At 37.6% G+C, this 498,568-nt stretch overlaps 1 protein-coding gene across 8 annotated transcripts; it reads right to left on the bottom strand.

Annotated features, from left to right (window-relative positions):
• Window positions 1–65,607: 65,607 nt before the first annotated feature.
• TMEM117 (transmembrane protein 117) lies at window positions 65,608–489,036 on the bottom strand. Of its 8 annotated transcripts, none has more exons than XR_011496811.1 (9): window positions 488,701–489,017; window positions 477,798–478,102; window positions 408,737–408,869; window positions 264,889–264,988; window positions 208,416–208,513; window positions 137,794–137,953; window positions 132,756–132,895; window positions 79,042–79,171; window positions 65,608–67,338 (listed from the first exon to the last, which is right to left on the bottom strand). XR_011496811.1 is itself a non-coding variant. In XM_070494075.1 (9 exons), the coding sequence occupies exons 4-9, from the start codon at window positions 408,847–408,849 to the stop codon at window positions 66,692–66,694; spliced, it is 1,248 nt and encodes a 415-aa protein (XP_070350176.1). In that variant the 5' UTR covers window positions 408,850–408,869; window positions 446,070–446,148; window positions 477,798–478,102; window positions 488,701–489,020; the 3' UTR covers window positions 65,608–66,691. The 8 variants fall into 8 exon arrangements, 7 of the variants coding, with proteins under 7 accessions (XP_070350176.1, XP_070350175.1, XP_014691776.1 ...); XM_070494075.1 differs by lacking the exon at window positions 132,756–132,895 and adding an exon at window positions 446,070–446,148 and having other exon boundaries at window positions 488,701–489,020; XM_070494074.1 differs by lacking the exon at window positions 132,756–132,895 and adding an exon at window positions 390,383–390,494 and having other exon boundaries at window positions 488,701–488,927.
• Between the last annotated feature and the right edge of the window lie 9,532 nt (window positions 489,037–498,568).

The following is a 498,568-nucleotide window of genomic DNA, read 5'->3' as shown; positions in this document are numbered from 1 at the left end:
CTTAAATTATTTCACTCTAGTGTTAAAAATGCACAATTTAAAATCCTTTCACCACAGACCTGCAGTTCTGGCTGTCCAGTTCAGAATCTCACCAATCCAAGAAGATATTAGGGCCATTATTATTCCAGTGGCCCCAGTGTAATCACAACGGTTCTTATAAGAGAGAAGCAGACAAGAAGTCAGAGTCAGAGGAGGAAATGGGATGATGGAAGCAGAGGTTGGAGTGATGCGATTGCTGGCTGCAGGCCATGCACCAAGGAATTCAGGAATTCTCTAGATGCTGGGAAAGGCAGGGAAACGGATTACCCCATAGATCATCCAGAAAGAACACAGACCCTCCAACACTTTGATTTTAGCCCAGTAAGACTCCCTTTGGGTTTCTAATCTCCGTAACTCTAAGATAATAAATTTGCGTTGTTTTAAGACACAAAGTCTGTGGTATTTTGTTACAGCAGCGATAGGAAACTAACAGAACATGCAATGATATCATCACACTGAGCACACGTTAAAATATTCCCAACTGACAGGAAAGCAATGTCCTGAAAAACTTAAAAAGTTAAAACAAAATATCTGATCACATCACAGTAGAAATTCTTCACAAATGTCAGAGAAAACACAATGATGTTACAACCTATGTAAGGTTCCAAGGGGCTCATTTGTTAGCCAAAACTGTTTACTTATGGTGAATTAATTAAATTGTGTTTGATTGCAGCAGCTGAAGAAATGTATCCAGAGAAAATGAATTCAAAACTATTACCCTTTTGATGAGAACAGTTGCTCAAAGAGTGAAGGATATTGGAAATAACATCAATAGTTGACAAAAAATAAGGTAAATGATTTCGAGTGGTTTGTCTTGGTTCTTGATGAGTTGATGTTGCCTATACCACCCAGTTGTTATTATTTATTTGATGCCAAGGCTGAATTTATTGAATCATCTGTGTGGAACATCTACAAGTGAGCATATTTTCAGAGAAATTGAGAAAACATTAATTCACTACTACCTGAAGTGGAATCCGATAAGATGTGTTACAACTGATGATGGTAAAAATAAGTGTGGAGCAGAAAAACGTTAGCTAGGCAAACTCACTAAGGTAGTGAAAAAATAAGGTATCTAAAGCCTATGGTTGTTCATTGTATTATTCATCAGCAGCGACTTTGTAGAAAATATTGAATCTATCATGTGTTATTGAAATAGAAATGTCAACAACGTACTTCATTGCTCTCATGAGTTTACCCAAAATAAGTTCCATAAATTTTTGTCAGAAATAGAAGCTGGATATCCTGACTTGCCCATAGCAGTTTGATGGTTTAGCAGTGTTCAAGTTTTATTGTTAAAATAGAGTTAAAATTGAAATTTTTGTGAACAAAGGAAAACTGTGCTCAGCCATTATTATCAAATACTGAATGGCTTCAGAAATCTGTTTTTTCCCTCACAGAACTGATAATGTTTTGTGAATTCAACCTAAAATTTCAAGGCAAAATAAGCACTTATACGTGAAACACATACTGTGTAACATCATTTCCATAAGAACTCATGTTGTTTGAGTCACAAGTAACGTGAAATTGCTTTATTCACTTTCTGTGCTGTAAATTTAAAACAAAAACTAAACTCTCCACTCCTACACAGATTTGCAGTGATATATTTTCCCAGCTCAACCTACTGTTCTAGCAACGTTTTTGATATCTTAACGCAAGCACAAAAGAACTTTCTGTATTTCAACATCCACGTAATTTTTCAATTGAGGGGCTTCCTCCTAATTTTCAAGTGATTAGTCTGCAATGTAATGACAGGTTAAAAGGCAAGAGAAGAATCTAATAGAATTCTGAAAAGCCTTCCAAGAGATAAATATGGCCAATTAAAATCATATACTCAGGGATTGATATCAGTATTGGCAGAACTTATCCATGTGGAAAGATGAAAAAAATCTCATTACAGATCAGCATTAACTGGTGAACATTTGCAGTCATTTTGATGATAGAGAAAACAATTTTAAACATCAATTAAGCAAAAGTATATGACCCAACAAAGTAATTCCACTTTTCTCATTAGACCTATATTACAAAGAACTATACTTAGTTATTATATTCTGAATTTCATCAAAATAATATTTGCTGAAATTTGTTTTCTCTCTTGTTATATAAGTACCTAGATAATATCTTTGATTTTGCCTCTTGACTGGCAAATCTTAAAATATTTACTACCTAGCCCTTTATGGAAAACGTTTTCTGGCCCTGCTTTAGAAGACAGAGGAGCCATTAGATGCAAGGAGACTGGAGTCCTAATAGTATATGGAAGGCTGATCACTGAACAGTTAATTGGATCTTGACATGAATGAGAAATTAACCTTTGTTGTGGTAAGCCACCAAGATTTGTGGGTTGTTACAACAGCCAGTGTTAGTTACCATGACTAAAACAACCTTTTCATTATATGATTGAAATTCACACTTAAGGAAACCTCAGAAACCATGAGTATTTCCAAGAAATGCTAAGTCACTTTGGGAAATGGCTACAGATGCATTATCTTAGCAAAGTAAATCTGCATATGGAATACATCTTTCATTAATTCAGCCAACATTGTTTCAGGCACTATGAGGAAGGTTATATGCAACGTGGATTTGATGTTTCTCTTTGAATTATAAATTCCAACTTATTTTTGAATTGAGCAATCTAACGCATTTAGATCCAAAGATCATCAGAAGCCACATGCAATCATCTTTTCAATGGAAGTCTTTGCTTAGATGAAGAAAGAACATGCGTTTTTGCTTTCCTAAACTAGGAATTTATCTTCCTTGTGGAATGATGCTAAACTGTTCCTCGCTTGCAAACTAGAAAAGAATAAATTTCAAGGTCTGAATGGGACATTATTTTGAAATATCCCCAGAGAGAGCACTAGGCAAACTCCTGTAATGAAATGCAGCCATCAAATTGTCAATATTTGTCCCAACTGCATGAGGAACTAGAGAGAGCGTAACACTGAGGAGAGAAATTTTTTCCATTTGGCATTGTGAAATGAACAATTACCTGAGATGATAAGCATTTCACTTTCTAGTTTAGTGTTGGATCAGGTCCATGAGATTAAATTATACAAACATGGCTCAATGTTTCTTTTTAAAATCATATACGCAAAAGAATATTTTCTGGATATGTATAATGACTGTGTATCCCAGGTCTCATCTGATCATTCTAATTAATGTTTCTCAAATATTTTTAAGCATGAGAATCCTTTAGGGTAAATAAGTGTTTTGTTAATATGTCAGTTTTTGTGCCCAGAAACTCTGATTCGTTAGGTATTGTGAATGCCCAAGAGACTGCACTTGCATAAATTCATGTTGGAGGTTAAAGTGGGTACCGGATATTATGAATTGGCTCACTCGGCCTCCATTCTCCTTTCTTAGACTCTCTTGCAGCTAAGGTTCTGAGTGCAAATTAATGACACTAATTAGGATGCACTTGCAGAAAATTTGGAAGGCAAAAACAAGGTGGAAGCCATCTTTCTGCCTCTTTTTGACTGTTTCTGCTCTCAGGCGTGATTGTGGTCCCAGGTTTTCTCGGGTAATGTTTCATCCAATTTTCAGTTTTCTGGTGTTGAAAAGTGACAGTTTCAGTGGCAGCAATGGTATCTCTTTTTTTCTGCCATAGTTCCAGTGATGATCTATTGTTCTAGAACTGTTCCTGGTGGCCCAGACAGGAAACTGCCTTTTTATATAACTTCCAACTATTTTGTAAGCATCTAATTCCCTTCATCGTGTCAGTTCAGTTCCTGCTTAAACTACTCAGAGCGGTTTATGTTTCTTAAACTAAACTGTGACTAATAAAGCATATAACATCAATGTTAACGTTATACAGCAGTGGATTCTAGACTAGCCCAATCGTTTATACCTCTTAGAAGCCTACTCTTTTCTCATTGTATAGGATGTGTTTGTGAGAAGATTCATTAATGGCATCAAGATACCATTGACTTTGCTTATTGATACTTGGGCAGCAAGTATGATTGCCCACTGCTACCCTACTCAACGCTCCCCCTACACACACACAAAACACACATCAAAGGACCAAGGATCACAGAAGCCCTTTAAACCACTGCTTCTCCAGGTGAAGACCAGCCTTAGGCTGTGACCACAGACCCTTTCTGGGAGGGCTGGAGACATTGTAGCTGAGGGAAGAAAGCCATCAGAACATAAACTTCCTACGGGTAGACATTTTTGCTTGTTTTTTTAATGCTACAATCACAACACCTAGAACAGTGCCTGACAATCAATTATAATTATATAACACATTCAATGAATAGTCAGTGAAGATTTGTTGAATAATGAATTAATTTAGGACAATCTAAAGGAGTTACTGCTTCTTATCAAGATGAAGCTTCCAGAGCCTTATTTTGCCTTAGTACTAAAATGGCATATTAGGACCAAAAAGATGAATGTTCAGGGTCTAGAAACAAGCATAGGGCCTAGGTAGTCTGGAATTTGGCTTACCAACCTAGATCTCTGAATACCATTCTCACCTCTATGCTTTGCCAACTGGGCAGGCCACTCTGTGACCCTGTGTTGTACCTCAGATATTGCTCTGAGCTAATATTTGTCTACTGCCAGTCCCTCAAGTTATGCCCCAGAAATGACTCTGCTATCTAATGGATAATGCTTCCATCAGAATGCCAAGCCTAGCTTTGCACTGTTTTGGTTTTCTAAGCCCCTTATAATTAAGTGAGTCCTGAGGTAGAAACTTTGTCTTAGCAATAAGAGTGAAATCTAAAGTTATCAAAATCAGCACCCACTTTTAGAGTCAAGATACTATTACATAACTTAAAATTGAGCCCCAGAGCACTGGGGTAGTATGTATATCCCTGTGGCCTAGGGTCAAGATTGGCCCCAGAAATGTTGGTAGGGTCGATGATTGGTGATGGCCACTGAGGTGTAAGAGCTATGAGAAGAAGTAGATTATAGAAATTGAGATAAGCTCTGCTGAGAGAAATTTTACTTGTTTGCATCAGTCCCACTTGCTGATTCTTATCATTAAACATGGCATTCCCAAGGTTTGAACAGAGGGGAGCTCTGGGACAAGAATTTCCAGGCAGTATTTTATCAAACTCCATGACTTGTATCTTTCTGCTGGGGTTCTCTGACTTCTATTATTATTGTCACTATTCACTCTTTAAAAAAACTGTGATCCAATAATTAAAAAAAAAAAACCCCAACTTTATTAAATTTCAACACAACTGAGCTATATTGACATTTTTAAAAAATTACTAATGATTCTAAGATAGATAAAATTAAATAAGAGTAAAATATAAACCACGCAAAAACTATTTCCCTAAGAATAAACTCCTTTCTAGCCGCCTTAAAGACCTGGTACATTTTCACCTGCCTCTAACTGGGTTTCCAGCCCTCTTTGATTCTTTCCCATTTCCATGAGACAACTGCCGTCTCTGTCCTCAGATTTGCTGATAAATTTCCCAGTCTTCTCTCTTAGGCAAAAATATCTTCCATTTTAGTAAATATTGAAGTTGTTCTCCCACAAGTCAATTAGTCAAATCTGTAAATCTAAATCACTTAGCCCACATCAGAACAAAACAATAAATTTTATTTTGATGATTCACTTTCCAGTCACTGTTTCAACTTTGTACTGAACCCGTTGGTTTAAGATAGCAAACATTTGTTGAAATCCTCTCACACACCCAGCGTTGTGCAAGGTTCTAGGCACACAAAGATGAGCGATCACTGCCTTTCCCTTCAAAAAGTTGTCTTGGGTACCATGGACAGGTCCACAAAAACCAACTAGAAAGCAAGGCATGTTATGACTTGAATTGGAAACTGAATTATCAAAGTAACTATGGAATTTGGCAGGCATTAAGCAAAAATGAAGGTTGAGATTCTCCTCACAGCACATAGCACTGGATACAGCAAGTAGACACTGGAGACATTTAAGAGAGTAATTTCAGTGAGACTGGGCTCTATTGTCTGTGAGATAGAACTTTTTTTCTAAACCAGATTATATAAATTCTGAAAGCACTTTATTAGGTGTTTAAAAAAGAGAGTTGAGTTATAGTTTTATATTATTTTTAGCCTTCATGTTCTTAAACTTTAATTTATAGGTTTTATAAAAATTACATGTAAAATTTTCTTTTCTTTTGACAGGGGATACCTGACATGTAGCCATAATTTGGACAGTTTTATGTTGAGTAATACTTTTATATTTAAGATTAATAATCCAGGGTCGAGGTGATTTTAGGTAGTTTGCATTTGTTTTAAGTATTTAAAAGCTCTTTGATTTCAAAAGAGTAACCTACAAAATACTTGACTATAGATCTGTAAAGTATTTGAAAGTTAAATTTTAGTAACATATAGGTCCTATTAACCTTATTCTTCCTAAATTTCAAAAGATCAGAAATGCAGAACATAGTCAATTCTATCAACTTTCATTAAATATTCTTTACCCTGTTTAGCAGTATTCTTATTCTCTACAATAGACAGATAGGGTTTCATTTTAAAAAACCTATTTGAAAATAATTCTTATAAAATTTCCTAACTTGGGAGCTACATGCTTCCCCTGGATTTCTCTAACCATAAAACCATTTCACTCGTATTTAACAACACAAGGGTAAAGGGTTTTGTTACAAGTAATTTTGTGAATCCGCACAATTGTTCAAGTGTGCTTCAAAGCTTCACATTTGCTGTCAGCACTTACATAGTGTCAGTGAAAGAAGAATTCTGGGAATTATTCCATCCTGTTCCCTCATTTTACTGATTAGACTCAGAAAAGAGAACTGATGTACCCAGGACCACACATTTTCTTAGTTTATGGCAAAAATGGGAATAAAACCCAGAATTTTAGGTTCTTATTTTAGAACACTTTTATTATAACACAGCTGCCTCCTTAATTAGCTATAAAATAATAAAAGGTCACTTTTGAAATAAAAGTTTTAAGGAAAAGATTATTTACTATACCCCTGGATATTTAAATATATCTGTGATAAATAATAATATGAAATCCCAGTTTTATAATTTAGGATATTTAAGAAAATTTCGCTTAAAGAAGGCGTTCGACATGAGTGACAAGCAAGGTAGCATGTAGTTTCAAGTCAACATAATATTCTAATAATATATTACTGCAAATTTTTTCAATTCATTAGTATTTCTTGAATACTCTTCCTTTCAGAGCAATTTCCTGCTTTCAAGGGAAAACAGTTGGGGAGGTTGGTGAAGATTAAAGGAAAGTAAGAGACATGATTTTTTTTTTGAGGAAGATTAGCCCTGAGCTAACTGCTGCCAATCCTCCTCTTTTTGCTGAGGAAGACTGGCCCTGAGCTAAGATCCATGCCCATCTTCCTCTACTTTATATGTGGGATGCCTACCACAGCATGGCTTGCCAAGCGGTGCCATGTCCACACCCAGGATCTGAACAAGCGAACCCTGGGCCACCGAGAAGCGGAACGTGCAAACTTAACCACTGCACCACTGGGCCGGCCCCAGAGACATGATCTTTATATTTAAATAAAACTTTCAAAATAGAAGTTGGAGGGGACGCATGAACAAATAAAACAACTTTATTATTGATTTTTAGGGCTTTTAAATTTTTTATTTGCTGAAATATAGTGAAAGAGGAGATTATCCCTTTTTCTCTCACATCTCAAATCTCATTCCAGGTGTAAATACTATTCCTCTGTCTTAGAAACAGTTGCAGAATATGATCACCTCTTACCATCTCTACCGTTATATAATAAAGAACCTGACTCCATTTTTGGATGTTTGACTGCTGACAGTTTTTAAGCAGTACTCCTCCCTCTTCCCTTCTGCCCTTCATCCGGGAAAGTGGACAAGAAACCTCAGGTGCTCCCTCCTTTGGCACCAGTGGGAGGTTCAAACCATGTGTGGGAACCCAATCTGGCTCCAATCCCTGACACCATAAAACTGCCAAGTCAGTCTCCTTTCCTTGCTTTCTCAAGCCATTTTTGAACTATCTTGGGAGGTTTACCCAGTTCTGTCCAAAAAGTCTTTTTATATGAGTAATAAACTTTTTAATGCCCTCTTTGGGGGGGGGGGTTCTGCGTGTGTGTGTGTGGGGGGGGGTGTGGTCATCAATCTCAACATCTGAACCAAATTTTGGATGGGGGTGGATGCCGGCATCCCATTTCTGTGGATGCCACTACATATTATCCCACTGGTTTAAGCTACCATTACTACTTGTCTGGATTATCGCAATAACTTTCTAAATTTTTGGTCTCCCAACTTCAGCTCTTGCCCCACTTTCATCTATTTTCCATAGGACAACAAGAGTAATAACTTAAACATGCAAGTCACATCATGTCACTCCTTCATTCAAATCCTCCAATGGATTCATTCAAAATAAGAGCCAAAGTCCTTCCCAAGAACAATAAGACTTTTCGTGATCTTTCCTTTCCTACCACTTTTGTGACATCATCTCTTACCCTCCTACCATTCTCTCCTTTTTTCATCCCTCTCTGACTAGCCACACTGGCTTCCTTGTTGTTCCTTAAACATGCTAAGCAAGCTCCACCTCATTTTTGTGTACTGTGCCCTCTGCTGAATTTCTGGTCCTCTGCTCTTCCCCCAGATATCCCATTGGCTGGTACCCTCATTTTCTTCACATCTCTGCTCAAATATCACCTTACCACTGGGGCCTTCTCTAACCACCTACATAAACAGTAATTTCCTCACTCTCTGATACGCCCAATTTCTACTACCCTGCTTCATGCTTTCTTTATAGGGCTGACCAGCCTCCCAACATATTATACATTATAATATACGTTATCTGTTTTCAAGTGGAAGTGAAGCTCCCTAAGGCCAGGAACTTTGTTTTGGTCATTGCTATATTACTGGTACTTATCAGTGCCTGGCATTGAGTATGTCCTCAATATTTGTCAAAGAACACACACACAGGCACTCACATACACATCAAAATCCACAGATTTTAAGAATACCTTGCTTATGTAACTAAGCTAATGATTTAATCCCTCCTTCTCTCCATAGACACACAGATATACAGTGAATAACATCGACAGTGTTTTGATTCCTAGTTCAAATCTCTATTCTCCCTGGGCAAGCAGACAAAGAATAATATGCAGAATTAAAGAGTTATACTTAAAAGAATGTAGCTTTGTTCCCTTATCTTATCCTGGGTATAACTTTTGCTATCAAAGAATTTCAATTGGCCTGCCACTTCTGCAGGGAATAGAAGGCTACATCTTAAACTGAGAGCCGTGGGCTGGGTTTATATTCAGGTGGATGGGAAAAGGGGGATTGCTGGAGTCAGTCGGGCCTCGTTTACATCAGGCACTGTGGCAATTAAATAGAATAACTGTTCTACCAGCCATTTTCTGAACTCCCTGATGCTTTCTTTAGAGTTCTGCCCTGCAATTTTCACCTGGAGGGGCTTATAGGCTGCTATGTGGGAAGCTGCAGCTTGTCTCAACTGCATTCTTTTTGTCCTGTTGAGTTGACTCAGCATGGCAGTCCTTTGAAGGCGGTGGGAGCTCTGTGTTTGCATCCCCTCCAAAGAGATGCACTCTTACCAGAGGCTCAGTGGAGAACGTAGGAATGAGAGTCCTCTGCCAAGCATGACCGTTCCTGTGGAAAGCTGTGTGAACTGACAGTCTCCCAGGAAATTCCTCGTTCTCGAAGGTTTGATCTTCTGCATATTCCTTTTGTTCAATCATAATTTTAAAAATAGATAGCAAACTATACTTCCCTGCAAGGATTGAGGATGTGTGATGTCCTGACTAACAGGACCCATGGAGATAAGATATTATTGCATTTTAACCTTGAGGCAATTCTGGCACCGGATGTGGAGTAAATCCTGGATTTCTCTCACCCTGCAGTTGAATTAGTGACTTTGAATTCATTTTCTCATACTTTAGTTTTGCCTGTATTTGTAACTCTATTTATGACACTTCACATCCTAAACTGTGTATACTTTTGCTTCTACCATTTTTATCACATTTATCATACTATGCCTTGAATTTTAGTTACTTTTATACATTGGTCTTTCCCAGAGTGTAAGTTGCTTGAAGGCAAGGAATGTATTTCTGTGTGATCTCCTATCCTTGGGTCATACCCTTGCTTAATGTAAGTCAGCACCCAGAGTTTCTTAGCTTCCACCCCAGGTTTCTGTCTAGTGAGAAATAGTCAATGTAAACACAATAATCATTTTTAGCCCCTGCTCAGATGTCAAAGGAACTCATATTAGGGGCAGAGAGGACCAGAGACCTCTACTGGGAAGATTCCACACCCCACAGTTGACCCAGCTCCATCAGCAGTTCCCACTCAGTGGGGTCCAGCCACGTCCTCTCTCAGGAGAGTCAGTGGTCTGTTCTCACCATATTACTGGATTCATATAAATTTTGAAATGTGTACATTCCCGGTAGATTAACATTTTGTCCTTATGGAACATCTCTCTTCATCTCTAATAATGCTTTCTCCTTATAGTCTGACCTTGTCTGATGGTGATCCCATCACCATTGTTAAGTGTTTGTATCATAGATTTTTTTCCTACCTTTGGTTTTCAATCTTATGTCTAATACATGTTTCTAGTAAGCAGCGTACACTTGGTTTTTCCTTTTATATCAAGGGAGAAAACTTGACTTACGATAGTATAAAAAATGTTTACTTTTTCCCCCCTTCCCTAGCAATGGTACAGCCTTAGAACTTTTAAACTCCATTCCCCCTCCTCTCCATTTTCTGTGTTACTTTCTCTTGTGAAAGATATCATTCCGTCATCTTCTGGCTTCTGTCATTTCTCTGCTGTATTACAACAACCAAAATATGGCTCTGGTTGTCTAAATACTTTTCTCTTGTCTTTGGTTTTAAGCAGTTTTACTGTGATGTAGCTGTATGTGCTCGACTATTTATTCTGATTGCAGTTCATAGAAATTCTTGAATAAGCGGTTTGATGTCTTTCATGAGTTCTTGAAAATTCTTGTCTACCATCTGTTTAAATATTGCTTTTACTCCTTTCTGACTGAAATTCCAGAATGCAATGTTCTTCTTTAACCTGTTTGGTGCCTTTAACCTTAAATTCTATTTTGAGTGATTTTAATATTGCTGCTTCTGCTTTTTTGTTTGTTTGCATTTGCTGGTGTCTCTTTATCCAACTGTCTCCTTTTTTATAAAATAAATTCATTTTTACTTTATTTTTTGCAAGTTCCTTATACACCATATAAAAGTCTTTTTTGTTTTCTTTTTAATATAATCTGACAATTCCTGTCTCTAAAACTTTCATTTACATGTACTATTATAGTGAATATACATGATTTTGTTTCTTCCTTTTAACTTTCTTTGTTATTTGACCTCACAATTTGCTTTTTTTCTTTTTTTAAATTCTTGCTGTTTCATTCAATTTGCAATCCGTTCCATCTTTTTCTCCTTGTTTGTTTGGAATTCCACTGTACTTTCCAGTAATGTAAGATTGGCACTGACTTTAGAGATCCAGACACAGATCCTACCCATATTCAATGGCTGGAGTCCTAGCTCTTAGGCTCAATGCTGCTAACCAATTGTTTGCCCAGACCACAGGAAAGGAAGCACCTTGCAGGTTTTTCCCCAGGACCCCAGCAGAACTCACAGTTCACTTATGCTCGCTTGCCAGTGGGTTCCATTAGCCACTTCAATCCAGAGAGCTAAATAGCTTGGAGTCCTCAGGAGGGGAAGGAGGCTGTGTTTCCAGAATCCCTCCCCAAGTGCTTCTCATATGCTGTCTCATTTAATTCTCCTACAAAACATTTTCAAAGAATTTATTCATGTCCCCGAGGTCTGCATTAGGAAAGATAATCTGTGTAATGCCACATAGTGGCACATACCTGTCTTTGGAGCTGAGCTGAAGCATTGGTTCCTGTTACTCTTTCAGGATGCACTCCCTGCATACAATTTGAAGTCTATTCCTCCCTTTCTATGAATGTCTCCACTCCATTAAATACTAAAATAGAGTAATTGGAAGTCTTTCCCATGTAATCTCTTCATATGACCTAGGTCCACATCAGCAAGTCAGTTTTAGAGAGTTGCCATCCCAAGGCATCCGATGGTTCCTTAAGACAGATATGACAATAATAACTACGGTAACAGCAGCAATTACAATAATGTTGCTTACTGATGATTGCTCACTTTGCAACACTAGGCAGCACAAAGAAGATATTGTTAATCTTCATAACTTTACCAGGTAGTAAAATGACACAGATGAAGAAACTAAGGCTTTAGAGAGCTTAGACAGCTTCCTCAAATTGATTCAGCTTTTCAGTGGGAGAGCTGGGTACAGATGGTCTTGGTCTGCCTGTCCCTCCTTCCGTTGCATCTTGGGTAGTCAACCTGGGCTCAGAGAAGCCCTAGGGCTTCCTTGGTGCTTCTTTAGGGTAGGCAAGAATTAAAGTGGTATCTTTCCAGCCCCAAGTATGCTTCCACCTGAGCAATACAGCCCAGGGGGCCCTCACACTAAAGATAGGAAGTAGGTGAGAACTGGAATTAAAGATGGCTTTTCCCACTTCCTCTGTTGGGGCTTAGTTCCATTCTTCCAGCACTTCTCACATCCTTACACTGTGACAGGCGGCATGCTAAAGCTCCTTTCGTCTTTGCCAATATCCCCATTTTCCTTCCTCTCCTTGTTTCCAAACTCCTATTATGAGCCCTATTCTTAATTTCAACTGCTAAAGCATTGCATGATCACTAACAAAACCAAAGCTACAGGAGACCTTAGAGGTCAGATGAGCAAATCTCTTTATCTGATGGGAGTTGGGGCAGGAACTGAGGCCAGGAGAGATTATGTGGCTTACTGGAGCTGAGGCCCCCGACTCATGGCTCTGTTCCCCTCCACAACATCCTACTTCTTTGAGACTAGATGGGGTGGTTCGTACAGTTTAAGGTATGCGGTTTCTCCAAGGTATTGAAGGAAAATTCTTGAAGATGTAATGCCTCTCAAACAACAGGCTGACAAGACTGCCTAGAGGGCCCATTGCCTCACCTGATCTTCCACCATTAAAAGGGGCTAGCCTCTGCCTCGAGGAAAGAAAATTCATATTCTGACATTCCTCCTTCACCTAGAGTAGAATAGACAGAGTAAAGATTAAAATTGTAAAAATTATGGAGCCAGCCCGGCGGCCTAGTGGTTAAGTTAGCGGGCTCCATTTCAGCGGCCTGGGGTTCCTGGGTTCGGATCCCAGGCACAGACCTACACACTGCTGATCAAGCCATGCTGTGGCAGCATCCCACATACAAAAAATAGAGGAAGATTGGTACTGACGTTAGCTGAGCATCAATCTTCCTAACACACACACACACACACACAAAATTGTAAAAATTGAACATGGTATCTGCTTGCCTACTAATGCCTGTCTCTAGCTATCAATTTATATAATTATGCTTTCATCTTTAATTATTCACTTATGGTTTAACATTTAAATGTGCTATTAAGAACTAAATAGAATACTTTCTAGAGGCCCTTCCTGGTGTGTGAGTGTGTGCTTTTTAAGTGGAGTCGTGTTTATGCCCCACAGTCATCAGAGCTGACATGAAAATAAAATTACTACTGTGGACTCAAGGCCAGATGAGAACAGAGGCACCATGAATTATGTCAGTCCCATGTACCCAGGTGAAGGAAAGAATAACAGCATTTCAGTTAGGCTTTTTGGATGTAAGCAACAGAAATCAACTTTAGGTATCTTAAGCAAAAAAATTATTGGAAGGATTTTGGGGGCTCACAGGATCCTTGAAAGAACGGAGAATCAAGCTTGGAAAACACGCCAGAATCAAGAAGCCTTGGCAGGAGGAAACAGCCTGGACCCGCCGTAGGTCAGTTCAGTTAGGGTTTCTGTGCTGCCTCTGGACAATCCAGGCAGCCATTGTTAGACTCATATCCTCACTTCTGGAAATATGGTATCACTTGTCCTGGTCTTTTTGCCTAATTCTCTCAAGATTCGAGGTCCAAGGCAAGAGTATCTGATTGTCCAAGTCACTTGCCTGTTGCTGGAGGATGAGAAGGGAGTATCTGACTCCTTCCATTTCTCTGGTGGGAGATCTTGCATTTTTACACAGTGGAGGAGTCCCCATCATCAGAAGAGTGTTCAAATATTTGGTAGCTAAAGAATCCATTGTGAGTGGTTGACAATTTCCCAGTTCATTTAGAGAATTATTCTGGCCTAATTTCTCATGATCCTGATAAATCCACTAGACTTTCTATACTCTTAGATTAACTGGATAAATGATGACACTCTGATTTGTCTACGAGTCCTAGCCAAAGAGGTGGGGGGAGGGGGATGCTTTCTGTAAGAAATACGCATATGGGAAATATTCTCAATAATTAGAGTACTTCATTCTCAAAACAATTCTATGTCTAAATGACATTGAATTTAAAAATTTAGAGAAAAAATGTGTTTATATCCCCAGCATTGAATATTATGCCTGTTATACAGTCACACTCAATAAATGTTTGTTGAATGAATACTTACAAGGGCTATGTTTTAGTTGGCCTTTAGCTGTGTACCAGGCACTGTGAAAAGAAATTTGTATATATTATCTTATATAATTTCCAATTATTTACAAAGAAGTAACAGACGTAATGAGGTTAAGTATTTGTTCGTGTCATAAAGCTAATAAGTGGAGAGTCACCAGAACCCTCGTCTATCTAGAGTGAGTCAGGAAAAGGGGATACTTCCTCAAACATGTGCTGTGCGCTGTGCTCCCAAGAAATGGCTGCTGTCATTGTTATTTCAGCTCAAGCATCTTTGAGCTAAGGTTTCATATTATCATCAATGTAAGTGTATCATAGACTATAAACAGAACAGAAACTAGAAACTGTATCTCTTTCTCTCCATCTGTATCTATTTTCTTACACAGTTTATCCAGATCTTTCTTTTTTCTCACGCTAAGGTAGGGAAGATTTTGAGGGGAGCAAATGTTATCACTTACAAGAAGGGCAAGGACTTTGAGACATGGTCAGGGTCTATGATTTTAGAGAGTAGGAGGAAATATAAGAATTTTCCACTTATATTTCATTTACAAAGATAAGATTTCCGCATACATAAACCAATTCTTAGACAGAAATTTAACATAGAAAAGAAGCTATGAATCCTGGAGAGCTTAAAAAAAAGGAAAGAAAAAAAAGTTGACAGTTGCTAATTGGTTAATTAGTGCCTAACTAAAATGACTCCAAATTTGAGCACTCCCAGATGAACAGTAGGAAAAGTAAGCAGCATGTGAATTTAATGCACTTGAAGTGGAATGCACGTGGCTGTTAGTCAGACGAGCAGCTGCCTACATTTTCTTGTCCACGCTTTGTGAGTCCTTTCCTGAAGTAACATGTGAAAATGCATAAAACAAAAGGGATGCTCAATAAACATTTTCCTCCTCCAACCACCTCCATTTTTTGTCTGCAAAGAGAAGCTCTGAGGCTACTCCATTTGTTATTAGCAGAAAGAATGCATGCATGCATTCATTTACCCAACAGCATTTCCTGCTTTATGTCAAGCACCATGCTGGACACTGAGAAAAAGCAATAAACCAATAACTCCTGTTCTTATGGAATTTATAGCCTTGCATAGGAATAGACTTTAAATCAATGATTGCTTAACAACCTTCATGTTGCATACTGTGAAGATAGAGGGGACAACCACCCAGAATCCAAGGAGTGGAGAGGAAGGATGTCCAGACCTAGAAATAGGCTCCCTTTTCTTCTTTCTTTCTCCTTCCTCAGCCAGGGATCCCACAACTGACATAACTGGACAAGAACCGAAGAATAGGATATAGCATTGTCAGTGTTTGCATAGACCAGGTTGTACCTTGCCTCCAGCTCAGATCACACCAAAGCTTCCTTGAAAGCTTTGAGGAGTTCCACCCAGTGTTCCTATGGAAAACACGTGTGATCAGCTCCTTTGAGTTGCCTCATTCCTTGGGGAGGTACCTGTCAACGTACTCTGAGCCAGAATCTCAAGTATCCTTAAAGTAGGCCAGCAAAGGATGTCTGAGATGGCAGATGCTCTTGTTCTAACGTCAGTAAAGGATGACGGGGTTGCATAGTACCTTATATTCTGTGTCCTTAAATCTCCCTGTAGCTTTGTAGCTAAGTAAGTCTTCTTGTCATGGCTCTGAGCTTCGGAGGATCTTTATATCATAAACGGAGAGGCAATAAGAGCTATCTAATGTTTGCAGGCAGCCGAAAACCGTTTCTTAATAATAGTAGCTAATGTTTATTAAATACTTACATGCCAAACACATTTCCTACCTGATTTCATGGAAGCATCATTATCCGGCTTCCTGGAGACCATGATACCAGGACTGGAGGTTTTGAAATTTAGTTTAGTCTCTAAAAGCTTAAATATTTCCTTTTGAACAGAAAACTTCCAATCAGGATCTCAAAATCATACTTAATTTCAGGGTAATTCTTTTTACTATGTCACCTAAGGCAAATTATTTGGCCCTTTGGGCAATGGCTCTTACAGTACAAGGTTAAACTAGATAAATTCTAAGATCCTTGGGGCTGGCCCGGTGGCGCAGCGGTTAAGTTCGCACGTTGCGCTTCTCGGCGGCCCGGGGTTCGCTGGTTCGGATCCCGGGTGCGGACATGGCACTGCTTGGCAGCCATGCTGTGGTAGGCGTCCCACGTATAAACTAGAGGAAGATGGGCACGGATGTTAGCTCAGAGCCAGGCTTCCTCAGCAAAAAGAGGAGGACTGGCAGTAGTTAGCTGAGGGCTAATCTTCCTCAAAAAAAAAAAAAAAAAAAAAAAATTTCTAAGATCCTTTCCCGTTGTACCGTGTTTCTAAATCAGACTAATGAATCTCACCTTCTATAAAGAAGAGAGTGATGGTCATGAAGAGTTTAAAATCGTTGGCTTTCCTTATTCGAGAGAATACAGGAAAAGAAAAGGACAAACGGATTTTAATGACACCTAGACTGAAGCAGTATTTAGTTTCTTTTTTTTTTCCCAAAATATTTCTAATTTCCCATGGGCATTCTTTATACCTGGTTAGAAGCTTCAGAAGTGAAACTCAAGTCCTTTCCAATGAATCTAAAATGAATCCTAATCAGAATATGTTCTATTTATATAAGAGTGCAAGTTGGGAGGAGGACGATTTCCCCCAACCACATTTGCAGCAAGCTTTTGAAAAATGGCAATTTAGATAAGGTTTGTCAGTCTTCCCACAATGGCTAGAATTCAAACCTCCAGGAAGTTGGAAATGAGTGTTGTCCTCTCAACCAGAGCATAGGACCAAGTTCCATTTCTGCTTTATCCAAGATTTTTGTGCAATCATTAAAAAAAGATCTTTAAAGTGACTCTTGCAAGTTTCTCTGCCTCCAAATAGAGAAAAATAAAATATTTCATGCCTCACTAGAGAGCTGTGAGAACTCATTTTTTGTTTGTAAATGTTAATCAAATGATAGGCATGGATACCTGCAAAGTATGGTTTCTCTCTAATTTAAAATTGGCCAGGTTATTGACCCAGGTCCGAGTAATTATTACAGCTGGAGTTTGATATGTAATTTGGTGTCTTTGTTCTTCCCTTTGCATTAATTTGCAGCAAGGTGAGAACTTTAGGGTTTTCCGTGGAAACAATGCCTATAATGATTTATTCAAATTCTGACCATGCTTTCTAATTATGTAAATATTCAACCACTTCTATTGCTGACTTGACTCTTAAGATGTTGAGAGTATTTTCTATACATAACATTTGGTAGAGTTTCCTGGCTCCTATGCATTAAATGCTACAAGAAAATACGTGTTGCAGGGAAAAAAGAATCAAGCGGAGTGCTTTTCAATAATTCATCATTCTTCCGAGGTGAAAAATCCAGCCCTTACATTTAGAAGCACTATCCATACACCCAACAATGCTGAAATTGCTTTTGTTCGCTGGAAGAGCTGAACGTGTCATCAGCCCCTCCCTTGCCCTGTGTATGCTAACAGCTGTGCAGTAGCAGGCAAGATAGCTGCACATCTCCTTGGCTGTTTCAGGGCAGGAAGTGTACGCTTGTGTCTTGACTGAATTCGTAGTGGTCAGTTTGGGATGGCCATACCTTTACGTGTGCAATCCCGAAAGAAAAGAACCAAGCGTTAGCAAGCTCCAATTGCTTCTCATCGTTACACCTTGTTATCTCTCACTTCCTCCCAGATTTCCTGATTTCCATCTCCTAAAACTGCCCCCTCTGCTCAGTGCTTGGCAGCTATGACTTCCTTGTTTTTCCCTCAAACATCATAAGGCAAACACCCCCTGCCCACTCCTACCCGTGGGGCCAGCACGACTAATGTTCCAAATGCTGTCCAGCTTGTACATGTCCTGCTGATCTCAAATGACACTGATCAGAGACATCTCTGACCACCCTCCTCAAGTAATGCACCCCTCTCTGCCCCCTTCCTCTCTGTCAAACTCTTCATCTCCTCATCCTGGTTTATTTTTCTTCAGCTGAGAACATTATTCAACATATATATTTGCATATCTTCTCCCACTTATTACTCTGACTTTTTCTCTCCACAATAATGATCTCAATCTGACATTTATTTATATATTTATTATCTCTCTCCCTCTACTCAATGGTATTCTCAATGCCTGGAACAATGTGGTAGTCATGCAATAAGCACTTGTTGAAATGAATGCTTGAATCATGATTGATAAGATTCTCTCTGACTTAACAATGTGTGAAATGTCTTTAATACCTAAAAAAACCCCCAAACTTTTCAGCGTAACATTGAAGATCTTCAACAGTCAGGCTCCAAACTTCTGATAGAATCTTAACTTCTGCCGCACATTGGCCCCCTGCCCAGACAACATCTCTTCCACTCCTGAGCAATATCGACTGCTCCTAGGATGCACTCAGCATCCTTTCCACTTTGGGTTTGCTCTAGGTGTATCATGCATCTCTATCTTTACCTGATTAGATCTTTCCCTCCCGTATTAGCTTGCTAGGGCTGCTGTAACAAAGCACTGCAAACTGAGTGGCTTAAACAACAAACATTTGTCTCACAGTTCTGGAGGCCACGTGAAATCAGGTGTTAGCATGGTTGGTTTCTTCCGAGTGCTATAAGGAAGAATCTGTCTCGCGCCCCTCTCTCCTGGCTCTTGGTGGTTTACTGGCAGTCTTTGGCGTTCCTTGGCCTCTGCTGCATTGCCTTGATCTCTACCTTCATCCTCACATGGCTTTCTCCCTGTGTGCAGTCAGTGTTCAAATTTCCCATTTTTGTAAGGACAGCAGTCCTATTGGATTAGGGCTCCAACCTACTCCAGTATTGAAACAGTACATAAAACATGGACCAGCTTAAACTAGTTTTGCTTCCTTAAAACAGATTGTTGATTAATCAAAGATTTCTCAATAACAGAGAGAGCACTGCAAATGTGCCAGGCAAGAACCCATAGACCCAGGATGACCCTGGAACTAAGAATCTTCAGAAATGTTGCCACCAAAGCTCTTTAAGAGGCAAGAAATCCTTCAGTTAGGAAAATCCAGCTTCTGGCAGCCCAACTATTCTCTGATTCCTTAAATTTCACTGCAAACTCTGGATCAAGGAGACAGATTTGAGAGCCTTGACTCCTGTCTCCTTGCCAGTTGACCCCTCAATAAAAGCTTTTTTTGTCCTCCAAAGCTGGTACCATAGTATTGGCTTCTACGTACATCAGGGAGCAGGCCCTTGCTTGGTGACAATATAACCTCATCTTAAGTAACTTCATCTGCAATAACCCTATCTCCAAATAAGGTCACCATTCTGTGATACTAGGAGTTAGCACTCCAATATAAAAATTTTCAGGGGACACAGTTCAACCCATAGCACCTTCCTTCAAAGCCTAGAACAATTATCACTTCCTCCAAAATGCTTCTCTGATGCATTTAGTGGGAGTCCCTCTCTCTTTTGTGTTCCCATGGCGCTTGATTTATATTTGTATTCTTCCTTTTATAACACCTATTTCACTAACTTATCACTTACCACTCAATAGGGTGTTTAGTTTGTGTCTGAGAACATGTAGTAAATAAGATATACCTTCTGCCCTCATGGAGCCCCTAGACGAATGGGAATGAGATTCTAGACTCACGAAGGGCAGAGATTCTCATCTCTTGGTAGATAGTGAATAAATTTGGGTGAATTCAATAACTACCCTTCAATTTAATATTTGCAATGATAGATACATGTGAAGAAGCAATGAGATCACAAAGGAGACTGTTTTCACAGAAGACACCCTTGCTTTTGTCTGGAAAGATCAATAGAAGTTTGGCTGACCAAGTGGGGAACAACAGCGATTTCAAACAGAAGTGGTAATAGTTTGGGGGAGGCATGAAAGAACAAGTCCTGTTTGGGATATTGCAATGGTCCAGATGCCTGGAGTGTAGGAGTGTGAGGAAGGATGGGCGAGGCAATCAGGAGTTAGGTCATGAATGTCTTTTGAGTCATAATTAGGAAATCAGATGTGAATGGATGCTGAATACATTTCTTCTTGTTCTCTCTGAATTTGTCTGAAGTCCCCAAATTGGGAGCAATTGCTATTAAGAGGAGAAACAGACACCTTATTAGATCTTATTAAGACGAGTCCACGGCAGTGTTTCTCCTCTTTTCCCTACTCCTCCTTCTGGCTTATATGAGAATTTAGTTTTTTGAAGAGGGGGATTTATAGAAACAGAGAATCTTATGCTTTAGAGGAAAAGTACTTTGCATTTCCTCCTTCTTTCTCTTTGTCTCCGCAAACTGAGAGAGAGAGAGAAAATGAATGAATAAACAAATGAGAGAGAGACATTTAGAGGATGCCTACAAAAAGAAGAGGCCAGCATTTCACCCCTAGGTTGGCACTTGTTCAACTACAGAAACTCTTGGGTCCTTCCCAGTGGAGCCGCCAGAGTGGAGGGAATCTTTGGGAAACATACATAGCCCCAGAAGCTGTATGTATTTCCCGACCAGAGAATCCTGAAGGGGAGAAGCTGGAAAGAGCTTCACATGCAGGCTGCAAGGCTGGGAGCGAGGGAGGCAAGGTAGCTTCCTCTCCTAGCATGGTTGTTGTTAAGTAAGCTTCATAGATAATCACCCAAGAAAGAGCTGCCTCCCAGGGTGAGGAGGCCTCAGGGATAAGACACAGTGGGTTGAGTCACAGGGCAGGAGCTGTTGAGCAGAGGGTAGGGGGCATGGAAGGGGCCAAAACAGCCTCGCCAGGACTACTTCACCCACTGCATGAACTGTGCAGTGTAGAGATCCCTCCAAAAGGCCCACAAACGTGCTCACAAGAGAGCCAGCAATTAATGCTGCCACTGGGAGGGTGCTGGGCTTAAGAATTACATATAGCCCTGTCTGATTGAATGACTCTTCCTCCTTTTTTTCTTAGTCGCTGTTCATTAGCCCAGATCCTAGAGCTAGAAGCAACAGAATGAGAGGGAAATCAGAGGAAGATAAAAGAACAGACAGTGCTCCCTCACCCCTTGCGGGCTGCAGGGCCCTCTAGCTTTGAATTAGATACTAAACTGAAGTTTTAATTCAGACTGAGCTGGATTCGTTTCTACGTCTGAGCTGAAAATTGGTTGAACCATCTGATTCAGTCCATTTAATACGCCTGCTACACAGAACTTATCTTCTAGCGGATGCCTAGTTGCTAAAGGTTTTAAGTCAAGGAGACACATACTCAAATTACCATTTTAGAAGATAACACCAGTAAAATCCTACACTTCTTCCACATTCCAATCACTACTTTCTCAGGTGAGCCTTCCTCCCTCTCCCTTCAGTCAGTTCTCCCTATTTCTAACATTTACTCTGAGGGCAGTATTTGCCTCTCTTTCAGAGAAGTACTGGCTGATTTTGCACTTATTATTGACATTCTTCAGTAAATGAGTCTCCCACACTTGCATGGAAACTTAATGAGAATAGAAACTGCCTTTATCATTTTCTTTTTCTGCTATTTTATCCTTAGGGCTCAGCAGTCCCTCCATAAAAATGCTTACCAAATAAAAAAAGAAAAAATGCACACATATTTTCCACTACTGCAAATTTACCAAATGTGGGAACGATATCCCATTGGCATTTATATTCCTGAATTTATCTAGAATAGTGTTCAAGAACTCTGTTAAAGTGAAATTAATTTTAAGTTACTTTTAGTGATTTTGAAATCCAAGGTATCTGATAATTCCCATACAATATCTGGAGCTTCTGGATGGTCCTGTTGTCTCTTCTTTTGTGCTGGTCTCAGTCATGTTGTCTTGCCTCCTCATGGGTTGTGTTATGTCGTTGACTCTGTGTGTGACTTTGGTCTGAAAAAATGTTTCTAGAAATAATTTGAGGTATAGAACAATATTGTATTTCTCCAGGAGAAGTTTTATTTGCTTCTGTAATTACCTGGGAGCATCAACATTCAGAAATCATTTTAATCCAATTTGATAATGAGGTTTTTCTGGGTGATCTGGATGTTCTGAAACCATGGCTGCAGTGAGAGAGGGGCTGGTATGCTTCTGGGTCACACTTTCTCCTGAGGTCTAGCCTTTTTGGGTCCCGATCCAAGATGCAAGTGGTTTACCAAACTCCGTCTGTGGCCCTCTATCTCTTCAAAGTTGTGACAATTCCATTTAGTCTTTAGCTGCCTCGCTGGGGTCAGCAAATGTTGCCAGGGCAAACCCAGGCGTTAGTGGGGGAGTCTCTTTCTGCTTCCCCATCTTGGCCTGATATTCCTCATTGTCTGTTATCCCTCTGAGCCTCCAAGCAGATGAGTTTTATCTTGTGCCCATCTTTTCTACTTGTTCTCTGTCCTGGGGCCTGGTCCAAATTACCTAGTCCATCATTACTGGATGCTGAAGCCTTGAAACCCACAATGTTGAACTGACTCAGTGCTTGTTTCTAACTTTAAAAGAATGACCATTGGCTTTGGCAGATTTTAAATTAGCCATAGCAGGAATCCTGGACTGTTGCCTGAGAGCTGGGTAACATTTTGAAAGCTACTGGGAAATGTTAATGAAATATCAGATTCTACACCTCCAGAGTTCAGCCAAGTGCCTCCTCAATTTCAGGCTGATACAGAATACATTTAAACTTTCCTGCAAGTCAGTGCTAATTCCCTATGAATCTGTTTTCATCTTGGTTACAATAAAATGTGACTAAGAATTAACATTGTGGTAATTTAAATAGTTTCCACAGAGGGTCCACCTATCAAAACAACAGGATTTGTCAACAGGCAAAAAGAGAGAAATAAAACAACGATGCCTAGCAAATCAGACCCCAAAGATAATGCTTCTTTCTGTGGTGACTTTAAGGTTATTTATCTGTTATTATATCAAACATTTATCAGAATACTGAGGTGCATCAGGTGTGATAAAGGATGCTGGGAGTGGGAAGCAAAAATTAAAAAGGAAAGCCATGGTTCCTGTCCTCCCAGCATAGCATACACAGTAGTCCCCCCTTAGATGTGGTTTCCCTTTGCATGATTTCAGTTATCCAGGGTCAACCGTGGTTCAAAAATATTAAATGGAAAAATTCCAGAAATAAACAATTCATAAGTTTTAAATTACAAGCCGTTCTGAGTAGCGTGAGGAAATCTTGCGCCATCCTGCTTTATCTCACCTTATCCTGCCGTGCTGTGAATCCTCCCTTTGTCCAGCGTATCCACACTGTATACACTCCCACCTGTTAGTCACTTAGTAGCCATCTTGGTTATCAGATCAACTGTGGTGGTATCGCAGTGCTTGTGTTCAAGTAACCCTTATTTTACTTAGTAATGGCCCCAAAGTGCAAGAGTATGATGCTGGCAATTGAGATATGCCAAAGAGAAGCGCAAAACGCTTCCTTTAAGAGAAAAGGTGAAAGCTCTTAACTTAATAAGGAAAGAAAAAAAGTCGTATGCTGAGGTTGCTAAGATCTTTGATAACTTTTATTACAGTATATTGTTATAACTGTTCTATTTTATTATTAGTTATTGTTGTTAATTTCTAACCTTGCCTAATTTATAAATTAAACTTTATCATAGGTATGGATGTATAGGAAAAAAACACAGTATTTTTAGGATTCTGTACTATCTGAGGTTTCAGGCATCCATTGGGGGTGTCTCGGAACGTATTCCCCTGGGATAAGGGAAGACTACCTACTCCCAGCAACTGCTTAATGTACTATTACTCTAAAAACTTCCCAACACTCACTCCAGAGTAAGCTTTTGCGCCTTCTACTGCCCAAATACCTTTAAAGTGGGTCCAGAAATTGGCGCTTCCTAGCGACAAGAGGTGACCATTTACTGGGAGCAGTGATGAGGGGAAGTAAGCGGGAAAGAGCTGGCCTCCTGGGAGGAGGGTTTTCTGCTGTGCTGGTTGGGATGGGAATGGGTGAGGAATCTGATATGCACAGTCACCCTGAGCCCCAGCTTCCACTTCTCTATTTTCCCTTTGCGTTGAGCGTCTACTCCCTGGATGAGAATGCTTTTCTCCCACTTCACTTCTCACTATGACGGAAGCAAAGTATCCTCCTGAGACTTCTGCTCAGATGAATTAGCAGCTGTCTGTAATGAGGCCACAGAACTGTTCCCGCCATTTTAATAGTTTAGAAGCTTTAATTAAAAGTAGGAGAGAACTGAAATTTTTCAAATCCACTAACCTTAACTACTCCCTAGTCCCTTTCCATGAATTCCTAACACTCTTAAATAAAGCAGCTCTTAGGTCAAGCACATTTTCTAGGCATGAAAGAGAATTAAAAAGTTAAATAGACTAGCAAAATGCTGTGGAAATGAATCAAACTGCTCATATTTGTTCTCGTGTCTTAAAACCAGGGCTCTGGCTAGAAGTCACAATGTCTCTCTTCTCTCTCTCTCCATTGTAAATCATTCAACCAAAATGACATGTCTTGGTGAAGTTCAAATATTTATGAATAAGCTAGTTGAACAAACCCACGTTGAGCTTGGGTGTGGAAATGAAAGGCAAACATGTCAATATTCTGATGTGACAGAGTTAGAGAACAGGAAGTTGGAGGGTTACAAATGTGAACGATTTGAGAATAAAAGGGCCTAAAGATGAAAGTAAATGCAACTGCATTAACACCACAATAATTCACATCTCCTGAGGAGGCTACTCTCATATTGGCAGTCTTAACTGTAAAATTGCACCTTTTTTTACTGTTGGTTTTCTATTATGTTAGTTAGTTAATCAATTAATTGACTCTGAGTGTGATTGTCCAATTAAATTTTAATTAATACAGTAGTTGGAACTAGTCAAACAAAGCATTGCTTACCAGCAGCCCTTTGGGACCTGCTTTGAGCAGATCAAAATAATTTATAATTAGGTGTCAATTATTTATATGTAAATGATATCGCTAAGGGGCCTGAGGGCATCTGGAAAAGTTTATTCTGAAGAGGTTTAAACTTCTTTCCTGCCTGTAACTTTATTTATATTTATTATTAATTTTCTTAGCATGATATATTCACAGAGAGTAAAACAAGACTGTAAACCAGCTTTTCTCCTCCTTATTTAAAAAATTCTAAACTTATGGCAAGTGAATTAATAGAATTTTCTTATAGTTTAGTTTTTCAAATAGGAATTTGTCAGTAGACAGCTTTGTGTCTATTTTCAAGAACCAATTTGACTAATTTCAGCTTAAACTTGTTCTTTCTTCTTTTTTTTAAGAGAAAATATGTCATAAGCTAGATTGGCTGATTTATTCTCTCCCTTCCCACTCTTCTTTCTCTCCTTCCTCCCTTCCTTCCGTTCCTTCCTCTCTTTCTCTCCACTTCTCATTCTCCCTCCATCCTCTGCTTCCTTCCTTCCTGCTACTTTGCAGGAAGGTCCTGGGTCTTTATGTTTGTTTGTGCAGATACACTGGTCAAGTGTTTGTTAAATGCCATTTTCATCAAAGATATTTGCATTCATATAAAACTTGCATGAACATTTTCTCCTTTAATCCACACAATTGTAAGATATTTAGCGATAACTGTTTTTTCCATTTTACAGGTGGGAAACTAACCCTCAGAAAAGCAAAATATCAAAATATTTGGCCCTAGGTCAAGGTCAACAGTTACTAGGTAATGGAATTGCTGTTATTACAACATACTTGCCAATATTAGCCAATTTTATGTGCCATAAAATTACAGAGTAAAATATCTATTAAGCATTTCATGATTATGCCACATCAACATATGGCAGAATCTGGTCTGCCTGCAAATATTCTCCTTCCCACTCCATTCGTTGCTCTTTTTTCCATCTTCAGAGGCTAAGAGAACATCAGCATCTCTCCATGTTAGATAAACTTAGACCCCCACCAATTCTGCTCTCCAAACGCAGAATCCTCTGAAACCCAATAAGAAAAACTCCGAATATTTTAAATGGTCTTCTCACTCTCTAATTTTGCCTGCATATGTTAATTTTTGGCTCTAGGTCAAAACTACTTTTTGTGTCTTCTATAAGATAAGACCTGGGTCCTTAATCAAATGCTTTTTCCATGAAACTAGACAAAAGGGTCACGCAATCTAGATGTAACTTTGACTTGTGATTTTGGTTAATGTACCTATGTTGAACCAGTGTCACCTTGCCCATTAAAATTTTACATTTGTACTTGAGTGAATGCCCAGAACTAAGCATTTTTCCTTTTTAAAATATCTAAAGCCATTTTCTTTAACAAGCGCGTGATCTCTACACCTTTTCCTCTAACCTTTCTAAAAATGTTAAAATTTCCGAACTTGATAGATTTATACATTTAAAAAATAATCAGTAGGACAACATGGCCCCCATTAACCTAGGACAAGAGTGGCTCATGCATTAAAAACAAAACCAAAAAAACTTGACAACAACATTCAATAGAAAAAATTCTGAAGAGTCAAATACAGTCACTATTGAAGAGCTGATACAGAAAATGGGGCATGTTATTAAAAAAAACTTAAAATATATATGCATGTTTGTATAAGTGAAAGTATATTTAAACGTGCATACAAGCTAAAATGTGTAATATATTAATTGTGCATATATGTGTACGTGTATATATTATATATGGACATATTATACACACTCACATGACACATAAATATGCCAGAAATACTCTAAGATTGTATCATTTCCTCTTAGATAAGCAATAAAATATAAATGTGTTGGCTGATTTACCTGGTAGTAGATTAGCAGAAGCTGGAATATTTTGAGTTAGGCTCCTATCTAGTGCTTTACTGTTACATTTATATTTTTTTCTCATTTCTACAATTGGCTAAAATCCTAATAGAAGAAACAGGCACAGGAACTGTCAGATGTCACAGAACCCTGCAATTGCATTGATAATTAGTGAGCGTAGACAGTTGCATATATTACAGTTAATCAACTACAATTACTTAGTTATTAAATAACCTTGGAATGTTGTGGCAGGGGAATTGTGGCAGTGTTGACTACTTAGAGGTCTTCCCTCATCCGCATTTCACCCTCCATAGTCCTACATACTCAACTGACAGAAACTAAAGCAAGGTAAAATTTAATCTTCACTTCCAGTGCATCTCTAGCTTATGGTAAAGATGAGGTTATTATTTATGAAGTTATAATTTCTTTATAAAAATAAAACAAATATAATTATTATAAGTAAATTTCATTGGCTCTTGCACCCACTTGTAGATTCAAGTTCCCTGACCGCCGCAATATTCACCACCAAGTACTTCTAGGAAACACAAAGGGCTGTCTTATGTGTTCTCATGAACAATGATACCCCCGTGGGACACTGCTATTGCTCTGTTAGGTTCCAAAGATCGCTTTGGGCACCATAATCCTCCAGTAAGCTCTGCCATTGCTCCCCCAGGCATCATTGCCAATGCACTCAAGTCCCAGAGTAGATAAATGGGAAGAGGGTGGACTGCCTCTCTACCATTTGTGTTATGTGTCAGAGGGATCCCCAAGCAGCTCTGCCTCTACACCAGCATTTTCAGAGCGTTTATGTGAGACGGCTCCTCCAGTGTTTAGTTATAATTTTCTCTTTTTCTCAACAGTCATCCAGGCTGGAGATGGATTTGAGTGACAGCCACTATGTTGTACTCAAAATTCTTATTCTCTTTCAGTGGCAAAGGCTTTGTTATAAATGTGTCCTGCCTGCTTCCTTCTTCCATTTAGATGAACACTTTTCCAGGAGACTTCTCAGACCCTGTGAAAATAGATTTGAGTCAAGGCCATACCAAAGTGTTCTAGACATATCTGAAGGTCAGCACTAGACACAGACTGGACTGCAGATGAAATCCTTGCTATAGAAATAAGAACACATTTATAGACTAGCAGAACCGAAAGGGCAGTTGATACTCTAATGTTTTATTCAAAAAATGAAAAAAATTAATGGCAATTTCAGAGGAGAGCAACTCAATACTTAATAGTCATATTCATTTGGGGAAAGGAGTCTGAGTGAAGACTATGTAAATGGGAGTCAGCTTAGAGTTCCAAAATGGACCCCAAAAATGAGGAAAATAATTCTGGAGATAGAGGTCTGGTTTTATCACTTATTGATTGTGAAATCTCTTAGATCTTTTAATTTTCTCATCTGTAAAATAATAGATCCTAATGGAACATGGAGACAATCATGGGCTTAGGAGCTACCTTCCGCCTCCCTGGACGGGAAACCATGTAATAATTTTTCACTCCCTCCTTTCAATTAGTAAAAACGTATATAGTTTTATTTTACGTTTTAATGTGAGAATTTTAAAAAATATTTTGTCAAATACTCTTTGTAATTGTATGAACATAAAGGGCAAGTTATTTTAATATTTTACAATCATGTCACTTTTATAAAAAGTGAACTTTTGACATAGGTCCTCTGTGCCTAGTTGCAGTTTTCTTCAGAATAACCTGTTTAAGTTTGCTCAGGGGCCAGGCCTGAACGGAGTAGGGGAAGAAAGTGTCCCATTGATGCTGACTGCATCTTATTGAATCCTTCTCCTTCTCTTGGGGTCCTGTAGGGTACTCTGGGACAGTGAGGTTGGGGGGAATCTAAGAGTGAAATTATTTGCATATGCTGAGCACTATACTGAATTTCTCAGTCTGATTAAGAAGAACCTGGGATTAAAGGGGAAGCACATGACTTTGCTCCAAGTTCACTGAGCTCTTTCCCTAGAACTCAAACTTTACCCTCACTATGGAGTTGCTGGGAGGATTGGGCTTTGTAACTATAAAGTATTATATTAATATTATCAGAGTAGTCATCGCGTGAGATGGAATATCAAAGCTGATTCATTAAGCAGCCGTGTATTGCTAAGACTGAGGACCAAAGTCCCAGTGAAGACAAGTTCTGCACTAGGAATGTGATGCCTAGGAACTAAAAGTTAAAATTCCAACAACAGAGTCAATTCTCCATTCTTCACAGGTCGCCTTAATTAAACCCATATTGTTTCAAGAGTGTTTCGGGAATATTTCTCGGCTGCCACGTTCTGTTCTTCATTGACGTGATGATTCTGCCATAGAGACCAGAGATGAGCGAGGTCATCAAAACAGGATGTCCTCCCCGTGGTGTCTCTGTTCCAGGTGTTCATTGTTCTGATGTGCTGGTAGAAGCTGGGTCCACACTGTGCAACAACGGCAACTACAAATGGAAAATCCACTCTTCGTCGCCCTGCAGACTGCACTCATCATAGGCTACAAAGAGCCACCTTGTGCCCCCACTGTCTCCACAAGTCTTAATAAAATAGCTCTTTAAGATACCTTGGGATTTTTGATATATAGTTTCCTGATTTGGGTAGAGAAAGATAATAGCCAAATTTTTAATGCAACATTTGTAGACCCAAAAGTTGCTTCATATTCACTTTATTTTTTCTACATCATGATACAGTTTTCTTTTAACAAATAGTACACTAGTGCCCCTGAAATGATCCAACTGTCTTCAGTGATTTTTCTGAAGAATTTGTTTTCAAAGATGTTATTTATTTGCAGAGAAGGAGGCACTATTAATAGTTAGCGTGCTAATCTAGCATCGCACCTAATGACAGAATAACCTGAGATGCGATTTGGGACCCAAACCTTTATATGTTTCACATAATGGTAACTTGCTGTGTTCTGAGAAGTGCTTGCTAATTAGTTCTACACATTGTCAAAATTTTTCCAACAATTCATTTTCACAGCATAATAACCTTAGCTTGCTTCTTAGCGGCATGTACCTCTGCTAGTTTTCCTGAACAGGTTGTATGGTGTGAGGAAAATCAATAGCTCATTTTTAACCTCAGTGAGACGGATAAGCTCAGGAAGAGTTTTAGTCAAGCTTTGCATCCTCCTGACAGGGAAATACATGTTTTTCCTATTTCAAGCTGCTCAGTTTACAAGAGGCAATTGGCAGTTTTGCAGAACTTCCCAAGGTTAGAGCCAGTGGCTCTTTAAGGTCCTACTGAGAGTGCTATGAGCGTGTCTATAACTACCATTTCTCACCAAGTTCACTTCCATAGAGCTTTCTATCCTTGAATGAGCTCACTAGATGATAGAGCTGGCTAAGTAACTGGAAGAAAGCTGTTAATCACCTCCAAGGCCAGGTGGTGGTGGTTGAACAAAGAGACGTCTGAACACTTTCCACAGGTTAAAAGGTGCAAGGTTAGTGTGATTGCTTTTCATTTTAAATGTCTGTCAAAGGCAGCATGAATTGTAACCTGTTCAATTTTGCTGATTGTTAAAGAAAGGAATAATGGGAAATTGATTTAATTATGGCTGGCAGCCATTTTTGTGTACTTGGGCATAATTAATTCATCTGTATATTCTGGTGGGTATAGGGCAATTGCTACTTTTTAAAATCAAGGTAGAACATACTAGCAGAAAAATGCCTTGGAGCAAAAACTGTATTTTTTATACCACTTATCATGGTAGGATGCATCTTTATTAAAAGTCATGACTCCTACACAGAAACAGTAATAGTAGTCATGATCTGGAATGTCATTGAAATGAACACTGCCGGGAGTAAGCAGATTTGAGAAGAACCAGGCTTTAGTTCTTTGTTTCACTACTCGCTTTCACCTCTCCAAGAGAAGGTCATTCATCTTTCCTTATTGCCTTTTTCTCACCTAAATTTTTCAGAGCTGTATCACTTTAACCACATCTCCACCCACTCCTGCTAAACTCTCTTTCTCTAGGAGTAAGGTCATAAAATTCTACTAATAATCATTTACAGAGTGGTTCGCATCTTATAAAGAATATCTTTTTCATTTCCTAGTGGAGTCCTTTAATAAGGTCTTTTTAATCCCAGATGCATGTGTGCTGAAACTGAGGCTCAGGACCCTTGAATGCCGTTGTTCATGGCCACGAGCTAGTGACCAGCAGAGCGGAGAAGGAAGCCTGGTTGCTGTAATTATGCCGCTCTGAGTATTTCTGTGCATGTGGGTCTGAACCACTTGCATCTCATTTATCTGGGTACTTGTTATAAATGCTGGTTTCCAGGCTCTGTTCCAGAACTGCTCAATCAGAATCTCTTGCAATAGTGCCCAGTAATTTTATTTTAAATAAGTACTACAAGTAATTCCAATGTATACTCAGTTTTAGAATCTCTGTATCTCTGTGCTGTCTTTGAGAAAATCATTCTATGTAAGACTTTTGAATGATTTTGAGTTTGTTTCAACACATTTCATCCTCAGAACAAACCTGGTTGTTGCACAAAACAGGTACTATTTTTCCTGCCTCTCTTTCCCCCAGTGTCCTTAAGGTAGAGAAACTGAGACAAGGGGGAATGTGATTTGCCCAAAGTCACATAGTAAGTTCCAGATTTGAAAGCATTTCTGCAATTTAAATATAAAGTACCACAACCAGAAATCGTTTGAGCAAGACTGCCTTTTAAAGTGAATCTGTGGTAGATGTGCTGTGGGGAAAAATACTTATGTAGCAGTAAGCTCATTTCTGTGGTGTAGTCTGTGCCAATGCAGACATTGCAAATGGAGTGTAGATTTCTAAATTAGGAGTAATGAGCAAATCTTGACAGAAAATGCAATACTGTCCTTTGAGAGTTAGTTTCCACTCCAATTCTTAGTTGATGGTATTATTTGTTTGGGTCTCCAAAGGTCTAAGAGAAAGCAGAGGTAATAAATTCAACGCCTTGGTGATGGGTCAAGGGGAATGTACCCTTCGATAGTGACCATTAGCTTGAATGATGTTCCTACTATATGGTCATTAGCTAATGGTCTCCTCTGACTTTGGTGTCCCCTTTGAACATTTTCCCATTTGTGGCACTTAGGTTTAAGGAAATCACTGTGGCATTCACCTAGGATGGTATGTCTTATTTTCTGCAATAAAAATTGGGTGGAGGGGCCAGCCCGTGGCTGTGGTTAAGTTCTCGGGCTCTGCTTCGGCGTCTCAGGGTTTCACCGGTTCAGATCCTGGGTGCGGACATGGCACCGCTCATTAGACCATGCTGAGACAGAGTCCCACATGCCACAACTAAAAAAAGGACTCACAACTAAGAATAAAGAATATACAACTATATACTGGGGGGATTTGGGGAGAATAAGCAGGAAAGAAAAAAGATTGTCAATGTTGTTAGCTGAGGTGCCAATCTTAAAAAAAAAAAAATTGGGTGGAATGACATGGCAAATTGCCACTGGAAAAGGCAAGCCAAGGATAAAAGAGCAAAAAGATCATGGATGTTCTTTATTGAATGGATTAGTAATTCATTCTTCTATTGCTTCTCCTTCCTTTGCCCCCCAAGGTTAAGTCCCCTTCCTGCAGTGTTAAAGTTTCTGCTCCAATCTGGTGCAACTCTGAAGGGGATTCCCAGCTCCAGAGCTCCCTGAAGGATTGATTGGGTGAAAGTTTTGTTGCAACTTCGTCACAATTTAACTTCTGCCTCTGCCTAATTGAGCATCACTTACCCCTCACAGGTGTAGATCTGAAGGACACTCCCTAACACACCTCCTGTATGCAAATCTCAGAGACTTGGAGTCTGCTGCCAGGGAACTAGTCCTATAACTGGTCCTTTTGAGGATGGTGGGTGATAATTTCCCCCAAAGTCTAATGAGAGGTGCTGAGGCATCCATGATAAATATACTTAAAGGGAGCAGAATTAGTCTATGACCATGAATCTTTAGCAAACTTTGCAGTCTATTTGAGGCATGAATTGAAGAATGAATTACAGACCTATGGGGAGAATGATTGGATTTTCTCCTTCCTTCCCCGTGGACCACCCCTGCCCTCCATTCCAAGCCAAAGAAAGGGGCCCTAGAAGATTTTTCAATTAAGGTAGAGCTGTACACAGAGAGGCATTTTATTCCCTAGCTGGAAATCACCAGAACTGCAGAATTGTGAATCTTGAGGATGCACTGGGGCCCAATAGAACACCATAAGAGAGTTCTTGGGAGAGCTGGGAAAGCTATCACTTAAAATTGGGGGCATATGTTAACACACTGCTTGCTGTATGTTTGGAGAAGCCCTAAAGGTAGGCAGGAAATCAGAATAGCCTCCATTTTCAGGGAGAAAGAAGAAGGCAACAGAGAGAGCAGCGGCAAGGAGGAACATGAGTTTCCATGTTCCAGGTAGATGTTGTGGCCAATAGCTGTGCTAAAGCTGTCTTGATGTGACATCAGTAGTAAAAGGCCAAGGGATGTAAGTCTAGGGACAGGAACCGAGGGAGGGTTAAAAGAGGTCAGCTGGAGAGTCCACAACCCATGTCAGTCTCTAAGCTCTACATCAACGGTTATCAGACTGGATACATGGATGAGGTCTCCTGAGAGGTCTTCACCAGTCTCTCTGAGCTCTGGAGTCCCAGTGTTTGTTATACCCCTTTCTCTCTTATTCAGTCTCCTCTCCCCTGTCTCCCTCCCCGTCATCAAACCTCTTCCGTCTAACTCTTCCAAATATTCCTTAATTTCTTAGGGAGAGCAGTTTAGTTATCTCTTTGTCTTACTCCTTATCTATGCCCCAAATTGTTTGGCTAACCCAGCTGTTCTCTAACATTTTGGAGCCAGAAGCCCTTAAAACATCTGTCAAAAGTACAGAAAGTTACAGTTCATTTTTATTTATTGTGGATTTACTTTATTTATTTACTCAAAATTATTTGATGATGCTTTCAAAAAAAAAGTTATATACAAGATCCCTTAAATTTAGAAAGCAAAGAGATTCAGTGTTATCAGGTCCTCAGATGGTTTGATCACCATAATTAGGTCTTAAATTTGGCTGAATAAAATTTCCTGGCAGTAAAGAAAGGAGAGAGAATGTAAGAGTTATGAAGCATTGACTTTTTAGAAAAAGGAAACATTTAAATTTGCCAATAGAAAAACTTTCTTCATAAACTAAATTGAAGCATGAATTTATCGTGTAAGTCATCAAATAAATGATGCTATGACTTGCAAAAGATATATAAATGATGTTAGAATGAACAACTCTTGAACTGACATTCTATAAAGCCTGAGGGCATAATATTACATTGTGAGGGCAATTCCATGGAATATGGAAAACACATTGTACCTGGTATCAAAAGATCTGAGTTTGAATCCTGGGGGACTTTGTAAAAGCTATTGATCTCTCTGAGTGACATTAAAGAATAATACCTGGTCATGGGTCTTTTTGTCAAAATAAAATACATTAATACATATGAAAGGGTGTGTTTGCCTAGCTCAAACTAGAAGATGTTAAATATTGCTTAAGTTTAATCTGGGGAGAAGACGAAGATATGAAAGATATTCATGCATCAACTACATACATTTTTCACATAGCATTTCACTTTGTTTTTGCAATTTTCTTTCCTCTCAGAAATCTTAATCCCATTTTAGAGAGAGCAAATGAGGCTCTTGGACCCTAACTTGAGCTTGGCCTCTCGAGATCCAGAAACTCTCAAAATAAAATAAAATAAAACAAAACAATGATGGTTCCCTTCTGCTTGATTGTTCTCCTGAGGACGTGCTGGCATCCTTGCCTTTCGAGGTACTCCAGGTGAGTTTCATAGTGGGCTGAGCTCTGCCTATCCCTGACGCTGGAGACCGGTAGACTTCACAGCTTGAGAGGCAACAGAACAGAGTGTTCTCCCTGAAATCCAAATAAGGGACTGACAATTTTCCAAATTAGCCCACAGCAACAGAACCTGCTATCGTCTCACCAGCACACGAGGGAATGTTGCTGCTCGAGGAGCACCAGAAGCTCCTTCCGGGCCCCCATGGTAAATACGTCTATGTGTGAGCAAGAAAATATAACTCCTCCTCTAAGGAAAACTAAGTGTCCTTAAGGATATTCAATTATAGACTCCCAAAGGACTGATTTTCCGCTTAAAATATTTAATAAATTAATTAAAGAAAAGAATTGTCACTATTGAGACCCAAAATTGAAGCTTGAAAGATAAATAGAAGATATATTTCAAAACACAGAGAAAAAGATACAAAGGCATGAAAACCATCAGGGAATATGTAAAAAGACTTGGAGGACAGATCTTACAGATAGAATTTATGCATAGTTGGAATTCCAGAAGAAGATATAGGAATATATGTAAGAGAGGCTGTAATTTAAAGAAGAAGAAGGGAGAGGGAAGAAAAAAGAGAGGGAGAAGGGGAGAGAGAGGGGGTTAGGGAGAGGAGGGAGAGGAAGAGAAGTGAGACGAGGAGGAGGAGGAGGCCGAGGAAGCAGAAGGAGGAAGGAGAAAATTTACCTGAGTTAAAGAATGACTTGAATCTACAGATTAGAATGGTTAGCTGAGATCAGGAAGGACTGACTGAGGAAAAAAAAAAAAATCACATATACCTAAGCATACCCTGGTAAAATTTCTGAACTCTAAGAGGGAAATTTACAAGTTTCCAACAACAATTAAAACCATTACAAAGGAAAAATAGTTTCATATCAGACTTCTCAGTAGCCAGAAAAGCTAGACATAGTGGAAAAAACCCTACAGATTGATGAGAAAAGAGGACTCCAGCCTAGGAATTCCATACCTGGCCATGATATTCTCCATTGGTCAGGGTGAAAGATATTTGAGGACATGAAAATTCAAAGAATTTGTCACATTACTACCCTGTCTGAGAAAAACACTCAAGAATAGACATAATAAATGAATCAGAATAGAAACTTCAAGGTAGGAGAAGTGTTGGAGGAGAGGCATTGGTAATGAGCAAATAGTTCTGCACCTTTTATAGTCAAATCTAAATGGATAATGATAGAGTGATTGGAAATATGCAAAAGGAATTCTATATAGTGATAATTAAAAAGAAGGGACACGCTGCAATTAGAACAGTCCCAAAGAGGCTGGGTGGCCGAGAGCCCCTCAACTAGTATGTGGTAGGGAGAATAATGGCCCCCAAAGATGTCCATGTCCTAATCCCCGTGAATATGCTTTTACATGGCAAAAGGGACTTTGCAAATGTGATTAAGTTATGAACTTTGAGAAGGGAAAATTATTCTTGATTATCTGAGTGGGCTCAATCTAAGCATGTAAGTCCTTTCCACAGAACCTTTCCCAGATATGATCAGTGGGAAGTTTGACTACAGAATAGTGGTCAGAAATATGCAACACTGTGGGCTTTGAAGAAGAAATAAAGGGCCATGAGCTCAGGAATGAGCGAGTCCTTTCGAAATTGGAAAAGGCGAGGAAATAGTTTCTTCCCTAGAGCCTCTGGAAAGAGACGCAGCCCTGCTGACACCTTGATTTTAGGCCATTGAAATGCAGACTTTTCACAAGCAGAACTGTAAGATAGTACAGACGTGCTGCCTTAAGTCACTAAGTTTGTGGAATTTGTTACAGCAGCAGTAGGAAACGAATACACAGTGCTATCAATTGCAGCTGTCTAGAGTGGATAAGACTATATGAGACAAACACAATGTATTCTATTTAAAGATAGAAATGATCACCTGGGTAAAAAAATATACCTAGGCAGATACTGCTTATAGGAAATATTCTGAAAACAAAGTGATAAAATATCAAAAATAAAAGGATACAGAGAAAGTTACATGGGCAATATCAATATCAAACAGGGGAGAATTTAAGGCGAAAAGCCCTAAACTGGAAAGATATTGCAAATAAATACAATATAATTTATGAAGACAAGAAAACAGTGTATCATATACAACAAACAGTATCACAACCAAATTTTTTTTAAAAACACTTTTATTAGAAATGCAAGGAAATACAGTAAAAATATAGCAATAATGAGAGATTTTAATATATCTCTTTCAGAACTAGACATACATCACAAACCAAAAGTAAAAATTGTGTATGGAATATTTCAACCAACAGAAGAGATTATGCTCTTGAAAGAAAGGGCATATTTGCATTTTGTCATGTATACAGGAATATTTACAAAATCGGTCATGTGATAGCATCTGCGTGCACGCTCGCGCAGACACACAGCCTTAAAAATTTCAAAGGACTAGTACATTTTTAGGTCACTTTTTTTTTTTTTACTCAAAATAAAAAAAAAATAGTTGAAAGCATCTTATCTTTGTGGATGCTAAAAAACATCCTTCTAAAATACCCTTAGAGAAAACGAAATTTGTTTGTTTGTATTTCTAGCAAGAAATAGAACACATCACGCTAAAATTTGTGGATATTAACTTATATTTAGAGAATGTATGGTCTTGGATGCCCAAACGCAAAAGAACTTTAAATTTATCTTGAGAAATAGAGGGAAAACATAAAAACCAAAGAGAAAGGTAGGGCGAGGGTCCTCCCTGTTTATGTTAAAGTGTAATGCAATCTGCTTGAAATGCATATGCAGCATTTCATATTGAATTATTCACTTAACCATCCATTTCAGGATAAACACGTGTGGAAATAAATAAATTTTGTAATACCTCCTCCTGAACACACACACACACACATAATCCCCTTAAAGAAATAAAAAAAAAATTAATTGGTCAATTACCATGAAGAACTTTGTAAAATAGTTAAAGAGATATTTTAAGAGATTTCCTGATGTGGAACCAACCTTGTATTCCTGGAATAAGTCATATTTATTTGTATTGATTGTTGTGGGGGTTCACTAATGGATTCTGTTTGCTAATATTTTATTTAGATGTTTTCTATCTATAGTCATAATATTAGTCTAAACTTTTTGGACTATTTTAATCACATTTAATAGTACAGGAAATTAGAGAGCTTTCTACTTTTGCCCTTCAGATTGCAAAAGTTTAAGAAATAATATCTTTTTCCTTAAATTAAGAAAGAACTCAACTTTGAAATAATCTTTAGTCTCTGTGGTCATTTGTAGATGGTACCTCTTTAACTATTTTCCCAAATCCTCCATAGTAATTAGTCATTTAATTTTTTTACTCTTTTAGGAGATTGACTTTGAACTTTATTTGGTATTCCCTTACAGTTCTTTTAAACCCTTGCTTATTTTTGTCCTTCATGATTGGTCTTTAACTACATTTCTAGTCCCATCTTACATTATTCTGCTTCATGCTCATGGTCAATCTTCAGCATATTACCAACTCCTTACATGTCCATCCTCCTCTTTGAATATTCTCCTGACCTTCGTGCTCTGATTGAACTTAGGTTTCCCCTTAAGTCAGCACTTCTCATGAAGTATTCTCAGAGGAGAGAAAGGTTAAGTGTCCTTCTTGCTCTTTATTGCTGTTTCTAGACCAGCTCCCTTTTCTCTTCTGTACATATGTAAAAATCCCAGTTGACATCCAGCAACATTCCTTTTTTGGAGCCTTCTATACCCCATTCTTCCTTGTTTCTTGAAGATTTTAGCATTTGGCTCCCTATATTATCTCCAATGGCAACTTTGCCATAATATGATGACTAACTAACCGGGTTTGTCCAAGCCTGAGGGACAGTCCAAGGAAAACCATCCCTATTTGTCTGGGAGTGAGAAGTTTTCTTGGACACAAGATATTCAGTGTTAAAAGTGGAATTTTTCAGGGGCTGGCCCCGTGGCCGAGTGGTTAAGTTCGCGCACTCCTCTGCAGGCGGCCCAGTGTTTCGTTGGTTCGAATCCTGGGCGCGGACATGGCACTGCTCATCAAACCACGCTGAGGTAGCGTCCCACATGCCACAACTAGAAGAACCCACAACAAAGAATATACAACTATGTACTTGGGGGTTTTGGGGAGAAAAAGGAAAAAAATAAAATCTTTAAAAAAAAAAGTGGAATTTTTCAAGCAAATTGGGTAGAATTTCTTCCACCCAGTCCTAAGTCTTAGTGATTTCAGGGTTCATGTAGATGATCCTTCCAATGGTTTGGCCTCTCAGTTCCTTAACCTCTTCTGCAGTGATCTCATCTTCATCACACTCATTAAGCCACACTCCCTCTTGTAGAAAACCCTAGGAGATGTTAGCGCTGATAACTGCACAACCTTCATAATATGAATTTCAACCTCCTTCTCTCTGATTACAATCGCCAATTAAGCAGCTTGATCTATTATCTAAATTCAAGACTTCTATGACTCTATTGACAGAGATGTATAACCAAATGACCACTTTTATACCATCTCTCAATTTTTTATGTCCTCTCCTTCCTTCTTATATGCTTAGATTACATATTCCATCATTTTAATTTTCCTTTTTTATACTCTCATCTTCTGTGCCTTTTTGCATGTCCAGCAGTGTTTTAGATGCTGAAGATACACTAATGAACAAAATACATAAAAATTCTTCCCCTTATGAAGCTTATGGTATTGGAAAAAATGCAAACACTAACAATAAATATGATAAATGGGTGAAATATGTAATATGATGATGTGCCTGTTACTTGTTTTCTGGAAGTAAGTAGAGGGTGTATCTCTCATTTTGGCTTCTCTAACAATCGGAGTGGGCACGTCATCACATACATGCAAATGGGGAGTTCCCCCAATGTGGAGAAGGAATAGGATGTTGAGGAGGCAAAAAGAAAGAAAGAAAAATATATTTAATATGGATATTGTTTAATTTAAAGCGTGGGTGAATGCTTCCTATTATTTCATATTTACCCAATAACATTTATTGACCTCTTTGTTCCAGACACTGTACAAGTGAGTTTCATATACATTATTTCATTTTACCCTCATAACAATCCTATAATCCCTAAGTTACCATCCACCTTGACAACTGGCAGTTTAGAGTGGTTATTTAGCTTATTTGAGGGTGGAGAACAGGGTTCATTCCCAAGTCCTTTCATTTTATATCCTGTGTCTCTTTCACTATGCCATTCTTCTGGTTAATAGAGAGGTTTGGTTACTGGAACCTCAAATGTCGGGAAGTATATTATGTGTTCATCTACCTTCACATGGCTCTAGCTCCCTACCCTTATACATGACAATTCCACAAACGTCCCTAATCCACAGAATGAGTGTTAATTATTTTCTTTATGGCCCTCACCAATATTTCAAAATAATAACTGGCCCTTACTGCAGTTCAGAGCTGATCATTTTCACTTCTGGGGTTAAGAAATCAGAGGAAGAGAAGCAATAATTGCATCTCGCACTGACTGATGAAGTGTTTCTCATCCATATCAAGTCAGATCATAAAATACATAAAATTGCATAAAAATTACCAGCCAGTAGGAAAGTTTTTCCACTGACCTCAAAAACACTCAAAGAGTCACTGACTTGGGGGGTCACAAGAAGAACCATTATCTTTGTTTTCTTCCATTAAGTGTTTACACTTGGCATTCTATTTGGCAATAAGCTCAAGGTTATGCTGTCAGTGCAAGATCATTAGCTTTACAATTTTCCAGAAAGCGTTTGCCGTATCAAATGTTCAACCCAACCTCAGTGAACATGTTTATGTCCAGATGTAAATCCTGTTGCTGGAAGATCTGCTTGCTAATTACACTGGCTGCTGTTCTTTATTTCTCTGTGAGTGAATTGGGCAGCAGAAATTCATCAGAAACCTTCTCTTCCTGAACGGCATTAGCTGACGTTTTTAGCATAAGCTTGGGTGGTTGTGCGTTGGTCAGCAATTTCTTCCTGTCAGCTATTCAAGTCAAGGTCTAAAAAGTTGTGTCTCTTTCACCCCAGTGTCATCAAGGCAACCAGAAAAAGTGACAAATGTCTAGTTGTTTTTGGTTAAAATGGTATCAGTTCGATGTCAGAAAACGTTCAGGCTGATAAATATCTTCCTTTTCTTTTCTCTGACTGTTCCTTGAAAAGGAAGGGAATGTGTGTGTGAGGGAGGGGTTGGTGGATGCACTTGGGCCTTTAAAGTGCAGCTAGAATATGGTAGGTTTTGTGCTCAGGGCTTGAGCTACAAGGATGACAATGTTTCTACCTTCAAAAAACAACAAAAACAAAAACAAACCAAAACCCTTAGTCTAGGGCAAAGAAGGCCATGTAAAGAAATAATTGCAATAATGTATGATAATTCATATAAGAGAATTACGTTTTTCTACAGAGCCAGAAGAAATGGCTTCTTCTGGGGAGCAGGTTGATAAGGGGTATTGGGGTTCTGCAGAGAAACAGAACCAACAGGATATTTATTTATTTGTTTATTTATTTGCTAATTATAGGAATTGGCTCATGTGATTATGGAGGCTGGGAAGTCCCGTGATCTGCTGTCTGCAAGCTGGAGACCCAGAAAAGTCATGCTGATACTGCTTTTGTGAGAACTGAATGAATTAATTTATGTGAAGAGCTTATGAATAGTGTCTAGCACACAGCAATTACTCAAAAGGTGTCAGCTTTTATATTCAATTCCATTCTAAGTAGTTGCTCAAGCAATTACTGTGATTCTTTTTCTTCTGGCAGATGTGTACTGAGCACCTGCTACCTGCTGGGTGTTAAGGAGACAGAGCTAAATGAGAGAAAATTATGTGAGGGTCTCCAAGTCTAGAAGGTAGGGGCAAGGTCTGACCAGGACAGACACTGTCCAAGGTGGAAGATAAAATGATGGATGTAAGCGAAGTGTTTAGACTTCACTATGTTGATAATGCGAGCTTCTGAAGGTTTTTAGGCAGTGACTGAGGTTAGACTTGTGAATATATTAGTGTGACTGCAAGGTGGAGTGTGTTAGAAGGTACGGCAAGATGAGGGGAGGGAAAGTCAGAAAGTGTTCCTAGGGTTCCAGAAATAAGAGGGAAGGTCTGAACTAGGGTACAGTTAACAAGAATATGGTTGAAGAAATGCACTGGAGAGACTCTAAGTATGAGGGCTGATTGAATCGGTGAAGTCAGGGAAAGCAAATAATCTAGGATCACTCCTACATTCATGTCTTGAGCATCTGAGTGAACTGTAGGGCCAGCCATCAAATAGGAAATTGATGTAAACTGTTCTAAAGCCAATCGGGCAGATCAGAAGATGCCAGCTTATTTGGTAAACATGGCCGCTTCTGATGGAGCAGAGGTAGGTGTGGTCTATGCTTTCTCTTTCTCACAACCTTGCTACGAGATGCTGCTTTACCATGAAAGCAAGCCTTAGGCCAAATTATATTAAACGCCCAAACATGATTAGCCCACAGGCACAAAAACAGTGCCACAGTCTGCACTAGGCACCTGACCAGCACCTTGCAGAAAAGGCTGTGATTCTGGTCTTTCCGAGAGAAGGGGCAGCTAACCTTCTAGTCTGGTTAGGTTACAAGGTCCCATGTGGACCAGGGGGATACAGAACCATGGGCACATTAGCCTCAGGCTCTTCCTGGGTTCTCATTCCGTATCTGTACAAGAGTAGAACACGAGAATGTACAATATTCCGAGCCAGTCCTTTTTCTTGAAGACATTCGTATCTTTAACAATCAAAAATTTTTAACAGGTTCTAATATCCCTTGGGCTAATTACATACTCTAGGGTCTTAGATTTTGATAATGATAATTCAGATGTTTAGTAGCCATCCTTGGAGCTTGATTTCTGATGGGGTGCTTCAAATACTAACCAAACCCCCCTAGGGCGTAGATTAGAATTAACTTGTACAACTATTTAAAACTTAAAAATACTTCACACTTTATAAAGAAATATTTTTAAAGTAAATTATCAATGTAATACGAAGGTTTGTGGAAAAGTTTAGACACACTAAATATAAAATGCTTTTGGGGTCCAAGTGCATAGATTTAGCAGGCATTTGCATATTTAAATCTGAAGTTCTGGAGAGAGGTCTTGGAAACATAGAATTAGTCATTGTCAATACTAACATTATAGACGATAAATAGACAAAATTAACTGTCCCGACTAGTACACATATAGTTAAAATTCGCTTGCATAATCAACCGAGTAGATTGCTTGATTTCTATTCCTTGAGAATAATAATTATAATGGTCACACAAATTGCTTGTATTAACTTATTAATCCTCACAGTGACTCTGTGAGGTAGGTTTTATTATTCCGTTTATGTAGATGGGGAAACCAAGGCACAAACAGGTTAAGTAACTTGTCCAACATCATGTAACCATAAAAAAAAGAAATAGGGTGCCTGAGACTTCACCACTAAAATGAAAATTAAAGTCCTTGGAGACAAGGTAGATGGTTTTGCTAAGTGAGTAAAGCATAGGGATTTTTGTTTATTTCTTTCTAAAATAGAAAATCAGGTTACTCTCTCTAAATAAAAGCTGTTGAAATACTCTGTTTCTTCCTGGAAGGCCTAAGCTTGTCTTAGAGTTTAATGAAGCTTCTTAATTAAACCATGTGGTTGTTGGGAAGCAACAGTTCAATGACAGGTTGAAGGGGAGGGCAGACTGTGACAGTAACCAGGCAGGACTCTCAGGAAATGGTGATGTCCGATTCTTTCTCCGTGCAGGGAGGGGAATTAGATGTTTGGCTCATCAGCAAGGTCAGGCACCCGAGAGGAATAATATTTGCATAACTCTCACCAGGTCATCCTTCCTGATTGCATCTCTCTGGAGGGCTGTGCATCCTCTTCCCTCTGCCACATGAGGTCTTGAACTGAATTTACAGGTCTCCTGGGCCCGCCAGGTAGAGAGGAATAGCCCACACTGGCTGCAGCACTGGGTCACAGCCATGAATTACTCATGTGGCTGCTGAAAGCAAATTCAAATGGCATTTCCCCTAGAGACAGACACATGCTGCTAGGGCCATGTGGCGTATCTCCTCTTTAAGATGGTTCCAGTAGATGGGACCTCTCCTCCAGGAACTGTGCTGGTACCTTTGGGGGTGGGATTGGCATCTTACATGCACAAAAAACCTTAATTTTAAAACTTTTCTTGTTCTTTCCAGATTTTACCACTTGCAGAGGCTGCAGAATGTGGGGTTATTCACATAGACCACCAGGTTTGGATACCCCCCGCTTGCCAGCTCTGATACTTTGGGGCACCATGCCATCTCTGCATGCCTTAATTTCCACACCTGTAAAATGAAAATTATAATAATATCTACCTCACAGCTTCTGAGATTTGAATGACCCCGACATAGAAACATAGTAAGTGCTCAGTAAGAGCTGGCTGCTGTTATAATTATTATATGCAGTCAGAGAGCCTAACTAAGAAGACTGGGATAAGGCATTCATCAGATAACTTTTCACTGTGACTCACCCATCTGTAATACACCGGGAATTAACATATTTTAGAAATCCCATTGTTATCTGATAAATAGGACAATTATATTGCAGTATGTGTTGTATATGTGTATTTTTCTATTTGAAGCATTTTAAGAAATATAAGACTAATTTTTTGGACCCAGTGTGGCTGTACAGTCATGTAATGATGTTTCAGTCAACGACGGACTGCATATACAATGGTGGTCCCATAAGATTAGTACCATATAGCCTAGGTGTGAAGTAAGCTATACCTAGATGCTAGGTTTGTGTAAGTACACTCTATGATGTTCGCACAATGGCAAAATCCCCTAAGGATGCATTTCTCAGAATGTGTCTCTGTCGTTAAGGGGCCCATGATTATATCTGGAGATGGGACCCATGGAAGAAATTAAGGTTAAATGAAGTAATAAGGGTGGGGCCCTGGTGTGATAGGATTAGTGTCCTGATAAGAAGACACTCCATAAAGTGCTCTTTCTCTCACTCTGACTCTGTCTTCTGGCATGCACTGAGGAAAGGCCAGGTAAGGACATGATAAGAAAGTGGCTATCTACGAGCCATGGAGACCTCACCAGAAACTGAATCAGCCAGAACCTTGATCTTGGATTTCTGACTTCCAGAACTGTAAGAAAATAAATGTCCATTGTTTAAGCCACCCCGTCTATGGTATGTTGCTGTGGCAGCCTGAGCAGATTAACGTGGCGATATAGTTGATTTACTATCTACTACGCTTGCAACTGTTTTCTATTTGTTGCACCTGTTCTTTTTTCTTCTCTCTTTTTTTTTTACCCTGCCTGGTTTTTTTCTCCCTTCTTTGGCTGGTTTGGATTGAGCATTTCATAGGCTTCCATGTTCTCTCCTCTCTGAGCATACCAACTATGCTTCTTTTAAGGTCTATTTTAGTGATTGCCTTCAGGTTTGCAATATGAGTACCAAGCAATCTAAGTTCATTTTCAAATAACACTGAACTGTTTCGTATGTAGCACAGTCACTTATACCAGAGCATGACCAATCCCTCCCATCCCTTATAACCTTGCATTTCAAGCATCCATAATCTATAATCACCCAAAATGTATGGTTTGTCATGTTATTGTTAATTTGAACAAGTAGTTATATATCAGATCATTCAAGAAGAAGAAAAGTAAAAGATTTTCTTTCATCCTCTTTTATTCCTTCTCCAATGCTCTTCCTTTCTTCATGTAGATCAAATTCTGACCTATATAATTTATCTTCTCTCTGAAGAGCTTCTAATATTTCTTATAGGACCTGTCTACTGGAAACGAATTCCTTCAGTTTATGTTTGTTTGAGAGAGTCTAAATAAAAGAATAAATATTCCTTTTTTTGAAAGATAATTTTGCTGAGTATAGAAATCAAAGTTGATTTGATTTTCTTTCAACATTTTAAATATTTCACTCCACTTCCTTCTTGCTTGCATGGTTTCTGACGAAAGGTCCAATGTAATTCTTATACTTACTCCTTTTTGAGTAAGACAGATTTTTTTTTCTCTGCCTTCCTTTAAAATTTTTGTTTTCTTTGGTTTTACTGCAGTTGGAATATGATATGCTTAAGTATTGATTATTTGGCATTTATCATGCCTGGTGTTCTTGAAGCTTCCTTTATCTATGGTTTGGTATCTGTCATTGATTTTGGAAAATTCTCAGACATTACAACTTTTGATATATCTCCTGCTTTGTTTCCTCTTTCTTTTTTCTTGTATTCCAATTACATGGATGTTATACCTTTTGAAATTGTCATTCTTTTTTTCTCTTGCATTTCAGGTTGGAAGTTTCTACTGACATATCTTCAAGTCTGCTTATACTTTCTATGGCTGTGTCTAGTCTGTTGACGAGCTCATCAAAGGCATTCTTCATTTTTATTACAGCTGTTGATTTTGAGCATTTCCTGTTTATTCTTTTAGAGTTTCCATCTCTCTGCTCACAGTATCCATCTGTTCTTCTGTGTTTTCTACTTTTCCCATTAGAGACTTTAATATATTAATCATAGTGTTTATATTCCCTATCTAATAATTCTAAAATCTATGTCATATCTGAGTCTGGTTATTATGCTTGCTTTGTCTCCTTATACTGTGCTTTCTTCCTGCCTTTTAGCATGCCTTGTAATATTTTGTTGAAAGCTGGACATGCATAGGATAGTGGGAATTGAGGAAAATAGGCACTAGTATGAGGTTTTATGCTACTCTGATTGGGAGTTGGGCCATGTTTAATGTTTATTGTAGCTGTAGGTGACAGAGGCTTCAGTTTTCTTTAATCCCCTTGTTTATGTCTCCTTTCTTCTCTTGGGTTTCCCAAAGGACTGCTTCTTAAACAGAGTTTGTATCTTGCAGCTCTTTCAGCTGTAATCCACTGTTAACTCACTGGAGCCCTGTTGATGTGATGGTTAGGTGTTAGGGAGGAGAAGCCTTCTACAATTTTTTGATTAAATCTCAGTCATTTAGTGGGTTTGTGTCCCTAGGCTATGACTTTCACAAATGTTTCTTAAATTATTTTTTCTCCCCTTAGGTGAGACGGAGTTCTGGAAGGGACTGGAGATGGATAATTGCTCCTCCCCCTGGATAAGGATCCCGTAAAGTTGTTTCTTTTAGAGATTAGGCTTTTGTTATGAAGAATGGGTTTTTCTCAAAATGATTCCTTTTCTCTTCTCCCTGCAAGAAATAGGTGGATTTTTTCTTGGCTGTTCCCCATGAGAACTTAGAGATTCTTTGAGGTGAAATCCAGGAAAACATGGGCACCGCCCCCCAGACGGGGACCCCAAGAGTTCTCACTCTCAAGCTAGTCCACACTCAGCCTCTAGCAATTCATCAAAATTGTCCTTTAAGTGTTCCTCCCAGCTTATGGCTCCAGCAGCTTCTGCCCCAGACAAGCGGATGTCAGCTGCAATTCTGTGTTTACCTGTGATTCTCTGTATTCACCTGTCTCTCCAACATTCAGGCTGGCAGTTTGCCCTATGACTTCAATTCTCTGATGAGTCCAAGAAAAGTTAATTTTCAGTTAGTTCATCTTTCTCTTCATGTAAAGATGGAAATGATGACTTCCAAGTTCTTTATATGTTGCAGCTGAGACCAGAAGTGTTTTACTTATCCATTTAAATGATCAATTGCTCATTTGTTTTATTTGTTTATTATTATACAATTGAATTTAAGCATTTGAATGAATGATAGCAAGAGAACTATCACTGATTGGTTGCAAATTGTTTCATCCTGCAGTGATGGAATTCTATTGGGCATTCCTTCTGCCCTTCTCCAACATTACTCACTTCCCAGCTCAAATACTAAAGTCTGTTAGACGACTTCTGGAATATTCTGTTCAAAATAAGGAAGCAGTCAACAATGATGGATTCTTGCAGGTAAGCTTTAAGAACAATTTGAAGGAAAGAATGTTGTAGATCAGTTTGCACTTTGGTGAAACCAAAGACGCCAATTTGGGTTGACTGGTGTGATTTGGAGACTCAGAACCCGGAGAGGTTGCCATCCTGCCCACTAGCAATCTGGGCTTCCTTTCCCAATGCCACTGAGTCCTTCCTTCTCCCTGGACTCACACTAGTATTTCCTTGTACATGCTCTGCTACCCACTCACATACCAAGATGTGATCCTGGGGCCATCTTCTTCAGAATTACCTGGGCTGTGTGTTTAAAAGTGCATATTTTAGGACTGAAGTCAGAATCTTCGGGTTTGGGGTGTAGAATCTGTGAATATACCTCTCTCTTGCTCCTGCTCCACCACCTCCATCACCGTGGTTCTTATAGTTACTTCAATTTGAATGCCACTACTCTTAGATTAGACATTTAAGAAACCACGAAATTAAACTGAGTATGAATGTATAGCATGCAACTCAAAGGTATCAACTAAGTCTATACTGTCATTGTGCTATAAGGGACTAAAAACGAAGATGTGATCCATACCTGTAAAGCACTCACAATTTAGCAGGGGGGACAGAATAAAACAACTAATTATGATGCTTATCAAACTTAGATACATGTAGTAACAGAAGCAGGAAGGATTACTTCTGATTAAGAGGATCAGGAAAGATTAGTGGAGGAGGTGACATTTACATTGAGCTTTGAAGGAAAGAGGAGGAAAAGTGTGTGCTCTAGGCAGAGGGAACCCCAAGAGCAATCGCAAGGACCTTGGCAATGACTGGCATGTGTGTGGCAACTGTGAGAGAACTGGGAGGAGGAGATGAAGCCAGATAGTAAAGTGGTGCTGGCCTGGGACAGTCTTTGAATTCCAAATTGAGGAATTCTGCTTTATTCTGTTAAAAGGAAAAGGGGGAGGGGAGTTATTGAAGGTTTCTAAACAGTACGTAAGAAGATCACCTTTGTGAAATATTATGGCAGAAATGTGAAAGGAAAGACCAGGTTGAAAGACAGTTGGGAGGCTGTGGCAATTATCCATGTGATAGATACGAGAAAGCTTATCTGGGTGGGTAGCAATGGGGTAAAGGAGAGTACCTGAAGTGTGTTAGAAAGGTTTAGATTTGCTGCAGTTTCAATTTATGTTTTAAAAATGGAGTAATGTCAAAGTTGATGCTGAGGGCTCTAGCTTATGTAAGGAGATGAGTGGTAACAATAACCAAATGTTAACGGATTTAAGCCAATTGGAAGATGCAGCCCTCTTGGGCACTTTATAGATAAATGTAGTTTCTAAAAGTATGAGATGATGAAGGTTGCCTATTATGTAATAAGAATAGAATGTTATAATGAAAGCAGGTCTTAGACAAAGTTATGCCACACACTTAGACATTTATTAAATGCTTTCTAAGCAGGCATAAAACAGTGCATACAACCTGTCTTATAACCTTATCAACATCCCATCTCTCCCTTCTCTTAGGTGACTTTGCTAAAAATGTTTGCATGAAACGTGCATCTGAGGCAAACTGAACAACATTTTAGGGGCAGCATGTGATCACCTTTCTAGTAACCATCAGGAAAGCGGGATCTGTGATCCAGTGGCTGAACCCAGAGGGTTCTCTAGGGATGAAGTCTTAAGTGCCTTCTCTAAGAGTATAAGACACGGGATTTGCTAGGTTCTTAGTCTGGTTCATGCAAAAATGAGAAGTACTATTACAATATCCTCATTACTTGGACATCACTAATTTCACCAATGAGAGCTCATTTCTGGCATTCATTATACTATGTAGTAACATCAGATCAACGTAGCTGGAAGGCTGTAGAAAGTACTTTAGAATGTAGCCTGTCTGATTTAATGTTAGCTTGCTAGCCCTAGAAATGAGAGTTTGTATTAGGACAACATACTGCCCTAGAATGTACTTTAAACAAACATGCACACATTTGCATCACTCGATGTCGAATTATTTTAAAGTAAATTTCATATATTGTAACACCAAGATCTGGAATACAAGAAGAGGGACGGTTTTGAGAAAGGAGAATAATTTGCTTATGTAAATCCTGACATTCTACAAAAATATATAACTGTGCATAAGAGGAGGATGTTTGACCATTGAAAACAATCTCTTTTCAAATTTACTTATTCTTTGCTTTTCCTTGGTACCACGTAAAATCCTCTGCCAATAGAAGCATAGAACAAAAGCTAAAAGCAGTTTTCTATCAGAATATTCTCTTGGGATCTGCATTTGAGAGAAGTGGTTTTCCAAAGGAGTAAAAAGGTAAGATCATGTAAGAGCGAAGACTGGACAAAGAAACAACACATTCCAACGTGTATGAATTTTAAGTGTGTTATTTCTCACAGAATTCTGCAGAAAATGGAAGCATAAAATATGTTTGTAATCAAATTTGATTCAGTAAGACTGAGACTTCCTCATCTTAAATTCTATGAAATGCTGCGGGGGAGGGGAGGACGCATGAAAAATAAATTCTGTTTATATGGCCATGGCAAAGGACCACAATGACGTAGGCAAAAGGACAGAATTTTTTGTGTGCTGCAAGAGCCTCTCTCTGGTCTCTCCCTTCCATGCCTCCTGCTGTCTTCCCATCCTACTGCTTGCACGAAGTCTGGGTGTAGAGCACAGAGCAGAGTTATATATGTACATAGGAAATTTATATATCTATAAATTAGCTGCCCCTCATTTGAATCTGGCTATACCCCTTACTAGTTCTGCAACATTGCCCAAGTTCCTGAACTTCTCTTGGCCTCAATTTCTTAACTGTAAAAAGGAGACAATACTTATGTCTATCAGGAAGACTCTGTGGGGATTGAATGAATTAATGCATATGAAGTGCTTAATGGAGGGGCTGGCGTACAGTAAAGTGCTCAGCATATGTTGCAGCAAGAGAACTAGCTTCTGCGTTTTCTTCGTTGGTTAGATCCATCAGTTCACCTTATGGCAGGTCTTCTATGTTTAGGTAAGACTGGGTTGGGTAGTTTTTCTTAGTTATGTGAAAGGGAAGGCTGATTTCCCTTGAGGAAGAAGCAGCAGGACATTTGGCAGCCTGACAAGGGAAGTCCCTCTCAACTCTTCTTGGAATGTAGAAGAGAGTACTATGGGTCCAAGATACCTCCTGGGAGGAAGAGCCTGAATCACTTCTATTGAGGTTTAATATTATCAGAAACTCTCTGATGGACTCCCATGATTTCACTAAGTCATTTGGCAGAAGGGAATAGCAAGGCCCCAGAAGAATGTGCGTCATATGGAAAGAGAGAGTCTAAGATTAACACCAAGGTTAAAAATGCTTTTGGGGTAGGGCTGCTTTCAGTCCATTGTGATGCCAAGGCCAGAGGACTCTCAGGGCCCAGCACCCTGCCCACTGCATTATGCTTAGTATAAAGGATGGCCCTGCATGTAAAGATAAACCAAAAGACCTTCACTTTGAGAACTCAAGGATGGGGCATTCTTCTTTAGGCTATTCCTTTTGAGGGTTATAAGTTCTTAAGGGTGTCATATCAGCAGTGTGAAATAACCCACATGACTAAGAGGGACCAATTTCTAACAGCAACCAATGAAGGAAGATGGCAATGAAGGAATCAATAATGATAATGGACTAGGCAGACTTGCCATTTCTCTCAAATGCAGATGGGGCTGAGTGACCCATAAGGTTAAGAGCTGAAGTGAGAACACCTTAGGAAGGTGTTACTGGATTGTGGATAATTTAGGCAAGTGAGTTTTAAGAGGTTAGTTAGGAAAATAAAAGGCATAAAACCATACATTATGTAAAGCTCTCACACCATTTACATTGTATCCATCCATCCATCACATTCATTTATTCATTATTTTATTTATTTATCTATTCAATATGTACTTGTTGAAGGTGCTATTTAAGACACAGAGCTTTATAAGACATGGTTTTTGCTTCCAAGGGGCCAAGAATTCCATCAACCAGACATGTTTCATTACTTTTATTACTCTTGCCAATGAAACATTGTATACTCAGAAAATCATCAACCATCGCCTTACCACATGTGCTGAAGTATATCTCTGTGTGTGTGCCCACAAGCATTTGTGTTTACAGATTCTTGGAATGACAAAGTACTTATGCCATTCTTTGCTTGGTTTTAGTGTAGCGACTGCTATTTTGGTGTGGAAGTTTGTTTTGCAAAATGAAATAAAACAAAAGCTTCATAACACACCACTTGGAGAAGAAAACCTCAGAAAGCATTCCTTGATGGGGTCTCCCTCATGCACCGATGGAGACAATTCAATATCAGCTCCCTTGGAAACACTGCTTGCCTTTTCTTCTGATGACTACACTGGAAGAGATACTGACAAAGACAGCTTTCCTAATCACTATGTAATGAATATCCATCCACTATCACATCCGCACTTATGATTCTAGAACAAATGAATTCCCACCTGTCATGGATTATAAGATATTTCTGCATCTGTTCAACAGTGTAATATTATTAATAGTGCAGTAAAAAGAGGACAGCATCTGTGGATCTGCTATCTTTGTTCCTTTGCTAATCTTCTATATTTTGCTGTTTGGTCTCAAGATGCTGGAATAAATGTGTTCTTTGGATGCAAGAAGACATCTGCTGCAATATTCCTTAACTAGTATAATCTTTTAAAAGCATACCAATATCCTCAGAAAGTCTTTGGGTACCTAGGCAGAATGAAGAAAGAGCTCATTGCACTTATTTAAAAATTCCTATTCATAGCAGCATCTCACTGAAGTATTATAATCAGCTGTCAGGCAGGCAGGTCCCCCTATAGCTTCTGGAGAGCCCCAAGGCTCACAGAAAGATGGCGGAGAGGGTCAGGTTGACAGATTGTTTTTACTGTCTTAACGAGCACAAATTAACTGATTTTGCTGAAAAACCTCTCTGGATTACGACAGACAAAACATCTTTCACAGCATGATATGTGTTCAGTGGACAGCCCTGGTTTCTTCACGTAGAGGCTGCCAATACAGCTTGCCTGTTCTAGTTTATTCCTAGTGAATTTTTTGCTATGATGACTCAGCCTCAGCATTTCCCTGAAAACCCAAACACAAGAGCTTGGAAAGAAAAGATAGAATGTGTCAAGTATTTTCTTTACCTGGGGTGTCCAATAATAGAGACTGACATTAACTGCTGAGTCACTTTTTCTACTTGGTTGTTTAATTCCTCTTTCATGGTGAGTGCTTCTTGTGGCATTAATGTGTGATACAAAAACCTTCACACTTTGTGATCACTGCCTTATGTTCATTCGTCTGCTTCCATGACTCCTGACTAACCTGCCGGGCCACTTGCCACAACCCACAAGTCCCTATATATTCTAACCTTGGGTTACTTTTATTTCCACACAAAGTATATGGACAGGCAAACCAACCAAAGCACTGACCATTGGGAAGAATTTCTCTTTACGATGTCTTTTGAGGCCATCCCTGAAGGAGTCATGGTAGAGTTGCTGTTCACTTTCAGCTGACACTCACATGCCAAGTCAAGTCATCCATAAACCAAGCTTGGAATTTTTTTCTCTCTATTACTTGATCATTTGGTATCTGCCATTTATCCCTGGATGTAGTTGATGGAAGCTATACTATTATAATAGAAGTGGATGCCGTCTTAGTCAGTGCAGTCTGCTGTAAGAAAAATACCACAGACTGGGCAGCTTAAACAACAAACACTTACTTCTCACATTTCTGGAGGCTGAGAAGGCCAAGATTAAGGTGTCAGAAGACTTGGTGTCTGGTGAGGGCCGGCTTCTAGGTTCATAGACAGTCATCTTTTTGCTGTGTCCTTACATGTCAGAGAAAGAAAGAGCTGTGGGCTTTTCATTCCCCTATAGTGTAAATATCCCTTCATGGGGGCTCCACTCCCATGACCTCATTCAAACCCAATTACCTCCCAAAGGCCCCACCTCCAAATACCACCACATTGGGGGTTCGCTTCAACATATGGATTTGGGGAAGGCGCCAACATTCAGTCCGTAGCAGATGCCTTGGAAGGTCTGGCCTACTTGCTCACATAGCTTACTTATGCTCTTTGGTCCTGCTTGTGCTGGATACCAGATGTACCACTTCCATCTTACGATGAATTGCTGCCAGGCCTGCCCACCCTTATGACTGGGATTGACAGAACCAGCCTATAATGAGCAATTGAGCTGTATGGTCACAGGGTATGTCGTGGTAAGGGTTCCATCTCCTGATACCACATTAGGAACTGTTTTTCAAAAAGCATATAATTCTCTGATGCAGATAGTATGGCCTTGCTCCAGAAATGCAGGGGACTGTTTTGTGATTCTCTCATTTGGGCATGGCACAAACTCCACACAGCCTCTTTTCTCACCATTGATACCTCCAACACTGTAGGATCTGCCTATCTTATGATTCAAGTGGCGGCAGACTTGCTTGTCCCTCATCTTGGACCTGAGGCAGGGTTCTCTCCTTCTCTAGGCTTAAACCCGCTTAAACCTGGAAGCCTTCACATTGCCTGGTATATGAACTGGGACTATATTTCTCTATGTGGAATGTAGGCTATTAGGCATTGTGCTTCTTTTTCTTGAGGTAGGAGGTGCAAGATACACTAATCTGGAAAGGATGTTTTAATGTGTTCTCAACTATTGGATCCCTAAAAATTTGCTCTAATCTTCTCTAGCAAAGACACCACGTTTGGCACAGAAGCTGTAATTGGAACTGCAATTTGGAGGAATTTGTGGTAGTCTACCTTCTCCAACATCCTTCCACTTTCTGCAGAGACTGCACTGGTGAACTAAACACAGAGATGATAGGGATGACCACCCCTGCATCTAGAGATCAAGCCTGATGTTAATTTCCACTCCTTCCTCTCTGACGCAATATTGTTTTATTTACTATCTTGGCTGAGCACAGATGATCAGTTTCAGAGATTTCTGCTTGGCGTTCTTCACTATAATAGCTCTTATTCCACAGACAAGGACACAATGTGGAGTAAGAGTATTTCAATCCTAGTTATACAATCAGGGATGGGACTCCATTTATTACCTGGGCCCTGAATGCTACCCAATCTAATAAGAGGCTATTATGACACTGTTTCTCCAGGCATCACCGTCAATTCAGACCCTATGTCCAACAGTCCTCCAAATATTCCACTGTTCTCCTTTCCCCACTGCACAATTACCTGAGTAAATGCCATAGGTCCATTTGGAGGAAAGACTGGTAGAATCATTACCATGATATGTGCTATGGTGTTTTAGGATCCTTCTTCCTGGGGAGCCAGTTCTCTCTTTGATTACTGGGCTCTAGGTCTTAAAATTGGCTTAAGTATAGAAGCTGGGTAAAGTTTATGGCTTATTAGGGTCACTATCTGTAGCCCCCTGGTCCTCTATTCTTAATTTCTTTTGCTGAAATACACTGAGTACTACTCGAGTCAGCTGCCCCTTTATTTTGACCCCAGAGACACATCTCCTTTAATTTCTGTAGATCAGGCCCATTGGGAGCCACTCTGACTTTGCCAGGAATTACAATAATTGTGACTCCCTGGATTCTGTTGGTTAGGGACTACCACATGGCCTTAATTGTTTTGGAGTCTTATCATCCCCATTGCTATAAGTCAAGTCTGTAATGGCCTTCCTTACCATCAGCTGCGGCCTACAGAGGAGAGCCATCATTGTTCTAGCAAAGATGCTGAATCTGGCACAGCAGCTGTGATTGGGGCTACTGCTAGCTGGTCTTCTACTTTTAGGTGATGCTGTTGCCTCTCTCACTACTGCATTCCTTTGTCCTTGGTAAATGGTGTATCCCCTGGGCCTTCCTGTGGAGCTTAATCATCCAGTTGCTCTTCTGGCTTTATGTCATCACTCAGTCATAAGATGTGTGTTGCTCCAGAAAGCGTGTGCCCTTGGGAAAGGTGGCCCTCTGCAGCTGAGGCAGACCTTGAAGGAGCTGACAACTGGAGGTGTCCACTGACTACATCTCCTGCAACTGGGCAGCAAGTCCTTTGTAGGGGATTTGGGCAGCACATCTCCATGTCTATCACAAGTCATTAAGAGACTTTTTATTTGTATTGTTGCTGTTTTTTGACAACTGATTGCAGAGTTGAGACTGAAAAAAAAAAAAGAAGTGGACCAGAGCCAGAACTGAGACATATGATTACCTTTCTACTTTTGTGTATTATCTGTGTATGGAAACCCAGACGGATCTGCCCCTCTATCTCCCTATCTCTAGGCTTAGGTCAACTTTTTGAAGAATAGTACATATTTTACTTCACCTTGTGAATTGAGATCTTTGCAGATCAGTCCTTATAAAGACCTGAGTTACAAGAGCCTCTTCTGGGTCCTTCAACTGGATGGCCGAACCCATTCCTCTCCTGCCTACAGTGAGCACACAAAATAAGAATCCCAGTTAAATCAGGGCCTGTTCAGTGTGTCATAATCACACAGCACGTGGTGAGTAATTTTGTCCAGTTGTGGAGCAGGAACCTAACGATACTAAAGCCAAGGCTAAATTGATTTAATTTTCTTATTGTATTAGTGAGTCTTGACATCCATTCTTTGTCAGAGTGATTTTTTAAAATATTCTATATGTCATGATACCATTTCCTATTTAAAATCCTTTAGAGGTTCCCCATTATCTTCAGGGGAAAGTTCAAAGTCCTCAACATGGTCCAATAGGCCCAGGCACGATCTGACCCCTGCCCACCTCTCCCGTTGGAGAATGGTGCTGGGGACAGAGGAGTGAGCCTGATGAACTAGAGGGAGAGACAGACTTTAAACACTTCATTACACAGATAATCATTTAACTATAGTTTTAAGAAGTGCTGCCATCACTCCCGTCTTGTTTTGAAGGTAGCCTGTTGTAAAAGCAAATGCAATCTTTCCTGACTCAACAAGACATTATTCTCTGTGATTATTTCAGTTCTTTTTTTGCACAAGAATGTTCTTATATGTGTGGGTTCAGCTTTGTTCAGTCACCAAGTGACTCATACCAAAATCTAGCAGTGTCCTCGGAGCCCCATCCTCAGCAGTGAGGTCCGTTCTCATAAGCCAGCTCCTGTTTGGGGTAGGGTGGGCATTAAGGTGTTACTTTACCCCACATAGTGTATCAGGTGGGCAGGGGTGGAACGCAGCCTGGTGTCTTGCCTGCAGTTCAGCTCTCCTGGTATCCTGCCCGAAACCCCACACTAACTTAATGGAAGCCATGTGACGCACAAAATGCAAACTAGTCAATCCTCCAGCTCTGGGCTGCCCCTGTGCCCCTCCTTGGGCCTCTCCCAGGAATGCTTCCTGCTTTCAACTGGACCGATTCTTCTGGAACCATGACAACACCTTGACAGCTTCAGCAGTGCCTGCTGCCACACACTTCCCCCATGTTGAATCTCTTGAATAAAGAGCATTTTATGCCTTCTTGGACAGCCATTCCTTGACCCTTTCAAATGGATGAACCATGCAGGGAAACCAAACCCTTGGCCCTGGCTCCTGTTATCCTCAAAATCCAGATTTATTACCCTGTTTTTCAGCCTTGGCCTATGACACATATTTAAGTCCTTAGGTTTCAAAAAAAAATCTTCTTTGCTCTGTCCTTTAGAAAGGACAACAGGGAGTGGGGCTGAGGGTGGGGTGGAGTAAGAAAACAGCTTACATTCACTGCCTTGAGGTAAGAGGTGACTGATGATAAAATGCCAAAGAGGCAAAAAGAGAGAACATGAGACACGTCTTTCCTAAGTTTTCCTCCCCCACCGTTGTCATTCTGTGCTGGATCCCAGGCTGGCGAGGCTGACTTGGATGCTCACACTTAAACCCCACACTATTGATTCACTTAGGGCTGGGTGCCAGTTTTCTCTTCCATCCCATACAAAACTAATCAAATTAATGGATGCTGCTGCTGGTTCTCATCAAATGCCATTAAAATATAACTGTTTCATGAATAATTCTAGACATTGACTCAAAGCAATTGATTACAAGAACTATGTATTTCAAATGGGAGGAATAATTGATGTTTTCAACATGTAAATGGGCTTCTAAGGAATTCTGAGATACGAGTTCTAGGAGTACAGCTACAATCACAGTTCATTTGAGTTTTAGAGCTTCTGACTTGTGTTTATTTTCCAATTTTGACTTTCAGAGAACAACAGCAAGCCTATTCCATTCTCTCTCTTCACTCTGTCCAGTCCTGTCCGTGGGTTCCCTGAGTGCTTTGGGTCTACACCCATAGAGCTACGGTCTGCTCACAAAGTTATGTACAATGGGGTTGTATATTTTCTTTCTTCGAAAAGACCGGCATCTCAGGATACACAGTTGGTCATCATGTAACTGCCTAGCCAATCAATCACAGTCAACTCACCTATTCAAATCTATAGTAAAAGTAACTGAATAGTCAGGAGGAAGATATAGCACCCCTGTCTCAGAAATTAGACCAGTGGACTGTCAGCTGCCGCTCTGATTTGCTGCTCTTTGTTTTAATTGTCTCTCATGCTTTGTCCTGGTTTGGTACTCAGTACCTATCTTGAACCTCCTTTACTTGAGGGAGAGTTTGTACACATTTTTCTGTCTCAACTGAGACATTCCCTTTTAATTACATTTTTTGAAATTGCTGTCCTTATCCCTTGGGATTGTTAATTTTATGTGTCAAGTTCAATGGGCCATGGATGCCCAAATTAAACACTGTATCTGGTGTGTGGGGGTATTTCCAGATGAGAATAGCACTTGATTTGGTGGACTTAGTAAAGTAGATGGCCTCCCCGATGTGGTCGGGTATCGTCCAACCTGTTGAGAGCTTAAAGAGAATAAAAAGCAGAGGAAAGAAATTCGTTCCTTTTTTCCTACCTCACTTATTGAGCTGGAACATCTCATCTCATCTCATCTTCTCTTGCCCTTGGACTGGGGTTTGCAGCATCAGCTCATTCTCTTGGTTCTCAGGCCTTTGGGCTCAGACTGAATTACATCACCACTTTCCTGGTCTCCAGCTGGTAGAGAGCAGATGTGGGACTCCTTTGCCTCCATAATCTCATGAACCAATTGTTCATAATAAATATATCTATATCTCCTATATCTATATCCATATATCCTATTGATAGTGTTTCTCTGGAGAGCTCTGACTAACATACCCCTCATTCCCAACATGAAATGTAAGTAATGATCCTGCCTTCTACCTAAAGGATTTGATTGTCAGAATCTATTCCCCTACAACACATCATGGAGGCAATGAGAATTTGAGCATATTATTCTACATAAATGAGACAATTTTAAGTATACTGCTTCACTCATTGTACAGTAATTAATTCAAATTTTATTGAGTTAGGAACTATGATAAAAGATAATATATAATTCCTCTCCTCACCTCCGGTAATCATTATAGGCAGAATCAAGGAGTTTGTAATCTAATAGGAGATACAGACATGTAAACACAGAGAGAAAGAGAATGTTAGACACTATAATAGATAAAAGGTAGGTCATGTAGGGACATAATGGAGGACCAGTCAATTCTACTTTGGAAGGTGAAGAAAGACAATAAAAGAGATGATACTTGAGTTGATCTTGGTGGTTATAGCAGAAAAGGGAATCCCAAACAGAAGACACTGAGCAAAAGCAGAGTTGAGTGGTATCATGGCTCATTAGGAGAGTTATAATTAATTCAACATGGTTGGATGATCAGAATGCACTGGGCATGGAAGAGAACATCAGAAAAACAGTCAGAGAGAGTCTTGAGTGTCAGACAGGATTCTGTATTTTATCAATGATTCCAAATTGAGGTCTGTTAGAGAATCACCCATGGAACTCTTAGAACTCAGTTCAGATTCAGTTCCATCCTAAATTCAATGAGTTAGAAATCCCAGTTGTGAGACCTGGCTGGGTATATATTTTGTAAATACTCCTCTGACTAGGAATTCCCCAAATTGTTCCCTGTCCTTTGTGGGCACAGAGTTGAATGGCATTTCCTCACATCCCTTGCAGTTAGGCAGGCCCTGCAACAGAGTTCTGGTCAATGGAATACAAGAGATATAAGCCACTTCCAGGTCTGTTCTTAAACTTCCTATCAGATCCTTCCTCACTCTCTCTGCTTCCTCATCAGCTAGCTAAATACACAGAAGATTCTAAGACCCTAGAGAATCAAAGATTCACTTGTTGGAATATATTCGAATCCCCAAATCGCTGAATGGAAAGCTACCCAGTGGACACCCAATTCAATTGCAACATAAGCAAGAAATGAAATTTTATTGTGCTAAGCCATTGGGAATTTGAAGTTGTACACAATTTTATTAAAGACCACTGGTGAGCAATAAGTGGCTACTAAAGTAATATGATCACATTGAGACTCTGGAAAGATTGTTCTGGCAAAAGTATGGAAAATGGATTGTACTGGATGAGATGAGAGTTGGGAAAACCAGTTAAGACCACAGTGCAGTTATCCTGGGAAGAGATGATGAGATCTCAGCATGACAGTGAGTGATAATGACAGAGAGTAGGAGAGTAGACCTGTGAGACACAAAGTACATATAATCTATTCCCATTGAAGACCTTTTGAATATGTAAATGATAGAGCCTCCCAGTTTTCTGGCATAGTTGAAGCTCTAACTATTTCTCTTAAAATTCAAGATCATTATAATTTGTTCAAAGGTAATTTTATAGTAATTTCATCATTATCAAATCTGAATAGTAATTGTTAGAGTTGTCTTTCCGGAATTGGCCATTGCTCTTTCTCTCATCTTACGCATTTTGTTTCAGTCATGAGTATTTTTGAATACAGACCTTTTCTAGTGTGGTTAGGTTGAAGTCAACTGGATGGTCCAGATAAAATAATGTATTCAAAGCAAATAAGTCTATAAGCTGAATGGAAAAGCACGATTCTGTTTTAAAATGTCATTCTATAAAGCACCATAGCTTGCCCAAGGTATCGCCTTGATTCCATGGGATATTAAGGTGGGCTCTTCCTAAAAAGCAAGGCTGGAGTGACACCCTGATTCAGAAATGGCTCCTTGACTGCATCCAAATGCAAGCAGGAGAATCCTGAAGTGCAGGGGCTCAGGTGTACGTGCTGGCTCTCGCTTAAATGCTGAGGACACAAGCACTTTCATTGCAGGATTTACAAAAGGTGGTGGATTATTGGCACGATGAGAAAGTCCTGATAAGAGAAGCTGGTAAAGCAATCATAAAAGGAAAGAAATAATTGAAGAACTCTGGAGCAGAGGAAAGCTTGAGGAATAAGTTTGCCCCAACAGCTCCAAGGGATTATGGCCATTAATTTCAGAGAATTTAGCCACTTGCTTTAAACTAAGGGATCTGAACTTCTGTTAAAAGTGAAAAAGGATTACATCGAAGCTTGTAGAGTTCAAGACAACTACAGAGAGAAGAAAATTGGGAGCAAACAGCCTAACCATGTTCAATGGCAGCCTCAGCCTGGAGCTGCTGGTGAAGGCAAACCGAGTGGGCTGTGTTGAAAGGTGGGCACTGGAGGGGTCTGGTGCCCACGGCTGTGAGATTTCCTCACATCTGCACAGTTTGCTGCAGATCACGGAATTCTTTCTCATGCAGTTTTAGTTGATCCTCTTCAAGACTCTGTGAGGTGTTCCCATTTAGGGGATGACACACGAAGGCTCATAGTGTTGAAGGGACACTTTGTCAAGCCCAGTGCTTTTCCTATCCAAACATCATTTGCTCACCTTGATAAAAATGTTAAAAAATGATAAATTTTGGATGGTTACTTCAAAATATAGCTATTTCTAGAGCCCATATTCAAATTATGCTTTCTAAAACTGGCCATTAGCTAATCATTTTTTTCCTTGTTTGAATATTCATACCTACCAATTCCTTTCCTGACATTTGCCCTGGGGGGCGTTCAAACAGGCAGAAGTCCAGTCTTCCCCCTCTCCCGAGGAAAATGAAATTACGAAAATTAATTTGAATGCTGGAAATTGTATTAGGATGAATCTGTGTTGTGGTTTTATAAACAAAGCTTAAATCAGAACACCTGGCAAATAAACAGAATGCTTCTGTCATTTAATTCAACCTTATCTGTTTCACTCATATGATTTAACTTGTAAATTGCATCCAGGCAGCTGTTAGAAATTTCTTAGGTTCTTGAGAGAGAAGAATTGCTAGAAATCAAGCATCTTATGGTTTTACAACTGCTCCTCGGGCCATCCTCACCAAAGATCCTGTTTGAAATGGATCCTGTTCGGATGGATCTTTATGAAGGCTTGTAATGGAAAATAATGGGGCTTTGGAGTCAGACAAACCTGAGTTCAAATCTTAACTCTGAATTTTCCAGGTTTGTGACCTTGGGCAAGTTAACAAACCTCTCTGAGCCTCAGTTTTATCTGTAAGTATTAACCATACTTACCTTCAATGGTTAATGTGAGAATTAAATGGGATAACTGATTTGCACACCAAAAATACTCAAAATGGTATTATTACGAATATGAAGATTGAACAACAATCTGGATAGAGTGAAAAAATGAATTAGGATGAGGAGCATCACAAATTTGTTTCATTACTATAGCTCTCAATTATAAATTATAATGCTCCTTCTCAATCATGCAAGTAAGTCCTCAAAAAGCCCAGTAGTACAATTGTTTGGTGTTAAGGAACTTAAAACCTTATGAAAAATTGTATTGGAGGACAGAGGTAAGAAATAAACCTGTAAAATCCATTATTTGTTTCATATTCTCTGAAGTAAAGTAACTGATCTCTCAGACTGAATTAAAATAACGTCAGTGGGCATTTTACATGTATTAAACTAGTAACAATACTGTCTAATTTTGTTTCTCACTAAAAATTTTTGGGATATCTATCATAAAGTATCTGCAAGATATTTTTGTTTACAGGATGCCAGCTTTTAGATGCAGATAATATGCTTACAGACAGTGGTCCCATCTTTGTTCTTCCACTAAGGATGTTCCAGTCTCTCCAAATTGTTGTGTTGATTTTTGTCTTTCTCTTCTTATGTTACCCACTCCCCCTACACCTATATCTGTAGTGGGTTTCGGGGTCCCCTGTCTCCTGTCCCAGGTCTCACCACGCTCCCTGGGGCAGACATAGAGTAACTTCAGTGCTAGAATGTGTAAGAAACCAACCAATCTTTTGTGTAACTCCCTCAGCTATGTTGAACATATTTTTTTGTTTCCTACCTAAGAGGTAGGACTATTGGACTCATGATAACTTTATGTTGAATTTCCTTTTATAAAGGCTTCCCTCCCTCCCTAAAGTTGCAAAGCCCATTCACACTAAAACTGCCATTTTTCACTTCCAAGACTTCATTGCAGCAACTTCCATTCATGCTCCACCATCTGCCTAACTTTCTCTTTCCATTATAAATATCCATCTCTTTTTCCAATTATCGTCAACAAGAGTGACTTGTGAGCTACAAATACTACATCTAAACTTCTCCAGTTGCTCAAATTATAATGCAGTTCTAGTTCAGTCTAAATGGTAGTAAGTCAAACATTTATGACCTTGATTCTTTTATCTATATTGGTTCCCCTTAATCACAACCCTATGCATACAAACATGTTTAAAAATAAAAATTGGGGGGGCTGGCCTGGTGGTGCAGCAGTTAAGTTTGCACGTTCACTTCAACAGCCCGGGGTTCGCTAGTTCAGATCCCAGGTGCGGACCTACACACCGCTTAGCAGGCCATACTGTAGTAGGCGTCCCACATATAAAGTGGAGGAAGATGAGCAAGAATGTTAGCTCAGGGCCAATCTTCCTCAAAAAAATTAAATAAATAAATAAGTAATAAAAAATAAAAATTGGAATAAATGAAAAAAGTATCACTTTGTTGCAAAATTAATTGAGTTGCACTGCTCTTTTTAAAGGGAGGGCTAGCTAATAGATTAGAGTTGAGCTCTGAGGGACAAAGCTGGAGGAAATCAGGCCAGATAGCGTAGGGAGCCACATCACCGTCTGAGGGGGGACAGCCAATAAAAGCACAATATGCAGATTGGGGTTGCATAACCAAGAGCTTTAATTTAAAATAAGGATTGGTTCAGAGTGAGGACAGACAGGCGATAAACAATGATGGGGTGCTGAGGTCTTAGCTGAATGTCAGATAATTCAGTTGCCATCATGACCCATCAGTTTTAGAGACAGCTATGAGTGATTTACTAGCATTATCTTTCTCACATTTCAGGTTGGGTTGTGTTGGTGACCCACAGGACAGACAAATAATGTAGCAGAATTACTTATGGAGCCCAGTGGTGAGTGGTATCCACTCCCACCTTGAAACCTGAGTGTCTATATTGGATGACTTCTTTCCATTGTACTGTCAGCCAGTAGTGCTTCTGGACACTACTTGTTGGGAAATCTGATGCTATAAAAGTAAAAGGAGATTTTGTATCTGGCTGACTCTTGGGGCAAATGAAGAAGAAAACATTTTTAACATTTTTAATAAGATTGACTGGTGATCTTAGATGTGCTAAAACATAAGTGAATATGCTAAGTAGCCACCATGGGGAGAAGATGAGGTAGCTAACTATGGTTATAGAATATAAACAGGCATGTGGTGATGAGATTTATGTCTAGGCATATATTATCAGGCATAATTCATAGTGTTTATTTAATTTTCCATTTAAACTAGTAACCAAGCACTCTATAATGTTGGATGCTAAAATTGTGTCAAATTAGTAAATTTGCACTGCATGGAAGAAAATGCTGTAATTACTGAACAGCAGAAATATAATTGTTTATATAGTCCTTAAGCATCGCTACAATTAAGGCATCACATTTGTTGTGCTTTCTTTAGAATCTGTGGTTGGTAATTTTTTAATGCTTTATTTTAACTCTTCATTTTCTCAGTTTACTACACATCTTTTAAAATTATTTTTAATGCTCTTGCTAGTCCAAAAGTTTTTGTGTTCAAAAAGCTCTGTAGAGTCATAATCTATTGGTCTATGACTCAGGATCCAAGACTAGACCTGAATGGATGTGATTTTGACTTTGATTTCATTTCATTTTCTAATCTTTAGTTGGTATATATGTACAAATGGGATGGGCAATGTCCAAAAGAGGGAGCAAAAGAAGAAAGGAGACCCATGTGCAGAGAAAAAGGTCAAGACTGGTGTTTATGATTGAATATTGGAAGCCTTTGAAGGTTCAAATCTTGTTTGACTATTAAAATGCCATCCCTGGAAATTATTCCATTCGGTACTAAAACTTACGGAAACTTTAAAGATAGCTGTTCACATCAGCTGATACCCAGGTTCTCTGGGCAATCCTTAGAAACACAAAAGCATAGTGCTCTAAGGTTTGTTACTTTTTTTTTCTATCTTACTTCTGCTAATTAGATTCACTCCTTGAAGCACTTTTTCCTTAATACTCACATAACGATTCTCAAATAATATTTTCACAAGGACTGTATACTGATAAAAAACACCCACTTTCTACATCACCCTCCCTCTTCATTCTACCAGACAATAACTTTGAGAATAATTAAAAATACAGTCCTAGGTGGTATTATTTACTTGTCCCAGAGACAAAAGGTGAATGTTCCATGTTATGCCAATTTGGTAATGGCCAATATTACCACATATCAGGGATAACACGGTCAGTTTCTTTGGATAGTATGGTCTATGGGTTACTATAGTGAGCTTGATCTCTGCATTTTTAGCGTCAGAGATATTTATGGTTCTGGGTACACCACGCATGGCTATTAAAGATAAAAGAAACAGCAGGGGCCTGGTTCCAATTGCTTAGTAAACAATTGTAGAAGAAGCTTATTAAAGCTGGCTCTCAAGTGACAGATAAATGCATAGTTCTATTATGCATGCTAAATTCAGCATGCTGCAAGCTTAAAAGCAGGTAGATCAAAACAAGAAAGATGTAAAAAATCATAAAGACAAAATACAGCTATGTCAGTATGTGACAGGAAAATAATTTTGCCTTAAAAGTGATCTCTCCCAACCCCCTCAAAGAACACGTAACCACAATTTATGGAACAAAATTAAAGCAAGTTGGGAGTGTTCCATTTCTTAAATTGCCTGACACTGAAGTTAAAAAAAAAACACTAGAATGGGCTGTTGGTAAACTAAGATACAATTCTAATCTTTCTATTATAAACAAAAAACTACATCACATAATTACTGATGTATAATTCTTATTTATTAATATGCGATGTCTAATTCTTAAAAAAAAACAAGAAAACGCAGACACAAAACAAGCCACTAAACAGATTCTTTCATGCACGTCTTTTTCTACCTTCCAACGTTCCACTCATGATTTTTAGAGGAGTCTCCTTCCTCAGGGCTGGCATACGTTTTTCAATTTTCACTGTCCAGAGCCATATTTACAGAAAGATGTACAAATATTGTAGACGGTAGGCTGTGCAACCCTTGCGTGATTAAACTTCAGCCCCTTGGTTTTCTAGGGCTTTGTGTAAATGCCAATAAATTTGAGAGTTCACCCAACTGTGCCTCTTAACCTTTGTTCCCAAAGGTGAAGGGTAGGATTTTTAATCAAGTAGCAATTTATCTTTAATTAGGAAAACATAATTAGGTCTTATCATCTAATTGCAGTTATTGGTTGGAGAAAGTCACATTTCACAAGTAGTGACCCATGCTGGATGATCATTCTCCTATTACTGAATTTTGCATCTGTATTTGTGTTTGGCAGACAGCCAATACAAATTCAAAGGTAATCACCGTGCTTCTCTGCAGTCCCGCTGTCAAAGTCACCAACGCCGCTGCTTAATAAGAAACCAGGCGAGACTTCCTGAGCCACATCTTGGCTATATCTGTTCCTGCTCAGACATCAAGCGTAGATCAAAATAATTGTATACAAAAAGCCCCCTGTGAAGTCGGTCAGAGAACTGTCCCACACTTCGTTTCTGGTACAGTTAAAAACAGTTTAATGTCTCAAGGCACCACTATGGTTGAACATCAGATACACGGGTAATCAGCTAATCTACTATGCTGTAAAGTCAGTAAATAGCTTGTGCAATTGTGAAAAGCAATCTCTAGAGGACCGTTAGATATACAGTAGGCACGTGTATCATAATACAAATAGAAAACAATGAGTCCTAGAAAAAGCAGGTTGAGCACCGTTGTGGCATCGTTTGTATTTCTTGACCTAACACTACGTAAACCTTACATTTACAAAAGCAAAGACTAACTTTTTAAAGTTACACTCAAGGTTGCTTTTTGTGCTATCTCCACATAAGTGAATCTAGTTCGTAGGTGTACTCTTAGAAGTCGTCGGATCTGGATCCGCTTCTGTCCCACTGGTAGATTCGTTCAAGTGCGAGCTCAAGTTTTCTGACGTTAGGTGGGAAGACTTGTAGACAATCTCGTTGAAGTCGGACCTGATGCAAACCAAAGGAGGATCGTTCAATGGGTCTTCCACTGAGGCCTGGGTGTTCTCTCGAGTGATTCCCATGTCTTTGCTGTGTTCTGATGGAGATTTTCTTTTCATGCGAGTGTAAGTTTTGTCTTGATTCTCCATGCCTTGCTCATTTTTCAAAAATCGTCCAAAGAACCAAATGAAAAATCCAAACCACACAAATGCTATCAAACTTGGAACAAAAGCCAGACACTTGACATCAAGGCTAGCTCCTATGAACCTGCTGTGTAAGAACATGTCTCCCTCAACATAGGTTTTATTAGTCCGAGGGTTAGTGTGATTAGACCTCCATTCCCAGGATAGCTTGGTTCTGTTCAAATCCTTTAAACTTTCTGAGTCTTTCACGGTATATATCTTCTGCCCTGGGCCGATGTACTGTCCATATTCATGAGGTTTGTAAAATATCTGGTTCTTCCACATATTGAGATCCAAAATCAAGACGAGAAAGATAATTCCATAGTTAAACCATTTACCTGCATTAAAAAAGAAATGTTGCATGAGTCAAAGATGTACAAAATTGCAATAGGGTTTTATTCAATAAAATGAAGATAATGGTACAGTAGTATAAATTGTTAATGTTTTAGATCTGTTAACAATTAATTTTTTGAGCATGTTATGCTGCCATTAAGTGAATGGGCAAAGGGAATTTCCTAAAAAGATTCTAGGCACATGAAGACATAAGTGTAGGCCCCAGAGGCAATAATTTACAGTATTTACACTAACCAGATTAAATCTCTCTATTCTACAGGCACCACAGGTGTACTGAAATTGGGTTCCATGTAGGTTATTCTCTAGAACATTTCAATTAATGTTTAAAAACAAAGCTCTAATGAATTCTCAGAAAGCCCAACATGTGATGGAACATCTCTTACAGTTTTATAATTATGTCTGGGCAAGAAATAAATCATTTTGCAATGCAAGCACAGCAGTATACCAATTGAATTCGAATTGCTGTTTGTAGGTGACCTGTTGATTAAACCATTAGTTGATGTGATTCAGATCAATAAACCTTGAGCATTCATTTCAAGATGCAAAAATAATTGCATCAAATTCGCATCGAACAGATCCATTTATCAGACATATAAACATAACCAAAGCTAATGAACTGCTTTAGATAACAGAATTTGGAGAGATTGTAACTGAGACGATTTCTTTGTAGTATTTAAAAATCTTATATAAACAAGATATCATTTAGATACATATTAGCTAGTGATTTCTTTATATCTTTAAATGGAAAGAATCTGGAAAAACTTTCAAGGGATACTAGATTCCATTATAATTTTTATTATAATCATAATTTAATGCAAGTTTTACATCATTAAATGTATTATAACAATATAGTAATATCCACCTCATAGGTTTGCTGTACCAAATTAGATGATATATGTAACAGATTCTAAAAGCTTTAGTTATAATTATTTTACATGCAATATCTCAAAATTATTTTATTTTGTATTTGAAGATAGCAGTGTCAAACATTATTAAGTTACTGCTTCAGAGGATTATAGAACTCTAAGGATAGGACAGAGATAGGAACTTGGGCAAACTTATTAAACCAAGAATGGTAAACATGTGTTCTGCAATATGTACCCTAACAGAATATGTAGCCATATATAAAAATATAACATTGGAAGGAGTTTAGAAAAGTGTTTTATGATGCTCATTATATATTTTCAAGCTCCTATTATATGCAAGGTTGAAGGGTTTTAATCCTGGCTCCCAAACTTACTAGCTATGTGATCTTGGGGTAGTTGTTTAAATTCTCTAAACCCTAATTTCTTTACATGCAGAAAATAATAATACTTATTAACGCTGTTACATTTCATGAGATTATTAGATGCCAAGCACAGTGCCTAGTATATAATAGGAACTCAGGAATTGTTCCTATTATTATCATCAAAGCCTTGCCTAAGACATGATAATGTCTTCATTTGCATGAAAAGGTGTAACTTCTCTATGAAGAGAATTTCTGTAAAATGGTTCAACTATACAGGGTTTAAATATTTGTAATGGAAGGTCTTGCCTGAGTGATTTATTTTGCACACCCAAACTAGAAAGTAAGTTGGCACACTGGAAATGTTTCCAGATATAATAACATATTTATAACTTCTGGCACTAAGTTCGAACCACTCCTGCCCTCCCGGATCTTCAAAACTAAAACAGATTCATACTAAGAATCAAGCATAAAATATACTAAGAATAAAGCATAAAATAAACTAAGAAAGCTCAAGCCAGAGAAATTCAATCAAATACACAGGTGAGCATCATTACCAAACATGTATTGCGCTCATAATAGACCCTGTGTATGATACATTAATAGATGCTGAGGACATTTGTTACTTCCTTCTAGAGAGGAACTTATCATCTTGTTAACAGGACAGAGACATCAACAGATAAATAATAATCAGAGGTCACATTTGAGGGGTGTCAAATGAGTGATACAAACCATAAATGCTGAAGATGTTGAGAAAATGAAATAAAACTGAGGGCTAATTTCTGCAAAAAGGATTTTAGAGGACGCAGCAATTCATATGGTCCTTGAAAGAAAAGCAAGACAGAGGACAGTTTGGAAAATTTTGCATTTCTTTTAGTTTATGTTTTTATTATGCTGCAGATAGAAGAACATGCAGAAAAAGGATTGGGGATGTGGAATAGAGGGGCTGAGGGGAGAGAGAAGGAAAAGAATGGAGAATATGCAAGGAAAAGGAAGGCAGGAGCGGAATGAGAGACAGGTGATATGAAAAAGTCCAGGGGTTCTCATTCAGGATTAAGGAGGCACTGGTTTGTAGCTTCCATGATAGAAAGCAAGTTGAGAGGGGTTTCGGTGCTTCTCTGTTGTAGGAGATCCATACTAATTCTCCTGTCATGAACTCCGTCTGTTTTGAAGCCAGACTGGATGGTGAGGGGAAGGGGTTATTCAGTGATGGTATGACTAACCATCATCTTGACTCGCAAAGGTCCCTTGAAGAAACTTGCACCCTCTCTAGGTCATTTTCATAAACTCATGCGTATGGCAGTCCCTCATGAAGGAGTCCCTGTTTCTAGGGTAATAGGATGTCAGAAACTGAAGATAAGCATCACAGAATCAGAGAGAAGAAAGGAATACTCATGGAGCTTGGAGAAGGGTGCTTTCCTGGTGGGGAAAGGATGCTCAGTGGATGTTTATAGACAAAGAAAAAAAGTAAAATCAGAGAATCAAAGTGGAAGTGGATGTATGCTGATCAAACTAAAGGAACCCTGAGGATAAAAGGAGCTTTTCTCCATCCTTTCAAATTATTTTTCGACTGCCTACATTGAATGGCGCTGGGTCAGTTTGACCACTAAAACTTTCATACGAAATAATCACTTTATGTTATTTCTCATGTGACCTGGAGTTTGAATAGTTAATGGGATGGAGAAAAATTAAAAATATGTTGCCTGACATTGATCTTATCACCCTGTTCTAACACACCTTTGCCGATTTGTGAGGGGGAGCAGCACAGTGACAAAAAGTGTAGGCTGGAAATCAGCAGATGGAGATCTCATTCTGACACTCAAATAACACAACCTTGGATAACCTGTTTAACCTCTCCAGACCTCAATAATCTTATTTTCGAATTGAGGATACTGAACTACATGCGTTCTAGTTCTCTGATTCTGTCCTCATCGCCAAAATCCTTCTACTTATTAGCTATGTGAATCCAATTTTTTATTCTGTGAAATGGAGAATAAAACCAACGTATTATTGGATTATTGTGAGGATAAAATGAGAAGTTGTATTAGAAACTTCTCTGAAACATAGCAAGTTTGCCAAAAATGTAGGACAGTATCATTTCTACAATTTCTTTCTTCTACTTCTTCAATCCAGTTACTACAGGATCTTGGTCACATAGAGGAAGGAGAGAAGCACGTGTTAGGGTTTGTAACAAAGACATATTCTAAAGGTGTTCAGATGTTTTAGTTTGGATAAAACAGCATGAATTACTGAGTACTGACATCAATGGGTAGATATCACAGAACCCGTTACCCAGGAGGACCCAGTGTGTAGCTATACGTAAATATCTTTGTGAATCGGCATATTGAACATGTTAAAAACCTTTAGCAATTGGTAATTTGTCTACAGCTTGCAGTAACATTGGTCCTGAGAAAAACTGTTTTATCTACACAAACTTTGAAGCTAAACAACAGGGGATAGTGTCCCCACATCTTCCCCACAGCAGAGAGGTCATGTTGGGGTGGGAAAGAGCAGAGTGGAGAGAAGAGGGTCAGGCAGGACCCCTATTGATATCATACTTCCTTTTTTTTTTTTTTCCTGTGGATGGAGCATTGTCCTTCCTCCACTGTCAGGGCCACTCAGTCGAAATTTGAAGTGCTGAAAATGTGGAAGAAATGGCTCCTCTTACCTTTTGTTTGTTTCTGGCCCACCTGACAGCCTCTGGTCCACTTATCCACTGGTACAGAGGAAGGATGTTCATCTTTCTCTATGATCCATCCTTCCATTTTATCACACCACTGTTTTGTTACCTTGGTAATGCTTTCTCCTCTTTAAAAAATTACTTTTGCCCTATGAGGTGTGGCAAACCAGAAAGCAAAATCAGGCTGGACAACTCAACCTCAGTGTCATTGTCCACAAAGTGAGGGAGTTGACATATATAATCCTTAAGGTTTCTTCCAAGTTCTAAAAGTCTCTTTGATGGGTTTGTGAAATAAACGTCACTTAAACCTTAATGTTGTATGATGGACCAGGAAATCTCATCATTAGAGCAAAAAAGATGGAATACACAATTTCCAGATGGAGAAAGCTTTCCTTAGGAAAAAAGGATTGTCTATTCTGAGAAACACTGTTTACCATAAAAAATAAATCTGAGTCCCTGAAATGACCCACACGGAAAAGATAGAAGACACAAAAAAGAAAAGCATGGAAAGTGTTTCTAATGCCATTTTCCCAAGTGTGTTGTTGTGAATGTACAATCAACCATAACAAGAGGTTTGGTATTTCAGCATTAATCATATGAGAAATTTTGCATTTCCCCCTGTTGTTTCAACTACACAGCATAATGTAAATCAGCAAGGAGGTGGGGTAAGAATCCATACATTATTTCTATTAATCTCCCTGTTGAAATATCTAACTGTCTCCTTTAATGAGAAATCACTGCGTGGTGTTGGTGGGATTACCTCTTTCTTGTATTTTGCACTTTTAATGAATCTTAGTGATTGTCAAAAATGATATTATAATGTTAATTTTATCTTTTTACTTTGTGGGAGTTTATAGAATCCTGGGCTAGTTAGTTTTAAAAGTAGTCTTCATTAAATAGCACCCTCGCTTAGCATGGGAAAGGACAACAATTTGGGGGAAAGTGTTCTTTTTTTCAACCAAGGAAAAAGACCATTAAGTGCTGATATTTCCACCACATAATGAACCTTTCATGATTCAAATATGCAATTATAATATTTTTAAGAATCTTTTACTCAGTAGAGTTGCCAGTTAGCATTGAGGTTGAGCTGTCCTGTGTGTGGGCACCTCTATACCAAGTGAATGCCACCACTCAGCCAGACTCTGGCATCCAGTGCAGACACACGAAATAGTCACGCTCTACAAAACCGCTTAGTATCCATTATGGGACAGCAAGAAACCATGGTCTTGAAGGAGATGAGTTTTGGATAATTAAAGAAATAACAGTTTGCTGTAACAGCCTTCTTGGCCATATTCAATGTCTTTTCATTTCAGAGATGAGCAGAGAAAACAGGGCAGGTGAGTTAGCATCTCTTCAAGGCTCTCCGTAGGTAATTTAGGGATATCTAGAAGCCACATTAAGTGCTTAGGCCATGAGAGACCATTTAGCAAATTGAAGATATTTACTAAATAATTTATGAATTAATAAGAGTTATTTGAGATAGTAAGGTATCTTCTTAAGACTTAAAAGCAAATGAATATAGCTTCTCAAAGTGCCTCTCTTATCATTGTTTCTTCCTAAGTGTGAGACTATTCCTTCAGGACATAATCCAATAAGACGAGTAGAGGTAGCAACTTGTAATGATCAAAAGAGAAAGAAAAGAAAAGCTATGCAGTTGTACTGAATTTGATGACGATTAGACTCTGACTTGCTTGAGGTTGGGCACTGTGACCTGTTCATTTCTGTATTCCCTAGATCCTAGCTTAGTTTTAGATATTAATTCAGAAAATGTATGTTAGTCAACAGGTAAACTCTGAGACAGTGTCCAGAAAAATACAATGAGTGAAGTTCTGGTCTTTTAAATTAAATATATATGTCGCCATGATCTGGTAAATTCCAGGATACAGCTAAAATCAGATAAATCTAGGAAATTGGGAAAAGCAAAATATTCATGTCTCAAAGATGATGATTAATTATATATAACAAGCTCTTCCTCTGACCAAGAAGACAATTCCTGAAGAGCATGTGAGTTCTACTACAAAAATCCTCAAATATGCATAAATGAAGACGGGATGCCTCGCTTTGGGCAGGGCAGGTCAGCTCAGGGGCAGCAAGGACTGACAGGCTATGGGCAGGGCAACCATGGCCTTGAAGGAGACTGAGTTTTAGACAAATAAAAGGAGCTGCTGCTTTATGTAGACGTAAACATAGTTAACGCTCGGAGCAGTGCAAAGGTGTTGAAAATGAAATTGCTGCAGGAAAGGCTTAGAGAAATTCACAACTGAGAGAATAGCAAGAGGTTCTTGTGTTCTTTGGATAAATTTACAATCTTGGGGGACTGTCATGGTGAACAGGATGCATCATATTTCCCTATAACAAGTCCCTTGCTAATTTTGTCAGAATATTCTGCTGGATGGACCACTGGCCTGTGCTTCCCAGCGCTTCCCATGATCTGATTGACAGTGGAGAGCTCTTTAAAAAACAATCTCTGGGAACTGATTTGCCAGAAATCATACACCTATGGAAATAAAACAAAGGAGATTTATTCATTATTTTCCACATTCTCACCATCGTAAAGCACCTGTGCCCTCACACTGCTCAGGAAACTGAAATAGAACACAGACACTATGGAGGCTTGTTTACTTCTGCGTTTTCCGTTTTTGCCCAAAGGGTTCCCGTGGGCATCATCGTGCCAACAGTGTGAATTCTCTTCTCGCAGATGCACAGGCCTTCCTTCTGGCCTTTCCCCCAACCCCCTCCTAATTTACTCAGATGATGGCCACCAATGGGCCACTTCCTTTGTCTGGCTGGGATGACAGATGGCAGAGCTTCCAGCGGGATTGGCATTAATAGGACTCAGAGGAGCTTCTGAGATGGAATTGAGAGGCCATTCCTCTCTGGCCTCCAGAGACTTAGTACAGCACATTTTGAATCCATCTTTGCACGCACCTTATAGGTAAAAGGGAAGAGGACAAAGGAGTAATCACACGGTTGCATTGAGCATTTACTTTTAGGAGAAGAACAATGGACTTCGGCTAAAAGTGCCAATGTGACCTAATCACTAACATTTATCCCCTTTGTTACTGAAGTCAAAATTCCCAGAAAAAATATTTCAACACACCCTTGGATAGAGATGATTTATTTTTATAAGCTGTAGCCCAGCTTATAAAATGAAAGCTCAAACATGCTGCAGCAAACCATCTGTCAAGGGGGATCCAGATGAGCTAAACAGATGCAACAATTCAAGTTATTTCTGATATGCATAAATAAAACTAGCTTGGAATCAGGATTAAAAAATACTCAGATCCTAAATGCTTTTAAAATGTCAATGGGAACTCATCAGTGTCAGATAACCCTCTACATACAGAGCATTTCATTGGGAGAGAGGTTTTTCCATTGTTTTCTCCTTCTTGAGGACTCAGATCAGTAGATAACAGTAGAGAACTCAGAATACAGTAGTCCCCCTTTATCTGTGGGGGATACGTTCCAAGAATCCCATGGATCTCTGAAACCTCAGATAGTAGCGGACCCTACATACACTATGTTTTTTCTTATATGTACATACCTATGATAAAGTTTAATTTATAAATTAGGCACAGTAAGAGATTAACAACAATAACTAATAATAAAATAGAACAATTATAACAATATACTGTAATAAAAGTTACCGTAGATCTTAGCAACCTCAGCTTTCAATTTTTTTTCTTTCCTTATTAAGTCGAGAACTTTCACCTTTTTACTTAAAGAAAGCACTTTACGGCTTCTCTTTGGCATACCCCAACTGCCAGCATCACTACTCTTGTGTCTGGAGGCCATTATTAAGTAAAATAAGGGTTACTTGAACACAAACACTGTGATACTACCACAGTTGATCTGATAATGGAGACAGCTACTGAGTGACTAACGGGCGGGTAGTGTACACAGCGTGGATGCACTGGACAAGGGGAGGATGCGCTTGCAGGGCAGGAAGAAGCGGGCGGGCTTGAGGTTTCATCATGCTACTCAGAACGACATGCAATTTAAAATTTATGAATTGTTTACTTCTGGAATTTTCCACTTAATATTTTCTGCCCACGGTTGACGGTGGATAACTGAAATTGCAGAAAGCAAAATCATGGGTAAGGGAGGGGGTACTGTAGTCAATCAATAATAAGAGAGCCCTCTCTCAGGCAACCTAATGGTTTTTAGTTAAATAGGAAACACAAATCTGGATAGACGAAAGGAAAAGCTTTAGGTACAAATAGTGAGAGTTTATTAAGTGCTTACTACACAGCAGGCAGGATTTTAAGGGCCTTGTACATATCCATTTAACTCTCACAGCAACCCTATGGAATAAGTACTATTACTGGCCCCATTTAACAGATAAGAAAACCGAGCCTCTAAGAGGTTAAGAAGCTTGACAAGAGCCGTGCCACCAGTCAGTAGCAGAGCTGGAGCCCATGTACCAAACCTTTACATCCCATTGCCTTAGCATGTTAAATGTCTTTTCTAGATCACAGAGAAATGATCATTGAGGCCACAGGGGAGTCATTCTTGACCTGGGGAGAAACCTACCACTCCTTGTCCAGGCTCTTCTGGTTCGGAACAAATACAGGCAGAGAAAGCAAAAGATGGAGCTGCCTAGAGGTCTATAGGATCCCATCCTACTCCAGGCTCCACTTTCCTCTGTGCTCACCTAGTCATACTCTGCTTTGAGATCTCCTCTGATGGCCCCAGCTCTGAACTTTCCAGCTCCTGGCAGGAGTCTATCACGTGCCTTTCTCATTGGCTACCCCATTCCTATTGAATTCGCACTCCATCCCTTGGCTTTTGATTTTAACAGTTGCATATAAAAATAAAGCTGGGATGAGAGGAATTCTGACTACAGAAATGTTTCTCAACAGTAGTGTTTCTGGAAGAGTGGTCCTCTGCAGCCTGCAGAGGCATCACTTGTGGTGCTTGAGAGAAGGGCAGATTCCAGGCTCCACCTTACATCCCAGACTTCCAACTCTGGGTGCGTGGCTGATGGATCTTTTTAACAAGCTCTCTAGGTGATTCTCATACACAATGAAGTTTGAGTAGCAGTGATGGATATAGAGGGTTTCGTGCTTGATAACCCCAGTGGTGACACTATATTTGCTTATCAAGGAAGGCGTTAGTCTCCCTACAAAAAGAAGCAGAACTTGGAGGAGCTGATCAAGTTGGCATTTGCAGTTCACTTGGAAATTTATGGGCTACTAACTACGGAGCATAGTAATTACAACATGTAGCAGCGGGTTTTGGAAATTTCACCTATGTTTTCCCACAAACAATTTTCTTACAAAGTCAGATAAAGTAAAAGGCCTTCCATAGAAGACCAGATGCTTCTTTAGAGTGGCCTCAGTGAAGTCTTCAGCCAATTAGCAGAACAAAGAGAGTAACAGAACAAAAACAAGAGAGGGGGAGGTTCTGACTTTCTCCAACTTCCAAACCTGTTGCCATTTTCCTAGAAATTTTTATCGTGGATGTGGGGAGGCACATGAACATCTTAGCACAAATTGGATTTAAAGTGTTTATGGTTGAGCTCCTCACCCCAAAACACACATGTACCCTATTTTACTCTGAATTTAAACTCCAGAATCCTCCAAAGGCTTCCCGGCACGTCCAGGCACCCAATCATTTGCACGGCTCATTTCAGGGGGGCAGTCTGAGCACATCTGCGGCTTCTCAATCAGAAAGGAGCAGGTCCCAAAGATCAGCATCATCCGGGGGCGCTTTGCTAAGTCCCATTCCTTGGCCTTTGCCCAGGCCTACTGGGCTGGAACTGTTAGGAATGAGGCCCAACAATTTGTATATTTATAGTTCCCCGGATGACACAACAACCAGCATAAATTGGCAAACACTGAAGCAAAGCCTTAATTACGATATATTTTCACCTCCTGGCAAACTATTAACATGCAGCCTCCATTACAAAAACTTAGCCAGTCTTTCCTCTGTTGAAGTTTTTACAAAATAAGATTTGGTGAGACAAAGGTTTTAGTTCAAACGCCCAGCAGGCTTTACCTTGAAGCTAATGACCCGGAAGCTTCAGCGACTCCCGTCTGAACAGCCCCCTTCCAAGGCACTGAGTAGAATTTTTAGTTGTAATATTGTATTTGTATTCTTAAACAGAGCATTCAAAATTGTGTAAGCTTTGGGCACTGCAAAACTTGAACTTGCCCCGTCTATAAATAATAGCATATATGATAAAGGCATACCAAAATGCCCCAAATTAAACATTTTTAAGTTTTTTTTTTTCTTACCAATGAGTTCTCTGAATCTTTTGTTCCCCTGTTTTAAAGCTGATATTCTGCACTCAAGCAATATATTTTTGACAGGGATTCTGATACTCAGTCAGGGACAATATTAGTGCCATGATAGCCTGGGACAAGAGCCGAGAGCAAGAACAGATGGTCCAGGCAAAAGCCCACCCAAAGGGATATGATGATGCCATGTGCATGATAGCTGTTTTAGAAGTCCGAGAGGGTAGCATGCTGCAGAGATTAAGTGGGGACTCGGAAACCACACTATGTGAGCTGAACTCAAATTGATTGATTTACCCAGTGAATTTAATAGATGGGCCTCATTCATTCTGAAGAGGAAAAGAAACCTGCTGCATCTTCCCTATTCATGAGCTCATTCTCCGATTTAGGAAGGTTGCCTCATGCTCAAAGCAAAAAACAGCCTCCAAGTTGGGAAGCAAAGGTTTTTTGCAATACTCAGATGTTCACGTTTTCTGTGCTCAGGCTATTTTTATTCGCAGCACAGACGGTAGTGTAAGCACAGATTTCTTCAGCAGTTTTTATTATAGCAGGTGTGGGATCCTAGGCCATCATCCTTAAAACACACACACATTGCTCCCCGTATTTGAACAGCTTGGGAACTAATGCTATCCTTTATGTGATCATTCGGCTGTCTGCTTCTTGTTATGAAGAAAAAAAGGTCCAAAACGTAACTCCAGGAAGCCTTTTTTAGATGAGAATGACTGAGATGTCATGAAAGAATATTATAATAAGCCATATTGTAGCCGTTCCAAAAGCAGGACATATCTGAAAGTGAACGAATCTGAGGATCCACGAGAGAATCACGGAGACAAACGTGAGTTCTGCCACAGAAGCAGGTTTTACTCATTCAAATGAGAAGTGGCCCAACTCCCGAAAGGCAGATGGTTTGATTGGAGCTCTAGGATACCAGTGTTTTGATCTCAGCAGCAAATGAAGAACAAAGCATAAAGAGTGTCAGTGTTGAAAAAATATACTGAGCTGTAGGTTGTGAAAAAGAAACTCATTTAATGAACAAAAAAGGAGTGGTGTATGGAGTATGGCAGAGATAGCTAAGTATCCATACCAAAAATTCATCCTCCTCTCTGATAATCCTATATAAAACACTGGGTCTGACACCAGAAGTGGCTGCCCTACTGGGGACTACATTTTTCTGCTCTCCTTGACTCTAAGTGGGGCTGACCAGTTATTGCCCATAGAATGTGAGTGGAGGTGACATGTTTCTTTTCCAGGCCAGGTGGTTAAGAAATAGGTAAGCCTTCTTTGTCATTTTCTCCATTCTCTTTATTCTCACGTATCCACTGGATGTTGAAGTTGAAATTGTCAAAGCTACCAGTAGTCTAAGAAGTCCCAGAAGGATGATCTGGAGCCCCCAGCCAACCTGGAACCGCTTGCATTGTTAAGTGAGTGAGAAATAAAACTGTATTTACGTACACCTCTAAAATGTCCCCGTTTGCTTTTTTTACAGCAGTTAGTATTACTCTAACTAGGAGAGAATCAAATCGTGTTCAAAGTTATAACATACCTGTTATGTGAATATGATATTCTTCTTTGAAGATCTTCTGGAAGAAAGGAATCTTGAACTGCATGTGAGGGGTGTGCAACCCAGGGAGATTTACATCAACATCTCCCATGAAATGTGGGAATTCCCAGTCCTGTCAGAGAAAATCAACATAAAAACATATTTGTGATTTGTTTTGTTACTAAGCAGCAAAACACCAAAAATTGACTTTTTATAAGCACTTATTTTAAAATCATTTAAATGCAGCCAGGTGTTGGATGTATCAGTTTCGTTCTGTGATGTTTATTTTATGTATATTTGGTAGCGGTATGCATTCAAAATCAAAATTAAGTCATAACTTATATCCTCAGATTTTCTCTTTAATGTGGTAATAAGAAACCAATACAAAATTGATTTGCATCTATACATGTTTATCTCTTTCATTCTGGAGAACTGATCTTAAATTTTTATAGGAAGGAAGTGATCTATATTTTATAAATATGGGATAATTTTGTTATATTTTGTTTCACTACTTTTTAAACATATGAACCCTATAATAGCATGTTTTGTGTAAGAAGACAAAATAAAGAGGATCTGATTCACTTAATCTCTCCAATTCCAAGGGACTTTTATTAATCATCTCTGTTAACAACTATCTGAAATGGAGAAATGCCACCAAAGTCTCCTGTCCTGCTCTCTTGTAATTTAGCATCAATTAGAACCAAGGGATGGAGGGCCTGACATGCCAGCATGAGAGATGAACAGTGAATTAATTCCCAAATTGTCCCTAGTTATTTTGTTGTGAAGGCAAAATCAGGCGGGATGACCCTCTCTCTCATAAAAAAGGAAAACAGATGCAAATGAGGATATTTTTGGATGTCTCACCTGCTCTTGGGTTTTGGATAGAGGCACCAAATTAAAGTTCATAGCTAGCATGTGAAGAAAGAACACATTAAATATGAAGAAACATTTGAGGTGGATCCATAGGCATTAATACACATAATTTCACTTTTAATAACTAATCACTAAATTATCAGTCCTATATTTAGTGATTTTTTTTTTTTTTGGTGTGGAAGATTGTCCCTGAGCTAACATCTATGCCAATATTCCTCTATTTTGTATGTGGGACGCTGCCACAACATGGCTTGATGAGCAGTGTGTAGGTCTGCTGAAGTGGAGCACCAGAACTTAATCACTATGCACTGGGCCAGCCCCATTAATGAATATTTTTTTAAAGTATTTGAATATGAAAAAGTAATGAACAAAATATTAATTTAAGATCTCAATCCATTTCTCAATATAAAAAAGTTAAAATTTCCCAGGACTTCTAAATATGCAGCTGACAGAGGTGTGCTAATAACAAAGCATCTGAACATTTTAGGGGTGTCCATGTCCATTCCACTCCCCTCTTTGCTGAGAATTCTGATTAAGAGAGAATAGGCCTTGGAAGAAAGAAGAATATGTGAGTGGTGGTAACCAGGAAAGCTTTCAAAGTCTATTAATTTCCTGATACAAGAATCACTTTAAGCTGCTAATAAGTAGTAAGCAGACAAGAAGAAAAATGAAATGATGCAACATCATCCCTTTCTATTGGTTTGTATGCAAATATCTTGTTGGTCTCACCTCTCCTTGTTTTTCAGACCTCAGCAGAAAATAGATACGTAATTTGGGAAATGCAGAAACCCCAAAGCATTAGAGCTGAATGAATTAGAACACTTTTGTCTAAAATATTAGTAGAAAATGGATCGGTAACAAAACTTGTGAACAACTGCATTTTATTGAAGTGCATGCACCTTGTTTTCTTCACTGATACTATCTTGTGCGTTCTATATTACTTGGAAGACTTCTGCAAAGAGAATTGAAATTGAATTTGGTCTTTTGCTAAAATATAACTGACATCTCCCATGAAAAATTATGCTTGGAAATAAAGCGACTGATAACCAGAGCATCTTTCACTAGCCATGGATAAACAGCACAAAGCATTATCAGTAGAGGGTGTCTCTCTTTTATTTCTTTGTTTAAGGAAGAGAATACTTGTTGGTAGTATGTGGGCACGTGTACTTTGTGTGCCTTCTTTTTGGAAAGACGTTCTTGGACTGTTCTCTTCTAGCTTTTCATTCCATGAAACTAAAGTTTTCTACTGGCTATAAAATTGGTTTTAGTTTGAAAGTAATCTCCAGAGATTTCTGGTAGACTGGGATCAAAACTTCACTCACCAAAAAATGGTTCCTCAATTATTTCCCCTCTGTACTTGGAAATCAAAGGATGAATTAGGGAAATGGAGAGTAGAAAGAGAAGAGAAAGTCTTGCTCTTTCTCTAGAAGATGGCATAACTTTTCTTTTTTTTTTTTAAGGAAGAGATCAGGACAGGAAGTTTGGGGGGAAGTGTGAGAGAAGTAGCTGGTGCCACGTAAGAAATTAGGAAAAAAAGGATTAATAAAAAAGAGATGATGCATAAACTCTCTTAGATTCACCCCTTCTACATTATTTTTTATAATCACCACATTTTGGTTTTTAAAACTCTTTTCCTCAGTCTTCTAACTCCCTGCCTCCGTTCTCTCTCTACTACTCCAACTTTCGTACTACAATTCTTACTCTATACACTTCTCTAGGCTTAGTATTGAAGCAGTGTAAGCTCCAGCCTTACCTGACAGAGTGGAAAGGTAATAATAATAATTTCTACCATTTAGGATGTTTAGGGCTCATGTGAATGGAGAATGGGTATCTGAGGCTGCTGATATCCCAGGCATTTATCAGAAGGAGGCAGAAAGAGGAGGATGGATGGTGTTCTGAATCTCCTAGGTTTAGTCTCTTCATCTATAAATTGGAGTTAAAAATATCAATCTCACAGGGTTCTTGGGAGGGTGAGATAAAGCCGGGAAAAAAATAGTGCATTGCTGGAGACAGAGGGAAGGGACAGGGAAATGGCCCACAAGCGTGGCTGACTTCCCAGCACGATTCCAAGGTCAGGGTCATCCTGAGAGTGAAGAAGAGGAAGGGAACAGGTCTGTTTTCAGGAGGATCACACATAAGGGGGCTTCAAGGTCCTGGTGAAAAAGGACGATGGCCATCTTCTCCTTTCTGTCCTCATCTATTGCATGGCACTGGCCTCTTGATATCTCTGACTGGGTCTTTGATTAGAGCAGAGTTCTCCCAGAGGGCACTGGGAGCAAGGACATAGGGAAGGGTGCCTCTCTCAAAGAGACATACGAGGTGGCCTCCTGAGGAGGACAGAAGAACAGGAGCAAACTGCCTTCTTGTGGCACTATGGTTCACACTGTGGCGACCTCCAGAAACAACTGTGAGAGACTTTATCTAGTGGGGAGGGAGGCAGTAGTTGGTAAGCTAGCAACATGCTTAAGTAAAGGCTGAGGAAATCTGTGGACATTGGGTCATAAATTATTGAGCGCTTGCAATGCTCTAGCATCATCCTAGGCTATATATTTATATTTATATACAAAATGATCCTGAAAGCTTGCTATTATAACCCATTTTACAGATGAGAAAGTTTACCTCAGAGAGCTTAAATTGTCACAAGATGCCATGTGGCAGAGCCAGCCCAAAGAATACATACCTTCCGCTAGGTCATGCTATCTTTAACTGTGAAAAGTGACAGCACTTAACCGTTTTTTATTCAAAACTGGGATTATTTTTTACCTGCTATCTCTGTTCTAATTGAGAATCACTGATGGCAGTCATTGCCTGCTTGTCTGTCAACGGAGTCTATTCCACGAGGAGCTTTAAACTATTTCACCTCCTGCCCAGAGGGCTCTCATTTTTTTCTGATCCTAATTGGAACAAGAAGACTAACTGTAACTCTTTCTTCACTGAGCAACAGTCCGGAGATAGCTAATCAGACTGATGAGTAGGGAGATTTGACCAGAGGGTGATTGACAGCAAATATTGAGGTTCCCTTGGCTTCATAACCAGGGATGTATAGCCAGTTTCATACACAGATTGTATATAAATGTTAAGAGAGTCATGGCTGTCTTTCCTTCTGCATAAATGTAAATCACATATTTTTAACACAAGATGAAAATGTTGAATTAAGAGAATTATGTGGCAAGACGTGTTCTGCTGCTGAGACCAGGGTAGAGACAGACTGATACTGTGATTGCATATTATGAAATATTCATTTATTTTGTTCTTCAAGGAACGTTATCGGTATTTAGTAATGCAAAGCTTCCTTACTGCTTTCTGTTATTAAATCTAACAAAACTGCAGAGCTCTATCACATTTGTGGTTCAGTGATATAAGAATCATTTAGGCACACTGTATCACACGTGCTATTCCACTTCTCATGAGTTTATGGTGATGAACAGACTTCCAACTTTGGATCTGGCTTCATATATGAGAAACAGTTAATTTTCACTCAGATGGGCATTTTTCCCATATAAAAATAAATAAGCAGTGCCATGGTATAGATCTAATCTTGTTTCTTACATACTCCAGTTTACTCTGCCTATAGCCATCAAAATCACATTTGGACACTGACGTCCAAATTACTTTTTGGATGTGTAATTTGGACTGATATGTCCAAATGTGATTCTATCTGAATGTGTCTCTATTATTCACGGGGCCACATTCGGACAGAATTTCAGGACGATGTTAAGTATACAGGCAAGATGGTCTCAGGATATCCTGGATTCATCATTTGCCCATGTTTTCTCATCAAGACGCATGCCTTGGGGCCAAGGAAGAGAACTTGGTACTATGCAGAAGAACTCAAGCTTGAAACCAACACTGTTTTGAATTCCCCAACTGGCATTCAATTTCCCAAATCAAATAAAGAGACCTCATTTCTATTTAGAGAAGCATTAGAGGATAAAAATGTAATAACATTGATTACTCTACCCTGTAAAACTAAAGCCACAGTATCAGAACAAAAGTCATATTTTTTGAGGCAAGATTGGCCTCCTGGTTTTTGAGAAAATTAAGAGATAGATTAGATTAGATTTTACTGAAAAGTATTGATAACCATTTGGAATAGAATTGACTACAGATTCTTAAATGTTAATAGAAAATAACAATACCATTTTTCAATGTAATAATTTGTACACCTACTCTTTATAGGCATTAGATGATCAAGCTGTAAATGATTTCAAAAGCCACTTTACAGATATTTCTTTCTCTTTTTTATTCTCTATTCCTTGTCTTATTTCAGAACTGAATTTAGATCCAAGAATATCAGAACATCATTCTATCACAAATTTCCCCAGCTTATAAAGTGTCCTTAGCTTTTCTATGCTCAGCACTGTCCTAGCAACAGGATTTTAGATGACAGTGAGCAGTGGTAGCCTGAAGAATTGTACCGCGCTTTGGGTGATATTTTCGTTTCTTATTAAGACTCTCGAGTGCCTGATTTCTTTCAGCAGCCCTATGCTTCTTCTAATTGGCAAAGTTACCGCAGTATCACTTGGATGAATAAATCCTTGGAAACTCTGACATATAGTAGATTTTGCTTATTTGTTTGCCTCTTGCCTGTCTCCCTCATTGGCATGTAAGCTCCAGGGAGCTTACAGAATTTTTTTCCTGTTTTGTTTAGTGCTATATTCCCCATACCTGAAATAGTGCTCAGCATATAGTCAGAACTCAAATATTTGTTGAGTTGATGAATGGAGCTCTCTGAAAATTAAAGATACACAACAATCTCTTTTTGGTTTCATGTAAATGGAAACACAGGATGGATTTAGGTAAACAGAGACAACACAACAAATACTTGTTTTTGTAAATAATATTACACATCAACCTGAGATTCATTATTATGAAAAAAAATTTTTTTTACCCCCTATAAACTAGGTATACTGGAGTCATACAGAGAATAACCCAAAGATTAAGGCATTTACCAAAGATCACAGAAGAAAGAAGACAGTAGATAATTAGAGAAAGAAAGTAGAGGTCAAAGATAAATATTGTGAGGTGAGGGAGTTAATGTTTGCGGAATTAGTAAAAATTCTTGTTGGGATGATCCAAGACATCATTTTAGTTACCATGTAAACATAAAGAAGCTCATGTGACATGGCCAACCAAGTCAGAGGAAAAAAAGAGAATGTGAATGAACATGTGATTAAAACAATGTGGAGGGATCATTTCCCTCAGTGGATGATAGCAGCAAGGTTGTTAAGGCAAAGCTGAATATCAGAGATGCCCTGCAGTAAATGTGAAGGATGCACAAAATACAAGTAGTAGGAGGTTACTTCTTAGATGTCCTTTGACAAACACCCTTTTCTCATATGTGGTACTCTCATTTTCTCTTAATATTCACTATTGTTTTTTTCCCCCTCAAGGGCAAATGAATTCTATAACCTTTTGGAGTTTTCTCTCAGAACGCACATATGTTATTTAAGGAGATTTAAAACCTTTGGGGAAAATTCTTGGCTTTCTGCTTGAAGTAGGCTTTTGTCAACAAGCAGTAGAGATGGCAGATCTCATTCATCACTAAAACAAATCCAAGTCAAACTCTAAACCCTTACTTAAAATGTTTAAAGAACTTGACTCTTTCATGTGTTTCTGTGTATGCTAAGGCACCAATGAACTCTCAAAATTGTTGTTGCCTAAACAATCTAATTATTCTAAGGGTCTATTTCGTAGTGTTGTTTAATGTATTTTCTTCACTTGCAAAAGCCAATATGAATTTTCCTGGCTAATTCTGAAGCCAACATACATCAATGAGATAAAGTTATGGTTTAGTGCCTATATAAAACGCAAATAAGTCAAGCCCAGAGTAGATTTTCAAAGTAAGTGTAGTTTGTCACTTTCAAGAGACCTTACCATGAGGCTCTGGCAAGATAGCAGTGGGTTTTTTAAACAAACTTTATTATATCTAGACACCTTGAAAGCATCATTTCTTTAAGCACCCAGGTGGAAGAGTGTCTGATGAAATGTACTGGGTCTCATTTACAGACGTCCTGCCCTGGCAGACTGATGTGATGAAGGACAAAATAAAAGTCAGTCTTGCAAGTGTTTACGATTAATAGAAATGCATCATGTGGCATTTAGGAGTAATGGGAAATCAATATCCCTCACTAGGGCAATACAGTTCACCAGTATACAAGGAAAGAGTGCTTGACATCTTAGAGAGGATGGAGGGGACAAACCATCAGCTATAACAAGTTGCTGATAACTAAACCTAATGCAAAGTTTAAAGAAACACTTTGTTATAATTCAATAATAAGTCCTTTTGGATAATGTCTTCCATCGGTTATCAAATAACAACTTGACCTACTTCACACTTTTTAAGATGAATATTAACTATATAGTACATTGGCATATTTTTTACTTAAATGAGAACTCCTAATAATTTCTCTTCTCCTAACAAACAAAGAGTGAAATCTAGTGGAAGTAAGTTATTAGAGACCACACTTTCATGTTATTTTTCAGACACTGGCTGCGGCTCAATAGCACGTAGTCCTTACTTATTCTGTGCTTTATTGTATTTGGACATTTGGTACAAAATGTCACTGCTCCAGTATCTGTTCTGGCTCTACACATGCTGCCAGCAATGGTCACATTCAATTGTATGAATGACTAATTTCTTCTATAGGCTACATAGGAAAATTAATTGCATACTGTCAAAAGAGTAGATATTATTTTCCTTGGTAAAATTTTTATTTAATATTGAGGTCATTTTTCTCTGTGAAAAAATAATAATAGTGAAGATCACTGGGTAAATGTGATAGAATATAAAAATATTCACTTCACAAACAATGGAGAAAGAATGATGCTGATCTAAACATCAGATGAGTGGTTGAGGTGAATGACTCTAGAGTTTCTTCCAATGGGTTCATTTCTATGATTATATATTTTTTTCAGTAATGTCCCATGGAGCATATATTCTAGTTGGAAGACAGTCAATCAGCAAATAGGAATATGATGTCAAACAGTGATAAGTGCTCTGAACGAAACAAAGCAGGGTAAGGGGATGGGGATGGAGAGTAGTGAGTTAGGGGTGGGTGCTAGTTTAGCTCATCAAAAGAAGATTTCTTTGAGGGTGATCTTTGTGTGGATACTGGTTGGTATGAAAGAGCATGCCCTGCAAAGCTCTGGAGGAGGAGCAGATTAGCTAGAAGGAGAAGCAAATGCAAAGGTCCTGAGGAGGAAATGAGATGAGTGTGTCCAAGAAATAGCAAGGTTAGAGTGGGTATAAGAGTGAGCGTGATGTGGAGAGTGGTAGGCTGGCTCTAGGAGGAATGTAGACCAGCTAGGAGACCACTGCAGTAGTTTAGGTATGAGATGATAGTGGTTAAACAAAGGTGGTCAGGTATTCAGATCAAGATGTATTTTGAAGGAATCATCAACTGAACTTCTCAGTAGCATTTACTGAGAAGGGGGAGACTGGGGAACCAATACACTTGTAGGAGATAGGGAAGTGGGTAATAAATCCAGAGATTTACTCAGAACATGCTCTTAGACATCCAAATGGAGGTACTGGATAGGTAGTTGGGAAGCTCAGGGGAGAGGCCAAAGCTGGAGACATAGATGTGGGAGTCACCAGTGCATCTATTGCTCTAAAGCCATAGAACTGGATAAAATCACCTAGAGAAGGATAGAAGGCTAAGAGAAGAAGGCCAGGGACTAAGGACTGAGCACTCCAAAGTTTGGATGTTGGAAGAGGAGAAGCCAGTAAAGAAAAGTGAAAAGGAATGGTATACATTAATAAGAACAGCAGAAAGTGGGATTCTAGAAGCCAGGGGAAAAAAGTGTTTCAAGAAGGAAGGAGTGATCAACTAGGTTAATGCAGCTGAAAGGCTGAGCAAGAAGAGGGCTGAAAATTAACCACAGGACTTGGCTATATGGGGGTTGTTGATCTTGATACCTCTGAGCTCCAGAGGAAGCTGACTTTGGAGACAAAAGCCTGATTGGAGTTTGTTCAAGAGAAAATAGTAGGTGAGAAGCAGAGGCAATAAAAATAGAACCCCTATGAGAAGATTTGCTGCTAGTGGGAACAAGAATCAGTAATTGGAGAGAGACTATGATTATCTTAATTTCAAATAAATTTGTTAGTGTAAAATAAATTCAATTTTGGTAGAACAGGGGACTCTGAGACCCGAGATTCCCTTTTTATATTTTAGTTGCTTCTGCAATGACTAATGTTCAAAGCTGGTGTACACCAGTATGGATATGCTGGTCGTTTATAGCTGGTGTCTATTCTGATTGATCAGTACCTCTGCTGTATCAGTAAACTTCTGATTATCAATCTTTGTGAAATCAAGATGGCTGTTTTTCTGAAAAAACAAAACAAAATGAGAGTGTTCATTCTGTTGTGAATGCAGCAGGCTTTTAGAAACAATAGGCTGGATCCTTGCTGCTCGTACCCAGTGTGCTTTCCTTCTGTTTTCATCTTTCTTAGTAAAGACTTCAGATTCTGGAACAATCAGTCTCTGCCTCTGACCCCCACGGACCACCCAGTGATAACATGAACAGAAAGCAAAACCTTTAGAACAATGGATTTGAACTACCACACTTTCCACATCTTTCTTCAGTGAGTTTTAGGTCAAGAGTGTTCATCCTCTGAGCTCTACAGAAAAATTATCAACCCTCGAGTAAGATAGCAAAGATTAGGAAAATAAGATATACGGGGCAGGGCAGAGGGATGGAAAGAATAAAACACATTTTGTTGTTTGAAAATTACACCCTCAGGGAATTGAAAAATTTTCTGAAACTATCATTAGTCCATAGGTCAATGGCCAAGAAAGACCTAGAATATACTGTTTTCCTTCTTGGGCACCTATGGGAGAGATACTCTATCACCCTCAGGGTCATTTTGGAAACAAGTTAACATTCTAGGGTAAAGAAGCCTTATACTCATGTCAGCAATTGCCTGTCTTTATATTGAGACAATCCATTCAGAAAAGCCTGAAGTGGCTACAGTGGCCTTGGTTTATAGATTCCGCATAGTACTAACAGAGTGAATGTGAAGTCTACATTTCTCACAGAAGTTCCCAATAACACACCCAACTTCCCCATAGGATGGCATCATACTATTATTCGACTAATTCAACAGTTATTGAATGTCCACTATATGCAAAGAAAGCATCTATTCTCGAAGAATATAAAATGGCATTAATAAATAAAGCAACTCACCTCTTCCTTTCACAGTTACAGACAATGAGTCAATTAAGTTAAAGGACTCCTCTCATATCACCCGACAGATTGTTAGAGAAGAGACCAGGTGAAATTTAATCAGTAGCCCCTGAACTATATTTCACTACATCCCCCTACTGAGAACTCTATTTAGGAGAAAGAAAACCCTATTTGGGAGATTGACTATATTTTCACATTTTATTCAGACTAAGCAAACCAACATTTCTCATCAACTTGCTCTATGCCAAGCACATGCAAATACATATGGTAGGTAGGCTTTTTTCCATTTTGTATCGGAGTAAACTGAGTCAAGTTCTTTGCCCAATGCTGCAGAATTGGTACCAAAAGGATTTGTACCCAGGTCAGTCTGACTCCAAAGACATTTTTGTACACCATATCAGGCTTTTACAAGACTTTTTTCATCAAGTTCTAACGTTGCAATTATCTTTCCATCTAAAAGCCAACTGTCATGCCAATATGTGTTTGATGCTAATTTACATCTGTACTGAAATGTTTCCTTTTAGTCATATGTTGCAGCTCATCTTGAAATAATATTTTCTCAGAATTATTTTGCTACCTGCAAGACATGAGGAGGGAATCCTGTCTAACTTCCATCGCAAGGTGAAGGAACGGCAGGGGTCTATGTTTATCCTGCAAGTCATTGACAAAGCCTGTAAAATATGCAGGCTGAGACGCACATTTAACTCCGGAAGCTTTATGACCATCTTAGAAGTTTTACTGCCAATGCATAGATTTGGCTCTCAACTTAGAATATTTCTAGTAATGAATACTGTCTCCCCAACTTCTTTGCACTTCGGTTTTCTCACCCGAGGATATTTTTCATCATCCGTAGGCACTCTGATGGCAGACTCCTATATCACTGCATGAGAAAACATGATGGATTTGGGGATGATTGAGTGCCCACTAGTGATGGCTATCAAACTTTGCAACTTCTTAAAAAGATACAACTTTTATGTTTCTTTGGAACTTGTATGATGGTAGATTTGGGCTCTTAACATATTGTGGCTGTACATATCGTTAAGTGCTAAAATTTTATACTATGCAGCTAACGAGGCAGAGGGAAAACCCAAGCAATAACTATAAGAATAATACTATACATATGTATTTTTGCATAGCAATCTAACAAATTACTTTATTTTATCTCAAGTCTTCCCGGTTCTGGATGTCAGTGACCGTTTAAGTTATTGTGTTACTGGGAGCCTCTTACTTCAAGGATTAATTCTTCTTGTTCATAATTATGATCAGTAGAAGATGACATGATTTCCATAAATAGAACATTATTAACAATTTTTTGCAAAGCCCTTCCTGATATTTGATTTGAAATAGAATTATCAGTGTAACCAACATTAAATAGTACACCTGTAATGTTAGGAGGTTGAAGCTTCCTATTATATCTCTATGCAATGTATCAGATTTCTAACGAAATGTGTCATATTTAGAAATGTTACAAACAATATCCTTAAGCATATGTGGAAACAAAGTTAACAGCAGACTTTGGGAAGGTGGTAAAAATTATTGGAAAATAATTTTATGCTACCTCAGGATAATATTTCATAAGATTTTTATTCATAAAAATTGGTAATTCTATGGTTCTGAAAATTGACTTTTAATGCACAGAAAAGCTACATGAAAGCAATCATAAAAACTAAACATAAAACATAAAATTTTGCCTTCAAGCACTGGATTGTACTTGGCGAGTCATAGGTAAGTGTGAAATTATTACATTTGCCAGTTGCCAAAGGCTTTGCTTTATGGATACGTGCAACATAGATACATAAGTCAATTAATATGTTATTGTTCCTATGTAAACCCAGGTGCACTTGATTCATTACCTCTCTCACCAGAAGAGAAATTGGCAAATCACATCATTACGAAACTGTTCAGGTGATAAACCATATTCTGAAATTAGTTTTCTGAAAAAGGTTCTAAACTGTTTCACAGAGATATGATTTGCTGATTGATCCCTACCCCGACTCCCAACTCTGAGATTCCTGTACTTTTAATATTGCGTTTCTGTTTTAAGTAATACATCCACTCTTTAACAACTCCAAAGATTACAAATTTCAACTAATATGTCCCGTTTGCTTTTCAATACAGACACATGATTGCCTTAGCTAGGAATAGGGACTTCTTCAAATCACTTCTATGGGAATAATACATACAAAGAACGTTTAGGTGTTTTAAGGTATGCTAATTAACTCTAAGTCAGTGAAAGATTTCTTCAATTGTACTTTCTGAACCTCAATTACATACAATGTGAAAGAATAAATATTCTCATAATTACCAATTTTTCTATTTTTCTTTGTCAAGTCAATGGTTTATGATTTAGCATGCCCTTACTGACAATTATACAGCATGATCAATAGGTTACTCACACTATGATCAAAATAAAGAGATACCCTTAAAGTTATTTAAATGAAAGGAAATAAATTTCCCTTTACTAATATTATTAAATAGTCTGCTCACCACACCTCCAGCCTGGCACTGTAACTGATGAACTGTTATGACAACAGCCATCATTCAATGAGCTAAATGAAATCGGTTCTGCACCAGGCACAGCTCTTTACATACATTTCCTTATTTTATCTTTAATACAATTCTATGAGGTATGTTTTATTTTTCCCATTTTGCAGATGTGGAAACCAAGGTTCAGAGAAGGTGCCTGGTTATCCACTATAACATAGCTCATAAGTGTAAGAGCAGGAGCCAAATCTAGGTCTGTCCAGCCCCATATCCAGTGTTCTTTACACTACACTCACGAAGGTGAGTAGGAATTTAGCTTGTCCTAGCTTGAAATGCCCTATTACTATCTTAGCCTAACCACTGTTTCTTTTGTCTCTCTCACTGAGCCCCCAAAGAAGCTACTGAACTGCGTAGAGATATTTGCCCACAATTGTTGTTTGTGTCTTCTCCCTACTCCCAACTATCTTTGAATATTTTCCATTGAAAATATATCTTGCTTCTGCCACCAACATTTTTAACCTAACACTTGTTTTGCTTTCCTGGCTAACAGCTAATCTCTTTTCTTTTCTTTTTTTAAAACAAATTTTTTTCTCTTGCCTTTTCCTTTCATCTTGTAATCTTTTATTTGCTAAATATCTGTACACTCAGCTGTCGTTTGTGTCAGCCCCTCTTCTCAGCATGGGGAATACAGCAGTGAACCACGTAGACCTGGCTCTAGGCTCTGTCTTCACGAGGTTTACAGTTTGAATGTAGCATAAACACATAAACAGAATAGTTTCAGAAAATGATTAGTGCTAAAGAGAAAATAAACCAGGATGACAGGTTGAGTGAAGCTACTTTAGGTAGAGTTAGAAGAGATCTCCATGAGGATAGAACCTCTCCAATGAAAAGTACCAGATAACTGTGATGCGTGCTATGGATGCAACAGTAACCAAAACAGACCGACAGGGTCCCTACCATCAAGTAGCTTAAGTCTAGTGGGAGTGAAAGAGAAGAACTAGCAAAGGGCCAAATAAATGAAATAAGTGGTAATAAGTGCTATGAAGGAAATTACCTGGAGATGAGAAAGAGAATAACAATGAGGCATCTTGGAAGAGATGACACCTGATCTGAGAACTGAGGATAGGAATGATCCAGCCACACAAAGAGCATAGAAAATTGAGCAAAGCAAGGGCCAGGTACTCTGCTAGGTTCTAGAAATACAATGGTGAACAAAAGCTCATGTGCACTCTGACTTCTTGGAGCTTATGGTCTACCAGGGGAGGTGGACAGGAATCAGATAATTATGCACATAGACCTTGATACTTCTGGGTTAACTTGGATGGCCATGCCCATCCATCACTCACTTAACCATCACAGTGTCACAATTTTTGCTATATGTAACTCTTAATGGTCGTTTTCCTCAGTGCTAGCACCAAAGAATCTTCTGTTACAGCTCCATGATATACTACTGCATTGTGTTCATTAACTTTTCACATTTATGGGTTGATTATACGCTTCTTGAAGGTATACTTCTTTATATTTCTTCCAGTCCTTAGCCTAATGCTAAGTACACAGTAGGAAGCAAAAACCATTCAATTGTTTGGTTATTCACCTATATTTACTAAGTGCTTACAGTGTGCCAGAAACTATACACAGCCATTGGATACCAAAGATATAAATCAAAATTCCTGCCTCCAAGAAACTCATTCTCTAGTAGAAGTAAACACGTCAAACAGTACTTATTGGAAAATATGGAAGCATTATAACGGAGGCATGAAACAGGTTCCCTACGGACCGATTGGGGAGGAGTCTCTCATTCAAACAGTGAGAAGATGAGTAAGTTAACCAGTCATTCTGTTTTCCATTTTCACAGTGACCACAGGCTGTGAAGAATATGTAGATCATCAGCATGTTGTAGGGATGAGATGTTGCCATATAAATGCTCATCTTTGCTATAATTTGTGGAGTTATTAGATTTAAACACAGACCAAATGAACTTTTTCCAGTGAGTAACTTTGGTTTATTTAACGTTAGATTATCTAATGGTCATCTTTCACAGATCCACTTTTCTTATAACATTTTGACTTAAGTCCTATTTTTCTTAAGATAGACCCTGCTTACTAGAATATGTAGCAAAATAGAAAGAGCAACCTATAGAACTGCCATAATGCTCAATGCATATCATTTGAAGATCTTTGCTAAAAGAATAAAAATGGGAATGCTTCACAGAATTTCTGTGAGCTAGTAAAAATGTTTTTGGTGTTCCACATTAACCCGAGTCGATTTGCAACATTGCTTTCAACCACAAAACAAATAAAAATGGGCATATGACTTAAGATCAGCAAGAATATTATTGAGAAAAGTGATTAAAACCTCAGGATTTCCAAGTGCACGGTTAAGGCTGTATGCCTTATTCATATTTAAGCTAGTATTGACTTCATACTCTAGTCATCATTTAGATTGATTGCAATCTGGAGTAACACCAGCCAGGCAATTTCCTTGGTCAGTATTTACATCACACATCAAGATTTTTAAATGTTTTCCTCAACCAAAGCCAATATTTTTTATCCTTGACTCTTGAAGTAATTACTTTGGTAAATGACTATGGCATGAATCAGATAACCATATAACAACTCAGTACTGAAAACAGTTATGCACATAGCATTTTCCACAATGCCTCTACAGCTAATAAGAAAACTACAGTCTTATTTACCTCCTTGAAATGAGACTTCAGGTATTGGTGTACACACACACTCACACACTTTCCTAATTATTTTCAGAGAATATTCAACCATGTAAATTAAAATCAAGAGGGCAGGGAAACCCCGTTCTAGCCAAGCAAATCTACTTTACTACATCTGGTACAAATTTATGTTTTCTATGAGATTCAACTTTCTCTTTTTTATCTGGTTTCAGACTATCAGAGTAATTGAATTAAATGAATGTGATGGAAAATGAAATCAAACTACTTGTTTGTGCATGGATAAAAAATTGCCTACTTTTCCACTTTTAAAGTAGCTGCTTTGCCAACATATAAACATAGTTGGTCTTTAGATAATTTTCTTATTATTTCTTTTTCTCTTTTATGTTAATTTGGGAGTATGTTTATGCAGTCATGTTTGAACATACTTATGTTCTATTTTATCATGTATCTATTTTAATCTGATAATTCTACTCTGGAAATCTTCTCTGCTAAGGAAGTAATTTGAAAAATCCTTAAAAATCTTTATATAAATTTTCGATTTATTGTTATTTAATACTGTGAAATAGTGAAAACAACCTTATGACAGGAGAAAAGTGAAAGAAATTATGGTATATCATTCCACAGAAAACTATACAAGCTTCTCTGAATTATAATTATGCAAACTTTATGATATATTGTTAAGTGAGTAATACATAATACAAAATTAAACATATGCTATAATTGTGAGTGGAATCTTGCAGCTACACAGTAAAAAAACAAAATAAAAAACTAGCGAAAGACATGAAGATAATATACCAAATTCATTCTGTTATTGTAGTAAGATTTAGATGGTTTAAAAAAGCCCTTGCTTTTAAAATTTCTAAAAGTTTTCATATGTTAATTTTGTACATACAAATGTTTATAAACACATGCAGACACTTTCCCATTTTTCAGAGCAATTCTTTCTCTTTTTTTTAGCTTTAAATCTTTCTTTGATTCTAACATAGTCAATTTCTTTCTTTACACTCTGACCTTATATCCTCTTATAAATCTTGCTTTTATTCAATCTTGCTTTTATTTACTTTTGGTTGAAGCAATTCCTTTTCAGCTCTGGGTTCAAAGGGGATATAATATCACGTGCTTTCTCTCAATGTCCCCAGTGTGCTGTGAGATTTAATGAGATAACGTTCATGTGGCACTTTATGCTCCTTAGAGAAAGGTGCTATATAAAAACAATGCATTATAATTATTTATGTTATTATAAAACCCACAGAGATATCAGAGCTACAATTTAGCACAAGAGACAGAGTTGGACTAACTCCCAGTGCAGGCTGGGCCACGTCCATGTCCGTTAATGCCAAACTAGAAGGAGGAATTCCAGGAGTGGGAGGAAGCTGCACTTAGAGAACCAAAACGCAAGTCTCCAGTTCCTCTCAATGTCAAAACCAGGATATTTTGGTTTTAATTTACAATCTTCTGAAAATTACTGCACGTCATTTATGTTTACTTGATAACCTATGCCCCTATCTCTGCTCAGTTCCAACCGACTACATTTCCGATGATTTATGGGAAGCAAACTTACAGAGCCAGGGTTAAAAGGCAGGTATGAGTGATTACTAGAAATCATCAGATGATCCGAGGGACTGGGTACTAATGAGGAATATCACAACTTCCAAATGGAGTTAGAAGTCATTTAGTGTGGCCACCCCCTACCTTACACATGAATCCCCGGTCAGCCACCCACAAGTGGTCAACCAGTCCCTGAGCGTTTCTAGGGAAGGGACACTTTTACTTCCTAACAAAGCTCTGGACTTGGAATGTTCTGCTCTACATTTAGCCAGATCCTGTCCTCCTGCAGTTCAGCGATCTGAAGCTACCCTGAGTGTCCTTCCTCTGACCTAGTGATTTCACTAGTCATTCTTTTAGTCTGTAACTGCTCCTTATTCTGTAACCATTGTGTAGGCACCCCGTGAGGCTCTGGGGACACAGAGAGGATTATGGCACTTCTCTGTCCTAGAGGATCTCACAATCTAATGGGGACACAGATACCAAGATAGAGAAATGATCGTAAACACAGTAAGTGCTATGCTGCAGGTAGGAAGTAAAGCGCCAACGTAGGTAAAGTCTTGTGTTAAGAAGCTACTGTAAAAGTCTAGGGAAGACGTGATGAGGGTCTGTAATCCAGTGGTGGGAAGGCAGGAGTGATTCTTGAGAAATTAACAATGGCACCGATGTCAAAGTATTGGATATGAGAACCAAAGGAGCAGGAGAAACAAAAGGTGAATCTATTTTCCTTACTTGAGAGACTGAAGGGATGGCGACATTATTAACAACAACCACCACCAAAATATAGGAGGCAGAGCAATTTGGGGGTGGGGGTGGAATGGTAAGGTAATAAAATACTGTTAAGTATGAGAGTCCTATAAAATATTCAAGGGGTGATGTCCAGAAGACAAGTGGAAATGTAGATCTGCAGCTTGGGGAAGAAGTCAGAGCTGGAAAAAAATACAGACATGCCCAACATAACACATTTTGGCAATGAGGGACCGCATATATGAGAATGGTCCCATAAGATCAGTACCATACACTCTAGGTGTGAGGTAAGCTATACCCTCTAGGTTTGTGTAAGTACACTCTGTGATGTTCGCACAACAAAAAAACAGCCAAACGATGCATTTCTCAGAACGTGTCCCTGTCATTAAGTGACACATGACTGTATTCCAAATAAAGTAAATGGAACAAAATAGTTTAGATGAACTCAGTTGAATACCTAGTCAGGCGCTACTGTGATCCTCCTTATTCTGTTAACTCTGTTATTCTTCCTAAGATGTTATTGACACCATGAATTCACTCAGAAGACAATAATATAAATGTGAAGTAGATGAAAGGAGCTTAATTTAACTACATTTTGCTCCTTTATAATTTTGTATTTAGTTTTGTTGTTGTCGTTTGACAAGTGCAGTTCTTCTTCTTTACCTGTTTTACATGTAATCTTGTAATTTCTCAGTCTTTTTTTTTTTTTATCATATCACACTAATCTATCTTCCCCAAGACCCTCTCCAGAAGAAAAGTAACAAGGCATTTCAAGACCTCTTATTCTTGAAAAATTGCCTCACTACCACACACACACACTATTTCTAGGAAGTCAAGCAATGGGTCTCACAATTGCATATAACTTGGTTCCCTCTTTTACCAAGTAGCATCTGCCTTTTCCGCTTTCTTTTCTTCTGGCTCACAAAAGATATTGTCCACAGAAGACAATGTTCATGAACCTGCTGGGAAAACGCTGGGAAGCCACTGAGGATTCTAATTAGCCTTTGTGAAACTGTCTCCCTCCAACACTAGAACTTCTGGTTTCGCCCCCAGCTAACTACTGCCAAAGATGTTTCCTCTTCTGCTTTTTCTCTGGCTCACATATTAGGCTGACCCAGTCTCCTGCTGTTGTCATTCCTTCTCTTCTATGCACTCTATTCTTCTGCTGCTATATATAGGCTACTTCCGTCAAGCTTCTCTATGTCAACTTTCTATTCCTGTAGGATGGATTATTTCCCAAAATACTCCTCAGTCCATCATGCAAATGGACTCTCTGCAGACTGATCCCCTGGAGCTCTCCATACATATCTGATCATGTCTGACTCAAGGCAAATACAGATTGGGTGATCCTGGGCAATGCCGCACATCTCAAGTGGAATAAGCAGAAGAGAGTTTGTGTAACTTTCATAGCCAATGGAAAGGAAGCGTCAAATCAAACAGAACCAAGTCTCTTCATGTCTCAGACTTTCATTTTGATAAACTCAAAACACTATCTCATTACTAAATTCAAACAAGATTTGATCATTCTAAAGCAATAGTAACCAGAAGATAGAGATAGATTTATAAACAAATGTATAGAGCTGAAAAGGCCAACTTGTATAAGAAAAGCTCATTTTTCAAATTATTGTGCATGATTTAATTTTTATAGACCATGCATGAAATTTTAGTTACCTCAGCCTTTGGAAATAATAATAAAAACAGCACCGCATATCCATTTACTTTGGGTCTGCTGATTTTATTATTTTAAGTACTAATAAAAAGTTATATATTATAAATACACTGGTCAGATTAATTCTAATTGCATGATTTCCCAATGATTATAGTTCTGCACAGAATTTTCAAAAGAATTGAGAAGACATAACATTTCTTCCTATGACTAATTCTCTTTACAGCTTAACACTACTAAAAAGTATTCCCCAAATTAAAAGCACTTTACTTTCTCTTCAGTTGAATGTTCTTTTTACAACTTCTAGTTACCGTGCATGTATGTCTGTCTTAAAGAAGAAACAAAAGAGAAAAAGGCAAGAAAAGTGAATAAAACTGAAAGGAAGATAAATTTGCTCACCAGCCTCCTATCTGACCCTGATGCAGAAAAGGCTTTAAAAGGCTTTACCAAGAGCTATTGCTGGGAAACGCAATTTCAGCTTTTTTATGCCACAGTGATATATCTACCAATGTCAATGCTGCGAACAGAACAGGAACGACATCCTAAAAGCGGGTCAGTTTTCAGAAATCACTTGGGATGAGTTGTCACAAATACTCTGAACTATATTCTAATTGCTGTAACTCACTTGGATTTTGACAAATGCAATAGTTTGGTTTGAATTTTTAAATAATTTTTATTAAAAATCCACAAGCAAAATGTAATTAATTTTTTTCCCTGTGCAACTCAACTCAGATTTCTGTATCAGAATCAGAATTTATTTGTACGTTTTAAATGAATAAAAGTATGTCAGGCAGGTCTTTCCTAATGAAGATAGACTATTCCTAGCCATGAACTATTTTTAGAAGAGATAGAAAATAATTCTGAGGATTTTTAAAGAACATATCAATGATATAGGCATACGCTTTGGATAAGAACTGGGTTAGTTGAAAACACAACCCGTTGACTGGCTACTTCTTTATCCATCCTATATTTCATTTCCTTAAATTGACATTTGAAGCCAGAATCATCATAACCTTCTTGGGATGCTGTCTTTGCTTTTCCTGGCTGAATTAGGAGTACTCTGCATATGGCAAGCTGGCTGATTTTGTCTTTCTCCTCTGCTAGACTGTAATAGCTTGAAGGCAAGGACTATGTCTTATTCATCTTTTATGTTCTTTGCACCTGATACAGTGTTGAGAACATAGTAACAATAAAAAAATTGCTGAAAGAATGGGAGAATGAGCAAGTGAGTGAATCTATTCCATAAGGCAGCTACATTTTCCTAAATTAGAAAAAATTGACAGATTAAGCCCTCAGGGGGAGAAGGATGCTACTTCCAAAAAAGTGCTCAGCACTTTCCTGGGAACCTAAAATGCAGATTACAGAATGTATTCTCACGTGGAGCGACACGATCTAGCACCCAGCACTCTGAAGTTGATCTGCCAGGAATGTCAACTGCCATGTTGTGACTAATGTACGAGCACGCGAAAAGGAAGGAGCAGCTTGCACAGCTTAAACCAGCACACACTAAATGAGTCTAATTTCCTCCTTTAAGAATTCTGCTCCAGCACCCAGACAACTTGACTCCAGTTTTCACAGCTGTTAAAATAACTTCCCCATTCATATTTTACTGAACGGGGGTGGCTTGCTTTCAACACGAGGCTGTAATGAAGAAATTTACTTATTGTTTGTTTAAACAACAGAAAATTTGTGTCACACAGGCCCTGGAGAATGAGTTCAATTGATCTATCATCTAATAACTTTCATGGAAAAAAAATTAAACGTAGATTTGCAAAAGTTTGAAGATACTCCATCATCATACTTTATGATCTAAGCCTTTGAAAATGATAAGGAGACGTAGCATTGAAATCAGCCTTTAGTATTTTAAGAGAGGCAAAAATGCAGTTTGTCCTAACTCCTGGACAAGTGACTCTCTGTTAAAAAGTTACGCTTGATTAATAGTAATGTAGTCTCAGTCCTCGCTGTGATTGGGAAAGGTTTTCACCCAAGGATGTTGTTTGAGTGATCTCCCTGGCCAATACTTTAAACCTGGAGATACAAGCTGGGGTGGAAAGACATCAGCTCTCTAAAAAAAACGACATTCTTTAAAGATGTGACAAGAGTGAGCCTTGTAGAGAAAAATAAACTCTGGTGGCAGAAGTGGACTGTTCTAATGGTCCCAACTCTTTTCCCTCAAGCTCCCATTTATGTCTTGAAATGTTTGGTTGTTCTGCCCTCACCACACTTTACTCCAAATACCGCCTTCTCTTAATCCAAAGACAAAATCCACACATGAAACAAACTCTTTCACCTTGTGTCTTTTAATATAATTAGGTCTGGGATTAGCTTTCCAAAGAAAATTTAAGAAAAAATGGAGATATAAACACAGAAAATACAAAAAATGTTTTAAAATATATGTTTATGAAACAACAGTGATTAATGCCATCACTTTCTGGGCGCTGAAAACTTCTTGGGTGTGTTCTGTTTTAAAGCTGGCCTTGGTAATTTCCAAGATGTTCTCAGTGTTAACTAATGTTTCTGTTTTAAGATAATCTCTGTGAAAACAGTTTTTATAGCCTCTTGAAGTGAAGCACGTCTACTCCGAAAGGTCCCTCTGGTTTTTGATCACAATGTCCCAGTGGGATTCTAACTAGATGAGTCAAGTACTTGCTATTACTCCATCGGTCACTATTTGTCTGTAATTAACCCTCTTCTAAAGCATAAACAAACCCTTCTAAGGCCATGGTACTCACTCCTGACCCCACTCACAGAGTCACTTCTATAGCTTTAGAACGAGACTCAAATATAGGTATTTTTTAAAAGCTCAGGAAATTCTAATGTGCAGTCAGACTTAAAAACCCTTGCTCTCAAAGCTGAGTAAAGACAAGTTCAGAGGAAGAATTCTGATGATAGGAGACAGTTAATGGTCTTTGACTATTTCTCTGAGCTTTTAAAAGTGCTGCCCTCTCACTTTGATCTCCTGATTGCTAATTCTTGTAAGAAAATTACCTCTCTTATTAAGCAAAACACCATGTTCCCTAAGAGGAAAGTGAGCATCTTACTTGAACGTTGTTACCACCTTAAATTCTTTTGGGAACAGAGCCAGATTTAAGAACATTAATTAATTTTCTGGATGAGTGTCTCTCCAGAGTTCTTCTATGCGCATAGATGGAGGACTTGGGGTTTATCACGTGAGAGTTTCCTACATAACAAAACACATACTTATACATACCATCAAAGCTGTGAGGTTATGTTGAACGATAGGAATCATTCTGAGAAACTAGTACCTTTTTCCTCTGTGAATACTTAAAACTTAAGTGCCCTTAAACCCAAGAGTATTCTTGGGAACACACCTGAGGTTTTTATGATTCTATCACAGGCTATGAATTTTCTGGATCTCAAATTTATTTCTACATCTTCGTAGCTTAAGTAGAGGTTTAAAATGCATGGCTTTTGAAATCTTTCCAGAATCTGTTACCTGTGGGAAAAATTTCCAACTTTTAATTTAGAAAGACTATTCGCCATGGACTAAAAGGTTACGGTAAAGGTAGACTGATGTAATTGAAAGATTACACAATGGAAAAAAGGTGCCTTTTAACTAATTTGTCGTGTGTGTGTATAAAGGCATACTGGACAAAAATCCTGATGGAAAAAAGATTTACAAATAAATTATGTTCAATTATCCACACACACACACACACAAAAGGCAAATCAATGTCCTTACCAGAAAAAAAAAAGCAATTAAAATTAATTCATTGGCCCAGAAAAATGATCTTTTCTCACATGGCATCCCAGAGAGTGGTATTATTTTCAATGATATGCTTACTTAATACAACCACTTGCAAAGGGACAACCATTACGCCACTTCAATGAGTTGAAGATTTTACTTACATTTTGGCCTATGGAATCTTTTCTCCTGTGTTTGAAAACTCATCAGTTAAAACCCACATAGATTGTCAACTACAGAGCAGGCACTCGACTCTGAAATCACTCTGCTGATTCAAATTGTGCTCTGAAGGGAATTGGTCAAGCTGCATTTGACACAATGAGGAACAACTCAGCAACATATGCTGAAGTGACACAGTCTGGGAAACAAGGAACCAAGCGTGTCCTCCTGCCTCATATTTCACCTATTGTGCAGTATGTGCTAGAGTCTAAGAGACAAATAGACTTACTGAAGACTTTCCCTGTTCAGAAAAGGGAAAAGAGAGTAAAAGCAAGAGTGTGTGTTTGTGAGTGTGTGTGAGAGAGAGAGAAAGGAGAGACTCTTTGTTGGGTATTTTGTGTGCTGTGTGTTGTCTGTGTACTTTGAAGAAGAGATTATGGACAATCACACTCTGTATTTTGAAGCAGGATAACAGACAACCACACTTATCTGTTTTAAGAATGATGGACATAGATTAGACGTCATTATGCAGGAGCTGAAAGTCATGCAGGTAAGTCAATTTAGACCCACCTTTGTAGAACATTCCAAGTGGTATTCACCATTACTAAAGCCACATGCTATTTATACATTAAATATATTACAAAGCATTTGTCCAAAAAAATCATTTCAAGAGCATAATAAAAAGAGAAGAGTGGGATCAAAAAATAGAAGTCTTCTTTCCCAGCTAAGACTTAGATTGAAATGATTTGTTAACTTATTTAAAGATAACCAAATTAAACAAATAAAATGATTTTATTTTTATTGAACTGACAGAATTTTAGGGGAAAATAATTCAAGACTTTAAAAGACAGTTTCACAGATCTCAATTTCTTCATTTGTTAAAAGTGTGAACTTTAGTAGTAGATGATCTGTAAGACCCCTTTTTAGCTCTAAAATATTGTTTCTCTAGAAGTGAAATAAATAATCTTAGTAGAGGCTAAGAAGTGATATGGTCCCTAATTGTCACCTTATTTGCAGAATCATAAGAAAGAATCTAACAGGACTAGGGTTCACTGTTCAGATATATTTTCAATTTTAAAATGTTGAATTAACTACATCTGTAAATACAGGATAATAATAACAATGAAAAAAGCAATAAATAATGATGATATGTTACTGTGTAAATGAATAGCAATTCGCTCTCCATTCACCTTAACCCCTAGAGTCTTGTGGGCTAGTCTGTTTGATATATCTTTAGTCGTTCACTGTCTGAATGATAATTATAATGCTGATGATATTAATAACGGATACAAGTCATTTAGGATCTATTTTGTGCTCTGCACTTGACATATTTTATCTTATTTAATCTTCACAGTAATATTATGAATGTGCGTTTTATCTGTTTTATAAAACAAGAAAATGTAAACTCAGCTCAGACAGGTAAAGTAACCTACCCAAGGTATCCCATTTACTCCTTGACGATTCTAGGAATTGAGTTCAGATCAGACTGCAATCAGGGTGCTGCTCCCTCCACCATCCCATAGGACAAAGGAACCGAGAGAAACATGCACTGAAAAAATGGGATCTGATGAAATGAATTGAAATTCAGAGCTAATACAATTCCCTCAAGGTTCCCTCCAGACACCTCAGCTCAGCCAACGCTGCCTAGACAACAGTCCTTCACATGACGAGTGCCCTTTGCCTGGATGAGCTCCCTTTCCACCATGCCGTTCCACCAAAGGAGCCCTACTCTCTCCCTTCTGCCCCTTCATCCCAGCCCCCAAGTCCCAGCCTGCAGCTTGGAAACCCCATTTTCCCCTTCTCAGTGCTCAGTTAGTTGAAATCTCTGGTCTGATACTTGATGACTGGTCTAATGCACCCCTCTCTGGGCAGGCCCACTCTGCTGAGGGGATGAAGATGAAGATGAAGCAAGAGCGGGAAGACGTCCAGGTGGCAGGTGTGGGAGACCCTGCAATCCTAGGGCAAGTCACTTAGGGAACTGGAGACAGAACCTTGGCCTTTTCCCATCCGAGATCTCCTCCACAGAGCAATGACGGCACAGGTAGAAAGGGAGAGGCAAGATGGATGTGCAACTATGTGACTGTGTAATGATCTGACTGATCACAGGGCACTGTCCCAGCAGGTGACATGCTCAGAGGCACGCTCAGGTCTGCTCAGAGGCACAGATTTATACAATACCACATACATCCCTTTGTTCCTTCTTTGATCCTCCAAGATTCCCATCCTCTGGTGGTCTGTGCTAACCCCAGGTGTTGTTTGAATACACCTTATCTGCCCAAATTAGGCTTAGGCACTGCCTCCTTGCACTGCCATGATATTTTACCCTAGGCAGTAGTTTGATGTTCAGATTGGAACGAGCAGGACTGACTACATAATTTGTGGGGCCCAGTGCAAAGTGAAATGTTGGGCCCCTTATTCAAAAAGTATTGGAAATTTCAAGAGGGCCACAGCAGAGCCTTAAACCAAGTGTGAGGCCCTTCTGAGCGTGGGGCCCTCTGTGACTGCACAGGTTGCATGCCGACGGAGCTGGCCCTGGATGTCTGTTCAGTCTTTACTTGGTGAAAATCATACTTTTAGTTGACTTTCCTTTGAGGAAGTAAAACTGTACAGCATTTCTATTATTAAAAATATGTAGGGGCTGGCCCAGTGGCATAGTGGTTAGGTTCGTACCCTCCACTTTGGCGGCCCTGGGGTTTGTCGGTTTGGATCCTGGGCGCAGACGTACATACCGCTCATCAAGCCATGCAGTGGCGGCATCCCACATAGAAGAATTAGGACTTACAATTAAGATATACATACAACTAGGTACTGGGGCTTTGGGGAGAGAGAAAAAGAAAGAGGAAGATTGGCAACAGATGTTAGCCCAGGGCCAATCACCCTGACCCAAAATAAATAAATAAATAAAAAGGTAAAGCAACAGACATGCTTTTCATCATAACTTACAGTTCTCAGGTGGCATTAATAAGTTATCTATAGTTCTGTGACATTGTGGTTGTGGTTTTTAATACAAGCATGCTTATTCCTACTTACTCCTCAGCTATTATAAAACCTACTTTAATATTTACTCCCCATTGCCCTTGTGCTCAGCATCCAAGCCGGGCAACCTACCAGTATGAGCTGCCCTCACCTGTCTGACCTGATCCAGGCTTCCTTACTCCCTGCCGTGACCGTGGGCACAGCCCTAACTTCATGGTCCACTTCAGTGTCACCCAAACATATTCAAGGATGACCAACCTACTGCCAAGCTCCTCCCACCAAGAATATTATTCCAGAGGAGACACAGCAGACGCAAAACAGTAGATTTTTTAAAAGCCAATCACTATAACATTCTCCTGTCTACAACTATAATTTATTGATCGTACCTTTTTTTGTTTGTTTTAAATTGCGGTTAAATCACATAAAACTTACCATCTTAACCATTTTTAAGTGTACAGTTAGGAATGTTAAGCACATTTACATTGTGGTGCAACCTCACCACCGTCCACCTCCAGAACTTTTCCATTTGCCGAAACTGAAACTTTGTACCCTTTCGACAAGTCCCCATTCCCCCCTCCCACAATTCTACTTTCTGCCTCTATGAATTTGACGGCTCTAGGTACCTCATATATGTGGACTAATAGAATATTTGTCCTTGTGTCTGGCTTATTTGATATTAACTTTTGATGTAAATTTTTCAGGTGACAGTCTAGAACTGGAGGAGGGTCCCTTCAGGGGCAATCAATAGACAGCCACTAAGTTTTAGGGAATTGGCTTATTGCTGTAGGAAATAAAGCCTGAACGAGAGTTGGATATGTGTTATCCAATAGCTCTGGGTTGGAAATATTCTCTCCATCACTATTTTCCCCAGGTTGGCTAAGTCTCTTTTCCTTCACCTCTTCTTTATTTGTCAATAAGAATGCTAAATTTTTTTGAAGTCAAACGTCTCAATCTAAATTTGCAAAGTGGCTTGTTTCTTAAGTTGTTACAAGAGAAGAAAAATGTCCTTTTGGCTCATACTAATAAAACAATAATCATTCAGGTTACCAACCTGCAAACTCTCCCATTGTTGGATATTTAACGTCTTTTTTTTTTTTTTCCGATTAATCAGCATCTCATTTCTGCTTTACTTCTCCTCAGTTCACCCTCTGTACTGGGAACACTTTGCCTAGATATGCAAATTGTTGCAGGCTGACCTTGACAAATGGTCTGTGTTTGTGTAATTTAGATTAGTTCAGTAATTGTTGGGAACAGAAGCCAGAAATCTTCCCGGGGGTATTAAACATTCGCTTTCGGGGCTTGGTGCTCCGTGAGGAAGGAAAGGTCAGACCAAAGTTGCTTTAGCACCTTCATCCCCAGGTCCCACTCTTGCTGTCTATAAGCAGCTGCCTGGAATCCATCAGCCGGAAGCTGGCTGAAGAGAGGGAGGATGAACCCCTAGATTTTCCTGGAAGCTGAGATGTGGTAAAGCTGGCTAACCTTTAGACAAAAGCAGAGAGCAAAGCCAAATCGAAAAGGTAATAAAAGTGGTCCTGTGGCCTTTAGACGTGACAAACGATCTGCTTTGGTTCTGCTTTAAATAGCTGGTACCCCAGAATAGTTCTTGAGAAACAAGGTGGCTGACTTGGAGTTTTATAAGCTATTTCAAGTTTGTTTTATTATATAGAACTATTCCTTTTTTGTCTTTTAAAGTATCTGGGGACTCCTACTAACAGTGGGTACACGTAAGGATTATGATAGCCTCTAAGAATCCCAGAGTTTGATCTCCCTCTCTTTTATTCCCCTTATTCAGCCCGATAATATAGGCTTAGTTATGAACAGCTCTCACTATGGGAGAACTCACCACTTGCCATGAGCAGCCTCCTTGGAGAGCCCCCCTACTTAGCGTTCTCTTCTTTCATCGATCCAAAAGCATTTCCTTTAACACCCTCCCTGATACAGTCATGGCCCTTGAGCCCATAGCCAACACATTTTAATGCCCTTTCCATGAACACTACTACAATTTCTATCCAGTTCTTTATCCTACTATATAACCCATTGGGTGCTTGTTCTGGCATTGCAATGGTTCTCATAACATGTTCTAGCTGGTCCACAGACCTCTGTTGGAGGGTAGTGCCTACATCTGAACCCACTCTCAGGCCTAGTTCACCATCCCAGGGCAGAGCATGACTGACACTAACCCTGTTGTAGATGCTAATCCTCTTTTAAAATAGGAAAACATTCACGTGGTCAGAAATTCAAACATGCCTGTAGGCATACAGATACCTATAATGCAAAATCAATTCTTTCCCCTCTTCCACAGTCTCCAGCCCCCCCACCTCTTCCAAGGGCAACTACTAGGTATTTTTTCAGCAAACATTCTTGACAATCACAGCTAAGTAGTTAGATGGTTAGGGATGAGAGGCTCAGCTGTGTCTTCCCCAAGTCTAATATATTTTTAACAAGAAAGGACCTCTATAGTTGGAAACTGGCTAGAAAGTGAGCAGGCGGGCTGCCCAGATGTTACAGAAGACTGAGCTGTGGTAACGCTGGCTAACCTTTCCAGAAAAGTAGAAAGCACAGCCAAATCACGGTGTTTATAAATGTGGTCCTGTGGCCTTCAGATTTGATAGTTAAAAAATGATACATCTTTACTTTGATTGCTTTTCCTTAAATTTTAAGTGACGTTGACTCTTCTTTGATAGTTTATTAACTATTTGTATTTATCAACTGTCTCTTCATATTCTTTACTCATTTTTCACCTTCATTCATTTGCTTCATCTAGAAGTGATTTTGGTATAAGGAATTAGGTTGTGATCCAACTTAATTTTTTTCCAAATACCTACCCAGTTTTCTCAATAGTTACTGAATAATCTATCTTTCCCTGACTGATGTAAAATACCACCTTCATTTTACATTAAATTATTTCTATATGTATTTTAGATGTGTTCTAAATCTCTAATCCACTAAACTTCTGTATATTTCTTAATGCAGAAACTATTTTAGTTGTGGCTTCATGATATATCTGGCTCAGACATTCATGGCTTATTTTGCATATGTATTTTTAAATTTTAAATGTAGAACTGTCAGGTTCAAAAAAGTCTTGATTTGGGAATATATATCATATAATATATATGTGACATATATCCTAATGTATATGATTGATTTAGGGAAAATTATAAAGTGAATATATATGAATATACATGTACATATATACGTATGTATGTGCATATATATAGAGAGAGAGAAAGATAGAGAGAGAGAGATTGCCATGGATTCAATCCAATCTTAATCCCTCTTGGGAAGAAAAATGCAATATTTTGTCCATTCTAAAATACTGCCAATTATGAAAAACAGTAATGATTAACTTAATAACCATTTTTAGGACAAAAATTATATAGAACTAACATATTAAATGTATTCACTGACTATGAGATGCATTTTGATGTGAAAATGTGCATGTTAGAATGAATTGCATGCTGTGAAACTAACTCCTAAGGATCTCTTGCAAGACTGGTTGTCCTCATCTCAATCAGAAGATAGACTATTTTTCTTTTCAGACAGCTGTACGAATCCATCCTTCGGAAACATGGAGTCAGGTTTTCAGTCTATAGCAGAGGATGTCTTTAAAGGATGAAGGGCATGATACACTGAAAGTGGGAACATCCTTTCATCTCTTCAGACCTCTTTATCCCCTCACAGCAGCTCTGCTACATTCTTACCCTACCAGATGTTACCAGGTATTTTCTACAAGTTTCCACAACTGCAAAGGAATATTATACATAGTAGAAAGGAATACAAGTTACTCAAGGCATTGAGTTTCAAACAATATTTTAAAGGATCAGTCTTGCTTCTTGCATGTTACTACCCCTGTCAACAACTTCATTTTGTGTGTGTGTAAAAACTGTTCCAGCGAACAGTAGGTCCTGTTGATGAAGTTTACTCACATTGTTCTGAATGAATAATTCTGTAACAGAATAGAGTGCAGCATGAGAGGGGAAGAAGGGCAAGAAAGAAAAATCTAGATGTAAACATTTATAAAGTACCTACTCTATGAATGATGCTATGTTTTACATATAGAGCTTATTTGGAAAAATACAGCTTTGGTTTAAAAAGAAAAGTCTTTGAAATGCAACATTTAGGCATTTTTTCCAATATCTACTGGACTGCTTTAAAACATAAAATCAGGAATCCAGGAATTATTTGTTTCTGGTTTCCAATAAAGCTTCATTAATCACCACAGATCATTAAAAATCAGTAAAATGTCATAAAATCTCACCTTCCATTTTCCTGTAAACCTAATGCTGACACTTCCATAGTGAAGGGTTAGAAAATTGAATGGATTAGACGTGTTCTAGAATACAAATTGAGAGTTCATGACAAATAGGAAATGTATGCATGTCTATATCTATGTATAAAATATATGCATAATGGTGGCTTTGCAGGCATGAGAACTTTTTATTCCCTACCATCAATTCATTTGTTTATTCCTTTCCTCTTTTAAAAGAATCATAGATAAAATTTACTGGGTTATTATTAATCACATTTTATGGACAAAGACAATAACACAGAGCTTAAGAAACTCGCATAAGATAAATTATTAAATGAGGGAACCAGGGTTTGCACCCCAGCAAAACTGACTCTAAAATCTGTCCTCTTTAAACATAATATTACAAAAGCATTCAGCAAATCAATAATCATATGTATTATTCTGTGGCCAAAGAGTATGAATCAACTAACAGCACTCAAGAAATTAGTTACACATGTTGATTGCCATGTCCTAAATTTACTCTATGTATAGAACACATCATAAATCTCTTCTACAGAAAAACCAGCTTCTACAATAAATCCTAATTTCTTGTTTTATTTCTTATCCTTAAAATATTTCCCTTTAAAACTGTAATATAAAGTCTGTGCAGTTTTAATGACAAGAATTGTTTCTGGTTTTTGGTATATAAGCTGAATTAACACAGACTACTGTTTGCGTGTTACGACGCCCGAGTCTTAGAAACTTGGACTTATCCACGAAACTCTGACTAGCTCTTCAATGCCTCTGTGCGAGTTTATAAACATGCACAGATTTTTAACCTAAAAGCAAAAAACTCTCTCCAACAAAACTTTCTACACCTTTTCTCCAAGATTATAGTGAAAATGTTTTTAGATAGTATACATGAAAAACTGAACTACAGAGTTGCTACCATTTGAAAAATTTTAGTTTTAACTTTAGTGATAGAAATTTGAAATTCAGGAACTCTTCCTTTTAATCCTGACTCTGCTATGAATTAACCAGATGACTCTGAACATGCCATTTAAGCTCTCCTAGTAACTGCTTCTTCCTCTGTAAATGTTACCCTATCTGTTCGAACTGCTATGATGATCAATAAAATAAAAGAAATTGGCAATGTCTAAATGGGTTAGATATTTTAAAATGTTATTTAAATATAGTTTTATTTAAAAATGATTTTGCTCAGAGCCTTACTTCTTTATTCTGAACATGTCAGTTTCATGTTCAACACCACCAGTGGCCTATATTTCCAACCCCATCAAGTCTACACTCCTCTCGATTTTCAAAGATCTCCATATCTGACTTCAGGCTGCCTGTCCAGTGCTAACCACATGGACTCTGCTGCTCTTTTCAAGCCAGACTGACACACTGTCCCATATTTCACTCAAGTGTTCCCCATGTGTTGTATCTGATGTCTTTCCTATTTAGTGAATTCTCTTCCAGTCTTCAAAACCCAAAATTTTCCATGATCATCCCTGGAGCCCCCGAAGAACTTACAGAGCACATCTCATTTATGATGCCCTTCCCCTCTTATATATCTGATTTTTTAAATTTGTGTTTTAGTCTTGCTTTCCCCACTTAATTATAATCTCCTTAAGGTGAAAGGCCAGTTTATATACTTTTTCAAAACCTTTTTTTAGTGTTGAGCACATAACTGGTGATCTTTTTTCTGTCTTAGATGATGCACCAGATATTCACTCTACAGTACCAACTAAGTCTTGGGCATTGCGCCAAGAGCTGAGGAGCGAGGTGGGTGCTATGCGCTCCTCATGGAGAGCACAGTGCAAGAAAGAGTCAGTCCTCCGCACAGACATTCAGTAAAGAGTTGCAGTGTTCTTTGGGGGAGCCCAGGGAGTGCCACATAATGCAAACCTTAGGAAGTCAGGGCAGATTTCTCGGAGGAGGTGACTTGTAAGCTAAGAATCCCAGAAAGAATAAGAGTCGCCCATGGGAAATGGACACTAATCTCATTGTTCAGCTTCCCAAGATGATTGCATAAAAGGGATTTAGGATTCACCCGAGGCCGAAAGCTGCACCACGACTTTTCAAGCACAATTACAATCATGTTCTCCTAACTCTTAGTTTGGGAGGTTTTCCATGAAGTCACATAGCTTTACTCAGAGAAATTAATGATATGCATAATGCATGCTATTTTCCTAAAGTCAATGAATCCATGCCCTTAATTACATCACTGGTCAAACACTTGACTTGAAATAAAATGCCCTAGATTGAATATCAGTATTTCCGCAGCAGGTACAATTCTATATCATAATTACTTGTCTCTGACTTGGACACAATTTGGAATAATACTTAAGAAGAAGAATACAACTTTATTAGGCATTAAGAAAGTTTGTCATCAAAGGAGCAATGGAGAGAAAGGACACTCTTATTTACTAAATGCACATTATGTGCCAGCCACTAACAAATCTATTTTCTAGTCTTCAAGGACTGTATTGAGGTAAATACAATAAAGTCCTTTTATAAATGAGAAAACTTAGATTTCAGAGAGTTTAAGCAACTTACCTCAGGACACAGAAGACAGAGTTGGAACTCAAGCTTATATCCACGCAAAGTCCATGTTCTTCCATTACCTTCTTCCCCTAGTTGACTGGTCACAGAGGTGACCTCTAACCAAGCTCTCCAGACCATGCCAGGTTCCCCCCTTCTCAACGAGCTCATATCTTCCTGTACTTTTCCACAAAAGCAATCACTACAGCTTGTACTTAGTATTTATTTCTGTGATTCATTGATTAATATCTGCTTCTGCCACTAGATTCCAGGCTCCAAAAGGTCAATGCTATTTTTATCCACCATATTTTATGCCCAGGCCTGACATATTTTTGGCACTTAATAAGAGCTTATCAAATAAATGACATTTATACCACGCAGTCTGAAGCAAGAAACCTGGGAATGGTTGATCAAACACACTTCCAGTAAGAATACACAGTCTCAGAGAGGTGAGGGATGTGCCCATTGTCTCGGGGTTTTGACGACACAATTGTTGTTTATCAGTTTTGAAATATTAAGAAACACTCTCTAAAATCTGTCACTCTTAGCAATTGTAATAAAAATATGTGATGGGATAAGAAACTTTCAATGTGGAAAGACATTTTAAAGCTCTTAGTATTAGTTGCAACTGAATACGTATAGCTTTTATATAAAATTATTTTAAAGTTAAAGATATTTTAAAGTTACAGATATTTTAAATCCTCTGCTATTAGTTAAAACTGTGCATGCAAACACACACACACAAATGCCTGACTAGAAATAAAATGTCCTAAATCGATTATCAGTATTTCCATAGTGATGCAATTCTATATCTGTGCGTGTGTGTGTAGTGTTTGTTTAATTTTGCTTCTATAAGCTTCTAGCTGTAAACTGACTCTTCCTAAAAAATTTCATAGGATTATGTTAGTGCTTGAGAACTTATCCACTAGTTATGCTGTGGTCATAACTTTTAAACTTTTAACTTAGATTGCAACAAGCATCCATAGAACAATTTTATGAGTGATCATATTATATCAAATGTTCACAGGGAGCCTTAAATAAACCCGTTTGATTTTCATTTGGCCCAGTTCTTTGTTTGATACAGAGCAATTGGTATAACTCAGTGAAAGACTGGCTTCATTAATCTAAATGAGGAGATAGTTTTTCACCTTCTAATAAGAAGTGAAATGCTCTGTACAAACTTATTCCATTTCTGCAACATGAAGAAAGGAAGAAAGGGGATTAAAATAAAACATTATATAATTTATTTCCTAGAGCAACACTTATCAGCAGTATTATTGCTCCCATCTTATAAATAAGGGAAACCGAAGCTCAGGGAGGTGACATCATGTATGCAGTGTGCCAGAGCTGGTGAGTGATCCAACCGGGATGTGCCTTCTCTGGTCCTCAGTTTACACACATGTAACAGAAAAGCGGCTGCTCCATCTAAAGGTGCCTGATTTATGAAATAAACTGACTGATAAGTGTGAGGCCTCGAGCACAGAGTTAGTACTTGGTAGGCACTCACATAATTGTTGAGGAAATATTATTTTAATTAGCTAAATTTATCTTTGGCAGCATAGGTAAAACTCACATTCCCAAGGTGCTAAGAATAAAACTTTTCCTCATCAGTCCATGGGTTAGCAAGTGTCACGGAGCACTGTGGGGGAGCTGAGTGCCCTGGGGGACTGACGAGTGGCAGCAGGCACAGATTCTGTCCCTAGGTAGCTACTCCCTGGATGGGAGAGAAAATCCAGTGTACAAGAAAGGGTATCCGACACTTCCAGCAGTAAAAAACTGTTAAATTCTCCAGGAAGCTTAGAAAGGTAGTCAATATTGCCCATTAAATTTCAATGAACCTCACTGCATCATTAATTTATGAACAACTATTCTGTGATCCAAACCATCAACATTTAAGCTTAACCTGACAAGAAGTTCCTTCTTAATTGTTTAAAAGCTCTTTAACTCTTCGGTTTGCAGGCTGTACATAGATGAAACAAATGTGAAAGCCTGAGGAACACCGAAATGGGCTTGAACTTAACGGTTCTTAGTGATGGGCTGGCTCAAAGACGACTCTGGGCTTACGAAACATCACTGTTATTAAAGCTGACAAGGATTTCAGAGGATCTAATAACTCATGTGACAATTTCTGATTTGGCACCCACGGTGCTTTATTTACATTATAGTGCCTTAGCTTCTGCAGAGATTAAAAAGACACTTAGATGATCAAAGAGTTTGAATGGTACCACTTATGTGACTCACTAGCTGCTGGAAAAAAAGAAAAAGAAAAGCAATTTTTTTGGTTAAGCGTCCCAATAGGAGAAATATTAGAGCTGATTTAAAGGCTTGTATTTGGTCCCCAAATCAAATATTCAAGCGGTCACCTCTGTATCAAAACTGATCAATTAATACATGTCATGATTTCAAACTTTATCTATTGGTTACTGGGAAATCAAAGCATTTGTGGTTAGTTTTCCAGACTAGCTGAGCAATGTTTTATGATCTATAGTTTAGATGAAAAACTGTGAGTTTCAAAGAAAATGTTAAGTAGTATAAAATAATACTGTCACCTCACAGGAATGTAACAAAATAGTGAGAGCCTCTGGGCTGCTACTTTCCAGAAGGTTCCCTTCCATGTGTGGTCACTGTGTGGATGGTGGTAAGGCAGCAAAATCCCGTCGTCTATGCACAAGCTGACTACGTACACAGGATTTCTGCAAACCATGTATTGATAATGGGTTGTTTTCACCTTAGAATTTCTCATTGCATTCATGAGTATTTAATTAGATCAAGATCTTAGATCTTATTGGACAACATGGTAGTCACTAGCCCACGTGGCTACTGAGTACTCGAAATGTGTATGGTCGGAATCGCGACGTGCTATAAGCAGAAAATGCCCACTAACGACTTCGTACAACAAAAGCATGTAAAATATTTCATCAATAATTTTTATATTTATTACATGTTTAAAGGGTAGTATTTTGGATAAACTGTATTAAAGCACATTATTAAAATTAATTTTACATGTTTCTTTTTTTATGTGGCTACTAGAAAACTTAAAATTACATATGTGGTTCACATTGTACTTCCATTGGACAAAGCTACTGTGCAGCACAGGGGTTTAGGAGGTTACAGGGTCCTCGGGTTAGTAAGAGGCAGAGCTCCAAATAGCTTAGGAAGAAAGGTTTTATTTTAGTGGATATAAAAAAATCATAATTTTAAAGTAAAACAATTATGGCCCATCATTAGGGAACGCAATTCAAAACCACAATGAGATACCACTTCTCACACATTATGATGGCTATTATATAAAAGAAAAACAAAAACAGAAAATAACAAGTGTTAGGATGTGGGAAATTGGAACCCTTGTGCACTGTTGGTGGCAATGTAAAATGGTGCAGCCACTATGGAAAATGGTATGGTAGTTCCTCAAAAATTCAAAAACAGAACTACCATCTAATCCACCAATTCCACTTGTAAGTATATACCCAAAAGAACAGAAAGCAGAGTCTCAAAGAGATGTGTGTACACCCAGGTTCATAGCAGCATTATTCAGAGTAGCCAAAAGGTGGAAGCAACCCCAGGTGTCCATCAATGGATGAGCAGAGGAACAAAATGTGGTATATACATATAGCGGAATATGGTGGAATATTATTTAGTCTTACAAAGGAAGGAAATTCTGACATATCTACAACACGGATGAATCTTGAAGACATGCTAAGTGAAATAAGCCAGTCACAAGAGGTCAAATACCATACGATTTCACTTATATGAGTTACATAGAATCGTCCAATTCATACAGACAGAACACACAATGGTGGTTGCCTGGGGTTGGGAGGAGGAGGGGGTGAGGAGTTATTGTTCAATGGGTACAGAGTTTCAGTTTTGCAAGATGACAAAGTTCTGGAGATGGACGGTGGTGATGGTTGTGTTAAAGAAAAAATTATTCTGACACTTGTTAAAATGGTAAGGAGGATTTAGCACTAGTGCAATAGGTGTTGAGACCACTGCAATAGATGGGAGAGATTGGCCTCAACTCCGAGTACAGTAAAGACAGCTGGGGATTTACAGCCAAGGAGGAGAGAGGCGGGGGTGGAGGGAGAGTCTATGGATGGAAAATTACCAAGAGGACGTATCAAAGACTGGAGGACTCTTACTAACCCAGCTGACCAGGATTCTTGCTGCAGGTGGGCTGGGGTGATCAGAGATTAAGGTAAGGCAGTCTCTCCAATCCAAGCAGGATTTTTGCTACAACTGGGCTCGGCAGACTTGAGGATAAGGCCCAAGGAGGAGGCCCAGTGGAGAAGAGCACTGAGAGGAGCCTGACTAAAGTATGGTCAGGAGAGAGTCTTTGTCAGTTGCGGAATAACCTGAATGTACTTAACGCCACAGAAATGTATACTAAAAAATGGTTAAAAGCGACAATTTTATGTTATCTATGTTTTACCACAATAAAAAACAATTACAAAAAAACAAGTTATGGTGCATACCTATCATGAGTTTCTCTCCTCTTTTTCTCATGATCTAAACTCTGAAAACTTCATTTCCATCTCCTAACAAGTTTAAGGACCTTGTCCTTAAGACAAAGTCTCTGTCTTATACCAACACTTGAGTATTTTAAGAAAATTACCTTATTTCCCTTGAGAACTTTCTTTTCCAAATTTCACATCACTCCTCACTATCCTGGACAGTTTCTCCTGAAAATGTTCCAGTTTTATGTGCATCTTTATGAACACTGTTCTGGATAAGTAGGGTTGATCAGTTCGGACCAGAGCTGAATTATCACCTCCAGTGTTTTAAATTCTATATTTCTTTTAATACAACCCAAGTTTTCATTAGGTTTCTTTCTTTTTTCTTTGGCAGCCATAGCATAGTATTGGTCGATACTAGGCAATAAGATGTTTTCATGCCTATTGCTACTAAGCTTCTATTCTGTATTTTTGTACTTTGATTTTTCAGAACTTTTATACTTCTTCCTAGGAAATGTAATATTGTATTTGTGCCACTGTTCCAGACGTGTAGTGTTGAAAATATTTTCAATAGTGGAACACTGAGTTCTCTCAGAAGATTTTATAAGAATTTGCAATAAAATTTAAGGTGTTCTGATGGAAGTGGATAGTCCCTCTTCCATCCACTATCCCTTTTATGACCTCTGCCTCCTGCTCCAGCGGCCCTTGTGGCATATCTGTGGAAGCTGGGGTTCTGGAAAGACAATTGTTTCTGAAGATATCAAGGTATGTTTTCCTATTTCTGACATCATATCAGTTCCCTAAATTCCTTAAGCCACTCACCCTGATTTCAAGAGTCATTGAGCCAAGATTTCATTGATGCAACAGGAGACTTTTTAATTTATATACTCTAATTTTTAACAACTAATTTGATTTTTCCTTTACCTCATTACACTGGACTTTTTAATGGTCTCTGACCTCCCTGGAAATGAGAAAATCTTTCTGTTATACGAAGATTCTAGAATTCTCTAGAAAGAAATGACTTGAAATGGTAGCTAAAATTTAAGGTAAACATTGGGGAAAAATTGGTCCAAATTCCAACAAAAGACATCTTTTAGCTATAAATTATAACATTTGCTTTTACCTGGCCATAATTTGCTCCCCGTGTCTGGTCTGTGACAATAGTTTTCCAAAAGTAGCTGAATGAATGAACTATAAGAACTAATATTTCTCTCGTGGAGTTGTTTACTTAATGGCCGAATAAATGGTACTGATTCTTAAAGCTTCAAACACTAAATAGAACTGAGAGTGTTAATAGTGCCAAAATTCTTGGTAGTTATCATCATCCATAGCAAATGGGGTTAATTCAACTCAGTGCACATTTATGGGAATCCTTGCTGCAACACACTGGCGGAATGGTGGTGATACTAAAATAAAGATGATGGCTCATGCCTTCAAGGAGCATCACAGTCTAGTGGGCTCCGCACTGTTTTGAAACTTGCAAAGGAAATCAGCCTTAGCTAATACAATTAGTATCAACTCTCACACAATGTTCCATACTGAAAGAATAAAGGGTTCTTAATCACCTCGAGAAAAAGCTCAGGCTTTTGATCAGCTAGAGATAATGTCAAACTGCATTTGGATGACAAGTCTACTATTTAGAAATCACTTAACTGGCTCACTGCTCCACAAAGAAACACACATTTGTAGTCTGTCACAGAAGTTCAGGCCTGGGTCTGGCCGTTTAACTCGCTGTGTGTAATGTGGAGGAATGCATTTTCCTTAATGGGCATTCCGTGACAGCCCACTAGCCAGCTCTGGAAGTGTGGAGATACGGGGTTAAAATACTGGGGGCTTGTGACCTTGGCAATTGTGGGGTTCTTACTGACTGCAAACTTCGACTGCACAGCACAGTGGTATCTAAAAGAACTGACTCCAAATGCAATACAATTGAGTAATTGGCTGCTAGAAAAACTACAACTCCTATTTCAAATTGCTGTGTAACAATAAGAAAAAAAAATTATCTTCTATACAGTGGAAGGGAAAATTATCCATTAATGGCTACAATGAAATATAAATATAACAGATGCCAAAATACGTTACAGGCTCATTATCCCAAGACATTCGGTGATTAACTAGGCACATTCCCTTTTGTTATGCAAAAACATGCAGCCGCTTTATTGAACATTATAAGGATTCCTAAGCAAGTAAAAATGAGCATGTCTTTCGGTTAACATGCTGTATAACACCAATCAAATTTTCAACGGAAGCATAAACATCTTCCACTGAATCATCTTGGCAAAAATTCCGCGTTTGCTTCGGAGCACAATGCTGCTACTCCTCTACACAACGCGAGCAAGTTTAATTCTTTTCCTTTTCTTTATCCTCTTAAAAATAGTTTTACGTCTGAATGCATTCTAAACTCAGTCGGATTTTGATAACTGCTGAAATGTGAATTATATAGTTGCAATCCCCTCTCCAATTTTTAAATATTCATTAAACTTTCCCATTTAAATTTCATTAATTCTTGTTTTCTGAGATGTTGAGGATCTTAGAAAAGAGATCCATCTTTTCTAATCTTTTATCCTTCTTTGTAGCCCTAATACCTAGCCCACAGCTAATAAATATTAACTAAATATTAATATATGTAAATACATATAAATACATCATTGGGCTTTTCAAAGACTTATTTTCTGCATAAGGTCACGTTGGTGACGTTCTAGAGAGAGGATTATGAAAGAAACTCACTCCCAAGGACTCTCCCCTGACTTCACCTCAACATCTGGCTCAGGCTAGAGGGAAGAATCCTTTAATGGAGCAAAGAGCTTGTGAAACTCAGATTTGAGAAGGAGGAAAGACACCTGAACCTGCTGGGTTTTTGAGAAATATCAAGCCATTCATTTGGGCGGCACAACGGGTGAGTAATGTGGACAGAGGTGAGGCTGCCCCATGAGGCTTGGACTGTGAGGGGTTGCAAAGGACACTGAGTTTTCTCCTAAAGACAAAAACAGCCACAAACGATTCCAAACAGGGAAGTGACACGATCAGAGGTGTTTTATAAAGAAACATTCTCAGTGGAAGATGGATTTGATGTCCTGAATTTCAACACACAACAGCCTTCTGGGGCAACACAGAATAGCCACATTCTCTTTTCCACTTCACAGTGGAAGACAGCTAGCATTTCCTCCCCAAAGTCCATGCTTCAAGCTAAACATCCCCATTTCTTCCACCCTTCCTTTGTCTTTTTTTCTGGGTCTCTCAACATCCTGTTTGGCAGTCTTTGGACATCCTCTCTAGTTTGTCAACGTCTCTTTTGAAACACAGTGTCCACAGCTTGACATAAAAGGCAGAAATCACGAAGGAAAAGATTTATAGATTTCTCTAGATCTAAACTGAAAACAACTACATGTTGAACAAACAGTACTATAACCACAATGTGAATCTCCGATTACCTGCGTCAGAATCACATTTGGACTTTCAAGATTCAGATTCCAGAATTCTAACTTGAGCTTTTATATCAAATTTTCTATGGGTAGTGTTCAGGAATTTGCAGTAAACATGCATGTACACACATACGCACACACTCACGGTTATACATATGCATACACACCCACCCCACCACACACAAATACACACCAGGTGATTCTTGGACAGGTTCAAGCTTGACAACAGCTGTTATAAACAATCTTAATAACAAAGAAAACTCAGAATAAATATTTATAACATATGTAACAGGAAAAGAGATATTATCTTCAATGTGCAAATAGCTATTACAAGGCATTGAGGAAAATATTAAGCATCCTAATAAAAAACTGAGCAAAGGATATGAACAACCAATTCAGAAAAAGGATAAATATAAATAGCCAACAGACTTAAGGAAAAAAAAATGATCAACAACAAAAAATCAAACAACCCGATGAAAAAATGGGCTGGAGACATGAACAGACATTTCTCCAAAGAAGATATACAGATGGCCAACAGGCACATGAAAAGATGTTCATCATCGCTGATCATCAGGGAAATGCAAATCAAAACTACACTAAGATATCACCTTACACCTATTAGAATGACAAAAATATCTAAAACTAATAGCAACAAATGTTGGAGAGGTTGCGGAGAAAAAGGAACCCTCATACACTGCTGGTGGGAATGCAAACTGGTGCAGCCACTATGGAAAACAGTATGGAGATTCCTCAAAAAATTAAAAATGAAACTACCATACGATCCAGCCATCCCACTACTGGGTATCTATCCAAAGAGCTTGAAGTCAGCAATCCCAAAAGTCCTATGTACCCCAATGTTCATTGCAGTATTATTTACAACAGCCAAGACATGGAAGCAACCTAAGTGTCCAGCAACAGATGAATGGATAAAGATGTGGTACATACATACAATGGAGTACTACTCGGCTGCAAAAGAGAACAAAATCATTCCATTTGCAATAACATGGATGGACCTTGAGGGAATTATGTTAAGTGAAATAAGCCAGTTAGAGAAGGATAATCTGTGTATGACTCCACTCATATGAGGAATTTAAAAATGTGGACTAAGAGAACAGTTTAGTGGATACCAGGGGAAAGGTGGGGTGGGGGGTGGGCACAAAGGCTGAAGTGGTGTACCTACAACACGACTGACAAACATTAATGTACAACTGAAATTTCACAAGATCATAACCTATCATTAACTCAATTTAAAAAAAAAGAAAAAAAATGATCATCTTCACTAGATGTCCACCATCCTTTGTCCTCAATTTTGAAGTCAAAAGATGCTGAAAATAAAGATTTTCTAGCATTCATACAGCAGCAAAACCTAACTTGCCCTAGGCTCATTTGGTGGCAAAACCCGACATAAGGTGAGGCTACTGATGGGCTCTGCATGTCCCACTCACTGTGGATATTCACAGGTGTCACAGCAGAAGGATGAGGGGTTTGTCTCTTTACAGTTTGCTATGCTACCACAAGCCTCCTGAGACAACTGTATAATTTACTCTTCTGTATTATCTTGCTAAAAGTCAAAAAGAAATCCAAATTTTGAGAGTTTTTGAACTAGTGATCATGGACATGTGTAACTAAAGAAATGTATTTCAAAAGGAAATACTTTCTTTTGCCAATCAAATTGGAAACCATGAATATAAATCCAACATTCTTTGTTGGTAAGGGGAATGGCACCTTCCTATACTTATTGTGGAATGATAAATAAAACAACCTCTAGAGGGAAATTTGGCTAAATATATTAGAAGTCATTATAACGTGCAACCCTTTTAACTTTAACAATTCAACTTCTTGGAATTTATCTCAAAAAAAATTATTGTATCACGTTCCCTGCAGCACCAGAAGTAGTAATAAAATGGAAACAAATGTTTAGCAAGAGAGAATCTGTTAATCCTGTTAGCTGGCATGCTGACCCTATCAGACATTAAGCGCAGCCCTGCACATTACCTTGCTACATGACACACCCACCGGCGCCATGACAGCTTACAACTGCCATGGCAACAGCAGCATATAACTAAATAAGGAAAGAAAAGAGGTGGCACCCTTGTTCCCCTGAAAAGCCTGCCCAGTTCCCTGAATAATTATGAATATTCCTCCCCTTCATCACCTTGACCCCTTATAGTAGCTGCTGGTTCCCCCCAAGAGCTAAGAAGTTGATTTGTGAACATAATTCCCACTTCTCCATTCTTTGGCCATTCAATAAAAAGCTGGTGCTTTTTTTGAGTTATTGAACACTGAGCTTTGGTTTCATTTCAGATCCTTAGCTCCAAACAGAAAAGGACCCTCTGAGGAAGAAAGGGCTGATTGTGGGTTCAAGGCCCACCAGAGGGATGCAAAATTGGTAACAATACTATCATAGATGAAATTATAGTACATTCATTAAAATGATCTTGTGAATGAATATTTCATGATGTGGAAAATTTTAATAGCATATTATGAAGTGAAAAAGCGAGTTACAAAATAATAATAATGTAGAGGATGATTCTGTTTTTGGAAAAATATATATGTAATTATGTGCATAAATTAAACTCTACCAGTAATGATGAATTTATCTGGAAGACTGTATGATAAATAATATTATTTCTTGTTTATTCTCTTCTGTGCTTTCCAGATTTTTCCCAAGAACTTATAAGGCTTTCGTAATTTAAAGTCAATACATTTTTAATGTAATACCCCAAACTCAACACAATTCTGCTTCAATGTTGCAACCATAACGAAGTAACACGGGGCTATTCTTTTTTCCTGGACACTTCTATGAATACAGTCCAAGTTAAGATTATAAAAGATGAATTAATATATTTATAATTTGGTATAGTGTAAACGGGCTCTCATATAAGGCATAATCATGGCAATGATAATGATGGTAATAGTAATAACAATAAAACATCGCAGGAAAAGAAATCTAATGAAATTACAGGCAACCAGAAGCTATGCTGCCAACAACTGTCCAAGGAGATCTTTTCTTTTGTCTCATCTCCTTTTTATTCCATAATTACAGGAATGGCTTAAGGATGCAAAAGCCCTCTGATTTTAAAAGATGGGGGAGGGGTTTTCAACCTCAAAATAGCATTTTGAGATAATACATTTATTTTCCTTTTCTCTTTAAATACCATTGAAATTATTGACACATTATAAAAATGAGGTAGGGAAAAAAGATGTATAACAAGGCATGGAACACTACAGAGTGTACCACAAATAGCTCTCATATATTTAAATGATTCCAGAGTACAGGAAAGACAGAGGCTTTCAATTCACTTATAGGACTAACATGACCACGACAAAAATTAGCAGGCAAAAAAGGATACGCACATCTCACTTATAAATATACACACAAAACTGAATTCAGCAATATATTAAATAATAATGCAGTAGCACAAAGAGGGACACACTCTAGTGATGTAAGGATGGGTCAAGGTAAGAAATTGATTCTCACAGTTTATTACATGAATAGTTTCAAGTAGAAACCATAGTAAAAGAAAACGTGTGATCATCTCTAGCAATGTTGAAAAGCTGCCTTGTTTTATAAAAATTCACCATAAATTCCCGATAAAACTTAGTAAGCACTTTTCTTAATGTGTTAGACACCAAGAGCAAAAATGATACTTAGTTGTCAAAAAAAAATGGGTAAGAAAAAACGCTAAAATTTCAATAATGAAATAAGATCAATCCATGAGGTGGAAGTTCATAAAGCAACTTTAATATCCGTCAAGTATCTAGCAGAAAGAAATAAACTCAATCTAGCTAATAATAAAACAATTAAAGAGCAATCAGATGTTTTTGACCTTTGTACTAGCAAAAGATTTAAAAGGTCAATAATCAGCAAAGATGTGGAGACACGCAAATGCATTAGTTTCCTATCACTGCTGTAACAGATTACCACGAATTTAGCACCTTAAAACAACACCAATTTATTATCTTACAGTTCTGGATGTCAAAAGTGCAAAATGAGGGGCTGCCCGGTGGCACACTGGTTAAGTTCACACGTTCCACTTGGGGGGCCTGGGGTTCACCAGTTCAGATCCCGGGTGCGGACCTATGCATCGCTTGGCAAGCCACACTGTGGCAGGCATCCCACATATAAAACATAGAGGAAGATGGGCACGGATGTTAGCTCAGGGCCAGTATTCCTCAGCAAAAAGAGGAGGATTGGAGGCAGATGTTAGCTCAGAGCTAATCTTCCTCAAACAAAAAAAAAAAGTGCAAAATGAGTCTCACTGGGCTAAAATCAGGGTGTCGGCAAGGCTGTGTTCCTTCTGGAGGCTCTAGGAAAGAATCTTGTTTCCTTGCCCTTTTCTGATTCTAGATGCCACCTGCATTCCTTGGCTATGGCCCTCTTCCTCTGTCTTCAAAGCCAGCAGTATTGGGCCATGTCCTTCTCATGCTGCCATCTTTCTGGTTCTCTTATGCCTCCTTTTCCCTCTTTTAAAGACCTTTGTAATTACTTTGGGGCCTTCTGGATAATCCAGGATAATCTCTCTAATTTAAGGTCAGCTGATTAGCAACCTTAATTCCACTGTAACCTTAATTTCCTTTTGCCATGTAATTTATCACATTTGCAGGTCCCAGGGAGTAAGATGTGGATATTTTTGGAGGGTGGGCATTATTCTGCCCACCACATCACTGTTGGTGGTGTAGACATTGTTACAACCTTTCTGGTAGATTGGCATGAAAATGTTCCTGTAGGTTGCTGTACATCATGGGGCTGTAGTTGTATATTAATTAGATTTGTAAGTTCCTTTTTAACAGCACAGCTTTAAACATATCTCAAAAGAAGTGTTGAAAATGTTTACACCAGTCCCCCTCCCTCAAGTTCAGTGGTGATGACCTCCTCTTTCTGCCCTCATAAGCAAATTACTGTCTATTCAGAGACGGAAATAATTTTCTAAAACATTCAAAAACAAGCAGGACTTATTCTTACTGAGAGATGAGGGAATCAGAAAACCACTTTGTCAGTGAGATGAAGCATCCCATGAATTTGAACAGAAATAGTGAGGGTCTGTAAACACTGTAGATCTCTGGGAATCGATAATTTTTAAAAGGTGTTCCATCATTTATTTAGATATTTGTCTCATGGGGTTAATTTCAGAAAATACACATTGTATTACCTAGATAACCCTAGAGGTCAAACAGAAAATGTTTCAGAGCTACTAACCATGCAAATGCAGACAGAACTAACACCTGGACCATGCTGAAGAGCAATAACTTCAGTGTCTTCTCCATGACAAGGCTTGTGTGATATAAATCATCGACTCATCTCTTCTAATCAAAGTATGCCTTTGTTATAGTTCATGGTCTTCCCAGGTCATCTGACTAGAGATTCTTCCAGTTAAAAAAAATCTCACTTTATGAGAATCCTTGTTTCGAGTTCTCCCATTTATATTGATAAAATCTACAAATTTTCTTCCTCTCTTCACCAAAATAAACCATAACTTCTTATGATTTTACTAAAAAAATATAGTAAATAAATATTTAAAAGTACATTTGCCAGTAACTCAGAACTCTTGAGTGATTCTATATCAAGACACATAACACAAATTAGTGTTATTATTAAACAGTTTGCAGTTGAAAATAGTTGGTTGTTATTTTTATACATTAATAAAGTATCACAGATTCTCTATAACTGAATTTCAGATTATTAGCTTGTCAAGTTTTAATTCATTTGGTAGATTTTTCACAGATAATAAATAAAAAGTTTTTACTCCTAATGTGAAACTCAGTGACTGCGGTCCTCCTTCACTCCTTCTGCTAGGAAGCGCATCTTGGGGAGTCATCATCTCTCTCCTAGTAGGCAGTGACAGGGTAAGTCAAGGCTCAGTTGTGATATTCTTACCTCTCTTCCTTCTTCCAGGGATAAGGAGACATACAACATGGTTGCCATGCTCAGAACCTCTTCCTGATGACTTTGCAATCAGAATTTTCCTAGCCTGTTTCATAACACAGGGATGAGCAATAATAGTCCCAAATTGTACCACATTTTTAGCCTCTTTTGCAGCTGTCTGTAAGAGGTATGCTACTGCCAGTCGCGGAGGACACCAGTTTCAACGAGAAGAGTTTACCTGAGCAAAAACTGGGCCCAGGGAAATACATGGTAGAGTCAGAACGAAGACTCTGCTCTGTGACTATTAGGGGTGTGCTTTGCAAAATATGAAGAAAATTGAATTAGATGATAAACATTTCTAGGGTCTCCACCAAATTTAGTGCATAAATTGTCTAAAGTCAATAGGACCTTAAAGAAGTTCTGTAAAAACAAACTTTTCAATTTCTGATCAATACAAATATGATTCTCACATACAAAATTTATAAGTAGTTCACATAAGTACACTGATCCTATATCCCTAGAAAAATAATAAAATTGCTCCCATTTGGGAATATTATAAAATCTTCCATTTACTAAGTCCCGATGACCTGTGAGGTACTGGTCTAGGCGCTGATTTAAGTTTAACCAAGATCTGTTGACTATTTTCTGTATTTGACATGAACTACTGCATGCAATTCTCACAACTTTTCAGTGAGATACTTATACACCTGCAAACAAATAAATGCAATGTGACACGGGAATAACTTAATTGAGATTTGTAAAAATTGCCACGGATGTGTAAGAAAAGAAGCAATTAAGTTTATATGTGGTGGATAAGGCTTCACAGATAGGGTAGCATTTCAGCTGAGGTTGAAAGATGGTTGAGAACAGCCAAGCAAGCACATTGAGGAGAGGCCCTTTTATTGCATATGCAAAGGCCTGCACCTTAAAAAAGGCATTATGACTTGGGTAACCAATAGGTATTTCAGAATTAATGGAGTATAAAACGTAAAGGTTGGGGTGGGAAAAAGAAGGGAGGGCAATGGCCAGGAATTGGCCAGTGGCTAGGCATGGGCTATATGATAAAAGGCCTAGTATGGCAATGCAAACGAATTTCTATTTCAAGAATTTTGAGGTTATAAAAGAATTTTTATCTGAAGATTTTTATGTTAAAAAGATTACTTTGCAGAAACGGGTGAGACTAAAAGAAGACAAAGAGTATTGTACTGATATCAGTGAAAGTTGATGGTAAACTGAACTAAAGAAGGGTCTAAAGGAGCAACAGATTCAAGAGATATTTAGAAGAACATATAAGCTTGATGATTGACTGGAAGACAAGTGAGACAGACAAATCTTGGATATTCTCCAGGTTTTTTGGTTTGGGTGACTGAGTGGATAATAGTCTGAGGATTCTTGATAGGTTGGTCTTGGACATGATGAACCAGAGAAGCCCACGGAACATCTAGGTGGACAGAGCCAGTTGGAAGTTAGATATCCAGGTGTGAAATTCAGCAGAGGCATTTGGACTTGAGAAAGATTGGAGAAAGACTAGTCTACAAGGAAGACTGAAAACCATGGCAGTAGATGAAACTGCCTTGGAAAGAAAGCTGGGATAAAAATATAACAGAGGCTAGGGCAGAACCTCAGAGGATACCAAAGCATAAGCAGTAGTTAGAGGAAGGGGGTTTGACAAACTGGATTGAAAAGAAGAGATATATAGTTTGGCTTTGACCCAGTAAAGAGGTAGTTCCAGGGAAATCAAAAGAGAAAAGAATTTCAAATGTTGAATTATGAGACAGTCATAAGGTAAAGTGAATGCACCTACCAGACCTGACTTCTACACTCATTACATGTAAGGACCCACTGATCTGCATATTCCCCAAACCAGAATGTAACTTGGCCTCCCTGACCTTGTCCTTCCCCTGACTCTTGCCCAGAAGCCCATCATGAATCAAAAGAAGAGGATGGGGTTGGGGGAAAATAATGCCAAAAGGACTGGAGAATATATATATTAACTAAAATTTTCTTGGAAGTCTGGGTGTAGGATATAACATTGCATATGATACAGCAAAACTTCTCAGAAAATCCTCTCCCACTCCCAAGTTCTACTAGCTGTGGCAGCTGTCACCAATATGTCTTCTCTCCTTTTTTCCCCATAATAACTCCTTCCAACCTTCTGGCTCCTACCCTCCTACTGCACGGGCGGGAATACCCTCTAGGTCCCTGAGTTCCTTCATTTTGCATCCATACCTATCCCCCTATTCATTAAAACAAAGGATAGTCTTTGGCACCCACCCTCTTTAGAAGGCCCAGGAAAGGATGAAGAGGATTATAAACAACTAATTTCATTTTTTCCAGACACATACTTTTGTGTATAAAGTTATTGTGTCATAAAAAAACTGAGAAATATATACCTGTTTGGTTCCATGCCAACCCTGTACTTCAGATCTTATTCAACTTGCCAAATAAATTTACTGAGCTATTGAAATTAAACAGAGTAAATAAATGGTAGGCATCTTAGGCATAGATATAGATGTCTTAGACATAGACGAAAAATCCTAGATAAATTTTTCAGCAAAGGGATATTTATAAAATACACTTTCATCAAAAACTAGAGAAAAATACACCAGGTACATATTTGGTTTTAATTGTTCAGCTTTTCATAATATGTACCACTGTAATGATGTGGTTCTATATGAGAAACACAAAATTCTGAAAAATTCTCCAAACTCTATCAAATGCAATAAATTCAGAGTGCCATCTGGCAGTTTGAAATTTTCTTGGGGTTCTTTTATGTATGGCCATCTGAATCGAAGCAACAATAAACATTCACTTATTACCAATGTATTACCTTAGAGCAGCGAGTTTCAGAGAAATCACATTTAGTAGACAAAAACTCATGTTCACAGACCAAATCCTCTAGAGATTTTGATACCATGAGATATAAGAGGAAGACCTGAGAATCTGCATTTCTAAGCAGCATCCAATTGACTCTAAGGCAGGTGACCGTGGTCACAAAAATCATCTGTAACACTTAGTAAATCCCAGGCACCACTACACACTTGGTAAACCAGAAACTTCTGGTGATATTCCCATAGCTCGAGAATTCACATTTTTTAAAGAGTTTTGGTGATTATTATGATCAGATAAAGGTGAAAATCCTCCCCTTAGTGTACATTTCTATTAGCAGATCATGGCTACAATGGACTGTTACTCAGACTCTTTATATATTATCACATTATTCTAGTGTTCCTTAGTTAAAATCAAAATAAGCCTCAAGGATTAATTATAATTCAAAGCATAACCCAAACTTCTTTCCATATGAATTATTTTCTTCTAACCAGACTATGTAATTTGACATACAAAAGTACCTTTTTTATTTGATTATCATAAAAATCCTGTAACATGGGTCAATAAAAATTGTCATGCTATAGATAAGAAAACAGATTCCTAGAAATGAAGTGACTTACTCATGGCTACACTGCCACTAAGAAATAGAGTCCTGGTCTGGTCTATTGCAGGAGTGTTCCCATCATTTACTAAGCTTCCTGCCACCTGTCAAGTGCTTTGCTGTGGACATTATGTATATTATTTAATTTGAGATGCAAACTACACTACAAGGTATGAAAAAAGTATGGGCTTTGGAGTCAGACAGATCTGATTTTTTAATCCTTATTCTGCTGAATCCAAATTCTATCTGTGTGCCATGTACACTTCTCATTTTCCTCATTTGTAAAATTATAGACAATAATAATATCAATCTTGTAGGGGAGTTTGAGAATATTAAATAAAGTGTGTCTAAGCATCTGGGACAGTGCCTGCATGTAGTAAGCAATCAGTGAATGCTAGCCTTTTATTTTTCTTTCTGCCTCCCTGTCTCCTTCTGTCTCTCCATTCATGTCTTCTTTTTAGTCCAGTTGTGTTTTCACTGCAACCTTCTCCCCTTCTTAGTAGCTTGTTCCTCATTTACACCATAAAGGTTCTCACTATGGTCTCCTGGTATTGGGCCCCATCTCTAATTGACTAGACTAGGCTAGACTTTGAGCCACTTGTTGCACACCCAAGGCTCCTCGTGCATGTCCAACTCCAGAGTTAACGGACCTTTGGCTTAATAACTAGCTGTCAGGGTAGTGGGTTGGGATTTGGAAGACCCAGGTTCTAGACTGGGCCCAGCCACTGACTAACTTTATGACCTTAGGCAAGTTACAAAACCTTCCTGGGCTTCAGTTATAAAAGTCAGGATGTGATAATATGATCCTAAAAGTTCTTCCTCCTCTAAGATCCTATGATTCTAAGATATTATTAAACTTGTTTCTCTAAAATGGTTGTTCTTAATTTCTTATTTTATTTTATTTTATTTTGTGAGGAAGATTGGCCCTGAGCTAACATCTGTTGCCAATCTTCCTCTTTTTGCTTGAGGAAGATTGTCACTGAGCTAACATCTGCAGCAATCTTCCTCTATTTTGTATGTGGGTTGCTGCCACAGCATGGCTTGACAAGCCCATGCCTGGGATCCAGATTGGTGAACCCCAGGCCACTGAAGCAGAGCATGCAAATTTAACTATTATGCCACTGGGCTGGTCCCACTTCATTTCTTTTTTTGGTCATGAGTTTAAATAAAATGAATGTTCAGAATTACTGGGGATTGTTGCACTGGCTTCCATGCTTTCTCATTGCCTACAACATTTCTTTTTTAACTTGTTTCTTAGCTTTATCATTGTATCTTAAAAGTTAGTAGAGGAATAGAACTACCCCATAGAAACACCCTATATCCCTGATACTCCATTAAGAGTAGTTACAAAGTATTGACCCACTGACCTGGCGAGAGGATATTTGAGATGAATGTCTGATTGTAGGGCTTATATTTAGCATCTTCAATAAAATTCTGACCTGAAGTACCGCCATATTCTGAGTTTGAAGCCTGTCCCAGAGGAGCTGGGGGCCTGATGAAATGACTGAATGTGTCAGTCTTCGACATTGCACTTTTTTATCATGTACAAGTGGTGCAATGACAAGTGGCAACTAGTACACATGACTCGAGGGCCAAGCATGATACACACACCCCAAGATGGGGGCGACGGATATGGCTGGAATATTCTTTTAGGGTGATGATCACAGCACCTGGAAACAACAATGTATCCACTGGAAAAATACAAATTTGAAGGAGTTATATCTTGTTGCCTCAGTGTGGCTTTGAAAAAATTACTGCTCGTGTACAATAGTGTACGTCTTATAGCTTCCCAGTTTCTTAACCATGTTCTAGCTCTCTTCTTAAAGAACACCTCAGGGACCGAAGAATTTAAATTGGGATAAAACTTGAATGTCTCCATTTTCCACTTGTTCAATCAAATCTTATAATTCCTTCAAGCTACAGTCTTCCCACATTATCCATCAAAACTCCAGTGAGCTTTCCCGCTCACAATAATCCCTCATAGGACTTATTGCTTGTTTTGAAACTGTGATCTACATCATATGCTAACCAGACTATTTGTTTCATTTTCGAGTGAGTGTGTGTATTACTCCGGTACCCATGATTGAATCCTATCTTTTTGGTCTGATAACCCCAGTGCTTCCAGTTCACCTAATACCTTCTGAAATTTTCCTGACATCATGGGTCACCTGCCACGCATGTTCTCTGGCAACTCCTACACACTGCCCACTTGGCTGGACTCCTTCATGCTGCATGGACATGACTTAACCACAGTAAGTCTGTCTACTATTTGGAGGCCAGTTGCTGGGACTACTAATAAAGACATTGAGATTCCCCTCCATGATTCTCCTGGAACCATCTCTCTCTCCACTGGACAAGCAGTGACATCAGAAGCACAAAATCATAACAGTAAATAAAGTTATGATTCAACCTCTTAGGCACGAATCATGAAGAGAGTAGGCATTTATGGTTAATCCAGGTACTCCTCAAATTATAAGCCCTTATTCTATGTCATCACTTGGGACCTATAACAGAAATTACCATTACAGTGTTTTCAAATAGGAGCATAACCCTTGAGTAAGAAAAATGATGTAAAACTAGTGTGAAGAGCAGTTTCAAATACTTTGAAGAAAGTTATATAAACTAGTCCCAAAGCTAAAGAACATGTTAAAACTGGTGTACAGACATTCAAACAACCTTTTCTTTCTAAGTAGCCTGTAAACAAAATCATTTGGAACAATTTATGCTGAAAATATATGCCAACTTGTCAAAACACCCCAGCTATTTAATTAAAATAGGTTCATGCTTGTTGCTCTGCCCTATGTTCTAAAGCGATTGATTCTACTTTCAACAGCTCTGACCTCAAAAGAAGTGCCCTGCTAAAGTCAGGTCAATGCAGTTTTAAAATAAACTCTACCAAGTCATAACATCTGTTTTTTACATCAGTCAATCTACTTCTAAGAACCACGCATGAAACAGAAAACACATTTTAGATGTTACACAGTGAAATGTCTGTAGAATGCAATTTTCATAATTATTTCTTCTGTGCATTAAGAATTGCTTTTCAGGAAATATCACTTTTCTCTAAGTGCTTTTCAACCAGGCCAAAGAGTCCTTTTTAACACTTAACTGAGCAATTTTCAGGTTTTTATGTGGATATTTAATTACAGTAAGACCACACTTTGGTGGAAATGACCTAATCTAATATTATTGATGGTTCATTCTCCTGCTGTTGGTAAACATTTTACTTCTTGAAAAATCTCATGTTCTTTGGCTTTTCTGAAATAATGTTACGTTCATTCCTTTATTTCATTCAGCAAAATATTTATGGTTAAAACTGCGATGCACTGAACAAGAGCTAGCTACGGGAATGAAAAATTGAAAAAACATACTTCCTCTCCTCAAAGAGTTCACACGTTACAAGAGATACGCAGATACGAAGGCACCAAGGTCCTAGGCAGGTACTTAGATAAATTACAAGAAGGAGAAGTGTTGAAAAGATGTTATCTAACGCGTGAGGATTCACCAAAACATGATCCTTGAATCTTCTTCCCTGTAAAAGTCTCTCCTCTAGAAGACTGCTCATCATTTTGAGCACATAAAGATATTACATATATAATGTACATTTTATCTACGTTATATACCTAGTTATATACATAACTCTAAGATGCACACACACACACACACACACACACGGTGATGAGAGAAGCCTTCTAGAGGAAAGGCCACTAAAGAGAAGAAAGATTGAAGGGAATCTTTCTATACTTACCTATAAATTCCCAGCAACTTGCCTTCTCATGGCTTCCTCTGCTTCCTGGGCACTTTGCTCAGCAGATGCTATCTTGATGCTACACTATATTGATCCAGTTGTGAAACTCAACAGTTCTTTAATCTTCCCTGCATGAATCCCTAGAGTTCAGTTATGTAAAGGATTTGTGAGAGATGAAGAATAGATGGAAACCTAACAACAGATATAACCATCAGCCCTCTCGGTCATTACCACTGCCTAATCCCGCCCACCTCCGCCCATCAACACACTCTGGAGAATTTCAGTGGCTCCTCATCTCATCCCCAGCTATATCCGCCTTTCTGACTCCTCCCTGCTCCTCCATTTCATCCCCTTCCTTTCCCTTCCCTCTTTCATTCTCTCTCTTCCTGCTAGTAAAAAGCACAGAACATTCTTTATCCTATGAAGAGAAACTTCGCTTTGAAAACCTTCATATGAGCAACTGGATCCTGGGTGGGTGGAGGAGATGCATTTAAAAAGTGGCAATGGTGGGAATGTTTACTTTCTACCTGAATAATTCTTCTAAATAAAGACAGTCTTCCTAAAGTGTTTCCACTTTTCTACTCATATTTATTCTATTAAATTATAAATTCCTCTACACAACCAAAAACTCCTGTGGACTGTGTCATTGATCTTTGATCTCCCCTCCCCTGTCCTCTGTCTCCAACACCTGATGGGATCATATTAGGAATTAATTTGTAACTGCTTTCAGAAATTAATGGGACAAAACTGAGTTCTTACCTTGATGATTATGATACTACTCCTAGCTGGAAAAAATTTTCTTCTCCATTGTTCTGCCTTTTCCAATTCTAGCTCCCTGCTCTTCTGCTCTCATCTCTTCTTTGAAGCTTTATCCTACTATTTTGTCTACACTGATCTTCCTCTCTCTTTTTTTTTTTCTTTTGGTGAACTCCTAAGATTCTTTTTTGTTTTTCTTTGCTTACTCTAAAACACATCATATTTTTATCTCATAAGCAGAGGAGATGAATGGGTAGGACATGACTGTAAATTAAATACTTACGCAATGAATTGTAGGGGTATATAAAAATCAACTGACATAATTATAAATACTAAACAGAATTCAAGATAACATTTCCTCAGAGGGAAGTGTTCTTTACAATTTACTTCTCATGTTCTGTAGTAACGGGTGATTTATATGAGTCATGTTACATTTTATTGGCATCTGTTTATGCCTTAGTTCTAGTGACTTTGCTAGCTACAGAAAAATGTGATACAGCAAACAGTTTTCACAATAAATGTAGAAAAATCCTATTTAGTGAATATTCATAAAATAAATAATTATTCTTTCCCCAAAAGTATTCAATACTGACCTACTAATTTTGTTAGAATAAAACAGCTGTAGCACCATATTGCAATGATTTCTTATCTTTTTTTTACCAAGCTTTAAATTTCTTTTGATAGTGTAAGCTGAATTTTCCAGCCATTAGAAAAGCCTAGGGTCAATTGCCTTTAAATCACTTAAATAATTCTAATGAGGGCAAATCTTTTAGTGAAACTACTCCCTCCATTTCCACTAATTTTGCTACTTTTCTATTTTTCTTTTGTCTGAAATATGTGACTATGAAATGAATTAGATCATAGTTTAGTTGCTAATGGACTTGTTAGGATACTTGTATTATATATTTTTAAATGTCTTGAATATATATGCCTTCTGGGGCTCTGTTTCCTTAAATTCACTCTCGTACCACACGCACTAGTTCCCGGAATGTCAATATGATGCTCCCAAAGGGAGACAGAGTTTGCATGAGACTCAGTGCTGAAAGCCCACTTCTTTATCCTCATCAAGTAGTTATTACTCTGGGCCTACTGCTGCCCACGTAGGGCTTTGTATTAGGGAAGCTCTGGGGAGATATAGCTATAAGCTATGGTTCCTGCTCTATAGAGCACGAAAAAGTGAAATGCTGATTTGCAGTTCAGATAAAAAGTGGTGCAGGAGTTCCAAGGAGGAAGTAATCATGTAGTTTTAATGGGGGGGGGGGCATTGAATGGTCCTCAATGGCAGAATCTAGATGAGGAGAGCAGGAGAGAGACACATCTTGGGAGGAAAAAGAGGCTCACAGACAACCTGGAATAAGCATGCTGTGGTCAAGGGCCAAGCAACAAGCCCTCTGGTCTGGGGCAGGGCTAGAGCATAGGAGACACGAGAGAAAACACAGTGACGGCCAGACCATGGAGGGCACTGAGGGAGCGTGCCTGGAGTGTGGACTTTATTCTTGGGCAATGAGGAGTCACTGACAATATTTTTGGCTGAAAAGTGACATGTACAACACAGCATTTCAGATTGAAAGGTTACAAGGGTGAGCTGCGTAGGGTGTATGGGGCAAAGGGACGTCTGGAGGCAGAAGGCTCCATAGGAGATTATTTTACAACAGTATAGAGGAGAGTCAGGACTAGATTGGTGGCAGAGAAACAGAAGGAAGGATTGGGCCAGAAGAGACAGAACAAAAGATAAATCAGTAGGCCTGGCTGCCTGGCTCAGTGTTGGGGGAGAGAGAAAAGGAGTTAGGAGATCCACTTTCTGGGCTCATTTTTGACTCCTCCTTGTGTTACACATCTATTATGATTTGGCTTTTGTTTTTTTTTTTTTCTGAGGAAGATTCACCCTGAGCTAACATCTGTGCCAATCTTCCTCTATTTTGTACGTGGGTCACCACCACAGCATGGCCGCTGATGAGTGGTGTAGGTCCACACCTGGAAACCAAACCCAAACTGCTGAAGTGGAACATGCCAAACTTAACCACTGGGCCACCGGGTTGGCCCCTTAATTTGGCTTTTGAGGTCCAGCCTCTCCCCTCTTTTCTTTGGGACTGCCTCACCCTGTCAGTTCACAAATAAGCACAGGACAATCCAGTCCCTTCAGTTCCCTCCCCAGGAATCTGGAATTAGGCCTGCCTGACAGCTGGAGAGTGGTCTCCCTCTGAGGGGTTAACTATTGTCATTTCCTTCCATGTGAACTGGGATGCTGAAAAAGCTGCTTTACAGTAAGAGAGACAACAAAAGCAGAAGTGAGGGGAAAAAAAAAAGAAGATAAGAGATGGAGAATAAAAGCTGGGTCAGGGTTCCCTGTCACATTTTAGTCTTTGCTTTCATGAGTCCCTAAAGTGCAACTGCATCGCTCTTCTTTAATTCTGTAGGACATCTTTATAATGCAGTAATACATCCCCCCTTTGATTAAGCTCACTTGGCAAGGATTAAGCTCACTTAGCAAGCCTTCATTGGACCCAAAATGGTCCAAACTGATATATTCCTCAGCACGAACTCTCCACCTTCACTCAATTGGTGCTCTGGCTACTCTTAACACTTCAGTACTTTACTGACTCCACATTCTCATGCCATTTCCTTCATCTAGAATGTCTTTCCCTTCCCAATCCTGCTGACTCCGCCTGTATAAATCCTGACTATCATTCCTTTCTTCCACTTCTCTTTATTAAGTACTTTTTGGGGGAGTCCATAATATCTATAATGTAATGTTACATTTTCCCACTTCGAGTCTCTGATTTTAGAAAACTTATTGAAAGAATAACTAAAACTACATAAAGGGGGTAGAAGATGATATATGGTAGTAAGAAATCTGGAAATTTATGCTGTCACATATACAAATTTAAACAAATTCAAAAGACAATGGTCTACTTGGCTGTTAATACCTTTGACTCTAAGGTGGGTTCAAAGAGGTACCAGTAGGTCAGTTGGCCAAAGCAGACATTTTACATAAGAAAGTATATTAGTTAGGAGTATTAGATGAAAGAAGATAAAAATAGCCTTTAAACAAGTAGTGCAAGATACATTATTGGATACGTGCTATAAATTCAATTTTATAAATATCCAGATGAGGTCTTACAGCAAATAACAGACAGATACGAAACCCGCCAATGCTTTTTACTCAAAGTCCAGGGCTTTCTCCACTGTGCTAAACTATCACACAGGTAATATAAAGAAATACATCAACCTTTAGGTGAGACAGAAAATTCAATTTTATGTAAGTTTTTAAAACAATAATGTATTGTCAATCTTCATCCATTAAAATAGTAATATACTCTAGGAACCATCTTGAACCTAATAACCTGAGCTATAATATATGCCAAAAAAACCAGACTGTTATTCTCCTGTAAGACATTATAAAATCTCTTATAAAGGCCTCTTTTGCCTCTAGAAATGAGAAAACCAATCTGCTATCCTGTGAAATCTCACATCAATTCAGAACACAATGGAGTTGACTTCCCCTTCAGCAACCGTACGTAGCCTTTGTTCGGGTGACTTATAATGGCTCGGGAGGGGAAAATCCAAAATTACCTTATGAAAGCAAGAAGAAAATGTCTAGCAAATGGATGGACATTTAATGAGCAAGATAAAGTGCCAAGAAATAGTTAATGTCTCTTTCTGTTCCATTCAAAGGAAGACTCCTAAGACCCCAAAGCATTGATGCCAGAAGACTACATGAGTAGTTCTGGTTAGTGCAATGCTATTGTACAAACAGTCTGTTGCTAAGCAGGGCAGAAATATTGTTTACATGAAAATGGAATGATCTCTGGTGAATACTGAAAGAAAGTGATAATTTCCATAACCAGAAAAGGCATTTTTACATCATTCCATTTCAACTGCTATAAAACCCTGAGTTGCTTTGGCAATTGCTTATCCTTGCTTTGCTGGCTTTATATCCTGCTCATCTCTACAGCGTTCCATTTACTAAATGATAGGGTTTTTGTTGTTTTGTTTTTTTCCCTGAAGGCTTGGCAGAAAACTTCACCACGGTGTATGGTTTCTAGGGGCCCACCTTGCAATGTTCGTATAACGAATTTTTGGTGCCCCTCTCATAAAAGCCCACTTGGCTTATCCTTCCAGTAAAACTGCTGAAAATATGACCAGAGAAGGTCCCATTAATAGCAACTGTAAACCATGCACTGCTCTAGCTTTATGAAGCCTTTCACTGTATAGTGTCGCTTATACTGAGAACAAAGCATAGAGCTGCTTCAGTGAAGGAGGGAGACACAAAGACACTTACCTGCATTACAATAAGGAGGTCAAAGACCAAGATGAAAGAAGCCAGGAATGCTCTGGAAACTTCATCACTGGGCAAAAATCCCCGATTCAGCTTGTCCCAACTGATCCAGTCAGTTGTAATGACAAGCACAACCACAGAAGTCAGAGTAAAAAGAACTGTCCTGCAACAAACAAGACATTCATTAAAGAGCATTAGATATAATAATATAGACAATGGGGAATGCATGTTATCTGTGCTGTATTAAATGTCTACTCCTTGCCCAGTACCTACCCTAAGGCATAGTCACCAAAAGGAAGATGAAAACAGAAGTAAATTAAGTGCTTTCTTTCAAAAGTAATTAGATAAAGGTATGATAGCATCTCTTCCAAGATTTTCCCTAAAGAACATTAAGATAATAATTATAGAACAAATAATTAACAATAAAAATTACAAATGACCTTAGTTAGTGCAATATGTATCCCAAAGAGAACATTGGTGTGTAGCTTTCATTAATGGACATCTTTTACTGAGGGTAGGGCTCATACATATGTAAGAGCAGAGGCAGGTGGGGAATGGGTGAGGAAGTCCTTGGATTCCATTATCATCCTACAAAAGAGAGGCATAGTCAGACTGGTCCCCACAGCCTGAGGAGCTCCACAGAGGAACCATCTCTACATGCCAACAGTGCTCATAAGACTCATGTCATAGATGACTTGTGGCCTAGTGACTTGTCTAGATCATACCATACCTCATCACTCATTCTTTGTTATAAGATACTAGGGGCCTGAGATTTTCTCCTACATATATATATATATATATTTTTTTTTTTTTATATTTTTTATCTTTTCTTTTTTCTCCCCAAAGCCCCCCGGTACATAGTTGTATATTCTTCGTTGTGGGTCCTTCTAGTTGTGGCATGTGAGACGCTGCCTCAGCGTGGTCTGATGAGCAGTGCCATGTCGGCGCCCAGGATTCGAACCAACGAAATACTGGGCCGCCTGCAGTGGAGTGCGCGAACTTAACCACTCGGCCACGGGGCCAGCCCCTTCTCTTATATATTTTTATAGCTCCCATAAAATCTTGCATAATTATAAGCAGATGGAATTCAATGAATGTTTGTTGAAATTTTAACAATTACATTTAAGTTTTTATAAAAATAAAAAAAATTACTTAAATTAGTCTATGGTATCGACATTCACAGTAAATTTAAATTGTGAGCAGTGAAAATTTACTCTGCTGCAGAATTGTTTATAATATAGTTAAACCTCTGCTTTCAGAGCGATATTGGTATCTGGATATCATTTTGAATTGTAAAAAGGAAAATAAAAAAGAACAATTATTTTGAAAATAATTTTAATCTGAAGGAAGAAATAAAGAAAAAGGAAATAAAAAAGAAAAGAAAAATGGAAGAAAAAATATAGAGGTGAAATAATACCTTAGAAGAACACACATCCATTTTGGCAATTACCAAACTGTTTTTGCCCTCTACTGTCTTATAATTGATAGTCAAAAAAGAATAATATGAACCATTCTAGAATTCTCTTTTCAATTGAACAAAGTACAAATTTCTAAACCCAAATTTTGGGTTTCCTTTTTACAACTTCTTATTTGGAACAAGTTATACTTTGATATATTGAATATAATGAACCCCTCCTCAGATTTTTCCTTCTCCGAGTAGAAAAGGTAAATAATTATTTTTCAATTTTTGAAAATAAAAATTTCTAATAAAACTCATTTATTTTATTAAAATTGCAAACTCTCAAAAGAATCTGACTTATGATCTCCAAAATATATATTACAGATTGTTTCTGCTACCTTTTAGAATACCTTTGATGATTTCCAGAAATTCAAATGGATTAAATGAGTATGGGAGAAATCCCAAATAATTATTAAAATTCAATAGAAAGAAATAGCAAATACTATGTAGTCAAACATAAGAATAATGGGATTTTAAAATACATTTTTCTCCAGGTTAAGTCAACTTATTTGTGGTTTTGTCTTTTTGAGTTTGAGAAACTCTAAGCAAATTTGAAGGAAATTACCACAATTTCTTTTGTCAGCAAGGAATATAATAACTTCCATGAAAGACAGATAAATATTGACTATTCTTCAAAGCTCCTTTTGGTAATAAAGGTATTTCCTCATCACTCTTGGCTTTTCAAATGTGAGCCTCACAAGGATGCTATGAATATATCCACTTCCTTCAGTACGGTTGAAGAGGTTGGTAAATAGTTGGGGCCCCAGTTCCCTCAAGCTCCCCATTCTTTGCTTCACCAGCCTTCTTCACAAAGCACCCACCCACCGCCACCCCCGCTCCTCCCCCCCCCCCCCGCCCCCCGCCACCAGCTGCCCTGTTATCCAGCACTACAGTGTGAAGCCTGGTGAAACAAGGGTACTCCAGCACCTCACTCCAGCTCTAAGGCCAGCATGCACTCTGTTGGTCAGAGCCTGTGGTTAACAGGTTAGTGTTTTTAATATCACTCCAGTATTTTCCCTAAGAGATGCCTAGGACTTCCTTTTGTTAGGACAGTTGATAACTTAGGAATTCATACTTGAATGTTACTTCATTGGTCTAAATATGTAAACTGATACTATAAAATTAAATACTCAGAGGCATATTTTAGGTGTCAAAACCTGGGAGTTCGAAATAAGTGTCTGCTGAGCAATCAGAAACCTCATCTATTACAAGATTTATAAAGGAGTTATTCTTATTCATGCTAATAGTCTCATTGCGAATAGCGTCATTAAAATTAATCATTAAAACTTTTTGGTAACTGGAATTTGTCGTAATACCTGTTGTGTGAGAGCTGCCTAAGACCAAATCTGCCCCAATTCACCTTTTGGATGTTTGCTTTATTTGACATATTTTATTATTATTTCATAGGTGTTTCCTGGCTTTATTAAGTACTTGTGTTTTGACAGAATATTGCTACAGATCTCAAGAAAAAGTTACTGGTAATATTTCATCACTCTAAAGGGAAATTAAAGGAGGTCTTCTGACTGATATTTAATATTTAATACTACAAAAAGAATAAAAATGGCAATCATTAAATATAAATGTATACAGCTCAGAGAGAGTGAGCCCTAAAAATAGTATCAAGAGAATGGAAAAAAGGAAAGGAAAAGAAGGATCAAAATACATTAATTGGTCATTTCACCTCCTTTTTTATATTCAGTGCCTTATCTAGATATAGCTGCAGAAGCAAATGTATAGCATATGGTTTGTTTTTCTGAGCCACTTCTTGTAAAATTAGATAGACTTTACCACGCTATGGTAATTCAGTCAAAACACCAGTTTAAAAGAGTGATGACTCAATTAGGTTATACAAAACGTCACTTTTATGTGAAACTGCTATGAAGAAAACAGTAATAATAGCAAACTACTATTACAGTTATATGTTACTTATTATGTGCCAGGCACTGGTACAAGCGTTTTATACAAATTGACTCATATAGTCTTTACTACAACCCTAATATCATCATCACCAATTTACAAGTGCAGAAACTGAGTCACAGAAAGTTCAAATAATCTGACCTGAGTTACAGACTTTATAAGTTATATAAAATATAAGATACATGTGATATAAGATGATTCAAACCCAGGTTGACTCATGACTACCTGTGTCATAACCATTATACATATTGCCTCTAATACGAAGCATTTGAATATTACCTTCCTGTTACCATGTTTGTAGCTAGGATGTTGATTTTCCTTTTTCATTGTAAGTATCACATTGGAAAATTATCATCCATAAGTATTTAGCATTGAAAAGTAAAACTGACAGAGACTGACAAGGACTGACGGGAAACAGTTAAAAGGAATATTTTCATGGCAGTGAAAAATGGAACCTCGTGGATGCTGGCTATCGATACAGTATCCTTGGGTTTTTATTTAACCAACATGGTTGAAAAGATGTTTACTCTGGAGCATGATTCTTGGGGAGTTCCAGCTTCTCTTTTTAAGTAGCATCCAATTAAACAATTATCTAAATTATTTCCTTTCAGGCTGCAGCCAGAACCAGCAGGACATACTGGCTCATCAATTCCATGGTCTCTGGTTTCTGGCCACCAGTCAAATGGAAAGAACTCATACATAATTACCAGCTTGACTCACTTTCATGCTTTGAAATTTACAATTTGTTTGCTTTTCCTCACTTCTTGCTAGCTCCTCTTAGATTAATAGGAACTGGAACGTAAGACCAAGAAGGGTTAACAAAGCTTTTTTAATCCCTTGGTCCCCAACCTCTGGGGTGGGCTCCTAGGAACCACAGAGTTGTTGCTACGAAAGTGTGAATTTATATGTGCCCTATGAGTTGTCGGTGAAGTGAACAAATAAAATGCTTCCAGGGTGTTAGACTTGTTCGTGTCACAGACTGCCAGTGACAGAACCACCATGAGAATTTAGATCCACTGACTCTGAGCAAGGACTCACCCTGTAGTAAATCACTTTCTCTCTTCAGCTAAAAATCTGCAGATAGACTCAAAAATTTCATATCATCTTGATCTCATCTGGAAACATACTGATTCCATAGCCTCCTCAAATATTTATTATATATGGTGGTCAGAGACAGATTAAGGCATGTAAGCAAATCCAGATAATTCCTAAAACATGGTTCATTTCATAGTCTTAACTATTCCTTCATCCTAACTTCTAGATTTTTAAAAAATACTCAACCTGCATTTTAAGTAACTAAATTAGTTAATATTGTTTTCTCTCTTCCATTCATAACCACTTTAATATAGACTTACTGCACGTCAAATAGCCTAAAAGCAGGGGTTAAATCAAGAGAGAGAAGAATCGGCATTAGGTTCTACGGGCTAACTCACTGAGGGTTAACTACGACCTAATTTCCTTTAGATTAAACCGGGTAGCAGGAATGTATAGAATACTATAAGTTGAGCCAAGCAAAACTGCCAAAATTTGGCCACATTTTATCTTACTAAAAATAGCAATTTCCTGTGATTCAACATAATAAATATGCTTTTATGTGTTTTAATATATTAGTTATTATTCATGCTCTAAAATGTTTATAATCTTTGACTCCAGTCATGAATATTATATTCCTTTCCGATCACATTTCAAAATTATTGTAACATCTAAAAGGAAACAAAAATCACTTTTATTTCTTCTTATAATACTTGTGTTAAAATGTTGGAATTCAATCAAAACATCTCAGATTATGTTTCATAATTTCTCATAGCAAAACAAAAATTTGTGACTCCACTAAAAATTAAAGGTTTAAAGTTACCACTACAATAAAACAATGCACGGATCAAGATAGCAAATTTAACCTTACAATTAAGTATAAGATAGTCTCATATTTCAAAGTGCTAAATACATGAAGTGAAATGTGACATGGCAATGGAATTTTAAATGATTTAATATCATAATTTCTAGCCATTTTATTTAGAGGGAAAGATACAATAAGCAGGCATAAGCAGAAGAATGCTTTCCTTCACTTTTCATTGCAAAACCAAGAGACAGCTCAAACATCCAGTCCCCCTCTGAACACGAAGTACCAGCACACAGAAGTCACAGATGGCCATGGGAGAATGCCAATACTTTTCATTTTTCTTGTTTTAATGATCAATGTTGCCATTGCAACTCTGCGACAAAAACAATCACCACCTGGGGCCTCAAGTCAGTTCATCCTGAAACGTGTGAGTTTACTCAGCACTGTAGGTTAGCTGACCGAGTCAACGCTGCACCTTAGGAAGTTGGTAAGGAAATGGCTTAGTGTCCTTCTAGTGTCCCTCTCTTGAGATGAGGATGCACAAAGAGAACACAAAGGTAATGTTCACTAAGTGAAAGAGCACAGATTCTCCATATGGTTTTTATTAAGCAAATGCCACTGCCAGTTCTTGGCCAACTTGAACACATTCATTAAGATAGGATCCCTTAGAAAGGAGATGCAGTTATTAACTCATCTTGTTTGTGGCTCCACTGGGATCTGGAGTCTGTAAAGGAAATGAACAGACTCTAATTCTGTCCATTAAACCATCCATTTATGTGTTATTTATCTTTATATCTCTCTATTACTCCATGAAGAGAAGTGCCCTGAGCATAGCAGGAACTCAAAAAGCACTGAACAAACCGAAATGAAGAAACAACTTGGTAACTCTTATTCCTGAAAGGCCATGAAAGGGGTGGCTGAAGAAGACATCTCTGGGTTGGGGCATCTGGCTACACAGGTTGTAATTAAGTGAAGAGTATCCCTACATCCTCATCTATGTAATCAATGCCCCTTGGAGTTCTGCAGGATCCAACCATTGCAACCTTATGTGGGACCCTGGGCATTGGTAATCTTAATATAAGAAGTGGCAAATGAAATGACCACATTTCTTTTAGTGGCTTGAATTTCTCTGACTATGTTTGAGTGATGTTAGTTTACCCAGAAGTACTTAAAAGTAGCTTATTGATATAGAGTATAGTTCATCTTAGTCAGGAGGAGGCATTTTAGTTACTTTGTGTTTCAGAGTTTTAGGTTTGGAGTAAAACATACGTTTTAGGAAAAATAATACCTAGCAGACTGCAAAGTCCTTAGATATGAACTGTGGCATTTATTACTAATTTCCAGTGACCAGCACATTATTGGTACCTTAAAAACAGTTGAATGAATAAATAAATCTATTTAACCTGGTGTAGATAATGCCTGTTCTTTACCCTTCACCAAGCTGAGATGCTACTGTAATTGATGGTACTTCCTCCAGTGTTTACAGAACAAAGAGAGGCCTCTGCAGTGCAAAATGAAGTTGGATGGACCTAAGGGGCATGTTAATCCCACGTGTCTCTTAGCAAACTCACCAGCCCAATTTTTCTTCCCAGTGAATTACCTTGTATATACTGAATAATTCACCAATTCAATCAAGGGAAACATACAAAACATACTCTACTAATTGTTACCCTGGGTATTAAATATTACCACAAATTCAGCAATAATATAAGGCTATAGATAAATGCCCATTAACTACAGATAATGCCATCAAGAACTATATCCATTACTGTTTAATAAAAATAAGATGATAGCTATGGTGCTCCAAACATACCTTTAACTTTTAAAAATGCAAAGTAGAAATGTTAAGCTACACATACCAAATTTCATCTTATTCCTGTTAAGTTTGCTTTTAAAAAACAAGCAAAACTAGCATCTTGTCAAGTAGGGTTGAGCAGGATGAGTATGCGTTATTTGATTTTAAAAATCAGAGGAATTTGCATACTGGGTTAAAAATGAAGGTTTGAGTAAAATTTTGTGACTTTGTTGAAGGCAAGATGTTTACATAAGTCAAAACCAAGGCAAGGGGGCCGGCCTCGTGGCGCAGCGGTTAGGTTTGCACATTCCGCTTCGGTGGCCTGGGGTTCGCCAGCTCTGATCCCAGGCGCGGACATGGCACCGCTTGGCAAGCCATGCTGTGGTAGGTGTCCCACATGTAAAGTAGAGGAAGATGGGCACGGATGTGAGCTCAGGGCCAGCCTTCCTCAGCAAAAAGAGGAGGATTGGCAGCAGTTAACTCAGGGCTAATCTTCCAAAATAAAAACCAAGGCTAAGAATATATTTTGAGTATCATCTTAAACATCTCTTGAAAAGAATATATCATCAGAAGACTGTCCATCAGGCAGAATGCTTTCAAAAACTCCACAAGTTCCCCTGCTTTCAAAACTCCACAAGTTCCATTGAAAGAATCTTTTCAATGACTTTGGGAAAATGATATAAGGGCTAGGAAAATAGATACTATGAACATAAAAAGCTTTTCTTTTATGAAAGATGACCATCAAATAGACAACAGGAACAGAAAAATTCCCTAAAGTTGTACAAAAATATTTAAAGGAAGTAATGTCATATCACAATGGAAGATCAAAAACTTAGTATTAAGATTCATGAGAGACACACTTCATTCTTGAATTCTAAAGGAAAAGATTCTAAAAAGCATCTAAAGCTTTACTACTGCAGATATATATTTAGTTTCTTGGGAACCTGTGAAGAATCTTTGATTTATTTTAGAATAATTCAGGACAAACTGAAAAAAAAAAAACCACACAAAAAACTACCTTACTCAAAAATAGGCAAAGAGCATGCTAGCACTAGCGATCAGAGGACCCACTCGTAAGTTTGACTTAATTAAGAACTGATTCTTGGCATTTTAAAGGTAGATGATTAAGCTTATCTGGCCAAGCCATTGGAGAATTTTGAAGCTATGTAAAAAGTGTGATTTCATCAAGAATTTAGAAAGCCCCTTGATAGAAAATGCTATTTCAGGTAATGTATGAGATTGGAAAATAGTGTTGCTTTTTGAATGAGAAAATCATATTGCAATTCATGCAAAGGCACAGAGAATTCAAGAAACAGTTGTTGGGCATCTACCATGTCAAAGGCACAGAGCTAAATTGAAGGGGCACAGGAATGACCACTGCCCTTAAGGAACTTGTCGCCAGTTGAAGCATGCCAGTATATACAAAACAATGAGGCCATGGAACTTTCCAGGAATATCTGATTTATTTTTATTCAAGGATGAATGGTAGCTCTTAGGTCTAATGAAATTAGGCCTAAACAATGAATAGATGTCTACAGTGGAAAGGATATTGCAGGCAAAAGACAAATTCAACAGAAAATACAGAAATGATAGTATATGGGTGGTGAAGTATGGGGGAAGAGTGGCAGATGTTTCCAAAGTTTCTAGATTGTGTCACTAAAAATGATTGTGAAGTCTTTAACTGAAGTGAGAAATATGAAAGAAAGCAGGAATGAAATATGTACTATGAATTCTGTTTTGGATTCGTTGGATTTAAGGGGCTCCAGAAAAATCTCTACAGGAATGAAGAACAGTCAACTGCAGATGGGAATCTGGGCCAAGAAAAGGTCAAGTCCTGAATTTTGATTCATTCAAAGACAAGTAATTGTTAAAGTCATGGAGAGGAAAAAAGTTCTTCAGGTACAAAAATAAAATGAAAAAGAGAATAGGGAAAATCAAGGACAGAATCTTGAAGATCACCTCTCTTTGCGATATGTCTAGAGAAGGATGGAGACTGATAAGGCCAGAGATATATGAAAGGATACATGAAGAGATCCAGAAAGAAACAGTATTATAGAAGCCAGAAAGAAAGATAATTTCTAGAATCAGTTGGTGGCCACAAACTCCAAATACTATATAGAGGTTTTATGGGTTAAAGATTGAGTATGGACCACTGTTGAGGATACGTGTCTTCACCACAAGACTCCTTTGAAAATCGCAAAACTGGATGCAAATACCATTTCAAATATTTTCTCCATAAACTCAGATATAGGCCTAATTTGTGTTCTACACCCAGGATCTCTACAGGTAAAGAGGAAGAGCAAAGTGAGGGAAGTATTTGGATAATTCAATTTAAACCATTTGGCTGTAATTAGCTAAGTAATTAACAGTTTTGTTACAGTTTACCCACATATCTCAGGCTAAGGTATTTAATGATTCAATTTTCTGGTATGTTTTATGAACGGAGAGTGACATTCAGAATGACTGAATATCATTCTGTTTTGTAGAAATATATTTCTCAGTAGCAGAACTTGATGATTTCCTTATTAAGAGAAAGTAGTTAGCCTCTAGATTTTGAGGGATAACTATATATCATACAAAATTATAAGACAAATCTATCAACTTTTGAGTACATTATAACATAATTAGGGTAGTGAGCTATAATCTAATTAGGAAGAGAAGACTCATGTATCAGACTATAATCAGGAATAAAGGAAAGTCTTAAGAAGGCACTAGAATTACTTGATGCCCTGAGGGAAGAGAAAAAAAATTAAGACAAAGGATCATCTTTGATAGAGTGATAAAATTGGTAGGAGTTATAACATTGTGTTATGAGACAGTGGATAAACCTGCCTAGCCATGGCAAAGGGTAGGGGTACAGATTGGGTAGGGAGCAAAATACAATTGGATATTTATAGGTGAGACCATATTGCTCATGGCCTTAACAGTCTCCAACGAAGGTTTGATTTGATGCTATAGAAAAAGGTCCTATTGATTGTTTTTTAAGCAGTATAATATCCTTCAAAATCATTGATTTGCAGGATGGATTCAGTCCTGTAGGGAAGTGAGAGCTCAGACTGAGTAAGAGCAGAAAGTAGACTATTGTAATTATAATGAAAGTAATATATTGGTAGCAATATTGAAAGTAATGCATGACTGAGCCAGTTGTAACTAAATTGTAATGATACAGAGGGCAAATACAAAATATATTTGAAAGTGAAGTCAACGGAACTTACGCTAAACTTGGATAACAGTTATGGAAAGAGGGAAGTTGGGAAGAAAGCTGGTTTGAGAACAGAAGTTGATGAGACAGTTATTCAGATAGTTTCAGAGACATGCATGTGCTTGTCCCAGATCCCCCAGACCCTTGTAGTAGGCAAAATCCTAAGATGACCTCCACTGAAAAATCCTCACCCTTGTGCAATCTCTTCTGCTCAAGTCTGGGAAAAGCCTATGGATATGATCAGATACCACTCCTGTAGTTGTGTTACCTTATACGCCAAAAGGAATTTTTGCAGATTCAGTTAAGATTATTAATCAGGTGACCCTGGGTTAATTTTAAGGGAGATTATCTGGGTGGCCTAAGTTAATCACACGAGCCCTTCAAAAACAGAGCGTTTTCTCTGGTTGGTAGCAGTAGAGGCAGTTGGAGAGATCTGAAGCGTGAGAGGGAGGTTCTCTGTGACTGAGATGGAGCGGGTCATGGGGCAAGAATATGAGAGAAGCTCTAGGAGCTGAAAGCAGCCCTGGCAGGCAGACAGCAAGAAAATAGGGACTTCAGTCCTATAGCTGCAAGGAACTAAATTCTGCCAATAACAAAAATGAGCTTGGAAAAGGACCCGTGCTCCAGATGAGAATGCAGCCAGCTGACAGCTTGACTTAAGCCTGAGCAGAAAATCCAGCCACATCTCGCCAGACATCTGACCCACAGAACTGTGAGATAATAAATTGGTGTTTTTTAAAGACACTAAGTTTGTGGTAAATTGTGCAGCAATAGAAAACTAATACAAGTGTAGAAATTTAGGATTCTTGGGATCCTAAAATGATTGCTTATTGGAAATATTTCCAAGCTGGATATAGAAAAGAAATGCTTAGCTCTTGATATCTAAGATAATTAAGATCAACTAAAATCATTACCTATCCAAACTGAGCAATAAACCTAGGCTTGTGCGGAACATCTAGTCACGAGAAAATGCTCATTGAATTAGAAAACCAAAATTAGCCTTAAAAGAAAATTTGGCCCAGCTACTGGTCTTGAAGTGTATATATAATTGTACAGGAAAGGCTGTATCTACGTCTTCTCTTAAAATTTAACAAGAAAGAATGATGCTTTCAAAGTGCATCCAAGCACATTAAAATGCTACCTAATATCTAAATGCAATTTCTCTGAATTAAATTTAACTACCATAGCGCTAGAAGATTATTAGACAGGATCTATTCCATGAGAAAAACTCGTCCTATATTTAAACAGAAAATCTTGTCAAAGGAAAGGGAGGAAATGGCTTCTACTCATGGCTCATACTAATTATTTATGTGTACTTGGAAAAATCAGTTACCCTCACAGGCTTAATTTCTTCATCTTTGAAATGATGATAATGATTATGATGATGGTGAAGAAGAAGTAGGTGATGATGCTGACAGTTAAGATGTATTAAGTAGTTGCAGTTTGATTATTACATCCATATACTCACTTAATTCTCAAACCAATCCTTTGAAGTAAATACTATTAATCACTTCATTTTGCACAAGGAATACTAGACCTTGAGAGGTTAAGTAACCTGTCCATGATCCCAGAGCAATGAAATACGGACCTCAGATTTAAACCCAAATCTGTCTGACTCCAACATCAAGCTCTTAGCTACTATGCTATTCTGACTTACCTATTTATTATGTTGTGAGGATTGAATAAAATAATATATGTGAGATAACATTGAACATTTTAAATGTTATTTCATTTAAAAGACAATAATCCAATCATTGTTTGGTCTTCTTTCTCCAAATTATTCAACAGGTATTCAAAGATAAAGCTACTACAAATTATTGCAGCCATGAGAAGTTGGGGAAATTTTCTTTCAAATTTTAAGACTATTTTTTTTTCATTAGAGATTATGTGTTTAATACACAAAACCACATTGCTCATTGGTAATAATTTTCTCTGCTTTGTTTGGTTGTATTAAGTGATAAAAGGGCCACCCATTCTGGAGCTGCCTATCTCCTGGTGCAGGCACAGAAATATCTGATTTGGCCCAATGGGGACTGGGTGAGTACTGCCCATAACTTGATGAAATGACATGACTTTCAAAATTATCATCATATTATGGTTCATTTTGAGAACATTTAAAGGATTTGGGGCAATGCCAGTCACTGTTAGGTCATTTTCAAAGGGAGAGTTTTCTTTTAAATATAAAATTTGGATGAATTAAACCTACCACGTTCAAAGTTGTAAATTTCACTTAGTCCGCTGGCCTCATTTCTTAGGCCTACAGTTTAGAGATGTAGCTCTCTAACACCCTCCATTTCCCTTTCTAAGAAAATCGGCCTCTAGTGCCTTCTTTTCCAGTTTAGGGATTTGAGAAGGTCAAAGACTGGATCATCCCATTTTTCCTCATACTCACTTTTAAGATTTTTATACCCTTTTCTGGTGCATGGATCCTCTGACATTGCCACACGACATTAAATGCATGTTTGGTAATAAGATGTTGGGACTGCAGGTGTCCAATAAGCACTATCATGGCACACTGGATGGGAACCCCAAAAGAAATGGCAAAACCACCCTGCTTCTTATGCTATGATAACAGTTCAAAGTGTTCTTTATGGGATATGGGAGGCTACAATGTTGGTACTGCTGGGTGGGACTCTGTCCTCCTATATTATTCCCCTTCCAGACCCCAGAAGGGCCACTACTAAGAAGTGAGGTATGTGTAGGAGGGAGAAATGGGGAGTGCTGCCATAGAGTTGAAGCTTCACTGCAGAACAGTGGGACATGAGGAGAGAAAAACAATAATGCAAGAAGGAAAACAAAGAAAATTATTTTTTTATCCTTTCTTTCTAGTGGTTAGATGCATGACTCTTGATCCTGAGAGAAGTTTCTATATCTATCTTTTCCAAGGGTCTTAATCCATGCTTTGTTTCTCCAAATAAGCCATGACTAGACAGCTATCCATGCTTGCACCAAATCTCAAGTTCTTAAATATTTTTATTTGTTAGGGAAGTATATAATTTTTACCTTTTTTTTTTTTTTTTTTTTTTTTTACAGATAGTCTTGTTCGTAGGCATGCAGTAATGGACTCTTAGAAAATGTGAGACCTGAATTAGCTGAAAATTAAGAAGCCATGTAGTTTTTAGACAGTTTCCTGGACATTTAAGGATAAAAATCTTTTATTTTAAGATGATAGATAGGACTTTTGTTAACCATCCCAAATCCTGGTGATGTTTTAAAGAAGATATATAAAGGGAAATAAATCCATAATAGCAACGAGGACATGAATGAAATCAAGATTTTGATGAATTTCCAGAAGAAGATACTACATTAGGACATCGGTGACACAGAGTGAAGGAAGCCGGAGCTTAGGCACAAAGGCTCAGCAGAAAGGTCTTCATTCCAGTGACATGCCACAGAGGCTCAAAGCAAGGCAATGGCATGCATGAAAGCAGGAAGGGAAGTGCAGAGGAAATAAGGTTAGTAGACCTCTCTCTATTCTCTACTTATTACTATTTAATAGTATTTATTACTATTCCTGATTTTGGACAACTGACTGAGCGTGAAATCAGAGAATCTATGTGACCTTGGTGCTGGTTATATGGTTTTCCACTTGAACAGATTTAAAGTCATCACCTTAATTGCATGGCCAGTCATATTATTTGATTCTCCAGAGAATTAAATTTAAAGTTATAACATTTAATTTAAAAAGCACTAATGGGTTTACAAATGTTGAACTGAATCAATAGACAAAACATGGAAGGCAATTACAGTTCCAATGATAGAAAGTGTAGTCAACCTCAACAGTGTAAAAATAATATGGCTGATAGAAGTTTGGAGGGTGATGAAGGGAGAGGTAGAGAGAAATATGCGTCAATTATTCTAAAATTCTAAAAAAACCAGAAGAAAAAAATACAGGAAGGGTTTTGAGTGGCACTCTGGGGAGTGGGACTAGGGATGGTGGTGGTTTGCTTGTCATTTTATGTCTTTGGTGCTATTTGAGTTTTTGTTTTTGTTTTTATCATGTGCATGTATTACTTATAGGGTAATAAAAATACCACATAACAGACCCAAAAGCCATCCTACTTTAAATGTCATAAATAGAGATGAGACACCTTGTGTTAGATATCAGTCCTCCATAAAATTGACATTATTATTTAACATAGGAGAAAATTTCCCAATTCATTTAATAAGACTGATAAAGATAGTAGAAAAAAAAGAAGAATGAAAACTATGGGCTAATATTAACATGAAATAGTGCTCATACTCATTGAAGTTCAAGGAAATTAAAATTTAAACCACAAAGAAATACCTCCACATACCTATTAGTTTGACAAAAATGTAAAGGTCTGACAATATCAAGTGTTGATGAATATACGGAGTAGCATAAACCAAATGGTGGGTGTTCAAATTGCTACAATCACTTTGAAAAACTGTTTAGTATTATTTAACAAAATTGGAGGTCCATATACGCTACAAGCCATTTCTGAGTATATGCTCTGGAGAAATTCTTGCACATGCACACTCGAATATTTCTAGCATTACTGATTAAAATAATAAAAGAAGGTAGAAACAACATTAATACAATGGATATATAAATTTTCTTGTATTAATTCAAAGAAATATTTATAGAAATGAAAATGAATCATCCACAGGAACACCAACACAGATGAACCTCACACACCTCACAATGTTGAATGAAAAAAGCAAGATGTAAAAGAATATGTATATTTACATAAAATTAAAAAATGAGTAACCCATAATATATTATTTAGGGATGTGCGTATAGTTGGTAAAACTATAAAGAAAACCAAATAAATGATTATTACAAAGTACAAATTCTGGCTATCTATCTTAAGGGAGGAAAAATAGTGATCTATGAGTTTTTGGGGTCCCTCTATTTGTCTATTTCTTCACTGGACTACTAGGTACACGATAGACATTATTTAAACAGTATATATATAGTATATGTATATAAACAACACATGTATATGTACATATGTGTATATATACAATATATGTATATATACAATACATATATATCACTCTTTCATATATATGATATTTCTCACAATGAAGAAAAAATGGGTCTTCATTTCTCCTCTGAAAAATAAAAAGACACCTTGATCAAGTAGGATTTTTTTCTTGAAACTTAATTGATGAACAAGTCAAAGGAAAAAGAATCTCTTCATGAATACCATAAAAACATTTTATGCAATTTAACATCTTCCTCTGATAAACTCTTAGTAAATACCAAATGGACAGATATATTTAACATGATAAAATATCTACATAGTCTTTCTTGGTGATATAACACCTAGAACATTCTAATTGATAATAGAAGTGAGTAAAAAGTAAACACTCCCACGTAGGTATAAATCTATCAATGGGTATGCAATATGCACAAGATCTATATGAGGGAAACGATAAAACTCTGATGAAATAAATCAAAGAAGATCTAAATAAATGGAAAGGTATTCCACGTTTTTGGACAGGAAGACTCAATATTGTTGTCAGTTTCCTCCAAATTGATCTATAGATTCAACGCAGTTTTAATCAAAATCCAGCGAGTTATTTTGTGGATATCAACAAACTGATTCTAAAGTTAATATGGAAAGGCAAAAGATCCAGAATAGCCAACAAGATATTGAAGAAGAAAAATAAAGTGAAATAACTATACTACCTGAATTCAAATTTTCCTATAAACTTATAGTAATCAAGATAATGTGGTTTTGGTGAAAGAATAGATAGATTAATGGATGGAATATAGAGCCCAGAAACAGACTCAAACAAATATGGACAATTGATCTTTGACAAAAGAGCAAAGTCAATCCAATGGAGAAAGAGTCTTTTCAAAATGGTGTTGGAACAAATGGACATTACTATACAAAAAAAATATATCTAGACAATGGCCTTATACCATTCACAAAAATTAATTTAAAGTGGACCATAGATCTAAGTGTAAAACACAAAACTATAAAACTTTTAGAAGACAATACAGGAGAAAATCTAAGTGACCTTATGTTGGCAATGAGGTATTAGATACAACACCAAAGGCACAAGCTACAAAAGAAAGAATTGATAAGTTGCATTTCATTAGAATTAAAAACTTTTGCTCCATGAAAAACAATTAAGTTGGTATTAGTCAAACTAAATTGTTTTAAGATGTTAATTGTAACTGTGAGGAAAATCACTATTAAAATAACTCTAAAAATACATAGTAAAAGAAATAACAAGGGACTTTAAATGCGACTCTAGAAAATATGTATTTAACACTAGAAAAGAGAGTATGGAATATTATAGGTATACAAAAGGGATAAGATATATTGAAAACAATTAGCAAAATGGCAGACATAAATCCTACCACACCTCTGATTGCAATAAAGATAAATAGATGAAACACTCAAATCAAAAGACAAGGTTGACATAATGGATTTTTTTAAAGTATAGTGTCTAAAGAAAAAATAAGACATAAATATTTTGAATTTAGTAGATTCCAGGACATAAATAGTTTGAAAGCAAAAGAATGGAAAGAGATGCATCATACAAACTGAAACCAGAAGAGAGCTGGAGTGGCTACACAGTAGCAGATAAAATAGATTTTAAGACAAAAATTGTTCCTAGAGGTAAAGAAGTAGATTGTATAATGGTAAAATGGTCAATCCATCACGAAGATATAACAATTATAAAGACATATGGAGCTAACAACAGAGCTCCCAAATACAACAAACAAAACTGGCAGAAATAAAAGAAGTAGATAATTCAACAGCAATAGTTGGAATCTCAATTCTTCGCTTTCAATAATGGATTGAACAACTACACTGAATATTAGTAAGGAAACAGGAGACTTGAATAATACTATAAACTAACTGGACCTGACAGACATTCCATTTTTTTGTTAGGCGTATTCTACCTAACCAAAGCAGAATATGCATTATTTTGAAGTGCACGGGAAACACTCTGAAGGCTAGACCATATGTTGGGCCATAAAACAAACCTCAGTAAATTTAAAAGGGTTAAAATAATACAAAGCCCGATCTCTGACCACAATCAAATTATATTAGACATCAATACCCAAACGAAATTTGGAAAAATCACAAACATGTGGAAATTAAACACACTCCTATATAGGCAACAGATCAAAGAACAGATTGCAAGGGAAATTAGTTTCAGGGTTTTTCTTTTGCTGAGGAAGTTTTACTTGGAGCTAACATCCATTGCCAATCTTCCTCTTTTTGCTCAAGGAAGATTTGCCCTGAACTAACATCTGTGCCAATCTTCCTCTATTTTGTATGCGGGTTGCCATCACAGCATGGCCACCGATGAGTGGTGAAGGTCTGTGCCTCGGAACTGAACCCGGGCTGCTGAAGTGGAGCATGCTGAACTTAACCACCAGGCCACAGGGCCATCCCCTAGAAAATATTTTTAAATGACAGAAACAAAAACACAACAAACCAAAATTTATAGGATACACTAAGTGTTTAGAGGAAAAGTTAGAGCTGCAAATGACTATAGAAAAGAAAGAAGAAAGATCTCAAATAAATAATTTAACCTTACATCTTAAGAAATTAGAAAAAGAAAAGGAGGCTAGAACCAAAGTAGAGAATGAAGGAAACTGTCGGGAAAGGCAGTCATGTGCACGCAGTCTTTTGACCCCAACAGACTCCCAAATGGCTGCATAAGAAAGGGCCTTGGCCTGGAACACTTCCTTACCAAGAGAAAGAGTTTTCACAGCCCGAACTGGACTTATCACCCTCTATGGGAATATCTTTCCCTGTTTCAGACACAATGTGTACTTCTTTGTTCTGCTTATGTATGTGCATCATATGGCACCTGGCCAAACCCACTACTATATCTGTCCTCTGTGCAGTAGAGGACAGAGTCCTTCATTCTTGGGCACAAGAGGTTGTGCACGTAGGCCAGCTGTCCTGCATCAGCCGCCGGGAGGAACCCACGGGCAATAGAGAAATGAATAGGAGACCAGTGCCCAGTACTGAAGCTGCTCTGTCTCCTCTCTGTGTGAGTAAAGCATTGTTCCATCCAGTGCTTGACCGCATTGTATTTTCCCTGGCGACTCTGATACCAAGAAGCAGTGGACAGAAGTGTTCAGACTTCTGTTCCTGATGATAAGCAACAGATGCCATTTGCTCAACAGAAATAATAAAGATCAGTGCAGAAATAAATGAACAGAGAATAGAAAAACAATAGAGAGAATCAACCAAACTAAAAATTGGTTCTTTGAAAGGATCAACAAAATTGACAAATGTTTAGCTAGATTGACCAAGAATAAAAGGATATTCAAATTACTAAAATTATTAATGAAAGAGGAGATATCACTATTGACCTTGCAGACATAAAAAAGATTATAAGGAAATGCTATAAACAACTGTATGGCTACAAATCAGATAACCTAGATGAAGTGGACATTTTCCTAGAAAGACATAAACTACTGAAACTAAAACAAGAGTACATAGAAAATCTAAATAGACATACGACCTTTAAAGAGATGGATTCAGTAATTTTAAAACTCTCTGCAAAGAAAGCCAGGTCCAGATGACTTCACTAGTAAATTCCACTCAATATTTAAAGAAGAATTAATATCAATCCTTCACACTCTACTCCAAAAATAGAAGACAAGGGAATACTTCCCAACTCATTCTGAGGCCAGCTAACCCTGATACCAGAAACAGACAAAGATATCACAAGAAAAGAAAATTACAGAACAGTAATTCTTATGATTATAGATGCAAACATCCTCAACAAAATACTAGCAACCAGAATCCAGCAACAGATAAAAGAGGATCATACACAATGATCAACTGGAATTTATCCCAAGAATGCAAAATTGGTTTAACATGTGAAAATTACTCAATTTGATGCACCACGTTAACAGAAAAATGGACCAAAAAAAAAAAAATCACACGATCATCTCAATAGACAGAGAAAAATCATTTGGCAAAACCAATGCCAAACTCTTTCATGATAAAAGCACTCGACAATCAGGAGTGGAAGGAAACTTCCTCAACCTGATAAAGGCCATCTATGAAGAACCTACAAACATCAACTTAATGGTGAAAACCGAAAACTTTCCTCCTAAGATCAGAAAAAAGACAAGGATGTCCAGTCACAACTTCTATTCAACACTGTACTAAAGGTTCTAATCAGGCAATTAGGCAGGAAAAATAAACAAAAAGAATCCAAATTAGAAAGGAAAAAGTAAAACTCTGTCTAATAACAGAAGATATGACCTTGTATATAGAAAATTCTAAGGAATACAGACACATACATACACACATATGCAGACACACATTTATAAGAAGCAACGGAGTTCAGCACGGTTGCAGGATACAAGATCAATATTAAAAAATCAATTGTATTTCTATACACTAGCAATGAACAATATGAAAAAGAAAAATTTAATTTATTACAGCATCAAAAGAGAATAAAGTATTTAGTAACAAACTTAACAAGTGTAATACTTTTACTCTGAAAACTACAAAACATTGTTGGAAGAAATGTAAAAAGACCTAAACAAACAGAAAGACATTCCATCTTGATGGATTGAAAGACTTAATAATGTCAAGATGGAAATACTCCTCAAACCGATATATACATTCAATGCAATCCCTATCAAAGCCCCAGCAGCTTTGTTGGAAGAATTGACAAACTCATCCTAAAAATTATATGGAATTGCAAGGGACCCTTGGTATAAGGAGAGACATATAGACAATGGAATAAAATTGAGAGTTCAGAAATCAACCAAATATCTATAACCAAATTCTGACAAGGGTGCCAAGACCATTCAATGGGGAAAGAATAGTCTTTCCAAAAAATGGTGATAGGACCCCTGGGTATAGAATGCATAAAAATGTGACTAGCTTTAGTATATGCTAGTTATTATTATTATTTATTTTGGATTCTTTTAGTGAACATCCATATATCTGATAAAATTCAATATCATTTTTATACAGTCAAACTCCATCTCTGTATTTTTTCCCTTTTTGTTTGTTTTATGGTGTCTAGAAAAGCATCTTTTTGTCAGATTTCTGTGGTTCTTTGAGTGGTTTGGTCCTTCTGACACACACACACACACACACACACACACACACACACACAATCTAAATAACAAAGGTTGCCCATGCTGTCGTTCACTTCTCCAGCAGCAATTAAGTGGGACAACTCTGCTCTCCTTATGCCTTCCCTTACCTGTCCCCATCAACGTCATTCTCGTCTGACAGATCTCTGAGTAGCCTTCCCTACTCCACCCCCCACCCCCAACATCCTCTCCTCTCAGAAACACTGTCACCAGTGTCCTGAGAGCCACAGAGTTAAGATACCAGATACGGAGGGGGCTAGCCCTGCTGATGAGTTGTTCTGAAAGTAACAGCACACGTTGACATTTGTGCTTGGTGAGAAAAACAAATGCCATAGGGTGGAGCTTGATTAACAGTTCTAAAACCGAGGAGATGAAAGGGCACACTGACAGTGGATTCTGAATTTCCAGCTAGTGGGAGATCTCTTAGGTAGACAACAGAGATGAACAAATAAATAGATGAAAAACAAACTATTCAGAAAATAATAGGTTATCTCCTAATCACCTGTTGAACTGATAGCTTTACTATATTAAACTGAATCTCTTATATTGCACACAGTAATGCTGGCCTGTTTGTAGGTATACTGAGAATTCCTTAAATTCTTTAGAAAGCCATGAAATTGAGTAAGTAACCTTCCAGAGCTTCAAACAGGGATTCTAATTGTTGAGTTGAATTGTTGTAAAGCATTAAACAATTCTATTACTTTGAAAATGTTAATGTGATCCTCCAGGATATAAATGCACCTTTACTGAAATAAATTATGAACTAAAAGAATTTGGCTTGATTACTGTATTTTGTTTTAGCAGGTGAGGGAATATGTGCATTTTCTATTTATCCTTTTCATGTAATGTGTTTTTCCATCGTTTTTCTTTATGAAAGGCATAATGACAAATAATTGCAAAGAAGGTATAGCATCGTTGCTGGCAGGTCAATCAAATGGCTAATTATCTCCAGGGACAGCCTTCTTGTCTAGATGATATCATCTTGCTTTAAAAGTGCCATATGCAAGAAATGGTTAAAATAATAAATGCAGAATTGATTTCCTGTTTTTCTAAACAGCATAAGGAATCAGATTAAACAAACATACAGAGAAACATTGCATTTCTAAAATAACTTTATGTTATAGGTAAAAGCAACTCTGAATTTATTTTACCATGTCATTAACTTCCCCAAATGAAAGTGTTATCTATTTCAAACACCAGCTTATTTAAATTAAATTTAACTGTCAAGTTATAAATGTCACTACCTCTCTGCGACATAGCAAAAGGCTTACAAAAACATAATTTCAATAAAGAATTATGCAATAAAATATATGGCAGGTGGCGCCAGCCTGGTAATACAGCGGTTAAGTTCACACGTTCCGCTTCGGCGGCGCAGGGTTCGCCGGTTCGGATCCCAGGTGCGGACATGGCACTGCTTGGCAGCCATGCTGTGGTAGGTGTCCCACATATAAAGTAGAGGAAGATGGGCATGGATGTTAGCTCAGGGCCAGTTTTCCTTAGCAAAAAGAGGAGGATTGGCAGCAGATGTTAGCTCAGGGCTAATCTTCCTCAAAAAGAAAAATACATACATACATACATATATATATATGGCAGGGATTAACACAAATTGTGGTCAACAGACTTTTTCTTACCTAGTTTCCATTCTTAAAGGCGACTGCTTCATTTAGTAAAATAGTAATATTAAAAATGAATCTCATGCCAATAGTGGCATATCATATTAATTTAAGTGCTATAAAATTATACAATATGGAGCACTAACTATGTGAAACTTTTACTCTGGAGGCTTAGTATCAAGGTATCCATATCTAATGTTTACTTCTGTACCTCAGACACGAGATCTCTTCATGTCCCTCAAACACGTGCATTTGTGGAAGCAACAGGAATGAACAGACTTCTCTGTTTTCCTGGTTTTACACTGACTAAACAAAGGATCCTTGGTCATGTTATAACTTCCTGCTTCAGGTTTCTACTTCCTGCTGAAGGAAAAGCAAGTTTCCTTTTTCTCTCTATATGATAGCTTCTGGAAACAAACAAACAAATAATGTGTGTACGAATATATACACATTATCAATGCAAATTTCTAGAAACTGGAATACACATACATACATGCACATTGCACAATGTATGTGTGTGTATAAACTAAAAAATTTGTGGTACTATTTAAGTTTTAGAATGTTGAATATAATCTGTGTAACACTTTTTCCTCCTTATTTTTAAGACACTGCTTATCTTCCGCATAAAAATATTCAGCAAAAGCTCTGGAGAACTTGGCTCACACCTATATTAATACTTATAGGTTTTCCTTTTACATAAAGCCCCCATGGATTTTCTTTTAATAGCAAAAACATTGGCTGTTTACATTCCATTCACTAAACAAGGTAATTTTCCAACTTGGAACAAAGGTCATTATCTTGTAATTCATACCCAAATCAATAGAGAATTACCATAAGATGAATTTTACAGGGCGCAAGTAAAGAAAAAGCTTCTCCAGAACTTCACTCAGAGGGGCTTCCTAGCTTGCTTTTAATTGAGTTTCACTCTAACTTTGTTCAAAACTCCATTCAAATTGCTGGCACACGTGAAGGTTTTTCAAAGACTCCTACTTCTTAATTTACCACTCAACTGGGAAAATTACAGTGGTTCTGTTTACCAGTTAAATGTCATAATATCAATGGCAGGATTTATTGAATACCACAGCGCTTTCCATCTATGTTCCTATTATTAAACTAGACTGCTTCCTTAAGCGTTATTTTTTTAATATGACTTCTCCCATAGCAATACTACTCAGAACCATCTGCAGCATCAAGGTTTTAAAATATAAACCTTTAAGTAAAGACAGTACCAAGACAGGCCAAATCCTCAATGATATCAAAAGGCTTTCTATTTATTATGCCCCAAATCCAGAATTTGGGTGTCATAAAGACCAACAAATTCAGATTTTTTGCACTTTCCACATTACAGCTTGATATTTTGGACCCAATATCATAGAATGTTTTTGAGTTAGGCAGACCTATATTTGAATCTCAACTCTGCTATTTACTAATTATGCGATAACAAGTAAGTTATTTACCCTTTTTGAGCCCGAGTGTCTTCATCTGTGAGATAGAGATAATACCCACGCCCTCCACAAAGTCACTCACTAAGTAAATATACAAAGTGCCTACAACATAGGAGGGGCTCCATAAATATCATTATTTTATTAATATCTTTTGCTTTTTTAATTGATATTTTTAAAAGTTATATTTTAAGATGGACCAAACCTACAGTATATTTTTTGTAACCTATATATACTTACTCTTCAAAAATATATAAAAATTACAAGACGAACTGTGAAGGATTCAATTTCTTCAATTAATAGACTGGTAGAAGAAGGAATGTGCTCTATAAAGTCTAATATGCAATTCATAATTACAAACTAGAATATTTTAAAAGCAGCTTGTTAAAATTTTTTTCTCCCCGTTTTTACTCGTGGAATCTGGTTAGGATGCTTAACTTCAAGATTTATGCCCATCTGCCACTCGCCCTGCTGCCAGGATCCACGATATACATATGGTTTCTCACTGTAAGACGAGCAGGGGGTCGGGAGGGATGGAGGATGGCTTTAAAAAGCAAAACTCAACTAATCTCTATCCATGAACAGATATTTGTCTTTTTCCTTCGAAACTTACACAGCCGGAAGTACATGTTGTCATGGCAAATAATGATCAGCAAAGTAGCTAGCTTTAAAATAATTTCACTCTGAATAGTACTTTTTCCCACAATACCACATAATAAATACTGTACACTTTTTTTGTTGTTTTTGTAGTACTCTAGGTGATGATAATAGATGATATGTCTAATGGATTAAAAATAGAGCATATTAGAAAATGCCTAGAAAATATAGAGTTCTTTACTACTAAGAACTTCTTTGCGGTAAGTGTGAATTACAGCCTCCTTTAGCTACAACTTCTTTTGCTATTACACGGCTTCTCACCTGATAGGAAAAAAGTCTACACCTGCGCACCTCACGGCCAAGGTAGGACCTCAGGAAAGGCTTAGACTCCTTTTAGCCAGGAGGCAAGGCAGAAAATCACAAGTGATTCTGTACGAATTACCACTGCAAATGCAGCAGTGACTACAAATTGCTTAAGGGCATGCGTTTTTACCTTTCTCCAACCTGCGGATACTTATGGGATTATTTTGGTGGCCAAGATGTGTCTCCTGGACAGAAGAGCTACGTGCCATGGAAGGACACTATAGCCATCACCAGCCCCTACCATGGCCTGGGAGCAAGAAGGGAAGATGTCTACAGCCAATTTTGGCCAGTGAAACAAACCAGCATAACTTAGTCAAAGTAGGTTTCAACACAACGTTATAGTATGTTCTCAACTGCCATGTACTTCTTTAATCATTTTCATGGTAGTCTTTTAAAGAAGAAACTCTTCGTTCCCAACTAAAAATTATTTCTTCATTATTTCTTCAACTCACCAAATATTAGTAGTAGTAAATACAGGCTAGGGTATAAACAATTTAATAGTGAGTTTTTAGCATATTTTAGTTTCAAATACTTATTTCTCTAATCCAAAAAACTAACTTTGGTTCCAAGATGGTGATGTCATTAATATGGCCAATGTTATTATTTAATCATTGTAATGATACGTGTGCACAGAAATATTTAGATAGGTGTTCATTTCAGTGAATGCCATGATTTATCGTTCCTTGAGGTACATATTTAATTGCACACATTGTAAAGCACCTAAGGTCAGAGAAATCTTATGTTAGTGTTACCCACAATCATCCTAATCACTATCATCACCCCCAAAGACCAATGTACTTTGACATCACTCCTTATTAGAAGTCAATATCTTAATATGTTTCTTGGAAGGCCTTGAGATACAAGAAAGGAAGCTAGTTGCACAGTGGAAAAGGTATGGGCTATAAAGACTCACAAACTTCAATTTGAATCCTGACTCAGTCACTTAGTCACTTTGTAATATCAGACAAGTTTTTGAGCCATCTGAGATTCAGTTTCCTCATCTTAAAACTGGGGTTATAATAACTACATCATGGTGTGTTGTGAAGAGTAAATGAGATAATTTACGTAAAATCACCCAGCACATGGTGGGGACTCATATTGTAGATTGCTACATTCCATAACTAGAACATTTAAGACAAGGACCTAGCTCAGTTTATTCAGAGAGCAGCTTCACCTCACATGTAATTTAGTAGGAAACAATGACTCGGAAATTCTACAGGGATAATAGAGCATCAATATGAAAAGTGAAGCATATTTTTATTCAAATGCTTTGTACACAAAGACAGAAATAAAAGACAGGCCATAAATGTGAGCCACAAATGTAAAATTTAATTTTCTAGTAGCAACATTAAAAAAAAAGTGAAACAAAAAAGATGACATTTATTTTAATAATATATTTAGCCCAATATACCTAAAATATTATATTACTACATACAATCAATATAAAATTATGAATCTGATATTTTACGTTCTTTTTTTCTTACAAAATCTTTGATGTCCACTGTGTACTTCATGCTTACCCCACACTTCAATTCAAACCTGTCATATTTCAGACGCTCAGGAGCCACATATTGCTAGTGACTCCCCTATTGGAAAATGCAGTCTGATGAAATATCTGGATGAGGGAGCTGAATTTATCAACATTCATCTCAATGTTCCAGCAGCCTGTGAGCACAGCTACTACTACACAGTTGCTAATTCCATGAATTTTATATGTGATTCTCAAGGAAATCTATCTTCCCCATTGAGATGCCTTAAAAGAAGCATTGACTACTCAATTGTGAAAAGCTTTCCAAGGTAAAATGTAATTACAAATGTTTTGAATCCATCTTTAATGTTTCTTCAAAAGAGCTTGAATAAATATAGATTCTCTCATCTAACAAGGTTGATTTTTCTCCTGTAAGAGTTTAAATAAAAGAAATGTCAAAACACTCTAATCTTTTTTTTCCCTAGTGATGCTTTAATGTTAAAAATATTTCCCTAGTATACACACCATATGTCATGAGGGAAGAAGAAAAATTTTTTTCATAAGTGAATGAAACACCATAATCAGCCAGAAGACATACAAGTCTTTGAAAGTATTGTAAGAAAGAAAACAGCCATTATTCAATGGGGCCATGCCTGTTCATATATTATAGACAATAATTGCCTAAGGTAACAAGAACTAATGTCGAAGCAAAAATATAAACACACATTTTTACAAAGTTAATGGAATGAATAGGGAGGTTCTTTTATGCTTTGAAAGGGTTTGTACTGTCCAGCGTCAAATATTATGCTACAGATGCGTTTTGTTCATAAATGTCTACCTAACGCTTTGGTACCTACTGAGTTGAAATCAAAGCAAACCCAAGAGAAGAAAATTCCTAGGAAAAAGATAATTAAGTTTCTCTCATGAAAAAAGGTAATATTCAAACTATTTTCAATATATAATGTAATTTACTTATTTTCTTTTTAATTTTTTTCCTATTTTATTGAGGTATAATTGACAAAAATTGTATATATTTTTGGTGTACAATGAGATGTTTTTGATATAAATATGCATTGTGAAAAGATTACCACACTCAAGCTAATTAACAAGTGCATCACCTCACAGCTATTTTTTTGTAGTGAGAACATTTAAGATCTACTCTTTCAGCAAATTTCAAGTAATTACAATACAATTAATTAAAGTCACCATGCCGTACATTAGATCTCCGGAACTTATTCATTCTGCATAACTGAAAATTTGTGGTCTTTGACCAATAATTCCCCATTTCACATTATGTTTTATCTTCCCATACAGGTAATAAATATAAATAATCCCCAGTTTTTCTGAATCTACTTATTCTAAAGATACAGGATTCAAATTATTCTAAAGAAGACTATAAAAACTAACAAAGTTATCACTGCACAGCAATGAGTTGAGAAATATTACGGCAGAAATAATTCTGGCTCAACCAAAAACACATGTGCACAACATATACTTTATTTAAAATAGAGACAATGTATTTTCTCAAGGACTTCCTCCTTATTGCATATTAGATCTCTTTGTTCTGAGAATAAAATGCAAAACAAAAAGTTTCTCCTGCATGATGTGTTCTATTTCATCGAGAAGAATCAGAGACCTGGGAGTCCAGTGGTATCTGGGTTGGAGCAGCCGATGTGGGAAAGAGCAAAATTCTCATCAGTGTACGACATCTTCTCCTTGCCTCTCTCTTCTTTGCCCAAGTGATGTGGTCTCTCAAATGACCTAGCACATGGGCTATTTGAGGATTCAATGAAGAAGCATATGTACAAGCATCTGGCATGTAGTATTTCATAAATGTTTTTTTCCTTTACGTGAGGAAGGCTTAACTAGAATGGACAGGGGTCATTTGCTAGGGACATCAGGACCTAGTTACAGACCTGGAAATGGGAAGAGACTAAGCATAGAACGGGGCTATTTATCTAAATAATGTCCAAGTTTCAAACCCTTTTGAAAAAGACTTAAAAACCAAACAAATTAGCATCACATACTTGGATTGGTAAAATCAATAGCCTGTAGAAACAATTGTGTATTTTTTAAGATAATGAAAATGCTTTAAAGGCACTGATCTTTTAAATAGAAACATTTCTTTTATATCTCAAATAATGCTATTTCCAGAAGCAGAAATCAAGTAAAATAAAAGCCCATGTTATTTTATACTTTTTAATTGTACTGTGAATTCTTTGGGGGTTTGTGACATCATATTAAATTCTAATGCATTATATTACTACTGGCCATAACTTGTGGTATAAAATCCAAGAATGCATAGTAATATAAGGCAGTAAAATTCCACATTGTATAAATCTACATTGAAATCCACATGAAATACCCATGTATTATTTATAAGAGTAATTTCATCTTGTGATTCTGATCAAATCATAAATAATGAGATGAGGCTGAAAATTAAATTTAGCTTTATTGAAATATGTGATTGCATACTTCTTCCCTTTTTCATATTTAAAAGGTTAAAACATGACATTTTGGGTCCACATTCAGTACTAACTAGTTTAAATATAATAACGAGATTCTATATATTTGACCAATAGAGTTTTAAATACTGTAGTCTAGATACGGCTACAATTTAAAAAACTGTAGAAATGCAATAAAAGAAAATTCAGAAAAAAATGCTGTATTCCTTTCAAAATACACGTATGGTTTGTTATATATGTGCATATGTGTATATGTAAAATTTATATCTAAGTTTAGGTTTACATAAATTCTATCTACATCTTTATATGTGTACGTATATGTGTATACATGCTTGCAGAGAGAGTGTGTACATATATTTAAAAATAAAGTCTTTTTCAAAGTGCTTACCACAAATGATGTCCCTAACTAGTGTTTCCAGTAATGTCACTGGATTTATAAATGACTGATATGAATAATTTAGTATAAAATGCCCTTGGGGATCTGAAGCATTGTCAGCATTGGCTCTCCAAGTCAGGTGATTAACAGCTCACTTCACTGACCAACAATCCTGTCACTATCATCATTGTCCAGTAATGAATCCTCATTCTCAAAACTGAAAAAATCATTTTTCAACACTTATTCTCCATTTAAAAATTATTTTTAAAATGCTCATAGAAAGTTACAGAAAAGCGTATAGTAGAAAATAAATTTACTCCTACAGTAATTTGATGGATGATTTTCCTGCCAGTGTTCTGTAATTCTTTGATTGTATTTCATTTAGTATTTTCTCTATAGCTGTGCACGCATGTGTGTGTGTGTGTGTATGTGTGTGCGTGCTATAAAATTGTGGTCCTGCCAAGTTTGTATGCTGCTTTTACACTTTGACCTGTTAAACTGTGCAAATTTTTTTGTCAGAAAACTTTAACATCCTTCAAAAATACTATCCGAAATAGCTGTGTAATATTCCATGACAGAAATTTATTTAACTTATTTGCACTTGTTATTAGATGCTTAATTGTTTCTAATATATGAGTATTATAGATCCTAGTCAACACACAGTACTTTCTTAAGGTGTGCTCCTAGAAGCAGACTAATTACCGAATCAGAGTGTATGACTATTTCATGGATACCTTCCACCTCGTAAAATTTGTTTCTTGGAAGATTAATTCCTATGATATTCTTTACCAGCAGGATATGAGAGTGCCTATTTTTATCTTATCTGGTAGAAATTTTTAAATCTAGGCCAATTTGATAGGTGAAAATGGTTTTTTGTAGTTTTCATTTGAATTTCTGTGATCAATGATGAACCCATTCACTTTATATGATTAGTAGTCATTTCTATGCATTTTTCTACACTTTGTCTATTTTCATAGTGTTTTTCCGATTAATTCTTTATCTATTGAGATATTAATCCTCTCCTTTGAAAATATTTTCCTAGTGTGTCAATCATCTTAAATTTTGTTTATAACTATTTTCTGTCAAGAATATATATGTAAATATATATACACATATATTATGTAGTCAGTATGTCAATCTTTTTACTTGTGATACTTTTCTTTTTATGATTAGAAATCTGTTACAATTCTGAGTTTACTTAACTATTCAGACATATGCCATTCTAATCTATATATTTTTTAATTTTTTGCTTCATAGTGGTTGTTACTGCTTTAATTGAGATGTTTAGCCTTTTTTTTTTTTCTCAAATGAGGAAAAGGGAAATAAATGAGGGTAAAACTTGATTTTTTCCCAAAACAATAATTTTCAAAGCTTCTCAAATGATGACAAGACCTTTCTTCACAGTTTTGCAATGTTCGTCTTTGTTTTAAGATGTTGTAAGTGGTGTGTGTTATAAGTGTGTATGGGAGGTGTCACTATAGCATAGTGGCTTTTATGAACCTTCTCAAGTCACATTGGATAGAACTGTGGCTGTTCCGCTTAACTAGTGCATGGCTTTAATTACCTAATGTCTCTATGCCTAAATTTTCCAAGTGTGAGGTATGAGTAACAATGTCAGCCTTGCAGAGAGGCTGTGAGAACAGTATGAAGTGAGCATATGGAGCATAGAGAACGTACCACTTGCCTGCTGACTCAACCACGCCAATCAGGCAATCCGAGTTTCTCACCCCCTGGAGCCCACTACTTAGATGTGCCTGTGGGAAAAGGAGCTCCTCCCAACCAACACCTGAAATTCAGCAGTTCTGCCCTGCGGTCTCCAACTTGGGGAAGCTCATGCAGCTCTCCCTCCACCCTACCTTCACTACCTCATTGTTTACAGGAAAAAAAAATTGCGGGCTTCTTAGCAAAATGTTTAAAACAGCATCTGGTTCATTCTCCATTTCCAGGCTTTTTCCATCTCTTGACAGGCTTATGCTCCAGTTTCTGGCTTCAGTGTTGAGTGGATGGCTGCTTCTTGCCTTAAGCTGCCTCCTTAGGGTAGAGTGAACTTTGCATAATTCATAGAAGCCCACATTTTAAGTTGATCATCCTGAATATCCTTTCCAAATATGGTGAAAATTTCAGCAATATCTATCGTGACACTTTGATCTGCCTTTTGATTCTGGGGCCAATACCAGAATGTTTTAATTTTTAATTGTACAATTAAAAAAAAATAAATTGGGTCAAATATGTTCTCCCCAGCCTGCGCATGCTCACCCTATTCACTAATGTTTGGTTATTGCTTTGAAAAAGCAATCATATTGCAATATATGAAGGTATCAAACCAACACATTGCACACCTCAAACTTACACAACACTATATGTCAATTATTTCTCAATAAAAAATAATTAAAAAAACTCTCACATGTTCATCCCTTTCTTGTGTTTTCATGGGTAATTTTTATAAGAAGAAGGAAGGCAATGTTAGATACATACCATTTAGATACATACCATAGCTCAAAATGCATTGGTTCTTAGACATTTGCGTTTCAAATAGCAGTGATTATTTTTTTTTAATTAGAGGTAATAAAGAGAGAACTGTTTTTCTCTTGTTCTCATTCTCCCTCTCCTTCTTCTTCATTGTTGTCATTCTCTTCTTTTTGCTAAGTATTTACTATCAACAACAGCAACAATAAAATCTTCATACTCTTTATCGTTCTCATTTTGCTGCAGAACGATGAAATATTTTTCCTGGAGAGGAGTGGGCCTGACATTTCCTTAATGCCTGTAATGCCTACTCTTGGTCAAACACTGTTAGGTGCTTACTACCACCCTGTGGAAAAACTGAGGCTCAGAGGGTCAAAAAACTTGCTCCAGGTCATTCAGCTGGGAAAGGCGTCCATCCCAGTGTAAACCAAGCCCATGTAAAAGCAAACTCAAATACTAGGAAACAATTCTCTAATGTAAGGATAAACCAAGGGATATGAAAATGAACACAAGAAGAGTCAGCCCTGATGGCCTATTGGTTAAGTTCAGTGCATTCCACTTCAGTGGCCCAAATTTGGTTCCAGGGCACGGAACCACACCACTCATCTGTCCGTAGCTATGCTGTGGTAGCGGCTCACATAGAAGAACCAGAAGAACATACAACTATACACAACTATGTACTGGGGCATTGGCAGGGTCGGGGGGGAGGAAGAAAAAAGGAAGAAGATTGGCAACAGATGTTACCTTAGGGTGAATCTTCTTCCCTTGCAAAAGAAAAAGAAGAAGAAGACAAGGAGCCCTGAATATATACTAGGGATGGAGGAGGACTCCATAAAAAATGGCATTTAAGCTAAATCTTTGAATACAGATTAAGTTTACTAGGTGGAAAAGGGGGAAAGGCCTTCTAGGCAAGGGTGGAGCATGGTCAAAGTCACTCGAAAGGCGCACACAGTGAGCTTATGGACTTGTGAGCACATCGTGGGTAAACTGGTGTAGAGGAACATCAAGAGATGGAAAACAGGAAGTGGGGGGAGAGCCAGATGCTGGAAAGCCTTGAACACTATGTAAGAAGCCTGCACTTTTTTTTTTTCCTGTAAGTCATGAGGCTGGAAGCAGGGGTAATTAGGTGGAGTGGGGATGATCTCTAGATAGGGTATCATCACTCAGAGAGTGAAGTTTTCCGAGAGGGATCTGACCTAATCAGCATTTTCAGAAGCTAATGCTGGAAGTTTTACTGTGTTACCTACCTGTTTGTGACCTCGGAAATTTGTGCTTTACTTATCTAGAGGTGAATGACTTTAATACCATTTTCTTCAGCCGCCTAGGGTACAGAGTCACCAGCTAAAAGATTGGTTAGGAGTGCCGGTAGATTCAGCGTCAGTAATAGGATTATTCGGTACCACAGTCCCCTCTTATCCACAGTATTGCTTTTCGTGGTTTCAGTTATCTGAAGCAGATGATCCTCCTTCTGACGTATCATCCAAAGGTCAACAGTAGCCTAATGCTATGGAACAATGCCTAGATCATTCTCCTCACTTCCTCTCTTCACGGAGGCATTGTATCATCTCACATCATCACAATAACAAGAGCGAGTACAGTACAATAAGATATTTCGAGAGAGAAAGACCATATTCACATAACTTTGATTATAGCATATTGTTAAAATTGTCCTATTTTATTATTAGTTATTGTTGTTAGCCCCTTACTGTGCCTAATTTATAAATTAAACTTTATCACAGCTATATATGTATGGGAAAAAAGTGTATTTAGGGTTTGGCACTATCCGTGGTTTCGGGCATCCACTGGGGGTCTTACAATGCATCTCCTGTGGATAAGAGGGAACTACTCTATTTCCAAGTATTCTGTGTCCAAGGTTATAAGTTAATTCAACATATAGTTTTAAAAATCTACCTTACGTATAAATGAATGAGCTATAAAACATTTCCTCAGTGATCGGGACAGTGGTCAAACCACACTTGGCCTTAAGTTGCTATCACAGATGATTAAATGCCAGGTCTCAGGGGAGCTGAATCTATCATCTTATAACCACCCTTAGGATTTCTTCAGTATAAGAAAAGCATCCAACTGACAGCCTTATAAGCCTTAAATGCCAGTGTCCTGAAAGAAACTTTGAAAGCACGGAGCTTTCACAGCTCATAAATTGGCCATGACAGATATGTCAGTAACCATCTTTTAAATGCCTCCCTGGGATTTCAGGTTTCCATTTTGGAAGGCCTGTTTTCATTTTATATCCAGTTAAATTATGGTGATGCTTTAGACTTTTCCTTTAATAATGTCATAAATCTATTTTGAAGATGAATGTCTGGCCTTTGTGGTGCATCCATCAGAGTTGTCAACCACTGTGGAGTACCAGCTCGCGTCCCGGTAACACCACTGCTTCCTAGGATGAGGTTATATGTCATGGGGAAAGTGTTGGGACATCTACCAGAGCAATCCTGTCACTGAGAACCCTCTCAAAATCTTGACCCTCTTTGGTTGTCTTGCCCTTTGTATGGATTCTAGTTGTTTGATAATTCCATTTCTTGCAGATTTCATCCTAGAATAAGAAATGAGCAAATTTGTCCAATGAGAGGTTATCAGTAGTGTCCCAGATACATTTGAATACAAACCCCCAGAAAAAACAAAACCACCTTTCTCTATTAAATCTTTACATTCTCTGTAATTAAAAAAACACTGGGGCGGGGTTGGCCTGGTGGTGTAGTGGTTAAGCTCACATGCTCTGCTTCGGCGGCCTGGGTTCATGGGTTCAGATCCCGGGTGTGGACCTAGCGCCACTCATCAAGCCACGCTGTGGCAGCATACCACATAAGAAAAATTGAGGAAGACTGGCACAGATGTTAGCTCAGCGACAATCTTCCTCAAGCAAAAAGAGGAAGATTGGCAACAGATGTTGGCTCAGGGCCAATCTTCCTCACCAAAAAAAACCCAAAAACAAAAGAAAGATTGGAGCAAGGAAGAAAATGCTGCCTTCTCATTCTGTTGCTTTTTTCCTGAAAAAACTTTTTTAGTTGATTTAATCAGTAATATTATAATAGCTCCATTATTTGCTAACGGCATAAAGTGCAGCTAGTCACTACTGCATAGACTTCTCTGTGAGAGAGGAAAGTAATGATCTGAAGATACAGATTACAGCAATAACACAAGTGAATTGCAATTTGAAGGCCTAAATACCACTGCTGTGAGCAGAAACAGAAGTTTTGCTGATGTTGATACCTTCAATTAAATGGGCTGAAGTTTGTCTGACATACATTTAATAGAGCCAAACTTATTAATGAGGCAGTGTGGGTACCTGAATACTAATCCCAAACTCCCATTCCTCCTCCTATGCCTGCACGTCTTGAGACGATTAAAAATAACCACTGTTTCTGAGTGACTGTCAGTCAAGGCTCTGCGCAGGGTGCAGGATATGCAGGCCCAGGAATGTTTTTAGACCATCAAGCATCAGCTCATTGGAAGGTGCTGAATAAATTAAACCAAAAATACAAACTCCAGGTTGATGTGTTTGAACTTCTCAGCAAACATTCTTCATACATATTTAATTGCTCCATTGAGACCCTTCCTGTTTGGAGAGGCTCCCGGCATTATTTCCATTCCATTAGTAAGCTTGCGGGGTGTCTACTCCTTAACCCAAAATGATTGATTCTATAAATGCCTTCCCACTTACTCACCTGAACGCTAATTGAGTTTGTATATAGATTAAAAGAAAAAGGGTGTTTTCAGAAATGGTTCAAAATATATTGCTGTCACTTAAATTCCTTGTAGCAGGAGAAAATGGCATGTCTAAATGGTGACACTAAATGTCTTCTCTGAACTGGCTTTTTCAAACATGGTATGCAGCAAACTAACTTACAGAAGCTGAAAAAAAAGCAGCTGAAATAGATTTTTCAATGCAAAAGCACACTGTCTTCTCTAAAAAGAGAATAAACACTGTGGACATATTAATATCTAATTCTGCCAGCTTCCAGCTCTCCTTCGTGCAGTAAATGTATTTATCTTAAGAAAACATACATTTCTAGTACTATTCTATTACAGAAAGCTAAAACCCAGAATATCTTATTATTTATTTCTACTCAAGAGGGAAAGCTAAATGTTTCTTAAGATCTTTTACAAATAGGCTTAAAATGGTGAGGTTTACATTACCCTACTCGCAAAGCAAAACTTCCACCTTCATACATAGGTCGTTAAGATAAAAAAGAACAAATTCATGCTAGCTTTATGTGACTCAGCTTGAAAAAGCGATCTTATAATTCTCACATTTATTCACCTCTTTGTTACCCAATATAAACTTCTAGTTAATATAGGATGAGTACGAGTAGTTTCTACAAAGAGATGCATTAATAATTGTTTTGACTCTGCACATATGGAGTTATATGAATGCTGTGTACATTGTATATGTAACGCATTTCTTTTAAACGATCATTTCCCATCTAAGAATGTAAGCTAATAGTGGAGGATAGAGAGTTCTGTTCTCTTGATCCTACCACTTTTTTTCCTTAATGCTCATTCTAATGTCCACCAAAAGGACTCCCGTTAGTCTTCTTACTTTACCATCCACAATTCTCAGCACTACTTTCTTTGTTTTGCCCAAAACTGTTTTCCTTAAGTAACTAAATTTAAAGAATAGAGGGTTTGAATTCACTCATACTTAGTATTTAATCTAATTTTTTAAAACCTCAGAAATGTGTAAACTCTTAGACTGTAATAATGAACACAGTCACCCCCCCAGCCCTCCAGCTTTTCTCAGGTATGGCTTTCCGATTAATTGAGCCTGGCCTTGAATCATACAAGATGATAACCTAGAAGCTCATTTCTGCATATTCTGTGAAGACGTTAGCTCTAATCTGACCTAAATTTGATAATGCCATCATTGAAAAGATAACGTACAAAAAGACACAAGAAGGATTCAGAACCAAAGATTGACACAAGAATATTAAGAACTTTTAATTTCAAAAATTATGTGGAGTTGATTGGAAAAACATGATTAGAAAAGACTTGAGGAAATGTTCAAGATATCAGAAAAGGGATTTCTGATGACATGTAGAGCAAGAAAAGCGAGAAAGGGATACAGCTGCTGGTGAACCGAGAACAGGTTCCTAACAAAAATGTCAACAGGACTTTTTAAGTAAGATAAGTTCACTCTAAAATTCAAATTAAAGAGGAATAGCCAAGATAAGTCTGAAAATTTAAAAAAATGAATGGGAGTTAGTCCTCCAGATACTAAAACATATTATAAAGTTCCACTATTTAAAATAGTTGAGTACTGACAGAAAGATGAAAAATATGCATCACCAGAGAAGACTAAAAGTCCAGAGATTAGTATATAATGATCACAGTATTTCCCTTCTGTGGGGGAAAAGACGGCTGGTTCAACAAATAACGGTAGGACTACTAGACTGCCAGCTTAAAAAAAATAATGGCAGATTTCTTGCCTCATACTCTAAAACAAAGAAATTCAAGATCCATCAAAGTCTTGAAAACAAAGAAGTGAAGTCATAAAAGCACCAGAGGAAGCCAAAAAAACTTTTTTCATAATCTTAGAGCAGGGGAGAGCTTCTAATGATAACACAAATCCAAGAAGCCATAAACAGAAAGATTTTTTTTTTTTTTTGAGGAAGATTAGTCCTGAGCTAACATCTGTTGCCAATCCTCCTCTTTTTGCTGAGGAAGACTGGCCCTGAGCCAACATCCGTGCCCACCTTCCTCTACTTTATATGTGGGACGCCTACCACAGCACGGCTGGCCAAGTGGTGCCATGTCTGCACCCAGGATCTGAACTGGTGAACCCTGGTCTGCCGAAGTGGAACGTGCGAACTTAACCACTGCGCCACTGGGCCGGCCCCAACAGAAAGATTTTTGCATGGCAAAAGCAAAGCAAAACAAAATAAAAACAAACCAAAAAAGCCCACCATTGCCAAATCAAAAGGAAGTTATCAATCTTATTCAAAATAAGAGAAATACAAATTAAAACTACAAAGAATTACCATTTTTTTAATCTGTCAAAGGCAAGGATTAAAAACTTGAACAATATTCTGTGATGGTAAAAGTGTCTGACAAAATATAAGATAATGCCATGCATTACTGATGAGTATGCAATTTGATACTTCTTCTCAGAAAAGCAATTCATTAACACCTATCAAAATTAAAAATATACATTCCCTTTAGGCCAATAACTACATTTCTAGCAACATACACTCAGCTTCATACAAATGTGAAATAGGTGTAAAAAAGATATTCACTGAGAACATTTGAAAACATGTAAATGTGTGTCAATAGAGGAGTGGTTAAGTAAATTATGGTTCATCTATATAATGTGGAAAAATCTCCAAAAGATATTACTAAATGAAAAGAGTTATGCAGAACAGTGTCTATAATATACTCCCATAACATTTATATGCAGTGAACAAAAAAGCAGTAAAATATATAATTGAATATATAAATGTACACATACATATAATTTATGAAATGATATAAAAATACCAATAGTTTCTAGGGAGAAGATCTGAGTGACTCGGAGACAAGGGTAGGGGGGGACAGCAAAGGCCACCAGTTGTTGCAAACTGCTCCCCTGTCTTCTATAGACATAGAACATTTGATCATTCCACAGGCACTTGGCACCAAACAAGAGTAGCTATGTAACCAGATTTGGGCCAATAGGATATAAACATAAGTCACATGTGCAACTTTTGGGAAGTGATCTTAAAAAAAGAAAGAGAGATGTGTGCTCTTAATTACTCCCTTCTTCCATCTCATGGGCTGGAATGTGAAGATTCAAACAGGATCTCCAGCATTTATCTTGGTCCATGACTTAGAATGCCAAAGATGGCAATGCAGCAAAATACAAGGAGACTGGAAATCTATCATGCAGCTGTGATAATGGCCCTGGGTGCCCACTTGTGGAGTCTTTTTAAGCCACTGTTATACTTCGGTTTCTGTCACTCTCAGTTAAACACGATCCTAAGTAATATACTGGCAGATTCATTTTTCCCCAAATATTTTCACCTGACTTGAATTTTGTTTTATGTGCATGCATTTCCTATTCAAAATAATTTCAAGGTATTACTTTAAATAAGGTAATAGAAAGAATGTGTTATTTTATTAGATGGAAAGTAGAAATTATCTGCGTCTAGCTGGCTTATGTCTTTTGGTATCAATAATAAGCTCTGAAACTAAAATTTTGACAAACTCATATGAGGTACTAGCTCAGATGCTTAGAGAGTTTAAGCGTAAAATAGCAACCATGGCTTTTACAGCAGTCTTCAGTCCGAGTGTGTGCACGTGTGCATGTATGACTGCATCTGCAGCTGCAGTGCAAGTTATACTGGCATTGTCGACCTGCTTTGACAGACTTATGGAGGAATAAAGGCTAAAAGTGTGAAGAGCATCAAATGTCCCAATTTCCAAAGTCACATTCTATACCTTTGAAAACAATACGCCAGTAAATTTGCAGTCACCCATTGGAAAATTTCTATAATGGATTTATTGAACAGATTAGGACTATTTAGGATAAATACGGAAATCACTAAGAGCCAAAATGAGTTCAAGAAGAGCAAGCCATACAAGTTAACAATTCCTGTTCTGATGAGGGGTTTAATCTTGATAAATAAGAGTAATGTTGTGCCAAGGAGCATATTAATTTCAGTGTATTTGATACAATTTTCTGATAGACTAATCCTTAAGGCTGCAGGTGGAGTTGTAACTTGTTGAATTACCATTCCCTAAAAGGGATAAACAGCAAGAGGCATGATGCCTGCCTGGAGGGGAGCAGGAGTGTCAAGTTGCCAGGTCCATGTTCAACCTTGTTCTGTTCAACATTTTTATCAGCTATTTAGATAAACATTAAGAAAGTATGCTCATAAAATTTTTGACTAATAAAAAGTTGAGTACTATAGGAAGACTGGCACAGATGTTAGCTCAGGGTGGATTTTCTTCAAGCAAAAAGAGGAAGATTGACAAGAGATGTTAGCTCAGGGCCAATCCTCCTCACCAAAAAAAAAAAAAAAAAAAAGAGCTGACTAATATAACACCTTGAATGACAAAATCACACATTTCAAGAAGATCATGAGAAGCTGGAAATGATAGTCTAAAACTAGAAATAAATAAGAAAATATATTTAACAGGGGCAAATTAAACACTCTACACTAGGATTGAAAAATGGAGAGGCCTATATTAATGTAGGTAATTTTGACAATAAACTCAATTTGAATACACAGTATGTCATGACTATCAAAATATCCTAAAGCAACTTCAGGCAGAATTAAAAGAAGTACAGTATTTAGGACAAAAGATAACAATCCAGATGATAAGATCACATGTGATGTACGATGATCAATTGAGAGCTCCTGTCTTAAAAGATACTCTAATCAAGTTGAAACCAGTTGCATTTGTCAGTAAGATCCAGGATTGAACTAATCCTATGACTCCACAGATGACTAGAAAAACATGCCTTTGTCTTCAGCTATTGCAAGAATTACCATTGAGGACAGAATTGCAATTGGGTTGAGTTCTTATAGCCACATATGTATAAAAAGCCCACATCTAGTAAAAACGGAACCCACTGTTTGCCTGCTTCCTCCTTACTTCCCTCTCCTTCTCATCCTCCATTCCAGAAATGTTTACTGAGTGTTATTATGTACAATTATATTAGCATTTGAGATACAAAAATCAATTTAAAAGCCCTTCTTATGTATTTACAATCTTTGCAAATATACTCCACGCAGAACTGCTTCATTAATTAATACTTCACCCTCTTGCCTATGCTCAACTTGTTTCAATTTATAGATGCTATGTCGCAAAACATACACATTTCTTCTAACCTGTAATTTCTTCACATTTATTTTTAAAGCAATGTGAAAGTTCAAGCCTGTTTCACTGGTGGAGTCAAACCCATGACCATATATAAAGAACTACTTTCACGGCTAGCTTTTCTCACAAGTCTATGAATGAGGTTCAGTGCCCCACTTACAGTACAGCATTCTTCATACACTAATGCTCAATAAATATCTACAGATATCACTGTTTTGTTTAGTATAGTTTCAATGAATATAGAAATAATATTTCTTTTGGGGCCGGCTCTGTGGCCGAGTGGTTAAGTTCGCGTGCTCCACTGCGGCGGTCCAGGGTTCGGATCCTGGGCACGGACATGGCACCGCTTGTCAGGCCACGTTGAGGCAGCATCCCACCTGCCACAACTAGAAGGACCTGCAACTAAGATATACAACTGTGTACAGGGGGGCTGGGAAATAAAGCAGGAAAAAAAAAAGAAATAATATTTCTGTATGTGTATATTTAAAATGGATTAACTTATTTTCAAATCATACTATTTCATTTGTGCCCTAAGGTTACAGGATGTTAATTGATTTATTCAACAGATATGTATTTAATGTCTATTGTATGCCCTGAATTGTACTGGATAATAATGATTAAATCATCAAAAAATAGCTATAGCCCCTGTCTTCAAGGAGCTTGCTGACTAACGGGGGTATACAAACAAGTGTAAATTACAATGGAGAATATGTGCCATAATAGGGAAGGATGATATTCTATGAAAGCAAGGAAAACCATTTAAACAATATTTGAGGGGAAGGCTTTACTGAAGAAATGATGTCTATCTACATCAAGTCCTAAAGAACAAGAAAAATCGAGCAGATGAAGAGTGCGTGTAATTTGAGAATTCAGTTTCAGGTAACAGGGAACTAGGAAATTTAGATCAAATCTTTCCTGAAAACCTAAAAAGTCTGGGTAAAATATGAAAACAATATTCTTTACAAGCATTCAAGAGCCAACAAGATAGTGAGGAAGTGCTGGGATAAAACATACAAGAAAGATATTCCAGCGAGGTAAGCCTTGCAATCAAAGCCGGTTTTGCTTGGAAGAGGTCTGCCAATCAATTCTGACACGACAACCTTGAACAGTTCGTGATTCAACATGAAAACCTAAACACCCACAAGGGTGGGGACTCTGATAAATCACCGCTGGCTTTAAGGTGGGAACATGAAAGGCTACACCCTTAAGACACGGTGAACTGTGAATAAAGTAGCCCTTGCCCGGACTCTCATCCCAGCTTTATTACTTCATTCTGGGTAGCTCATGATATCCCAAGCCTTGAATTTATATTGAGAATGACCTGAATTACCTAGCAGAAGAACCAAAAAACCACTGTGAAGAAAGAAACCATCATTATAAGCCTCATATTATTCCTATAAAGTGTTTTTCAAATCCAAAATGCCGATGATAGAGCCAGTGATGCCCAAATATGCAAGGAGACATGATATCCAGAGTGAGAACCAGTAGAAATAACACCCGCTCAAAATATTCAGATGTTAGAATTATCGAACATAGGTGGTTAAACAACTATACTATGTTCTAAGAAATAAAAGTCAAAAAAATAAACCTTGTGCTTTAAAATTCCAAGAGGGAGCTAAAAACTTTAAGAATGACATGGCAAATTTGAAAAAAAAAAAGAAATTCTATAAATAACAATAATGACTGAAATTAAGAACAGGATTAACGGAAGATTAAAGAGAGAACTAATTAACTAGAAACAGACCAGAAGAACCTATTAAGAACACAGCATGGAAAGACAAGATGATAAGGGAAAAAGCAGAGGTGAGCATAAGAGAAGAGAGGATACAGTGGGAGGTTTAACATGCATTTGACTGGCAACCCAGAAAGAGAAGTGGGAGAGGACAGCACAGTGGCAATGTGTGAAAAAAAGAGAAATTAAGAAATTTCCAAAACTGAGGAATGAAACCAGTCAGTCCACTGATTCAATAATCACAAGAAATCCCAAGCATGATATATTTATATATATATATATATCTAACATAATAAATATATATACATATATATTTAAATCCACATCTAGGCATATCATTGTAAAACAGAAAGAGACCAAAAACAAAGAGGAAATCTCAAAAGCAGCAACAGAGAAAGGACAGACTACCTATAGAACTACTTAGAATAACAGGAACAATGAAAATGAGAAGGCAGTGAAATGATATATTCAGTACATTAAATGCAAAAAAGAATTCCAACCTAGAATTCAATAGTTAGCAAAATGTTCCTCAAGAGGGGCTGGCCCCGTGGCCGAGTGGTTAAGTTCGCGCGCTCCGCTGCAGGCGGCCCAGTGTTTCGTTGGTTTGAATCCTGGGCGTGGACATGGCACTGCTCATCAAACCACGCTGAGGCAGCGTCCCACATGCCACAACTAGAAGGACCCACAGCAAAGAATATACAACTATGTACTGGGGGGCTTTGGGGAGAAAAAGGAAAAAATAAAATCTTAAAAAAAAAAATTTCAAAAAAAAAAATGTTCCTCAAGATTAATGTGAAATTAAGACATTTTCAAACACTAACTCAGGGGTTTTGTAACAGACCTACACTTAAAGGAATAATAATATATAATTTACTTCAGGCAGAAGTAATGACAGAAAATGATCCCAGGTGGAAGGTAATGGACGAAGAAAAGAATAAAGTGAAAAGAAAGGAAATAGGGAAAAAGATGTTAATATTAGATTTTATAAGAATGCATTTCTCAAAATTCTTGCAGTAACACTAACAGAATTAAGGCTGAGTTTATAACTTTCATATGGACTAGGGGAAAATAAATGAAATAATGGAAAAATACTGATCCAACGAAAAAGGGTAAAAATTAAAGCACAAATTTAGATGGTAGATTTGAAGCCAAATATATCAAGATTTTCATTAAATGTTCATGGGCCAAAGGCTCTAGTCAAAAGAAAAAGATTTTCAGATTGTACTTTTAAAAATCTATATGTACTTATAAGAGACATCTAAAACATAAAGATCTGAAATATTTGAAAGCAAACAAATGGAAAAAAAGATACGTAAGCCAACAAAAGAGAGCAGATATTTCTGTATTAAAATCAGACAAAACAGACTTTAAAGGCAAAAAGCATTTCCAGAGATAAAGAGACTCACTACAAAACAACAGATAGAACAATTTTGAAATTGTGCACCATTAAGATGGCCTCAAAATGTTAAAATAAACCGTGAGCACAATAAAAGGATATAGACTCCATCATCATTGGGGCATTTTAATATACCTACACATAGCTCTAAGTAACTGAAACAAGCAGACAAAAACCCCAGTAAAAATATAGAAGAATTGAATACAATTAATAAACTTGACCTAGAGGACATATAGAGAACTATGTACTTTCAAAAAACAGGATATGCATTTTCAGACACATCAGAAGATTTTCAAAAAGTGACCATACACAAATGATCATAAAATGTCTTCACAAATTTCAAAATGTTGAAAAACACTGATATACAACTAAAATAACACATAAGAGACTTAAGTGCATGTCTTAGAAAAGAAGTACCCGTGAAGTAATGAACTAAGTATTAATTTTAAGATATTAGAAAAAGAAACAGTAAAAAATGTAGAAAACAAGGGGAAAAAAAGAATAGAAATTAATGACAAAAAATATACACTCAAGAGGATCAACAAAGACAAAGGTTAGTTCTTTGAAAAAACTAATTGATAGTGAGAAACTATAAAGAATGATATAGCAAAAAAGAGACACATAATTAATATCAAGAATGAAGAAGGAACCAGGGCTACAAATTCTACAGCCCTTAAAGATACCCAGAGAAGACTGAGAACAAGTTTATGGCAATAAATCTGAAAATGTAGACAAAACAGGATAAATGCTAAGAAAGGTATATTTCATCAAAATAAAACTTAAGACAAAAATTAAAATGTGACTATAAATCATCTTATAACAATGAAAGAAAATGAATCATTTATAAAGAAAATATTCTCACAGAAAAAACCTCCAGACTCAAATGCCTTCATTGAGTTCTGCCAAACACTCAAAAAATAAATAATTCCAGTTTTATACAAATGCTTCCCAAGAACAAAAAGAGTGTACAATCTCTGATTTGGTCTATGATGCCAGCACAACCTGGATATATCCACAAGGACAATGTAAGAAAAGAAAAATAAAGGCCAATATTACATATGAACTTCGATGCAGAAATTCTAAATACTAGCAATTGAATCCAACAATATATGAAAAGCAAAACAGTACTAAGTTGTGTTCATGCCAGATTATGCAGGTTCTTTTAATATTAACAAATTAATCAACAAACAAGAATGTTCATAAAAGCACTGTTAATAAGGACAAAAACTTGGAAGCACCCCAAATGTTCTTCCAAGTGAGAATAAACAAATAAATTGTGTTCTAATCACACAATAGAATTTTATTCAATAGTCTAAACAAATAAATTGTAGATGCATGCAATAATATGAGTAAGTTTTAACAATATAATATTACTTCAAAAAATAAATGCTACCATGATGCCCTTTCGTAAATACAAATAAAAAAGAAAGATATAATAAAATGTTTTAAAAAGAAAATAAAAGATTACAGAATTATTTTTGCTTGGCTAGGCAGGGAATGACATGGAAGCTGTGTGAGTAAATGTCAATTACTGTGAGTGATATAGCAATTGCCTTGCATGGTAGTGCTATACATACTTAACATATTATTAAAAATAGTTAACAAAAATAATTAAGTGAATATGTAATGTAAGCATGAATGAACTAGAGATGAGATAGTGTTCTGAATCAAGAATTACGGTTAATCTAATTCTGTGTACCTGAGGTTCAAAAAAACTTTTAAGAAAAAGATAATAAGAAAACCAACGTAATTCGCTACATTAACTGTAATATATATGATCATATGATTATCTCCACAGATGCAGAAAATCATTTTATGAAATTCAACATCCATACATAATACAATTCTAAGCAAACTAAGAATGGAAAGAAAATTTATTAAGCTAATAAAGTCAAACTACAAATAAACCCACTGCAAATATCACCCTTAATAAAGACATTATTGAAATCAGGAACAGCTCAACTCTCCTCAGTCCACACAGTGCTGTATGGGTGGTTTTAGCCATCACAGTAAGGCAAGAAAAAGATATAAAAGCACTGCAAAAAGTCAAAACAAAACTGTCATTATTCACAGGAGCTATGATTATAATAAAATTCAAAATAAATTGCACATAAATCATTAAAATTAGTAAGAGAATTTAGTAAGCTTGCTGGATCCAAAATTAATATATGAAATCTAATTTTATTATGTACCAACAAAGGTTAGAAAATGAAACTATAAAAAAAACTATAATTTATAATAATATCCCAAAATACCAATGCCTACTAATATATCAAACAACACATCTATTGGGAAAACTATATAATTTATTGAGAGACATTAAAGAAGACCTAAATAAAGGGAAACACATCCATGTTCAAGAAAGAGATACTTCAAAATTGTTAAAATGTTAATTCTTCACAAATTGATCTATAGTTTCAATGAAATTGCAGTAAAATTCCAATTTTGTTGAGGAACTTGACATGCTCACATAACTAGAGATACTTACTAAAGTATACATATATATATATATATATACACACATACACACACACATATATACATAAACCTTACAAACATAAGTATGAGCAAAAGAAGGAAAACATAGAGCATGACTATATAAATTTTAAAAAGAACTAAACCATACTGTTTAGGAATTCACTGCAGGAATTCATGCATCTCATGAATTGGTGAAACTATAAAGAAAAGCAAGGAAATAATCACCACAAAGTCTGAACAGTGGTTAACTTGGGCGCGGGGGGAAAGGGATAGGAGGCTATAATATAAAGGAGACAACGGAGGGCCTCTGGGATGTTGGTATTCTATTTCTTGACTTAGTAGAGGATATACAGGTGTTTACTTTATAATTACTCATTATTTAGGACATTATGTTTAATCTTTTTCTGTGTGTGTGTTTCATTTCACAATTTTTTAAAAAAAGTTTTAAGTGCTCCAGGCAGAGGGGATAAAATGTGTAAAGATCCAAGGACAAGTGACAGTGTCAAGCCATCTAGGAACTAAAGACCTTCATTATGGCTGGAGCAAAAAGTGTCAAGGGAATTGCAGGTGAGAAGTGACAAGGGATAAAGCTAAAGGCACGGGCAGAAATTTCATAATATCAACTTTGAAATCCTATTAAAATTTCTGGAAGTTATCCTAAGAGCCATCTTAAGGGGGAACCATGGACAGACTTTAAACAAGGCAGACATTTCATTCTGGCTTTTGAGTGAAGAATGGGTTAAGAGGGGGCAAGGATGTAGGCAGGAAGATAAATTAGGTAGCTGTGGTGGTATTTCAACAGCAAAACAGTCATCATCTGAACTGGGGAAATGGCAGAGAGAATAGCAAATAATGGACAGATTCCACAGTTAGGAAAAGGAAGAATTTTCAGGACTTGAATTATTGAATGGAAAGGTAATGAACAGAAAATGAAACTAAAGTGACGATAGTACCATTCTGAGACACAGAGAGAGAAAGAGAAATGGAGGAGGAGAGAGGGAAAGAGGAGGAAAGAGCAGAACTGAGGGGAAAATAACGAGTTCCCTTTGGGATTCTCTGGGACATTCAAGACGAGATATCCAGTAAACAATGCAGCTTTACCATCCATTTGGTACATATTTATTGAGTGTCTGCTGTTCTGGAAACTGAAAATATAAGGGTAAAAAAACAGAGGGCTTGCTCTTATGAAACTTTCATAAATCTGAAGCTCAGGCAAAAGCCAGAGTGGAGATAGAGAACTGGGAGCCATTAGCTGCTGTACACTTTATATTCTTGGAATGTGAAAATTATTAGTGAATAAAAGTAAATATTTCTACAAAATCACAGCATGTGATTCAGTAAATTGGATAAACAGCAAGCTGAAAGAATAGACATTATAGTAGGCTGAGGTGGCATAATTAATTTTTAAACCAAGCTAACTTGATCACGATTCAAAAGAAGGGAACGGGTATCAGCTCCTCCATTTACTAACTACATGATGTCGAGCAAGTTGTGGACACTCTCAGCCTATGTTTCCTTATGTACAAAATGGGGAACAGTACTATTTCACTGAGTCTATGAGCTGATTAAATAAGGCAGCATAAAAACACCTTGCTCAGATCATAACAGGGGCTTGACACTGAATCTGAATCTGAAATAAGGATAATACGGTGCTTTAAATAATGTATGGGAAAGCACACCATTAGCACATACATCAGGAACGTGACTGCAGAGTTAAGCAGCTCATAAAATTGAACAAAGGACGATTTTTAAAATGTAAAAGTAGTGGTTTATGTTATCTTTATAAGTATTTCCATTGATTTGTGTGTTGAATGTGGGTCTATATTAAAAAATATTGGAATAAAGAGTAACATTTTCCCCCGAAGCCCACACAAGTAATCTACAATAAATTCTTTTCCAATGTAGTTAAAGCTAACACTTGTTAAGTGTTGCAGCTTAATTATAGTTCCCAAAGGATGTCTTAAACAGTGGAATTGGTGGAAAACGTGAGTATATCTATTGTCTCTACCAGAGCACAAAGCAAGGAGGAAAATGTGAGGGAAAGGCTCCCAAGGATTAGGAGTCAAGAGATGGTTTCGAGAAAAGTTAGAAATGTGGGGGAAAGAGAATCTAGAAGTGAGTTGTTCCAGAATCCTTGTACGATATGCATGTCCTGTGCTGTGTGCCCTTTCTCTTAGCATGGTACATCTATCTGGGCTCCATGAGCACACGCCCCTCTCTGGCAACTATGTACTAGGAATTGCAACCATGTCTCAACCAATGGGAGGTCATGATGGCGTGACTCTCCTCACTCATAAATATTGGGTGTGGGTTTTTAGTTTTGTTTGGCCTTGATTTGTCTAAGGTAAAATGGTCTTACATGTGAGATCAACATGTAAGTAAGCTAGGATGCTTCACTAGTATGTCCAATATGATGTTTAAAAGGTATCTCAACTTAACATTTAATATTTCAATGCTCAAACCAGAAACTGGAAGTCACATCTTTTTTCCCGATTTCTTTCTCTAATATCAGTCTATTTGACACCACAACTTGGGTGTTTAATAGACACCCGTCCAAAGAGAAATCTTGATTCTCATCTCCAAATCTGTTCCTCTGCCAATTTTCCATCTCTAAATGGCATCATTATTTGTACAGGGGCCCAAGGCCACAAGTTACAAGTTTTCTTTGAATAACCTCTATCTGTTACTCCTCATATCTACTTCCCCTCCAAGACATATTCTGAATCGATGTGCATCTCTCCCTCTCCACCACTACCATTTTGGTCCAAGCCTACATCATGTCTTGCCCAGATCACTGTTTTCCATATTGGCTTCCTACAATCCATTCTCTACACAGTAACTAGAGTGACTATTTTTAAAAATTGACTAAAATTTCACAATAGCTTCCTGCTATACTCCTCAAGGTAACCCACAAGTCTCCACATCACATCTTGCCCCCTACTGACGCTTGAACCTACCTAATCTCAAATGACCCTCCCACTTTTTCCCTTCCCTCAAGGCATGCTGGCCTTCTTTCTATTCTTGGAACATGCCAAGCTTGTTCCCATCTCAGGACTTTTGCAATAACCATTTCCTCTGCATGGGATGCTTTCTCCTAGATCTTTACATGGCTGATTCCTTCTTGTCATTCCGCTCTCTAATTAAGTACCCATGGGAATTTCCTTGGCCACAAAATTTAAAGTGGCCTGTTAGGATCACCACCTGCTTTATCTTCTTTATGGCAAAAGCCATTATGGATTTTTAATCTATTTGTTTACTTTTGCCTGTATAACCCTACCAGAATGTAAACTGCAGGTCCTGAAAGAGGTACCTTTTCTGGTTTTTGTCATATATGCTCAGTGTCTAAAATAGTGACTGACAGGGGCCAGCTCAGTGGTGCAGTGGTTAAGTTTGCACATTCTGCTTCGGTGGCCCGGGGTTCGCCGGTTCAGATCCCGGGTGCGGACATGGCACTGCTTGTCAGGCCATGCTGTGATAGGCATCCCGCATATAAAGTAGAAGAAGATGGGCATGGATGTTAGCTCAGGGCCAGTCTTCCTCAGCAAAAAGAGGAGGATTGGCAGCAGATGTTAGCTCAGGGCTAATCTTCCTCAAAAAAATAAAATAAGATAGTGACTGACACAGAACAGGTAATAAATATTTGTCAAATTAATAAATAACCCCCTCGTGTCCAAAACATCAGCAAACCCTGCCAGTTTTTCTTCCAAATTTATCTAGCGTCAATGTACATCTTCTCATCTCAGCTGCTTCTTCTATAGTCCAAGCCACTGATCTCTCTCCCTACGGTGCCTACAATGTCCTCTTAGTTTCATTGCTTCCCTTAGCAGCCAGAGCATAATTTAAAAATGGAAATGAAATCATATCACACATCTGCTTAAAATCATCCATGGCTTTCCATCTCTGTTAGAACAAAATCTCAACACCTAAGATGATCCGGCCTCTGACTGCCCATCAATGCTCCCATATCATTTCCTCCCCTAGCCCAACTTCTGAGTTTTACGTCTCTCTCTAATCCTACTTGTCAATGAAACTTTCTGGATCTCAGCTTCTTCAGCTGTAAAAATAGTCCATATTTCTGGGAAGGCGTAAGAAGCTCCACAAACATTTACCGGACACCTGCTGTGTGCCAGGAACTCTGCTGGGCCCTCGGGACAGAACTCTGAACAGGCTTAGTCACTGCCTTTGAGGAGATCAACGTGTAAGTAAACAAACTACATTACAGCACAGTGAAAGCTCTAACACAGGGAAAGCTGAGTGATGTGAGATCAAATAGTGCTGCATCTACCGGCAGAGCCCGGGAAGGCTTCACAGAAGGGGAGACAATGCTCGAAAAGGTCCTTTATAGATGGTAAAGCCCATTGGAAATGCAAAGTATGTAAACGAGTATTATTGTTCAAATATAGAAGTAAGTATGAGGTTTGTTTTCAGTAAAGTCTGCTCCACCTAACACAGAATTAGGCAGAAAAAGCTGTTTGAGTAAACTGGTTTTCTAGTGAACTCGAACACCCATTTTTTTCCAACTTGCAAACATTTCTATAATAATCCATTTCTTGCTTTCGTAAGTATAATAGACTATACATGATTGAATCTTTTCTTTCATGACTGCAAATAATAAAGTGCCCCAGGGTCATGTTTCTGCAAATCAACTATTGCTGTGACTCTGTAATGCAAATATTCACTATGTAGGAGATTGGGCATAACATGTGATGAGCCAAAGGCATCCAGGCCCTAGAAAGTGCCTTTGTAAAAATTCACGACATTTGGCTGTTTTGTATTATTTAACCCTTTATTGTTCTTTATAAAAACACTAACTGTTTGGGGATTGGGATTCACTGGGGTGATTTGTATTATATTTCTATTACATGTGTATTAGTTTGCTAGGGCTGCCATAATAAAGTACCCACAGACTGGGTGGCTTAAACAACGGGAATTTATTTTCTCTCAATTCTGGAAACTAGAAGTCCAAGATCAAGGTGTTGGCAGAGTTGGTTTCTCTGAGGCCTCTCTCTTTCATTTGTCTTCTGTCTTTGTCTTCACAAGCTCTTCCCTCTGCATGTGTCTTAATTTCCTCTTTTAATAAGGACACCAGTCATATTGGATTATGGCCCACCCTAATGACCTCATTTTAACTAATTATCTCTACAATGACCCTACCTCCAAATACAGTCACATTTTGAGGTACTGGGGGTTAGGACTTCAATATATGAATTTTGGGAGGACATATTCAGCCCAAAACAATGTGTATATGATATTTGTGTTATATATAATATGAGATATAATATCTATCCTATAAATATTGATCTATGTCTACACATACATACATCCATATACATACATATATGGAGAGAGAGACAGAGAGATATCGAGTTCAATATATACAAACACAAATACATACAAATATTAAATTTACTGGAGTACAAATGAAGTAAACTATCTATACTTCAGGGCAGAAAAAAATCTATGATAGTGAACCCAAGGGGTCTGCTGATTGCATACTATACCTTATTTAGAAAGAAATAATTCATTCTATATCTATGCTGTTTTAAGGGCATTTCCAGTGACGTTCATCTCTGCCCCCACCCCATTCTTATCCAGAAAGAGAGACCACATCTCAGTCTGATGCCCACTTCCGTGGAGAAGACGGCCATGGTTCCTGAAGAGATCATGAAATAGGTGCAATAAGGAGAACTTCTGAATAAACATTGGTAGTAATTCTGCCTGACTCTAGGTAATTGTGACAGTTCCCCTAAAGAATAAAAATGTTTCTCACAGTGGGCTACATTATTTTTTTCTATTTCTTTCATTAAACATTTAGAGTGCCATGTAAATGTAGAACCTATAAGCAGCATGATGAGGTGAAACGAACATGAATACGGGTGTTTCAAACTGTTTTTATGACATTAGTTAGACAAACTTGAGTTTCTTCCTGAATGTAATAGGAGTAATACCAGCTAACTCATCGGATTTTATAAGAGTTAAGTGTGATAATATATTTAAAACAGCAACCTTAGTAGAGAGTTTCAGAGATGTCAGTACCGTCCCTCCTTCCTCCAATTCAGTCCAGTAACTTCAACCTACTGTGGGCACAAATTTGTTAAAGAATATTCCTATTGTGCCGATAATCAGGACTAGCTTAACTTGAGTCCTCTACAACTAACGATGGATTTACAACAAGCAATGATGATCAGTGTCCAATTCACTAATCTCGGAGACCTGCAGTTGGCGCTACGATATTTTGCATAGAAAAATTACACTGTGGTAAAGTCACTGATGAAGATATTTATTTTGCTTTAATGGAATTAAAATTTGCTTTAATGGAAACAAATAATGAAGTGTCTTCATATAATGTAGGTGTGAATTTACAATCCAGTTGAAGATTATATGCATATATATATATTAGCATTTTATGCTAAAAGGAAAAAAAATCAGCTCATTTATTCACAGGGGAAAAAAAAGACATACTAAATTGCCTTTGATAGTTTCAACCTTGGCAACATTCTGTTCTTTTAATTCCAGCAACTCTATCACTGCACTCTTTTTGCAATTCAACAGGGGTAATTCAAATGTACGCCAAGTACATTTTAATGTAGTTTCATGGCAGTTTTTTGGCCTGTCATTTCCTCTCTGTGATACTCAAATTTCATTTCATTAAGTACCAAGATACTTCATGGTATGTTACAAGAGAATCCCAGCCAGCTGTATTTTAGAAGTGTGAGGGGAAAACTAAAAATGGTGTGTTCTTCCTTGATTGGACAAAACATACAAAGTATTTTTCCTTCGGCACATAGTCTTTGTTGCCTTCCCTCTCTCAAACTTCCCACTCCACATGAAGACACATGAAAACACTGTACTGAGAAAATGCAGCATGCGGTGCTTCTGCCTTACCAAAGCGGCAAGCATGAATAAAACATGCATATCTTGGGGCTCTGAGCTCAGCATTCCCATCCCTTGTGGATGGAGGAGAGGGTGGAAGCCTGGTGGCATAGGCGGCTACTGTTCCTCAAGCTTCTAGAAGGCAGCTTTGGGGAGATGTGATAAAGGAAGGATGGAGAAAGACTGAAGTGAGGTGGGCCTGGGGAGAACAAAGCTATGATGATTTTTTGAAAGTCTCCATTTGCTCTACAATGATAGCTGCACTCATTGATTTATCATAGTAAATGGCATTGCCTCTGGTGTGGTTTGGTTACTAAAAGAATACTCAGAAGCAAAACTAGCTGCACAGACAAGGATTGGGGGATCACACGTATATGGTAGGGTTTCACAGGCAAAGACGAAGCTCCCAATGACTTCCATATCCTACTTCACATGTTTTCTCATCCTTGAAATTTTGCCAAAGGTAATTTCCCTTTAGATTAAGATTTTGTTAAAAAAAAATATATACTTGAAAAAAATCATTACTCGTTCCTGGCTGCCCTTTGTGCTAGTCTTGGCTAGCAGAGCTGAAGGGGGTAGGGAAGGGTTATCAGTGAATATGTAGATTTGAGGTAGGTGGAACAAAAGAGTCTAAAGTGTTTCTACTTCGAGAGTTCTTTGGCAAACTGCCAACAATAGAAATTTGAAAAGTCTAAGATTGACATATAGATGTATAGATAAAAGATGGCCTTGCATGGGTCAATAATGAAAACATCATGAACCAAGGATTACCATCAATTCAGTATATGTTTGTGTGTGAGCATATGTGTGAGCGTATGTATGTGTGGGCTTACATGCATTTGTGTGTGCATAAGGTGTGTATGCACATAAGTTTGTGTACGTGCATGGGTGCTGTACCTGTGTGTGTGTGGGTGTGTGTGTGTGTGTAAGAGAGTCAGGGCAGAGGCAAGTAAACATGGAACATAAATAAAGTTAAAGATCTTCTCCTGGGTAAGAAGGGAAGCTATAAGACTTCGGGCACTGAAGAAGAACATTTACCAAAAAGATGAGAGAAGACCAAACTTTGTAAATAATATAAACTTAGTATGATACGGGAGAACCGTGTATTGACAGCTGGGGTGATGGATCACATCCCAGGAAGTTCTCATGTTCGGGAAGGGCACAGCCAATTGGCAGAGTGAAGCAGACAATCACACTTTGTAGAAGCTTCTCTTGGCATTTGGTGTATTTTTCCTTATTATTGACCTGAATTTCTGTTTTTGCATTGGTTTGCTATAGGAGCTCACAAGTCAGCCTGCACAAGCTGTAGTTTGCTGAGCTTGTTAATCAAGGTGAAACTGGAGTGTGGATGGTAGGAGGCAGGACTGTAAAACTTGTAGAAAACTCATGGTTTATGAAGAAAAAAGTCCTTTGGATTAAAAAGTGAGTGGTGTAATCTTAGGAGCAAAAGAAGTGCCAATTTGGGGAAAAGTAGAATATTGTTAATAGGCTTTGGTCATGTATAAAAAATAAGTAAATTTTAACTTTGGCAGTAAGAGAGTCTCCATGAAACATCCATATAAACTAAGGATCTAGTTTCAAATGATGGTCTAGGTAGAAGCCACCATGAGGAGAGAAGGTCTGTGGTGGAGGTTGAGGGGACTTTGACACAATAGAAGGGCCCAAGTCATCTGGCACTAAAATGCTGAAATAAGGGGGAACTTAGGGTAAAGAAGTTCACATGGAGTGGCCTGAGGACTGAGGACTAAATGATAATTAAAGGAGTTTTTGCAAATTCTTGGTTTATGATTTTTTTTACCGAGGTGCACCCTTCATAGTTTCAACACCTGGATCCACAACCACCATGATATGTGATTTACAGAATGCAGCATTATGAAAAGATTATATTCCTGGAAACTTAGTAAGGGGCTTTATAGCAGTACCTGCATGCAAGACCAGGACAGAGATGTAATGGGGTTTATATTTTGGAAATGTTAAGCCAATATATTTCAACCCTTGGTAATTCCTAATTTCTAATATCTCAGGGCTCCTCTATCAAGTTGCCTGGCTGACTTGAACACAGGAGCGGAGATAATACAGGATGGACACAATATAAGAGAAATTCCTGCCCATGGAAATGGGGGAAATCTGCTCTTCTAGATATTAAGTACTGGAAGGAAAAGAAGGATAGAAGAAGGATGAAGAGACCAGACAGCAAGGATCTTATTCCCCTACACCACCAGAGTCCAGTTTAGGGGGTGAGTGGTCACCTGAAGAAATGGCAAGATAAGTAGGAAGGCTCTCAAGCACATCAGGGCTTCTCTGGCAGGGCTTCAAGGTAGGTGGCAGGTCTTCTCTACAAAAGAATGATAACATGGCTGTAGGGCATTTGTGGAGGGATGTGGCTAGGTATAAGAAATTAAACCAGCTCCAGATACCTCCTGGAGAGGAATCAAGACAGAGAGACTGTTGAGACTCAAGTGAATGGAATTCATAACCAGAACAGGTCTTAAAAGGTCAGACAAGATCAATTTTACCTCAGCCATCACTGTCCACAGATAAGGCTATACAAACAACCCCAAGAAAGTCAAGAGGATGGGTGGGGGAGGGAGATATGAAAAACTGAACTTTTACCCCAAATAGACAAACTTAACTAAGATTGAGTCCTCCAAAACTGACCATTTAGAACCAAAGCCCAGAGTATCATTAACTAGTAATTTAAAATTCTGTGATGATCCCCCACACTTCCAAATCCTACTAGCTAGATGTAGCCTTACATGGAAGACAGATCAGTTACAGACCACAATATTCTAATTCCTTTACACATCTGCAAAGAAGTGTATATATATATATATATATATATATATGTAAATATAAATATATATGTATTTGAGATATCACTACACTGAGATGTGAATGATATCTGCAAATAAAACAGAAAAGTCCATAGCTAGAATCTTATTCTAAGGCTAGAACACTGGCCATATGAAGGGCGTTGTTGCTGCAGCCTTGAAGTCTACCCAGAAGTAGGCAACAACAAAATCTCCTATAAACAACTGAAGCTTACTTAATAATCTGGGAGAAGTTAATAATTTGGGAGTTAAGCTTCACTATCTTGAAGAGAGGAGTATCTACATAAATTATTTAGAATTCTTCTATATAGAAGGTTTCTCTCTTCTTCGTGATTTATTTATTTACTTCTTTGTTTATATTAGTATGGACTCATGGATACTTATTTGATACTTTGGATTATAATCTAGAACTATTTCAGTTATTTTGTTGATCAAATTGTAAATTGTTCTCACTTTGGCCATTGGAAGCTCTTTCAAGTTGACTCTGAGTCCCTTTGATGTGCCTCCATCATTTTGTTTTGAACACTTCCTTACTTTCTGGTATGACAAGATACTCCAGGATCATTTTATGTATTCTCTGCCCCAGACCCAGAGTCAGTCATTTCTCCCTAGTGCTCTGGTTCTTTTTATTGGAGAATGGTATTAGAAACCAAGATCTGGGCACTGGGTGTGCTCACTGCTATTGGAGTGTCATTCTGTCTAAGCCCTCTCAGCACACGAAACTAGGAAATACATGTATGTGTTCTAACCAACATATAAAAACATACCTAAAATTATTTCTGTAATATCCATCTTTCTCTATATTAAACTAGACATGAGTTTATACTGATGTCTCTGACTCTAATCTCATACTACACTGCTCATTGTAGCCAACAGCCCCACCCCTCTTTGCTTCTCTGTAACTTTCCTCTTCTACAGTGAGAAATCTGGCTTCCACCATGCACCATTTATTTATTGATTGACAAATCCCAGCATACATGGAAAACAGGCTCAGATTTGTTAACCTAATCTCCATAAGAAATTACCAACTAGAATACCGTTGTTTTGTTTATGTCTAGTTCCCCTAAAGGGAGCAGAATTTGCTGCCCCAAAATGTGTCTCTTTGGCTTGATTATTTTTAAGGACAAGAGACTCAGGAAGAAACTTTGACCTTCCCCCTAACTGTCTAAAAGAATTTAAGATAGAAGGCCTGTTACAGGAAGGAACTATCACCACAGATAACTAACTATACTACAATAAGAACTGTGTGTGGTAGACAGGGAGGAACCTAGCAAGGCCCATTTGGTCAGAGTCCTCTTCATGTTTCATCCTCATTGTAAACCATGGCAAACATTTGTTTACCAAACATTTGCTTTTCCATCTCCATGTGGATTGTGTTCTTTGAAGTCCCAAACCACTTACCCACAACATCCTCCTTTGTTTTTAGCTTGAGATGGTATTTAAGGTGGTGGCTTCAGCCATTTTGGTGAGTTATTCAGTTTTCCTGGGTTCTTCCCAAGTATATATATTATTAAATGTGGTTGATTTTCTCCTGTTATTCTGTCTCATGTCAATTTAACTCTTAGACAAGCAGACGAACTTACAAGGGTAGAGGAAAATTTCTTCCTCCCCTACAGCTTTGCTTCAGTCTTTCAGTTCCCAGTCAAAACTTTGTTTCCCAAAGTTACTTAGATCAGCATCATTTTTTCTCCACCTCTCATGTCATTAAATATCCTGTCAAAGCACAGCTTCTAGTAGCTGAATAGCTTACCATAGAATAAGCATGCTAACTAAGGAAGCTAACATATCCTTAGGATGTTATTTTGAGTTGCTTTAATCATCATTCTGAGTAGTTTGTGCCTGTCCAAAAACATAGACAACCTTAGATAAGGAAACAGTCTACCCAGAATCATAGAATTTTAGAATGTAAAGAACCTTGGGTATCATCTAGTCTATTCTAACAATCAATGCTGGAATAGTCTCTCTCTGGCAGATATTTTCTGCAGAAATGTGAACTCACTATTTTCCAAGGAGTAAAGTCCTTCTTTGACTAGCTGTAATATTTAATATCTCCTCATTTTCAGTGTCCCCTAGTAAAATGCTGGGTTTTTGTAGTGGTTGTTGGTGCCAGCATTTAGGACATCAACTGTAATCTTTATTTTCAACTTTGCAAATGCATTTTAAAGAAATTAAGTCCTTGGAACTCTTAAAGACAAAACAAACAAGAAAAACAGCCATTGGCTTTTCATATAAGAACTTAAGTGAAGCTTCTGTTAATACATCATGCTTTATTGGCATATGAAACTATATATTGTACATCTTTTTCTTGCCTAATTCCCATAATTGAGAGAAAATGATATACAATTACATCAATTTAAACTGCACAGAATGTTCTGATTATTACTATTGGCTTATGAGAGCTGTTACCTCAACATATCCAATCATCAGAAAATTCTTGTAGTTTAAATTTTATTGATTTAAAAAAAAAGAATATAGAGAGGCAATGTGATACAGTAAAAAGAATATTAAGCCAGAAACCAATAGTCCTGAATGTTCACTGCCAGAGAGACATTACTTAATTTTGTGACCTTGGGGAGGTCACTTAACTGACTTTTGTTTAAATTTCTCTGCCAATAATATGAGGGTAACAGAACATAAGTAGATAAACTGAAAGGATTCTTGGCCCTTATGTCTTTCTTTAGTCAAACCAAATCCATTTGCAAGGGGAAAGAAAGAGTTATAGCAAATATATATGTGAAAATATGACTAAGCATTGTTAAATGTCTTAAAATTTGAGAATAAGTGAAGCCCTTTGGTGCAGTATGGTGCAGGCTCTGGAATCAGCCTGCCTGCACTAGAATCCCAGCTTTGTTGTTCACCTGCTATGCAACCTCTCTCAGCGGCACATTTTCATCTTTAAAATACAAATAATAATAATTATCCTGTACAGTGTTAGTGTGGCTTAAATGAAACAATGACTGTGAAGAACCCAGTCCTGGGCACGCAAAACGCTAAATGATAGTTGCTTTGGAAGAGGATTATAAGGGTATTTCAACAGTAAGGCAATGTCTGAAAACATAACATGGTTGAGAATCACAGAGAAGTGCCTTCAAGCCAGTGCTAATTCTTATATACAGATTTGAGCTCCTGGGTGGTTCATAAACTTTGGGTAGAATGATAGCTACTTAGAGGACAGGATCATTCCTGGATTAATCACCACGGTCTGTCAATAACTCTGACCTATAAGTGAAAAGGAGGCGATTGCAGCATTGTACTAGACTTATTCAGAAAGGACTCCATTATAGCCAGAAGTATGATGGCCTGGACCACATAGAACCAGGCAGAGAGCAAGTAGATAAGATAGAAATGAGGTAGAAAGTCCCTGAAATTGTTCAGATGCCTGAGGTGAGGAGATAGTAGAGGATCACAGACCTGGATGTGGGAGACCAGACTGTGTTAATGATATCTGTGCATTCTGAAAAGATTTCTCTTTGTCCTTTTTTAGTGTTTAGTACTGGTCTTCTGGAAAATTTTGGACTCTATTAGCTATGATAAAAAGAAACGAAGAAAGATGTTTCTTACCATGCTTGGTCCAGGTAGAGCTTATCATAACAGTAATTAATGCAAATGAGACAACTCCAAGAGGTGGGGAAACCCCAAAGGACAAAATTAGGCTACTCATATAGACAAACCCTCCCCACCAGGATGTCCTCAACACAAGCAACTCTCCACTAAAATATTAGAGGTTTCTAGTGGTTTTTTCTTTCTTTCTTTCTTTTTTTGGTGAGGAAGATTTGGCCCTGAGCTAACATCTGTCGCTAATCTTCCTCTTTGTGCTTGAGGAAGATTGTCCCCGAGCTAACATCTGTGCCAGTCTTCCTCTACTGTGTATGTGGGATGCCGTCACAGCATGGCTTGATGAACAGTATGTAGGTGTGTAGCTTCGCACCCAGGATCTGAACCAGTGAACATCAGACCACCGAAGCAGAGTGTGCAAACTTAACCACTACGCCACCAGGCTGGCCCCTTAGAAGGTTCTAGTTTTGTTTACCAAGGAAGATTGTACTCATCTATCCTGGCATCAGCAATTGTACAAATATTTATTCAATGGCTAGTAAGCCCTGAGACACTGAGCAAAACAAAACATTGTCTCTTCCCTCAACTCACTGTAGGAGGAACATGGTAAGAAAATCATAAAAACTGCAGACTTTCATGGTTGGGAATAAAAACCTAAACTGTCAGTCTTTGTCTCTCATTGGAGATTAGAGAACTTCCAGTATCTTTCAGTCAATCCGGGGTGACTCAGCATTGGGCCAACACTGTTGCTTGTCTAGTTCTGAATTCAGAGCCTCGTTGTGGTTGGTAGGCTTTTGGCAGTTCCCAGGAAGCAGTCTTGTATTTTCAGGTAAGCCCTTGTGTGTAACCCACCTGCACAGTACCCCAGAACTGTGGGCAATTCCTGTTTTGAAACCCCAGCCCTGTGACGAAGTTCTTAAAATCAGAAAAAAAGGCATTCTTGTTGCCAGGTACCCATTTGAACCTGAGAATTCTGACTGCTCCAATCCTCCTGTAAGAGTACTCTTGTTACTTCTTGCTAGACCTCCCATCATCTGAAGGTTCTACTTCTCTGTGCTTCTTCTTGACTTCTGCTTTCTTCAAGGGCCTATTTAGATCTAACTTCCTCCATGATTCCTTCCATGACTACCCCAGTGCTCTTTCCATTTCCAAATGGAACTCACAGTCAGTATGAGAGAATTCATTGGTCACAAACCATCTTGTGTTATCTGCCGTTTGTTGTGTTTATGAGAGTTTTGAGTTGCCAAAATCATTTGCACGGTTCTCGGGGGCTGGGATCATGATGCATATTTTTCTTTATCCTCCACAATAGTAGCCCAACATGGGATCTATTTTAGAAGTTTCTTGAATACTTGCTTAAAGTATTGCTAATTCTGAACTACATAAAACAAATAGAAGGACAGGTTGAAAGAATATTGGCAGACAGCAACATTTACTTTTCAAAAGTTCAATAAGCCAAATTGAAAATGTGTTATAAGAATAGCTTCAATTCCTAAATGCATGTATTATAGGGAAATATTCATACTATATGATGTGTTGTCTAAGGCTTATCAAATCTTGAAAGAGTTCTAAGAAATTTTCCTCAATGAATGACAATATTTCATTTCAGCACCTGTTACAGAATATGTCTAAAAATATCTATATGAAAGATAAGTTTTCTGTTCTAGATTAAAAGAGTGTAAGGAGGCTTGACAACTAAATGTAATGCATGTTTCTGTACTGAATACTGAACCAGATGAAAACAAAACAATCTTTTTATTTTTATTACTTCTCTCTGTCCTTTTTTTTTTTTGCTATAAAAGACACTATTAACACAATTGGCAAACTTTGAATAAAGTCTGTAAATTAAAGTATTATATTGATGTTAATTTCCTTATTTTGACAATTGGACTGTCGTTATGTGAGAGAATGCCCTTGTTGTAGGAAATACAATGAACTATTTACCCTTTCTTAAAAGAAAAGAGTTTTAGGAAATACAATGAAATATTTATCCTTTCCTAAAAGAAGGACATTCTCTCACATGACTGCAGTCTAATCAAAATCAGGAAATTAATATTGACACATTATCATTATCTATATAGTGAGAGAGAGAGAAAAAAATGATACAATGAGTGTCATAAAATGTCAGTTGGGAAACATGGATGAAACATATACAGGAATTCTTCGTATTATTTTTACGTCTCTTTTGTAAGTTGAAAATATTTCCAAATAAAAACATCAGACGTGTAATTCAAACCAGTAAAATATTTAAAGGATTATTTATGCTGGACGTGTTTTTGTAGCCTGTTCAGGGTACTATAACAAAATACCATAAGCTGGCTTATAGATAACAAAAATTTATTTCTCACAGTTCTGGAGGCTGGGAAAATCCAAAATCAAAGTGCCAGCAGGTTCCATGTCTGGTGAGAGCCTGCTTCTTGTTTCATTGATGGCAGTCTTCGTGCAGTGCCCTCATACGGTAGAAGAGGTGAGGGAGCTCTCTGAGGTCACTTTTATAAGGCCATTAATCCCATTCATGAGGGCTCCACTCTCATGACCTAATCATGTTCCAAAGGCCCCACCTCCAAATACCATCACACTGGGGATTAGATTTCAACATGTGAATTTTGGGGGGCACACAAACATTCAGTCTATAGTATATGCTTTATGTAATCCCTCCTACCTCTAAATTCCCATAACATTCCTATTTTACCTCTTAAGGCCTGTTTTCCATATTTTGATATGTGGTTTAGCCATGCCAAATCCTTCCTCCCACCCCCAGCCCACCTCCACTGGAAATGTAAGCTTCTCATTGCATTTCCAAAAATCAAGACTTTGTACTAAAATACAAGGGCCTGTACAAAGCAAGTGATCATGCAACACATGTTTATTAATTAAAAAATGAAGAGAAAGGGTCTTTCTAGTGTATTATACTCACTGTAAATAAACACTTAAAAGGCTGTCCATGTACCAGTACTAATTGAAAATGTTGTTAAAATGATATTTTATATTTAAGAAAATAATACAATGTCTAAATAAACATTTGAAAAAGTTCCCCCTCATTGTTTGCCTTAAAGGATAACAAAATAAAATGTCAAGATATTACTTTCAATTATGTCCTCCCATAACTGCCCATTCTAAATAAAAGATGGCCTGCCAAAGTCGCCGTTGCATGACTAACCCTCCAAACAGTAGTGGTTTGTGCATGTAGAAGTCTGACTAAAGCTGAAATTCAGGAGCATTGCTGGCAAGAGGCTAGAGTCCATAGAGTGGAACAGGAGCAGAGCTGATGCTGTAATTGGCAGATAAAAAAGGTGGAGGGTGAGTTTGGACAATACTTTCAAGAAATGTGCCTTGAAGAGGAAGAGAACTGGAAAAAGGCAGTCACTGATATTTGCTTCCTTCTTAGAACTTATCATTATTTGTAATTTTTTTATTTGCTTAATTGTCTTTATTTCTGTCTTACAGTCTAATTGGTAGAAAGACAGTAAGTCTTAGATGAGGCCAACAACTGTGTATGCTTCCTGTTCACGTAGAACGCCTAACGCAGTCAATAAATAAGAATGAATGAATGAATGAGACAAGCATGCATTTTTCTCTGACTCAATAGCAAAGTTTTGTCCAGCTTACACATGGAGATATTTTTTCTTGTTTGGCTTCCAGAATGTGGGTCACTCATATGCCCAGCCATTATAATTAGATTTTATTTAACCTTTGGGTTAAATAAATAAATATGTGAGAACAAACTCAGAGTGGCTCATCTGATCTGTGACACCTGCCTATACATTCTACCTCTAATTCATCAGAAAGCTTTCCAGGTGCAACAAAAAAGACCAAAGCATTTCAATGTTCAATACAGTTAATGTATCCACCCCTTCTTCTAAAGGGAGAAGGCATTCACAGAGGGAGTTCTGGCCAGCAGGGGAAACGGAGGAAAAGGATATTCTGAAAACAAGAGCTGGCATTATGGAACCAGCTCTGCTGAGGGGAATTCATACTGGATCTGGGTGACAGTCACAGTCCGATCCTAAAAAGAAACTGCACATGGATGAAACTGTCACAGGCGTCAAATCGTCTTGGATGAAGCTCCCCTGCATACCCTACCTCCCTTAGCTTTGATCAGTGCTCAGGAAATATACAGTGATCCACTTCCACTTAGATAATGGTAAAAGAAGTTGCCCTGTAGAGAACATGGAAGTATTAGTTACCAGCAATCCTGGTTTGAAAACCAATCAATTGTGAGTTTCCAATGGTGACTAATGTACCACAAAATTGAGTTGGTGACTTGCCAGTCTCAGAACCAGATGTGAACCATAATGAATCATGGGCGTTAAACAACTAGCTCTTCCTTGGTGACCCTGAGACATAGTTGCTCTCCCATTCAATCTGCAAAAAGCTGATGAGTGGAGTGACTTAAATGACAGCTATTCTGATGTGATAATTGTCACTTGAATAGAGAACGTTGATTCTAATAAGCAGGTTTTGATCAAAACACACAAAAATAAACACATTTTTAAGGAGGACTTTAATGCCAGCAAAAGGCATTACTGTAGCAGCATTTTACTCTGAGGCATTTGCCTAGTGGCCACATTGTAAATATTTGCAGGATAAAGACAAATCCTCAAGGTATTCCACCAAAGGTTACTGGAAGATGTGTGGAAACAGCAAGTGTGAAAATATCTAGGCTTTCCAACAGGTCAAGCCATGAAAATATTTGGAGTTTTGTTAGCATGCAAGATTTGCATTTTTAGTCTACTAGAGATGGTGGGAGTTGGGGCATGAATCATGAGGCAAAAACGTAAAAATAGGCAGAGATTTACCACTCTGCTGAAATGGTTCAAGTCACTAATTTTGGTTGTGTTGTTTTCTCTCTTCTAGAATTTATTGTTTCTATTTTAAATTTGTGCATTTGTACTATTATATGTGAACTCAAGGACCTTGAAAACATGATCCATACTTTTGAAACTCAGTAAGTATGACTTAGGCCTCATGGCTCAGGGGAGTACTCCTTTCAACCAGCAAATTTAAGGTTGAAGAGGAATAACTCCATTCTACCAATAACTGTTATACAGAAAAACCAGGTAGTATTTCCAAGCCTTTATTAAAGGGCATTTTCTTTCAAAGATTCATAAATTCAAGGATTGTTCTTGGACTCAATGTGCTATTCCAAGCTTTAGCTATTGGAATGAAGGCTTATATAGGGTAGTATTTAAGCATTTTAAGACCAGCTTAATCAATTCTTTTTCCTTGAATTTCACTCACTTTTAAGAAGTGAGGAAAACATCCTAAGGTAAAAACTCTCAGGGTCAGAACAGAGATGATGTAGGTAGATCACATAATTTGAAACCAAGATGATTTTTTAAAGTACTGAAAATAAATATTTCTAAAAATCTTCAGAAACAATAATTCATAAGTATTATAAAGCTTCCTATAAAGTTTCAATTAATCACAAAGTCAAAACACTTTTAATTATATTTTAAATCATTTTCAATGTAGTACTCTATCCGAAGAAATTTTCAGAAACATCATGGAGTATGGTAGACGTGATAGTCCTCATGAAAGTAGTTTATTCAGTAAGAATGTACTTAATGCTCACAGCACATCAGGCACTGTCATAAGTCCTAGGGATGAGGTAAATAAGACGTTATATCTACTCTCAAGGAATGTGATAAAGAAATATGTAATGCAATATAGTAATATGTAATGTGATGTAGAAATATGTAATGTGATATAGAAATATCACAGGTAATATCAAGTATCAAGTAATGTGATATAGAAATATGTAGAGAACTTAATCATCATTTTGACTTTAATACATTTTGACTTTAATACATTTCTTCAAACTTTTAAAGATATTTTAATTTAAAACCTTATGAACTATTTATTCTCCATCTTCCTACTAAAAAATGAGAATTACATACATAGTAAATTTTCACCACAGAATTTAATTTAAGAGGCTTTAATTCAACTCCTATGCAGCAAATAATTCAAAATGAGCTCCTTCTCTGGGGGTAAAAAATGGACATGCTCTGGAGAAGAGAAATCAATAAATAGCCAAACCAGTAAATATATTTAAAGATGAGCACTCCACACCTATGGTTGGTATTGCCTCTTTTTTCCCCTCTGTATTTCTCATTGGATAGAAAATTATGCTGTCAGAGTCCTACTTTCTTTATCAGAGTTGAATTCTCAGCACCAGTTAAAACGAAATAGTGATAACTAATACACAATAGTAAGCAGTGAGGCCAGGACTGAAAGCCAGGCAGCTTGCTCAAGACCAATAATCTGTGCTCCTAACCACTATTTCACATTGTACTCAGCACTTAAGTATTTACTTAAATAAGTTAATAAAAACAAGGCTTGTTCTTAATTCAGCAAAATTAAGTCTAGAAGGTCATGGGATTGTGTTAATGCTCAGGTATAAACATATGCCTGAGAGTTAAATCTCTCAGGCATAAATATAGAATTTACTTTTCAAATGAAAATCTCCAAATAATATGACAACACAGTAATACAACATCAATCACCTTTTTCTACAGAAGTTGGAAATTTCCATCTAGCAAGAAAACCAGTTGAAATATATCCTTGGATCTGTCTGCTTAGAAGTAGCCAGACTTAAATGGAGCCTGTTAACTTAATGTAGTGTTTAAAGTTAAGGTGACTGTATGGTCAATAATATTGTAATAACTTTGTAGATGACAGACGGAAACTAGACTTATAGTAGTGATCATTTTATAATGTACATAAATATCAAATCACTACGATGTACACCTGAAACTAATAGGACATTATATATCAATTATATTTCAATTTTAAAAAAGAAACAATTATAGGAGATTTCATGAACTGTGAATAAAAGGCTTAACATGAATCTTTGTTCAAAATGTTTAAAGCCATGTTAAGACAAACAAAATTTAAAATCTAAGTATATAAAGATTATGTTGGAAAGAAAAAGTTACGGTGACGATTCAATAGGTATAGTTACTTGATTTGGGCTAAAAATGTTCTGCTTTTCCTCAGTTACAGAGGGCAGCTTTTAATTAAAGATACACAACTGCTTAAAGAGACACGTTGAGATGGAAGGAAAGCTTGAAGGCAAGAAGACAAAATTTATCCAGAGGAAAGATATGGGTTAATTTATTATTTGGGAAGTGAGGCAAAAAGCTTTGCCTACTATAGTTGCCCCTGGATCCTTTCATGAATTATTGTCTAATGTAAAAATTTTGCTCATGATGATGATGGAAATATATAGAGCATATTAAATTATAATTAGTATCCTCTCTATTATAAAGCAGAAAAATATGCAATACTTTTCTAGTTTAAAATGTAGAGTCATAAAATCTTCAAGTTTGATGAAAATTTAAAAGCAATTTTGTTTTTTTTCTCATTCAATGTGAAAAGCCTTCTATAGCACCCCTGAAAGATTATCTAGACTTTGCAGGAATATTTCTACTGATGGGGAATTCAGCACTTCATCAGGTGGGTTCATTCACCACTGAGAGGCTCATGCTATTAGGGAATTCTTTCATATATGAAGCTAAAGTCTGCTTCCATGTGACTTACACTCATTAGTCCATGTGTTAGTCCATTTGAGCTGCTAGAACAAAATACCACAGTCTGAGCGGCTTATAAACAACAGAAATTTATTGCTCACAGTTTTGGAGGTGGGGAAGTCCAAGATCAAGACACCAGCCTGGTTGCATTTGGTGAAGGCCCCCTTCCTGGTTCATAGTAGAGGCCATCTCACTGTGTCCTCACATGGTGAAAAGAGCTGGGTATGTCTCTGGAGTCTTTGTTATAAAGGCACAAATCCCGTGCATGAGGGCTCCACTCTCACGACCTAAGCACCTCCCAAAAGCCCCACCTTCTAATACTATCACATTAGGCATTAAGATTTCAACATATGGGGCCAGCCCTTGTGGCCTAGTGGTTAAGTTGGGCACGTTCTGCTTCGGTGGCCTGGGTTCAGTTCCTGGGCATAAACCTACACCACTGGTCTGTCAGCAGCCATGCTGTGGCAGTGGCTCACATACAAAAAGAGGAAGATTGGCAGTGGATGAATTCTGGAGGGACATAAACATTCAGACTATAGTCATCCATATTCTGCCCTCTGGAGAAAAGCAGACAGAATTACTCCCTCTTCAACATTTTAATCTTAATAATAGAAAATAGCATCACAGAATTGAGAAGGATCATGCAGAATAACAAAATATTCCTTTTGGAGAAAAGAGAATGGAAACCCAAAGTAGTCATACAAGTCATACAGTTAGATATTAGTAGAGCTATCATCAAAACCCTTCTGACTGACATTTCCTCTGAATTTTAGGTCTTTTTTATTACTTTATTATATTTTATTATCATGTTACTCTTTTACACCATGTATATTAAGATAATAATAATTTCTTGATTAGTACTTTTCTGGTCAAAGTTAAACAACTAAGTTCCTTTTGTTAGACTTTACTAATAACACAATATTCAAAACGTGAAAAATGGTGGCAGTGACATTTGCTTCCCAGTTAAGAATTACAATAATCATGATCAAGAGATGCCCACCCAAACCATTATAGACCTAGATAAACTATTTTTTAAAATATAAAGATTCTAATCCATAAAAGAAAAAAATAAAAGATAATCTTCTCTATGCATCAGAATGAAACAGAAGCGGACAGTTGTACACAGATGCACACAGCAACACACTACTGACATTCTGTTTTCCACTTTCACCTGGAGCATCTAAGTAATCACAGACCACAGTTTTTACCAAATACATCCCCACTATAACACCTGGATTACCACCTTTCCAGCCTCTATCATTAGTTTCCTTGCCATTTGCTGTCCAACCCTTAAGAAAAATTTCAGCTTTCTGTTATGGCAGCCCTCTACTCCTAGGGATCAATTTCTGTATACATCAGGATGTTTATGTCGCAGGATCAAATAATCCCCAAATCTCAGTGGCTTAACATTTTCAAAGGATCATTTCTATCTCATACTCCACGTCCACTGTGTTGTTAAGGATGCTTGGTTTATCCTGGTCATTCAGGGAAACTTGAATGACAAGGACTTCTGCTAGACACAAACTTCCACAATTGCTACCAAGAAAAGAGCTCCCTTCAGTGCTTCTCATTGACAGTCAAATGCTTCTACCTAGACGTGACACATGCCACTATCACTCACATTTTAATTGGCCAAAGCAAGTCATGTGTTCAGAGGAGGAAGAAAGGGCAACCCTCTTGTGTGTCTGGAAGGTGAAGAGCTGGAGTATTTATGAAGCCCTCATAACCACGAGATCTCCCAAGCCCCTCTTCCGCCAATTCCTCCACTAGTCACAGGATAGTGTCCCCCCTTATTTAAAAAAAAAAAGCTAAGCCTTTGGGAAATATCATCCCAAGATGCTTCCCATCAAAGCATACAGATTGTGTCTCTAGAGAGTAAATAAAACAGAGAGATAGAAGTTAAACATCACATTACTTGTTTTTTTATGCGTATGTTCTTTTACTTCAGACACAAGTAAGTAAAAACGGTTTTTGGTAGCCCCTCTGAAAAATAAAACAATATATGGCATTCACCTAGGATTTAAATTCTTAGATCATTATTCATTTTAATATCAAAAATGCTGGGGAAAAGCTGTGGAAGGAAGTTCTATGAATATTCTTCCCTTTCTCTTTTAGTATTTTCAAATACAGTCATAATTTAGTCTCTTCCCAGGCATAAGAGCCCACGTGCTATAGCAGCTTCATCTTTGCACAATTACAGAAAGAAACAGGAACCATTTTCTTTGATGTAGAGACATCTATCATTAAGAATCAACGAAGAACTCAACCACATAGTTGCAAATGCAGTAGTTTCTGACAGGCATTTGAGAGTTAAAGTAGCTACATGTTGGTAAGAAATAAGTTTACTAGAACAAAATTGCATGTTGTACTGTTTCGACTGCAGTACATAATCACATTGCAACTTATGAAAGATTCCCTTTGCAAAATTTCTTCTCCACCATAGATTTTTCGCACAAATCTCTCTTTCCTTAACTAGGGCAAAACCAAAAGAAAATACCTCTTTTTGAGCAGGTGATACATAATATGTAAATACTATCTTTTATTTCATGTAAAACCTTGCCAGTGACTTCTATATTTTATCTCCTAGAGCTAAAAAAGAAAATGCCCTTTATACTCACTAAATCCCTTTTATCTGAAAAGTATGAACAAAAGGAATATTTCTTTGCTTCCCACGTAATTTCCATATTCAACTTTTTGCATCAGATTTTCCTTTTTTAAAACCATGCATACTGTTGTCAAGATAATCTAACTGTATAGAAATGGATAAGATAGGAAAAAATATTTTTAAAGTGGCATTTAACTTTTCCTCCAGTTATTTTATGCTCTCCATGATTTGAAATATTACTTTTGAAATGTAACAATGAAAAATCATCTTTCAAATATATTACCTAATAATGAATAATTTTACAGAAACAATGACTACAAGAATAAGTGTTCAGTTCACTGTCCACTCAAGAATATTATCTATTTGTCAGTGGCTAATTAAATTGCTTTTTAACAACATTTAAAATCTAGTTTAGACTACCCATTGGGGCTATGTTATCACATATGTCAAAAATAAACTCATTTGTATAAAAGTAATTGGTAATGTATAGACCTGAGTAATAATGTACAAGGAAAAATGTACTAAGATGCTTCAGGAAAAATCTAGTATACATTCCTTTCCTCTGAAACAGCAATTGCAATTAAGAGCAGCTAATGACAACAATCATAGGGGCCTTCAGATTGCAAATATTTGCTACAATTATTATATTATATATTATTCAGACAAGCTACACGGGGAGCTTACAAACAGGAAAAAATATGAAAGTTAAATGCAGCATAAAAATAGGCCATACTCGACTCATAGAGACAAGGTGTAACTAAACAACCACAAAATCATGTTCATTTTCGCATTATTGAAAAATCTACTTTTGTTTACCTCCTAAGAATTGAGTTCAAAATGCCAAATATCTCTAGTAATGTTTAATGACAGTGTGAAAGCACAAAAAGAACGTAAAGTGTATATTCTCCCCCAAGTACTTAGTTACTATGATTTTTGTAGCTTGTACATGAAAAAAAACAATCAACCCCCAGAATGAAACCCAAGAATAAACAGATTTTTTTGTTTCCTTTCTAAAGGCGGGTGAGTAGGGTGGAATTTACAAGGCACAAGTTATCATCAGTTATAACTTTTCTGAATACCAGTGTAGGTAACTTTTCATATATCAGGTTGAATCACTGTACTTGGACAGTGTCACACAGCCAGGTGAGGGTATCCTTCTGGCTGTCTCTACATTCCTATCTTTTCTGTCTAAACTTTTCAAATACACATAAGTAATAGTGACTCCACAAAACAAAGTTCTATAAGACATGGACTACTTTTTAATTGCAATAATTGGGCTGGAGAGCTAAAGGAAATTACGTAAAGAAGAAATGTCAATGAGCCAGATGTGATTTGTAAAGAGGTTCCCTCTCTGTATAACTTCTTCAAAGCAAAATTATAGCCTGTCAAATAACTGGAAGTTTAGTATTTACTTGAGACATTTTTATCAGATTTCATTGATGAAAATTACAGCTTGTTTTTGCTGAGTCAAAAACCTACTTACCTCTGATAAAATCTTCTGTGTTCCACTATATTAGCAAAACGTCTCTCTTGAAAATGTGTATATGCAACAATATGTAAGAAGAAATTTACTCATAAAATAATTAGGATAATGGCTTTTAATCATTTTAATGGAGCATAGTATCCACTAAAAATGCCTCTCTGGATAGAATTCTATATATCTAAAGACAACTACATTCAACTTACAAGGCAAGGCATAAATCAACAAATGAAACAACCTCTTACCAGAATAAAATGATCCTAACATTTCCTTTCTTCCAGAAAGCTCTTGCAGATTTTCCCCAATCAGGATAAGGTTTGTCCTGAAGCATCATATCAGTGACCTGAAGTAATGAAAGAAACTTATTTAGCACTTTCAGAAACCTTACATTCAGGTTTAAATATGCATATAATTTACATATTATTGAGAATAAAATATGGATGTATTTTAACACGAGATAACATTTTAACATCAGAGATAAAAATTAGAAGAATATACTTCTCTCAGTCAAAAACTTTAGTAGTTCATTTGACTTTACATAATGAATGAGCGTATTTTAGGTCATTCAACATGTCAAATACTGAGATTGTTTCTTAAATATCAATCAAGATTATCTTATATAAAGAGGCACTTTTAAGATACTATTGACCTCCCCATGGAAACAAAACATACAACAAACAAAATACAATATTCTTTTTAACTTTGTCTAATTGAAAATGCCAAAATCCAAATATTTCTTGATCTAGATTTTTACCTACATCATTAGTCAAAATATTACCTTCTCTACTCTCCCTTTTTTCCTTTAATGGTATGTAAGGTGTAGTACTTGAGCACAGTTTTACAGCGTATTTATTCGAATTACCTCCATACCATTAGCAATTCTACATCTTCTCCTACCTGTCTTTCTCAAGTGGACAGATTCTGCGTGTCTTCTGAGACCCAGGTAATGTCACATTGCCACTGTGTCTTCCCTGCTTTTTTCAACTGTAGTTCTTGATCCCTCCTTCTTCCATATTGTCTCACTTTCCACCTTCTATTTTACACTAGACTTTAAAATCCTTGAAGGTGAAGATGTATCTTTATATCCCTTCCAATACCTAAGTATCTTTTATGTAAAAGACTAAAATATTTTGCTCAAGGAAGAAATGACAAAATGAATTAGGTTACACATGCTTGCTTTTAGAGAGGTATTAACATCAGCAACATCCCATGTTAATAGTTTCAGCAAATGTACAAAGTGTCATAAATAAACTATTAAAAAAGCATCTTTGAAAAGTGGATGGGGATGGAGAATGAATTTCCTTAATTCTTCTAATAAAGAAAATGTGTTTGCATACGTGTACACACACACATTTTTCCCTTTTCCCAGAAAATCTACCTTGCCTTCAAGAAAAGAGAACATTATTTCATTAATTGTTTTTAATTAATACTATTCACATTCGAACAAATAAGACAATCAAAATTAAGAAAACTGATACGGAATGAGATAAACTGAATGGAGTAAGGAAGAATCTTCATCAAACATTAAAATATACTTTTCTCCTGCCCTTAAAGGATTAACATTGCTTTTAAGCATAACTTCAAACAATGGCCTGACCTGGTAGGTGAGATTTTTAATCATTTACGACAAAGGATTGTGATTCAGTGGGGAGTCCTTCTGGATCAGTGACCCTTTCGATAGTACTGGACTTCCTGTGGAAAGTTCATCATTCTCTTGCAAGCCCATCTTGTGCCACACAGCATGCAAGAAATGGTCTCTGGAAACATTCACTGGCATGCCAATGTTTCACATGCTCGCTTAAGATGCAATCAGAACAGTAGGTAAGGAGCCTAGTCTCCAGGATATATTCTGTCTTAACTTTTCTTTACATTTTTTCTCAACATCATTTCTAGGAGTAGAACTCTTAAGCTTCTCTTGGTTGACGAGAACCAAAGCAAGTTCATTGACCTTCATCGAGTAACACTGAGGATTTATACCAGCTCTGTCTAACTGAGGGTCTATAACAACTTCGTGTGATGTGGCTTTACTGTTGAATCTTTAAATACTCACCATCATAAGTGCTTTTAATATAAACTCCGTTAACTTATTTAAAATATTAATTACTTTGATAAACATGAATGAAACTAATATTAAGAACTTAAAAAGGAAAAACACTTGTTTTACTTATTTTTAAAAGGACACTTGCTTATTGATGATTTTCTCATCTGCTTATTATCTTCTTGACACTTTAAAATTACAAGATTTTATTTTCTGATTCACACTAATACCCATGGATTGTATCTTCAATCAAGAAGGATTCATCATATTTATTGGAATGAACAAAGATGATAGAATAAAAATTAACCATGAAACAAGTGAGTTACATTGTTACTAAAAAACGAATAAAGGCAAAAGTAGAGAAATCTAAATCTCATATATTCTTGGGCATAAAAAGAGTTTTATATCATAACTTCTCTTGAGGAAAGAATTGCTATTCTTCCAAACACAACAATTTCATCCACTATTTCTTTGTAACCTTCTTGAATAACAATTCTTGTGTCAATTTTGGTTTGTACAAAACCTCAAGGTTAAGTAAATAAATACTTAAATAAATATTTCATGTTTCACCAGCTTTTTAATAGATTTAATTAATTCTGTTGAGCAATATTTATCCTGTCCCAGAAAGAGTCTACATGATGATAAATATTTTCAAGGAACAAAATGATTACTGGGTGGATTTTATTCAATTTTCAATGTTTTCTCCAGGGCAGTTTCTGGGAAATACTTATTATATTTTCTAGAAGGAGGCAATTTGCTGTTATATGACCAATTATTACAGCAGCATGTTTTGTAAAAATGACACTCAAGGATAAAGGATTTTCTCAGGAAAATGGCAAGATGAGGCAAAAAACATTTTTTCTGATGCCAGACAGCTGGTCTTTTTCACCCCTAGCTTCAACTCTTTATTTTAAGTCATATTATCAGATCAATGTCAGGTCACTTGAAGCTAAATTGGCAGGAATAGAGACAGTCATTAAAGGGATGCCTTCAATAAAGAAAAATCCAATTACCTTCTGCATTAGAGAAATCAAATTCATTTCTGGTGTTGGTCAAGGACAGTCTTTGTGGGAGAAGATGCAGGAAAGGGAGGGCTGAAGATGATGCAAAAAGGTTGTTGTGTACCATAAATATAATACAAAACTTGTTGATGCTTCTCCCATGAGAAGATTATTAGAATTTGAAATTGCAAGTCTTTCTAAGCTTGGAGAAACTGTTTAACTCTGAGTCTCACAATCCTTCATTTTCCTCTTCTCTCTACTAGGTCTTTGCACAAAACTCAGAATGTCATTATGGCCCTTATCACATTATGCCTTGTCAGGTAGTCTTTTTCATTAGAACGTAAGCTATTTACGGCATGGGCATTGTACAGTCTGAGTAAGAACATGCATGTTGAGATTTGAAACTCAGTAAATGATTTTAAAAGTAATTGATCTCTGTAAGAATCTAAGTGAAAACTTTGCTCCTTTATGAGTTGAACCTATATGACATGGTGGCAACAGCAATGATGTAATAATATTTTACATTTGCTGCAGAGCTTCATGGCTTACAAAGCTCTTAGATGGACTTTTCGTAATAACTGTCTTAGCAACTTTATAAAGTAAGCCATTATTTTTCAATTTTCACCAATAGAAAAAAGGAGGTTACTGAGATGAACTAATTGAGCAGGGTCACATACCTAATGTACTATTATGTGTACCAGTTCTGGAGCGAGTCTGCCTGGGTCCTAATCCTAATTCTGTTTCTTACTAGTTTTTGATTTGGGGCAAAGTAAACTCTCTGTGCCTCAGTTTCTTATTCATCATCTACAGCACACAATACATATTAGCAGGTATTATAAAAATTATTGATTTTTTCTGTTTTTTGTTTTTTTCTCCCCAGAGCCCCAGCACATAGTTGTATATCCAAGTTGTAGGTTATTCTAGTTCTTCTATGTGGGATGCTGCCACAGCACAGCTTGACGAGTCATGCTAGGTCCGCGCCCAGGATCCGAACCTGCAAACCTCGGGCCTCCGAAGCCAAGCACGAGAACTTAACCACTCAGACATGGGGCAGGTCCTTACTGATATTTTATTGTTGGTATTTGGAACTTCTACCCAATCATTTTGCTTTGTGTGACTATTATGTTAAATCTGAGGACTTGACAACCAGTCTCATCTCTTTCATAAAGACAAGACTATCATATATTGCACTATTAGAAAATGATAAAGCTATAGTAAAATGTTAGAATATGTTACAGTCTAAAATTGCTGTTAAAAATCAAAGGAAAGGGAGGTCACCCACGGAAGGTTGCAATAATCTGGGAAGGTTTCAAAGAGGATTTGTGTAACGGAACTGAGCATTAATCTGCAGCCTGCAAGTTTGCCAGGCTAGTCTTCTTAGCCCGATCATAAGCTACTCACATGCAGGTACTGCATATACTATATTTATAGTCTTATTTGCTAAAGTCTTATGTTATGTGATAGTAATGAAAAATATTGATTTATTAGGGACACAAGGTCATAATATAATAACTATGGCCATCTAGTGCTCTTCTTGACATAGCAATTATGCAGTGGAGTATCATTTAAAAGACATAAGTGCTATTCTATTAATAAACAAACATATACATTAAGGATATTAATGAACAAACATACACACACAATTTTTCATGCTATTTTGCAACCATTTTCTATTTAACAATATATCTTGAACATCATTATATATCAGTACATGTAAAGCTCTTTAAATAGTTTCTTCTTTTTTCATGTACTATCATACATTTTTAGGTGCATTCTACTAAAATATAAAGATTTCTAATTTTGTTCTATTATCTTTATAATTAAATTTCAGGTAATGTATGTATTTACTATTTCTTTAGATTTTATTTACTCCCTAGTAGGAATAATGACAAGATTATTTAATTTCTGCTTTTTCTCCCTCTGCCTTCTTCCCCTCCTTCACCCTATTGTACTTATTATTTTTCCTATTAACTTTTTCTCCCTTTGAATATCTTATATTTCTATTTTATTTATCATCTTTAAATGATATCTTCTTCCCTTATCTATAAAAGATGAGAAAATCAGAATATAACACTTTATTACACCATATACCATCTCTATGTTGTTAGGGTTTGGGAATACTTCTATATTCTGGCCTATAATCAAAAGCCATGCATTTCTTTTAATCTTAGTCCTACAATTAAATTGACTCAATGGTTTTTTACAGTACTCCTGCTGGAGTTTTTCTCCTGCTTCCAAATGCCCGAACTTTGTTCTAAAATAAATGCTTCAGGAAGGTTCATGAGAACAATGTAGCCTACAGCCAAATTGCTTATTTTCTTTCCACTGTACCAATAATTAGGCCGAATGTAAAATTATTGGGTCACAATTTTTTTCCTTAGAATTGAAGTCATTGCTTCACTTTCTTAACACTGTTGAGTGATGCCCAAGGAGAAATCTGAGAAAACTAGAACCTGGACTTTTTCCCCCATCTTCATAGATGAATTGGTTTTTACTACTTGGATGCCCACAGTATCCTTTTTTTTATTTTGAGTGTAATAATTTGCTAAGCTTATTGATTGCTGTCTGTCACTTTTCTAGGCACTCTTTGCTCTTTGAGTCTAAAGAGTAAAATCTTTCTTTATTCTGTTTAGTCTTTGGGGAATCCTTAACTATTACTTTTCTTTTCCATTGTTTTAGCTCTAGTCTTTCGAGAAACAATTATGTAGATACTGGTTTTCTTTGTCTTCTCGATCTACACCCCCTTTTAACTCTAATTCCGCTCACTCAGTCATGCCCCTTACTGTGATTTCAGGTATGTTCATTAACGTTTGTGGAGATTCCAATTTGACCTTTACTTCTCTAATTTTCTCTCTTCAACATTTCTTTTCTGAGCCTACAATCTCTTGTTTCATCCTCTGTTGTCTCACACCATGCTCTCTAAATTCTTATATCATTGCTTTGAAACCTTATTTTATAAAGACAACGACTTCACTAATTTTTTTAATTCACTGGGATATTTTATCACGATTTTCTTCTGCTTCACGGTAGCGTTTTTCCGGTGGAGGGCTCTTCACCTGCTATTGGATTTTCTTGTTATTTTCCTCCTCTTTTTTTCTTAGTGACAGAATTCCCACGCTGGTTCCCTTGGAACTGATCACCATCTGAATGATGTGGGTTTTTCCTGGTCTAGCATTCTCCAAGAGGTGCATGTTCAAGGGTGGTAGGGTCCACTGTCAATCAATATACCCCATCCTATTGTTCCAGGCCTCTCAAGGAGTGCCATCTATCTTGGAGAACTGTCCTTTGCCAACTTTGTCTGAGATCAGTAGTACCATGTCTCCTCTTGGCATTGTCTTGAAATAGAGTTGACTGTCTCATTTGGCAACCCTCCATCAAAGATTCTACTTCATAGTTGGAGATGTGATTTAATTTTATTTAAGATAAAGTTAACATCTCTGATTCTTATTCTTAATGTTCTTTTGGGTGATTGCCAAAATATTCGTATTTTAAAACAAAAATTCTTTTTTTAAAAAAATATTGGCACCTGAGCTAACATCTGTTGCCAATTCTTTTTTTCCTTCTTCTTCTTCTTCTTCCCAAAGCCCCTCGGTACATAGTTGTATATTCTAATTGCAGGTCCTCCTAGTTCTGCTATGTGGGGCACTGCCTCAGTGTGGCTTGATGAGCAGTGCTATGTCTGTGTCCAGAATCCAAACCAGTGAAACCCTGGGCCACCAAAGCAGAGTGCGTGAACTTAACCACTCAGCCATGGAGCTGGCCCCCCAAAATTCTTTATTGCTATTTAAAGTAATTATTAAAACGCTTATTTACAAAGATATATTGTTTAGCAATTTTGAGGCCAAACCACTAAAAGTAATTACTACAACTGTGATATACTTGTCTCTTTTTAAAAAGAGACATCAGATGATCATCCATCAGATGATCTAAATAACACTCAAAGCTAGCTTTTAATTAACATTGTTTTAGAGTAATGTCTTCCTCAAATACAACTTTGTTCAAAATAAGATAATTAAACACAATATGAGATTTTGTAGGAATCTGAACATAAGGCAGTTTCAGATTTTCTGAGAAATATTTTGAAGAAAATCTTTGCTTTATATTCAGCATATGTGGCAATATAAAAATTTAATTAGGGGCCGGCTCCGTGGTCGAGTGGTTAAGTTTGCACGCTCCGCTGCGGCGGCCCAGGGTTCAGATCCTGGGCACGGACATGGCACTGCTTGTCAGGCCATGTTGAGGCGGTGTTCCACATCCCACAACTAGAAGGACCTGCAACTAAGATATACAACTATGTACAGGAGGGGTTTGGGGAGATAAAGCAGAAAAAAAAGAAAAAGAAAGATTGGCAACAGTTGTTAGCCCAGGTGCCAATCTTTAAAAAAAAAAAAAGTTAGCTCCTCAATATTAAAAAAAAAAAAAATTTGATAGTCTCCCACCTCATAAAATTACAGCCATTTATTGCCATCAGCCACAAGCAACAGATGATTTTCATGGATTTCTGTAATTACTTTTTAAACATTTGATAAAGGTCCTTGTATAGTTGTTATCATTACCAAATTTTCTTTTGTTTTTTGTTTATTTGTTTCTTAATTCCTTGCCCACTTAAGAAAGTTAACTGAGACTATTCGTGAAGCATTGCCCCGTTGCTGTGAAATTCCTTTCCTGACTTTGTTGATACTATTTTTATTTAAATTTCATTGAGCCATATACAGGGACACATCTGTGGTAGAAAAATTCTTTATATGGAATTATAAGCCAGAATTTGGCACTTACTAAGCATGAACAGGCAATTGATGCCAAGTTTTCAATACCAAGCAAACCCACATTTTGGCATGTGCTTTGAAATTCTCTATGGTGGTTCATTCAGGGACAGGGTGGAAAGATACAAAGTTCATGTAGTTTGTAAAAGCAGACTTTATGTTTGAGGACTCTCACTGCCCAAAGAAATATGGTTCAGGACACAACACTGATTCACCAATAACACCAAAATGAGTGCACCTTCTCACACCCAGGCCAAGAGGAGAGACTGCTTATCATGAATAACACGAGCACTGACAATGGGTTATGAGTCATTGGTCACAAACCACGAAATGTCAGCACTAAACTGGAGAAGAGGAGAGGATTGTGGGCAGGGCTCCAGTATTTCTTAAATTGTTCCTTTTATTTCTCTGTTTCTAAGCAGAGTGATATAAAGTCTTTATTCACACTGCAGCCATATATCCCCAAATTCCTGCCAACATCATCATAACTGGAGTAAGGAGTCAGACTCCATTTTTTTGATGTTTGGCTGCTGACAACTTTTAAGCCTCACTGCCTCCTCTTCCCGTTCTGTTCCACATCTGGGAAAGCTGGTAAGAAAATCCTGGTGTACCTTCCTTGGCACCAGCAGGAAGTTCAGACCCCATATGCGGGAACCCTCACCCTCACTCCACCCCATATACATCATAAAATCGCCAAGCTAGTCACTTTTCCTGACTCTTTCAAGCCATTTTCAGACCTGTTTGGGAGCCACCATGCTCTCCCCAGAAACTTCACTACATGACGACTAAATCTTTTCACATCCTCTTGGTGCAAATGTGACATCATCATTCTCAACATCTGAACAAACTTGGGATGGAGGTCCATCCTATTTCTTTGGAGTGGTCACATAGTAACAAACCCAACATGTCATCAAGGCAAGTGGAGAGTTTCTTGTGATTTTTTTCTCATGCTTTATCTGGGATCCCAACTTTTTCTTATGGAATCTTGGCGTCTTCTAATGAAAACCTATTCACATCACCAAACAGCAGTGCTGAAGGCCTCATATGAATTGAGAAATTCCTAAGAGACTGTCAAGGAAACTTCAATGTATTCTTGAAACTCTAGCTCCATGCATCAAAGGCTGATGGTGTATAAATCCTTCATATAAAATAGGAGGAAAGTAACACATCCCAATTCTAGCAACTAAATCCTGAACATAAAGTGAGACTCCACAAAATTCAAAGGATTGAAAGTAGCTGAATTAACCCTACAAACATACTCATCACCAGAATATAAGCTGCATGATTCCAGGGATTTTGTCCGTCTTCTGCCTCTCCTGTCCCCATCACCCAGCATTGTATCTAGTACATTGTAGGCTCTCGGTAAACACTTACTGAATGAATGATTAATAGGATAAACGGATGAATGGATGGACAAAAGGGAATCAAGAGGAGCATGGTATGCAGAACAGACCAGTGGGGAAGGCTAGGATAAATAGCACACCCCAAGTAGCTCTTCCAGTGTCCTCCATTTAAAGTCTCTCCAGCAATTAGTGGTGATGCTGGTGCTAATGGAGGTGGTAGTAGTAGTGGTGGTAAGAGTAGAAGTACATGGATGATAGAGTATTTCTTTTCCTCCTAACCCTGTCCCCTCAGCACCTAAAAAGGTAGGGAGATACACAGGATGTATTGTTAAGATTCTAAAGGAGGTAGAGATGGTCTTTGTCAACTCCTGGAAAAAATAAAGAAATCAAATATGATTTCAAACGAGGGATAGTAAGCCTAAGATGGGATAGTAAGCTAAGATGCATGCTTACCCACAATATCCATGTGCAAAATATATCTGCTTTATTGTAAATGTATTTATAGATGAACTAAATAAGGACACATATTAATCACATATTCTGAAGACTGGGTAGTAGTACACTTTTATATGCTTTATTAGTGGTGTTGATACATTGTACAGCTCAGTGGGGAGTTGGGGTGTGTATGGTGGCCTCCGGAGTTGGACAGTGCCTAGCCGGTGCATCTTTATGTGGTGGTCCTTTTATGTTGGTACCTTTTCATCCCCTGTAGCATAGTGTTCTTTTCTTTTCGTTTTTTTCTTTTTTGCATTATTTTCTTCTCCTTCCTCTTAGGTCCCTCTATATGAAAACAAAGCCTAAATTGCATTTCTTTGACACTAGGGAAATACTGAATATTATAGGAAAATGCATGCAGTTTTTTCCCCCTTTGCTGTTCCCTTACCCCGACCACACACACCACACCGCAAACACAGACACGCATATACAATCATTCTTACACAATGGCACTTTGTTCAACTGATGAAGAAAGACCCAAGGTCCAACCAGAAAGGATTATGCAGACTCACTGAGGAACATTAGCCGAGTATACAATTAAGTAAACGGAAACCATGGATGAAAGTTTTCGAAATTACCTAGTGATGCCTTGATGGAAAGGCTACAAGAAGTATCTGAAAATCACTGGCAAGCATCTGCTGGTGAACATTAAACCTCAAATGTATTCTACAGCTTTTTAGAAGCCCAACCAGGATTTCATAAAGCATGAATATTAATGCACCTGCTTATTATCTCCAATGATAGCTTGCACTGCTTTTGTGATGTATTGCACCTTATTGCTGGATCCCTACTGATTTACAATAAGTCACAGACTATTTTATTATTAAGTAAGGAAATTGGGCATGTCTCAGAATATAGAACCACTTCGAAAAAGATACCTGAATCACCTGAATACAGAAATATACACAATCTAAAAGTACCTTCCCAGGCAAGGTCTGCAGAGTTTCAAATAGTGTGTTAACAAATGCAAAATAAATACGATGTGCTCCAGTACAATTTGCTTTCCACTACAGTGAATTACAATTTAGAATAAATGGAAAGAATGAGAATTATTACTGGTTTTGCTGAGCAAGAAGCCAGCAGAAAAATATTTATGCCATCTTCTGACACATAATTCCTTATGGGTGACTAAATTATCAAACGACAGTAGCCCAATGTTACATAGTTGAGTGTTTACTTTTGTTTTTTGGCTTGAAAGAATGAGTAGTTTTCAGTATGTGTACCTTCTCTGTTTTGTTAACACAGATAAGTGATTGCTACTAGGGAAATTAATTATGCAAAGTATACCATTATACGATGGCTTTGTGACTGCATATATGAATCGAGGGCCAATAAGAAGAGAAATAAAGGATGTTTTCAGAAATGTGATTATAAGAAACATTATCCACCAAGGAGCTGTTGGAACACAGAAAGAGCAAACATCTGCTCAAAGGGAAAATCAATCTCATTTTAAGGATCCCAGCATTTCAGTTTTCTGAATGAAGTGCCTAATGCACACCAGCCCTAATGATGGAGCCAAAGGAGTTGGGTCAGTCTCCCGGGCCCAGCACTACAGGTAGCCTGTCATACTGCCTGTACAATATCATTTATCAAAATGTTTAAGTCAACTCTATAAGGTGACAAATACAAATCTATAGGCCAGTGGGGTGAAAAGAAGTTCAATTGGTTTGACATTCCTACTGTTAGTAAATAATAGGTCTAAGAAAACTCTGATAAGTCAATCATCTGACATAACCACCTTCGTTCCGTTTTCAGAACTGAGAGATTATAAAGTAAGGCAACCACCAAGAAACATGGATTATAAGTTTGAGCAAGCATTACTTCTATGATCTGTTGTTGCCTGAAGACAGATATAATTATAATGCTATGGACTGAGTGTTTGGGTGACATAATAGCAAGCTTAGAAATCAAAAGCTATAACCAAAATGTGTATCTTTGCAATAAGAAATCCTACTTATCAGCATTCAATGTCTAAAAATAAAATCAAATATTTTCACTTCAAATACAAGTGAGATAATGGTTTGGGGACACATTTTTAAAAATTAAACCTAGAGGCTGGCCTGGTGGTGTAGTGGTTACGTTTGTGTGCTCTGCTTCCATGGCCCAGAGTTCGCTGGTTTGGACCCTGGGCATGGATCTACCCACCACTCGTCAAGCCATGCTGTGGTAGCATCTCACATACAAACCAGGGGAAGATAGGCACAGATGTTAGCTCAGGGCCAATCTTCCTCACACACACACACACAAAAACAAAACATTAAGCCTAGTAAATGTCCCTTAAGATAATTTTTCTGTTGCTTTGTTAATCTATAAGATGTAGCTATGTATTCAAGACTTCATTAATGTTCTTAAAAATTTTATACACATAAAAAAACATATAATGTATATGTAAGGCATAAAGAATAAAAATAAATAGTACGACATGTTGCCATTACCTACAGTGAAAAATAAGAACAAAAACAAAGAGCCTTAAGCCCTCTATGGACTTGTCCCTGGAGTCAATTTACCCTGTCAACCCCGATGAGAGAGGGAACCATAATTCTAAATCTTGTATTTATAATTCCCATTTCCTTGTTTTTCTTTGTGGTTTTACTCCATTTGGATATAACCATAAATATAATAAAATATTATTTAGTTATATATATTTTGTATATTTATAGTTAAAGATAATAATACAGTATGATTTTCCTGCATCTGGCTTTTTTTCACTCAACATTATCTTTCTCAGATTTATCCAGAGTGCACATAAAGTTAATAGCTTTGATCTCCATTGCTCTTTATTAAGTTCTTTTTCATTTTTTATATGTTTTATTTGTACCTTTTTTCTTTTAATCTTGATTAATCTTACAAAGATTTACCAATTTTATTAGGCTTTCAAAAATTTTTTTGGATATTTTAATCCTCTCTATAGTACCTTTATTTTTATTATATTAATTTCTGCTCATATCTTTATTCCCTTCCTACTATTTTTTAAATGATTCTCCTGGTTTCCTTTCCCAGTAAATTCTTAATGCTAAATGCTCACCACATTCATTTTCAGTGCTTCTTTTTTTTTTTTTTTAACATAAGTGCTATGATGGTAGATTTAACAATTATCGAATTCTGTCAATTTATCCTTTATAAATTTTGAAGGTATGTTACAGGGTACATATAAGCTTAAAATTGTTACACCTTCCTGGTGAACTGCTTTTACCATCATAATGTGGTAATTCTCCTTAACCTTAAGATGTTTTTTTTTCTCCCCAAAACTCTGTTTTGCTTGATATCAATGTAATCACATCCATTTTGTTTTGGACAGTGCTTCCTGGCATATGTTTTCCATTCCTTTAGTTTCAAAGTCTCTGTTTCTTTATGTTCGGGGCATGACTCCTGAAAACAGCATGTGATATAGAATTCTAAGAATGATCCCCAACACCCTTTCCCTTGTGTAATCACTTCCCCTTGGATCTGGATGGCACCTGTGACTATGATGAGCTCTCATTCCCGTGATTATGTTATATGGCAAAAGGAATATTATTGGGTGGGCCAAATTTAATCACATGAGCCCTTTCAAAGCAGCCAAAGTCAGAGAAACTTGAAGCCTGAGGGGGATTCAATGCAAGGGATGTTCTTCCTTGCTGAGATGAAAGGAGTCATCTGGAAGGACCTGAGAGTGGCCAGGGCAAGAAAATAGGTACCTCAGCCCTACAAACCAAAGGACCGAATTCTGCCAATAAGCTGAATGAGCTTAGAAGTGGGTTCTTTCCCAGACCTTCCAGATAAGAGCCCAGAATGGCCAGTACTTTGATTTCAGACTTACAAGATCTTATACAGAGAACTCAGTGGAGTCCACGCAAACTTGTGACCTGCAGAACTGTGAGTAATAAATGGGTCTTGTTTTAAGTGGGTAAGTTTGTGGTAACTGTTATACAGCAATAGAAAACTAATACACAGCATATAAACGGACTTTCTTTAAGCTGATCTGACCACCTGCATACTCTAACAGGAAATCTCCATTAATTGTGCTTACTCCTATAATTTATTTCAACCACTTCATTTTGTATCTTCTATTGATGGAACTTTTCTTTTTTCCTTCAATTTTGCCTTCTTTCAGATTCACTGAGTTTTTATTTGCATTTTCTTTCTTTTCTATTGGTTTGGATGCTATACTCTTTATTTTTATTCACTAGGAATTTGTCCTACAAATTTTACATGGCATACATAAATTACTAAAGTCTACTTAATCAATATCATCCCTCTACTCCCAAACAATTGAAAGAACTTATAGTGATTGAACTCTGATCATCTCTTCCCAACTTACATGCAAATTTTTTCAGAATTGTAGCTCCATCTGGTTTTTATTAACACTCACTTATTTCAACCATAATAACTTACTGTTATTGTTTCACAGTCATTTTTTGCTTATATTTAAAAACATATTAAATAGTTTTTGTTCACAAATCCCTTCTTGCATCTTAGATTGCCTTTTTAGGATCATTTTTCTTCTATTTTAATTGTACTGTTGCCTTGAGAAGTTTCTTTAGTGAGGGTTTGATGGGGACAAAGTTTGCTCTTATTTTTCTGGAAATTTCTATTTGGCTCTTGTCATTGCAAAAGAGTTTTTATGGGGTATACTATTCTAAGATAATTTTCTTTTAGCACATGGAAGATTATTCTCCTGGCCTCCACTGTTACTAGTTAGAAATCAGCTATCTGTCATTTCTTTATAGGTAACTTGTTTTGTTCTCTTGTTACTTTTAAGGTTATTTTTCCTCGATGATATGCAGTTTCACTCTCATTTGTCTAGGTATGAAATTTTTTTCCTGTTTTGAATTTATTGTGATTTTGGAAGCTGACGATTCATGCTTTTCAACAGTGAGGGAAAATTCTAAGTCTTCTTTTTTCTTCAAATACTGCTTCTCTCTCATCCTCTCTATTTTCATCTTTTAGAACTTTGATTAGACACACATCAGAACTTTTAACTTCAGGTTTTCACCTTCTTTTAGATATTTTCTGCTTCTTTGTACATCATTCAGGAAAAATATATTTCAGATGTATTTTATGCTTTGTTAATTCTCTATCTTTGTCTAATATGCTCTTTAACTCAACAACTAAACTTTTCATTTCAATCATTATATGTTTTTATTCCTAAAAGTTTTTGGGGGTCATTTTTAAATGACCCATTCTTTCATTCCTTACTTATGTTTTCAATTCCCTCTTTATTTAATTGAATATATTATTGGAAAATGTTATTTTATGTTCTGTATAGATAATTCTAGAAACTGAAATCTGTGTGGGTCTGATTCTGCCAGCTGTATTTACTGTTGTTAGTCATGATATTGTTTCTTGTGAGTGTCATAATTTTGGATTAGGCAGTCATGTTTATTGGTGTTTTATTTGTGAAGATATTTTAAGGACTGATTTGTTAATGTGTTCCTTCAGGGAGAATTTATGCTAAGTTCTGTGAAGGACCTAAAGAAACTTCCACCCTGGAATCACTTTAAAATAAATCCTTTGTCATTTTTTGATGAGGAAGATTGGCCCTGAGCTAACATCTGTTGCCAATCGTCCTCTTTTTGCTTGAGGAAGACTGTCACTGAGCTAACATCGGTACCAATCCTCCTCTGTTTTCTATGTGGGATGCTGCGACAGCGTGGCTTGATGAGCAGTGTGTAGGTCTGTGCCCAGGAACCACACCGGTGAACCCCAGGCCACGAAAGCAGAACGCATGAACTTAACCATTATGCCACCAGGCCAGCCCCTAAAATAAATTCTTAGTGTGGAGTTTTTTAGTGAGGATTTGGGCCATCCACCCACTTGAGAAAGAGTTTATGGTACAAGTTCTCAGAGAGACTTCATTTTCTCCTCTCTCCAGAACCTATGACAAGACAATCAAGTTCCTAAGAAGCCTCTCTATCTGGGGCAATTTTCGTCCAGTCAACATTCTCACTGAGAGTGTAGCTTTTCAGGGTTCTTCGCTTCATGTTGACTGTTCTGATTGGACAACATATCTTGTCTGAGCGCTCATCTTTGTCTCCTTTCCCTCACACAGGCACAAAAACAAGAGCTCGAAGTCACTAAAAATTGTTAGAGGCCTTTAGGTCAGTCACTGTCCCATTCCTCAGCTATCTGGGTTTGAGTCACATTTTATTTTTGGTCTCTAAGGATCTCCTTTACTTTCCTAAAAAAGACCATGGTTTTGAAAAGATTGCTGTTTTTACTGCTTGATTTTTTTTTCTCCATTGGTGAGGAAGATAGTCTCTGAGCTAACATCCATGCCAATCTTCCTGTACTTTGTACGTGGGATGCTGCCACAGCATGGCTTGATGAGCGGTGTGTAGATTTGTAGGGGATCAAAACCTGTGAACCCCAGGCCACCAAAGCAGAGCGTGTGAACTTAACCACTACACTGCCAGGCTAACCCTTGATTTTTTTTTTTAAATTATGTAGGCAAGGCATTTTGTATTGGAGGTAGTGGTGGCAGTGGTTGTATTTTCCTGGTTATCTACCTTACTGTATCCCCAGTAACAGTTCAACTTTTCCACACCCTTTCTCTCACCCTCACCTTAGCATTGTGTAGAAAACTACATTTTAACAAAAGATTCAAGTTTTCATCACTGATCATAGAAAGGCATGATTAATGTCTAGAAATAATTACTTCTAGAAAGAATAAAGACATTCAATAATTTTCAAAGGTGCACAGCCAAACCAACCCCACAAACTCTCGGATTTGTTTTTAAGTCTACAAATACAGAAGCTGTTTGCACTTGAGAAATGCCTCCCCTCCCCAAACATACCTCATTTCTATCTTCAATTAGTCTGAAGCTGATAAAAAGCTAATCAAGTTTTCACTCTGTATCTTTGGGAGCTTAACGTATGTTTATAGACAACCAATTAACATGCATTTTCTCCTCGATCTAGGCATTACGATGTTCCAGTCTTACAGAACAGGAACATGCAACTTGGAGAGGCTTAATAACCAGTCCAAGGTCACAGCGTGGCAGAGCCAGGAAGCTGACTGAACGCGGGCATACCCGACTCCAAAGTCCAGGTTCTTAGCCAATGTACTATGTGTCTACTTCATTAATATTAATAATGTTTTACTCCAATGAACAATTTATCAGGTATTTTCAAAATTTTTTGTGAAAATATATTTCATTCCCCCAATGCATTCAACCGATACTTCACCTACATTAAAGACACAATAATTTTCAAAGCACTCTTAGAAACATCAGTCCATGTGCACCCATAGCCATTCAGTGTTAGATGGGTTTGACAATCTTCATTTCACAAATGGTCAAGCAGACACAGAGAGGATTCTTGATGCGCACAGGGCAATTCAGTACTGGAGCCAAACCAGGCCATTTTATTCTTTATCTTCTTCCTTCACTTAAACTTGTATTTGAAATGACAATTCCCTTATGAAAAGACAGAAACACTGGGCATCCAGTATGTTCGGAAAGATGACTCAGTCAGAGCAGTAAGCATGGGGCCAAGTTTCAGTGCGGAGGATGTTGGGTGCTGGGTGTGCCTCCCAACCCCGCCCCGGCTCTGCTGCTGAAGACTCCCCTGCCAGAGAGGGAATGAGGTTGACATGTGATCACCCTGCACCCTTTGATCCCAAACCACTTTGCACGTTACTGATCTACTCCTCTGAGACTGAACATTTGTTATTTGAGGCAAGTATATAAAAATGGGTGTGACTATTGTATTAAATCTGAAAAATCAGGAAGAGACACTTTAGAATCACAATTCAGTGTCAATCTTACCCTTACACATTCATCTTTATGCTTAAAGCTGATTCTTATCATAAATACATAAATAAAATGTGCATTCCTTGACTCTTTTATATTTGGTCATGGGGTTTGGAAAATGTTCATACATTTTAAAAGAATTTTAAAAATATTTTCCTTTTTAAAGGTTTTTTGACCACCCCCACTGATATACTCCTTTACTTACAGGAAAAGATTAAGTTGCTAGCTCAACTCATTTAAAGCAATGTTCAATTTAGTAAATACTCATTGAACACTAACTCCGTGCCCCTCCACTCAGCACTGTGCTAGTTCATTGACTTGGCTCAGGATACTCATCTTCATAATGAGGATGGTAGGCCCCGAGTCCCTCACAAGATTGTTGTGGGGCCTTGTGAAGGTTAATTTTATTTGTCTTCGTGATTTGGGCTAAGGGATGCCCACATAGCTGGTGAAACATTATATAGGAGTGTGTCTGTAAGGGTGTTTTCAGAAGAGATTAGCATTTCAATTGGTAGACCTAGTAAAGAAGATTGCCCTGGGATTGGTGGGCATTACCCAATCCATGCAGGCCCTGAAGAGAACACAAAGGCAGGGGAAGGGCAAATTTGCTGTTTTTGCTTGAACTGAAATATCCATATTCTCCTGTCCTAGGACATCGGCACTCCCGGTTCTCAGGTCTTTGGACTTAGACTCGGACTTACACAATTGGCCCCTCTGTTCTCAGGCCTTTGGACTCCGACTCACACCAGTAACCTTCCAGTTCTTACGCCTTCGGACATGGACTGAATTATACCACTAGCTTTCCTGGCTCTCCAGTTTGCAGAGGGCAGATCATGGGACTTCTCGGCCTCCATAAAAGCATGAGTCAATTCCTATAATAAATCTCCTCTCACACATATATATATATCTATATATACGTCCTATTAGTTCTATTTCTCTGGTGAACCCTGTCTAATACAGGCATGGGAGAGATACTATTTTAAAGGATCCAATATGTAAGGTTATCGCTGTATAAGGTGAGCGTATCAGAGTCCCTGCCCTCAAGGAGTTTAGAACCAGGCAGCAGGATGTACTTAAATCAATTTGATGCAGGACAGAACAAAATGTCAACTGAAGCCATTACTACAAGTTTACCATCTCTTAGCCAAAATTTATTGGGGCCAGACACATTTTAGGATTAGAATTCTTCAGATTCTAGAATGAGAACACAGTAATACACAGTTTATCAGATAATACCTCCATAATAAAACATTCACATTTCTGTAACAAAGCACATGACTTCACATTTGTTGAGATAAATAAAGAGATGAAGAACCTTGTGTCAGTTCAGATCTGGTTCTGCCAAAACCAAAGAAGGGCAGGGCAGTGCCACTAAGTGAGTTATGAAATCTTTTTTTTCTTTTGGCTTTTAAAACTTTTGAGATTTCAGAACTGTCGATAAAGAGTTGTAAATCTCAGGAGTGTTTAACTGAAATAATTACTTATCATCTATTTTCTATTCCATATATTCCTTTCATTTATTTAGATATTTATCTAGATAAATAGGTTCTCTCTCTGGAGTAACTAGAAGCCAGCAATAAGCATCAGAATCACATGAGCAAGGTTCCTATCACACATCTGCCGAGCCTCACCCCAGGGCATTCAGATCCCATTTGTCTGACGTAGAACCCAGGACTCTATTTTCACCAAAGTACTACAAATGATTTGCTACACACTCTTCATTGAGAACTGTGATTTGAAGGGACGATATTTTTGCTCTATATCTGTGTGTCTTAATAGCATAAGAAAATCAACAAAACAAGAATATTTCATGTAAAGTTAATCACTCTCCAAATCCAAAGTTGCTTTTTTCCAAAACCTTAGAGTTTTGGATGCTACCTTTTAAAAGTATTAGGATATTATGAAACTGGGTTGCCCATTTTATTAAATTCTTTATTTTGAGTGGCCATTTTATTATCGTTACTTTCCATCGACAGACATTTCTATAGTTCACACTGTGTACAGCTGATGTGGACCAATCCTTCGTCTACAGCTGGTCCTGATTGTCATTTCTGCTCATTTAATTGTGAAATTTAATTGACTTTTGGCACAGGCCTGTGAAGCTTCTGTTAAAAAAGCCATGCTTGTTTGCTATTCACTTAAAAACAGGTAATCCTAGAATTTCACACATTTTGAGCCATCTCATCTAGCACATAGTTTCCAAGAATTTAGAAGGAATGATTTAAACTCTGGATTTTTCTTTGTAAAACAAATCTAATTTTCCTAAAATCACTTCTACATCCCCTTATAGTGATGCAGACAAGTTAATTTTCACAGCACTTCTAAGTTCTTTCCTTTACTGTTAAAGAATAACAGTACATCACTGCTTTTCTTTGCCTGTTTAAGGTTTCTGAATCTTTTCTCCTTCCCCTTTTACACAAAAGACCTTTAAGCATTGCAGGTTACTGAGATTTTTTTGTTGTTGTTCTGGAGGAATAGCAAGATAATATTTTATTTCTTCTTTCAGGTATAGCATGCTGTCATATCCTTTTGTACATTACAAACAAGTTAATAAAATTCATGCTCATCATAACATGAGCCTAAGGTAAACACCTTTATTTCCCAGAGTATACTATTGTACAGAAGAAAACCTAACATCTTTTTAGCATCTCTAGCTTATCAAAGTCATTCTTATAAATCTTCATATATTTTTCATGGTGATAACTAATTCTTTCATACTGTAAATACCACTTTCTGCAATAACGCTTGATTGAAAGAAAGATTTCCAGCAAATAGATATTTGAAATAAGTATTAAGAATACAAAATAAGTCCATTCCTAATTATGGCAATGATCCAGACATGGGAGTCATTCACTCATTTATTCAATAAACATTTACTAAGAATTATCTGTGTGCTAAAGGGCTATTCTACATTCTTGGGCTATATTAATGAAAACAATATTATGGTATTTGAATTCTAGTGGGAGAGCCAAAATTTAAACAACAAACATAATAAATAAGTTACATAATATGTTATAAGGCAATAAGTGAGATAGAAAAAATTGACCATGGTAAGACAGATGGCTGTGCCGGGGGGAGGCAGTAGCAGAAGACGGGAGTGGTTACAATTATACATGGAGTGGTAAGGATAAGCTTCATTGAGACGATGGCATTTCAGCAAAATAGACAGCAAGTGGGAGATGTTATGTACAAAACACAGAGCAGCAGGAGCAACAAGGCTTGTCACTAAATTCTACTAGTCTCTTCTATTTATCCACTGACTTCTGAAAACAAGAGTCAAGAAGTAACTGGTACCTGATGAGGAGTTCTTTGGTCCTCTGGTCCCCTGGAATGGCAATCAGGGCTGAGTTGCTCTAGAAACTAGAATAATCTGCCAATACTCTCAGATTCTCTGTACCAAGTTAAGGGGCCCTTGAATTAGTTAAGCAATAAGATACAGTAAGACTGAAACTGGTACCAGAAAAAAAAAAAATGAATCAGGATTAGTCGCAAAGGGTAAGCAGAAAAGCAAATCTAAAGTCATTTATTGGAAGTGCAAATGCAAGATGATCAAAGTCATTGAAAGAGAAAACAGAACTGCAGGCCTAAAAGAGGAGCCCAAATCAGGAATAAGTAAAATCAGATATGGAGATGGAAGCAGCTTACATTGGCCAGGTATTTTAACATGGTCTTTAAGGCCTGGGTGTACGCCTGCCTGCATCATAAGGTGTTCCCAACTATTTTAACTGTATTTTATAGCCCCTTTTCGAATACACTCTGGAAGAAGCTCTATGTGCCTTTTCTCCCCACAAATGCTAGGTTGGATTCTTTTACTTCATCTCTTAAGCCATTCTTAGATCCACCTAAAAAAAAACGATTTAATTTTACATCAGTTGCCTCTTGAAATAGAAAGTTAGCTATATTGATTCTTCCTTAGACTTAGTGGACAGACAGATCAATGCTAAATAAATCATTGGTTAGAGCTCCTTGAGTCAGTTAGGATCTTAGAGGGTTTCTCTGCTCAATACTTGTATACAAAACCCCTTACGTGAAGCAGCCATCCCAAAAAACAAATACAGATGGTCATATGGGGTTATTTCAGGACAGCAGATGATTGATGCTCAATTATTAGGACATAATGCTTTGCTGAGAAGCTGCCCATTTCTTTGCTTGATTAATTCTATTTATGATTCATGACCCAGCACAGATGTAGCATATACATTTCCTCCATTAAACAATGAGTTCCTCTAGGTTAGAGATCCCATCATATTCAATCTGAATTACCCCCCGACTTTCTTTGGTACATAGTATTATTTCAAAAAAATTACTGAGTGCCAAGCATTAAAAATGAAGTCACTCACTCTACAGGGACTTTCAAATATTAGATAAATGATTAAACAAACAAATGAATACTAGGCTAACAGCATTAGTTCTGAAGGGCATAATATGAGAAAATACACATAGTCACAACTTCTGTTATAGGATATAACATAAAACAACATACTTTTAAAAAATAGGGTGTGAAAATTCTGCTTTGACAAATGTATAGATGAAAGGAACAGAAGAAAAATATTAAAGATAATGCTGACTTCGATTTTTTTCCCCTTTACCTCTGTCCATCTGGATTAGATGGATATAGGGGAAATAAATATGCAAATATAAAAATCTGGATACAATTAAAAAGCACATATACATTAAACAGTTTTAAGAAGCCTCCCTAGTGAAAGTCCATCTGTGCAAGAAACTAATATGTACTGGAAAACTTGACTGCCTTGAGAATTAAATGAGGAGGATGCTTAAATATAAAATTACTGCTGGTTTAGTATAAGATTATTTTATCCATACTCCCAGGTTCTCTCACGGCTCAAATCACTCCCGAGGAGTATGTTAGGCATGCTTAAAGAGAGGGTAGCTCCTTCAGTCCACCAGAGAACCACTGGCAAGTCGTACTCTCATGAATTGAAATTTTAGTATGCTTCCAAGCACGAGCACGCACACAGAGTAATGATGCTTTGGGAGATTGGAGATGAAACTAATTTTGCTTTTCTAGTGCCATTATTGTCTAATTTTTTTACAAATTCATAACTTTCATGCCTTTTGGTTTTCTTCCACAAAATCATTATAAATATAAAGCCAAGGAGGCTAAGGTAGCCCTTCCACTAGAAACAGTAAAATTACTCTTCCTAGATACACTACATGGCTACTCAAAATTATGTTAAACTAAGCAGAGTTCTGAATATTACCATATTTTTAAAAAACATATGTTCCTTACAAAAATAGGCTATTATGATAGCAAGTCATTCTCATTTTCACCTACCCTGTTCCATAGGAAAACTGGTTAAGTGTGACACAACAGATGGGGATGTTTGGCGGAAAGCAACTCACACAGGCACGCCTCCCTCTCTGCATCTTTCCATGTGCATTTAACAGCTCAGAGGCAGTTTGCAGAGTTGGCTATCAATTAAACAAACAAGTTGTAGAGTGAAGGATACTGCTCTCACTAGACTAACCTTTCTTGGTTTGCCACCCCTAGGTCTCTGGAGGATAAAATGTTCCGATTACTTTCACCGAGGCATAAAGTTTGGCGGGAAGGCAAGTCAGCAGAGGTTCCTTGACTCAGCTGTCAGTGCTGGTACTGGATGAGCGGGCTTCCCGTGATATCTGCAAGAGCAGACGTCAAAATCCTAACCACACCTTATTATCACAACTCCCAAGGACCCTTTTCACAAAAGTGGAGGTTTTGGCAGAGATTCTAGCCAAATCATCTCCTGATCATTCTGCCCGCTGAAACACCCTTAGGAGTTCCTATTGGATATATATCATTTTTTGTCTCAGATTGCTACAGAACATTCTGGTGACCTGTTTTAAAAGTGCTGCCTTGTGTTAGAATGATTGGTAGGTGGCATGTGAGAAAAGTCAGTAATGACAACACTGTAAGAAAGTCAGAATTTACATGCGTACATTAGGTAGGTCTAAGAATGAGCGAGGGATCTAATGAACTGCTTTCTCAAACATCTATGAGATTCTTTCTTGCTGTGCATCATGTTAAACAGAAGTGGGCAAGCCATTAAACAAATGGGCCCAAACCCATGATTTCATAGATCAGAGATGCTCTACCTGATCCAGAGAATAGAGTCCAAGTGTGCTATTTATAACATGTGATGAAATACTATATAAAATACAATACAATACTTGTATCATGTGAAGTAGGAATAATTTTACCAACTAGTACCACTGGAGTAAGTTATATGAATACAATATAAGTTCACAACTATACACATGAGTTCATGAAAAAAATGCTTTTTGTTAAGCACCAGTGTCTTTTCCTAAGTTTTTTTAATTGTTAATAATTTACTTTTCTCTTGTGGTTTTGTGGACTAGCTCTTCCTTGAAGACAAGCAATAGAGGTGGTGAAAGTCTGAAAGATAATTTATAAGATCAAACTTAAAATTATAAAATTTAAGTCACTGTACCTTTTCTGTAAACTGGCAAAAATAATCATTATCCAATTTTTCTGAATGGACATTTGGTTCAGCTCATTGACCTTAGCCCAAAAACCATTGTTCCTTCAACCATTCTTCCAGTAATCAATCATGTTTTGTATGACTTCAAATGCCAGGCACTGTAATAGTCATTGAAGATGCAAAGTCAGACATGATATGAACCCTTATCAAAAGACTTATTTAAGGCTTTTTTTTTGAGGAAGATTAGCCCTGAGCTAACATCTGTCGCCAATCTTCTTCTCTTTGCTGAGGAAGGCTGGCCCTGAGCTAACATCCGTGCCCATCTTCCTCTACTTTATATGTGGGATGCCTGCCATAGCATGACGTGCCAAGTGGTGCCATGTCCGCACCTGGGATCCGAACCCGTGAACCCTGGGCCGCTGAAGCCGAACATGCAAACTTAACCGCTGTGCCACTGGGCCGGCCCCTATTTAAGGCTTTTTCAGAGGAACATAGATAAGCAAATCAACGATTACCAGTGTATAATTTCAATGATGGTGTTATGCACAAATTATTATGGCAGCACAGAGCATGAGCATCTAAGTCATACTGAACCATATCAAGGAAAGCTTCCTGAAGGAGGTGACACAGTTATTTCAAAGAATGAGTAGGGCCCACCTCAAGGAATAAGGACAAGATCATTTTAGGCAGAGAGAGGGGTATAGGTAAAGGTTTGGGTACTGGGCATGGGAAGCTGTGCTTAAATATGGCTGGGACTCTACTGGTTTTTCCTTGTTGGCTGTAACAGATTAACACACATTTAGTGGCTTAAAACAACACCCAGTTACTAGTTCACAGTTGTGTATTTGGAAAATGAGGCACAATCTGGCTCTGCTGGTTTTCTCTCGCAGGTTTCACAAAGTCAAAAGCAAGGTATCTTCAGAATTCTGTTCCTTCCTAGAGGTTCTAGGGAAGAATTTGCTTCCAAGCTCATTCTAGTTGTTGGCAGAACTCAGTTCCCTGTAGTTGTAGGACTGAGGTCCCCATTTCCTTGCAGGTAGTAGTCTGGGGATCACTCTCAGCTTCTAGAAGCCATCTGCTTTCCTTGACCCCCTTCCTCCATCCTCAAAGCAAGCAATGATGGGTCGAGTCCTTCTCATACTTTGAATTTCTCTGAGCTCTCCTTCTGCCTCATCTCTCCTGTTACATCTCCCTGACTGACTCCTCTGCCTTTTTTATGTAGCTTTTAAGGGCTTTTGTGATTACCCTGGGGCCATCCAGATAATCCAAGATAAACTCCCTATTTTAAGGTCAGATGATCAGTAATCTTAGTTCTATCCTGGAAGTCTCTTCAAGCAGTACCTTGTTTAGTGTTTGATTGAGTAACCAGGGGTCAGGAATCTTGGGGGAAGACTTTTAGAATTCCACCTGTTCAAGGGATGTGTGCTTTAGGTCTTGGGTTTGGGAAGATCTTGCTGGCTGTGAAGGAAGTAGCCAGGCAATGAATACATGGAAAAGCAGGAGATTCTGTCAAATGCAACTTTAGCCATCGGCTCCCTCACTTCCTATGTGCCGACACCAAGGCCAAACATATGGGCCCGCCCCTAATCACTTCCCTTTCTCTCACCACACTACTCAGCTGTATGTTAATCCTTTGTGACTTCATTTTTTATCTGGCCTGTCCTCGGTCCCATTTGTTAACCCATTTTCACTTGCATAAAACCATTCTGTGTGTTCTCTAGACCCAGAGAATGTACACTAGGTCTCTAGCTGCTTACAAAAGGTCACAGCATAGCACTCTCTAGGACTGTTCTATTAATGTTTCTATCAAAACAATATAGTGATAACATTTGGGGTAGCAGGAACTAGGCAAAAACATGTTGAGCACATGCCTTTAGTACAGCTCAGTGCTTTATAATTAATCACATCCAGCTTCATGCCACCTAAAAGACATAAGTACCCTCAATTAACAACTAAGCAAAGTAAATAAGTATGCAAAATTACAAGATCAGCAAGCTCACTAAGACTACACCTCAGGGTACTGTGGCATCTGCAACAATTATATGGACAGACATCCAATAATAGTGAATGCCTCAATGAACAAGGATATATTCATACACCTACCAAATAACGTAATGCAGCCATTAATAATAATCCTCCCATATGAATGGGAAAAATATTAGAAATACACCAAAATTTAAACTGTTATTATCTCTAGCTGAGGATTATTAGCACTGGTTTTCTTTCTTCTTTATACATTTCTGACTATTCTAAATTCTATGATTTTATATATATAATAACAAAGCAATTGATGGTTATAAACGCTTATAAAGATGTCCACAAGAGTATTTTAATATCCTAAAATATGAAAAAAATTTAAAGGTATATGTTATGATAGAGAAAGAAACTACTAAATCTGGAAAGTTATGTTAAATTAACAACTTGGATTAAAAGGATTTCTTGTTTATACATCAAACGAAGTTATTTTTGTGTGTAAGACTGAGGTGCCACTGGCCAACTCATCACACTTCTGCCAATCAGTACAACCAGCCTATGAGATACCTTCAATCACTTGCTGAAATTTAGGACAACTCTAGGCATGTCAGGAGGTATATGCCTGAATTATCTATCAGGTTCTTTTCTGGGTTTTTGCAATAATTTTATGATGCCTCAAAACCTTTTAGTATGTGGAAAGGACGGGGTGAAATGTCAGGCAGTTCTTTTGTTACAGTTGCTGATAGAATCTTACTGGACAAGATAAAGGAATATGAGCTGCATGTGTTTTAATGAGGGGATATTGGTGATAATGATGATGGTGACTGTGGTAGAGATGGAAAACTGTTTACCAAAAATGTATGCTTTTCCTTACCCAGTATTGAGCTAACACTGGGAAGTAGCCACCAACCAGGGACCACATTTTCTGAGTCTTCGCTGCAGCTGGGTGAGGTCATATGATTAGTTCTCCCTGGTGGAATGAGAGCTAAAGTGATTTATTTCACTTCTAGGTGATGGTAGTTATGAAGTAGTATGGCTTTTCCACCCTCTTTTTATATTTTTCTACCTAAATAAGGAAGACATGAAGATCTTAAGGGATGGCTGAGCCCCCAGATGAAAAGAGCCTGGGTCCCTGAGTCTCAACATGGAAGAAAGCCATCTGCCAATCAAAAGAGCCTACACTGGGCTGCTATATAGCACTAAAATCTTGGAGTTAATGTTAGTACATCTAGTATCCCCCTAAATAACACAATGATGAAGATAGCCAGTATTAACTGAGTACTTACTATATGCCGGACATTATGCTAAGCAATTTACATACTCCATTCCAATTAAAGTGTTTCCCAGACTCTGAGATGTAGATGTGTTATTTCCTTTTAAAGGTAGGAATACCATAATGTAGAAGGATTGCATAATTTATCAAGGGTAATTAAAATATTACATCTTTTATGAAGTAGGTTTAGGAATCATGTCTAGGATCTCTCACTTTTCAAACCATGCTCTTAACTACAATGAGATATTTACAGGTTTGAAATTGGTTGAATGACCTTATCCAAAGAGTTTGATTAATGAAATGATGCTCACCTACAGGGAATGCTGAGGTTTAATACATCAATCAATGACTTGGATCACACACAATTCTATGCCTCAAACCAGCAAGTGACAGAGAGCTGGCAGAAAGGAGTAGACTAGATGAGAGTAAAGGATAAAAAGTACATATTAAAAGAATGCATAAATGGCCTGGATCTTACAAGTTAAAGTTAAATAAGGTTAAATGTAAGTTTCTATCATCATAGCCAATAAACAAATTACACAGATACAGAACAGAAGAGGTGCAGCTTAGCTATCACTTGGGTGACAAAGTATTGCTGTCAGTACATTCAATGTGGATCAATAAACTGATGTGATTATCAAAAACAAATGTAATCTTGGGCTAAATTAACAGTGTGTCTAAAACAGGAGAGGTGTCAGTATAGCTCTGTTCTGTTAATTCTGTCATGAAATACACGTTTTAAGAAATATATTGATAAAATAGTGAATGGAATATTGAGGCATCTTGAAGTCAAGTCAATTGAGAAATGACTTAAGTTGTAGATGCTTGCCCTGAGAAGAAAATACTTAGATGAATCATGTTATGTATCTTTCAATTTATAATAGCCTATCGTATGGAAGAGGAAGTTTTGCAACCGTCGGAATAATAATCACGAACTGTAAGTTGAAGAGAAGTGATTTCAAGTCACTATAAGGAAAAACATTCAAAGACTCAGACTTGTCAAGAGCTAAAATGGGTTTTCCCATGTGGTGATGAGATCTCCATCACTGGAAGCATGCAAGCCTAGACAATTCATTGGCACGGTTGTGGTAGAGAACAATCCAGTGAACATTGAAATTAATAAGATAATCATTACATTCTCTTTCGAAAGTGAGAAACTATAATTAAACAGATGATTTGTAACTATAAGTTTTAATCCATTCCTATCCCCAATCAGTTCCCACTTTACAAATGGTGAAGATTAAATTATTAATAACTTTACTAAGGCATGATGAAGTGGGTAAGGCAAAGTTCTAAGAAAAAGAAGCAACGTGAGGAGTTTCAGTCTGAGTATACCCGGCTCACCACCGTTAATTAAATTTGCAACAATCTGCTTCCCTCTACTCACAGAGACACAGCCACAGGCAAACGTAGGACAAAAATAAGCTATAAATAAATAAATATTTCAATTACAGTCCAGGCTTGTGATTATGTGTGTAGAAAGAGTAGATTGTTTTTAAGACTTAGGTGATGGGACTGCAAAGAGATCATTCATTTTTGTGTTGAGCCTTAAATAAGCTATAACAGCCAATCTTCTGTGTAAAGAAGAAAAGGAAGAGAGATGTTTAATATTTTGCCCAGCATATTGTTTTTTCATCTAGCAAAGTTTGCAGATTTAGATACTTGACTATTTAGCTCAAAATAGTTGTGTATCTTTCTGTTCTAAAGTAATATATCCCTCTTGAAATGGTCTGTACTGCATTGTAAATATAATGCTCCTACAAGAAACCTGTAAGAAATGGTCCCGGGCTTTCCGCTGGAAATGCTACCGGTATCTCTTTAATGGTTTGTGGCTCGATTTTTGTTAATTTGAGAAATGCAGCTGGAATAGCAGTTCATCAACATGAGTAACATGACTGCCTTAGGTATTTTATAAGTCATGCACAACTTTGCTCCTTTTCTTTCTGAGCTAGTCCTCCATTATTCTGTACCAGTCCTCAGTTACTATTTTTTTTTATATTCATAACGTTGTCACTCTCTTCCTCTGTTGTTTTATAAATTCTCTGAGGGCAGCATTTCAATTATCTTGAGACCATTTAGCATTTTCTCCATCACTAACTGGAATTCCAGTACTGGCAACCTCATAATGTGGAAAATGAAATGGCCATAGTCAAGTGAAGAGCACCAGATTTTAATTTCCATACAGGATTTTTTGTTTGTTTGTTTGTTTTGGTGAGGGACATTGGCCCTGAGCAACATCCATTGCCCATCTTCCTCTTTTTGTTTGAGGAAGATTTTCCCTGAGCTAACATCTATGCCAATCTTCTTCTATTTTGTATGTGGGATGCTGCCACAGCAGGGCTTGATGAGTGGTATGTAGGTCTGTGCCAAGGATCCGAACCTGCAAATCCAAGACCACCAAAGCAGAGCACACAAACTTAACCACTATGCCACCGGGCTGGCTCCTATTCAGGATTATTTTAAAAGGGAAAAACACTTCCTTTTGGTTTCATAAACCAAATCTCAAGAGCTGAAGACAAGCTCTCTGCCCAATGTCCCCTGGACTCTGGGTTAAGTTACTTGAACTCTCTTCTTTCCCCGCACATGTAAAGCAGAAAATTAGTCATTCTGCACAAATACCCTGGAGAGTCTATTAAATGCTAAACCATGTACAAGATGATGGGATCCATGGATTAACAAATCATAGCTCTTTCAACAGAGGAGTTCACAGTTTAATAGGGATCTCTATGCATGAGATCACTAGTCAACAAAGACTTCCACGCTTAAGCAATGATGAGACACCATTTATACATCTCAATTTAACAAAGATGTATTATTTATTCATTCCTTCATTCCACAGATATTTATTAATAACCTACTTTGTGCCAAACACTGTTTTAGGCGATGGGTATACAGCAAAGAACAAAAGAGATTATAAAAAAAATCCTGCTCTAGTAGAGTTTAAATTCTATTACAAATGGTAATGTTCTTTTCTAGTTAGCCCTAACTGAGGCAACCACTTTCATATGCCAATGGTGAAAGCAAAAATTAGTAATAGTGTTCAAGAAGAAGTTTTGAAATATGTATAAGATTAAGCTTCTTCTTTCTTAAAAGTAAAACAAACAAAAAACATTCTTTAGCTCCATCTCTCTCTTGAGCTTCCACCTTATCTCTCTTCTTTTGCAAACATTTTAATAAATCATTTATGCTTGCTATTCCTTATCTTCACCTCCCACTTAACCCAACTATATCCAAACGATTTCTACATCATAACTCTGCTGAACCAATTTCATCCCTATCACTAAAGACCATCCATTTCAATCAAACCCATAATCACTCTTTCAGTATTTTGCTTGCATGATTTCTCAGCAGCATTTGTCACTGTTGGCCATGCTTTCCTTTTTAAAATTCATTGTCCTTTGATTCCTGATACCATTCTTCACATTTACTCCCATTTGTGTTGTCAGTCTTTATTAATCCACCTTTTCCAGCTCTACATCCTTTTTCTAACCAAAAGTGGTGGCATTCCTTGGGACTTTATCCTAGGCTGTCATTTTTACCTCACTCTACACTTTACGCCCAGGAAAGCTCACCAACTCCCATAATGTCTATAATCATCTGTAGGCCACAGATGTCACATTATGCATCTCCAACACTGTACTCTTGCCTGAGTTCTAGGCCCTCAGGCCTGGGCTGGTCTATCTCACCTCTTATTTGATATTTACATTTATGCATCTTTCAGCCGTCTCAAACTCAACATCGTAATCCCCATCCCCACTCCCAAGAAACTCCTCCTCCTCCAGTGCTCCCTGTCTTGGTGAATGACACTAAAGTCTACTCACTTTCACAAGCCAGAGACCTGGGAGATCCTTGGCTCCTCCCCATCTCAATACTCACCGCTAGCTATCACAAAATCTCACCAATCCAACCTCCAGAATATCTCTCAGATATTTCCCCTTCTTTCTGTCTCCACCGTAACCACCTTAGCACAAGCTCCATCTTCTCTGGCCTAAACTCCTAACTGATATTTCTGCACTGACTCTTCACTCTCTCCAAAATATTCTCCATTTTCCAGCCAAAGTAGTGAGCAAATCTGCTTCAGTCATTTCTTATACCCTTAGAATTCAAAATAGTTAGATTTTTAATAAAATCTTTAAAACGTCATCCTTCAACCTCTCCAGATGTATTTCCCCCTCACTCCTGCTGCTTTGGCCAAAACTGGGTGACTTGAGGTCCTTGTATTTCTCTGAATCTTTGTCTTTGGATCTTCAAACATTCTGTTCCTTCTCCCTGAGACTCCATGCTCCTGTTGCCAATACTACTCTTCAACCTGCTGACTGACTCTCATTCTTCAGGTGCCATCACTTCTTAAAGAAACCCTACCTGACTTGCTTAGTTTCAGCCAGGATTTTCTGCTATGTGACAATCTCATTATATAAATTCTGTACAATGCTTATCAAAATGCTCAACTCATAATATATTTGTTTCCCGTGCTAAATTGTAAATTCCATGAAGGTAAGAACCATGTATGCATATCTTGTAAGTGTATTCCTAGAATCTAACACAGTACTAGTTATAAAGCACACATTCAATACATTTTTGTTGAATGATAGAGGAACAAATAAATGAATGAATGACTATCTTAATGGTATTCAAAATTCTGGCCTAACAAAACCCAAGATAAAGAAAAAAATATAATAGAAAAAATTCCATTGCTATGTTATATATTAAAGCAAAAGAAGTATGCTACCTAAAGCAATGAATAGTAAGGTATATTAGAGCAGAGGTTGGCAAACTCTTTTTGTAAAGGGTTAGATAGTAAATATTTTAGGATTTTTGTTCTATACCATCTCTGTCACAATTTCTCAACTCTGCCAATGTAGCATAGAAGCAGCCACACACAATATGTAAACAAATGAGTGTGGCTGTGTTCCAGTGAAACTTTATTTACAGAAACCAATAGTAAGCTGGATTCGGCCTGCGGGCCATAGTTCTCTGACCTCTTTATTAAAGTATATCCATGTGATGGTACATTTGTCAGTCTTTAAAAAATAGTTCCAAAGTGTGTTCAATAACATGCTGAGATCATAATGTCAAGAAAAATGAGACACTGCAAACTGTACACAGAGATTTAATTAATGTGTTTAAAATATTTGCATGGAAAAAAAGCCTGAAAATAAATAAACCAAATGCTAAAGGCAGCTACCAATTAGTCACAGAGGTAGAGAAAATTGCTTTCTCTTTCACCCTTTCTGAATTTTATTAAATATTAACCATTGCTTTTACATTTATACATAAATATGGATTGCATCATTTTAATAGCTAAGACAAATAAGTATTAAAGATACTTATAAACAAAGAAAATTCATCCATAAATAGCTAGAAGAAAATATAGGGAAAATACTTATCTGACCTCTTGATAAAGGAGAACTTTCCATGCTCAACATTTATGAAAGAAATTTCAAAGAAAAAAGTGAAATATATAACAACATCCAAACTAAAAATTTTATGAAAACAAATACTTAAAGTACCAAAAATAAATTGGGATGTTTTGTGCAGAAAATAGACAGATGAAACATTAATATATTTTCCATATTAAGAACTGGTAGATAACAACAAGAAACATTCCAGTGTTCTAAGTAATCAAAGGATAAATGTCAAGTAGACAACTCATGAATTACATACATCTCACAAATGTATGGAAAAATGTGCATTCTAACTCAAAGGCAATCAGACTAGACACCAGGGCAAACGGCCTCCAACTCTAAAAATCCATTGATAAAACAATTATAACTTATATCCTAATCAAAATACATGAAGTTTTTACATTGATACAACAAGAACAGGCTACTTAAAAAGGTGACAATTTGAGAACAAGAAAGATTTTGAAACTTATCAAAAAACTTATCCTATAGGTAAGTATACAAAAGTAAAAAAAAAAAAAACAAACAAAAATAGAGGCAGCGTTATGGTTGAATTATGGTCCCCCAAAAGATATGTTGAAATCCTATCCCCCAGAACCTTGGAATGTGACCTTATTTGGAAATAGGGTCTTTGCAGATAGAATTGATTAAAATGTCCTACTGGACTAAGGTAGGCCCTTAATCCAACATGATTGGTGTCCTTATAGGAAGAAGAGAGACACAAGGAAGCACAGGAGGATCACGATGTAAAGATCTAGAGATTCGCAGGGAGAAGTCAGCCTTGTGAAGATGGAGGCAGAGATGGTCTTAGCAAAAAAGTTACTGTCTCAAGAGACTGTCTCTGGCCATCCTCTAAGTTAACATCTTGTAATAGTCTCTACTATGGTGCTCAGTTTGTAACATAGAGAATATTAGAGTGGAGGGGAGTCTAACTTAAGATAGTCAGAGAGAGCCTTTTGAGAAGGTGACATGTTGGCCCACTGAATGAGCAAAAGATTTTTATTTGATATTAAATACTATTGCTAAGAAGCATGGCTTTGGAGAAATCTTTCAGGAATCAATTTGGCTAAGTGAGTTAAGAGGCTTAAAAGATATGTTTTCAATAAATAAATGGGGGAGAAGAGAAAATTCTTCTTTTCAAAAGAAGTCTAATGTATAAACAAGGGAAATGCAAAATCAGCATTAGGCAAACACAACAGTTCTAATTGCTTCAGGCAAAATCCACTAATGAATGCTAAAATTAGTGGGCAAAAATTTGAGGAGATATAAGATATTTGTGTAGTCTCTAAGTTATCTTTCCCAAGATTTTTATTAATGACAGAGAGAAAATGCAGAACTCTGGATCAGATCTTAAAACAGAACAAGACATTAGTGGAAAACTGATGAAATTTGAATAAGGTTTGTATTTAGTTAATAGGGTTATAACAATGTTAATTTTCTGGTTTGTATAACTGAATTATGGTTATGTAAAACATTAATATTAGGGGAAGCAAGTTAGAGGGTACAAAGGAACTCTCTGATTATTTTTGAAACTATTTTGTCAGTCTAAAGTTATTTCAAAAGAAAAAGTTCAAAACAAAAAGAAATTTTTAAGTCACACGGAAAAGAGAGCATTGATCCATCAGGGTGTAAAATTCACTGGTTCTCACTCCAGAAGACAGAAAGGACCTTGCCTGGTTCTTTACACCTTTCTTGGCCTAAAATTAATGTTCACATGTCTATATAGAAAATGCAGGTTAAAAAAAAGTTCATCTTGAAAAAAATAATAAAATTTGAGGTCTCACACTGTCTGATTTAAAAAATTACTACAAAGCTACAGTAATTAAAATTGTGTGGTACTGGCATAAAGAGAAACATATAGACCCACGGAATAGAATAGAGTCCAGAAATAAACCCTGGAATATATGGTCAAATGATTTTCTACAAGGGCACCAAGACCACTCAGCAGGGGAAGGAGAGTCTTTTCAACAAATTATGCTGGGAAAACTGGATATCCACACGCAAAAGAATGAAGTTGGACCATTACCTTACATCATATAGAAAAATGAATTCAAAACGGATGAAAGACCTAAGTGTATAAGAGCTAAAGCTATAAAACTTTCAGAAGAAAACAGAGGGGAAAGCTTCATGACATTGGATTTGGCAATGATTTCTTGGATATGACACCTAAAGCACAGGCAATAAAAGGAAAAACAGTTAAATTGGACTTCATCAAAATTAAAACATTTTGTGCATCAAGGGGTATTATCAACAGTGAAAGGCAACCCATGGAATGGGAGAAAATATTTGCAAATCATATATCTGATAAGGGGTTAATATCTACAAGACATAAAGAACTCCTACAACTGAACAACAGAAAACAAACAACATGATTAAAAAATAGTCAAAGGACTTAGACATGTCTCCAAAGAAGATATATAGATGACCAATAAGCATGTGAAAAGATGCTCAACATCACCAATCATTACGGAAATGCAAATGACAACCACAACGAAATATCACTTCACTTTCAATAGGACAACTATTATTTAAAAGAAATATAGACAATAACAAGTGTTGGCAAGAATGAAACCCTTGTGCATTGCTGGAGGTAATGTAAAATGGTATGGTTGCTGTAGAAAACAGTATGGTGGTTCCTCAAAAAGTTAAACATAGAATTACCATATGATCCAGCAATTCCACTTCTGGGGAAAGAATTGAAAGCAAGGACTAGAAGAGATATCTGTACACCAATATTCCTAGCTGCATTATTCACAATAGCCAAAAGATGGAAACAACCCAAATATCTATCAGTAGATGAATGGATAAACAAAATGTGGTATCTACACACAATGGAATATTATTCATTCAACCTTATCAAAGGAAGGAAATTCTGGCACATGCTACAACATCGATGAACCTTGAGAATATTATGCTAAGTGAAATAAGACAGTCACAAAAAGACAAATATTGTATGATTCCACTTACATGAACTACCTAGAGCAGTCAAATTCATAGAGATAGAAAGTAGAATAGCGCTTGCCAGAGGCTAGGGGTTGGAGAAAATGGAGAGTTATTGTTTAATGGATATAGAGTTTCATTTTGGAAAGATGAAAAAGTTGTGGAGATTAATGGTGGCGATGGTACCACAAGAATGGGGATGATTAATGTCACTGAACTGTACATTTTACAGTGGTTAAAATGATAAATTTAATGTTATGTATATTTTACCACAATACAAGAATTTAAGTACATATTTTTTGGTTCAAAAGTTCTAATTTGGGGGGCCGGCTCCATGGCCGAGTGGTTAAGTTCGCGCGCTCCGCTGCAGGCGGCCCAGTGTTTCGTCAGTTCGAATCCTGGGCGCGAACATGGCACTGCTCATCGAGCCACGCTGAGGTGGCGTCCCATGTGCTACAACTAGAAGGATCCACAACGAAGAATATACAACTATGTACCAGGGGGCTTTGGGGAGAAAAAGGAAAAAAAAATAAAATCTTTAAAAAAAAGAAGTTCTAATTTGGGGAATATGTATCAAGAAAATAACACGAAAAATTGAAAAGCTTCACACACAACATTCATCATTATTTAGAACAGCACAGCCCTGGAAAGAGCCTAAATGCCTCACAATGAAGTAATGGTTAATTGAACTAGGTTATGATCACAGAGTTATGATGCAGTCATTAAAGAGATCTTAATAACAATGTGTAAAATGCTCACATTATTATGCCAAATAATATAATTTAATATAACATTAAAGTGTAATAATAATAATGTACAAACGCATAAAAATTTTAAAAGAAATCAAATGTTAACTGTGATTTTCTCATGGTGATAGGAATATGAGCGAATTTTTTTCCTTCTTTTTTATTTTTCATTGTTTCAATAACACCCATATATTTCTTGTACAAATAAAATGCTTTTGGAGAAAAATAGTCACAGCAGAAGGTTCTCCAAGGCAGCCATCAATCCTGCAGATCCGGGATTTTTCTACTTACTGTAACTGAATATAGGAACTTAGGAAATAAAAAGACAGTCTGGAACTTTCAAGAGGAGAGTAAATAATTTTTCTTTTAGTTCTGACTCTGCTAGGCACTGAACTACACACCTGTGTTGTGTGTATTCTGACCTGTAGTGGGTAATGCAAACCTCAGAACTGCTGCCTGGACACATCATTTTCTTTTCTCTTCTGGGGAAGAAATGAAGACTCAACAAGGCTACATAACTTACTACAGAGAGTGGCAGAGCTGAAGCCAGAACCCCGATGATCTGATTCCACAGTTTATATTTTTTCTATATTGTAAATCTCCAATATTATGGGGGCAAGAGGACAGTGCCTAAGCATCTGAAAAGCTGTATTGGTCTGAGGGGGGTTATTTAATATAAGACAAATTCTATACATCTAATAGGGCTACAATGCATTCTGTATTGTTACGCTCAAGGATTTAACAGTAGAACTATTTATGGAGATATTCACTATGGTATACAATAAATTAATCTCTAATACAATAAAGTACATTCTAATGCATATAACTTCATGTAAAAATACATTCAGAAAGAAATATTCTAGGAGATATCCTAGTGTATGGATCTCAAACTTCTGGGAAACTCAAGTAGAAGAAAGATGTAAGAACCCTACAGAACATGTGGCAATCTTTCTAAGAATGTCTATTTGACAAACATTTATTGAGCAACTACAATGGGCTAGATACAACACCAGTATGGAGACAAAAATTATAGGCTTTAAATTTTGACAGACTCTGGTTATGTTTTTAAGTTATTTCCCTGTTTGATAGGAAGTCTTGCAAACTTGAGTAGGGAGGCTAATTTCAAAGAAAGAGTACTTGGAGAATTCTGTGCTGAAATTGCTCTTATTCATTCAATAAGGAAGAAGATTTTGCAGAATGCTTACATTTTGGAGACTGTTGGGAGTCAGTTCAATTAACTCGAGATCCCTTTCATCTGGGAAGGGAGAAAATGAAATTGCTGTAATCTAAGGCTCAATGCTAAATGAAAACAAGAAAACACTTGACAAAAAATCCAATTGACTTGGCGTATTATGATGTATGGCTTCAATAATTATAAATGCCATTAGATTAGATATGTGTGTCTTAAAATACAAAAAGTAATCAGGATGCTACCTAGAATGTTACATTTTAGAGCTCCCATGTCTGAACACTGGCTAATCAATGGTAATGCAACAATGCTATTGAAATTAGTATGTTTGGGTGACACTCACCATTTCATTCTGAGAAGAGTCAGTAAAACAGTTTTTTCAATCACCATTCTGGCTTAAGTCAAATAGGCTTAGTTTTTCTCTTTTCATATTCGAATGCTATAAATTATCACAAATAAAACTGGTGACTATCAAAAATCTTTATCATACTGCTTTCAAAAGTGTCACACATCTATCTATTGCTTCTAAGGCAAAGCACGCAAAGAAAAGAATTTACTTACTGACTGATTCTGTTATCTTCTTGTAACTTCAGTGAAAGATCATTTCAGAAATGCAGACTTAGCTAGAGATAGTAATTTTATGCTACTGTTTGATAAAGGTAGAGCTCATACTGAAAAAAAGTTGATTTTAGAGCATTTTTAAGCTCTCCGTGTCCCTAAATGTTACGTCATGGAATCATCTTGTGGACAAAAGGTATTAAGAATGTATGAAAAGCCTTAGTGAGCAATTTAAAAATGATGCAGTCACTGCTGAAGATTTGTAATCTTATTTCTTAAGTGCAGCTGGTATCTAGACTTCTGTTAAAATGCAAACATTATGGATTTGCTAAATTGTTCTCTTTCTTCCAAAGAAGAATATGTAAACTTTGTAGCAAGCCATCTCTAAAGTTTCCCAGCTGATTTCAAATGGTAGATGCCTTCTCCAAGACTCTTCAATAGACACGGAAGTGAGCCAGAAGAGGGGGCTAAGGCTGCACAGGAGGTGTCCTTGGTCCACAGGCTGGTATTGTAGGAATTACCCATATGGATTTACCCAATGCTGCTGACCAGTCAAAATACACTGATAGCATCAGTGAAAACTTTTCTAGGGTACAAAAATCACTCGGAAGAAGCTTTTTAAAAAATCTTTGATTCAATAATTATTTTTTAAATCTTTTATTCAATTTATTTAAAATAAGAAAAAAACAGTTCACCCATTTCTCCCACCCCTTGCCTCTTGCAACTACCAATCGATCTTTGTATCTATGAGCTTGTTTTTTGTTTTATTCTTCATATAAGAGAGATCATATGGTACTTGTCTTTCTCTGCTTGACTTTTTTCACTTAACAGAGTTCCCTCAAGGTCCGTCCACGTTGTTGCAAATGGCAAGATTTCATTCTTTTTTATGGCTGAATAATATTTCATTATATAAATATATATCACAACTTCTTTATCCATTCATCCATCCATGGACACTTAGGTTGTTTCCATATTTTGGCTATTGTAAATAATGTTGCAATGAACATGGAAGGGCATATATCTTTTTGAGTTAGTGTTTTTGTTTTCTTGGGATAAATACCCAGAAGTAAAATTGCTGCATCATATGGCAGTTCTATTTTTAAGTTTTGCAGGAACCTCCATACTGTTTTCCATAGTGGCTGCACCAATTTACATTGCCACCAACACTGCACAAGGGTGACCTTTTCTCCACATCTTTGCCAACACTTGTTATTTCTTGTCTTTTTAGTAAGAGCCATCCTAATAGGTGTGAGAGGATATCTCATTGTGGTTTTTATTTGCATTTCCCTGATGATTAATGATGCTGAGCAAAAATAATTAATTTTTAGAAAGGCAAGCATGTAACACCCATCAGAAGATCATATAACTAAATGCACATTAGTCTACCTTTATGAAATGGTGGCAAGATGATATCAGAGACATTTTCAATGGAATTTCAATGGAACAAGTGTAAGGGCCACTGCGTGATCAGTATTCATTCAATCTGAGAACTATCATAACCTCATTTATGTACTCATTCATTCAGTCTTAATGCTCCAGTAAACAGATACATCTGGAAGGAATAGGAAAAAAAGGAGACGATATAATAGCAACTTGTGAGAGCAGTAAGGTTTTGGCAACATAAGCTTCTGAACCAGGGCAGCCCCAGCAGCCAATTAATAGATATGCATTAGGTCAGATCACGAGGAGCAAAGAGACAAGTTGAGTGACAGATGTAGGAGTAGCTCTAATGGAAAAGATCAGAGACAAGTTGTTTTGTCCAACACTGTTCAGCTCTAGGGAGGGGGAAAAATGCACCATGAAGTCAGGGTGGCAACTGCCACTCCTGGAGAGAACTCAGATTGTTTCACAGAGGAGTCGTAGGAAGTGGGGAGAGTGGGACCAAGAGGCAGCACCCAGCCCAAAGTTTGTACGAAGGTCTAAAGAAGGGACACTGTGTCAACTGTTGTAGAAGTGAAGGGGCATTTGAAGGACAAGGTGGACCACAAACGCTCCATCCACATATAGTGCTTAAAGTTGCTGTGCTTCTCTTCTTATATCTCTGACTATTCATTCTCAGTTTCATTTTTAGTTATTTTTACATGTAGTTCTCTAGAATGTCCATATTCTCTGGACCTCCAATATAGCATACTGTTTTTCTCACTCTTTAATCTCACTTTAGTGAGTTTCAAATAACAGAGCTTTCAAATAATAGACACATTCTGATGATTCCCAAACTGTACAGAGTCCAATTTAATTTCTATATCCAATTGTTGCCTGTACTCCTCTACCCTGATGTTCCCTAGATGCTTCAGATCAACATGGATAGTTTGATCTCACCACCTCCCTCACCACATAATTCCTACCTTCCTGAATTACGGATCTTGGTGATCAGGATTTAACACATCACCTGGCACAACTAGGCATTCAATAAAAATTAATCAATGAATTAATCTACCATAACCATAAATCAACAAGAATAGGGAGTAAATATAAAGGACAGCGAACAGAAGGATGGAAACTAAATGATACTATTACTATAGTAATAACAATAGCTAAGATGTAGTCAGTGCTTCCTATGTGCTGGGCATTTTTCTAAGGGCTCTGCCTGCATTAACTCCCTAACGCCCTTAATCTATATGCTATTGAATGTTAACTACTCAGCATGTGCTAGGGTGTGTCAACGCACACATGCATTTAGAAATGAGAGCATAAACAATTCTACTGATTTAATTCACAAAACTCCCATAAAGTGGACACTGTTCTTACTTTCCTTTTAAGGAAATGGGAGCAATAAAAACAACAAGAGCAGCTAGCATTTATGACAGTCTGCTGTGACCCACGTTCCATGCTAAGTACAAGGATGTATGTATCCGTTCACCTTACTAACAGGAAACTAAGGCCCAGGTCATAGAATTTCTAAGTTACAAGATTGAAATTTGAACCCAGCTCTAGGTAAAATTCAACATTCTTTCCACTACCAATTTAAAAAGGTTAACTCATCTTTATCGTTTTTTTTGTTTATTAAGATAGGGACATACACAACAAACTTCAGAAACCTTTTCATGAAAACACAGTTATAACCACAAACTTCCAGGGATTAAGTTGCACTATGCTAAATGTTAAGTAGGGAAAAAAATGTATTTTTGGTGTCAAATAAAAGAGGTCTTACTCAACATCCATAAATAACCCCATTGCCCAAGGCTCATGAAACCTCTTGATCATAATCAATAACTGTGTAACCTTTGGCACACAATGTGTCCATTTCTTCAACTATAAAATGGGAATAATAGTAAATATACCTAATAGTATTGGGTCTAAATAACTCAACAGATTTAAAAAATTTAGAAGTGGTTCTGACACAGGCGCTCAATAAATTTTATACGTTGTTGTTACTATGACAGCTACTATAATTCCTTTTGAATCACCAATATGAATTGGGGCATTGACAGATTAATTTCTTAAACAATACAATGAAGTCCAATATTATTCAATAGTTGTAATCTTGGAGAATTATGTATAATTCAAATTTTTAATAAAATAAATAGCACTTTCTTAAATTAAGCTTCATTGATGGATTACTATACACTGTAATCAAGCATTCCCCTTTATCATTTATTTTTTTAAATAAAATTGTTAAAAGGGAAGGGAAAAGTGGAGAAACCTGGATTTTTTCTTTCTTTCTTTCTTTCTTTTTTTTTTTGCTGAGGAAGATTCGCCCTGAGCTAACATCTGTTGCCAATCTCCGTCCTTTTTTGCTTGAGGAAGAGTAGCCCTGAGCTAACATCTGTGCCAGTCTTCCTCTATTTTGTATGTGGGTCATCACCATAGCACGGCTGACAAGTTGTGTGGCTTCGTGCCTGGGATCCGAACCCATGAACTCAGGCTGCAGAAGCAGAGGGCACCGAACTTAACCACTACACCATAGGGTCGGCCCTGAAACCTGGATTTTTATAGTAACTTTCTGTATGTGAATTATATAAATATGTGTATATTTACATACACACACATATATACATATAGAAAAACTTTACTTAACACATGAACAAAGTAATTAGATGATCAATAAAAGGACACAATTGATTTGGTGATTTAAAAGAGTTAATGCTGCTTACAGATGCATGAGCCTTACTCCAGGGAGCGGCTTGGCCATCTACACATTCTCAGTATTTATTTTTATCCCTGGAACACCTTCAGGAAATGTCATGTTGTTTTCCAGGTTGGTGGCAGGGTCCTGCTAATTTACAATCTGCCACTTCTCTCTCAGTCTTCTCTTGGCCAGGGTTTTTGTGTTTTCATCCGCTCTCTGATCTGAAACTAGGAACCTGGGTGGAGACTGGCGTTTCCCTAAATTGCCGACATTTGTTTCTGTGCCGTCTCTGTCATTTCCACATCAGCACTTTGTTCCTCACCAGGCATCTGGAGCTTGGATTCTTTTTTTAAGTTACTTTTAGTACCTCAAGAACCATCCCAAATAAGTTCATTCTGTTGATGATCTCAACAAAGTTACAAAGTAATTAATAATAATTTTGTCAGCTTTTTTACTTTTAATAATATGTTCAGGGACAACGGTTAACATATTTTAGGGGATCAAGTGCTAATTCACAGGCATGCAGAAATTATATGCCTCACAGTTTGACATCAAATCTTGTGATTATCTGGCTGCACATTATACTCATGAATTTCAAGCATGAATGGGCAAAGCCTTCATTAAAAATTATGGACCCACTGTTCAAGAAAAAAAAATGCCAACATCAAAAGTGAGACTGGCATTTGGTAAGCTTTCAAAAGAACAGCTCTGCAATTGTTTCAGCCTGATTAACCATTCACACCTTTGCATTTTAGAAAACTAAACCATCTGCAGTTTTTGCTTTTTTTTAAAAAAAAGGTTTTTAAGGAGTAAATAATGTGATTGGACATTGTAGTCTGTTGTTTCTGCAGGAAAAGAGAACAAGAGCTAGTGTCCAACAAGCTGGCAAGTAACGTTTCTCAAAGGGGAGGAAAAGCCAAGAAGAGGGCAGGGATTTGAAGGCAGGATCAGACACCGCATCTGAAGAGAGCCACTTAACATTCTGAAGCTCTACAGGTACCAGCCTTTCACATTCAATAGCTACAATAATTGGTGATTAACAATGATTGCCACTCACTGCCCCCACTGATGAAATGTTATTCCAGGACCTACACAATTCCCTCCAATTCTCTCTCCATTAAATATTTTCCATTTACCCGCCTCCCCATCCCAATCATCCCAATTACCGCAGACTTCCCCACACATCTCTTCCTCTCACTAGCACTAGCATCACACACGCATCACCCCAGTCTCTTAGGCTGTTGGCATCTTGTACTATGTAACCCTTGCTCCTCCTTGCCACCTTCCTTCTCCACTTGCACATTAGCTACAATCTGTCAGCCAGCTGTACCACAGCAAGGATGCCAAAGAGCAGGTCAGACACTGACAGCTATTGACAACACGGTCAACAATCATTTTTCCTATTGTCTAGAATCTCTGTAACTGACTTTTTCAGGACTTGCTAATTTTTTTTGAAAGTTCCCAAATGCAATTTAATTTTTACAATATTTCTAAAGTTTATTATTTTCCATCTGCATTAAAACACCCCATACCCAACATTTAAAACTCAACAATATATCATTAATTTTTTTAGGATGCCATGGCAACCAAAGAATAAATTTGAATTTGAATAAAAGAACTCAGCCTCCCTTAAAAATCTTCTCTTAGCTGAGAAGAATAGTAATATAATTTTATGTGGAGCCTTGTCAAGTGCTTTCAAGAAATGTCAAACTATATTTTTTGCCATGGAGTTTGCTTAATCCCATAAGACTCTATCTCGCCTTTATGTTGACAAATGAACAGTACTGGAATATCAGGGATCTGAGCTTCTGTCAAGATCCACTTCACATCAAAAGTTGTTGTTCTTGCGCAGCTGTTTTCTCAAAACTTCCGAATTAAAATCTACATTTACCTTACCTTATGATTCCCCTGAGTTTGCTAGTGAATTCCTTTGTTGTCACACCTTAATTGACTCCAAGCTTTACTTTTCTAGACAAGTCAGTGAACTGTTCTAGAAACATAACACAGCAGGAAAATCAGAGGAGAGGTTCCTGATCGTTGTCATTGACTAGGAAAATGCCATTTTTACTCATCTGCTTCCAAAGTTTGCTTCCTGAATGGCATGCATGGGCCAAACTCCCTCCCTTTTATATGTTCCTACATAAAATCCATTTTAAAGAATATAAAATTAGTATTTTAATAAAATCTGCAACCTGGACTATACTAAAATAAACAGTACTAAAAGTGTATGGCAAGAAAACTATTTAAATGAGGGTCTTATTTTTACCTTTAATACAGGTAAAGCAACTCTAATACTATTTGGAACTCAGGGCCCATCAGAAGGGACAATTATGAGACAGTTTTTAAGGCAGTTAAAAGCTCAAATTATCTACTTTGTGTCAAGATTATATTTTAAAATTCAGCATTTTTCAACACTACTTTTTAGTCACTTATTTTAGCAAATAGGGACTATGATTTATCCAGTCAAGACTATCTTGTCATCTTTTGGAAAGCATATCTGAAATATAAGTATTCCTTAAAGAACATAAACTTATTGTGAATTTTCATCACTAAACATAATTTATATCTTAATTCCTATCAGCAGTGGAAATTCTGGCAAGTGATATAACATTAACATCAGGTATATTTATAATTTAGAGAGACCTACTTAAAGCTGACCTCATTAAAAAGATCCTCACTTAAATACATAGTTTGCTATGAAAAATAGTGACTATACAATCTTGGTATTAGTTCCTGTTTGGCTGAGCTGTGGGAATGACAGTAGAGCAAAAATAAAAAGATGTTAAAATTAGTAAAAAGTCTTCATTCAGAAAATGCAAATTGCAAACTACATTGTAAGATGTTCTCATTTATGAAACACCGTAATTTTTTAAATTAAGTAACACTAACAATATTAACAGTTATAATTCCATGTGCTTTATCTTTTATCTCACAGCAGTTCGCAGCCATATTCTCTAAGTAATAATTACTAAAAGTAAGCCACCCCCTGGGTAAATGACAATAATACTTCCTAACATTTAATGAGAGGTAAAGAATCAAATTAAAGCACATGGCGAACTGGAGGTACAGATCATTTGCTGGTGGGAGGGTGGATCAGAAGGAAGCTCATGTAGATGACACTGTATTAGAATAGGATAAATTAGCGGCCTGGCCCCGTGGCAGATGGTTAAGTTTGCGCGCTGTGCTTTGGTGGCCTGGGGTTTGCTGGTTCAGATCCTGGGTGTGGACATACACATGGGTCATCAAGCCATGCTGTGGCGGCATCCTACATAGAAGAACTAGAATGCCTTACAACTAGTATATACAACTTTGTACTGGAGCTTTGGGGAGAAAAAAAAAATAAGAGGAAGATTGGCAACAGATGTTAGCTCATGGCCAACCTTCCTCACCAAAAAGCATACCTTTAAAAAAAAAATGGAATAGGAAAAATTATGGCATAACTGTTCTTCTCTATATTATGAGCTAGCAGGAGGTGGGGGATGCCTGTCCTAATATCTGGAAAGGGAAACTGCTTGAATAATTTGAGCCAAAGCCCAGAGCATAGGGATATTGGTCAGCTTTTTAACAAGGTAGGGATACTTAAAGGGGAATTCACTGAGCATCAGAAGGAATCATAGTCAAAGCCACTCTGGAAGAAGCCCAAATAGAGCTGTAGACTTAGCACCAGAGGCTAGGTAAAATTAACTGAGCACTTACATTGCCCTGTGGCGACGTGTGGGCCCTCAAGGTGCTGGGACTCCATGAGGAAGCCAGCCCTCCTCTCACCCATCTTTGCCTTCATGCTTTCTTCTCTGTTGTAGTCTCTCAGCACCAAAAGATTCCTCTCCTTGGCTTCCCTTCAGCTTTCACATCAGATGGTTATGACCCCAGAGCATATGTCAAAATATTCCCATGCCAAACTTCCTGGAATCACCTTACAGAAATGGTCCCCAACATGTCTGCATATTAGACTCTCTGGGAACCTTTTAAAAATTCCAACACCCAGGCTACAATCCAGACAAATTAAATCACACTCTCTGGGAGGGGGACTCAGACACCAGTCATCGTGGATGCTCCCCAGGTGATTCCAATGAAAGACAAATTTGGGAACCACTGCCTTATGGAATTCAGGTACAAACTGATTGGGACAACCAACAAAACAATAAACTTGGTTCATTATATCTATAAAGAAACTGCCCAAGAGCTTTATAAACACTGACACTTTAATGTTATTTGTATTCATTTTAGATTTCCACAATGCATATTCATTAAGTACCCATCTGCATACCATTTCCTTATGATAAAGCAAAGCTAGTCAGTCAGTCAACAAATACAGCATGAGCTGTTAGGTCTCTCTGCACCCATGCTGGTAAGGGCTAACCTGACCGTAATAACAAGCATTTCATTAACACTTCAGAAAGTGCTATTACAAAAATGTTTTTTGCCCACTTGAGCCTTAAATGTTTGGGTGGAATGAGTGCTAAGTGGTACAAGGACTCTGGTTGTTCATACAAGGCAGCTATGATTAGAGTACAGGGAGCTCTTGTCTCCCCTGCATCTTGTGGTCATAACAAAACGGGGAGAACCAACCCTTTAGAGAATGGACAAGTTTATGAGGTGTGATAGAGATGTTCCAGAACAGCACATGCCCAAAATTCACTCCTCATGCTGATCTTTCTACATTCATGTCATGTGTCAGTTTCCAGCTTAATGCCCCCTGTTTATAAAGCATGAAACAGAAGACCAGTGGGCAGAATTTGTGTTGAAGTTATATTCTACTCCACATTCTTGATATTTTTGTACTAAACTGAATTTTGATGCTTCTTCATAGGGAATACGCTCTCTGGTTCAACACAGCTCCCCCCTCCCTTTCACACACATCCTTTTATCTCATACCAGATGTTTCACACTTTTACTAGATCAGCCTGGCCCTCAGGGCATTTGAATTTGCAAATCCAGTGTTTATTATTTATGCAAGTTTAACACAGAAAACTACTGTCACTTAGTAAAACCTCACCACAAATTGATGACTTAGGATGCTGAAAGAAGGCTGGGAAGATATGAGTAGACCAAAAGATATTATGGGACATCAACTGCTACACAGGACAAATACTCGCCATTCCAGCAAGTCTTGGAAAGGGCTGACTGGGGCAAGGCTCTGAATGAGAGTCCTTCAATGAAGGGAAGTTAACTTTACATGCAATGATATCATAACTCCATTTTTACCATATTTAATATATTCTAATGTTTATTCCCTCACTCATTTGTTATTCTGTAGGTAATTAGTGTATATTCATAAAGTGAGTAATCCTTCATAAATCTAAATCTAAATTCTTCATAAATCTAAAGAAGATTAATGAATAAGTGAGCAAGACTGTCAGAAGGGCCTTGGACGGCTAAAGGTCTGTAACTTTGCAGCATCAAAATTAGGTAAAATATTCAAAAATAACATAGAGACAACCTATTTGATGAGTTTTTTGGGGGCTAAAATAGTGCTAACATTCATTTTGTATATACATTATTTTGATATTTTAGAAAATGAATTTTTAAATGGTCTTTGAAAAGACATTTTATATTTCTACCAAAATAGTAAAACCAATTTTTTGGTCAATAAATAAATATTTTAACAAATATATAATTTTAATTATACTTAGCCCCCTTTTAATATTCAAAAGCATTGTACAATAAGCTTGTATAGTAAATTATAAGATCACTGTATAAGTAAATATTCATTCACAGAATGAATGAGTTTAGATAGACAGCATCTGGTTAGGCAGAATATTGGTTCATTTTGCTAATTTTTTATTTAAGCAAAATAAAAATGCATTTTTTTTTAAATCTGCACTTAGATTCATCAAAAATCTTCCATTGATTCTATGACCTCTAGTGGAAATTGAAAATGCCAAATAGAAATTAATTATAACCGAAGTCAAAGAAAAAAGTACTCAGATGTTGAAAATTACTAGCTTTCATTTTTCTTCAATAGCTACAGGTTCACAGTATCTTTTATGACGTATTTTAAAACCCTTTACGAAATGTGCTATTCTTTTCAATGAAAACAGACAGCTTCTCTCCTATTTCATCTCACGCACTCGACTCATCAGGCATTACTTCTCACATATCGTCTGCATAGTAGTCAAGAACAGTTTGGAAGTTTTAACTTGGTACATGTGCTGTCCTAACTGTCTGTGAGCCCTGGTATACAGCATTAAATAAACTACGCATGTGGACCTACCCTTCTGTTGTATTCGATATCTTTGGAGATGTCAAAGATATTTATTTGGTATTAATACTGAACTAGTAATTTCCATTACTATTGTATGCTTAATTGACTCCTTTCCTTGTGCAATGTCATGTTCACAAAGCTACTTAAGATGTTTCATTGAGCCACTTGGTAGTCTAGTGAAGGATACTGAGTCAGATCCATGTCTTGGATCAGCCTTAACATATTTTGTCCGCCAGGGCGAAAGGGAGTTCTTTTTTTCCCAATCAGCCTTCAGATAAATAAGAACAGAGAAGGATATGTGCCAAACATGATTTTATTTAACCATTCGTTATCAAAATAGTCCCTCTGTTCACTTGAGTTCTTCAGTCTCTTGAAACATCATGCAACAGCTTTTATAAAGCAACAACCACAAACCATAAGTACCAGGAACTTTATTGCTATAAATTTCCTTTTGATGTTTATAGAACATTTAACTACAAATGCAACAGACACCATGAATATAAAAATCTTCAGTGCTCTAAAAATCCTCGGGGCAAACAACTGCTAAAGGATAGCAATTCCAAATAAACAAAACACTTAGCACTTAACTAACCAGGAATTACAATATCTGTCTTAATGATAGTATAACACAAAGCTATTCTTTCACTTTCTTCCAGTCCCAGAAATAAGATGCTTTCAACCACCTATATTTGCTAAAAGGGCATAGGAATAAAAGCTAAGTTTTCTAAAGTTTAAAAGTCATAGTTTGGCTGGGATGTGATGCATTATCACTTAGGACCTGAAAAGATATGCATGCCCCTCCTCTCAACTGAAGACAAAATTCAACAGATTTTATTGACATGCTGGCACAAAAAAGTATCCAAGCAACTTCTATGTCTATATCCCATGTCTTATTAAGATCTATGATTAAATAGTCCCAAGAAAATGATTTACCTTAGCAGGGTAGTATAGTAGTTGAAAACATCAAAATGTTTGGAAACTAAATGTTTGGAAACACGTGCAGACACACACACACACAATAGTGCTTGGCTCACAGGAGGACACATTAAATAAAAAGTAAAAGAAACGTATAAGGGGAACGATCCAACTACTTGTAAAATTACTACAAAAAGAAGTATACAGCTTCCTTTTTCAAGTTCTAATCCGAGCTAATATTAACAACCAGCACTCATTTCATTATATTATTGACTGTCAGAAGGAAAAAAAAAATCAAATATCACTATGTCCTGGCTTTTATTTAAAGTTTTTCATCATGTTAGGAAAATCATAAAGAATGTGTGGACAAAAAGGACACCTGCCCTGAGGAAGTATAAACCAAGTAATAGAAATAAAGTATAATGGAAGTAAAAAGCACTAAAACTGAGTTGGGGATGGAAAAGAGGAAAAGCAAGCATCTCCTGCCTCTAATGGAGGGTCTTTTTATCAGTGAGGTCCTTCGTGTCTTTCACATCTTAATGTAGTTCAATTCAATATACTTTCCTAGATGCTTTTCATACTCTTAGAATAATGTATTCCATAAATTTTTAATAAATGAATATAAATTGCATATAATATATCTATAACATACTATGGAGTTTTTGATAGACATTGAATTTAGGAGACATAGCAGAGTGAGAATTTGTGCTTCTGTTCTTAAGTATCTACATGCTATACTACAACCTTTTTTACTCAGAAATCCTTTTTTATTTCACATCATATTCTGTTAATACTTTAAAAATCCAACAGACCTGACAATTAAAAGACCCTCAATCACCATTTGTGATGCTATCTGAAAATAGGAGGTTAGACTCTCCTGTCTTATTAATTTTTTAGGGAGAACTTATTATTTTGAAGGAACATGAAACACAATGCTAAATTATTTATAGAGACATTAAAATATTTATACATGCAAAGGCAAAATGACCATATTTGGTTCCCTCTACATTTTCTAATGAATAAAAAGGAAATGTAAAAAATTATTCCTCTTGTATACTCTGTTTCAATCAGAGGATAAAAGAACTGGCAATGTTTTTTGGCAATTATGTGTGCCATTAAGTCTCCTGTCCTTGGGTTTTGTCTGTGTGGTAGTCAATGTCGGCGCCCTGCCTAGATCCTCTTTGCCTACTGGTACACCCCATTCCCCAAGAACATTAAGACCTGCCCAGGGGATCAGGCCAAGGGTAGAGCTCACTTGAGGCCATATGACCACATCTTTGCTTAGCTCCCCCTATTCTCTCTCCTACTTCTCTCATCTCCTTACAGGTTTCCCTGAAGAGCATTTTCTCAATAAATCATATGGCCCAAATCCCTGATGCATGTTCTTTTTCTCAGGAATCTCACTTAAGACAGAATCTTTATAGAATGATAGTATATTACCTAATTAAATGTTTGGTCCAGTTTCCATTTTCACTGTATAAAATAATGCAATGCAACATACAAATTTAGTACACATGGGTTAACTAATAGGGAAGGAAACTGAAGTCATAAACTAGCTCTAATGAATAAGTAGACAAAGAGAACAAAAGAGCAAACTCAGAGTAATTCTGGGCTCTTGGGTCCAGTTCCACTGGTTAAATATCTGATTGTGCCCTTTCCATTTGTCACATACACTTGTTCAATGACTTTGCTAAGGTTAATTCTGCTATTCCATGTTTCACACTTTAAGACCTTTTTTTTGGTGAGGAAGATTGGCCCTGAGCTAACATCTGTTGCCAATCTTCCTCTTTTTGCTTGAAGAAGACTGTCGCTCAGGTAACATCTGTGCCAGTCTTCCTCTATTTTCTATATGGGATGCTGCCACAGCATGGCTTGATGAGCCGCATGTAGGTCTGCGCTGGGATCTGAACCTGCAATCCCCAGGCCACCGAGGCGGAGCATGCGAACTTAACCACTACACCACCAGGCTGGCCCTTTAAATTCTTTTTTATTATCAAGTTCAGTAAGCTACTATTGCTACTTTATTTCAAGTACTAAATCAATTCAATTATGTTTTATTCTGTCATTTTGAAATATCAGAGGAAGAGAAATAATTAGAAAACTGGCATTGATCATAACATGAATTGTCAAGCTCAATGCCAGACAGAATAACAAGCAAGATGTCATGTTGGTTATATTCCAGGTTACTGTTCATTGACAAACTAAGCATTTGCAAAACAGTCCACAAAATAGTGACATGTATATAATAGAAAATTTTGAACTATTATTAATTTGATGAAATGAAAATAACACAATCACAGCCCTTCCTTAGTAAGTGTGCAATAAGCATGAGAAAACAATAAAAAACTCACCAAGTTTTAGGTTAGTATGTATACACAATCACAAAATTTATTTCATATTTCCTACATTCAACCTTGAAGGAATACTTTACTCTCAAACACTGCAGAAATATTTCCTCCCTCTATTGTGTTCTAGATTTATAAAGTAATACTAACCCAGAAGGAGTATCAATTATTCTCAAGCATACACCATTCTTTAATTCTCTCTGCCTCTGTCCACTGAAGTTTAACTAATTGTTTTATGTAGTACTAGTTCTGTGCTTAAATGGTTGAAGGGACGTATCTCAACTTAGCTTCCTTCCGTCCCCAGAGTCAGGAGCAGAACTACGACAGCAATAATGACCATTCAAAGAAGCCTCCGGCAGGATCTGAGAAGCTCAACCTTTGTTTTATCAAAGAATGACTTTTATACTCAAAGGTTACACCACCATTCTGGGAAAACTACATCAACAATCTGTTACTTCCATTCAAGGAGTTTTAGAAGCAAGTGTCTTCCTGGTTAAGGAAACAAGCTCAGCAGGAGCAAGTGGAGGCGCTGGGAGGAGAGGGGAAGAGATTGATATCTATGTACCCTGAACAATACAGCTTTCCTCTCTCCACCTTTCCAGCCTTCTAGAACGTCCATTTTACAATACTGAGTCACAAAAGTGAATGAAGAAAAAAGAAAGGGAACTCAGTGTTTATGTGCTCTAATGATCTATCTGTTTACTCTTTCAATAAATATTTCTTGAGCATTTATTTTATGCCTGGTACTGGGTTGGGTATTAGGAATACAATCGTGATCACAGTTGACATTGTATCCTCTCAAGAAGTTTCCAGTCAAGTAACGGAGAAAGAGTTTTCAGCTTTGTCTCTTTTTTTCCTAAACATTGGCACCTGAGCTAACATCTCTTGCCAATCTTCCTCTTTCTTTCTTCTCCCCATAGCCTCCCAGTACATAGTTGTATGTATCCTGGTTACAGGTCCTTCTGGTTGTGCTATGTGGGATGCCACCTCAGCATGGCCTGAAGAGCAGTGCCATGTCTGTGCCCAGGATCTGAACTGGCGAAACCCTGAGCCACTGAAGTGGAGTGCGCGAACTTAACCACTCGGCTATGGGGCTGGCCCCACAGCTTCGTCTCTTAAATAAACACAGTCTTTTGAAACAAAGATAATAGCAACATAAATATGAAGTATAAAATCTCTCTGAAGAAATAGAAAATGTGTGAAAAATAAGAAGGAAAACTTTGTCACTCATGTATTTGGAGAGATAATATAGTATTTACACATAATATGGGCACTGTTAAAATAGAAGGGTAAAATATATTTTTAAAAACATTTTTTCCTAAAATTATATTCTTACTAGAATTTCAATAGAGAGAAATAACTAAGCAAATTTTAAAATTTTATTTCTTGTTTTAATCTGACTAGAAAGGTTACATTTTATCAGTCCAAAAGTATTTCCACATAAAGGTATTGACTAAGCTTGTCTGGCTCTAATGGAACACCCAGTGCCAAGAAGAAAAAAAAAAAATCTGTTAAAATCACACACAGTTTTAAAAACATATGGTCACTATAAAAACCTGAAATAAAGGTAAAGTCAACTGGCAAACAACTACTAAATTGTTTTATGTGTGTGTGACAGTGCTTCACGGTAGAAGCTTTGCTAGTAATGGCACATATATGCACACACCCACAGACAATTCTAGGAAAAATATGTCAAGGCCAACCAAGGTCCTGTGACTATTGGGAGTTAAACACATAGTATATGGTTTTGTGATGACGATGCTTTAGGGCGACTTTAGTGTTTACCATTAGAATTGTCTTCTTTAGATCATGGCTCAACGTTACTCCATTTGCATCATTCCCTGTTGCCCCCCCCACCCCCACCCACCCAGACATGAACCGCCAACCTGTCTGATGCCCCTATCACTATCCTGAGCCATATACCATTTACCATATACATTTACCAGTAAGTGAAAGCTACTAGAGCAGGAGGAAGTAGGGCTGGGGAAAGGGGATGGTTAGGTATAGACAGACAGGAAGAGATTTTTCCCCCTGGTATTAAAGGAGAGGCAAGCAAATGCCATCACGATGTCCTCAGAATCCCCTGCCACCTTAGAAGCGAGCAGAGGCTGGGACCTTTGTTTCCCAAAGAGGGGATGGTAAAACTGGGCAATGTGCTGTGGGACTGGCAGACCCCCCTCAGCTCCTTGCTTTATGGCACAGAGCGTGGACAAACATGTGGCCACATGGCAATGATGTCGCATGAGTCACCCAGCATTTCTGTTTTGTGCATGTCTCCAAGACAGCGCCTCTCTGCTCCTATCAACATAAAGGGCCAGCTCAATGCTGAATTATATCATTTGTCACTTTATGTATATCTTTTATATTAATTTTTTTAAAAATCTATTTGACAAAAAAATTAGTAACTTCAACCCTGACTTATACATTTTTTTGTATTCTGCACAAGGCACACCACAGATCCAGGAAAAGTCAGGACTGCTTAGGAAACTGAACCCGGTAGAGCTGGATGTTCAGTAGGGTAAGAATCAAAGATATTTGTCAGATGGGCTGATATCAGCCTTGCCTGTGGATCACATCAGTCCTAGTGTGCCTTTTAAAACCACGGAAAAGTTCTGAATTATTTCCATAACAGAAAAATCCTCCATTTCAGAAATACATTAAATGGCACACTTCTATTGGAAATGTAAATAGTCACTTGCTTTTCCATGATAGTCACCTTTACCATTGATATTCACTTCCTGATGAGAATTCTATAGACAAAAGAAGGTCAAAGCTACCTTAGGCTCCTCTCATGAGGAAAACGATTACTTTTTAAAATGTTATCAATGCACACATATGTAGACATATAAATATTTATATGGAAACTTACCGCCTAGTCAGTGAATAGAAATGGGAATAGAAATGATGTGCTCTGGGAATCCACCGTGTGTGACTGTACTTTCAAATCAGGAGAGTACTGTGTTTCTTTTGCCATTTCTAGCCCAGTGTCTGATGGGGAAAGGTCAATATTTCATATAACACAAGGGAAAGGGACTTTAGTTTCTCCCCCAATATACAGACAGGAAAAGAACAGAGGCCCCAGAAGGTTAAGTGACTTAAGATATTGCTAGGTTAAACCTGTAACATAGTTTTCTTGACTCTCAATCCAGTTGTATTTCTGTGGTGCTGGCAGTACTGACTGGAGAATTAATCTATGGTATAGGAAAAGGCAAAAAGTTACCAGGTTAGCTAGTAAAAATAGAAGGCATTACAGTAGTAAATTTCGGAGAAACTATGAAACCAGTAAATAGGGGCAGAGCTATATATGGCCCAGGAAATACTATCTTGAGGGAAAGTCTGGGAAGGAGTTGGATGGAAGAGGATCACAAATAATGATGTCATCATGGGAAAGAAAATGATTTATGTATCAAATGGCTGACTTGAGCCTGCAAACTCCAGAGTACGCTCCTAGGTCTTGTTGGTCTGTCGCTTCTCCCCTGACTTTTATCAAGGTCAGTGTTTGATAGAAGTCAAGAAGCAAGGTACCATATACTCTTAGTCTATTCTAGCATTGGCAATTGCAAGGAAACTCCAGACGCTCTGGACCCCAGCTTCAGATAAGGTGGGATGTTCATGCTCCTGGGGCTCCATAAAAGGGTTAGGAATTCTAGGAAGACTGACCTGCCCTTCCATCATTTCAAAGGACTGGGCCTAGCCAAGAGGATGAGGGTCCAAAAACATGAACAACAACAATAAAGCACTTGTGTCTAGCACACACTGCAGCATTTTATGTCCTGTTATGGGGCCACACATTAAATCTTTAACAGAAAACCTGCAACACCGGTAGGAACTATTAATCTCTTTTAAGAAATGCGCAAACTGAGGCTCACAGGATTGTCTATTATTTGTGGAAAGTCAAACCATAGGGGCAAGATTGGAGAATCCAAATTTCTGAACTTAATCCACTTCTTTTCCATTTTATTAAGCAGATTCACCATAAAATGGAGTGAAAAATCACAATCCATAATTAATGTAGAAATTTTTCAAAAGGTATCACCTCAAATTTCAGGGAAATGACGTGTTTAAATTTCATATAGTTCCTTCTAAATAGATTTCCCAATGGAAATAGAAACTTTTGACATGAGGCAGCCTGGACTCAATGTCTGGCTTATTCTAATGGCTATTTCCAGTGATTATAAATAAAATAAATCACTTTTCAAATGTAATTTTCAAATTTTAAAATTAATGGAATGGGATGCATCTGATAATTTGTGCTATTAACATTCTAAAATTGAACGGAGGTGGGAGGAGGCTCCAAAACAGGCTATACAAACTCTTTTATGGCTACTTGATACCCTCGCAGGATAATCACAGTAGTAGCAGTTAAGATATTATTGCTTCATGCTCCTTGAAGACACCTGTTCTAGGTAAGAAGCCAAGCTATCAATAGAAATGGCAGTAACTGTTGTGGCAATATACCTGTGGTCTCCAGGGCACACGTGTAGGGGCCTGTCCCTGCCAAGCCTTGTTTAGGTCGAGCATCATCTTTCCTTTGGTAGGTCTCCTTTTCAAGTGAATGGATGAATAAAGCTAATGAGGATTAACTGCACTTCTGAAAGGTGTCAGCGAAGGTTAAAAGGTTCCATTTGTATGAGAGTTATACTCTGCACTCTGAGATTCTCTTATAAACCTATAGGACCTAGAGCCTTTTAGCTACAGACTGCATTTAATTAACCCAATGGTAAAAACCAGAAGTTACTGTCTTGACAGATGAGCTCAGCATGAAATACGGTTTGTATACTTATTGCAGGCTTATAATAAAAAAGACTAATAATGAACAAAAGAGATTAAAACAGACAACTTTCTTAGTTACCATTAAGTTAGTAGGTTCAAATGTAGAAGACTATATTAAAAGCCTTTAAAGAATGTTTCAGATGGTCTTCTGAGACACGCCAGACAACATTCCTTACCTGAAGACTACACATGAAGAAAACATTCCATTAATTTTATGAATGTGTATATGTTTGTATGTCCATACATCCATATGTACATACACATATATAGATATATATGTATTTTATAAATGAATATATCCCAGTGGACAGTCATCATTAATATTATAAATGTATTTTTTCCTGATGTAAACAGATACTGTATATAATCTCTGGATTTATCTATGCTCATGAATTTGTTTCACTCGAAAGAGAGGTACTATTTTGCGCTAAACCATCAAAAGCGGTGTCTATCCAACATTATGAATAAGTCTTCCATCTGATATCTGAAATGGGTGAAGTTAAAATTTCTTACCATCCAAGCTGTGACAAAGTCCCCCATCCAGGTCCCTACCGCAGCTAATTTCATGAAACTTTCATTTCGGATGCCCATATAGTCTGTAATGATATATGCTCTGTGGAAACAAAGACACAAGACATTGCCCAGACTCAGAGAGCCATATAGTCAAAGCTTTCTGATTCAGCAACCCGCAAAGGGACTTCTCCCCCTTTCAACAAGCTTTCTTGCTTTTGTCTCATCTCATATGCTTACAAATCTGAAAGGCTAGGAAGAGCTCTGAGGGTGTCTGGGTCAGTTCCAATTAGATTTGAAGACTGATTGTGGCTATACCAATTACGATGTGCATTTCATTTTTGAGCTGTAAGACTGACAACAGCTTTTGGAAAATCAAACAGAAATACTCAGCAAAGGCATCATTTCATGCTCACTCAAGTATGAGGAGAGCAAAAACAATTCCTGAATTAGAGTAACTTGAAAGGGAAGAGAAGAGCTCACTTTCCTTTAGTTCTGTCAAGTCAGAACTATTGAAAGGGACTAAGCTTAGATATAATATCATACCTGAATAATGTTCAGAATAATGTTGATTTGAGAAAATTTCCACGAGATGAAGCAATGGAAAATTTGATTCAAACATATGTGGTTTAAATTATTATTTAAACACAATAACCAGAAGATTTAATTTCACTAAACACAAGTAACAAGGCCATGCTTATTGTTTAAGAATTTTCATTTCCATTTTCTCATTTGATATTCAAAAAAATCCTAAGCATTATTTTCCCATTTCGCAACTTCTCTGAGAAAGCTGGGACACAAGGAGATCACTTAACTTGACCAATCAATGCCACATAAGTAATGAATGGTAGTTAGAAATCAAATTTCTCTTTCTCTTTCTCGTCTTTTTAATTCTTTTTTTTTCACTGAGATCTTTCTTTTTTACTTTAGATTTTGTTCCTTTTCTTAAACATGATAATACTTGTACAGTTTATAGTATTAATTAAACTTGATTCTTCTTAGATTAACTTTAAAACAACATATAGTAGAGGACAGTATGTTTGTTATTTATCTACTTAAACTATGAAGAAGCACTTTTTGAAGTCACGAGAAGTAAAACATCTCCAATTCAGTTAATTTTTTTTCTGGAGTTATTCCAGACAGTTTTCTTATCCATAAAATAAACAGATATTTAGTTTTATTTAAAAACAAAAGCAAAGTTATAAACTCTTAAAACAACTCTTGTTCCACACACTTCATTTACCTACCTTTGAGAGTCTATATAAATATCTTAAGGTCTTACCTCAAAATTCTGGGTCTCTAATTCCACAGGTTTCCATCACAGCCCCAAAATTTGTAGCTACCATAAATTGCATGCTTACAATGCACCAGAGATTGTTATTAGCCCTTTAAATACAGTGTCTCCATCAACTTTCATATCAGTACAACAAAATGTATTATTATTTCTGTTTTCCAGAGGTTGAACTGAGGCTTTAGAGAATTTTTGCAACATTCTCAAGGTCAAGCATCTAGTAAATGAACAAGATTTGAAGCTAAATTTGATTGATTCCAGAATCTAGGCACATAACCACCATACCATACCTTCTTCGTACAAGTGTGAGTGGAGATATAAAAAACACAAGGAATATCCACTCTGTTCCCCAGTGTTTTAGTAGGCAATGAAGATCAAGACTTATTTCCTCTGAGGATAATTCATAACAAGAAGTCAAGAGTAGCACCCAGAAGCTGCAGCTCCCCAGAACTACCACCAAATCTTGGACCCTCATTGAGTTGACCAATCTAAGCAGACTCTACTGGAAGCCCCCAAGGTAACTCGGACAGCTTGGCGTGTCTCCACTATTGTTGAACAGTTCTTGGGCAGTGAACTCAGTGTACTATAGAGTATTAGCTCTGGTAGTTGTCCAGCTCTTTCAATGACACCTATTTTGAAGAATGTGCTCAATGCCACATCCCTACCTGTCCACTTTGCCAATTAGTTCTAGAATACATTGGGTTGGGGGGGAAATTTCAAGGTACATTTCTTGTGGTTGTATAGAGGTATACAAGAGAAGGCATCGGTTTTTTATTTCAGCGCCTAAACATAGGGATCAGATGGATAAGCTTGCAATAGATCAATGATCCAGCCAAGAATAACTAAAACAAATCTAAATAAAATACAAAAATTACCCCCAAGATCTGTTTAAAGGTATCTGAGAGCTGATGAAGCACTGAGGACTAGAAAAACCAAGATGCCAGATTGGAGAGAACTGTGGAAAGGTTAGCTATATTTTTCTCAAGGGACATTTGCTGATTCCACATGCAAGGCAAGAGGGTAACAATCTGGGCTTTGCCTGGGCAGATGGCTGTCTCAGTGGGTTGGAGAGACAACATTAGAAACTTAAGGAGCCAAGACCCTTGTGAGAAAGGAGGGGTCCAGAAGAGAGCATGATACACAGCTGGTTTTCCGTTCAAGACATTTGCCACATTACAAACTTGTTCAGGGAAGAGGCTAAGAGGCTAAGCAGAAAGTCTCTGAAAAGCATAACAGAGGTTGGCAACTTTATCATACTGAGGAGACTATTATAGTTCATGACCTGCCAGAGGGAATGGCCCAAGAGAATACACTGAGCTATGGAGGGCTGGACAAAACCAGAGATGGATGAGTCCTTGATGAGACTGTAAATCAGTCTTTACCCAGTCCATTCTAAGACTGGATGAAGGTGATCAGCTCCTACTTTTTCCACCTAACAGAGGAAAGAGTGAACCTTCTCCAGAAGAATAAAATATTATCTAAATACTCTACACATTTTTATACATAACATTCATCATTCATTCAAAAATTACTAGGATGTCAAGAAACAGGACCATATCACTGAAAATGAAGAGAGAATACAATATTTAAAACTAGATAATACGTTCCAGAGGACAGGGAGTTATTTTGGCTATTCTTTTCACTGTCAATTCCCCAGCACCCAGAGCACAGCCTGTATAGAGTAAGTGATGAACAAACATTTGCTTGATGTATGAATGAATGAAGTAACCCAAATTATTTTTATTTATTTCTGTATGGCATGGGTAGACCTATGTATGTTAAACCCAAGAAACAGGAATAAAATGAGACTGAATCACGAAGAACTTTTCCACAGAGGAAGACATTAAATATGTTTTTAAATTGTTTTGTGTGTTCACTTTATTACTCCAACTACATTAGTATCTCTTTGGCTGCAAGATAGCTGTCCTGCACACATCTAGAATGATATATCTGCACAAAATAAGGAAATGTCCCTCCTCTGTGGCTATAGGCACATGGTAAGTACTGGATGTTATGATAACAATGCAAATGAGATAGCAAAGATAGTTTACAAAATAATTAACATATTTAAAAGTGAAGAGTGATATGTAAAAGTTAGTAGTTGTTGCTTTGGACAAATATAAAGAAGAATGACAAATAGGCAGATCTGTTATAAAACTTTTCAACTACTAGCTCATTGATTTGCATGTCCATTAACATTTAACAATATTTCCTGCTCCGGTTGCAAAGGAAGGAATGTGCATACATTTTTATCAGCAATTTTAGCCAGCTGCAATCTCACATTGGACTCTAAAAAAGTAAAGCTGTGAAGCTTTATACTGAACAGTTTTGGGGAGTGAGTGATTCAGAATTAAATTTTATTTGCTAGGAGGCACTATTAAAGTTTTATTTTTGTTTAGAGTTTTAGCTAATTATTTTAACTATTCATACATAATTTGTTTGTTTTGTTTTGCGCTTTAGCTGGTTATTTCCACTATGCATAGATCTAGAAAGTCCTGCAGTTCTACCAGCCTTCGAGGTAAATATTGATCATTGATATTTTCTTCAAAGTCTTTAAATGAATTTCTTTTCAGGCCATAACTTCGGTTTTAATTTTTTCTGGAGATTTCAAGCTTTGGTGTCAAATCCATAACAAATGTGTGGAAACTTCAATAAACAGGATTTTGGAAAGTTTCATAATTATCATAACAGCAAGAAAACATAAGCTACCAAGATTATCATACCTAGTGAAACCTATGTGCTAAATGGCCCTAAACCAAACAGATTCTAACATAGGCTAAATAGTCAATAAAACTATAATAAATTGGTCTTACAGGTGAGAGTCTTCATGAGTAGCAACAAAAATTCCCGTTCACTTCAGTCTATTACTTATATACAAGTGGATGCAGTCAATGCCAGGTGATTTAGGAGTTGAGTCTCTGAAAGTTTAACAGGAGGCAGTAAACATAGATCATCAAACCAATATGGATCCATGCTTCACTGAAGATCCATCTGTGGTCAGCTGGATTCATAGTGTCACAGCTGCCTCTCCCAGGCATGTCTGGGCAACATAAACAAGATTGGGGGTTTCATATACAAGTAAATCATGGATAAGGAGTTGACTTACATGAGTACAGACCTGCATTAAACACAGTGAAACTAAAGCAAAAACTCTTAAGTATTCTTACAACATCGAGGTGAAAATTTGTCACTGTGAAACACCAAAAATTAAACCTAGATTTATCATATTAACATTTTCTCAATCTTTTTATGTTTATAATGAAATGACTAACAGCCTTTAATCCAGTCACTTAGTCCACTGTTATCCAAATAACCACATTTTAGTATTTTTGCTCAAAACTCCTAGTCCTTGACTATTAAAAGACTTTGATGGAGCTCAATACATTTCTTCCATGCAAGACCTAGGTATGAAGCTATGGAGCAAGGTCCTTTGAAATGTCAAAAATACTGCAGACAATCATTAGAAGTAGCCCAGAATGATTCAAATTGCATCTGGATTCAACAGTGCTCACAGATAAAATACCAACTCAAATTTCCCAACTTTAGCCATTCATCCCCTCTAATTCTTATAAGGGAGACATATATAAGAAGACTGTAGATGGACTTTTCATTGAACAAACCCACCCTGACCACGAACAAATCCACCACAAACAACTCTTCCTTTCATTCCTTGCCTGGCTTTAGCCTATTCACAGTGAAATGCATTTGTATTGGATGCAGAAACCTTAGTATAATATCAGTTTCTCTGTCTCCTTTACTCTCAACATTTGATTAATCACTAAGGTTACTTCTGAAAAGCTCTCAAATCTACGCTGTTTTTCTGTCATCACTGCTACCAATGTATTCTGTTCATAATCATCTCTAATATGAATTAAACCAACAGCCTCTTATTTCCCTGGGACAGACTTCCTCTTATTATAGACTCTTTATTGCCACTATAGTGACTTTTGGGGAAGTAATATGATATAGTAGAGGAGCAGGAGTCCTGGAACCAGAAAGTACTGGCTTTGCAAACCACCTCCCAACTCTATGACCTGGGACAAATCGGTAATCATCCATTCCCTTATCTGTAGACTGGGGATAAAAATATCTTCCCTTCACAAGAGTTTCATGAGAATTACATGAAATAAAATATGTAAGCTTCTAGCATGACTATTTCATAATAGGCATGAAAAAATGGTAAACCTTTGGCCTACTGGCTCCCATTTTCTAAAATAATATAGTGGTTCCCATTGTCACAGAATAAAACACAGATAAGAAGACCCTCCACTCTCTGCAAGCCATCTCCTTTTTTAGACTCATCTCCTTTCAGCTTACAATCTCTTTTTTTCAGCCTCTCCTCCCCATCATGAAATCAATCTCACCAAACATTCCACCACTCTATGATGCATCTTAGCATCCTTGTATGCAATGCTCTCTTTGTCTGGAATGCCATCCCCTTCTTTCTGGCCTGAGATTATTAACTCAACCTGTCCACTGAGAAATCTCCTGCCATTACCCCTAAAAGTAGTCCCTTCCCGGGCATTACTGTAACACTTTGCATATAGTTCTATGTTAAATAAATTTCCCAAAGTATTCTAATGATTTTTCTCACATTGCCTCCCTCTCCTGCCAGACTTAGTTCACCAAGGGTAAAGAACATATTTCCTTTGACTAGGCAGGTGAAATTCTCTGCCCAGTGTATACTATGACTTAAGAATGCAATAAATATTTAAATGAATTAAGTAGTCAATTGACTAATGTAAGAAGATTACTTAGATGATCTGACCCTGGGGCCAAACTAGGAAGAGGATAAAAGGATAAAAGATAAAAACACAGATTTGCAATATAAGATAAAAGAAAACATCAAAGATAAGTTTTGACCATGTAATTATGATGTTCTAACAAAGTCAGAATAGCATATCATCGCATCATTTTTATTACCTCTCTGGAATAAAAAGCTAGAGGCCAGAACATAATCGAACCCAAACGAAGAACACATCCTTGACTTTCTGCAATCACGTGCTGTAAATTTATTTAATTTGAATATAAGTTAGTTGATTACTAATTAAAAAAACTAAAATATTGTAAAGTCTCTGCATGGTATTTACTGAATCTTAATGTTTTAAAAGAATCCTTTTACATGAGACTATGTATCAGTACATAACGTTGTGCACCAATTTTCTGGCACAAACAATACAAGAGCTATATAGTAAAATACATTTTTTTACCCATGTGAAAAAAGAAAGAAAATTTATTTCACTGCCCTTCAAATGGATACTGCCAAACTACATTTGTTGCTTGTCCTCTAAAGTAAAAATTTAGAAGTTTACAAGGTTACAAAATAATATAGCCTCAAAACTAATTTTAAAGCTACAGAATTTTTGTGGTTGTACCCCAAATTTCTTTCTTAATAGAATTTTCTTTTTCCTCAACTTCAAACACTTCAAGAATACAAAATCTACCTGAATGCTCAAAATGGGCCTGTCTTCTACTTCTAACAAATTTAATAAACACAACCAAGACACTTCATGTATCTTTACTAAAGTCTTTGGAAAATAACAGAAAGGGCAACATTTTAAAATCCTGAGCTTGTTGCTAAGAGAACCTCAATAAATCCCCAAGGGAATCCAGAGTCACAAATTACCTAAAATTAATTTCATATCTAATTTAACCACATTTTAGTGTTAAATAACATTCAATGTGTTTATAACTATCTGGATAAAATATATCTGAATTGTCAAAGTGAATTGCCAGCTGAGCCAGAATGACATTAATTAATTTATCCTGCATAATGATGCTGTCTTCCCAACTAATTGGAAAGGCATAAAATAACTTATAGATCTGCTAAGATTGTGCTGCGGCTCAAAGGAGGACAAAAAGCAAGTTCGATTTTAATGGGTGTGTGTCAGTGAAGGTAAGTGTTTACGGGTATTAAAAGGTCAAAATAGATGAGAAATAATGACATGAAAACACTGGGACATAAATACAATAATTAATTTTTGACAGAAACTATAATTTTTTTCACTGTGTGTAATAAAATAAACATGAAAAATGAGACTTTCTACAAAACTTTCCAATTCAAAGCATAATTGCTTCATGATAATGTGATAATTATTCCTTCTTTCCTCTTCCCCCTCCTTCCCCTTCTCCTCCTTCTCCTCATCCTTCTCCACGTTTTGGATACAAATTCAATCACCTCTTATTCCCTTCCCCATGGCTACCCAACGCTATTTCCCAATCATTTATTCCCTAGTCTTGATGGAGAAATTTTGGACTCCAGAGATGAGAAGGGGGAAGGGGTTTATTTTTGGATCCACGAACCTTTCTTGCAGCATGTGAATTTATATTAGATAAGCATCTATTTTATGTAATATTCATTTACTCATTAAACAAATAATTACTGATGTCTCACTATATGCTAGAGCATGGGCCTGACACTTGTAAACTCTTAAGTTTCCAAGGGAAAGGAAATAGCACCCCGAGTTAGTTGTCGCTTACTGGATTATCACTCAGCATCTCTTGTCTAGTCATTTCCTCCCTCCTATATCACCCTTCCCCATTGTGAGGGTGAAGCTTATGGAGTAAGCTTATGGACACAGGCATACAATAATAACCAACCCTGCTGTGAGCCTATTTTTTCCTTTTCTGGTAATTTAGAACCAAGACTCAAAGAGAGAAAGAAGGAAATCTCTTTCCAGGAGGTTGGATGAAAAACAACCCAGTGATTATTGGTGATCACATTCAATTCCCTGTGAACTGGGGAACCAAGTCTGCAGCAAGAGAGAAGGTGAGAGAGAGAGAGAGAGAGAGATTGAGAGGGGGCAGAGAGACAGAGACAGAGACAGAGAGAGGATCAAGGCAGGCTGACTCACGCCAAGGAGAGAAGAAAGATAGGAAAGAAAGATTGGTGGTGTGGGAGTCTAATTCCAATGCCTTTGGAGACCTGCATTCCTGCATTTTGGATTCCATGGGTTAATTACTGGTAATTTCTAATAATTACTGCCCCCCATCTTTGCTCTTAAGCTAATTTGACTGAGCTTCTGTTAGTTGCAATGACAAGAGTTGTAATCATTCACCAAGGAAAAATTTTAGAGCCTAAAAATGTGGTTCATCTGTACAGTTTTAACAATCCTTTAATTCTTTTTAGAAAGGAATGCTATTAAACTGGCTACAAGAAACGAGTCACTAGTTTGGCTGATAGACTGAGGGTGGTTTTCAGATTACTCCTAGTAAGAACCAGGATAAATGTATTGTACCCACTCTGTATGACACTGCTCAGGACAATGGGGAGACTTTTGCTTACATCTTAATGTACTATTTACATATACCAATTTTGTAAGTGTGCTAAAGTTTGGAATAGCATTTCCCTCCTCAGCTAAAAAATATGCTTACATATTCTAGTTAAAGCCAATCTATTACAATGTGTCTCCATTTCTCAGATGTAGGGCACACGATGAGAGTGTGTCAAATGAGTGACAATAGTGGGGGAATATCTATGCATTTAATAGATAAAAAGCAAGATAAAGAGGTTATATCTCTTAGCTTGCTAGTCTAAAGGGAGCCTGGTTTTGAAATACAAAGTGTTGATAAAAGACAAAACAGACATAGATAAAGTGTAACTTAGAGAGAGAGGAGGCTGCATTTCTGACAGATCAAAGACTTTTATAGGCCTGCTCCAAAACGTCAGAAGGTAACAAAAAGATCAGATTAAGCAGACATCACTTAGGGTAGACTCGAGAGCCAGAGAGTTTCACAGAAGCTTGGGAGGGAAGCCCTAGAATTGAGTTTGCCAATGATATGAGTAACTTGGGGTAGCTGATATAGGACTCAAACACTTTCCAGGTGTTAAATGCTACTGGGACGCTAAATAGCACACACCTTTCACCCTCAGCCATCTCTGGACTTGGACCTTGCATGTACAGAGCCAAACCCCTGGGGCATCGCTTTAGCCTAACAATGCCTAACTATTATCAAATACCCTTCAAATTAGAAGTGAGATCCTTCTTATTGCTCCATAAATTTGCTCTGCAATGTTACTAATTATATAGCTTCATTTGATTTAACAATAAAGAATTTCATGCTCTGTTTTTTGCAATGCATACTTCACAAGCTACACCACAGGAGTCTACAGCAAGAAAAAAAGGAAATAAAGCCACATTTCCGCCCACCTTGTGAGCATTTCAGGCCCATCAACTTCATTCAATGAGCTTTCAGAGTGTTTTATTGTGTGCTGTTATAACTAGAACTTCTAGCTACCACAATGCTATTTTCTTCTTCTCTCACGCGCTGTAATGAAGTCCAGTTGGCACTGATGTCAAAGATGGTTCCAAAGATACCCTCTCTTCTCCTGATGTCCACCAAGTCCCTGCTACAGCTACTCACGTTGTCAGTGTGTGTGCCGAGGCCCAAGGGCACTGCTCTCTGTGCCAAGGGCAAAGACGACATCATCACAAACTCTATTATTGTAACCTCTGTGACCTTCACCAATTCTGAGATCAGTCACCTATACACCCACATTACCACACTGTGCTTGTGCCAGCGCATGCCAATAGCAACAGTGCTGCTGAAGGCTTACAGCCTCAAATATCCGCAGAGATTATGGAGAAATGCCTAACTTTAACTTTTACTTGCTCTTAAATAACGGCCTTCTACCTTTGGATTCAGGTGTGAATCCATGGGGCCAGGAATAAAATACGTCGAGATTTAGTCATAATTCCTTCCATTTCAACACTTGCCCGTTGTCCTTGAACCAGAGATCCTTGCTTCAATAACGCCTCAGAGGTTATTTTCCAGGCTCTTTGGTGCCATGTATAACAGCACTATAGAGGCAGGATTACAAGTAAACTTAGTGGAGTGAGAAAAGATGTTTCCCCTCCCAAAATCTACTGAAACGACAGTATAGGAATAAAAGAATAAACCTGCAGAGGAGAAGAGATGAAAGACAATGAGAAATTTTAATAAAATTTTTGGAAAGCAGATTGAGGAAGGGTGATGAGTATGGTTTCAGCTTTCTCTGCAGTATTAAATCCTTCTGGGGTGTGTTTTAAGGAGGGAGCTAGATTCTGCCTCTGAACCGCAACAATACCTGGGATGGGAGGCTCAGTATTTCTGAAGGTGAGAGAGAGGAAGGATGGAACCGAAAACAGGAGCTGGAAATCCCACATGATGAGCAATTAGACCACCAGGTACCCTCCTCCAGCCAATAAGACCAGGAAATGAGTATCACCCTACCCAGCTAGAGGGAGGTCTGCTATCTGGAGAAAGTCAAGCCGAGAGTTAGATACTTTAGTGAAAATAAAAGCTGTGAAAATAGAAGATTTTTTATATTAAACTGAGTTCCATTACTCACAATGCTATTTGTCTGGGTTGAAGATAGAAGTTTCATTTCTAAGAAAAATGATCAGCCCTGCCCTCCCCAAAAGGGTTATTACAATTGAGGGTCCCCCAGAGAAATAACCAAACGCCCATCAAGCACAACGCCCCTCCACCCAAGTCTTACCGTCACAAGCCTGTCTATGCACAGAGACTTTTCAGGCATCTTTTTATTGCCTACTCTTAAAAATGAATAGACTTAAGATATCACCATATATTTGAGGAAAACCTCTAACAACAACAACAAAAAAGCTCAAAACCAAAGAAAATGAGGCACTCAGAGGAAACAGACAATGTAGAAATCAGAGAAAAAGCATAAGGATAGAATAAAGATTTTTTTCAGACATGCAAAGTCAAAATTCAATTATATGCTGTTTATAAAAAGTACATCTAAAACTAAGGTTACATAAAAGTTGAATATAAATTAGTAGAAAAAGGCTAACAAAAAGATAAAATGCAAACAATAAGAAAAAGAAATTTGGTGTAGCCATAATATCAATTGTTAAAGGCGAAACATATTATAGATTAAGAGGAAACTTTGCTAATGACACAAGTTTCTACTCATCAGGAAAATATAATGTGCTCTCAAAATATAGAAATTAAAATAAATTGGCAATGGGGGCCGGCCCAGTGGCGCAGCGGTTAAGTTCGCACGTTCCGCTTTGGCGGCCCAGGGTTCGCTGGTTCAGATCCTGGGTGTGGACATGGCACCACTTGGCAAGCCATGCTGTGGTAGGCATCCCACATAGAAAGTAGAGGAAGATGGTCATGGATGTTAGCTCAGGGCCAGTCTTCCTCAGCAAAGAGAGGAGGATTGGCAGCAGATGTTAGCTCAGGGCTAATCTTCCTCCAAAAATAAATAAATAAACAAATTGACAAAATGGTAAGAAAAAAACAGACAAATTCACACAGAAAATGTGAGATATCAATATATTTTTCTCACTAACCAATGAAAGCAGACAAAAAATTAGGAAGGACATAAAGGATTTGAATAAGAGAATTAACAAACTTTAATGGATATACATAGAATAACTCACCCCACAACTACAGAATACACAACAGAGAACATTTAGAAATACTGACCAAAACAAAGGCCGTAAAGCAACTCTCAAAAATTTTTAAAGGATTGACTCATACAGAGGATATTCTTTGACCACAATGTAACTAAACTGTAAATCAATAATGAAGAGATATCTTGACAATCTCTACATCTTTGGAAACCAGGAGATACATGTCCAAACAACAGAAATTGTGAGTCAAAACAGAAATCTCAGTGGGACAGAGAAAATATTTTGAACTGGATAATAATGAAAACATTGTGAAATACACTTAAAACCATGATTCAACTTTTAACACATTAGAAAAGAATGCTAAAAATTAATGAGCTAAGAATCCTTCTCAAGAAATTAGAGAATAGCAAAATAAGCCCAAAAAAGATAGAAATAATAATTTTTTTTTTTATGAAGCTTAGCCCTGAGCTAACATCTGCTACCAATCCTCCTCTTTTTTCTGAGGAAGATTGGCCCTGAGCTAACATTTGTGCCCATCTTCCTCCACTTTATATGTGTGATGCCTGCTACAGCATGGCTTGACAAGCTGTGTGTAGGTCTGCACCTGGGATCTGAACTGGCAAACCCCAGGCTGCCGAAGTGGAATGTGCGAACTTAACTGCTGTGCCACCGGGCTGGCCCCAGAAATAAGAAAAATTTTTAAAAATAGAATTTAGTTAAACAAGTAGTAAGAAAAAAGATGGAAACCTACAACAGAGAGAATGAACAAAGTTGGTCTTGCAAAAAGACGCAAAATTGATCACTCTCTAGCAAGAATGATTAAAATATAAAGACAGAAGGCACAAACAACCAATGTCAGGACTGAAAAAGGGGCATTGCTACAGATCCCACAGAGATTAAACAGACAAGAATGCTTTTGAAGAAATTTAGATGACATCAACAAATTTCTAGAAAAACATTTTCAAATTACCAAAATGTACATAGGAATAAAAAAATAGATCTATAGCTATTCACAAAATTGAATTTATAACTAGAAACTTTGCCACAAGAAAATTCTAGGCCCAGATGTGCACAGGAGCACTGAGAGAAATGTGCAGGAATGTTTATAGCATCATTATTTATAATAGCCTGAAACTGGAAACAGCCCGAATGTCCATCAACAGAAGAACAGATAAATATATTACGGCAGACTCATACAATGGAGACTATTCAACAAGGAAAATGAACAAACTACCACTATACACAGCCTGGATGGATCCCAGAAACTGTTAAAGAAAATAAGCCAGACAAAAAAAGAGAACATATTGTATGATTACAAGTATATAAAGCTCAGAAACAGGAAAACTACAAGGATTAGGAAAGTATTATAAGTGATAAAACTATAAAGAAAAGCAAGAAAGTGAAGAGCATAAAAGTGAGATAGTCGAGGGAGGGAGAGTGAGGTTTATTATTAGGAGGGAGAGTCAGAGGGCTTCTGGGATGCTGGCAATGTTTCTTAGTTTTACATGAATAGTGATAAAGTGGGTAACATAGGTGTTCACTTAAAAATATTTTATAATAATTCACTTTGCAGCATTTAAGCTGTTTATATGTGTTTTATGTACTTTTGTATAGGTATGTTATTTGTGCATTTTAAAAAATTATAAAAATAAATACCTATTATTATAGAAGAAGCTTAAGATATGGTAGCTATTACCGTCATTTTATAGGAGAAACACTGGGATAGCAGAAGATCAACATAGCTTTTGGGAGAAAACTATGTTTACGTTGGATTGCAGAGTGTCACAAAGGGACCTGGAGGAACAGCAGAAGATTCCTGAAGTGTGATCAAGCCTGTGTATGTTGGAACAGTGCAATTAGCGAAATATCCTAGCTAGAGCAAGGACAGGGTAACAGAATAATAAAAGAGGAAGCTGAAAATTAATGATGTAGTGAAGGGCACTGAGTACCCACAATGTAATTTAGCCCCTGTTTTAAAGACTGTGAACAATTCACATTTGGAATTTAGATTGTTTGAGTTTCTTCCATAAGGCACTGCATTTTAAATGTCTTTCTGCTTGTTAACTAACCATGCTTCTTAGTATCTCTTAATGGAAAAATGATGATACAGCTTCATCAAAGGCAAGGGCTACCATTTTGACATACATAATGCCTGATAAGGTAGAGATTAAATCAAGTGCTATTTGAAAAGACCCATAAAAATTTATATCTGCTTCTTTTATTTCAAGGGGTGAAGCAGAAAGTCACCTCGAAGCACTTGTTCTCTTGGTTCCATGAAGAATCACTTGGGTAATTTCCCAGTAGCTCCCTGGTTAAGGGGAAGGAGAATAGGAAAGGATGTAATAAACTTCTGAGACTCTAGCAAACCTCTCCAAACCCCCTGACATGCAGAGCTGGTCACTGGGGAGGAAATGGGTCCAACTACTCCTCCAGAGGGAAAGTACAGAGGACGTGACTAAGGCCCAAGGGAAGAATGATGAGGCCTTTCCAAACAAAAACCATGAGGAAAGTGGGTGGCCAAGCTGCTGACTCAGGGGCATGCATGGGAGGGAGGTTTTCAGCACCTGGTGTGACTCATGGGAGCTCTTCTGAACCCAGTCATTCTGAGGGATACCCTCGTGGCCTATGTAGGGTCTGGGCTGGGGAGGGTACTGAAGCCAAGTGGACAGGAATCCATGTAACTACGCAAGTGCAAGCTTCAACAGCAACGCCATGTGCAGCAAGACACGTGTAAAGTAGAAGAATAATCAGATGGCACAGCTTTCTCTATGGCTGGTATTGGAAAAACACTCCTGTGACCCCAAATTGGACTGGCTGCAGCATCAAATTTAAGGTCGATTGGGTAGGCGAACCATCAAAAAGGAGACTAAACTCCCTGCTAATGAATGCAGGTAGAGTCTCAAGTCATTAATTAGAAAGGTTAACATAAATCAGCTCCAAGCTGTACTCTGAGTTTGTGAAGCATTCTTGCCATCAACACACAATGCCAGAGATTTCTGCACAATCAGCTTAAATCTGCTTGGCATATATATCATTCCCCACAAACACTGAAAGCACTGGCCTTGGGTAGGAATTAAAGGTCTGTGTGCCCAGAGATTCCTAGGAGCATACCCAGGTCTGAGAGAACAGCCACTCAAGATGCCTTGCAGCCACCTGTAACTTAACTTGATGGAGAGGGTCAGTTATTTATTCATTCATTCAGCAATACTGATTGAATACCTCCTATATGCCGGGAAGGAACTGTGCTAGGTGCTGGGAATACAAAGATGAACAAGACATGGTCATCACTGCTTAGCAAATGACAAAAGACACACAAACAAATCAACAGAGCCCTATGCGGAAGACGCTATTCATGCGAGGAGAGGCAGAGACGAGAGACACCCAATCCATCTGGTGTGGAGGAGAGGGCACAGGGAGAAGAGCAGGCTTTACAGAGGAGGGACAGAGGAGGGAAAATGCATTTGAAGCAGAAGGAAACAGAGGTAGGATGGCGAGAGGGCTGAAAGCAGCAGGCGTGTTAGAGGGAGCAGCACGGGCAGCTCAGGGCTGCTGCCGGAGTGCGCAGTGAGACAGGAAGGCAGGCCCGGGAAGCAGTGGCTGTGTGAGGAAAGGCGCAGCACAGCCTTCATAAGCTCTGCTTTTTAAAACACTCACTGAAATGGGAACATTCCAACATCTACTGGGATATTATCTACTTCATATCTTTAAAATGTTTTCCATTTAGGAAGCTGCATCAGTCAGGTTCTCCAGAGAAACAAAGCCAGTAGAGATTAGACTGATAAATAGACCGATAGGCAGACAGATAGATACAGACACACGTGCACTCACACACATACACATACATATACACATAAACAAAAAGATTTCTTCCGAGGAAGTGGCTTATGCGATTGTGGGGGCTGGCACGTCCGAAATCTGTCGGGCAGGCCCGCAGGCCGGAATTTCTTGGGCAGGAGTTGATACTGCAGTCTTCAGGAAGAATTTCTTCTTTCTCTGGGAAACCTGCTTTTGCCCTTAAGGCCTTTTAACTGATTGGATGAGGTCCACCCACAAGATCCAGAGCAAGCCCCTTTACTTCAAGCCAACGGATGGTAGATGCTAACCACATCTGCAAAGGACCTTCACAGCAACACCTAGCGTTTGATTAAAGAGCTGGGTGCTACAGCCTAGCCAGGTTGACACATAAAACAAACCATCACAGAAGCCATACTTCCAATTTACATTTAAAGATATACTTGTTTTTACATCCAAAAATACAACTCCCATCAACAATCCCTAAGATCCTAATTTTAGAATTTAACACAGAACTCCTTTAATATTGCCTCTACTTTCCCCAACACGCGCGCACACAAAATAACACCTCATCAAATAGAGATGGTGCTTCCCATCAATGTGCTAATTGAGAAGTCAATACTGATTTAGCTATACCTTAACATTTTATCATTGAACCGGTGGGATTTCATAGTATTTCTGAAATTTTTTTTTCTTGCTTTTTTTTTTTTCAGGAAGATTAGCCCTGAGCTAACATCTGCTGCCAATCCTCCTCTTCTGCAGAGGAAGACTGGCCCTGAGCTCACGGCCGTGCCCATCTTCCTCTACTCTCTATGTGGGACGCCTGCCACAGCGTAGCTTGCCGAGCGGTGCCATGTCTGCGCCTGGGATCCGAACCAGTGAAATCCAGGCCGCCAAAGCGGAATGTGCACACTTAACTGCTGCCCCACCAGGCCGGCCCCAGTATTTCTGAAATTTTAATTCAATTTCTATGAATCCATACCTGTAGCTTAAGTTGTAATGAGTTTTGTTTTGTTTTGTTCTTTCAACACAAGACTCTATAAGCTTTCTTTTTCTTCTGGCTCCTTTCTGAAGTTCTTTCTTAGACTAGAACTATTTTTGCTGTCAAACATCAGCTTCCCACTCTTATGTTAACAGCTGAATGTTAATAGGTAAATTACATTCGTGTCCAACCTAAAAAGCATTCCTTTCAAACCCAAAGGTACTCACTTTTTTTTTAAAGATTGGCTCCTGAACTAACATCTGTTGCCAATCTTCTTTTCTTCTTCTCCTCCCCAAATCCCCCCAGTACATAGTTGTATATTTTTAGTTGTGGGTCCTTCTAGTTGTGGCATGTGTGATGCCACCTCAATATGGCCTGATGAGCAGTGCCATGTCCACGCCCAGGATCCCCACCAGCGAAACTCTGGGCCGCCGAAGCAGAGCACGCGAACTTAACCACCAGGCCACGGGGCCAGTCCCCAAAGGTATTCACTCTTAATTCCCCTAGAATGCAGAAGTCATGGTCAGATTAGGTATTTTTATCAAATGATCTACTTTTTTCCTTAAAAATAGACTATCCCTTGAACAGACAATCTTTTGTATATATTGCAGCTAGAACACTGCACTAAGCAGTCATCGGCCTGTGAGAAAGACTGTAGAATGCTTAATAACATATGGACTCACTGGTAGCCAGAACTTTGAAGACCAGAAACCACTACTGGAATCCTGCTGGTTTCAGGGCATTATTCAAGTCTCTAACACAGTACCCGAGGCTGCGATGTTCAGCTAATATTTGTTAAAATTGAAAAGAAGGGGAGAGAAATTCCACCTTCTGGAGAAGGACAACCTTCTTAGATGGGTGAGGAAGAAGCGGAAGTTGATAACAAACCAAACTGAGTATTGTATATGTTTATGCTTAATTCATTGATAGAAAATCATATAACTATTACAGATTTTAGGCTCACTCCTACTCAAAAATATACTTTTATAGGATACTTTTAGACATCTTCATAAACCCTTTAATTGAAGTCACTCAGTACTTGTGAACTGTGGCTTACAGGGCAAGAGAAGGGGATGGGGACACTGCTGGACCCCTCAACAATGGTTGCCATGTACATGTCCCAACAATCAGAGACCAGGAGGGCCTCAGCAATCAGCGTCTGAAATGGGTCCCAAATCCAACAATTAGCAGATAACCAAGGCCTATTTAGAACTGCTCAGCCAAGTGAAAAGATCAAATCACCAAATCCAGGGAGGTGATTTAACAGCAATGTGGGCACCAGGGTACAAAATCAGACAATGTCAATAGGTAGGCACAAGGGAAGCTGGTAGCAACTCCTGAGCTGAAAAACAGGTCCTCTGGTTACGTACATGGTTAGTTTTTCATCCAGTGCCTGGAGCTGGAGCTGTACCAGGAGTGCTTAAACTGGGCAGAAGAACAGGTCTAAGAGACGCCTCTGCATAGGCATTGGTGTCTGAGCCTGCTGAACCCTATCTGATTTTATAGGCAAAGCATGAGTGCACCACGCAAGGAAAACCAGCTGGACAGCACCTTTAACTTAACATTGCTTCAATAAAGTTTTCGGTGGCTTTAGTTTGTCTAACCATCCACATGCAAATCAGCAGCACTAAAAATTGAGAACAGAAGATAGTAACGGGAAAATTATAATTTCTACTAATTTGAAGTATTTGTTGTCTATTCAACTGAATCATTCCTTTTTTCCTGTCTTTGTCTCTTCACAGTATGGCTTTACCTGCTCTGGGCACACACCTTCAAGGACACCAGGTAATGACACAGCCGCCGTTCCAGGCCCCACCTCCTACCCTGGGCTCTAAGTTTGCCCTCTCCAAGCCTCTAGTTCCCATTCTGTTGACTCCTCCTCTCTGCCCAGACTGCCGCTTCCGTAAAGAGTCCATCTGGACTTTCATTTCCTCCTTCCCCAAGACCTGCTTCCCAGACTCCTCAGCTCCCTTCACCATTGCCCAAAGGTGAGCCTGCCTGCCCATCCTTCGGACCTGATCCATGCTCTTTTCATCCTCAATCTTGGTTACACAGCAGATTCCCCTGGGGAGCTTTTAAGAAACACCATTGCCTGGGCCCCTTCCCAACAGATTCTGACTTAATTAAGTTGGTGTGGGGTGCAGGCATCAGCATTTCTTTAAACCTCCTGGTGATGCTAACACATAGCCAGACTTGAGAACCACTAAAGCTTCTGCACACTGGCCCTGGCGGTCCAGAAGGCAATTTGGGACAAGAGTTGTCACATTGAGCCACAAAGGGGCTCAGCAGTCACTCACTATAAAGGACCACTAAAAAGCAGAATATGCTATAAGAAGCAAAATACACTGTGAGAATCATACGCACTCTAACAATTTTAAGCACCAAAATGACACAATTAAGGACATTTGGATAGATGAGGAATGATCAAAGCTGGGCTCATGAAAGGGAAACATTTACAGCCTCCCAACTTCCAGCAAAGGGCCCTCATTTATTCATTAGATTGGGTGTTCACTAGATCAACAGTCAATCTCGTTCAGATAAACCATGAACACGCACCCATCAGGAGACATCTAAAGTCTGCTCAGAGTGCTCAACGCTTAACTACCTAAATTCCCTATGCAAGCTCATGAAAAAATGATGGAAATATCAAAGAACAATCTGCTTCAGAATCATTGACTCAAAAGTACACAGCATATGATGACATAATTATAGCTTTGGTGATTAACAAAACCAGAATTTATTTAAATTAGAGACCTTCTGGTTGAAATGAGCTGCAATCATAAGGTGATGTGCCTGGCACACGCTGCATTCAACGTGGAGCATCATGAGTCAACACAACCCCACCCAAACTGCTTTTTTCCACATTGGAGTCAGTTTTTCCCAAAAAATAACTGTGCAACATAAATTATGAGTAAAGATGTGCAGTTTAGTATTACTTCAGATTATTTAGGATTCTGGGGAAAGTCTCTGCTAATGGCTGCATTATATTCCCAAATGATGCCTGAGAACATGGAAAATAAAATGCAAGAATTGTGTTTTAAAACCATAGATGGAGATAAAACCACTTATGACATACAAAAATATGATAAGATTTGTCCAATGGGTATGATCGAGATAAACCATAGTAAGTTGAAAGAAATGAAAAAATGCCACTGCTTGGAAAGTAGAGGCTGAAAAAAATGCAATTGATATTAATTTTAATAAAATTAGATATTGCATAATACTTGAAGAGCTCACTAAGCAAAAAATATATATATACATTTTTATTTCCTTTCATCAAGTCCTACTAAAATTTATGGATCAACAAAATCACATGGCACATAATCTTTCTACTCTTCTCCATCTCAGATACTTAGTAATCCCCAGCCGTTCTGAGCTCCTCTTGTTTTTCCATGTTTGTAAGATTTCGTACAGTGCTGTTCCCTACGCCTGGGACACCTTCCTTTACTTCGTCATCAGTCAACTCTTGCTTATCTTTTGAAACAAAGCTCCAATATCACTCACTCTTCCTTGTCCCCTTCTCCTTCCTTCTAAAGCTGAGTTGGGTTTTTCTGTCTTCTAAACCATAGTACTTTTTCCCCTGGTTAATGTAGGCAGTTAATAAACTTCTGTTGGCTAAGCAAATTAGTGGCACTCTCTTAAAAAGAAACCTGGGTCATTATTCCAGGAGAAAAATCTGAATATAAAATTTTACTGTTTTCCATGAACATATGTTCTCTTTTGTTCACTGCTTTTCTTCTTTTACAAAGGTGTTTAATCATAAAGGCAAAAAAAATGTTCACTATTAAAATATGAAAAGCATAAAAAATTGGAGGGAAAATGTCATCTGACATTCCCTCACTCAGAACAACTGCTACAATTTCTTCTCACTATATTTTCTACACATATTTTCTAAATAAAGAAATCAAGATGAGTAGGGATAAAGTGTGGAAGAAGATTAGAGAGATGATAGATAACCAGATAGACTATGATTTATAAAAATAAATTATAAAATGATTTAAAAACAAGACAACTGATAATCAGCACACCCTGATAAATCTATAACACAGAGATATAGTTAGGAGTTTTACTGAAAATATCTCTTGACTCAAAGAGGCAGGAGGTATTTGAAAGAATCAAACAGTATCATTCTGACATATATCATGGTGAGGTGAACAGTAAAGGCTGACCACAAAGATAAAAACACAGCCAGTTTGTATGCTCAACATAGATGATATTAAAAGGATGCTCTAAAATAGTGGGAAGTGACTCCAAATTCTCTTGTTTCCTTTCCCTCACTAGTCAAAAGCAAAACATATCCTAGTTTTGTCTCAAAACCCTTGATGACTTCAGGATCAAGGTATTGCATACTGTTCACCACTAGCCAATGCATTGACAACCTCTAGCAGAGAAACTGTGTGAAGGTATGTCCAAAAGCCCCAGGACAGAATGTGCAGACTTTGGGGACAGGGCCAATCATGGTGCAACTGATTCAACCAATACGTTATGAATCGTGAAAGGCACTGAGACACAGAGCTAAAGATAAAAGAGGACAATTGCAATGCCACACAGAAAATGCTACAAATAAAACAAGTATACTATGGATCAAGGAAGGCTTCAGTGTGGAAACTGAAATTTAACAGATGAATCAATTTAGCAAAGGCAAGAGAAGTAGTGGGAATTTCAAGTAGAAGAAACAATATATGCAAGAATAACAAGGCAAGGGAGACCACGATGCATTCAAGGAGCTCAAAGTACTCTGAAACAGAAGCCAAAATTAAGAGGGTAATTGATGGAAAGGATCAAAGTGATGAGGGACAAAGATGAAAATAAAGGCGGGAACTAGATTGTGAAGAAGGAAAGAGTTTAAATTTAATCTTGAATCTAAGGGGAGCCTTCAATATGATCCTAGGCTTGTGTGTCAGATGATATAGTTTATGTTTTACTAAGACTAAGCTGACAGCAGCAAGGAGACTTGATGGATGGAGACTAGGGCCACAATAAGGTGAGCTTAGACCAGTTAGGGGGCCACTGTAATGAGGCAGGTGAAAGACAAGGGTCCGACTAAGGAACTAGCAGCAGAGAGTTGGAGGAAGAGATACAATCAAAGCTAGAAAGAGGTAAGAATTTCCTCATTTGTAGGATGAGAGTGGTAAGAATAAAGGATGAAGTTAACAGTAACTCCTATCTTCTGCTTCAGTAACAGAGTGGGTAGTGGTGCCATTCACCCAATTAGTCAACACAGGAAGAGGAGCAGATTTGAAGAAAGAAGAGATAGTCAGTTTGGGAAAAATCGAGGTTTAAATGTCTGTGGAACACCAGAGACACGCCCAGTAAGTAGCTGAATATACTAGTCCATCCTGAGGTGCAGAGAAAGATGAAAGAACTCTTAGGTTAGAGGTGGAATTTGCAATTAGCAGTTATAAAAGTGGGTAAAAGTCCACAAAGAGAAGAAAAAGGAACTGAGGTCAGAATTGCAAGAACACCAACCTCAAAGGAATTGGAAGAGGAAAAAGAATCCATACTGTTTAAACAGATGGACGCTCCAGAAACAGGAGAAAAAATTAGGAGAGTATTGTAATGAAATATAACAAGAAATTCAAGAAAATTGAATATAATAATAAATTGAAGAAAGAGGAAATGATTGACAGTATGAAATGCTTACGTGAAGTGAAAAACTAAGAATTGAAATACATGTATTAAATTTAACATTTAGATTACTGTTGACCTCAGCAAGAACATTTCAGTGGTTGAGCAGAGGCAAATACTAGAATGCAGTGAGTTGAGTTGTATATGGGAAGAAAGGAAATGGAGACAATGAGTGTAGGCATTTATTTTAATTCCAGAAGCTTGGCTGTAAAAGAACAGAAAAACATACCAATAATTAGGCAACACAGGTTTAAGGAATGAGAGAGAGACAACTAACTGTGTTTCTAATGGAGGGAATTGAACCAAAATGCACTTTAGCTTGCATCATGGCTATTTTTGTAGCTGACTTGCCTTCTCTATTTAATTCTAAGTTGATTGACAGTAGAGACACTAACTCAGGCACCACAGTTGCTCAATAAATGTTAATCAATGAGTAAATGAATGAGTCAATCAATCAGAAAGAATACGAAGAATATAAAGACTATGATAAACACAGCCAGACTTGAAAATTATAGAAACAGCTTAGTGCCACAGAACAAAACCGGAGTGGGAACACGTACATCTGGGTTTTATTTTACAACACCAAAAATAACAAGCTGCATGACTTTAGTAAAAAATTTTTATAATAGTTGGACTTTCAATTCTCGATCTGTAAATAAGAAAGTGAGAGTTGATCAGGAATGACAGAGGCTTCGATTCATCCCCAGCTCTGGTGAATTGCTCACTGCTGCCTGGAACACTGTGCCGTGAAGAATTCTGAGATTCTGTCTTGACTCAAAGGAGTCGAGGATTTTAATGGATCAGCAATGTCTGCCACGTGTGCAGAAGGAGGAACGGGTGACACATATGCTACGTATTTGTCAATCCTGAAAGAGTTCATCTATACTGCTCTTAGAAGTAAGACAATATGTGATTTATGGTCTTTTTCTGAAAATTCATTCAGAAGAAAGTTTTAAAAAGAAAATTCCATAGTGAATTGAAGACTAGAGAGATTTTTTATCCATGGCTTGCTTCAGATTCTTTTTTATAAAAACCAAACTAGCATGTGGAGAATATAGAGTCCACATGTAGGAAATCTTGGAGCAGCAGCATTTTTACAGGAAATTATAGTGTTTTATTACCTAAATACACAGAAGAATAATGCATTCCCCACCCCAACCCCTTACACTTCTACTAATACTCAGGCAGTGACTTTCCAGCACCCATGATGCTCAATGGACATTCTTTTACTAATCTCGGAAGACTGCTGTGATGGGGGTTAGTGGTAAGTATGATTAGCCTCACTGATCAGATGGGGAAAACAAAGCACAGACAGAATAAAGCACTTTTCAGAAGCTACTGAGCACACCAGAAGTGGATGTGGGAATGGTTTTTTTGGTCAAACAGATGCAAGGCCTGATTTGGGCATTTGCTCAACTGTTCCAGAGCTGTACAGAGAAAGGTCCCCTTGAGGTCTGGGTTCCGTAACCCTGAGTTTTTCCACTTACCCAACACTATGCTAAAAAACAGTCCTAAATGCAGAGGTGAGCATTTTAATTTTAGTTTATATCTTGCTGTAAAGTAGTATAATTTCCATAGCCATTCAATTATAGGCACCAGAAACTACCTCATTCCTGCCTGCCATCATGCATAGACAAAAGAAAGATATAGACGAGTGAAAGTTGCCATTTTTCTTTAAAATAGAAACTTAACTAAATAATTTGTTCGCTTTGGCACAAGTAATTAGAGGAACAAATAAAGAAAGAGGGAAAATCAACAATCCCTTTTACATTCTATTTGGTGGATGCATTGATCATAGTTCAACATATCTGTGAAAGAAGGTATAGTCTACATTAAACTGTTGAGAAGATTTCACTTATTATATTATAAAGTGTCAGAAGGAAAAATAATCAATCAAAATTATAGACCCAAATAAATACCTAAAGGGCCTATTAGCACCTAGAAGCCAGGTCAGACACTCATGGTTCTTTTGTCATGTTATTAAATTGGTTCAGTGTACAACATGAGCAACTTTTGGAAGCCCTATCCTACAAGGATTGGATACTACTTTTCCAAAATATGAAAAAAAATGTTTCATGGAGATGATTCTGGCCACCTGTCCACAAAGGAAACAAGATTGTTTTTATCAATTTTAACATTTATATTCTCAAAAGAGACTATGATAAATGGCAGATGTCCAAAGAGTTTTTGAATTTCTCATATTTTTTTAATTAAAAGAATTTTTTTAATTTCTTATATTTCTTGAATTTCTTTTATTTCTGGAATTTTTTGTAGCTATTGACACTGAGCTCTCGCATCAAGCAGACCAGAGTTCAAATACCCATCCTACAGCTTACCAGCCCTGGAGAATGAGGAAAGTTTACTCAATTTTTCTTTACCTCAATTTTCTTATTTTTTACAGTGGACCTTGATGACTGTTTCTACATCCGTTATTTTGAGGACTAAATGAGATATATTCTTATAAAGGCTTTAGCACTGTGCCTGACCCCTAGCAAATACTCAATAAGTGTTTCCATCATCTACTTTACTGACAAGTAGCCAGACAACCATTCATCCTGACTGCCATCTGAAGGGAGATCCCTTAGATTATGAATGCAATGTTTGCAGTGAAACAGCATAAAAAGAGAAAAAGGAGGACAGCCCGATGGCGCAGCGGTTAAATTCACACGTTCTGCTTCGGCCACCCGGGGTTCGCTGGTTTGGATCCCAGGTGTGGACATGGCACTGCTTGTCAAGCCATGCTGTGGCAGTTGTCCCACATATAAAAATGTAGAGGAAGATGGGCACAGATGGGGGATGTTAGCTCAGGGCCAGTCTTCCTCAGCAAAAAGAGGAGGATTGGCAGCAGATGTTAGCTCAGGGCTAATCTTCCTCAAAAAAAAAAAAAGAGAAAAAGGATTTAAGAGTAACAAACAAAATACTGTATAGGCTCTTTTACATAGGAAAGTCTACATTTCAATGAAAGGAACTAAGCAATCTCAAAAACTGAGATAGTAAATATCAATGTACACTATCACCAGAACTCATCTTTTATTCCATATGCAAATACTCACTATCTATTTCTTTGTCAATTATTAATTTTGTGTCAATTGTTAACTTGGACTATATAACCAAAGAAGAAATTTCTATACTTCAAATGTATTTTCCCAGATATACAGTTGTTATTCAAAGTAATAATATATAATTGTCATTCAAAGCAACAGAACAATTAGAACAGCTAAGGTATAACAGAAAGAAAATTGGAGTTCAGTTTCAAAAAAATCTTCAGTCTGTCACTTATAGCCATGTTTGACCTCAGGAAAGTTATTCAGCCTCTTTGAAAACTGTGTCTGCTTTCGCATATTTACAATGGAGATAATACCAATCACAGGGCCTTTGTGGGGCTTAAATGAATTAATAAATAGGGTAATTCAGTAACACCCAGCAAATGGTACAGGCCCAATAAACACCTGTGACAGAAAAAAAAGCCTAAATCCTACTCAAATGAAAACATTTAAACTTGGCTTAATTTTCATTGAATTGATTGTATGTGCTCAAAATAATAAAAAAAAATAATGAAGAAAGGGAGAGAACTCAAAGCTATAATTTGTGACTTTATTTTGCTGTTACAGGTAATATATTAACTAATAGTTCTACTCTACAGCAACACTATTTACACTCAGTTCCAAATAAGTTTTCCAGGGCAGCTTCCGTTTAGCAGGACTGTTGAAATGATAGTGAAGTGATCATTTATAAATGGGTAACTCCGTATCTTGCTTACAGTGACTACTGCTCCCTTCTCTTGTCTTGACTTCTCTTGCACTCTTCAAGAGAAGTGCCGATTTCATTCTTCTTACTAGAGTTTATATGTAAAGTTTTAGTTCTGGAGTTTGTCAGGTCACAATGAACTTGTGATAACGGACACTAGATTGTTTTCGTCAACTATGACTTGAGAGTTAGTGAAAAAAAATGGAAACAAACTAAATTACCTGTTACCTTCTAAAGTGCTTAAGGGCAAAATCTAGTAAACACCAGATAAAAAATCCAAGGATGAGATATTGTACCTGCTCAGGAGGAAAGAAAAATGGTTGTACTGATTCAGCCATATAACTTTCTCACCAATGATATGAGCTTTACAACTGTCTCCTCGTTGCTGTGTGGATTCCAGTAGCAGGTGCTGGGATCCATCAGTATCCCGAGCGATAGGATGCTAGAGTAGGTTGCATCCATGAAGAGCAAATCTCACAAAAAGATAAGATGAAATCTGGCAAAAAGGCTGAAAATTAAGAAGGAATGAAAAGACAGAGAAAAAAATCATAGGGACCGCCTGGTGGTGTAGTGGTTAAGTTTGTAAGCGCTGCTTTGGTAGCCCAGGGTTTGCAGGTTCAGATCCCAGGTGCAGACTTAGCATGCTTGTCAAGCCATGCTGTGGTGGCATCCCACATAAAATAGGAAGATTGGCACAGACGTTAGCTCAGCAACAATCTTCCTCAAGCAAAAAGAGGAAGATTGGCAACAGATGTTAGCTCAGAGCCAATCTTCCTCACAAAAAAAAAAAATGATAGAGGAGAAATATAAGGCAACGTTAATGAGAGAAGGACAACGATGACTGCCAGCAGCAACAAAAGAAAGAAAGTAGACACATAAGTAGAAAGGTACTCTAACAAAAAATTACAGTCTACTAAATTTAATGGTTAGAAATGGAACCTGCAAAAATGTCACTCGAAGGTGAGCAGGGCATTCTGTGGTGCGCCTTGCTCCTCAGAGCACTGCTAGCAGTTAATATCCCATCCCTTGGACTAAGATCAGGTAATGAAGGAACTCTATGGTTCTCTGGTAAAATGTGCTGTTCACAAGTTGTAGGAAAAATTCTTCTCAAAAGGAAAAGATATGAAGTTGTGCTGAGGAAAGTGTATTGCAGGACGAAGATGATCTCAGAAAATGATATTATTAAAGTAAGTGAGCATAAAAACTCTTCTGTCCTCAACTCATTACAGAAATAGAAATTTTCCAGTAATCTAAAATATTCGTAGTGCCAACCAAAAGATACAATGAACTCGAGATAAGAAAAGTAGAATAGCAGTGTTTGGATGGTTTCTGGAAAAGCTTCGCTTATACTGCATATTGGGGCTGGGAAGATGGGGCAGAAGTGTCGAGAGACGGTAGGAGAAAGAGGAGAGAACAAAGAGAAAGAAAAACAGAGAGAGAAACAGAAACAGAAAGAAAAAGAGACAGAAAGCCAGAGAGCGACATTCCTAGAGATGGATAGAGGCAAAAAGAGACAAAGATAGAGAGACTGAATACTGAGGAAAAAAGGACAGCAAGAAGCCACCTAATTCACTTCTCTGCATTCGGCCTCTCCACACCTAAATTGGCTAGACAGAAGAAAATATATCTTTCTAGATATATAGATAAACAAATTTTGAGAGTTTCATGAATAAACTATTGTAGATAGCAATCCCTTATCTGGGAAATGTTCCTATGACAACTATAAATCCTACATGCTTTGCTGTGTTTTCTTCTCAATATTGATGGAGATGGTCTGAGTCTATCCTCTAGGAGATAATTTTTCTTTCTTATATGTCCCCTCAGGCTTTTTCTTCTCTTGGCTGAATAATCGTTCCTTTGCCTGTTTTTCATGGTTCTAATTTTCTAAACTTTTAATTATCTTTACCGGTTTCCTGAGCATCCTCTGCAAATCCCCTGGAGCCCACCTCCGAGGGATCCAATAACAAGAACCACAAGGAACACGTATTCATCACCTCACGGTGCTTGTAGGAAATTCGGCAGGTACATGGGCCTTATTTCCTTCACCCAGCACAACCTCCCCCTTAATACAGACATCACAGTACTCTTATCGTCTCGATGGGAAAAAGCCATGAAGAGATTAAACGCGTTTGAAATTGCTAGACAGAGAGGGAGAGAACAGATACGTGGACAGGAACACCAGTTCAGAGGCAGCCAGTCCCTGCGCGACGTGGCGAGGAGAGTAGAGGGATGGGAAGCAGGAACAGAAAACGGAAGGCAGATGCTGAGCGTGCTTGCATGCCATGGCCAGGATTTTAACATTTTGCCCATTGGATAATGGATGTTTTAAGCAACTGAGTGCAAGATCAGGCTTGTTTTAATGGGTGACTACTCTAGTCACAGCATGTAGTGTGATCTGGAGCTGCTGGGAGAGGTTTATGCCCAATAATCTGTGAGGATATTGGGATTCACTTGGAATGGACCAGCCGTGAAGTGATGTGTCCCATACGAAGGCAAAAGCTATGGAAATGGAAGATTTGGGCCCACATTCAGAGGTCATTAAGGAACGGGAAGGACAGCCTGTGAAAGCGACTGAAAGGAAGCAATCAAAGAAGCAGTGGCACCAACCCTTAAGAGTGGACAAGCAGCAGCTCAGAGGCCGCCAAGGAGTTCTAGAATTGGTGCGTGGTGAGTAATCATGGATAACCCTGATGGGGCTGCTTTCACTAAGCAGTGGGAGCCGAAGACCAACCGCAGTGAGTTGAGAAGTAAATACTCGGAGATAAAAATTATTTTATCTAAGAGTTTTATGGTGATGGTGAGGAACGAGATAATTTGAGGGAAACGGAAGAGGCAGTGCCGGAGTTTTGCTTTGGGTGATGTTATAGACAGAAGAGAATAAGCAAAATATGAGCAGAGCATCATGGAGTACTATATTTTTATGGGTGAAAACCCATCATCACTTGGCAATGAGCAAGGCTTAGATAAAAATAGAATGAATCTGGCATTAAATATTCCCACAATATGAAATATCTAAGCATTAGTATTTGCAGTAAATCTAAGAGACAATTAGGATGTTTAAATGGAATTTATTGGTCTCTGCAAGCATAGATATTGATGCATATTCCAAACTGTCTCCTAGCACTGCCCATAGGAAAACAAAATGACCAGCACTACAAAGAGAAAGAATAAATCCCAATTCTAACACTACCGGTCACTATACATCATTGTCCCATATATTAGTAGGTAATACACTGCTGGTGAGTCCCATCTGGCATGTTTATGGGGCATGAAATAATCCATATTTTTAGTTTTTAGCTTCAGCATTATTTTCAATACACCATATACTATAAAAGTACCTAGCACTGTCTGGCCCATGATAGAGGATAAATGAATTGAATTAAACCTTGTCACTATCTTTGGAATCCCGACATTCCCGATTCCTTTTCTCAAAAAGAATCATTCAAATTTTAATACAATTGTAAACACTTCATGAAAGCTTTTTCAGTCTGATTTTGATGTCCCTCTGTAATCTGTAACTAGATTTCCATTAATGCAGCATCAGGTCATCCTTCCTCATGTCCCACTGCCACATGGCTTGTTTTGATCAAATTGCTACAGCTTCTAGACTCATTATAGCTTTTTCACTAATACCAGTTTATCCTGGTGGACTTTTTCAAAATGCTCTTCCATATACATATGGCAACATAATATTCTGTTTCTTTCTCATTCTCCTCTCCACCAATAACATTTGACATTGGAATCCTAACCTCTAGATTTTAAAACTGTGTTTTATGGAATTTGAAGTCAGGACTCCACCCAACTCACCTGCCCATCCAGACTTCAGCAAGTGTCTCTCGAATTTTCTAAGGTTCACCATATTTTATCTGGAAACAGAGTTTTACTGCTAGTTTGAAAACAAAACAAAAACATAACTACTTTTAAAGTTTTAGACATCCTATTGTGTCATTGTTTTTTCAAACCTAAGTAACGGCAAAATAAATAAACAACCACACACCCAAGTAGTCACAGCATCCTAAGGAAAAGAGTTCATTGTATGACTTTCCCATTTTGACTTGGGATGAAAAAAGTATACTGCCAATACTAATCTCTTCAACCACGTCCACTGTAGACTACAGTCTCATTTGAGCAGGAACAACAAAATATCCTGACATCTGCATAGAACAATGGTAAAAATAGATTTTTAGTCATCAGGCAGAAATCTATTTAAGTATTTTGTGCTGGAGGGTTTTAAAAAGCAAGAAGAAAAGGAAAATGCTGATACCAAGAAAAGACTGATTTTGTTAAAGGATAATTAGCTGCTGCTCTACTTAAGATCTCCTTAGAAAAGTGGAGGTAAGTTCAGGTTGACCTTTTTTTTTTTTTTTAAAGAAAGCTTGAGGTTGGTTTTGCCAATAAGCAAATAATGACAGCAGACTTCTAAGCAGACGGACTAGAACCAGATGTCAAAAGCAAATTAACACGTCATGAGACTGTTCCCTCCCTGAACAGTAGAAAGACTTCCCATAAGATGATGGGCTGGCCCTTTGCCAGCCATACCTGAGGCAGGAGATATCTGGGATAAGATGAGATCAAGGAATGACACAACAGAACCACTACAGCTAAACAAGAAAAGAAGAGCTTATCCATTCCATCACTGCTCATCCGTGCTCAATATTATTTAGAGGAATTGAACAAGACCTATTCTTTCCAGAAATTTTAAGACAGAACAAGAACAGCTAACCAGAGATATTGAGTGCCACCAACAAGCCCAGCTGGCTGCTTCTCAGGAGACTTAGAGAGTGATGATAGTAAAAGATCTGGCCCACCCTTGAAGACTCAACAACTTGATTTTGGCAGCACTCTGAGAAGGGGTCCATCCCTTACGGGTGGACTCACAGTAGACTGACTGAAAACAGAATGCTAATGGCCACATTTAAAAAGAGAAATATAAATATCACAAGAACCAAAGTCCACATATTTGCTGGACTAGAGTATTCTTTCCCAATAGGCAGACACAACTGGGATTTCAAATTATGATCAGAAACTTGTATGGTTAACATGGACTCAGAAAAAGAGACATGAGTTAGATGATTCAATTCTTTAATAAAAATGGACAAAAATGCCCGCTACCTCTGTCTTCAAAGAAGAGGTATTCTGGGCAATGAACAATAAGCTCTGTGATTGTAAGTCCTCTGAGGGGTCAGGAATATTGTCTGCCTTGTTCATTACTATATCCTGTATCTGGCACCTAGTAGGCATTCAATATGTATGTGTTGGCTGAATGAGCTCAACTCACCTTTTTTTGATGTTTACAACGCTTACCAACGCATATTCTATTTTCAAACATGTTCGTGTTCACTCAAGTTACTATAGAATCTGCTGGCCCAGGGACACATTCTAAATATAGACTCTCAGGAAGGGACATCCTATATTCCTTATTTTCAAAATTCATTATGGATACATATATGAACTGTCCCCAAGCATCAGCAACACTAATTTTGATCTATTCCAGATTATTTTATTTCCGGTTTGTGTAACTCCAATTTGGCCACTGGAGATGATCTGGAAGTCATCTTTGAGTCACTTAAATTAATACCTAAACTGGAAATAAGTGAGAACCATAAACTGAGTCTTTTCTTCTCTCTTTCCTCTTCATCTCCAGTGCTTTTTCTCCTCAGCTTTCTTTTGAATCTAAAGGCTCAATTTCATTTCTCCTTTCCACTCCTATACTGACACTCATTCACTGTCCAGCTCCATTCCATTATACTTCTAAGAAATAATTTCTATTTCTCCTCCCACTTTCCTACTTATTTCCACGTGGTCCCATTGATTTCCATCTGCAAACTACCTGCTCCATTCAAAACCATCTTCAACATGAGCTTCATACAAAATGACTTCTCAATCCTAGTCATTGAATGAGTTTGCTTACTTTTCTCAATGCTATTGCCACGGAATTGTCTGTTTTGAAGGTTCCACACAGAAAAAGCCAAAAAAATTACACATATCAAACTGAATAAAGCAAATAAAAAGGTTAATGCTTCAGGATCAACCTCTCACTAAAATGCTGGCAGGCGTTTGCTTAATATTTCTTGTACGTGGGACACGTTTGTGCACAGCACAGACAAATGCTCTTTCCTTTACACGGCTTATCACATTGCAGAAGCAGAAAGCACAAGTTGTAGTGATATAGTGAATCCCTTTAATGCCCGAACAATATACTTTTTGTTTTCACCCTAGTCCCCAACAAAAAATGGTTATCAGCATGGTAATATCATAACTAATTAATTAACTAGTCTTGGTAAGGTCACACAACTGATACAAAAATATGTAGATATGAAAAAACATCACATACTTTCAGACAAACAATATTTATTGGTTATCTATAAATTAGGCAAAGTGTCTAACAGAGTCCCTGGCACACAGTAGGAATTTTTGAAATTTTAATTCCTTTTCCCTTTCTTCTCTTTAGATGAGTACGCCCTATACTAATACACTTACACACATGTGCACGTTATTTCCCTAATTCGTTCCGTTATTAATTGATAATGAATGAATTTTGAGAAACATCAACATAGATGCCCACAGGATGGATTTTCTTAGTAATAATGGAATTCTTGATGTATCTTCATAACAGGAATTGGAAGAATTAAATATTAGACATGAGAGAAAAAATTAAAGTGGATGTTCCTGTCGATTGATTTATGCTCTTTTATCAACCATCTGGACTTGCTCCTTATGCTAGAGATGTCAAAGATAATTTTTTAATACTTTTCACTAATGCTTTTCCTTCATCACTCTTTCTGGGGCTTTCTATATAATCAGCAAGCCAGCCAAAATAAAAATTTAGGAATCACTACTATTAATAAATGCAGGCTCCTGGGTAAAGTGTCAAAACATTTCCAAAGGGCCAGATTTTAACCTCCAATTTATTCCACTCGCTTCCGTCCAATTACAAAATGCATGCCATTCTGAGGCACACATTTTTAAAGTTTGACATTGACATGCACCACACAGAGATCAGAAGTGGGCAGAGGCCCATGACTCACTATGATTTATACTCTGTCATTGAAGCTAATGCATAGTGAATGGTTCAAAATCCTATTCCCTTTCTCCAGCCCTTTAAATGGAATCAAGCATAGGCACAATATTAATTTTAAAGTTAACTTACTCTAATTGAATGGCAATACTTTATTATAGTCATGCATCACTAGGGCCATAATATATCATACCTGACACAGCTAAAGTAGATCCTTTTATCCTTTGCTTTGCATTTTCCTTGATTTTTACCCACAAGCTCTTTAAATACCACTGTTAGTATATTAATATACTCTGTTAGTAAATTAACATTACTAAATCATCCCTATACTAGGGACAGCATTCCTAAATCATGCACAATGATATGCAAACCAGTTCATATTTCTTCAAATGGAGGTATTCTTATATCATAGAAACCCATAGCTAAAGGAATCTTAAATGTTCATCAATCCATATGCTTTCTTCAGAAGAATCCATTTTCCCACATTTGTTCCACCTCTCTGTCCCTCAGATGGTTCTACCTTAGTAGCATCCAAGATAAAGTAATGAGTTAGTGATATTTCTTTTTTTTTTATTGTGGTAAACAAAACACATAACATGAGATCTACCCTCTTAACAAATTTTTCAGTGTATAGTATAGTGTCATCCGCTATAAGCACAATGTTATACAGATCTCTAGAACTTTTTCAACTTATATAACTGAAACTTTATACCCATTGTAAACCAACTCCCATTTCCCTCTACCCCCAGCCTCTGGCAATCACCATTCTACTTTCTGCTTCTATGGGTTTGACTACTTTATATACTTCATATAATTGGAATCACGCATTACTTGTCCTTCTGTGACAACTTTATTTCACTTAGCATAATGCCTTTAAGGTCTATTCGTGTTGCTGCATATGATAAAATTTCCTCTTCTTCATGGCTTAATAATATTCCATTGTATATACATACCATATTTCTTTACACACTCATCCATCAATGAACCCTCACTTTACGTCTACATTTTGGCTATTGCAAATAATGCTAGAATGAACGAGAGTGCAAATATCTCTTTGAGATCCTGATTTTAATTCTTTTGGATATATACCCAGCAGTGGGATTGCTGCATCATATGGTAATCTTATTTTTAATTTTTGGAGAAATCTCCATACTGTTTTGCATAATGGCTGCACCATTTTATATTCCCGCTAATAGTGCACAAGGGTTCCATGTTCTTCACATCCTCACCAACACTTGTTACTTTTTACTTTTTGATAATGGTCATTCTAACTCGTGTGAGGTGATATCTCAGTGTGGTTTTACAGAATGATGCACACAAAGACAGATATAAAGACAAATGGAACAGAATAGAAAGTCCAGAAATAAATTCACACATATACAGTCAACTGATCTTCGACAAGGGTACCAAGAATACACAATGGAGAAACAATAGTCTCTTCACAAATGGTGTTGGGAAAACTGGATACCCACATACAAAAAACATGAAACTGAACCCTATCTTACATCAAATACAAAAATCAACTCAAAATGGATTAAAATTCGGGGCTGGCCCCGTGGCCGAGTGGTTAAGTTCACGCGCTCCGCTGCAGGCGGCCCAGTGTTTCGTTAGTTCGAATCCTGGGCGCGGACATGGCACTGCTCATCAGACCACGCTGAGGCAGCGTCCCACATGCCACAACTAGAAGAACCCACAACGAAGAATACACAACTATGTACCGGGGGGCTTTGGGGAGAAAAAGGAAAAAATAAAATCTTTAAAAAAATAAATAAAATAAAAAATAAATAAATAAAAAAATGGATTAAAATTCAACTGTAAGAAACTGTAGAAGAAAACATAGGGGAAAATCTTCATGACATTGGTCTTGGCAATGATCTCTTAAGTATGACACTAAAAGTGCAAGCAACAAAAGCAAAAATAGACAAGTGGGACTACTTCAAACTAAAAAAGCATCTGCATAGCAAAGGAAACAATCAACACAGTGAAAAGGCAACCTACAGAATGGGAAAAAATATTTGCAGCCACATATCTGATAAGGGGTTAATATCCAAAATATATTAGGCACTCCTACAACTCAACAGCAAATAAATAAATAAATAAGTAACCTGATTACAAAATGGGCGAAGGCTAATGCCATGCTGGCAATAAGTTTTCAGTATATGAGTGTATCAATCAACACGTTATATACCTTAAACTTACACCATGTTATCTATCAATTATATCCCAATAAAGATGAAAAAAATGGGCAAAAGACTTGAACAGACATTTTCTAAAGAAGACATACAACTAGCCAACAAGTATATGAAAAGGTGCTCAACATCACTAATCATCAGGGAAATGACATTTATTAAAAGATCATATTCAATGGAAACACATGATTCTCAGTGATATGGCTGATTTATAAATTCTGAGAAACATAAAATAGGAATCTCCTGTGGCTGGGCTGGAAATCAAAAATGATTTTTGTTAACATCTGTCTGATTTTCCCTGTAAACATTAGAATTGGCCTAAAACAAAACTGTGAGGTTTATGCCGACACTCTCCATGGAGACTCTCCAGAGTCTCCACCCTGGACTCTGATTCTTATTCACATTAATTGTGAAATTGAATGAGACAGCATATGTAAAAATACTTCTTAAAGACACTATACAACTATGGCAATAATTATAAAAATGGGGTTGATAACAGTGGTAATAAATGGAAATACCAAGGTGAGAGAGAAGTCTTTGGCTTTATACTGCAAGGAGTTGGGGATATATAATTTAACTTGAATAATGTGAAAAATTCTGTTGTCCTGTTCTTTCTTCAGGAAAAAAAATACAATTGAGCTTCATCCAGCTCCAAGCCAAACCAGCACTCTTGTAGATCCAGAACTTTGTCACGCTCATCTTGAACTTTCACAGACTGTCTCCCTCTCCCTGGGACATTTGCCCTCTCTTTTCACCCCCATTTCAATCTAATTTCTAGTCATCCTTCAGATTGCAACTTAAATGTCACTGCTTCAAGGGAAATTTCCTGTCCCAAATCTCTCTCCAAACCTGGTCACTTCAATTCCCCTTATTACAGACTTTCAAAGCACTTTGTACTCCTCCTTTGTAGCACTTAAAAGCATTGTAACCACCAAGTTATCTGGCTGTAACGTGTGCTCCACGTGCACAAGAGTTAAGTCTACCTTATTCTGCTCATATGTCTCCCTTGGCATAGAGTTTGAGCTCAATAACTAATTAGTGGAAAGATGAATAACTAACATCAGCCTCTCAGTGTCTACATGGAGACTGCTGAAGCTGTTCCATGCAGCTTGAGTTCTCTGGGTAAGTGTCTGGTTTTCTACATGTGTGGCTACTTTTGACTGATTTCAATATTTTTGTTCCTGCGAGTTTGCTTCAACAATGGCTATACCATTGGCAGTGTCACACGACTCTGTGTGGGGTGAGAGGTGATGCTATTTCAATGCCTCTGGGTGTTCCCTAGGTGGTGAAAAAGCAATGACATCTACATAAGCCAGCAGCAAAGCATATCATCCTCCACCTCCTAGGCAAGCTGATCTCATCACACATCACTCAGGAAAGTCCTTAGTTCAACTAGGTTTCAAGCCCTGTTGGTCCTGCCCACGGTGCTGAGCTCAGCTGCTCACTGGTTTGCTTTGAAACATCAACATCTTGATGGAGTGTGAGTAAGAAATACACTTTCAGAAATTCTATGACTTTACCAACATGTGAAGAATCTAGAATGTATTAAATGCCTACACAAAGTTGAACATTTAAGCCCACACACTGGTACAAGAATGACATACTTCTATACTTAGCTCTGTGTTATTTTATTATAAAGAGAAGTAGCTGACACACATCACATTCTTTACTGTGATCAGCATAACCATTCCCTGCCACCAGTGAATCATGCTAATTCATATTCCAAGATGAGGCATCTGAATTCACTGTCACCTGGGAGGCTATACTTTCCCCCTCATCAGTTCTACAAATCTCATGGCTTATAATTAATCTTCTCAGACCCCATGTATATCACCAGAAAATGGGAGTATAGCATTTGCAAGGAACAGTTAACATAAGCAAATAGATGGTTACAACACAGTATGAATAAAAACTGATGACTGGACTATGTATCAGAATTTTTTCCAGGCTAACTGAGAGGAAAAAAGAAGAAACTGGAAACATGCAATTTTCAATTGTTTCTGTTTTTATACTGCAGCTTCTCTTGGGTAAACATAACATCTAGACTGCTGTCCTTTCCAAAGCCTTGAATTTTGAAAAGAATTCAAAGTTGATTGTATTCTGCCCTCTGTTGTGCCAAGTGACGCTGCAATGCTGAGAATAGAAATATATCCCTTTCTGACCTTAACATCAATCAGTGGACATTGTCAAACTTGACATTTTGTTGTCCCTTCCTTAGTGGTATGCTGTAAATAGAAACATTATTGTTATAAATTGTTCTCTGAAGTTTGACATTGTACAAATTACACTGTGTACTCTCTTTTATTAAATGGTAAAACTCAGCAGGCTTTCTATCAGGAGGCCAACCTATGGTACTTTGTTCTCCTAAGAAATGTGTGCTATGTTGGCAGGCTAAGCAAAAGGTCTCATCATAACCATTCTGTCAGCATATAAGTCATAAAACTCTTTTCTTAGGATACACATTACAGCATTTATCCTGATCTTTAATATATATCTTAACATAGAGAGGTAAGACACTACATCTCAACATGGGCTGATGCCTGCACTCAGCAAAGAAGCAACACATAAACCAAACATCAAGAACTAGTACATAAACGAAGGGGCAACAGAATGGAATCAGAGAGGAATCAAGTGGGGGTTTTTTGCCTTAAAAGGTATTTAAGCCAATCACAAATATCTGAATGTCTGACTACAGGCCATGTTTACGGTACCAGGATAGATATATGGAACATAAAGAATGATAAGGTTGTCTTCATGGAGCTTAGAGCCTAGTTGGGTAAATATTGGATAAACACATGAAACAGTAAGAAAGAAGACAGTACCTGATAAACAACCGCCAATCACAACAGATGCTCTAGAACAAGGATTGGCAAACTGTGGCTCCTTCATAAATAATTATTACAAATTATCTGTAGGTGATTTTACTGGAACACAGCCATGCTCCTTTGTTTAAGTATTGTCCAGGACTACTTTTGTACTAAAACAGCAGAATCAAGTAGTTACAACAGAGACTTTATGGCCCATCAAGATTAAAACATTTACCTTCTTTACCAAAAAAGTTTGCCAACCCCTACTCTAGAAGGATAGAGGAAGAGAAACTGCCATGCACTGGACAGGTAAAGAAAGGTTCAAAGAATGTGTAGAAATCAGCGAAGAAAGGAAGTGAGGAAAGAGCACTCTAAGCTGGGGGAGCCATGTGAGCAGAAGTGCAGAGGTGGGAAACCATGGAACAATACATAGGCCAACCTGGCTTAGCTGGGCAATGGTTTGGAGAAGCGGAGACCACGTGAAAATGATAGCTTCGAGTTGGGCACAAGATTGACAAGTCACCTAAATGCGGAATAAAGAAATATGGATTTTCTCTTCTCAGTCAACAGAAGAGACCTTTGTTGTGATGGTTATTGCTTTGTTTGTTTTGCTTTGTTTTTAGCAGATAAGCAAAACAAATAAAATGTATAGGTTAGAAAATACTATATTTTTTATTTCAATAAAGCAGTCATTTTATTCCATTTAGCTAGTTCAGTTTACTGCAAACAAAGAGCTTTTTATACCACCTCGATAAATTCATCCCTCCTTTTCATGCATTTCAAAGAAAACTTTAACATTGTTATTTATAGCTTCTTACCCAGCACATACTTGTGTCCCTTACATCGGTGATCCATATTTTCTTCATGTTTAATACTTGAAGAATCAAAGCCCTGAGCAGCAACAGAGATAAAGAATGGTCTTTGACCCTGTCCATTTTGATTTATAGGGTGTACGGTGCTGTCATTTTGATTTGCCCAAAGGTTAAAACTTAAAGACAGTACAGTGAGTGCAGTCCTCCAAAGACATAAATACACTAGGGCCAGCTCCCAGGCAAATGGTGTTTGATATTTTTGCTCCCGGCTGTCGGCCATTTTAATCTAGTGCTGGGGGCTACAGCGCAGCCTAGGAAAGGCTTGGCAGGTCTGTCTGGGTATCCGGTGACCCTGAGCAGTGTAGCCCAGCTGCAAACCATTTGTGCCTATCAGGTCTCTCTCAAGAGCACAGCTACATTCTGAGACAGAATTATAGGTTCACAATAGGTGTGATCCCAGAACAACCAAGGATCCAACTAAGAAAGACCTTCAAATCCATACATTACTTTTGAACCAAATTCACTTTTCAGGTGTCACCACGACCAGACCAGACATCACAGGATCACTCGAAAGTTAGAGGCTTCAGTTCTCATTCAAATCAGTCTCATGCTCTGGAGGCTGTGATGGAACTAGGTTTAACTCAACTAACCTAGTTTCATGGAGACTTTTTAGGTTGCACAGGTATGGGAGGAAATATGTTATAATGGAAAAATCACAGGCTTTGCAATTGGAAGATCTGAGTTTAATTTTACAAGTCGAGCTCCCTTGAGCCAATAACTTAATTTCCCTAAACATAATTTTTTCCTACCTCTACAAGGATATTATCATAATCTTTCGGTGCGACTGGGGAAGTCAAATAGAAAACATTTGGGAAACTACATTGCCAACTTCAAGCTACTCTACAACTATTTCTTGTTATTGCCAATTCACGTTTTATACAGCAGTTCCCAAAGTGTTGTCTCGGGAGTCCTGGAGGTACCAAGACCCTTTTAGTTCTGCAACAATAAAACCACTTTTATAACAAAACTAAGTTGTTATTTGACTTTTTCACTCTGATTATCTCAAGTGTACAGGGAACTTTTCCAGAGGCTAAGTGATACATGCTGACATCATCACTCTATCAGCTGATGGAATGCTGTGCTTGTGCACATTTGTGTTTGCCAGAATTTTCTAAAGTAAATCTTTGGGGTCCTCAATCATTGTTAAGAGTGTAAAAGGGTTCTGATACCAAATGTTTGAGAAATACTGGTTTGTAATACAAGTTTAGAGCTTCTTAAATGTACTTTATAAGAAAATAAAGTACATACTGTTTGCTCCTTTGGGGAATATATGTGTAGATTAGAGAGGCAGAGAGGGATGTCTTTAAATGTTATACACTTGTGAGCTTATCAGTTTAAAAACAATAAGAATGGAAAAGAAAAACATTGCAAGCTTTGTTCTATCAATTAAAGTACTCTCTGAGTACTTTTCATGTTTAGCATATTGCTCTAAGGCACACACAGGAAAAGTCCAACACACTTCCTGCTCAAAAAACCTTGAAACAATTAGTGAACAAAAGAGTATTTTCCAGAGCAATATAATATGTTGATTAAAATTCTGACTGAGCTAAATTTTTTTGTAAAATTAGTAATATAATTGGACATAATTTGGAAGTAAATGTTCTGATTGTGTGGCACAGACAAAAAGTAAAAACAATTAGAATAGGAATAGATCCATGTCAGCAATCAACATTATTTATAATGTCCTAGTGATATAAAAAATGAATATTCATTTAATTAAAATGAGATAAAAATTGTTCTCCTTGGGAAACAAGACTCAGGTTGTTTGTAATAATAACCCATAAGTATTGTTTGGCCTCATATCCTGTGTTCACGCATTACAATGCCAAGTGAGAACTATTTTTAAAAATCGGGCTCCACTATTTTGTTTGATACTGTAAGAATTCACCAAAATCTCAAATACACAACACAACTGCTTACAAACGGTCCTTGACCCATCTGACTCTTTGATCTATCCAGACAGATTTCTGTTTGGGATTTGAGCCAGAAGCAGAGAAAGTCAAGCAGGTCTGGCTCTGAACAGAATCTCAGCATAAAGCCAGGCTGGAGAACAAATCTAACTCTGGAATGAATAACAGGACCCAAGAAGGATGTAGGCAGGAATCAAGAGTTGGAAGCAACATCCAGGACTCCCCAAGCCAAAGCATTCTAAACATTCAATATCCTACTGAAACAAAAGCTATGGCAGAGACTGGCCCCATTTTCCATTGTGTGAGCTTTCCAGTTCATTCGTCTTTGCTAAAACTGATGGGTGGGAGTAAATTATTCTTAGATGACTTATATCAGGAAACCTTGGTAAAGGAGAAAAATTCACACAGTTTAAAACTTCCCCCTGCAGAATGACTTGAGATATTATCTTAGGATCTATAAAAGATAGTAGAACAAAGCTTCGTTTAGCAAAATTAGGTATGACAAAGACTAGGTCAACAAAACGACAGGCTAGAATTAAGGCATGTCATGATGGCTTTGAGAAAAACTTAACCTCTCTCTCACTCTCTTTTTCCAGAACTGTGCCTTTAGAAGTTACAATTTTGGAAGAAGCTCTACTTTGTTTCTTGTCTTACTCCTCTCCGGAAAAGATAGCCACAAGAAGGGGACAAAAGGGGCAGTATTGTTATACAATTTATAACTGTTAGATTCAAGAATGAGTAGGCATGGGGATAAAGAAGATCATTTCTCTCTTCCAGGAAGAAAATATGTTATATAATTTCATAGTAAGATTTAACGAGGTAACATACAAGGTCTAAAATTTACCATTAGCAACTGTCTTTCACAAGTGAGAAAAGCACCATTTTGCTTTTCCCTAAACATCTCTATCTCAATCTATTTTCTGTGTTGTTGAAAATAAATTCTTGAACCCAAGTAGGAGGAAAGTGAAGATGACCTACTCTTGAATGTGGACTCAGATCAAGCTTCCAACTGATAATTTGGTGTTAGTGAACCAGATAAAGTGGTTATAACATAGCCCCCAGAACCACTAGCCACCTTGACATGATAATGGCTTTATAATTATGATTGTTATTTAAAAGTTCAAATGAATACCTGCTATATTTATACAGCCATTACATTTCTTAAGTCTGTGGTTATGATGTAATTATGCCCTGGATCATTTACTAATTCAAACAAAATGATATTTATTAAGCATTTATTATATATAAAGTGGTTTCCTATGTACCATGTAGATAAATGAGACAAAGTCCAGGTCAAATTAGTTTTCAGCTGATTATGGGAGATAAAACCATTACAAAAGTAGTCCCCAAAAAACTATAAAAGGAGAGATGCTATTACGTTAAAAATACAGCGTTAGTAAGGCAGTCCTATGAATTAATAGCAAAGCATGGCATACACCAAATTTGTAAAGATTTATAACAATACAGAATCACATTGTTTTCTTCATTGGTAACATTTAACAAACACTTACTATATATCAGACACGGATATTATTTAATCCTCACAGCATCCTGGCTAGATGTAATTTTCAGGAATTCTGCTATTATCAGACAATACAGACACACAAAGTTCTCAGAGGCATTTTCCCATATAGTTTCTCTACTCTTCAGAAACTGGATTGAAGATGAATTTTCACCCCACCTGGGAAGCACTGGTTTAAGTGTCTGATGATACCAGCAGTGTAGAGAGCTCTTTTATATACGAAACAACAGCATGAGAATACACTCAGCACGGAATCCAACATAGTCATTGTTAACGCCACCGTAAACATATGAGGTCAAGGAGTAAATTAGTCTTGGCCTGAGGGCCTGAGACCCAGTGAGGGGCACTGAAAGGAAACGTCTTGGGAATTCAAGCCATCTCACCAGGTAGAAAGGTGAAGTGAATAATTATCCCCAGATAGTGACCTTTTCTGATACAAATGAAGGAAAGAATGAAAGACACCTACCAAGGAAAGCTCATGCTTCAAATAACACACTCTCCTCTTACAGCTGAAATATCACTTTAGGGCACAATTGGATTTTAAAGTTGTATTTTAAATAATTATAATAATTAGTATAATGATGCTTAAGTGCCTTTTATATTGATATTATGTTACCATTGACAATGACATAATGATATACTACTCAAAGGACTTTAAAAAAATACAGACATAGTAGCAATGGCTTAAATAGTTATCATGCTGAACTTTCTAATTCTATAGACATTAGAAGAATTTTCAATGAAGTATAATATAAATGATGATTAATAATATAAAATAAAAGTGTCAGAGCCAAGTCTAGTACCCAGCTTGTCCCAAAAATAGATATATTAGAATCTAAAGGCTTTAGGATGAAAGACCACTCGATTCTAGGTTTAAAAAATGTAAACATAGTTCTAGTTACTACATTTATATATATACGGTTTAGTCTGCCATCTACCTTTAAACACAATATTTAACCAGAGATGGACATGTTCCTGTTGGAGACCATTTTAAATAAATAAAAATGAACACTGCTTTACAGAATCCACATAATGTTTTGAAATCCTGTTGGGTTCCAAAATATTTTGCTGGTGTTTTTTGTTGTATTTAAGGGTAATTTTATTTAGGGAAATGGTTTTATAAAACCCATGTAATACAAATCAATAAGAAAAAGACAAATAACCCAATCGAGAGTAAAAAATGGACAAAAGACAAGACAAGACAAAAGCCATCTGGCAAAAGAAGAAACATGTAATGGTAATAAAAATATAAAAAGATGTCCACCCTCTTTAATAATCAGGGAAATGAAAATTAAGGTCAAAATGAGATCATTTTACATAGATTGGCACAAATTAAGAAGACTGACAATATCAAATGCTAGTGAGGATGAGGACCAAATGGAATGTTGCTAGTGATAGTGTAAACTGGTGTGAGCATTTTGGAACACAATTTGCCACTATATGATAATAGGATAAAGCTCTTGCATAAACTATGATCTTGAAATTACACTCTTCACCAAATGCCCTAGAAAAATTTTGCAAACATGTATCAAAGATGTTTACACCCATATTCATAGCAGTACAGTATAAAATAGGGGGACAACACTGGAAATTGCCCAAAAGTCCAATGATAGGATAATGGATAAACAACTTATGGTTATATTCATGCAATGGAATATTTTACTGCAGGGAAAACAAATGGAATAAAGCCAGATACAACACCAAAGATTAAAAAAAACAGAAGTGCAAAGATAAGCAAAATTAAGCAATTTTTTAATGATATATAAAACTCTTTTTTTTTTTTTTTGGTGAGGAAGATTGGCCCTGAGCTAACATCTGTTGCCAATCTTCCTCTTTTCGCTTGAGGAAGATTTTCCTTGAGCTAACATCTGTGCCAGTCTTCCTCTATTTTGTATGTGGGATGCCGCCACAGCATGGCTTAAAGAGTGATGTGCAGGCCTGTACCGGGGATCTGAAGCAGAGCATGCAAACTTAACCACTATGCCACCAGGCTGGCCCTTAAAACTTTTAAAATAAAGGCAAGAGAATAATATAAACAAAATTCAAAATAATCATTATCTGTGAAGGGATCCAGGATGATACTATTAATCGTGTTCTGATTCTTGATTTAGGTGGTATTGTTCATTATATTGTTGTGCCAGATAATATGCCTGCAAGTTGCATGCATTATTTTGTATTTATAAATTGGTATATTTAAATGTCTTTAAAGATTTACATGTGAAATCATGTTACATAATTTTCCTTTCATAGTTGTAATTATTTCTAATTTTTCTCCTTTACTTCCTAGAAGGTAGTTTTATCTAACTCATTTTCCCCAACTACATTTTATTGATCAATCATTTACATGTGTTTTTAAAAACCCCTAAAAAAAGGTAACGTGATATTTACTATTTTGTTTATATGAAAACTATTTTATAATATCTATATCTATGTCTGTATCTCTATAGATAGATTGACTTAAAAGAGAAATCCTATACAAAACAGTAGCTATAGAATCTACTGAAAATACTTCCTTCATATACAACTAGAGGTCATTTAAAGTGGTCAGTAGTGCCAATTAAGTTTCACATATTCCTAGCGAAAAAATGTCGAATTTCAACTGATACCCTAAAAAATGTTAATCGTTAAAATTCTTTCCTAACTCTTACCCAAATTTTCTACACTACCATAGACCTCATCCTTATAAACAGCATGGGTATAATTTTGACTTTATATCAAGCAATGTAATAAAGATTAATATGGTATCAACGTCATTCTAAAAGAATTATTCTATTTATTTTAGATATGAGCAAATAGTGATGGTCCTTTTTGTTCAAATGATGTTACATCTCAAATATACATCTTAAAATTTCATAAAAAGAAGTTAAATACTATTTTAATATTCTTTACCTAGGTAGGTTTTTCTGATATACCTGTCTGTTCTAAAAGGTTTTTAAAAGTTTCTCACATTAAGATTTATATAACTAACTCTTTCTCACAGTAATGCTGGCCTGGCTCTAAAACCTCACTGTTGTACATGTGATTAATTAAATAATGCTGATGTGACTTTATTAATGGCATTGTGAGACACCATGTTTCTAATTTACATGGCTTCCAGTACAGAATCTGCTTGATGAGATTAGAGATTTATTTGTTTACTAACTCAGAAGTTTTGCATTTTGGACGGACTTCAACCTCAAAAACAGTCCCAAGAGAGTCATTAAATTTAAAAATAATTGTAATCAATAATCACAGAAGCCTCAGACTCAGAACCAGAAGAAGAGTCTACTAGGAGAAAGCCATTCTACAGCAGAAATCTCAGATTTATATTCCAAGGCCATCTAGTTATTGATTCTCTACAAATCAATTTCTTTATGTATAAATGGATGATTACAGATCACAGAGGCTTCTGTCTCTCAGTGTGAATAATCATAGAGATTTGCATATATTTTTAATACTGCACAGCATAGAGGAATCATAAAAAATGAATTGGGAACACCAAAAGCTAGAACACCACACATCTAATTAGGATTACATTTAGCTGAATTAAATCAGGCAGAAATGTAGTTTGTGATTCCACAAATGTAGTATTGTTTTCAAATTTATGGCAATTAATTACTTCAGGGACATGACAAATATTACTAAATTAAGCAAGTCTTCAAAATTACAGTATAAAGTAAATCAGAAGAAAAAGTACATGACTAAAATGGATTATTCTTTCAGTACTGATATTTTTCAGCTTCATGTGTCAATTTATTCACCTATTCCTTCAAAAAGTATTGACAGGGCACCTACCATAATGCCATGAAAATGCCAAAGCAAAATAATCCCATGGTCCAATCAAACTTGTTTCATGTGTTCATAAGGTGAGTGCATAAATAATTATGACATAAAGTCCAGTTTAACTATAAAAATGACTTGATTTTTCATTATGCAATTGTAGATCAAAACCAGAAATTAAATAATTGAAGAGTTGGCAAACTTTTTCTGTAAAGGGCCAGATAGTAAATATTTTAGGCTTTGTAGGCTAGATGGTTTCCATTGCAACAACTCTCCTCCGCCACTGTGCACAAAAGCTGCCATATACAAAAGACAATATATAATCAATGATGCAAAATGAGTGAGCATGGCTGTGTTCCAACAACACTTTATCTATGGACACTGAAATTTACATTTCATACAATCTTCACGTGTCGTGAAATATGGTTCTTCTTTTCACTTTTTTTTCAGCCACTTAAAACTGTGACTATCATTCTATTTATTCAAAGTTTCTCCTATGATTGTGTAAACCTCTTCTTTGTTTAGTTGGTAGCTAAAAGTTTTGGTCTCATTATAAACAGCATCTTATCTTCTAGTTTGTTATTAATAATAATGACTAATTCTTGAAGGGTGGGCAGGCCTTGGAAAGACAGAGATGGGAGAAGAGCATTCCAGTTAGAGAGACAACCCTTAGTGAAAATCCACAGCCTGCAAAGATCAGAAGATACATTGGGAATGGAAGTTTCATTTGTCTGGAGCCAAAGATATCTGAAAGAGCTGTTGGAGAATAAGGATAAACAAGTGGTAGAAGGACATAAATAGCACGTTAGGGAGTTTAGGTTTCAGGGGTAGTACAGCATGCTGGTTGAAAGCACAGATTCTGGAGTCATGTTGCCTATATCCTGGCTCTGCCACTTATTAGCTGGGCGTCCCTGGATTTCTGTTTCAGTTTCCTCATTGATAAATGGGAATTATGATAGTGCCAACCTCATTAGAGTAGACTGAAGACTAAATGAGTTAAGACACGTAGCACCTGGCGTGGAATAATCACTCAATAAACATTAACTTAAAAAAAAAAGTGAAAATCATTCTTAACTCATGGACCATACCAAAACAGGTGGGATATGGCCCATGAATCATAGTTAACCGAACCTGGCTTAGAATATAAAGTCATTCTCTTTTAGAAAGTCTCCCTCTAAAAAGTATCATCTCTATGCGTGACATGAAAACAAACGAACGAACAACTTGGTGTTTCTCATGGTTTTAAACGTTCTAAGATGGTACTTTGGAATTACCAAACCTCAGTCTACTTAGAGAAAAACTCCTTTATTGCACTTAATTTGAATTCATTTTAAAAAGTACCTCTCTGAGGATGAAGAATTTTGTCGTATGTTTCCCCTCGGCCTCATAAAATCTTCTGTTGCGTTCATCAGATCTGCCTTATCCAAAATATCTTGACATGTCTTTAAACACTGAAATTTAAACATGTCAAAGCAAATATATTGTAAGTTGAGTCCAAAGTGCTTTCCCTGTGGTTCCTCTAATCAGGCGAACACTCTTGAGTTGCCCGCAGAGAACATCCTCTGCTGCAAATGACCCGCCACGGATGAAGCAGCTGTGTGTTGAAATGGAATATCCAGCTGAGGAGAGTCACTCTTCCCAGAATGTTAAAGAGCAATTTGATGTGTGTTGCACGACATCTATTCTCAGCCAGCTCATCCAATTTAAATTACTTGATATGGTTTTATTAACTGCTACAGGAAGTCAGATAATTCTGTGGGATGTTAAATATTTCTAGATAGTTGCTAGATCTCTCTGCTTCAAAGGCAGCCTCCTGCAAAAACACTAGTTGAAGAAAAAAAAAGAGCCAATAATATGAAAATGTCTTTTAAACAAATGATGCTCCATTTATTAAAATTAAATAATTCAGATAATTACAACATTTTCTGAGTTTTTATCATCAACACAGAAGTTGTGATTATTTAATTCCTGTAATTTTCCTTTCTGAATTTTGTCTCTTGGTTTTGCATTTCTTTTGAATTACTTGCTTGTAGGGAATGTCAAGGAAATATTGGGCTTTTTCTCTCTCAAGTTTCTCTTTGAGTTTGTGTAATCTAAGTACAACAACATATTTCAGTATGAGAATTTCTAAAGGTATGTCATTGAGAAGAAAAGATTTTCCATGAATAAGGAAATATAAGATATGTACCAGGAACCTGGAACTGTCAGCAAATGAAATAATAAGAGTATGCTTTTGGACTCATTGGTTTAGGTTGAAGGACTCTGCCAAAACCATGAAGCAGTAACATTTTGCAGCATTTTCAAGACCACAACTGCAAGTAAAATTATCTTAGTGCTTTTAAGTTGTTCTTCATTAAAAAAAAAAAACTTAGAACATAATTTAGCAATTTAGCAGATGGTATTTCAAAATGAGAGCAAAATCTTCTAGGAGTCCTTTCCTTCAGGTTAACATAAAGGTGCGGTGAATTGACCAAGCTCAGGGTCATTATATCTGTTTGGTCACTTAAAGGGCTACAAAATGTATAGCTTAAGCTATTGTTTATGTTTCTAAGTAACAAATTCAGTTCAAGTTTTAAACATTCAAAAGCGAGGCATAAAAGAAAGTTCTTTTGGGTAAATATTCTCACACAGGTTATTAACTAAGATGGTTCAAACATTCAATGAAAACAAAGCTCTCTATATTCACAAACCTTCAGAGCAGAGGTCTTGGCCTGCTGGCAGCACTTTGCGCCTATGGAAATGCTTTTTCAGGGTAGCATTCAGTCAAGAAACACAGGTTAGGAGGGCAATATAAATGTGACTCATTTGCACAACTGTTCTAATGAACACTTTCCACTGCCTTCAGCAGGTTAAGAATATTAAAGCATTGTTCCTGCTGAGCGTGCCTGGATATTTTCTATTTGTTAACTCCCCAGGAACTTGTAATGTCTCCTGGCGAGTAGAACATGGTACTACATTCTGCAGTTGCCAGCTGGTAGAAGCAAAACACCTGGGCAAGGTATTTGTTAAATGGCATATTTCTTCTCCCTGGTAGGCAGGACAGACTGAGAAATCTTCTTAGTTTGGCCTTTTTTAAAATTACATTGCACAAAGTGTCAAACCAACAGTTTAAGTCCTCTCTTTCTTCTACTGCTCCCAGAAATGTGTGGTGGATTTTGCTTTTGTTGGTTTTCTCTCTTCCATTGGGCTAACCGTTTTACAACTTGCTACAATGAATCCACCATCAGTTCTTTATCCATCACTGCTCTCAAAGGGCCTTATTTACTATATCAAACTTCAACTACTAAGAGGGAAACAACTTTTATCTATGCATAATCAGAAATTAACATTTTTTGTGGACACTGATTACTTACATATATAATAGCATTGGCTAATTGGGGATACGTACTGATTTGCTATCCATATTTAAATCTACAGCATAAATGTAGTATCATGAAGAGAACCTCACTTGCATACTAAATAGCCTTCAACTTCATGAACGGAGGTGTGAGCAAGAAATAAAAACCTTTCTAACACCACAGTAATAATCCACTATTATATTTTATAAAGAAGGGATGAATTAGCAACATTTTTATTAAGGATTGTTTTTTTCCTGCCTTTGCTGTTCGAGTTATGATTTGCTTAAATGTTATGTTGCTTTAAATATAATCGAGATCCAATTCTTCCCATCATTAATTAACAGAAGTAAAAGAAGCCCATAAGTCGAGGTAACTTACACGTCACAAACCACACTAACAGAATACAAAACAGGTCTTAATCTCATCAACAACACACCTTTGTCTGACGTCAATTCCTCACTAGCTTCTAAAGTACCTCTAGCCCCTTAAAAAATCCATTCCAATTATTTCTCAGAGGGTGCAGGAAATTTCTCACATGTGTTTTTAATACAGTGGCTGAGGAACCACCTGGCATCTGCCATTCTCTTCCTCCTCCTCCCACGATGATGTCAGTTCATTTTCGTGGTGGTAGTGGTGGTGGATGTTACCTGCCGCTTGGCTCTCTGAGGTCCTAGAAAACCTAAAAGCGAACTTTACCACCGCTGTCAGCACTGGCACCCGGCCACTGACAGTCTCCCAAGCCATGGTGCTGATGCCACACTGTGGTCCACAGCCCAACTTTGCTAAAGTAAAAAGAAACTCCTTCCCTAGTCTTCATGTCATCCTACCACGGATGCTTTGTGCTTCTAACATGTCCCAGATATTCTCATTTAAAAGAGGACTTCGAATTTCCCCCTTCCCACCCCATGGCACGTGTCCACGGCTGGCTAAGCCAACAAACCATATGAGACTTGGACATCATGTGATAGTCCAGTTCAATTTCTTTCTGTTTAATGAATTAAACAGTTTGGATTAACTGACTCTAACGTCTCTCTGGCATATCTTTTCCTAGGAGGATTCTATGTACCCTAAGAGGAAGAACTTACTATTCTCCCTATTTTACAAATGAATAAACTAAAGCTTAGAAATAGGACTGCTACATAATTTGCAAGACCCAGTGCAAAATGTAAACACAGGGCTTCTTCTTCAAAAAGTATTATGAATTTCAAGACAGGAACAATAGAGCATTAAAACCAAAAGCAGGGTCCTCCTGAGCACCAGGTCCCATGTAACTATACAGGTCACATGTCCATGAAGCTGGCCCTGCACAGAGAATTGAAGTAACTTGCCCAAGGCCACACAGCTACTGCATACGTGAATCAAGATTTGAACACAGAGGTCTGACTCCAGCCAGCACTATGTTCCTAGGTTAGAGGTCACCAGCAACTTTATTCCTCGTGTAATATCCCACTATCCTTCAGATGTGTCCAGTCTTGGCCAAAACGTAAGGAGAGAGCACAGCTCAGGTTCAAGCTTGGAATCACAAAATAACCCTGATCTTGTCTTTTACATATAGATAAGGTTACTACTGAACCAGTTTAAGAAATCAGAATTTATCACCACAGAAAAAGCACAGAGCAAGGGTAAATTGAAAACATTCAATTTTGAGAAAGCAGAATGGCCCTTTGGAGTGAAGAAAAGAACTTCCAAAAATGATGCAGTTGTGTACATGGATAACAGTTCATAGCCCTTTCCAAATTTTTTCTAAATTACCGCACTGTGAGGGCTGCTCCCACGTTCTTGAGGATTCCAAGGAGAGAGAGCCCAAATTTCATGGAAAGGTCCAATCTACTTCTTCATCTAAAATTCTCTTGCTGTTTCTGAGACACTACAGATTTTTCTAAGAATCACAATTTTTACTTAAACACAGTTATTAAACATCTTTCTGCTTTAGACCAGAACTGTCAATGTATATTCTGATAAAGTTCTAAGTCAGACAGGTCTGGAATTAAAGCCTTATTTATATCTATTACTTACTAGCAAGAAACCTTGAGGAATTTATATATCTCTCTGAGCTTTCTATCTATGATTGGGAGATATAATGTGTAGCAAATAGCCATTCAATAGATATTCATTTTCATTTTCTTTTATTTTAAACACAACTTTTCTCACAGTGTTTGCATGACTTTGCCTTTGCAAGCTTATTTTTTATAGGAGTTATGAATTTATTTCTGATATTAACTAAGAAATGACTAATGATAAGGTATTTAATAAATAAAAACTGTAATCAGGCTGCTTCTATATCCCTATCTACCCAGAACAATTCAGGTTGACACTTGTCTCAGCTTAGTGATTAATATAAAGGCCCCTTTTATTCTCAAAAGTGTCCCATTTTGAATGATAGATTTTGTCATCACTCTGGCTATCATGCAACTGGTATAACCTAAAAAGTTACCAGTTCTCCCACTCCAGATAAGTTGTTTTTACCAAAATTGTTTTTGTTTGTGGCTTTGAAAAATCCATCAGAAAACAGTGAAATCACATTCACTGATTAACACATATTAAATTAGCACTTACTTTACCCTCTATCAGGCATGTAAGATCAACAGACACTAAAAACACAAAATCACTATCATTAGTTTTCTCGTTGTCTTGAATCTTTTTGGTGGGCTTTTTTGTTTTGTTTTGTTTTGTTTGCCTTTCCAAAATGGTTCATGGACTAGAAACATGAAGAACCACGTTCCTAGATGAAAATAATCACACATTCTTTAACTTTCCCTTACAGAAATAATTGTTCTTTCTCTTTTGACACTTAACATTTTTGACATTTCTTTATTTGTGTAGCTCAAAATAGAATAATGGACACTGAAGATCCATTTGCAAATATAGTGAGAGGGCGGCTCCATGCTTTGTCTATATCACGTCTCCGGGACCAGCTCTTCTGAGAAGCTCCTTCCAACACTTCACCTTGCTCCCAGCTCCAACCACACTGCCGTCGCTCTGACTGATCTCACTACACTGCCTTCAGTAGACCTTTAAATAAGGACAAGTCTGTGTCCCCAGCTGTACAACAGATGCCTTGAGGACTTGTGAAAAATCTCAACAATAATAGTGATTGAAATTTATTAAGCATTCAATGTGTGCCAAATGCTTTCCATTCTCTAGTTTTTTAATCTTTAGAAAGATCTTCCAAGGTATACTTTACAGATTTTCAAAAAATGAGGCTCAGAGGAGAGAAGTAACTTGCCTGAGCTCCCCCAGGTAAAAGGAAGCAGAACTGAGGTGGGACCACGTTGGTTTGACTCTTGTCTATGCTCTTTGCGCTCTGTTCTTCCTTACACAGCCCGGAAATATATAGAGTTCTCCCACAACAAGGCAGAGTAAAGGCTCAAAAATGATTTATTTATTAATATGTTTAAAGAAGCTTATAATATAAGAACAGGTAAGCAAATTTTAAAGGTTTTCAACAGGCAACCAAAAACAATGCAGTTTTCTAAATCAATTCTTTTAATCATAAATTATTTATCAGCTCAGCACCTGGCATGTAGCTGACAGACAATAGCCATTCAATAAACATTTGTTGAATGAAGGAACAAACTTATATTCAGGACCACAGCCTTGAAATTTTTGTTTTTTTTTGTTCTTTTCGTTGCCAGGCTGAGCTCCCTATTTAAAATAAAACCCCTGCTCAGCCTGAGCCCCATGTCGATGTTGGGTTTGAATGACATCTGGAAATGACAACGAAAGCTTGGCATCAATGCGGATTTGGTGGATTTGGCTGGAGAGGCAAGAACCTATCACAAAAGTAACTCAGAACCCAGGAATCTAATTCTTGTCAGCAAGAGGCGAAAGACAAGACACCTTCTCCACTAAGAATTCAGAAAGAAAAAGAGGAATGGGGATGTGAAGTCTGTAGTGACAAGAGCAATATTTTTAGCATCCTCTGAGGGTCTCTGCTAGTGTGTCTGGCTGTGTGAGGGAAATAAAACTTTACAGATTCAAAGTAAGGGGAAAAAAGTAAAGAAAGCATGCTGTACATTTCCCTTTTTGTATTTTTGTTTAATTTCTGTATTCTCACCTAGAAAAGGGCTGCTCTGCTGGTTCTATATGTTCTCTAAGTTCCCAATGCCAAATCAGAATAAATGGAAACAGTCTCCATCGGAGAAAACCTGTTCATCTTCATTCACGAGCAGTGAATCAATCTGTTGTCTTCCAACTCCTGGATGTGAAGCCGGAAGCCTCCTGAATGCCTGGTGCGATTTTGACTACGGAATTTCAATTTTGAGCAATGCTTCTTGAAATATCATTTGCAGAAAACCCACATAAAAGTCGTCTGGCTACTCACTAAAATGTGGATTCCCAGACTCTGCCTCACCCCTCCTTAACCAGAACCTCTGGGCTGGAGCCCAGAAACCTACATTTTGAAAGAAACTCCTTACATGGTTTTTAAGCACACGGAAATTTGAGAACCAACCACACTGACCTTGAAGCAGGCCATCACCAATCCCACGTATAGGATCCTCTGGTGTTACCTATTTCTGAATTCAGTCCCTGAGACTCCCTCAAATGTTATCACCTTTCCTAATTTTTCCCTAGAGTTTTGCCGGAGTGTCCAGGACACGACAGAAAGCTGTTAGTGTCTGGATAAGTAGAATGGGCTCAGATCTAAATCCCACTTTGGGGTTGCTTCTTGGTTGTAACTTTAAGTCATTTAATTCTCCCTAAATTTCAGTCTCTTTATCTGTAAAGCAGAAATAGTAGTAAAAATAGCAACATCTCACGCACATTGTAAGGATTAAAGGTACTTTGCATTCCCAGTGTTGTAAATAAATTAAAATTCCCATTCCTCATAATCTTTTACATTTTTATTTTTTATGCCTAACCTCAGGGCCTTGCTGTATTCTTTCATAGATAAGTCAGAGCCTGGGGTCATCAATTCTTTAGGTCCCAAGGTCTCTCGGATAAAACAACATGGGTCTTGTGAAAGGGAAGGGCGAGCGCACACACCTGGACAGAAGATGGATCTGAAGGGCCACAGGAGCCCCTCCCGGCTGCACCCTCCCCGGGACGGGAGGGAAAATGGCCGTCTGGCATGGAGCACAGCTGTTCTGTTCTCAGAGCTACTCGAAACTCAGCTTTAAACAAATCTTATACAGAAAATCACAGATTTAGTCAAAAGACAAAGGGCAATTGTTATCTTTATAAAACAATTATGCAATTCACAAAACTAAGGAAAATATACCTTCTTTACAGAGAGAGTTTTTCTGGTGCATTTTAAATGCTTCTGTAAGAAACATTCTGTCCATGAGTTTTCAGGAACTCTTCCACTGTGCCACAGGCCAGAAGGACGACTCTGCCTTTTCCTTGCCTAGAATAAATGCTTTTCCTGACTCCTCGGCTTTCTGTCTTGCTATGAGGAGCTCAGATCTGTGGTAACCAGGAAAAAGCACAGAGAATTATGGGCCCCAAGCCCTCAGAGAGCTGGAGCCTTCCAGGAGCCTCTCATTTACTGGAGGAGGCTGGATGCAAACGGTAATGTATCTGCCAGGAAGAAAATCAAGCTTTTCATATGATTCTAAAGTTAGGTACCAGGAAATAATGAATGAGAGTCAGGGACATCTGCTCTAGTCCCTGCCCTGTCATTAAAATACCTGTGAGTGGCAACAGAGATTGGATTTGTGGTCACCAGAGGGGAAGTGGGGAAGGAGGAGGGGGAAAGGCGTGATTAGGCACACAGGTGTAGTGATGGATTGTAATTAGTCTTTGGGTGGTGAACATGAGGTAATATACACAGAATTCAAAACATATTATGATGTACATCTGAAAGTTATATAATGCTATAATCCAATGTTACTGCAATAAAAAAATAAAATAAAATAAAGGAGATTACATAAGCAATCCCATTCAATCCAGAAGCAAAGGTTTTATGTCACCAATATTTATTGAGTCATGTTATTCATTAAGCATTTACTGTTTTCCAGGCACTGGAAATTCAGCAGTTAATTAAAGAATTGTAAGAAAGATAGCAATAGAATCGTGGGCATGGGGAACAACAACAACAAAAAATTTGCATTGGATCATGTCACTCCTTTGCTTTAAAACACCCCAGTGGGGCCAGTCTGGTGGCATAGTCATTAAGTTCGCATGCTCCACTTTGGCAGCTGGGAACTCATGGGTTCGGATCCCAGGCCCAGACCTACACACTGCTCAGCAAGCCATGCTGTGGCTGTGTCCCACATACAAAATACAGGAAGATTGGCACAGATGTTAGTTCAAAGCCAATCTTCCTCACAAAAAAAAAAAAAATTAAAAACACCCCAATGACTCCCTCTCTCACTCGGGGTGAAGGCAGTCTTGCTAAGAGGCCCAAAACAGCCCTACACAATCTGCCCCTTGTGAACTCCTTGACCTCATCTCCTGCCATCTTCCCCTGACTTAGTCTACTCCTTGGTTTTGACTCAACATACCAGACACACTCCTGCCTCAAGCCTTTTTTTCTTTACTGTCTCCTCAGTCTGGAAAGTTCCTCCCCTGGATGTCTGCCAGGCTCACTCCCTTTCTTCTGCCGGGACTTTGCTGAAATGTTACCCTTCATTGAGGCCTTTCTCCTACTCAATAACAAATTGCAAAAACCACCCTCCCGGCACTGCTTTACTTATCCGTAACTTTAAAATTAGTACAGATCCCCTGTATTTCCTGCGAACTATAGGTTTCACTCAAAAAGCTGATTTAATACTTGAGAGTTTACACTTTTAGAACTGTAAAAGATCAATAACATTCTTTAAAAATTATTATTTATGCCATGACAACTTCCAAAAGAAACTTGGGGCACTTTATAAAACAAGCCACATGCACAGTAAACTATTATATAAATAAATATAAAAAAACATAAAGAGTAAAGATTTTAACCATGATTCCCCTTTCTACTTATTCTAAGCTCTTTGGATGGGCTCAAACTCCTTGGTAAGAGTCAAGAAAAATAACTACCTGTGACAACTGGCCGCCATCACTGCTAGACACCCACAGCAATTTACAAAAGTGCCTACACCACACAATAAAGTTCATAATTCTTCGAGGCCTGGGTTTCCTCCAATTAAGCAATGGCTTCAAAAGAGAACAGGTGACACTGGTAACGCCAAACATTCAGCTTGCTTCCTCTAGCCCGCCAAGTCAGCAGGAAATTCAGCAACACTACAAATGGCTGGAGAGAATGCTTAGTACACTGACGTTCACTTCTAAAGCGAAGGCCAGTCTTCCTGATCTCATTTAATTGTCCCTCAAACCCTCACCAGACTCCTAAACTGATCTTTCTCAAACATCCTAATCAGATCTCAAAACTTACTGTTTACTTCATTTGCATGTGATGTTCTCTTCCTAACATCATTAACATAGAGAGAGGGACCACCTTACAAGAGTAATACCAATGTAAACCCCTGCTCCACTTCGCTGAATTTCACCCACGTTTGTTTCTCTGCACACAGCTGGGATTTCTTCTCTATCTTATTTCTGCTACTCACCCCATGAACTCCTTGTCCCTTTCTTGCCTATCAGGACAATTTCAGTTCATCACTTTTTATAAAGCCCTCTACTCTGACTGCTTTACATGGATTTTTACCAAATAAAATTTGTAATTTGGTGGGGTTTCATTTTTTCCCAATAAAAAATATAATCCTATAATTGCATATACATTTCTCTATGAACTATTGATCCAATTTTTCAAGAAATACTTATTGAACTCCAAATATGAACTGTTTTTGGCACTGAGGATAGTGGTGAATACAACCAAAGTCTCATCATAGAGTTTACAGCTTACTAGGATTCTTACACACTAATTGTATCTTTAGTTTTTCAGGTCACATTACGAAAAGTAAACTAAAAGGGCTATTGTAGTTGAGCAGTAAATTAAGCATAAGCCTCCTACTTCTTAAAACCAAAGAGAGAACATTAGTTTATCATATCACATTGGTAATCATACCACCCAGGAGAGAAAACTTTGGATGGTTTAAAAAAAAAAAAGTGGATTGTAAAGGAATTTATCACCTGCGTCATCAGATTAATGACACTACAAAACATATTATAGAAGTCTTCAGCAGCAGACTGACAGAAGAGTCATGAGCTGCTGGATCAAATATCCTGCAATTTAAAAACCTTCAGGGGCCGGCCCCGTGGCCAAATGGTTAAGTTTAAGTGCTCCGCTTCGGCAGTCCGGGATTTCACCAGTTCAGATCCTAGGCAAGGACACAGCACTGTTCATCAGGCCATGCTGAGGCAGCGTCCCACATAGTACAACCAGAGGGACCTACAACTAGAATGCACAACTACGCACTGGGGGGATTTGGGGAGAAAAAAAAAAGAAGAAGATTGGCAACAGTTGTTAGCTCAGGGGCCAATCTTTAAAAAATAAATACATAAATACCTTCAGCACTTCAGTGGCAGAATGTTGCATTTATTTCTAGTCTAAATTGCAAGCCCCAAACTTTATTGAAAGAATAAATTAGCATGAGCTTCCAAGCCCTTTTCCAATTAAAAACATATATATTATGCAAATAGCTAAGGTTCAAATTAACTTAAAATAAATATCAATATGTAAGCAGATACTCTTAAAACATTCTGAAAACAAAACAGAAATAACATCAACTGATCCACAGTGTTCTGATGGCTTTAGGAGAAACCTTCTCCCTCCCAACCTACTTAATTTTGGCTTGACTCCAGAAGTTTGTCATCATCCCTCTTTTTAGAGAATCAGCTCGTGCTCTGTGGTTTTCTTTTTGATCCAGCAAGACATAGGTCTCTCTCCAGAATTGCTTCTCAGTAATTCCTTCAAGGAGGCCCCCAAGAGGCCCTCAAGTTCACCTTGGCATACAAATATGTTTAGAATCTTCCTAACATGAGATGAGTTTTTCCTCTAAGAAATAATTTTAAATATCCCTCCTTCTATCTGATTAATGCCATATTTAAAAGGAGCAAGCCTATTAATTTACAGCCTTTTTGTCGGTTGCCCCTAGCAACTACCTTTAGCCATTTTTCTCCCTCAGAGTCATGCATGCTTTATAACATCAGAAAATTGCATATAATTTTAATTGGCTTTACTACATCTGCCAAGGATGAAACGGAGTTAGAACAACGTACAGAGTAAAGAAACAAAACCAGGATGGACAAATTTGCATCCTATTTAACCAGATACAAACTTTTTCATCTGGCAAGTATACTAGAGATTACTTTGAGTAGTAAGATTGCATCTTGAAAAGCAAACTGGCGTTGCTAATAAAATATTCAAGGTTACGCGGAGAATACAAACTGTCAGTGAGGGATTTGACGGCTCTGCAGCACTCTTTCATACTCCTAAAAATTTCTTCTTGCTTCAAAATAGAAGTAATTCTATATTGAAGAAATAGTAATACACATTCCTCATGTTTTAGTAAAGACGATAAAGATTCTTGGAGACAGGATTTTCAGTCTCAGTGTCCCTTTATGAGTTCTCTGAGCAGTCACTTTCTGCAGGAGGAGGGATGGGACTGCTCCAGTTTCAACTAAATTGTTCCCACCGTTCAGGTGAGAAGACATCCCGCAGGTCCTCCGGCAGGTGCACTACATCATTTTATCCATGCGCTGCAAAGGTAATGCTCTTTCAAAACAAATGGTTAACATTACATTTTTATGATTACATCTTAAGGTCCCTTTAGAAACCGGACCTGGAATTGTGACTATTCCACCATTATAGCCACAAGTAGACTTCAGGATATGCTTTCCATTTCAGTAACCAGTTTCAGTTTCTTATCTTAGCATTTATCAAATAAGATTCCCTAGAGGGAGAATCATATTGGCTTAGCTCATCTTTTCTTGCCGGGCCAAGGATCATACATCTCTAACTGCAGCTTACCTGGCCCACGTCAGGGGACTCCCATACTCCAATCAGCTATGGTCTAGGGCAGACTAGGACCATTTGGTTGAAACCACGGCTCTCTGGTCTATCCCTTCAGTGGGAGAACTTTACACATGGAAGTTCCTTTTACAAGCGACGATGGGTAGAGAAATGCCATGAAACATATCTACTACAGCCCATTATGAGCAGAACACTGAACTAGCCAATGGGGAATTGATCGCATTTGGATAACTCCACCAAGGGTAGAGTCTGCAAGGCAAAAAATGGAGATATCACAGATGATATGGACACCTGTATAGACACTTTAATTAGATGCTCTAAGACATACAAATTAGTTAGTGGGACTTTCTTTTTTAGCAAAACGGGCATATACTTAACCACTTCTTTCAACAAAGTTGGCAACAACCCTTCTAACATAACCTGAGGCATAGCATACAGCCCTTCTTACCTAAACATATATCCCTAGACTTGATTCATTTCTACTCCAAGTGGCAACATTGCTAGAAAAGTTTACTGAACTAATGCAATGACATTTAAAACTACCTTTCTCTGTTGCTTAGAAATCATTTTGTTCATTTATTCAATCAGATGGACCAGACCAAAACGTTTGCCTTCCTCAAGCCCTATGTTCAACCCCGCTTCCTCATCCCAGCAAATGATACTGCTCCCCACTGACGGAGACGATAAGAGCAAGGTCATCTGGGCATAACCTCTCATCTTCAGTGTCTCTCCCGAAATTCTCCCAGGCACAATCACCACTTCACTTTAAAATATTGCTCTACCTTTCCCAAGCTTCTCCTTTTTCCTCTGCTTCTGAGAAAAAGATGACCCCTTCTTATTCATGACATATAAACCTATTTTTTGAGTCCACCTACTTTCACTTCTGTACCTTCAATGTCTCGCTCTCTACCACCTCCTTTCTCTACCCCATAAATTTACTAACTCAACTACTCTAACCTTAAAGCAATATAAAACAAACCTGACAAATTAAATGCCCACGAATACGGGCCCTCTTCCTGAGGGGGTCACTCTTGGAGTGCTTCACCAACATTGATAGAAATCTTACAAAGGAAAAAACCAACTAACCATACCAAGTACATCTTGGATTTTGTAACATAACAGAAGGTGTCATGTCACACAAAACATAGATTTTTTTCACTCAGAAAAATCTCCATTAAACCTATCTCTCCCCCAGCCTCTCTCTTTGGTCCCCAGCCACTGTATCTTGCCTCACAATCCTCCCACTGGAAAGTGCTAAGACCAGCCCTCCCTCTTTCTCCCTCAAGTATCTTGCAGAGTAAACTATTTTGCTCCAGCATAAAACGTAGCCCAGCCAAGCTCCAGCAGCTTCCTCTCAAGCATTTTCTCAGAAAAGCTCTTCCCATCCTACGAAGATATTCTCAGATGAGTTGCTAAGAAGACAAAATGTTCTCCACATCATTTCCAAATCTTCCTCTGACCCCAGACCCCAAAGCTCTACCATGATGTCTTTCACACTGTCCACTTTCTCTGAGAATATGTGTCCTCGGCCTCTGATTGCTAACCATGAATTCCTCCTTAATCCCCTGCAATGAATCTTTTCAACTCTCAATGGAAATTACTTCCTTGAACTTCACCAAAGATCTCTCAACTATCAAAGCCAATGGGTTTGTCTAATTTTCTTTTTTTGTGTGTCTTCTCAGAACCATTTTAAACCTTCCTTTTTGAACTCTTGCCTTGGGGATGTCATTATAAAAGCAGAGCTTGAAGTCAGATAATCCTTTGTTCAAATTCAACTTTGCCACTTGAAAATAGCACAGCCCAATTGAATAACCAAAGCCTCCTTTTCTGTTCTGGAATTTGGCAATAGTACTTCACTGGGTTGTTAACAAAAATCAAGTGACAGAAAACCTGTAAACCCAGGATACAGTGAGTAAACGTAGTAGATGACTAAGTCAACTGTCCCCAACCAAATGTGACACTCTTCTCTGCTGCGCTCTCCTTTTTCCTCAGTGACCATTTCTTCACTCTATCTTTTACTAGTTTTGCCTCCTCCTAGCTGCTAAATGTTAGCATATGCCAAAGTTGGTTAAGACTTCATACTTCCTCCTCCTCCTTCTTTTCTTCTTCTGTCTGTCTCTCTCTGTCTCTGTGTTTCTCTCCATGTGTGTGTTCCTCTGTCTCTGTCTCTCTGTCTCTCTCTCTCTCTAAAAACTCACCAACACTATGGTTTGACATATACAATCCTAACTTTTCTCCTATGCTTCCATGCCTCCCTCTTCTCTTAAAATCTCCGTATGTCTAGAAAGAAATCATCTTCCTTTCTCTGAAAGCCACTCCTCTCCAAACATACCTTTCTCTGTAAATGTTGCCATTATTCTAGCAAGTAAAATGACTCAACCACTTCCCCAATGCCTAGAAGACCCACGGCCGCAGTCTTTGGGGCATATCATGTTGCAAGCCTGTGCAATCAGCCTCCACTCTGAGCTGTTCGTCCATTGTACCTCAGAAACCCCAGGCGCCCCCTGCTGCTCAGTCTGTGCTCTTGCAGGTCCTCTTGCCTAGAACACTCTACATTTCCCCCAACTTTAAGTTTCAAGTTCCTTCAAAGACTAGATCAAGATCCTCCTCTCCCTGAATTCTTCCTCAGATGCTCCAAACTTTCCCCCTGAGTGTTTGCAGTGGTTATTGTTGATATCACACCTTTTCCACTTCACAGTAGTTTCCCTACATGGTTTGGTAAAGGAAAAGAAGGAGAATGCTAGAAGAGAAGGAAAAATGAAGTATCTATGAAGCCTCTTGCGTATCCTAGTCCTCGGGCTGGGAGCTTTCACGAATCCTCACGATATTCCTGAGAGGTAGATACTGTTATTGCATGTGTAATTACTTCAGGGCTGGGAGCCTTCATATTTGTCATATTTGGAAATCATTTGATGATACTCACTTTCTCATTTTTTGTTCCAAATTCCCAAGGTACTGGGATAGTCTATGACTAAAAAGTGTCATAACAGAATTATACAGCTACATGCAAGCTCTTTCACTGTGTTCTTCCTATTTAGGCTGTCACCATTTAGCCAAGTGAGAGACTGGTCTCCAACTTTAGTCCATAAAGCTGTCATTATGAACCTCATGGACAATTTACAGTGACATGCCCACAGGCATGTCAAGAAGAAATACATATAAATGTCATAGTCAAATACTTGGTGGCAATTTATTCTGTTTCTTCCATTGCTGTAATTTTAATGAGCACACTGCAAGTTCTCATGTGGGCCCTGCAGTCCATTAGAGAATGCTGCTGGATACACTATGTAGGCACTTGTCATAGAATGTCATAGAATGATGTGCTGACAAAATGAAAATTATGCCTTATTTCTTCAACGTGACAAGAGGTAAAATGGTGCAAACTTTTGTAAATGACTTACAAAATGGATGCCATAACCCATTTTCACCTTTTTTTTTTTTAAAATAAGGACCTCCCCCAAAAGAAAGAGTGAAGTCATCATGTATTCTTAAACTACTACAATACATTTGCTGTCACAAATGTTGGCAGAATTGTCTCAAAAGCTGAACTTCTCTCCTTATAACAATGGGGACTCTGAAAAAATTAAATAAATAAATAAGTGATAGATAATTCTAACAGCTATTTATTTATATATTTTCTCCTTATCTTAAAGAAATTTTGATAAAATGACAAGAAGGTGGGTGTCAATAAGTCATTTTTTTATAAATTTACCTCTTATCCCAATTTATTTCTAAACAGTCAATGCTTTGAATAAACTAAAGAACTAAAGTTTAGTCTTTCCTCCTTTGGTTCATACAGTTGATTTCTCTGATCTGCAAAGTTTACAGAGGAGCATATACAAAACACTTTGACTATAGTGAAGCAAAATGTTGAAGAAAAGGTTTAACAGCAGAATCCATATGCGTCGACAGAGCCGAGATTACACTTGCTTCATATCCACGCGGCAGTTTACTGCCACAATTATACGTACATTAAAGAAACCACTTCCTTCCCAAAGAAGAAACACTTTTCGGAATGAATCTATCTATGTGGGTATTTTTTTAAAAATCACCATGACAACTTTTGCTCCTTCAGTGTATGAATTTGTTAACTGCTTGAAACAACGTAGAGGAAGAAGTGCCCTGAGAAGAAGCAGCAGTGTTCGGCTCTTCTTTAAATTGATGCTGCAGAAAAAGACAAAAACCTCAGGAAATGATTACATCGGTATTCACGGCATAGAAAAAGGGATCCAGGTAATATCGCCTCCCAATGCCTTCCTGGTGACACAGCTTTCTCTTGTGATTAAATAAGATCATGTTCAGCAAGAAAATACAGGCTTCAGATTTGCTCACACTGATCTGACTCTCTCTTGTTGTATAACTGAGCTTTCTTTTTTGACTAAAGGCTCCTGAGATTCTTAGTGAATATATTATTTTGAGCAAGTTAAATTGCCCAGTATCTGATGTCAATAAGGGTGATGATGGTTCTAGAAAAGAGCACCTCTATTTCCAGCATCTCTATATTATTGCTTTTCTCCAAATTAAATATTGAATAAAAATAAACAATGAAACACAGCTGATCTCAAATGGCTTCTTAATCTACATGACTGGAATAAAAGACATGTTTCAGCAGTGATTTACTTTGACACAGAATTGCCTCGGTTACACTAAATTGGAAAAACAGGTGACATCCTGACACCGTGAACTGAAGCCTGCACAGGCATTAGGTAGACCGGCTCCAGTCACCATTGCTTAAAACACAAACGCCCTTTAATGTAAAACAAATCAGCTTCACGCAAGCTTTGTATCCAATTTTCTCCTGACATGTATCTTGTCTTTCTATTTCTAGCTAAAGATATCAAGGAACAGAGAAGTATATGGTTTCTCCCACAGTCACACAGCTCATCGGGGGCAGAATTAGGGCCAAAATCTAGATCTCTAGACACTTTAAACAGTGTTCTTTAGGTTGCTTTCCATAATTTAAATTGCAATTGACATATTTTTTGACAAATCTTCAGGTTTCTAATCTATCAACTGGCCATATAATTTCTATCTTTTTATCCAAAACACAGCATATCCAAATCATATCCAAATCATAGCAATGACTTTTTATGGCAGTTTTCTCTCAGACCTCTGTGACGATATCTGCCACTATCTTCTAACTTGGGAAAATCTTGTACTCACTTTCAGAGATATAAGTGGTGTATACTTGCAGATCTGGGGGCTCACAAAACAGTTAATCATCTCCTCTGTTATCTCCTTTTAGCACGTATTCTCAGTCCATCATTGTCTTATGGATTTGTCTATTGTTTGCCTCCCACTGGAAGTTCCTTAAGAGCAGCGCTACTGTCTTACATAAGCATGAATTTCCAGAACCTAGCGGGCACTGTAACTGGTGTAAAGTAGGCACCCAACAACTTTTTGTTGACTAAATATTTAATTCAGAAGACATTCTTACCGATGTGATAATTTAGATACACAACTTACTTTTCTAAAGCAGGCAGGGGTTCACAAAACACAGCTGCTATCTTAGATTTAACTGTTCAATGTAAAATATAGCTTTGTAAGCTACACAATTGTAGATCGACACCATTTCAAGTAATTTCCTTGAAAAGGCCCTGGACACAAAAAGGGTTGAGCTGGGCTTCTCCCAGAGAGTCAAGGATAACTCACAGGCATGAGATTTGCTTGGATCAGAATTTTCGCTTCCATTTCTCCACCCTGCATATATAGTCTGCTCAGGTCAGCTGTGCACAACAACCTGCGCCAGCCGTAAGTCGGCCCAAAGCCTTCCTTCACACTTAGCTCATTAAGCCTGGACGTGACCTAAATGAGGCTATTTCTCACTGGCAACGATGTCGCAGGCTACATTTTATACCACTACGTTCTGAAGGAAATTTTCCCAAAGCCAAAATACGTGGCTCCCTTCTCTTCTTTGATTCCTGGATTAAGGAATTGGGAAAGGCGATATGTGTCAAGCACAAATTCTGAAGCCAGACGGCCTGGGTTTAAATCGAAGCTCCACCACTCACAGCTATGGAAACTTGAGCAAGACATAAAACCTCTCTGTGCCTCAGTTACTTCATCTATCAAACTGGGATAATAATATAGCCTGTCCCATAAAGTGATTATAAAGACTTGAAATTATATAAAATGTGTTATATATATACATATACATTATATTATTAATTATATAATATATATTATATATTATGTATATATATATACATTAAAAAAATACACACACAGGGCCTGGCCCAGTGGCGCAGTGGTTAAGTGCGCATGTTCCGCTTTGGCGGCCCGGGGTTCGTGGGTTCGGATCCCGGGTGCGGACATGATGCCGCTTGGCAGGCCATGCTGTGGTAGGCGTCCCACATATAAAGTAGAGGAAGATGGGCACGGATGTTAGCTCAGGACCAGTCTTCCAAAAAAAAAATACACACACACACATATCACACAGCTCAGCGCCTGACATTCTTGTTGTTAAAAGGCTGAATGGAAAACCTATTGTTCATTTTTCTCCTATGTCACCCACTTCTCTGCTGATGCTCTTTAAGCATCTTTAGGATGTTCAGAAGTATAATTTATGTTAAAATACAAAAGAGAAAGCCAAGCTCCAGTCCCTGCTATCTGCTAAAATCACCACCCACTTTTTCAAAGCTCTGTTCAGACATCCACAACCGCTGTTAATGTTACAAAATTCCTTCCCACTCTCTGTTCAAGCAAGCCTAAGTAAGACCTTAAAACACTTAATCTCTAGAAAAGAGATGAAAATATAAGCTGAAATGTTAATTTGACAAATGAGAAAGTGTTTGTTGGGAACGTGTTTCTCAACATGCGAGAAACAATGGTTTGAAAAAGAGTGACAGTATCCTCATCCAGTGATGCTGGGGAGAAAATCAGTGAGACACTAGAAACAGCAATTTGTTAATTGATTAAAAAATGCTTACAAATAAGTACACATGTATATACTGTAATTTCACATCTCACAATTTACCCTAAAATCAAGACTGCTGCAAATTTAGAGGCAAGAACCATATTACAACTTTTAAAAAAAAAATAAAAAGCTAGAAACAAGCTGCAAGTATAACAATAGTTTACATATTTTTTTCTATAAACATACAATAAGTTGCTCTAAGTTTTTTTTTTTTTAAAGGTTGGCATCTGAGCTAACAACTGTTGCCAATCTTCTTCTTTTTTTTCTTTCTTCCCAAATCCCCCCAGTACATAGTTGTACATTTTAGTTGTAGGTCCTTCTAGTTGTGGCATGTGGGATGCCGCCTCAACATGGCCTAATAAGCGGTGCCATGTCCGCACCCAGGATCCGAACCCTGGGCCACCGAAGCGGGGCACAGGAACTTAACCACTCAGCCACCGGGCCGGCCCCTGCTCTAAGCTTTTAATAATTAAGTTTTATAATATCTTAAAGACATGGAAAATAATTATAACACATTAAGCGAAAAAACAGAAATCAGAGGTACAGTAGGATAAAATTTTTGCTTAAAGAGAATTGTGTATATCTTATTCAAAATACATTCATACAGCACTCAATAAGTTTCAAACACTATTCTAAGTACTTTACAAATATTAACTAACTTAATCTTCATATTGATCTGATAAGAAAAGTGCTATTATTATTATTACCACTTTACCAATGAGGAAAATTAAAGCACAGAGAGGGAAGCAAACCCACCTATGTCACACAGCCAGTAAGTGAACATGCCAGGATTTGAACTCAAAGGTTCTGGCTTCAGAGTCCGTGCTCTTATTCACTAATTTTTTTTTTTAAGACTTGATTTTTGATTATGCATACTTATACATATTTTTTAATTTTTCTACCATAAATTTGCATTATTTTTGTTATAATCAAAGTGATTTTAGGTTTGTAGTAGGAGAAATAGAAAAACAATAAGAGCATCACTGAGGCGGATAACTGTTCCCAACAGCTAAACGTTTATTCTTGGCCAAAGCATGTATTAATATTCATGAAAAATGTCCTAAATGTAAACAATCAGTAGAAATATATGAAAGTTTTTTTACTTCATTTTTTTGTTTTACTGATGTATAATTCACAAAATTGTAAGATATTCAAAGTGTATATTGTGATCTTTTGCTATACATATACATTGTGAAAGGATTTCTCCCATCTAGTTTTTTTTAATTTTTTTAATTTATTTTTTTATTTTTTTGGATGTACATCATATTTATTACAAGTTTTGTCGAATCTAAATTGTCTGTCTCAACTTTAACAGAACAAAAAGTTCCCTGCTGACCGTATAGAGTTTGAAAAAATAGAATAGAGTCTGAATCAAAAATTTATACTTTCCTTATTTTAAGTTGTTTCCTATGTTAACAGTCTGAATTCAAATCATCCAACTGCCTACCTATTATAAGTAAATAGGGTACTAAATATATAGCTCTCTGACAAAAATCAAAGTAGGGTGAAAACTGAGGTTAGCTTATGGCTGTGGCCAGGCTGCGCACTATGCTGGTATTTTTAGGGCATAGACATTTTAGAATAGAGAAAGTTTACATCAACAATCCTATTGCCATCTATAAGAAAAATATCATTCATCATACAACCTAACGCATAAGCCTAAAAGCTAAAGGAAAATTGTGCTCCAAGTGTTAACAAGGTACTTCTGATATTTAAAACATATTTTGCAAAGAATTCCAAAGTTCTCAAATTTTCTTTAATAAAGACATCTTTTTTGAAATATGCCATGTGGTTTTAAAGATAACCTCTCCACGCAGCTTGCACAATTCTCCTAACCAACTCTTTGACACAGTTCCGTTGAATTTCAAAACTGATTGTTCATATATTCAGGAAGATTTACAAGAAAATCGATTTCCAGATTATGGAAAAGAGCAGCCTTTTGAAAAGTCTCAATATAATCCCAAGGTGTTCTTCAAATTCAAAGCATTTTAGTTTCCTCAGACATTTTTGAAAATTTATAAATTACCAGATAAATTATTCCTTTGCAATCCTTGATTAAGATTTATAGGCACATAGATTCTTTCTGCATCCAAACCTTTAAAAAGAGGAAAATATCTTTCTCAATATATGTCATTGCTCTCAAGGCTTTGGTACCCAGGGGATCTCCATTCCAACTAGTTCACCAAAAGCAAGACCTTCATGGTCCTTAGAGCAAACAATAAAAATATGTCACTAGTTATCAGGGATGCAATTTTTCAACAAGTTCTTTGATCTACATCATTTCCTTTCACCTACAACTACCTAACATGGTGAAAAAACTCAAGGACATTAAAAGTTATCCCAGGCAAATTTAAAGGCCATACTTGTCCTATATGAACTAACATTTATGTCAAAATAGCTCTGTTGCACTTTGACTGTGTAACAGGATGTTAAGTAGGATTCTTCCTGTCTCACTTTTGGCTGGGGCCCTTAGATAATAGGTACCAACTACTCCCAAGCTCCAAGGTGGTTGTATGATTAAAAAAATATGTTTGCCCTTTGTCCCAGTTTCCAGGCACAGAGCTTCAAAAAACCACTGGGATTCCTAAATGATGCGAGTGTCTTTGTCTTTCACATGAGTCCCTTTGGACCATGCCAGAGTTTATGCTAGCACAGTGACTCGTGGTGGGTGGGGTGGGGTGCAGGTAGATAGCTTCAGGATGGAGAGGCTGGTTGCCAAAAACACCAACCACGTGATTAGAGGGTTAGAACTTTCAACCCCATCACCCAACCTCCAGGGAGGAGAAGGGGACTAGAGACTGCCTTCAAACAGGTGGCCAATGAGTTAATCAATCACGCCTATGTAATATAAAGCCTAGATAATAACACTGAGACTTGGAAATCTTCCTGGTTGGTGAACATACTCATGTGCTGGGTGGGTGGTCCGCCGGAGAGGGCATGGAAGCTTTGCGCACTGGACCCTTCCAGACCTCACTGCCCATAGTATAATTCTATCTGGTTGTTCATTTGTAGCCTTTACAATAAAATAGTCCTTGTAAGTATAGCACTTTCCTGAGTTCTGTGTCATTCTAGTAAATTTTCAAACCTGAAGGGAGATTGTGGCAACCCTTGAATTTGTAGCCAAGTTGGACAGAAGTGCAGGTAGCATAGGGACCCAGGACTTGCAGCTGGCGTCTGAAATGAGAGCAGTCATGTGGAACTTGTGAGACCCTTAACCTGTGGGGCCTGCGCTAACTTGGTTAGTTAGTGTCAGAATTAAATTGAATTATAGGATACCCAGTTGGTGTCAGAGACCACTGAAGAGACCTTGCAAAAGGAGATGGTCAAGAACCTCTTTTGCAACCCTGACCTGACACCCACCACTGAGGTTGGAGAGACTAAGAAGAGAGACTGGAAATTATAACGGTTCTTGGGGGTATGGAGTGACGTTCCTGAACCTTAAGACCAGGGAAAGCACTATCAGAGAGATTCATACGTCCCCTAAAACAAAGGTGATACATTAGGCTGGTACGTTACCTACATCCGAAAAATCAAAAGAGCAAGAGACCCTGGCTGGCTACCTGACCTGACAGCCTTGCCAAGAGTGGTCCCTGCACCAGGGTCAGGCCACAATCACAGAATATGTTGAGCCAAAGGGTATGTGGCGGTTTCCCTTAGGTCAGATGAAAAGGCTAGCAGGAGTTGTCTTAGATTCTGGCCAAGAAGGCCCTTGGAACAGGCTGAAGACACCAGCAGTGTCTGGGGAATGAGGGTGGAACCATAATTCCAGCCAGAAGAGATTTATTTGCCCATATCAAGGGAAGCACAGGGGAGAGATCCCCAGCAATGCTGCAGGAGGGTCTCCAAAACAGCCACAAAAGCACCCACAAGTTCCCAGAGAGTCCTAGCGTGACCACGACAGTTACAGTCAATTTTGACTTTTCCTGCCCCTTACCTCCTTGTCCGTCCTTTGCTGGAGGAACTAGGGGCAGCCTAGAAAACTGAGAAAAGAAGTCAGAGTGCTGGATGGTGAATACAGAGGCGGCCAACCATGGCCTCCTGCCCAAGGCTAGCCTGCAGCAGCCTGAGTCAGGAGGAAAGGGGCTCTCATTAAGTGCATGGGGAGATTTGACTACTGCCCTGGACTGGACTGACTGCTTCGGCGGGACTAGAAGCAACTGAATTAATTTATTTTTACCTAAAAGATGCCAGAAATATCATGAGCTCCCAAAGAACTGTTGTTAAAAATAGCTAGAATATTTTGAAGAAACTAATCCTTCAATGACATAAATATCTTCCCAGAACTTTGCCAGCATTCTTAATAGTTATTGAGTTGTATTATGTGCTACACACATTCAATCTACAAGATAACTCTATGAACCATAGATACTATTATCATCACCTTCATATTTTATAAGGAAACTAAAACTTAGATAAATACTACACATCTGCTTAGGAGTAGAGCTCATATCTGAACCCAGATGTCTTTGACAGTGTCAGCATGGGGGGAAATCTCCTGGCTTCCCTTCTTGTGTTCTTCTGGCTGGACTAACAATAAAATTGACACAAGACCAGATTAACAGGAGACAAACCCAGTTTAATATGTGCGTATTGGAGATCACAGAGAAATGATGCTCTGAGAGTGAACAAAGCAGGCAGTATATATGTCTTTTATACAAAGAAACAGTAAATTTGTGAAGAATGGCAGGACAAAGAAACTTAGGTTTGGGGTACATAATTAGTGAGGAATTTAAGCAGAGTTTAGACTTGATGTCGTAAATTAGCAAGGTTTATTTATGCAGCTTCTCGGCCCTGAATCCCAGCTCTGGGGCTAAGGATGCCAGGAGAGCACCTGTCACATGGGAGATTTATTTCCTGCCTTCCAGGAGGGAACAGAGACAGGCGGGCCAGAATGCCCTTTGTGCTTCTCAAGCAACTTTAATTCAAAATAATCAATATGCCACTGTGGGATATTTGGGGGTGGCCTGCCCTGGGCCCCAACAACAGCAGAGATGGTGCCCTTAATTAATGCATCATGTTGACTTGCCAGTTGAATCTAGGTTTTTAAAAACATATTCACAAAGGGGCTGGCCCCGTGGCCGAGTGGTTAAGTTCACCCACTCCGCTGCAGGCGGCCCAGTGTTTCGTTGGTTCGAATCCTGGGCGCGGACATGGCACTGCTCATCAAACCACGCTGAGGCAGCGTCCCACATGCCACAACTAGAAGGACCCACAACAAAGAATATACAACTATGTACTGGGGGGCTTTGGGGAGAAAAAGGAAAAATAAAATCTTAAAAAAAAAAAACATATTCACAAAATGGATAATGATAATGAAGTCCATATGATTCCTTTTAAAGTTGCTACTATATACTCAGGTTCATTTGCTTCTCCAGTAACTTAAAATAATAAGTGGGGTACATGTGGGACGTGGCCATTCAGGGAATAGTGCCCCCACACTGTCCCCACCTCTGTCTCACCATTGCTCCCACTCACATGGTTGTTAGGTTACCATTTTATGCATCTCAACTTCTTCATCAAGATGATATGATTTCCATTTTCAAACAACTTGATCATGGCAAATCTAAACAGATGCCCCTAAATGGTTACCTGATTTACCACCTGACAGGAGGGGAAATCTTTAGTGAAAGACCACATAATGCACAATTTTTCTCTTACAACATTAGTCCCGCCAGAGCCTAGTTTTACAATAATTTCTAATTACATACCTCCAGGCTTCAAGTACATTTTATTATTCGTTTATTCTTGAGAAATGAAAGGAAATCTGACATTTCTTGCATACATACATAGCATAGTTTTTGCTACTGTTGTTCATTAGAACAGATGTGGATATTATCTATCTATTATTATCATCATCATCATTATTATTATCCTCCCTCCAGCATCAAATTGCCATGGCTACTGTCAGTTGTGGGGAGGGTTTACAACACCTCTGACATTCTACAGGATTTATCATATTTTGAGGCTGCAAGTTCCCCTCAGGACACCAAGGGCAACCATCTGTATGTCTATGTACATTTCCTTCACCATTCTGAAGCTCCCCACCCTGAATTTTATATGCAGTCTGCGACACACTTGGGAATCCTTCAAAATGAAGGACTCCACAGTATATAACACATAAAGGGATTATTATTGTTGTCTTCAATTATCTTAAATCCCAAGGATCATAACAAATGAAGCTTCAGGAATAATGAAATAATAAATTTTCATTTAGAAGAAGTTGCAATCTGAATATCCTTAATACACGCCATCACTCTCACTCTTAAACTTCCTAGGACATGGGTGATATTGCCCTTGAATGTCCTCAGGGCTGTCAGTAAGATTAAATCTTCAGTCTTTACTAATGCAAATTCTTAACTCAAGGGAATATAGAACATTCTTTGTGAAACAAAAGGTGACAGATAAAAATGGTTTAAGAAATCACTCTTTAGAACTATATTAGCAATAGATTTCTGAATGGTTCTCTCACTAGATTGAAAGTTCCTTGAGATCATATACCTAACAATCATAACGCTTCAAAGTATGCTTGTTTCATCAATGTTAGATTTTAAAAAGATTTTAAAAGGAGAGACAAAAACAGATGTAAGAGGACACAGAGACAGAGCTGAGATTGATGATCAGGAAAGAGATTCACGTAAATAACAACTTCTCGGTGCCTAGGAGCTGCTAATTACACTGAAAGTTCTGACCTGCTTTAGAAGCTCTGCCATTTGGAAAGTTCCATCCAGCAAACAAAGACTGTGGTCTGGATTCCCCACTTCCAAGTAGCTTTGTTGCTCTGCTGGGTTCCTGGCTTTCCAGTGGCCCTACCATTCTTCCCTCTAACCCCAAACAAACCTCACTTCCCCTCGTTCTGCAGTAGAACTGTGAATTACTGACTGTTTTGCCTTATCTGTCCCTTCATTGCCCCCGCTGATCAAGTATTGACTATAGTTAACTTTTCTGTAAAATTTGTCAAATAAAGTAAAACTTTATTACTCACTGAGCATCGGTCATTATTTGCTCTGGGAAAGTTATTTGCAAGGTGGCAAAATCTAAAGTTAATTCCTTTAGTCTTTCTTTCCAGTTGATAAGCCATTAATCCAGCCTTTTATTTTAAGGGCACAAATGATCAAATGTTTGATGCCATGTTTTTTAAATGGTTTGAATATATTTAAAATACAATTTGTTTCAGTTTTCTTTATGTTTTTCATAGCCTTAATAATATTTTATTATATATAATATAATTTTGAACATAATGCTTTGATGAATCCTTTAAAATATAAAAAATATTAGGTATTTATATTCTTTTTCTCCTCTGAACCCCCCCATAACAATTTGTAAAACTATAATCGTTTCTTTTTATTTAATTCTTCAAATTATACTCTGAATATGTCTTGTGGGTAAAAATAGTTTTTACAGACAATTTGGAATTCTAGATGAATGATTTTGTAAAATACTGAAAATTGTCATTATCTTATGTGTGAATATACTTAAACTTGTCTACTGGTACTCAAACATAACTTAACACACGCAAGGAAAAAACACATGGATACGGGCTAACCAAGTCATTCTTCAACCACCATCAAAACTAGGAAGGAATTATCGACTATTTAATATATATTTTCTAATATCAGCCATGCAAATATCAGGACTGTGCTAAGAGCTATACAGAATATAATGACAAACATCATTACAGCATTAAACACCACTCCTATGAGTACTGATTGTTATAATACTATCTGTACCTGAAAGTTTTCTTTTTCCTGAAAGAAATACCCTGATCAGTGTGTGTTTATATTTCCTGTGCTCTGAATGTTAATATGCTCACAGCCGTTGACAGTTAGTGTGACAAAAACATTTCACACTGTCTTGGTCAATTGGTATTACTCTACCATGCCAAAAATTTTCTCAGCCAATGAGCACACTACCTTGCTAGGAGTTGAACATGCTGTGAAATATTTGCTGTTTATTTAGCTTCAGCCTTTATCTTTGCCTATATTTTGTACAGTGAAAACAGTTTGGATCTGTCATAGTTGAAAAAAAGATTTGCAAGTGATAGTACATACCAAAATTTGTCAAATTCAGCTAAAGTTGTTGTAGAAATGTCTAGGAATATAGATTGCCTTTAATGTATATAACAGAAAAAAACCCTGAAAATCAATGAGCTAAATATCCACGTCAAAAACTTATAAAACTAACAGTAAAATAAATGCAAAGAAAGTGGAAAGAGAGAAGTAATGAACATAGGAGTAGAAATTAAAGAAATAGAAAACAAAGAAAAATTAGAAAGGATCAACAAAGCCAGAAGTTGCATCTTTGGAATGACTATGAAATTGACAAGCCCTTGGAAAGACCAATCGAGAATAAAAGAGAGAAAGCAAAAGTAACAATGTGAGGAACAAAAGGGACATCATTAAAAAATCTATAAATATTAAAATCACAAGAGAGTATTATAACATTTGTGATAATGAATTTGAAAATGTATACATCTTCTAAAATAATACAACAAAACTGACACGTGGAAAAAAATTTCAACAGTCCTATTATGACTAACAAAATTAAATCTGTAACTAAAAAAATTTCCCCAACAAAAAGTTCAAGCCCAGATAGCTTCATTGAGAAATACTACCAAATATTTAAAGAAAAAAAATAAATAAAGCCAACTTTATACAAAAATCTTCCACAGAATAGATAAAGAAGGAACTTTTCTCAACTTATTTTAGGTCAGCATAACCTTGATACTAAATTCTCACAAGAAATTGATGCAAAAGGAAAATCAGAAGTCAGTTTCACCTGTGGACATAAATGCAAAAATCCTAAACAAAATACCAGCCAACAACATACAGTAACATATATATATATCATGAATGATATACTTTGATCAGTTTGGGGTTTTTCTCTGAAGGTCTAGCACTTCGGATTTTAGAGTCTACAATCATGTAAGGGATTTGAGACAAAACATATGAACTATGAAAATTAGCTAAAACTATAGACTCTGAACAAAGCAAGAATTTTGAAAAAGTAATGCCCTCTATGAAACAATGAACTAGAAAATAAAATACACCCTGCAGAAGGAAATGAGAACGAATACACCTATTTGTCTTGAATACAGATGGAGGTGAGGGATTTGAGGACTGGCTTCACAGTATTTGCGTGATCCAAAAAACCCAAACCAAGATTTTGACATCAAGTAATCCAAGGATGCTGCAGGCTACAGTTACGGAGGAAGCAAACTCAAATTCTCTCTGCAGTAAGGCGCTGTAAGGGCAAAGCTCAAAGAATTCCTACAGACAAAATTCCATGGGTTCTAAGGCCAAGTGCGTATATTATAATAACATGAGGAAATAAACAACCAGAATACAGAAATTGCAGAAAACAACAAAATTAGAAAAAGATTGTTGGCACTGTATTTAGCATATAATCTAATATACAATGTTTAATGATATTTGAAGAAATTTTTTTAAAAGATTTTGAGACATTATTAAAAATAACTGAATAAACCCTGGCATATTTCCCCCAAAAAACTAAAAGACTTTTAGGGACTGAAAACTACAATTATTAAATGTGAAAAAAAAATGAATAGGATAAAAAGCAAATTATACAAGGTTGAAAGGCGAATTAGTGAAATGGAATATAAATATGAAGACATTTCTCAGAAGTAGTAAAGAAGCTTAATTGTGGTCAGAGAACATTGCATGATGCAGATTCTGTGAAATTTTCTGAGACTTGCTTTATAGTCGGCCTATTAAATGGCAAGTTTTTATAAATATTCCATGTGGCTCAAAAATTCTATGTATTCATACATTTTTGAATAGAGTGCTCTATATTCTTCCAGTAGATGAAGTAGATAATTATGTTTTTCACATACATTTATTTTTTCTGTGTACTTATTTTTCCATTTCTCCTTTTACCCCTGTTAATCACTGCTGTCTCTATTTTGACACTCTGCTACTAGATATGTCACAAAATATTCCTGGCAAGTGGAACATTTTTTATTATATAGTATATGATCATCTCAATAGATATAGAATAATAAAATCATAAAATTTGACATCCTGTCATGAAAAAAAGCAAATTCTTGTCTAACTATGAATAAAAGAAAAATTTTGCTCAACAAAGAAGATATCAAAAAGAAACAAAATCTTAAAGGACTCATTGAAAATCAGAAGCCAGACAAGAATGTTTTCCATTACCACTAAAATTCAATATTGTACTAGAGGTTCATGTCAATTCAATAACAGCAATAAGATATAAACTATGTAGGGATTGGAAATGAAGAAATAAAACTGTCATTATTTACAGATGATAGGACTGTCTACAAAGAAACCTAGAATAATGTACATATAAATTATTAAAATTATGAACAGATTTTAGCCAGTTTGGCAAACATAAGGACATTACACAAAACTTAACAGTATTCCTATACACTATCAAGAAATTGTTAGAAAACTTAATTTTAAAAAGCTAGAAAAAATATTTAGAATAGTCACACAAAATATAAAGAACTTAAACAGTGGCATCCTGGAGCCAGTTTGTACAGCTTGCAAGAGCTCATTGTTAAATTTTCAAAACTTGTACAAGTCAATTGTTAAATACAACTATTGCTCAAATTAAATTATATAAACTTACAATTAAATACCAAATTATTACATTTTACAATTAGTTATGTTCTTGAGATTATTTACACCCATTGTTTCTGTGTGGTGGGAATGCTATATAACTGTGTGCTACTCCACATCTCTTCCCAACTCTGCATTCACATTAGTAGCTTGAAATTGGCCATGGTGAGAGAATTTACACCACGGAAATTAGCAAACTCTACAAATCACTCCCCTTCTCCCCTCTTCCAGAGAGCCTATTGTTAAACATTTACCAGTACATCACTATACCAAGGAATAAATCTATCAAAAGATTAAAAGGTCATTATGGAGAAAATTATAAAAATTAATTTCTTGAATATCTACTATGTACCAGGCACTATTTCAGGAAGTAACCAAACAGACAAAAAACTGCTCTCACTTATATCAAGGAGAAACAATATGTAATATGGGGTTAAGTACTATGGCAGTAACATAAAAGTGTTCCAAGAGAGGAGGGGTTACAATTTGAAGCAGGCCAGACAGGAAAGACCTCACTGAGGAGAAACTTGATAAAAGACCAGAATAAAGAGGAAAAAAAACCTAAATAAATGGAAAAATATAACACATTTATGTGTTACAACCTCAAAATTTGAAAGACATAATTTCACCACAAATTTATCTATACATAGATTGTGGTGCCAATCAAAATCCCAAAGGTTTTCGGTAGAACTTGATAATCTAATTCTAAAATTTACAAGAAAGTGCAAAGGTGTAAAAATAGTCAAGATCTCCGAAGAAGAGCAAAGTTGAGAGCTCCTACCTTATTAATTTATTAAAAAGTTATAGTAATTAAGATAATATGGCATTAGCACAGAAATAGAATAGAGTACAGAAACAAACCTTCACAAATTTGGAAAATGGATATATGCCAGAGATAACATTAGAGATTGGCTGGGAAGGGCAGAGGGGGCCTACACAAACAGTTATCCTCATTTAAAAACAAAACAAGCAAACAAAATTGGATCTATATCTCACACCATACACAAAAATTAATTTCAAATGGAATGAGAACTTAAACGTGAAAAAACAAAGCTTTAAAACATTTAGAAGAAAACAGAAGAACTTCTTCACCATCTCAGTTTACAGAAGGATTTCTTAAACAAGAAACATAAACACACAATCCGTGGAGGAAAAAAGTTGATAAATCCAACTATATTAAAATTAAAAGCTCTTGCTCATCAGAAGAATAAGCAACAAAGTGAAAAACAAGCCACAATAAAATTATATGATGACTGGAATTTGCTTGAGGGGTGAGAGGTGATTGTGGCTAGAGATACAGTCAGGCAGCCCATAACGACATTTCGATGAATGATGGATTACATATACGATGGTCAGTACCACATAGCCTAGGTTTGTAGTAGGCTGTACCATCTAGGTTTATGTACGTACACTCTATGATGTTCCCACAACAACAAAATTGCCTAATGACGCATTTCTCAGAACATATCCCTGTCATTAAACAATGCATAACTATATAGACGAAACAAGAGTAACTACATATTGATGAAACTGATACTGTTTTAACTGTCCAATTGTCACCCAGGGTTCAGGGTGCTATTCTCTACTTTTGTATGTTTGAAATATTTCATAATAAAAGGTCTAAAAGGCCACAAATTTGGAGAAATTATTAATGACACATATACCTACAAAAAAGATTAACATCCAAAGCATTTGAAGAACTGCTAAAAGTTTAATAAGAAAAAAGGAAATTCAATGGAGAAAAAGAAAAGGAGGGGCGGGGCTGGCTCAGTGGCATAGTGGTTAAGTTTGCACGCTCCACTTCAGTGGTCCAGGGTTCACAGGTTCAGATCCCAGACACGGACCTACACACCGTTCATCAAGCCATGCTGTGGCAACATCCCACATACAACATAGAGGAAGAATGGCACAGATGTTAGCTCAGTGACAATCTTCTTCCAGCAAAAAGATGAAGATTGGCCACAGATATTAGCTCAGGGCCAATCTTCCTCACCAAAAAAAGGAGGGGGGGGGGGCAACAGACATGAATGTTTTCCACAGAAAAATATGAAAGATCAATAAGCATATCAAAAGATATTCAACCTCATCTATAATCAAGGAACTTAAAATTAAAACCTCAATGAGATAGCATATTACATCCATTAGATGGGCAAAAATCAAAAAGTTTAATGAGAATGTGAATAAATAAGAAGTGATCTGTAGCCAATAAGAGTGTAAATTGGTACTGACAATTTGGAGAATAATTTGTCATTATCAAACAAAGTGGAGATATACATAACTTACAAAACTACGATTTGACTCCTAGTAATATTTGCTGTCTGTACCTATATACACAAAGAGACTTGTGCAAGAGTATTCTTATCAACAATGTCTGCAATGGCAAAAAAACTAAAAAAAAATGAAATTTCCACTAAGAACAAAAAGAAAAAATTATTTGTGGTATTCTCGTTCAATATAATACAGTAGTGAAAATGAATAAACCTTAGTCATAAACAATAATGTTGCCACATCGCAGAAAATAAAGAGTGAAAAAAAGCAAGTCTTGGAAATATACATTATGTGAGTATGGTTCTATTTATATGAAGATCCAGAAATGCAAAAATAAATAATATATTAACGGAAATGCAGTTTACTTGTGATAAAATATGAAGAAAAGCAAAAGATCAGAAACACAAAATTCCTTATAGGAGTTTCCACTGGATGGAGGGGGAAGAGGCAATCAGAGGGAGGCATGGAGAGGGCTTCAGGATATCGCTAAGGTTCTTTTCATTAGGCTGACTGGTTAGATGGTTGTTCCTTTCATTGTTATTATTTAAACTTACAAATATTTTATATACTCCTTTCCACATATATTTCATAATACATATATTGTTTTTAAAAAGGGTAACGTATCTAACAATTTCGGTGGGGGAGTTATTTTCACTGCAAAGTGAGATGATATTCTCTGAGAACTGTAATGATCCCTATGAGGCAGAAATTTTCTACTGTGTTATTAGCACCCAAACACCTGTATAGAACAGCACAGCCCTAAATTGCAGAGAGCAAAGAGATTGTTTACTCAGTGGAGAGTTTGGGACACCCCCTCCCATCGTGTAATAAAACCCCTGCCACATCTTTCCTTTGGAAAAACACATTAAAAAAACTCAGACCCCCTCAACAGTACCCCCAGTTGCCCTCCTCCCTTCCAGTGTGACTCCAGTTGTTTTCATCTGTAATCAACTGCCATTCACACAGAGGGAACGCATGGTCCCACCCTCACCCCAGCACAACCTCACAACAATCTGTTATCAAGCGTAGTCTATTTAGCTCATTGCAAGGCCTCAACACTGCAGCACTTCAAGTGGAAATAGTCATCTACAATCCACGCCAGACTGAGTATAATGATAAAGCTCATGGACTTTAAAGAAAGAGTACATGTCGATTTAACACGCTAGATTAAGGTAACAGCAATGAATGGGAAGAGTGAGTACAGTACTCAATGCTAACCCAGACTAACGCGGTAGTCTTCTCACTGGTCTCTCTGCCCCAAGTTTCTTCAATTGGCCCATTCGATGTATATTTCTAGTTAAATATAATACTGTATCTTAATTATTTGCTTATCATCATTTCCTTCACTGGATCATAAGTTTCTTGAGTGCAGGAATAATATTTTATTCATCTTCAAATGCCCAGCATTGGGCATATAGTAAACACTCAATAAATACTAAATGAATAAATAAATAAAATCATAATCACAGAATACATGAGCATTCATCAACTGAACTCCTTTGTTTTCATAGGTGAGAAAAATGAGACTAGGCAGACATCTCAAAACGCCTAGAGAGTTGTTTTGTTTGAATCTTTATTTTCAAAAACTACATAATACAGCACTATCTTCCTACAGAGTGCAGGCTTTTCAGAATGTAAAATAATCATTAATTTTTTAACTGAATTCTTGTGTGTGTGTGTGAGGAAGACTGGCCCCGAGCTAACATCCGTTGCCAATCTTCCTCTTTTTGCTTGATGAAGATTGTCCCCGAGCTAATGTCTGTGCCAATCCATCTCTATTTTTTGTATGTAGCCACCATAGCATGGCTTGATGAGCAGTGCATAGGTTCGCGGCCGGAATCCGAACTTGTGAACCTCAGGCCACCAAAGTGGAGCACGTGAACTTAACCACTAGACCACTGGGCCAGCCCTAAAATAAATAATAATTTTTATTTCATTTGAGTTTAATTTATTTGAAAACTTAATAGGTTTTCCACTACTAAAATGTGATGTGAGCTCATTCTCTTAACAATATTCTTGATTCCAAGACCACAGTCTAAACATAACTTCCAAAAATTGCAAATTCTACATCTGAAGAGTTCTAACATGATTTTAGGATCAGTCACCATAGACTTAATTGTATTAAAAGTCACACATACATTTTAATTTACTGGGATTAATTTCACAACTATTATTTATACTGTTTATATCTATTATTTACATCTAATATCAATACTATAACATGCAAAGTCAATGTTACTTATTTACCTGTGAGGCCATTAAAACCAAGGACAGAGCCCCTTACTGCTCTGTTTTCATGATTCTCTTCATTGTTTGGCTTCTGTGAAATTCCTTTACTTTCTAATCATCTCAGCTACTAACATAAAAGGATGTTTGCTGTATCTTACCCAGCATTTTTAGACATTTGTAGCAGGAGGGTTTTTCAGATGTAAAATCTGTCATAACATAGTAAGTGGAAGTAAAAACTATTTCATAAGAAAAAAGGAATTCTCCATCTCCACATTTTTCTCATTTTCCTTTTGTTGAGGGACTTAGAAATGTGCATAGTGCTCCAAGAAATTAGCAGCATCAGACAGTGGATGGAAAATACAATAATGACACACGTTCTTTGCTGTTGACAAGGCAGAGAAGAATCACAAGAAACAAAGTCAGTACCTCTCTACTTCCATTGAACTGAAGAAAACATCAAACACTATTAATGGTCTTTGATTCTGTCTGAGAAAATCACCAACATCCTTAAGCTAAAGGCAAGATGAGTAACATGCATTTGGCAGAGCCCCATCTAGTCCATTACCCATCACCAATCAAGGAAAGTTACATCAAAAGCATTTTTATTAGATTCTACTCAGTCACCCTTGAAGGAGAAAGAAGAAACCTAGAAGTTGATGTCAAAATATGCTTCTACTCAGGAAATTCTTTCTGTTGAAGAGATTAAGGGAATTGCCCCCAAATCTAGAGACCATTGTTAAGAAAATGTTTGGATCCCAATCACATTATGTGTGTGACCTTTGGCAAACCATTCCATAATGCTACACCTCAGTGATTTCATCTGTTACCTGAGGGAGATGGCTTTACAGCTATGACATATTATGGTTCTATCAAGGACATATTATGGAGATAATCAAAGGATCAAATTTCAGAACTGGCACATTATCATGGCATAACGCTACACTTGAACAGTGATTGACAGATTGAGTCATTCACTCATCCACCTCATGCCTATGTTTCAGACAGTGGAATAATGGAAATACAGTCATGTGCCACATAACGATGGTTCAGTCAACAACGGACTACGTAGATGATGGTAGTCCCATAAGATTAATACCATATAGCCTAGGTGTGTAGTAGGCTGTATCATCTAGGTTTGTGTAAATACACTCTATGATGTTCACACAACAATGAAATTGCCTAACAACACATTTCTCAGAATGAATCATTAAGTGACACGACTGTATTATATCTTTAAAAATCTTTCAGAATACAACTATGCCTTGTCAAAATATTCACTGACAGTAAATAACAAGTATATACTTCAAACACATATAGAAAACCTACAAGTGGGTCATGTCTAACTCTAGACCTAATACAAGGCCTGAATTCACACACAAGTCACCTCTGTGTTTGAACAGTTTCATGAATGCCACTTGTAACACACACTGACCGTCAAGCAACAGTTCCGAAGTCCTAGAATGTAACCCTCTAACATCCATTTAGTCCCTTAAGAAATTTGATTAAAGTGTAACAAGCCAAACAGAAAGACAAACGCTGCATGGTACCACTTATATAAATCTTAAAAAGAAAAGGCAAACTCATAGAAAGTACAAAAGTGGTTGCCAGGGGCTGGAGGGTGGAGGAAACAGGGAGAGGTTGGTAAAAGGGTACAAACTTTCAGCTATAAGATGAATAAGGTTTGAATATCTAATGTAAAACACGGTGGCTACAGCTAATAACAATGTACTGTATAACTGAAATTTGCTAAGAGAGTAGAACTTAAACGTTCTCGAAAAAAAAAAACCAAGGAAATTTAATTAAAACGTGAGTTTGACGCCATGTGCTTCCCCATGTGATGCAGTCAGAAGGAAACATCTCTCAGGTAGTATTCCCGACAAAAATGCAGGGTCTGAATCCAATCCTGAGGAAACATCAGATGGACCCAAATTGAGGGACATTCTAAAATATTACTGAGCTACCCTCTTTAGAAACGTGAAGGGGGGCTGGCTTGGTGGTGCGGTGGTAAAGTTTGCCTGCTCTGCTTCAGCGGCCCAGGGTTTGCTGGTTTGGATCCTGGGTGTGGACCTAGCACCACTCAAGCCATGCTGTGGTGGCATCCCATGTAGATGAACTAGAGGGACCTACAACTAGGATATACAACTATGTACTGGGGCTTTGGGGAGGAAAAAAAGAAGATTGGCAACAGATGTTAGCTCAGCACCAATCTTCCTCACCCAAAAAAAAGCGTACCTTAAAAAAAAGTCAAGGTTATAAAAGGCTAAGGAATGATTTGATATTACAGGAGACTAAAGAGATGTGATAACTAAATGCAATGTGTGATCCTGGATTGCGTCTTGGACTGATAAAACAATTGCTATGATAGATATTAATGGAACTGTCATAAAAATTTGGATGGGGACTGTAGATTAACTAGCTATTAATATCATATCAATGTTAAATGTCCTGACCTTTTCCATTGTCTTTTGTTTATGAACAAAAAACGTCCTTAAAAGAGAATTTTAGAAAATACCTACTAAAATATTTAAGGGTATTTACATAATAATAACATGGATACACAAAGAGAAAATGATACTAAAAATATGACAAAAGTGTTAAAGGTGAGTCTAAATATATGGAAGTTTTTGTTCTATTTTTGCAACTTCCTTGTAAGTTTTAAATTATTTCAAATAAAAGGCTAAGAAAATAACTGAATATGTATTTGCCAGTCAAGGATCTGGGAATACAAAGATGTTCCAGGCAGACATGGTGCTTACTCTCATGAGTGTAGAGGAGAAACAGATAAGAAAACAAGTAAAATACATAATAAATAATTATAAATTTTCATAAGTGCTATGAAAAAACCCACAGTGCTTAAGTAAGAAATAATAGAAGTGGGTGGAACCGCTCATGTAATGGTCACGGAACATCTCTGCAAGAAGGTGACATATAAGCAGAGATGTGTGGAAACCTCAGGAAAAGCAACAAGGCATATGGACAGCATGTGCTAAGGTCATGAAGTGGGTCCTGGGGTCTGAATCACAGTTTTTACAAGGAAAGACAGAAAAAAATATGGCAGAGGGGCACCGAAGTAGCAGGAGTATAAAGTCAGAATAGCCTATGGTATTATTTTGGACATAAGGATGCGCTTCAAATAAAATAATACCACTGTAGACATCTAGAAAATAGCCACAGTGAGGAGAAAGCCAATATTTCTCATCTGAGTGAAAGAGTTAGAATAATCACAAGACCAAGTAGTGAGAAGCCATAGAATAAAAGTCACCTGTTATCGCCTCCGATCAGTCAATATGCTTTACTATGAGGGTGGAAAAGATTATTGGTCCTTCACCAATTTGTGTTGATGACCAAAGAGCAACTACTCTCAGAGGCATCTTTGAAGAGGAAGGACAAGAACCTGGGCCATCTGAAATTTCCTCCAAAAGGATATATAAATGGCTGCATGAGGGGATGGCTATTCCTTTGAGTGTATGTGAATTTCATAAACTCTTTGTCAAGAATTGTAGCTGTGTAATGAATCTAAATTTGGAGTTCTATCACATGTGTAATTGACAGAAGATTTGAAATACCATCTGTTGTCATATTGAAACTTCAGAAATCTTTTCTAGAAATATTCCTTTTCTCAAGGAAAAAAGATTCTTTAATATAAGTTTAGTAGAATAAAAAATGAGATGTTCCAACAGGCTGCCAGCAACATTTTTTTTTCCTAAAATACACCATCTGAATTCACAAATTGTCCCAGCATTTCATTACTACATGTTCCTAAACTCATGAAAAGTCCTTTCAACACCAATCAATAGAGCAATGAAAAAAGAGGAATTTCACTCTACATTTTTGTTTTCTACCTTTAAAGGGGATGAATTCAATTTTAACATTTACTCATTTCTCCATATCTTTCATTTGCCCACAAAGTTTATTTTTCTACATTTCAATATAAGTTAAAGTTTAAACTCTGCCTATTTCCATATTGGGAGGAGGAGAAGCCTGACTAGTACAAATATTTATGAAAAGTTAAGCAAATCCAGACTTTATCTAATTCCTTTTTAAATTAAACTCAGTATTGTATGAATACACACAGTTGCATAGCCCTTGTTTACAGTGGTCAAACGCTCCCAGACTGTACCTGCTCAACTTGCCTTCTGCCTCAGTTTGATGATGATGATGATGATGATGATGATGACGATATAAAATTGAGTCTCTAATGTATGTCAACATTTTGCAGGCATTGCCTCATCTACTCCTTACAACAGCCATTTGAGCGTTATAATCTATAGTCTCCATTCTATACAAGAGGAAACTAAAGCCTAGCAAAGCCAAGTTATTTGTCTAAGGTCATTCACTCATTTAGATACTGTGTAGTGAGCCCTACTACAGAAATGGTAGAGTCACCTAGTCGTCTTTTGGTTGTAACTGAAAATCTGGTTCCTAATCCAAGCTAAGCAATCTGTTTATATTTAGGAATGGATAAAGGCTCTCTCTCTCTCAGTACGTATATATAGATAGATATTGCATATATATATATAATTGATATATTGAATATATATATTCATATTCAAAGGCACAATATTTTTATACCTATACTGATTAATGGTTAAAGTAATTTTTCTTTACATTAAAAAAATCTAATAGAAAATATTTTGGTAAATTTGCCTCTCAATCACCACAATCCCTTGACTTGTTTTCATTTGTTATTTGTTTTCTCTCCCTCCCTCCCTTCCTTCCTTTCTACCTTCTTTTCATTTATTCAGCTGTATCCTGCTTTCTTTCCCAAAAGACTTATAGCATAGCTATCTGTGTCATACAAGGAGACACTAAATAATCCACTTGCTCTGATTTCTTAATAACTTGTTCTCGTCAGTACATGTGGTCAATCCACATTCTCTAAACCACTCATCACAGAAACAAATACCATAAAGTTGAGAAGTGCTCGTTTTCACATCTGCCCATGCAGTAATAATATTTTGATCCTATATATTGTCCAGGTCACCTTATTTTTACTTGACTTCATTTTTCATCAAAGGCATTTCAGTTGCTCAGCATACAGTCTAAGTAGATGTATCAATTGACTTAATTTTAGCTGCATTGTCTTTGCTGCAACCCCTTTAATGCAGTGCACCAGACCAATTGCATACATCTCAGAGCTGCACTTAGCAAGATTATGCACTGGCTCACAAAGAGAAATGTCAACAGCTCATTGTGTACTCTGATCCCACTTTACCATGCTAGTCTTCTGAAAGGGGCTTCCTGTCCTCATGTGAACAGCTTGAGGAAGACTAAGTTACCTTATTGTTGTCATTCAAACACAGATTTTGCTTTTTTCTGTTAAAAGGAATGGGTTCATCAGTCTGACATGAGTAAAAGCATTCAGCATCATGTTGGAGCCACTGAACTATAGTCTGATAATTAATCTGCTTCTTCTATTTATAGTTTTTTTTATTAGATGCCAGACCTCATTGATGTAATTCATTGTCTGGAAATTAAATTAAAACAAGAAGCCTCCTTGGCTTTTTTTTTTAACCCATCTCTGTATTTGAGTAATATTTTTGTGGTGTAAGTGTAATATCACATTAAGGCAGAATTATTGCTCAAAATCCTAATGACTTTTTAAAACTGACTATCACCCACTCCTAAACATCTTGCTTCTGTACTGTGCTCACATTCCACACGACACCTGTAGATGGCTTATCCGATACTTGCACTTCATTTTTCCATTGGAGCACATATATAATATACACGTCTATGTCTGTGCACTCGAAACATTTGAAGGACAATTCTTTCGATCCTTAGAGCAACCCTGTGAAGGTAGTATTGTTACCCTCATTTGACGATAAAGAATATGAGGTTCAGAGAAGTTTCCTTAGGCCACCTAAGTGGAAAGGCCAGGATTTGAAAACAGAGTCCATCCTCTTAGTTATACTTTGCTTTAGAGTTCACCAACTTATTTTACACTCTTTCTGTCACCTCTGTATTGTAGTGAGGTCAATAAAAAGAATTATAAGTAGTACCACCATTCTTTTATAGCTCTGAAACTGAGCCTCAAAGATGCTTAGTGACTCATCCGAGGTCACACAGTAATAAATAGCCAAGAGTCAAAGGAGTTAACTCCTTTCCTGTTTCACTATATCATGCTGCCTTAATTTTTCACATAAAAAGAGAAACTAAAGTACTATTTCACACCATGAAGAAACCATAATTATTAACACATCATTTATATAAATTCATTTCTTCCTGCCCAGTCAGAAGCAAACCTATTTGGCTTATTTTTAAATGATAGCCTCATACAGATATATCTGACATATGTGGTACGTTTGAGGATTTGGGAGTTGATCAAGGAAGAGGCAGCATAACAAGCTTTACTGAGCAGCACTTAGAATGTCATAATGGGGAAATTCCTCCCAAAATAGACCTTCCAGAGGCAGCAGCACAAGGCCGTGACTCAGCAGGAGAATAAGGCAAGGGACCTCCTGGGGCAGAAGAAGAACCCAGAAAGAAGCCCTGCGTGTCTAGGGGATGTCACTCAGCAGCAAGGCATGGTCTCTGGGTCAGAGAGCACCAAAGGGCAGGGGAGTTTGGGATCCTTCATAGCTCCAGTCAGTTTTATCTACGGTTGATAGATGTTAGGTACGGTTTCATGGGGTAGCTAAAGTAGGCAGCCTCTACATGGCTAAAATATGCTTATTGGGACTACATTTACAGCAACTGGACGTGTAATAATTTGAGTTAGGTGCCAGCTAACTGTCCCAGCCTGCTATGAAGAAGTGAACATAGCGGCCACATTAGGCTAATACAGAAATGCTATCTTTGGATCATTTACACAACAACATACAACTCCCCAATCTAAAGACTGAATGTCAGTTCATTTGTGCAACAGAAAAGAATAATAGTTTAAATACATGAGATTTCCTCCTGTTTATATTTTTAACAAACAAGCTGAGTTCTGCCCTGATTTCAGACTACGAGTGCAAAGAAATGAATGCCTGAATTTTGCAAGCCTTGTAGTTTCTACTACCAAACTCATCTAGCATTAGAAATCGTGGCATACATGATTTGTTTAACCAAACTGATGCCTCAACTGGAGAACAGTTTTGGATTTTGTCATTTCTATGTATCGTAGCCTCTATTCTGTTTTCAGCATTCTCCCAAATGCAGCGGAGCTCGTGGTTGAGCTCTAGCTGCTAGCTAATTTGGGCAAATTGTCAACTCCTTAAAATACCCATAAAATACCCTGACTATTGAGAACTCAAGAATGTCTGTAAAATCGCTGGACTTTAAAGGAAAACTCCCTAGCCTAGTCCCAGGTTTAAATCAGCATTCATAGCCTTGGTGTATGCCTGGATTTTTAAGAGTATTTGCTTAAATATTCTCAAAAAACTTTAGGGTCGAAAGGCATAAATGATAATGTTAGGTCAATTCTATCAATTTATAGATGGAAGTAAATGATGTCCCAAAGTCACAAAGCTGGATGGCAGCCAATGACAGACTAGAAGTCAGGGGTCTTGAGTTCAAAACAGGCTCTTGAGTTCTACTATGCTATGCTGCCACTCTATATATCCTTAACAGCTGGTCTTGACCAAGAGAAGGACATATAGAAGGTGAACAGCAGGAGGCGTAACACCCGCATGTACTTTTAGAATGTTGGTTCTTGTCAGCCTGGGCTCCATGTATATAAAAGACATAAACTGACTCTGAGGGAGCAGTGCTTCACCAATCACTGTATCTGAATACAGGTCACACAGAACTTCACTATTTGCATCGAAAGAGTTAAACTGTTCCTCTTATCAAAGATATCATAGACCCAATCATTGGATTTGACCAACAGACCTGGAATTCTTTAATCCCAGTTTGTTCTTAATTCTTAATTTAGTTTTAATAAGCACAGTTAATAACTGGACATTTCTAAAGAGATGTCATCACTGACTAAACATCCCCTATACTACCGAGTGGTAGTGGAAGGAAGGAGTTCTATTTGCTGACTATTACCACCAACTAGATTCTATCACAATGTGTCAACAACCAGAACCTTCATTCTACTCAAAGAGGTTTTTTTTTCTAAAGACGGGGATTATCATCCATGGAATGAGAAAAGTCAAAGCAGTTTGGGGGGATTCATTATTCATGGTCATAGAGCCTTTACTAAAACACCTCCAAAACTTTCCAGAGCTAAAATTGCATCTTCTGACAATTAGGAATGTAAAGGAAAGATTTTGCACACATGTATGCAGTATGAAAGGCATCAGGTGGCTAGTTTATACTCTATACCGATTTATGCTGATTGATGAAGCTACCATTTTAAAGAAATGAAAACTAATCAGAAATTACGTTTATGAAATAAAACATTACATAAAACTTGAAATAATGACCACATTAAACTTAAAAAGTCTTTGTCCAAATGCCTTTATCCAGTAGAGGAAGATGAGCAAGGTGAGGAGGAGGAGAAGGAGGGGAAATGTACAATGAAGAGAACCCCAGACTAGGTAGAAAAGACCTAGTCCTGTCTGAATTCCTTATTAACTGCGCAAACCTGATGGAGCCAACACTCTCCGGGAGCCTTAGTTTCCACTGCTGCCTCTCTCTCAGGGCTGCCGTAGAGGAGCATGCTGGGGAAACATAATGGATCTCCTGACAGAGGGAACTGCCTGTGTCAGTCTTTCAGAGAAGTGTGACTGCTGTACAGATTTGCTGAGATGATCTTTGCCTCAGGTTCTTGCATGTCTCACATTCTGGGGAAACGATGAGTCTGGTCACACCAGATGAGCTTGCTCTAAACGTCTTCAAAAAAAAAGGCTGCCCTTCATCCTAAAGACCAGTGCAAACAACAGTCTTTCATACAAAAACACACTTAAACAAGCAAAACCTCCGGAGGCAATCTGGATTCATGAATCACCTCCTTTCCTGACCTCTGCCCAGAGCTGAGAAACACTGACTTAGACACTAAGTCTACTTACGGTTAAGTGCAGCTACAAGAGTGGAGAGTTAATTATCAAGAGTACTTTCTGGATAACATAATTGATAAGGTCCTACGAGTTGTTCAAGCCACATTATGCAGTTTGAGGAATTCATAATAGCAGAAGTCTCCCTTTATGTAACAACTAACAGAATAAAAATTACAAAGGGTTAGTTTTGTAATCTGAAAAATGTAACATTTTTATTAAAATAACTGCCTCTAAATTACAGTGGCCATTTCTAATTAAAACTTTTTCTAATATATTTGATCTAAATATACCCTATTCACCAAAAGCTTTAGAAAACTGTTGAGAGTTTATGAGTTTTTATTGCATGCTATAGTTCCTGCAAACTCAGTAGGTCTAAGATACAATTTGGACCTTTCCTTAAAGCAGACAGATCATTTTCAGATGCTCTGAGAGAAAATTCAAAGCCTAGGAAAGAAGAAAATACAATGAATGTCTTGAACGAAAAAATCCTTTCTTCATTCAGTCGGCAAAGATTCACTGTTACCTTGTGTAACCATTTTGGAAGTCCAGTTGACTGACTAGGGTTAGTGCAATTTCACACATTTTGATGGTTCTTGTCTAAATTCAAGACAAAGGCAGAAAAAGGTTGAGTCTGGGCACAGCTGCATCACACAGCATGAAATGAACCCCGGCAGAGTGGCCTCGTCACCAGGAGCAGCCGGCACACACCAAACTGGGAGTGATTAATGCGTGATCCACCAACTAGATAGTCTAATTAAATAACGGTGGCTAATTACTAATTAGTATGTGACTTATGTAGATAGAAGCACTTAGACTTGTCAGATGTTGAAAAGAACATTGAAAAAAATCAAAGCTCTGTCATTTCAATGATTTATTTTAAAATGAGACATCAGAAAGACTTTTTTTTTGCCATGATTTGTATAGCCAAAACACATACTGAAGAACTTGTTTTATCTTTGTAAAACTGCTGTCCTCATTCTATTTAAGTAATAATGTTACTTTTGATGAAAGGCTATAAACCCTAAAATGATATAATATTTTGAAGTGTGTATAGGGGCTACTGTAGTTCTTGTCATCCATTTAAACCTCAGCATATTTGAAATGTATCCATTACTAATCAGCTGGACACAGTCGGTTCTCACTTCTTACATGCTTATTTTCGGCATACTTAGAAAGTTCTGGTTTCAACCAAAAAACTATCTATTTAGCCAATCCAATGACAAACATTTGGAATATGCAAATCTACTCTCCACGTGACCCACTGGCCTTGGGAGCTAAGAGCGAGGCCAGTAGGATCCAAGATTTGCTTTCGGAAATTATACAAGATTTGCTTCCACAACTGTGAGATTTGGGAGCTTTTGTTGTTGTTGTTTTTGTGTCTATAGAAAAAAAATACCATCTGTCTCCTCATTACCCTTAAAAAAAAAGAAAGAAAAAAAAGAGCTTGACACAGCATACTGATGCCAACTGCCAACCTTTACTTTCAATTATTTATCGTCTAAAAAAACACACACACACAGAGGTTTCATGAATAATGCTTTCTCCTTTGTGAAAAGTGTGGTTGGAAATACTACACATATACTCCTAAATGGGCAGAGCAGATCGATGCCCATCTTTACGAGATATTATTCTTTCATAACCTCGCCAAACAAACCAACTAAATACCTTTCCTGTCTCCTGGGTGATAGTGACACATTTGCTGCCTTAAAACAAAAGCCCATAAACAAAAGATACACTCTAAAATCATAACACATTTGCCTGAAAGGAGCCTTGGGGATGGAGGACCTATTGTATAATTTACCAATGTGTGGCCCGAATAATAGGCTCATCAGAACCACCAAGGATGCTCATTTAAAACGCACTTTCCTGGGTCTCAAGACCCACCTCTGGGAATTTGCATTTTTGACAAGCACTCCCAGGTGATACTAACACAACCTAAATTATGAGGGTGGTTTGCAGTGTTCACCATCCAAAAAGAAAGAGTCCCTCTGGTCAACATTCCCCTCATCCACACACCTTCAGACATTTTGCTTACCACTCACTTCCACCTCCATCCCCATGAGCTCTGAGGAGAAGAAAGGAAACTGATTTTCATCTCTGGCTAAAGAGGAAAGGGAAGGGTGGTGAGAAATCAGAGTGAGGAATCAACTGTCAACTCATGATTTGTTTACCATCTAGTTTAAAATACTCACTGACTGAAATGTAGACCAATGTAGTGAAAGCCCTAGAGGAAAAAAAATTTTTTTTGGATATTCCAAAAACAGTCCTTAAGTTAGGGGGAAGAAACTTAAAGAGGGAAGGAGCAAAGGGGAGCCATTTCTAGGGCCGGGGGACAGAGGGAAGAAGGAAGACTTGCTGTGGGCATGGGGATGGTCCTGTTCCCGCCTGGGAAGTGAGCTGAGAGACAAAACCAGATCTGAGGGAGATTGAGGCTAAAAGAAATTACTCTTGCTAGTTAGGGACTAGGAGGAAATAGCTCCCCCCAGTGGCTGGCCTGGCTGGATGTCCAGCTGCCATTTAACATAAAGGAAAGAAGCAAGAAATTCTACTGAATAGCACCAGGTGAGGAAGCAGAGGTGGCCAGAGGTAGTGGTCATCAGAAAGCAAAGCAGCCAAGTGGGCTCTAGGGGATATAGAATCCAGTCAACCCCAACCTACTAGCCACAGAAGGGAGTTGGGAGGCAAGGACTAGTGCTATCAATCTAGTTAGTAGGGGTGACCTGAAGATTAACAGTTCATTACTGAGTATTTTTGTTTTATTGTTTTTGAAGGAGTAGAGATTGCAACTTTACAGTATTTCCAGGGTAGTAGGCTTCTGTAGTTAAACCTGTCCCACAGTCCCCCCGAACAAACCTATGCATTCAGATTTTTTTAAATCGTATTACATCTAAATAAGTTGTAAAATTTTATTGGGGCTTTTTTTTGTTATCTTCAGTTATAATGTATATTTAACAGACTGTTAGGGGTTAACTTAGAAACATTCCACTACTTATTTTATTGCTTCTATGAGAAAAATGCATTCTGAGTTCAAAGAAGTAATTTAAAAACAAAATTTTGGGTCAGTGCATATGAGTAATTGGAGACTTCTGTACAAGTTAGACCTCCTGTGTGGGCATCTTTGATACAAATGTTTATCCACAGTGCCCCCTAGCGGTTTTTATTGTCATTTCAACACAGATAGACAAAAAGTCCACTGAAAAAAAGCTTTCCCATCTTATGAGATGAAAGTATGTATTTAAAAGTCTCGGAACCACACAATCCAAGAATTTTATATCTGGGAAATACTAAGAAATGTCATCTGAGTGTATTATACAGTCAACATTTAATCAATGTTCACTTGATCATGACACAAAAGAAATACGTTCTTTGAGGAATCAATTCATTGAATCCTTCCTTCGTTTTGTTCTTTTTAAATTAAGGACATCAGCATGGAGACAATAATGAGTGATTTAAGACAGACTTTTTTCCTGATTTGAATTTTCTTTTTCATTTTTGTTTTTTGAAATCCAGCTTCCCCACTTCTAGATGATGCACTGTTCCTGGACAGATCTTACAGCTAGGAACAGACTAATAACAGACAGAAAAAAAAATTTTTTCCACGGTATCTTCATCATCTGTATCCAAAATCTCAAATCTCTGATTTATACATTTTTACTCAAGCCACCCAAATTGTTTTTTCTGAACTGAGTTTCTAAGGTTCTTGAGATGCCCCTCAACAAATAAAACCTCTGAAGTGAAGTTAATAATAGAAATTAGGGCAGGCTTTGCGCTGTCCTCAGGCTAGATGCAAGGTAATTTACCTTAAGTTTATTTAAATTATATTATTTCACATACTTATCACAGTATTTCACAGAACCTGGGGGAAAAACACAATACAACAAATACAGTTTCTAAAGAAAGATCAGAGTAAGGAGAACAAAGAAAGTTTGGAAAGAAAGAAAAGAGTTAAGATAAAAGCACAACATTAAAGAAAGAAAACATAGTCGTAACCAAGAAATGGAAACACCAGTATCCATTTTCCTTGCTACATCCAGGTGATTAACCATAAAGTTTTGACAGGTACGCAACCTGTGGAATGGATAGTGTAACCTAGCTTTTGATCATGCACAGAGTTACGTATACTTAACCCAAAATATCAGGTTAGGAAGTTGGCTATAATGTAGTACAGTGGCTTTCAGAGTGCCATCCCAGAACCAGCAGCATCAGCATCACCTGGGAACTTGTTAAAATTCTCAGGTCCCACCCCAGACCTTCAGAATCCGAATATCTGGGTCTTCACAAGTCTCTCAGTGATTCTGGGGCATACTAAAGTTTGATATCCACTGTTATAGTAGATCAAACGCTGACCTTATTAGAGACAGAATTCAGAAAACCTGGGTTCATATGCTGTGATGATTCTGAGCAGCCTGATCTTAGGTATTAGTTTCCTCATCTTTCAAAAGAAGACGATAATACCCACCTAATGCAGGTAGTGAGCTCCTTGATACCATGGTGTTTAAGCCTAATCATTCATTCATTCGTGTTTTAAACAAATATTTACTGAGCATCTACTATATGCCGAGATCTGTTCCAGACACATGGGATTTATCAGTGAACAAAAGAGTGAAAAATCCCTGTTTTCCTGGGAGCTTATAATTGGAGGGAGTAAGACATACCTTAAATAATAAACACATTGTATTAGCTTCCTAGGGCTGTTGTAAGAACATAGCACAGACAGGATGGCTTAAACAACAGAAATTTATTATCCTGCAATTCTAGAGGTCAGAAGTCTGAAATCAAGATATGCAAGCTGCCGAAACCAAGATGTGCGAGCCATGAGGGGAGAATTTGTTCCAGGCCTCTCTCCCTGGCTTGTAGAGAGCCATCTTCTCCCTGTGCCTCTTCATACTGTCTTCCCTCCATGTGTGTCTGTCTCTGTATCTGTTTGCCCTTTTTATAAGGACACCAGTTGTACTGAATTATGTTTGCCCAAATGATCTCATTTAACTTGATCACATATTAGGCCACAAAACAAGTCTCAATAAATTTAAGAAGAGTGAAATAATACAAAGCATCTTTTCTGACCACAAAGGTATAAAACAAGAAATCAACTACAGGAAGAAAATCAGAAAAGCCACAAATACATGGAGATTAAACAAAATGCTACCAAACAATGATTGGGTCAATGAAGAAATGAAAGGAGAAATCAAAAAATACCTGGAGACAAATGAAAATGAAAATACAACATGTCAAAATCTATCAGATACAGGAAAAGCAGTTCTAAGAGGGAGGTTTATAGCAATACAGGCCTACCTCAACAAACAAGAAAAAACTCAAATAAACAATCTAACAGTGCACCTAAAGGAACTGGCAAAAGAAGAACAAACAAAGCCCAAAATTAGTAGAAGGAAGGAAATAATAAAAATCAGAGCAGAAATAAATGAAATAGAGACTAAAAAACAATACAAAAAATCAATAAAACCAAGAGCTGGTCCTTTGAAGAAGTAAACAAAATTGACAAAACTTTAGCTAAACTTATCAAGGAAAAAAGAAAGCTCAAATAAAATCAGAACTGAAGGAAAATAAATTGCAATGAACACCTCAGAAATACAAAAGATTATAAGAGAATACTATGAAAAGTTATTCACCAACAAATTGGATAATCTAGAATAAATGGATAAATTCTTAGAATCATACAACCTTCCAAAACTGAGTCAAGAAAAAGAAGTTGAAAAGACCAATCACCAGTAAGCAGATGGAAAGAGTAATCAAAAACCTCCCAAAAAATAAAAGTCCAGGACCAGACGGCTTCCCTGGTGAATTCTACCAAACGTTCAAAGAAGATTTAATACCTATCCTCTCAAACTCTTGCAAAAAATTGAATAGGAGGGGAAACTTCCTAACTCATTCTACGACGCCAACATTACCCTGATACAAAAACCAGACAATGACAACACAAAAAAAGAAAATTATAGACAATATCACTGATGGACACCAATGCAAAAATCCTCAACAAAATACTAGCAAATCAGGGGCTGGCCCCGTGGCCGAGTGGTTAAGTTCACCCACTCCGCTGCAGGCGGCCCAGTGTTTCATTGGTTCGAATCCTGGGCATGGACATGGCACTGCTCATCAAACCATGCTGAGGCAGCGTCCCACATGCCACAACTAGAAGGACCCACAACGAAGAATATACAACTATGTACCAGGGGGCTTTGGAGAGAAAAAGGAAAAAATAAAATGTTTAAAAAAAAATCTTAAAAAAATACTAGCAAATCAAATACAAAATACATTAAAAAGATCATACACCATGATCAAGTGGGATTTATTCCAGGGATGCAGGGATGGTTCAACATCCACAAATCAATCAACAAGATACATCACATTAACAAAACGAAGAATAAAAATCATATGACCATCTCAATAGACGTAGAGAAAGCACTTGACAAGACACAGCATCCATTTATGATAAAAACTCTGGATAAAATGGGTATAGAAAGAAAGTACCTCAACATAATAAAGGCCATACATGACAAACCCACAGCTAATATCATTCTCAATGGAGAAAAACTGAAAGCTATCCGTCTAAGAACAGGAACCAAATAAGGATGCCCACTTTCACTATTCTTATGTAACACAGTATTGGAAGTCCTAGCCAGAGCAATCAGGCAAGAAAAAGAAATAAAAGGGATCCAAATTGGAAAAGAAGAAATGAAACTGTCACTATTGCAGATGACATTATTTTATATATAGAAAACCGTAAAGAATCCACTAAAAGAACTTTCAGAAATAATAAATGAATACAGTCAAGTTGCAGGATAAAAATCAACATACAAAAATCAGTTGTGTTTCTATACACTAACAATGAAGTAGCAGAAAGAGAAATTAAGAATACAATCCCATTTACAATTGCAACAAAAAAGAACAGAATACCTAGGAACAAACTTAACTGAAGAGGTGAAAGATCTGTACACTGAAAACTATAAAACATTGTTGCAAGAAATTGAAGATACAAAGAAATAGAAAGATATTTCATGCCCTTGGATTGGAAGAATTAACATAGTTAAAATGTCCATAATTCCTAAAGCAATCTATAGGTTCAATGCAATCTCTATCAAAGTTCCAACATTTTTCACAAAAATAGAACAAAGAATCCTAAAATTTATATGGAAGAACAAAGGACCCCGAACAGCCAAAGGAATCCTGACAAAAAAGAACAAAGCTAGAGGTATCACACTCCCTGATTTCAAAATATACTGCAAAGCCATAGTAACCAAAACAGCATGGTACTGGCACAAAAACAGACACACAGATCAATGGAACAGAATCGAGAGCCCAGAAATAAACCCACACATCTAAGGACAGCTAATTTTTGACAAGGGAGCCAAGAACATACAATGGAGAAAGGAAAGTCTCTTCAATAAATATTGTGGGGAAAACTGGACAGCCACATGGAAAAGAATGAAAGTAGATCACTCTCTTACACCACATACAAAAACTAACTCAAAATGGATTAAAGAATTGAATGTAAGATGTGGAACCATTAAAATTCTAGAAGACAACATAGGTAGTACACTCTTCAGCATGGTCTTAGTAGCACATTTTCAAGTACCATGTCTGACCAGGCAAGAGAAACAATAGAAAAAATAAACAAATGGGACTACATCAAACTAAGAAGCTTCTGCACAGAAAAGGAAACCATCAACAAAACGAAAAGACAACCTAACAACTGGGAGAAGATATTTGCAAATCATATATCAGATAAGGGGTTAATACCCAAAATATACAAAGAACTCATACATCTCAACAACAAAAAACTAACAATCCAATTAAAAAATGGGCAAAAGATCTGAACAGAGATTTCTCCAAAGAAGATATACAGATGGACAACAGGCACATGAAAAGATGTTCAACATCATTAACTATCAGGGAAGTGCAAATCAAAACTACAATGAGATATCATCTCACTCCCATCAGAATGGGTATAATTAAGAAGACAGGAAACAATAAGTGTTGGAGAGGATGTAGAGAGAAGGGAACCCTCGTACACTGCTGGTGGGAGGGCAAACTGGTGCAGCCACTATGGAAAACATCATGGAGATTCCTCAAAAAATTAAAAATAGATCTACAATATGATCCAGATATTCCACTGCTGGGTATTTATCCAAAGAACAAGAAAACATGAATGTAAAAAGATACACACACCCTTATGTTCATCGCAGCATTATTCACAACAGCCAAGACTTGGAAGCCACCTAGGTGCCCACCAAGGGACGAATGGATAAAGAAGATGTGGTATATACACACAACGGAATACTACTCAGCCAAAAGAAACGATGAAATCTGGCCATTTGTGACAACACGGATGGACCTTGAGGGTATTATGTTAAGTGAAATAAGTCAGAGGGAGAAAGTCAAATACTGCATGATCTCACTCATAAGTAGAAGATAAAAACAATGACAAACAAACACAGAAACAGAGGCTGGATTGGTGGTTACCAGAGGGGAAGGAGGGAGGAGAGCAAAAGGGGTGATTAGGCACATGTGTGTGGTGATGGACAGTAATTAGTCTCTGGGTGGTGAACATGATGTAATCTACACAGAAATCGAAATATAATGATGTACACCTGAAATTTATACAATGTTATAAACCACTGTTACTGCAATTAAGAAAAAAATCATGAGGAAAAAAAGGCCCTATCTCCATGTTCTGAGGTCCTAATCCTACTGGGGATTAGGACTCTGGCATATCTTTTTTGAGAAGGACACGATTCAACCCATAACACACATTAAATAAATAAATTATATTGTATGTTAGATGATAAATAATGCTAAGGAAAAAAATAAGGAGGACAAGTGGGTTTGGGAGTGCTGATGTTGAGTTAGGATTCAATTTAAATGAAGCCAGAGCAGGCCTCTGGGTTTGACGGAAGGCTTCAAGGAGTCTTAGAACAGATGTTACAGCAGACACTTGTGAGTCCACTTTGAACCCAAGATTCATCATCACCCTTTGCCTTATCCAGCTCTCTGCTGTGTGTTGTGCAAAGGGAATCTACATGGGAGACTGGTCTCAAAGACCACGTATCAGTGCTCCCAACTATTTTTTACCAGGCTCTTCTTTCAAGAAAATTTGGAGATTTATTCTGAAAGTCATTTCTATCAATTTTCCTAACAATCTGAGAAATAAGGATTACTAAACTCAGCCCACATTTCCCGGGACATCAAAATATCAAAACCATATTCTATGAAACTAAAACAGAAATGTTGGGGCACATTTCACCATGACCAACTTTGCTAGTCATTTATCTGATTCCCTGGAAGGCAGCTTATAGTCACCATCAGGTTATCCACCTTTCCCCAAAACTAACTTTCCTATAAAGTTTCCCCTTTTAAATACTCAAGATTTCCTGAAGGATACTGTCAGCCAAATATAGACATCTGTATGAAAAGTTCACATTTTATATTTCAGTTTCACAGAGTCAAGCTTTAGAAACTGAGCCTTATATTCTAATAGTATATTTCTAGATTCGTTTTTATTATTTTGATTTCCTACAATGCATAAACAGATATGTTCTTTACATGAGGTAAAGCCTGAGTGTTTCTCTTGAGGAGATGTAAGGTGGTATGGTACAAATACTTCTGGGGATCAGAGGATGTGAGTTCAATCTCAGCAATTAGTGTACTTCAAGCCCTTAGGGCCAGTTGCCTCAATGGTGAGTAAGGGGGGTAGTCTGAGCAGCTCTCAACTTTCTGCTGACAGCCACACACCTGAAGGAAATGACACACTTTCATCAGTATCAGAGGTTCACTAGAACATTGCCTGAGGCTGCCAGTGGGGATTAGGGGTAAAATGTCTATTTGAAAAATTTCCACAGAAAACTCTGATATATCCTAGAGGCCAAGATGGGCTGTAATGTCACTATCATTTTCAACACCAGAGCTGCAAATACTCAGAACCTTCTGGCCAGAGCCTCTGGTCTATCTAGGCTCTGAGCCAATCCTGAGACCAGCAGTTAATGTGCCAATACTATTAGTACCACCATCACCATCTCCAACATCGCCACTTCTGCTCTCAGGACTACTCACTGCTGCTACTATTACTCCTATTGTTACTATTGTTTGATTGAGTGCTCATTATATGACAGGTACTCCGCCAACTATCGTGGTTACAGTGTTTCAGTCTATAAACCCAAGTGTACAAAAATACCACTTTATTTTCTCCATAGAGAAATTGCCACCTCTAGCTTGCATCCTGCCTGGAAGCAGAAACTTCATATTAGTCATGATAAACTCAGTTCCTCAGTGGCCCAGGTCTACGGTCTTCTGTTCGTCTTTCACATCTTTTCATCCTCTCACCCTTTTCATCACACCCTCAAGATCTCCTCAGACCTGCTGAGGGAACATGTCCACACCGCTGTCAGAAACAAGGGGGAGAAATGATTGTTTTGTTCTCTGGGCCACAGAGTTCCCACTGGCACTCTGTAAGGTGCCTCGGCTCATCTACCTGCCTTGGCCTATCTCCCCGCAACCCTTTCTGCTCTACTGCCCCTATGCTCCACGGGTGGAGAGGCTACTGAGTATGGCTTGCCACCACCCAGGCTTCACATAATTATCAAGACACAGAACTTTCCTTCTCCAAGGTCCCCAAGTATATCTGAGGTGACTATTGTCCTCCCTGTTAGCAGCTGTCATCAACAGGTGTCTTACTCTCTTACTTCTAGTGATGGTTTGTTGCACGAGTCAACTTGGCTAAGCTTCAGTACCTACTTATTCGAACACTAATCTAGGTATTGCTATGAAGGTATTTTGCAGATATGGTTAACATCTACAATCAGTTGACTTTAAGTAAAGGAAATTCGTCTCAACAATGTGTGGGGGCCTCATCTAATCCACAGAAAGGCCTTAAAGGCAAAATTGAGGTTTCGCTGAAGAAGAATAAATTCTACTTTACAACAGCAGCATCAGCTCCTGCCCAAGAGTTTCCAGGCTGCCAGCCTACTCTGCAGATTACAAATGTGCCAGCCCCACAATCACATGAGCCAGTTCCTTCACTGAATTTATATACGTACATATTCCATCCCCTACTGTTCTGTTTCTATGGAGAACCCTAACTAATTTATTTCTCCTCCTACTCTTCCTTCTTCGAGCATAAGAATTTTCATCTTAATATTTTAAAATAGTATCCCATTACATATAAATTATTAGTTGATTCAGTCCTCATAACCACTCTGTAAGATAGATATTGTCATCCTCATTTTGCCTCAGTTTGCAGATAAGGGAATGCAGGCTTAGAGAGCTCGTGAAAGAATTCGCTAAAGCCACTCTGCAAGCAAGTGGTTAAGTAGATGTTGGCGAACCTCCAAATCATTGGTCTTGTCCCATTAGCTGATACACTTTGAAATTAGTCTCTGAAATTAGTCTTTCTAATGGCTGGTGCTTGGCATATTTTATGTGTCAATTTGACTGGATCATGGAATGCCCAGATTAAATATTATTTCTGGATATGTCTGTGAGGTTGTTTCCAGATGAGATTAGCATTTGAATTGGTAGACTGGGAAAGCAGATGGCCCTCCACAGTGTGGGTGGGCATCATCCAATTCATTGAAGGCCAGAACAGAACAAAAAAGTAGAAGAAGGGAGAATTTTCTCCCTCAGCCTGACTACTTGAGCTGGGACATCAGTCTTCTCCTGCCCTTGGACTGGGACTTGCATCATCAGCTCTCCTTGTTCTCAGGCCTTTGAATTAGGACTGCAATTTACACTACTGGCTTTCCTGCATCTCCAGCTTATAGACAATAGAGAGTGGAACTTCTCAGTCTCATAATCACATGAGCCAATTCCTTATAGTAAATCTTGTTTTATATATATGTATATATATAACTTTTCTCATATATATTTTATATATTTTTCATATATATACATACACACACATATCGGTTCTGCTTCTTTGGAGAACCCTGACTAATGCAGCATACCTACGTGCTGACATATCTGCAATGACAACAGGACACCTGTAAACACTTATGCAACTTTACCATTCAACCCTGCTTGTGATCAGCCAGTTTCTACAACCAGACTTCACCTTTGTTTTCTAATGCATTTCAATTCTTTGGCTAAATCTAGAGATCTGAACTGTCAGCTTTACTCTTGGCTGGAGCCCTGACAAGCTTTCCAGTCCTTGCCTTTCTTCTGCCAACATCTAGATGGTCTTGTCTCTGTAATTCCCATGCAGTAATTTAAGTCCTACGTTTGGAGGCAGAACCACCATCCTACCTGCAAAATTATCTGCATATTGCAGCAGTTGAGATGAGCTTTTGCTCTAGATCTTATCTTCCCTACTCGATTCTATGACCCTTTAAACACTGACCCGAATACTGAACCCTCTGACCCAGCAGCTAGTCCCATCACTAATAAGAGTACAGTCTTCCTATCTCCCTCTCTTGTCCCACGCAGTTGAGGGAACCATGCCTATCACAGAATCTGCTGCAGCCCATTAGAGTGGGTATAAGCATGGGTTTTAGGAATAGACAGAATTGGATTCAAATCTTGGTTCCAGCATTTAGTAGGTATGTGACCTTGGAAAAGGTATCTCTCTATGGCTCAGTTTCTTCACATGTAAAATGAAAAGAACAAGAACAACGACAGCATCACTAAGAAGAGTAGTAGAAGTACCTACAAAGCCTTATAGTAAAAATTAAACGAGATAATACATATCAAGTGCCTAACTCATGCCAGGCCTGTGATAATCACTCAGTAAACATGAATGTCAGTGACGATGGTAAGGATGATCATCATCATCATAATGAGATATCACAGGTTCCACAGGTGTTATTTTTAAAACACGAGGGGAGTGAAAGAAATAGGGAAGGCAAAGGAAGAAGCAAGAAACCAGACATCTTTAACAAAGGGGTTGATAACTAGTCACAACTAAATGAGAAGTAGTCTGGACCTTACGGATAGAGTATACACTGAGAGCAGAAAGTGGAGATCTCCAATCAGAAACACAGAAACTCAAAGGCAGAAAGCGGATCTCTTCACTCTGTTTCATATTCAGTTCTCTGTCCCTCTACCAAAAAAAAAAAAATTAAACTAAATTAAAACTAAAACAAACAGGTGCCTATGCACCATTTCTCCTGTTCATGCTGCTGTTTTTGTTGGAGAGAATCACATGGAAAGAGAAGTCTCAGAAAATCTCTGCCCCAAATGCATGAATGTTAATAGTTGTTAATAGTTGAGTTAATAGAATAGGCCTCGGAGTCAAATATATCTGGGTTCTATCACAGTTCTACCTTTTTCCAACTTATCTAATCTCTCTTGGCCTCAGTTTTCTCATCTATAACCTGCCAAGGTTAACATATTACTCAGAATATTTTGTAGAAAGCAACAGAAACCCAACTCAAATTAGCTTGAACAGAAAGAGAATTTACCAGCTCAAGGTACCCAAAGTTGAACAAATGAGTCATAAGAAGCCAGAGATGAAGCTGAGTTTCAAGAACAACCAGAACTACAGAGACCGGCAGGATATTTTTTTCTGACTCTTGTATCTGTTGTCTGCATTATCAATTTAATTTTTTCTCTGTAAGACCAACAAATATGACCAATAAAAGTTCCCAGAGCTTCTGCTACCAGGGAGGTTCCAAGTTTAAAAATTTGGAGGGAAGCACTCCAATTAGCTAAATTTGAGTTAAGTGCCTACCTCCAATACAGCTAAATAACCAACAGGATATGGTTAAATGAGAAGTTGCCCCTATAGTATGTGTAGATAGTGGAGAACTGGTGATAGGAGAAAGGATGATACTGGGCAGAAAATCCCATAGATAGCCACTAAATTGGTATTTTTTAAATCACTTAAAATAATGTTTATAAAAAAATTTTAATGATACATTTCAGTGACAATGGATACATTAAATTTAAGTGAAATGATATAAAACTTATATAGAACACAATATCAAGTTTAGAAAGCATAATATAAACTAAAATCATTGTAAGAAATGCACTAAAATATTAATAATGTTTATCATGGGTAACAGAATCATGGGTAATTTTAATTTTTTAAAATGTTTTATTGTACTACTTTTTAAAAAATAGGCTTATATTACTTTCATAATCAGAGGCAAAACAATAAAAAGACTTCCATAGGAATTATGAAAGTTGTCTGGAGAACGTACGTGCTTATTTAGGGATAGAGCTAGAAGAGAGTTTTCAGAGATAACCCATTAAAATCACAAAGGCTTTAATTTTATAAACTGGCTATTTATCATATTACCATTATTGTTTCTATGATGTTTTAGTTGATAATAGTCTATTTTCTTATAACCTGTGACTTCTGATCATTCAGTATTCTGTGGATCACACAGAGTCCAGATCACTAGCTGGTACTAGTAATGAGAGGACAATTAACTACTGGTGATGCTTTCATCTTAGAAGGTTATTTAGCTCTTCAAAGAGTACGGGTAAGTAGCTCCAATTTATCTGGTAACAGTAATGTTAGGTCCTGCGTAAATACTAAGGCGTCTAAAAAAGGCTTTAGAAGCTACCAGTTTTGCGAAAAATATCTAGCGAAGGTGAAAAAAAAACCCTCATTGGTTTCAGAGTCAAAGTTCAGTTTAAAGACCAATTTTCTAAGCTGTGTGACCTTCAGCAAATTCCTTAATTTGTGAAGCCTCAATCTTCTCACCTATAACAAAGATACTGCTTCTAACCACAACAGGATTACAATATGGATGAAATGAGAGAACACTTATGATATCCCCATGACAGGCCTGACACACAGTAGGCACTCATCAAAAGTCCATTTTCTCCTTCAACTCCCATCCCAACTCCTCTCCTTCTCTCTTCTCCCCATCCCAACAAAGGCCATTTTCTATCTTAACATGTCAGATAAGTAAACACAGTGGGATTTCCCTTGAGCATATAGATTCACTATGACAAAGAGATGACAGAAGCCTTTCAATTCACTGAAAAGGAAAAGTAGCTTTAAAATGCACTACTAGACAAAAAAGAAAGAAAAATATGATATGTCTGAACTATGTAGCTATTGCTAACATCCAAAATCCTGGACTTCACTACTGTTTTGATGCTGTTGTTTATTTGTACATTTATTTTTTTGTTTTGCTTTCCAATCTCTGATCTTCAAAGAAAACAAAGCTTAACAGTTACATAAAAGTTATTCCATGGAAAGAATTTTTGCACATCACTAAAGGCTCAGTTTAAATTGACCTAGTAAGCTTTCTTTTGTTACAATGAGGAACAGGGATATAAGAAGATAAAGATACATCAGCAGTTTGAATCACGGTATTCCACTGTAACCAAATATTTTGAAGGGTCTGTTATTAATAAACATACCTCCATTCCTCAGAGATGCAGCTCGTTACCTGACTCTGATTGGAGAAAGCACAAAAATACCAAAGGTTCTTGACCTTGTTAGATCATGGGACCTTTTGAGAATGCAATGGTCTCTCTCCTCAGAAAAAGATAAATGCACTTATGAAACTTTGCATTCTTTAATTTCAAGGAAGTAACCCTATCCAGAAGACATTCATAGATCTCCCAGTAGACTCGAGTTGGTCCCTTGCTTAGCAGAATAAGGAATATCTAAATATTCCACATTAACAAGTTCATTGTCATAAAAGCATTCTCACAATAAAACAAACATTCTCATCACAAAACTAGAGTTTTGAAAGAAAAATAATTTCCTAACTATAGCTATTTTTAAAAGAATTTCATATACACAATTCTATATATCTATCCCCTGAGACGGATATATAGTGATTTATTTTTTCATTTCCCTTCCATCTTCTCAAAGGCTCTCCACTCAATCCTGAACTCTAACATGAGGGTCTAGTGTCTATACCAGGAATGCATGTGTTGCCAACTGTCAAGCTGCTTAATCTGTCCTTTGAAAGAGTTAAGGATTTGTTGAATGGAGCTGAGGAATAGAGTACAGTGATAGCTACTATTATAATATTCACTTTATAGATGTATACTATCTTACAGCTTGGAAGCGGCTGACTTGGGATTAGTCTCAGGCACGACAGCTACAGTTTAATTCACTAATGCCCAAGAGTTTTATTTGAATGGCTTTACTCCAGAAAGATCAAGAAAAAGACTCTAGCTCCAGTGCTACCAGCTCTGTTAGCCTTTCTCTGCCTACAGAGTCAGGATGGTCTCCTTTCTGTAACTTGTACCGCACTCTATCTCTGAAGCAATTATTTCATAGTTAGTCCACACTGCTGTCTATTGATATTCATTCAGCATACAGTTATTGAGTATCTATCAAGTGCCAATAATTGGGTTCTGGGGAAAGGCCAGTGAACAAGATACAGTCCCTGATCTCAAGGCTCTTGAATTTTGAGGTGGAGAGGGACAAAAAGGCTATTTTTATGGAAGGTGGTAAGTAGGTGGGAAGGTAGGAACGAAAGTCTTTGAGAGCAGCTTGAGATCAAAAATGACTTCTTAGAGGAGATGTATAAACTGAACCTTGGGAGATGAGTAGAACAAAGCCTGAGGAAAGCAAGGAAAACAGGGTCAGATGATGAAAGTGTAACACAGTAGGAAGTGGAATGGGGGCTCAGGCCAGATCTGGAGACCTGCAGACCTGGGAGAGCACGGAGAGCTGGCACATGGTCTATGTCTCAGAATTTGGAATATAAAGTCAGAGGATGGGTATAGTATAAATAAGCCAGAAAAAGCTGTCAGGGGCTGGATCACCAAGGGTGTTGTCAGTCATATAAACTAGCTCATAGTGAAGTATACGAAGAGCAATGAATTTTAAGATGGTGATTAACATGCTCACACTTGCATTTTATTAAGTTCTCTTTTGCTTCAATGTGGGAAAATGAATTGCAAAGGCTGAGACTGGAAACAAGGAGACCAGTTCTGAGGCTACTGCAGTAAGTCAAATGAGAAATGATAATGGGCTGACTAAGGCAATGGAGAGAACAAAATAATGAAATGGAATGATAAGTAATTTCTCTCTTTCTCTTTCCCTCTCTCTCTCTCCCCGGTCTTGTCCATAGGTAATAATAAGAACTCACATTTATTGAGTACCTACTATGTAGCAGGGTGTCTCCTAAACACTCTGTACAGTCATATATTGCATAACAACGTTTTGGTCAACGACAGACACATATACAACAGCAGCGCCATAAGACTAGTACCATATAGCCTAGGTGTGTAGTAGGCTTTACCATCTAGGTTTGTGTTAAGCACACTCTATGATGTTCACACAACCACGAAATCACCTAATGACTCATTTCTCAGAATGTATCCCAGTCATTAAGCAACGCATAGCTGTACAGGATTCATCTAACCCTCAAAACAAGTCAATTCCACCTTATATAGATGAGAAAACTGAGGTTCAAAAATTAACTTGGCCAAGTTTTTCAAATTTGAGACATTATCTTATATTTCTTTATACATATATATATTGCTCCTGATATTATATATCTCAATAAATATTTGTGGATTGGTTATTACAATTATTCACCAGTGGGACAAAGTTTTCTTAGAAACAAAGTTTCTTAGAAAGAGATAACTTTCCATCTCCCACAGTGTCCAAGCAGAGACGATATGATGACTTGTCAAGCATACTTTGGAATGAAACCCTACATTTCGTGGAAGTAAGACCCAGAGAATCCTAAGGCCCCTAATAACACTAACATTCTCATGACTTTACGATTCAGTGAATTCAAAGGATACACAACCTGCTAATTAACAGAAAAATCTCTGTACTTAGAAGATTCTTCATCAGTAAGAAAATCACCACTAATCTCAACCACACTTACGGTCACCATGTTCTCTGGCTACTCTTTCTGACGCCCTCTTTTGGTGCTCCCCATATGACTAGACAAAAGGAAATACCCACTTACATGCAGTAAGGACACTTTGATCACATGTATTTCCCTGGAAACCTAGTCAAAGTGTAATAGAGAGAAAGAAATATTTTATTAAGTTCCTCTTAGGTCCATTTTAATTTCCTAAAGCACTGGGCATGTAATAATATGCTAATTTTCATGGACAATATAGCATTTTCAAGTGGAATTAGGGATACATTCTGAGGAAAGGTTGAAAATCTCTAAAGTCAGGGGACTATGCCTTTATTGCTTTTCTGCTATTAACTTGCTCTGGGACTTTGAGCAAGTCCCTTAAGCCTCTCTCAGCTTCATTTGTACCTCATTTGTAAAATAAGGAATAATACTTAACAACTACCTCACAGGGACATCCTGGAAAAATAATGAGCTAATGTAGACAGGCAAGATGCTTTGAGATCTTTGGATCAAAGATCCAGGACATTAAATCCTAATTAATTTTAATGAATTAAAGATGCACACAAATCCTATTAATGTGTACACTTCAGAGGAATGGACTGTGATATTCTAAACTACACAAAAACTTTTATGGTGTGAGGTATGAAAACATTTAAATACAAGATCATTTTCTAAATGCTCTTGCCTTTTAGATTAAAAGCCAGTAGTGCTAAATTTCATCTTCTTCTAAAACTCAAGAGCACAGTGAAATATCTCATGATAGCATTTTAAAAGGAAATGCGGAGTTACTTTGAAGTAATTTCTGGATAATAAAATGGTTTCAAGTCTAATTTCTGAAACTGCAAGAGAAAAGACCTCAGATTCACTCAACCCTCAATATCTGTGTTCATCCACGTTTCTCATGGGAGTTTAAAGCAGGTGGAAGGTTAACAGCTGCAAGGAATGCGAGAGTTCTAGACTGAGGGATGATGATCCATTGTTCTAACATCCTCCATTCCAAGAACTGCCTTTAAGAGGTTTTTTTTAAATCAATTTTCTTAAAATTAATATTTCCTAAGGCAAATCATCTTCTACATTAGGAAATGTTGTCCTTGATTTATGTCCTAGTTTAAATCTTACCAAAGGGCATGTTTCCCATTTTGAAGACACAGCCTAAAATGGTATCTGAGAGCAAGTACATAATATAGTCATTGTCTCACTCAAATGTACTGCATTTCAAGTATGCAGAAATAACACAGAAATAAAACTCTATTTTGGAGGAGCCAGGAAATGCAACTGATCCTGAAGATAGGAGAGCTTTTAAGATCTAAGCTCGTAAATGAAGGTTAATTATTCCGTGTTGTTGTCTGAGAATGAAATCTTGGGCAGAAAGCGAAATAATAATAATAACAACAATACTATATTATTATTATAATAATATTATTGTAACAAAAACAAAAACAATAGTATTATATAGAGGGACAGGTTCTATGGAGCTGGAATTCGCTAAAAAGAGCTTTGACATTCTGGAAGGCTTAAGCAGCTATGTACAGAATCCCCTAACAGAGAGGAGAATTGTCCAGAAAAACAAATATTTTCAGATTAAAAGAGGTCAACAATCTGATTGGAATCTTTTAAGTCAGAGCTGAAATCTCCAGTACCCAAATGTTAAATTACGTTCACAGATATGAACCAGATGTCGAAAAAGGATAGAGAAATCAGCCAAAGGGAGAACAAACTGCAGAGTGTACAATAACCTCACAGATAAAGAAAATGTAGCAGTAGAGAGATTCTAGGTCTTACATCTGTGAAACCAAAACTAAATTTCCAGTACAAATGAGTTATCAGGAAAGCGTAACTGCAAACCTGCTGGTCGGCCTAATTCCCATTCCAGTAAGGTCCGAATCAAGAGCAGTGACCAGAAAGCAATGAATAATATAAACGTACGCTCAAGAGTAACACGTTCTGAAAACCTGTCCTAGAAATATGAAAATAAAGTTGCACTCCTTTGTAAATCTATTTTTTTTAATATTTTATGAGGACCAATAATTAAAAATTGGATGTAACGTGCTATCTTATTAGCACTTGGAGAAGGGTCATTAAACACCCCACCCCCGCCTCTTCCCCTTGCCCATAGTAAATCACTAATTGAAAAAGAGACTTCCCATTGAGCATGGAGAGAGTCTTTGAAAATCCTCTTTAAAACACTGCCCACCCTGGGCGGACCTGATGGTGCAGCAGTTAAGTTCGCACGTTCTGCTTAGACAGCCCGGGATTGGCCGGTTCAGATCCCAGGTGCAGACCTATACATCGCTTGTCAAGCCATGCTATGGCAGACACCCCACATTTAAAGTAGAGGAAGATGGGCATGGATGTTAGCTCAGGGCCAGTCTTCCTCAGCAAAAAAAGAGGAGGATTGGCAGCCTATGTTAGCTCAGGGCTAATCTTCCTCAAAAAAAAAAAAAAAAACAACAACACAACACTGCCCCCACGTAGTCACTATCAACTAGAGTTGGGTTCTGAGGTGACATCTATTTCCCATCCCCAACTGAAGAAATTCATACAGAAAAAAACGTTGCTTATAATTAAAAAGCAGTGGTTTTTCATTTATGTATTACATTTAGCAAACACTAAAAGAAATACTTGTAATAGTTTTGAAAAATACCACTTATCATACAGAGCAACCTCTAACAGACCTCCCAACCTATCTCTCATGCAATTTCCATGGGTAACTACTGGTAAGTATTTGGTGCAATTCTTTCTAGAATTTTCTAATGCACTATAATCTATAATATTTCCCCAAGTCTAAATGCTTTATTCTAATTTGCAGCAATTTAATAACAGCTTTCCTAAAAAACAATAACAACCAAAACCTTACCATATTAATGTAATCATAAATTATGACATTGCCAAATTTGTCATTAAAATTTGAAAAGTATGTGTCAGTAATGTATTTTACATATGCTAAACCTTATAACTCACACCCTTCTATCTCTTGTGAGAAGTACTTCTAAACCAAAGCTTAAATAACACAAATATCCATATCTAGACCCCACTTTTGTAGATGCTGTCAGGCATCTAATACATTTTAAAAATCTATAGGTGAATCTTATGTGGAGCCTTTCTGTGGAGACCCATTGCCACACAGTATCTTATTTTATTCTTTTATAAGAAGATATTTAACTGAAACTTTCCTATTAAAAAGTTTCATGTGTTCATGTTTTGCAAAGTAATGCCTTTCCCAAGGCTTAGTCTAAGATTATAAAGGGTTTTCAACCAAAAAGGGGTATATTATTTTCGTTGTTGCAAAATTAGAATATGGTAACAATATTCTGACAAATTGAAATTGGTGGTTTTCTACGATTAACTGCAGGTATTAAACAGAGTTGAAAATAAGATTCCACCCCATCTTCAAACATTTGTGTTTTCCTGCCAAATATAGAAATGAATATTAATTTTCAAATTCCTGGAGGAGGCCAAGAAAGACTTATAACTTGCAGATATGACAGAGCTCAGAAACGGATAACAGTGAATCATCAGAACAGAATGTAGGCTAATAAATGCACTCATTTTTGTTTCTAAGGGATGAATATGAACATTTACTCTAACTTCACAAAAGAAGAAATGCATATAGTTGATAATCATATGAAAAGTTCTAATTGATTGGTACCTAAAATAATACAAATTAAAATGAGATTCAATGTTTGTCCATTGGATTATTATTTTCTAAACTGATGTAGGGCACAAAAGACTCCGAAGAAACAAACCAACTAGAAAACAGAGGAGTGACATCAGTAACAAGCTAGAGTAGGAAGACCTGAACCCTCCAACCCCCAACAAACATACTGATTCAGCAACAATTCACAGGAACATTCCCTTTGTGAGAAATCCAGAAACTAATTAAAAGGCTCCTGCACCCCAGGAGAATGTGAAACCAGACTCGATAAAGCCAGCAGGGAGATTCAGGATATCCTCTTGCCAGAGCCTGTGTCTCTGGAGCAGTGCCATATAATTGGGAAGAGACCACCTAGCTCCCAGCGTCACCCAGGAGAGGAAGGGATTGGTTCACGTGTCCAGCATGGGGCTCTGCAGAGAAACGGCTTCTGTCTTGACAGTCAGAGCTCTAACACGTCTAGCACTAAATAGCCACCCAGGTAAGAACAGAGATGGTGACTTGGGCTGGCAGACACCATAGATCCTGCCCACTGCTGAGCACAGAGCGAATGGATGAAAAACCCTAGCTCTCAACTTCCCCCTGGGGAGAGAAAGAGGTAATCTATGTGTTCAGTGACCCAACTTCTCTGGGACCACCCAAAGAATCAGAATCTTTCTTACCAATCTGGGAGCTCTAATGAGGTCTGGCCCTGTCTAGCAATCTGGGGAAGAATGAAGGTGAGACCTTGGGCTGATAAGACAACAGAGATCCTCCCCTTTGGTCAACATGGAATGAGCAGATGAAAAATCCTAACTGTTGGATTCCCTCTGGGGAAGGAAAGAGTTGATACAAGCATCCAGTGCCCCAACTTCTCAAGGGATGCCTAAAGATTAGCATCTGCCTTACCAGTTTTGAAGTTCTGACAGGTCAAACACAGTCTAACTGCCTGGGGGAGAACAGAGACAGCAGTTTGGACTGACAGTTGCCATAGCTACTCTCCCCCTGGCTCATCACAGAATAATTAAACTAAAATAAAAGCTGCCTGCTTCTCCCTGGGGAGGGAAAGAGTTCGTAAAGGCTCCCAGAATCTCTGGCCAGGCTGATTGGTGAGGGTCTTCTTCTGTTCAAGACTGCTCTGGGAAGACTGGGAAAGGTGTCTGCCTTGTCTAATGCACAAACACCAACATAGAAAGTCAAGGAAAATGAAGAATCAGGCAAAGATGTTAGAAATAAGCTAAGTCTTCAGAAACTGACCCCAAAAGAAGAGTTAGATGATTTGCCTGACAGACAACTCAAAGTAACTGTCATAATCACTGAGGTCAAGAGAACAATGCATGAAGAAAGTGAGAATTTAAACAAAGAGGCAGAAAACATTTTTTAAAGTGCCAAACAGAAATCATGGAACTGAAGAACAACATAATTGAACTGAAAACTTCACCAGAAAGAGTCAACAACAGACTAGAGTAATCTGAAGAAAGAATTAGCAAACTCAAAGATACATCATTGAAAATATTTCAGTCAAAGGAGCAAAAAGAAGAAAAGAATGAAAAAGAGTGAAGAAACCTTAAGGGACTTAAACGACATCAACAAGGACCATTATATGCATTATGAAAGTCCCAGAAGGAGAAGAGAGAGAAAGGACAAGAAAGCTTGTTCAAAGTAATAATGGCTGAAAATGTCCCAAGTCTGGTGAAGGATGGAGACATCCAGATCCAGGGAGCTCAACAGAACTCAAAAAACATGAACCCAAAGAAATCTACACCAAGACATATTATAATCAAATTGTCAAAAGTCAAGCACAAAGAAAGAATTTCAAAAGCAGCAAGAGGAAAGTGACTTGTCACATATGAGCAAACCACCATAAACCTATCAGTGAATTTTTCAACAGAAACCTTGCAAGCCAGAAGGTAGTGAGATGATATATTCAAAGTGCTGAAAGAAAAGAACTGCCAACCAACAACGTGATACAGCATGTTAACACAATTAAAGGATAAAAATCACATGATTTTCTCAATAAATGCAGAAAAAGCATTTGATAAAACTCAACATCCTTTCGTGATAAAACTCTGAACAAACTAGGAATAGAAGGAAATTACCTAAACATAATAAAAGCCACATATGAAAATCCCACAACTAACATACTCAATGGTGAAAAGCTTAAAGTTTCCTTCTAACATGGGGAAAAATGCAAGGATGCTTACTCTCACCACTTCTATTCCATGGAAGTCCTAGCCAGAGTAATTACACAAGAAAAAGAAATAAAAGGCATCCAAATTGAAGGGAAGAAATAAAATGGTTCCTGTTTACAGATGACATGATCTTATACATAAAAAACCCTAATGACTCCATTAAAAAAAATGTTAGAATAAACAAATTCAGTAAAGTTGCAGGATGCAAAATCAACATACAAAAATCAATTGCATTTCTATACACTAACAATGAACTATCTGAAAAGGAAATTAGGAAAACAATTCCATTTACAACAGCACCAACAAGAATAAAATACTTAGGAATAAACTTAACTAAGGAAGTGAAAGACGTACTCAAAACTACAAAATACTGATGAAAGAAATTAAATAAGATAAAAAAAATGGAAAGACTTCCCATGTTAATGGATTGGAAGAGTTAATACTCTTAAAATGTCCACACTACCCAAAGTGACCTCTAGATTCAATGCAATTCCTATCAAAATCTCCATGGCATTTTTTATAGAAATAGAAAAAATAATTCTAAAACTCATAAGGAACCCCAAAAGACCACAAATAGCCAAATCAATCTCAAGAAAGAGTAAAGCTGGAAGAGTAAAACTATCACACTTTCTGATTTCAAAATCCATTACAAAGCTACAGTAATCAAAACAGTATGGTACCGGCATAAAGACAGACACATAGTCCGAGGAAACAGAATAAGAGAGCCCAGAAATAAATCTCTGCACATACAGTCAAATGATCTTCAACAAGGGGTCAAGAATACACCACGGGTAAAAGGTAGTCTCTTCAAGAAACGGTGCTGGGAAAACTAAATATCCACACGCAAAAGAAAGAAATTGGACGCTTATCTTATACCATAAACAAAAATCAACTCAAAATGGATTAAAGACTTAAATGTTAGACCTAAAGCTGTAAAATTTCTAGAAGAAAACAGGAGAAAATCTTCATGATGCTGGTCTTGGCAATGATTTCATGGATCTGACAGCAAAAGCACAGGTAACAAAAACAAAAATAAGTAAGTGGGACTACATCAAACCAAAAAGCTTCTGTACAGCACAGGGAACAGTCAACAGAGTAAAACGATCTGATAAAGAGTTAATCTCCGAAAAATACAAGGAATTCCTACATCTCAATAGCAAAACAACTAATAATCCAATTTGAAAATGGGCAAAGGACTTGAACAGACATTTCTCCAAAAATGACATACAAATGGCCAACAGACAAACGAAAAAAATCTCAGCATCACTAATTACCAGGGAAATGCAACTCAAAACCACAATGAGACATCATCTCTTACCTGGCGAGATGGCTACTATGGAAAAACAAAAACAAAAGACAAAACGTGTTGGCAAAGATGTGGAAAAATTGGAACCCTCGCACACTGTTGGTTGGAATTCAAAATAGTACAGCCACTATGAAAAACAGCATGGAGGTTCCCCCCCAAATTAAAAACAGAACTACTATATGATCCAGCAATCCCACTGCTGGGTATTTATCCAAAAGAACTGAAATCAAGATCTTGAAAAGATATTAGCACTCTATGTTCATTGCAGCACTATTCACAATCGCCAAGATGTGGGAACAACCTAAATGTCCATCAGTGGATGAATGAAGAAAGAAATGTGCTATATACAGACAAATGGAATGCCATTCAGCCTTTAAAAGGAAGGAATTCTGAAATATGTAACAACATGGATGAACTATGAGGATTATACTAAGTGAAAATAAGTCAGGCACAGAAAGACAAATACTACATGACACTACTTTTATGAGGTATTTAAAATAGTCAAATTCATAGAAGCAAAGAGCTGAATGGTAGTTGCCAGGGGCTTTGGGGAATGTGAAAAGGGGTGTTACTAATGAATGGGCATAAAATTTCAGTTAAGCAAGATGAATAAGCTCTAGAAATCTGCTGTACAACATTGTGTGCATAGTCAACAATAACATATTGTACACTTAAAAAACTGAAGAGGTTATATCTCATGTTAAGTATTCTTACCATAATAAAGTAATATTTTTTTTAAAAAAAGAAATTTAGCCACTGAATCTCCTAGAGAAAACTATCCAAATACATGCACCTCTTTTTGAATCTCTATTTAGTATCCTAAAAATAAAATAAAGAAAGTTTTAACGGAGAAAAAAGAAACCAACCAAAAGTCTCATCAAGAGATTAGTTTACAACAAAATGTATAGGCTACACAAGGCAATGCACAGAACAACGAAAATAAAAGAACAGGAAATAGATCAAAATATGTTAAAAATAACAAAATAGATTTAAAATGAATAGAAACCACAGTGAAATCAACATACCCTAGGATGTGTATTCGTTTGCTAGGTCTACCATAACAAATACCATAGGCAGGATGGCTTAAACCACAGAAACTTACTTTCTAACAGTTTTGGAGTCTAGAAGTCCAAGATTAAGGTTTTGTTTTTCTGAGCTCTCTCTCCTTGACCTGCAGATGTCCATCTTCTTGCTGTGTGTTCACATGGTCGTCTCTGTGTGTGTGGCCCTGTCTGGTGTTTTAATCTTCTCTTCTTATGAAGATACCAGTCATATTAGATTAGGGCCCAACCATGTGACCTCATTTTACCTTAATTTTCTCTTTAAAAGCCCTATCTCCAAATTTAGTCACATTCTGAGATACTGGGAGTTAGGACTCAAACACAAGAATTTGGGAAGAACACAAGGCTGTAACAGTATGGAAGGAGGAAAAAAGCTGATTTGAAAATAAAATTAAGTTTATGGAAACGAAAAATACAGTCTGAAGTTCAGTTCAGAGTTTTAAGAATTAGTTACCCAAAAAACATCTGTGAATAATACATAATATGGGACAGGGAGATAGAAAGATGTAGAATAAGAAGAAACAATTAGGAGGGAAGGAGAATAAGATGAGATGGTACAATTTACGTCTTACTGAAATTCCAGAAAGGATATTATGGAAATGAGGGAAAGGCAATATCTACAGAGATAACAGTTGAGAATTTTCCAAAAATTCACAAAATATGTTAATTCCAAAATTTGGGAATCCCCCCAAATTATAAGCAAGATAAATAAAAAGAAATCCACATTTAGACATATTGTGGTAAAATGCAGAACTTCAAACACAAAGAGATCTTAACAGCAGTAATGGAGGGAGAAAAATCATTCTCTAGAATAGAATAAAAATTATAAAGACATCAGCAACAATAAATGCGATAGGATAACAGAATAATATCTTCAAAGTGCTAAAGGAAAATAAGCATCATTTCTAATTCTATATCCAGCTACACCATCATTCAAAGAAAAGAAGGCAAAATACAGAGGAAAAAAAACTTAGATGTATTTATACCAAAAAGTTAATCATAATTACTTCTACATATATTAATTATACATGATTTTTTCTTCCTTATATTATTTTGCATTTTCAAAAATTTCTATAACGAATCAACATCGCTTTTAACATCTAACATTTTAACAATTAACATTAAGCAAAAACAGAGTTAAACAATTAAAACATACATATTTGTTAAGATAAAGGAAAAAAGAATAACTTTATAGTGATTCTCTCCATTTTAATCAATTGTCTATTTTCCTTGGTGTAGTATATCTTATATCCCATTAAAATAAATAACATCATTCAAAGAGTCATTCTTTTCTAATAAAATTTGTAACTCAAAAATGACAATTTAAGACAAGAAGTAAGACAGTGACTCGGAATTCAGGCATAACGGAATTATAAAATTTTATTAACAAAATGTTATTGAGCCAACAAATCATAGAACTTACAATTTGAGGTGTCTGCTCTGGATCTCTCATTGACGGTTTGTTCTTCCAGCATGAGCCTCTCAAGTCAGCAGTCAGAAGGGTGACCCAGTGAGTCAAAGTAGGAATCCTTTTGGGATTCCACACTCAGTTAATCTTGGTTTGATTTAGAGATTACCTTTCTTTAATCACCTTCATTTTTAGTTTTTAGCATTTTTTTACCAACATCTCGATTATTTTTTATTAACATACTTGGCTGATTATAAGTTGATAGCTGTTGCTAAATCTTTCCTTCCAAAACAACGCTTCATAAACAAAATATTTGAAAATAAAGTCAGTAAGAAACGATCACATCACATTGCTATTTCACAAGCACTTTCAAAATGAAAAACTATCATAGTTAATATGTCTAAAAAGTAATGCTCTTCATCATAGTTCCTTAAATTGGGCGTAATTATCAAAATATATCACAACAAACGACCTGGCCATTTTGTCTTTCAGTATTTCTTTGGAATATGCCATTATTTTAGAAAAATCATATTACTTTTTTTGTCTAAATATTGCTTTCATATAAATATAAAGCTTTGACCTTGTGATTTTCAATATTTCATTGCAGTTTTACTAGCATTTGGGCTCTGGCAGAATCCTGCTATTTTCCTTGCAATAAAATGACTTTAAAATAACTTTCCAGCGTACACTTCACTTGGTGAGCAAGGAAGATGATGGCTTTAAAAAATCTCTAATCAATCTGTAAAGCACTCTTGAGAATTTCAAGTTACTGTTTGAATTCTTTGCATGCAGAGATTTGTAGGAATTTATGGACATTTTCCTCCTATTGTTTTCTATAAAATATTCCCAGTTTATTAATTTGCAATCTTTATTCATGTTGACTAAGTATGAAAAAAATAATCTCAAAGGGAGAAGCTTCAAATAAAGTCATCGAGCAGGAACTTATTTTAGCTCAAAAGAATTTCCATTGGAAAAGCTTCTATTTTGTTGATATTTCCTTAAAAAAGAAAAGTCTCTTTCTCTTCCAACATTTAATGGAAAGGTTCCATTTTGCAAATAAAAGAAGACATTTCAGTATGCGGGCTGATTTTTAAATGAACATTCCATTTTGCATGATTGAAGAAAAATGAGATTAACAAAGAAATAGTAATAGAATGTGACAAAATGCTTTCCTCTTTCTTCTTTCAGACACAAAATTCGAGTAACAAATGCTTCAGTTCAAACCCATGGCATCACATCCTAACTGTTTCGTGCCTCTTTTGCTCTTTATTGGTTTCTAAAAGGGTCTATCAATAAGGGAAATTTATGTTCTAATCTCTTCCACTCCAGAATATCAAATCTTTCCTAAGGTCATGATTTTCTTTTAAGTCACAAAGAAATGTTAGTAGATGCTGATAAAAAGAGATTAAGTGCAGTGGAAAAGGTCAGGTGCTCAGCACCGATTAAAACACTATGTCAATGTAATACTATGCCAATCTAGTCAAGGAGCACCATTTAGATAAATCAGGAGTGGGAAAATAATAGTATATTTTTTAATAGCTCCTGGTTATGAGCATTCTGCTTTCACATGCTCATGGGAGGTTATATGGGGCAATAGAGGGGCTTGCAAGCTTTTTTAAAACAACTATTCATGGCAAGAATTCTATTATGCATTATGAACCAACACATAAAAATACATACAGTTTATGAAATAATATCTAACCTTAATATGTGCCATTAGACATATTCTATTCTTCTTTTAAAAAAAAAATGCTTGTTTAGATCCTTAGACTGGAGTGTGACTTGTTAACTGTGAGCTTGAACAAGCTGTTTAATCTCTTCGCATCTCAGTTTTTTCATTCTACGTTTACGAAATTAAATGAGATAACATATGTGAAATTCTTGGTACCATGAGCTCTCAATGTACGTGAATTCCCTCCTGTTCACAACACTCTTTTGACTTTACATAGAGTTTATGCTCACATTATGTTGACAAAAATAAAACTTAAATGCATCAAAAAAATTTAAATGATTATACACACAAACTATGATAGATAACTACAGTAATGACTCTTACTTTATCATACCTCCTTGTATCCATGACCCTGCATGGTCCACTTCCTCACCAACACGTGACTTGCTTTGACCAATGGGATATAAGCAAATGTGACAGAAGTGGAGGCTTAAAAGTTGCTTGTGCATTGGCCTTGCCTTCCTGCTGCTGGGAATTCTCTTGCGACTTTTGGAATGCTGCCCCCATGTGAACAAGCCTGTACAAGTCAGCTTGGGACTTGTGATCCAGCTGACAGCAGGAACCAACAGACAAACATGTGAGTAAGGCCACCCTAAAGCATGTCAGACTAAAGCTGAACGAGACGAGCAAAGGAACACCCAGCTAGGCCCAGCTTGAATTGCTGACCCACAGATACATGAGTAAATAAAATGGCTGTTTTCCTCAAGCCACTAAATAAGTTGGCTTCGAGCCACTAAATTTTGGGGTGGTTTATTATGCAGCTCTTTCAATTGCCTAGTTATTTTCAACTTTGTAGTAAGAATTTAAAAATAAGATTTGTTAATCTTCTGGAGAAGACACAGATTAAAGAAATCCTTAACAAAGGGAAAAGTTGTCAAAGGACTTTTTCCAGGAAATTCATGTAGCTCAAGTCTTTGATGCTGAACTCCTAAGCAAAATATCGAATACATAAATACTCTCTTTTTCTGATTGGTGTGATCACAGGAGAAGTAAAAGAAGGAATATCTTATTCCTAGGTTGCTCCCAGGGGAGATTGTGACTGAGCAATTCGGGGTGTGATCTTTCCTGAAGAAGAGTGGCAGACAAAATGATTTTTAAAATAAAAAGAGACCTTTTCCCAGTATGAGTGAAGGGGAAAATATCAAGATGCCATCTGAAAAACTTGTCAAGTATATGTGGGAAAGTAGATAAAATAACTACAGTAACATAGAAAAATTAAATCGTAATAAGTTTAGTATCAATATAAAAGGAGATTTCATCACTGGTCTTCCTGGATACTTTAGTTCATAGAAACTTGATCAAAACAGATGATTTTAAAAATATGGGCCATAATAAGTTACCTCAGGAGAAATCTGGGAAATAAAACACACATACAGGATCTAAGCAGAAACAAAAGTATCTTAAAATAAATAAGTACAAGACTACAAGATTTAACTATAACTTGATCTAAGATATTATTTTTGAATGTGTTTAATTAGAAGGGAAATGGCTAGAAAACAAGAGTGTGCACATTTCTTGTTTGGACTCATCTTTCCCTGAACCCAATGAAGAGGGCACCTGTCAAGTCAGTGTGCAGACTGAGTTTGCCTAGCAGACATCTCCCTTTTGCAGAGATGGAGACATTAGGACCTGAAATCATTAAATACTGAATTGTGCACCCATTCCCCTTTAGTCAGATTCACACTCGTCCTGGACCCCTCTGATAATCTGACTTCCAAATTTTTACTCCTTGCAGAAACTATTTAAGCTGACGCAAACATTCAATTCTCCCAACATTTGTGCTCTTGTCCTAAAATAATAAATTTACATTCCTACTTATAGATGAAAAGAAAATTTTGTTTACTTATACAATAAAAAATCTAGTATCTCTTGAAAGTGCAGTTTCTGTAGAAGAATTCATATTCCTCTTCATTTAGATTTAATTTTAGGAGGCAATATTTTGCTCCGTCACAAACATTTATGTCTCCTGTTTTTCATAACATTAAAGAATTTTGGACTTAGAAGAGACATTAGAGGTCATCAGGTTTAAGCAGTCCCCTAAAGCAGAAATCTTTTCTATATTCTACCTGACAAGTGGTTTATTTAGTAGTTGCTTGGTAGGGAACTTCTACTGGCAGCGAACTAACTCATTGCTATATAAACAAAACAGTCCCTTTAGTTTCAGATGGCTTTAATAGTTAAAAAGCTCCTGCTTATATTAAGCCCAAATTGATTCTCTGTAACTGTGATCCATTCATCTTTCTTCTTTTCTGTCCTCTGGCACTACATAGCTTAAGACTATTCCCAATTGTACACGACAGCTCTTCAAGTATTTGAAGACAGCAATAACATTCCCCTGACTAAACCCCAGATTTAACAGTTCCTTAAATAAAATAGTCAGAAAACCCTTTATAAGTGTGCTCTGGCCTCCAAATGCAAGCAGATGGCCCAGGAACCTTTTAGCATATGGACTGAGACCCGGGTCAAAATGTGCTAGACATAGTCTGATATTGCAGAGTACCATTCATTTCTTTATTTCGGAAAACAAGGCTACCTACGATGGCATTAGCTCTTTTAAACGTCATGACACACTAGGGACTCCCATTCAGCCTCCAGTCAGCTAAAACTTTAAGAGCTTCACTAAACAAACTTCTATTAAGAGTACAACCTGTATTTCTCTGGTAGACTTTCTAATCCAAGTGTGGGCTTTGAAGTTGTCTCTAATTTCACTTATGTTACTTTCAACCCACCACTCTAGAGTATGGAGATTCTTCTGAATGCTGATTCCTTTAACTACTTTTCTCAGCTTCTCTCAGCTTCTTTACCATCATCCAAACTACCGATAGGCTGATAGGCTAAGGGCAGACCTGGAGCCCAATTGCACACCATTAGAGACTGCTGAGGGTCATCTGGCTCCTGGTCTTTTTAACATGTGCTTCTCCACGTCATCTCAAAACCATAATGCTTTCTGCTTTTCTCTAGTATAAAATAATGATTCATCATCACAAAGACACTGGCTTTCTAGCAGAAATGCCCCTTGTTTAATGGAGAATGCATTGTATTCTGGGAGTCTGCCAACATTTGGTGTATAAAGGTTGATTTTAAAAGGAAAAGAATGCATTTTTCACACATTATATTACTTAATCACCAAACTAATCCTATAATGGAGGTATTACCACTTGTGCTTTACAGCTGGGAAAACTCAATGTGGCTAAAACTGCAGGTTCTCTAGAGTCAGAAAGCCTGCATTTGTATTCTGACTCTGCCCGATATGGTATCAGCTATGTGACCGTCAACAAACTACTTAATCTCTGTTAGCAGTCTCTCCTCCTAAGATTTTCATGAACGTTAAATAAAATGACACATATAAATCATGTAATACAGCACCTGGCAAATAGTAAGGTCTGGATAAGTATTATCTAGAATTATTATAGCCTAAGACAAGAGACTTAGAAAAGTGGCAGAGACAGGATCTGAAGCAGAGTCTGACCCCAAAACCATCACAAATATGTATAGTCAAGGACACATAGAACTAATTTTATTTTTCCCCTGGAAAATACAATTTGTCTTCCTGACTATATCCTCTGAACAATAAAAAATAAAAATAGGATTTTGAGATTAATAAAAGGAACAATGCAGCCAAAGACATAGCCCAGTTAGAGATTCTATAGCAACAAGTTAAGAATGAAAAGCAGGCTAAAAACTAGGTCACAGGAAAGATGATTTACAAGGCAGACAAGCGGTAGCTCAAGCAAGGGCATTTGTGAGGCAGCAACAAATTCACTTGCTTTCAAGTATTTGAGGGCAATTGTGGTTTTGATGGGTTATACACATTGCATTGTCCTGGTTCTTAATACCTCCCTAACCTTCCTGGGCTTTAGATGGCCTCTATATTTTCATAAATAAAGACTAACACTCAGGAGGCTAAATTATTCATTAGAGTACTTATTATCAACAGACCCATCAATATTATTAAGGATGTAAATCTCAATAGAAGACATACAAATGGTCAACAGATATATGAAAAAATGCTCAACATCACTAATCATCAGGGAAATGCAAACTAAAATCACAATGACATATCACCTTACACCTGTTAGAATAGCTGTCATCAAAAAGACAAGAGATAACAAGTATTGGCAAGGATAGGGAGAAAAGGGAACCCTTATACACTTGTGGTGGGAATGTAAATTGGTACAGCCATTATTGAAAACAGTATGGAGGTTCCTCAAAAATTAAAGGTGGAGCTACCATATGATCCAGTAATTCCACATCTAAGTATATACTCAAAGGAAAGGAAATCATTGTCTCAAAGAGATACCTGTGCTCCCAGGTTCACTACACTGTTATTCACAGTAGCCAAGAAATGCAAACAACTTAAGTGTCCATCAAAGGATAAATGGACACAGAAAATGTGGTACATACATACAAAGAAATATTAGTCAGCCTTAAAAAGAAGGAAATCCTGTCATATGCGACAACATGGATGAACTTAGAGGACATAATGCAAAGTGAAATAAGCCAGTCACAGAAAGACAAATACTACATGATCTCACTTACATGTGGAATCTAAAAAGTTGACCTCATAGAAGCAGGGAGTAGAAGGATGGTTGCCAGGGGGTGGGGGAAGCGGGAAATGGGGAGATGTTGATCAAAGAGTATAAAGTTTCAGTTATGGAAGATGAATAAGGTCTAGAGATCTAATGTACAGCAATGTGACTATAGTTATTATGTAGTATTGTAGACTTGAAATTTGCTAAGAGAGTAGATCTTAAATGTTCTCACTACAAAAAAAAAGGGAACTATGTGAGATGATGAAGATGTTAGTTAGCTTGATTATGGTAATCACTTCACAATGTTTATATACAACAAATCATCACCTTGTACACCTTAAACAGGTACACTTTTTGTCAATTATAACTCAATAACACGAATAACTCAATAAAGCTGGGGAGAAAAGGATTTAAAGATAGGAGAAGACACAATTGTCTACGGTTTTTTAGTAAAAAAAATCTATTTCCACGTTGTAGCAAAGTTGGGGAGGTTATTTAAATACATGATAACTGGAATAAAAGACCAAAAAAATGTGCATCTGGAACAAGGTAAGGTAAGATAGAGGGACAGATCATAAATTTTGGTTATTTTAGTTATTAGATTAAGAAGACAAAGAGAAGTAAGAACAGAAATTCTGTTCTTCCAAGAGAAGAGAAAGGAGCATCCTTCCACGATCGGGTATCAGTCAGTCTAACGTGCATTTAATCCTTAAGCACTCTTTGAAAATACGTTAAAGGATCAAGAACTCAGAAAGAGAGCCAGTACTTCCCCAAACTCACTTCCCAAAGAATAATTCCCAGCTACATATTCCTTCATTTTAAACAAAGAATAATATCAGCATTTTCCTGCCAAAACGAGAAGTTTGCTGAATAAACTCAAATTTTAAAATGCTGAAGCTTTAAAGTCTCTAATATTGGGACTCAACGAGAGACAGACAATCAGGGCTTCTCTAGACACTGAGATCGAGGAGAAAAAACAGTGAAATGTCACAGCTCTGTGTCAGCTGAAAAACCAGGTAGAATGACACAGACAGATCTTTCCAGAGCATGACAAAGGCAGGAAACTCTTCTCTTCCAATTGTGGCTGAAGGGTATAGAAAAAGTCACTTTATTCAATTTAATCAAACCCTTCCTTCTCTTGCCTGACAACTAGGAAAAGACTAAGTCACATCCAGTTCTGGTATAATCCATAAGAATTTCTGTTTAATATACCTAAAGTGACAAAAAATATGCAAAACTGTCTTTTTTAGCTTCTCAGGTATCTCAGTACTCAAGCAAACTTCACTATTTTAAAAAAGAAAGTCTCTAAATTTGGCATATAAAAACGAGTCATAATCTTGATTTAGGAATAGTCAAAGAAGTTTACCTGCAGTTTCCTTCAAACAGCAGGCATCTAAAGAAGCATCTCAGTAAGAATTATACCATCTTAGAAACTAATCCCCAACCAAGGACCCCAAGTTGCCTGAGCAGCTCTGAATGCCAGGCCCTGCAGCAGTAAGCATATGACATCCTAAAGCACATGCCATCCTAAAGGACAGCCAGTCTTGTTTCAGATTTTTACGCTAAATATACTCCAAAGCAGTAACCACCTTTCAGTGTGTTTAGCAGCATATCACTGGAGAAAAACAAATTGACAACAACAACAACAAAACATCAGCATTGAACGGACTACATCACTTTACACCGCACGGACACTTTCAAATCCGGCATCTCATGTGCTCCTCAAAACAAGCCTAAAAGGTTTCTTTTTCAATCTATAGACATGGAAATTGAGGCTCAAAGACACAAACAATTTGCCTAAGATTTGACATCTAATAAACAGAGGCAAGACTCAAACTGCCACCATCTTATTGAAAAACTTACATTTGCTCAATTACAGTCATTGTCTCTTCAATCCCCTAAACCCGCAAGGTCTGGCCATTGTTCCAACTCCAGAGTGTGACTTTCTTGGTTCCTCTGTACATGTTTTCCCTGTCTTAAGACAAGTAAGAAATAGATGGAGAAAAATGTAGCACTTCCAAGACATGTTTATTTCTAACAAAAATTGTATTTCTCCATAAAGATAAAATACAAGAGAGCACAGGAAGATTGTCACAAATCCAGAACTGCAGGAAAACACCTCAGAGCACATGCACTATTCATGCTCGTGGTGGTCAAAATGGCCAGAGACAGCCATTCTTTTGCACTGCTGGAGGGAGGAGGGCCAGCTGTGGCTATTTGATGCATCCAGAGGTTGAACCTTAGCTATGCCCACATTAACACCGTCCCTGATCAAGTGAGCTAAAGTGAACACCATGCCTGATCAAGTGAGCTAAAACAACAGAGCGATCAAAATAAAAAACTTATTCTGCTCAGCCAAGTCTGCAATGGGCACTTTTAGACTGTAGATATTAAGGAATTGATATGAAATAAAAACTACCTCACTCTTGTAAAAAAGCATGCATCCATCACTTAACTCAGAGTAACAACCTCTGGTTATAAAGCAGCTTTATATGTTTTAATATTTTCATCCTATCTGCAAACTCCCAGTCAGGGAGAAATGCTGACAAAATATGATGAGTGAGCTGAAAAGTTTTGAAAGGTTGATTGAAGCTGAAGAACAAATAAATAAAATATCAGTAGTAAATACAGCAGTCCTATGGATACAGCACTCCTAAAAACCAACATTCAAAATACAAATCCAATTAATGTGTGGTCAGTAGTGTCACTTTTTGATGGGTAACGCAGTGGCATGGTACTACACCACTGAAGCATTTACAAGATTTTCCTATATGTGTTGGTCATTCACTCCCTGGTAGAAATTTAGGCAATTGAGAATTCTGCTAATTCTCCCAGTTCACTGTGGTATCGTTCAAAATGTCACCTTTACAGAGTACTAAAAATATATGTTTTGGAAAGAAAACTCATCAAGTCCATTCAATCAACAAATATTTATTGAGTGCTTACTATGTGCCAGGTAGACATTGCTGCAAAGAGAACAGACACAGGCCCTGCATGCAATGGTCAGAGAGGCTAGATGATGCTGTGATAACAAATCACCAGAAATCTCAATGGCTTAACACAACAAATACTGGTTTCTTACTCATGCTACATGTGCGATGCAGTCTATAGAGGCTCTGCTCACTCAAAGACCTAGGCTGATGGAGGCTCATCACTTGTAGCTGAACCATCTGGAACATGTCTTCTCAGTCCCCATGGCAGGGGAACAGAGTGTGAAGAATCACACACTGGGGGAAAGGGCCTGGGCCAATAAACGGCACACACCACTTCTAGTTACAGTCACATGCTCTACCTAACTGCAGGGGGGCTCAGAAATACACAAATAAAATCTTCTCTGTGTTCAGGAAGAAGAGAAGAATCAAAACATTGGTGAGCACTGGTAACACTGTCTGCATAAAACTCATAATTTTATGGGAAATAGATACAGGTAAAAAGCCAATTAAAACACAGTGTGGTAACTGTTATGATGTGGATGATGCATGGTGTTATGGGAATAGATAGAAGGAACATTATACCTGACCTGTAAGTGTTAGGAAAGATTTCCCACAGGAAGTGATGTCTAAGCAGAGACCTGAATAGGTGTACGTTAGCCAGGGGAAGAGCAGTGGAAAAGTGATGGGATGCAGGGGTAGAAGGACATATCTGAAGACCCAGAGGTGAGAAAGAGAATGTCCTATTCACAGAGATAAAGGAAGTTCACTTCCAATGGAAATTGGTCTTTGGGCAAAAGTAATGAAGAGCAGAATAATGAGGTAAGCTGGGACCATATTATTTCGAGCCTTATAAGCTATGGGAAGAACTTGGACTTTCTTATGAAGACAATGAAAATCCACGGAAGAGTTGTAAGCAAGGATATCTGTGTTTTAGAGGAATCACCACAGCATGGAGAATGAATGGGAAACGGTGGCTATTGGAGAAACCCAAGGCAGAAATAACAGGGGAATAGCAATGAGGATAGACCTAAATCCATCTAGATTTGAGAGATACTTAGCAGGTAGAATCAGAGAGCCTTTGTGATTTATTTCCTGTATGAGATAAGGGAGAGCAAGAAAGAATGAACAATACCTAAGTGTCTGGCCTTGGCGGCTGGTTAGATAACAGTGCCATTCACTGGTATGGAACACAGGAGGCTAGTGGGGTGGGGGATAGGGTGTGAGAAGAGTTTGATTTTGGATTTTTGAGGTTGAATATCATTAAGACATTCAAATGGATATTTACAGTAGTTAGTATGATATGCAGCTCAGAAGAAAAATTGAGGATAAATATAAATATTTTAGAATTACCCTTGTAAAACAATCAAGCCAGGAAGGCAGGTCTCATACAACGAGCCTGGAAGAGTAAGAAAATCCGATTAGAACCCTGAGAAAGGAGAGCCTAAAGAAAACTAAAAAGCAGTACCTTGAGAGGAGAGAATAAAAAGAGGAGAAGAGTACATGGAAATAGAAACCAACAATAGAGAGCATTTCAAGAAGGCAGGGATGGTGCAATGGTGCACAGTGCCAAGAGCTGGAGGGATAAGTCAAGTAAAATAAAGACTGAGAAGTGTCCACTGGATGGTTTGATAAGGAGGTCATAGGGGACCCTGTGGATTTTAGCCATACCCAGCATGATGGCCAGACTTGTGACAAAGAGCAAGACTGAGACAGGTGCTAAAGACTCTTAGTGAGTGAGAGAGCATAATCGGCAAGTTTCTAGATGACAGAATGGAAAAAGTACCAAGTGAATGCCAGAAGCCTCCAAGGGTTTTTATATGAGGGTGGGGGTGTAATTTTAAAGTAATTTTTAAAGGGATGATAATAAATCTGCCCTGCACACTAACAGACATTGATCACAAAGAGTATTGTGCTTCTATCTTTTCTTGAAACCATTAAAGGGAATTTTCTGCTTCATTCTGCAAAGGAAAAGGATATTCCTATGGCTCTGTTGTGCTTTCTTTGATTAGGGATGCTGTGACATTACCAGCAGAAAGGGCTTTATCATATCTTTTTCATTTCCACTTACAATATAATTCTTGCTTCCTGAAGTAAAATTCAAACTCATTTCCGACTAAAAGGATATATACATATAAATCAATGTGTCGCACAAAGCTCACGAGGAAGTGTTAAGTGATTTTACTAAGAATGATTTGCCTGTGTGCAGGCTGCAGCAAAAACTGCCAAGTCTGGAAATAGTTTTAAATACAGGTACTTTCTCATGCCTAACTGAAAGAGCATTACACCATTATTCCTAAACTAAAGTGGTATATGGCACCTATAATCTGAGAACTCTAAGAATCTGTACTGTGCTAAAGAGAGAAACAGAAAAATCCTGCAGCATCTCAGCTACCCCTATAGTCAGAGTAGCATGAGGTTGCCTGGACTGAACCTTCCTTCAGTGGTTTTTCGAGCTGAATATTTACCTTCTTTTTATAACAAATACTAACCCACTATACAAGGTATATTAGGTATCTACAGCTGGGGAACATTATCCAAAAATGTAGCAGTTTAGAACGGCAAACATTTATTATCACAGTTTCTGTGGGTCAGGAATCTGAACACAGTTTAACCGGCCCTCTGGCTCAGGGTCTCTCACAAGCTACAATCACCATATTGGCTGAGGCTACAGTCCTCTCAAGGCTTGAGTTAGGGAGGATCTGCTTACAAGCTCGCTCATGTGGCTGTTGGCAGGCCTCAGGTCTCTGCTGGCTGTTGTTTGGAGACCACCTGGGCCTTGCCATGAGGCGTCCTTGCCACCGGGGCCTCTCCATAAGACTATTCCCAAGTGGCAGTTTGCTTCCTCCTTACTAAGGGCTCTGAGAGAGAGATGGAGTGGAGAAGTAGAAGACGACGAAGATGAAGACAAAGAAGACGGAGGAAGAAGAAGAAGAAACACCACGAGGAGGAAGAGAAAGAAGGAAGGGAGGGAGGGAAGGCGGATGGGAGGGAAAGACAGAAAGAGAAACGGAGAGAGAAGGGCAAGCAAGACAGAAGCCCTAATCTTGGAAGTAACATTGCATCACTTTATCATATCTCATTCATTGGAAGCAAGCTGCTGGGTTCCATCTACACTCAAGAGGAGGGGAACACAAGGGCTTGAACACAGGAGGCAGGAATCATTAAGACCATCTCAGGGGCTGCCCACCAAACACGGTTACACTCATTTTCTCATATTACAAGGATTCTTCTTTACTCCTATTGGGATCTGAGTTGAGAAAAACAGGGCTTGGTAGTTTGCCTCAAGCAAAACGGAACAGATTTTAATTTTCCTACACTATAGAGTCATGGATGCAGATAATGGAATCAAACTGGTCGGTCAGTCCTTAATCATGACCATTCTTTGGTCATCACTAAGGCCCTTTCGGAGGCTTCACTATGAATATGGATTCCTATGACTTTATTTTTTTCCTAGTAACTCATTCTTACTACATTTTAACCTTATAAGGGTTATTCCTGGAAAAGAGCAATGAGATCTTTAATCTTAAAATAATCTCAAGGTCCCTATTAAAAACTAAACTTCGCTGCAAATTCATTACAACTGGCCAGGAATATCCAGCGTGCATCAAGTCCAGCATTTCCTTCTAGAACATCTCCAGATGATCCTCTTTCCCTTCCTGTCTCTCTATTCTCTCCTACCCATTTTACATAGGTAGGCATATATTTCACTTAGCCCTGCACATCGCAGTTTATGCCTTTTCTCCTGTGTTCTTATTAGCAGCACTCTCAATTTCAAAAGTGTTCTCGTTTGGATAATAAATTACAAAATCATCCTATTTTTAGATAACGCTGTGTGGTTTTTTTTCTTTATTTCTATTCCGGTTCTTTGGGGATTTACTTGGGGAGTGATAGAGAATGGAATAGAAGAAGCACCTCTTATATTCTTCTTTTTCTAGCAGGAAAGGTTCAGAGAAGGAAAAAGTAGAATTGAAAGAGTGAAATGCTCATTGCTGCCTCCTCCCAATCTCTCAGTTTTCCAAGCAGTGGTACACATGCAACATATATTTAATCAAAGCAGAAAAGGCTGAGACTGTTGAGCAGAATTTGAAAACATATATTTGGCAAGGATAAAATATACCTAAAGACAACATTAAAAACAAAGCAAACTAAATTCACAGAAAAATATGGGCAAGATTGTTTTGACCCCCTCTTGACCCTTCTGGGCAAATGAGAACTTCCTGGGTAACTGTAAGAGTGGCAGAGCAAGCCACACAGCAGATGACTCTAACCCAAGCCAATTTACACAGCTCACAATTTCCCAGTCCAGTGCTTTTTCTGGGCTATGATGGAAGAGAGAATGCAGATATGCAACCACCTGATTTACCATCTACCCTGGCTTCAACCAAAGTCAGGGAAGGAACACTGATATATGCAGTGCTATGCCCAGAAGCTTTCAAGCTCAGGCTCAATTTTTCTTTTTCTTTTTAAATTCAAATTCTTCCCCTCTCATGACCTCATTCTTTGCCTTTAGCAAACTCCTCCCCTAACTTTCCCAGAAGTAGGAGTTGATTTGAACACATACTTCTGTACTTCCAATTATTACTTCACTCACACTCTAATGTTACTAGCACGAAGGGGGCCCTGTTGCCAGGGCAACCAGGAGGAGTGCATAAGTTCAGCCTCAGTTGGATCCTCTATTCTAATTGATCAAATTCCAACTGTGCTCTTGACTCATCTCAATTTTGTAGACATAAGAAGGTAAAACATTTCATAATTCCTCTGACTTATACATTTTATCCATATCTTCTTAGGTTCTGTTGACCTGTGCTTTTCTCCTGAATTCACTAACTTAAATAATTTATTTCCACTAACCAGGGATGATATTCAAAGTGTTTATAACAGACATGGCATGAGAAGTCCCAATCAGAATGGATGTAGTCACCAAATCAGAATGTATAATAGCCATAAAAAGAAATGAACCAGAGCATACTAGCCACCAATAGATCCAGTGGCTAACTAACCTTGATACCTTTCCTTCCTGCTATCAACGAGATTACTCCTCTGATCAATCATTGCACTCTTAATGTCCTGATTGGCCATTTGATATTATCACCATATAAAACTGAATAAGAATTAGATTTTGATGTGAAATTCATCCCGGCCTTTTATGTTGAATCACAGTTTTTTTTTTTAAAGATTTTATTTTTTCCTTTTTCTCCCCAAAGCCCCCCCCGGTACATAGTTGTATATTCTTCGTTGTGGGTCCTTCTTGTTGTGGTATGTGGGACGCTGCCTCAGCGTGGTTTGATGAGCAGTGCCATGTCCGCATCCAGGATTCGAACCAACGAAACACTGGGCCGCCTGCAGCGGAGCGCGTGAACTTAACCACTCGGCCATGGGGCCAGCCCCAGTTATGACAATTTTTTAAAAATCATTCTACATATTTCCTTCATAGAAAGAAAGACACTGTGTGTTAGAAGGTGGAGAAGGATGTTAAAGGCACTGTAGACAGGAAGGAAAAGTAGGATACCAGAAAGTACATAATCACTTCCTAGTGGAGGTAGGAGTGGTCCCATGTGGTAGTCAGAAGTGTTGTTCATGAAATGTTTTTGGTTCTCTTCCTTCCAGGTACGTTGTGTGATGGTACTTCCCAGCCCCCTTGTGCTTGGGTGAGGTCAAACAGTTAATTCTAATCAAAGAGTTGTGAGCAGAAGTGATATACGTTCCTTCCAGGCAGAATGTTGAATTACTGCTCTGAGATTGCCAAGAACAACTAGCAACATTATAATATAGCTGCTAAATCATCCTCGATCCCAGAGGATGACTTGAAGCAGAGCCTCTAGCTGACTCACAATGAAAATGTAGTATGAGCAAAAAATAAGCATTGTTGTCTTAAGCCACTGAAATTTTTGGATGTGTTTGTTACTGAGACAGACTCTAACCTATTCTGACTGACATCTTAGTTTTAAGATCTTATTATTGGAGCCTCCTGTTTAATGTCCTAATTCTGAGACATCTACTTCAGTGGCTTTCAACATGGAGTTCTTACACTCCCTCATATTGTACGCAAAATTTAGGAGGCTGGGGGAGAGGGTTCACAATGTTCATTAAATTCTGACTTTAGCTCTACTGTGTTGCTGATTCTTAAGTAATCTATGAGTTTAGTCTATAACCATTACGGGTAACCTCTAGTTGCCAACCTTGACTTGGATCTCCTAGTCCCAGATTCTTACTTATCTTTGCAACCCATCATCACTCATCATCTGGCTATGACAAAATGTGTCTGTGACTTGCTTCCTGCACCAGCTCTGGATATTTGCTTGATCTTTAAACTCTAACTGGTGATTGGTGCCCAAAGTAGGTCCTCAGAAAATGTTTTTTAATCAATGAGGCCTGAGCCAAGAGAGATCAACAGTGTCAATAGCTCTGGCTCTGTCTGAGACCTTGTTCCTAGAAAGACAAGGAAAAATGGCTGCTGTGAATTTTAACTCAGAATCCTCGCAAAGCCGGAAGGGTCTAGGTAATAAGTAAATTCTCTAGAAGCAATTCACCATATGAGCACACAAATCTAGCTTCTTTATTATTTTAAGTCATTGAATTTTCATAAACTTACCCTAAACTGACTCCCCTTTAGATGATGTAGTGAAGTGATAATCAAGGCCACCCTCTCCAGGTGCTTACAATGTTTAAGAAGCTGAAATTTTCTAGCTTAGCTTTCTCCTTTTCGCTAAGCCCTGTGTTAATTTGACACGATCCCAACAGAAATATCACATCTGTTGCTGGTTTAAGACCTATGAAATCTTGTTGACTTATCAGTTTTATGTATATCTACATATTCAATTAAGATGCCTCTGCAAGGTTTAGTACACTGCTGCAACTTCTTATCTCTGTGCAGTTACTCATAACTTTATCATCAGTGATTTGTTTTGGATGCTTAGCTTTAAGTTTGCACATCAAATTCTCTAATAAAAGTAAAATGGTTTAGGGCCGGCCCAGTGGCGCAGCGGTTAAGTTCGTATGTTTCGCTTCTCGGCCACCCAGGTTCGCCAGTTCAGATCCTGGATGCGGACACGGCACCGCTTGGCAAAAGCCACGCTGTGGTAGGCGTCCCACATATAAAGTAGAGGACAATGGGCATGGATGTTAGCTCAGGGCCAGTCTTCCTCAGCAAAAAGAGGAAGATTGGCAGTAGTTAGCTCAGGGCTAATCTTCCCCCCAAAAAAGTAAAATGGTTTAATTAATAAATTTAATTACCTAACAATGTACATTTTATATAAATACACATACATGCATACATATGTATAACAGTATATTGAATAATATATACTATTCAATATAATATATATTTTATAATACATTAACAACATAATATGCATATATAGATGGTATATGGATAATCTTGAAGCAAAAAAACCTATTAATATTTTTTCTAAAAGAATACAAGCACTTTATATGTGATATATAGATTCTTTCCTCTTAACTGCACAGGATGCTGAACATCTTTTGCTTTGCAACATACCTGGGTACCATCCTCCTAATCTTTTAAAATATGTATTTTAGAGAGAGAGAATTAAACTATGTAGGCTACAAAATATAAGTCAAAATCCAATATGTCCTCTCTTTCTTCATATTTTGTTTCTATTTTATTGATCTTTTATCGTAAAGGATGTAAAATATCCTTTAATTAGGTAAGGGTATTCATTGAATATGTTACACAAATCAGGATCGGTCTTTGAGTATCCCATTTCTATGGAATTTCAATTTTGCAATTATTATGCTCTTCCACATCTTTCGGCACTAATTTAATCAAATATATTATGCCTATCTGCTTCTCTAGAAAAAAAAAGTAGAGTGTCAGGGTGCCCCGGTAGTAGCCTAAAGGAAAGTAAAATAGAGAGAATTTAACCAGCTCCAATGTGATTCTCTCCTTGAGGAAAGCCCAGACAAATTCACTTCTTTCCACCATGGAAACGGCATTATCCTCCTGACCTGGTGCAAGCAGAGTAAAAGAGGTCGTAGACGTTCCTAACTAAGCATCCAGAGTGGTGTATACTATTGTGCCGCAATGGATGGTACTTTAACAGGGAACCATTTGAATGATGAAATATTTGATTAATAGAACTCTGTTTACTGTTTTCCATCAATCCCTCAAGAATAACTATGGGATTAATAGATTACAAAAGGGATAACTTGTCAGAGAAATGACATCTTCTCAGCTGGTGCGGGGCCGTCTCCTAATTTATTTGATTAAACCATGTAACTTTTGGTAAACCTTAAGCCTAGGGCTATCATATACATCAATTTTCCATGTCTGGAAAGTAATTATTTCCTCTGTGTTCACCACTGGGAAAAAATAATTGAGATGGAACTTAAAGATATCCATTATTATAGAGTCTCTAGATAATGGATACAAACAAACTTGCACACACACTTGGACCACTGTCTCATCAATTTGCATGACGTCATCCATAATTCCATCAAATTCTCCCTCTATTTTCAAAAAGATAGAAATCAGCAAATAATCATTTAGTAACTTAGCATATGTTTGATTTCCTCTTCTGGACTCTCATTAAGTATTATATTAGGTTTCCGTATTTACTTTTCCTTGATGAAAAATAAAACAAGGGACAGCTTATGTACTTTCATAAAGATGCATTCCAATAGCATTTGAGCCAGATGCTGTGCATTCCATGTGCTAATTTCACTCCATGAGTCAAGCATATTTAAAATTATGTATTATGGCATAGGAAATTAGTATTTATTGACGACCTGCTGGTGCAAGGCATTCATTTGGGCTTTTTGCTTGAAATTGATAATTATTATAGTTGTATGATAACAATGTAATAAGATCATCACCATAAATTACATCATTTCATTATATGACCAAAGTACTTACTCTTGTTATTACAACAACTAATATTTATTGAGGGCTAAAGTGCTCAAGAAACTAAAATATATATTTTCTGTTACTATAATAGCAACTAACATTTGTGGGGAGTTCACTATATAGCGGGCACCACACCAATTGCTTTGCATACATTGTTGTCTTTCATTGTCAAACAGCCCTAAAATAGGTTCTAATATCCCATTTTACACTTGAGGAAACTGAAGCTCAGAAAGTGAACTTAACCTAGGGTCACATAGCTAAAGGGTGTCAGGACGAAAGTAGATACTGTTTCTACTACACCACATTGCCTTCCAGACAAAACAAAACTAAAAGCAACCGAGATTGTTAGCAATCTTTAGTTTGTTTCTCCACTTTAGAAGCATGAATTTCCCCAGGTTAATAATACTGATGATGGTGTTGATACTAGTAATACTAATAACAACCCTATAACAACAACCCATGTCTTAAAAGTAAGGAAACCGTCTAAATTTTCCAAGGTATTTTTGCCAGTGAAATAGTTAAGATGGGGCTAAAATCCAGATATTTGATTCCTGGATTGGAATTTTTCTTCTGTAACAAGCTGATAAACTAATGAGAGAAGTGAAATAAGCAACTATGAACAATGGTCACAGAACACCTCTTACGTGTGTCAAATCAATGCGGATTCTGGACAGATGATGCACTCCCACAGAGTAATAAGGATGCAACAGTGTGTTTTCCATTAATGTTTTAAACTTCATCAATCAGACAATACTAACAGTAAATTTGTGATCATTTGGATATGCTGCAGTATGTTACGTTTATCAAAGCCAAGTCACGCGAAACCAATAGTATCAAAAGCAGCAAACTGTGCCCTATTCCTACACAGCCTCTAGCTCTCTCTCTTTTTCTCTCTCTTTCTTTCTCTCTGCTCCTCCCTCTCTCCCTCCCTCCCTTTCCTCCCTCCATTCCTCTCTCACCAAGCCTCCCTGCCTCTCTGGCTGCCCTGCTGGGTCAGCCCTCCTGACCAGAGTCAGCCATTCATTTCAGCTTTTCTTCTCATCAGCCCATTCTCAGCAACCAGCTCCCCCTTTACTCCCAGCCTTAGTAATTAATTGTGCTATTACTGTGAATTAATCGTACAAGCAAGTCAATGTTTAGCCTAATTAAGAGTGAAGCCAACAAATTATTTAAAGCACCACTCCAGCAGAATTTGCATTCAGCCTTGTGTTAGCAGCCAATCAAGCTTTTCAGCATTTGACGCAAGTACTTCCAGGCTTCACGAAGACGTGGAGCTAAGCCTTCTCCCCACCCCAGCTCCTGAACCCCGTCCAGGACCTCCATCCTGTCCCCATCCCTATACACCCATCCCTTTGAAAATCATATCATACCTCTTTTTTCATTTACTACAATTTAAATTGATAGCTTTGTTCTTCAATAATTTTGTCACTTTAGATCATGCAAAAACGGTATAGTTTAACATCATGAAAGACTACTTCAATTTTTTCTTGCCATTTCTCAAAATAAACTTAGCACCATTAAAAACAAACACATACACATTCTTTCCTTAGGACGACACTACCAGTGTAAACAATGGCAGCAGGTCAACCAACTTTGTACTTGAAGAGCAACAACAAGTGAAAATCTCAGTTCTTAACAGTAAAAACATGTATCAGGGCTCCTAATTCTAAATCAGTGGTGACTAGAAAGAGGAAAAAAGTTTGAGTAAGGAATCTGAAAGCATTAGTGATGGTTTTAAAAATAGTAAACTTAGTAAAGAAAAAAGTACTGCCTGCAGTGAAATTTCACCCTGAATATTTTCCATTAAAGGGAAATTCAGCTGTGGGAAAAATAATGTGCTGAAACCTATATCTCTGGCAGCAGAAACTGAAGCTATAAATCAGAGAGTCTTTTCTGACCACATGTGTGGACACACTGAAGGACCAGAGTATTGATCATTGGCAACTAGACTTTTGGTGGTGAACACAATGTAGGCTACACAGTAGTTGAAATATAATGATGTACACTTGAGATTTATATAGTATAATTATATATAATTATATAATTATATAATGTCATAAATCCATGTTACCTCAACAAAAAAAAAAGAGAAGAGTCTGAGAGACCAACGCCTAGGGCAGCTGTGCATATGAACTTTAAAAAGCATTAGATCCTGGCAATCTCATCCGGCCCATAGACAAGTCTATGCTAGTCTCTCACTTGCTTATTTTTCCTATTCATCCTTGCTGGTGTTTGCTGCCGCCACTGTACATAGAAGCCATGCATTTTAGGTTTTAGGAAAGTGTCCATTTCAAATATTCCCTCCTGTTGCCTTCCCCAGACCAATCGCCCTTATCATATCACACCTTTTCTTTAAATTTTTTTGAGGAAGATTAGCCCTGAGCTAACATCTGTGCCCATCTTCCTACTTTATATGTGGGACGCCTACCACAGCATGGCTTTTGCCAAGCGGTGCCATGTCCACACCTGGGATCTGAACTGGTGAACCCTGGGCCACCGAAGCGGAACGTGCACACCTAACTGCTGCACCACCAGGCTGGCCCATATCACACTCTTTGAGTGTGTTCACCACACTCAGACCTTTAATGAGTGTTCTACATCAGTTCTCACTAAAACTTATCAGAAAGGAAACAGAAGAGAAAGACAGAGTCTATTCCATTTCCATTATACCCACCAATTCATTCTCACCTTCATTTTTTTCAGGTCCTAAAATGAACACTAATACTTATTTTCAAAATTGCCTGAACCACTTTGTCTTATTTCTTAATTTCTGTCTCTGTAATACCTAACACATACTGATGCATTAATTAATATTTGTAGCAATTCTCTGGAAAAGGCTTTGCATCAAGAAAAATAAAACTTTTCTTTGTGATTAACACTAGGAAACATCAGCTTCTTCATATCCTGCCCTAAATCATACGCAGTCTTTGAAATTTATTCCAGTTCACAGAGGACTTTTTATAAGTGAGTAAAGTGTCTAATTTCCTCAGGGCTAAACAAAATACTTATCTTTGTAATACTGGACTAAGTCTATAAACATATAGATGCATATGTGTGCATATACGTGTATATATACTATTATTTAAGCCAGTTTTAGAACATAAAAAGGGGCCAAGCACATTACAAAATAACAAGTGCTTATTATAGAGCTTGCTATGTGGATTTCTTCAAAAAGTCCATTAACAACTAGGAAGGCAAATATTTCAATACCAAGTTGCAGAAATCCAGAAGAGGGAAGATTCTCTTCAGAGAAAAGCCACCTGATACATTGAGGCAACCAGTGCTGAAAACATGCCTTTTGCTGCCATCAAGTGGCTCTTTGGGGAATCTTTTTTTTTTTTTTTTGGAGGAAGATTAGCCCTGAGCTAACATTGCTGCCTATCCTCCTCTTTTTGCTGAGGACAATTGACCCTGAGCTAACATCTGTGCCCACCTTCCTCTATTTTATATGCAGGATGCTACCACAGCATGGCTTGATGAGCGGTGTGCAGGTCCACACCCAGGATCCAAATCAGTGAACCCTGGGCTGCAGAAGCGGAGTGCACAAACTTAACTGCTAGGCCACCGGGCCAGTCCCTCTTTTGGGAATCTTTTTATGCACCTCGACCATGGTGTCTCCTCTTTGTCCTCCCACCATTTCATTCCCTATGCATTATACATGTATTTTTCTTTGGGGAATTGCAATATTTGAAAAGACCAGGCAAGCCTTTCGTAAATTAACGCTTTATACTCTGAATGCTATAAAAATTCCATGACTAAGAAGTTCTTCAGAAACACAACATCAAAAAGGGTTTGAAGTGTCCAAACACCAAAAACCCTTCCTGGCCCTATGTGACTCATTTAGTTTCTAGTCATAAAGACCTCAACCTGGGCTTTGGGGCACACCTCTCTTCATCTCTACCAACAGAGAATTGATAAATAGATTGGCTCTAGGATACCTAGTTGAACAGAGAGGAAATAAAAAAAACTGCAGGAATATTTATTTAGAATCATTTTTAATCCAGTCAAGTCCGTCCCTGTGGAAGACAAGGGTCTCATGTTTCTTTCCTATTAGGGTCACTTTCTTGAGGCTTCAGTGAAACAACGCAGCAGGTTGTTGGACCAGGATTCCTACAGAACCCTAATTTTAACTTAGGTGATTGCTTTGCCACTTTTTCTTTCAGTATTTTCCCTATTCTTTCCCAGGAGATAGTTAATTCAACATAGAGTTGAAGGAAAGGAAAAAGGACACTTGATATTTTAAAAACAAACAACACAAAACCCAAATGTCGTGGCAGCAGCCCCATCCTGTTCTGAGACGGCAGCAACATTCATCTCAGAGGATTGGTCCTTTGATTGGAAAATGCATTAATTATGAAAGGAAAGGTTCCAGATAAATCAAACTGGACAGAAGTTGCAATGAAAGGGAACTAAATTGCTCTACATAATGAACCAGAGGAATTCTGGAAGTTATTTAGGGGGGGCTTCAGAGAGCAGTGGAAACCTGCAAGATGGAGAACAGCCAGAGATATTTTGGGGGTTCTAAAATCCAAAGGAAAGTGTATATTAAAACCAGAAAACCCCGCCTGTGGTTGTGAGTTTCCTGGGAGATGTTTTTTGCCACCCAAAACCAACCTAAGTCAGACAGGCTTCCTAAATGCTGCCCATGCTAGTGGTTACATGTTTCCTGGCCCACCCTTTCTCTGCAGCACTTTGCAGAACTATCTAATGTGGGGGCTTCTATTTCAATTTCTCACTTAATAGGAGCCCAAATCCTCATTTCTGATTCTGACATGAGAGTTAAAACTCAAGTCCCTAAGTCACTGCCTCTTGGCCTCTGGGTTTTTTTCTTACCTTTGGGTAAACTCAGCTGTGCATTTTAAGAGTCTATCAGGTTGTGTTATATTTTCCAGCATTTCTAAGGATTCTGTAGTAGGACAGGCTTCAGGTTATCTAGTCTGCTGCCATATAAAAAGGAAGATGCTCATAAAATGTCTAGATGTGAAACTCTGCCCAGGACCAGAACCTTCTCTGCAGCAAAATCCTCACCTACAACCTCAAACATTTATAGAAGGATGAACTTAGTTTTGTCTTGGTGACCAAAAGAAGTTAAGGTAAGCAGCAGTTTGGCGCTGTGAAGGGTAGACGGGTGGAGAGAGAAGCAAAGGTGGGGGAGACTTTTCCCGGTGGAGGTAGGATGATGCATTGTCTGAGCCTCGGCCCCTTTTAGCGCAGACAGCAACTGCCCTCCTTCCCTCACCATCCGCCTGCCTCTCAGCTTGCATCCCCACTGACGGCTAAAGCCACAGTTAGCGCAGACTTGAGGGAGTTCACCGTACTGAGAAAACCAGGAGCGGGCGACCTGACTCTTACCAAGTCAGTTCTGGCTAAAACTCTTGAGGTTCTGGTCAGATAAACCTAGAAATTTTGTTCTTTGTAACAAAGGATCAAGGGACTGCAGCTTAGCCTAAATTTACACCCAATCTTAAAATTGGTGGGGGAAGGGGGGAGGCCAAATCATTCTAAGGAAACTCCTTTCTTCCTCTCTGAAACACTAAACCCTCTCATTATAGGCCTGAAGGCTTCCCAGTTTGGAAAAGAGTTCTAAAATATATGAACACAAGTCTAGCCATCATAGAAAATTCCTGAAATCCTTTTGGGAATGGCTCTAGACCAATATTCCTGGAGAGATCCACAAACCAGAACACGTTGGAACCCCCAGGGCAAATGAGATTCAGCGTAAATAAGCCTGGGTTCTTCTCCACCATCAGCCATCCTGATAGAAAACTCGTCAACCGTGATATCTGTGTGTCTGTTGTCCCTTCTGCACCCTATGGCTCCATCATGCCCACCCTGCAAAGGATGAGGCCATGTCTCAGACAGCACAGTGCCTCCTGCAGAACCACAAAAGCACAGTTGCATCCATTTGCTCTAAGAACTGATTTTCCTCCAAATATACATTGCTGCCTCAAGGTGCTCACTAGTTCAAATGGCATATGTCATAAAAATTAGTAATACATCTTTTATAAACGGCGATTGACTTTTTTTTAATGTGTAGAACTAAACCATTTGTCCCTTGCTTTGGACTTAAAAAAAAAAAATGGCGCCATTCACATGTCCTCTCAGTAAATTATCCTTTTCCACCAAAAATGAGGTATACTGGTAAAGAGTTTGAGAGTTACATAAGGATATGGGATACTGTATTCATCTAAGAATAAAAAAGAATCACTTTGAATTTTAGTTAAGATAAATACACATAAATTCTAGACTAACCCGTCTCTTGTTTCTTTCACATAGCTTCTACTTGTGGCCAAGTAGTTAAGTTCATGCACTCCACTTTGGTGGCCCAGGGTTTGTGGGTTCAGATCCTGGGCACAGACCTATACACCGCTCATCAGGCCACGCTGTGGCAGCATCCCACACAGAAGAACAAGAATGACTTACAACTAGGATATACAACTATGTACTGGAGCTTTGGGGAGAGAAAGGAAAAAGAAAAAAAAAGAGGAAGATTGGCAACAGATGTTAGCTCAGAGCTAATCTTCCTCACCAAAAAAAAAAAAACAAAAAAAACCCAATAAAAATACAAAGAAAGCCTAACAGACATATGGTGATTGAGTAACAGGATCAACCATCAATCAAATCTGTGCTAGCCTAAGAGCAGACTGTACTACTAGAATTCACTATTTAATAGCTCAACTCCTTTTCTATTATTGTTGAAAATAGAGGTTGAATTATAATGTAACCTTAGACAAGTGACAAAACCTCTCTATTCCTCAGTTTCTTAATCTGTAAAACAGAGATAATAAAAATACTTATTGCATAGGGTCATTGTGAGGTTTAACTGAGACAATTCATGTCTGGTACTGAGTGCTCAATAACTGCTAGCTCTCATTAAGATTAGTTTTATTATTAGCTATTGAGTGTTTTACAATGTGCCACGGATTATCTATTATTGCATTTAATTTATTGCTTTTAAATCTGCTTCTTTCCTTAGAATAAGCACTTTTGATTAGTACAGACCTCATTAGCTCCACATTAAAAACAAAACAGAATTAGATGAAAAGGCAACTTCTGAGCAAAGGATATATTTTATATAGTATTTAATGTATTACCTCCAGCAATTGCTTAAAAAAATGTAAGTTTTACAGGAGTCCCTTCCACTCTGATCCCAGTGCTGGCAGTGCACAGTCCCTCTCAGACAGACCTCGGGTTATGCTAGATAATTCCAGGAGAACAAGTACTCGTCCTATTGTTACAGGCACTGCTCTAAGGCTGAGGCTTATTCGGACTAGCCAGAGGCTAGAGTCTGTAACTTCACCATTTAAAAATTGACCTGGTATTTATGGCATCATTCAAAGCCCAAGGAACAATCACAGACAAAGCATTTTAATAACTTCCTAAAGCCTGAACATTTGATTTAAAATCACATTCGTGAATTTACCACTGTTAGTGTGGACTAAAGTACAAACCTTGTGAAATACCTGCTTTCCCTTTACTATTCATCTCCTTTAATGGTGGGGGAAAAACAATAAAATTTTAATTGAGCCATCCCTCTCAGAATTGAACAGTGGTGGTCAAAATCTATACACAACATCAAGACAACTGCACTACGGAACTGGCCAATGATCTTGCCTAGCCCATATTTAGAAGAAAAGGGTATTACTCAGCTTTCCAATCTATTGGGGAGCATAGATCAAAACCTTCCTTAGGAAGTATTTCAGTGCACAACAGATACCTAACGTGGTTTATTATTGTCACTAATCGAATTCTTAACGATGTAGGCTAAGCCATTCTCCTTATACGCTGCCTTTAAAACTTACTAAGAACAAACCAAGAACTAGAGAAAGTTAAAAAAAATCTACAGTCTACTTGTTAGCACATCTTCATGCCATGGTGATTTGATCAGTGATTTGATAAGTATAGATCACAACCCTGGATTTAATCCAGGGTGGCCCACTTCTAAAATGACCCATTTATAACAAAGGTCTCTCTGTTGGATATGTCAAGAGAGTTAAAAAAAGAAAAATGCTACCAGTATCAAGCACTTTTATTTAGTGAGGCATTGCAGAGAAATGGAACTGCAAACCTGGAGACATTCTCAGCCCAGCTTTACTAGTCATGTGAGTGTAAACAAGTCAGCAAGCTTTCCTGAATTTCATTCTCTCTGTCACTATAATGAAATTAGTATTCCCTCACACTATTCCACAGAGAAGTCCTAAAGAATAAGGAACACAATATAAGTATCGTAAAATGCCATAAGCTTCTTGGAGAAAAGACTCGAAATGTCTTAAGGAAAAACAATGCAAAATTAACCCTACTTAGGGTAGAATATTTACGAAGGAGATTTAGGCTGCTACAAAATAAAATATTCTCTTCGAATTCTTACAAGTTTTGAACATAACACTCACCACAGTAGAAAGTGGAAAGACAACCTACCCCATGTTCCCATCCATTAGAAGAATCGTGTTGTATATGTGAGAAAATATGAAGAGAAAGAGAATTGTGCTGAAGAACATTGTCATCCATGACCCATGATCCTCTCGAAACATCTTTAACCGGAGCAACTGACCTGCAATATAAATATTATTAGAAATCAGTGTATATCGTAATTCCAACTTTATACATCTTTGCTTTATTTTGGCGAATCTCTATTATCTCACTATATTCTGAAGTCTTTGCCATAGGACTGGATTATGAGTGAGATCACTATATAAGGTCCTTTCTGCTATTTTACAAATGTGTGATCACGGATGAAGTCCAAGATAACCCCTGTATCATTCTAGAGCAAATAACACTAACATGAGATTCTGGTACACAGAGATCATTCACTATGCTGGGGTAAAAACGAAGTCAATTAGAGCACTACTACCTGCTATTTTCTACTTCACAAACATGTTTTGGTTCATTTATACTGAAACTACTTAAAGTGAATGGTAAAGACATTGCATAAATTCCATATAATTCCCTTTGCTTCCATGGACCCATTCCCAACAGTGGCCAGGCAATAAAACCAAGGTAGACCTCACTTATACAAAGATCCAACTGATCCATCTGTCAGAAGAGACAGATGACTTAACCTTACTCTTAGATAACCATGTACAGGCGTGGGCACAAACGTGTGTGTTGGCAAGGGGAGTGTGTGTATGTGTGTTATGGAGCTTGATGTGGCTCCAGCACAACGTAATTCCCACCCTGATGCCTAAAATTTCACTTACAAAGATAAATGCTAAAATTGGAAAGGACGTTAGAATGCAAATATTTCAAGGAGTAAAAACATATTAAGATGAACACTAAAGTAAAAATTACTAATACCAGAATTATTCCAGAGAAATGTTTTGATTTATGATAGAGAAGAGAAATGAAGGCATTAGTATCCTTAAAGGTGAGGAAGATGACAAACCATGTGAGAAAGAAAAAAATAAACATATGTCACCCTGGATTCTCCTAAGGTAAACTTTGTCAATTATACTGATCTCTATTCCTGAGAAAATATATCTAAATAATGATAAGGGAGATGATACACATATAGGAACTACGATTAAAATAGGCTAGGCCTGAAATCTTACAGTTGAATTTCTCAGTAGAGAAAATATTCCCTTTTCATTCACAATACGTCAAAGTTATGAAAAATATATATATATTTCCACCTGGAAATTATCTCTCTAGGGATAGACAGTAGCTCTCATGTAGGTTACTGAGCATAGGAAGAAATAATCTTTTAAGATTTAACTACTAAACTTTCCCTTGTACCTCACTTTTATTAAAAATAGGACTTTAGATTTCATTTAGAAATCAGGTTACCAGAAACATTACCCTAGCTAAACTTTAAATGGAGCCAAAAAGGGAGATCTCGTTCCATCATCTGGCCAGACAAACAAAGGGCAATCTGAAAGTTGGGGGAATGTGAATTATAACAGAAGAATGTCCAAAACTTTCTACGAAGCAAACGATACTAGCACTGAAAATAACTTTATAGAACGTGTTGACTAATTGAATCAATAATTATGGAAAGTCAGGGATTTGTAAGTCTCCACACAATACATTGACAGGAATATTATAAATAGATATTAAGCATAGAATGCTTGAGAGTAAAAAACACATGCCACAAATATCTTAAAGTGAACTTAAAGAATATTATTCATTCATTGAATATTTAATGTGGGCTTATTGCATCCCAGCCTTGGTTTTAGGTGTTGGAGATAGAGCTGTTAGCAAGGCAGGAAGAGGTTCGAAGTCAATCATCTTTTGGGTATCTAATGAAAATGTGACCTTATTTTAGACTCATGGGCTGTCTTTGTTCAAGGTCCCCTTTGCTGCAAGTCCTTTCATCTTCAAACCAAGACCTATTTATTTAATTCAGCAGTTTATATTGAACAACTGCAAAGACCAGCAATTAGAGTTCCTTGAAAATTTAAATGTGAATTTTCTTCTTAACATATGCACATGTCAAAAAAATCACTAACGGATGTACTTTAAAAGTCAAATAATAATGCTGACGATTTAAGAGTGCTTTGAAAATAAAACAGATGGATTAACTATACACTGGCTGAAATAATACAAAGTTAGTAAAAAGTGTAACATGACAGTACCATTTATGCTGTCATTGCCAAGCTTATTGTCTGGCACTAATTTCAGTCATTAGAGTCATTAGAACACAATGGCAGGTTAACACAGCTTGATATTCACTTGAAACACACTATAACAGTGCTGCAATATATTAACGCCAATACTTGTGTGACCCAAATGTTGAGTCAAATCACATTACAAAAATTTCCCATAAGCTTCTTCAAGGTGAGCTCCTTGAGTTTCCATCCTAATGCTAAAAACACATATACATAGACTGCCATCAGTGGACTGCTCTCATAAATGACTTCCCATGCAATCTAATCAAACTAAGAACTTCAGAGTAACCTGAGGATGTCACAGGAAAATGTGCTGTCTGTGCTCTGGAGTGTCATCATACATTTGGCTTGCCTATGACAGTAGTGGCTTATAACTGCTACCCTGGCATAATTATTAATAGTGCACCCTTCGTTTCTTAAGTCGACTGGTTTGGACAATAAATTATATGCCAACTTTCCTATAGGTCACAGAATTCAGAATTCTGAATTCATTCTAACACTTTCCTTTAGAGGAGTTTCAGGAGAAAACTAAGTGAAAACAGTCCTGATAGGTCAACAGAAGCAAAAAACATCACTAAGAGGGGTACATTTCTGACAAGGTCATAACTGACTTTTATTTGAATCATAGATATATTTGTAAATCTGAGTGTAAGTTATTAACAAAATCTGTCTTGGACTATATGGACAATCACCTTTGATATGGTGAACGTAATTGGAAAATAAATTTTAAAATAACCAGAAGCATTAAGGTGGTACACAGGCCTACACGTGTATTGGAGATGAGAGTTGGGGGACACAGGGAGTGACTGTTATGAATGTTGGTTAAAGTCAACAGAAATGGCCTAAAACCTCAGACTCTTTCCTGGAAATACAGTCGGTTTAGGACTACTAAGATGTCAAAAAATTCTAACAAGATTAATGACCTTAAAGCATATTAAAAAATATATGATGAGCCCACATATATTGTAAAAGATAGAGGTAGAAAAGTGTAAGAGTATTACAGAGAAACTGCTTGATTTCTTGGCTTCTTTGCTGCTGTGTTCTCATCAGGAAAAGAATGGAAAGGAACATTTCTTTTCTACCTCACAGCCAGACTTTTATTGTGAGTTCTGGGCCTCTTTTCTTCAGGAGTGGTTCTCACAAGGAGGCCTTGAACAAAGAAATAAACTAAACAATCTCAGAAGAAAAGCAGAAGTGTTTGTGCTTCCACATAAGAGATGGGGGTAGCCCTACTCCTGGGAAGTTGTTAAAGCAGGGCTAGATAGATAGATTGAGGGCTTCTAGTTTCAGAGAGGATGCAAAGATTTAGGTCTCTAAAGTGACAGAACCTCATTTAGGTTTGATTCCATGGACACTAGTGAAGGCCAAAGTATTAAGGGTCATGACCTTGGAAGTCAGGTAAGGAGACTGAGCTGGTCGCAAGAGATTAAGGCCAGTAGGACAGCCACTCACCTTCACTGGGAACACAATGACCTGGGTAGGATCCAAGACATCTGTTGAAGGAAGTCATCAAGAGGACATGACCACCAGCTGCCTCATAAGCTGCACCCAGGCAATAGGAGGCTCCTCACACCCTCCCCTGGCCTTGGAATGTACATTCTGCCCACCATTCCCACAGTGGGAGCTGTACTCAACAACACAGGCTTTGGGAGCAATGTGTTGTTGAGACCATCCGGATGGTATACGTGACTGAACTGGAGGCTTGGAGATCTATTCAACTTGTGTCTGCCCAAGATAATCCTTGTATGCAAGTTCCTTTGCTTATTAACACGGCCACCTAGCAATCGGGAGTGGTCTGCCTCTTTCTTTGGTCTCTCCTTGCCCCTCATTGTACAGTGGCCAGTTTCAGATTTCATCCAGGAAATTCCTGAGGTTATGAAGCAACTCTCTTAGACATCACAGTGCTGAAGAAGTGGCAGAAGACCATCATGCCAAGCAGCATTAGGAGAAGGGGAGGACAAGTAAATACAGACTGAAGGACTAGTTTTCAGGACCCTGGGACTTCTTTAAACTTTAGAGATAAAAAACATGATCTGAAAAATTACCAATATTGTACTCTCTGCTCACCTATACTCTTCCTGTGAGTCCTCCTGTATTCCCTGTGGGCCTTAAGATGCAGGTCAGAGATGACTTCCTCTAGGATGTAATCTTCATGGTTAAATATTTCATATACTAGAGTAACAGTCAGAAAGAGCTCGTGGGACGGACTCTTTCAGTGAGTAGTAAGTTCCCTTCGGAGCAGACAAGGAGGTACGGCCAGGTATAGTTTAAAGGGTTGGACTTTTTTTTTTCCCCTGCTTTTTCTCCCCAAATTCCCCCAGTAGATAGTTGTGTATTTTAGTTGTGGGTCCTTCCAGTTGTGGCATGTGGGACGCCGCCTCAACGTGGCCTGAGGAGTGGTGCTATGTCTGCGCCTAGGATCCAAACCAGCGAAACCCTGGGCGGCTGAAGCAGAGCACATGAACTTAACCACTTGGCCACGGGGCCAACCCCAGGATTGGACTTTTACGATCCTGACCAACTCAGGGATTGTAGGATTTGTTTTGTCAGTAAGAGATTAGCTCAAAGTGTGCTAACTCAAAAGACTATTGGTTAGAATAAAAAAGAAATTATCCTTACCCATTAAAAGAAAAAGTATTCCTCCTTATGTTCTGTCATTGTATGCCTAATATACAAAAGGAACCTAAAGTAACACATTGACAATATTCTTTAAAGGCCAAGCTAACATTTAACATTTTAAATATTAGAATACTTGACAATAAATGTAAGCCCTATTTCTTCTGCCTAGAATAAGAGAATAAAAGATAAAATAAAACTGGATCAGAGCACTTGAAAATGAACTGAACTTCACTTCCAATCAGACTATTATTTGTGTAAATTTATAGTTTATAAGAACCTGATGTGATTTGTTTAAGGTTTACTAGTTGAAAAATGGCAACAGAATTAAAAAAAAAACTAAAATAAGAGAATTATTCTATGGATGGGACATCATTAAAGAAAATTATCTTACAAAACACACTGGAATATCATTAGGGAGAAAGGATGTTTTAGTTGTACAAACATGGCTTTATATACTAAGACCATAAAACGTGCACCCTAAGGCACCATTCCATTAATATTCAGATCAAATCTCGTTATTTCAGTGTATAGAGAGAATTTAAAAACTGAACAGCTGGTTATCATCCCTTATTAGGAGTAGGAGCTTACACAGAAAATGTTTGTTATTCACTGAATTTGACAGGAAATCAAATATTGAGAATTGAAATATAATCCCATATAACACTAAAAATATGTATTACAACATGCAATTCAAAAGAGATTCTAGAAAGAAAGGAAAACAAGGCCACGGTCAGAAACCCAGCAAAAATAATAGCGATGTTAGATCTAGAGCTGAATGTCAATTTCAAAAGCACATGTATTACAATAAATTTTTAATAACGGGTATATCTATTAAACAAACACACATTGATATAAATTACTCTCTACAGGAAAAACAGTAATAAACTTTCCATTTTATTGATAAAGTTCAAATATTATATTTTCCTATTATAATATGCCTATTTCCATTAGACCATTCTTGACACTAACTGACTTAAATTGCTTATTAGTGCTCACGAGGAAAAAACACAATTCCAAATGGAAATTCATTTATTATTATCTATTACTTTTCCTTTTAAGGAGAAACTAGCCATTGAATAAAAAGAATTCTAAATTAACATTACATCTTGGCTTGTAGGCCAAGATGCGAGTTAGCAGTACACTTAATTTATGCATACATATAATATTCTATAATTTTAATGAAATCAATTTGTTCTATATTTTCTAGATATGTACTAAGTGGAATCATATTAAATAGCATTTTTTTAAGGTCAGAACCCATCAAAAAAGTAAAAGTAAACAAAATATTTTCTAAAATGTTAGAGGTTGTTGTCATTATCACAATTTTTTGAAATTGGCAATGGGATAGAAATCACAGCTCCCTACTCTTAAAAATTAACATCATCACTACTATTATGAAATTTTCATATCTTCACCATTATGTTGATGTCAGTTTTGAAAAACAATAATATTTACACTTTTAAAGTAGGTCTGCATTTAATTATATTAAATTATAATTAGGTTATATTAATCCAACTAAAGGGAAGAGTTAAATTGTCAAAACTAATCCCCTGCAGGCTGATCCATGATTTCAAGCAATCCTGATCAATCACAAGGCTTGGACATCAGCAACCTGATCATAGGTGGGATGGAAGCGACAGAAGGATCTTGTCCTCCCACAACCATAAATACTGGGAAGGCAAAGCCAGGCCAGAGGACGAAATTCTGCCATGTCACCCTCATTTCCAGTATTCTTATTCTTGGTATCTTTGTAGTCAAGTCTCTCTCTTTCACTCCCTTCTTCAATCCTGAACTGTTTTCGTTCACAGCTTTTCATAAGTCCTCTAACCCTTTCTTGTACTTGCTGTACTTAACTGGTTTCTTGTACTTGCAAACTTGCTATTTTCTTCTGCTATTCCATTTACAGATATACTAAATAAAGATATTAAAAATTCATAATGGGGTTTCCAGTTCCACATATCAGGAGCTTGAAAGTCGCCACTATGTCCTAACACCAAGGATAAAGCTGAACAAATTGAAAAACCAACAACTCCTTTAAGATCTGTAACCAAGACGAGGACACAGTGCAAACCACTGCCCTCAAGACTGGAGAGAAAGACAGACGGAGACAGGGAGTCACGGCTTACTGGAGTAGAAACTCACAAGAGAAAACTGCCTGGGAAAACAGCACAGGGGCAGAAAACTTGAACTGTTATTAACAAATTGCTGGAGGCTCAGTGGAGACAAGTCTGAAAGTTAAAAACTCCAGGGCACCCAGCCATAGGAGGGCCCCCATGATTTTGTGAATTATACCTCCAGATGCTCAACCAAATTCTCACGATAAACGCTGCAGTAAAATCCCCTAGTGCTTCCAGCAGGGGGAAAGGAAAAGGAACCATCATGAAATGTACCAGAACATTCTATTCTTCTTAAAAAGACCTGCCTGCAGGAGAAGTTACTTCACCAGACCTAACTTGCTGAGGTTCTATCAGAGCCTCACTGACCTGGGGAAAGGAAACACCCAACTCCAGCCCCCTCTAGCCATCCTCTCCCACCTAAAGGGGAGCTAGGGGAACTAAGAAGCACTTGCGAACTTCACAGTCCAGAGGCATGGGCTCGCTAAAAGACTGAGACCTAATCACAGGACGGTGGAATGCTTCCCCTCTCCCCACACCTTACCACCATATTACTAAAGAGCTATTTACAGCAGTTCCTTTTACCCAGTTCGCCACGTCCACCTATCGGGAAAAAATTACAAGGCATACTAAAAGGCAAAAAGTAGATTTTGATGCTTATGATAGTAGCTCATGTGGAAAATTCTTAATTTGGTTGATAATATTTTCATAACAAAAATATTCATTTACTACACATTTGTTGAGCACCTACTATATGCCTGGCCAGTATTATGTACTGTACAGATAACATAATGTAAATATAATATAAATGTAATTATGAAAACACAGCAAATGTACATTTTCATGCATCGCAAAGGGGGTAGGAAGCAAGTAGAATAGTAGGCTAAAAATGAAAGGGTACTAGAGAGCAAATTTAAAATCTAGGGTTACTTTAGGGCCAAAGGCCCATAAGAGTACCAAGGAAATGAAATAAAACTAAGTCTGGGGATACTTCAAATTAGAGGAACTGAAGCTGAGTCTCCACAGTAAATCAGGATCCTCCAAAGGGTCTACAGTTGGAAGCCTTTAATCAAGGGCTAATTTCCCCCTCTACTATCCTTCTGAGTACTCTACCTGACAGACTATAAATTGCAAGATTTTGCCTCTCTGACTTGTGGAGACACAAGCTATTCCCAGTCCTGTGTGAACATCAAAGATTTGACCCCTGCTCCTTTTGAGTGGTTCTTTCCCGGCCTTGGGTGGTTTCCTCACATGCCTGTGCTGATCGTTACTCCAGTGACATCTGCAGATCTCTGGAGTTACTGCTCTGTGCCCCTCTCTCCTCTCCAGTACTCTGCCCTGTGAAATCCAGCTGTCTTGGCCTGCCCACACATCCAACTGTGTCTCTTCAACTCAGGGAGAACCCAGGCTCTGCCTGATTTCCTCCTTTCAGCATTGAAGCCAAGAAATTCTCTCCAAGAAGTAAGCTGGAGTAATTGCAAGGCGCACTTATGTCAAAAGACAAAGAGAAGATTTTAAAATCGGAGAGTGAAGACAGATTACTTCAAAGTAACAACAACTATACTGACAGAAGACTTTCCAGTGGTAACAATGAATGTCATGAAACAGTGCTGCAAAGTACTGAGAGGAAATAACTGTCGATCGAGAATTCCACAGCTAGTGAAAGTCTCCGTCATAATGAAGGTTGCTGTTTGAAGGTATCTAACAGCAAACAAAGCAGCCAAGACTTGAGGGCCCCAGATCCCTGACAGAAGAAAAACACAGTTAAATGAGCTCCTGTTTATTGCTGCTCTTTCCTCTGAGATTTACTGATTTTCAGTGTGAGACATAGGGACCAAATGGAAAATTGTGGCCTAGAGTTTGAGGCAGTCTCACTGAGTCAGAGAGACAAAAATTGAAATTCAGGGCTGCAAATATAAACGGGATACCAGGGACCAAAATCCCAGCAAAAGGGAAACTCAGAAAGTGAGCCCAAATTTCTAGCACAATTTCCCATGGAGCATTTGTTGATAACTAAACTATGTAGGTGAGAGGTAAGACGGAGCAAAGAATAGCTAATAAGAGAAAAAAACCTAAGTGTAGCTTTTAGCAGTCTCATGATGCTGAGTAAACAAAAATTGGAATTCAGGCTATACCAAAGTAGAAGATCCTTGAGCAAAGTCCAGGCTTTCCGGCATGGTCTATTACATGAGCAAGGACACAACAGAAACAGATCAATCCAAACAAACCCCGAAACTCAGTCCCTATCTACATGCCAGAAGAAAATTAAATTTTCCCTAGGGAAGATCATATCATCATGAACCTCTACAGTTCTCCCCATATTATCTCTGAAAGTCAATTAAGAAAAATAGTCACACAAGGAAACAAGACAAAAAGTATCACTGAAAACCAAGAGAAAGAAATAGATAATGTAGTAGACTCATTGGTGATGCATATATTGGAGTTCTAAGACAGAAAAGTCAAAATAACTATAATTAATATGTTCAAGAAAATAGATTAAAAGATTATGGATTTTACCAAAGAACTGGAATCTATTTTTTTACATTAACTGGAAAATCTAAAACTAAAAAATAATAACTGAAATTAATAACCAACAGATAGATTTAACAGCAGAAACGTATGTACATACTGTATGCTTACATTTATATAAATTTCTAGAAAACGCAAACTAAGCAGAACAATGGTTGCCTAGAGGTGAGGAGGGAGGGAGAAAGGGATTAGAAAAGTTCGTGGAAAAACTTGGATCTTGACTGTGGCAATGGTTTCACGGATGTGTACATACGTCAAAATTACAAAACTGTACATTAAACATGTGCAGTTTATTGTAGGCCAATTGAGCCTCAATAAAGTTGTTTCAAAATAAAACAACAATAATACTATCTTTTAGGATTTAACACATATGTGGAATTTAAGTTTATGACAAAAACAGGTCAATAGACAGAAGGGGGTAAATGGAGTTAAAAGCCGTAACATTCTTATAAAGTGTAGGCAGTATTAATTAAAGGTAGACTCTAATAGTCAACTGTGTGTGTATTACTCTGTAGGGTAACCACTAAAAGAATAAAAGTATGTACAACTAACAAAGTAATAGAGTGGAAAAAATAAAATATAAAACATACTTGATTTATCCAAAGGAAAACAAAGAGGAGGAAAAAAAGAACTTAGGAAAGATAAGGCAAATCAAAAGCTAGTATAGCAAAATGATAGATTTAAACCCAAATATATCAGTAATTACTTAAGTATAACTGGACTAAATATTCCAACTAAGACAATTGTCACAAGAAATTAAAAGTTGAAGGAAAAATAAAAATTGGGAAAACATATCCCCTATATACCCTAGTTTAAAAACCTTCTAAAGGTTGTACTTCAAGAAAAAGGAATCTGACTCCAGAATGACCTCAGAAGAAATAACAGAGACAAGAAGGAATGGTGAGAAAAGAAACTGATCAAAATGTATCAAATCTAAACAAATATTGTTTGTGTAAAATAATAAAAATATTAATGTCTACTCTGTGGGGTTAAAAAAAGAACTAGGATACTCAATAACAATCTCATGTAGGTAAGAAGAGGTTAATCCCAATTAAAACGTTCTAAGGAACTTTCACCATTTGGGAGATGATTAAGACACTAATTACCTGTAGACTTGCTAGATTTTAAAACATGCATAGTAAAATTTCAAGGGTAGCTGCTAAAAGAACAGGTATTGAATGCATAACTTATAAACCCAATGGAAGGACAGAGGATGATAGAAAGATGAAGAAAGGAACAAACAAATGAAGAAAATTCAATCAGTCTCTTCCTCCCCCAAAAAAAGGAAAGAAAAAAGAAAAAGAAAGCAAAAGCTGTGTAATAGAAAACACAAAAAAAGGTGGTAAATTCAAATCATAATATAAATGTAATATATTGATCTTACTAGCCAAAGACAACAATTGTTAGAAGATAGAACTGAAAAATCAAAGATGTGGGTTTCAAGAGATGTGTGTGAGAATACAGCAAGATTGGAAGTAACAGGCTGTAAAACTATATACTAGACAAAACTAAGAAAAAAAATCTCAGATATATATGAATTCTAGACAGATTTTAAGTGAAAAAATAATATTAGGAATAAAGCGGATGATTACATAATGACAAATATTACATTCTCTAGGTAAGTATAAAAATTTTTAACTTGTATTTACTAAATAAGATAAATTCACAATGTATAAAGCAAAATCTGGTAGAACTATAGGGAGAAATTAAGGAATCCACTATCATAGTGTGAGACTTTAACATCCATCTCATTGATTGGTCATGCAGACAAAAAAAAAAATTAACCAAGAAATAGAATATTTAAATAATACAATTAAAACTTGATTTAATGGACTTACATTGAACCCTGCATGCAACAATTAGAGAACATTTTCTTCTAATGTGCATTATAAACTTTAAAAATTGACCACATACTACATTATGAAACAAATGTCAGCAAATTTCAAAGACTGGATATCACACAGACCACATTTCAAAACACAATACAATCAATTCGAAATTAGTAACAAAAAGTTAAATGATTTTTAAATTTCAGTTCAGAAATTTAAAAATACATTTCAGAATTATTCATGAATAAAACAATGCACAAAAATGCTAATGGAAATGAAGAAATATTTACCATTAGATGATTTTCAAAATACTACATATCAAATACGTGGAACACAACAAAAGCATTACAAAGTGGGACATTTAGTCTTCACTTGCTTATACTACAAAAGAAAGCCTGAATATCTATAAGTAAAACCTCCAATTTAAGAAGTAAGAAAAAAGTACAAGAGAATAAACTTGTAGAAAGCAAAAGAAAGGTGATATTAAAGATAAGAGCAAATATTAATTAAATTGAAGGCAAAAATAAAATACAGAGGATTGACAAAGTCAAAAAATTATTCTATAAAACAGACAAATCTAGATTGACTAGATTGATTAAGAAGAAAGAGAGAAGACACTAAAAAATATTAGAAATGAAAAAAGATACATAATTACAAACATAGCAGAGATTTAAAAAATGGACAAATTCCTTGAAAAACATTTAACCTTCAAAAACTGATTAAGGAAGCATAAAACTTGAATCATTCTAAAACTACTAAAGAAATTATTCAGCAGTTCAAACAAACACCTTTTTATAAAGAGAATATCATGGCCAGAGGGTTTGATAAGAGTTCTTTCAAAAATTCAAGTAACAATTTCAATCTTTCACAAACTCTTCTCCTCTAAGATTTTATAATTCATTTAAAAAATCCATTGAAAAGCAGATATTGATTAGGATGCCTAATGTTAATTCAAATCTGAAATTCATATGTTATTATTTTTTCTCATATTTCATCGCTTATGACAAAATTTCTCAAAAGAATTTAAACACAAGGGTACCTAAATTTCTATAAGATAGGAGCTTAGGAGAATCAATCTGATTGGAAGAGGGCAGAAGAGTATTGAATGGCCAGTCACACAGCACTACATGAAGTGTAGGAAAAAATCAGTTATTCACAGATGGGAGGCATATGCCAGGCAGTGTTTAAGCACTGCAGCTCCCTGGGTGCTTCCACTGAGTTTAGGTAAGAATTTCACACTGCCAATTTTGAACTGAATTACTCCATTAAAGCAGCAAAGCTTCCTTGACAGATGTCAGCAATGAATAACTCCAAGATCTATGGAACCAAATCTTAGAGACATGGATTTTTCTAAACATATATTTAATGAATATATACGTTAACAATCTTCTAACTTCAATACTTTTTCAACAAATATTATTTCTGCAGCTATTGAAAGTACTGGGGATACATATGTTTGCCACGTGCTATGTTATGCATATGTGGCAGGTGGCTGGTTTGAGACTAAAGATGGGATTCAAACAGGTCTGATGAAGTGAAAGGAAAGATTGCCAATAACTGCAGTAATTTATTTTCTTGAGCTATTCTAGTTGGATATAAAATGAAATAGGCAAGCCCCAACATTGCATCTAAAGCATGATGGTATATATTATGGTGAAGCTCATCCTGTAGATCCAGGTCTGAGCCCCATGAGACACAGGAATATACTCTTTGGGTTCTTGGAATAAAGTATATAATTCAGAGGTGCAAAAAGGAACATTTTTTTCTGCTTGTGGGTGGAAATCAGTAGAAATTTGAAGTAGGAAGGATTCCGTGGAATCCATCTGTATTTTAGCAGCTTGAGAGTTTGTAAATTTGGGAGCACTGGGAAACCATAGCATAGGTAGGGATCTCAACACCGAGTAGATGAATCTTGAAGCCATAATAATAGCGAGGCACCAGCCTCAAACAGCCCTCACTTCACCTCACCCTCTGGGTAGCAGACATCAACAGAAGGTATAAGAACAGAATGTAACTTCATCAGCCCATATGAAATGCCTCCAGGGACTACAAGAAATGAGTGTTTGAGATTTTAAAGAAGGTTAGAACTTAGAGGTGGCAGAGTCAGTGAAATTGGATTATGCAAAACAAAAAGTGATCCTATAACTCAATTTAATACGTTGAACCAAAACAAACATTTGTAAAGTATGGTAGCCAATCTCCAAGATGGCTCCCACTGAGTCTCACATCTTGCTAGTTACCCCTTGTCTAGTACTCTCCCACACTGAATTATGACTGGCCTGTGTGACCAATAAAATATGGCTGAAGTGACAATGAATGACTTCCAAGGCCAGGTTGTGAAAGACATTACAGTTTCCACCTTGGCCTTTCTCTTGAATTGCTCACTCTGGGGGACATCAGCTGTCATGTTTTTGGGACAAACTGCCCCATGAAAAAATCCACATACTGAGGACCTGAGGGCTCCAGCCAATAGCTAGCACTAAGTTGCCATTTATTTGAGAGAGCCATCTTGGAAGAGAACTTTCCAGTCCAGGCTTTACATGACTGTAGCCCGAGCCAATATATTGACAGCAACCTCATGAGCGATCCTAAGGCAGAACTAGCCAAGCTGTTCTGAAATTCCTCACTCAGAGAAAATGTGAGATCACAAATATTTACTCTTGTTCTAAGCCTCTGAATTTTGGGGTAATTTCTCACACAGCAATAAATAACTCTAAGGCTCTATAATTGTTCTGAAAGCTAATAGGAGCCACTTGAGAATCTGAAGAATGGAAATAACAAAATCAAAGATGACATATGATTTTATGAAGAAAGATCTGAGACCACAAAATAGAAATAAAAGTATAATATTCATAGTGTAAATGCTTACTCTATCTTAATAAAATGTTTGACATTATGATGACAGAGCCAAAGAGCCTTTGTGAAAATAACCTTCACAGCATAAAAGCCTTGAAATAATTGAATAATTTCAAAGGGCAAACTTTGGGTAGTAAATGTCACTAATGATATTTTCTTTTGATCTCTACTATAATTCACATAATGTGTCACATTTTTTTATCATATTATGTATCCTGTTAGTTAGAGTCTTGATACCTATATTACCAATAAAATAATAAATATGGAAGTTATTTGAGATGATCAGTGTCTCTGCAAACTGAATGAATAACAATGCATTGTAATTTAGATGTAGGTTTCTTTTATCTTTAAGTATGCAGGCAATATTGCTTCTGAGTTTTAATCTACTGAGATTTATAACTTATCTCAGATACAGAAAGAATAAACAAGCAAAACAAATAAGGCACCACACCATACTCTGAAGAGCCAAGAAACTGCATTTACAGAAAAGACAGAAAGATATGCAACACATTGGAATCCACAGCACCATTTTTGCTTGAAATTCTACTCCTACTGAATCCACTATTTTATCTAGTTCTTATTTAATAGATACATATAGAGTGTTATGGTCTTCTCGGCTGTGTATGAGTCTTTTATTAAAGAGTAACTTAGCCATTATCCTAAGCTCTGATGACTATAATTTAATATTTAATATTTATATAGTATAAGTTGTCTTCTCATCCTGAACATCACAACTGTATCTCTCTGACTTAATCACTGTTGAATATCACTGATATTTAGTTTTCTGTATATGAGGGCATGAAAAATTTGTGGTTAGAATATTGGTATATTTCTCAATACTTTCAAATCAAAGAATGTTCCCATGCTCAATGCAGTTACATGACTACACAAAATCAAACTGACTATTTTTATAGCACCCCAACTTGAAACTATGATGAAAAAATTACGTTTTTATATATTCAAGTATGCAAACCAGCAACATTAGAGAGATTAGTAAGAAAATCCTCCCAAATATAATCTCATTTGAATTAGTCTCTTGTACAGTCTTAGAAACAGTTATTGTCAGCGCTTGGGGGAAGTAATAATTTATGATGAGTTGGTGGTAAAGAATATTGATATTGTAACAGGCCAGATGCTGCTGTGGTTTATCATTAACATTAAGACAAACGACAATATCAACTGCAGGAGCACACTGGGGTTCAGTGTCACATTTGTGAAATTGCCAAGGTGTGACCAGATGCCACCCTAGTTTGCACATCAAATACATGAAAATAATCATTTTTATAGCTCATTTTGCACAGCAAAGCATTACCCGAAATCTCGAGTATTCCTTTTATTAAATACGTCAGGATAAATCCATTATTACTGTCCATACCATTTTTTCTAATCACCAGATTATCACAAAAGGATTAACACTGCTAGGGGGAATGTCCATCCCCTAGGCCAGGTTGCTTCCTTCCAGGTAGAGAGTGCTCCACCACATCTATCACTCCTAACCTCTCTCCACTTCTGGGGAAAAAGCAACTTATCTGATTAATCATTTGGGAAGAAGAAAATTGGCATGTATAGCTTAGTACGTTTTCTCCAGAGACCAAATCTCTCCTGAAGAGCACCCCAAATTCTGCTCCACTCCTCCAGGCGAGGTGTGTCAGTGCAGTACTGCCTGAGACTGGGGAAGCCTACTTAGTTCTGGAGTTTAGTACTAGGAAGCGCCCTTGCTTGCAGATACAAGTCACATTCTCCAGTCTACAGTCTTTCAGAACAGAGGTAATATTTTGGTCACCATAAGCTTTATGTTTGTCTCATTTCTTTATTTTTTTTTAATTTTTCCTTTTTCTCCCCAAATCCCCCCAGTACATAGTTGTATATTTTTTTAGTTGTGTGTCCTTCTAGTTGTGGCATGTGGGACGCCTCCTCAGCGTGGCCCTGTGAGCGGTGCCATGTCCGCACCCAGGATCCGAACCGGCAAAATCCTGGGCCGCAGAAGCAAAGCACACGAACTTAACCACTCGGCCACAGGGCTAGCCCTTCATTTCTTAATTTATTTAGAACTTGGGTAGATAAGAGAGGTGCTTCTTACTGAACCTCCTAAAGGATTTAAAAACATCAGTGATAAGAATAACCAAATATTCTACAAAAAAACAAAATACAACAACCCAGACACTAATCAGCATTTTCATGAGCCCAACTTTTATACTCATGTAAACCACCTACGTTGATTGAAGTTACAATAAAGAGATTCAAAGAAATTAGGCAAAGGTAAGGTCAACAAACTAACATGGCTTGACCAAGAAAACCTCACAGCAAAGGTGATTTCCACACCAAGTGGAACATAATAATAAGATGATGTCATGCCAACATTAATTCACCAAATTCATCATCTTATTGTAATGCCTTTGCCTTATAAAAACACATATAAACCATTAAGTATAATTAAATCAAAGAACAAATAAGGGCTAGATTTGCCTGCATGTTAATTTCAGATCCAGTAGCATTCTACCTTTTCCGCCACTATCAGGAAGTCATCAGGGGTGCCTTATTTTCTAATATGTCCTTAAGAAGCGAAAAATTAAAAATAATTAGAATTCATAATTAAACTTTACAGACAATTAAGTTACTGCTCCAATCTCTAAATTTATACCCCTTCCTATTAAGAGAATCCATTGCATGCATAGTGCCTTATAACACCAAAGAAAAGAAGAAACTAGACACGTGTTGAGAGAAACCAAAGTCTGTGATATATACTTTACTTATCGGTTAAATCCAACAAAAAGACTCCTTTTTTGGTGCTTTTCCCTGGTCCTGTTGAGAAGAGGTGCTCTAGTGTGGGCAATTTGGAGAAAGACAGATTTGGGACTATATACAGCAGAGTTTAGGAAGAAAGGTCACCTTGAGAGCACGAGTGTGGGCATTTGGGAGACATAGTAATAACAAGAGGAAAGCAGTCAAATAGAGGTAGAGATGGAGAGGTACCCAAAATAAGAAAGTCAGTGATTGAAAAGAATGTCAACTATGCAAAAAGACAAAACGCATTTATTCAATGAATATTTGTTGAGCGACTCTATGTATAGCCTAACCTTAACTGCTGTTGTGAATATCAAAACTGCTCCTTCCCTCAAGGAATATGACATTTAGTTGGGGATATGAGATGCACAGAAATCAAAAATAAATAACATTAAAACAAAATAGGATGAAATAACAATTGAGTTGTACAGGAAATTTAATACATGAGAATAGAGAAAAAAGGAAGACAGAATGGAAGAAAGAAACAGTGGAAACATAAAACCTTTATTGACTCTTCCTCTTTGTCAAAGTCTTTTGGATAATATCTCATTCAAATGTCACAGTAAGCACTAGGTATGACTGCCCCCCATTTTGTAGATGAGAAAGTAAAGGCTCAGAGAGATTACATAATGTGTCCAAGGTCACATAGCTAGTAAGTCAGATGTCTAGGATCTAAATCTAGCTCTATCAGATTCCAAATCTTCTTCTCTTTTCACCAGGCAACAATTTTTTTATATAAGAAACTATACACTCATTTGAAAAGATATACGCATCACCATGTTCATTGCAGCATTATTCACAACAGCCAAGACTTGGAAACAACCTAAGTGCCCATCAATGGGTGAACGGATAAAGAAGATGGGGTATATATAGAGAGAGAGAGATATATATATACACACAATGGAATACTATTCAGCCATAAAAATGATGAAATCTCGCCATTTGCAACAATATGGATGGACCTTGAGGGTATTATGCTAAGCAAAATAAGTCAGATGGATAAAGCCAAATATCCTATGATTTCACTTATATGTGGAAGATAAACAAACACACACATAGATGCAGAGAACAGATTGGCGGTTACCAGAAGGGAAGAAGGGAAAGGGAAGCATGAAAGGGTCAAAGGGGTGCATATGTATGGTGATCGATGGAAACTAGACTCTCAGTGGGGAGCACAATGTAGTCTATACAGAAGTAAAAATGTAATGATGTACACCTGAAATTTATATAATGCTATAAATCAGTTACCTCAATAAAAAAGAGAAACTATATATAAAGGAAACCAAGCACCGGAAAATAAGCAAAACACATTCATTTGTCCATTCATTCATCAAATATTTATTGAATATCTTCTCTGTTTGAATACATGCATCTGCTGGGGGAAAATGATCAAAAAGAAAATCATGTGTCTACATTTTTGAAGCTTCGAGGCTAGACAGTAGGTAGGTAGAGATAGACAGATAGATAGATAGATAGATAAACCAACAAATACAAATACCATAGAGCTGAGTATGAAAAGTGCAACAGAAAAACTAGGAAATGCTATATGGTTCAAATGAGGAAAGATCACATTATTTTAAGAGAATCAATAAGGGCATAATAAAAGATAGAAAGGCAGGCAGGTTTATTATAAGTGGAGCCAAAGACTCCAGTTATGGAGGACAACATGAGTAAAAGATGTGGAAAGCAAATATAGATCAAAGACTAACAAAAAGCAGTAGTGTAAATAAAGTGTACACTACAGGGAGTGTACTACAGAAGCGAAAGCAGAAAGGTAAACTGGAGTCAGACTGTGGAAGACTTCAAAGATGTGGCTAAGTATTATACTCAATTTTGAACACAATGAATAATCAGGCTTCCAAGCAGAGAAGAGGCACTCTCTGAACTATGCTTTGGAAGATAAACTTATACAAAGTCCTCCATCTTGTAAAGGATGAACTTCAAAAGGCTACTGAAACAACACAGTGAAAAGCACTAGGTAGGATGGCAAAAAGAACGAAAAAAAGGAGGGAGGGAGGAGGCGCAAAGACATTTAAGGGATGAAATCTATAATATTTGGTAACTGATAGCCTGTTGACAATAAAGGAGAGAAAAGTCAGGGCATGGCTTCAGTGTTTCAAACTCAGGAAATGAGGAAATGGTAATGTCAGTAACAGACAAGGGGGAAAGGCAGATTGACTGCTGGGTCCGATGCTGTGGAGGGAAGGAATGGGAGACTGAATGTGGAGTTCCAGTAGAATATCTGAATGGAGAGGTCCTAAAAGATTTGAGATGGCAATATCATGAGTGATGCTGGACCTAGAGACATAAACTTGGACTGCATCAACCTAGAGATAATCAGAGAATTCTTGAGAGTAAATAAAGTCACCAAAAGAGAGAGCATAAAGTGAGGAGAGAGGAAAGGAATAGAGAGGAGGGCTAGAGATACAACACTGGAGATTCCGAACTATAGAAACAGCTATTTCATGCGGTTCACTGAATACTTGCAGGAAACTGGTAGTTAAAGAACCGAAAAGGAGACCAAGAAAAGGCAGAGTAATATAGTAGATCATGCTCATCATGGAAATGAAAGAAAACTTCAAGAAGAGCAGTTAACAGTACCAAACTGTACAGAGGTTAACGAGAGTGAAGACAGGAAAGAGGATTTGGTGTGTAAATGGTCAATTGGGACCGAAGAAGGCATTTTCAGAAGCATGGCAAGAATGTTGAAGTGTGGGGCCGGTCTGCTAGTGCAGCGGTTAAGTTCCCACGTTCCACTTCAGCGACCCGGGGTTCGCTGGTTCGGATCCCGGGTGTGGACATGGCACCGCTTGGCAAGCCATGCTGTGGCAGACATCCCACATAGAAAGTAGAGGAAGATGGGCACGGATGTTAGCTCAGGGCCAGTCTTCCTCAGCAAAAAGAGGAGGATTGGCAGCAGATGTTAGCTCAGGGCTAATCTTCCTCAAAAAAAAAAAAAAGAATGTTGAAGTGGTTTGGAATGCTGGTGAAGAGAAACAGCTGTGGAACTCGGTAGAATGCAGGATAATTCCCACTGTTCAGGAGGCAGGTATAAAGCCAAGGGCAACAAAATCCACTTGGGGCGCTGTACCAAGCAAGCATCAAAATAGTCTAAAAAAAAAAAAGAAAGAAAGGAAAAGAAATGATCTAGAGCCCAGAAAGCATTTATCTTGAAAAATAAAATCAGAAGTAGCCTCTAATTAACTAACTACTCAGTTATACAGAGCTGTCCAAAAGGATTAGCATGGTGAAATAACCTTGCGTTGACGCAGTGATTAATGCTCAGGTGAGATTGGCACTGAACACCTTTACTGTTAACCTTTGTACGAATTTGGTGACAAGTTAAAAAAGACAAGTCAAAAAAAGTTTTCAAAATCGCTGCAAGAGATATTCTAAAAGTGGAACAAAAAATATGATTGCTGACGACATAAAAATAACGATCAACTTTAATCGAACTATACCAGATGGAGTCTGCATACACAAAAAGGGCTGTGTTGCTAATTATAAAAAAAAAAAAAAGAAACATTTGGGCGAGGACAGAATGATGTCCCTTGTAACAGTGATCACAGCACTCCGCTGGGGGTCTTATGGCAGCAGGTAGGCAATATTTTTGTCAAATAATGTGAGTGGGTCTGACAGTGATGTTCTATCACAGGCTGTGTCCTTGATGATAAGAGCGTTCTGGTGGAGCAGAAATAGAAACTGAAGGATTTTCCTGCCCACTAGAGAAGAAACTAAGATATCAATCTAACAAACTGTGAGGATGACTCAGGCACAGACCAGGCAACTGGAATAGAGATCAGAACAGAATCCAGAGATTGAAACAGAAATCTAAGTCAACCTCAACCAGCCAATATCAAAAATTACAACCTCAGTCAACTAGATGATAAGACGAGGGCATTGCTGAGATCCCTCACCTCAGCTCCAACATTCTGAGTTTAAAAATCCTCATAAAAATTTTTGCTTTTTGCGTGATAAAAATCTAAAAGAAAACTAAAATTAGAAATCAACAAAATAATTGGCTTGAAAATTCAGGGAAGAATTATGAAACTTTCTGGTTTTATTTTAAACCAGGAAATTTAACATAAAAATAAATTAAGCTAAAAACTATACATGTCTGTTTATGATGTGCATAATGCGTAAAGGTGAGGGCTCAGGAGACAGACAACCAAGGCTTGAATCCTGCTTTAGCCATTGCCCATTGGGGTGACCCAGAGCCAGCTATGTAACCTCTCCCTGCCTCTGGCTCTTCACATACCAGATAGGGGTAATAATATTAACCACATCATCGGATTGCTGTTAGGATTTACATCAATCACTTACTCAAGTGCCTCACACATGGCATGCACTCAAGGTGAGTTATTATTATTATTATTTTATCTCAAAATCAATAAATCAGATTTGATCTCTGCATGCAACTCATCTTTTCCACTACTGGGCAGAGAAGGTCTTAACTGGTTTCAGATAATCTGAATATGTTCTAGGAGGTTGCAACCTTAATATAGACCTAATTGTAGCAGTAAAAAAGGATGTACCATTGGGAGGAGTAGCAGAGGGAAGTGAAGGCTTTAACACTGAGATTGTATCATTAGAGAAGAAGCCTACATCTACATCAGGCCAACAAGAAATCAAAAAGAGCCAGAGGCCCTGTCCAGTATATCTACCTGGCTCACAGTTTAGCCCCTTCAATCCTAGGGAAGAGAGGAGTCCTGCGATGGAGTAGGAAAGCTGCAAGAGATAACCAGGACTTTTTCATCCCAGGGGCACCATCAGGACCAAGCAGTTGCATGTTCTGGCAGCAGTAATGCAACACCACTTCACTGTGTTTGCCTTTCTGACACTGTAGAAAGATTTACACACTAAGATGCTCACATTGGAGTGCTATAAATAGTAAACAAAGGCAGCAACCGATGAACATCCTAAATATTCAACGAAATATCATGGTGCGATAAGATGATAAAATCATGCAGCCATTAAGATGCATTTATAAATGCATGACCTGTAAATGAATGACCCAGCGGAGGTGAAATTATAATAAATATTGAATATACAGTGTAAGTTCAAGTTTTATAAATAAATATTCCTAAGAAAATATGTCAAAATATTAACAATGGTGGTCTCTAAATGGCAGGATTACAAGAAATTTTTCTTCCTTGAACCTTGCTACATTTTCTAAATTCAACACAACATTCTTGTTTTAGCTTAATAATTTAAGCAATGGTTTTAAGAAAACAAAGAGGTTAGCACACTTGGCATTAAATCACTGAAAACAGTTGCCAGTGCAAAGCAAATAGTTGGAACAGAAAATCCCTCCCCTCTCTCCAATCTTTTTCCCTTGCTATCTTTCTCCCTCTAAGCTCTCCCTCTTCTGATGGCCAAAGAGACCAACATTATCAGCTTGCCCCAAAATATGGCTGGGGAGAGAAGAATGAGTTAGTAGTGGCTATGAATTTATCCTCCCCTTTTTTCTTACCCAGTCCTCACCCTCTCTCTCTGCCACTATTTACCATCTTTTCCTTCTTTCATTTCTTTCCTTCTTTCTTTTCTTTCCTTTCTTCTTTCTCTCTCTTCTTTTCTTTCCTTCTTTCACTCTCTCTTTCCTCCTTCCTCCCTTCCTTCTTTCCTTCCTTTTCTTTCTTAATAATGGAAGCAAACTTTCTCTGTCCTCCTAGGCCTTACTTATATTAGGCAATTCTGGGGCTAGTAGACAGCCATTATCCTGGGACTAAGGTGCAATAAACCCTTTGTGGCCAACCCAGAGTGTTTGGCTATGCAAAGTTAGTCACTGAAGGGGATGTAGACCGATTTGCACAAGGAGCACTAAGGTTTAAGTCAAGGAGATTTATCAGGTGGACTAGACAAGGTCAAGTGGCAAAGAAGGGTAATAAAGCTTTAGAAACAAAATTTCCCTGAGGCAAAAAGAGCTATGGCTGATGAACTAGACTCAAAACAAGATGACCAGGGTCCATAGAAAAGGGTCGATTTTGCTCTGTCCTCCATTTCCAGCCGCCTGATGCAGTGCGTGGACCCTAGGGGGCAATGGCTGGTCATGGGAATATTAACTGAAGGAAGAATCCAAGTGTGGAGCATCTTTGGTGAATATCGTTGAAGGGTGGCTACATCTCCCTCAGAGTTAGGACCTGGACCTTGAAGGCAATGCAGAACACGGATATCTGTGGGCCTAGAAGGGACCATCATTCAACACTGACATGGTGTGGAAGCAAAGAAGAAATGGCAATACCACTATTCAAACATCAGTGCTTTGCCCTGGGGAGTAGAAGTCAGTCAGACTATCCTTTTAGAGTACGAGCTGCTGGAGTTCTTGGGCAAATCAAGAGGAGAAGGAAATCTCAAGAAGGAGATACTAGACTTTCTGACATGCAGATTTATAATTAGTTTTAATTTAAATTTGCTGAGGGGTTGGGGGTGCTGAACTTATACCACAGAGTATTAAAGAGTGACTCATAACTGTTACACTATGAACAAAGCCAAAAATGATCAAATCCCTACCCTCTGAAACCTCCAGCTTCTTCTCCCTTTGATCCCAAAGTTTCCATATACCCAAATACTTTCTAGACAGTTCCACAATCCAAAATTGAATTGATTTCATGAATGAAAGAGAGGGGAATAAAGAGGAACCACTGTTACTGCCCAATTTCATCCATCCTGGCATTCTTCCATATGCAGATTTATCAGTCACAGACTGTAAAAGAAACCCACTGCTCCTCATATCTTTCTCCCTCACTCTCTCTATCACGCATTCAACCAAAGGCTGAAAGCTCCAATGGCAGGGACTGTAAGCTTTTGTTCTCAGCTGAATACCCAGCACAATGCTCGGCACATAGTAGGAGCTCCAAAATTATTTGTGAAATGAACGAATTAGTTCATTCAATCATCACACTGGACCTGGAGCAGGGATAAGGGAGTATAAACTGTGTTCACAATCTAAAGGAAGAATGAAGAGTGTGTGCATCAGCACTAAGACTCTTAGACTTGCAGGTCTGAGAAGGGGAGTAAGTACTGATGGGGAGGAAGAGGAGCAAAACCAAAGCAGAACCAGAGCAAGTTTACTTGGTTTTTTCTCCACAGATAAGTTACTAGCAAGCCCTCCAAACCTATCCTCTCTAACTCCTTCATGTCCCCCACTCCCCCACATATTGGTTATACATCAGGCTGTAGGATCAGGGCTTGCACTTAACTGAATTTAGCCAAAGCCTTCTCCTGTGATCCTTTGTCTACCCCAGGATGCACCAAAGAGAACACAGAAAGGATAAAGCATTGCTACCTTTCTCATCTGGGTATTTATACCTAACACCCCAAAAATGTATGGGAGAATTAAGTCTATTGAAATGTATCAATATAAACGGAAGAGACTATGATATGTTTTGTCCTATTAGACAAGACATATTTAATATTCGGTCACTGTAATACTGCTGCTCTCAATTGTATTTCTGCAAACAAAGAAAAAGGAATTATTTTCTTTTGCTATGATGGAAGTGAACAAAGGACTTAATTTAAAAATGACAAGATTTTCCTTTATTCTCTTTTTAAAGGTGTATTGTGTGATTCTGTGCCTTGCATAAATCCAATTTGTATTGATTTTCTAGAGATAATATAGCACAAGTTGTGATGGCAACTTGTCACACAGTGGCAAAAATGGAATGACTCATAAACTTAGAGAACAACTGGATGTTGGGTTTAAATAGAGTGACAGTTGCACACGGTCAGATTTGCCTCCTTCCCACTGTGTCCAGTACCCCTGCAAACGCCATTCTGATAGTCCCAGCCTTGTAACAAGTTCCTCAATGTTAGTGCCCTTCCCCTAGGGGTATAATTAGGTCCTTTATTCACAATGGGATGGACAGGTATCTAAGATAAATTTTATTAGCCTATGTATGTGAATACATGGACGGTAAGAAGTTTAAAATATGATCATAAAACAATATGACATTTTTTAGTGCTAGACATGGTGTCACTTTTGTTTTTATGTTTTGATGTTTAATCTTTATTAAACATAAGGCACTTTGCTGTGGTAGAGGATGAATCGGATCCAGGCAGTGAGCTCAAGGAATTAGAGTTTAGTAGGTACACCTTTAAAGTCAGGTTTCCTCACCAGAGTCCAAGAACGCATAGACAGTTCATGAAGGAGCTTTCAGAGGCCTATAAACCTCTTAAAGGAAATGCCACGTGTCATGTGTTGGTATGTGCATTTGGCAGGGTCAGATGTTTGATAGATACCAAATTCTTGAAAGGAGTGGTGGCCCCAACAAGGTTAAGAACCACTGACTCAGGGCTTATAAAAATACATTATAAAAAGCATTCCATCTCTCAAAACACTTCCAGTTGCTCAAAACATTTTTTGAACTTTTCGTTTGGAATGTTCCAAAGCCTAGGACACTTTTTGTGAATAATCTCAATGATCACAAGCCTTCCTTGGAGGAGGCTCTGATTTTTAAAGTCATCAGAATCATGGTAGGAAAATATGATAGGTAGATACTCAAACTGTGAAGTTTACTTTTGGTTGAAATAAATGTAAATATAAAATAATAAGACTGATTTTCTTGGGGGACATAAAATAATTAAAGGCTATGTATTAATGACAATGACATGGATAAGCACCAATAAAAACATCAGTACCTTACAGATAATGTTAACCAAGGGGCAAAAATCAGATTTTGTTGTTTTCATTCATTGAACAAATATTTATTGAGTATCTACCACGTACCAGGCACTCATAAGTGCTGAGAATACAGACAAAATCCCTGCCCTCAGGCAGCTCCCACTCTACCAGCTTTGTTTGACAAGTCAATTCATCAACTACACATTGCTCAACCATGAATAAGTGTTAATATAAATATAATAGAAAAAATAAAATAGAAGTAAAAAGAAAGCATGTTATAGAGACAATAATGTTTGGGTAGAAAACTAGTAATGGCAGAATGCAATATAATGTATATTAATTAGCATGCTGGTAAAACTATTTGGTAAAAATGAACAGAATCATTACAGGCAAAACATAAAAATAAAGAAGTAAACAGTAATGATATTATTTGATAATTCTAAGAAAATATATGTTTTTAACTATACTCGGTCACCTCATCTAAACAAAAGCGACAGAAAGATTTTGGGGATTTGAGCGCATAGGATCATAAGATAACATAGAGACAATGAAAAATAAGGTAGTCAATAGGCTGGGGGCTGAGTTACTCCCTTCTCTATAAAGTATAAGGATATGCCAGAGCTACATCCAGAAGTTCATGGAAAAAGTTCCTGCTCCAGGCCTAAGTAACCTTCCTAAGCTAAATGAGCAAATTTGTCTTCATCCTTCTCTAATCTGAACACTTCAGGTTATTTATAACACACCTATTTCTCACATTATCCTTTACACACACACAAATAAAACAGAACCAAAAATTACACGTGACTTAAAAAGTCTATGTGAATTGATTAACAGTTAATGTAATGTCATGGGAGAAATGCAATGGGAGAAAATCTTGATCCATGGGATTCGCCAGAAGAAAAGGAAGATTATCTTCTGCTCCCCATTCTCCATCAGGATCGCCCCCCAACCCTCCCATCATGGGTCTCAAAAACCCAAATGGGTGCATATTGAGGATAAGAGAATGAACAAGAAATCTTCAAGTATTCTAGCTTGAGCACTAAGAAAGTCATCTGATGCCTTTGAACTGAAGCTGCCATTTCAGGGCTTTCTCTGCACAACTTAGGGGACCAGAAATCCTGAGGAGAAGGGACACACACGTACACTCAAAAACAGACCTTTTGATAGGCAAATGTTGAAGCAAGTGTTATTTTGGAATGAAGAACCTGGTACAAGAAGGGATTAAACTGCTTGGTATAATGATATAAAGGAGTTGCTTTTCTTGGGTACAGAGAATATTAGTTGTATAATTGTGTTTTCTTCTTCAGATGGGTAGAGGATCAGAGAGATGGAGCCAAGGCACTCACCTGGGGGTGATAAATGATCAAGTGATACAAAAGAGCTGGCTGGGACCTAGGGAGAAAGCATCTCCTGTGAAAGGCCATGGTGAGGATTCTAGAATTGGTAATATCAAAATCAATTTTAATATTTACGCTAGAGAGCATCTAATGCCCTGTAATCTTCAGGCCTAAAGTTAAGTGTAGTTTAATATATGCAGATTGAACTGGAAAGTAAACATTTTCCTGAACTGGGTAAAGATTTTTCTTCAGGTCGTGGAGGTTCAGTGGCAACTCAAGGATCAAATCTATGACAACAGACATACCTTCAAACAGTGTGCTCTGCCATTTGAATTTAGAAGCAAATAACACCTCACCTGTCTAGTCACGAATTTTTCCCACTAATTTCAATGCTTGTTTGACTCACATATGAAAGGAATAGCTTCTCAATCTTTTAAAAATCGACTATTTACATCACGAAATGCTTGAAAGTAATTCAGGGTTTACTAAGAAATTTCCATTTGAAAGATGAAGATATAATACAAAACACTAATATCACAAAGGATTTTTTAAGTAAAAAGTTGTTTTTAAGGAAATAAAATTTCTTTTAGCGAACTATTTAAAGAATCTGGTTTATCTTATGATTTTGAAAAGATTTTTAAAAAATCATTCTTTTTAATCTGTGAAGATGCCGAGTTGCTGAGGCAGACTGATGTTAGAAAAGTCAAAATGCTTCTTTTCTTAAATTATACTATCTGGCAAAACGAGCATGCATTCACTTACATAGAACACAATACCCTGTGAATGCACGATCACTAAATATGATAGCAACAAAAGTTTAAAGAATTGAGCTTTGTTTCATTTTGTGGAAGAAAAAGCTAAGACATCAGAATGATGGTATTTGAGTACACAAAGGAGCCATTGAGGCAGAAATAAACACTTGCTCAACCACTCTTGGGGTAGAAAGATTAGAAAGGACAGGATTCCTGCTCTAAGAGGTCAGATAACCAGATAACCATGGCTAGGCATCTAAATGACCCAGACTGAGCTGAGCTGCCAGATAAACAGTGTTTCTTGGGTTGAATAATCTCCAAGAAAAAGAGCCCACTGGCAGAAACTTAAAAAAAGAAAATGCAGTTACATCAGACATTTTTTACATTTTCTCTAATGTCAGAACTCCCCAAAAGCTCTCATCTCAGGCTATAAATGTTCCCTTATCACTAACCTCTTCATCCTGTCTGTATCTAAAAAGGAACCAGCCAACTTCAGTGGATTATATGTTTTCAAGTATTATAATAATTTTAAGTGAAACTGAAAGCAGATTATTAGTGCAACACATGAAAATCATTCTAACAAAATTTTCTGCTGCATTGATTCTCCCATTTAAGGAAAGTGGATGACTCATTCTGTCTTCTCAGCTAATCTGTATTTTTCTCTATTCTATATTCAATAACTCCTTCTTGTACTGAGTTGACCTCATGTCCTCCACACTCAATCTCTTAGGAAAGTTCCTATTAAAACACCCGCAGAAGCAGTAATTAGTAGTGCTTAGTGACCTTTTCCCATCCAGCACTAGAGAAACCAGATTTTCCTTTTCATAAATTCATGGTATCCACTTTCCTTGACTTGTAGCCAAAAAAATACAATACTTAGTCTGAAAAGTACCTGCCAAGTAGCACCAAGAGAGGTCTGATAAATATTTTATTCTTGCTCTAAATGTAACTGAACTCTACAAAATCAAGCAAATTTCAGGAGACCTTAAAATGGCAAGAATAAAGTTACTAATGTCACAGTTTAAAAATTCCATCAATACTCCACGTTTTCTAGAAAAGGTCAACCAGAAAATAAAAGTCTTCAATCCTTTAGTCTGTAATTTAGCAGACTAATTTATTGGTAGCATTTGTTTTTCTATTTAAAGGGGCTGTTGTGCATTTGTCCTTGCTAAGCTACTGCTGGGTTTTAATCATTTATCCAGTTTTTCAAAATAATATTAAAATCTTGTTTCCAAAAGGCAAGCTACTATTTTAGTTAATGTCATTTGAGTAATTAATGGCTTGTTCTCTAATTTATCAATTTAATGGAAGTGTTAAATAGCACTAAATCGAGGACTGGCTCCTCTAGGTCACTATATATCCCTCTAACTTCTTCTGAAACATTGACGGTCACCTTTGGGTGATACTACGGTGGTCTGTCTAGTTCCAATACCCTCCTACTCCCATGCCTTCTCTCTCCACAGTGGGAGCCACTTAATCTCTCCTGGATGTTCAGTCTTATCTAAGTCTTTGGAACAATCGCATCCTCACGAGGAGGGAACTTTAGCTCAATATAGGACACTAGATATCAAGTCAACCTTGCTATTAGTCCAACTCCAAGAACTGATCCTTTGGCAAAGTTTTCACAACCAGGCTTCTGCCTTGTTCCAGAAACCAAGTCCTAATTGATCTTCTAGATGTGGTAACTGGGTCCCTTGCTCAATTCCCTCTGTGCCTGGTTCTCTGTCCTGATTAAACCATTACATCTTCTCTCTGTATACCACAAAGTACCTTCCCAAACATATTTTTCCCCTCAATGTCTGTGGTTACGTTCTGGTCCACATCCCATCCCATCCTCAACCTCCTCCACTCAAGGGAATGTCTCGTTCCAACTTCCAGATCCCCTAAACCTCCTCTGTTCCACTGGAGTGAATACTGTCATGCCTGACCCTGTCTCAAGATGTAACGCAACCAGTTGTAAATTCACCAACATAATTGATCAAGAAGGATTTTTGGTAGATTTATAAACTGAAGTACATTGGGTCATCAATAGCCTTACCAAAGCCATGAAATGTTAACATTATCATTTTCTCTATATAATATGACATCATTATCACCAAATAACAGGAAAAAAGTACAAATTTTACATAATGTCACAAGAATTGGTACAATATTTGCTGCATACTGAATCCCATTCTCTCCTAGGCTCCCTCCAAAAAATGATTAGGCGAAAAGATTAATAGTTTCATGGAACACGTACACTTTTTTCCTTATGAAACATAGATCTTAAATATGCCTTCAGATGCTTCAGCTAGTCTTCATAAATCCTTCTAAAAAGCCAGTTAGTAGCTCTGTGATTGCTCTGCTCTCTCATCTTACACTCATACAAATTTATTTTATAATATTTTTGGTGAGGAAAATGGTAAATGCAAATAAGTTAAAGAGGGCCAAATGAATGATCTATTGTTGAAAAAGAAGGCATTTGAAGAAAAGGAACTCTTATATGCTACAGATGGAAATGTAGCTTGTTCCATTCTTTTCAGAAAGCCATTGTATGATTTGTTTCCAGAACTTTTTAAAAAGTTAATTTATTTTGACCCAATAATTCCCTTTCCAGGAGTCTTCTCTAAAGAAAATATTCAAATATTTAGACAAAAATTTATACAGAAAAGCGTTTCATTTATATCAACAGAAAAAAAATGACCTAAGTAAGCAATGAGACTTGTTCAGTAAATTACAGGATACCTATACGATGGGAAACCATATAGTCTTTAAAAATTACTTTATCTTATAATACTTGATGAAATGGGAAAAATCCAGAAACAAAATCATATTCTGGTTAGTCAAGACTGGTGAAATGGCAGGTGGTTTTAATTTTCTGTTTTACATCTTGCTCTCTCTCTCAGTCTTTCTCTCTCTCTCTATCATTTGGTTCTGCAGTTTTCAAATGTTCTATACTAAGCATGCATTGCTTTTAAAATAGCCTGAAAAAAAAAGAGAAGGAATTAGAACATAAAATAATTTAAAAGCATGAGAGTATCTTCAAGTAAAATAAAGGATCTAATTGATTTCTGTTTTTAATTCTTTAATAAATTAACAAGGCTGATTTCCCAAAAGAGTTGTGCTCAATGCTACAACTTCTTAATCTTTCTCTGTGTGGGGCTGCCCCTATCCCTAGAACACCGTGCGAGCAGATCTCTAAAGCAAATCTTAGGAAAAAGCAAGCAAGCAAATACACCAAAAATACTGTATCTAAGTATGCTATTCAAATGCCACGTGTTGCAGCAAACTCCAGCTGACTAATCCCACCTGCGAATTTTTACTGCTGTTAGGAGAATCAGACACTTTGAGAAAAGATTGAGAAAACTGTAGGTGGGCTCCAAATTTCAAAATAAAAACTCACCTTCAATTCTTACCCAATCAGTTCAACAGGAAAGGATTAGAAGAAACACTTACTGAATAGTACCAATTTTGACCAGCTTTATACTAAACTACATGTGAAGATAAAATGGATATATATGAATCTTTAAGACAAACCTCTTGAGAGATAAGAAAAGTAGTTTGAACAAGGTCACATATCTATGTAGGGGCAAATCCAGCTCCGACTGCCTCTGAAGCTCATTTTCTTTCTAATACACTACTTAGGACTAATGATACGGCTAATTCAAGATACAACAATTAAAGAGAATGTACGCAAAGTACCTTGCACTATGCTGGGCACTGAACAAGTGCTCAATGAATGATAGTTGTTTATACAGTTGCTGAAAGTTAGTAATTTTTGTACATTCTCACTTCAAAAGTAATTAAAGTGTGGGGAAAATACATTGAAAACAAATTTCGAAGGTCTTCTGTTCATTGAATTGGCTTACTAAGGAAACAAAGAACAATTTCCCACATGATTCCAATATGCTGAATTCACCCTGTGGTGAATTCCTGTTTATTCAGAATGATCAAGACAGGAGGCTGCTTAGTATTGCTATTTCAAAATGCATATACGGACTACCAATGTTTTACATTGCACACAATAAAATCCCCTAACATACAATGAAAGTAAGTTTATCTTTGTGATAGTGCAGAAGACAGTTCAGAATCTTTACCAAATTATGAACATAAATTGCCACTGTGTTCTAGACAGAGGCCCCATCAGTAATGATATTCAGTAAACTGTGCTCTAGATAGCCCAGCTTTTCCTTCATGCCTTACAAAGCTCACTGCTATTAGGATGCTTTCAATTGGAGGCATCCGAAGGGAAATATTTTAGGTTTCCTAATTAAACATATTCAGAACGAGACTTTAAGCAATATGAGTCTAAACAAAAGAGCATAATCATCAGCCACTCCCATGTGGTTGAATTAGAACTTATATTGAATTCTCAACAGTCTGCAAGATTCTTGTGCGGGGGCAGGAGCTTTATTCTCAAGATCTTTTTGATCTTTCCATAATGCTTAGTTATCTGCACATCACATACACTTGATAGACATCCACTGACCAACAGCTACCCCATGCCAAGTGGAAGATGATTACTGTCTTCTTTGGATGGAGTAAGAATCTGGAAGATCTCAAATCAGTCAGATAGGTGACTTTTCCAACTACTCGTAAAGTTGCTTTCACATTAAAGCCAATCCTACCTTTTGTAGATTTCAGACTCCCCGGTTCTATTGCCAATGCTAACAAATCAGTTCAGGAGTTGAATTTCAAGAAAAGTGTTACGTAAGAGAAGCAGTCTGTTAGAGTACAACTAACTACTGTGCTGGACATTGTGAAGTGAGTTATTCAACACCAACATCACATGATGCTCTCACCCACAGAAAACTGCTTAGGGGATACTATATTAGGTCAACAAGATCAACTCGCTCCTGGGACTCTGGAGTCACCCTTTTCCTGCATCCTAGATATCTAAAATGGATTATATATGAGACAAAAACAGTCTCCCATCCCACAGCCAAATCTAGGCCAGGAGTATAAATGTGGGTTCAAATAGGGTCTACTATTATCAGTCATTACTCAGGTAGGATCTATTATTAATCAGTATTAATCACTATACATCCAGAAAGTCTAGTTTGACACTGAAAATACCCAGAAGGGTATAAAAAAATTACAGTTATATTACTAAGAGAAAAATAACACCATTAAAAGAAAATAAAAATGTCATGAGGTCTCAGATTCATAGGATTAAGAGAAAGTTACTTCAAAAATTATCCAGTAGCTATATGAACTCATCTGGAGGGAAAGATAAAGAATTCTGTTTTGACTCATTAAGTTTCAGATGCCAATAAGCAAACAGTGGAATTTAGGAGAGAAGTCAAAGCTATGAAGTGTGTGTGTGCATGTGTGTATGTGTGTGTGAAGTCTATTTAATAGTCACTGTCATAGAGACGGCAGTTGACACCATGGGAACAGATAAGAACAAGAGTGAAAGTATGGAGAAAGGAAACAAAGGCCAAGAGCAAACCTTAGTTGGCCTATATTTAATAGGATAAAAAGAAAGGCAAGTACAGAAGGAGCTATCTAGCGAGAAAAGAACTGGAAGAATCAGTACCTTAAAAGTCAAGAAAAACAAATATTTTGAGAATGCATTCTGACAGCAGTTGAAAAATGGGGTGAGAGATTGAAGAAGACATGGACTGAGAAAATATTGAATCTGGCAATGTTTTAGTCAAAGCATTTTGAGTAGCAAAGGAATACTCAAGTGAAGGAGGATTTATTTAATAATGTGAGAGGTAATCTCACAGAGAAAAAAACTAAGGTGAAGTTCAGTTTTACAGGAAGCTGAACTGGGAAGCAACTAGGACCAAAGCACCCTCGCAGATTCTCCAGTTTTTCTCTTGAGCAGCTTCTCTCCTTGTGCACAGACCAATATTGTTGCTTTACTCAAAATCATATTAAATCATAGGGTGGACATGTATCACAAAGAGAAACTTTCCGGTCTTAGTGCAAACTCATTAGAGAATTTGACAAGCTGATCAGCTGTGGCTCAGCTAATGAGTTCAGCAGCCTTGGGTCATGTGCACATCCCTAGTCCAGTCAACTGCAGTAAGGGGAAGTCACATGGTATAATCAGGGCTGCCAAAGCCTTCAGCAGAGGCAGCGGGCTGATGCTGAATTCAAAAAGGGTGTGTAGGAGGGATGGACTGCAAAAAATGTGTTTATTTCAGGCAACCTCTAAATAAATAAACGGAAAAGAGAAGGAAACATCAACAAAATTATGAGAAAGTTACGGGTCTGTTCACAAAACAAGAATATCCAGTACTTGAAGAGTTGTGAGAGGTACATATCGAAGGGTAAGTTTATGGCCACATTTTAGAGGGCCTTGAAACTAAGCATTAAACCTCAACATTGCGTTGGAAATAAACAGACTAAATTACAGGTCCGGATCTGCCAAAAGTTCCCTTAACCATCCCTCATCTGTAATATGGGGCTAGCAAATTCTCTCCATGTACCTCAGACACTTGTGAGAATCAAATTCAAAAATGCATGTTAAAGATGCTGTTATTAATCTTTGTATTCTCCAAAGCACACATCACAGAACTTTGCCCAGTAAATGTTCAATGACTTTACCTGTAAACTGTAAAACTATTCAAATGGAAGAAATGTTCAATCCTTACAATTAATCAACCCATTGAATTTAGCAGATATTCAACAATTATTTGTTGAACTGAGTGTTTTCTCATTTCAGCATATATTTTCTAAGAATACTGCCATGTAAATTCTATTCAAAAAACAGGCATGAAAATCTGTGATGTGTGAGAGAACAGACTAGATACTAGAAATACAAAGAAGAATCAACCACCATTCTCTCCTTCAAAGAATTTACAATCTAATAAGGGATATAAGACATCTATACAAATACATATAACACCAACAAATATTGTGAAAATAGAAATTTGAGTAAAGTGCTACATGTGTGATAATTGTCTCCAAGATGGCTGCCATTAATTCTTTTCCTCCCTGTAGGCCCATGTCATTCTCTTGGCAACGAATGAAGCTTTTTCTCCCAGTCCCTTGAATCTGGGCTGGCCTGTGATTACCGTGATCAATAGAGATGATGAAAGTGACAGTATACCAGTTCCAGACCTAACCTTTCAGAGGACTGGCAGCTTCTATCTTGGTCTCTTGGAGGTCATCAGCCTCCATATAAAAGGCTGTCATACTGTGAGAAACTGAAGCCCTGAAGGATGAGGTACCATGTGAAGACAGAGAAAGGCCAAAAAACACTGAGGTGCCAAACTTGTGAGTGAAGAAGTCATTTTGGAAATAGACCCTCCAGTCGCAGCCACTCTGGCTAATGACATATCAGGTGAACAACACAGCTGAGCACTTCCTGCATTTCTGACCCATAAAATCATGACAAAGTAAAATCAGTATTTTAAGCCAGAATGTTTAGGTTAGATTTTTAGGCAGCAATAGGTAAGAGAAATATATGGGACCACAGAAGAGAAATTAATTCAAGTAGAAAATAGGGAAGAATTCACGGAAAGGGAGAAAAGTAACATTTTTGAAGAAAAGTAACATTTGTGTGCAAAAGAATAGCTAAAAGGGATTATCATTTTTCACAAGGAGACCTGAGCATAAAACGAATCATGGAGGTAAGGAAATCTATCATATTTAAGCAATGGCCAGAGATTTATGCTGATTTAAATATGGAGTATATAAGAGCTCATGCTGAGAAATTTTTAGTGGGAAAAAGGTTGGTTCAAGATTGAAATGAGTTGAAGATCAGAGCAAGGTATCAGAACTACACACTGTAGCCAATTGAGTGATTAGAGTTTTTAAGCAGTAAAGTGTCATAATCTCTCTCATCTCTCTGCTGCTCCCACCCGGGTCCAAGCCTCCATGATGTCTCAAGATTTCTAGAATAGCATTTGACTCATCTCTGTCCTTCCACTCTTGACCTCTTACCATTCTGCCTTGGTTTCTGATGCAGCAACTAATATGATCATTTTAAAATATAAATTAGATTATATCACTCACTGTTCAAAATGCTTTGAGAAATTTCTAACATACTTAGAATCAAGTTCAAACCTTTTACCATGGCCTCCAAAAAGATCCCACATAATCTAGTTTCTGACTATTTCTCCAAACTTATCTCCTTCCACTCTCTACCTTCCACATTCCACTCCAGCTATACCAATCTTCTTGCTGTTTCTGGAAAACACCAAGCTCATTTCACCTGTAGGCCTTTCACTTGCTATCCTTTCTGCCTGGATGCTCTTTCAAGTCTCTCCTAAAAGCTCACTTCTTCAGACAGGCCTTCCCTGGTGACCCCATCTAAAGTAGTGCCCACCTCATTGCTCTTTATCTCATTAAACTGCTTTATTTTATTTCATAAGCTTGATTACCACTGGACATTATATTACACTTTTTTTAATCTATCTTCCCTTCCAGATCAAAAGCAAAACAAGACAGAAATTTTATCTGTTTTGTTCATCACTGTATCTCCAGTACCTAACACAGTGCCCAGTGCATTGTGGATGTTCAATAAATATTTCATGAATGAATGAATATCAGAGTTACATGGTAGGAGGAGAGTGCAGAAAAGAGTTAACAGAGCAGGCCTGAACCGCTATCCTTAGAAAGGCCTGTTTGCAAAGTTGGCCCTTTGCTGGCATGGGGGCATTTGGATTTTGGAAGGGTTCCCATCATTCTACAACCTACAAGGCTGTCTCACAGTGCCTAAACTGTTTGTATGAATAATATGGCTTACACGAAACACGTGTTTTCCTTTTGGGATATGTGCCAGGCAGAGGGTGCCTATGTGACCAGCTCCTAATAAAAACTCAACACAGAGTCTCTAACGTGCTTCCCTGGTTGGGAACATTTCACACATGTTGTCACAATTCGTTTCTGGAGAAATTAACTATGTCCTGTGTGCCTTCACTGGGAAAGGACTCTGGAAGCTTGTGTCTCGTTTCCCCAAAATTCTGTCCCATGTTTCTTTTCCCTTTGTGGATTTTGCTCTGTATCCTTTCGACATAATCACACTCATTGAGTACTAATATATACTGTGGCCTGTGTGTCTTCCTGATGAATCACCAAACCTGGGATTGGTGTTGGGGACCTCCCAACACAAGGCATATTTTGCCAGCAGCTTATAAGATGGACTTGAAGACTGAAGTAATTATTGCCAAAAAGGCCAGTTATGAAAGAGGCTATTATTGCGATGGTCCAAGAGATAGGTAGGATGGTAGCAGCAGAAGCAAAAAAAAATATAAATGTGTGACTATATTTTCCTAGGGGAAATTTTGCAAACTTTTAAGGTAAAACACTGGATTACAAGAGGGTAAGGAATGAAGGAGAACTAAGGAAGATGAGACACTAGATGCAGACTACTCAACCAACGGAGTAAAAAAATAAGAGAATATGCCAGTGTTAGGGTAGCCTGGTTATGAGAAAATTATATTTGAGTAAGTGGATATGAGTATACCTTTAGAAAGCAGGTAGAGAGCGTGAAGATTCAAGAGGTATTTTCCAAAGGAAATATTAAGACATGGGCTTAAGAATGGAAACGGAATCAAGAATATAAATGTGAGCTATTCTGTAAGCCCAGTGAGGGCAGGGACTTTCGTGTATTTTGTTCCCTAGCATATTCTAAGCACCTAAAAGAGTATTTAACACATGAGATGCACTCAACAAATGGTAAGGAAAGAAGAGGGGCCATATTAAATAGAACAGACAAACAAAGTATGGAAGAAGGAAATGGAGAGACGTCAAACGTGAATATCTCATACCTCTCAGTACAGTCAGAAGCTACTGAGTGTGGAGGAGGACGGTCCTTGAAGAGAACAGGCAATGTCCGTGATCACCTCTCTGGGAAAACCATTAAGGAATCAATAAGAGAGTGACAAAAATAAAGCACTTTCTACCCAGGTTTCCTCTTTAGATTAACAAAAAAAGTCAAATGAATTTTTAAAATACTTTTAGGATATATATATAACATGATACCTAATTGAACTGAACTGAATCAATGGCTTCTTTAATAGTTTTCATAAGAAAATAACCCTTAGATGAATTCCTTATCTCTAGGCCTAAAATCTGATGAAAAAGAAAAAAGACAATACTTTGACCTTGAACCCATCTAGAACGGCATTACGTACAAATGCTTTTCATTTGAACTTGGAGAGGAAGGCACTTTTACACTAGTTGGGGTGAGATTATTGACAGATTTTCAAGAGCAGGCTTAGAGTCAAGACCAAAGTGTGGAAACAGTCATCCTAGGTAGAAGTTGCAAAGAGAACTGTTAGCATTTGAAAGGAAAACACCAAAAACTAAGCTTCAGACAGTTTATTTTACAACTGCTTCAAAAATAGGACACTGAAAATAAATCTATATTCCTACATTAAATGTTACTTTCCTCCTTTCTCTAAGACCAAAGGACTTATTTCCCAAGCTGCTGGGAAGGTTGTCCGCTGACGTTCTCAGCTGTAGGTCCTCTCCAAGAATGGCCCCGTTCTGAAGGGCTGGCTCACCCAAGGTCGTGCTCCCTTCCCAGAGCGGCTGTCATCCAACGGTTGCTTGGGAGGTGAAAGATTCCTTCGCTGTTCTAAGAATGAAATGTGAGTGGAATCTATGTATTACTTTTTTCACAATTTCAGCAAAGTGGTTATTAAGGTATATTCCCCCAAAAGTTCTTTCATTCAAAAAAATGAAATGTGAAAAAGCAAAAAGCATAAATCCTGCTTTCAACAAAACTATTCCAGTTCCACCATTAATATTCTACATGAGTTTAGGCAACTAAAACTCTTTGATCTCAGTTTCTTCATTATTAAAGAAAAGATAATACTACCTCCTTCATAAAGTCGTTGCAGTGATAAACTAGGGTGATGTTAACAAAAACACACAGTAAGGGCTCAACAAGTATGACTTTCCCTCTCTCCACTCACTATCAATGGGGCATGTATTTAGAGTTGCTTTCCCGTAATAATCATGCCCTTGCATTGATGATGCAAACTTCTAATAATGAATGGCGTGCAATTATGAAACAGTTGTATGGTTAATGGATAATTACCTGATCAATAAGGTATTATTCATACTATATAGAATCCAACACACAATAGAAACTTAGTACTTACTGAGCATTTACAATACATCAAGTACAACATGGAGTGTTTTATATTTTACATTTTATTTAATCCTCAAAACAACACAATGAGGTAGGTATTAGGCCTCTTTTGCAAATATGAAACTGGTGATGCTCATGGAAAGTAAGTAAATTGTTCAACGTTACAAATCCATTCAGTGGCAGGACCAAAATTTGAACTTCATTTTCCTGCATACAGGTTTTTCTATTATACTACAGGATCTCTTTTGCTTTACTCCTCATCTACAGACTGGCCCCACATAGAGGCTACCTCTGGCATACTAGCTATACAGACACACAGAACCATCCTAGAGACCACAGCCTGCAAAGCATAGCAGAAAGAAGGATACTCCTGATTTGACCTCCACTGCAAAAGAAGCAAGCGGTCTCACCTCCAGTAGTACACTCTATTCTTCAAGTCCACATTCCCTTTGCTTTCACACCCAGCCCATGGACTCTGTCTTCTCATTCCTGTCGTCCTTGAGTAGATTGGTCTGTTCTGGATGTTGAGGCTACCCGAGCCCTCAATCTGATCCCAAATCAGTATAACTTCTGCTTCCCCTTCCTGCCCTGCAGGCCTGGCAGTGAGAAGCAGCATATTAGAGCTGCAGACTCAGTGTTTGTCCCTCCTACAGCAGGGACCCCTATTCTGAGAACAGTTTGCACCGGCTGAAAGGCCCGGTCACAAAGCAGACCAAACCCTAAGCAGACTCCAGCTGTACCTTTCTGAAGAGCATATTCTGTTCAGTTTCTTGTAAAAGCCCCTATATTTGTCACTAAAGGTTGCCTTCCAACTGTTTAATTTTTCATGATGCTATTTCAACCACCTGCAATAATTTGTTTTAATCAGTTTTGTGCACATTGCAGGAAATAGCTGGAAGAAAAGTACATTCTTTATGCTTAGCCTGCATTAATCATTACTTTCCCTAGGGAACAGCTATTTACAGGATACCAAATAACATTTTCTCCCAGGAAATCTCCTTTTGAGTACTATATTCTAGCTTTGTCCCAAGCAATAGTCTTGATTCCTGCACTGGGCGAGAATGCCAGCAGGTGCAACCATTCAACCCCTCACTGAAAACAGGTGAGGCCCTTAAACCCCTATCAAGAGCAAGACAACAGTAAGAAGGGAAGCTGCATCCTGTTCTCTTTGAAGCACTCATGTGTTGACAACAAGCCTACGCGGGCATAGGACACCTTCATCTCAGTGTCCTTATACAGCCCTCCTCGACTAGGACCAATACACACAAAGCTGCATTGTTCACACCAAAAGAGGCCAGGTGGCCACCCTGCTCTCAAGTGACTGTGATTGCTACTAATCCATGAGCTGTTTTTTGGCTCATGGCCCGGCTTTCACAAATGGAATGGGATAGAAAAACGAAAACAATAGGAGTGGAGCAAGAACCTGGGAGAGGGTTGAGACAGTTGCTTGGAAGATTCCACTTAAATGGATACTTTCCTACAAAAAAAATATTATCTTCCTGAAACGACAGTGGGTCCAGATCTCTCATCAACAGAAGCCTTCACTGGTGGCTATGAAACAAGCATAGATTTCTGGAAATGTGAGAGAGAACAGAACAATAGTTGTCACTAAAACTAACGTTGTAAATTTTAAAATTGACTTTTTGGAAATCAAGTTTAAATGAATTTTTTATTCCATCAAGAATTTATTTATCTAGCAAATAATTAAAAGTAATATTATGTAATATTAAATAGAGATCTAAAAGTCTATTACCACATAGAAACTCATGAAAGCTTTTTAATGAATAAGCAATAGACATTAATAATATTTTCACAAGAATCATACAATTATTTCAGCTCTTTGCTGTCAATATGGGTAAATTTTGGCTCCTTTTGCAAATGGAGTACGCAAATCTTATGCTTCCTTCCTTAGGATGGATTTGGTTGCCTAGCTCCTTAGTTTTGTTGGTCTTGTCCTGGTATCTGTGTTACGTTTTCATAATCACAATGGTTTTCATATTATTTTTGGGTTCCGAAGAAAGTAGTATATATAAAGCAAGCACAATTTTAGAAATGGGCTGGCAGAGTCTCCACATAAAATGGAATCCAGCTGACCCATACCCCCATAGCTAATATTATAACTACAGCCTCTCTTCCATCAGCCTGAAAAGACAATAAATGCTTTGGAGAATTTTTAGTGGATTGGCTAGATGCTGCCTCATATCTTGTTTTGCTGGACTCGGTTAATAAAATTCCAAATCATGCAAAATCTATTCTGTTCTCAGTATTAAGATTTCAGTGATTTGGTGGTTATTTTTGGCAGGGTTTGAATATGAAATGTGAAGATGAAGAGATATACGTTGAATAATTAATCATTATGCGTACAAATAGTACATCAAGAAGTATAAAACCAAAAAACACACGAACCAGACTGTTTCAACAGTTTCCCTTTTTAAAATGCATGTCTCCAAAATACCTAAAATTAGTTCTTGAAAAAATGTAATATGACTTGTTTATATATCTTTTCATCTTCGTTTATTTAACGAAACTTACTTGTATGGATTAAATAATTTAAACACCCTCAAGTTTTACATAGAAAAGGGACAAAAACATAGAACGCTGCTTCTTTTTATAATTAAACACAAAAACCTCAGTTGGAAATTTGGGGAAGAAAAAAAATAATCCAAACACTTGAACAAGAGCTTTGTATTTTTAAAAAGCACTCTAAATCAGAATGTTCCTGTTACATTGTCTCAACCTCAGCATCGCATAACTAAGAAAAGTAAGTCCCAGAACTGACATGAGCTCCAGATAGGAAAGATGCTGCAGAGAAGTGAACATCTTTATCATTATCTTAGTTTCTTTCTCCAAATGTCTGAAATAAATTATTTGTCTATTCCAAAGACCTTAAAATCTATAGCTGATCACTGAAAGAAGCTGCTGTATTCAGGACATTCCACAAGACGGTGCCCTCTCCCTAGGAAGAACAGCCTCCTTCATACACACGGCTAAACTACACAATGTTTACGCTCACAGACCCAAAGTCAAGTTACAATCAACTTTGTATAAATAAAACCTCTGAAAGATGAGCAAACTTGTGGAGTAATTCTAATGACATTTTTCAAGTGAGACAATGAAAACGAATGCTTCCAGAAAGTGCAGATCTCCTTAAATTTACCCCAAAATCAGGGGGAAAATGAGGAAACTTGATAAGGAGAAGGATCTAAACATAATATATCTATACCAAGACTGCTAAGAGCAGTGTGTGCAGCAGAAACATAATGAGGGGCCCATGTGCAATTTTAAATGTTCTAGTAACTACATAAGAAATTTTTTAAAAATTAAACAGTGAAATTGACTTTAATAATATATTTCACTCAACCATAATATCCAAAATGTCATTTCAACATGTAATTCAACACAAAAATTACTAGCAAAATATTTCACATCTTCTTTTGTACTCACTCCAGTATGCATTTCACATGTCCAACACATCTCCATTTGTACTAGCCTCGTTTCAGAAGCTCGAGAACCACATGAGGCTAACAGCTACTGTATTGGACAGTGCGTGTCTAAACAATCTAACCTATGTCACTCGGCACCAAACTTAGTTTCTGATTAAAAAGCTAAACATTCAGCCTATACAGCTTAGGTCACATAATATAGACAAGCAAAAATGCAAATAGATTCTTTCTTATGCTCACTACTGACACAAAGGAATTCACAAATACTTTCTTGCTATAAATCATATGAAAATAATTGGTCTAAAATCCCTCCATCTCTATAATCTTTCGACTAAAGAATAACCTATAGATATAAAATAAAATAAATCCTGGCCTTACTTAATAATACCTGTGTTACTGACATAGCCAAGCATAAAATATATGTAAAGGTATAACAGATCAAAAGCTGCAAGCTCTCACATGCATAATAAAAAAAAAAAAAGCATTAAAAACTGGATTTAACAAGCATCTCCTAATTATGGATTTTAGAATTGCCTATTTAACCAGCCCTGCTAGTTAGAACTTTCTGAAGCCCAGAGAGCAAAAGCATAAACAGGCTATTTATCAATCCTGATTCTCTTCTTTCATAATATATTGTCCGTCTACCTGATTCTCTTCTTTCATAATATATTGTCCGTCTACACGAAGAATGGGAAATGGATACAAAAGCATTCTTAGCAAAAATGAAAAGGGTTGACTTCTCAGTAGGCCATAATGTCCTGAAAGCAGACTGGGTTTTATTTTTCTTGTCAAGCAGGAGCACAAGTTGAAAAGACAACCTTGTTTCTTGTACAAGATGTGTTTATGAGAGCAGTGAAATACAATCACTTTGAGAAAGTGCAGCAGCAAGAGGTCACACCATCCTGGCTCAGTGGAAAAATGGCTCAAGGGAAGCCCTGTCTCTGGGTGGGCGGGTGAGTCTTCAGGGACACTTGCACTCAGTTTCAAGGCACAACTAACTGAAACTGAGCAATGTAACTTTTTCTTGAGGAAATGCACGCCCAGAAGGAGCTGGTCATTATCTGCAATTCTTCATGTTCCCCAAGTTTCTGCAAAGCCTCAACTACTTGACTCTGCGAGAAAATTCTGAAATTGGATATGAGTAACTGAGAGGCTGATTTTCTTTCTGCACGGGAAAAATAAAAGAGACAAAAATTCAAATTAGAAATTAAATTCAAAAAATGTCCCGTAGCCTATTATGTTAAGTGAAATAAGCCAGATAGAGAAAGACAATCTCTGTATGCCTCCACTCATATGTGGAAGTTAAACATGTAGACAAAGAGAACAGATTAGTGGTTACCAGGGGAAAAGGGAGATGGGTGGGCACAAAGGGTGAAGGGATGCACCTACAACATGACTGACAAACAATAATGTACAACTGAAATGTCACAAGGTTGTAAACTACCATAATCTCAAAAAAAAGTTAAAAAAAAAAAAAAGTCCCCTAACCATGCAACATGGTTGATTGTATGTTGTATTCGAGTAATAACATAAGGTTCAGGAAGTTATCAAAAGTTATAAAAAGGCAAAAAACCACAGTGAGAAAGAACTAATGCCTTAGAGTGGTGGACACATTTGCCATTTATAGGAGCTTTTACATCCCTCTATTTCATCCTCACAAAATCGTAGAATTGAAGGCAGGTATTATTACTTCATTTTACGAAGGAGAAAACTAAGACTCAGAAAGTCTCCTTCGAAAATTTGCTGAAATAAGGAAGGTAAAACAAATGCTACTTGAAAAATATTAGAGACACTCCAACAAATCGAAGGAAGCTTTAATTTATATTCCTTCCACATGAATCATGGTGAAAACAGATTTCATTCCTAAAGATTTCCTTCCTATTACGGCCTTCATGTATTTTTTTTTCCTAGCCGGCTGGAACCACTTTCAATCTTGCTCAAACGAAGGGAGCTTCTCGGAGGCTTAGGAGCAGCTTCTGCAGCAATGTGGCTCTGTGGACCAGCAGGCTCTCAATTATTCAAGACAACACAGAAAGGCCTGGGGATAGATTACCCCAAATGCAGCAGAAACAAATTAACAGTTAGCTGAGTTAGATAAACTTGAATAAATGAATGTTTTAAACTGTGCATCCTGATAAAATGTACACTAATGAAATCTGCAGAGAGGAGTCAGAGCTCTCCTTAAAATACAGTGAGTGGGTACACAAACTCTCTATGGAGAAGCCACAGCCCACATCAGACCCAGCAGCAGGAGTACGCAGGAACGTACCTCTCTGCATGTTAGCTACACACACAGATACACTTGCCTCACCCAACAGCAAAACTATATTTATTTCCTGCTTTGGGACCTGCACCAGGACAGCCTGTGAAAGTTTGCTTCAGAGTGCTACGGTACTCCCACTGACCTCACCAATGGGGAGCAACGGGATTACATATGGAATTATATACTGATATATATAGTGGTCACCACTAACCACCATGGAATCTTTTCATTTCTATTCAGCATCCAATTTCATTAAATGCTTTAAATTTTTTTGCTTATAAAGTTTGAGAAAATATAAAATAAAATATGACTTATTCATTAACCTGTTACCACTTATTGACGACCTATGTTGAAATTATAGTAGAGTTTAAATTCTGAGACTCTTACAGGGATAGAATAATTTTAACATATGCTTTGGATAAAACTATATGTGCATCTAAAACAGACCCATATTAGAATAATATTAACATTATAGAGTGTTCAGACCCCTGATCCAGCAATGTTTGACAAACTTGTTCACAAGTCAGCATGTATGATTAGCATTTATAATTTAACTCAAATATATTTTATATATATTTAAACTAAAATATATTTTAGTTTATTGGCTAATCAAGTTTAAGCACAGCTTCCCGGGAACTCCTTTCAAAAGATATCTACAAAATATCATTGGTACACACTTATCAACTGACAACCTACTATATTTGAGTCTTTGTTCAAGGGCTTTCAATTATCAAGATATTACCTATGAGCAATAAAAAATTTTACTCATAAAGAAAGTACTTATTTTACTTTTGTTCTCTGAATTACTAAAAGTTTTTATGACTTTTGTATAGTGCTACCAGGCTTTAAAATTTCTAAGCCATACAGAAACTTATTTTCCTTTTGATACTTACTGCTCCCCCTTAGAAAGACAAGATTTCAACTAAAATCCTCTTAAATCTTGTGAGTTACCAAAAGCACAGATTCAGCTACAGCCTATTGTTTCTACTCTATTTGATTCTATATTTTCAGCTGCTATAAAATTTGTTCCTTCCTCTTATCTATCCAAAATTATAGATTACTTCTAAAAACAATTTCCTAAATTGATACGCTTTTGCTATTTCGTACACTATTTCTTCTTCTAAGAATTGGTTGTTTGACATGAACCAGGCCAGGATGTAAGCTGACCATATTTTCAGCAGCCTTTCTGAGCATGATTACGTCTGAGGACATCAATAACTGGAGAAATCCCAATAGTTTAGCTGTTATCTTGTGTAAAATAATATACCAATTAAGTTAACTATAAAAGTCATCCTGACTTCAGGGCAGCTCTTCAAAGCTCTGAAATTTCTCTGGGGACTGAAGGAAGCTCTCTAGTTTAGAACAGTTTCCAGCAAAGTTAGAGTGGTTTTTTAGGGCTGTGATGTTTTCCTTTATTTTCATTACTAACTTCTATTACAAAAGTAAAACTTCCCATTGTATCATGTGAAACAACACAAAGATGTACTCATACAGACTGCCTAAGACACAGTTTTAAAACCCTGAGTGTATCCTTTCACAACTTTCTCTATGTTCAAACAAATAAATAAAACATATACATATATAAAATCTGACTATATGTATATATGTGTGTGCGTGTTGCTTTTCGATTTTACAAAAACAAAATTTTACAATGCACATTGCTCTGCAACTTGTACGTCTCACTCAGCATCATGGACATCACTATGATCAACAGATAGGGCAATTTTAATGGCTACATAATATTATACAGCATGGAAGGTCCACATTTTATTCAATCTTTTTCTTATTTGTGGTCATTCACATTGATTTAAGCTATTTGCTGCTACAAACCCCATAAATATTTACATACATATACTGAAAACCACTTTTATTTCTATAGGATAGATTCTCCCAATTAGTGGGTCAATGATTATGGCTGCTTTTTAATAAATTGGTACTTCTTCAAGTTGAAAATCAAAGTTCATAGGACAAATGGCAATAAACAGCAAGTCAAAAGTTTGCATATTCTTTGACTCAAAACTTCCAACTTTAGAAATTTTTCCTAAACAAATAACTGAGCAAACGAGCAAAAATATTTTTAAACGTATGTACATATATATTATTTGAACCTCTGTTCATAAAAGAAAATAGGAAACATCCAAAAATTCAAGAAAACTATTAAATAAATTAGACAAACCCAATGAAACACTAGACGTACACTAATATGAGTCTATACTATGCATTAAAAATTTTGAAAATATCTATTTCTTGACCAGAAAACATGTCTATAAAATAGTGCTAAATAAGAAACAAAATGCTGAAGTGAATATACTTTTGTAGCAAATCTTGAGGCTGCAAAGAAACTATCTGTATTTCACTTTTTTAAAGCACATTATTTATAAAATACTTTGGGGCAAATTGTATTTATTAAATGATTGAAGCTAACTTGTTCTTTACAGAGGAGAATTAATACAGTTTGAGTTTACCAGTTGAGTTCCCTTGGGGCTCTCCTATTACTTGAGAAACTAGGAGAGAAAACTTATCAAATATCAAATGTTATTTACTAGTGAGAAAATGTAATTCCCACCTGGATCCCTAGAGGGATTTCAGTCACCCTGGCTTCACTCCATCCCACAGGGTCCAATTTGATGTCCCCACTACCCTCCCAGAAATGAGGCATTTGAGTGTGTATTTAGATGGTGAAGAAGCCAGTACATTAGAGAGTAGCTCAAATTAACTCACTTGATATGTCCAGAATGTTTATTGTATGCAAAGTACTAATGAAGGACTTAAACTGAAGAACAAGTCAAATGAAAAAGAACACTAAGAATGCAGGATCAAGTATCCAAGAACCTGTGTAGATTAAAAACAAAAATGGGGAGTAAAGATTGGGGGAAACAGACAGACTAGATGAGACTGTCTTCCAGGATTTAATATGCTTTTTAAGTCTTTTTGACCTCTCACTCCTGAAAAGAAGACACAAACTAAACTTCCATAATTCCTTCCTATTTATTTATTGTGATGGAAAAGGAGAATGTTCTCTTGTCTTCACTGCTTTCATTCACTCCTATAATGTTATGAAGTAAGAAAGTTCACTTTTACTAGTCCAAAGAGAAAAATACCAACAATTACCAAAGTGGGAAAACCTAAGATAGGAAAACAAGAACAAATATAGAAATGAAAAGAAAGAAGTCAAAACAGAAGACCAGAAGATAATGAGTGAAGAGATATATGGGTTTTTCAGCTCAGATGAAAAGCTGTAACAACAACAAGTATAACTCAGTGGCTATAAAGACAAATGAGCAAAATATGGTTGAAAGAATAAAAAAAATGAAAGACAAAGCAAGTATATGCAGATAACTTTAAGGCAGAATAAAAAGAATGGGAGAAACAAAAATAAAATAGCAAAAATTTAAGTACTGATGTTGGTAAAAGGTAAGAAATAAGCTCTCAGAATGAAACAGAGGAAATGACAATGAAAAAAAAGAACAAAAGCTAACTGGAAAAAAAGGATACAGTAAAAAGAGGTAGAAACAGCAGAGAAGGAAACAATCTTTAAAAGATGAAAAGGAAACTGAGCAAGTTTTTTTTTCTTTTTTAATGACATAAAATTAACAAAAGTGTTTTCCTGCATCAGCATAAGCCTCAGATTTTGGTTAACATCCATTGCAAGCAAAAACAATAGCAGATTCAGTATTTTTATATATTTCAGTATCAAAAACAATTGTTGAACATTAGAGCTGTGTACAGCTGAATGTGTTGGATAAGCTTGATTCCTTCATATCATACATTAGAGTTAACACATTTCAGATATATTTGTAAAATCTAACTAGATTCTCATATACTAAAAAGTTTTGATTAAAATTCTCGGGGGTCAGCCCTGTGGCCAAGTGGTTAAGTTCGCGCACTCCACTTCAGTGGCCCAGGGTTCGCCAGTTCGGATGCTGGGCGCAGACCTACACACCGCTCGTCAGGCCATGTGGTGGCATCCCACATAGAAGAGCTACAATGGCTTACAACTAGGATATACAACTATGTGCTAGGGCTTTGGGAAGGGAAAAAAAAAGAGGAAGATTGGCAACACATGTTAGCTCAGGGCCAATCTTCAAAAAAGAAAAAGATAAAAAATAAAAGATTCTCAAATGAATAACTTTTTAAATAACCCCTGTGCCATACTACACTTGTTAAACGTGCCTGCTTAAACTGTACTAAGCTTATTAAAAAGAACAATATGATTTTCTTTCATTTTTAAACTATGGGATATCATTTTGAGAATTCAAATCTATAAAGTATTATCATTTCATAAAAAGGATAAAATGGAAGTTTTGATTATAAACTGTTGTCTCTGTTTTAACTATCACCACATTTAATGACTCTTTCTCTGTTTGCAGTATCTTTCTGTCTTTCTTAAAGCATTCATCTCTATTGAGCACCCACTTCATAAGATTTTGTTTCCCACGGCATCTTTGATACAATTCTCTGCTAGTCTTCTTCCGTTCTCCATGACTACTGCCCCTACATTTTAGACTCTGACTCTATAATCTTCTATTTCAAGATATTTTCCAGCGCAGTAAAATACCTTACTTGTATCTCATTTCTTTCTCTCTTTGCCAAAAAAGAATCAAGAGAAGAAAAGTAGCTACAATCTGTGGATATTATAGAAATTGCATAATGCCACTAAAGATACTAAGAATTCAAAGACTAGCTAAATTTCATGACACAATTTCTTTGCACCATGGCGCAAGACATACTATTTGACAGTAGAGTGGTTAAGCACATTATTATCTTAAATGTCATAACTGAAAGATGGAAAAATTAAAAGTTATCTTTGCAGCTGGGGGATTATCAACAAATGATGCTCAACCTCTTTCAATACGGTACATCATACAGTGATCTATGATTTTCCATTCTTGAGTAAGCTAATTCTCTGGTAACATTAAAACACAAACAAAAACTTGGTAATAGGAAGTATATGGAATTCTCAACTAAAAGTTAGCAAATTAGATACCTAAAAGAAAATATCTTGCAAAAAAGAATTTTCCTACTTCTTAATACCTGCTGTGTCACTGAGTTCCACATTGGCCAAAGAGATACAATGCCTTAGTCATAGGATTTCTATGGTTAGAGGCACAGAGAATTTTTTCATTTATTTTTAGAATAGTATTTGTGCTCATAATGACGGTCTGTGCTAATACTGTTTCCAAGCCAATCCTTGATTATTACAGGATATAAGCCAAAAATGGAAAATGATGAGCCCGCAGTTGAGATAAGTAGCAGGTGGTTCTGAAAATGGGGAGCTTTGAAATGCCTTAGTCACAACTCACCCCATGAAAAAGCAGGGATTGCCACACTCACATCAATAATCTTTGCGAGATTATCATTTAAGATTAAGCACAATTATAGATTTAATAATTAACAAATATGTTGACTAAGGAATGAAGGAATAAGATAGGAACCAGAAAGTTCCTCAACTGATAGGGGTTTTTTTTCCTGTCAGAACAACATCTGGATGAATTGTTAAATATCCAGTAAAGCCTAGTACTGTGCTCTGAACACAGGGGAAAAAAAGATCCCTCATGAATGCTTAGAAAAAACATCTCCAATTAATCTTTGATGAAATGTTAACTTCTTGTTGGCATACATCAATTACCAAATCAAATCAATAACAAGTCAATCGACTCTCAAGTGTTGCAAAATTGCTCTGTAATAGCTTACACAGTTATATTAAACATTAGTCATTGTTGTGCAGACGGCCAATTTCCAGTTACAAAACCATGATAGCAGCGAGGATGAAGCTGCAAAGAAGAGGTTACTCTTTGCATCAGCTAATATGATAGACACCTGCCTTCATTCATTCATTCACTCATCTATCCATGGAATCCATTCAAGAAATGTTTATGAAACCCCTAAAATATGCAAGATGATAAGAGTTTATAAAAAGCCAAATCAGGGGGGAGCATTTGGAATAAATTTTGAAGAACAGGTAATATTTGACATGTAGAGATGCAAGGGAACAGACAGCATGAGTTTGAAAAGCAGAAAATGATGAGGCAAGACTGGGGGACACAAAGCAGTCCAACTGGGCCTCATATTCCAGGTTTTAACAATTGTGTTCTATTCTGCACTCAAAGAGAAAATGGGAGTAAGGCACTGATTGGTCAATCACACCATGAGAAAGCATGTTCCAATTTGCCCACAAATTTCTGTCAAAGTGGGCAGAAAACAGACAGAAATGTTCAGTTCTGTTGAGTATATTGCAAATATTGTAGGAAATAATCATTCCTGAAATTTTCCTTCATCTCTCCATGTCCCTAACACCACACACATGTCTGACAAATAAGTTATTTGTAAAGTGCTTAGCATAGTGCCAGGCACATAATAGGGACAAGTACTAAATAAACAAATAAATCCTTGATTCTCTCTCTTACTTAGAGGGTAACACCTACCTCAAGTCCTCAAGACCACAAGAAATGGAATCATTTAAGCCAGGAAATTTCTTTGTGGAGAGATTTTGATAATGAATTCAAATTATTATATAGATATATAGCTATTTAGATTATTTCTTGTTGTTTCAGTTTTGTTACACTATGTCTATCAAGAAATTTTTCTATTTTTTTCGTGGTTTTGGGGACTCTATTGGCATAAATAAATTAGCATTCCCTACATTTTTCATCTGTTTAGGATCTGTAGTGACAATCACTCTTTAATTCTTGATATTGGCAATTTTTGTTTTCTCTCTTTGCTTCTTAGTCAATCTTAGGAGTAATTTCTAGTCTTACTAATCTTTTCAAAATAGTCAAGCTTTGATTTTGCTTATTTTCTCTATTGCTTTTCTTTTTTTGTTTTCTTTCTGCTCTTATCTTTATTATTTACTCCTTTCTACTTACTTTTGGTTCAATTTGATTTTCTTTTCCTAACTGCTGAATATGGAAACTTAGAGACATGATTTAAAATCATTCTTCTTTTCTAACATAAGCATTTAAAATATCAATTTATCTCTGAGCACTGCTTTTGCTACGTCTCATAAATTTTGACATATCTTTATCATCATTCAGTTAGAAATATTTTCTAATTTCTCTTGCTAATTCTTCTTTGAACATAAGTATTTAGAAGTGTGTTTTTAAATTTCCAAATATTGGGAGATTTCCTCTGTGTGTGTGTGTGTATGCGTGTGTTATGTGTATTTGTTTGGGATTTTTAATTTAATTTCTTTGTGGTGAGAGAACATACTCTGTCTGATTTTATATTTTGAGATTTATTTAGACTTTTTATGTTCCAAGTATTAAATAAATTAAATTAATTTATGAATCTTTGATTTTCCCTTTTTGCTTAGAGAAGAATAAACCTTAGTCTATCTTGATGAATGTTCCATTCCACTTGAAATGAATGTACATTCTGACATTTGTTGGTCATCAAGTCAAGATCAAGGTGGCTGACAGCTTTTAAATCATCTATGTTCTTATTAATTTTTCTGTCTAATTTAACATCATCATTTACTAAGAGAAGAACAGTAAATTATACAACTATGGTTATGGATTTGTTTTTCCTCGAATTCCGTCAGTTTTAGCTTCGGATGTTTGGAATCTCTGTAACTAGGTACATATATATTTATGATTGTTATATCTTCTGAATCAATTGACCCATTATTTTGAAATGTTCACTTTGGCTACTTTGTCTAATATTAACATATTCACATCAGTTTTCTTTTTTCTTTTTGTGAGGAAGATTGGCCCTGAGCTAACATCTGTTGCCCATCTTTCTCTTTTTACTTGAGAAAGATTGTCACTGAGCTAACATCTATGCCAATCTTCCTCTATTTTGTATGTGGGATGCTGCCACAGCATGGCTTGATCAGCAGTGTACAGGTCTGTGCCCAGGATCCAAACCTGTGAACCCCGGGCCACCAAAGCAGAGCATGCAAACTTAACCACTATGCCACTAGGCCAGCCACATATACCAGTTTTCTTATATTAACTGTTTATATGATATATTCATATTCCATCCTGTTAATTTTAATTGCTCTATGTCTTTAAAATTTATCTCTTAAAAACAGTATATGCTTGCATCAAGCTTTTTTAATTCAGTCTGACAATCTCTGCCTTTTCATTGGAATGTTTAGGTTTTTCACATAAAATCTAATTATAAATACAGTTAGATTTAGGTCTACCACTCAGCTCTTTGTTTTATCCTCATCACATCTATATACTCTTACTCTGCTACTCATTTCCTGCCTTCTTTGCACATAATAGAATATTTTTAGTATTCTAATTTACTTCTTATTTAGATTTCTCATCTATCTTCTTTGTATTATTTTTCAGTGATTGTTCTAAAGATTGCAACATGACTCCTTAGCTTATCATAGTTTAGGATTGACATTGTACAACTTCATGTAAAATATAAAAATCTTGCCACAGCATGCATAATTTCATTTACCACCATCCTTTTTGTTATTATTGTCATATATTTTATATCATCATAAACTATAAAGCCCCACAGTACAATATTATAATTTTTTCTTTAAACATCCAGTTGTCTTTTAAAAAAATTAAGAAAAGAGGGGCTGGCCCCGTGGCCAAGTGGTTAAGTTCGCGCGCTCCCCTGCAGGCGGCCCAGTGTTTCGTTAGTTCGAATCCTGGGCGCGGACATGGCACTGCTCATCAAACCACGCTGGGGCAGCGTCCCACATGCCACAACTAGAAGAACCCACAACGAAGAATACACAACTACGTACCGGGGGGCTTTGGGGAGAAAAAGGAAAAAATAAAATCTTTAAAAAAAATTAAGAAAAGAAAAAAATAGTCTTTTAATTTATCTCCATATTTATGATTTCTAGTGCTCTTCACTCTTTCCTGTAGATTTAAGTTTCTATCTGCTTTCATTGCTCTCCAGTTTAAAAGAACCTTCTTTAGCATTTCTTGGACTGCAGGTCTGCTGGAGATAAATGTCATGTTTAATTTCTGAAAAATATTTTTATTTACCTTCATTTTGGAAATATGTATTGGCTTGATGTAGAATTCTGGATTGAAATTTTTATTTCTTTCAGTACTTTTAAAGATATTTTCCAGCCTCCACAGTTTGTGATGAGAAGTTAGTCATCATTCATATCATTTTTCCACTATATGAAATGTGACTTTTATTATTTGGCTGCTCAACATTCTCTATCTCTGGTTTTCAGCTGTTTGACTATGAAACTCTTGGGTTTTCTTTGTATTATCCTATTTGCCCGTGATAAACACTGCTGTAAAGTCCTTGTCTGCTAGTTGACTTCTGGGTCATCTACATATTTGTTTCTATTAACTTCTTGTTCTCTGGACTACAGGTCAGTGTCCTGGAGGACTTTTGTTTTTGTTTTTGCATATATAGTCAATTTTTATTTTATGTTGGACATTATGGATGATACATTGTAGAGACTCTGCATTCTGTTATCTTCCTATAAAGAGTGTTAATTGCCTGTTCTACCAGGCACTTAAATTATTGGCTCATCACCTGAACTTGCGTAGGCTTGATTTTACACTTGGTAAGGGTAGGTCTATGTTGGTTTCAACCTCAGGCCTGAGGCAAATTCCACAGCCCTAGGATATAGTCTTTATTTCTAAGGGGCAGCCCTTCTTGAGTTTCAGTGGCAAGCCCAAGGTGTTTGCCAATCCTTCTAACTTGGTATGACTCAAACTCCAATCTCTGTCTCCCCTGCAGTACACAGTCACTGAAACCTCTGCTCAGCTCTTTCAACCTTTCAGCTAGTGCTTTTGCTGCGTTTCTTGAAGACTCCCCCAAGAATGTGCAGCTCAGGGCCAGCCAAGGATTTAAACAGAGTTTACACACAAAATTTGAGGCTCTCCACTCTGTGGGTCTGCTCTTGCCAGGAATTCCCTCATTATTTTCCAATTTCTCTGCCAGTCCTGAACTCCACACTCAGTCCTCAAATCAAGAGAACTGTGGATTTCTACTGGAGTTACAGATGCGCCCATGCTTAATGGGCTGGGGATTACCTTCAGGGTTAAAGTTAAATGCATGGATCTCACCAGTATGGCTCCCTTTTATCAAGATTGAATCCCCTCCTACCTCTGACTTCTTTTGGTCATTCTCCAATGCCTTAAAATAGAAGCATTTAGGGAGACGGTTATTAGGGGGGATAGGATAAGAGGTTATAATTTTTATCTGCAGAAAGATTAGTCTGATACAAGCTACTTCATATTACTAGAACTGGAAGCCCAAACATACCCAATTTGTATTGAATAAGCACATACCCAATTTGTATTGAATAAGCATGAGTATACAGATAGGCATTTCAAACTCAATGTGTCCAAAATAGAAACTTGATTTTTCATCCCCAAATCTCTCCTTCCCCCAATCTCCCTGCCTAATTAAATAGCAACACAATCCACCCAGTTACTCAAATACACACACACACACATACACACACCCACACACATGATCCAGCCTTAAGCCTTATGTGTATCACCCACATCCAATCCATCATCAAATCCTGTGGGATCAACCTCCAAAATGCATCCTAATTCTGTCCATTTCTCTCCATCTCCACAGTTACCATCCTCAACTGAACCACAGGGCCTAATACAAAAGTCTCCTAATTACCAGTTAGAAGTTAGTTTCCCTGCTTTCACCCTTTCCCCCATACAGCCATTCTTTTCACAGCAACACAAATAGTCACTATAAAAACCTAAATCAGATCATGTCATTTCTCTGCTCAGAACGCTATGATGGCTTAGTCTTAAAATGAAATAAAATTTCTTTACCAAAACCTACCAAATCCTACATCATGAAATCCTACCTACTCCCTCTTATTCCTCCTCCCTCTTTAGGCTCCACAAACATCCTTGATGTTTCTCAAGTGTACCAAATGTTTTTACCACCCATGGATTTTTCATTTGCTATTCCTTCAGTTTTCACTGCGTTTCTTCCAGATTTTCACTTGGCTAGATCCTTTTCATCATTTAGGCATTAGTTCCAATACAACCTCCTGGAAGGGAGTTACGCTGACCACCCTGTTTAAAGGAGCCTCCACCCTGCTCCCTAGGCATTTTCTGTTACAGCTCCCCGTCTTGTTCTCGATATAGAATATATCACTACCTGAAATCATCTCCTTTTAAAAGTTGTATTTATTTTTTAATTTCTATCTCAGTCAGAATAGGCTAGGTTGTCCCACAACAAAACCACTCAAAAATCTCAATGGCTTTAAATAACAAAGGTTTATTCTCTTTTCATACTGTATGTCCATGAAGGGTCAGCTAAGGGCTCTACTCCACATTGCCTTCACTCTGGGACTCAGGCAAACAGAGCAGCAACTATGTAGAATACTGCTAGTTGCTGACGAGGAGAGAAGAAAATGCTAGAAGGTCTTGCATGTGCAATCAAATGCTCTAGCTGAGAAGTGCCACACCACCCCTGCTCACACCTAACCAGCCAGAACCAAGCGCAAGACCAGGAAGCAGAATCCCACCATGTTCCAGAGATAGGTGAGATGGAAATACTGGATAAATTGCATGCATGACCACAGTTGTTTATATTTTCTCTACCAGAGTGTATGACATGAGAATAAGAACCTTGAGTGTTTTGTTGTTCTTATTATTATTGTTCACTGTTGTATCCCCAGTGTCTGGAACTGGGTCTCCCATATTACAGGCACTTTAGAAGTACCTATTGAATGAATACATAACATCTCTTTCATTAACCTTTTTTGTATATCTAAGACTAAAATATCTAGACTTGTTCAAAGTACTGAGTCTAAAGATCTTCCTCCACCCACTGCTAATTTTCTGAGGAAGAGCAAAAATATTCTTCTTTCATATTCGATATGATCTGCCATGGAGAATTCAGCTGTTAAGTAAATTCTCTGTCCTCATTTAAACACGGATTGTTAAGCACTTGCGTTTATAAAATTCAGGGGAGAGGATAGATTCCAGTAATCTATTTAGGTTCTAAATAGAAGCAGGAAAGCAGCCTAGAAATAAATGGATACAGTCATTTTTCAGGTGGCTAGACTAACAGACTCATGGCTGGGGTAACATTGGGGAAAAACCCTGGGAGGGCTGTGAAACCCCATCTCTACAATGCCCCCTAATATGGACAGAACATCTATTGACCCCTAGAAAAAGAAAGATGCTTTTCTTACTCAATGGTGGGATTGAGCTTCAGAGCTTTAAAGACAGAGAACTGGGACTGCCCCATCACTGAGGCCTCCAGGACCACCTTCCCCTCCTCCACTGCTAAAAAATACCATTACGGATTAGCACTGCTGGCAGGGACAGGGACAGGCAGAGGAGAGACACTCTTTTAAATTATTACATAACTCACTTGCCACAAAAAGCAGATTTCTTCACTTCTAAATCCCACTGGAGGGAGGAAGGTGGGGTGAGCACTCCCATAAAGGAGTCATAATGGGGAATTCAGAAGAGTAAAGAAAGCGCCAGAATGAAAATCATTGATTGTGCATTATTTCAGAGGAAACTAGGAAGCAGGGCTCTAGGGTTTCACTAAAACGCCAATTTTAAATACAGTATGTCTATAGAAGGAACTAAATTCTCAACAGTTATACAGATGTATTTCTTTATTAGTGTTTTCCTTTTACTTAAGGGAAAAGGACTTTGTAAAATGAACTGTCTATGATCTTGCTATCCCATCTCACCCCACTTCTTCTACTCTCTTCTTTGCTCCAGCCATTGGCCTCTTTGCTGTTTATCAAACATTCTAAATACACTACTGCCTTGTGGCTTTTATACTTGCCCTGCCCTCTTCTTGGGTAGTTTTCCCCCAGAAAGCTACTTGGGTTGCTCCTTCATCTCCTTCAGGTCTCTGCCCAAATGTCACCTTATCAAAGAGAGAATTCCAGCAACTTCCCAGATCTCACCCTACAGTCCTCCTGCTTTATTAGTCCCCACAAAATTTATTGCCCTCTGACATAAGAGATAATGCTTATTCATTTATTGTCCATCTTTTCCCACTAGAGTGCAAACACAATCAGGCCAGGGACTTCATTCTGTTCACGGCTGGATCCCCGGAGCCTAGAAAATGCTCAGTATTTATTGAATGAACAAAATCAAGCCCTATACTATTAAGGCTCCTATACTTTGCAAATGAATTGAGCCAAATCAATGAGCATAATCCAAAAGAGTGAATCAGTTCAGGCAAACACTAAGTTCCAAAAAAAGAAATTCGGTGGCCTCAATATCTTCACAGCTCTAGATAAATGTCTATGAATGTCAATCTGCCTTTTCTTAAAGTCTCTTCTAGTGTTACAAATAACCAGAATAATACATTCATTTCTTTCAGCAAATTTGGAAAAGAAGGTAGGATGAACTAATGATAATTTAAGTTCCCAACTTTAGAAATAGATTGATATGCCTTATGTTCAGTACACGATGGGAACAGACTCAGAGAACAGAAGCTCTTAAAATGAAGACGTTATTTTTAAAAAAAGAAGAGTGTGCTTGCACTCAGGTCTTCCTTCACACCCTCACTTCCTTCCTTCTCCTCCACTCAACACTCATTGCCACTTCTAAATCCAGCCTTGAACACCTGAGGTCAGGTGGATCCTAGCAACCGTGGCACACCTCCCTGCCTCACGGCCAATCATCGCGCATTTTTCTTCCTACAATGTCATCCTTGTGATCAAAAACTTTTGATTTTCTTCTTTGATTTCATATTCTCTGGGTTTTTTGTTTGTTCGTTTGTTTTTCACAACAAGCTTGTACTACTTTTGTAATTTAAAATTAAAAAGGGAGGAACATGCTTCTTGGCTTTCTATTGTTTTCAGAATGAGTTTTAAGCTCCTGAACCTGAAATTCAAGACCTGTCACAATCTGCCTTGCAGCTTCCCTTTCCTGCCTCCTGTTGACGCAAGTCTGCTGAAGTAGGAACACTGCCTGACTAATAGTCTACTCCACAATCATTTGTCCTTTCCTTTCCCACAACTTTGCGCTTGCCATTTCCCCAGCTTGGGAAGCCCTCCTTCTCCCTCCAACAGAATTCTACTGGAGCTCAAGGCACAGTTTAGATTCAGACCCAAGAACTGTTGTAGAAACAGTGATCAGACACAGCCTCCTTAGGAGATGGTAAGTTCGCCATTATTAGAGGTGCTCAGAGACTGCCTGAAAATGTAACAAGGAAGCTCTCACCAAATCCACTCACCTTAAGACTCTATGGTTTCCGTGAACTCCTACTTCTACCATGAAGCCTTATTTGACCATTTTTGTTGGGAATGACTTCTTGCCCCCTTCAGAATATATTGTCCATCCCACTTACATGTCAATTATATGGCACTGCAGTTCTATTATAGCTGTATTTTCATATGTCAGTGCCTAATCTCCATAGCTCACTGCAACCTCCTCAAAGACAGAGTCTCATGGCACCTAGCCCTGCCCCTTGCAAGTGACAGGTACTCAATATGTTTGGCAGTGATGATGCTGAGAAATGGTATAGTTCAAATAGGAATGACTTGGGAGGGACATAAAAGAAAGAGTGGATGGGTCATGAAGCAGCAGGAAACATTGCTTATACTCTTTCATGAGGTGGTCAGTCCAGTGTGGCCACAAGAGGGGACAGAGAAGGAACACAACATTTATTATATTCACAGGTCCTAGAGAGCCAGTCACTGCATGACTTGAGGGGGCCACATTGGGGGAAGAGACATGGAGGGCTATGGGAACAGACTCAACCAAGCAGGTGGGGAGCTGAGAGAGGAAGGACCTGTGGGCAAGAGCCTTTATTGGGGGTCAGGGGCACACAAGCCAAAGGTGCAATGGGATTTCACTGGTGTGTTTCAATGTCACTAGATCACATGAGGGGAGGGCAAGAAGGGAAACTTGTGGCAGAGGCCAGCCTTATCACAGTGGTACACCTGGCCACCTGGGCAGGGAGCTCCTAGTCTATTTGTGGGGCTGTTGAGGCAGCAGGAAAATACAAAGTTTAAAAATTTACAATACAAACATGAACTTCCCTGGGCTGCTAGAGGGCAAGTTCAAACTCGTTCTCTAGAGTTGATGTGTGCATTCACTGATCTTCTCTCAGCTGGTGTATCCTTGTCAATGGGCATGTCCTCAAGGACAAAGTATTATAACAAGCGTGGACTAGTCTAGGAAAATCTTGAGGTGTAATTACATTCCTCTTGACTCAAGGGGAAGTAGTATAGTCCGGCGCAGAAGGAGAGGTTACTGATGGCTGCAAGGGTAGGACGCACTGTGTGGAGATCTTCTGGGTCAGCAGCAATGACAGGCTTTGTCCTGGAACTGTATAACTTCTTGCTGGGTCAACTAAATGACTTTCTTTACCCAAAAGAAAGGACTGGTCAGGCAGGAAGCGGTGCCAGAAAAGATCCCCGAACACAGACAAAGTGGAGCGAAGCTGTAGGGAGTGGCCTAGCACAACCCAGTCCTGAGGCAGACATGGCTCCTTGGCTGCCAGTTCACCATCTGGGATGCCTGAAAAGGCACCTGTCGGGGAATCAGGAGGCTTCAGTTTATGTTCCAATTTTACCGCTGGCTATTGTTGTGACCTTGGAGCCAAGCAAATCCACCCTGTGCATTTCTGTTTACCCAACAACAATAAGTTTGGGTCACAGCCATGATAAAAACACAAATCAAAAGCAACAGAACTGCTTTGATTACCACCAGTACTCAAAATCAAATATACAGCTTCAAGACCACCACTGGAAAGCAACTAGTTTGTCTTTGAAGAAGCCATGCACCTCCTATTCCAGCCTGACCCCCTGTGGACCCATGGGTCTTTTAATGACCCTTCTTGCCCCCTTTTATCAAGAATCCTGCACAGCAACACAGCTGCCATATCAGAACATTCTCCTACGTCCTCACACCTACCAACACCTACCCTTTGGACCTAGACCTCCCAATGATACCAACTGTTACCATCCTTGTTGGTTCATCACACCTCCCAGGTAGCATGATACTTCCAGTCAGAGAAAATACCTTCAAGAAATGATTCTAGTCACAGGAATTAATAAAAAGAAAAGAAGACAAACCAGGGAAAACTTTTATTTGTCAGTACCCTCTCAAATCACACTCCTCTCTCACCTAGGACTACTTACCCCATTATTGATAGAATCTCTATCAATGTGGCTTTAAATGAATCAAGTGATCAAGCACTCTTCATTTTCAACTTTACCACTATAACTTGTTTAACCAGCTGTCAAGCTCCCCCCGTCTAGTTACATGTTATTAATCAGTGAAGTGGTTTGCCTCAGCACCGTGTGCATGGGTCTGCCTGCTGCAATTCCATTTGATAGTCGCTTTCAGAAGAAACTTCTACCATTACCTCCCCTCAGTGGGAAAGAAGAGGAAGTGGAGACAATGGTTGGACCTTGTAAGGAAAGGATGCCTTGGCTGCTGAATGACTCACCTCTAGCAAGGACAATAAAAAGTACCCAGAAAGGAACCTGGTTAATTATTGCTTAATTACAACACTCTAACCTCAGTTGGTCTTAAGTCTTAAGTCCTTGAGGCATCCTTTTACAGTGTTTGTATCCTCTGTCCTACAGGAACGAGAGCAGCCAGACGATCCTAGCACACCGAAAGCTACAGCTGATTGCCCTTTAGTGCTAATGGAAGCACAACTGACTGCACGGCAAACTAATGAAGGCACATAGCAAGCAGAGGTGGCAGGAAATGGCCGCATCCTTGGGATTTCCAGCCTCTCCTTTCTTTCCTGCTCTAAAAGAGAGAAGAACATCAACTGGATAAGTTTTTTGTAAAGGACTATCAAGTTCAATAACTCCTGGACATCAAATTTCCCTATGAAAAGGGGTATTCCTTGAGGATTACTTTAATACTAAATATCAATCATTTCCCAGGTTACCTTTCCTAACCTTTCACATCAAAAATTTTGCTTTTTCCCTCTCTTATGTTAAAGGTACTCCAAACACCGGAATAACATTTTTCTCTAACTTGAATTCTGTGGTCACTTCTGACTCTAAAATGACTACAAAAATGAATTATGTGGTGACAACTTAAGTGTCAAGAAAAATGAAAATTCTGGCATTCAGTCTACATTCGTTGAGCATAAGATGGTGATAAATATTTAAATAACACCTATCATGAATATCAAATACTGTATTTTGAGAGGATAAAGCTTAAAACCATAGATATTCTATCTAAGTAGCATTTGGATACACATCATTTCTCCAAAATGAAGTCATCACCTTGATAGAACAATACTAAAAATAATCACGTGTTGACAATCACTCTGAGTAGTAATAAATATACACTCTGAGTAGTACTATCAAGTATCAGGATAAACCTGAGGGTCATTTATACTATTCAGCTATTCAGATATCAGATTAACACAAAAGAGGTCAGATCGTACTCACATCATTAGATTAAAATAATGGTTTTCCTTCCTAAATATATGATCAAATATCTGTTTCTTTGTGTTCTGATATTCCTGTATCACCATGACTCTCTTGCCCACACTTTCCAGTATGTTTGTTTCTTGTATTGTGAAATAATAAAATCATATGTGTAGCTCAAACACAAAGAAAAAAATTTCACACCAGGCTTAAAGCCAAGACAACAGAAAACAAACAAGCATTTAGCCCTATAAAATTCATTAAATGACAAAACACTGTTGACTTACTTGGTATTTTATGAGAAACAGCTTTTGTTAAAACAAAACAAAAGAAAAAAATCCTAGAATTTGTCTCCTCAAATTTCTGGATGTATTGAGAATGGTTAATTCAGAACTTCCTATTTAAAACTAAAACAGACATACACAGAAAATAGCAAACTCCTTAATATTTCGCACAATATAAACAGAAGAAAAATACACTCTCAACATGCATTCTTTTTTAGACGTCTAGTTATCAGTCAAATCATTCTTTTTTTAATCACAAGCTTCTAAAAGAGAATCATGATTTCTATGCAGCTGGATATCACGGGGGAACCAAAGATGTATAGGTCCGTTATTCAGTTTCTATAATTCTGAAATCCAGAAGACTCTGTAATTGATTTGTTGGCAAGACTTGACCAAAGCTGAATTCATTTAGTAGCAAAGCCTAACCTGAACTGATCTGAGGCTGTTTATAGTCCTTATTTATATCACTTCATGTGAATATTTATTCAGCTACAGATATATTAATATTTCTGATGATGGAATGTTTCCTCAGCCCCATAGGGTGAGCTACTAAATACAGGCACATGCATTGAATTCTGAAACACATCTGGTGTCAAGGTTTAGATAAGACATGGTGTGCCGGATATAGCTTACTAAACCCACCCTGCACTGTTCTGAGCACTATTCAAGGTAAATGGGCCTTTGCCTAAGTTCTCCCTACCTGAACCCATAATTTACTGAACTCATTATCCTCTCTCACTGGATTCTCCTAATGACTTTCTCTCTTTTTTTATAAGATAATCACTCTCTTAGTCACCGAGCCCAATCTTCCTAGTTACCAGTGATTTCCCCCTACTCTCACCTCCTCACAGCCCATCAGCTGTTGACACTTCACAAGGTTCCACATATCCCCATCCCATTCCAGACTGGCCCAAACAATCTCAAACCTGATGGTGGCAAGAGGCTCCAAAAGTAATTTCCTACTTTATTTCTACTCCCCTAATCTCTCCCTCTCCTATTCCCACTAGATTCTGCTTCAAGCTTAATCTCGTCCTCATCTCCCATCTTGTTCAAATACTTCCCTTGAGTCAAATACCACAATGGAAGAAATAAAGTCCAAAGTATGAGACTGTCATTCAAAGACCAATGAATTTAGACTCAATTCTTCCTACTTTTCCACTGCATTTCCTGCCCTTTCCCAACACAATCCTTTCACTCCAGTCAAAATGAGCACGACCTCCTCAGTTTTTCCCAGCTCCAAAAAAAGCCAAATTGTTCTCATCTTTTCTGCTCACGCCATCTACCCCATGACCTGAAATATGTAATGAATTCTTTGCATCAGATCTAACTATTTTAATCCCACTCATGCTTGAGACTCAGCTTAGATCCCACGTTGGCAGCAAAGCTTTCTTTTGCCTTCCTAGCCCACCGTGATCTCCCTTCTTGAATTCCCCCAGCTCTCACAGTTTGTGCTATTCATTTGATACTTGATATGCACTTCCTTGTATTATCAGAGTAATTAAATTTTCATGCATATGTATCTTATCTCTTTAACCAGATTTTAAATTCCTTGAGAGCAGAGACCATGTCTCATATTTTACGAATGAACAAATGAATACCCCTCCATAGCTTACAATTAAAAGGAAACATGGGAAAGACATGTAAAAAACAAAGGAACATTAATTTATTTATTCATTCAAATTTATCAAATACTACTATGTTCCAGGCATTGTTTCAGGCACTGAGGATTAAATGATAAGCAACACAACATAATCTCTGCCCTCATGAGCCTTATGGCATAGCTAGGAACCTAGACATTAATGAAATAATTATACAAATAACTACATACACAAATGTATACACTTTGAAAAAGGAACCATGCAATATTAACAGGTTGAGAATCATTCTCATATGCCAAACTAGTCAACTCATTCTGAGTTGGCCTGTCCTCCATCCAGGTTAAAAAGAAAATTGCAACTAATAAAGGCTCTCTGCACATGTCAGAAAACAAAACGAAAAGAAGACAAATAGGAGGAGCAGTTTATTTCAGAACCACATTTGTCACAATTGTGATGTTCTAAGATCCCTCCTGGGATAGTTATTCAGTCAGAAGGCATGACTTAGACCCTGATCACTTCGCCCTTCACAGAGTTACTTTCAAGGAATGACATCACAGAATTACTTTTATGCCTAAAAAGTTATTCTCTAAACTTTTATGAAAGTTTGCTTTAAGACACAAGAATACAAAATCCATTTCTGCATTTGCCACTTCACCATTCAGTGTCTTCTGTACAAAGCAAAGAGAAAAGAAATTCTCTAACAGAACTTAGGGCAAGGAAATTCCAGAATTTGGTGCCAAGAAAAATTCCCATGTGAAACTTGAAATTTTCATCATTTCTGACATCCAAAGCTATGTAATATATCACGTTTCCCCTTTTGCCCAGACTCCAAGGAAGTTCAAAACCAACAAGGTAATGAAACTCATGGAATATAAGCTCAAGAAACTAAATTCTCCTTTTTATATAAGTCTTATCACCAGCATAATAATTTTGGATTTTCCTATTCATGGATATTTCTAATGGAATCCTCCAAAAGGCTAGGATGCATTATTTGAACACATGCTTATTTTTTTAGACAATGAAATTATCCAAAAAAAATGGAAAGAGAGGCATTGGAAGAGTATAAACTGACATTCCAATGGAATCCAATTTTCATAAAGCCTAATATAATACTGACTTCAACAAGATTCAGTGTTAAACTGAAAGAAATTTTTCTGAAAGGTATCAATTTCAATTTCACGTGTGCTCCTAAATTATTTTCCACATTTGGGAAATGTGGGATTTGTGACCAGTCTAAAACCATAAAAGTTTAGTGCTAATATGTAGGAAAATTAATTCTCTCATGTTATTCCAATCATACAGTGAAGGCAAAAGGGGAATAATTTAAAATGCATTTAATCATTTGTGTCTCTGATAACATGCAATTTCCAATTCGCATGAGTCACCATTTTTATTTGAGACAATTCCCACTACAAATTATAAATCATGTTCTTAACTAGCCACAAAATTGTAATATTTATGTCTCATAAAAAAATAAAATTTATAACCAATGAACTGGATTAAATCACGTGCTCACAGACTCATTTACTCCTCCTCACAAATGCTTTAAACTGGCAATGTTGTGTTGTCCTTTTGGAGTCTAGTAGGAAGAGAATTTGAATAATAAAATACACGAGGGAAGACTAACGAGTCATTAAAATGAAAAGGGTAGCGGGATTCTATTTAATATTTTTATTTGGCATTTCAAAAGAGAATTACAAACAAGAAATTGCTCATTTGATCTCACAAAATGTTTCCTATTATTTTGTAAACCATTCCAATTTCTGTAACTAAAATTTCTGTGCTTATAATTAACAACGCCACTCCTCTCAACATACATACGCCATCATCACCATCACCACCACTACTACAAGCTTGCATCTACAAATTGTTAAAGGTTTAAATATGGCCTTTAAAAAAATCAATTATGTACAAATGCTAGTTATTTGGGAACAAGGGGCGGAAACATTTATCACATTCCAAGCCAAAAAGAACACTGTTACGCTTGCATTAAATTTTGGATTCTTTTCCATAATTTGCACAGCTGTCAGTTCCAGAGCACGCTGCTGTACATTCTTTGGTGCAAGTGGACATAAGTGGGAGCTGGAGGGAAGACAACTTAAGTCTGACAGGAGGGAGTCAGAGAGCGTAACAGAGGAAATAATGCTTGAAGTTGGATGTGAAGGAAAAAGAGAAATGAGCCAAGTTAATAAGAAGGGGACGAGCAATATGGGCATAGGAGAGCACATATGCAAAGGCACAGAGGCATGAGAGAACATGGCAGGTTTGAAAAGCGGCAAATAATTCTGCACAGTGTGGAATGTCAAGAGAGCAGGTTAAAAGTCAGGCAGGAGTAGATCATAACAAGCTTTGGATAGCAATCACAGGAGTTTAGGTTTTATTTTGTAGGAGCTATTCAGCAATCACAGGAGTTTAGGTTTTATTTTGTAGGAGCTATTCAGCCATGTAGAAAAATTATTCCAGTAGCAAAATCCAGAATAAACTGGAGGAGGAGAGAATTATTAGGAGCAAATAATTAAAAGCCTGTGAATGAAGGAAGCAACAATGGCCCTGAAGGGAGATAGAAGGAGAAGGCCAGTTTGGAATTCATTAGAAAATTCAATCAGGAGTCTGGTTATCTTATCCAGTTATCACCAAGATTTGCAGACAGTTATCATTCCTTGTCTAATACCCCATATAATTTCATAGATTTTTTAATAAGAAAAAAAGAAGGAAATTGCCAAATAGTAGTGATACAGCTGACTACATTATAGAACCTTTCCTACTGTAAGCAAATATAATATAATATTTGCTTACCAACAGGAGAATTAAAAAGTAAGCCATGGCTGGAATGTGATTTTAGTATAAAAGATAAGAGGTTACAACAGAATAACTTAACAAAATGAAGCAATTACAAAACCAAATGATCTGCCCTTATTATTAATACCATTGCCTTGACCATACGATTCTCAATCAGTATTTAATATAGGCAGATAACTTTTCTCCAAACTCCTTAGCTTTCTACATAGAGCCAATTTACTGAATGGATTACAAACACATCCAGCCATTGCTCATAAAGGATATCTACAGTTTTGTTTGCCCAGCCATTTTGCTGCTCCACCCATTTCGGAAACTGACCCTCTCCCATTCTACCTCCTCCCCCAACCTCTTCTATCCATATGATTACTATGCATATTACCATGCTGGTTCAATAGGTCTGGTGGGTGGCCCAACTAACACCCAGTTCCTAGATATCCTCCGTGTCAATGACCTGTCTCGCTACTTTACATTAGCACACAGTCTCTAAAGAACACACCCTAGTTGCAAATCACCACTAAAGAATGGCTGTACTTCTGTTACATGTCATCTAACCACACCCATCAATCCTTTCCCTTTTCTTACTCCCATTTCACCCATAAGGTTTCATCTAAATCTTCAGGCTTTTGCCCACTCTTCTCAGACCATCGCCTTCCTCACCTCCTTCCCTTGTCCAGCCAGAACCCCCTGTTAATCAAATCAATAACCCTTTCATTAGAATATCCCTTTATTTTCCATCCTTTGTTTCCAATACAGCAAGCTTGAGCATTCCCCACCCAGATGAATCACTCTCAAATTCTGTTCCAGGTGACTGAGCTCTCATAAAGAAAACTGCTCAACGATTCAAATCGGTGGCATTCAACTTTATAGTGGCTAACTAACCTCAACAGCCCTCAGAGATAATCAGTAACCCCCTCATTTGTCCCTAGTCAGTTCGCATCTATACTCCCTAGAGTAGCTGTTCCAAACCTCAACCACTTTCTTAAATCCCTTGCATCATCCAATCCCTCCATCTTTATCTTTAGCTCTTCCTTCCACATAGTGAAACAGAGATCACCAGGTGGGAGCACAGTCACTCTCTACTCCCCTACCTCAAAAGTGCCTATCAGAGTACCAACCTTTATCTCACTCAGGACTGTTTCTAAGGAACCAGGGTTTCTCCTCCTGTCCTCTCTAAGACCACCATTTCTACCTGTGTCCTAAGTCACAGACCAAAGAAACCTTCAGAGATGCTGTCTTTCTTCTATATCTTTATCTGCACTTCAATCTAGCTCCTTTCCTGATAATGACAAGCAGATCAATTAATCTTACCCCTCAAGTAAAACCACCACCGCCAACAACAACAACAAAATCTTCCGTTGGTCCTTCTCCCATTTTTAGCTATTTCCCATTTCCTTCTTCCATTTCGTCAACAAACCTCTTGAAACTATGTACATATATAATAAATACAAAATCTGTACATTTTATCAACTTATGTAATAGAAATGGATGGCAATAGTTTGAGGAGTAAATAAAAATTGAGAAGAATACATATGTAATATTATGTCTACGTGTACATATATTTTTTTATTTGTTTATTCCTTAAACCATTGCCATGTTTCTAACTAAACTTCTAAAGTGAAAATACCCACACTAAATCAAACATGATCTTATTATTGCTAAACGCAAAGTTCTATTACTAAGTTCTCTTCCTAATTGACCCAGCAGTATTTAAACCTTCCTTTTTCCCTTTTAATTGCCCTTTTAATTCAATGTCTAAAATAATGTCTGGCATGTAATAAGTGATCAATGAGTATTTGTTTAAAAAATATCACCCACCAACTGGCCCAAATAAATCAGAGCAGAAGTGGGAATCACACCCAAACTGGGTCAACTTCAGGCTCTTTACTCAGAGTTTAAACTTGGGACCAAGAGAGTCAAGGCAGTCTCTGTGAGAGGATGTAAACTGATCTTCAGTGTGAATGGAGGATGAAGCAGATATGATAGAGAAGTTAAGACACAGAACATCCTTATAGAATTCAAGCCCCTGGTTTCATTTATCCTAATTATCAAAATAAATTCTAACCTTGGTCTCTGTGAAATATCCCAATATTGTTATAATAAGTTACATTTTTAACTTAAACTAATATAGCTCTTTTCCTGTCACATACTACCAAGAGATTTCTTACTAATGTACTGTTCTGTGGTTGAATAGCCTCAAAATAAACATCCTAAAGCCAACGTTCAAAAAGAAAAAGGAAAGAAAGAAATGGGGGTAAAAAGGTGGAGTTCCCATTCTAATTCCCTGAATGAACAATATGTATAAATATATGGGCAATGGTTAACTTACTTTAACAAAAATGTGGTGTGATATGGAGGCATTCTCTTTACGACTTACAAACTCTTTATGATACCATACTTAGGTACCGTCTATGGGAAAAGAGCTATTTTCCTGTCTTCTCTAAATAAGACTACACCCACATTCATTTTAACTCTAAAGCCATTTTTTGAAATGAATTTTGGTACTAATTTTATCTCATGCTCATTTTCCTTAGGCCATAGAAAAGTAGACCATTAAACAGAGAATAGCTGAAGAACCTAGCTACAACAGTGCATAGCAAATTAAGGCTGCAGGGGAAACTGAAATACAACCTAAATTGGCACTTAGAAATAACAAAGCTCTATCTTGGAAAATAGAAGTTAAATAATTATCAACATTACATTTCACAGGTACTTACCAAACAAACGCTGATGGAACAGAAATTTCCCAGCTATTAGTCCTATGAGAATGGCAAGTAGCCATAGAAGCACCTTCAGAAGCCTCCAGCCAACTCCTCTAGGGTATTTATTTGTTACAAATGAAAAACAGTTTCCAACAACAATGACGTTGGCTTCTGTTTGGCTATGAGAAACTGGGTCCTCCGCAAATATTAAGAAGTTAAAGAAGATCACCAAGTAAGCCACGATCATGCGAGACCAGGGATGCTGGAAATAATAGCGAAAGTCTTTACCCATCCTTCAAAACTTCAGTTCCGTAGTTTACCTGTATAAGAAAAGATACACAGAGTTAGAGCAGAAAACAAATAGTCTCTCTCTTCCTGTTATCTGTTCAGATTTCTAATGTCTCCATAAAGAGGTATTTGAAAAAGATGACACCTGTTCCTGCAAGACAAGTCTGAGATTGAGGAAAGTAAATATTGTCCCTTGCCTGTCATCTAATCATATCTCTGATCCCATGTGGATTTAGGAAAGAAAAAGAATAAAAGAGTAGAGGGAGAGGAAGGTACTTTAGGGGGCAAAACACCGTCCAAAATTGGGATGATGACCAAGGTGACATGCAGCTGTGATCTTACAGGGAAACGCAGAGGAAAAAAACAATGCAGTACTTCTCCTCTTTCAAATTATGTTACAGTCATAATACAGAGTCATTAAAGATTAAAGCACTGTAGAAGTAAACTGAGCACATATGAACAAAAGCTAAACATCATCCTCTGCCCAAATCCCTCTCCTTAGAGTTAAGATCCCTTAATAATTGGGTGGATATACTTTCAGATATTTTTCTATACATTGACAAATGTGCATATATGTATGGGGTTTTATAAAAATGTTCACAGGGGCTGGCCCGGTGGCATAGTGGTTAAGTTCACGTGCTCTACTTTGGCAGCCTGAGGTTCACAGGTTCGGATCCCAGGAGCAGACCTACCCACTGCTCATCAAGCCATGCTGTGGCAGCATCCCACATACAAAGTAGAGGAAGACTGGCACAGATGTTAACTCAGGGACTACCTCATAAAAAAAAAGAAAGGTCTCAGTCTAGTTGTCAAGTAATTTCAACACAGAATAAGTTTAGTGAAATAGCTTAGTCTGTGGTAGAGTAGTTGTATGCAGGGGGGTTTGGGCAACTGTGCTTGTCAGAAGTGAGGAGAAAGGGGAAGATTTCAAAGAGGAGGACATATTCCAAATCGAGGTTGGAGGATTAGTAGGATTTTTTTCCCCAGTGAAGAAGACAAGGATGCTCAATCTATGCACACGCCAAGGCACAGAGTCATGGAAAATATGTACTATGCCTACAGCAGTGGGTCCTAACCTGGATGTGCGTTGGAAGCACTGCAGCTTTCTTAAAATGCTGATGTCCAGGCCCCACCTCCAAAGTCTTCCTCAGCTCCTGTCTCTTTCCTCTTTGGGAGTGAGCCCTCCCATAAAGAATTCAAGCCTGCCTAGGTCCACCAGGGCTGTGACTGGGTGATTAAGTCTAATTCTGGGGTTCAGTTTTGGTGAGCACATTTGGTGCTCAGACTAAGCTATACCTTTTTGTTTTTCCAGCAATAAAGCTGATTAAATCTGGGATTAAAAGATAATAATAAAGGCAGTCATTTCACTGCAATCTGCCAATTCTTCTTTCTTCTTTCTCAATTTACACAGAACTGAAAGAGAAAAGAGGGACCCTTACAAAGTCTACAGCTCTGACTTGCCAGGCTCTGTGCTGTATGTCTGCATGCATCATTATTTCATTTTCATAGCAACTCTCTGAAATACCATTATTATCATTCCCATCACTTCACTTACAGAGAGGGAACCGAGGTCCACACAGAATATGTAACTTGCCCAAAGTCACCCAGCAAGAGAGCTCTGATCTGAGCCTCTGAAGTCTGACCGGAGGGCCTGATCACCATCTCTGCACACAGTCAGATCAGTTCCAGGCGTTTTCCCTACCAATGCAGGCAGACCCAGTCCCCAGCCCCAGGGATGTCATCCCTTGAAAGCCTTCTGGAGACACACTCTTCTCTAGAGACAATTATATTAAGTCTGTAATGTATACAGTCATGAGTTGCCTAACAACATTTTGGTCAAGGACAGATCGCACACACAATGGTGGTCCCATAAGATTAGTACCGTATAGCCTAGATGTAGTAGGCTACATCATCTAGCTTTATGAAAGTACTGTAGGGGAGGAAGAAATTTTCCTCTACCCTTCTAGGTTCTTCTGGCTGGTCTAAGAATTAAATTGACATAAGACAGATTAACAGGAGAAAAACAAACAAAAGTTTAATAACATGTATATATGGGAGAAACCCAGGAAAACCAAGTAACCCACCAAAATGGTCAAAGCACTCACTTTAAATACCATCCTCAGCTAAAGACAAAAGAAGATGTTAGGGGTGGGGAAAGTCAGGGACTTCAAAGGGAAGGAAGGCAATTTACAGGTGGGTGAAAAGGAGAAAATGTTTGGAAAACAAGTGTTTGGCCACACAGAAACAGAAGAACACAGAGTGGAGCCCAACAGACTTTTCTAGGTTCCTCCCTGTCTATCGCCCAGTTCACGTTATGCTAAGGTGATAGCCAGCTTCCTGAGACAAGCTTTTTTATGTAAATTCTTCTAGGCAGTTAAGAAGGAGGTAATAAGAAAAACTTTGAGCCTTTCATTTCTTAAAAGAATTAACCTAAAATGAGCCTTATGTTAAAGAGACACATTTTGGGGTGATAAATTTTGTTCCCCTTCAGTACACTCCATGATGTTCATACAACAACAAAATTGCCTAATGATGCATTTCTTAGAACATATCCCCATCATTACATAACTATGTAATTACACATTACACATGACTACACTTCTATAGCCCACGAAAATATATATATGTGAAACAATCTTTCACAAATCCTGAGCACTCTGGGAAAGGAGTATCCATTGGTAAATATTCTCATTTTACATACGGCCAAAAGTACAAAGATCCACGAGCATAAAGTAACTCTAAGTCAATGGAAGATCTGAGAATAGGCTCCAAGGTCCCCAAGTTCCAGTCCAACATTCTGGGGTGATGAATGTCAATTAAACTCACCATCTAAGTTACTGAAGACTTGTCTTAACTATGTTAGAAAAGCACATGAAAGGACTGTAAACACATGAAAGGATTGGCAATAAAATTCAGCAAAACAAATAGTCACTGTGCCTTGGATTCATAAATCTTCTACACAAATTCAAGTCCCTTGTGATCTTCGTGAATACTCTGAAATATCTGTTCTCAGGGATTGCAGCTCAGATTGCCTAGGAATGGTGGCTATCCAAAGATTGTTTTGGTTTTTTTTTAACGTTTGGTTCATCACCCAGTCCAGCAGCAGAGACCTGTGTGGTTCTCACACCAAAGAAAGCAGACAAAGCACTGAGAATATAAACAAACATCATGCAGTTTTGGGATATTCAATATGCAAGGATGCCAGAATGCGTCAGTTAACTGAATTTCATACAACATCTCTGGAAATGTTCAAAGACCACCACCACAAGAGAATGCACAGAAATCAACTCAAGGCCAATGAGTCTTGAAGTAGGAATAGCTCCTACATGCCCATCAGAACTGGACAGGGGTATCATTTCAGAAGTTGCTATAACAGGTTTTTATGGTGCTTCTCTTATTGGTGAGGAATTCTGGTGTAGTCACCCCACCACCGTCCCTCCCCCTCCCCACGCACAATCAAGGCAGCAGGATTTAGAACACTGAATACATATGACCTTGATTTTTGTTTTTAAAAATGCTTTGTTAAAAACATCTTGGAGACAGCTGTTCCTCTCCAGTATTTCTATCATTTCAAGAGAGACAACAACAGTATTGAGCAACAATCCTGCACTCGTACAGATGGTAATTCCCACAGTAAGCTATGAATGCTACTATCCCTCCCATGTTACAGGTAAAAAACAACAAGGGCTCAGAGCAGTTGCCACCTGTTTAATTCACATATCCAGAATGTGGAAGAGCCAGCACTTCAATCCAAATCCATTCCTAGCCCTTGATCTCTGGAACATACCACAAAGCTGGAAGTGTTTCTCCCAATAAAATCATTTCCCATCACATTTACAGCATACTCTTTATTTCCATTAAGAGACTTAGTTACTTAGATACTAGCTGAATGAACAGGACTCCATTATTGACCATCATTTGGTCTTTTTATTTTATGCTAAACATGGCTGACATTTATTCCTGCCTCATACTCCAAAGCTGAACTGATGTCTTCTAGGGGGTGCCAAATTTCAAAACCTATATAATAACTTGAATAAAACCTCTGCTTATTTCCACTTCCTGACCTCACACACAAGGTTACCAAAAGTTTGCCTAGTCATCTTGGCCTTATTTTCTAGTACCTTAGGCACCTGATATCCATGGCAGCAAAATTGTTTTCACCTCTGTAGTTCACATAAAGCATCTTTATGATCAATATGACCATTTGTTGATTCTAACATCAGTAATCCAGGATTGAAGTTGGGTAGGCTACACAGTGTACATAGTCTGAAAAACCTTTTAATTTTTTAAAATTCAATTCTGAAACCACTGACGAGCTTTACCTTAAATAAATTTGCTTTTATCTAAGCTCTCAGCATATCATGGTGAAATAATCTGTTTATGTGTTTGTCTCCCTCAGTAGATCATAAGGTCCTCAGGGAAGGGCCTATTTGCTTCCAGGGCACAGCACAGGGCCAGGCTCACAGTGGGCAATTAAACACTTACTGGACGAGCTGAGTGGTACACTATGAAAGAGAAGCCCCCTCATTGTTTACGTGAGATGAGAAGGCAAAGCAACCTGCCATGAGCTTCCACGAAGAGAAGAGAACAGCAGAGCAGAGCAGATGAATCCAAAGACTGCAACGATGACTCGGCCAGTACCAGCAGAGATGCACCTCCACTCAACAGCATCTCATTGCAGCACCAGGTTCTGAGTTATTACCATTATTAGTAAGACTAACCTTTATTGAGTACTAACCATATACTAGTCACTATGCTAATGAGCTTTACAAATATTTCATTTAAATTTCACAGCAGCCCCATGAAAAAAACACTCTTATTTTACCCATTTTACAAATGTTGAAACTGAGACTTAGAGTTTAGTAACTTGCACCAAATAACGAAATGAGTCTATGCCAGAGCCAGGATTCAAATCCAAGCTACCCAGCTTCAACACTCTATGCTATGCCTTCCCCTCACAAAGACACAAATTTCAAAATCTTGCCCTTTACATGTTGGTTAGAAAGTTCCTGATACAGCCTTCTGATAGAAAAGATTCACAGTACTTCTAGGATGAACGAGTCTACTATTACTATTCAAATTGACCTTGGTAGCGTGATCAGAAAGAACTAGGATCACATGACCGACTACAGGATTGCTGGAATTTTTTCTTCTCCTTTGAGCATCAGTATAAGTAGTTGAGTTGATCTGACTGTCCTTTTGCAATGTATCGCTGATGCTCATCCTGTGATGTTCCAACTACGCTTATGGAGAACACTGCATCTCTGAGAACTGGACTAATCCACACCACTTAATTCCCTCTTGTAAGTAACGACATCATTAGGTAGAGGCCACTATCAACAGCTTGAAAGCCTCTGCTTTTTCATGTAATAGCAGTGATGAAGACATTGGTAACTACACGTTGAAACTTCATATACTGTCTGATAATCCAGAGGCCTTCTACCATTGTTTCCAACTCTACAAGGACTAATATTTATACTAGATATTAGGAATGCCGCACATTTTACTACAAGCCAGTACGTCATCTGGTACTAAAGGCTAAGAATGGAAAGGAATTCAAAGGAAAAGTGGAAGAGAGGTAAGAACGCTCAAGTTGGGAGGATCCTTTGAGCAAAGGCACAGAAGTCCCATCTGGGACAGACATAGTGAGGGATCAGTAATTTTGTGTGGCTGGAACACAGAACACTTGGAGGTACCTACTGAGAGTTAAGGATAATTTGGGGCCGCTTCAAGGAAGATTATACAAGTGCTGTTCTGTATTTTACTGAGTAGAGAATAGGGAATCAAAGATTTCAGAGCAGAAGGGTGATACACTTGATTGGAGCATGGTTTTAGAAAGATTTCTCTGGCAGGCTGGAAAATGATCAACTGCTATGAGGCAGGATGAAAGTGAGGAGACTAGTTTAGAGGCAACTCCAACAGTTTAAGTAAAAGATAATCAGGTACTAGACCAGGGTAACATCGATGCCATAATAATTTGTTTGATTGAACCAGAGTACCCTGCCTTCACTACTTATTAGGGTCTTCACAAATAAATAAAAACACTCACAGATTTCAAGAGTGCGAATTTCATATTTCTCAGCAGGGACCCTGGTTCAGGTGATAGGTTTTGAATAATGACATGTATGATTAAGATGAAATGCATCACCTACATTTAACAAAATTTACAGATGCATATGGAAAAGTCCTTGATGAACAAATATGCTATACAAAAGACATTATTACTAGCCATGTAAACCACACCCAAAGCACAGCTCTGCTAATGTCAGTCTTCGGATCTAGGAATACCTAACCAGGCAACACGAACACATCAATTCATTGTGGAGCACTATTCTAGGATAAGAAGAGAATCTCTCCAAATTTTCTGAAGCTCCTTGGTATTTATGTCTTATAATTCACCTGCAACCCCTCTGAGCTCTTGTTAAAGGACTTATCGAAGATGACTGTGCCCGTACTCTGCCAAGAGTGTGAACTTCATTTCAGCACCTTGAATCCAATTTCTCGAAAAATAATTTTTAAAAACACTTCTTCCTGTGCTTTATGTTTTTGTGGTATGCACTTTGTGACGCATACAGCTGTGTTTTGGACCGTACTTGGCTACGTAAGCACTAGATAAAGGCTATTTTCTTCCATTACCTAGTTCTAGTAGTATACTAAAATACATAAAGTTCTCTGCAGTAAACAGAACAATTTTTATAATCATTTCACTTAATCCCTAGGATATAATCAGTTTTAAAATTGTTATGTCAAAAGGGCAGACAGAGCTTTAAATTATTTAAATTATTTCCTTAAAAGATAAAGAATGATACAGCCTATATTTACATCACACCTTACCTCTTACGGTTTTTAGTGGGCAAAATCACACCATTAGAGTGATTCAAAGGAATTAGGAACATTTGATTTTCAGAGGGCAGCCTAATGTGGTGGAAGGAATATGGTCCAGATCTACCTGACTCTGCTACACACTAGCTCTGCAACTTTGGGCAAATCCCTAATCTCTCTGAGATTCCATTTCTTCACCAGTAAAATCCTAAAGAAAGTACTTTCCTCATAGGGTTGAAGTGAAGACTAAAGGAGATTTCATTTGTAAAGTGCCTGGTCACTTGCAGGTACTTCCTACCCTGAAGACCACTGTTAAAATAGGAGTGACTCTTGGTCATTCCCATTAAAAATGAGCATGAAGGGGCTGGCCCAGTGGCGTAGTGGTTAACTTTGAGTGCTCCACTTCAGTGGCCCAGGGTTCACCCGTTCGGATCCCGGGTGTGGACCTAAACACTGCTCATCAGGCATGGTGTGGTGCCATCCCACACACAAAAAATAGAAGAAGATTGGCATGGATGTTAGTTAGATCAGTGACAATCTTTCTCAAGCAAAAAGAGGAAGAGTGGCAACACATGGTAGCTCAGGGCCAATCTTCCTCACAAAAAAAAATAATAATGAGCATGAAACTTATATCAACTGCATATTACATTTACTGAGTAATTTTATATACTATTCTCAGTGTCAAAGGATTTTAACACAACACTGTGCAAGGTAAAGAATGAATGTTATTTTTATTTTACAAATATTGAAACTGGGGCACAGAAAGCTTAAGCTACTTGTCCAAAACCATATACAGGAGAGTGGTGAAGTCCAGATTCATTAATTCCATAATAACATGCATCATTCATTTATTGCATATCTACCAGTTGCCTGTCTGTGCCAGGCACTGGCCTATGAACAAGGGTTACTAAGAGACAATTCTCCTGTTGCCTTGCATCTTATCTCATTCAGGGAAACAGACATTAAAGAGAGAAAATTAAATACATAGTATTTTAGAAAGTTATAAGTTGATGGAGAAAATTATAGCAGGAGCAAGTTAATAGGGAGCATCAGGAGTGTGGGAAGTTGAAGAAGGCCTCACTATAAGGTGACATCTGAACAGAGACGTAAAAGAAGCTAGGGAGGCAAGCAGGTATCCAGGGAAACAGTGATCCAGACAGAGAACAAAAATTAGCAAAGGCCTATGCTTGCTGCATGATTAGAGCATTTAAGGAACAGCAAGGAGGCTAGTATGACTGGATAGAATGTGGGTACAGAGGTCTGAGAGGTAGCATCTGACCACAAACAGGACTTGAGGCCATCCTATGCACGTGTGCTTTCATCCTGTGTGAGACGGGAGGTGGGAGAGTGACACAATCTGACTTACAGGTCAGAAGGGCCACTCTGCCTGATGGTTGGAAATGTACCAGCTTCTGGATACATTTATAAGGAAGAGCAGACAAGACTTTACTGATGGATTGGATACGGATGTGGCCTGGCAAAACCCAGAATGGAACTGCCATTTCCTGAGAAGGGGAATGCACTTCCTGAGATGAACATCATTGAAGCAGATACAGACAACATAACAGTAATTAACATTTTTGAGTGCTTTTTCTGTATTGGGCCCTTGGCAAGCACTTTTCATACATTATCTCAATCGGTCCTTATACCAACCCTTTGGATTTACCAGTGAAGAAACAGAGATTCAGAAAGGTTATAACCTGCCCAAGGTCATACAGCTACCAACTGGTAGAAACAAGCAGAAGTGCCTCTGAATGACCCCAAAATGAGTAGTCTTAACTACTGCTGTGTTCCCTACACTGAGAAGTATAAAACATAGAATAAAGTTCCAATGGGAAGGAAGTAGGAGTTCTAAGTATGAGGTGATGGCTTGTACCTAGTAGGTACTCAATAAATATTTGTTAATGGATGAATAAATGAAAAATCAATGTATGGATGATGACTGGATAACAGACCAGACTTGGGTGAGGAAAAAACTCATCGAAGATTCCAATTCCAGAGAGAATAGACTTTGGATAATGGATATTCAAGTCTGTAAAAGGAGAAATGGCAGAAAGGAGGAAAAACCAAATATATCTTTGCCTGGACCAGTTGCAAGGTAAGGACAGGTCTTAGCATATTCTCTCGAATTGTTAGATGAAAAGGCAGGCAGGAGGAGATGACACATAGCATTTTACATAATGCAAATGCTGAATATAGGTTTTACAAATACAAATAGCAATAACAAAAGAAATAAAAGTTGGAACTTCTTACTTTTAGTCCGATACAAGAAACCACACAGCCTTTTAAATAAAAAGCAACCTTTTAAGCCAATCAATGAAACCACCCTAAGTGGCTTTGCATAGATATCAGGATGGTGTTTGTGGTCCTCTAGCTAATTTAAAGGATCACATCCATAAGTCACTTCCTAGACTTCTCTTCACATTGTTTCAACCTTAAAGTGATTTTCTTCCCTTGTTCTTACCCTGCGGTCCTTGGGATAGCAGAGCACTGAACCAATGCAAGTTTTTAAAACAGAGAACCTAAAAGCAATGTAGGTCTGGCGTTCTCATCTGATGAAGACATTAGCCAACTTTTCATTGAAATGGCAAAATATTTATGAGCCTTTGCACACTCTAAAGTTGAAAAATAATCACCAATAATCCTTTAAAAATGTTTAGACCTCCTTTTCAGTGACATCTGTTTATGACAAAGAGTTAAACACAATACCAAAGAAAGCAAGTTAATGAGTAAAATAAAATTCATTCATATCTGAAATAATTTTTTAAATGACTGGTAGTTTAAAGAAGCAAATTAAATAAAATAGACAAGTACTGGTTTCTCATGACAAGGATCAGATGGAGATGGGGATAGATACCTGGGTCAAAATGTCAAAATCCACAAAGATTGGGAGCTGGGGGGGGGGGGGAGTTATAAAGTATATACATGGCAAAAATTCAATGCTTTACAACAAAAATAGCTTTTACAAGCCTTCTACCATTCTTTATACTCAATAAACTGGAATAACTATTTTCTAAAGACAAAATCAAACCCTGCAATCTTCCTAGAAGTCCTTCTATGGATTTCTGACAGTATGTCATTTATAATTAAATGGGGAAATACATTTATTTAACAAACTTTTACTCTAAAATTTTTTTTTTGGTTCATGAGACTTACATCCACACATAAATACTAAAATAAGCATGTGATGTTTACTACCATCTCACACACACACTCAGTTTATTGTTTCACAGCCGGTAGAATGAATAATGGCATCCAAAGTGTTACCACATGGGTCAAACACACTTGTGGGCCTGTAGCATCTTGGAAAACAGGAATCGACAAATTAGCTTTATTTCGTCACGATGAAGTTAGCAAACACCCAACCCCTCAAGTTTGTTGTTTTGTTTTTTTAAGGAGAACACCCGTGACCTGCAACCTGTTAATTTAATTAACGGACAGCAGCTCGGGCTTTGATCGGTTCCTATCCTAGGAATCACTGAAGCGAGGGAAGTTCAAGGTCTGTTCTGGCGACGTCCATTACCCCCTCGGAGCCCAGGAGTTTGAGGTCCCTCGCAAGAGCCTCCCGCCGCGGAGGCTCCTCTGCCCTTACCCACCAGGGCTGATGCGTTTGTCCCCGTCCCTGACACTTGCCCCTGCCTCTCCGCCTGCCCGGCCCGGGGAGGGAGGAGGAGAGGCGCCCGGGGGGTTCGGGCCGGGGTTCGCGGCCGCTTCCGCCTTCGCGGGCCGGGAAGAGGCGCAGCCGGCGGCGGGTAGCCCGGCCCGGAGGGCTCGGCGGCGGTGGGGCGGCCCGGGCCCGCGTACTCACCCGAAGGGGCCGGCGGGCTCGGGGCGTCTGCAGGCGGCCGACGAGGTCGAGCGCAGCCCTCCGCCGCGCCGGCGGCCTCGCTGGGAAGCGCGGCGAGACGGGCCGGCGGCGTCGCTGCCACCGCGGCTGTCGCCGAGCTATAAATACCGGCCGGCCCACACCCGCCGCCGCCTACGCCGGGCGCCCTCAGCCAAGGGCTCCGGCCGCGGGCCAGCCAGCCGGAGCGTAAGGGCGACGGCGCGGCGCGGGGCACCGCGATGGCTCCAGCTGTGCGGCAGCCTCCGCAGCTGGAGGCATGGCCTCCCCCCGCCCCCGCCCCCGCCCCCGCCCCCGCCCGCTCCCTCCCGCCGCCGCCGCGGGCCGCCTCCAGCCCGGGGGCCGCGCGCGCCGCGCCCCAGCCTGCCCGGCCCGGCCGCCTCTGCAGAGCGGCAGCTGCAGGCGGGCTGACTGAAGAACCGGGCGGGGGAGGGGGGCGGCCCGGCTGCAGCCCGAGGAGTCAGCAGCAGTCCCTTCCTCCTGCGGGAATCGGCAGACTTACAAAACCCACCATCCTGCAGGGAACCAATGAGCTTCCTGGGTGGACTGTCCTCAGAGAGCTGCAAACTTTCTAACGCAACCTCAGGTCGCAGAGCATCCTTTCTGCTTTAGTCTATTGGGGGCGTGGAGGGGTGGGGGTAGGGAGACACCCGCGAGGAGTATAAGTGTTATACGACTTTCCATTCTGTCTGGTCTGACACACACACATACGCAAGCATAGTCACACATATGTATACACACGTATCTATAAGCGCATTCATTCATACACACTTAGAGATGAACAAATATATATACATGCGTACATATGTATATACACATATATAAGCACACACATACATACATACATTTATAGGTAAGCACTGACATACACATGCACAATGGTTAACCTTTCTGCCGCCTGAAGATCTCGGGAGCCTAACGTTCTGTAGCACTTCAATGATTCCTCTGCAACTTAGAGGAGGAAGACCCTTTGACCACAATTGACCGGTTCCTTTCTTCCTGATGTAACCTCTTGTCCGTCCCATGTATGTATAGCCTTTGTTTCCTTCCACACCCAATAACTGCTACCTCAGTTTATGGGTTGCTTATAATGTATTAAAAGCTGCTGTCCAGCATACTGGTATTCCATGCTAGTGGAAGTGATCCCTAGTTTGTATAGTCAAATGGAAAATGGGATCATTCATATATGCCTTCAATAGCAAACTTATGAGAAGAAAACTAGCCTCTCTCCTGGATCTGCAGGATGATTCAGGAATGAGTTGGGTAGCAAAAGGGAGAGCTGAGATGTCAGCAGATTTGGAGATGGGATAGAAAGAGCCATTCCCAAGTTCTGCAGTGTAACTAATTGACACAGGGATAACTGGGGGTCCACTGTCATGCTTCTCATCAGTTTGACATCTTTTCTAGTTTCTAAGAATGACCACATATATCTACATTGCAGTCATAGTTTGAGATCATCTTATGGAATTCTTAGCTTAGTAAGATTCTCTTTAATGAAGTTTTCACATGTTTTCCCAGAAAGAGTTGTTTCCTATGCTAGCCCTTTGTACATTTTACTATGACACTTCCTACATTTACTGTAATTTTATGCAAAGTCTTTTTTCTCCCCCACTAAGCTATGAACTCTTTGAGGGCAAACTAAATCTTACTCACCATTGCATTCCCAACACCTAACATAGTGACTTATAGTAACGGCTCAACAAATAGCATATTAATTCCACAGATTAATCATTAGAGTCTACTTGCTTTTATAATTACAATTAGGATTATTTTACCAAGAATTATTAAACTATGTAACCGTGTAACAGAAATTCCATGTGCTGTATTTTCCTTGTATCTCCATTTAAAGCAAGGAGTCTTCAATCAGTTAAAACTGGAAAATATTAAAACTTCACAAATTATGCAGCATAATACTGAGGTCCGTGACTTATTAACCTCCCCAAAAAACAAACAAACAAAAACACAATACACTTTTCCGATCATTGAAACACAGCCTGTAAGTCACATCGTATTTCAAAGGATAGTGGAGTAAAAATCATTCAGCAGCTTCTCTTCTGTCTACTTGAGAGACAGAACTCACTCGATGGTCAGTTGAATTATATGGGTGCCTCCTAGGATGAACTTCAGTTCATTAGAACTGAAATGTCTGGCTTCAGTTATATGGACCTTGTTACCCTAGTTTCAGAGCCCTGTCTTCTTAACATATGGTCTTGCTTCCTCTAATAATAATTTTAAGAATAAGCTCAACCAATGCTTACTATGTGCTCTTACTTATACTGGAGAAGACAGTTCTCCAGGACCACTTCAAGGCAAAATATTGAAATGGGCAAGATTTTCTTCGATATCGATGCTCCCTTTTCACCCCTGACCAAGAGGCTTGTGCCCTTTGCTTTGACAGCTGGGCAACATGGGACCAGGCAGGGAAACAGACTCTATATTTGCTCTTTGTCACAACAGCAGGTCGTAATAAAAGTTCAACTTATTGAAGGCTTATTGTGTACAAGGCCCACTCCTGGTATTAAAACATTAAATCATTAAAGCATTCGATCTCTGCAACGTATGTGTGAGACAGATGCTGTTGATAGCACTTTCGCGTTTACCTTTGAGGAAAGAGACACACAGAGACAGTAGTTCATGCGTGATCTCACTGCTAGCCAGAGTGATGGAATAAGGATCAGAAGCCAGGCAATGTGGGCTCGCCAGTCCACATTTTAACCTCTCATCTTATACTTTCTCCCCATATACCAGGAATGGGATGTGGGTTTTATAATTAGAAGACCTAATTGTGGGTTTACAGTTAGGAATACGGAACATTGATGTGAATTCTGGTTCCACCACTTACTAGCTACAACTCTAAGCAAATTGCTGCTTAAAATTACTATGAGAAGCCCTACATCTGCCTTTCATCACCATTGAATTTGTGAGATGCTAGATCTAGATATGGACTTAGGGGTCCAAAGTAAGTCTTGTGGCCTGTTCAAGGACAGATCCTGCTCAGGATTTAGGCTACTGTTCTCCGTATCCTCCAGTCTCTTTCCATCTCATTCACTACCATGCAGGCCTGTTAGGTGTTGTAAATGCCCTAATGTGTCAGACACCAATAGAGTATCAGTTACATAATAGATAATAAAGGCCATTCTTCCTTCCCATCAAAACTTAACTGTTCTATGCAAGATTTCCTCAGTGCCAAAATCTATTGTTTTGGGACACAGATGGTGATTGCTTACTCACAGAAATGAACCATTTCTCCAGTGTTGGCCAGTAGTGTTTAAAAATGGTATAGATAGAAGTCCTGGGAAGAAACCAAGATGGCAGAGCTTTAGCTCTCCTGTTCACCCCATGCATATTTTAACCCAAACCGTTCCACTTCTTTTCTATATAGGAGTTTAGCAAATTGACCACAGTTTCAGACAGTTTCAGGGCAATGAGAGAAATAATTTAAGTAGGAAACTCAAATCACACTATCCAACACCTGCCTACTCCAATTCCACATACAAAGTCAACCCTGCAGACAGCCTTAAAATGTGTCTTGTTTACATATAATTCCTTTGTAGAATCTGACTCAAGAGTACAGAAATCAGAAGTAACCACATGAGATGATGTTTCTCTGTTCACCTCACATATCCCAGTAGGTTAATAATATCATTATACTCTGTATTTTTTTAAAAAAGAAAAAGACAAGCTCGATATATATTTCAAAAATTGGTGAAAACTTTGCTTATGACTAAACTGTATCTTCTCTAAATGGTCGTTTTAAAGCGAAAGGAAACATTAGCTGGAAGCATCAGTAATCTCTACCAAGTCAATCAGGAAACGCTTTCATCAGTGATTTGATGGACTGCAAGCAAAGCTATTTTGAATCTCCAATAGGTCAATCAGGATGATGCTAATTGCAAACTTCAAATATAAACAGCATAATTTGTTTGTTGCCAAAGGGGCAAGAATAGAAATTTGAACATGATCCATCATTTTCTTCTGGTATTTAAAGGTCAATGACTCTACTGCCAGGATTTTCCTCAACAGTCCTAACTGCAAATGTCCAGCCTGATTGTACCTAATGTACACTGATATAGTTTAGGCCACATGTCCTGAATTTTCCTTAGTAAAAGATGGTTATCACGTCTACTGCTTGGAGTACTAGAGTTTGTGGTCTGGAATCCTGGTTTTGCCACAAAGGAGCAAGGTAATATTAAGCAACTTACTTAACCTCGCTGTACATTAGTAGTACCTGCCTCACAGGTTGTTAGAGGATAATGTGTGTTACGCTTTTATATAGTCTGGTACATATTAAGTTCTCCATAGATGTTCTTTTTATTATCATTATTGTTCTTCTCATCTCTACCCTGCTTATGGTCTGCCTGCCTCACAGAATTTCTTTTACACGACTGAGTAGTTCATGCAAGGGGAGGCTAGCAATCATAGCAGAAGTAGAGCTGTCACCTGCTTGGTGGCCACCATCACCCCTGATTCATACATGGATCTTCCTAAAGAATCTGCACAAAGGCAACAGTTCCGCCAAAGAGCCATTCCTCTTGTGATGACAGAGAGGGGCAACTGTTTCACTGCTCACTCCTTTCAGTTCCTTTCACCGCCTCTTCTTGTTTTCTCCTTTGACCCACATCCACTCTGGCATATACAGAGGCCCGAAGAATGGACCAGGGCCTCACTTCCAGGAAGTAGTGCTTGATCAAGATGGGTGATGACTTCAGCTGCAGGAATGTGACTCTTGGTTTTAAATGGCAAATTTGCCTTTGGGCAGCTTTGAGCTGATCTTCTCTTTCTTCCTGCTTGGTTTCTGCTAAAACAAATGTTCTTTTTCCTTCTTCAGACTGTTTCCAACAGACCACTAGGACAAGGTTTGATAGACCTAATCCAAGAGGGGGAGGCCTGATTTGGAGGAACACAAAAATATACTGGCCTTCAAGAACTCTCAATTTCATGTAAAGTACCAAATACACCACCCAATCAATAAACATAGCCAAAGCAACTAGTCCATCAAAGCGTTGCAAGCTGCTGAGGTTTTAAAATAAATATAGCATGTCTGTTTCCTCAGGGAACTCATGATCTAAATGAGCAGACAAGCTATGGCTTATGATCACCATAGATAGTTATACAAGGTGACATATGATCAGTGACAAATTGCATTTTACTGACTAGAAGGGCTATAGAAATTTGAAATGGAGAAATAAAGCTATCCTCAGGAATTGCTGTAGAAGACCAGATGGAAGAAGATACTTGAGGCAAACACCAAAGGATAAGGAGAATTTAGATGAGCAGAAAAAGGAGAAAGAAGAAATTCCAGGCCACGGGGAGCAGCACAGAAACAGTACTCATTACCCAGGCCAGTCTCAACAAATAAATACTGAAGCAGAGGAGAAAGACAGAAAAGAGGTAGGAGAGAAAGAGGCGCTGGGAGCGGGGATGAAGTAAAGAAGCCAAGAGGAGTGGGAATGCTATGCTCGGCTCTTAGGAGCAGATAGTAGGGGCTGGTGAAATAGATCACGGGGAAAGTAGGGAAAGCCAGAATGTTGAGAAGGCACTTCTCAGTTCCAGCCATTTTAGCAGTAACAGGGTCGGGGCAGGGAGACAGGATAGGGGAGGGGGAAATGGAGAGGAAGAGAAATACTTGGCAGCAGGAATTTTAAATAATAAGAAGTGAAAATGATTTACTTCTGTATTTGAAGACAATGGTTATGTTTTCATGTAGCCATGAAATGAGAAACAGTAAGCCTCGCCCTCTACCCATAGACTGGAAAGACCATTCTACCTGCCTCCCTCGAGGGTTAGGGGAGCAATCCTCCCCACGAACCCCCACCTCCCAGTTCATGGGAAGAAATAAGAGAGAGGCTTGGAATGCCTTCTGCTCAGTGGCTGGGTCCCCTCCTGCATCATAGCTGCTCAGCCCAGAGGCCTGGCTGGCCCCCTGCTCTAAGTTTTAGGATGTCATTAAAAAAAATAAGTCTCACAGAGAGCATTATCTTTTCATTGTGAGTACTGATAGGTGTTAGGTATTGCAATAATTATTATAAAAATAAATAAATAAATTTTTATAAATTTATAATAAATTATTATAAAATAAATAAATAAATAAATATTATAAAAATGTTGTAAACTAATTTATCTCTATGGCACAATCCACGTATCTTCCTATCCATGAGTAAGCAAATATCTCCTGTCCTCACTGTTTTAGTTTCCTAGGCTGCCATAACAAATTACCACAAATGGCAGCTTAGAACAACAAAAATTTATTTTCCTACAGTTCTCCATCTAGAAGTCCAAAATCTAGGTGCCAGCAGGGCCACACCCCCTCCAAAGGCTCTAGGAGAGAATCCTTCTTTCCTCTTCCAGCTTCTGGTGGTTCCTGGTATTCCTCAGCTTATGGATGCATCACTCCGATCTCTGCCTCCATCTTCACATCATCTTCTCTTCTGTGGCTCTGTGTGTCCAGATTTCCACCTCCCTTCTCTCATAAAGACATCAGTCACTGGATTTAGGACCTGCCCCAAATCAAGATGATTTCATCTCAAGATTCTTAACTAATTACATCTACAAACACCCTATTTCCAAATAAGATTACATTTTGAGGTTCCAGATGGACGTGAATTTTGGAGCAACACTATTCAATCTACTACATTTAAATTCGTAAATAATCAAGTATCCCCTGTCTAAATGTCATAATTTTACTTATAGTACTGGGTTAATCCTCCATTATGGCATAAAAATAGATGGGAGAAGTCATTTACTTAATGATAAAGATAATTTTTTGTAAACCTCCCTTCAAATACTACTATCCAAATCTCTCACATCGTGACTCCAGCATTATTTTGCTTCTATCTGCAGAAGTATTCTAGGCTTCTGAATGCCAAAGGATTGCATGTTATTGCAGCTCCCATTCCAAAATGTAAACGGTCATTTTCAGGAAACTCTTCTGTGTCACACACTTCCAGGTTCTGGCTGGCGATATGGCGGTGAAAAAGAGAAAGCCCCTGCCCTCGCATAATTTATTCTGGTGAATGCACAGACGGTAAAGATAAAATGTGCAATGATATCGTTTTAGACAGTGAGACATGCTAATAAGAAAAGTGGGTAGAATCAGAGCGTCAAGAAAGATATGGGTCACAATTTTAGAAAGGGTGGCCGGGGTGGGCTTCTCTCAGGGGACATTCACGCAGAATAATTAAGCCAGCTCCTTGCTGCCACAACTTTATGTCTATTTCCTCCTTTGCATTTTTACTAGAGGTGCTAAATAGTACACCTACTACGTTAAACATAATCATCTTATAATATAATCATAGTTCTTATGTCAAATGGGGTATTCTGATCATTGTATTGCCAATCAACCACAGATTGATGCATCTGTGGTATCCATTCACAATCACTGTATTCCAGGCAGACACAGAATATACACAGACAAAAATCCCCAGGATCATGTAACTCCACTAGAACGGGGCTTGCATCCCAGCATTAGACTTGAAAACAGAAAACTGAGGATTGATTCCCAGCACTAACTCTTGCTCCTCTCTTACCCTTAGCAAATCTCTTTATGGTTCTAGGCCTCAGTTTCCAAGTCTTCAAAATAAGGAAATTGTATCAATCTCCAAACGCCCTTCTGACTCCAGCCCTCTATTGTTTTAGAGTAGGCAGCACCCTGATTTGCCATAGCCAAGGAGACATGTTAAATATGACTCCAATTCAGGTATTCACCAATATCCCTAGAACTGTGAGTAGAAAACAATAGAAGGCATTCTAGACCCTGTGGTCTGTAGTTAGGTGTGTGGCATCATTGTGGGAAAGATAACGTTATCTATTTTGAAGCAGAGGTCCCAGCTGGCAACTGGAAATATGGGGAGCAGATCTAGTCTCAAGGGGTATTGAGCTGCCAAAAACTAGACAGTGAAGTGGCTTCAAGAAAGGATTGAATTAATACATGTGAAATACTTAGAAGAGTGGCTGGCACAGAGTAAACCTCAATAAATAAAGCTGTTGTTATTATTGGCTTGTCCTAGAAGAACTGGATTATACTTAGAAAGCTAAGGTAGAAAAACTGAGGGGACATGGCAAAGCATGGATAGGGAAGCAGATACTCAGTGGGCATGCTGGTGCCCCCGACATACACCTCACACCCTAAATGTTAGACCCCACCCATCAAAGGTGCAAATGAAGATTTCTGGCTTGGGCAACTATGTCAATGATGATGCATTTCAATGAAATAAAGAATATAAGTCTGTTTTCAGGCTTTGAAGGAAAATAACAAATTTGGATTCAGACAGTGATAAGTTTGAGAGAGCCAAGTAAAAATGGTGGAGATTTCCAGTAGGCAGTTGTATATACAGATCTATAACTTAGGCAAGAAACTGGGCTGAAATAACAGATGTGCCAGCCATCAGCATCCATTATGAGTCAGTGTTTCCAAAGTGTGGTCTCCAGACCATCTGTGTTAGAGTAAACTAAGGTGGTGTTAAAAGCAAATTCCAGAACCCGCCTACTGAATCAGAATCTCTTGCAGTGGAGTTTAGTAATCTCTATTTCAATAAGCTCCTGAGTGATTCTCGTGCACATTTAAGTTGGAGAAACATAGGTGGAGGGAATTATTTATTTTAAGGCTCTACAGATAAAGTTGCCTAAGGAGAATGTAGGAAAAAAGGCAGCCAGGGAAGCCTTGTTGACATGGCCCTGTGGCTCCTAGAATTCAGTCACTTCATACCACCTCTAAGTGAGTAGGGTTCAACCTCCACTTCACATTAGGGTAATCTGATGCTTGAGACCCACTCCAGACCAATGAAATCCGTATCTCTTAGAGAGAATGAGGTAGGTTCTTTCCCTCCAGAATCCTACAGAGTTGCCCTACACCAAAGCTTGCAAACTGGTGGCAATTTGGCCTGTGGATTATTTTCTTTGACCTTCACCCTACTTTAAAACTTTAAGTTAGTTGCAAATATTTAAAAACTGATAGATTTCACATTATAGCCAAAAACAATTTCTAGTTTCTCATGAAAACTTGAAGAACTGGCCTTGCTGGGTCTACATTCTTGAATGGCAAAAACTGCCTCAACAAGGCCTTCTGCAGTCATGTAAGTTACCCGCCTGGTCCCCCAGCGTTTTAAGGCGTTTGAGGCCTAGCATGCACACTATCCAGGGCCTTTATCACCTCAGCTTCCCCCACTCCCACCCTCCATCCCAGGCCCCATGCCAGCCTCTTTGTGTCAGATCCCAAAGTCCTCCTGTACATGGCACATGGTTTGTGGACACCACATAAAACAGGCCCTACCTTATCTGCTGGTTTTATCCTTTGATTCTAGAGCCCGTTTCTTGGAGCTGTAGTTGCCAGTCTCGGGTCACATGGAGAGAACTGGTACAGCCGCCCTGGAAGCAGCGCTTGCCTCGGGCCAAGGTGAAGTCTGACAATAATGCTAATACTTCTGCTTTCTACTGACAGCAGGAAGCTCCCCGCTAACCATAAATCAGCTGGACACCTGGATTCCCCAGAATGAAAGCTGGCAAATCCCTCATCTCTGTGAAATCACTCTTCTTTGGGAGGGAGTTGTGCAGGCTGGTTTCACACTTGTAGGGAGCTTCCCTAGGTCTGTAGAGGGCTGGATTTGGTGAGAGGAATTTGAAACGTGCCCTTGCCTGTAATAATGAACCGCCTCATGTCTCTTTTTCTCCCTTATGTGCACAACAATTAGCTAATGGATGGATCATTATTTTTGAAAATATCAACGCTGGTCATTTGCATGTAATTTTTAGTGTTTTAGTGCTGCGAGAAGGTATATATTAATGTTAGTAAGTTGTCCCTTTAAACTACTAAGCTGGCACAAAATGTTCCTTATTG

Source organism: Equus asinus, chromosome 22 (genome assembly GCF_041296235.1).
Source record: "Equus asinus isolate D_3611 breed Donkey chromosome 22, EquAss-T2T_v2, whole genome shotgun sequence".
NCBI classification, from domain to species: Eukaryota; Metazoa; Chordata; class Mammalia; order Perissodactyla; family Equidae; genus Equus; species Equus asinus.
The sequence above is the reverse complement of the archived record's forward strand: the minus strand, read 5'-3'. Positions and strand labels throughout refer to the sequence as shown.

Bases quoted from the DNA above. Each gene is read 5' to 3' on its own strand.
- TMEM117 (XM_014836290.3), bottom strand. From the start codon at position 478,074: ATGGGTAAAGACTTTCGCTATTATTTCCAGCATCCCTGGTCTCGCATG. The intron at 408,870-477,797 runs GTAAGTACCTGT...TTTATATTGCAG, and splicing joins GTTCCATCAGCGTTTGTTTG to GTCAGTTGCTCCGGTTAAAG. The intron at 264,989-408,736 runs GTAGGTTGTCTT...TTGTTTCCACAG, and splicing joins CTAATGGATGGGAACATGGG to AGCATATATCATTACAGACT.